The following is a 576,716-nucleotide window of genomic DNA, read 5'->3' on the forward strand; positions in this document are numbered from 1 at the left end:
AGGAGGTACTAGCAGTTTTAGTGGGCTTAAAAGTGGATAAATCCCCAGGCCCAGACGAGATGTATCCCAGGCTGCTGTGTGAGGCAAGGGAGGAGATTGCAGGGGCTCTGACACAAATTTTCAGAACCTCTCTGGCCACAGGGGAGGTGTCAGAGGACTGGAGGACAGCTAACATAGTACCATTATTCAAGAAGGGTAGTAGGGAATGTGGTGATTATTCTTGTTTTATAAGAAGCATTGTAATTGGTTGCCTGTTTTCCTGCCTTGAGATATATGCTGTAAACTTATTGGTTAGTTGATTCCATGTGACCTGTGGTGGCCATCTTAAATTCAGTTTTCTACAGTTTGGTTGCGACTGGGTGCTCAACATGTACTTGCTGGTTTTTTAAGGTTAATAAAGCCTAGCTTTTGAAAGGCAATCTACTCTTTATTGATTGAGACGGACGCTTCCGATTTTGCAATTGGGGCTACCCTGAACCAAAATGGAAGACCTGTGGCCTTTTTCTCACGTGCTCTGAGCAATAGTGAGCAGAGACATTCATCAATAGAGAAAGAGGCGTACGCAATAGTAGAAGCACTGCGTAAATGGAGACATTATTTATCTGGGCGACATTTTACGTTAGTAACTGACCAAAAATCTGTGTCCTTCATGTTTGATATCAAACATTTCGGAAAGATTAAGAATGATAAAATAATGAGGTGGAGGATCGAGTTGGCATGCTACCATTTTGATATAGTCTATCGTCCGGGGAAGGATAATGTTGCCGCTGATGCGCTGTCGAGGGCTTATTGTTCTGTGCTTCACGGAGATACGCTTATTAATCTTCATAATGCTTTGTGCCATCCTGGATTTACGAGGATGATACACTTCGTACGCAGTAAGAATTTGCCCTTTTCAGTTGAAGACGTCAAGCGGATGACTTCGTCATGCTCTGTCTGCGCCCGGTGTAAACCGAATTTCTTTAAGCCTCAACGAGCTCATCTTATAAAGGCTACTTCTCCCTTTGAATGCCTGAGCGTTGATTTTAAGGGGCCTCTTCCTTCAACGACTCAGAATCGATATATATTTACTGTTGTGGATGAGTTTTCAAGGTTCCCTTTTGCTTTTCCTTGTGCAGATGTATCAGCTGCTACAGTTATTAAATGTCTGACTCAACTTTTTGTCATCTTTGGGATGCCTGCGTATATCCATTCGGATCAGGGAAGTTCTTTTATGTCTTCCCAGTTGAAGGAATACCTCCAGAGTTGGGGAATTTCTACTAGCAGAACTACCCCGTATAATCCCCAGGGTAATGGACAGTGCGAACGATACAATGGGGTGATCTGGAAGGCAGTTATGTTGGCTTTGACATCCCGAAACCTTAAGAATACACAGTGGGAAATGGTACTGCCTGATGCCCTGCATTCCATTAGATCATTGCTTTCAACGGCTACTAATGTGACCCCCCATGAAAGGCTCTTCAACTATCCGCAGAGATCCACTACGGGATATTCAGTACCTTCATGGCTTACTATGCAGGGACCTGTGCTGCTCCGACGCCATGTTAGACTGTCAAAGTATGATCCTTTAGTGGAGGAGGTGGAGCTATTGGAGGCAAATTCCCAATATGCTCACATTCGATTCCAAGATGGGAAAGAAAGTACGGTTTCAGTTAAAGACTTAGCTCCTTGTGGTGGCCAGCCCTCTCCTGAGGACATTAACAATAGCCATAATTCAGATAATGTTGATGTTGTCACAGATACTACGAACATTTCCAATCCTATTGCAGACACATACAATTCTCTTAGTCTGCCCCCGATGGATGTTCATGACCCTCCCAGTCTACCTTCTAATGGGACTTCCAATCCGGAAACCGTTGATAATCGGGATATTGATAGCCTCCCTGCAGAAGATATTTCTGTGTCTCCTGTGGGAGGGCAAGGAACTCCACCAAGGCTAAGAAGGTCGACACGAACAAGATATCCGGTCGACCGATTAAAAATGGACTTTTAAAATAATTAATAATTTAATAGTAAAATTTTAAAATTGTTGAAGGCATTATACATGTATTGCTCTAGTCATAAATAACTAATTGTAAACTGTAAAGGCTACCTAGGTTGAAGTATATTTTAAAAGGAGGGGTGAATGTGGTGATTATTCTTGTTTTATAAGAAGCATTGTAATTGGTTGCCTGTTTTCCTGCCTTGAGATATATGCTGTAAACTTATTGGTTAGTTGATTCCATGTGACCTGTGGTGGCCATCTTAAATTCAGTTTTGTACAGTTTGGTTGAGACTGGGTGCTCAACATGTACTTGCTGGTTTTTTAAGGTTAATAAAGCCTAGCTTTTGAAAGGCAATCTACTCTTTATTTCAGGGATAAATCAGGGAATTACAGGCCAGTGAGCCTAACATCAGTGGTAGGAAAATTATTGGAAAAAATTCTGAGGGACAGAATTAGTCTCCACTTGGAGAGGCAAGGATTAATCAAGGATAGTCAGCATGGCTTTGTCGGGGGGAGACCATGTCTAACCAATTTGATTGAATTTTTCAAGGGGGTGACTAGGTGTGTGGATGAGGGTAGTGCAGTTGATGTAGTCTACATGGACTTCTGTAAGGCTTTTCACAAAGTCCCGCATGGGAGACTCGTTAAGAAGGTAAGAGCCCATGGGATCCAGGGAAATTTGGCACATTGGATCCAAAATTGGCTTAGTGGCAGGAGGCAGAGGGAGATGGTCGAAGGTTGTTTTTGTGACTGGAAGCCTGTGTCCAGTGGTGTACCACAGGGATCGGTGCTGGGCCCTTTGCTGTTTGCAGTGTACATTAATGATTTAGATATGAATGTAGGAGGTATGATCAGTAAGTTCGCAGATGACATGAAAATTGGTGGAGTGGTAAATGGCGAGGAGGGAAGCCTGAGGCTGCAGGACGATATGGATGGGTTGGTTTGATGGGCAGAACAGTGGCAAATGGAATTTAACCTTGAAAAAAGTGTGAGGTGATGCATTTTGGGAGGACTAACAAGGTAAGGGAATACACAATGAATGGTAGGACCCTAGGAAGGACAGAGGAGCAGAAGGACCTTGGTTTGCACATACATAGATCCCTGAAGGCAGCAGGACAGGTAGATAAGGTGGCTAAAAAGAGAGACTGGACAAGCTGGGGTTGTTTTCCTTAGAGCAGAGAAGGCTGAGGGGGGACCTGATTGAGGTGTACAAAATTATGAGGAGCATAGATAGGGTAGATAGAAAGGAACTTTTCCCCTTAATAGAGGGGTCAACAACCAGGGGGCATAGTTTCAAGGTAAGGGGCAGGAGGTTTAGAGGGGATTTGAGGAAAAACCTTTTCACCCAGAGGGTGGTTGGAATCTGGAACTCACTGCCTGAAAGGGTGGTAGAGGCAGGAGCCCTCAACATTCAAAAAGCATTTAGATGAGCACTTGAAACGTCAATGTATACAAGGCTACAGACCAAATGCTGGAAAATGAGATTAGAATGGGATTAGAGGCTCACCACCACCTTCTCAAGGGCAACTAGGGATGGGCAATAAATGCTGGCCTTGTCAGCGACGCCCACATCCCAGAAACGATTAAAAAAAAAAGCTCCACAGGAGAGAGGTGCAGCTCGCAGGAGGCCGTACCCGACACACAGGGGCTACAGGTAGAGGATAAGCTTCCTCGACATATCAGAACACCAGTGTCTCAGGAGGTTCAGGGTGTTGCGTCAGGTGGTGCCAGACATTTGCAGCCTTCTGGAACAAGACCTGCTGCCAGCATGCTTTACCAGTGGCTGTCAAAGTCACCACTGTCCCCAACTGGATCCTTCCAGGGCTCTGCCGGAGACATTTGCAGGATAGAAACATAGAAACGTAGAAGATAGGAGCAGGAGTAGGCCATTTGGCCCCTCGAGCCTGCTCCGCCATTCAATGCGATCATGGCTGATCATCCAAACTCAGTACCCTGTCCCTGCTTTCTCCCCATATCCCTTGATCCCCTTAACCTTAAGAAATATATCTAACTCCTTTAATGAATTCGCCTCAACTGTCTTCTGTGGTTGAATACCACAGGTTCACCACTCTCTGGGTGAAGAAACTCCTCCTCATCTCAGTCCTAAATGGCTTACCCCTTATCCTTAGACTGTGACCCCTGGTTCTGGACTTCCCTGCCATCGGGAACAGCTTTCCTGCATCTAGTCTGTCTAGTCCTGTTAGAATTTTATAAGTTTCAATGAGATCCTCTCTCATTCTTCTAAACTCTGGCAAATATAAGCCTAATCAACCCAATCTCTCCTCATAAGTCATTCCTGCCATCCCAGGTATCAGTCTGGTGATTCTTCGCTGCACTCCCTCCATGGCAAGTGCATCCTTCTGCAGATAAGGCGGCCAAAACTGCACACAATACTCAAGGTGTGGTCTCACCAAGGTCCTGTACAACTGCAGCAAGACATCCTTGCTCCTGTACTCGAATCCTCTCGCTATGAAGGCCAACTTACCATTTGCCTTCTTAACTGCCTGCTGCACCTGCATGCTTACCTTCAGCGACTGGTGCACAAGGACACCCAGGTCTCGCAGTCGGTGGCTCACAAATGCCTAAGACAAGTGACTGATTGCTTCTTTGCCAGGGCCGGCAATTATGTCAACTTCACCTCCGATGACACCAGCAAGAATGAGTGGGGGCTCGGACTTGCGGCTCTGGCTGACTTCCCACAGGTGTAGGACGTCATCGACTGCATGCAGGTGGCAATTAAGTCGCCCATAGATCACCTTAGGAGTGTTCATCAACCACCCCATCAATGTGCAGCTGGTGTGCAACCACAAGATGATGCCGGAATGATGCCGGAGGCCGGAAGGAGCGGACCTGGAGGGAGCCCAGTGAGAGTGGAGCAGTTAAAAGGTGCAGTCCCGAGCGGCAGGAGAGCGGCATTACAGTGAGTATTTAAACTCACTTTCACGGGCTTTTTTCAGAGGCTTACCAATCTCGCAGAACGGCGGCGGCGTTCCAGAGCCACGTCACGATTCAAAAAGTGACGCGGGCAAAAGGAAGCAGCTGATTGGGTGAGTATGGCCAGGTGAGTATTTATACTACTCTATAGTTTGACAGTTAAGGTTAATAGTTTATAAAGTTTAGAAGGTCTTAATTTTTGTGGTTTATAGTTTCTAAGGTCTCTGTTGTGTAGCGGGCAGTGCTAGTAAACAAGAGCACTTGAGTATATCATTTAATTGTAGTATAATTAGTGGTATTGATTTGATTTAATTTAATTTGAATTAATTAAAGGGTAAGTCATGGCAGCACAGCTCAGCCCCGTGGCATGCTCCTCCTGTACTATGTGGGAAATCAGGAACACTTCTGTGTCTCTGATGACCATGTGTCCAGGAAGTGTATCCAGCTGCAGCTACTGACAGACCGCATTGTGGCACTGGAGCTGCGAATGGATACGTACTGGAGCATTCGCGATACTGAGGATATCGTGGATAGCACGTTTAGGGAGTTGGTCACACCGCAGGTAAAGGCTGCACAGGCAGGAAGGGAATGGGTGACCACCAGGCAGAGTAGTTGGCGCAGGCAGGTAGTGCAGGGGTCCCCTGTGGCCATCCCCCTCTCAAACAGATATACTGCTTTAGATATTGTTGGGGGAGATGGCTTATCGGGGGAAGGCAGCAGCAGCCAACTTCCTGGCACCGTGGGTGGTTCTGCTGCACAGGATGGGAGGAACAAGAGTGGGAGAGCATTAGTGATCGGGGATTCTATTGTAAGGGGAATAGATAAGCATTTCTGCAGCTGCAAATGAGGCTCCAGGATGGTATGTTGCCTCCCTGGTGCAAGGGTCAAGGATGTCTTGGGGCGGCTGCAGGGCATTCTGGAGAGGGAGGGTGAACAGCCAGTTGTCATGGTGCATATAGGTACCAACGATATAGGTAAAAAACAGGATGAGGTCCTAAAAGCTGAATATAGGGAGTTAGGAGGTAAATTAAAAAATAGGACCTCAAAGGTAGTAATCTCAGGATTGCTACCAGTGCCACGTGCTAGTCAGAGTAGAAATAGAAGGATATTTCAGATGAATACGTGGATTCAAATTCCAGGGATATTGGAACCGGTTCTGGGGGAGGTGGGACCAGTACAAACTGGACGGTTTGCACCTGGGCAGGACCGGGACCAATGTCGTAGGGGGAGTGTTTGCTAGTGCTGTTGGGGAGGGTTTAAACTAAAATGGCAGGGGTTTGGGAACCTGTGCAGGGAGACAGAGGAAAGGGAAGCAAGGATAGAAGCAAAAGACAGGAAGGAGAAAAGCAAAAGTGTAAGGCAGAGAAATCAAGGGTGTAAATCAAACAGGACCACAGTAAATAATAATTCTAATAGGACTAAGAGTGTTAAAAAAACAAGCCTGAAGGCTTTGTGTCTTAATGCAAGGAGCATTCATAATAAGGTGGATGAATTAGCTGCGCAAATAGATGTAAACGGATATGATATGATTGGGATTTCGGAGACATGGCTCCAGGGTGACCAAGACTGGGAATTCAACATCCAGGGGTATTCAATATTTAGGAAGGACAGGCAAAAGGGAAAAGGAGGTGGGGTAGCATTGCTGGTTAAAGAGGAGATTAACACAATGGTAAGGAAGGATATTGGCCCAGTAATTCGGGTCCCAACGCGTGAGTAAGCACCGTGTACTCACGCGTGGGCCCGATGGAAGTGCCAGTTTTCAGCATGCACAGCGCATGCGCGGAAAACCGGCATTTCCTTTCCTCTGAACCAAGGGGTTCAGAGGTGGAATGCGTGCGCGCAGGAGTCTGCGCGTGCGCGCTGAAATTCCTTTTTTTTTTTATATACAGGGTTGCCCGTGCGATAAGGCCTTCAGTTTTTACACGAGAAAAAAGCAGACGTAAGTACTTAGTTTTAAAAGGTAAGTGGTCTATTAACTAAAGTTAGATAATTTTTTCTACAGGTTATTATTTTTAAAGACTTTACAGTAAGGTAATTGTAATTTTAGACCCGATTTTTAAAAAAACTATTTTTTTCAAAAATTTGATTAATTGTTTAAATTAGTTTTTTACAGTTATTAATAGTTCATTTAATTAGTGGGGTGTTTTTTTAACTTTTATTTGAAGTTTAAGTACTGTTTTGGGTGCCCGGAGTTTTCATGAGTTTGACAGTTCTTACTATCAAACTCATGAATGAACTTTTGCAACCTCCAATTAGTTGCCCAGTGCTCATGTGATCCCAGCCGGCTCATCGAACTAACTACGCCGCTGGATCATGCAAGCACAGCGTGCCGGGAGCTGAACCAGGCCACTGACAGGAAATCCACGCAGGGCCAGGCTTCAACTGTCGGCGCGTTATGTAAGTGTAGGTCGGGGGCTTGCACCCGCGGGAAGCCCCCGACACCAATTTCTGGGCCATTATCTCTGATGATGTGGAATCTGCATGGGTAGAGCTGAGAAATACCTAGGGGTAGAAAACGTTAGTGGGAGTTGTATACAGAACCCCAAACAGTAATGCTAAGGTTGGGGATGGCACTAAACGGGAAATTAGAGATGCGTGCAATAAGGGCACAGCAGTTATCATGGGTGACTTAAATCTACATATAGATTGGGCTAACCAAATTAGGAACAATACCGTGGAGGAGGAATTCCTAGAGTGTATATGGGATGGTTTCCTGGACCAATATGTCGAGGAACCAACTAGAGATCAGGCCATCTTAGACTGAGTATTATGTAATGAGAAAGGACTAATTAGCAATGTTGTTGTGCGAGTCCCCTTGGGGAAGAGCGACCATTATATGATAGAATTCTTCATTAAGATGGAGAGTGAAGTAGTTGACTCAGAGACTAGGGTCGTGAATTTAAATAAAGGAAACTACGATGGTATGAGGCGCAAGTTGGCTAGGATGGATTGGGGAACGTTACTTAAATGGTTGACGGTGGATAGGCAATGGCAAACATTTAACGATCGCATGGATGAACTACAGAATTTGTTCATTTCTGTTTGGCATCAAAATAAAACAAAAAAGGTGACTCAACCATGGCTAAAAGGGAAATTAGGGATAGCATAAGATCCAAGGAGAGGACGTATAATTTGGCCAGAAAAAGCAGCAAACCTGAGGATTGGGAGCAGTTTAGGATTCAGCAAAGGAGGACAAAGGGATTAATTAAGAGGGGGAAAACAGAATATGAGTGTAAGCTTTCAGGGAACATAAAAACTGACTGTAAAAGCATCCAAAGATATGTGAAGAGAAAAAGATTGGTGAAGTCAAGCGTAGGTCCCTTGCAGTCAGAATCAGGGGAATTTATAATGGGGAACAAAGAAATGGCAGACCAATTAAATACATACTTTGATTCGGTCTTCACAAAGGAGGACACAAATAACTTCCCAGAGATGTCGGGGAACATACGGTCTAATGAGAGGGAGGAACTGAATGAAATCAGTATTTGTAGGGATATGATGTTAGGGAAATTGACGGGATTGAAGGCCAATAAATCCCCAGGGCCTGATAATCTACATCCTAGGGTACTTAAGGAAGTGGCCCTAGAAATAGTAGATGCATTGCTGGTCATCTTCCAAAATTCGATAGACTCTGGAACAGTTCCCATGGATTGGAGGGTAGCGAATGTAACCCCACTATTTAAAAAAAGGTGGTAGAGAGAAAATGGGGAATTATAGACTGGGAAACCTGACATCAGTAGTGGGGAAAATGCTAGAGTCCATTATAAAAGATGTAATAGCAGAGCACTTGGAAAACAGCGACAGGATCGGACAAAGTGAACATGGATTTACAAAAGGTACATCTTGCTTGACTAATCTACTGGAATTTTTTGAGGATGTGACTGGTAGAATAGATAAGGGAGAACCAGTGGATGTGGTGCATTTGGACTTTCAGAAGGCTTTCAATAAAGTCCCGCATAAGGGATTAGCGTGCAAAGTTAAAGCACATGGGATTGGGGGTAAGGTACTGACTTGGATAGAGAACTGGTTGGCAGGCAGGAAGCAAAGAGTTGGAATAAACGGGTCTTTTTCTGAGTGGCAGGCAGTGACTAGTGGGGTACTACAGGGATCGGTCCTAGGACCCCAGCTATTCGCAATATATATTAATGATCTAGATGAGGGAACTAGATGTAATATCTCCAAGTTTGCAGACGGCACAAAGCTGGGTGGGTGGGTGTGCTGTGAGGAGGATGCAGAGAAACTCCAGTATGATTTGGACAGGTTGGGTGATTGGGCAGATGCATGGCACATGCAGTATAATGTGGATAAATGCAAGGTTATCCACTTTAGTGGCAAAAACAGGAAGGCAGATTATTATCTGAACGGCAATAGATTGGGAAAAGGGGAAGTGCAACGAGACCTGGGTGTCCTTGTGCACCAGTTGCTGTAGGGAAGCATGCAGTTGCAGCAGGCGGTTAAGAGGGCAAATGGTATGTTGGCCTTCATAACAAGAGGATTCGAATACAGGAGCAAGGATGTCTTGCTGTAGTTGTACAGGGCCCTGGTGAGACCACCCCTTGAGTATTGTGTGCAGTTTTGGTCGCCTTATCTGAGGAAGGATGTTCTTGCCATGGAGGGAGTGCAGCAAAGATTCACCAGACTGATACCTGGGATGGCAGGAATGACGTATGAGGAGAGATTGGGTCGATTGGGCTTATACTCGCTGGAGTTTAGAAGAATGAGAGGGGATCTCATTGAAACTTATAAAATTCTAACAGGACTGGACAGACTGGATGCAGGAAGGATGTTCCCGATGGCGGGGGAGTCCAGAACCAGGGGTCACAGTCTAAGGATAAGGGGTAAGCCATTTAGGACAGAGATGAGGAGGAATTTCTTCACCCAGAGAGTGGTGAACCTGTGAAATTCTCTACCACAGAAGGCAGTGGAGACCAATTCATTAAATATATTCAAGAAGGAGTTGGATATATTTCTTAAGGCTAAGGGGATCAAGTGATATGGGGAGAAGGCAGGGACAGGGTACTGAATTTGGATGATCAGCCATGATCTCATTGAATGGCGGAGCAGGCTCGAGGGGCCGAATGGCCTACTCCTGCTCCTATCTTCTATGCTTCTATGTTTCTATGTTCTGTGCTCTCTTCTCCTGTAAGGATGGAAAGAAGAGACCTATGAGTGTGAGTAATGGCATGTGTCGAACGGATGGATGGAGAGCACTGTTGAGGGTGACTGAGGGAGAGGCATGACATTGCATATGGATGAGGGTGAGTGTCAGTGTTGGATGGGCAGATCGGGATGTGAGGATGTGCATAGACAAAGAGGGATGGGTACACCTGCATAGTAAGTTGGTTTGAGGAGTGATGTGCTGGAGTAGGCTTGAGAAGGCAGAGTGAGGGGGTTGGGGTGATATGCACATCAGGATGTAGGTGAATGTACCACTGCTCTTACCTTTCCTGTCCTGCTCGGGTCATTGAAACTCTTCCTACATTGTATCCAGGAACGTGGCACCACGCTCCTGCTGCTGACCTCCTTCCCTATCTCCAACCACGGCTTCTTGGTGTCCCCAGCTGGCTTCTTCCTCCTGTCGTTAGGGAACAATACATCCCTCCAGGTCCTCTCAGCCCCCAGCAGCATGTCCAGTGAGGCGTCACTGAACTGAGGTGCAGCCTTTGACCTTCTTAACTCCATTCTCCCACTTCCTTCCCAATGGCTCCCAATTCGAAACTCCTTCAAATTGCGAGTTTGGAGTTTAAATACAGGAGTTGAAATCACATCATGTGGGTCGTCATCAGGCCCGCTGATGCTAATTGGCTGGGAAAGCCGGAAATGATATTGTGATTCAGTAGCTGGGTTAAAAAGCTGCTGACGGATGCGCTGCACCGACCTCCGGGTTTCCCGCACCCCCCTGCCCCAGCATGTCGCCAAGTTAAAATACAGCCCATAGTGTTGGAGGAGGTCACGTATATTGAGGTATTTGCAAATGTGAACGGACATTTTAATTTGAAGCCACCCTCAAAGATAAGAAAAAGTGACTGAGTGATGGTCACAAGTGGACCGTTAACTTTACATTCTGGGGCAACTCGGTAAATGGAAGCTGCTCTTTTCTTGGTGAGTTTGAGTTAAGCGTGCAGACTGCTTGTGCACCGTAAGGACGAACAGTCTGTATTTTCGGCACAAAGGCTAATGGGTTTTCATCAGGTGTGGTTTAATTTTCTAGTCGCAATTTTCCCGACATTAAAGTTGCATCAAATTCAATATTGATTGAACTATTATCTTGGCCTAACACCCAATTAAAACTTCATTCATATAATTATGCTGTTACAGACATAGCAACCCACACTTGTTTGGATATTACTGGGATGTAAAACATCTTTTAAAGCCTCTCACCGTAAAATTTATGCCACAGACAGAAAACTCAGCTCACAGTTTCATGAGAAACACTTGCATCGATTCCTTTCTCCCCCTGTGAAGCTCTGAGGGATGTTTTTCTACATTATCAGTGCTAGTTGTTAATTAAAACCAGACAGGGCCCAGGCATTCTCTGAGGGGTTTGCAGTCTGCTGCCACCATGGATGGAAGCAGGTGAATTGGATGCATAGAAACATAGAATATAGTATAAAGTATGTGTCTATACTTAATCCAATAATGAAGAGACAGCTTGGAAGATTCAACGTAGGTCTTTACTTAATACCAACAGGTGGGAACTGAGGGGAGATCAGTACCCACAGTACTATTTATACCCCTATGGCCAGGAGTGGTACTACGGTATCACTACGCCCTACAAAGTAGTGCTGCCCTGGCCATAGGTTTAAAGTAACATACCTATTACATACACAACATTCCGCCCCTTTTAATTAAAACGTACCCGTGCAATTAAGTCAATAGCTGCCCCATAACTAGGGCTAATAACATTTGGTAACACAATATACATAACATATTTACATCAAGAGTTGTCTACTTATATATATATATATATATAAACAGAAACATGTTATAGATTCAGTCTCTGAGGAGGCCTCCTATCTCGACTAGGATAACGTCTTTCTCTAGTCGGTCTTGGTGTAGGCGGTGGTACTTCCGTCACCCCTTCATCGCTGGACTCGTCGGTGTCTGATGGCACATCCTGTGCCGTGGAGATCACTGGAGTGCTGAACTCCTCGCAATCCTGAGCCCTCTGTAACAACGAGCTGGGCCGTGATTCCGCTGTAACAATGTGCTGAGACGTTTGAGGTAGTGAATCAGTTGGGTTTCTGGACTCCACAAGTTGATCAGCATGTCGTCTGATTATGCCTTCCCCTGTCTCAACTGTGTACATCAAGGGTCCCTGGCGGGCCTTTATCGTACCAGACCGCCACTTTTCATTCCGATAATCACGGGCCAACACTTGCTGCCCCAACTCGAAGCTCCGTGTCTGTCTGTCAGGAGCCCTACGAAATAATCGGTTTTCCACATCTCTCCGAATGTTTGGTCTGAGCAATTCAAGGTGAGACCTTAACCTTCTATTAAAGAACATGACGGCAGGGGCCTGGTTGGTCACCGTATGTGCAGCATTACGGTATGCGAATAGGAAGTTGTCCACCTTGTGTTGTAGTGGCAACCTTTCCTCCCCCATCGCCTTGATGGCCTTTTTAAAAGTCTGTACAAAGCGCTCTGCCAGCCCATTTGTAGCCGGATGATATGGTGCGGACGTATAATGTCGCACTCCATTCCTTTTTAGGAATGCTTGAAATTCTTCTGCCACAAATTGTGGCCCATTGTCCGAACAGACTTGCTCGGGCACCCCGTTTCGGGCAAAAATGGTCCTTAAGACTGTGACCATCTTTTCGGCTGTCGTTGATGACATCTTTATGACCTCCGGCCATTTTGAATGGGCGTCCACTACAATAAGGAACATCGCATCCAGGAAGGGGCCAGCGAAGTCCACGTGGATCCTTTGCCACGGCGTGGAGGGCCACTCCCACGGATGTAGCGGGGCTTGTGGTGGTACGTTCTGTACCATCTGGCACCCTTGGCACGCTTTTGCTACTTCCTCAATGTCCCTGTCAATGCCGGGCCACCAGACGTAGGCTCTGGCGAGGCTTTTCATTTTGACACCCCCCAGATGACCTTCGTGTAAGTCCTGCAACACTTTATGTTGTAATTTTTGAGGGACCACCACCCTGGCTCCGCACATCAATGTGCCCCGGCAGACGGACAACTGGTCCTCCCTTGCCGAAAACGCCGGCAATGATGCGTCACCCTGCGCCGGCCAGCCTTTCACGGTTAACTCGTAAACCCTTGCCAATGTCGGGTCGTTCCGTGTTTCCCGCTCGATACATTGGCTGGTGATGGGCAAGTGTTCCATAACAGCCGTATGATATATTTCCACGGGGTCCTGTACTATCTCTTCGATCTCGGCAGGCAAGGGTAACCGCGACAGGCCATCCGCATTGCCATGCTGTTTGGTACCCTTATATTCGATAAGGTACTGGTGTGCTCCTAAGAACAGTGACCATCTCTGTAGCCTTTGGGCCGTCATCAGGGGCACCCCTTTTGTTGGATTAAATATCGACACCAACGGTTGATGATCCGTCAGTAGTGTGAAACGTTGCCCATGCAGGTAGTGGTGGAATTTTTTTACACCCCACACCAGACTGAGGGCCTCCCTGTCGATTTGCACATAGTTTCTTTCAGCTGTAGTTAACGACCTTGAGGCAAATGCTATTGGCCTCTCCGTCCCGTTGGGAAATTTGTGTGACAACACTGCCCCTATACCGTACGGGGAGGCGTCACATGCCAACCTCATTGGCATTTTTGGGTCAAAGTGTGCGAGCACTTCCTTTGATGTAATGAGTTGTTTACCCTTTTTAAACGCAGCCTCACACGCTTCGTCCCAATTCCAGGAGACTCCCTTTTGCAGCAAGGAATTTAGTGGATGTAAAATGGACGATAAGTTCGGGAGGAACTTATGGTAATAGTTTATAAGGCCTAAGAATGATCGTAACTGAGATACATTCTCAGGGGGCGGGGCCTTCACTACTGCCTCGATCTTTTCCGGGGACTTATGCAGGCCTTCCTTATCTATAATGTGACCACAGTATGAGATACGTTCCTGGAAAAACTCACATTTCTGCTTGTTCGCCCTGAGTCCGTATTGTTGCAACTGCAGAAGTACTCGCTCCAGGTTAGCGAGGTGGTCGTTATCCGTTTGTCCTGTCACCAGGATATCATCCAGGTAGCACTGCGTTCCTGGAATGCCCTGTAGGACCTGTTCCATGGTCCTCTGCCATATTGCCGGGGCGGACGCCACACCAAATACCAGGCGATTGTACTGGTACAATCCCTTGTGTGTGTTAATCGTTAGGAGCTTTTTCGAGTCCTGTTCCACCTCCATCTGTAAATAAGCTTGACAAAGGTCAATCTTCGTAAAGTGTCTACCCCCAGCTAATGATGCGAATATGTCCTCTATCCGCGGCAGCGGATACTGTACCGTGTGCAGGACTGGGTTAATAGTTATCTTAAAATCCCCACAAATGCGAACCTCCTTTGGTTCCCCCGGTATGTTATTTGCAGATTTCTTTATAACTGGGATGATGGGCGTGGCCCACTCACTCCACTCAATCTTTGTAAGGACACCTGCACGCTCTAAGGCATCCAGTTCTGCTTCCACAGCTGGCCGAATGGCGTAAGGCACCGGTCTGGCCTTACAAAACTTGGGGTTTGCGTCTTGAGCAATAGTTATTTTTGCTCTAATGTCCTTTAAGGTCCCCAGCCCTTGTTGGAACACCTCTGGCGTTTTTGCCAATATTTTCGACAGCCTGCTTGTAATGGTTGTATCATCCTTGGTGGTCTCTACTTTTAACTCGTGTATCGACTTCCAGTCGAAATGGATTTTTCTTATCCATTCCCTACCCAAAAGTGGTGGTCCACCGTTTGGTAGGATGTATAAATAAAGTCCTGGCACTTTTCTGCCGTTGTATTTAACTGTTACTTGCATTTTTCCCTTCGGGTAAACTTTTTGTCCCGTATATGTTTTTAATTTAATTTCCATATCCTTTAAGGGAATGCGTTTGAACAGCCTGTTATAATCTTGTTCATTAATTACTGATAGGACTGAACCCGTGTCCAGCTCCATATTAACTTCGACGCCTGCTACCTTCATTTTAACCCACATTGTGCTGTGGTCCTCCGTTTTGTCTACACCATATAACTTGAGACATCCCAGACCTTTAGGCTCTGCTTTTGTGCCTTCCTGTGACTCGTCTGAGCTACTGTCAGACATCTTATGTATTTTTGTCCTTGCCTTGGTACTGCTCGGACTGCCCCCACTATTGGGTTTCGTACCCGACCGACAAACTTTCGCTATATGCCCCTTTTTCCCACACTGCCAGCATATTTTATCACGAAACCAACAATTACTTTGGTCGTGGGTGGTTTTGCCACAACGGTAGCATTTACCTTTGTGAAATGTCACCTCATGGGTGTCATAGCAGGTTGTGTTTTGTCGCATTTGAGCAGCACCCTGTGCTGCTGCTTAATGGGCTGATGCTATTTCAATCGCCTGATCTAGGCTGAGCTGTTTCTTGGCTAGCAACCGTTTTCGTGTACTCTCATTTAACATGCCACAGACAAATCTGTCTCTGATCGCGTCCGCCAAAAAGGCTCCAAACTGGCAATGTTTGGACAACCTTCTGAGCTCAGCCAAATAGGCTGCCTGCGACTCATCATTCCTTTGGTCGCGTCTGTAGAAGCGGTACCTTTCCGCTATAAATGGTGGCTTAGGGTTTAAATGTTCCCTTAACGTATCAACAATTTGGGCATACGTTTTGTCTGCTGGCTTTTCTGGAGTAAGAAGATTCCTCAGCAGACCGTATGTTTTTGCCCCCATAAAATTTAATAAGGTTGCTGCCTTTTCGTCATCTTTCACCTTGTGTACTATGCAATAAAGTTCATGCCTTTCGACATAGGCATCCCACTCTTCTGTGTCCTCAATAAATTCTGACAACCAGCCTTCTTTGGACATTTTAAACTGCTGAAGAGCTTTTCCCGCCTTTCTCCACTAGATGGCGTTTTTTTTTTTTTTTAATTTTAAACTGCTGAAGAGAAAAAAAAAACTTTTCCCCTTTGTCCACTAGATAGCGTTTTTCCCGCCTTTTCTCCTGCTGCTGCTAATGACCTCTCTCCAGCGTCGTTATTTTTGGCCCTTGCAGCTCCCGTTATTGCCACCACCGCTATTGACAAAGACCTTCCCCTCTCATGGCTTGCTATTCCTCGTGGCTCCGTTTGTTCCCCAGATCGCCTGTCCGTTCTGGCCCTTGCAGCTCCCGTTCCCCAGGAAGGATTTCAGTTTACCTGGCCCTGGGTGGACTTTTGCCCCGTGGCTGGAGCGCCCGTTCAGCCTCTTCTCTCAGCTGCTGCAGCCTCCGCTGGAAACCTCTCTCTCTCGCTCCGTTGCTGCCGCTCCTCCCGAACCCGGAGTCCTGGGTGGCCTCCTTCGGTCGACGCTGGACTCTGCAGGCTGGCTGGTAAGAAGCCTCTCTCCTTCTCTCTCCGTACTGCTGCCGTTCCTTTGTTGCACCGTGTACTGGTGAGTTCGAACCTTACTCGTCGCCAGTATAAAGTATGTGTCTATACTTAATCCAATAATGAAGAGACAGCTTGGAAGATTCAACGTAGGTCTTTACTTAATACCAACAGGCGGGAACTGAGGGGAGATCAGTACCCACAGTACTATTTATACCCCTATGGCCAGGAGTGGTACTACGGTATCACTACGCCCTACAAAGTAGTGCTGCCCTGGCCATAGGTTTAAAGTAACATACCTATTATATACACAACATATAGGAGCAGGAGTAGGCCATTCGGCCCCTCGAGCCTGCTCCGCCATTCAATGAGATCATGGCTGATCATCCAAACTCAGTACCCTGTCCCTGCCTTCTCCCCATATCCCTTGATCCCTTTAGCCTTAAGAAATATATCCAACTCCTTCTTGAATATATTTAATGAATTGGCCTCAACTGCCTTCTGTGGTAGAGAATTCCACAGGTTCACCACTCTCTGGGTGAAGAAATTCCTCCTCATCTCTGTCCTAAATGGCTTACCCCTTATCTTTAGACTGTGACTAAAGGAGTGATCCTGGATAGGGTAAAGGGGGTCTCGAAACCCACCTGGCTGCCGGTCCTGACGGCATTTGGCTGAGGGTGCTTAAAGAAATGGGAGCAGCGCTAAGTGAGGGATTGTTCCCACGGAGACGCAGGAGACTCCTGCTGTGGCAATGGTCACAAAGGGCAACAAGTCAGAACTAGGATCGTTAGCTTGACTTCAGTTATAGGCAAGTTGCAGAAGGGGTCCGTTCAGTCCGTAAGGGGGACCCCCCAATTCCCAGTGGCCTGTCACTTTAATTCACCGCCCCATTCCCACTCAGACCTCACCGTCCTCGGCCTCTTGCATTGTTCCACGGAAGCTCAGCGTAAGCTCGAGGAACAGCACCTCATGTTTCGATTAGGCACTCTACAGACCTCTGGACTCAACATAGAGTTCAACAATTTCAGATCATAACCTCGGCCCCTATCATATATATATATAAATAATATATATCTATATATTTTCCCTTTTTTTTAATCCACACTTTCGTCTGGTATTTTTTCTTCTCTCCCACATGACAGCTGTCCTTCATTTTGCCAGGGCCATTCACACTTCATCTAGGGCCATCCTTTGTTTCTTGAATATCGCTTAATGGCCCAGAAATTCGGGTCTCCATGGGTGAGTACACATGGGGTACTCACCCATAGGCCCAATGAAAGTGCCAGTTTCCTGCATGCACTGCGCATGCGCAGGAAACCGGATCTTCCATTCCCCTGAAAGAAGGGGTTCAGAAGTCGAGCGCGTGCGCCAGAGAGGCTGTGCGTGCGCATCGAACTTAGGTTTTTTTTGCAGGTTTTCCCGGGAAGGTAAGACTCTAGGGGCTAAAAATTGGCTGAGGCGCCCAAGGGGCGCAAAGTTCGCCTGGGCGCTGGAATTTGCGCCGCGATCGCCGCATTAGCAATTGCCACAAATTCAGCTTGAGCGCCCCAAGAGGGACACGGGGTGAGGCTCGAGGCGCTCCGCGTCCCTCTTAGGGCACTGAATCTGAATTTCACAGTGCAACGTGCTGCAGCACCAGACGCTGCGGCGTGGTGCGCTGCGGTACTGCAGGCCTTCCTCTCGCTGTTAAGGGGGAGGGGCCTGCAACAGCGCGATCCCCGATCGCGGGTGCCGGCAGAATAGCCCGGCACCAAGGAGCAGTGCCGGGCTCTCGGGAAACAGCCGGCATTGCCGCGGGGAGGGGCCAGGAGGCCGGGGACGGAGGTGCTGGCAGGCGGCCGCCCCACACCTCCACCTTAACTTGTGCCTCTGCTGGTGCAGCAAGGCCCCGGGAACCTGCCACTGTTTGTGAACGGCGCTACAGCGGCGTTCGCAAACAAATTTCGCGATCGGGGCGCTAATGGGGCGCTGCGCTCACTGATGACGTCATCGGTGGAGGCGCACCGCAACAGGCTAATGCCACCATTAGTGCCCCCGCTGAATATTGCGGGAGGCGCAGCCAGTGGCGCTACAGCCACTGATTGCCTCTTTAGGCGCTAAAATGTGGCGCTAGCCACCCAATTTTTAGCCCTAGAAGTTAGACATGTTAAAAGCTGTCGCAAGGCCTGCTTTTCACAAGGTAAGTGGTGAGTTAATTAAAATTAAAACATTTTTTCCACTGGTTATATTATTTTTAAATACGTTAAAGAAAGGTAAGTTTATTTTTAGCCCCATTAGAAAATGTAATTAATTTTTTCAAAAATTTAAATTATTGTTTAAAATAGTCATTTCATGTCATTTATAGTTTATTTTAAAAATGTGACTTAAAAAAAATTTATTTGAAGATTTAGCGATGTTTTGTGGCTTATAATATTTATAGGTTTTGACAGTCTTCCTGTCAAACTTATGAATGAAGCATTCCCTGCTACCATTGGCTCCCCATGGCCCACGTGATCCCAGGGGACGCTTCGAACTAACTGCGCCCCTGGGATACGCAAGCACTGCACGCCGGCAGTTGGAGGAGGCCCAGGATCGGAATCCCACGGGGGCTCACAGCTCAACGGCCGGCGCACAAGGTAAGTGCAGGTCGGGGGCTTGCACGCACGGGAAGCCCCCGACCCAAATTTCTGGGCCATTGCCTCTCAATGTCTCTTAATCTCTCCTGCTTTCTATCCTATCACTGAACTTCCCTTTTGTTCTTTCATCCCCTCCCCCTTTTTCCCAGCCCCCACTTGCTTTAAAATCAATTCCCTTTCCTGCTTTTTTCCCAGTTCTGATGAAGGGTCTTTGATCTGAAACGTTAACTCTGTTTCTGTCTCCATGGATGCTGCCCTGACCCTCTGAGTTTTTCCAGCGCTTTCTGTTGTTATTTCGGATTTCCAGCATCCGCAGTATTTTGCTATCGTTGTAGAAGGGGTCGTCAGATACCTTGTATGACCACTTGGCGAGGGTAGGGACACTCAACATGGTTCCTGGAAAAGAAGTTGATATCTTGCCAACCTGGTTGAATTTTTCGAGGAAGTTACTAGGTTGGTGCATAAAGATTGTTGTATACCTGGATTTACGAACAAAAACTTTTGACAAGATGCCACACAATAAAAGAGTTTATATTGAGTTTTATAAGAGTTCTACTTTATATTAGTTCTGTGGGATTTGGAGGGCAGATCATGGGTTGGATAAGGAATCAGTTTCATTCTCGTAGACAGAGATGATTTGTTATTAATGGAAGTGGTTCTGGTGGAGACTGGTTACTAGCAGAGTCCCACAGGGCTCGGTGTTGGGACCATTGCTCTTCACAATTTATGTCAGTGATTGGCAAGAATGTTTGGGACCCTGAGCACAAGGACTATTTGAGGCCTCTCTGTACCCCTAGCACAACTCCACCCATCCACCGCCTCCGATCCATTAAACACAAACTCTGCCTTCGGGCAGTATTTTTAAATGTTAGAATATTATGATCTGGTGTACTTGTTCTGTAAGTATGAACATAAGAAATAGGAGCAGGAGTCAGCCATGCGACCCCTCGAGCCTGCTCCGCCATTCAATAAGATCATGGCTGATCTTCGACCTCAACTCCACTTTCCAACCCGATCCCCATATCCCTTGATTCCCCTAGAGTCCAAAAATCTATTGATCTCAGTCTTGAATATACTCAATGACTGAGCATTCACAGCCCTCTGGGGTAGAGAATTCCAAAGATTCACAACTCTGAGTGAAGAAATTCCTCCTTATCTCAGTCCTAAAAGGCCGACCCCTTATCCTATGAGACTATGGGCTAGATTTTCAGTCGCTTGCGCCAGCAGTTAGCGCCTTAAGAGAAGTGATTTCCGGGCGCTATGCGTGTAGCGCCCGGGCGCAGCGCAGTTTGCGCCCCGCCCCAAATTAAGTTGCCCATTAGCGCCGGCGCAAAGTTTAGCGCCCGCCCGGATGCGCGCGCAGAAAATGACGTCACATCCTCGTGCAACGCCCTTTGGCCGCCCCGATTGCAAACTTCAGTCGGACCGCCCCATTGTGCGGCGGGCGGCCGGAGCGTTTGGAAAAAGGAACGCAACACAACCAGCGCGGGCCCCGGGGGGCGCTAATTAAAGGGAACGTCCTCTCCAGTATAAAGGCCATCCTTTTTTCAGAAAACAGTCTTGTGCAACGCATTTCTGGAGACACAACAAGGAGGATAGCTAACTGGTTTCAAGCAGCAAGAGCCAGGTATTTTTGGACTCAGGCAATAGCGCTGCAAGTGGCCATTTGGAAATTAGACTGTTTGCCAGGATTTGATGGGGGCTGCATGGGGTGCCAATGCGCAGCTGCAGCGCCATGTCCGTAGGGCTCGCAGACGCATTGTGAGAGGGGCAGCCCTGGCTAGAGGCAGAGGGGGCTACAGGCGTCGGCCACGTAGGCCTTACCCAGTCAGGCTATACCGCCAGCAGCGCTCCTACCTAAACATGAGTGCCGCGCGATGTGTTAGAAGGCTCCGATTCCGAAAGGAGGTGATTGCAGAGATCTGCCACCTGCTTCGCCGAGATCTGCGGCCAAAGCTCAGGTGCAGGACGTCTCTGTCGGTGGAAGTGAAGGTGATGGTGGCATTGAACTTCTATGCCACCGGCTCCTTCCAATACGCTGCTGGGGACATAGCAAACATCTCCCAGTATGGCGCGCATCGCTGCATCCGCCACGTGACCGAAGCACTGTTCAGAAGGAGAAGCCAATTCATCTCCTTCCCCATGGCCCTCGAGAGCCAGCATCAGCGCGCATTGGGATTTGCCAGACTCGGGGAATTCCCCTTGGTGTAGGGCGCCATTGACTGTACGCATGTGGCTTTGCGGGCCCCTCTGGAGCATGGCGAGCAGTATCGCAACAGGAAGGGCTACCATTCTCTGAATGTGCAGCTGGTATGTGACCACAAGCAGCGCATCATGGCAGTCAATGCCAGCTTCCCAGGCAGCAGCCACGATGCCTTTATCCTGCGGCAGAGTACTGTGCATGACATGTTCCAGGCACAGCCTCCCCCAAGAGGATGGCTCATCGGGGACAAAGGCTATCCTTTGTGCACCTGGCTCATGACCCCGCTCCGCGCGCCCAGGACCGCTGCTGAAGAGGCCTACAACGAGAGCCATCAAACCACCCGCAACATCATCGAGCTAACTATTGGGGTCCTCAAGCAGCGGTTCCGCTGCCTTGATCGCTCCGGAGGAGCGCTCCAGTATTCGCCGGACCGGGTCTCCCAATTTGTGGTGGTTTGCTGCATGCTACACAACCTGGCTATCCGCAGGACTCAGGCACTGCCACCTGACGTTGGACCAGCACCTCAGGAGGAGGAGCAGGAGGAGCATGAGGAGGAGGAGCAGGCGTACGTTCCCAGGAGGGAGCGACCAGGGCCAAGGGCCGCACGACGCCACCTTATTACACGGTACTTCTAAGCCCCCTGTCAGGGAATGGCCAGGGGCCATGAGGGAAGATGAATGCAGCCGCTCCGCAAGCCCTCAGCCGGCGAAACCAACAAACACTAAGAAGAACAACCATGGAGACTGCATGAATAAAGATAATTTTTTATTGCACAAAAATGAAAAGCCCTTCCCACAAGAATCCCCAAAAACAATAAACGGGCCCCACAAAAAGCCCAACAAACGACTCACTCCCACAAACTGGGGAGGAGCCACTCCACCTTTATTCAAACCGGGCCTCAACGTCGGCCTAACGCAAAAAATAAGCCCTCCAAAAGCACAACCATGGGCAAAATAAAGATGGCCACCGCCATATTAAAGGAAAGCTGCCCACACCCTCTACTGAGTGGCCTGTGAGGGCGAGACCTTGGCCAGCATTTTGCCTCCCCTGCCCGGCCTGCTGCTCCTTCGCAAGCTCTGCCCAGTGGCTGCTGCGAGGCTGGGGGAAGGCGCCTGAGGCTCAGATGCCCTTCCGCCAGATGCCGCTGGGGGGCGGCCTACACGGCGTTTGGGCCTCGAGGGGCCGTCTGCTGAGTGGCGCACCTGAGCCTGGCCACCATCAGCTGCAGCCGCTTGCCGTTGACGCCCCAGAGGGGGAATGGCAGCGACGGATGGCGCAATGTGGGCCAGCTGGCATCTGGGATGCGCTGGCTGGTGCTGTGGCGCGGTGGCACTCGGCCGGGCCCGCACTGCAGGATCCGCAGCAATCAGCCGACGGGCGGCTTGCTGGGATGGTCCAGCGCGGCGCCTGCCCTGGTGATGCCTGCCTGAGACAGCGCGTGTGGCAGCAGTGAGTGGCCCTGTGGTCCTGGTGTGCGCGCGCATCACATCCGCCAGGGTCTTGACGGCATCAGTCAGCATGCGGCCACTCGCGGCAGTTGCTGCCCCGAACTCGCGCACACTGGTCGCCAGCGACTCGATGGCCTCAGGCATGCGCCCCACCACGCTCATGAGCTCCGTGTGGCGCCGCTCCGAGTCGTCGGCCATCTTATCCAGCTTCCGCACCTCCTCCGAAGTGAAGGTGTCCGGACTGGAGTCGCGACTCTCCCGCTGGGGAGGAGGGGGCCGAACTAGGGGACCCTTGCCGCGTTGGTGACGGCGAGTGTGCCGAGCAGCAGCACTCCCCTCTGATCCTTCCCCCCTTTGGGGGGGAAGGCCGCGGGCCACGCGCACGGCTGCTGGGTGGCTGGACGCCACTGGTCCCAGAAGCTGCATTGCCCTGCGACAGTTCCTCCAGGCACTCGTCCAGTGAGGAGGTGTCAAGCATTTCCTCCTCTCCTGCGGGACGTGACTGTTCCCCCGAAGGTCCGGCTTGCTCCTCCTCCTCCTCCTGGTCGGAGGTGCTGTCACTGGCAGCTTCAGGGTCCTGGTCGTCACCAGCTGAAAGCAGGAATGCACAAGAGTAGCTTCAGAGTGAGGAGACGGCGTCAGCGAGGGAGTTAGGACTGGTGGGATTCAGCGCATTGGTGGGACAGTGGCAAAGGAGGTAGCTCGGATGGGCCAGTGCGACGCGAGAGGGCCAAAAGGCGAGGTCCTTACCATTGCCGGGCAGTGGAGGGTCGGATACACCGCACGCTGTGGGGACAATCACACGGGCTCCCATGAGCACACACATGCGCTCCTCCAGCCGAGTGAGCTTCTGCAGCTTGGCGCGGCCACCCCTGGCACGGGCCTGGCGATTAAACGCTACTTTAGCCTGCAAGAGAAAGGACGGGCTGTAAGTGCGCAGTGAAGCCCTGATGTAGTGTGCACTGCCTCCCATGGTGGAATAGCTTGGACAGAGTGAAGCCCTCATGTAGTGTGCACTGCCTCCCATGGTGGAATAGCTTGGACAGAGTGAAGCCCTGATGTAGTGTGCACTGCCTCCCATGGTGGAATAGCTTGGACAGAGTGAAGCCCTGATGTGGTGTGCACTGCTTCCCATGGTGGAATAGCTTGGACAGAGTGAAGCCCTGATGTAGTGTCCACTGCCTCCCATGGTGGAATAGCTTGGACAGAGTGAAGCCCTGATGTAGTGTGCACTGCCTCCCATGGTGGAATAGCTTGGACAGAGTGAAGCCCTGATGCAGTGTGCACTGCCTCCCATGGTGGAATAGCTTGGACAGAGTGAAGCCCTGATGTACTGTGCACTGCCTCCCATGGTGGAATAGCTTGGCCAAAGTGTAGAGTGCCGAATGGCCATTTGATGCTCATGACTGTCCCAATGCTGCTGGCTGAGGGCTGGCCAATAGGACTTTCAGGTCCCTTTGCCCATCATGTCAGGTGTACATGCAAGAATGAGGAGGAGACTGGAAAGGCTACTCACCTTCACAATCCTGGTCAGATCGTTGTATTTCTTACGGCATTGTTTGTGGGTCCTGGGGGCCTCGCCGGTGAACGTCACCCTCTGGGCGATCTGCTTCCAGGCTTTGGTGTAGTCATGGTGGGTTGGATTCCTCCCACTCTCTGGAAACAAGATCTTGCGCCTCACCTCCAGAGCTGTGACCATTATGTCCAGATCACCCTCTGAGAAGCGCAGGGCACGCTGACGGGCCTTCTCTGGCGTTGCCATGACTCCCTGGGGCTGAGCAGCAGTGTTGAGGCCTCTTTGCAAGGCTGCAGTGTGCAGGGCGTGGCAGCAGACCAATTCGTCCCTTCCCCCTTTAAGAGCTGGTCGGCACCACGGGGTCTGCTGTCAGTGCAAAAATGACCGCACCCGTGCTGCGCCCCGCCTGGGCGCAATCCCTCTGGACCGCCGGCTTAGCGCCTAAAGGTAGGAGTGGAACGCCTCTTTTAGCGCTCCACCACTCTCTTAGGGCGAAGCCACTGAATTTCCGGCAACGGGGCGCTACTTTGGGGCGGGCGCTAACTTCGGGCGGGCGCTAAGGTTAGCGCCCCAAAACTGTCTATACTGAAAATCTAGCCCTATGACCCCTGGTTCGAGACTCTCCAGCCCAGGGCAAACAGCCTCTCAGCATCTACCCTGTCAAGCCCTCGAAGAATTTTATATGTTTCAATAAGATCACCACATTCTTCTAAACTTCAGAGAGTATAGACCCAATCTACTCTGTTCTGGTGTGTGTTACTGGGGGCCCTATATTTGCACAATAGATGGAAGCAGGTGAATTGGATGCAGGTATAATCCTGGCTGGTGGTGGGGGTGCTATAGTTGACTGGGGCTGCAGGGCACGGGCCCCATCAGCCCTAATGATAATCGACCCCTGGCGCTGGGGGAATTGTCTGCAATTTTGCGAATGACACTAATATTTGTGCAAATGTTAGAGCCTTAGATGAGAAAAAATGACTACAATCACATCTAGATAGGCTGGAGGAATGGACCCGCATCTGGCAGGTGACACTCAATGTTGGGTAAATGCAGTGATGTGCACGTGGATACGGGTAATGCCAAGCATCTATATACCATGCAGGTCTCGAACTAAAGTTCATTGAGCGGTAAAGAGACCTAGGTGATACAGTCCAAGAGTCTTCAAAGGTCCACTCTGAGACTATAGCAAAAGCAAATAGGGTATTTGGAATATAATTGCAAAATACTGCGGATGATGGAAATCTGAAATAACACCAGAAAATGCTGGAAATACTCAGCAGGCCATGCAGCATCTGTGTGGAGAGAGAAACAGAGTTAACGTTTCAGGTCTGGGACCCTTCATCAGAACTGGAAAAAGCTGGAGATGTAACAGATATTAAGCAGGTGCAGAGACAGGGGGGCGGGGGGGGTTAGGAGGGGAGGAAGGAATTGAAAGAACATCCTGTACTTTTGTAAGAGGCAGGAAAGATAAAATGTTGCAGATGGGAATGGCAAAAATCATACTGCATGAAAAATGGGGGCAGGGATAATTATCTGAAATTGTTGAACTCAATGTTGAGTCCGGCAGGCTGCAAAGTGCCCAATCGAAAGATGAGGTGCTGTTCCTCGAGCTTACACTGAACTTCATTGGAACAATGCAATAGCCCGAGGACAGAGAGATCAGAGTGGGAGTGAAGCGGCGAATTAAAGTGACAGGCGACCGGAAGCTCAGGGTCACCCATACGGACTGAACGGAGGTGTTCCGCAAAGCGGTCGCCCAATCTGCGTTTGGTCTCCCCAATGTAGAGGAGACCGCATCGTGAGCAGCGAATACAGTATATTAAATTGCAAGAAGTACAAGTAAATCGCTGTTTCACCTGGAAGGGGTGTTTGGGGCCCTGGACAGTGGGAAGGGAGGAGGTAAAAGGGCATGTGTTACATCTTCTGCGCTTGCACGGGAAGGTGCCAGGTGAAGGAGAAGGGCTGTTAGGGGTGATTGAGGAGTGGACCAGGGTGTCGCGGAGGGAGCGGTCCCTTTGGAATGCTGAAAGGGGAGGTGAGGGGAAGATGTGTTTGGTGGTGGGATCACGTTGGAGGTGGCAGAAATGGCGGAGGATGATCCGTTGAATGTGGAGGCTGGTGGGGTGAAAGGTGAGGACAAGGGGAACCCTATCGTGGTTCTGGGAGGGAGGGGCAGGGGTGAGAGCAGAAGTGCGGGAAATAGAACGAGCACGGTCAAGGGCCGTGTCAACCACGGTAATGGGGAATCCTCGGTTGAGGAAAAAGAAAGACATGTCAGAAGCACTAGTATGGAAGGTGGCATCGTCAGAACAGACGCGGCGGAGACGGAGAAACTGGGAGAAAGGAATAGAGTCCTTACAGGAAGCGGGGTGGGAGGAAGTGTAGTCCAGGTAGCTGTGGGAGTCGGTGGGCTTGTAGTGGATGTTTGTTGAAAGCCGATCGCCAGAAATGGAGACGGAGACGTCAAGGAAGGGAAGGGAAGAGTCGGAGATGGACCATGTGAAGGTGAGGGCAGGGTGGAAATTGGAAGTAAAGTGAATGAACTTATCCAGTTCAAGGCGAGAGCAGGAAACGGCACCAATAAAGTCATCGATGTACCGGAAAAAGAGGTGAGGGAGGGGACCTGAGTAGGACTGGAACAAAGAATGTTCCACATATCCCATGAACAGGCAGGCATAGCTAGGGCCCATGCGGGTTCCCATAGCAACACCTTTAATTTGGACGAAGTGAGTTTTGTCGCCTGTCACTTTAATTCACCGCTTCACTCCCACTCTGATCTCTCTGTCCTCGGCCTATTACATTGTTCCAATGAAGCGCAACGTAAGCTCGAGGAACAGCACCTCATCTTTCGATTGGGCACTTTGCAGCCTGCCGGACTCAACATTGAGTTCAACAATTTCAGATAATTATCCCTGCCCCCATTTTTCATGCAGTATGATTTTTGCCATTCCCATTTGCAACATTTTATCTTTCCTGCCTCTTACAAAAGTACAGGATGTTCTTTCAATTTCTTCCTCCCCTCCTAACCCCCGCCCCCCCCCCCCCCGCCCCCGTCTCTGCACCTGCTTAATATCTGTTACATCTCCAGCTTTTTCCAGTTCTAATGAAGGGTCCCAGACCTGAAACGTTAACTCTGTTTCTCTCTCCACGGATGCTGCCTGGCCTGCTGAGTATTTCCAGCATTTTCTGTTGTTATTATAGGGTATTTGGAAGTTTTGCTAGGACATTTCAATATTAAACTAGTGTCTTTGTATAAGATCTTGCTTGGTCCTCAACTAGAATACTGTGCCCAATTTTGGTCCCCTCACATGATGGGCGATATGGAAGATTTTTGTCGGGTAAGGACATCAAGGGATACAGAGCTAAGGCAGGTAAATGCAGTTGAGCTGCAGATAACCGTGATCTAATTGAATGATGGAGCAGGCTCAAGGGGCTGAATGGCCTACCCCTGTTCTTATGTTCCTAATGCCAAGGCTATATCATCATTCTATAGCACTGCACATTCAACCAACATGTTGGCTGCCAACAGAATCAGGAGGTGACTGATCTATTGATTTTGCTTTCCTCCAGCTTATTCAGCAATCTCTTTCAACGCAGTCAATTTGGTTCTTTCAAACTCCTAGGGGGAAAAATTCGGGTGCTTAGCACCTCCTGTTAGCGCCTCCGGGGCGGGGCGGGGTGGGGGGGGGCGCTAATGGGGCACCAGAGAACAGCGCCCAAGTGCAGGGATTATAGGGCTGCTTGCAAAATTGACCCTACGCCCCCCCCAGCACATCGCCAAGTTAAAATCCAGCCCAAATTGGAGGAGGTCGCGTATATTGAGGTATTTGCAAATGTGAACGGACATTTTAATTTGAAGCCACCCTCAAAGATAAGAAAAAGTGACTGAGTGATGGTCACAAGTGGACCGTTAACTTTACATTCTGGGGCAACTCGGTAAATGGAAGCTGCTCTATTCTCAGTGAGTTTGAGTTAAGCGTGCAGACTGCTTGTGCACCGTAAGGACGAACAGTCTGTATTTTTGGCACAAAGGCTAATGGGTTTTCATCAGGTGTGGTTTGATTTTCTAGTCGCAATTTTCCCGACATTAAAGTTGCATCAAATTCAATATTGATTGAACTATTATCTTGGTCTAACACCCAATTAAAACCTCATTCATATAATTATGCTGTTACAGACATAGCAACCCACACTTGTTTGGATATTACTGGGATGTAAAACACCTTTTAAAGCCTCTCACCGTAAAATTTATGCCACAGACAGAAAACTCAGCTCACAGTTTCATGAGAAACACTTGCATCGATTCCTTTCTTCCCCTGTGAAGCTCTGAGGGATGTTTTTCTACATTATCAGTGCTAGTTGTTAATTAAAACCAGACAGGGCCCAGGCATTCTCTGAGGGGTTTGCACTCCGCTGCCACCATGGATGGAAGCAGGTGAATTGGATGCATAGAAACATAGAAGTTAGGATCAGGAGTAGGCCATTCGGCCCCTCGAGCCTGCTCCGCCATTTAATGAGATCATGGCTGATCATCCAAACTCAGTACCCTGTCCCTGCCTTCTCCCCATATCCCTTGATCCCTTTAGCCTTAAGAAATATATCCAACTCCTTCTTGAATATATTTAATGAATTGGCCTCAACTGCCTTCTGTGGTAGAGAATTCCACAGGTTCACCACTCTCTGGGTGAAGAAATTCCTCCTCATCTCTGTCCTAAATGGCTTACCCCTTATCTTTAGACTGTGACTAAAGGTGTAATCCTGGATAGGGTAAAGGGGGTCTCGAAACCCACCTGGCTGCCGGTCCTGACGGCATTTGGCCGAGGGGGCTTAATGAAATGGGAGCAACGCTAAGTGAGGGATTGTTCCCATGGAGGCGCAGGAGACTCCTGCTGTGGCAATGGTCACAAAGGGCAACAAGTCAGAACTAGGATCGTTAGCTTGACTTCAGTTATAGGCAAGTTGTAGAAGGGGTCCGTTCAGTCCATAAGGGGGACCCCCCAGCTCCCGGTGGCCTGTCACTTTAATTCTCCGCCCCATTCCCACTCAGACCTCACCGTCCTCGGCCTCTTGCATTGTTCCACGGAAGCTCAGCGTAAGCTCGAGGAACAGCACCTCATCTTTCGATTAGGCACTTTATAGCCTTCTGGACTCAACATAGAGTTCAACAATTTCAGATCATAACCTCGGCCCCTATCATATCATAACTAGCTGGGGGGGCCCGGCGTTGCCAAGGCTTTTTTGTAAAACGGCAGTTTACAGGGCTGCGCGGTTTACGGCCGGCCGCTGCCGCTCCCCCGCTCTGTGTCTCGGGCCGAGCGGTTGTGAGGCCCGGCCCGAGTGACCCCAACTCACCTCCCACTCTGGCGGGCCGGGAGCGCGATACTGTGCCGGAGCCACACTGTGGGGGTTTGTAGTGCTGGTGCTGTCGCTGTCGGTATTTAAAAAATGGCGGCGACGTTTCGGGAGGCTGCATGAAATGAAACGCCCCCCTTTTTTTTTAATCCACACTTTCGTCTGAGCTTTTTTCTTCCCTCCCACATGGCAGCTGTCCTTCGTTTTGTCAGGGCCATTCAGACTTCATCTAGGGCCATCCTTTGTTTCTTGAATATTGCTTAATGGCCCAGAAATTTGGGTCTCCACGGGTGAGTACGCACGGGGTACTCACCTGTAAGCCCAATGGAAGAGCCGGTTTCCTGCATGCACTGTGCATGCGTGGGAAACCGGCACTTCCGTTCCCCTGAAAGAACGGGTTCAGAAGTCGAACGCGTGCGCCGGAGAGGCTGCGCGTGCGCATTGAACTTAGGTTTTTTTTGCAGGTTTTCCCGGGAAGGCCTGCTTTTTATAAGGTAAGTGGTGAATTAATTAAAATTAAAACATTTTTTCCACTGGTTTATTATTTTTAAATACGTTAAAGAAAGGTAAGTTTATTTTTAGCTCCGTTAGAAAATGTAATTAACTTTTTCAAAAATTTAAATTATTGTTTAAAATAGTCATTTCATGTAATTTATAGTTTATTTTAAAAATGTGATTTTTAAAAAATTTATTTGAAGATTTAGTGATGTTTTGGGGCTTATAGTATTTATAGGTTTGACAGTCTTCCTGTCAAACTTATGAATGAAGCATTCCCTGCTACCATTGGCTCCCCATGGCCCACGTGATCCCAGGGGACGCTTCGAACTAACTGCACCCCTGGGATATGCAAGCACTGCATGCCGGCAGTTGGAGGAGGCCCAGGATTACAATTCCACGGGGGCTCACAGCTCAACGGCCGACGCGCAAGGTAAGTGCAGGTCGGGGGCTTGCACCCGCGGGAAGCCCCCGACCCGAATTTCTGGGCCATTGTCTCTCAATGTCTCTTAATCTCTCCTGCTTTCTATCCTATCTCTGACCTTCCCTTTTGTTCTTTCATCCCCTCCCCCTTTTTCCCAGCCACCACTTGCTTTAAAATCAATTCCCTTTCCTGCTTTTTTCCCAGTTCTGATGAAGGGCCTTTGACCTGAAACATTAACTCTGTTTCTCTCTCCACGGATGCTGCCCTGACCCTCTGAGTTTTTCCAGCATTTTCTGTTGTTATTTCAGATTTCCAGCATCCGCAGTATTTTGCTATCGTTGTAGAAGGGGTCGTCAGATACCTTGTATGACCACTTGGCGAGGGTAGGGACACTCAACATGGTTCCTGGAAAAGAAGTTGATATCTTGCCAACCTGGTTGAATTTTTCAAGGAAGTTACTAGGTTGGTGCATGAAGATTGTTGTATACCTGGATTTACGAATAAAAACTTTTGACAAGATGCCACACAATAAAAGAGTTTATATTGAGTTTTATAAGAGTTCTACTTTATATTAGTTCTGTGGGATTTGGAGGGCAGATCATGGGTTGGATAAGGAATCGGTTTCATTCTCATAGACAGAGATGATTTGCTATTAATGGAAGTGGTTCTGGTGGAGACTGGTTACTAGCAGAGTCCCACAGGGCTCGGTGTTGGGACCATTGCTCTTCACAATTTATGTCAGTGATTGGCAAGAATGTTTGGGACCCTGAGCACAAGGACTATTTGAGGCCTCTCTGTACCCCTAGCACAATTCCACCCATCCACCGCCCCCGATCCATTAAACACAAACTCTGCCTTCGGGCAGTATTTTAAATGTTAGAATATTATGATCTGGTGTAATTGTTCTGTAAGTAAGAATGTAAGAAATAGGAGCAGGAGTCAGCCATGCGGCCCCTCGAGCCTGCTCCGCCATTCAAGAAGATCATGGCTGATCTTCGACCTGAACTCCACTTTCCAACCCGATCCCCATATCCCTTGATTCCCCTAGAGTCCAAAAATCTATTGATCTCAGTCTTGAATATAATCAATGATTCAGCATCCACAGCCCCCTGGGGTAGAGAATTCCAAAGATTCACAACTCTTTGAGTGAAGAAATTCCTCCTTATCTCAGTCCTAAATGGCCAACCCCTTATCCTATGAGACTATGACCCCTGGTTCGAGACTCTCCAGCCCAGGGGAAACAGCCTCTCAGCATCTACCCTGTCAAGCCCTCGAAGAATTTTATATGTTTCAATAAGATCACCACATTCTTCTAAACTTCAGAGAGTATAGACCCAATCTACTCTGTTCTGGTGTGTGTTACTGGGGGCCCTATATTTGCACAATAGATGGAAGCAGGTGAATTGGATGCAGGTATAATCCTGGCTGGTGGTGGGGGTGCTATAGTTGACTGGGGCTGTAGGGCACGGGCCCCATCAGCCCTTATGATAATCGACCCCTGGCACTGAGGGAATTGTCTGCAATTTTGCAGATGACACTAATATTTGTGCAAATGTTAGAGCCTTAGATGAGGAAAAAATATGACTACAAGCACATCTAGATAGGCTGGAGGAATGGACCCACATCTGGCAGGTGACACTCAATGTTGGATAAATGCAGTGATGTGCACGTGGATACGGGTAATGCCAAGCATCTATATACCATGCAGGTCTCGAACTCAAGTTCATTGAGCGGTAAAGAGACCTAGGTGATACAGTCCAAGAGTCTTCAAAGGTCTACTCTGTGAGGCTATAGCAAAAGCAAATAGGGTATTTGGAAGTTTTGCTAGGACATTTCAATATTAAACTAGTGTCTTTGTACAAGATCTTGCTTGGACCTCATCTAGAATACTGTGCCCAATTTTGGTCCCCTCACATGATGGGCGATATGGAAGATTTTTGTTCTTGTGCACCAGTCGCTGAAGGTAAGCACGCAGGTGCAGCAGGTGGTTAAGAAGGCATATGGGATGTTGGCCTTTGTAGCAAGAGGATTCGAGTACAGGAACAAGGAAGACTTGCTGCAGTTGTACAGGGCCTTGGTGAGACCACACCTTGAGTATTGTGTGCAGTTTTGGTCGCCTTATCTGAGGAAGGATGTTCTTGCCATGGAAGGAGTGCAGCGAAGAGTCACCAGGCTGATACCTGGGATGGCAGGAATGACATATGAGAGAAGATTGGGTCAATTGGGCTTATACTTGCTGGAGTTTAGAAGAATGAGAGGGGATCTAATTGAAACTTATAAAATTCTAACAGGACTAGACAGACTAGATGCAGGAAGGATGTTCCCGATGGTCGGGGAGTCCAGAATCAGGGGTCACAGTCTAAGGATAAGGGATAAGCCATTTAGGACTGAGATGAGGAGGAATTTCTTCACCCAGTGAGTGGTGAACCTGTCGAATTCTCTGCCACAGAGGGCGGTGGAGGCCAGTTCATTAAATATATTCAAGATGGAGTTGGATATATTTCTTAAGGCTAAAGGGATCAAGGGATATGGGGAGAAGGCAGGGACAGGGTACTGAATTTGGATGATCAGCCATGATCTCATTGAATGGCGGAGCGGGCTCGAGGGGTCGAATGGCCTACTCCTGCTCCTATCTTCTATGTTTCTCTGTTTTTATGTTTGTCGGGTAAGGGCATCAAGGGATACAGCGCTAAGGCAGGTAAATGGAGTTGACCTGCAGATAACCATGATCTAATTGAATGATGGAGCAGGCTCAAGGGGCTGAATGGCCTACCCCTGTTCTTATGTTCTTAATGCCAAGGCTATATCATCATTCTATAGCACTGCACATTCAACCAACACATTGGCTGCCAACAGAATCAGGAGGTGACTGACTACCGTTTGCTCCAGATCTATTGATTTTGCTTTCCTCTGGCTTATTCAGCAATCTCTTTCAACACAGTCAGTCAATTTGGTTCTTTCAAACTCCTAGGGAGAAAAATTCTGTTGGGTAGCATCTCCTGTTAGTGCCTCCGGGGGGTGGGGGCCACTAATGGGGTACTAGGAACATAGCGCCCAAGTGCGGGGATTTTAGCGCCGCTCGCAAAATTGACCAGTCATTTTGCGGCAGCGTTAAACACTACTGCCACAATCTCCTGCGCCCGCAAATCGTGACATCAGTCGAGTGTGTAGCGCCCCGGTAGCGCCCTGGACTGGATATTGAGTTGCGCCCCCTGCCTTAGCGCCTGCCGCTAGGAACGACAGATAGAGGGGAACGTTTTCAAGTCGGGAAGGGGCTGAGGGAGCGCTATTTAAAGGTGGGTGCTTCCTGCCTTTTCTTGTTGGCAAAATTTTTGGAGCGATTTAATGCTGTCCTAAGGAGTTTTGGCCCTCAGCACCACTCTTGAGGTTTCTAAGTGCTGAGCTCTTTCCCTGGGCCTATCCATTAGTGCTTCCAACACAATTACTTTTGAGGTCTCTCCAGGTCGAGAGTCAAGGCTGCAATGAGCAGGGAGTGGCTGGCCAGCAAGATGGCCCCTCCCCTTTAAGAATGGGACGGCGCCAGTCTGTCTGGCTTCCATGGTAGCGGACATCGCCTGAGCTTCAGTAGCGCTCTGAGGTAGCACCTCGCTCCCTGACGTTTGCGCTTTGAGAGAGGTGTGTAGCACCTGATTTAGCGCTCAAATCACCTCCAGGGGCGATGGAGGCGAATATTGCAGTCGGAGGCAATAATTAGCGCCGAGCTCTAAACTTTGCGCCCGGCCGATATTAGCGCCCCAAATTGAGCAAAACCCAATTTTTCCCCCATCTCATTATTTCCCTAACTCCTCTGGTTTTTGCTACCCTTGGCAGCAAGTGCACTGATCGATTCCTAATGACCTGGTCAGTCCTCTCATTCAGTGAATGGTGGCATTGGGCAGCCTTAAATTATTGAACTGAGTTTCATTGACCGACACATAGAATCATTGATGTAATAAAGCTCACTACGCACTTGGTTTGAGCATAAAGCAAGGCTTTAATCAACTTGTTTCAGAACATGGAGGTCTAGTTGTACTTCACTAGTTCCTTGTCTTTACAAAATGTCCCTGGCTAGCTGGGGCCGACGCCCGAGCATTTATACGCCTTGGATGGCGCCACCAGCTGGCCATCCAGCGTTATTTCATGAGTAGTTTCTTGATGAATGATGAGATTTATAAGAATCATAGAATGGTACAACTCAGAAGGAGGCCATGTGGCCCATCGTGCCTTTGAAAGAGCTGTCCAAGCGAAGCCCCGTCTGCCCTCTCAGGTAGGTGTGAAAGATCACATGGCACTACTTCGAAGAAGAGCAGGGGAATTCTCCCTCGTGCTCAACCAACATCTAAAGACAGATTATCTGGTCATCATCACGTTGCTGTTTGTGGGAGGTTGCTGTGCGCAAATTGACTGCCGTGTTTCCTACATTACAACAGTGACTACACTTCAAAAGTACTTCATTGACTGTAAAGTGCTTTGGGATATCAACAACAACATCTTGCATTTATATAGCGCCTTTAACATAGTAAAACGTCCCAAGGCGTTTCACAGGAGTATAAGACAAAAAATTTGACACCGAGCCACATAAGGAGAAATTAGGGCAGGTGACCAAAAGCTTAGTCAAAGAGGTAGGTTTTAAGGAGCGTCTTAAAGGAGCAAAGAGAGGTAGAGAGGCGGAGAGGTTTAGGCAGGGAATTCCAGAGCTTAGGGCCCAGGCAACAGAAGGCACGGCCACCAATGGTTGAGCGATTATAATCAGGGATGCTTAAGAGGGCAGAATCATGATGCATCAGGCATCACTGTAACACAGGCCGGTGTCGGGGATGTGTCAGAAGTGCACGGCGCTGGAAGAGAGCAGACGTGTCTCTGTGAGCTCCCACAGCTTTGTTTATTTTTTTCGCTACTGCGGCCGTTATTTATACTTGTTTTTAATTTTTGCTTTTATATTTATATGCTTGTATTGTGGGAGAGAGTGGGGAGTAAGCATTCTATTGTACTAGTTACATATGGCAATAAAATGATCTTGAATCTTGAATTAGAGGAGCGCAGATATCTCCTGGGGTTGTGGGGCTTGGGGAGATTACAGAGATAGGGAGGGGCGCAAATCAACTAGCATCTGGGCGTGGTGCCGCTAATGCCTCCCGCGAAATTCAGCGGGAGGTGCGCTAACTGTTCATGCCTCCCGGCGCTGCACTGCCGGCGATCACGTCATCGTCGTGCACAGCGCCACGCTCGCACCCCGGCTGTAATATTGGGTGGCGCCCGCCGACTTACCGCCAGATGCTATGTCGGGGTCGGGGGGGGGGCCTACCTGCGGCCGGGGCGGCGCTAGTTAACGGGGAGGTGGCGGGCGGCCATTTTTGTTGTTGGCCACCTGCCAGCACCTGCCCCCGTTGCTGTCCCCGGCCCCCGTGAAGCCCCCCCACGGGGTGCCAGCTGCTCTCCGTGAGCCCAGCACTCCTCTTGAGTGCTGGGCTCATTTGCTGGCACTCCCGATCCCTGGTGGCCCAGCTGGGTGCTGGGACGTGCTGCGCCAGGCCCCTCCCCTTAATAAGGGGAGGAAGCCCTATAGTACCGTGACGAGATGTGCCGCAGCGCTGCGGCATGTAGCGCCGCAATATTGGCTCACAGCACCCAAAGAGGGATGCGGGGCGCTTCCAGTAGCGCCCCTTCTCCCTCTTGGGGCACTACCTGGGAAAATCGGCAGCGGGGGTGCTGAAATAAAGAATAGATTTGCCTTCCAAAGTTAGCCTATATTAACTTTAAAAATCGGCAGCATATCTTTCTACATCCAGTCCCAACTAAAGCTAGAAAAGGACTGAATTTAAGGTAGCCACAACACATCATGTGATCATCAACTACCAATGAGATTACAACACATATCCCAAGGCAGTTAACAAACAACGAATCACAATACTTTTACTAATCAAGGAATAATCACCACAGGTGCTAACTATTTCGGGGCGCTAAAACTGGTAGCGCCACATAGGGGTAAAACTTGGGTAGAACCCCCTTTGCGGCTTCACGGGGGCTGGGGATAGCAATGGGCGCAGGTGCTGGCAGGCAGCCAGCAACAAAAATGGCTGCCCGCCACCTCCCCGTTAACTAGTGCCACCCCGGCTGCAGGTAGGCCCCCCTGACCCCGGCCGACATAGCGTCCGGCGGTAAGTCGGGGGGCACCACCCAATATTACAGCAGGGGCACGAGCGGGGCGCTGTGCACGGCAATGACGTCATCAATGGTGGCACAGCGCTGCACGGCGCTGACCTCCCGATGAATTTTGTGCCCTCTTACGGCACTAACGGGAGGCGCAAATCAACCGAATTTAACCCCCATAGAGTCATACGGCACAGAAGGAGGCCATTCGGCCCATCAAGTCTGTGTCAGCTCTCTGTAGAGTAATCGAGTCAGTCCCATTCCCCCGCTCTATCCCCGTAGCCCTGCAAGTTTATTTCCCTCAAGTGCCTATCCAGTCTCCCCTTGAAAACACTGAGTGTCTCCGCTTCCACCACTTCCATCGGCAGCGAATTCCAGGCCCTCACCACTCGCTGCGTAAAAAAGTTTTCCCTCACGTCCCCCCTGTATCTCTTGCCCAAAACCTTAGATCTGTGTCCTCTAGTCCTTGTACCATCAACTAGCGGGAACTGCTTTTCCCTGTCTAGCCTATCCGAACCCATCATAATCTTGTACACTTCTATCAAATCACCCTTCAACCTTCTTTGCTCTAATGAAAACAAATCCAGCTTCTCCAACCTGTTCTTGTAGCTAAGATCCCCCATCCCCGGAACCATTCTGATAAATCTCCTCTGCACCCTCTCAAGTGCCTTCACATCCTTCCTAAAGTGTGGTGACCAGAACTGGACGCAATAATCCAGTTGTGGCCTAAGCAGCACTTTATAAAGGTTCAGCATATCGTCTCTACTTTTGTACTCAATACCTCTATTTATGAAGCCCAAGATCCCATATACTTTGCTAACCTCTCTCTCAATATATCCCGCCACCTTCAGAAACCTATGCACATTAACTCCCAGGTCCCTTTGCCCCTGCACACTCTTTAAAACTGTGCCATTAAGTGTATATTGCCTCTCCCTTTTCCTTCTGCCAAAAGTGGTGGTGAGGTAGAGCTGGGTGTCATCAGCGTACATGTGGAAACTGACACTGTGTTTTCGGATGATGTCGCCGAGGGGCAACATGTAGATGAAAAATAGGAGGGGGCCAAGGATAGATCCTTGGGGGACACCAGAGGTAACGATGCAGGAGCGGGAAGAGAAGCCGTTGCAGGTAATTCTCTGGCTATGATTAGATAGATAAGAATGGAACCAGGCGAGTGCAGTCCCACCCAGCTGGGTGACGGTGGAGAGGCGTTGGAGAAGGATGGAGTGGTCAACCGTGTCAAAGGCTGCAGACAAGTCAGGAAGGACGAGGAGGGATAGTTTACCTTTGTCACAGTCACAAATGGCATCCTTTGTGACTGTGATGAGAACCGTTTCGGTACTGAGGCAGGGGCGGAAACCTGATTGAAGGGATTCAAACATGGAGTTGCGGGAAAGATGGGCACAGATTTGGGAGGCGACAACACGTTCGATACGAGGAAGACATCCTGAGGTCGTGATTACTCCTACCTTCCAACCTATCACAGACCTTTGTTCCTTCCTCCCCTGTTTTCCCTGCCTCTGTACTGGCTTAACACCTGTTAAATCTAACTTGTTCCAGTTCTGACGAAAGTTCATGGACCTAAAACGTTAACTCTGTTTCTCTCTCCACAGATGCTGCTTGGCCTGCTGAGTATTTCCAGAAAGCAGATGAGTTTATCATGATAGATTAGTCTGGAAAAAAGAACATTCAACAAAACTTTTGGTGAGAAGCAAGTTCTGGGAGTGAAAGATGGTAGATAGTTAAAAGATAATCTCACAGGTACAGGACATTTATCAGTTAGAAGACTGGTTTCTCTCGTTGGACCTCAGTTATCCCCAGAGTGTTTAGTTGATTTCAATTTTGGATGATAAGCAACTAAAATTAATGGAACTGCAACAGAATGTAGAAGGAGCTTCTCATCACTGTCCCATGCCCATGAATCATTAAAACAATTTTTTGTTGCAAATCTATTACAATTAATCCACCATACTGAGTTAGAATCAATGCCAATTAATGTCTATTCCATTCACTTTCTGTGTCTACTGAAATGGATGAGCCTTCATCATCTCCTCCCGCACTTCAATAAATACCGATGGATAAAGAAAAGGAATGCCTCGAAATGTCAGGCTGATGGTCCCATGGTTGAAAAGTTGGACTGGACAGTTGTCAAGGAAAAGTGTCTCCTTGTATTAGTGCTGCTGCTCCGGCTGGGCAATGAGTGTTGCTAACTTTAGAAATGCTCTCTCTTGAGGTTGAAACAAGTCTAGCATATCTCAGATGAAAAGAAGGCTATCTGAGTAAATGCTTAGGCATAGTAAATGTTAGTGATTTCAGAAAGCAGGGACTTCTGTATTAAATGTTTGACTGCACCGATTCATTCTGTAGGTAATGCATTTTTGAAAGAAATACGGATAGAAAAATACATTTAATTACTTCCCCACACCTGCCCTTGAAATATTGGCCCAGAAATTCGGGTCCCAACGCGTGAGTACGCACGGGGTACTCACGCGTGCACCCGATGGAAATGCCGGTTTCTTGCATGCACTACGTGATGTAAGAAAAAGGAGACTTACCATCAAGTAACTTTAAAGTAAGCTTTAAGTAACTTATAAACACACTATATACAAGAGAGGTCTTTACCATGCCTCTGGTAGAAGCCTCTTACAATACTGAACAGACCAGTATTTATACCAGTCCAACAGGAAGTGACATTTACAGGAAGTGAGGTAATTACACAGTTCATAGTTCATAGTTCATAGTTCACAGGAAGTGATGACATAACTTCCCGGAAGTTAGCATTTTTATCACATTCTTCCCTCCTGCAGGATTAGGAGGCTGTGGTCTACCTTTTGGTCCGTAGCCGCCGAACAAGGAAGAGTCGCACCCGTTTGGATTCCCGTCGTAGAGGGTCGCTGGTCCGCTTACATGCGGTTGGCCATTGGTCAGAATCTGTGTGGCCTGGATTGCCCTGTGAAGGGTCGGGGAGATCATGGCTTCGAGTACGAGCCCCAATAGGTTCAAAGTCGGACTGCCTCTGTTCAGAGGGAGGTGCAGAGCTGGTCTGTGGCGGATCAGTACTTTCATGCGCGGTACTGGGAGGGTCGTAACCTTGAGCACGGGGTTCTACCGGCACCAAGCTAGTTGGTGTCCGATCAGGATCCTGGAGAGGGGTACCCGATAGGTCCCAAGAGTTTCCTGGTGAAATGCCATCACCCGATGTCCCACTAGGTCCTGGTGGGCAGGGAGCCAGATCCCGTAATGATACGGTAGATTCTCGGCCGTCGGAATATCGTATGTTTGCATAGGTGGGGTTGGCATCGGTTAGTTCGACCTCGTCTACAAGAGGGTCATTTTTAGACGTCCGAACGTATCTTCGGAGTAATACAGGTCCAGGAGTAGTTAGCCATGACGGGAGTGATGTTCCATGAGATGAGCGACGCTGGAATCCAAAGAACCGCTCATGAGGTGTAGTATTTGTGGCTGTAGAAAGCAGGGACCGTATAGAGTGCAATGCATCCGGAAGCACTGTTTCCCATTGCTGGTCTGGTAGGCCCCGAGATCTTAAAGCGAGACGTACGGAATTCCAGATGATACCGTTATACCTCTCTACCTGCCCATTTCCGATGGGATGGTATGGTGTTGTTTTGCTTGTAGCAATTCCCCGTTCTGAGAGGTAGTCCTTGAGTTCCCTTGACATAAAGGATGGACCCCGATCTGAGTGAATATAAGCCGGCATGCCACAGAGAGAAAATACCTGCTCAAGGCAGCAGATTACTGTGGACGCCAGCATATTGGAGCAGGGGAAGGCAAACGGAAAACGTGAATATTCGTCGATCATGGTGAGCAAATATGTGTTCCGAGTTGAAGAGGGCACTGGGCCCTTAAAATCGATGCTAAGTCGTTGCATCGGTTGGGTTGCATGTATGAGTATACCATCTGAGGGGCGGAAGAACTGAGGTTTTAATTCCGCACAAAGCCGGCATTCTGAGCATATTTTTTTTACATCTCCAGTGGAAAAAGGGAGATTCCGTGATCGTACGAAATGTAGCATGCGCGTAACGCCAGGATGACACAAACCATTGTGGACATCCATGAGAGTGGAGGATGACATAGTGGAGCAGAATGCCCGTGTGAGGGTGTCCGGGGCCACATTCTCCTTGCCAGGCCGATAGAGAATGGTATAACCAAAAGAGGCCAGTTCCATCCTCCAAAGTTGTATTTTATTATTCTTAATTTTGGTTCGTTTTCGATTATCGAGCATGAAGGCGACTGATCGTTGGTCCGTGATCAATGTAAAATGCTGGCGAGCTAGAAAATGGTTCCACTTCCGTACTGCCTCTATGATGGCTGTGGCTTCTTTCTCAACCGGAGGATAATGTAGCTCGGCACCTTGTAAGGTCCTGGACATAAATGCTACAGGACGACCTTCCTGATTCAGAGTAGCCGAGATCGCCACCTCCGAGGCATCACATTCAACCACGAAAGGGAGATTCTCATCGATGGAGTGAAGAGCCGCTTTCTCCAACTGTTTTTTGAGAAGGTTAAAGGCTGCAACAGCCGCTGTTCCCAGTGGAAATGATCTAGCATGCAGCAAGGGTTGGATTTTGTCCGAAAAATGAGGAATCCATTTAGCGTAGTATGCAAACAGACCGAGAGCCCGACGTAAAGAAGCCGGATTCTTAGGTGACGGGAGCTCTTGGAGCGGGCGAAGTCTTTCTGGGTCTGGCTTAATGATACCATTGCCTACGCAGTAGCCAAGGATGTTGATGGTCGGTTGCGACTCAACAGATTTGGATTCATTCAGGGTCAAATTACGGCGATGGAGGGCATCCCGAAATTTTTGGAGGTTGGAGTCGTGTTCCTGTTGATCGTGACCTGCAATGGTAATGTTATCAAGATAGGGAAAAGTGTCCCTTAGGTTTTCCTGCTTAACCAGGCCATCCATTGCCCGTTGAAAGACAGCCACTCCATTAGTAACCCCGAATGGGAGGCGACGAAATTGGTACAGCCGTCCATTAGCCTCAAAGGCTGTGTACTGCTTATCTGAGACCTTCAAGGGTAACTGATGATAGGCACTTTTTAAATCGTAAGTTGAGAACACTTTGTATTCGGCCAGTTTATTAACCATATCATCAATGCGTGGCAATGGGTAGGCGTCCAAGTCGGTATATTGATTGATGGTTTGCGAATAATCGATGCATAGTCGCTGTTTGTGAGGTTTTAGAGGGTTCTTGACAATGACGACTTGAGCCCGCCAGGGCGACGAACATGGTTCAATGATATCCTCTGCTAGAAGTCGAGAGATTTCAGCCGCAATAAAAGATTGGTCTCCCTGATTAAAGCGCCGCGATTTCGTTATTATCGGTTGGCATTGAGGCGGAATACTGGCAAATAATGAGGGTTCATCAAGTGAAGCTGCTGATAATGCACAAAATGGTAATTTAGATGGTATATTAGAAATAGTAAGTCCGGGTTTGGATCCACCAAACTCAATGGTGAGTTTCTTATGCTGTTTTTGGAAGTCCAGCCCTAAGAGGAGATCACTACATAAGTCTTTGAGCACTGAAAGTCGGGTGGAGGGATACATACGACCATGAAGTGTCATATCAACAACACAAAAGCCGGAGATTCTGGTATTAAGTGATGACTGGGCCATCGCAATTGCCTGGTCCGATGGGAAGACATGTAGTTTCAATTTCGCAACAATCTGTTCCTTAATGAAACTATCAGTACTTCCTGAGTCAATTAAGGCATCTAAGGTATGCCCTTTAATTGAAATTTTTGTGGCTGCCTGAGACAGGTTCTGTGGGCAAGCAGCTGTAATTGGTGTCGTTGCACAGAGAGTGGCTAAAATTCTCGGTGTGCTTCTTCGGGAGAGAGCTCGAGAGGAAGCTTGATAGGTCCTAGCTGGAGCATCTTGATAGGCCCTAATTGGGGCAGTTCGGTAGGCCTTAGCTGGATTGGCCCTCGTAGAGGCCCTTGATAGGCAAACTTTAGCAAAGTGTCCTTTTTTCCCGCAATAACTGCAGATTGCATTGCGAGCAGGGCAGGTTTTCCTAGGGTGAAAAGCATCTCCACAAAAGAAGCATTCCTTCCTAGATTGCCAAGAGGCTGCTAAAGTGGGGTCGTCCTCCTCTTCTTCATCAGAATTATCAGAATTAGATTCCCCCATGATAGGGTTCACCTGAGACCGCTTGAATTGTCTGGTTGCAGCTACAGCAGCAGATCGAGATCTGGGCAGCTGATAGAGGTCTGCATTTCTCTTTGCCAAATCCAGTGAACAAGCTAGTTCAAAAGCTTTTTGTAGCTCAAGTGTTTTACTTTCTAGTAGACGCTGGCGTATAAATGGAGAGGCAATCCCGCAGATGAAAGCATCACGAATCATTTCTTGGCGGTACAGCTCAGCTGAGGCTGCCTGAAAGTTACAATCTACGCTGAGCCTGCGAAGTTCTTGCAGGAATTCGTCAATTGATTCCCCTGGCCCTTGTCGGGCTGTGGCCAGTAGATGTCTAGCATAGACCTCATTTGGGGTCTTCGCATACAGTTTCTTAAGTGCCCGAATCACCTCTTCGTAATTATCCCAGTCATCAACATATTCGAACACTTTTGGGGTCACATAATTGACAAGTATCTTCAATTTAGCAGGAGCATCCACTTTACATTCATCCAGAAAATTCTCAAAAGTACGATACCAATGCTTCCATACCCTGCCAGCTGCTGGTGTATTCGGGTCCAAGTCCAGACGAATAGGTCTAAGGATTTTCTCCATGATGGGTGGTTCCCTGGATCCTTAACTTCCGAGTTTGTCTGAAGGTCTAGTATTTGTCAGTGTAAATACTAAGTTACTTAAATTGATGTAAGAAAAAGGAGACTTACCATCAAGTAACTTTAAAGTAAGCTTTAAGTAACTTATAAACACACTATATACAAGAGAGGTCTTTACCATGCCTCTGGTAGAAGCCTCTTACAATACTGAACAGACCAGTATTTATACCAGTCCAACAGGAAGTGACATTTACAGGAAGTGAGGTAATTACACAGTTCATAGTTCATAGTTCATAGTTCACAGGAAGTGATGACATAACTTCCCGGAAGTTAGCATTTTTATCACACTACGTATGCGCGGGAAACCGGCACTTCCGATCCTCTGAACGAAGGGGTTCAGAGGTCGAACGCGTGCGCGCGGGAATCTGCGCGTGCGCGTTGAACTTCCTCTTTTTTTTTACAGGTTTTTCCGTGCGGGTAAGACTCTACATTTTAGAAATGTAAAAACCAGGCGTAAGGACTTCATTTTAAAAGGTAAGTGGTCAATTAATTAAAATTAAAACTTTTTCTCCACAGGTTTATTATTTTTAAATACTTTAAAGTAAGGTAAGTTTATTTTTAGCCCCGTTTTTTCATAAAATTATTTTTTTCAAAAATTTAAATTATTGTTTAAAATAGTTCTTTAATGTTATTTATAGTTTGTTTAAAAAGTGTGATGTTTTTAAAAAATTTATTTGAAGGTTAACTACCGTTTTGGGGGCCAGAGTATTCATAAGTTTGACATGTCTTTCTGTCAATCTTATGAATGGGCTTTTCCCTCCTCTGATTGGTTGCCCATGGCTCACGTGATCCCAGCGGACACATCGCACTAACTACGCCGCTGGATCACGCAAGCACAGCGCGCCGGGAGCTGGACCGGGCCACAGAGAGGAAATCCACGCAGGCCCAGGCCTCAACTGCCGGCACACTAGGTAAGTGTAGGTCGGGGGCTTGTACCCGCGGGAAGCCCCCGACCCGAATTTCTGGGCCATTATACTTTAAAATCAATATTATTTAAATAGCAGTCAAGCTGGTCTTGCTGAATTCCTTGCTCTCTCAGGCATCTGAAGAGGTGACATGTCTCTGTCTCGCTCTCTCCCTGATCCCTGTCTCTCCCTCTCTCTCCTGACTCCAGTTCCTCTTGATCTCTCTGATCCCGGTCTCCTTCCCTTTCCCTGACCCCAGTCTCATCCTCCCTGACACTAAACTCTCTTCCTCTTTCTTTCTCTTCCTAACATTTATAGAACATAAAACAATGGCTCCAAAATATGTGTAATCGGAACACTGTCATTTTCTCTCTTTCTCTCACACATAGATGCAGATACAACGACAGTCTCTTTGTGAAAGAAAGACTCAATATGAACGTTATGTCTGTTTTTTGTTTTTCATACAGACCCCAGCATCTGCAACATTTGACTCCTTGTGACCCCACCTCATTGTTCTTTGATGTAATGTTTTCCTGACTAACCTTTTTGGACACCATTCACACCTTTGATTGCTGTGATTATCTCTCTGCCGAGGTGTGATAAATGGCAGTTAGAAAGATTACCTGTAATCATCTGGCATTATTCTCTGACTATATAAGCTGTGTCTTTATGCATCTCTCCACTTCACCTGACGAAGGAGCAGCGCTCCGAAAGCTTGTGATTTTAAATACAACTGTTGGACTATAACCTGGTGTTGTGTGACTTCTTACATAAAACATTTGAAATTGGTCCTCTAGCTTATCTTCAAATCATTTAAAAAAAAATCTCTTGAGCAGAAACTGCCAGAAGCTAAAGAAAAATATTCCTCAGTATTGCTCGCTGAATGGTACTGATGCATCCTGGGCTCATCTCACAGCACTACAGCTATGGGAAAACATTTCAACTCCAACCCCAGGCTTTTGGGAGCGGCTGAGGCCTTCAAATAAAAAAAACCTTAGTAGAGGCCCTAAAAGACACAAAAAACAATTAATTAAATACATTTGACCATGTTACTGTGAAATATGTAATTATTTAAAAAAATTTAATTTTGTTTTGACCCTTATTTTGGACATCAGAAATTTCAGTTACTAAGTAAAAAAAATTCAGTTAGCATTTTGAGAGAATTATGGGAACCCAATCGCTAGATTGCAGTGCGACAAGGCATTTACATAGGCACTTTATAATGGTAAAAGTTAGCACAAAAAGTATGACAAAAATATGACAACAGAAAGTCAAGTGGGGTAGACAGGAAATCCACACAGACATAAGATTTTTATTATATTGTGGCGGAGACCACACAGGGACAATAACACAATGTATAGCCAATGCTGTTATATGTACCTAAACACAATTCAATTTGTATAGCAATGTTGGGATATGTACATGCTGGGTTGGGTTATTGGTGCAGGGTCCCTTTAAGAGCGTCGGGAACGTGATGATGTCATGACGTCAGTTGCGTGATGATGTGATAGCCCCTGCATGGGGCTGAGCCTTCAGACCTTGTGGAAATTGAACAAAGTAAGACACGTTTTGTTTTTGCTCAAAGAAAAGTCTCAGCCTGTTGATTTCTGTCGACTCCAACAATATTATAGATAGATATAGCATCTTACCATGTTTCAGAAATATCCAAAAGTGTTTCATACAGAACAAAATATATTGTAAAAACATAAGAATATAAGCACTGGGAGCAGGAGTAGGCCATTCGGCCCTTCAAGACTGCTCTGCCATTCAATAAGATCATGGCTGATCTTCTACCTCAACTCTACCTTCCCGCACTATCCCCATATCCCTTAATTCCCTTAGTGCCTAAAAATCTGTCTTGAATATACTCAACGACTGAGCATCCACAGCTCTCTGGGGTAGAGAATTCCAAAAATTCACAACCCTTTGAGTGAAGAAATTTCGCCTCATCTCAGTCCTAAAATGGCCGGCCCCTTATTCTGAGACTGTGACCCCTGGTTCTAGACTCCCCAGCCAGGGGAAACATCCTCCCTGCATCTACCCTGTTAAGCCCTGTAAGAATGTTATATGTTTCAATGAGATCCCCTCTCATTCTTCTAAACTATAGGGAATATAGGCTTAGTCTACTCCATCTCTCCACATAGGACAATCCCCTCATCCCAGGAATCTCTCTCGTGACTCTTTGTTACACTCACGCTAAGGCAAGTATATCCTTGTGCAGTTACTGTTGTTACATTGGTGAATGTGTAGCTACTGTTATGTGGACTAATGTGCAGGTACCATTATGCTTCCCCAATCGAACTGATCCTGGTGGATTCTTAGTTCCCTCAGTGCCGGGAAAGGTGATAGGTAGGGTAGAGTAATGCTTCTTCAGTCCTGCTGATTCTACTGCAAGCTGTGCTTTGTCAGGGTAAGGACAGGTGTGTGATTGGTGTCCCCACAATTGAATTCATTTCTCTGGATTTTGTGCTCTGAGCCGGCACTGTGACAGATCCAATGCAGAAATGGTTCCTTAATCTAACTAATCCCAAGTCAATTGAATAACTGGTTTCTTAATCTATCCAGTCCCAAGTGCATTACATAAATAGTTTCTTGATCCAGTTGGTCCCAAGTGCTTTACAGAGACGATTCCTTAATCTAGCACGTCCCAAATGTATTTCAAAAATTGGTTCGTAAATCCAGCTAACCCCAAACCCATTACATAAATAGTTTCTTAATTCATTGTGTTGTAAATGTACTGCTGAGATGATTCCCTAATCTAGCGGGTCCCAAGTGCATTACAGAAAAGGCTTCTCAATCCTAGGTTCGCTGGAGAAAGAATTTGTCAGCCCAGCCAGTCTGGATCCTGCACTTTATCAGGGTCAGGCACAATGGATGCTGCAATAATAGACTATCAGGTCTCTTCATGACCAACACACAGCTTATAAATAGTCAGAGGCTTCATCTTGTAGAGGACTTGAGCATCCCTTCCCTCAGCCTACCCCAAGTGGAAGCTGATGGTTCTGGCCATGCAAACAAAGTACTTCTCCCCTTTTACATTGTTTTACTTTTTATAGATTGTTATAAAGACCACATACCTGAATCAATGACTCTGTTTATTAGGAGTATAAATATTATATTTCAACACTGCATGCCTTGCCTAAGGCACTGCTCCTTCAAGTGAGAATCAATGCAGTTCCTTCTAACAAGTCTGTAACTTATTCTTACAACTTTCTCATTGCCATCTGTGATGAAATATATGCCTTCATCAGCCCATGTGTTTTACCTGCTTGTATTGTGTGAACCGCCCCCTTTTGTTCCTATTGTGTGTATTGGCTACGCCCCTGTCTTTTGCCATATAAAGGTCTCAAAAGCTGTATGAGTCATTCCTACCAGACGAACCCGATGTGGAAAGACCTGTAATGCTGCAATGTTCTTAGTGATTAAAAGCCTTCAGTTGAATCCTTGTCTTTGAGTCATTGATGGCATATCAATTTTAATCACTAAAACACCAAGATGGATCGACTCCTGAAACCAGAGCGCTTGGATCTGGACCCCCATGCCTCAGACGCAGCCACACAGTTCGGACACTGGTTCCAATGCTTCGAATTTTTCATCGCAAACTCATCCACCACCATAGCAGCCGCAACTGCTACCGGAGACATGAAACTGGGAATCCTGCGAAACTGGGTGAGCCATCGGGTCTCCCCTGTCATCCAAGATGCCACCAGCTACGGGGATGCCTGCACCATTCTGAAGGCCCACTACGTGCGGCCAATAAACGAGGTGTACACCAGGCATCTTCTGACTACTCGCACGCAGCGGCATGGTGAGTCACTGGAGGACTTTATACTAAGCCTAAAAGTACTGGGCAGAGACTGTAACTGTAAGGCCGTGTCTGCCATCGTGTACACGGAGGAGCTGATTCGAGACTCCCTTATTGCGGGCCTCAGTTCAAATTACATTCGGCAGAAACTGTTTGAAAAGGAGGGACTGGACTTAAAACAGGCTATAGATATAGCGCGATCGCTGGATATGGCCCAGAAGAACTCTGAATCCTGTTCCCCAGGCCACGCGGCCCACTCCACCTCGTGCGCGCCATGGGGGCTGCCATCTTGGAAGCCATCTTCACCTCCCAGGTCTCAGGCCAGCCCAGCACCATCGGAGCCCCAGCCTCCACCCAGGAGCCCCACTACTGCCGCGATGCATCGGGGCCCGAAATGCTACTTCTGCGGCCAGGACAAACACTCCAGGCATCTGTGCCCAGCGAAGGGCACCACCTGTTCTAAATGCGGGAAGAAAGGACATTTCAGCAAAGTCTGCAGAGGGAACCCCGCCTCCAACTCCACCACCGCCGCGTGCGCGCCATGGGAGCGGCCATCTTGGAAGCCATCTTGTCCACCCTCATGGAGTCCACCATCTTGCCCCGACTACACGGACCTCCAGGACCCACTGGTGGCCTCGATCACAGTGGATCAATCCAGGCCGCATCCGTTGTCTAAATCGATGATGGACATAGAGGTAAACGGGAACAAGGTTAAATGCTTGATTGACTGCGGGAGCACCGAAAGCTTTATTCATCCTAGCCTGGTAAAATGACTTTCACTAACGTTAGTCCCCACACAGGGCAAAATCGCCATGGCCGATAAGACTCATACCTCAAAAATTACAGGTTTCTGCGCGGTTATGTTGTCGGTAAAAGACAATGATTACAGAGATTTTAAACTATTGATAATGCCAGATCTCTGTGTGAGCGTGATCTTGGGTCTGGACTTCCAGTGCTACCACCAAAGTATCACGCTTATCTACGGTGGGTCCCAGCCGCCCTTCACAGTGTGCGGTCTGGCTACCCTGAAGGTCAAGCCGCCCTCTCTGTTCGTCAACCTCGCACCCAACTGTTGACCCATAGCGACCAAGAGTAGGCGGTACAGCTGGGAGGACAGACGGTTCATTGCGTCGGAAGTAGAAAGACTCAAGCGGGAGGGTATCATCGAATGCAGTACCAGCCCGTGGCGCGCCCAGGTAGTAGTAGTTAAGGGTAGCGAAAAGAAGCGGATGGTGATAGATTATAGCCAGACGGTTAATCTATACACCCAGCTAGACGCCTACCCTCTGCCCCGCATAGCGGATATGGTTAACCAAATCGCGCAATACCAGGTGTTTTCCACCATCGACCTAAAATCGGCATACCACCAGCTCCCCATTAGGCCAGAGGACCGTCCATACACCGCCTTCGAGGCGAACGGACGTCTCTACCACTTCCTCAGAGTCCCCTTTGGGGTAACGAACGGTGTCTCGGTCTTCCAGCGGGAGATGGACCGCATGGTCGATGAGAACCAGTTAACAGCCACCTACCCATACCTAGACAATGTCACCATCTGCGGCCACGACCAGCAAGACCATGACTCGAACCTCGCGAGATTTCTGAAAACCGCCCTCAGACTCAATCTCACCTACAACGAGGATAAGTGTGTCTTTAGCACCACGCGCCTCTGTATCCTGGGCTGCGTGGTGGAAAACGGGGAAATCGGTCTGGACCCCGACCGATTGCGCCCCCTACGGGAGCTACCCCTACCAAACACTCCCAAGGCCCTGAAAAGGTGCCTGGGGTTCTTCTCCTATTACGCCCAATGGGTCCCCAATTATTCCGACAAGGCCCATCCCCTCCTGAAATCAACGTTCTTCCCGCTCACGGCCGAGGCCCACGCCGCCTTCAACAGCATTAAACACGACATTGAGAAGGCCGCGCTGCGGGCAGTGGATGAAAACATCCCTTTCCAGGTCGAAAGCGATGTGTCCGACTTCGCTTTAGCAGCCACCCTCAACCAGGATGGGCGGCCCGTAGCCTTTTTCTCAAGAACCCTCCAAGGGCCCGAGATCAGGCACTCCTCGGTAGAGAAAGGAGGCCCAGGCCATAGTGGAGGCAGTGCGGCACTGGAGGCACTACCTAGCCGGCAAACGCTTCACCCTGCTTACCGACCAGCGGTCGGTAGCCTTCATGTTTAACAACAAACAGAGGGGGAAGATCAAGAACGACAAAATTCTCAGGTGGCGGATCGAACTCTCCACGCTTGAGTACGACATAATATATAGGCCGGGGGCCCTCAACGAATCCCCTGATGCCCTATCACGAGGGATGTGTGCCAGCATCCAGGGGGACAGGCTACAGGGCCTCCACAATGGCCTCTGCCACCCGGGGGTCACCCGGCTATTCCACTTTATAAAATCCTGTAACCTGCCCTATTCCATCGAGGAGGTCCGGTCTATGACCAGGGACTGCCGCACTTGTGCGGAATGCAAGCCCCGTTTTTTCAGGCCCGACCGAGCCCACCTGATCAAAGCTACACGGCCATTCGAGCGCCTGAGCTTAGATTTCAAGGGACCACTCCCCTCCACCGACCGCAATGTGTACTTTCTCAACATTGTGGACGAGTACTCCCGTTTCCCATTCGCCTACCCCTGCCCAGATATGACCAGTGCCACGGTCATCAAGTGCCTCGGCAACCTGTTTTGCACATTCGGCATGCCTAACTACATCCACACTGACAGGGGGGCGTCGTTCATGAGCGATGAACTGCGCCAATACCTGCTGTCAAAGGGGATAGCCACGAGTCGGACCACTAGTTATAACCCCCGGGGTAATGGGCAAGTGGAGAGGGAGAACGCGACAGTGTGGAAGGCGGTCACCTTAGCACTAAGGTCTAAAGGCCTCCCCACCTCCCGCTGGCAGGAGGTCCTCCCAGACGTACTCCACTCGATAAGGTCGCTACTGTGTACTGCTACTAACGCCACTCCCCACGAGAAGATGTTTGTTTTTCCCCGCAAATCAACCTCAGGAGTATCCCTACCCTCGTGGCTCTCCACCCCAGGGACAGTTCTGTTACGGAAGCATGTGAGGGGCCACAAAACGGGTCCCCTTGTGGAGGCAGTACACCTACTCCACGCAAACCCACAGTACGCGTACGTCAAGCACGCCGACGGGCGTGAAGACACCATGTCCATAAAGGTCCTCGCCTCGGCAGGAAGCGACGACGACGACCCATCGCCACCACCCCCAGAAGAACCTCCACCATCCCCAGAGGTATCCTCACCGCCCCCAGAAGTACCTGCAACACCCCCAGCACATGGGTATGCCCAGGAGGGCACCACGGACTCCCGGTCAAAACCCGAGGTACTGTTGCGACGTTCAGGAAGGACTATCACACCCCTGGACAGACTAAATCTGTAGAAGGGGTGAATGTGATGAAACATATGCCTTCATCAGCCCATGTGTTTTATCTGCTTGTATTGTGTGAACCGCCCCCTTTTGTTCCTATTGTGTGTATTGGCTACGCCCCTGTCTTTTGCCATATAAAGGCCTCAAGAGCTGTATGAGTCATTCCTACCAGACGAACCCGATGTGGGAAGACCTGCAATGCTGCAATGTTCTTAGTGATTAAAAGCCTTCAGTTGAATCCTTGTCTTTGAGTCATTGATGGCATATCACCATCGTTTTGTGTTTGTATGGGAGATATTTTCTTTGATTTAACATCACCCATAAGTGGACCTTGTATCCCCTATGATGCGGAATGCGTTTTGTTCTGCCCAATATCTAGATAAGCAAAACCCCGGATTTGTAACAGAAACCCCTTACTCTGTACACTGGATATTGGAATGTATCACATTCCACCACGTAATTCTCCATTCTGCAAAAGGCAGACTGAATATGCACCCTTCATGTACTAGTACTTAATTCTGAAACAACAATTAGTTGTATTTAAATAAAAGTGGTGAATAAACAGTAAAGCTGGTTTCAACTCAATCCATTAGGTAGGAATGAGGTGGCAGTGGCCCTAAAATTGGAGCACTGTACTTTCTGCTATGTTCCCACACCAATCCCGCCCAGTGCCATTTTGTGCCTCAGGGTGTTTACAAGCAGCCTCACTAATGTAGGCAAATCGAGATCCTATGATGTACATAGGACTCCAATTGTAATATTTTAGGTACATCATGGGAGCTGACTGATTTCCCACTCTCCCAGAGCTGGCAAGCAGCAGCAGGGTGCCCATTTGGCACTTACAGCTCACCGGAGGCTCAGGCTTCTAAATTATATAGGATTGCATAGGATTACATAGGGTTACATAGGATATACAGCACAAAAACAGGCCATTCGGCCCAACCAGTCCATGCCGGCATTTATGTTCCACATGAGCCTCCTTCTGTCTTTCCTCATCTAAATCTATCAGCATAACCCTCTTCTCCCTCATGTGTTTGTCCAGCCTCCCCTTAAATGCATCTATACTATTTGCTTCAACCACTCCCTGTGGTCGCTAGTTCCACACTCTGACCACTCTCTAGGTAAAGAAGTTTCTTCTGAATTCCCTATTGGATTTCTTGGTGACTAGCTTATATTGATGGCCTCTAGTTATGCTCTTACCCACAAGTGGAAACACTCTCTCTGTGTCTACTCTATCAAAACCTTTCATGATTTTAAAGACCTCTATTAGGTCACCCCTCAGCCTTCTCTTTCGAGGGAAGAGACCCAGCCTGCTCATCCTTTCCTGATAGGTATAACCTCGTATTTCTGGTATCATCCTTGTAAATCTTCTCTGCACCCTCTCCAATGCCTCGATATCCTTTTTTATAATATGGCGACCAGAATTGTACACAGTACTCCAAGTGTGGTCTAACCAAGGTTCGATACAGGTTTAGCATAGCTTCCCTGCTTTTCAATTCTATTCCCCGAGTGCTTGGTTTAAATAGCTCAGGCCTCCCACCAGCAAGTGACTCATACATTCTACTATCCTCAATATATAAAACAATAAAGACGCCACTCACTTTCACTCTGGTGTGACTCCTGGTTCGAAGGCTGGCACCGACTCTCGGCTCTTCCCACAGTCAAGTTCACCCACAGAAATATGATTCAAACCCGCTTGAAGTTATTTTAAAACCAAAGGCAATGGATGGCTATATCTTTCATAATTACATTAGAATCGCAGAAACTTACGGCACAGCAGGAGGCCATTCGGCCCATTGTGTCTGTGCCGGCTCAACACCCAGCTGTACTGCTCCAACCAGTAACGAGTGGATGGGCAATCTTGGATGATTGGGATGGAATGCGATTGTTCGAGCTACTTACACAATTCCCACCTAAACAACCCATTATGTGATCCTTAGAAACAGACACCCCATGGAGCCCCGGCAACCAGACAGCTTTTCTGGCTTCCGGGCTGATGGATTTTCTTTGAGAAAAGATTTGGTGTGACCTTGGCTGTTAACCACTCATGTGCTATGTTAGCAAAACAAAGTACAGGTTACAAAAATCAATACAGGCAAAAATCTATTTTTGTCACACTTAGCACCACTCTTATTTTTCCACACCATAATAAGACAGCATATGTTAAAATTCCTGGGCTAGAACAAGTTAACTTCAATAAATAGATCAATAGTACATGTTATGCTTGATTTCCCATTGTATGCTATACACAATGTTATCTTACTAAATCTAATAGAATGAGTGCATTTATGTAGCACCCTTTCTAACCTCAGGACATCCCGATGTGCTTCACAGCCAATGAGTTACTTTTGAAGTGTTGTGACTGCTGCAATGGATGGAAACGCGCCAGCCAAATTGATCTGAAAGACCGCACCTCTGACAGTGTAGAGCTCACTCAGTGCGGCACTGAATGTCAACCAAGGTTTCGTGTTCAAGTCTCTGGAGTGGGGCTTGAACCCACAACCTTCTGACTCAGTGCTCCCACTGAGCCACGGCTGACACCCATCGTTACTAGTGAGGATTAATTAATTCTGGCATCAGAAGTACCATGAACACTTTATTTTGCTATATTAAACATCTAAACATATAGATATGATTATGTATATAACTGAACAGCAAAAATTGGACTCATCTTTCTCCTGCAAAGTGCAATCAAATGTAACATGGGTAGGATTTTTAAAAATTCATTCCTGGGATGTGGGCGTCGCTGGCAAGGCCAGCATTTATTGCCTATTCCTAGTTGCCCCTTGAGCAGGTGGTGGTGAGCCGCCTTCTTGGACCGCTGCAGCCCATGTGGTGAAGGTGCTCCCACAGTGCTGTTAGGGAGGGAGTTCCAGGATTTTGACCCAGTGATGACGAAGGAACGGCTGATATACTTCTAAGTCAGGATGGTGTGTGACTTGGCGGAGAACTTGGAGGTGATGATGTTCCCATGCGCCTGCTGCCCTTGTCCTTCTAGGTGGTAGAGGTCGCGGGTTTGGGAGGTGCTGCCGAAGAAGCCTTGGCGAGTTGCTGCAGTGCATCTTGTAGATGGTGCACACTGCAGCCACGGTGCGCTGGTGGTGGAGGGAGTGAATGTTTAAGGTGGTGGATGAGGTGCCAATCAAACGGGCTACTTTGTCACCAAGGAAATATCTCATAACCAGATTTACATAGAACAGATTTGATTCTAGGCACTGACTATTTAAGCAGCGAGAATACGACTCAGTACCTGTTTGCATATATGAAAGCATTGCCAATCATTTATCCACATCTAGATCAGTTCTGAAATAGTCTGCTAAACTGTTCAATGAAGCACAATCTTTCCCGAGTGTAGATAATATCTGTCTATGTAACACTGCATTTGTCCTGTGATGCGTGTGAGTCAAGAGGTCCCGATGGAATTCTTGGTTCTGCCTCACAGACCTTACAAACTGATACTTTTGCAAGTTCTTATTAAGTCAGTGGCTAAATCACAGGCATATTATTGTTTTTGAGACATTTTTTAAGCAGGGCACAGCTCCTCGAACACTCTGATGTTCAAGCTAAGATTGAAAAAGTGAAGCATTTGTTCAAGCTGAATAGGAAAGAAAGACTTGCATTTATATAGCGCCTTTCATGGCCTCAAAATGTCCTGAAGCACTTTACATACACTGAAGCACTTTTAAAGTGTATTCACCATTGTGATGGACAAAACACGGCAGGTGGCGGAGCCACTAAGGGACTCCGATCAAATGTATATAATTCCCTTTAACAATATGTTAACTACAGCCTGAGTCTGTATCTTTGTATATACTGTTTGCACGTACAGAGCGTGGTCCCTTTAAGAGCGCGGGCAAACGCGATGACGTCGTGCCGTTCATCACGTGATCCCCCACCGGCGGGAAAAACGTGATGATGTCATGACGCCAGCCACGGGACCACCCAAGCAGTCCTCGTGGAGCCTCCGAACTGACTAGACCTGTATTGGTAGTTTTCTTGCATCTGTTTGTTAAACTCAATTAGTTTTACATTAAACATCATTTGTTTGATCGCCTGAGTCGACCTCAGTCTCTTGATAGGAACTAGACATCCCTACATTGGTGACCCCGACTTTTGCGAACGGTTTTCGCAGAAGGAACGAAGCATGGAAACGAATGCCGTTGCATTGAAGCTACCGCAATTCTGGCAGCAACAAGCGACCGCCTGGTTCATCCAGGTTGAAGCCCAGTTTGCATTACGGAACATCGTTGCGGTTGAGACCCGATATTTTTACGTGGTCTCCGCACTCGACAGCTCCACCGTGTCACAGATCGTCAGCCTGCTTGAGAACCCCCCGGACGACCGCAAGTATGAAACAATCAAGGCGCGGTTGTTACAGGTCTTCGGGCTCACGAAGTCGGAGTGCGCCCGCCGACTGCTCGCTATACCCAGCCTCGGGGACTCCAAGCCGTCTGAGCTCATGAGCCAAATGCTCACGCTCCTTGGCTCCGAACCAGAATGCTTCCTCTTTAGGGAGCTCTTCCTCAGTCAGTTACCGGAGCAAGTATAAGCTGCCCTGGCCAGGTCCGAAGTCTCAGACTGCGCAGCGCTTGCTGCCGAAGCGGACAAGATTTTCGCGGTGACGCAGCAGTACTGCACTGCCACGAGGCGCCCATCCCCCACAGACGCCAACCCAGCTCCTCAACCTTCGGGGCTGTGCTCCTACCACGTGCGGTTTGGCGTGAAAGCCAGATGTTGCCGCCCTTCCTGCAGCTTCTCTCCCAAAAAAGAACAACTGCAACCCCGGCAAAAGAAGAACGGGTCTGACGGGTGCCCCGCGGCTGCGATGGCAATCGGAAATTCTGGCAAGCTGTTGTTCATCATCGATTCCATCTCTGGTCGGCGATTCCTATGCGACACCAGCGCACAGTGCAGCATTATACCCACGTCCGCTATTGATGTTCAAGCTGGGAGGCACGGCCTCTCACTCGAAGCGGCTAATGGCGGTGCTATCCGGACCTTCGGCAAACGGCGGGTCCAGGTGTGTTTTGGCGGCCAGCGATTTGTTTGGGAATTTGTTACGGCCAGGGTTTCACACGCCAGCCTCGGCGCGGATTTCCTGTGTGCCAACGACCTCCTGGTTGATGTGAGGAACCGGCGGCTGATCAACGCGGCCACGTTTCACTCCATTCCTTGCCACCGTGGTACCACCATGTCGCGCACTGTCTCCTGCACTTTCCCAACTCCAGACGACTTCGCTCGCCTACTCGGTGAATTTCCGGACCTGACCAGACCTACGTTCTCCTCTACGGCCACGAAGCATAATCGGAAGATGAGGTGCTGTTCCTCAAGTTTACGCCTGTCATTTTAATTCACCGCTCCATTCCCACTCAGACCTCACCGTCCTTGGCCTCTTGCATTGTTCCACGGAAGCTCAACGTAAACCCGAGGAACAGCACCTCATCTTCCGATTAGGCACTTTGCAGCCTCCCGGACTCAATATCGAGTTCAACAATTTCAGATTATAACCTCGGCCCCTATTACATTTTTACTTATATTTTTTTTCCACCCCTTTATTTTGGGTTTTCCCTTCCCCCCCCTTTCCTTTTTTTTCTCTCTCCCACATGGCAGCTGTCTCTCATTCTGCCAGTACACTTCACATCTAATCTGAGCTGTCTTTTGTCTCCACTGTCCAATCACCATCTCGTCTGGTTTTGAATACCTCTTAATGTCTCTTTACTTCTTTTGTTCTATCGCAGCCCTGCCTTCGATCTATTTCATTTCCTTTCCAGTTTTGAAAAAGGGTTCACCCGAAATGTCGACTCTAATTTCTCTCCACGGATGTTGCCTGGCCTGCTGAGTTTTTCCAGCATTTTCTGTTTAATGACCAGATAATGTGTTTTCGTACACTATTGGAGCACCAATGCTTGTTACCATGAGTTGTTGGAAAAGGAGTTTGTTGCCATGATCCCAATCTCAGCCTCATCGTAGGGGAGAAGCACCTCATGGAGGACAAGTGCTCCCTCAAAGCAAGGTAGGGAAGAATTAGGAGTGTCACCTTCAGGTCAACAATGGTGCATAGCTGGGAGCAAGGTACCTGGCTGCAGTCCACCCCTCTCAGCTATGCATAATGCACTGAGCAGAGAGAAAGAAAGACTTGGATTTATATAGATATTTATATCTGTCAGTGCAATGCACACCCCATCTAGAGCCATCCATTGTTCCTTAGCCTGTCCCATTTCCACCTCCTCTTGTCTTGAATATCTCTCAATGTCTCTTAATCTCTCCTGCTTTCTATCCTATCACTGACCTCCCCTTTTGTTCTTTCATCCCCTCCCCCTTTTCCCAGCCCCCAAACTTGCTTTCCATTTACTGCTTTTTTCCAGTTCTGACGAAGGGTCATCCACCTGAAACGTTAACTCTGTTTCTCTCTCCACCGATGCTGCCTGGCCTGCTGAGTTTTTCCAGTGTTTCCTGTTGTTATTTCGGATTTCCAGCATCCGCAGTATTTTGCTATTGCATTTATATAGTGCCTTTCACGACCACCAGACGCCTCAAAGCGCTTTACAGCCAATTAAGTACTTTTGAAGTGGAGTCACTGTTGTAAAGGGATCCAATGGGGGAAAAGGGCGGTAAATCTATCTAAAACAGGAGTATTTTGGAGTGGGTGGTTGAGTCGGAACCCATGTCGAAATGATTGAATGCCAGTGTCTTTCCTCTGGCCTTGAAGGCACCAGGTGAAGTAAAGCTGAAGCAGTTTCATTCTAGTTGCGAGGGAGAATGAGGTCCCAGCACCAACAGCTCATAATTCAGCATGCTCATAGGTGAAGGAAATGGAAGGGTCACACCATTGGCAGCAGGGGATGCTCCTCTATGGTTACGGCCAAGGCACGTTGTTTGGGCAAAATTATAGAGTTTTGTCCTACAGCTAACTGGACAATGTCTGACTTGGAAGTGTTTGAGATTGAAACTGGGTGTTATTTCTCAGCATTTATATTTTTTATCTTGATAAGCATTCGCCTTAGATATTTATTTTCAAAAATGGAGTATTGTCCTTATCAAAATGTAATAGTACACTAGATTAGCAAGGCCATTATATAACTTCCCCAACCGTTTGTTTATCTACAAAGTAAGTATCGCTGTGAATGTTATCTTCACCAACCAGATCCTTCAATTGTATTTTGTAAACAGGCTGAACGCATCATAGTGAGAAATAGGTAGGTTTAAGAAGGTCATAAAGTAAAGAACAAGAACTAATCATCAGCCTAGCTCCCTTAACGGACTCTACAATATGCTTCATTGTGACTACTCAACCCCTTCAATCTGGTGAGGGAACTGACCGGCCAAGAAAGCAGGGCTGCTGGAAACACTCCCAAAGATGGCACAGTCAGAGAATTACATCAAATATACAGCACAGAGACAGCTCAACAGAGACAGGCTCAACAGATCCAGGCTCAACAGAGACAGGCTCAACAGATCCAGGCTCAACAGATACAGGCTCAACAGAGACAGCTCAACAGAGACAGGCTCAACAGAGACAGGCTCAACAGATCCAGGCTCAACAGAGACAGGCTCAACAGATCCAGGCTCAACAGAGACAGGCTCAACAGAGACAGCTCAACAGATCCAGGCTCAACAGAGACAGGCTCAACAGAGACAGCTCAACAGAGACAGGCTCAACAGATCCAGGCCGGCATTTGTGCTCCACATGAGCCTTTTGTGCTCCGCGGGAGCCTTAGTTAAGAAATGCCAAATGCAAATGAAAATTGCCCAAATAACCGATTTGCAACCTCATAAGGTTATTGGGTGGAATGGCTCACAAAGTGACTACATGTCAAAAGATAAAGGTCTCTCTTTCCTTCTCTCTTTCCTTCCTTCTTTCTCTCTTTCTTTCTTTCCTTCTTTCTCTTTCTTTCTCTCTTTCTCTCTTTCCTTTCTTTCTTTCTTTCTTTCCTTTCTTTCCTTCTTTCTTTTCTTTCTTGCTTTCTTTCTATTACTTTCTTGGGAAAGTAAGTTGTGAGGAGGAGGCACAAAGGCTGCAAAGGGATATAGAGAGGTTCAGTGAGTGGGTAGAACGTGGCAGATGGAATATAATGTGGAGAAATGTGAAGTTATCCACTTTGGTAGGAAATATAGAAAAGCAGAATAGCAAGCAATTAGGAAAGCAAATGATATGTGAGCCTTTATTATAAAGGGATTGGAGTATAACAGTAAAGAAGTCTTACTGCATTATATAGGGCTTTGATGAGACCACACCTGGGGTATATTGTATACAGTTCTGATCTCCTTACCTAAGGAAGGATATACTTGCTTTAGAGGGAGTGCAACCAAGGTTCACCAGACTGGTTCCTGGGATTGTCCTATGAGGAGAGATTGAGTAGACTAGGCCTATATTTCCTACAGTTTAGTAGAATGAGAAGTGATCTCATAGAAACATATATAATTCTTAAGGGGCTTGACAGGGTAGATGTTTCCCCTGGCTGGGGAGTCTAGAACTAGGGGTCACAGTCTCAGAATAAGAGGTCAGCCATGAAGGACTGAGATGAGGAGACATTTCTTCACTCAGAGGGTGGTGTATCTTTGGAAATCTCTACCCCAGGGGGCTGTGGATGCTCGGTCGTTGAGTATATTCAAGATAGAGATCGATAGATTTTTGGATACTAAGGGAATCAAGGGATATGGGAATAGTGCGGTTGAGCCATGATCTCATTGAATGGTGGAGCAGGCTCAAAGGGTTGAATGGCCTACTCCTGCTCCTTATGTGCTTTCTGTACTTACATGTTGGTATCATCATCAGCTTATTTTTTATTCATTCACGAGATGTGGACATCGCTGGCAAGGCCAGCATTTATTGCCCATCCCTAATTGCCCTTGAGAAGGTGGTGGTGAGACACCTTCTTGAACCACTGCAGTCCATGTAGTGAAGGTACTCCAACAGTGCTGTTATACTTCCTTGTAGCAGTTAGATACAACTGAATGGCTTGCTAGGCCATTTCAGAGAGCAGTTAAGAGTCGACCATATTGCTGTGGGTCTGGAGTCACCTATAGGCCAGACCAGGTAAGGACTGTAGATTTCCTTTCTTAAAGAATATTAGTGAACCAGATGGATTTTTATGACAATCTGGTTGTTTCATCGTCACCATTACTGACACTGCCTTTTTATTTCAGATTTACTTAATTAACTGAATGTAAATTTCCCAGCTGGGTTTTGAACTCATGTCTCCAGATCATTAGTCAAGGCTTCTGTATTACTAGTCCAATAACATATCCACTATGCTACCGTACCTGATAGCTTGACCAATGTTGTTAGGCTATGATTTCTGCTTAAAAATATCAGCATCAAAAATGAGGAACTTTAAAGATTATAAAAGGAATGAACCAAGTTGATTGAGGCAAAAGCTTTGAATAACAGGGGCACAAGATAAATATGAGAAAGTTACGGGTAGCGGGGAAGCTAGCGGTAGCTTTTTCCGCACAAAGGGCACGAGGTTTGTGAAATATGTTACCAGGGTAAATTATAGGAACCAATAACATAAATGGGTTCAAGAGGCCACAAGATGTGTTTATGGAGAGACCAGAGATTGAGGGATATGTTAAATGGTGAGTAGATGAGGTTGGAATCAATGGAAATGGATGGATTTTCCAGAGCCAGATGGTCTCATGTTCCCCATATCTTGATAACTCGTCACAACAGAATCAGAATGGCATGAAAACCTACACTGTAACTTGCAGTATAGTTTTCACAAACACTTTGTGGATTTAGTGCTGCACTGTCGGAGGTGCCGTCTTTCAGATGAGATGTTAAACTGAGGCCCCGTCTGCTCTCTCAGGTGGACGTAAAAGATCCCACGGCACTATTTCAAAGAAGAGTAGGGGAGTTATCCCTGGTGTCCTGGCCAATATTTATCCCTCAACCAACATAATAAAAACAGATTATCTGGTCATTATCACATTGCTGTTTGTGGGAGCTTGCTGTGCGCAAATTGGCTGCCCTGTTTCCAACATTACAACAGTGACTACACTTCAAAAGTACTTCATTGGCTGTAAAGCACTTTGAGACGTCCGGTGGTCATGAAAGGCGTCATATAAATGCAAGTCTTTCTTTCTTTCTTTCTTTAAGTTGAGAATGGATTCCACATGATTGGTGCTAAAACTTATGACAATCGAACAGCTGCAATTTTTTTCATTCATTCACTGGATGTGGGCATCGCTGGCAAGGCCAGCATTTATTGTCCATCCCTAATTTCCCTCGTGGTGGTAACGACTGAATGGTTTGCTAGGCCATTTCAGAGGGCAGTTAAGACTCAACCAAATTGCTGTGGATCAGAAGTCATATATAGGCCAGGCTGGGAGGCTTCTTCCCATAAAGGACATTAGTGAACGAGTTGGGTTTTATATAACAATCTGATCGGTCACCATTACTGATCCTCACTTTTGCCAGATTTATTTAATTAACTCAATTCAAATTCACAAACTGTCATGATAGGATTTGAACTCATGTCTAGCATGGATGACTAGTCCAGTGACGTAACTACTATGGTACCCTTCCCTCAAATATCCCAATCAGCAGATTCAGAATTGGAAGCTGTAAGGAATCCCGACTTCCAAATGGAGGCTCAATTAACTTAATTTTGTTCAAATTATTTTTGTGATCTGTAGTGAGAGTATGTTAGCACCGCTTCACTGCAAAGCACATCTCTTTCAGACTCCAGATATTCCTGCAGGATTACCTGGCTCTGAGTTTGGCCCATCACTGAAAGCCTTGCCCCAATCTCGTCCTGGTCAGTAACAAGAGTCTAGTCCAGGAGCAGTTTCCCTGTTACCCACTAATGTATAATGACCCAGAAATTCAGGTTGGAGGCTTCCCGCGGGTGCAAGCCCCCGACCTGCACTTACCTAGCGCGCCGGCCGTTGTGCTGTGGGCCCACGTGGGATTCCGATCCTGGGCCTGCTACAACTGCCGGCGTGCAGTGCTTGCATATCCCAGGGGCGCAGTTAGTTTGAAGCGTCCCCTGGGATCACGTGGGCCATGGAGAGCCAATGGTAGCAGGAAATGCCCATTTATAAAATTGACAGGAAGAGCTGTCAAACCTATAAATACTATAAGCCCCAAAACATCACTAAAACTTCAAATAAATTTTTTAAAAATCACATTTTTAAAATAACTATAAATTACATAAAATAACTTTTTTAAACAATAATTTAAATTTTTGAAAAAATTAATTACATCTTCTAACGGGGCTAAAAATAAACTTACCTTTTTTTAAAGTATTTAAAAATAATAAACCTGTGGAAAAGATGTTTTAATTTTAATTAATTCACCACTTACCTTGTTAAAAGCTGGCCTTGCGCCTGCTTTTTACATGTATAACTCCTGGAGATTTACCCTCCCGGAGAAACCTGCAAAAAAAACGTAAGTTCCATGCGCACACGCTGCCTCTCTGGCGCACGTGTTCGACCTCTGAACCCCTTCCTTTAAGGGAACGGAAGTTCTGGTTTCCCGCGTATGCGCAGTGCATGCACGAAACCGGCACTTTCATTGGGCCTACGGGCGAGTACCCCGTGCGTAGTCACCCGTGGAGACCCAAATTTCTGGGCCAATGTGTATCCTTGTTATTCGAAGCTTTTGCCTCATTCCTATTAGCGTCCTAAAATAGAAACTCATGCTTGATGTCGATATTTTTAAGCAGAAATCATAGCCTAACCCTACTGGTCTAGCTGAGGATGGTATTATTGGACGACACCTCCATTAGTTAGTAGGAGGGGTTTTGATGGAGTAGATAGGGAGAAACTGTTTCCAGTGGCAGGAGGGTCGATAACCAGAGGACACAGATTTAAAATAATTGGCAAAGAAGCCAAAGGCGAGATAAGATTTATTTTTTACTCAGCCAGTTGTTGTGATCTGGAATGCGCTCCCTGAAAGGGCGGTGGAAGCAGAGTCAATAATAACTTTCATAAGGCAATTGGGTTAATACTTGAAAAGGAAAAATTCATGGGCTATGGGGAAAGAGCAGGGGGAGTGGAATTAATTGGATAGCTCTTTCAAAGAGCCGGCACAGGCACGATGGGGCGAATGGCCTCCTTCTGTGCTGTGAGGTTCTAGTCGATTCCCCTTATAGTCTTCCCAGGTTGCAATAGGTGGGATTCGGTTGCGGGTAATTTGCTTCATTACCAACATATGAGAGTGTATTTCTTTTCCCGTCGAAAATGGGAGAATCCCATCAATAAAAGTTCCCAAGATATTGATAGGCGTGGGTAGGGGGCGAAGATAGATCTGGAGAGGTACTTTCCAATTTGAAACCGTCTATATAATTGCCCCGCAGCCTCGATTCGGCGGATCTAACAGTAGCACATCTCGAGTTACCAATCAGATAGTATGAATGGTTGGGCTCTGACGTTTTATTGCTTTCTCTTTCTCCCTTTGGAGGCAGAGATCTGACGCTTTGCAGAATGAAAACATTTCTGATCCTGTGAAATATAACGTGCAATTGATTCTCTTCGGTGTATTGGGGCTGGTGGAGACTCGAATCTTTAACCTCACCCTCCACACCAACCATTCGGTTCCAGTCCCAGTTAAGTAAAATAGCGAGGAGGGTCGACGATGGCAGAAATCTCCCTTTAAAATTTCCGTGTCTTCTTGAGTGCGGCTCATTATAATTTTGCCGTTTAAAATGATCACAGAATTTTCCTCGGAATTTTGAAAGGGTTTCGAGAGATGAAAATGAAACTCTGATCATGAATTAAAACTGGTGTATGAAACCGCACGTATAAGAAAATAAACCATTAAGCCTGTGTTGCTCTCCAGTCACGGAGAACAGTTGAGCTTGTTTTAAAAGACGGTGCTTAATCTAGGCGTTATGTAAAAGGGTGAGTTCCTTTTTATATTCATTCACGGGTTGTGGGCGCCTCTAGTAAGACCAACATTTATTGCCCATCCCTAGAGAAGGTGGTGGTAGAACTGCCACTTCAGAGGCCAGGTTAAGAGTCAACCACATTGCTGTGGGTCTGGAGTCACATACAGTACAGACCATATTAGGTAAGAGACAACATATTTCCCCTTCTCTAAAGGGCATTAGTGAACCAAAGGGCTTTTTCAACAATCCAGTAGTTTCATGGTTACCATTATTGATACTAGCTTCCCCACCCCGCTTCCAGACTTTATTTAATTAATTGAATTTAAATTCCCCAGCTGCCATGCTGGGATTTTAACTCGTTTGCAATCAGTGGGCCAAGTCTCTAGATTGCTGGCCCAGCAATATAACCACTAAGCTACCGTACCCTGAGTGTGAGCTGGATATTGACCAGTCTGCCTGACTGACTTGGTTAGCCATTTCTCCCACCATCTCGGGAAAGGCTGTCCTCCCAGCAGTGTTCAGAGCAGAATATTGGAAGCTCGGCTTTAGAAACCTTAAGCTCACACAACTGGTAATCAAATCAAAGACACCTTCCCCCAGCCCCACCCCACAACCCCCCCACCCACATATATAATAGGAATTGAGCGGATGGAGGCATGGAAGAGTTAAACATCCTTCAGCTTAAAAGGTAGCAAATCGGATCGCAACAATGGGATTTCAGATGGATGAATTACTGGCTATGCCGAGGCAGAGTTATTACTGCTATGTACATGGAGGCGGTCCCCGGAGTTTCTTCTCATTGGATTCAGTAATAACATTCGTCACACTCCACACAAACCCAGTGACTTTTTTAATAAAGTCTCCACTTTGATAATGAACAGGGTCACTCGACGGTAGAAGTAAGTAAAACAGCGTCCTTGTGAGACTTGGTTAATGGAAATTGCTCAGAGAGAGAGAGACTCGGAGAAAAAAGAACATCAGAATCTAGGGAGAAATCTTAGAGAGAAATTGAGAGTGGCGAGGGAGAATAAAGGAGTGCCTGAGAGAAAGCCGAGAGAAAGAGGAAAGAGGAGCGAGAGAGTGAGCGAGAGAAAGGCAGAAGAGAGTGGAAGAGAGAGAGAAGAATCCAAATGAGTGAAAGGTAGTAAATGAACAGAGGAGAGTGAGTGAGAACCGGAGAAAGGGAGAGTCAGAGGGAAAAGAGAATGGACCAGGAGAAGGTGAGCAGGAAAGTGTGAGAACCCGACAGAGAGAGAGAGCGAAACCTGAGAGAGATCAAACGCGATCGAGAGAGAGAGAGAGAGATTTAAAGAGTCAAAGAAAAAAATCGTGGTAGGGAAGGAAAAAGAGAGCCTGGTGGTTTCAGCACCGCGGCCCGGGGACAGCTCCTTTACATTGCGTGAACCTCCCTCTCAGCACCCTGCCTGTGGGACAGCTCCTCGGTGGCCGATTGCGACTCAACTTCAGGTATTTCCGAAGCCACTGGATGCTTATTAATTTTTTTAACTTCTGTTAATTTATATTATTGTGAATAAAATTTAGAAATCAACAATCTGAGCACCGGTGGTTATTAAAGAACATTTTGGCGAATATTTTGCCGTTTATCTTCTATGTTTCTATCAAGAAGGAGTTGGATATATTTCTTAAGGCTAAAGGGATCAAGGGATATGGGGAGAAGGCAGGGGCAGGGTACTGAGTTTGGATGATCAGCCATGATCTCATTGAATGGCGGAGCAGGCTCGAGGGGCCGAATGGCCTACTCCTGCTCCTATCTTCTATGTTTCTATGTTAATACCGACCGATTTATGTTTTATGCTCCCTTCCTCTTTTCGTTCTTTCTTTCAGGTAACTTGTTGCGTTTCGGCTGAGGGGCAGTGAGCGAGCTTGCCGAAGGTCGCCACCAGCCGTTGCACTGACTATTACTGAGCTGGCCTCACGGGTGTTTCAAGCCATTGTGGACGGGAACAAAACATAGCCTTTTCCCCCCCGGTTTTATTTCCCTTGGGAAGTTGAGGACACTTTATTAGGATGGCCAGTGGACTGTTCTCCAACAGCACCTTCTTCTCCCCAGATAAGTCAACTTTGAGTAACTTTACCGAGGAAATCGTCTACATTGACACCGTGTTTTTCGTGATCAGATGCATCGTTCCCCCCATTTATCTCCTGATCATCACGGTGGGCTTGTTGGGGAACATCACTTTAGTCAAGGTCTTTGTGGCGAACAGCGCCATGCGAAGTGTCCCCAACATCTTCATTTCCAGTCTGGCCGCCGGCGACCTGCTGCTTCTGGTGACCTGCGTCCCCGTGGACGCGGCCAGGTACTTTTTCGAGGAGTGGATCTTTGGCACGGTAGCTTGTAAACTCATCCCCCTTATTCAACTCACCTCGGTGGGAGTGTCAGTGTTCACACTAACAGCCCTCAGTGCTGACAGGTAAGAGGGATCATCAGACAGTCCATTTATCTGTCTATCTATCTCCCGGTCTGTCTGTATATCTCTGTCTGTCTGTCTATCTAACTATCTATCTCTCTGTCTGTCTGTCTGACTATCTCTCTCTGTCTGTCTGTCTGACTATCTCTGTCTGTCTGTCTGTGTCTATTTATCTCTGTCTATCTATTTATCTGTCTGTCTATCTGACTATCTGACTGTCTGTCTGTCTATCTCTCTCTGTCTGTCTATCTATCTATCTCTGTCTGTCTATCTATCTCTGTCTGTCTGTCTGTGTGTCTGTCTGTCTGTCTATCTGTCTATCTGTCTATCTATCTATCTATCTCTGTCTATCTCTCTCTCTCTGTCTATCTGTCTATCTGACTGTCTGTCTGTGTGTCTGTGTGTGTGTGTGTGTCTGTCTGTGTCTATCTATCTATCTCTGTCTATCTCTCTCTCTCTGTCTATCTGTCTGTGTCTGTCTGTCTGTCTGTCTATCTGTCTATCTCTCTCTCTCTGTCTATCTAACTGTCTGTCTGTGTGTGTGTCTGTCTGTCTATTTATCTCTGTCTATCTCTCTCTCTGTCTATCTGACTGTCTGTCTGTCTGTGTGTGTGTCTGTCTGTCTGTTGGTCCATCTATTCATCCCAATAATAATTATAATTATAATTAGGTGAATGAAAGTAATTGTAAGCAATATCAGCAAATAGCATCATTGAGAATGCCATATTTAAAAATTGAAAGAAAGGGGACATACAAAAGATAGACAAAGGCAGACAAATGAATTGTCTTTTTTGAGGGATGGGGGAATTTCAATATCTTCACTAGAGGTGAAAGTACAGTGTTCAGATACATGGTACTCTAACAAATCGAACAAACATCCTCAGATTCATGAAAGTGGTAGCCCCAGTGCTCTGATGTTGCCTGCTATCATGTCCCCCTTTAGAGATAAAAGACTCTCAAACCATCTGTTTGATACGATTGGAACAAAGCTGGCATACATGAAAGGGCAGTACTCAAACAGTCTGTGTCACGCAGCAACATTGATTGGCAGTAATTAACCATTTCAGTAGTACTTACACTTCATGGCTTTCAAAAATATGTCTAGAATGGCTAATGCTGGATGCTAGTAGTTAAAATTCAAGAGATACATGGTGGTGTGGAATACAGCGTCACTCATTCAGTAGAATCTCTAATTGAACTCCGAAAAAATGAAAGTCATTGTGTGCCCATTGCACAATGATCTATACACGAGTGATGAGAAAAATGAAAACATACACCTGGAATTTACTGAAACCAGACAATGAACTGGACCAGCCATTCATTAGACTTGCCCTTGCCCCTTTAAAGTGCATAAGCTTTTGCATGCTAAATTACTGTAAATGGGAGATTGAACCAGTGAGGCAATCTCTAACGTAAGGCACTCTCTTACAGTGAGGCACCCTCTAACAGCGAGGCACTCTCTAACAGTGAGACACTCTTGAACAGTGAGACACTCTCTAGAGTGAGACACACTCTACAGTGAGGCACTCTCTACAGTGAGACACTCTCTAACAGTGAGACACCCTTTAACAGCGAGGCACTCTCTACAGTGAGACACTCTCTAACATTGAGGCACCCTCTAACAGCGAGGCACTCTCTACAGTGAGACACCCTCTAACAGTGAGGCACTCTCTAGAGTGAGACACTCTCTAACAGCGAGGCATGCTCTACAGTGAGACACTCTCTAACAGTGAGGCACTCTCTACAGTGAGACACTCTCTAGAGTGAGGCACTCTCTGCAGTGAGACACTCTCTACAGTAAGGCACTCTCTACAGTGAGACACTCTCCACAGTGAGACACTATCTACAGTGAGACATCCTCTACAGTGGGACACTCTCTACAGTGTGGCACTCTCTACAGTGAGGCAGTTTCTACAGAGAGACACTCTCTACAGTGAGGCACTCTCTTCAGTGAGGCACTCTCTACAGTGAGACACTCTCTACAGTGAGACACTCGCCAACAGTGAGACACTCACCAACAGTGAGACACTCTCTAAAGTGAGACACTCTCTAGAGTGAGGCACTGGCTAACAGTGAGACACTCTCTACAGCGAGGCACTCTCTACAGCGAGACGCTCTCTAACAGCGAGGCATTCTCTACAGTGAGACACTCTATGGTGAGACACTCGCTAACAGTGAGACACTTTACAGTGAGACACTTTACAGTGAGATACTCTCTACAGTGAGACACTCTCTACAGTGAGACACTCACTACAGTGAGACACTCTCTACAGTGAGACACTCTCTACAGTGAGACACTCGCTAACAGTGAGGCACTCTCTACAGTGAGGCACTCTCTACATTGAGATACTCTGTAACAGTGAGGCACCCTCTAACAGCGAGGCACTCTCTGCAGTGAGACACTCTCGACAGTGAGACACTCTCTACAGTGAGATACTCTCTACAGTGGGACACTCTCTAACAGTGACGCACCCTCTAACACACCCTCTAACAGCGAGGCACTCTCTACAGTGAGACTCTCTCTAACAGTGAGGCACCCTCTAACAGCGAGGCACTCTCTACAGTGATACACCCTCTAAATGTGAGGCACCCTCTAAATGTGAGGCACCCTCTAAATGTGAGGCACTCTCTAGAGTGAGGCAGTCACTGCAGTGAGGCACACTCTACAGTGAGGCACTCTCTACAGTGAGACACTCTCTAACAGTGAGGCACTCTCTAGAGTGAGGCACTCTCTGCAGTGAGATACTCTCTACAGTGAGACACTCCCTAACAGTGAGGCACCCTCTAACAGTGAGGCACCCTCTAACAGTGAGGCACTCTCTAGAGTGAGGCACTCTCTAACAGCGAGGCACTCTCTACAGTGAGACACCCTCTACAGTGAGGCACTCTCTACAGTGAGGCACTGGCTAACAGTCAGACACTCTCTACAGTGATGCACTCTCTACATTGAGGCATTCTCTACAATGCGACACTTTCTACAGCGAGACACTCTCTGCAGTGAGACGCTCTCTAACAGCGAGGCACTCTCTACAGTGAGGCACTCTCTACAGTGAGACACACTGTAACAGTGAGGCACCCTCTAACAGCGAGGCACTCTCTACAGAGAGAATCTCCCTAAAAGTGAGGCACCCTCTAGAGTGAGGCACTCTCTGCAGTGAGACACTCTCCACAGTGAGACACTCACTACAGTGAGACACTCTCTAACAGTGAGGCACTCTCTACAGTGAGGCACCCTCTACAGTGAGGCACTCTCTACAGTGAGGCACCCTCTAACAGTGCACCAGCGAAACAGGTAGATAAGGTGGTTAAAAAGGCATATGGGATACTTGCCTTCATTAGCCGAGGCATAGAATATAAGAGCAGGGAGGTGATGATGGAGCTGTACAAAACGCTGGTGAGGCCACAGCTGGAGTACTGTGTGCAGTTCTGGTCGCCTCACTATAGGAAGGATGTGATTGCCTTGGAGAGGGTGCAGAGAAGATTCACCAGGATGTTACCTGGGATGGAGCGCCTCAGCTATGAAGAAAGACTAAACAGGCTGGGGTTGTTTTCCTTGGAGCAAAGAAGGCTGAGGGGGGACCTGATTGAGGTGTACAAAATGATGAGGGGCATAGATAGGGTAGACAAAGAGGAACTTTTCCCCTTAGTAGGGGTCAATAACAAGGGGGCATAGATTCAGGGTAAGGGGCAGGAGATTTAGAGGGGATTTGAGGAGGAACTTTTCCACCCAGAGGGTGGTTGGAATGTGGAACTCAATGCCTAAAAGGGTGGTAGAGGCAGGAACCCTCACAACATTCAAGAAGCATTTGGATGAGCACTTGAAATGCCATTGCATACAAGGCTATGGACCAAATGCTGGAAAATGGGATTAGACTGGACAGGGATGGATGGGCGGCGCAGACACGATGGGCCGAAGGGCCTCTTTCTGTGCTGTAAAACTCTATGACTCTATGACAGTGAGACACTCTCTACAGTGAGACACTCTCTACAGTGAGACACTCTCAAACAGTGAGTCACACTCTAGAGTGAGACACTGTCTACAGTGAGACACTCTCTACAGTGAGACACTCTCTAACAGCGAGGCATTCTCTATAGTGAGACACTCTTTACAGTGAGGCACCCTCCAACAGCGAGGCATGCTCTACAGTGAGGCAGTCTCTACAGTGAGGCAGCCTCTACAGTGAGAAACACTCGACAGTGAGACACTCTCTGCAGTGAGACACTCTCTACAGTGAGACACTCTCTACAGTGAGACACTCTCTACAGTGAGACACTCTCTACAGTGAGGCAACCTCTACAGTGAGGCACCATCTACAGTGAGACACCCTCTGCAGTGAGACACTCTCTAAAGTGAGGCACTCTCTGCAGTGAGGCAGTCTCTACAGTGAGACAGTCTCCACAGTGAGGCACTCTCTACAGTGAGGCACTCTTTACAGTGAGACACTCTTTACAGTGAGACACTCTCTACAGTGAGACACTCTCTACAGTGAGACACTCTCTACAGTGAGACACTCTCTACAGTGAGACACTCTCTACAGTGAGACACATGCTAACAGTGAGACACTCTCTGCAGTGAGACACTCTCTGCAGTGAGGCACTCTCTACAGTGAGGCACTCTTTACAGTGAGACACTCTCTACAGTGTGACTCTCTAACAGTGAGACACTCTCCACAGTGAGACACTCTCTGACAGTGAGACACTCTTTACAGTGAGACACTCTTTACAGTGAGACACTCCCTACAGTGAGGCACTCTCTAACAGTGAGACACTCTCTACAGTGAGACACTCTGTAACAGTGAGACACTCTCTACAGTGAGTCACCCTCTACATTGAGACACTCTCTACAGGGAGGCACTCTCTACAGTGAGACACTCTCTACAGTGAGACACTCTCTACAATGAGTCACTCTCTACAGTGAGGCACTCTCTACAGTGAGACACTCTCTACAGTGAGCCACTCTCTACAGTGAGCCACTCTCTACAGTGAGCCTCTCTACAGTGAGCCACTCTCTACAGTGAGACACTCTCTACAGTGAGACACTCTATACTAAGAGCGATGCACTCTCTGCAGTGAGAATCTCTCTAACAGTGAGACACTCTCTAGAGTGAGGCACTCTCTACAGCGAGACATTCTCTACAGTGAGGCATCCTCTAACAGCGAGGCTCTCTCTAGAGTGAGGCACTCTTTGCAGTGAGACACTCTCCACAGTGAGACACTCTCTAACAGTGAGACACTCTCTAAAAGTGAGGCACCTTCTAACAGCGAGGCTCTCTCTAGAGTGAGGCACTCTCTGCAGTGAGACACTCTTTACAGTGAGACACTCTTTACAGTGAGACATTCTCTAACAGTGAGGCACCCTCTAACAGCGAGGCATGCTCTACAGTGAGGCACTTTCTGCAGTGAGGCACTCCCGACAGTGATGCACTCTCTAACAGTGAGACATTCTCTACAGTGAGGCACTCCCTACAGTGAGACACTCTCTACAGTGAGACACTCCCTACAGTGAGACACTCTACAGTGAGACACTCTCTACAGTGAGGCACTCTCTCAAGCGAGGCACTATCTACAGCGAGACACTCTCTACAGCGAGGCACTATCAACAGTGAGACACTGTCTACAGTGAGACAGTGGCTAACAGTGAGACACTCTCTACAGTGAGGCACTCTCCAACAGTGAGACACTATCTACAGTGAGACACTCTCTACCAGTGAGACACTCTCTACAGCGAGGCACTCTCTACAGCGAGACACTCTCTCAAGCGAGGCACTATCTACAGCGAGACACTCTCTACAGCGAGGCACTATCTACAGTGAGACACTGTCTGCAGTGAGACACTCTCCACAGTGAGGCACTCTCTACAGTGAGACACTCTCCACAGTGAGGCACTCTCTACAGTGAGACACTTTCTACAGTGAGACACTCGCTAACAGTGAGACACTCTCTACAGTGAGACACTCTCTACAGTGAGACACTCTCTACAGTGAGACACTCTCTACAGTGAGACACTGTCTACAGTGAGACACTGGCTAACAGTGAGACACTCTCTACAGTGAGACACTCTTTACAGTCAGACACTCGCTAACGGTAAGGCACTCACTACAGTGAGACACTCTCTGCAGTGAGACTCTCTCTAACAGGGACACACTCTCTACAGTGGGACACTCTCTACAGTGAGACACTCTCTAGCAGTGAGACACTCTCTAAAGTGAGACACTCTCTCTAAAGTGAGACTCTCTACAGTGAGACACTCTCTAACAGTGAGACACCCTCTACAGTGACACTCTCTGACATTGAGACAATCTCTACAGTGAGGCACTCTCTACAGTGAGAATCTCTCTACAGTGAGACACTCTCTAACAATGAGGCACTCTCTAACAGTGAGACACTATCTACAGTGAGACACTATCTACAGTGAGACACTCTCTACAGTGAGACACTCTCTACAGTGAGACACTATCTACAGTGAGACACTCTCTACAGTGAGGCACTCTCTAACAGTGAGGCACTCTCTACAGTGAGGCACTCTCCACAGTGAGGCACTATCTTCAGTGAGACACCCTCTACAGTGAGACACTCTCTAACAGCGAGGCATGCTCTACAGTGAGGCTCTTTCTGCAGTGAGGCACTCCCGACAGTGATGCACTCTCTAACAGTGAGACATTCTCTACAGTGAGGCACTCTCTACAGTGAGACACTCTCTACAGTGAGACACTCTACAGTGAGACACTCTCTACAGTGAGGCACTCTCTCAAGCGAGGCACTATCTACAGCGAGACACTCTCTACAGTGAGGCACTATCAACAGTGAGACACTGTCTGCAGTGAGACACTGGCTAACAGTGAGACACTCTCTACAGTGAGGCACTCTCCAACAGTGAGACACTATCTACAGTGAGACACTCTCTACCAGTGAGACACTCTCTACCAGTGAGACACTCTCTACCAGTGAGACACTCTCTCAAGCGAGGCACTATCTACAGCGAGACACTCTCTACAGTGAGGCACTATCTACAGTGAGACACTGTCTGCAGTGAGACACTGGCTAACAGTGAGACACTCTCTACAGTGAGGCACTCTTTACAGTGAGGCACTCGCTAACAGTGAGACACTCTCCACAGTGAAACACTCTCTACAGTGAGACACTCTCCACAGTGAGACACTTTCTACAGTGAGACACTCTCCACAGTGAGACACTTTCTACAGTGAGACACTCGCTAACAGTGAAACACTCTCTACAGTGAGACACTCTCCACAGTGAGACACTCTAAAGTGAGACAGTCTCTACAGTGAGGCACTCTACAGTGAGGCACTCTCTACAGTGAGACACTCTCTACAGTGAGACACTCTCTACAGTGAGACACTGTCTACAGTGAGACACTGGCTAACAGTGAGACACTCTCTACAGTGAGACACTCTTTACAGTCAGACACTCGCTAACGGTAAGGCACTCACTACAGTGAGACACTCTCTGCAGTGAGACTCTCTCTAACAGGGAGACACTCTCTACAGTGGGACACTCTCTACAGTGAGAAACTCTCTACAGTGAGACACTCTCTAAAGTGAGAATCTCTCTACAGTGAGACACTCTCTAACAATGAGGCACTCTCTAACAGTGAGACACTCTCTACAGTGAGACACTATCTACAGTGAGACACTCTCTACAGTGAGACACTCTCTACAGTGAGACACTATCTACAGTGAGACACTCTCCACAGTGAGGCACTCTCTAACAGTGAGGCACTCTCTAACAGTGAGGCACTCTCTACAGTGAGGCACTCTCTACAGTGAGGCACTATCTTCAGTGAGACACCCTCTACAGTGAGACACTCTCTAACAGTGAGACACTCTCTAACAGTGAGGCACTCTCTAACAGTGAGGCAGTCTCTACAGTGAGGCAGTCTCTACAGTGAGGCAGTCTCTACAGTGAGACACTCTCTACAGTGAGACACTCTCTACAGTGAGGCACTATCTACAGTGAGACACTCTCTACAGTGAGCACTCTCTACAGTGAGACACTGTCTACAGTGAGACACTGTCTACAGTGAGACACTGTCTACAGTGAGACACTCTCTACAGTGTGACATTCTCTACAGTGACACACTCTCTACAGTGAGACCCCCTCTGCAGTAGAGACTCTCCACCAGTGCGACACTTTCTACAGTGAAGCACTCTCTAACAGTGAGCCACTCTCTAAAGTGAGACACTCTCTATAGTGAGACACTCTCTACAGTGAGGCACTATCTGCAGTGAGACACTCTCTACAGTGAGGCTCTATCTCCAGTGAGGCTCTCTCTACAGTGAGACCCTCTCTACAGTGAGACCCTCTCTACAGTGAGGCACTATCTACAGTGAGCCACTCTCTAAAGTGAGACACTCTCTATAGTGAGACACTCTCTACAGTGAGGCACTATCTGCAGTGAGACACTCTCTACAGTGAGGCTCTATCTCCAGTGAGGCTCTCTCTACAGTGAGACCCTCTCTAACAGTAAGACACACTCTACAGTGAGGCACTCTCTACAGTGAAGCACTCTCTACAGTGAGACAGTCTCTAAAAATGAGGCTCTCTCTGCAGTGAGACACTCTCTAACGCTGAGACACTCTCTAACAGTGAGACACTCTCTACAGTGACACTCACATACAGTGGGACAATCTCTACAGTGAGACACGCTCTAACATTGAGGCCCTCTCTAACAGTGAGACACTCTCTACAGTGAGACACGCTCTACAGTGAGACACTCTCTACAGTGAGCACTCTCTACAGTGAGACACTCTCTACAGTGAGACACTCTCTACAGTGAGACACTCTCTACAGTGAGACACTGTCCACAGTGAGACACTCTCTAACAGCGAGGCATGCTCTACAGTGAGGCACTCTCTGCAGTGAGACACTTGCTGACAGTGAGACACTCTCCACAGTGTGACACTCTCTAACAGTGAGACACACTCTTTCGTGAGACACTCTCTTCAGTGAGACAGTCTCTACAGTGAGACACTCTCTACAGTGAGACACTCTCTACAGTGTGACATTCTCTACAGTGACACACTCTCTACAGTGAGACCCCCTCTGCAGTACAGACTCTCCACCAGTGCGACACTTTCTACAGTGAAGCACTCTCTAACAGTGAGCCACTCTCTAAAGTGAGACACTCTCTATAGTGAGACACTCTCTACAGTGAGGCACTATCTGCAGTGAGACACTCTCTACAGTGAGGCTCTATCTCCAGTGAGGCTCTCTCTACAGTGAGACCCTCTCTACAGTGAGACCCTCTCTACAGTGAGGCACTATCTACAGTGAGCCACTCTCTAAAGTGAGACACTCTCTATAGTGAGACACTCTCTACAGTGAGGCACTATCTGCAGTGAGACACTCTCTACAGTGAGGCTCTATCTCCAGTGAGGCTCTCTCTACAGTGAGACCCTCTCTAACAGTAAGACACACTCTACAGTGAGGCACTCTCTACAGTGAAGCACTCTCTACAGTGAGACAGTCTCTAAAAATGAGGCTCTCTCTGCAGTGAGACACTCTCTAACGCTGAGACACTCTCTAACAGTGAGACACTCTCTACAGTGACACTCACATACAGTGGGACAATCTCTACAGTGAGACACGCTCTAACATTGAGGCCCTCTCTAACAGTGAGACACTCTCTACAGTGAGACACGCTCTACAGTGAGACACTCTCTACAGTGAGCACTCTCTACAGTGAGACACTCTCTACAGTGAGACACTCTCTACAGTGAGACACTGTCCACAGTGAGACACTCTCTAACAGCGAGGCATGCTCTACAGTGAGGCACTCTCTGCAGTGAGACACTTGCTGACAGTGAGACACTCTCCACAGTGTGACACTCTCTAACAGTGAGACACACTCTATAGTGAGACACTCTCGACAGTGAGACACTCTCGACAGTGAGACACTCTCTACAGTGAGGCACTCTCTAACAGTGAGACACTCTCGACAGTGAGACACTTTCGACAGTGAGACACTCTGTACAGTGAGACACTCTCTACCAGTGAGACACTCTCTCCAGTGAGACGTTCTCTACAGTGAGGCACTCTCTACAGTGAGGCACTCTCTACTGTGAAGCACTCTCTACAGTGAGACACTCTCTAAAAATGAGGCAATCTCTACAGTGAGACCATCTCTACAGTGAGATAATCTCTACAGTGAGACACCCTCTACAGTGAGGCACTCTCTACAGTGAGGCACTCTCTACAGTGAGACACTCTCTACAGTGAGCCACTCTCTACAGTGAGACACTCTCTACAGTGAGACACACTCTATAGGTGAGACACTCTGTACAGTGAGACACTCTCTACAATGTGATGGTCTGTACATTGAAACACTCTCTACAGTGAGACACTCTCTACAGTGAGGCGCTTTCTAACAGTGAGACACACTCTACAGTGAGACACACTCTACAGTGAGACACTCTGTACAGTGAGACACTCTGTACAGTGAGACACTCTCTACAGTGACACTCTCTACAGTGAGCAACTTTCTGCAGTGAGACACTCTCTACAGTGAGGCACTCTCTAACAGTGATCCACTCTTTACAGTGATCCACTCTTTACAGTGATCCACTCTTTACAGTGAGGCACTCTCTACAGTGAGGCACTCTCTACAGTGAGGCACTCTCTAACAGTGATCCACTCTCTTCAGTGAGACACTCTCTGCAGTGAGAGACTCTCTACAGTGAGGCACTCTCTACAGTGAGACACTCTCTACAGTGAGGCACTCTCTAACAGTGAGACAGTCTCTGCCAGTGAGACAATCTTTACAGTGAGACACTCTTTACAGTGAGACACTCTCTACAGTGAGGCACTCAATTCAATTCAATTCAATTCAAATCGCTTTATTGGCATGATAAGGTACATCTTATGTTGCCAAAGCATCGAAAAACATTTATGGTTGAACACATAAACGCAGGTCTATCCATACAGTGTATAAACAGATATATCCCTGAGTGTATAAATATACATTTGTATAATTTGTATATTTTCTTTTCTTAGGTTTAATGGTTGTCCCTCTGTTTATGACAAACTGTCACATCGTGTGCCGCTAAGGTTACACAATTTCTCTGTTCCCAAGTAGGTATGGGAGTTTTTGGTCATCATTCAAATTCTGAATTCCTGGCATACTTTTGTGAATTTTGGGTAGAAATTCTATCTGATGCCCTGATATTTTCCACAAGCTGTGAGGAAGTGCATCTCTCTCTCCAGCACTCCCTGACTGCAGTGAGAGCATATCCTGTCCTCTCTTGGCAGCCGGGTCTGTCTGTGTCTGCCTTTTTCGATGGCCAGGCTATGTTCACTAAGTCTGTACCTTGTCAAGGTTTTTCTCAGTTTGCTGTCATTTACCATGGTCAGGCATTCAGCCATGTTGTATTGTCTGTTTAGGGCCAAGTAGCAAATGAGTTTGTTTTGGGTTTTTGTTGTTTCTGTCCAATATGACAGATATTTTTCCTTTTGCTTAGTGACAATAGTGTTGGGTCGAATTCTCTGTGCTACGATGTCACTGTCCTGGGGCTGGTTATTGTTAGTAGTGTTAGTAGTTACTTCACTGAGCCCCAGGACTAATTGACTGAGGGTATTCTTCTTTATGGTCCTCTCTTGGCATTTCAGGGCTTCGTAATGATAGCAGTGGGGGTGCTCATTTTTAGGTGTTTCCAAAATTTGGTGGCTCTTTTTTGGATAGTAATTATTAATGGATATTGGCCTAGTTCTGCCCTGAATGCATTGTTTACAGTTTTCCTTTGAGTCCAGAGGATACTTTTACAGAATTCTGCATGTAGGATCTCAATTGGGTGTTTGTCCCATTTTGCAAATTCTTGTTGTGTTAGCGGTCCCCACACCTGACTGCCATAGAGTGCAATTGGTTCAATTACTGATAAAAAAATTTTGAGCCAAATACTAATCGGGATTCTCTACAGTGAGGCACTCTCTAACAGTGAGACATTCTCTACAGTGAGATAATATCTACATTCAGACACTCTCTACAGTGAGACACTTTCTAACATTGAGGCACTCTCGAACAGTGAGACACTCTCTCCAATGAGGCACTCTCTACAGTGAGGCACACTCTACAATGAGACACTCTACAGTGAGACACTCTCTACAGTGAGACACTCGCTACAGTGAGGCACGCTCTACAGTGAAACACTCGGTAATGGGGAGGCACTCACTACAGTGAGACACTCTCTACAGTGAGACACTCTCTACAGTGAGACACTCTCTACAGTGAGACACTCGACAGTGAGACACTCTCTACAGTAAGCAACTTTCTACAGTGAGACACTCTCTACCAGTGAGTCACTCTTTACAGCGAGACACTCTCTACAGTGAGACACTCTCTACAGTGAGACACTCTACAGTGAGACACTATCTACAGTGATACACTCTCTACAGTGAGACACTCTCTGCAGTGAGACACTCTCTACAGTGAGACACTCTACAGTGAGACACTCTCTACAGTGAGCAACTTTCGACAGTCAGACACTCTCTGCAGTGTGACACTCTACAATGAGGCACTCTCCACAGTGAGACTCTCTCTACAGTAAGACTCTCTACAGTGAGAAACTCTCTAACAATGAGACACTCTCTAACAGTGAGACACTCTCTACAGTGAGACACTCTATACAGTGAGACACTCTCTACAGTGAGACACTCTCTACAGTGAGACACTCTCTACAGTGAGACACTCTCTAACAGTGAGACACTCTCTACAGTGAGGCACTCTCTACAGTGAGACACTCTCTACAGTGATGCACTATCTACAGTGAAGCACTCTCTACAGTGAGACACTCTCTAAAAATGAGGCAATCTCCACAGTGAGACACTCTGTACAGTGAGACACTCTCTACAGTGAGGCACTCTCTACAGTGAGCAACTTTCTACAGTGAGACACTCTGCCAGTGAGACACTCTTTACTGTGAGACACTCTCTATAGGGAGGCACTCTCTAACAGAGACACTCTCTACAGTGAGGCACTCTCTAATAGTGATGCACTCGCTACAGTGAGACACTCTCTACAGTAAGACAATCTCTACAGTGAGGCACTGTCTACAGTGAGACACTCTCTACAGTGAGACAGTCTCTACAGTGAGACACACTCTACAGTGAGACACTCTCTACAGTGAGACACTCTCTACAGTAAGGCACTCTGTACTGTGAGACACTCTCTACAGTGAGACACTCTGGAACAGTGAGACACTCTCGACAGTGAGACACTCTGTAACAGTGAGACACTCTTTACAGTGAGGCACTCTGCACTGTGAGACACTCTCTACAGTGAGACACTCTCTACAGTGAGACACTTGCCAACAGTGAGACAATTGCCAACAGTGAGACACACTCGACAGTGAGACACTCTCTACAGTGAGACACTCTCTACAGCGAGACGCTCTGTAACAGCGAGACACTCCCTACAGTGAGACACTCTCTACAGTGAGGCACTCTCTACAGTGAGGCACTCTCTACAGTGAGGCTCTCTCTAACAGTGAGGCTCTCTCTAACAGTGAGGCTCTCTCTAACAGTGAGACACACTCTACAGTGAGACACTCTCTACAGTGAGACACTCTCTACAGTGAGACACTCTCTACAGTGAGCAACTTTCTACAGTGAGACACTCTACCAGTGAGACACTCTTTACAGTGAGACACTCCCTACAGTGAGGCACTCTCTAACAGTGAGACACTCTCTACAGTGAGACACTCTGTAACAGTGAGACACTCTGTAACAGTGAGACACTCTTTACAGTGAGACACTCTGTAACAGTGAGACACTCTTTACAGTGAGGCACTCTCTACTGTGAGACACTCTCTACAGTGAGACACTCTGTAACAGTGAGACACTCTCTACAGTGAGACACTCTGTAACAGTGAGACACTCTTTACAGTGAGATACTCTCTACAGTGAGACACTCTCTAACAGTAAGACACTCTTTACAGTGAGGCACTCTCTGCAGTGCGACACTCTCTACAGTGAGACACACTCTACAGTGAGACACTCTCTTGAGTGAGGCACTCCCTAACAGTGAGACACTCTCTACAGTGAGTCACTCTCTACAGTGAGACACTCTATGCAGTGAGATAATCTCTAGATTAAGACATTCTCTACAGTGAGGCGCTCATTAACAGTGAGACACTCTCTACAGTGAGACACTCTCTACAGTGCAGCACTCTACAGTGAATCACTCTCTACAGTGAGTCACTCTCTATAGTGAAGCACTCTCTATAGTGAAGCACTCTCTACAGTGAGACACTCTCTACAGTGCAGCACACTCAACAGTGAATCACTCTCTACAGTGAGACACTCTCTACAGTGAGATAATTTCTACAGTGAGACACTCTCGACAGTGAGACACTCTCTACAGTGAGGCACTATCTACAGTGAGACACTCTCTACAGGGAGGCACTCTCTACAGTGAGACACTCTCTGCAGTGAGGCACTGTCTAACAGTGAGACACTCTCTACAGGGAGGCACTCTCTACAGTGAGGCACTCTCTACAGTGAGGCACTATCTACAGTGAGACACTCTCTACAGTGTGACACTCTACAGTGAGGCACTGTCTAACAGTGAGACACTCTCTACAGGGAGGCACTCTCTACAGTGAGACACTCTCTACAGTGAGACACTCTCTACAGCAAGACACTCTCTACCGGGAGGCACTCTCTACAGTGAGACACTCTCTACAGTGAGACACTCTCTACAGTGAGACACTCTCTACAGTGAGTCACTCTTTACAGTGAGACACTCTACAGTGAGACTCTCTACAGTGAGACACTCTCTGCAGTGAGTCACTCTTTACAGTGAGACACTCTCTACAGTGAGACACTCTCTACGGTGAGACACTCTCTACGGTGAGGCACTCTTTACAGTGAGACACTCTCTACAGTGAGACACTCTCTACAGTGAGACACTCTCTACGGTGAGACACTCCCTACGGTGAGGCACTCTTTACAGTGAGACACTCTCTACAGTGAGACACTCTCTACAGGGAGACACTCTCTCCAGTGAGACACTCTCTACAGTGAGACACTCTCTACAGTGTGTCACTCTACAGTGAGACACTTTCGACAGTGAGACACTCTCTACAGGGAGGCACTCTCTACAGTGAGACACTCTCTACAGTGAGACACTCTCCAGTGAGTCACTCTCTACAGTGAGACACTCTCTACAGGGAGTCACTCTCTACAGTGAGGCACTCTTTACAGTGAGTCACTCTTTACAGTGAGACACTCTCTACAGTGAGACACTCTCTACAGTGAGTCACTCTCTACAGTGAGACACTCTCTACAGTGAGTCACTCTCTACAGTGAGTCACTCTCTACAGTGAGTCACTCTCTACAGTGAGACACTCTCTACAGTGAGGCACTCTCTACAGTGAGACAGTATCCACAGTGAGACTCTCTCTACAGTGAGACAGTATCTACAGTGAGACACTCTCTACAGTGAGACACTCTCTACAGGGAGGCACTCTCTACAGGGAGGCACTCTCTAACAGAGACACTGGGCTAGAAATTCAGGTGGGCACCGTTTGGGGCGCCAAGCTCGCTTGGGCGCTGGAATTACTGCTGCGAGCGGAGCCACTTGCGCCATCCGGATATTCAGTTTCTGCGCCCCAAATGGAAGTGGGCCGCTAGTCGAGGCTTCCCGCGCCCCGCCTGGGGCGCTGAAACTGAATATCGGCGCACTAAGGGCCGCAGCGCCACACGCTGTGACACGGCACGCTGCGGTACTGCAGGCCTTCCTCCCACTGTTAAGGGGGAGGTGCCTGCAACAGCGCGATCCCCGCTCGCAAGTGCCGGCAAATGAGCCCGGCTCCAAGGAGAAGTGCCGGGCTCCCGGGATACAGCCGGCAATGCCGCGGCAGGGGGGGGTGTAGGAGGCCGGGGACGGAGGTGCTGGCAGGCGGCCGCCGAAAAAGCGGCCGGCCACACCTCCACCTTAACTAGCGCCACTACCGCCACAAGTAGGCCCCTGTGTACCGGTCGTTATTTGCGGCCGGCGCTGAAGAGGCGGGCGAGACCAAATATGGTCATGGGGCGGGAGCGGGGCGCTGTGCACACCGATGACATCATCGGTGGTGGCACAGCGCTACAGGCTAACGCCGCCATTAGCGCCCCGCTAAATATCGCGGTAGGTGTGGCCAGTGGCGCAAAAGCCACTGAGTGCCCTCTTTGGGCGCAAACTGGTGGCGCAGGCCACTGAATTTCTCGGCCACTCTCTGCAGTGAGGCACTCTCTAACAGTGATCCACTCTCTACAGTGAGACACTCTCTACAGTGAAGCACTCTCTAACAGTGATCCACTCTCTACAGTGATCCACTCTCTACAGTGAGGCACTGTCTACAGTGAGACACTCTCTACAGTGAGACACTCTCTACAGTGAGACACTCTCTACAGTGAGACACTCTCTAACAGTGATCCACTCTCTACAGTGAGACACTCTCTACTGTGAGGCACTGTCGACAGTGAGACACTCTCTACAGTGAGCTACTCTCTACAGTGAGGCACTCTCGACAGTGAGACACTCTACAGTGAGGCACTCGCTAACAGTGATCCACTCTCTACAGTGATCCACTCTCTACAGTGAGACACTCTCTACAGTGAGGCACTGTCGACAGTGAGACACTCTCTACAGTGAGACACTCTGTAACAGTGAGACACTCTCTACAGTGAGACACTCTGTAACAGTGAGACACTCTTTACAGTGAGATACTCTCTACAGTGAGACACTCTCTAACAGTAAGACACTCTTTACAGTGAGGCACTCTCTGCAGTGCGACACTCTCTACAGTGAGACACACTCTACAGTGAGACACTCTCTTGAGTGAGGCACTCCCTAACAGTGAGACACTCTCTACAGTGAGTCACTCTCTACAGTGAGACACTCTATGCAGTGAGATAATCTCTAGATTAAGACATTCTCTACAGTGAGGCGCTCATTAACAGTGAGACACTCTCTACAGTGAGACACTCTCTACAGTGCAGCACTCTACAGTGAATCACTCTCTACAGTGAGTCACTCTCTATAGTGAAGCACTCTCTATAGTGAAGCACTCTCTACAGTGAGACACTCTCTACAGTGCAGCACACTCAACAGTGAATCACTCTCTACAGTGAGACACTCTCTACAGTGAGATAATCTCTACAGTGAGACACTCTCGACAGTGAGACACTCTCTACAGTGAGGCACTATCTACAGTGAGACACTCTCTACAGGGAGGCACTCTCTACAGTGAGACACTCTCTGCAGTGAGGCACTGTCTAACAGTGAGACACTCTCTACAGGGAGGCACTCTCTACAGTGAGGCACTCTCTACAGTGAGGCACTATCTACAGTGAGACACTCTCTACAGTGTGACACTCTACAGTGAGGCACTGTCTAACAGTGAGACACTCTCTACAGGGAGGCACTCTCTACAGTGAGACACTCTCTACAGTGAGACACTCTCTACAGCAAGACACTCTCTACAGGGAGGCACTCTCTACAGTGAGACACTCTCTACAGTGAGACACTCTCTACAGTGAGACACTCTCTACAGTGAGTCACTCTTTACAGTGAGACACTCTACAGTGAGACTCTCTACAGTGAGACACTCTCTGCAGTGAGTCACTCTTTACAGTGAGACACTCTCTACAGTGAGACACTCTCTACGGTGAGACACTCTCTACGGTGAGGCACTCTTTACAGTGAGACACTCTCTACAGTGAGACCCTCTCTACAGTGAGACACTCTCTACGGTGAGACACTCCCTACGGTGAGGCACTCTTTACAGTGAGACACTCTCTACAGTGAGACACTCTCTACAGTGAGACACTCTCTACAGGGAGACACTCTCTCCAGTGAGACACTCTCTACAGTGAGACACTCTCTACAGTGTGTCATTCTACAGTGAGACACTTTCGACAGTGAGACACTCTCTACAGGGAGGCACTCTCTACAGTGAGACACTCTCTACAGTGAGACACTCTCCAGTGAGTCACTCTCTACAGTGAGACACTCTCTACAGGGAGTCACTCTCTACAGTGAGACACTCTCTACAGTGAGTCACTCTTTACAGTGAGACACTCTCTACAGTGAGACACTCTCTACAGTGAGTCACTCTCTACAGTGAGACACTCTCTACAGTGAGTCACTCTCTACAGTGAGTCACTCTCTACAGTGAGTCACTCTCTACAGTGAGACACTCTCTACAGTGAGGCACTCTCTACAGTGAGACAGTATCCACAGTGAGACTCTCTCTACAGTGAGACAGTATCTACAGTGAGACACTCTCTACAGTGAGACACTCTCTACAGGGAGGCACTCTCTACAGGGAGGCACTCTCTAACAGAGACACTGGGCTAGAAATTCAGGTGGGCACCGTTTGGGGCGCCAAGCTCGCTTGGGCGCTGGAATTACTGCTGCGAGCGGAGCCACTTGCGCCATCCGGATATTCAGTTTCTGCGCCCCAAATGGAAGTGGGCCGCTAGTCGAGGCTTCCCGCGCCCCGCCTGGGGCGCTGAAACTGAATATCGGCGCACTAAGGGCCGCAGCGCCACACGCTGTGACACGGCACGCTGCGGTACTGCAGGCCTTCCTCCCACTGTTAAGGGGGAGGTGCCTGCAACAGCGCGATCCCCGCTCGCAAGTGCCGGCAAATGAGCCCGGCTCCAAGGAGAAGTGCCGGGCTCCCGGGATACAGCCGGCAATGCCGCGGCGGGGGGGGGTGTAGGAGGCCGGGGACGGAGGTGCTGGCAGGCGGCCGCCGAAAAAGCGGCCGGCCACTACCGCCACAAGTGGGCCCCTGTGTACCGGTCGTTATTTGCGGCCGGCGCTGAAGAGGCGGGCGAAACCAAATATGGTCATGGGGCGGGAGCGGGGCGCTGTGCACACCGATGACATCATCGGTGGTGGCGCAGCGCTACAGGCTAACGCCGCCATTAGCGCCCCGCTAAATATCGCGGTAGGTGTGGCCAGTGGCGCAAAAGCCACTGAGTGCCCTCTTTGGGCGCAAACTGGTGGCGCAGGCCACTGAATTTCTCGGCCACTCTCTGCAGTGAGGCACTCTCTAACAGTGATCCACTCTCTACAGTGAGACAATCTCTACAGTGAAGCACTCTCTAACATTGATCCACTCTCTACAGTGAGCCACTCTCTACAGTGAGGCACTGTCTACAGTGAGACACTCTCTACAGTGAGACACTCTCTAACAGTGATCCACTCTCTACAGTGAGACACTCTCTACAGTGAGGCACTGTCTACAGTGAGACACTCTCTACAGTGAGGCACTGTCGACAGTGAGACACTCTCTACAGTGAGCAACTCTCTACAGTGAGGCACTCTCGACAGTGAGACACTCTACAGTGAGGCACTCTCTACAGTGATCCACTCTCTACAGTGATCCACTCTCTACAGTGATCCACTCTCTACAGTGAGACACTCTCTAGAGTGAGGCACTGTCGACAGTGAGACACTCTCTACAGTGAGCAACTCTCTACAGTGAGGCACTCTCGACAGTGAGACACTCTACAGTGAGGCACTCTCTAACAGTGATCCATTCTCTACAGTGAGACACTCTCTACAGTGAGACACTCTCTACAGTGAGGCACTCTCGACAGTGAGACACTCTACAGTGAGGCACTCTCTAACAGTGATCCATCCTCTACAGTGAGACACTCTCTACAGTGAGGCACTTTCTACAGTGAGACACTCTCTGCAGTGAGGCACTCTCTACAGTGAGACACTCTCTACAGTGAGACACTCTCTACCAGTGAGACACTCTCTATAGTGAGGATCTATCTAACAGTGTTGCACTCTCTACAGTGAGACTCTCTCTACAGTGAGACTCTCTCTACAGTGAGACACTCTCTACAGTGAGACACTCTCTACAGTGAGACAGTCTCTACCAGTGAGATACTCTTTACAGTGAGACACTCTCTACAGTGAGCAACTCTCTACAGTGAGGCACTCTCTAACAGTGATCCACTCTCTACAGTGAGACACTCTCTACAGTGAGACACTCTCTACAGTGAGACACTCGCTAACGGTGAGGCACTCGCTACAGTGAGAAACTGTCTGCACTGAGACACTCTCTGCAGTGAGACACTCTACAGTGAGACACTCTCTACAGTGAGACTCTCTCTAACAGGGAGACACTCTCTACAGTGGGACACTCTCTACAGTGAGACACTCTCTAACATTGGGACAATCTCTACAGTGAGACACTCTCTAACAGTGAGGCACTCTCTACAGTGAGACACTCTCTACATTGAGCAACTTTCTACAGTGAGACACTCTCTACCAGTGAGACACTCTGTACAGTGAGACACTCTCCACAGTGAGGCACTCTGTACCAGTGAGCTACTCTCTACAGTGAGTCACTCTCTACAGTGAGACACTCTCTACAGTGAGACACTCTCTACAGTGAGACACTCTCTACAGTGAGACACTCTCTTCAGTGAGGCACTCTAGACAGTGAGACACTCAATTCAATTCAATTCAAATTCCTTTATTGGCATGATAAGGTACATCCTATGTTGCCAAAGCATCAAAATGCATTTATGGTTGAACACATAAACGCAGATCTATTCATACAGTGTATAAACAGATATATCCCTGAGTGTATAAATATACATTCGCATAATTTATATATACTCTTTTCTTAGTTTTACTGGTTGTCCCTCTGTTTATGGCAAGCTGTAACATAGTGTGCCGCTAGTGTTACACAGTTTCTCTCTTCCCCTAGTAGGTATGGGAGTTTTTGGCCGTCATTCAACTTTCTGAATTCAGGGCTTATTTGTGAGAATTTTTGGTAGAAATTCTCCCTGATGCCCTGATATTTTCCACAGGCTGTGAGGAAGGGCAACTCTGTCTCCACCACTCCCTGACTGCAGTGAGAGCATATCCTGTCCTCTCTTGGCAGCCAGGTCTGCCTGTGTCTGTCTTTTTCGATCGCCAGTCTATGTTCACTAAGTCTGTACCTTGTCAAGGTTTTTCTCAGTTTGTTATCCTTTACCATCGTCAGGCACTCAGCCATGTTGTATTGTCTGTTTAGGGCCAAGTAGCAATTGAGTTTGCTTTGGGTTTTTGTTGTTTCTGCCCAATATGAAAGGTATTTTTCTTTTTGCTTAGTGACAATTGTGTTGGGTCGAATTCTCTGTGCTATGATGTCACTGTCCTGGAGCTGGTTATTGTTAGTAGTGTTAGTGGTTGCTTCACTGAGTCCCAGGACTAGTTGACTGAGGGTGTTCTTCTTTATGGTCCTCTCTTGGCATTTCAAGGCTTCGTAATGATAGCAGTGGGGGTTGCTCATTTTTAGGTGTTTCCAAAATTTGGTGGCTACAGTGAGACACTCTCTAACAGTGAGACACCATTTACAGTGAGGCACACTCTACAGTGAGACACTCTCTACAGCTAGACACTCTCTACAGTGAGACACTCTCTACAGTGAGACACTCTTTACAGTGAGACACTCCCTACAGTGAGGCACTCTCTAACAGTGAGACACTCTCTACAGTGAGACACTCTGTAACAGTGAGACACTCTCTACAGTGAGTCACCCTCTACAGTGAGACACTCTCTACAGGGAGGCACTCTCTACAGTGAGGCACTCTCTACAGTGAGACACTCTCTACAATGAGTCACTCTCTACAGTGAGGCACTCTCTACAGTGAGACACTCTCTACAGGGAGGCATTCTCTACAGTGACACACTCTACAGTGAGACACTCTCTACAGTGAGGCACTCTCTACAGTGAGACACTCTCTACAATGAGTCACTCTTTACAGTGAGATACTCTCTACAGTGAGACACTCTCTACAGTGAGACACTCTCTACAGTGAGACACTCTCTACAGTGAGACACTCTCTACAGTGAGTCACTCTACAGTGAGACACTCTCTACAGTGAGTCACTCTCTACAGTGAGACACTCTGCAGTGAGTCACTCTCTACAGTGCGTCACTCTTTACAGTGAGACACTCTCCACAGTGAGGCACTCTCTACAGTGAGACACTCTCTACAGCGAGTCACTCTCTACAGCGAGACACTCTCTACAGCGAGTCACTCTCTACAGCGAGTCACTCTCTACAGCGAGACACTCTCTACAGCGAGACACTCTCTACAGTGAGACACTCTCTACAGTGAGTTACTCTCTACAGTGAGTCACTCTCTACAGTGAGACACTCTCTACAGTGAGTTACTCTCTACAGTGAGACACTCTCTACAGTGAGACAATCTTTACAGTGAGACACTCTCTACCAGTGAGACACTCTCTACCAGTGAGACACTCTCTACCAGTGAGTCACTCTCTACAGTGAGACACTCACTACAGTGAGACACTCTTTACAGTGAGACACTCACTACCAGTGAGACACTCTCTACCAGTGAGACACTCTCTACCAGTGAGACACTCTCTACAGTGAGACACTCTCTACAGGGAGGCACTCTCTACAGGGAGGCACTCTCTAACAGAGACAGTGGGCTAAAAATTCAGTTGGGCAGCGTTTGGGGCGCCAATCTCGCCTGGGCGCCGGAATTACCGCTGCGAGCGGAGCCACTTGCGCCATCCGGATATTCAGTTTCTGCGTCCCAAATGGAAGTGGGCCGGTAGTCGAGGCTTCCCGCGCCCCGCCTGGGAAACTGAATATCGGCGCGCTAAGGGCCGCAGCGCCACACGCTGTGACACGGCATGCTGCGGTACTGCAGGCCTTCCTCCCACTGTTAAGGGGGAGGTGCCTGCAACAGCGCGATCCCCGCTCGCGAGTGCCGGCAAATGAGCCCGGCTCCAAGGAGAAGTGCCGGGCTCCCGGGAAACAGCCGGCAATGCCGCGGCGGGGGGGGTGTAGGAGGCCGGGGACGGAGGTGCTGGCAGGCGGCCGCTGAAAAAGCGGCCGGCCACACCTCCACCTTAACTAGCGCCACTACCGCCACAAGTAGGCCCCTGTGTACCGGTCGTTATTTGCGGCCGGCGCTGAAGACGCGGGCGAGACCAAATATGGTCAGGGGGCAGGAGCGGGGCGCTGCGCACACCAATGACATCATCGGTGGTGGCGCAGCGCTACAGGCTAACGCCGCCATTAGCGCCCTGCTAAATATCGCGGTAGGTGTGGCCAGTGGCGCAAAAGCCACTGAGTGCCCTCTTTGGGCGCAAACTGGTGGCGCAGGCCACTGAATTTCTAGGCCACTCTCCACAGTGAGGCACTCTCTAACAGTGATCCACTCTCTACAGTGAGACACTCTCTACAGTGAGACACTCTCTACAGTGAGGCACTCTCTACAGTGAGACACTCTCTACAGTGAGACACTCTCCACAGTGAGGCACTCTCTAACAATGAGACACTCTCTACAGTGAGACACTCTCCACAGTGAGACACTCTCTACAGTGAGACACTCTCCACAGTGAGACACTCTCCACAGTGAGACACTCTCTACAGTGAGACACTCTCCACAGTGAGGCACTCTCTACAGTGAGACACTCTCTACAGTGAGGCACTCTCCACAGTGAGGCACTCTCTACAGTGAGACACTCTCCACAGTGAGGCACTGTCCACAGTGAGACACTCTCTACAGTGAGACACTCTCTACAGTGAGACACTCTCTACAGTGAGGCACTGTCCACAGTGAGACACTCTCTACAGTGAGACACTCTCGACAGTGAGACACTCTCTACAGTGAGGCACTCTCTACAGTGAGACACTCTCTACAGTGAGGCACTCTCCACAGTGAGGCACTCTCTAACAGTGATCCACTCTCTACAGTGAGACACTCTCTACAGTGAGACACTCTCTACAGTGATCCACTCTCTACAGTGAGACACTCTCTCCAGTGAGGCACTGTCCACAGTGAGACACTCTCTACAGTGAGACACTCTCTACAGTGAGACACTCTCTACAGTGAGGCACTGTCCACAGTGAGACACTCTCTGCAGTGAGACACTCTCTCCAGTGAGGCACTGTCCACAGTGAGACACTCTCCACAGTGAGGCACTCTCTAACAGTGATCCATTCTCTACAGTGAGACACTCTCTACAGTGAGACACTCTCTACAGTGATCCACTCTCTACAGTGAGACACTCTCTCCAGTGAGGCACTGTCCACAGTGAGACACTCTCTACAGTGAGACACTCTCTACAGTGAGACACTCTCTACAGTGAGACACTCTCTACAGTGAGACACTCTCTACAGTGATCCACTCTCTACAGTGAGACACTCTCTACAGTGAGGCACTCTCTAACAGTGAGACACTCTTTACAGTGAAGCACTCTCTACAGTGAGACACTCTCTACAGTGAGGCACTCTCGACAGTGAGACACTCTACAGTGAGGCACTCTCTAACAGTGATCCATTCTCTACAGTGAGACACTCTCTACAGTGAGGCACTTTCTACAGTGCGACACTCTCTACAGTGCGAAACTCTCTACAGTGCGACACTCTCTACAGTGAGGCACTCTCTACAGTGAGACACTCTCTACAGTGAGGCTCCATCTAACAGTGATGCACTCTCTACAGTGATACACTCTCTACAGTGAGACCTACAGTGAGACACTCTCTACAGTGTTGCACTCTCTACAGTGTGTCACTCTCTGCAGTGAGACACTCTCTAAAGGGAGGCACTCTCTACAGTGAGACACTCTCTACAGTGAGACACTCTTTACAGTGAGGCACTCTCTACAGTGAGACACTCTACAGTGAGACACTCTCTGCAGTGAGACACTCTCTACAGTGAGACACTCTCTACAGTGAGACACTCTCTACAGTGAGACACTCCCTACAGTGAGACACTCTCTACAGGGAGGCACTCACTACAGTGAGACACTCTACAATGAGGCACTCTCTACAGTGAGGCACTCTCTACAGGGAGACACTCTCTGCAGTGAGACACTCTCTACAGTGAGACACTCTCTGCAGTGAGACACTCTCTACAGTGAGGCACTCTACAGTGAGACACTGTCTAGAGTGAGACACTCTCTAGAGTGAGACACTCTCTACAGTGAGACACTCTCTACAGTGAGACACTCTCTACAGTGAGACACTCCCTACAGTGAGACACTCTCTACAGGGAGGCACTCTCTACAGTGAGGCACTCTACAGTGAGACACTGTCTAGAGTGAGACACTCTCTAGAGTGAGTCACTCTCTACAGTGAGACACTCTCTACAGTGAGGCACTCTACAGTGAGACACTCTTTACAGTGAGACACTCTCTACCAGTGAGACACTCTACAGTGAGTCACTCTCTACAGTGAGTCTACAGTGAGTCACTCTCTACAGTGAGACACTCTCTACAGTGAGACACTCTCTACAGTGAGACACTCTCTACCAGTGAGACACTCTCTACCAGTGAGACACTCTCTACAGTGAGACACTCTCTACAGTGAGACACTCTCTACAGTGAGACACTCTCTGCAGGGAGGCACTCTCTACAGGGAGGCACTCTCTAACAGAGACACTGGGCTAAAAATTCAGTTGGGCACTGTTTGGGGCGCCAAACTCGCCTGGGAGCCGGAATTACCGCTGCAAGCGGAGCCACTTGCGCCATCCGGATATTCAGTTTCTGCACCACAAATGGAAGTCGGCCGCTAGTCGAGGCTTCCCGCGCCCCGCCTGGGGCGCTGAAACTGAATATCGGCGCGCTAAGGGCCGCAGCGCCACACGCTGTGACACGGCACGCTGCGGTACTGCAGGCCTTCCTCCCACTGTTAAGGGGGAGGTGCCTGCAACAGCGCGATCCCCGCTCGCGAGTGCCGGCAAATGAGCCCGGCTCCAAGGAGAAGTGCCGGGCTCCCGGGAAACAGCCGGCAATGCCGCGGCGGGGTGGATGTAGGAGGCCGGGGACGGAGGTGCTCGCAGGCGGCCGCCGAAAAAGCGGCCGGCAACACCTCCACCTTAACTAGCGCCACTACCGCCACAAGTAGGCCACTGTGTACTGGTCGTTATTTGCGGCCGGCGCTGAAGAGGCGGGCGAGACCAAATATGGTCATGGGGCGGGAGCGGGGCGCTGCGCACACCAATGACATCATCGGTGGTGGCGCAGCGCTACAGGCTAACGCCGCCATTAGCGCCCCGCTAAATATCGCGGTAGGTGTGGCCAGTGGCGCAAAAGCCACTGAGTGCCCTCTTTGGGCGCAAACTGGTGGCGCAGGCCACTGAATTTCTAGGCCACTCTCCACAGTGAGGCACTCTCTAACAGTGATCCACTCTCTACAGTGAGACACTCTCTACAGTGAGACACTCTCTACAGTGAGGCACTCTCTACAGTGAGACACTCTCTACAGTGAGACACTCTCCACAGTGAGGCACTCTCTAACAATGAGACACTCTCTACAGTGAGACACTCTCCACAGTGAGACACTCTCTACAGTGAGACACTCTCCACAGTGAGACACTCTCCACAGTGAGACACTCTCTACAGTGAGACACTCTCCACAGTGAGGCACTCTCTACAGTGAGACACTCTCTACAGTGAGGCACTCTCCACAGTGAGGCACTCTCTACAGTGAGACACTCTCCACAGTGAGGCACTGTCCACAGTGAGACACTCTCTACAGTGAGACACTCTCTACAGTGAGACACTCTCTACAGTGAGGCACTGTCCACAGTGAGACACTCTCTACAGTGAGACACTCTCGACAGTGAGACACTCTCTACAGTGAGGCACTCTCTACAGTGAGACACTCTCTACAGTGAGGCACTCTCCACAGTGAGGCACTCTCTAACAGTGATCCACTCTCTACAGTGAGACACTCTCTACAGTGAGACACTCTCTACAGTGATCCACTCTCTACAGTGAGACACTCTCTCCAGTGAGGCACTGTCCACAGTGAGACACTCTCTACAGTGAGACACTCTCTACAGTGAGACACTCTCTACAGTGAGGCACTGTCCACAGTGAGACACTCTCTGCAGTGAGACACTCTCTCCAGTGAGGCACTGTCCACAGTGAGACACTCTCCACAGTGAGGCACTCTCTAACAGTGATCCATTCTCTACAGTGAGACACTCTCTACAGTGAGACACTCTCTACAGTGATCCACTCTCTACAGTGAGACACTCTCTCCAGTGAGGCACTGTCCACAGTGAGACACTCTCTACAGTGAGACACTCTCTACAGTGAGACACTCTCTACAGTGAGACACTCTCTACAGTGAGACACTCTCTACAGTGATCCACTCTCTACAGTGAGACACTCTCTACAGTGAGGCACTCTCTAACAGTGAGACACTCTTTACAGTGAAGCACTCTCTACAGTGAGACACTCTCTACAGTGAGGCACTCTCGACAGTGAGACACTCTACAGTGAGGCACTCTCTAACAGTGATCCATTCTCTACAGTGAGACACTCTCTACAGTGAGGCACTTTCTACAGTGCGACACTCTCTACAGTGCGAAACTCTCTACAGTGCGACACTCTCTACAGTGAGGCACTCTCTACAGTGAGACACTCTCTACAGTGAGGCTCCATCTAACAGTGATGCACTCTCTACAGTGATACACTCTCTACAGTGAGACCTACAGTGAGACACTCTCTACAGTGTTGCACTCTCTACAGTGTGTCACTCTCTGCAGTGAGACACTCTCTAAAGGGAGGCACTCTCTACAGTGAGACACTCTCTACAGTGAGACACTCTTTACAGTGAGGCACTCTCTACAGTGAGACACTCTACAGTGAGACACTCTCTGCAGTGAGACACTCTCTACAGTGAGACACTCTCTACAGTGAGACACTCTCTACAGTGAGACACTCCCTACAGTGAGACACTCTCTACAGGGAGGCACTCACTACAGTGAGACACTCTACAATGAGGCACTCTCTACAGTGAGGCACTCTCTACAGGGAGACACTCTCTGCAGTGAGACACTCTCTACAGTGAGACACTCTCTGCAGTGAGACACTCTCTACAGTGAGGCACTCTACAGTGAGACACTGTCTAGAGTGAGACACTCTCTAGAGTGAGACACTCTCTACAGTGAGACACTCTCTACAGTGAGACACTCTCTACAGTGAGACACTCTCTACAGTGAGACACTCTCTACAGTGAGACACTCCCTACAGTGAGACACTCTCTACAGGGAGGCACTCTCTACAGTGAGGCACTCTACAGTGAGACACTGTCTAGAGTGAGACACTCTCTAGAGTGAGTCACTCTCTACAGTGAGACACTCTCTACAGTGAGGCACTCTACAGTGAGACACTCTTTACAGTGAGACACTCTCTACCAGTGAGACACTCTACAGTGAGTCACTCTCTACAGTGAGTCTACAGTGAGTCACTCTCTACAGTGAGACACTCTCTACAGTGAGACACTCTCTACAGTGAGACACTCTCTACCAGTGAGACACTCTCTACCAGTGAGACACTCTCTACAGTGAGACACTCTCTACAGTGAGACACTCTCTACAGTGAGACACTCTCTGCAGGGAGGCACTCTCTACAGGGAGGCACTCTCTAACAGAGACACTGGGCTAAAAATTCAGTTGGGCACTGTTTGGGGCGCCAAACTCGCCTGGGAGCCGGAATTACCGCTGCAAGCGGAGCCACTTGCGCCATCCGGATATTCAGTTTCTGCACCACAAATGGAAGTCGGCCGCTAGTCGAGGCTTCCCGCGCCCCGCCTGGGGCGCTGAAACTGAATATCGGCGCGCTAAGGGCCGCAGCGCCACACGCTGTGACACGGCACGCTGCGGTACTGCAGGCCTTCCTCCCACTGTTAAGGGGGAGGTGCCTGCAACAGCGCGATCCCCGCTCGCGAGTGCCGGCAAATGAGCCCGGCTCCAAGGAGAAGTGCCGGGCTCCCGGGAAACAGCCGGCAATGCCGCGGCGGGGTGGATGTAGGAGGCCGGGGACGGAGGTGCTCGCAGGCGGCCGCCGAAAAAGCGGCCGGCAACACCTCCACCTTAACTAGCGCCACTACCGCCACAAGTAGGCCACTGTGTACTGGTCGTTATTTGCGGCCGGCGCTGAAGAGGCGGGCGAGACCAAATATGGTCATGGGGCGGGAGCGGGGCGCTGCGCACACCAATGACATCATCGGTGGTGGCGCAGCGCTACAGGCTAACGCCGCCATTAGCGCCCCGCTAAATATCGCGGTAGGTGTGGCCAGTGGCGCAAAAGCCACTGAGTGCCCTCTTTGGGCGCAAACTGGTGGCGCAGGACACTGAATTTCTAGGCCACTCTCTACAGTGAGGCACTCTCTAACAGTGATCCACTCTCTACAGTGAGACACTCTCTACAGTGAGACACTCTCTACAGTGAGACACTCTCTACAGTGAGGCACTCTCTAACAGTGATCCACTCTCTACAGTGAGACACTCTCTACAGTGAAGCACTCTCTACAGTGAGACACTCTCTACAGTGAGGCACTGTCTACAGTGAGACACTCTCTACAGTGAGGCACTGTCTACAGTGATCCACTCTCTACAGTGAGCCACTCTCTACAGTGAGACACTCTCTACAGTGAGGCACTGTCTACAGTGAGACACTGTCTACAGTGAGACACTCTCTACAGTGAGCCACTCTCTACAGTGAGCCACTCTCTACAGTGAGACACTCTCTACAGTGAGACACTCTCTACAGTGAGACACTCTCTACAGTGAGGCACTATCTACAGTGAGCCACTCTCTACAGTGCGACACTCTCTACAGTGCGACACTCTCTACAGTGCGACACTCTCTACAGTGCGACACTCTCTACAGTGCGACACTCTCTACAGTGAGGCACTCTCTACAGTGAGGCACTCTCTACAGTGAGACACTCTCTACAGTGAGGCTCTATCTAACAGTGACGCACTCTCTGCAGTGATACACTCTCTACAGTGAGACCTACAGTGAGACACTCTCTACAGCGTTGCACTCTCGACAGTGAGTCACTCTCGACAGTGAGACACTCTCTACACTGAGACACTCTCTACAGTGAGACACTCTCTACAGTGAGACGCTCTCTACAGTGAGACACTCTCTACAGGGAGACACTCTCTACAGTGAGACACTCTCTACAGGGAGGCACTCTCTACAGTGAGACACTCTCTACAGTGAGGCACTCTCTACTGTGAGGCACTCTCTACAGGGAGGCACTCTCTACAGTGAGTCACTCTTTACAGTGAGACACTCTCTACAGGGAGGCACTCTCTACAGTGAGACACTCTCTACAGGGCGACACTCTCTACAGGGAGACACTCTCTAGAGTGAGACACTCTCTAGAGTGAGACACTCTCTACAGTGAGTCACTCTCTACAGTGAGACACTCTCTACAGTGAGGCACTCTACAGTGAGACACTCTCTAGAGTGAGACACTCTCTAGAGTGAGACACACTCTACAGTGAGTCACTCACTACAGTGAGACACTCTCTACAGTGAGACACTCTCTACAGTGAGACACTCTCTACAGTGAGGCACTCTACAGTGAGACACTCTCTGCAGTGAGACACTCTCAACAGTGAGACACTCTCTACAGTGAGACACTCTCTGCAGGGAGGCACTCTCTACAGGGAGACACTCTCTACAGTGAGTCACTCTTTACAGTGAGACACTCTCTGCAGGGAGGCACTCTCTTCAGAGAGGCACTCTCTACAGTGAGACACTCTCTACAGTGAGACACTCTCTACAGTGAGGCACTCTACAGTGAGACACTCTCTACAGGGAGACACTCTCTAGAGCGAGACACTCTCTACAGTGAGACACTCTCTACCAGTGAGACACTCTCTACAGTGAGACACTCTCTACAGTGAGGCACTCTACAGTGAGACACTCTCTACAGTGAGACACTCTCTACCAGTGAGACACTCTCTACCAGTGAGACACTCTCTACAGTGAGACACTCTCTACAGTGAGGCACTCTACAGGGAGACACTCTCTACAGTGAGACACTCTCTACCAGTGAGACACTCTCTACAGTGAGACACTCTCTACAGTGAGACACTCTCTACAGTGAGACACTCTCTGCAGGGAGGCACTCTCTACAGGGAGGCACTCTCTAACAGAGACACTGGGCTAAAAATTCAGTTGGGCACCGTTTGGGGCGCCAAGCTCGCTTGGGCGCCGGAATTACCGCTGCGAGCGGAGCCACTTGCGCCATCCGGATATTCAGTTTCTGCGCCACAAATGGAAGTGGTCCGGTAGTCGAGGCTTCCCGCGCCCCGCCTGGGGCGCTGAAACTGAATATCGGCGCGCTAAGGGCCGCAGCGCCACACGCTGTGACACGGCACGCTGCGGTACTGCAGGCCTTCCTCCCACTGTTAAGGGGGAGGTGCCTGCAACAGCGCGATCCCTGCTCGCGAGTGCCGGCAAATGAGCCCGGCTCCAAGGAGAAGTGCCGGGCTCCCGGGAAACAGCCGGCAATGCCGCGGCGGGGGGGTGTAGGAGGCCGGGGACGGAGGTGCTGGCAGGCGGCCACCGAAAAAGCGGCCGGCCACACCTCCACCTTAACTAGCGCCACTACCGCCACAAGTAGGCCCCTGTGTACCGGTCGTTATTTGCGGCCGGCGCTGAAGAGGCGGGCGAGACCAAATATGGTCATGGGGCGGGAGCGGGGCGCTGCGCACACCAATGACATCATCGGTGGTGGCGCAGCGCTACAGGCTAACGCCGCCATTAGCGCCCCGCTAAATATCGCGGTAGGTGTGGCCAGTGGCGCAAAAGCCACTGAGTGCCCTCTTTGGGCGCAAACTGGTGGCGCAGGCCACTGAATTTCTAGGCCACTCTCTACAGTGAGGCACTCTCTAACAGTGATCCACTCTCTACAGTGAGACACTGTCTACAGTGAGGCACTCTCTACAGTGAAGCACTGTCTAACAGTGATCCACTCTCTACAGTGAGACACTCTCTCCAGTGAGGCACTGTCTACAGTGAGACACTCTCTACAGTGAGACTCTCTCTCCAGTGAGGCACTGTCTACAGTGAGACACTCTCTACAGTGAGACACTCTCTACAGTGAGACACTCTCTACAGTGAGACACTCTCTACAGTGAGACACTCTCTACAGTGAGACACTCTTTACAGTGAGACACTCTCTAACAGTGAGACACTCTCTACAGTGAGACACTCTCTCCAGTGAGGCACTGTCTACAGTGAGACACTCTCTCCAGTGAGGCACTGTCTACAGTGAGACACTCTCTAACAGTGATCCACTCTCTACAGTGAGACACTCTCTAACAGTGAGACACTCTCTACAGTGAGACACTCTCTACAGTGAGACACTCTCTACAGTGAGACACTCTCTACAGTGAGACACTCTCTACAGTGAGACACTCTCTACAGTGAGACACTCTCTACAGTGAGACACATGCTAACAGTGAGACACTCTCTGCAGTGAGGCACTCTCTACAGTGAGGCACTCCCTTCAGTGAGAAACTCTCTGCAGTGAGACACTCTACAGCGAGACACTCGTTAATAGCAAGACTCTCTCAACAGTGAGACACTATCTACAGTGAGCCACGCTCTACAGTGTGACTCTCTAACAGTGAGACATACTCTATAGTGAGACACTGTCTACAGTGAGACACTCTCTACAGTGAGACACTCTCTACAGTGTGACACTCTCTACAGTGAGACACATGCTAACAGTGAGACACTCTCTACAGTGAGACACTCTCTACAGTGAGGCACTCTCTTCAGTGAGACACTCTCTACAGTGAGACACTCTCTAACAGTGATCCACTCTCTACAGTGAGACACTCTCTTCAGTGAGAGACTCTCTATGGGTGAGACTCTCTGTACAGTGAGACACTCGCTACAGTGTGACGCGCACTACAGTGAGGCACTCTCTACAGTAAGACACTTGCCAACAGTGAGACACTCTCTACAGTGCGACACTCTCTACAGTGCGACACTCTCTGCAGTGCGACACTCTCTACAGTGAGGCACTCTCTACAGTGAGACACTTTCTGCAGTGAGGCTCTATCTAACAGTGAGTCACTCTCTACAGTGAGACACTCTCTACAGTGAGACACTCTCTACAGTGAGACACTCTACAGTGAGACACTCTCTGCAGTGAGGCACTTTCTACAGGGAGACACTCTCTACAGGGAGACACTCTCTACAGGGAGACACTCTCTACAGTGAGACACTCTCTACAGTGAGACACTCTCTACAGTGAGACACTCTCTACAGGGAGGCACTCTCTACAGGGAGGCACTCTCTACAGTGAGGCACTCTCTACAGTGAGACACTTTCTGCAGTGAGGCTCTATCTAACAGTGAGTCACACTCTACAGTGAGACACTCTCTACAGTGAGACACTCTCTACAGGGAGGCACTCTCTACAGGGAGGCACTCTCTACAGTGAGGCACTCTCTACAGTGAGACACTTTCTGCAGTGAGGCTCTATCTAACAGTGAGACACTCTCTGCAGTGAGGCACTCTCTACAGGGAGACACTCTCTACAGTGAGACACTCTCTACAGTGAGACACTCTACAGTGAGACACTCTCTGCAGTGAGGCACTCTCTACAGGGAGACACTCTCTACAGGGAGACACTCTCTACAGTGAGACACTCTCTACAGTGAGACACTCTCTACAGTGAGACACTCTCTACAGGGAGGCACTCTCTACAGTGAGACACTCTCTACAGTGAGACACTCTACAGTGAGACACTCTCTGCAGTGAGGCACTCTCTACAGGGAGACACTCTCTACAGGGAGACACTCTCTACAGTGAGACACTCTCTACAGGGAGGCACTCTCTACAGGGAGACACTCTCTACAGGGAGACACTCTCTACAGTGAGACACTCTCTACAGTGAGACACTCTCTGCAGTGAGACACTCTCTACAGTGAGACACTCTCTGCAGTGAGACACTCTCTAAAGTGAGGCACTCTCTACAGGGAGACACTCTCTACAGGGAGACACTCTCTACAGTGAGACACTCTCTGCAGTGAGACACTCTCTGCAGTGAGACACTCTCTACAGTGAGTCACTCACTACAGTGAGTCACTCTCTACAGTGAGACACTCTCTACAGTGAGGCACTCTACAGTGAGACACTCTCTCCAGGGAGACACTCTCTAGAGTGAGACACTCTAGAGTGAGACACTCTCTACAGTGAGTCACTCACTGCAGTGAGACACTCTCTACCAGTGAGACACTCTCTACAGTGAGACACTCTCTACAGGGAGACACTCTCTAGAGTAAGACACTCTCTGCAGTGAGACACTCTCTACAGTGAGGCACTCTACAGTGAGACACTCTCTACAGGGAGACACTCTCTAGAGCGAGACACTCTCTAGAGCGAGACACTCTCTAGAGTGAGACACTCTCTACAGTGAGTCACTCACTACAGTGAGTCACTCTCTACAGTGAGACACTCTCTACAGTGAGACACTCTCTGCAGTGAGACACTCTCTACAATGAGACACTCTCTACAGTGAGGCACTCTACAGTGAGACACTCTCTACAGGGAGACACTCTCTAGAGTGAGTCATTCACTACAGTGAGACACTCTCTACAGTGAGACACTCTCTACAGTGAGACACTCTCTACCAGTGAGACACTCTCTACAGTGAGACACTCTCTACAGTGAGACACTCTCTGCAGGGAGGCACTCTCTACAGGGAGGCACTCTCTAACAGAGACACTGGGCTAAAAATTCAGTTGGGCACCGTTTGGGGCGCCAAGCTTGCTTGGGCGCCGGAATTACCGCTGCAAGCGGAGCCACTTGCGCCATCCGGATATTCAGTTTCTGCGCCACAAATGGAAGTGGGCCGGTAGTCGAGGCTTCCCGCGCCCCGCCTGGGGCGCTGAAACTGAATATCGGCACGCTAAGGGCCGCAGCGCCACACGCTGTGACACGGCACGCTGTGGTACTGCAGGCCTTCCTCCCACTGTTAAGGGGGAGGTGCCTGCAACAGCGCGATCCCTGCTCGCGAGTGCCGGCAAATGAGCCCGGCTCCAAGGAGAAGTGCCGGGCTCCCGGGAAACAGCCGGCAATGCCGCGGCGGGGGGGGTGTAGGAGGCCGGGGACGGAGGTGCTGGCAGGCGGCCGCCGAAAAAGCGGCCGGCCACACCTCCACCTTAACTAGCGCCACTACCGCCACAAGTAGGCCCCTGTGTACCGGTCGTTATTTGCGGCCGGCGCTGAAGAGGCGGGCGAGGCCAAATATGGTCATGGGGCGGGAGCGGGGCGCTGCGCACACCAATGACATCATCGGTGGTGGCGCAGCGCTACAGGCTAACGCCGCCATTAGCGCCCCGCTAAATATCGCGGTAGGTGTGGCCAGTGGCGCAAAAGCCACTGAGTGCCTTCTTTGGGCGCAAACTGGTGGCGCAGGACACTGAATTTCTAGGCCACTCTCTACAGTGAGGCACTCTCTAACAGTGATCCACTCTCTACAGTGAGACACTCTCTACAGTGAAGCACTCTCTACAGTGAGACACTCTCTACAGTGATCCACTCTCTACAGTGAGACACTCTCTACAGTGAAGCACTCTCTACAGTGAGACACTCTCTACAGTGAGACACTCTCTACAGTGAAGCACTCTCTACAGTGAGACACTCTCTACAGTGAGACACTCTCTACAGTGAGACACTCTCGACAGTGAAGCACTCTCTAACAGTGATCCACTCTCTACAGTGAGCCACTCTCCACAGTGAGACACTCTCTACAGTGAGGCACTCTCCAACAGTGATCCACTCTCTACAGTGAGCCACTCTCTACAGTGAAGCACTGTCTACAGTGAGACACTCTCTACAGTGAGGCACTGTCTACAGTGAGACACTCTCCAACAGTGAGACACTCTCTAACAGTGAGGCATTCTCTACAGTGAGACACTCTCTACAGTGAGGCACTTTCTACAGTGCGACACTCTCTACAGTGCGAGACTCTCTACAGTGAGGCACTCTCTACAGTGATACACTCTCTACAGTGAGACACTCTCTACAGTGAGACGCTCTCTACAGTGAGACGCTCTCTACAGCGAGACACTCCCTACAGTGAGACACTCTCTACAGTGAGACACTCTCTACAGTGAGGCACTCTCTACAGTGAGACACTCTCTACAGTGAGACACTCTCTACAGTGAGGCTCTCTCTAACAGTGAGACACACTCTCCAGTGATACACTCTCTACAGTGAGACCTACAGTGAGACACTCTCCAAAGTGAGGTACTCTCTACCAGTGAGACACTCTCTATAGTGAGGCTCTATCTAACAGTGTTGCACTCTCTACAGTGAGACACTCTCTACAGTGAGACACTCTCTACAGTGAGACTCTCTCTGCAGTGAGACACTACAGTGAGACACTCTCTGCAGTGAGACACTCGCTAACGGTGAGGCACTCGCTACAGTGAGACACTGTCTGCACTGAGACACTCTCTGCAGTGAGACACTCTACAGTGAGACACTCTCTACAGTGATACTCTCTCTAACAGGGAGACACTCTCTACAGTGGGACACACTCTACAGTGAGACACTCTCTACAGTGACACTCTCTAACATTGGGACACTCTCTACAGTGATCCACTCTCCACAGTGAGACTCTCTCGACAGTGAGGCACTCTCTAACAGTGATCCACTCTCTACAGTGATCCACTCTCCACAGTGAGACACTCTCTACAGTGAGGCACTCTCTAACAGTGATCCACTCTCCACAGTGAGACACTCTCCACAGTGAGACACTCTACACAGTGAGACACTCTCTACAGTGGGACACTCTCTACAGTGGGACACTCTCTGCAGTGAGACACTCTTTCCAGTGAGGCACTCTCTAACAGTGATCCACTCTCCACAGTGAGACACTCTCCACAGTGAGACACTCGCTACAGTGAGACACTCTGTACAGTGAGACACTCTCTACAGTGAGACACTCTCTACAGTGAGACACTCTCTGCAGGGAGGCACTCTCTACAGGGAGACACTCTCAACAGTGAGTCACTCTTTACAGTGAGACACTCTCTACAGGGAGGCACTCTCTACAGGGAGGCACTCTCTACAGTGAGACACTCTCTGCAGTGAGACACTCTCTACAGTGAGACACTCTCTACAGTGAGGCACTCTACAGTGAGACACTCTCTACAGGGAGACACTCTCTAGAGCGAGACACTCTCTCGAGCGAGACACTCTCTACAGTGAGACACTCTCTACAGTGAGACACTCTCTACAGTGAGACACTCTCTACAGTGGGACACTCTCTACCAGTGAGACACTCTCGACAGTGAGACGCTCTCTACAGTGAGACACTCTCTGCAGTGAGGCACTCTACAGTGAGACACTCTCGAGAGGGAGACACTCTCTAGAGTGAGACACTCTCTAGAGTGAGTCATTCACTACAGTGAGACACTCTCTACAGTGAGACACTCTCTACAGTGAGACACTCTCTACAGTGAGACACTCTCTACCAGTGAGACACTCTCTACAGTGAGACACTCTCTACAGTGAGACACTCTCTACAGTGAGACACTCTCTGCAGGGAGGCACTCTCTACAGGGAGGCACTCTCTAACAGAGACACTGGGCTAAAAATTCAGTTGGGCACCGTTTGGGGCGCCAAGCTCGCTTGGGCGCCGGAATTACCGCTGCGAGCGGAGCCACTTGCGCCATCCGGATATTCAGTTTCTGCGCCACAAATGGAAGTGGGCCGGTAGTCGAGGCTTCCCGCGCCCCACCTGGGGCGCTGAAACTGAATATCGGCGCGCTAAGGGCCGCAGCGCCACACGCTGTGACACGGCACGCTGCGGTACTGCAGGCCTTCCTCCCACTGTTAAGGGGGAGGTGCCTGCAACAGCGCGATCCCTGCTCGCGAGCGCCGGCAAATGAGCCCGGCTCCAAGGAGAAGTGCCGGGCTCCCGGGAAACAGCCGGCAATGCCGCGGCGGGGGGGGTGTAGGAGGCCGGGGACGGAGATGCTGGCAGGCGGCCGGCCACACCTCCACCTTAACTAGCGCCACTACCGCCACAAGTAGGCCCCTGTGTACCGGTCGTTATTTGCGGCCGGCGCTGAAGAGGCGGGCGAGACCAAATATGGTCATGGGGCGGGAGCGGGGCGCTGCGCACACCAATGACATCATCGGTGGTGGCGCAGCGCTACAGGCTAACGCCGCCATTAGCGCCCCGCTAAATATCGCGGTAGGTGTGGCCAGTGGCGCAAAAGCCACTGAGTGCCCTCTTTGGGCGCAAACTGGTGGCGCAGGCCACTGAATTTCTAGGCCACTCTCTACAGTGAGGCACTCTCTAACAGTGATCCACTCTCTACAGTGAGACACTCTCTACAGTGAGACACTCTCTACAGTGAGACACTCTCTAACAGTGATCCACTCTCTACAGTGAGACACTCTTTACAGTGAGACACTCTCTACAGTGAGGCACTGTCTACAGTGAGCCACTCTCTACAGTGAGACACTCTCTACAGTGAGACACTCTCTACAGTGAGACACTCTCTACAGTGAAGCACTCTCTAACAGTGATCCACTCTCTACAGTGAGGCACTCTCTACAGTGAGACACTCTCTACAGTGAGGCACTCTCTACAGTGAGGCACTGTCTACAGTGAGACACTCTTTACAGTGAGGCACTCTCTACAGTGAGACACTCTCTACAGTGAGGCACTCTCTACAGTGAGGCACTGTCTACAGTGAGGCACTCTCTACAGTGAGACACTCTCTACAGTGAGACACTCTCTACAGTGAAGCACTCTCTAACAGTGATCCACTCTCTACAGTGAGACACTCTCTACAGTGAGACACTCTCTACAGTGAGGCACTGTCTACAGTGAGACACTCTTTACAGTGAGGCACTCTCTACAGTGAGACACTCTCTACAGTGAGGCACTGTCTAACAGCGATCCACTCTCTACAGTGAGACACTCTCTACAGTGAGGCACTCTCTACAGTGAAGCACTCTCTAACAGTGATCCACTCTCTACAGTGAGACACTCTCTACAGTGAAGCACTCTCTAACAGTGATCCACTCTCTACAGTGATCCACTCTCTACAGTGAGCCACTCTCTACAGTGAGCCACTCTCTACAGTGAGGCACTCTCCAACAGTGATCCACTCTCTACAGTGAGACACTCTCTACAGTGAGGCACTGTCTACAGTGAGACACTCTCTACAGTGAGACACTCTCTACAGTGAGGCACTCTCTACAGTGAGGCACTCTCGACAGTGAGACACTCTACAGTGAGGCATTCTCTACAGTGAGACACTCTCTACAGTGAGGCACTTCCTACAGTGCGACACTCTCTACAGTGCGACACTCTCTACAGTGAGGCACTCTCTACAGTGAGGCACTCTCTACAGTGATACACTCTCTACAGTGAGACCTACAGTGAGACACTCTCTACAGTGAGACACTCTCTACAGTGAGACACTCTCTACAGTGAGACACATGCTAACAGTGAGACACTCTCTGCAGTGAGGCACTCTCTACAGTGAGGCACTCCCTTCAGTGAGAAACTCTCGACAGTGAGACACTCTACAGCGAGACACTCGTTAATAGCAAGACTCTCTCAACAGTGAGACACTCTCTACAGTGAGCCACGCTCTACAGTGTGACTCTCTAACAGTGAGACATACTCTATAGTGAGACACTGTCTACAGTGAGGCACTCTCTTCAGTGAGACACTCTCTACAGTGTGACACTCTCTACAGTGAGACACTCTCTACAGTGAGACACTCTCGACAGTGAGGCACTCTCTTCAGTGAGACACTCTCTGCAGTGAGACACTCTCTAACAGTGATCCACTCTCTACAGTGAGACACATGCTAACAGTGAGACACTCTCTACAGTGAGACACTCTCTGCAGTGAGGCACTCTCTACAGTGAGACACTCTCTACAGTGAGATAATCTCTACAGTGAGACACTCTCTTCAGTGAGAGACTCTCTGTGGGTGAGACTCTCTGTACAGTGAGACACTCGCTACAGTGTGACGCGCACTACAGTGAGACACTCTCAACAGTGAGTCACTCTTTACAGTGAGACACTCTCTACAGGGAGGCACTCTCTACAGGGAGGCACTCTCTACAGTGAGACACTCTCTGCAGTGAGACACTCTCTACAGTGAGACACTCTCTACAGTGAGGCACTCTACAGTGAGACACTCTCTACAGGGAGACACTCTCTAGAGCGAGACACTCTCTCGAGCGAGACACTCTCTACAGTGAGTCACTCACTACAGTGAGACACTCTCTACAGTGAGACACTCTCTACAGTGAGACACTCTCTACAGTGGGACACTCTCTACCAGTGAGACACTCTCGACAGTGAGACGCTCTCTACAGTGAGACACTCTCTGCAGTGAGGCACTCTACAGTGAGACACTCTCGAGAGGGAGACACTCTCTAGAGTGAGACACTCTCTAGAGTGAGTCATTCACTACAGTGAGACACTCTCTACAGTGAGACACTCTCTACAGTGAGACACTCTCTACAGTGAGACACTCTCTACCAGTGAGACACTCTCTACAGTGAGACACTCTCTACAGTGAGACACTCTCTACAGTGAGACACTCTCTGCAGGGAGGCACTCTCTACAGGGAGGCACTCTCTAACAGAGACACTGGGCTAAAAATTCAGTTGGGCACCGTTTGGGGCGCCAAGCTCGCTTGGGCGCCGGAATTACCGCTGCGAGCGGAGCCACTTGCGCCATCCGGATATTCAGTTTCTGCGCCACAAATGGAAGTGGGCCGGTAGTCGAGGCTTCCCGCGCCCCACCTGGGGCGCTGAAACTGAATATCGGCGCGCTAAGGGCCGCAGCGCCACACGCTGTGACACGGCACGCTGCGGTACTGCAGGCCTTCCTCCCACTGTTAAGGGGGAGGTGCCTGCAACAGCGCGATCCCTGCTCGCGAGCGCCGGCAAATGAGCCCGGCTCCAAGGAGAAGTGCCGGGCTCCCGGGAAACAGCCGGCAATGCCGCGGCGGGGGTGGTGTAGGAGGCCGGGGACGGAGATGCTGGCAGGCGGCCGGCCACACCTCCACCTTAACTAGCGCCACTACCACCACAAGTAGGCCCCTGTGTACCGGTCGTTATTTGCGGCCGGCGCTGAAGAGGCGGGCGAGACCAAATATGGTCATGGGGCGGGAGCGGGGCGCTGCGCACACCAATGACATCATCGGTGGTGGCGCAGCGCTACAGGCTAACGCCGCCATTAGCGCCCCGCTAAATATCGCGGTAGGTGTGGCCAGTGGCGCAAAAGCCACTGAGTGCCCTCTTTGGGCGCAAACTGGTGGCGCAGGCCACTGAATTTCTAGGCCACTCTCTACAGTGAGGCACTCTCTAACAGTGATCCACTCTCTACAGTGAGACACTCTCTACAGTGAGACACTCTCTACAGTGAGACACTCTCTAACAGTGATCCACTCTCTACAGTGAGACACTCTTTACAGTGAGACACTCTCTACAGTGAGGCACTGTCTACAGTGAGCCACTCTCTACAGTGAGACACTCTCTACAGTGAGACACTCTCTACAGTGAGACACTCTCTACAGTGAAGCACTCTCTAACAGTGATCCACTCTCTACAGTGAGGCACTCTCTACAGTGAGACACTCTCTACAGTGAGGCACTCTCTACAGTGAGGCACTGTCTACAGTGAGACACTCTTTACAGTGAGGCACTCTCTACAGTGAGACACTCTCTACAGTGAGGCACTCTCTACAGTGAGGCACTGTCTACAGTGAGGCACTCTCTACAGTGAGACACTCTCTACAGTGAGACACTCTCTACAGTGAAGCACTCTCTAACAGTGATCCACTCTCTACAGTGAGACACTCTCTACAGTGAGACACTCTCTACAGTGAGGCACTGTCTACAGTGAGACACTCTTTACAGTGAGGCACTCTCTACAGTGAGACACTCTCTACAGTGAGGCACTGTCTAACAGCGATCCACTCTCTACAGTGAGACACTCTCTACAGTGAGGCACTCTCTACAGTGAAGCACTCTCTAACAGTGATCCACTCTCTACAGTGAGACACTCTCTACAGTGAAGCACTCTCTAACAGTGATCCACTCTCTACAGTGATCCACTCTCTACAGTGAGCCACTCTCTACAGTGAGCCACTCTCTACAGTGAGGCACTCTCCAACAGTGATCCACTCTCTACAGTGAGACACTCTCTACAGTGAGGCACTGTCTACAGTGAGACACTCTCTACAGTGAGACACTCTCTACAGTGAGGCACTCTCTACAGTGAGGCACTCTCGACAGTGAGACACTCTACAGTGAGGCATTCTCTACAGTGAGACACTCTCTACAGTGAGGCACTTCCTACAGTGCGACACTCTCTACAGTGCGACACTCTCTACAGTGAGGCACTCTCTACAGTGAGGCACTCTCTACAGTGATACACTCTCTACAGTGAGACCTACAGTGAGACACTCTCTACAGTGAGACACTCTCTACAGTGAGACACTCTCTACAGTGAGACACTCTCTACAGTGAGACACATGCTAACAGTGAGACACTCTCTGCAGTGAGGCACTCTCTACAGTGAGGCACTCCCTTCAGTGAGAAGCTCTCGACAGTGAGACACTCTACAGCGAGACACTCGTTAATAGCAAGACTCTCTCAACAGTGAGACACTCTCTACAGTGAGCCACGCTCTACAGTGTGACTCTCTAACAGTGAGACATACTCTATAGTGAGACACTGTCTACAGTGAGGCACTCTCTTCAGTGAGACACTCTCTACAGTGTGACACTCTCTACAGTGAGACACTCTCTACAGTGAGACACTCTCTACAGTGAGGCACTCTCTTCAGTGAGACACTCTCTGCAGTGAGACACTCTCTAACAGTGATCCACTCTCTACAGTGAGACACATGCTAACAGTGAGACACTCTCTACAGTGAGACACTCTCTGCAGTGAGGCACTCTCTACAGTGAGACACTCTCTACAGTGAGATAATCTCTACAGTGAGACACTCTCTTCAGTGAGAGACTCTCTGTGGGTGAGACTCTCTGTACAGTGAGACACTCGCTACAGTGTGACGCGCACTACAGTGAGACACTCTCTAACAGTGAGGCACTCACTACAGTAAGACACTTGCCAACAGTGAGACACTCTACAGTGAGACACTCTCTACAGTGAGACACTCTCTACAGTGAGACACTCTCTACAGTGATGCACTCTCTACAGTGAGACACTCTCTACAGTGAGACGCTCTCTACAGCGAGACACTCTCTACAGTGAGACACTCTCTACAGTGATGCACTCTCTACAGTGAGGCACTCTCTAACAGTGATCCACTCTCTACAGTGAGACACTCTCTACAGTGAAGCACTCTCTAACAGTGATCCACTCTCTACAGTGAGCCACTCTCTATAGTGAGACACTCTCTACAGTGAGACACTCTCTGCAGTGAGGCACTCTCTACAGTGAGACACTCTCTACAGTGAGATAATCTCTACAGTGAGACACTCTCTTCAGTGAGAGACTCTCTGTGGGTGAGACTCTCTGTACAGTGAGACACTCGCTACAGTGTGACGCGCACTACAGTGAGACACTCTCTAACAGTGAGGCACTCACTACAGTAAGACACTTGCCAACAGTGAGACACTCTACAGTGAGACACCCTCAACAGTGAGACACTCTCTACAGTGAGGCACTGTCTACAGTGAGACACTCTCTACAGTGAAGCACTCTCTAACAGTGATCCACTCTCTACAGTGAGGCACTCTCTACAGTGAGACACTCTCTACAGTGAGGCACTCTCTACAGTGAGGCACTGTCTACAGTGAGACACTCTTTACAGTGAGGCACTCTCTACAGTGAGACACTCTCTACAGTGAGGCACTCTCTACAGTGAGGCACTGTCTACAGTGAGGCACTCTCTACAGTGAGACACTCTCTACAGTGAGACACTCTCTACAGTGAAGCACTCTCTAACAGTGATCCACTCTCTACAGTGAGACACTCTCTACAGTGAGACACTCTCTACAGTGAGGCACTGTCTACAGTGAGACACTCTTTACAGTGAGGCACTCTCTACAGTGAGACACTCTCTACAGTGAGGCACTGTCTAACAGCGATCCACTCTCTACAGTGAGACACTCTCTACAGTGAGGCACTCTCTACAGTGAAGCACTCTCTAACAGTGATCCACTCTCTACAGTGAGACACTCTCTACAGTGAAGCACTCTCTAACAGTGATCCACTCTCTACAGTGATCCACTCTCTACAGTGAGCCACTCTCTACAGTGAGCCACTCTCTACAGTGAGGCACTCTCCAACAGTGATCCACTCTCTACAGTGAGACACTCTCTACAGTGAGGCACTTCCTACAGTGCGACACTCTCTACAGTGCGACACTCTCTACAGTGAGGCACTCTCTACAGTGAGGCACTCTCTACAGTGATACACTCTCTACAGTGAGACCTACAGTGAGACACTCTCTACAGCGAGACACTCTCTACAGTGAGACACTCTCTACAGTGAGACACTCTCTACAGTGAGACACATGCTAACAGTGAGACACTCTCTGCAGTGAGGCACTCTCTACAGTGAGGCACTCCCTTCAGTGAGAAACTCTCGACAGTGAGACACTCTACAGCGAGACACTCGTTAATAGCAAGACTCTCTCAACAGTGAGACACTCTCTACAGTGAGCCACGCTCTACAGTGTGACTCTCTAACAGTGAGACATACTCTATAGTGAGACACTGTCTACAGTGAGGCACTCTCTTCAGTGAGACACTCTCTACAGTGTGACACTCTCTACAGTGAGACACTCTCTACAGTGAGACACTCTCTACAGTGAGGCACTCTCTTCAGTGAGACACTCTCTGCAGTGAGACACTCTCTAACAGTGATCCACTCTCTACAGTGAGACACATGCTAACAGTGAGACACTCTCTACAGTGAGACACTCTCTGCAGTGAGGCACTCTCTACAGTGAGACACTCTCTACAGTGAGATAATCTCTACAGTGAGACACTCTCTTCAGTGAGAGACTCTCTGTGGGTGAGACTCTCTGTACAGTGAGACACTCGCTACAGTGTGACGCGCACTACAGTGAGACACTCTCTAACAGTGAGGCACTCACTACAGTAAGACACTTGCCAACAGTGAGACACTCTACAGTGAGACACTCTCTACAGTGAGACACTCTCTACAGTGAGACACTCTCTACAGTGATGCACTCTCTACAGTGAGACACTCTCTACAGTGAGACGCTCTCTACAGCGAGACACTCTCTACAGTGAGACACTCTCTACAGTGATGCACTCTCTACAGTGAGGCACTCTCTAACAGTGATCCACTCTCTACAGTGAGACACTCTCTACAGTGAAGCACTCTCTAACAGTGATCCACTCTCTACAGTGAGCCACTCTCTATAGTGAGACACTCTCTACAGTGAGGCACTCTCCAACAGTGATCCACTCTCTCCAGTGAGACACTCTCTACAGTGAGGCACTGTCTTCAGTGAGACACTCTCTACAGTGAGACACTCTCCAACAGTGAGACACTCTCCAACAGTGAGACACTCTCTACAGTGAGGCACTCTCTACAGTGAGGCACTCTCGACAGTGAGACACTCTACAGTGAGGCATTCTCTACAGTGAGACACTCTCTACAGTGAGGCACTTCCTACAGTGCGACACTCTCTACAGTGCGACACTCTCTACAGTGAGGCACTCTCTACAGTGAGGCACTCTCTACAGTTATACACTCTCTACAGTGAGACCTACAGTGAGACACTCTCTACAGTGAGACACTCTCTAACAGTGATCCACTCTCTACAGTGAGACACTCTCTACAGTGAGACACTCTCTACAGTGAGACACTCTCTACAGTGAGACACTCTCTACAGTGAGACACATGCTAACAGTGAGACACTCTCTGCAGTGAGGCACTCTACAGCGAGACACTCGTTAATAGCAAGACTCTCTCAACAGTGAGACACTCTCTACAGTGAGCCACGCTCTACAGTGTGACTCTCTAACAGTGAGACATACTCTATAGTGAGACACTGTCTACAGTGAGGCACTCTCTTCAGTGAGACACTCTCTACAGTGAGACACTCTCTACAGTGTGACACTCTCTACAGTGAGACACTCTCTACAGTGAGACACTCTCTACAGTGAGGCACTCTCTTCAGTGAGGCACTCTCTTCAGTGAGACACTCTCTACAGTGAGACACTCTCTAACAGTGATCCACTCTCTACAGTGAGACATTCTCTACAGTGAGACACATGCTAACAGTGAGACACTCTCTACAGTGAGACACTCTCTGCAGTGAGGCACTCTCTACAGTGAGATAATCTCTACAGTGAGACACTCTCTTCAGTGAGAGACTCTCTATGGGTGAGACTCTCTGTACAGTGAGACACTCGCTACAGTGTGACGCGCACTACAGTGAGACACTCTCTAACAGTGAGGCACTCTCGACAGTAAGACACTTGCCAACAGTGAGACACTCTCTACAGTGATGCTCTCTCTACAGTGAGACACTCTCTACAGTGAGACACTCTCTACAGTGAGACGCTCTCTACAGCGAGACACTCTCTACAGCGAGACACTCCCTACAGTGAGACACTCTCTACAGTGAGGCACTCTCTACAGTGAGGCTCTCTCTAACAGTGAGACACACTCTCCAGTGATACACTCTCTACAGTGAGACCTACAGTGAGACACTCTCCACAGTGAGGTACTCTCTACCAGTGAGACACTCTCTATAGTGAGGCTCTGTCTAACAGTGTTGCACTCTCTACAGTGAGACACTCTCTACAGTGAGACACTCTCTACAGTGAGACTCTCTCTGCAGTGAGACACTCTCTACAGTGAGACACTCTCTACAGTGAGACACTCTACAGTGAGACACTCTCTACAGTGAGACACTCGCTAACGGTGAGGCACTCGCTACAGTGAGACACTGTCTGCACTGAGACACTCTCTGCAGTGAGACACTCTACAGTGAGACACTCTCTACAGTGATACTCTCTCTAACAGGGAGACACTCTCTACAGTGGGACACACTCTACAGTGAGACACTCTCTACAGTGACACTCTCTAACATTGGGACACTCTCTACAGTGAGGCACTCTCTAACAGTGATCCACTCTCTACAGTTATCCACTCTCCACAGTGAGACACTCTCTACAGTGAGGCACTCTCTAACAGTGATCCACTTTCTACAGTGATCCACTCTCCACAGTGAGACACTCTCTACAGTGAGGCACTCTCTAACAGTGATCCACTCTCTACAGTGATCCACTCTCCACAGTGAGACACTCTCCACAGTGAGACACTCTCCACAGTGGGACACTCTCTACAGTGGGACACTCTCTACAGTGGGACACTCTCTACAGTGGGACACTCTCTACAGTGAGGCACGCTCTACAGTGAGACACTCTCTACAGTGAGGCACTCTCTACAGTGAGACACTCTCTAACAGTGAGACACTCTCTACAGTGAGGCACTCTCTACAGTGAGACACTCTCTACAGTGAGGCTCTCTCTACAGTGAGACACTCTGTACAGTGATGCACTGTCTACAGTGAGGCACTCTCTACAGTGAGACACTATCTACAATGAGACACTCTCCACAGTGAGACACTCTCTACAGTGAGACACTCTCTACAGTCAGACACACTCTACAGTGAGACACTCTCTCCAGTGAGACACTCTCTACAGTGAGACACTCTCCACAGTGAAACACTCTCCACAGTGAAACACTCTCCACAGTGAGACACTCTCTCACAGTTAATCACTCTCTTCAGTGAGGCACTCTCTCACAGTGATCCACTCTCTACAGTGATCCACTCTCCACAGTGAGACACTCTCTACACAGTTTTGCACAGCTCCATCATAACCTCCCTGCTCTTATATTCTATGCCTCGGCTAATGAAGGCAAGTATCCCATATGCCTTTTTAACCACCTTATCTACCTGCTCCGCTGCCTTCAGGGATCTATGTACATGCACACCAAGGTCCCTCTGACCGTCTGTACTTCCTAGGGTCCTACCACTCATTGTGTATTCCCTTGCCTTATTTGTCTGTCCAAAATGCATCACCTCGCACTTTTCAGGGTTAAATTCCATTTGCCACTTTTCCGCCCATCTGACCAACCCGTTTATATCGTCCTGTAGCCGGAGGCTTTCCTCCTCGCAATTTACCACCCCACCAATTTTCGTGTCATCTGCGAACTTACTGATCATACCTTTTACATTCTCATCCAAATCATTTATGTAGATCACGAACAACAAGGGACCCAGCCCCGATCCCTGAGGTACCCCACTGGACACAGGCTTCCTGTCACAAAAGCAACCTTCAACCATCACCCTCTGCCTCCTGCCACTCAGCCAGTTTAGGATCCAATGCGCCAAGGCACCCTGGATCCCATGGGCTCTTACCTTCTTGACCAGTCTCCTATGCGGGACTTTGTCAAAAGCTTTACTGAAGTCCATGTAAACCACATCCACAGCATTTCCCTCATCCACCCCACTAGTCACCCCCTCGAAAAATTCGATCAGATTTGTCAGACATGATTTACCCTTGACAAAGCCATGCTGACTATCCCCGATTAATCCTTGCCTCTCCAAGTGGAGATTAATTTTGTCCCTCAGAATTTTTTCCAATAATTTCCCCACCACAGATGTTAGACTCACTGGCCTGTAATTCCCTGGTTTATCCCTGCTACCCTTCTTGAATAATGGTACTACGTTAGCTGTTCTCCAGTCCTCTGGTACATCCCCTGTGGCCAGAGAGGTTCTGAAAATTAGTGTCAGAGCCCCTGCAATCTCCTCCTTTGCCTCCCACAGCAGCCTGGGATACATCTCATCCGGGCCTTGGGATTTATCCACTTTTTGGCCTGCTAAAACCGCTAGCACCTCCTCCCTCTCGATGCTAATATGTTCAAGTATGTCACAGTCCCCTTGCCCGATTTCTATGTCTGCATCGTCTTTCTCCATAGTGAACACAGATGCAAAGAATTCATTTAAAACCATGCCTACATCCTCTGGCGCTACACACAGATTGCCACTTTGATCCCTAATGGGCCCTACCCTTTCCCTGGTTATCCTCTTGCCCTTAATATACTTATAAAACATCTTAGGATTTTCCTTTATTTTGCTCGCCAGTGTTATTTCATGGCCCCTCCTCGCCCTCCTAATTTCTTTTTTAAGTATGCCCCTGCACTTTTTATACTCCTCTAGGGCTTCCTCCGCCTTTAGTCTTTTGTAACTGCCAAAAGCCCCCCTTTTATTTCTAATGCATTTTTGTATATCCCTTGTCATCCAAGGTTCCCTTTGCTTGTTGGTCCCACCCTTGACCTTTACAGGAACATGTTGGCGTTGTACTCTCTCAATTTCCCTTCTGAAAGTCTCCCATTGTTTTGATGTGGATTTTCCTATAAGCAGCTGCTCCCAGTCCACTTTGGCCAGATCCTGCCTTATCATATAAAAATCGGCCTTCCCCCAATTTAGAACCCTTATTTCCGGGCCGTCTTTGTCTTTTTCCATAACCACCTTAAATCTCACCGAATTATGGTCACTGTCGCCAAAATGCTCCCCTACTGACACTTCCACCACTTGCCCGGCTACATTCCCCAGAATTAGGTCCAGTACCGCCCCCTCTCTTGTAGGACTTTCTACATGTTGGCTCAAAAAGCTCTCCTGGATGCACTTTAAGAATTCTGCACCCTCTAAGCCTTTCACACTCTGACTGTCCCAATTAATATTGGGGAAGTTGAAATCCCCCACTATTATTACCCTATTATTTTTGCACTTTTCTGAGATTTGCCTACATATCTGTTCCTCTATCTCCCCCTGACTGTTTGGGGGCCTATGGTACACTCCCAGCAAAGTGCTTGCCCCCTTTTTGTTTTTAAGTTCTACCCATATGGCCTCATTAGAGGAACCCGCTAATATATCATCCCTCCTTACAGCAGTAATTGATTCCTTAATTAGTATTGCAACACCCCCTCCCCTTTTACACCCACCTCTGTCTCGCCTGAAGATTCTATACCCCGGAATATTGAGCTGCCAGTCCTGACCCTCCCTCAACCATGTCTCCGTGATAGCAACAATATTGTACTCCCATGTGTTCAACAACAACTTCAGTTCATCCACCTTATTTGCAAGACTCCTTGCATTAAAATAAATGCCTTCCAGCCCTGCCATATTCTCTTTTGCCTTCACATATTTGCTCTGCCTTCCCAGCTGACTTGTTTTTCCCTCTGTATTTGGCCATAAATCACCCCCTACTATAGCTCCACTCTGTACCCCAACCCCCTGCCAATTTAGTTTAAACCCTCCCCAGCAGTGCTAGCAAACCTCCCCGCAAGGATATTGGTTCCCCTCTGGTTCAGGTGTAAACCGTCCGACTTGTACAAGTCCCACCTTTCCCAGAAGCAGACCCAGTGATCCAGGAAACTAAAGCCCTCCCCCCTGCACCATCCCTTTAGCCACGCATTCATCTGTTCTATCTTCCTATTCCTATACTTACTAGCACGTGGCACCGGGAGTAATCCAGAGATTACAACCTTTGAGGTCCTGCTCCTTAATCCTTCACCTAGCTCCCTAAATTCTTGCTGCAGGACCTCATCCCTCTTTTTACCTATGTCGTTGGTACCAATGTGGACCACGACCACTGGCTGTTCACCCTCCCCCTCCAGAATGCCCTGCAGCCGCTCAGTGACATCCTTGACCCTGGCACCAGGGAGGCAACAAACCATCCTGGATTCACGTCTACGGCCACAGAAACGCCTATCTGTTCCCCTTACTATAGAATCTCCTACCACTATTGCTCTCCCACTCTTTTTCCCCCCTTCCTGGGCAGCACGAGCACCCCCAGTGCCAGGAAGTTGGCTGCTGCTGCCTTCCCCTGGTGAGTCATCCCCCTCAACAGTATCCAAAGCGGTATACTTGTTTGAAAGGGGGATGTCCGCAGGGGTTCCCTGCACTACCTGCCTGCCTTTGTTGCTCCGCCTGATGGTCACCCCCTGTGCTGCCCTACCCTGAGGCGTGCACAACTCGCTAAACGTGTTATCCACGAGCCTTTCAGCATCGCGCACGCTCCAAAATTCATCCACCCGCAGCTCGAGCGCCACAATGCGGTCTACAAGTAGCTGCAGCTGGATGCATTTCCCGCAGACATGGTCGCCAGGGACACTGGCAGCATCCCTGACTTCCCACATAGAGCAGGAGGAGCAGAACACGGGTCTGAACTCTCCTGCCATGACTTACTCCTTTAATTACTTAAAAAAATTTATTCAATACCCCAGTTACAGGTATGCTCTAGGGCGCTTTATTTACCAACTATCCCCACTACACCACAGAAATTTAACACCACAGAATTCAAGCTTGTATTGAAAAAAGAGAAATACTCACCAACCAATCACCTACCTGCTCCCTGGTGACGTCACACACTGATTACTTTTTACCTCTCTCCCCGCTGCTGAGTTGGTCTCGGGCCTCGCCTCTCTCCGGTTTTTATACCGGTCTCACCACGCTGCTCCCGACTGGTCTCGGGCCTCGCTGGTCGCCGGGTTTTCTCCCGAGCTCCTCCTCGCTGCTCCCGCTGGTCCCGACTGGTCTCGGGCCTCGCCTCTCTCCGGTTTTTATACCGGTCTCACCACGCTGCTCCCGACTGGTCTCGGGCCTCGCTGGTCGCCGGGTTTTCTCCCGAGCTCCTCCTTGCTGCTCCCGCTGGTCCCGACTGGTCTCGGGCCTCGCTGCTCTCCGGTTTTTATACCGGTCTCACCACGCTGCTCCCGACTGGTCTAGGGCCTCGCTGGTCGCCGGGTTTTCTCCCGAGCTCCTCCTCGCTGCTCCCGCTGGTCCCGACTGGTCTCGGGCCTCGCCTCTCTCCGGTTTTTATACCAGTCTCACCACGCTGCTCCCGACTGGTCTCGGGCCTCGCTGGTCGCCGGGTTTTCTCCCGAGCTCCTCCTTGCTGCTCCCGCTGGTCCCGACTGGTCTCGGGCCTCGCTGCTCTCCGGTTTTTATACCGGTCTCACCACGCTGCTCCCGACTGGTCTAGGGCCTCGCTGGTCGCCGGGTTTTCTCCCGAGCTCCTCCTCGCTGCTCCCGCTGGTCCCGACTGGTCTCGGGCCTCGCCTCTCTCCGGTTTTTATACCGGTCTCACCACGCTGCTCCCGACTGGTCTCGGGCCTCGCTGGTCGCCGGGTTTTCTCCCGAGCTCCTCCTCGCTGCTCCCGCTGGTCCCGACTGGTCTCGGGCCTCGCCTCTCTCCGGTTTTTATACTGGTCTCACCACGCTGCTCCCGACTGGTCTCGGGCCTCGCTGGTCGCCGGGTTTTCTCCCGAGCTCCTCCTCGCTGCTCCCGCTGGTCCCGACTGGTCTCGGGCCTCGCCTCTCTCCGGTTTTTATACCGGTCTCACCACGCTGCTCCCGACTGGTCTCGGGCCTCGCTGGTCGCCGGGTTTTCTCCCGAGCTCCTCCTCGCTGCTCCCGCTGGTCCCGACTGGTCTCGGGCCTCGCCTCTCTCCGGTTTTTATACCGGTCTCACCACGCTGCTCCCGACTGGTCTCGGGCCTCGCTGGTCGCCGGGTTTTCTCCCGAGCTCCTCCTCGCTGCTCCCGCTGGTCCCGATTGGTCTCGGGCCTCGCCTCTCTCTGGTTTTTATACCGGTCTCACCACGCTGCTCCCGACTGGTCTCGGGCCTCGCTGGTCGCCGGGTTTTCTCCCGAGCTCCTCCTCGCTGCCCGCTGGTCCCGACTGGAGTACTGTGTGCAGTTCTGGTCACCTCACTATAGGAAGGATGTGATTGCTTTGGAGAGGGTGCAGAGAAGATTCACCAGGATGTTACCTGGGATGGAGCGCCTCAGCTATGAAGAGAGGCTGGACAGGCTGGGGTTGTTTTCCTTGGAGCAGAGAAGGCTGAGGGGGGACCTGATTGAGGTGTACAAAATGATGAGGGGCATAGATAGGGTAGATAAAGAGGAACCTTTCCCCTTAGTGGGGGGGTCAATAACAAGGGGGCATTGATTCAGGGTAAGGGGCAGGAGATTTAGAGGGGATTTGAGGGGGAACTTTTTCACCCAGAGGGTGGTTGGAATGTGGAACTCAATGCCTAAAAGGGTGGTAGAGGCAGGAACCCTCACAACATTCAAGAAGCATTTGGATGAGCACTTGAAATGCCATTGCATACAAGGCTATGGACCAAATGCTGGAAAATGGGATTAGACTGGACAGGGATGGATGGGCGGCGCAGACACGATGGGCCGAAGGGCCTCTTTCTGTGCTGTAAAACTCTATGACTCTATGACTCTATGACAGTGAGACACTCTCTACAGTGAGACACTCTCTACAGTGAGACACTCTCAAACAGTGAGTCACACTCTATAGTGAGACACTGTCTACAGTGAGACACTCTCTACAGTGAGACACTCGCTACATTGAGGCACTCTGTACAGTGATACACTCTCTAGAGTGAGACACTCTCTACAGTGATCCACTCTCTACAGTGAGACACTCTCTGCAGTGAGACACTCTCTTCAGTGAGACACTCTCTACAGTGAGACACTCTCTACAGTGAGACACTCTCTAACAGTGATCCACTCTCTACAGTGAGACACTCTCTACAGTGAGACACTCTCTTCAGTGAGACACATGCTAACAGTGAGACACTCTCTGCAGTGAGACACTCTCTGCAGTGAGGCACTCTCTACAGTGAGACACATGCTAACAGTGAGACACTCTCAACAGTGAGACACTCTCTGCAGTGAGACACTCTCTGCAGTGAGACACTCTCTAAAAATGAGGCAAAATCTACAGTGAGACACTCTACAGTGAGACACTCTCCACATTAAGATATTCTCTACAGTGAGACACTGTCTAACATTGAGGCACTCTCTAACAGTGAGACACTCTCTACAGTGTGACACTCTCTACAGTGAGATACTCACTACAGTGAGACATTCTCGAACAGTGAGGCACGTTCTAACAGTGAGGCACGTTCTAACAGTGAGACACCCTCTACAGTGAGACACTCTCTACAGTGTGACACTCTCTACAGTGTGACACTCTGTACAGTGAGACACTCTCTACAGTCAGACACTCTCTACAGTGAGGCACTCTCTAACAGTGAGACACTCTCTACAGTGAGACACTCTCTACAGTGTGACACTATCTACAGTGTGACACTCTCTACAGTGAGACACTACAGTGAGGCACTCTCTACAGTGAGGCACTCTCTACAGTGAGACACTCTCTACAGTGAGACACTCTCTACAGTCAGACACACTACAGTGAGACACTCTCGACAGTGAGGCACTCTCTACAGTGAGGCTCTCTCTAACAGTGAGAAACTGTCTAACAGTGAGACACTCTCTAACAGTGAGACAATCTCTACAGTGAGACACTCTCTACAGTGAGACACTCTGTACAGTGAGACACTCTGTACAGTGAGACACTCTGTACAGTGAGACACTCTCTACAGTGAGACACTCTTTACAGTGAGACACTCTCTTCAGTGAGACATTCTCTACAGTGAGACACTCTCGACAGTGAGACACTCTCTGCAGTGAGGCACTCTCTACTGTGAGACACACTCTACAGTGAGGCATTCTCTACAGTGAGACACTCTCTACAGTGAGACACTCTCTACAGTGAGACACACTCTACAGTGAGACACACTCGACAGTGAGGCATTCTCTACAGTGAGACACTCTCTACAGTGAGACACTCTCTACAGTGAGAAACTCTACAGTGAGACACTCTCAAAAGTGAGGCACTCTCGACAGCGAGACACTCTCTACAGTGAGGCAGTATCTACAGAGAGGCACTCACTACAGTGAGACACTCTCTACCGTGAGACACTCTCTACAGTCAGTCACAATCTGCAGTGAGACACTCTCTAACAGTGAAACACTCTCTACAGTGAGACCCTCTCTACAGTGAGATGCTCTCTACAGTGAGGCTCTCTCCAACAGTGAGGCACACTATACAGTGAGACACTCTCTAACAGTGAGGCACTCTCTGCAGTGAGGCTCTCTCTAACAGTGAGGCACTGTCCACAGTGAGGCACTCTCTATAGTGAGGCACTCTCTACAGTGAGACACTCTCTACAGTGAGACACTCTTTACAGTGAGACACTCTCTACAGTGAGGCACTCTCTACCAGTGAGAGACTCTGTACAGTGAGGCACTCCCTACAGTGAGGCACTCTCTAACAGTGATCCACTCTCTACAGTGAGTCACTCTCCACAGTGAGACACTCTCCACAGTGAGACACTCTCTACAGTGAGACACTCTCTACAGTGAGGCACTCTACAGTGAGACATTCTCTGCAGTGAGACACTCTCTACAGTGAGACACTCTACAGTGAGACATTCTCTGCAGTGATACACTCTCTACAGTGAGTCACTCTCTAACAGTGAGGCACTCGCTACAGTGAGACACTCTCTACAGTGAGACACTCTCTACAGTGAGGCTCTCTCTAACAGTGAGACACTCTCTAACAGTGAGGCACTCTCTACAGTGAGACACTCTGTACAGTGAGACACTGTACAGTGAGACACTGTACAGTGAGACACTCTGTACAGTGAGGCACTCTCTACAGTGAGGCACTCTCTACAGTGAGGCACTCTCTACAGTGAGACACTCTCTGCAGTGAGACACTCTCTAACAGTGAGACTGTCTCTACAGTGAGGCTCTCTCTACAGTGAGACACTCTCTACATTAAGATATTCTCTACAGTGAGACAATGTCTAACATTGAGGCACTCTCTAACAGTGAGACACTCTCTACAGTGAGACACTCTACAGTGAGACACTCTACAGTGAGACACTACAGTGAGGCATTCTCTACATTGAGACACTCTCTACAGTGAGAAACTCTACAGTGAGACACTCTCAAAAGTGAGGCACTCTCGACAGCGAGACACTCTCTACAGTGAGGCAGTATCTACAGAGAGGCACTCACTACAGTGAGACACTCTCTACCGTGAGACACTCTCTACAGTCAGTCACAATCTGCAGTGAGACACTCTCTAACAGTGAAACACTCTCTACAGTGAGACCCTCTCTACAGTGAGATGCTCTCTACAGTGAGGCTCTCTCCAACAGTGAGGCACACTATACAGTGAGACACTCTCTAACAGTGAGGCACTCTCTGCAGTGAGGCTCTCTCTAACAGTGAGGCACTGTCCACAGTGAGGCACTCTCTATAGTGAGGCACTCTCTACAGTGAGACACTCTCTACAGTGAGACACTCTTTACAGTGAGACACTCTCTACAGTGAGGCACTCTCTACCAGTGAGAGACTCTGTACAGTGAGGCACTCCCTACAGTGAGGCACTCTCTAACAGTGATCCACTCTCTACAGTGAGTCACTCTCCACAGTGAGACACTCTCCACAGTGAGACACTCTCTACAGTGAGACACTCTCTACAGTGAGGCACTCTACAGTGAGACATTCTCTGCAGTGAGACACTCTCTACAGTGAGACACTCTACAGTGAGACATTCTCTGCAGTGATACACTCTCTACAGTGAGTCACTCTCTAACAGTGAGGCACTCGCTACAGTGAGACACTCTCTACAGTGAGACACTCTCTACAGTGAGGCTCTCTCTAACAGTGAGACACTCTCTAACAGTGAGGCACTCTCTACAGTGAGACACTCTGTACAGTGAGACACTGTACAGTGAGACACTGTACAGTGAGACACTCTGTACAGTGAGGCACTCTCTACAGTGAGGCACTCTCTACAGTGAGGCACTCTCTACAGTGAGACACTCTCTGCAGTGAGACACTCTCTAACAGTGAGACTGTCTCTACAGTGAGGCTCTCTCTACAGTGAGACACTCTCTACATTAAGATATTCTCTACAGTGAGACACTGTCTAACATTGAGGCACTCTCTAACAGTGAGACACTCTCTACAGTGAGACACTCTACAGTGAGACACTCTACAGTGAGACACTACAGTGAGGCACTCTCTACATTGAGACACTCTACAGTGAGACACTCTCTACAGTGAGGCACTCTCTACAGTGAGACACTCTTTACAGTGAGGCACTCTCTACAGTGAGGCACTCTCTACAGTGAGACACTACAGTGAGACACTCTCTAACAGTGAGACACTCTCTACAGTGAGGCACTCTCTACAGTGAGGCACTCTCTACAGTGAGGCTCTCTCTAACAGTGAGGCACTCTCTACAGTGAGGCACTCTCTACAGTGAGGCACTCTCTACAGTGAGGCACTCTCTCACAGTGAGACACTCTCTACAGTGAGACACTCTCTACAGTGAGACACTCTCTACAGTGAGACACTCTCTAACAGTGAGACACTCTCTACAGTGAGACACTCTCTACAGTGAGACACTCTCTGCAGTGAGACACTGTCTACAGTGAGACAATCTCTACAGTGACGCACTCTCTACAGTGAGAAACTCTACAGTGAGACACTCAAAAGTGAGGCACTCTCTACAGTGAGGCACTCTCTACAGTGAGACTCTCTCTACAATGAGACACTCTCTACAGTGAGCCACTCTCTACAGTGAGCCACTCTCTACAGTGATGCACTCTCTACAGTGAGGCACTCACTAACAGTGAAACACTCTCTACAGTGAGACACTCTCTACAGTGAGACACTCTGCTGCGAGACAGTCTCTAACAGCGAGGCAGTATCTACAGAGAGACACTCACTACAGTGAGACACTCACTACAGTGAGACACTCTCTACAGTCAGGCACACTCTACAGTGAGACACTCTCTACAGTGAGACCCTCTCTACAGTGAGACACTCTCTACAGTGAGACACTCTCTACAGTCAGGCACATTCTACAGTGAGACACTCTCTACAGTGAGACACTCTCTACAGTGAGACACTCTCTACAGTGAGACAGTCTCTACAGTGAGGCACTCTCGAACAGTGAGACAGTCTCTACAGTGAGGCACTCTCTAACAGTGAGACACTCTCTACCGTGAGACACTCTCTACAGTCAGTCACACTCTGCAGTGAGACACTCTCTTCAGTGAGACACTCTCTTCAGTGAGACACTCTCTAACAGTGAGACAGTCTCTACAGTGAGGCACTCTCTACCGTGAGACACTCTCTACAGGCAGTCACACTCTGCAGTGATACAGTCTCTTCAGTGAGACACTCTCTACAGTGAGATACTCTCTAACAGTGAGGCACTCTCTACAGTGCGACACTCTCTACAGTGAGACACTCTCTAACAGTGAGACTGTCTCTACAGTGAGGCACTCTCTGCAGTGAGACACTCTCAAACAGTGAGTCACACTCTATAGTGAGACACTGTCTACAGTGAGACACTCTCTACAGTGAGACACTCGCTACATAGAGGCACTCTGTACAGTGATACACTCTCTAGAGTGAGACACTCTCTACAGTGAGACACTCTCTACAGTGAGTCACTCTCTACAGTGAGACACTCTCTACAGTGAGACACTCTCTACAGTGTGACACTCTCTGCAGTGAGACACTCTGTACAGTGATACACTGTCTACAGTGAGGCACTCTCTACAGTGAGGCACTCTCTGCAGAGAGTCACTCTCTACAGTGAGACACTCTCTACAGTGAGACACTCTCTACAGTGAGACACTCTCTGCAGTGAGACACTCTCTACAGTGAGACACTCTCTACAGTGAGACACTCTACAGTGAGACACTCTCTAACAGTGAGGCACTCTCTACAGTGAGGCACTCTCTGCAGTGAGGCTCTCTCTAACAGTGAGACACTCTGCAGCGAGACAGTCTCTAACAGCGAGGCTCTCTCTAACAGTGAGACACACTCTGCAGTGAGACACTCTCTTCAGTGAGACACTCTCTGCAGTGAGACACTCTCTAACAGTGAGGCACTCTCTACAGTGAGACACTCTACAGTGAGGTACTCTCTGCTGGGCGACACTCTCTACAGTGCGACACTCTCTACAGTGCGACACTCTCTACAGTGAGACACTCTCTACAGTGTGACACTCTCTACAGTGAGACACTCTACAGTGTGACACTCTCTACAGTGAGACACTCTCTACAGTGTGACACTCTCTACAGTGAGACACTCTGTACAGTGATACACTGTCTACAGTGAGGCACTCTCGACAGTGAGGCACTCTACAGTGAGTCACTCTCTACAGTGAGATTCTCTACAGTGAGACACTCTACAGTGAGACACTCTCTACAGTGAGACACTCTCTACAGTGCGACACTCTCTACAGTGAGACACTCTCTACAGTGAGGCACTCTCTACAGTGAGACACTCTCTACAGTGTGACACTCTCTACAGTGAGACACTCTACAGTGTGACACTCTCTACAGTGAGACACTCTCTACAGTGTGACACTCTCTACAGTGAGACACTCTGTACAGTGATACACTGTCTACAGTGAGGCACTCTCGACAGTGAGGCACTCTACAGTGAGTCACTCTCTACAGTGAGATTCTCTACAGTGAGACACTCTCTACAGTGAGACACTCTCTACAGTGAGACACCCTCTACAGTGAGACACTCTCTACAGTGAGACACTCTCTACAGTGAGACACTCTACAGTGAGGCACTCTCTACAGTGAGACACTCTACAGTGAGACACTCTCTAACAGTGAGGCACTCTCTACAGTGAGGCACTCTCTGCAGTGAGGCTCTCTCTAACAGTGAGACACTCTCTAACAGTGAGACACTCTCTTCAGTGAGACATTCTCTAACAGTGAGGCACCCTCTACAGTGAGGCACTCTCTACAGTGAGGCACTCTCTACAGTGAGACACTCTCTACAGTGAGGCACTCTCTACAGTGAGACTCTCTCAACAGTGAGGCACTCTCTACAGTGAGGCACTCTCTACAGTGAGACACTCTACAGTGAGACACTCTCTAACAGTGAGACACTCTCTAACAGTGAGGCACTCTCTACAGCGAGGCACTCTCTACAGTGAGGCACTCTCTACAGTGAGGCACTCTGTACAGTGAGACACTCTGTACAGTGAGACACTCTCTACAGTGAGACACTCTCTACAGTGAGACACCATTTACAGTGAGACACCATTTACAGTGAGACACTCTCTGCAGTGAGACACTCTCTACAGTGAGACACTCTCTGCAGTGAGACACTCTCTAAAGTGAGACACTCTCTACAGTGAGACACTCTCTACAGTGAGACACTCTCTACAGTGATGCACTCTCTACAGTGAGGCACTCACTAACAGTGAAACACTCTCTACAGTGAGACACTCTCTACAGTGAGACACTCTCTACAGTGAGACACTCTCTAACAGTGAGACACTCTCTTCAGTGAGACATTCTCTACAGTGAGTCACTCTCTAACAGTGAGGCACCCTCTACAGTGAGGCACTCTCTACAGTGAGGCACTCTCTACAGTGAGACACTCTCTACAGTGAGACACTCTCTACAGTGAGACACTCTCTACAGTGAGACACTCTCTACAGTCAGGCACACTCTACAGTGAGACACCCTCTACAGTGAGACACTCTCTACAGTGAGGCACTCTCTACAGTGAGGCACTCTCTACAGTGAGACACTCTCTACAGTGAGACACTCTCTACAGTGAGACACTCTCTACAGTGAGGCAGTATCTACAGAGAGACACTCACTACAGTGAGACACTCTCTACAGTGAGACACTCTCTACAGTGAGACACTCTCTACAGTGAGTCACTTTCTACAGTGAGACACTCTCTACAGTGAGACACTCTCTGCAGTGAGACACTCTCTGCAGTCAGGCACACTCGACAGTGAGACACTCTCTACAGTGAGACACTCTCTACAGTGAGACACTCTCTACAGTCAGGCACTCTCTACAGTGAGACACCCTCTACAGTGAGACACTCTCTACAGTGAGGCACTCTCTACAGTGAGACACTCTCTACAGTGAGACACTCTCTACAGTGAGACACTCTCTACAGTGAGGCACTCCCTACAGTGAGGCACTCCCTACAGTGAGACACTCTCTAACAGTGAGACAGTCTCTACAGTGAGACACTCTCTACAGTGAGATATTCTCTACAGGGCGACACTCTCTACAGTGAGACACTCTCTACAGTGAGACACTCTCTACAGTGAGACACTCTCTACAGTGAGACACTCTACAGTGAGGCACTCTCTACAGTGAGACACTCTACAGTGAGACACTCTCTAACAGTGAGGCACTCTCTACAGTGAGGCACTCTCTGCAGTGAGGCTCTCTCTAACAGTGAGACACTCTCTAACAGTGAGACACTCTCTTCAGTGAGACATTCTCTACAGTGAGACACTCTCTAACAGTGAGGCACTCTCTACAGTGAGGCACTCTCTACAGTGAGGCACTCTCTACAGTGAGACACTCTCTACAGTGAGGCACTCTCTACAGTGAGACTCTCTCAACAGTGAGGCACTCTCTACAGTGAGGCACTCTCTACAGTGAGACACTCTACAGTGAGACACTCTCTAACAGTGAGACACTCTCTAACAGTGAGGCACTCTCTACAGTGAGGCACTCTCTACAGTGAGGCACTCTCTACAGTGAGGCACTCTGTACAGTGAGACACTCTGTACAGTGAGACACTCTCTACAGTGAGACACCATTTACAGTGAGACACCATTTACAGTGAGACACTCTCTGCAGTGAGACACTCTCTACAGTGAGACACTCTCTACAGTGAGACACTCTCTACAGTGAGACACTCTCTACAGTGAGACACTCTCTACAGTGATGCACTCTCTACAGTGAGGCACTCACTAACAGTGAAACACTCTCTACAGTGACACACTCTACAGCGAGACAGTCTCTAACAGCGAGACACTCTCTACAGTGATGCACTCTCTACAGTGAGGCACTCACTAACATTGAAACACTCTCTACAGTGACACACTCTACAGTGAGTCACTCTCTAACAGTGAGGCACTCGCTACAGTGAGACACTCTCTACAGTGAGACACTCTCTACAGTGAGGCTCTCTCTAACAGTGAGACACTCTCTAACAGTGAGGCACTCTCTACAGTGAGACACTCTGTACAGTGAGACACTGTACAGTGAGACACTGTACAGTGAGACACTCTGTACAGTGAGGCACTCTCTACAGTGAGGCACTCTCTACAGTGAGGCACTCTCTACAGTGAGGCACTCTCTACAGTGAGACACTCTCTGCAGTGAGACACTCTCTAACAGTGAGACTGTCTCTACAGTGAGGCTCTCTCTACAGTGAGACACTCTCTACATTAAGATATTCTCTACAGTGAGACACTGTCTAACATTGAGGCACTCTCTAACAGTGAGACACTCTCTACAGTGAGACACTCTACAGTGAGACACTCTACAGTGAGACACTACAGTGAGGCACTCTCTACAGTGAGACACTCTTTACAGTGAGGCACTCTCTACAGTGAGGCACTCTCTACAGTGAGACACTACAGTGAGACACTCTCTAACAGTGAGACACTCTCTACAGTGAGGCACTCTCTACAGTGAGGCACTCTCTACAGTGAGGCTCTCTCTAACAGTGAGGCACTCTCTACAGTGAGGCACTCTCTACAGTGAGGCACTCTCTACAGTGAGGCACTCTCTCACAGTGAGACACTCTCTACAGTGAGACACTCTCTACAGTGAGACACTCTCTACAGTGAGACACTCTCTAACAGTGAGACACTCTCTACAGTGAGACACTCTCTACAGTGAGACACTCTCTGCAGTGAGACACTGTCTACAGTGAGACAATCTCTACAGTGACGCACTCTCTACAGTGAGAAACTCTACAGTGAGACACACAAAAGTGAGGCACTCTCTACAGTGAGGCACTCTCTACAGTGAGACTCTCTCTACAATGAGACACTCTCTACAGTGAGCCACTCTCTACAGTGAGCCACTCTCTACAGTGATGCACTCTCTACAGTGAGGCACTCACTAACAGTGAAACACTCTCTACAGTGAGACACTCTCTACAGTGAGACACTCTGCTGCGAGACAGTCTCTAACAGCGAGGCAGTATCTACAGAGAGACACTCACTACAGTGAGACACTCACTACAGTGAGACACTCTCTACAGTCAGGCACACTCTACAGTGAGACACTCTCTACAGTGAGACCCTCTCTACAGTGAGACACTCTCTACAGTGAGACACTCTCTACAGTCAGGCACATTCTACAGTGAGACACTCTCTACAGTGAGACACTCTCTACAGTGAGACACTCTCTACAGTGAGACACTCTCTACAGTGAGACACTCTCTACAGTGAGACAGTCTCTACAGTGAGGCACTCTCGAACAGTGAGACAGTCTCTACAGTGAGGCACTCTCTAACAGTGAGACACTCTCTACCGTGAGACACTCTCTACAGTCAGTCACACTCTGCAGTGAGACACTCTCTTCAGTGAGACACTCTCTTCAGTGAGACACTCTCTAACAGTGAGACAGTCTCTACAGTGAGGCACTCTCTACCGTGAGACACTCTCTACAGGCAGTCACACTCTGCAGTGATACAGTCTCTTCAGTGAGACACTCTCTACAGTGAGATACTCTCTAACAGTGAGGCACTCTCTACAGTGCGACACTCTCTACAGTGAGACACTCTCTAACAGTGAGACTGTCTCTACAGTGAGGCACTCTCTGCAGTGAGACACTCTCAAACAGTGAGTCACACTCTATAGTGAGACACTGTCTACAGTGAGACACTCTCTACAGTGAGACACTCACTACATAGAGGCACTCTGTACAGTGATACACTCTCTAGAGTGAGACACTCTCTACAGTGAGACACTCTCTACAGTGAGTCACTCTCTACAGTGAGACACTCTCTACAGTGAGACACTCTCTACAGTGTGACACTCTCTGCAGTGAGACACTCTGTACAGTGATACACTGTCTACAGTGAGGCACTCTCTACAGTGAGGCACTCTCTGCAGAGAGTCACTCTCTACAGTGAGACACTCTCCACAGTGAGACACTCTCGACAGTGAGACACTCTCTGCAGTGAGACACTCTCTACAGTGAGACACTCTCTACAGTGAGACACTCTACAGTGAGACACTCTCTAACAGTGAGGCACTCTCTACAGTGAGGCACTCTCTGCAGTGAGGCTCTCTCTAACAGTGAGACACTCTGCAGCGAGACAGTCTCTAACAGCGAGGCTCTCTCTAACAGTGAGACACACTCTGCAGTGAGACACTCTCTTCAGTGAGACACTCTCTGCAGTGAGACACTCTCTAACAGTGAGGCACTCTCTACAGTGAGACACTCTACAGTGAGGTACTCTCTGCTGGGCGACACTCTCTACAGTGCGACACTCTCTACAGTGCGACACTCTCTACAGTGAGACACTCTCTACAGTGTGACACTCTCTACAGTGAGACACTCTACAGTGTGACACTCTCTACAGTGAGACACTCTCTACAGTGTGACACTCTCTACAGTGAGACACTCTGTACAGTGATACACTGTCTACAGTGAGGCACTCTCGACAGTGAGGCACTCTACAGTGAGTCACTCTCTACAGTGAGATTCTCTACAGTGAGACACTCTCTACAGTGAGACACTCTCTACAGTGAGACACTCTCTACAGTGCGACACTCTCTACAGTGAGACACTCTCTACAGTGAGGCACTCTCTACAGTGAGACACTCTCTACAGTGTGACACTCTCTACAGTGAGACACTCTACAGTGTGACACTCTCTACAGTGAGACACTCTCTACAGTGTGACACTCTCTACAGTGAGACACTCTGTACAGTGATACACTGTCTACAGTGAGGCACTCTCGACAGTGAGGCACTCTACAGTGAGTCACTCTCTACAGTGAGATTCTCTACAGTGAGACACTCTCTACAGTGAGACACTCTCTACAGTGAGACACCCTCTACAGTGAGACACTCTCTACAGTGAGACACTCTCTACAGTGAGACACTCTACAGTGAGGCACTCTCTACAGTGAGACACTCTACAGTGAGACACTCTCTAACAGTGAGGCACTCTCTACAGTGAGGCACTCTCTGCAGTGAGGCTCTCTCTAACAGTGAGACACTCTCTAACAGTGAGACACTCTCTTCAGTGAGACATTCTCTAACAGTGAGGCACCCTCTACAGTGAGGCACTCTCTACAGTGAGGCACTCTCTACAGTGAGACACTCTCTACAGTGAGGCACTCTCTACAGTGAGACTCTCTCAACAGTGAGGCACTCTCTACAGTGAGGCACTCTCTACAGTGAGACACTCTACAGTGAGACACTCTCTAACAGTGAGACACTCTCTAACAGTGAGGCACTCTCTACAGCGAGGCACTCTCTACAGTGAGGCACTCTCTACAGTGAGGCACTCTGTACAGTGAGACACTCTGTACAGTGAGACACTCTCTACAGTGAGACACTCTCTACAGTGAGACACCATTTACAGTGAGACACCATTTACAGTGAGACACTCTCTGCAGTGAGACACTCTCTACAGTGAGACACTCTCTGCAGTGAGACACTCTCTACAGTGAGACACTCTCTACAGTGAGACACTCTCTACAGTGAGACACTCTCTACAGTGATGCACTCTCTACAGTGAGGCACTCACTAACAGTGAAACACTCTCTACAGTGAGACACTCTCTACAGTGAGACACTCTCTACAGTGAGACACTCTCTAACAGTGAGACACTCTCTTCAGTGAGACATTCTCTACAGTGAGACACTCTCTAACAGTGAGGCACCCTCTACAGTGAGGCACTCTCTACAGTGAGGCACTCTCTACAGTGAGACACTCTCTACAGTGAGACACTCTCTACAGTGAGACACTCTCTACAGTGAGACACTCTCTACAGTCAGGCACACTCTACAGTGAGACACCCTCTACAGTGAGACACTCTCTACAGTGAGGCACTCTCTACAGTGAGACACTCTCTACAGTGAGACACTCTCTACAGTGAGACACTCTCTACAGTGAGACACTCTCTACAGTGAGGCAGTATCTACAGAGAGACACTCACTACAGTGAGACACTCTCTACAGTGAGACACTCTCTACAGTGAGACACTCTCTACAGTGAGTCACTTTCTACAGTGAGACACTCTCTACAGTGAGACACTCTCTGCAGTGAGACACTCTCTGCAGTCAGGCACACTCGACAGTGAGACACTCTCTACAGTGAGACACTCTCTACAGTGAGACACTCTCTACAGTCAGGCACTCTCTACAGTGAGACACCCTCTACAGTGAGACACTCTCTACAGTGAGGCACTCTCTACAGTGAGACACTCTCTACAGTGAGACACTCTCTACAGTGAGACACTCTCTACAGTGAGACACTCTCTACAGTGAGGCACTCCCTACAGTGAGACACTCTCTAACAGTGAGACAGTCTCTACAGTGAGACACTCTCTACAGTGAGATATTCTCTACAGGGCGACACTCTCTACAGTGAGACACTCTCTACAGTGAGACACTCTCTACAGTGAGACACTCTCTACAGTGAGACACTCTACAGTGAGGCACTCTCTACAGTGAGACACTCTACAGTGAGACACTCTCTAACAGTGAGGCACTCTCTACAGTGAGGCACTCTCTGCAGTGAGGCTCTCTCTAACAGTGAGACACTCTCTAACAGTGAGACACTCTCTTCAGTGAGACATTCTCTACAGTGAGACACTCTCTAACAGTGAGGCACTCTCTACAGTGAGGCACTCTCTACAGTGAGGCACTCTCTACAGTGAGACACTCTCTACAGTGAGGCACTCTCTACAGTGAGACTCTCTCAACAGTGAGGCACTCTCTACAGTGAGGCACTCTCTACAGTGAGACACTCTACAGTGAGACACTCTCTAACAGTGAGACACTCTCTAACAGTGAGGCACTCTCTACAGTGAGGCACTCTCTACAGTGAGGCACTCTCTACAGTGAGGCACTCTGTACAGTGAGACACTCTGTACAGTGAGACACTCTCTACAGTGAGACACCATTTACAGTGAGACACCATTTACAGTGAGACACTCTCTGCAGTGAGACACTCTCTACAGTGAGACACTCTCTACAGTGAGACACTCTCTACAGTGAGACACTCTCTACAGTGAGACACTCTCTACAGTGATGCACTCTCTACAGTGAGGCACTCACTAACAGTGAAACACTCTCTACAGTGACACACTCTACAGCGAGACAGTCTCTAACAGCGAGACACTCTCTACAGTGATGCACTCTCTACAGTGAGGCACTCACTAACATTGAAACACTCTCTACAGTGACACACTCTACAGTGAGTCACTCTCTAACAGTGAGGCACTCGCTACAGTGAGACACTCTCTACAGTGAGACACTCTCTACAGTGAGGCTCTCTCTAACAGTGAGACACTCTCTAACAGTGAGGCACTCTCTACAGTGAGACACTCTGTACAGTGAGACACTGTACAGTGAGACACTGTACAGTGAGATACTCTCTAACAGTGAGGCACTCTCTACAGTGCGACACTCTCAAACAGTGAGACTGTCTCTACAGTGAGGCACTCTCTGCAGTGAGACACTCTCAAACAGTGAGTCACACTCTATAGTGAGACACTGTCTACAGTGAGACACTCTCTACAGTGAGACACTCGCTACATAGAGGCACTCTGTACAGTGATACACTCTCTAGAGTGAGACACTCTCTACAGTGAGACACTCTCTACAGTGAGTCACTCTCTACAGTGAGACACTCTCTACAGTGAGACACTCTCTACAGTGTGACACTCTCTGCAGTGAGACACTCTGTACAGTGATACACTGTCTACAGTGAGGCACTCTCTACAGTGAGGCACTCTCTGCAGAGAGTCACTCTCTACAGTGAGACACTCTCTGCAGTGAGACACTCTGTACAGTGATACACTCTCTGCAGTGAGACACTCTCTACAGTGAGACACTCTCTACAGTGAGACACTCTACAGTGAGACACTCTCTAACAGTGAGGCACTCTCTACAGTGAGGCACTCTCTGCAGTGAGGCTCTCTCTAACAGTGAGACACTCTGCAGCGAGACAGTCTCTAACAGCGAGGCTCTCTCTAACAGTGAGACACACTCTGCAGTGAGACACTCTCTTCAGTGAGACACTCTCTGCAGTGAGACACCCTCTAACAGTGAGGCACTCTCTACAGTGAGACACTCTCTACAGTGAGGTACTCTCTGCTGGGCGACACTCTCTACAGTGCGACACTCTCTACAGTGAGACACTCTCTACAGTGTGACACTCTCTACAGTGAGACACTCTACAGTGTGACACTCTCTACAGTGTGACACTCTCTACAGTGAGACACTCTGTACAGTGATACACTGTCTACAGTGAGGCACTCTCGACAGTGAGGCACTCTACAGTGAGTCACTCTCTACAGTGAGATACTCTACAGTGAGACACTCTCTACAGTGAGACACTCTCTACAGTGAGACACTCTCTACAGTGCAACACTCTCTACAGTGAGACACTCTCTACAGTGAGGCACTCTCTACAGTGAGACACTCTCTACAGTGTGACACTCTCTACAGTGAGACACTCTACAGTGTGACACTCTCTACAGTGAGACACTCTCTACAGTGTGACACTCTCTACAGTGAGACACTCTGTACAGTGATACACTGTCTACAGTGAGGCACTCTCGACAGTGAGGCACTCTACAGTGAGTCACTCTCTACAGTGAGATTCTCTACAGTGAGACACTCTCTACAGTGAGACACTCTCTACAGTGAGACACCCTCTACAGTGAGACACTCTCTACAGTGAGACACTCTCTACAGTGAGACACTCTACAGTGAGGCACTCTCTACAGTGAGACACTCTACAGTGAGACACTCTCTAACAGTGAGGCACTCTCTACAGTGAGGCACTCTCTGCAGTGAGGCTCTCTCTCACAGTGAGACACTCTCTAACAGTGAGACACTCTCTTCAGTGAGACTTTCTCTAACAGTGAGGCACCCTCTACAGTGAGGCACTCTCTACAGTGAGGCACTCTCTACAGTGAGACACTCTCTACAGTGAGGCACTCTCTACAGTGAGACTCTCTCAACAGTGAGGCACTCTCTACAGTGAGGCACTCTCTACAGTGAGACACTCTACAGTGAGACACTCTCTAACAGTGAGACACTCTGTACAGTGAGACACTCTGTACAGTGAGACACTCTCTACAGTGAGACACTCTCTACAGTGAGACACCATTTACAGTGAGACACCATTTACAGTGAGACACTCTCTGCAGTGAGACACTCTCTACAGTGAGACACTCTCTGCAGTGAGACACTCTCTACAGTGAGACACTCTCTACAGTGAGACACTCTCTACAGTGAGACACTCTCTACAGTGATGCACTCTCTACAGTGAGGCACTCACTAACAGTGAAACACTCTCTACAGTGAGACACTCTCTACAGTGAGACACTCTCTACAGTGAGACACTCTCTAACAGTGAGACACTCTCTTCAGTGAGACATTCTCTACAGTGAGACACTCTCTAACAGTGAGGCACCCTCTACAGTGAGGCACTCTCTACAGTGAGGCACTCTCTACAGTGAGACACTCTCTACAGTGAGACACTCTCTACAGTGAGACACTCTCTACAGTGAGACACTCTCTACAGTCAGGCACACTCTACAGTGAGACACCCTCTACAGTGAGACACTCTCTACAGTGAGGCACTCTCTACAGTGAGACACTCTCTACAGTGAGACACTCTCTACAGTGAGACACTCTCTACAGTGAGGCAGTATCTACAGAGAGACACTCACTACAGTGAGACACTCTCTACAGTGAGACACTCTCTACAGTGAGACACTCTCTACAGTGAGTCACTTTCTACAGTGAGACACTCTCTACAGTGAGACACTCTCTGCAGTGAGACACTCTCTGCAGGCAGGCACACTCGACAGTGAGACACTCTCTACAGTGAGACACTCTCTACAGTGAGACACTCTCTACAGTCAGGCACTCTCTACAGTGAGACACCCTCTACAGTGAGACACTCTCTACAGTGAGGCACTCTCTACAGTGAGACACTCTCTACAGTGAGACACTCTCTACAGTGAGACACTCTCTACAGTGAGGCACTCCCTACAGTGAGGCACTCCCTACAGTGAGACACTCTCTAACAGTGAGACAGTCTCTACAGTGAGACACTCTCTACAGTGAGATATTCTCTACAGGGCGACACTCTCTACAGTGAGACACTCTCTACAGTGAGACACTCTCTACAGTGAGACACTCTACAGTGAGGCACTCTCTACAGTGAGACACTCTACAGTGAGACACTCTCTAACAGTGAGGCACTCTCTACAGTGAGGCACTCTCTGCAGTGAGGCTCTCTCTAACAGTGAGACACTCTCTAACAGTGAGACACTCTCTTCAGTGAGACATTCTCTACAGTGAGACACTCTCTAACAGTGAGGCACTCTCTACAGTGAGGCACTCTCTACAGTGAGGCACTCTCTACAGTGAGACACTCTCTACAGTGAGGCACTCTCTACAGTGAGACTCTCTCAACAGTGAGGCACTCTCTACAGTGAGGCACTCTCTACAGTGAGACACTCTACAGTGAGACACTCTCTAACAGTGAGACACTCTCTAACAGTGAGGCACTCTCTACAGTGAGGCACTCTCTACAGTGAGGCACTCTCTACAGTGAGGCACTCTGTACAGTGAGACACTCTGTACAGTGAGACACTCTCTACAGTGAGACACCATTTACAGTGAGACACCATTTACAGTGAGACACTCTCTGCAGTGAGACACTCTCTACAGTGAGACACTCTCTACAGTGAGACACTCTCTACAGTGAGACACTCTCTACAGTGATGCACTCTCTACAGTGAGGCACTCACTAACAGTGAAACACTCTCTACAGTGACACACTCTACAGCGAGACAGTCTCTAACAGCGAGACACTCTCTACAGTGATGCACTCTCTACAGTGAGGCACTCACTAACATTGAAACACTCTCTACAGTGACACACTCTACAGTGAGTCACTCTCTAACAGTGAGGCACTCGCTACAGTGAGACACTCTCTACAGTGAGACACTCTCTACAGTGAGGCTCTCTCTAACAGTGAGACACTCTCTAACAGTGAGGCACTCTCTACAGTGAGACACTCTGTACAGTGAGACACTGTACAGTGAGACACTGTACAGTGAGACACTCTGTACAGTGAGGCACTCTCTACAGTGAGGCACTCTCTACAGTGAGGCACTCTCTACAGTGAGGCACTCTCTACAGTGAGACACTCTCTGCAGTGAGACACTCTCTAACAGTGAGACTGTCTCTACAGTGAGGCTCTCTCTACAGTGAGACACTCTCTACATTAAGATATTCTCTACAGTGAGACACTGTCTAACATTGAGGCACTCTCTAACAGTGAGACACTCTCTACAGTGAGACACTCTACAGTGAGACACTCTACAGTGAGACACTACAGTGAGGCACTCTCTACAGTGAGACACTCTCTACAGTGAGACACTCTCTACAGTGAGGCACTCTCTACAGTGAGACACTCTTTACAGTGAGGCACTCTCTACAGTGAGGCACTCTCTACAGTGAGACACGACAGTGAGACACTCTCTAACAGTGAGACACTCTCTACAGTGAGGCACTCTCTACAGTGAGGCACTCTCTACAGTGAGGCTCTCTCTAACAGTGAGGCACTCTCTACAGTGAGGCAATCTCTACAGTGAGGCACTCTCTACAGTGAGGCACTCTCTCACAGTGAGACACTCTCTACAGTGAGACACTCTCTACAGTGAGACACTCTCTACAGTGAGACACTCTCTAACAGTGAGACACTCTCTACAGTGAGACACTCTCTACAGTGAGACACTCTCTGCAGTGAGACACTGTCTACAGTGAGACAATCTCTACAGTGACGCACTCTCTACAGTGAGAAACTCTACAGTGAGACACTCAAAAGTGAGGCACTCTCTACAGTGAGGCACTCTCTACAGTGAGACTCTCTCTACAATGAGACACTCTCTACAGTGAGCCACTCTCTGCAGTGAGCCACTCTCTACAGTGATGCACTCTCTACAGTGAGGCACTCACTAACAGTGAAACACTCTCTACAGTGAGACACTCTCTACAGTGAGACACTCTGCTGCGAGACAGTCTCTAACAGCGAGGCAGTATCTACAGAGAGACACTCACTACAGTGAGACACTCACTACAGTGAGACACTCTCTACAGTCAGGCACACTCTACAGTGAGACACTCTCTACAGTGAGACCCTCTCTACAGTGAGACACTCTCTACAGTGAGACACTCTCTACAGTCAGGCACATTCTACAGTGAGACACTCTCTACAGTGAGACACTCTCTACAGTGAGACACTCTCTACAGTGAGACACTCTCTACAGTGAGACAGTCTCTACAGTGAGGCACTCTCGAACAGTGAGACAGTCTCTACAGTGAGGCACTCTCTAACAGTGAGACACTCTCTACCGTGAGACACTCTCTACAGTCAGTCACACTCTGCAGTGAGACACTCTCTTCAGTGAGACACTCTCTTCAGTGAGACACTCTCTAACAGTGAGACAGTCTCTACAGTGAGGCACTCTCTACCGTGAGACACTCTCTACAGGCAGTCACACTCTGCAGTGATACAGTCTCTTCAGTGAGACACTCTACAGTGAGATACTCTCTAACAGTGAGGCACTCTCTACAGTGCGACACTCTCTACAGTGAGACACTCTCTAACAGTGAGACTGTCTCTACAGTGAGGCACTCTCTGCAGTGAGACACTCTCAAACAGTGAGTCACACTCTATAGTGAGACACTGTCTACAGTGAGACACTCTCTACAGTGAGACACTCGCTACATAGAGGCACTCTGTACAGTGATACACTCTCTAGAGTGAGACACTCTCTACAGTGAGACACTCTCTACAGTGAGTCACTCTCTACAGTGAGACACTCTCTACAGTGAGACACTCTCTACAGTGTGACACTCTCTGCAGTGAGACACTCTGTACAGTGATACACTGTCTACAGTGAGGCACTCTCTACAGTGAGGCACTCTCTGCAGAGAGTCACTCTCTACAGTGAGACACTCTCTGCAGTGAGACACTCTGTACAGTGATACACTCTCTGCAGTGAGACACTCTCTACAGTGAGACACTCTCTACAGTGAGACACTCTACAGTGAGACACTCTCTAACAGTGAGGCACTCTCTACAGTGAGGCACTCTCTGCAGTGAGGCTCTCTCTAACAGTGAGACACTCTGCAGCGAGACAGTCTCTAACAGCGAGGCTCTCTCTAACAGTGAGACACACTCTGCAGTGAGACACTCTCTTCAGTGAGACACTCTCTGCAGTGAGACACTCTCTAACAGTGAGGCACTCTCTACAGTGAGACACTCTCTACAGTGAGGTACTCTCTGCTGGGCGACACTCTCTACAGTGCGACACTCTCTACAGTGAGACACTCTCTACAGTGTGACACTCTCTACAGTGAGACACTCTACAGTGTGACACTCTCTACAGTGTGACACTCTCTACAGTGAGACACTCTGTACAGTGATACACTGTCTACAGTGAGGCACTCTCGACAGTGAGGCACTCTACAGTGAGTCACTCTCTACAGTGAGATTCTCTACAGTGAGACACCCTCTACAGTGAGACACTCTCTACAGTGAGACACTCTCTACAGTGCGACACTCTCTACAGTGAGACACTCTCTACAGTGAGGCACTCTCTACAGTGAGACACTCTCTACAGTGTGACACTCTCTACAGTGAGACACTCTACAGTGTGACACTCTCTACAGTGAGACACTCTCTACAGTGTGACACTCTCTACAGTGAGACACTCTGTACAGTGATACACTGTCTACAGTGAGGCACTCTCGACAGTGAGGCACTCTACAGTGAGTCACTCTCTACAGTGAGATTCTCTACAGTGAGACACTCTCTACAGTGAGACACTCTCTACAGTGAGACACCCTCTACAGTGAGACACTCTCTACAGTGAGACACTCTCTACAGTGAGACACTCTACAGTGAGGCACTCTCTACAGTGAGACACTCTACAGTGAGACACTCTCTAACAGTGAGGCACTCTCTACAGTGAGGCACTCTCTGCAGTGAGGCTCTCTCTAACAGTGAGACACTCTCTAACAGTGAGACACTCTCTTCAGTGAGACATTCTCTAACAGTGAGGCACCCTCTACAGTGAGGCACTCTCTACAGTGAGGCACTCTCTACAGTGAGACACTCTCTACAGTGAGGCACTCTCTACAGTGAGACTCTCTCAACAGTGAGGCACTCTCTACAGTGAGGCACTCTCTACAGTGAGACACTCTACAGTGAGACACTCTCTAACAGTGAGACACTCTCTAACAGTGAGGCACTCTCTACAGTGAGGCACTCTCTACAGTGAGGCACTCTGTACAGTGAGGCACTCTGTACAGTGAGACACTCTGTACAGTGAGACACTCTCTACAGTGAGACACTCTCTACAGTGAGACACCATTTACAGTGAGACACCATTTACAGTGAGACACTCTCTGCAGTGAGACACTCTCTACAGTGAGACACTCTCTGCAGTGAGACACTCTCTACAGTGAGACACTCTCTACAGTGAGACACTCTCTACAGTGAGACACTCTCTACAGTGATGCACTCTCTACAGTGAGGCACTCACTAACAGTGAAACACTCTCTACAGTGAGACACTCTCTACAGTGAGACACTCTCTACAGTGAGATACTCTCTAACAGTGAGACACTCTCTTCAGTGAGACATTCTCTACAGTGAGACACTCTCTAACAGTGAGGCACCCTCTACAGTGAGGCACTCTCTACAGTGAGGCACTCTCTACAGTGAGACACTCTCTACAGTGAGACACTCTCTACAGTGAGACACTCTCTACAGTGAGACACTCTCTACAGTCAGGCACACTCTACAGTGAGACACCCTCTACAGTGAGACACTCTCTACAGTGAGGCACTCTCTACAGTGAGACACTCTCTACAGTGAGACACTCTCTACAGTGAGACACTCTCTACAGTGAGACACTCTCTACAGTGAGTCACTTTCTACAGTGAGACACTCTCTACAGTGAGACACTCTCTACAGTCAGGCACACTCTACAGTGAGACACCCTCTACAGTGAGACACTCACTACAGTGAGACACTCTCTACAGTGAGACACTCTCTACAGTGAGACACTCTCTACAGTGAGTCACTTTCTACAGTGAGACACTCTCTACAGTGAGACACTCTCTGCAGTGAGACACTCTCTGCAGTCAGGCACACTCGACAGTGAGACACTCTCTACAGTGAGACACTCTCTACAGTGAGACACTCTCTACAGTCAGGCACTCTCTACAGTGAGACACCCTCTACAGTGAGACACTCTCTACAGTGAGGCACTCTCTACAGTGAGACACTCTCTACAGTGAGACACTCTCTACAGTGAGACACTCTCTACAGTGAGACACTCTCTACAGTGAGGCACTCCCTACAGTGAGGCACTCCCTACAGTGAGACACTCTCTAACAGTGAGACAGTCTCTACAGTGAGACACTCTCTACAGTGAGATATTCTCTACAGGGCGACACTCTCTACAGTGAGACACTCTCTACAGTGAGACACTCTCTACAGTGAGACACTCTACAGTGAGGCACTCTCTACAGTGAGACACTCTACAGTGAGACACTCTCTAACAGTGAGGCACTCTCTACAGTGAGGCACTCTCTGCAGTGAGGCTCTCTCTAACAGTGAGACACTCTCTAACAGTGAGACACTCTCTTCAGTGAGACATTCTCTACAGTGAGACACTCTCTAACAGTGAGGCACTCTCTACAGTGAGGCACTCTCTACAGTGAGGCACTCTCTACAGTGAGGCACTCTCTACAGTGAGGCACTCTCTACAGTGAGACACTCTCTACAGTGAGGCACTCTCTACAGTGAGACTCTCTCAACAGTGAGGCACTCTCTACAGTGAGGCACTCTCTACAGTGAGACACTCTACAGTGAGACACTCTCTAACAGTGAGACACTCTCTAACAGTGAGGCACTCTCTACAGTGAGGCACTCTCTACAGTGAGGCACTCTCTACAGTGAGGCACTCTGTACAGTGAGACACTCTGTACAGTGAGACACTCTCTACAGTGAGACACCATTTACAGTGAGACACCATTTACAGTGAGACACTCTCTGCAGTGAGACACTCTCTACAGTGAGACACTCTCTACAGTGAGACACTCTCTACAGTGAGACACTCTCTACAGTGAGACACTCTCTACAGTGATGCACTCTCTACAGTGAGGCACTCACTAACAGTGAAACACTCTCTACAGTGACACACTCTACAGCGAGACAGTCTCTAACAGCGAGACACTCTCTACAGTGAGGCAGTATCTACAGAGAGACACTCACTACAGTGAGACACTCTCTACAGTGAGTCACTTTCTACAGTGAGACACTCTCTACAGTGAGACACTCTCTGCAGTGAGACACTCTCTGCAGTCAGGCACACTCGACAGTGAGACACTCTCTACAGTGAGACACTCTCTACAGTGAGACACTCTCTACAGTCAGGCACACTCTACAGTGAGACACCCTCTACAGTGAGACACTCTCTACAGTGAGACACTCTCTACAGTGAGACACTCTCTACAGTGAGACACTCTGTACAGTGAGACACTCTCTACAGTGAGGCACTCCCTACAGTGAGGCACTCCCTACAGTGAGACACTCTCTAACAGTGAGACAGTCTCTACAGTGAGACACTCTCTACAGTGAGATATTCTCTACAGGGCGACACTCTCTACAGTGAGACACTCTCTACAGTGAGACACTCTCTAACAGTGAGACTGTCTCTACAGTGAGACGCTCTCTACAGTGAGGCACTCTCTACAGTGAGGCTCTCTCTAACAGTGAGACACTCTCTTCAGTCAGACACTCTCTGCAGTGAGATACTCTCTACAGTGATACACTCTCGACAGTGAGACACCCTCTACAGTGAGACACCCTCTCCAGTGAGACACTCTCTGCAGTGAGACACTCTCTGAAGTGAGATACTCTCTGCAGTGAGACACAGTTCAGTTCAGTTCAGTTCAAATGCTTTATTGGCATGAAAGTTTACAGAGAACCATATTGCCAAAGCTTACATAGCAAAAAGGTACAGTTTTCCAACATTCTGTAGGTGTCAATCGATTTGACATTTGTTGGGTATCTCCAATATTACTTTTAAACAATATTAATTTTAAACAGTCTTTCTACTTCATTTGGTACGTTCAATATTAATTTTAAACAGTCTTACTTTTAAACAGTCCTCAGGTTGTGACATGTTGTTACATATTTAGCCCCAAGGTATGGTCTGTCTCCTTCTCCTAGGACTAATCTCAATTTTGACAGATCATCCAATTCCTTGAAATCTGGGGTTGTTTGGCTTAGCTTGTTGAATAATATGTTTCTTGATGTGTTGAATTTTTCGCATTTTAGGAGGAAATGCATTTCTGTTTCAACCTCGCCAGCCAGACATTGATCGCATATTCTATTCTCTCTAGGCTGCCAGGATTTCTTGTATCTGCCTTTTTCAATTTCCAGTTGGTGGTCGCTTAGTCTGTACCTGGTGAGGGTCTGTCTCTGTTTTGTGTCTCTGATGGTCGTGAGGTAGTCTGCCAGTTTACATTCTCTTTTTAGGGCCCGGTAACATTCTAATCTGCTTTGGTTTTCGGTTATTTTGTTCCAATGTTCCAGGTAGGTTTCTTTGCATTGTTTAATGATTTGGTTCACTCGGATTGGTGTTTGGACGGCTGTGTTGGTCTGGGGCTGGTCAGGGTCCGGCTGAGTACTTAGTTTCAGTAGCAGCTGACTCAGGGGACTCTTTTCTGGGTTTAGCTCTTGGGTCTGAAAGGCTTTGAAATGAAGGGTGTCTGGGGAGCTAGATTTGAGGTGATTTAGGAAGTTTAGTGCTCGTTTTTGGATGTTTATTATCAGTGGGTATCTGCCTAGTTCGGCTCTGCATGCATTTGTTGGCGTTTTTCTTTGGGTGCGAAGGATGCTTCGGCAGAATTCTGCATGTAGGGCTTCTATTGTGTGTTTTTCCCATTTAGTGTAGCTTTGGTGATTTAGCGGGCCCCATACTTCGCTACCGTACAGTGCAATGGGCAGGATTATGCTGTCAAAAATTTTGAGCCAGATTTTGATTGGGATTTGGATGTTGTAGAATTTTCTTTTTATTGCATATAGGGCTCTTCGGGCTTGTTCTTTTAGTGCATTCACTGCTATGCTGAAGCTCCCTGATGCTGTAATAGTTAGACCAAGGTAGGTGTAGCTCATAGTGTGTCCTATAGTGGTATCACTGAGGGTAAACTGGTATTTGTTTTCCTGACATCTGGGTCTTTTCTGAAAAATCATGATGTTGGTTTTCTTTAGATTTACTGTTAGAGCCCAATTTTGGCAGTATTTGTCGAGTAGGTCTAGTTGTTGCTGTAATCCCTGTTCTGTGGGAGACAGCAGAACCAGGTCGTCCGCATAGAACAGGGACTTCACTTCTCCATCCAGGAGACACTCTCTGCAGTGAGACACTCTCTGCAGTGAGACACTCTCTACAGTGAGACACTCTCTACCAGTGAGACACTCTGTACAGTGAGGCACTCTCTACAGTGAGTCACTTTCTACAGTGAGACACTCTCTACAGTGAGACACTCTCTGCAGTGAGACACTCTCTGCAGTCAGGCACACTCGACAGTGAGACACTCTCTACAGTGAGACACTCTCTACAGTGAGACACTCTCTACAGTCAGGCACACTCTACAGTGAGACACTCTCTACAGTGAGACACTCTCTACAGTGAGGCACTCTCTACAGTGAGACACTCTCTACAGTGAGACACTCTTTACAGTGAGACACTCCCTACAGTGAGGCACTCCCTACAGTGAGGCACTCCCTACAGTGAGACACTCTAACAGTGAGACAGTCTCTACAGTGAGACACTCTCTACAGTGAGATACTCTCTACAGGGCGACATTCTCTACAGTGAGACACTCTCTACAGTGAGACACTCTCTTCAGTCAGACACTCTCTACAGTGAGATACTCTCTACAGTGATACACTCTCGACAGTGAGACACCCTCTCCAGTGAGACACCCTCTCCAGTGAGACACTCTCTGCAGTGAGACACTCTCTACCAGTGAGACACTCTGTACAGTGAGGCACTCTCTACAGTGAGGCACTCTCTACAGTGAGACACTCTCTACAGTGAGACACTCTCTACAGTGAGGCACTCTCTACAGTGAGGCGCTATCTACAGTGAGACACTCTCTACAGTGAGAGACTCTCTACAGTGAGGCACTCTCTACAGTGAGGCACTCTCTACAGTGAGAAACTCTGTACAGTGAGACACTCTCTACAGTGAGAAACTCTGTACAGTGAGGCACTCTCTACCAGTGAGACACTCTCTACAGTGAGACACTCTCTACAGTGAGACACTCTCTACAGTGAGACACTCTCTACAGTGAGGCACTCTCTACAGTGAGGCACTCTCAACAGTGAGGCACTCTCGACAGTGAGACACTCTCTAACAGTGAGGCACTCTCTAACAGTGAGACACTCTGTACAGTGAGACACTCTGTACAGTGAGACACTCTCTACAGTGAGACACTCTCTACAGTGAGACACTCTCTACAGTGAGACACTCTTTACAGTGAGACACTCTCTACAGTGAGAGACTCTCTACAGTGAGACACTCTTTACAGTGAGACACTCTTTACAGTGAGACACTCTACAGTGAGACACTCTCTACAGTGAGACACTCTCTACAGTGAGACACTCTACAGTGAGACATTCTCTACAGTGAGACACTCTCTAACAGTTAATCACTCTCTTCAGTGAGACACTCTCTAACAGTGAGACATTCTCTACAGTGAGGCACTCTCTACAGTGTGACACTCTACAGTGACACACTCTCTAACAGTGAGGCACTCTCGACAGTGAGACACTCTCGACAGTGAGACACTCTTTACAGTGAGGCACTCTCGACAGTGAGGCACTCTCTACAGTGAGACACTCTCTACAGTGAGACAATCTCTACAGTGACGCACTCTCTACAGTGAGAAACTCTACAGTGAGACACTCTCAAAAGTGAGGCACTCTCTACAGTGAGGCACTCTCTACAGTGAGACTCTCTCTACAATGAGACACTCTCTGCAGTGAGACACTCTCTACAGTGATGCACACTCTACAGTGAGGCACTCACTAACAGTGAAACACTCTCTACAGTGAGACACTCTCTACAGTGAGACACTCTGCAGCGAGACAGTCTCTAACAGCGAGGCACTCTCTACAGTGAGGCAGTTTCTACAGTGAGACACTCTCTACAGTGAAACACTCTTGACAGTGAGACACTCTCTACAGTGAGGCACTCCCAACAGTGAGACACTCTCTACAGTGAGACACTCTCTACAGTGAGACACTCTCTACAGTGAGACACTCTCTACAGTGTGACACTCTCTACAGTGAGACACTCTCTACAGTGTGACACTCTCTACAGTGAGACACTCTCTACAGTGAGACACTCTCTACAGTGAGACACTCTCTACAGTGAGACACTCTCTACAGTGAGACACTCTCTACAGTGAGACACTCTCTACAGTGTTACACTCTCTACAGTGAGACACTCTGTACAGTGATACACTGTCTACAGTGAGGCACTCTCTACAGTGAGGCACTCTCTGCAGTGAGTCACTCTCCACAGTGAGACACTCTCCAGTGAGACACTCTCAACAGTGAGACACTCTCTACAGTCAGACACACTCTGCAGTGAGACACTCTCTACAGTGAGGCACTCTCTACAGTGAGACACTCTACAGTGAGACACTCTCTAACAGTGAGGCACTCTCTACAGTGAGGCACTCTCTACAGTGAGGCTCTCTCTAACAGTGAGACACTCTCTTCAGTGAGTCATTCTCTACAGTGAGACACTCTCTAACAGTGAGGCACTCTCTACAGTGAGACACTCTGCAGCGAGACAGTCTCTTCAGTGAGACACTCTCTACAGTGAGATACTCTCTACAGGGCGGCACTCTCTGCAGTGCGACACTCTACAGTGCGACACTCTCTACAGTGCGACACTCTCTACAGTGAGACACTCTCTACAATGAGGCACTCTCTACAGTGAGACACTCTCTACAGTGTGACACTCTCTACAGTGAGACACTCTCTGCAGTGTGACACTCTCTACAGTGAGACACTCTCTACAGTGAGACACTCTCTACAGTGAGACACTCTACAGTGAGACACTCTCTACAGTGTGACACTCTCTACAGTGAGACACTCTGTACAGTGATACACTCTCTACAGTGAGACACTCTCTACAGTGAGACACTCTCTACAGTGAGACACACTCTACAGTGAGACACTCTCTACAGTGAGGCACTCTCTACAGTGAGAAACTCTACAGTGAGACACTCTCAAAAGTGAGGCACTCTCTACAGTGAGGCACTCTCTACAGTGAGACACTCTGCAGCGAGACAGTCTCTAACAGCGAGGCACTCTCTAACAGTGAGACTCTCTCTTCAGTGAGACACTCTCTTCAGTGAGACACTCTCTTCAGTGAGACACTCTGTACAGTGAGACACTCTCTACAGTGAGACTCTCTAACAGTGAGACTGTCTCTACAGTGAGGCTCTCTCTACAGTGAGACACTCTGCAGTGAGGCACTCCCTACAGTGAGACACTCTCTACAATGAGACACCATTTACAGTGAGACACTCTCTACAGTGAGACACTCTCTACAGTGATGCACTCTCTGCAGTGAGGCACTCACTAACAGTGAAACACTCTCTACAGTGACACACTCTACAGCGAGACACTCTCTACAGTGAGACACTCTCTACAGTGAGTCACTTTCTACAGCGAGACACTCTCCACAGTGAGACACTCTCTACAGTGAGACACTCTCTGCAGTCAGGCACACTCTACAGTGAGACACTCTCTACAGTGAGACACTCTCTACAGTGAGACACTCTCTACAGTCAGGCACACTCTACAGTGAGACACTCTCTACAGTGAGACACTCTCTACAGTGAGGCACTCTCTACAGTGAGACACTCTCTACAGTGAGACACTCTCTACAGTGAGACACTCTCTACAGTGAGGCACTCCCTACAGTGAGGCACTCCCTACAGTGAGACACTCTCTAACAGTGAGACAGTCTCTACAGTGAGACACTCTCTACAGTGAGATACTCTCTACAGGGCGACACTCTCTAAAGTGAGACACTCTCTACAGTGAGACACTCTCTAACAGTGAGACTGTCTCTACAGTGAGACACTCTCTACAGTGAGGCACTCTCTAGAGTGAGACACTCCCTAGAGTGAGACACTCTCTACAGTGAGGCTCTCTCTAACAGTGAGACACTCTCTGCAGTGAGATACTCTCTACAGTGAGATACTCTCTACAGTGATGCACTCTCGACAGTGAGACACTCTCTACAGTGAGACACTCTCTGCAGTGAGACACTCTCTGCAGTGAGACACTCTCTACAGTGAGACACTCTCTACAGTGAGACACACTCCACAGTGAGACATTCTCGACAGTGAGGCACTCTCTACCAGTGAGACACTCTGTACAGTGAGGCACTCTCTACATTGAGGCACTCTCTATAGTGAGGCACTCTCTACAGTGAGGCACTCTCTACAGTGAGACACTCTCTACAGTGAGACACTCACAACAGTGAGACACTCTCCACAGTGAGGCGCTCTCTACAGTGAGGCGCTCTCTACAGTGAGGCGCTCTCTACAGTGTGGCGCTATCTACAGTGAGACACTCTGTACAGTGAGGCACTCTCTACCAGTGAGACACTCTGTACAGTGAGGCACTCTCTACAGTGAGACACTCTCTACAGTGAGAGACTCTCTACAGTGAGGCACTCTCTACAGTGACGCACTCTCTACAGTGAGAAACTCTGTACAGTGAGACACTCTCTACAGTGAGAAACTCTGTACAGTGAGGCACTCTCTACCAGTGAGACACTCTCTACAGTGAGGCACTCTCTACAGTGAGGCACTCTCTACAGTGAGGCACTCTCTACAGTGAGACACTCTCTAACAGTGAGGCATTCTCTACAGTGAGAAACTCTGTACAGTGAGGCACTCTCTACAGTGAGGCACTCTCTACAGTGAGACACTCTCTACAGTGAGACAATCTCTACAGTGACGCACTCTCTACAGTGAGAAACTCTACAGTGAGACACTCTCAAAAGTGAGGCACTCTCTACAGTGAGGCACTCTCTACAGTGAGACTCTCTCTACAATGAGACACTCTCTGCAGTGAGACACTCTCTACAGTGATGCACTCTCTACAGTGAGGCACTCACTAACAGTGAAACACTCTCTACAGTGAGACACTCTCTACAGTGAGACACTCTGCAGCGAGACAGTCTCTAACAGCGAGGCACTCTCTACAGTGAGGCAGTATCTACAGTGAGACACTCTCTACAGTGAGACACTCTCTACAGTGAGGCACTCCCAACAGTGAGACACTCTCTACAGTGAGACACTCTCTACAGTGAGACACTCTCTACAGTGAGGCACTCTCTACAGTGAGACAATCTCTACAGTGAGACACTCGCTACAGTAAGGCACTCTCTACAGTGAGACACTCTCTACAGTGAGGCACTCCCAACAGTGAGACACTCTCTACAGTGAGACACTCTCTACAGTGAGACACTCTCTACAGTGAGATACTCTCTACAGGGCGACACTCTCTACAGTGCGACACTCTCTACAGTGCGACACTCTCTACAGTGCGACACTCTCTACAGTGAGACTCTCTCTACAGTGAGACACTCTCTAACAGTGAGACTGTCTCTACAGTGAGGCTCTCTCTAACAGTGAGGCACACAAAACAGTGAGGCACTATCTACAGTGAGACACTCTCTACAGGGTGACACTCTCTGCAGTGAGACACTCTCTACAGTGAGACTGTCTCTACAGTGAGGCACTCTCTACAGTGAGACACTCTCAAACAGTGAGTCACACTCTATAGTGAGACACTGTCTACAGTGAGACACTCTCTACAGTGAGACACTCGCTACATTGAGGCACTCTGTACAGTGATACACTCTCTAGAGTGAGACACTCTCTAGAGTGATCCACTTTCTACAGTGAGACACTCTCTACAGTGAGACACTCTCTACAGTGAGTCACTCTCTACAGTGAGTCACTCTCTACAGTGAGTCACTCTCTACAGTGAGGAACTCTGTACCAGTGAGACACTCTCTAGAGTGAGACACTCTCTACAGTGATCCACTCTCTACAGTGATCCACTCTCTACAGTGAGACACTCTCTACAGTGAGACACTCTCTACAGTGAGTCACTCTCTACAGTGAGTCACTCTCTACAGTGAGTCACTCTCTACAGTGAGGCACTCTCTACAGTGAGACTCTCTCAACAGTGAGGCACTCTCTACAGTGAGGCACTCTCTACAGTGAGACACTCTACAGTGAGACACTCTCTAACAGTGAGACACTCTCTAACAGTGAGGCACTCTCTACAGTGAGGCACTCTCTACAGTGAGGCACTCTCTACAGTGAGGCACTCTGTACAGTGAGACACTCTGTACAGTGAGACACTCTCTACAGTGAGACACTCTCTACAGTGAGACACCATTTACAGTGAGACACCATTTACAGTGAGACACTCTCTGCAGTGAGACACTCTCTACAGTGAGACACTCTCTACAGTGAGACACTCTCTACAGTGAGACACTCTCTACAGTGAGACACTCTCTACAGTGAGACACTCTCTACAGTGATGCACTCTCTACAGTGAGGCACTCACTAACAGTGAAACACTCTCTACAGTGACACACTCTACAGCGAGACAGTCTCTAACAGCGAGACACTCTCTACAGTGAGGCAGTATCTACAGAGAGACACTCTCTACAGTGAGACACTCTCTACAGTGAGACACTCTCTACAGTGAGACACTCTCTACAGTGAGTCACTTTCTACAGTGAGACACTCTCTACAGTGAGACACTCTCTGCAGTGAGACACTCTCTGCAGTCAGGCACACTCGACAGTGAGACACTCTCTACAGTGAGACACTCTCTACAGTGAGACACTCTCTACAGTCAGGCACACTCTACAGTGAGACACCCTCTACAGTGAGACACTCTCTACAGTGAGACACTCTCTACAGTGAGACACTCTCTACAGTGAGACACTCTCTACAGTGAGGCACTCCCTACAGTGAGGCACTCCCTACAGTGAGACACTCTCTAACAGTGAGACAGTCTCTACAGTGAGACACTCTCTACAGTGAGATATTCTCTACAGGGCGACACTCTCTACAGTGAGACACTCTCTACAGTGAGACACTCTCTAACAGTGAGACTGTCTCTACAGTGAGACGCTCTCTACAGTGAGGCACTCTCTACAGTGAGGCTCTCTCTAACAGTGAGACACTCTCTTCAGTGAGACACTCTCTGCAGTGAGATACTCTCTACAGTGATACACTCTCGACAGTGAGACACCCTCTACAGTGAGACACCCTCTCCAGTGAGACACCCTCTCCAGTGAGACACTCTCTGCAGTGAGACACTCTCTGAAGTGAGATACTCTCTGCAGTGAGACACAGTTCAGTTCAGTTCAGTTCAAATGCTTTATTGGCATGAAAGTTTACAGAGAACCATATTGCCAAAGCTTACATAGCAAAAAGGTACAGTTTTCCAACATTCTGTAGGTGTCAATCGATTTGACATTTGTTGGGTATCTCCAATATTACTTTTAAACAATATTAATTTTAAACAGTCTTTCTACTTCATTTGGTACGTTCAATATTAATTTTAAACAGTCTTACTTTTAAACAGTCCTCAGGTTGTGACATGTTGTTACATATTTAGCCCCAAGGTATGGTCTGTCTCCTTCTCCTAGGACTAATCTCAATTTTGACAGATCATCCAATTCCTTGAAATCTGGGGTTGTTTGGCTTAGCTTGTTGAATAATATGTTTCTTGATGTGTTGAATTTTTCGCATTTTAGGAGGAAATGCATTTCTGTTTCAACCTCGCCAGCCAGACATTGATCGCATATTCTATTCTCTCTAGGCTGCCAGGATTTCTTGTATCTGCCTTTTTCAATTTCCAGTTGGTGGTCGCTTAGTCTGTACCTGGTGAGGGTCTGTCTCTGTTTTGTGTCTCTGATGGTCGTGAGGTAGTCTGCCAGTTTACATTCTCTTTTTAGGGCCCGGTAACATTCTAATCTGCTTTGGTTTTCGGTTATTTTGTTCCAATGTTCCAGGTAGGTTTCTTTGCATTGTTTAATGATTTGGTTCACTCGGATTGGTGTTTGGACGGCTGTGCTGGTCTGGGGCTGGTCAGGGTCCGGCTGAGTACTTAGTTTCAGTAGCAGCTGACTCAGGGGACTCTTTTCTGGGTTTAGCTCTTGGGTCTGAAAGGCTTTGAAATGAAGGGTGTCTGGGGAGCTAGATTTGAGGTGATTTAGGAAGTTTAGTGCTCGTTTTTGGATGTTTATTATCAGTGGGTATCTGCCTAGTTCGGCTCTGCATGCATTTGTTGGCGTTTTTCTTTGGGTGCGAAGGATGCTTCGGCAGAATTCTGCATGTAGGGCTTCTATTGTGTGTTTTTCCCATTTAGTGTAGCTTTGGTGATTTAGCGGGCCCCATACTTCGCTACCGTACAGTGCAATGGGCAGGATTATGCTGTCAAAAATTTTGAGCCAGATTTTGATTGGGATTTGGATGTTGTAGAATTTTCTTTTTATTGCATATAGGGCTCTTCGGGCTTGTTCTTTTAGTGCATTCACTGCTATGCTGAAGCTCCCTGATGCTGTAATAGTTAGACCAAGGTAGGTGTAGCTCATAGTGTGTCCTATAGTGGTATCACTGAGGGTAAACTGGTATTTGTTTTCCTGACATCTGGGTCTTTTCTGAAAAATCATGATGTTGGTTTTCTTTAGATTTACTGTTAGAGCCCAATTTTGGCAGTATTTGTCGAGTAGGTCTAGTTGTTGCTGTAATCCCTGTTCTGTGGGAGACAGCAGAGCCAGGTCGTCCGCATAGAACAGGGACTTCACTTCTCCATCCAGGAGACACTCTCTGCAGTGAGACACTCTCTGCAGTGAGACACTCTCTACAGTGAGACACTCTCTACCAGTGAGACACTCTGTACAGTGAGGCACTCTCTACAGTGAGTCACTTTCTACAGTGAGACACTCTCTACAGTGAGACACTCTCTGCAGTGAGACACTCTCTGCAGTCAGGCACACTCGACAGTGAGACACTCTCTACAGTGAGACACTCTCTACAGTGAGACACTCTCTACAGTCAGGCACACTCTACAGTGAGACACTCTCTACAGTGAGACACTCTCTACAGTGAGACACTCTCTACAGTGAGGCACTCTCTACAGTGAGACACTCTCTACAGTGAGACACTCTTTACAGTGAGACACTCCCTACAGTGAGGCACTCCCTACAGTGAGGCACTCCCTACAGTGAGACACTCTCTAACAGTGAGACAGTCTCTACAGTGAGACACTCTCTACAGTGAGATACTCTCTACAGGGCGACACTCTCTACAGTGAGACACTCTCTACAGTGAGACACTCTCTTCAGTCAGACACTCTCTACAGTGAGATACTCTCTACAGTGATACACTCTCGACAGTGAGACACCCTCTCCAGTGAGACACCCTCTCCAGTGAGACACTCTCTGCAGTGAGACACTCTCTACCAGTGAGACACTCTGTACAGTGAGGCACTCTCTACAGTGAGGCACTCTCTACAGTGAGACACTCTCTACAGTGAGACACTCTCTACAGTGAGGCACTCTCTACAGTGAGGCGCTATCTAGAGTGAGACACTCTCTACAGTGAGAGACTCTCTACAGTGAGGCACTCTCTACAGTGAGGCACTCTCTACAGTGAGAAACTCTGTACAGTGAGACACTCTCTACAGTGAGAAACTCTGTACAGTGAGGCACTCTCTACCAGTGAGACACTCTCTACAGTGAGACACTCTCTACAGTGAGACACTCTCTACAGTGAGACACTCTCTACAGTGAGGCACTCTCTACAGTGAGGCACTCTCTACAGTGAGGCACTCTCGACAGTGAGGCACTCTCGACAGTGAGACACTCTCTAACAGTGAGGCACTCTCTAACAGTGAGACACTCTGTACAGTGAGACACTCTGTACAGTGAGACACTCTGTACAGTGAGACACTCTCTACAGTGAGACACTCTCTACAGTGAGACACTCTCTACAGTGAGACACTCTCTACAGTGAGAGACTCTCTACAGTGAGACACTCTTTACAGTGAGACACTCTTTACAGTGAGACACTCTACAGTGAGACACTCTTTAGAGTGAGACACTCTCTACAGTGAGACACTCTACAGTGAGACATTCTCTACAGTGAGACACTCTCTAACAGTTAATCACTCTCTTCAGTGAGACACTCGCTAACAGTGAGACATTCTCTACAGTGAGGCACTCTCTACAGTGTGACACTCTACAGTGACACACTCTCTAACAGTGAGGCACTCTCGACAGTGAGACACTCTCGACAGTGAGACACTCTTTACAGTGAGGCACTCTCGACAGTGAGGCACTCTCTACAGTGAGACACTCTCTACAGTGAGACAATCTCTACAGTGACGCACTCTCTACAGTGAGAAACTCTACAGTGAGACACTCTCAAAAGTGAGGCACTCTCTACAGTGAGGCACTCTCTACAGTGAGACTCTCTCTACAATGAGACACTCTCTGCAGTGAGACACTCTCTACAGTGATGCACTCTCTACAGTGAGGCACTCACTAACAGTGAAACACTCTCTACAGTGAGACACTCTCTACAGTGAGACACTCTGCAGCGAGACAGTCTCTAACAGCGAGGCACTCTCTACAGTGAGGCAGTTTCTACAGTGAGACACTCTCTACAGTGAAACACTCTCGACAGTGAGACACTCTCTACAGTGAGGCACTCCCAACAGTGAGACACTCTCTACAGTGAGACACTCTCTACAGTGAGACACTCTCTACAGTGAGACACTCTCTACAGTGAGACAATCTCTACAGTGAGACACTCCCAACAGTGAGACACTCTCTACAGTGAGACACTCTCTACAGTGAGGCACTCTCTAACAGTGAGACACTCTCTGCAGTGAGACACTCTCTACAGTGAGACACTCTCTACAGTGTGACACTCTCTACAGTGAGACACTCTCTACAGTGTGACACTCTCTACAGTGAGACACTCTCTACAGTGAGACACTCTCTACAGTGAGACACTCTCTACAGTGAGACACTCTCTACAGTGTTACACTCTCTACAGTGAGACACTCTGTACAGTGATACACTGTCTACAGTGAGGCACTCTCTACAGTGAGTCACTCTCCACAGTGAGACACTCTCCAGTGAGACACTCTCAACAGTGAGACACTCTCTACAGTCAGACACACTCTGCAGTGAGACACTCTCTACAGTGAGGCACTCTCTACAGTGAGACACTCTACAGTGAGACACTCTCTAACAGTGAGGCACTCTCTACAGTGAGGCACTCTCTACAGTGAGGCTCTCTCTAACAGTGAGACACTCTCTTCAGTGAGTCATTCTCTACAGTGAGACACTCTCTAACAGTGAGGCACTCTCTACAGTGAGACACTCTGCAGCGAGACAGTCTTTTCAGTGAGACACTCTCTACAGTGAGATACTCTCTACAGGGCGGCACTCTCTGCAGTGCGACACTCTCTACAGTGCGACACTCTCTACAGTGCGACACTCTCTACAGTGAGACACTCTCTACAGTGAGGCACTCTCTACAGTGAGACACTCTCTACAGTGTGACACTCTCTACAGTGAGACACTCTCTGCAGTGTGACACTCTCTACAGTGAGACACTCTCTACAGTGAGACACTCTCTACAGTGAGACACTCTCTACAGTGAGACACTCTACAGTGAGACACTCTCTACAGTGTGACACTCTCTACAGTGAGACACTCTGTACAGTGATACACTGTCTACAGTGAGGCACTCTCTACAGTGAGGCACTCTACAGTGAGTCACTCTCTACAGTGAGACACTCTCTACAGTGAGACACTCTCTACAGTGAGACACTCTCTACAGTGAGACACACTCTACAGTGAGACACTCTCTACAGTGAGGCACTCTCTACAGTGAGAAACTCTACAGTGAGACACTCTCAAAAGTGAGGCACTCTCTACAGTGAGACACTCTGCAGCGAGACAGTCTCTAACAGCGAGGCACTCTCTAACAGTGAGACACTCTCTTCAGTGAGACACTCTCTTCAGTGAGACACTCTGTACAGTGAGACTCTCTAACAGTGAGACTGTCTCTACAGTGAGGCTCTCTCTACAGTGAGACACTCTGCAGTGAGGCACTCTCTACAGTGAGACACTCTCTACAATGAGACACCATTTACAGTGAGACACTCTCTACAGTGAGACACTCTCTACAGTGATGCACTCTCTGCAGTGAGGCACTCACTAACAGTGAAACACTCTCTACAGTGACACACTCTACAGCGAGACACTCTCTACAGTGAGACACTCTCTACAGTGAGTCACTTTCTACAGTGAGACACTCTCCACAGTGAGACACTCTCTACAGTGAGACACTCTCTGCAGTCAGGCACACTCTACAGTGAGACACTCTCTACAGTGAGACACTCTCTACAGTGAGACACTCTCTACAGTCAGGCACACTCTACAGTGAGACACTCTCTACAGTGAGACACTCTCTACAGTGAGGCACTCTCTACAGTGAGACACTCTCTACAGTGAGACACTCTCTACAGTGAGACACTCTCTACAGTGAGGCACTCCCTACAGTGAGGCACTCCCTACAGTGAGACACTCTCTAACAGTGAGACAGTCTCTACAGTGAGACACTCTCTACAGTGAGATACTCTCTACAGGGCGACACTCTCTACAGTGAGACACTCTCTACAGTGAGACACTCTCTAACAGTGAGACTGTCTCTACAGTGAGACACTCTCTACAGTGAGGCACTCTCTAGAGTGAGACACTCTCTACAGTGAGACACTCTCTACAGTGAGGCTCTCTCTAACAGTGAGACACTCTCTGCAGTGAGATACTCTCTACAGTGAGATACTCTCTACAGTGATGCACTCTCGACAGTGAGACACTCTCTACAGTGAGACACTCTCTGCAGTGAGACACTCTCTGCAGTGAGACACTCTCTACAGTGAGACACTCTCTACAGTGAGACACACTCCACAGTGAGACATTCTCGACAGTGAGGCACTCTCTACCAGTGAGACACTCTGTACAGTGAGGCACTCTCTACATTGAGGCACTCTCTATAGTGAGGCACTCTCTACAGTGAGGCACTCTCTACAGTGAGGCACTCTACAGTGAGACACTCTCTACAGTGAGACACTCACAACAGTGAGACACTCTCCACAGTGAGGCGCTCTCTACAGTGAGGCGCTCTCTACAGTGAGGCGCTCTCTACAGTGTGGCGCTATCTACAGTGAGACACTCTGTACAGTGAGGCACTCTCTACCAGTGAGACACTCTGTACAGTGAGGCACTCTCTACAGTGAGACACTCTCTACAGTGAGAGACTCTCTACAGTGAGGCACTCTCTACAGTGAGACACTCTCTACAGTGAGAGACTCTCTACAGTGAGGCACTCTCTACAGTGACGCACTCTCTACAGTGAGGCACTCTCTACAGTGAGAAACTCTGTACAGTGAGACACTCTCTACAGTGAGAAACTCTGTACAGTGAGGCACTCTCTACCAGTGAGACACTCTCTACAGTGAGGCACTCTCTACAGTGAGGCACTCTCTACAGTGAGGCACTCTCTACAGTGAGACACTCTCTAACAGTGAGGCATTCTCTACAGTGAGAAACTCTGTACAGTGAGGCACTCTCTACCAGTGAGACACTCTGTACAGTGAGGCACTCTCTACAGTGAGACACTCTCTACAGTGTGTGACTCTCTACAGTGACGCACTCTCTACAGTGAGGCACTCTCTACAGTGAGACACTCTACAGTGACACACTCTCTAACAGTGAGGCACTCTCTACAGTGAGACACTCTCTACAGTGAGGCACTCTCTACAGTGAGGCACTCTCTACAGTGAGGCACTCTCTACAGTGAGACACTCTCTACAGTGAGACAATCTCTACAGTGACGCACTCTCTACAGTGAGAAACTCTACAGTGAGACACTCTCAAAAGTGAGGCACTCTCTACAGTGAGGCACTCTCTACAGTGAGACTCTCTCTACAATGAGACACTCTCTGCAGTGAGACACTCTCTACAGTGATGCACTCTCTACAGTGAGGCACTCACTAACAGTGAAACACTCTCTACAGTGAGACACTCTCTACAGTGAGGCGCTCTCTACAGTGTGGCGCTATCTACAGTGAGACACTCTGTACAGTGAGGCACTCTCTACCAGTGAGACACTCTGTACAGTGAGGCACTCTCTACAGTGAGACACTCTCTACAGTGAGAGACTCTCTACAGTGAGGCACTCTCTACAGTGACGCACTCTCTACAGTGAGGCACTATCTACAGTGAGAAACTCTGTACAGTGAGACACTCTCTACAGTGAGAAACTCTGTACAGTGAGGCACTCTCTACCAGTGAGACACTCTCTACAGTGAGGCACTCTCTACAGTGAGGCACTCTCTACAGTGAGGCACTCTCTACAGTGAGACACTCTCTAACAGTGAGGCATTCTCTACAGTGAGAAACTCTGTACAGTGAGGCACTCTCTACCAGTGAGACACTCTGTACAGTGAGGCACTCTCTACAGTGAGACACTCTCTACAGTGTGTGACTCTCTACAGTGACGCACTCTCTACAGTGAGGCACTCTCTACAGTGAGACACTCTACAGTGACACACTCTCTAACAGTGAGGCACTCTCTACAGTGAGACACTCTCTACAGTGAGGCACTCTCTACAGTGAGGCACTCTCTACAGTGAGGCACTCTCTACAGTGAGACACTCTCTACAGTGAGACAATCTCTACAGTGACGCACTCTCTACAGTGAGAAACTCTACAGTGAGACACTCTCAAAAGTGAGGCACTCTCTACAGTGAGGCACTCTCTACAGTGAGACTCTCTCTACAATGAGACACTCTCTGCAGTGAGACACTCTCTACAGTGATGCACTCTCTACAGTGAGGCACTCACTAACAGTGAAACACTCTCTACAGTGAGACACTCTCTACAGTGAGACACTCTGCAGCGAGACAGTCTCTAACAGCGAGGCACTCTCTACAGTGAGGCAGTATCTACAGTGAGACACTCTCTACAGTGAGACACTCTCTACAGTGAGGCACTCCCAACAGTGAGACACTCTCTACAGTGAGACACTCTCTACAGTGAGACACTCTCTACAGTGAGACAATCTCTACAGTGAGACACTCTCTACAGTAAGGCACTCTCTACAGTGAGACACTCTCTACAGTGAGGCACTCCCCACAGTGAGACACTCTCTACAGTGAGACACTCTCTACAGTGAGACACTCTCTACAGTGAGACACTCTCTACAGTGAGGCACTCACTACAGTGAGACACTCTCTACAGTGAGACACTCTCTACAGTGAGACACTCTCTACAGTGAGACACTCTCTACAGTGAGATACTCTCTACAGGGCGACACTCTCTACAGTGCGACACTCTCTACAGTGCGACACTCTCTACAGTGCGACACTCTCTACAGTGCGACACTCTCTACAGTGCGACACTCTCTACAGTGCGACACTCTCTACAGTGAGACACTCTCTACAGTGAGACACTCTCTAACAGTGAGACTGTCTCTACAGTGAGGCTCTCTCTAACAGTGAGGCACACAAAACAGTGAGGCACTATCTACAGTGAGACACTCTCTACAGGGTGACACTCTCTGCAGTGAGACACTCTCTACAGTGAGATACTCTCTACAGGGTGACACTCTCTGCAGTGAGACACTCTCTACAGTGAGACTGTCTCTACAGTGAGGCACTCTCTACAGTGAGACACTCTCAAACAGTGAGTCACACTCTATAGTGAGACACTCGCTACATTGAGGCACTCTGTACAGTGATACACTCTCTAGAGTGAGACACTCTCTACAGTGATCCACTTTCTACAGTGAGACACTCTCTACAGTGAGACACTCTCTACAGTGAGTCACTCTCTACAGTGAGTCACTCTCTACAGTGAGGAACTCTGTACAGTGAGGCACTCTCTACCAGTGAGACACTCTCTACAGTGAGGCACTCTCTACAGTGAGACACTCTCTACAGTGAGGCACTCTCTACAGTGAGACACCCTCTACAGTGTGACACTCTCTACAGTGTGACACTCTCTACAGTGTGACACTCTCTACAGTGAGGCACTCTCTACAGTGAGACACTCTCAAACAGTGAGTCACACTCTATAGTGAGACACTGTCTACAGTGAGACACTCTCTACAGTGAGACACTCGCTACATTGAGGCACTCTGTACAGTGATACACTCTCTAGAGTGAGACACTCTCTACAGTGATCCACTTTCTACAGTGAGACACTCTCTACAGTGAGACACTCTCTACAGTGAGACACTCTCTACAGTGAGACACTCTCTACAGTGAGTCACTCTCTACAGTGAGTCACTCTCTACAGTGAGTCACTCTCTACAGTGAGGAACTCTGTACAGTGAGGCACTCTCTACCAGTGAGACACTCTCTACAGTGAGGCACTCTCTACAGTGAGACACTCTCTACAGTGAGGCACTCTCTACAGTGAGACACTCTCTACAGTGTGACACTCTCTACAGTGTGACACTCTCTACAGTGTGACACTCTCTACAGTGAGACACTCTCTACAGTGAGACACTCTGTACAGTGAGACACTCTGTACAGTGAGGCACTCTGTACAGTGAGGCACTCTGTACAGTGAGGCACTCTGTACAGTGAGGCACTCTGTACAGTGAGGCACTCTCTACAGTGAGGCACTCTCTAACAGTGAGGCACGTTCTAACAGTGAGACCCACTCTACAGTGAGACACTCTGTACAGTGATATACTCTCTACAGTGTGAAACACTACAGTGAGACACTCTCTAATAGTAAGACACTCTCGACAGTGAGACACTCTCTACAGTGTGGCAGTCTCGACAGTGTGGCTCTCTCTAACAGTGAATCACTTTCCACAGTGAGGCACTCTCTACAGTGAGCAACTTTCTAAAGTGAGACACTCTCTACCAGTGAGACACTCTTTACAGTGAGACACTCTTTACAGTGAGACACTCTCTACAGTGAGTCACTCTCTACAGTGAGACACTCTCTACAGTGAGTCACTCTTTACAGTGAGGCACTCTCTACAGTGAGACACTCTCTACAGTGAGGCACTCTCTAACAGTGAGACACTCTCTACAGTGAGGCACTCTCTACAGTGAGACACTCTTTACAGTGAGACACTCTTTACAGTGAGACACTCTTTACAGTGAGACACTCTTTACAGTGAGGCACTCTCTACAGTGAGACACTCTCTACAGTCAGACACTCTCTGCAGTCAGACACACTGTACAGTGAGACACTCGCTACATTGAGTCACTCTCTATAGTGAGACACACTCCACAGTGAGACACTCTCTACAGTGAGACACTCTCTACAGTGAGACACTCTCTTCAGTGAGACACTCTCTACAGTGAGACACTCTTTACAGTGAGGCACTCTCTACAGTGAGGCACTCTTTACAGTGAGACACTCTTTACAGTGAGACACTCTTTACAGTGAGACACTCTCTACAGTGAGACACTCTCTACAGTGAGACACTCTCTACAGTGAGACACTCTCTACAGTCAGACACACTGTACAGTGAAACACTCTCTACAGTGAGGCACTCTCTACAGTGAGACACTCTCTACAGTCAGACACACTGTACAGTGAGTTACTCTCTACAATGAGACTCTCTAAAGTGAGACACTCTACAGCGAGACACTCGTTAATAGCGAGACACTCTCTGAAGTGAGACACTCTCTGCAGTGTGACACTCTCAACAGTGAGACACTCTCTAATAGTGAGACATTCTCTACAGTGAGGCACTCTATAACAGTGAGGCATATTCCACACTGAGGCACTCTCTACAGTGATACACTCTCTACAGTGAGACACTCTCTACAGTGATACACTCTTTACAGTGAGACACTCTACACTGAGACACTCTCTACAGTGAGACACTCTCTGCAGTGAGACACTCTCTAAAAATGAGGCAAACTCTACAGTGAGACACTCTCTACAGTGAGACACTGTCTATAGTGTGAATTGCTCTACAGTGAGACACTCTCTTACAGTGAGGCACTCTCTACAGTGAGACACTCTCTGCAGTGAGACACTCTCTACATTAAGATATTCTCTACAGTGAGACACTGTCTATAGTGTGAATTGCTCTAAAGTGAGACACTGTCTAACATTCAGGCACTCTCTAACAGTGAGATAGTCACTACAGTGAGACATTCTCTAACAGTGAGACACTCTCTAAAAATGAGGCAAACTCTACAGTGAGACACTCTCTACAGTGAGACACTCTCTAACAGTGAGGCACTCTCCACAGTGAGATAGTCACTACAGTGAGACATTCTCTAACAGTGAGGCACTTTCTAACAGTGAGACCCACTCTACAGTGAGACACTCTGTACAGTGATATACTCTCTACAGTGTGAAACACTACAGTGAGACACTCTCTAACAGTAAGACACTCTCTGCAGTGAGACACTCTTTTTACAGTGAGGCAGTCTCGACAGTGTGGCTCTCTCTAACAGTGAGTCACTCTCCACAGTGAGGCACTCTCTACAGTGAGCAACTTTCTAAAGTGAGACACTCTCTACCAGTGAGACACTCTTTACAGTGAGACACTCTCTACAGTGAGACACTCTCTACAGTGTGACACTCTCTACAGTGAGACACTCTCTAACAGTGAGACACTCTCGAAAGTGAGGCACTCTCTACAGTGAGACACTCTCTACAGTGAGACACTCTCTAACAGTGAGGCACTCTGTACAGTGAGGCACTCTGTACAGTAAGGCACTCTGTACAGTGAGGCACTCTGTACAGTGAGGCACTCTGTACAGTGAGGCACTCTGTACAGTGAGGCACTCGCTAACAGTGAGGCACTCGCTAACAGTGAGCCACTCTGTGCAGCGAGCCACTCTCTACAGCGAGCCACTCTCTACAGCGAGCCACTCTCTACAGCGAGCCACTCTCTACAGCGAGCCACTCTCTACAGCGAGACACTCTCTACAGTGAGTCACTCTCTACAGTGAGGCACTCTCTAAAGTGAGGCACTCTCTACAGTGAGACACTCTCTACAGTGAGGCACACTCTACAGTGATACACTGTCTACAGTGAGACACTGCCTAAAGTGAGACACTCTCTACAGTGAGACACTCTCTGCAGTGAGACACTCTCTACAGTCAGACACTCTCTACAGTCAGACACTATCTACAGTGAGGCACGTTCTAACAGTGAGACCCACTCTACAGTGAGACACTCTGTAAAGTGAGACACTCTGTACAGTGATATACTCTCTACAGTGTGAAACACTACAGTGAGACACTCTCTAATAGTAAGACTCTCTCTAACAGTGAGTCACTTTCCACAGTGAGGCACTCTCTACAGTGAGCAACTTTCTAAAGTGAGACACTCTCTACGAGTGAGACACTCTTTACAGTGAGACACTCTTTACAGTGAGACACTCTTTACAGTGAGACACTCTCTACAGTGAGTCACTCTCTACAGTGAGCCACTCTCTACAGTGAGACACTCTCTACAGTGAGACACTCTTTACAGTGAGACACTCTCTACAGTGAGTCACTCTCTACAGTGAGACACTCTCTACAGTGAGACACTCTACAGCGAGACAATCTCTAACAGCGAGACTCTCTCTACATTGAGCCACTCTCTACAGTGAGACACTCTCTACAGTGAGACACTCTCTACAATGAGGCACTCTCTACAGTCAGACACACTGTACAGTGAGTTACTCTCTACAATGAGACTCTCTCTAAAGTGAGACACTCTACAGCGAGACACTCGTTAATAGCGAGACACTCTCTAAAGTGAGACACTCTCTACAGTGTGACACTCTCAACAGTGAGGCACTCTCTAACAGTGAGACATTCTCTACAGTGATACACTCTTTACAGTGAGGCATATTCCACACTGAGGCACTCTCTACAGTGATACACTCTCTACAGTGAGACACTCTCTACAGTGATACACTCTCTACAGTGAGACACTCTCTACAGTGAGGCACTCCCCACAGTGAGACACTCTCTACAGTGAGACACTCTCTACAGTGAGACACTCTCTACAGTGAGGCACTCACTACAGTGAGACACTCTCTACAGTGAGACACTCTCTACAGTGAGACACTCTCTACAGTGAGATACTCTCTACAGGGCGACACTCTCTACAGTGCGACACTCTCTACAGTGCGACACTCTCTACAGTGCGACACTCTCTACAGTGCGACACTCTCTACAGTGCGACACTCTCTACAGTGAGACACTCTCTACAGTGAGACACTCTCTAACAGTGAGACTGTCTCTACAGTGAGGCTCTCTCTAACAGTGAGGCACACAAAACAGTGAGGCACTATCTACAGTGAGACACTCTCTACAGGGTGACACTCTCTGCAGTGAGACACTCTCTACAGTGAGATACTCTCTACAGGGTGACACTCTCTGCAGTGAGACACTCTCTACAGTGAGACTGTCTCTACAGTGAGGCACTCTCTACAGTGAGACACTCTCAAACAGTGAGTCACACTCTATAGTGAGACACTGTCTACAGTGAGACACTCTCTACAGTGAGACACTCGCTACATTGAGGCACTCTGTACAGTGATACACTCTCTAGAGTGAGACACTCTCTACAGTGATCCACTTTCTACAGTGAGACACTCTCTACAGTGAGACACTCTCTACAGTGAGTCACTCTCTACAGTGAGTCACTCTCTACAGTGAGTCACTCTCGACAGTGAGGAACTCTGTACAGTGAGGCACTCTCTACCAGTGAGACACTCCCTACAGTGAGGCACTCTCTACAGTGAGACACTCTCTACAGTGAGGCACTCTCTACAGTGAGACACTCTCTACAGTGTGACACTCTCTACAGTGTGACACTCTCTACAGTGTGACACTCTCTACAGTGTGACACTCTCTACAGTGAGGCACTCTCTACAGTGAGACACTCTCAAACAGTGAGTCACACTCTATAGTGAGACACTGTCTACAGTGAGACACTCTCTACAGTGAGACACTCGCTACATTGAGGCACTCTGTACAGTGATACACTCTCTAGAGTGAGACACTCTCTACAGTGATCCACTTTCTACAGTGAGACACTCTCTACAGTGAGACACTCTCTACAGTGAGACACTCTCTACAGTGAGACACTCTCTACAGTGAGTCACTCTCTACAGTGAGTCACTCTCTACAGTGAGTCACTCTCTACAGTGAGTCACTCTCTACAGTGAGGAACTCTGTACAGTGAGGCACTCTCTACCAGTGAGACACTCTCTACAGTGAGGCACTCTCTACAGTGAGACACTCTCTACAGTGAGGCACTCTCTACAGTGAGACACTCTCTACAGTGTGACACTCTCTACAGTGTGACACTCTCTACAGTGTGACACTCTCTACAGTGAGACACTCTCTACAGTGAGACACTCTGTACAGTGAGACACTCTGTACAGTGAGGCACTCTGTACAGTGAGGCACTCTGTACAGTGAGGCACTCTGTACAGTGAGGCACTCTGTACAGTGAGGCACTCTCTACAGTGAGGCACTCTCTAACAGTGAGGCACGTTCTAACAGTGAGACCCACTCTACAGTGAGACACTCTGTACAGTGATATACTCTCTACAGTGTGAAACACTACAGTGAGACACTCTCTAATAGTAAGACACTCTCGACAGTGAGACACTCTCTACAGTGTGGCAGTCTCGACAGTGTGGCTCTCTCTAACAGTGAATCACTTTCCACAGTGAGGCACTCTCTACAGTGAGCAACTTTCTAAAGTGAGACACTCTCTACCAGTGAGACACTCTTTACAGTGAGACACTCTTTACAGTGAGACACTCTCTACAGTGAGTCACTCTCTACAGTGAGACACTCTCTACAGTGAGTCACTCTTTACAGTGAGGCACTCTCTACAGTGAGACACTCTCTACAGTGAGGCACTCTCTAACAGTGAGACACTCTTTACAGTGAGGCACTCTCTACAGTGAGACACTCTTTACAGTGAGACACTCTTTACAGTGAGACACTCTTTACAGTGAGACACTCTTTACAGTGAGGCACTCTCTACAGTGAGACACTCTCTACAGTCAGACACTCTCTGCAGTCAGACACACTGTACAGTGAGACACTCGCTACATTGAGTCACTCTCTATAGTGAGACACACTCCACAGTGAGACACTCTCTACAGTGAGACACTCTCTACAGTGAGACACTCTCTTCAGTGAGACACTCTCTACAGTGAGACACTCTTTACAGTGAGGCACTCTCTACAGTGAGGCACTCTTTACAGTGAGACACTCTTTACAGTGAGACACTCTTTACAGTGAGACACTCTCTACAGTGAGACACTCTCTACAGTGAGACACTCTCTACAGTGAGACACTCTCTACAGTCAGACACACTGTACAGTGAAACACTCTCTACAGTGAGGCACTCTCTACAGTGAGACACTCTCTACAGTCAGACACACTGTACAGTGAGTTACTCTCTACAATGAGACTCTCTAAAGTGAGACACTCTACAGCGAGACACTCGTTAATAGCGAGACACTCTCTGAAGTGAGACACTCTCTGCAGTGTGACACTCTCAACAGTGAGACACTCTCTAATAGTGAGACATTCTCTACAGTGAGGCACTCTATAACAGTGAGGCATATTCCACACTGAGGCACTCTCTACAGTGATACACTCTCTACAGTGAGACACTCTCTACAGTGATACACTCTTTACAGTGAGACACTCTACACTGAGACACTCTCTACAGTGAGACACTCTCTGCAGTGAGACACTCTCTAAAAATGAGGCAAACTCTACAGTGAGACACTCTCTACAGTGAGACACTGTCTATAGTGTGAATTGCTCTACAGTGAGACACTCTCTTACAGTGAGGCACTCTCTACAGTGAGACACTCTCTGCAGTGAGACACTCTCTACATTAAGATATTCTCTACAGTGAGACACTGTCTATAGTGTGAATTGCTCTAAAGTGAGACACTGTCTAACATTCAGGCACTCTCTAACAGTGAGATAGTCACTGCAGTGAGACATTCTCTAACAGTGAGACACTCTCTAAAAATGAGGCAAACTCTACAGTGAGACACTCTCTACAGTGAGACACTCTCTAACAGTGAGGCACTCTCCACAGTGAGATAGTCACTACAGTGAGACATTCTCTAACAGTGAGGCACTTTCTAACAGTGAGACCCACTCTACAGTGAGACACTCTGTACAGTGATATACTCTCTACAGTGTGAAACACTACAGTGAGACACTCTCTAACAGTAAGACACTCTCTGCAGTGAGACACTCTTTTTACAGTGAGGCAGTCTCGACAGTGTGGCTCTCTCTAACAGTGAGTCACTCTCCACAGTGAGGCACTCTCTACAGTGAGCAACTTTCTAAAGTGAGACACTCTCTACCAGTGAGACACTCTTTACAGTGAGACACTCTCTACAGTGAGACACTCTCTACAGTGTGACACTCTCTACAGTGAGACACTCTCTAACAGTGAGACACTCTCGAAAGTGAGGCACTCTCTACAGTGAGACACTCTCTACAGTGAGACACTCTCTAACAGTGAGGCACTCTGTACAGTGAGGCACTCTGTACAGTAAGGCACTCTGTACAGTGAGGCACTCTGTACAGTGAGGCACTCTGTACAGTGAGGCACTCTGTACAGTGAGGCACTCTGTACAGTGAGGCACTCTGTACAGTGAGGCACTCGCTAACAGTGAGCCACTCTGTGCAGCGAGCCACTCTCTACAGCGAGCCACTCTCTACAGCGAGCCACTCTCTACAGCGAGCCACTCTCTACAGCGAGCCACTCTCTACAGCGAGACACTCTCTACAGTGAGTCACTCTCTACAGTGAGGCACTCTCTAAAGTGAGGCACTCTCTACAGTGAGACACTCTCTACAGTGAGGCACACTCTACAGTGATACACTGTCTACAGTGAGACACTGCCTAAAGTGAGACACTCTCTACAGTGAGACACTCTCTGCAGTGAGACACTCTCTACAGTCAGACACTCTCTACAGTCAGACACTATCTACAGTGAGGCACGTTCTAACAGTGAGACCCACTCTACAGTGAGACACTCTGTAAAGTGAGACACTCTGTACAGTGATATACTCTCTACAGTGTGAAACACTACAGTGAGACACTCTCTAATAGTAAGACACTCTCGACAGTGAGACACTCTCTACAGTGTGGCAGTCTCGACAGTGTGGCTCTCTCTAACAGTGAGTCACTTTCCACAGTGAGGCACTCTCTACAGTGAGCAACTTTCTAAAGTGAGACACTCTCTACGAGTGAGACACTCTTTACAGTGAGACACTCTTTACAGTGAGACACTCTTTACAGTGAGACACTCTCTACAGTGAGTCACTCTCTACAGTGAGTCACTCTCTACAGTGAGACACTCTCTACAGTGAGACACTCTTTACAGTGAGACACTCTCTACAGTGAGTCACTCTCTACAGTGAGACACTCTCTACAGTGAGACACTCTACAGCGAGACAATCTCTAACAGCGAGACTCTCTCTACATTGAGCCACTCTCTACAGTGAGACACTCTCTACAGTGAGACACTCTCTACAATGAGGCACTCTCTACAGTCAGACACACTGTACAGTGAGTTACTCTCTACAATGAGACTCTCTCTAAAGTGAGACACTCTACAGCGAGACACTCGTTAATAGCGAGACACTCTCTAAAGTGAGACACTCTCTACAGTGTGACACTCTCAACAGTGAGGCACTCTCTAACAGTGAGACATTCTCTACAGTGATACACTCTTTACAGTGAGGCATATTCCACACTGAGGCACTCTCTACAGTGATACACTCTCTACAGTGAGACACTCTCTACAGTGATACACTCTCTACAGTGATACACTCTCTACAGTGATACACTCTTTACAGTGAGACACTCTACACTGAGACACTCTCTACAGTGAGACACTCTCTACAGTGAGACACTCTCTACAGTGAGACACTCTCTAAAAATGAGGCAAACTCTACAGTGAGACACTCTCTACAGTGAGACACTGTCTATAGTGTGAATTGCTCTACAGTGAGACACTCTCTTACAGTGAGGCACTCTCTACAGTGAGACACTCTCTACATTAAGATATTCTCTACAGTGAGACACTGTCTTTCGTGTGAATTGCTCTAAAGTGAGACACTGTCTAACATTCAGGCACTCTCTAACAGTGAGATAGTCACTACAGTGAGACATTCTCTAACAGTGAGACACTCTCTAAAAATGAGGCAAACTCTACAGTGAGACACTCTCTACAGTGAGACATTCTCTAACAGTGAGGCACTCTCCACAGTGAGATAGTCACTAGAGTGAGACATTCTCTAACAGTGAGGCACTTTCTAACAGTGAGACCCACTCTACAGTGAGACACTCTGTACAGTGATATACTCTCTACAGTGTGAAACACTACAGTGAGACACTCTCTAACAGTAAGACACTCTCTGCAGTGAGACACTCTTTTTACAGTGAGGCAGTCTCGACAGTGTGGCTCTCTCTAACAGTGAGTCACTCTCCACAGTGAGGCACTCTCCACAGTGAGCAACTTTCTAAAGTGAGACACTCTCTACCAGTGAGACACTCTTTACAGTGAGACACTCTCTACAGTGAGACACTCTCTACAGTGAGACACTCTCGACAGTGTGACACTCTCTACAGTGAGACACTCTCTACAGTGAGACACTCTCTAACAGTGAGACACTCTCGAAAGTGAGGCACTCTCTGCAGTGAGACACTCTCTAACAGTGAGGCACTCTCTACAGTGAGGCACTCTGTACAGTGAGGCACTCTGTACAGTGAGACTCTCTCTACAGTGAGCCACTCTCTACAGTGAGCCACTCCCTGCAGTGAGCCACTCTCTACAGTGAGCCACTCTCTACAGTGAGCCACCCTCTACAGTGAGCCACTCTCTACATTCAGCCACTCTCTACAGTGAGACACTCTCTACAGTGAGACACTCTCTACAATGAGGCACTCTCTACAGTGAGGCACTCTCGACAGTGAGGCACTCTCTACAGTGAGACACTCTCCACAGTGAGACACTCTCTACAGTGAAACACTCTCTACAGTGTGACACTCTCTAACAGTGAGACACACTCTACAGTGATACATTGTCTACAGTGAGACACTGTCTACAGTGAGACACTGTCTACAGTGAGACACTCTCTACAGTGAGACACTCTCTACAGTGAGACACTCTCTACAGTGTGACACTCACTACAGTGAGACACTCTCTACAGTGAGACACTCTCTAAAGTGAGGCACTCTCTAACAGTGATCCACTCTCTACAGTGAGACACTCCCTACAGTGAGACACTCTCTACAGTGAGACACTCTCTAACAGTGAGACACTCTGTACAGTGAGGCACTCTGTACAGTGAGGCACTCTGTACAGTGAGACTCTCTCTACAGTGAGCCACTCTCTACAGTGAGCCACTCTCCGCAGTGAGCCACTCTCCGCAGTGAGCCACTCTCCACAGTGAGCCACTCTCCACAGTGAGCCACTCTCTACAGTGAGCCACTCTCTACAGTGAGCCACTCTCTACAGTGAGCCACTCTCTACAGTGAGCCACTCTCTACAGTGAGCCACTCTCTACAATGAGCCACTCTCTACAGTGAGCCACTCTCTACAGTGAGCCACTCTCTACAGTGAGCCACTCTCTACAGTGAGCCACTCTCTACAGTGAGCCACTCTCTACAGTGAGGCACTCTCTACAGTGAGGCACACTCTACAGTGATCCACTGCCTACAGTGAGACACTCTCCGCAGTGAGGCACTCTCCGCAGTGAGACACTCTCCGCAGTGAGACACTATCCGCAGTGATATACTCTCTACAGTGAGACACTCTCTACAGTGAGACACTCTCCACAGTGAGACACTCTCCACAGTGAGACACTCTCCACAGTGAGACACTCTCTACAGTGAGACACTCTCTAACAGTGAGACACTCTGTACAGTGAGACACTCTGTACAGTGAGACACTCTGTACAGTGAGAGACACTGTACAGTGAGGCACTCTGTACAGTGAGGCACTCTCTACAGTGAGCCACTCTCTACAGTGAGCCACTCTGTACAGTGAGCCACTCTGTACAGTGAGCCACTCTGTACAGTGAGCCACTCTGTACAGTGAGGCACTCTGTACAGTGAGGCACTCTGTACAGTGAGGCACTCTGTACAGTGAGGCACTCTGTACAGTGAGACACTCTCGACAGTGAGACACTCTCGACAGTGTGACACTCTCTACAGTGAGACACTCTCTACAGTGAGACACTCTGTAACAGTGAGACACTCTCGAAAGTGAGGCACTCTCTACAGTGAGACACTCTCTACAGTGAGACACTCTCTAACAGTGAGGCACTCTGTACAGTGAGGCACTCTGTACAGTGAGGCACTCTGCACAGTGAGGCACTCTGTACAGTGAGGCACTCTGTACAGTGAGGCACTCTGTACAGTGAGGCACTCTCTACAGTGAGGCACTCGCTAACAGTGAGCCACTCTGTACAGCGAGCCACTCTGTACAGCGAAACACTCTCTACAGCGAGACACTCTCTACAGTGAGTCACTCTCTACAGTGAGGCACACTCTACAGTGATACACTGTCTACAGTGAGACACTGCCTAAAGTGAGACACTCTCTACAGTGAGACACTCTCTGCAGTGAGACACTCTCTGCAGTGAGACACTCTCTACAGTCAGACACTCTCTACAGTCAGACACTCTCTACAGCGAGCCACTCTCTACAGTGAGACACTCTCTACAGTGAGGCCCACTCTACAGTGAGACACTCTGTAAAGTGAGACACTCTGTACAGTGATATACTCTCTACAGTGTGAAACACTACAGTGAGACACTCTCTAATAGTAAGACACTCTCGACAGTGAGACACTCTCTACAGTGTGGCAGTCTCGACAGTGTGGCTCTCTCTAACAGTGAGTCACTTTCCACAGTGAGGCACTCTCTACAGTGAGCAACTTTCTAAAGTGAGACACTCTCTACGAGTGAGACACTCTTTACAGTGAGACACTCTTTACAGTGAGACACTCTCTACAGTGAGACACTCTCTACAGTGAGTCACTCTCTACAGTGAGACACTCTCTACAGTGAGACACTCTTTACAGTGAGACACTCTCTACAGTGAGTCACTCTCTACAGTGAGACACTCTCTACAGTGAGACACTCTCTACAGTGAGACACTCTACAGCGAGACAATCTCTAACAGCGAGACTCTCTCTACATTGAGCCACTCTCTGCAGTGAGACACTCTCGACAGTGAGACACTCTACAATGAGGCACTCTCTACAGTCAGACACACTGTACAGTGAGTTACTCTCTACAATGAGACTCTCTCTAAAGTGAGACACTCTTCAGCGAGACACTCGTTAATTGCGAGACACTCTCTAAAGTGAGACACTCTCTACAGTGTGACACTCTCAACAGTGAGGCACTCTCTAACAGTGAGACACTCTCTAACAGTGAGACATTCTCTGCAGTGAGGCACTCTATAACAGTGAGGCATATTCCACACTGAGGCACTCTCTACAGTGATACACTCTCTACAGTGATACACTCTCTACAGTGAGGCACTCTCTACAGTGAGGCACACTCTACAGTGATCCACTGCCTACAGTGAGACACTCTCCGCAGTGAGGCACTCTCCGCAGTGAGGCACTCTCCGCAGTGAGGCACTCTCTACAGTGAGCCACTCTCTACAGTGAGCCACTCTCTACAGTGAGCCACTCTCTACAGTGAGGCACTCTGTACAGTGAGGCACTCTGTACAGTGAGGCACTCTGTACAGTGAGGCACTCTGTACAGTGAGGCACTCTGTACAGTGAGGCACTCGCTAACAGTGAGGCACTCGCTAACAGTGAGCCACTCTCTACAGCGAGCCACTCTCTACAGCGAGCCACTCTCTACAGCGAGACACTCTCTACAGCGAGTCACTCTCTACAGTGAGTCACTCTCTACAGTGAGGCACTCTCTAAAGTGAGGCACTCTCTAAAGTGAGGCACTCTCTAAAGTGAGGCACTCTCGACAGTGAGACACTCTCTACAGTGAGGCACACTCTACAGTGAGGCACACTCTATAGTGATACACTGTCTACAGTGAGACACTGCCTAAAGTGAGACACTCCCTACAGTGAGACACTCTCTACAGTGAGACACTCTCTAACAGTGAGACACTCTCGAAAGTGAGGCACTCTCTACAGTGAGACACTCTCTACAGTGAGACACTCTCTAACAGTGAGGCACTCTGTACAGTGAGGCACTCTGTACAGTGAGGCACTCTGTACAGTGAGGCACTCTGTACAGTGAGGCACTCTGTACAGTGAGGCACTCTGTACAGTGAGCCACTCTGTACAGCGAGCCACTCTCTACAGCGAGCCACTCTCGACAGCGAGACACTCTCTCCAGCGAGACACTCTCTCCAGCGAGACACTCTCCACAGTGAGGCACTCTCCACAGTGAGGCACTCTCCGCAGTGCGACACTATCGACAGTGATATACTCTCTACAGTGAGACACTCTCTAACAGTGAGGCACGTTCTAACAGTGAGACCCATTCTACAGTGAGACACTCTCTACAGTGAGACACTCCCTACAGTGAGACACTCTCTACAGTGAGACACTCTCTACAGTGAGCCACGCCCTACAGTGAGCCACTCCCTACAGTGAGCCACTCTCTACAGTGAGCCACTCTCTACAGTGAGCCACTCTCTACAGTGAGCCAATCTCTACAGTGAGCCACTCTCTACAGTGAGCCACTCTCTACAGTGAGCCACTCTCTACAGTGAGCCACTCTCTACAGTGAGCCACTCTCCACAGTGAGGCACTCTCTACAGTGAGACACTCTCTGCAGTGAGACACTATCTACAGTGATATACTCTCTACAGTGAGACACTCTCTACAGTGAGACACTCTGTACAGTGAGACACTCTGTACAGTGAGACACTCTGTACAGTGAGGCACTCTGTTCAGTGAGGCACTCTTTACAGTGAGGCACTCTCTACAGTGAGGCACTCTCTACAGTGAGGCACTCGCTAACAGTGAGCCACTCTGTACAGCGAGCCACTCTGTACAGCGAAACACTCTCTACAGCGAGACACTCTCTACAGTGAGTCACTCTCTACAGTGAGGCACACTCTACAGTGATACACTGTCTACAGTGAGACACTGCCTAAAGTGAGACACTCTCTACAGTGAGACACTCTCTGCAGTGAGACACTCTCTGCAGTGAGACACTCTCTACAGTCAGACACTCTCTACAGTCAGACACTCTCTACAGCGAGCCACTCTCTACAGTGAGACACTCTCTACAGTGAGGCCCACTCTACAGTGAGACACTCTGTAAAGTGAGACACTCTGTACAGTGATATACTCTCTACAGTGTGAAACACTACAGTGAGACACTCTCTAATAGTAAGACACTCTCGACAGTGAGACACTCTCTACAGTGTGGCAGTCTCGACAGTGTGGCTCTCTCTAACAGTGAGTCACTTTCCACAGTGAGGCACTCTCTACAGTGAGCAACTTTCTAAAGTGAGACACTCTCTACGAGTGAGACACTCTTTACAGTGAGACACTCTTTACAGTGAGACACTCTCTACAGTGAGACACTCTCTACAGTGAGTCACTCTCTACAGTGAGACACTCTCTACAGTGAGACACTCTTTACAGTGAGACACTCTCTACAGTGAGTCACTCTCTACAGTGAGACACTCTCTACAGTGAGACACTCTCTACAGTGAGACACTCTACAGCGAGACAATCTCTAACAGCGAGACTCTCTCTACATTGAGCCACTCTCTGCAGTGAGACACTCTCGACAGTGAGACACTCTACAATGAGGCACTCTCTACAGTCAGACACACTGTACAGTGAGTTACTCTCTACAATGAGACTCTCTCTAAAGTGAGACACTCTTCAGCGAGACACTCGTTAATTGCGAGACACTCTCTAAAGTGAGACACTCTCTACAGTGTGACACTCTCAACAGTGAGGCACTCTCTAACAGTGAGACACTCTCTAACAGTGAGACATTCTCTGCAGTGAGGCACTCTATAACAGTGAGGCATATTCCACACTGAGGCACTCTCTACAGTGATACACTCTCTACAGTGATACACTCTCTACAGTGAGGCACTCTCTACAGTGAGGCACACTCTACAGTGATCCACTGCCTACAGTGAGACACTCTCCGCAGTGAGGCACTCTCCGCAGTGAGGCACTCTCCGCAGTGAGGCACTCTCTACAGTGAGCCACTCTCTACAGTGAGCCACTCTCTACAGTGAGCCACTCTCTACAGTGAGGCACTCTGTACAGTGAGGCACTCTGTACAGTGAGGCACTCTGTACAGTGAGGCACTCTGTACAGTGAGGCACTCTGTACAGTGAGGCACTCGCTAACAGTGAGGCACTCGCTAACAGTGAGCCACTCTCTACAGCGAGCCACTCTCTACAGCGAGCCACTCTCTACAGCGAGACACTCTCTACAGCGAGTCACTCTCTACAGTGAGTCACTCTCTACAGTGAGGCACTCTCTAAAGTGAGGCACTCTCTAAAGTGAGGCACTCTCTAAAGTGAGGCACTCTCGACAGTGAGACACTCTCTACAGTGAGGCACACTCTACAGTGAGGCACACTCTATAGTGATACACTGTCTACAGTGAGACACTGCCTAAAGTGAGACACTCCCTACAGTGAGACACTCTCTACAGTGAGACACTCTCTAACAGTGAGACACTCTCGAAAGTGAGGCACTCTCTACAGTGAGACACTCTCTACAGTGAGACACTCTCTAACAGTGAGGCACTCTGTACAGTGAGGCACTCTGTACAGTGAGGCACTCTGTACAGTGAGGCACTCTGTACAGTGAGGCACTCTGTACAGTGAGCCACTCTGTACAGCGAGCCACTCTCTACAGCGAGCCACTCTCGACAGCGAGACACTCTCTCCAGCGAGACACTCTCTCCAGCGAGACACTCTCCACAGTGAGGCACTCTCCACAGTGAGGCACTCTCCGCAGTGCGACACTATCGACAGTGATATACTCTCTACAGTGAGACACTCTCTAACAGTGAGGCACGTTCTAACAGTGAGACCCATTCTACAGTGAGACACTCTCTACAGTGAGACACTCCCTACAGTGAGACACTCTCTACAGTGAGACACTCTCTACAGTGAGCCACGCCCTACAGTGAGCCACTCTCTACAGTGAGCCACTCTCTACAGTGAGCCACTCTCTACAGTGAGCCACTCTCTACAGTGAGCCACTCTCCACAGTGAGGCACTCTCTACAGTGAGACACTCTCTGCAGTGAGACACTATCTACAGTGATATACTCTCTACAGTGAGACACTCTCTACAGTGAGACACTCTGTACAGTGAGACACTCTGTACAGTGAGACACTCTGTACAGTGAGGCACTCTGTTCAGTGAGGCACTCTTTACAGTGAGGCACTCTCTACAGTGAGACACTCTCTAGCGAGACAGTCTCTAACAGTGAGACTCTCTCTACAGTGAGCCACTCTCTACAGTGAGCCACTCTCTACAGTGAGCCACTCTCTACAGTGAGCCACTCTCTACAGTGAGCCACTATCTACAGTGAGGCACACTCTACAGTGAGGCACACTCTACAGTGATACACTGTCTACAGTGAGACACTCTCCACAGTGAGACACTCTCCACAGTGAGGCACTCTCCACAGTGAGGCATCTCCGCAGTGGGACACTATCTACAGTGATATACTCTCTACAGTGAGACACTCTCTAACAGTGAGGCACGTTCTAACAGTGAGACACTCTCTAACAGTGAGGCACGTTCTAACAGTGAGACCCACTCTACAGTGAGACACTCTGTAAAGTGAGACACTCTGTACAGTGATATACTTTCTACAGTGTGAAACACTACAGTGAGACACTCTCTAATAGTAAGACACTCTCGACAGTGAGACACTCTCTACAGTGTGGCAGTCTCGACAGTGTGGCTCTCTCTAACAGTGAGTCACTTTCCACAGTGAGGCACTCTCTTCAGTGAGCAACTTTCTAAAGTGAGACACTCTCTACCAGTGAGACACTCTTTGCAGTGAGACACTCTCTACAGTGAGGCACTCTCTAACAGTGAGGCACTCTCGACAGTGAGACACTCTCTACAGTGAGGCACTCTCTACAGTGAGGCACTCTCTACAGTGAGGCACTCACTACAGTGAGGCACTCTCGACAGTGAGGCACTCTCGACAGTGAGACACTCTCTACAGTGAGACACTCTCTTCAGTGAGACACTCTCTACAGTGAGACACTCTCTACAATGAGGCACTCTCTACAGTGAGGCACTCTCTACAGTGAGGCACTCTCTACAGTAAGGCACTATCTACAGTGAGACACTCTCTGCACTGAGACACTCTCTACAGTGTGACACTCTCTAACAGTGAGACACACTCTGCAGTGATACACTGTCTACAGTGAGACACTGTCTACAGTGAGACACTGTCTACAGTGAGACACTGTCTACAGTGAGACACTCTCTACAGTGAGGCACACTCTACAGTGAGACACTCTGCATGAGACACTCTCTACAGTGAGGCACTCTCTACAGTGAGACACTCTCTACCGTGTGACACTCTCTAACAGAGAGACACACTCTATAGTGAGACACTGTCTACAGTGAGACACTCTCTGCAGTGAGGCACTCTCTGCAGTGAGGCACTCTCTTCAGTGAGACACTCTCTACAGTGAGACACTCTCTACAGTGAGGCACTCTCTAACAGTGAGACACTCTCTAACAGTGAGACACTCTACAGTGAGGCACTCTCTGCAGTGAGGCACTCTCTGCAGTGAGGCACTCTCTTCAGTGAGACACTCTCTACAGTGAGACACTCTCTACAGTGAGGCACTCTCTAACAGTGAGACACTCTCTAACAGTGAGACACTCTACAGTGAGGCACTCTCTAACAGTGAGACACTCTCTAACAGTGAGACACTCTCTGCAGTGAGACGCTCTCTGCAGTGAGACGCTCTCTACAGTGAGACGCTCGCTACATTGAGGCACACTCTACAGTGAGGCACACTCTGCAGTGAGGCACTCTCTACAGTGAGACACTATCTACAGTGAGACACTTTCTAACAGTGAGACATTCTCTACACTGAGACACTCTCTACAGTGAGGCATTCTCTACAGTGAAACACTCGGTAATGGTGAGGCACTCAATTTCAATTCAATTCAATTCAATTCAAATCGCTTTATTGGCATGATAAGGTACATCTTATGTTGCCAAAGCATCGAAAAACATTTATGGTTGAACACATAAACGCAGATCTATTCATACAGTGTATAAACAGATATATCCCTGAGTGTATAAATATACATTCTTTTAATTTGTATATACTCTTTTCTTAGGTTTACTGGTTGTCCCTCTGTTTATGGCAAGCTGTAACATAGTGTGCCGCTAAGGTTACACAGTTTCTCTGTTCCCCTAGTAGGTATGGGAGTTTTTGGTCGTCATTCAAATTTCTGAATTCAGGGCATATTTGTGAGAATTTTTGGTAGAAATTCTCCCTGATGCCCTGATATTTTCCACAAGCTGTGAGGAAGTGCAGCTCTGTCTCCACCACTCCCTGACTGCAGTGAGAACATATCCTGTCCTCTGTTGGCAGCCGGGTCTGTCTGTGTCTGCCTTTTTCGATCACAAGGCTATGTTCACTAAGTCTGTACCTTGTCAAGGTTTTTCTCAGTTTGCTATCCTTTACCATGATCAGGTCTTCAGCCGTGTTGTATTGTCTGTTTAGGGCCAAGTAGCAATTGAGTTTGTTTTGGGTTTTTGTTGTTTCTGCCCAATATGACAGGTATTTTTCCTTTTGCTTAGTGACAATTGTGTTGGGTCGAATTCTCTGTGCTATGATGTCACTGTCCTGGGGCTGGTTATTGTTAGTAGTGTTAGTGGTTGCTTCACTGAGTCCCAGGACTAGTTGACTGAGCGTATTCTTCTTTATGGTCCTCTCTTGGCATTTCAAGGCTTCGTAATGATAGCAGAGGGTGTTGCTCATTTTTAGGTGTTTCCAAAATTTCGTGGCTCTTTTTTGGATAGTGATTATTAGTGGATATTGGCCTAGTTCTGCCCTGCATGCATTGTTTACGGTTTTCCTTTGAGTCCGGAGGATACTTTTACAGAATTCTGCATGTTGGATCTCAATTGGGTGTTTGTCCCATTTTGCAAATTCTTGTTGTGTTAGCGGTCCCCACACCTCACTGCCATAGAGTGCAATTGGTTCAATTACTGATTAAAACATTTTGAGCCAAATGCTAATTGGGATTTCTATTTGGATTGATCTTTTTATGGCATAGAAAGCCCTTCTAGCTTTCTCTTTCAGTTCATTCACAGCCAGATGAAAATTTCCCGTAGAGCTGATTTTTATGCCCAAGTATTTGTCGTTAGTGGTTTGTTTGATTTTAATTGTTCCTGGTGTGAAATTTATTCTGGGTCCCTGATGTCTGGATCTTTGCTGGAACACAAGGGCTTTGGTTTTTTGGGGGTTTATTGTCAGGGCCCAGCTCTGACAGGATGACTCCAGCAGGTCCAGGTTCTGCTGTAGACCCTCTTTAGTTGGTGACAGCAGAACCACGTCATCTGCATAGAGGAGGAATTTAACCTTGGATTCATATAGGGTGAGGCCGGGTGCTGTAGATTGTTCAAGTAGTTTTGCCAACTCATTTATGTAAATATTAAAGAGTGTCGGTGAGATGGGTGAGCCCTGCGTCACACCACGCCCCTGTGGGAAGTATTTTGTTTGTTTGTCTCCAATTTTAACTGCACATTTATTGTTTGTATACATTGATTTAATTACATCATATGTTTTTCCCCCTACACCACTTTCAATAAGTTTCAAGAATAGACCGTCGTGCCAGATGGAATCGAAAGCCTTCTGGAAATCTATAAAGCAGGCAAAAATTTTGCTTTTGTTTTGATGAACATGTTTGTCAATTAGGGTCCGTAGGGTGAAGATATGATCTGATGTTCTATAGTTTGGTAGGAATCCAATTTGGCTTTTACTCAAGACATTGTGCTCCTCAAGGAAGTTTATAAGTCTTTTGTTTATGATATTACAGAAAACCTTCCCCAGGTTACTGTTTACACAGATGCCTCGATAGTTATTTGGGTCAACTTTGTCCCCACTTTTGTATATGGGCGTTATGAGTCCTTTGTTCCAGATATCAGGGAAGTAACTGACACTCAGAACCAAGTTGAAGAGTATCTGTATAGCCAATTTCATTTTATCGTCCGTGTGTTTAATCATCTCGCTTAGGATGCTGTCTGCACCGCAAGCTTTTCCTGGTCGCAGGTCTTTGAGTTTTTCAATTAGCTCTTTTTCAGATATTATGGGGTCTATCGGGTTTTGGTTATCTTTTATGGCAAATTCTAGCTTTGCCAGTTTTTCGCATATTTGGTATTGCTCTGGGCTTAGTGTGTTTTTCTGGTATAATTTTTCAAAATGGTTTTCCCATGTGTCTCCGTTTTGAATGGCCAATTCGTCGTGTTGTTTTTTGTGTAATGTATTCCAGTTGTCCCAGAAACAGTTGGAATCAATGGATTCCTCAATGGAGATGAGTGTATTCTTAATATACTGCTCTTTCTTGGTTCTGAGTGTGTTTTTGTATTGTGTTAGTGCCTGACAATAAGTAAGGCGTAATTCCTCATTTTCTGGTTGTCTGTGTTTTTGGTTTGATATTTTTCTGAGTTTTTTCCTCATGTTCTGGCAATCGGAGTCAAACCATTTTTTGTAGTTTTTTTGCAGTGAGACACTCTCTACAGTCAGACACTCTCTACAGTCAGACACTCTCTGCAGTGAGGCACTCTACAGTGAGGCACTCTCTACAGTGAGGCACTCTCTACAGTGAGGCACTCGCTACAGTGAGGCACTCGCTACAGTGAGGCACTCTCTACAGTGAGACACTCTCTACAGTGAGGCACTCTCTACAGTGAGGCACTCTCTACAGTGAGACACTCTCTACAGTAAGGCACTATCTACAGTGAGACACTCTCTGCACTGAGACACTCTCTACAGTGTGACACTCTCTAACAGTGAGACACACTCTGCAGTGATACACTGTCTACAGTGAGACACTATCTACAGTGAGACACTGTCTACAGTGAGACACTCTCTAACAGTGAGACACTCTACAGTGAGGCACTCTCTAACAGTGAGACACTCTCTAACAGTGAGACACTCTCTGCAGTGAGACACTCTCTGCAGTGAGACGCTCTCTACAGTGAGACGCTCGCTACATTGAGGCACACTCTACAGTGAGGCACACTCTGCAGTGAGGCACTCTCTACAGTGAGACACTATCTACAGTGAGACACTTTCTAACAGTGAGACATTCTCTACACTGAGACACTCTCTACAGTGAGGCATTCTCTACAGTGAAACACTCGGTAATGGTGAGGCACTCAATTTCAATTCAATTCAATTCAATTCAAATCGCTTTATTGGCATGATAAGGTACATCTTATGTTGCCAAAGCATCGAAAAACATTTATGGTTGAACACATAAACGCAGATCTATTCATACAGTGTATAAACAGATATATCCCTGAGTGTATAAATATACATTCTTTTAATTTGTATATACTCTTTTCTTAGGTTTACTGGTTGTCCCTCTGTTTATGGCAAGCTGTAACATAGTGTGCCGCTAAGGTTACACAGTTTCTCTGTTCCCCTAGTAGGTATGGGAGTTTTTGGTCGTCATTCAAATTTCTGAATTCAGGGCATATTTGTGAGAATTTTTGGTAGAAATTCTCCCTGATGCCCTGATATTTTCCACAAGCTGTGAGGAAGTGCAGCTCTGTCTCCACCACTCCCTGACTGCAGTGAGAACATATCCTGTCCTCTGTTGGCAGCCGGGTCTGTCTGTGTCTGCCTTTTTCGATCACAAGGCTATGTTCACTAAGTCTGTACCTTGTCAAGGTTTTTCTCAGTTTGCTATCCTTTACCATGATCAGGTCTTCAGCCGTGTTGTATTGTCTGTTTAGGGCCAAGTAGCAATTGAGTTTGTTTTGGGTTTTTGTTGTTTCTGCCCAATATGACAGGTATTTTTCCTTTTGCTTAGTGACAATTGTGTTGGGTCGAATTCTCTGTGCTATGATGTCACTGTCCTGGGGCTGGTTATTGTTAGTAGTGTTAGTGGTTGCTTCACTGAGTCCCAGGACTAGTTGACTGAGCGTATTCTTCTTTATGGTCCTCTCTTGGCATTTCAAGGCTTCGTAATGATAGCAGAGGGTGTTGCTCATTTTTAGGTGTTTCCAAAATTTCGTGGCTCTTTTTTGGATAGTGATTATTAGTGGATATTGGCCTAGTTCTGCCCTGCATGCATTGTTTATGGCTTTCCTTTGAGTCCGGAGGATACTTTTACAGAATTCTGCATGTTGGATCTCAATTGGGTGTTTGTCCCATTTTGCAAATTCTTGTTGTGTTAGCGGTCCCCACACCTCACTGCCATAGAGTGCAATTGGTTCAATTACTGATTAAAACATTTTGAGCCAAATGCTAATTGGGATTTCTATTTGGATTGATCTTTTTATGGCATAGAAAGCCCTTCTAGCTTTCTCTTTCAGTTCATTCACAGCCAGATGAAAATTTCCCGTAGAGCTGATTTTTATGCCCAAGTATTTGTCGTTAGTGGTTTGTTTGATTTTAGTTGTTCCTGGTGTGAAATTTATTCTGGGTCCCTGATGTCTGGATCTTTGCTGGAACACAAGGGCTTTGGTTTTTTGGGGGTTTATTGTCAGGGCCCAGCTCTGACAGGATGACTCCAGCAGGTCCAGGTTCTGCTGTAGACCCTCTTTAGTTGGTGACAGCAGAACCACGTCATCTGCATAGAGGAGGAATTTAACCTTGGATTCATATAGGGTGAGGCCGGGTGCTGTAGATTGTTCAAGTAGTTTTGCCAACTCATTTATGTAAATATTAAAGAGTGTCGGTGAGATGGGTGAGCCCTGCGTCACACCACGCCCCTGTGGGAAGTATTTTGTTTGTTTGTCTCCAATTTTAACTGCACATTTATTGTTTGTATACATTGATTTAATTACATCATATGTTTTTCCCCCTACACCACTTTCAATAAGTTTCAAGAATAGACCGTCGTGCCAGATGGAATCGAAAGCCTTCTGGAAATCTATAAAGCAGGCAAAAATTTTGCTTTTGTTTTGATGAACATGTTTGTCAATTAGGGTCCGTAGGGTGAAGATATGATCTGATGTTCTATAGTTTGGTAGGAATCCAATTTGGCTTTTACTCAAGACATTGTGCTCCTCAAGGAAGTTTATAAGTCTTTTGTTTATGATATTACAGAAAACCTTCCCCAGGTTACTGTTTACACAGATGCCTCGATAGTTATTTGGGTCAACTTTGTCCCCACTTTTGTATATGGGCGTTATGAGTCCTTTGTTCCAGATATCAGGGAAGTAACTGACACTCAGAACCAAGTTGAAGAGTATCTGTATAGCCAATTTCATTTTATCGTCCGTGTGTTTAATCATCTCGCTTAGGATGCTGTCTGCACCGCAAGCTTTTCCTGGTCGCAGGTCTTTGAGTTTTTCAATTAGCTCTTTTTCAGATATTATGGGGTCTATCGGGTTTTGGTTATCTTTTATGGCAAATTCTAGCTTTGCCAGTTTTTCGCATATTTGGTATTGCTCTGGGCTTAGTGTGTTTTTCTGGTATAATTTTTCAAAATGGTTTTCCCATGTGTCTCCGTTTTGAATGGCCAATTCGTCGTGTTGTTTTTTGTGTAATGTATTCCAGTTGTCCCAGAAACAGTTGGAATCAATGGATTCCTCAATGGAGATGAGTGTATTCTTAATATACTGCTCTTTCTTGGTTCTGAGTGTGTTTTTGTATTGTGTTAGTGCCTGACAATAAGTAAGGCGTAATTCCTCATTTTCTGGTTGTCTGTGTTTTTGGTTTGATATTTTTCTGAGTTTTTTCCTCATGTTCTGGCAATCGGAGTCAAACCATTTTTTGTAGTTTTTTTGCAGTGAGACACTCTCTACAGTCAGACACTCTCTACAGTCAGACACTCTCTGCAGTGAGGCACTCTACAGTGAGGCACTCTCTACAGTGAGGCACTCTCTACAGTGAGGCACTCGCTACAGTGAGGCACTCGCTACAGTGAGGCACTCTCTACAGTGAGACACTCTCTACAGTGAGGCACTCTCTACAGTGAGGCACTCTCTACAGTGAGACACTCTCTACAGTAAGGCACTATCTACAGTGAGACACTCTCTGCACTGAGACACTCTCTACAGTGTGACACTCTCTAACAGTGAGACACACTCTGCAGTGATACACTGTCTACAGTGAGACACTATCTACAGTGAGACACTGTCTACAGTGAGACACTCTCTACAGTGAGGCACACTCTACAGTGAGACACTCTGCATGAGACACTCTCTACAGTGAGGCACTCTCTACAGTGAGACACTCTCTACAGTGTGACACTCTCTAACAGAGAGACACACTCTATAGTGAGACACTGTCTACAGTGAGACACTCTCTGCAGTGAGGCACTCTCTGCAGTGAGGCACTCTCTTCAGTGAGACACTCTCTACAGTGAGACACTCTCTACAGTGAGGCACTCTCTAACAGTGAGACACTCTCTAACAGTGAGACACTCTACAGTGAGGCACTCTCTGCAGTGAGGCACTCTCTGCAGTGAGGCACTCTCTTCAGTGAGACACTCTCTACAGTGAGACACTCTCTACAGTGAGGCACTCTGTAACAGTGAGACACTCTCTAACAGTGAGACACTCTACAGTGAGGCACTCTCTAACAGTGAGACACTCTCTAACAGTGAGACACTCTCTGCAGTGAGACACTCTCTGCAGTGAGACGCTCTCTACAGTGAGACGCTCGCTACATTGAGGCACACTCTACAGTGAGGCACACTCTGCAGTGAGGCACTCTCTACAGTGAGACACTATCTACAGTGAGACACTTTCTAACAGTGAGACATTCTCTACACTGAGACACTCTCTACAGTGAGGCATTCTCTACAGTGAAACACTCGGTAATGGTGAGGCACTCAATTTCAATTCAATTCAATTCAATTCAAATCGCTTTATTGGCATGATAAGGTACATCTTATGTTGCCAAAGCATCGAAAAACATTTATGGTTGAACACATAAACGCAGATCTATTCATACAGTGTATAAACAGATATATCCCTGAGTGTATAAATATACATTCTTTTAATTTGTATATACTCTTTTCTTAGGTTTACTGGTTGTCCCTCTGTTTATGGCAAGCTGTAACATAGTGTGCCGCTAAGGTTACACAGTTTCTCTGTTCCCCTAGTAGGTATGGGAGTTTTTGGTCGTCATTCAAATTTCTGAATTCAGGGCATATTTGTGAGAATTTTTGGTAGAAATTCTCCCTGATGCCCTGATATTTTCCACAAGCTGTGAGGAAGTGCAGCTCTGTCTCCACCACTCCCTGACTGCAGTGAGAACATATCCTGTCCTCTGTTGGCAGCCGGGTCTGTCTGTGTCTGCCTTTTTCGATCACAAGGCTATGTTCACTAAGTCTGTACCTTGTCAAGGTTTTTCTCAGTTTGCTATCCTTTACCATGATCAGGTCTTCAGCCGTGTTGTATTGTCTGTTTAGGGCCAAGTAGCAATTGAGTTTGTTTTGGGTTTTTGTTGTTTCTGCCCAATATGACAGGTATTTTTCCTTTTGCTTAGTGACAATTGTGTTGGGTCGAATTCTCTGTGCTATGATGTCACTGTCCTGGGGCTGGTTATTGTTAGTAGTGTTAGTGGTTGCTTCACTGAGTCCCAGGACTAGTTGACTGAGCGTATTCTTCTTTATGGTCCTCTCTTGGCATTTCAAGGCTTCGTAATGATAGCAGAGGGTGTTGCTCATTTTTAGGTGTTTCCAAAATTTCGTGGCTCTTTTTTGGATAGTGATTATTAGTGGATATTGGCCTAGTTCTGCCCTGCATGCATTGTTTATGGCTTTCCTTTGAGTCCGGAGGATACTTTTACAGAATTCTGCATGTTGGATCTCAATTGGGTGTTTGTCCCATTTTGCAAATTCTTGTTGTGTTAGCGGTCCCCACACCTCACTGCCATAGAGTGCAATTGGTTCAATTACTGATTAAAACATTTTGAGCCAAATGCTAATTGGGATTTCTATTTGGATTGATCTTTTTATGGCATAGAAAGCCCTTCTAGCTTTCTCTTTCAGTTCATTCACAGCCAGATGAAAATTTCCCGTAGAGCTGATTTTTATGCCCAAGTATTTGTCGTTAGTGGTTTGTTTGATTTTAGTTGTTCCTGGTGTGAAATTTATTCTGGGTCCCTGATGTCTGGATCTTTGCTGGAACACAAGGGCTTTGGTTTTTTGGGGGTTTATTGTCAGGGCCCAGCTCTGACAGGATGACTCCAGCAGGTCCAGGTTCTGCTGTAGACCCTCTTTAGTTGGTGACAGCAGAACCACGTCATCTGCATAGAGGAGGAATTTAACCTTGGATTCATATAGGGTGAGGCCGGGTGCTGTAGATTGTTCAAGTAGTTTTGCCAACTCATTTATGTAAATATTAAAGAGTGTCGGTGAGATGGGTGAGCCCTGCGTCACACCACGCCCCTGTGGGAAGTATTTTGTTTGTTTGTCTCCAATTTTAACTGCACATTTATTGTTTGTATACATTGATTTAATTACATCATATGTTTTTCCCCCTACACCACTTTCAATAAGTTTCAAGAATAGACCGTCGTGCCAGATGGAATCGAAAGCCTTCTGGAAATCTATAAAGCAGGCAAAAATTTTGCTTTTGTTTTGATGAACATGTTTGTCAATTAGGGTCCGTAGGGTGAAGATATGATCTGATGTTCTATAGTTTGGTAGGAATCCAATTTGGCTTTTACTCAAGACATTGTGCTCCTCAAGGAAGTTTATAAGTCTTTTGTTTATGATATTACAGAAAACCTTCCCCAGGTTACTGTTTACACAGATGCCTCGATAGTTATTTGGGTCAACTTTGTCCCCACTTTTGTATATGGGCGTTATGAGTCCTTTGTTCCAGATATCAGGGAAGTAACTGACACTCAGAACCAAGTTGAAGAGTATCTGTATAGCCAATTTCATTTTATCGTCCGTGTGTTTAATCATCTCGCTTAGGATGCTGTCTGCACCGCAAGCTTTTCCTGGTCGCAGGTCTTTGAGTTTTTCAATTAGCTCTTTTTCAGATATTATGGGGTCTATCGGGTTTTGGTTATCTTTTATGGCAAATTCTAGCTTTGCCAGTTTTTCGCATATTTGGTATTGCTCTGGGCTTAGTGTGTTTTTCTGGTATAATTTTTCAAAATGGTTTTCCCATGTGTCTCCGTTTTGAATGGCCAATTCGTCGTGTTGTTTTTTGTGTAATGTATTCCAGTTGTCCCAGAAACAGTTGGAATCAATGGATTCCTCAATGGAGATGAGTGTATTCTTAATATACTGCTCTTTCTTGGTTCTGAGTGTGTTTTTGTATTGTGTTAGTGCCTGACAATAAGTAAGGCGTAATTCCTCATTTTCTGGTTGTCTGTGTTTTTGGTTTGATATTTTTCTGAGTTTTTTCCTCATGTTCTGGCAATCGGAGTCAAACCATTTTTTGTAGTTTTTTTGCAGTGAGACACTCTCTACAGTCAGACACTCTCTACAGTCAGACACTCTCTGCAGTGAGGCACTCTACAGTGAGGCACTCTCTACAGTGAGGCACTCTCTACAGTGAGGCACTCGCTACAGTGAGGCACTCGCTACAGTGAGGCACTCTCTACAGTGAGACACTCTCTACAGTGAGGCACTCTCTACAGTGAGGCACTCTCTACAGTGAGACACTCTCTACAGTAAGACACTCTCTACAGTGAGGCACTCTCTACAGTGAGACAGTCTCTAACAGTGAGACAGTCTCTACAGTGAGGCACTCTCTAACAGTGAGACACTCTCTACAGTGAGGCACTCTCTACAGTGAGACACTCTCTACAGTGAGGCACTCTCTACAGTGAGACACTCTCTACAGTGAGACACTCTCTACAGTGAGACACTCTCTACAGTGAGGCACTCTCTACAGTGAGGCACTCTCTACAGTGAGGCACTCTCTACAGTGAGACACTCTCTACAGTGAGGCACTCTCTACAGTGAGGCACTCTCGACAGTGAGACACTCTCTACAGTAAGACGTTCTCTGCAGTGAGACACTCTCTAACATTGAGGTACATTCTAACAGTGAGACCCACTCTACAGTGAGACACTCTCTAACAGTAAGACACTCACTACAGTGAGGCACTCTCTGCAGTGAGGCACTCTCGACAGTAAGACGTTCTCTACAGTGAGACACTCTCTAACATTGAGGCACTCTCTAACAGTGAGACACTCTCTACAGTGAGACACTCTCTACAGTGAGGCACTCTCTACAGTGAGACACTCTCTGCAGTGAGGCACTCTCTGCAGTGAGGCACTCTCTGCAGTGAGGCACTCTCTACAGTGAGACACTCACTACAGTGAGCCACTCTCTACAGTGAGCCACTCTCTACAGTGAGCCACTCTCTACAGTGAGCCACTCTCTACAGTGAGGCACTCTCTACAGTGAGACACTCTCTAACAGTGAGACACTCTCTACAGTGAGGCACTCTCTAACAGTGAGGCACTCTCTAACAGTGAGACACTCTCTAACAGTGAGACACTCTCTAACAGTGAGACACTCTCTGCAGTGAGACACTCTCTAACAGTGAGACACTCTCTACAGTGAAACACTCTCTAACAGTGAAACACTCTTTACAGTGAGGCACTCTCTACAGTGAGCCACTCTCTACAGTGAGACACTCTCTAACAGTGAGACACTCTTTACAGTGAGACATTCTCTACAGTGAGACACTCTCTACAGTGAGACTCTCTAACAGCGAGACACTCTCTCCAGTGAGCCACTCTCTACAGTGAGACACTCTCTACAGTGAGACACTCAATTCAATTCAATTCAAATCGCTTTATTGGCATGATAAGGTACATCTTATGTTGCCAAAGCATCGAAAAACATTTATGGGTGAACACATAAACGCAGATCTATTCATACAGTGTATAAACAGATATATCCTTGAGTGTATAAATATACATTCATATAGTTTGTATATACTCTTTTCTTAGGTTTACTGGTTGTCCCTCTGTTTATGGCAAGCTGTAACATAGTGTGCCGCTAAGGTTACACAGTTTCTCTGTTCCCCTAAGAGGTATGGGACACTCTAGGGGACACACTCTATAGTGAAACACTGTCTACAGTGAGACACTGGGCCAGAAATTCCAGAACGGGGCTTGCAGCGCGTGCAAGCCCCGTATTTGCACTTACCCCGCGCTCCTGCCGATCAGCTTCTGGGACGCCTGAACTTGCAGAAATAGAAAGCACATTCCCGGGCAGCGTATGACGTCACGCCGCCCAGGAGTGCAGCCAGCGCGGATCCAGGAGCGTGCAGTGTAAGTGAGACACGCCCCTTGAGGTCTCAGTTTCACTGGACACGCCCCCAATGTTTCTGTCAAGCTGCTTTGCTTTTTTACATGCAAAGCAGCAGTTTAAATAGGTTTTTGGAAGTTTTTTGAAGATTTTGGTAACTTTTATAAACTTTTTAAAATGTTTACATTATTTTGAGTAATCTGAAGTAGTTTTAAAGAGAATTAAAGCAATTTAAAGACTTTTAAAAGCCCTAAAAGAATTTTTTAAATTCCATTTATTTATTTAGCAATGTCGTCGTCATACGTGTCTTCACACTGTTCCCTTTGGGGAACTGTATGAAGTGGTGGAAGGATTTATGGCCGTGATTAACGCTCATTCCGTGACCGTAACCATCTTTGAACCAGCCATTAGGGCGGTTAGTCCTATGGCGGGAGGGTTTTACGGGCTCCCACAAGCTATACAAGGAGGGGGGGCCACCCACACCCACGGACGCAAATATCCCACTGGATGTCAACCCAGAATTTAGAGCCGGAGCTCCGACTCCACTTGCCGGGACTGTCTGGAGCGGGGTTCGAAACCCTACCCTGATCTGGCCCAGCGGCGGGGATCCTACCGCTATGACAAACGCCCAATCCGATTAGCAACGTGAAATGGCAGCATAGGGCTCCAGTCACGGGGAGGGAAAAGGCGCAGGAAATGTATGGGTGTCACCTTTTGTGCGGAGTGGGCCTTTTGCGTAGCAGTAAGCATCCCCGCCGCTGGGCCAGAGGAGTAGGGTTTTGAACCCCACTCCAGACAGTCCCGGCAAGTGGAGTCGGAGCTCCAACTTTAAATTCTGGGTGGACATCCAGCGGGATACTTGCGTCCGTGGGTGTTGGTGGCCCCCCACCCCACCCCGGATGGGTTGTGGGAGCCCGTAAAACCCTCCCGCCATAGGACTAACCACCCTAATGGCTGGTTCAAAGATGGTTACGGTCACGGAATGAGCGTTAATCACGGCCATAAATCCTTCCACCACTTCATACAGTTCCCCAACGGGAACAGTGTGAGGATACGTCCGATGATGACCTCTTGCGCAATGCACCTCCTTGGACCCTCAGTCGCAGATGCGAGGGGGCAAGTCGTGCAAGTGTTAAATTTTTTATTTTATTGACATGTAAAATGTTGGCCCAATAATTCCCTTCCAAATGCGCTAGTACGGTCGGGGTACTTACGCATCTGGCCGGATGAAATGCCGGTTTTCAGCATGCACAGTGCATGTGGGGAAAACCGGCATTTCCTGTCCTCTGAACGAAGGGGTTCAGAGGCAGAACGCGTGCGCAGTATAATTCGCCGCTTTCATTAATGCTTTCAGTGAGGTCCAGTAATTACAACTTACACATGAAAAAAGCATGGTACAGAGGCTGCGGAGGAAGATATTTCTTATCGTGGAGCTTCTGAAAGTATGTATGTCTGTATATATTCCTTTGCGTGTTATGTATATATTCATTTACTTATGTGTATGAATGTATTATTTAATTATGACTTTCAGAGAAAGTAACTTATTGGAAAATCATAATTAAAAACATACATTCATAGTAAAGGAATATAAAACATACATACATATACGTAAAGGAATATATGTGGACATACATACATAACTCATTCTCACATTCCATTCACACAGCCACAATTGCTCCTTCTACCTACCGTTCTGAAAACCCTTAAAAAAAAAAAAAAAAAAAAAAAAAAAAATTTAACTTTAAAACTTACTTAAAATTTCTTAAAATAACTTCCCTCCCTTTCCCAAACAAAAATATTGCATTTCAAAAGCTCCACGATAAAATATATCTTCCTCCGCAGCCAATGAACCACTTTACACTGGCTTTTTTTAAGTGTAAGTTCTGAGGACTTAACCTCACGGATTTCATGAATGAAATCCACGAAGTTCACTGCGCAAGTGCTGCCTGTGCAGTCGCACGCGCTCGAGGTCTGGAAATGCCGGCGTTCCCCGCATGCGCTGTTCATGCTGAACGCCGGCATTTCCAACGGCCAGAAGCGTGAGTAAGCCGACCGTAATCACGCTTCTGGCCTGGAATTTCTGGCCCACTGTCTACAGTGAGACACTGTCTACAATGAGACACTCTCTACAGTGAGGCACTCTCTACAGTGAGACAATCTCTACAGTGAGACTCTCTGCAGTGAGAAACTCTCTACAGTGAGACACTCTCTACAGTGAGACACTCTCTACAGTGAGGCACTCTCCACAGTGAGGCACTCTCCACAGTGAGACACTCTCTACAGTGAGATACTCTCTACAGTGAGACACTCTCTACAGTGAGACACTCTCTAACAGTAAGACACTCACTACAGTGAGGCACTCTCTGCAGTGAGGCACTCTCTGCAGTGAGGCACTCTCTACAGTGAGACACTCTCTACAGTGAGCCTCTCTCTACAGTGAGCCACTCTCTACAGTGAGCCACTCTCTACAGTGAGCCACTCTCGACAGTGAGGCACTCTCGACAGTGAGGCACTCTCTACAGTGAGGCACTCTCTGCAGTGAGGCACTCTCTACAGTGAGATACTCTCTACAGTGAGACACTCTCTAACAGTGAGGCACATTCTAACAGTGAGGCACTCTCTAACAGTGAGACACTCTCTACAGTGAGGCACATTCTAACAGTGAGGCACTCTCTAACAGTGAGACACTCTCTAACAGTGAGACACTCTCTGCAGTGAGACACTCTCTAACAGTGAGACACTCTCTACAGTGAAACACTCTCTAACAGTGAAACACTCTTTACAGTGAGGCACTCTCTACAGTGAGCCACTCTCTACAGTGAGACACTCTCTAACAGTGAGACACTCTTTACAGTGAGACATTCTCTACAGTGAGACACTCTCTACAGTGAGACTCTCTAACAGCGAGACACTCTCTCCAGTGAGCCACTCTCTACAGTGAGACACTCTCTACAGTGAGACACTCAATTCAATTCAATTCAAATCGCTTTATTGGCATGATAAGGTACATCTTATGTTGCCAAAGCATCGAAAAACATTTATGGGTGAACACATAAACGCAGATCTATTCATACAGTGTATAAACAGATATATCCTTGAGTGTATAAATATACATTCATATAGTTTGTATATACTCTTTTCTTAGGTTTACTGGTTGTCCCTCTGTTTATGGCAAGCTGTAACATAGTGTGCCGCTAAGGTTACACAGTTTCTCTGTTCCCCTAAGAGGTATGGGACACTCTAGGGGACACACTCTATAGTGAAACACTGTCTACAGTGAGACACTGGGCCAGAAATTCCAGAACGGGGCTTGCAGCGCGTGCAAGCCCCGTATTTGCACTTACCCCGCGCTCCTGCCGATCAGCTTCTGGGACGCCTGAACTTGCAGAAATAGAAAGCACATTCCCGGGCAGCGTATGACGTCACGCCGCCCAGGAGTGCAGCCAGCGCGGATCCAGGAGCGTGCAGTGTAAGTGAGACACGCCCCTTGAGGTCTCAGTTTCACTGGACACGCCCCCAATGTTTCTGTCAAGCTGCTTTGCTTTTTTACATGCAAAGCAGCAGTTTAAATAGGTTTTTGGAAGTTTTTTGAAGATTTTGGTAACTTTTATAAACTTTTTAAAATGTTTACATTATTTTGAGTAATCTGAAGTAGTTTTAAAGAGAATTAAAGCAATTTAAAGACTTTTAAAAGCCCTAAAAGAATTTTTTAAATTCCATTTATTTATTTAGCAATGTCGTCGTCATACGTGTCTTCACACTGTTCCCTTTGGGGAACTGTATGAAGTGGTGGAAGGATTTATGGCCGTGATTAACGCTCATTCCGTGACCGTAACCATCTTTGAACCAGCCATTAGGGCGGTTAGTCCTATGGCGGGAGGGTTTTACGGGCTCCCACAAGCTATACAAGGAGGGGGGGCCACCCACACCCACGGACGCAAATATCCCACTGGATGTCAACCCAGAATTTAGAGCCGGAGCTCCGACTCCACTTGCCGGGACTGTCTGGAGCGGGGTTCGAAACCCTACCCTGATCTGGCCCAGCGGCGGGGATCCTACCGCTATGACAAACGCCCAATCCGATTAGCAACGTGAAATGGCAGCATAGGGCTCCAGTCACGGGGAGGGAAAAGGCGCAGGAAATGTATGGGTGTCACCTTTTGTGCGGAGTGGGCCTTTTGCGTAGCAGTAAGCATCCCCGCCGCTGGGCCAGAGGAGTAGGGTTTTGAACCCCACTCCAGACAGTCCCGGCAAGTGGAGTCGGAGCTCCAACTTTAAATTCTGGGTGGACATCCAGCGGGATACTTGCGTCCGTGGGTGTTGGTGGCCCCCCACCCCACCCCGGATGGGTTGTGGGAGCCCGTAAAACCCTCCCGCCATAGGACTAACCACCCTAATGGCTGGTTCAAAGATGGTTACGGTCACGGAATGAGCGTTAATCACGGCCATAAATCCTTCCACCACTTCATACAGTTCCCCAACGGGAACAGTGTGAGGATACGTCCGATGATGACCTCTTGCGCAATGCACCTCCTTGGACCCTCAGTCGCAGATGCGAGGGGGCAAGTCGTGCAAGTGTTAAATTTTTTATTTTATTGACATGTAAAATGTTGGCCCAATAATTCCCTTCCAAATGCGCTAGTACGGTCGGGGTACTTACGCATCTGGCCGGATGAAATGCCGGTTTTCAGCATGCACAGTGCATGTGGGGAAAACCGGCATTTCCTGTCCTCTGAACGAAGGGGTTCAGAGGCAGAACGCGTGCGCAGTATAATTCGCCGCTTTCATTAATGCTTTCAGTGAGGTCCAGTAATTACAACTTACACATGAAAAAAGCATGGTACAGAGGCTGCGGAGGAAGATATTTCTTATCGTGGAGCTTCTGAAAGTATGTATGTCTGTATATATTCCTTTGCGTGTTATGTATATATTCATTTACTTATGTGTATGAATGTATTATTTAATTATGACTTTCAGAGAAAGTAACTTATTGGAAAATCATAATTAAAAACATACATTCATAGTAAAGGAATATAAAACATACATACATATACGTAAAGGAATATATGTGGACATACATACATAACTCATTCTCACATTCCATTCACACAGCCACAATTGCTCCTTCTACCTACCGTTCTGAAAACCCTTAAAAAAAAAAAAAAAAAAAAAAAAAAAAAAATTTAACTTTAAAACTTACTTAAAATTTCTTAAAATAACTTCCCTCCCTTTCCCAAACAAAAATATTGCATTTCAAAAGCTCCACGATAAAATATATCTTCCTCCGCAGCCAATGAACCACTTTACACTGGCTTTTTTTAAGTGTAAGTTCTGAGGACTTAACCTCACGGATTTCATGAATGAAATCCACGAAGTTCACTGCGCAAGTGCTGCCTGTGCAGTCGCACGCGCTCGAGGTCTGGAAATGCCGGCGTTCCCCGCATGCGCTGTTCATGCTGAACGCCGGCATTTCCAACGGCCAGAAGCGTGAGTAAGCCGACCGTAATCACGCTTCTGGCCTGGAATTTCTGGCCCACTGTCTACAGTGAGACACTGTCTACAATGAGACACTCTCTACAGTGAGGCACTCTCTACAGTGAGACAATCTCTACAGTGAGACTCTCTGCAGTGAGAAACTCTCTACAGTGAGACACTCTCTACAGTGAGACACTCTCTACAGTGAGGCACTCTCCACAGTGAGGCACTCTCCACAGTGAGACACTCTCTACAGTGAGATACTCTCTACAGTGAGACACTCTCTACAGTGAGACACTCTCTAACAGTAAGACACTCACTACAGTGAGGCACTCTCTGCAGTGAGGCACTCTCTGCAGTGAGGCACTCTCTACAGTGAGACACTCTCTACAGTGAGCCTCTCTCTACAGTGAGCCACTCTCTACAGTGAGCCACTCTCTACAGTGAGCCACTCTCGACAGTGAGGCACTCTCGACAGTGAGGCACTCTCTACAGTGAGGCACTCTCTGCAGTGAGGCACTCTCTACAGTGAGATACTCTCTACAGTGAGACACTCTCTAACAGTGAGGCACATTCTAACAGTGAGGCACTCTCTAACAGTGAGACACTCTCTACAGTGAGGCACATTCTAACAGTGAGGCACTCTCTAACAGTGAGACACTCTCTAACAGTGAGACACTCTCTGCAGTGAGACACTCTCTAACAGTGAGACACTCTCTACAGTGAAACACTCTCTAACAGTGAAACACTCTTTACAGTGAGGCACTCTCTACAGTGAGCCACTCTCTACAGTGAGACACTCTCTAACAGTGAGACACTCTTTACAGTGAGACATTCTCTACAGTGAGACACTCTCTACAGTGAGACTCTCTAACAGCGAGACACTCTCTCCAGTGAGCCACTCTCTACAGTGAGACACTCTCTACAGTGAGACACTCAATTCAATTCAATTCAAATCGCTTTATTGGCATGATAAGGTACATCTTATGTTGCCAAAGCATCGAAAAACATTTATGGGTGAACACATAAACGCAGATCTATTCATACAGTGTATAAACAGATATATCCTTGAGTGTATAAATATACATTCATATAGTTTGTATATACTCTTTTCTTAGGTTTACTGGTTGTCCCTCTGTTTATGGCAAGCTGTAACATAGTGTGCCGCTAAGGTTACACAGTTTCTCTGTTCCCCTAAGAGGTATGGGACACTCTAGGGGACACACTCTATAGTGAAACACTGTCTACAGTGAGACACTGGGCCAGAAATTCCAGAACGGGGCTTGCAGCGCGTGCAAGCCCCGTATTTGCACTTACCCCGCGCTCCTGCCGATCAGCTTCTGGGACGCCTGAACTTGCAGAAATAGAAAGCACATTCCCGGGCAGCGTATGACGTCACGCCGCCCAGGAGTGCAGCCAGCGCGGATCCAGGAGCGTGCAGTGTAAGTGAGACACGCCCCTTGAGGTCTCAGTTTCACTGGACACGCCCCCAATGTTTCTGTCAAGCTGCTTTGCTTTTTTACATGCAAAGCAGCAGTTTAAATAGGTTTTTGGAAGTTTTTTGAAGATTTTGGTAACTTTTATAAACTTTTTAAAATGTTTACATTATTTTGAGTAATCTGAAGTAGTTTTAAAGAGAATTAAAGCAATTTAAAGACTTTTAAAAGCCCTAAAAGAATTTTTTAAATTCCATTTATTTATTTAGCAATGTCGTCGTCATACGTGTCTTCACACTGTTCCCTTTGGGGAACTGTATGAAGTGGTGGAAGGATTTATGGCCGTGATTAACGCTCATTCCGTGACCGTAACCATCTTTGAACCAGCCATTAGGGCGGTTAGTCCTATGGCGGGAGGGTTTTACGGGCTCCCACAAGCTATACAAGGAGGGGGGGCCACCCACACCCACGGACGCAAATATCCCACTGGATGTCAACCCAGAATTTAGAGCCGGAGCTCCGACTCCACTTGCCGGGACTGTCTGGAGCGGGGTTCGAAACCCTACCCTGATCTGGCCCAGCGGCGGGGATCCTACCGCTATGACAAACGCCCAATCCGATTAGCAACGTGAAATGGCAGCATAGGGCTCCAGTCACGGGGAGGGAAAAGGCGCAGGAAATGTATGGGTGTCACCTTTTGTGCGGAGTGGGCCTTTTGCGTAGCAGTAAGCATCCCCGCCGCTGGGCCAGAGGAGTAGGGTTTTGAACCCCACTCCAGACAGTCCCGGCAAGTGGAGTCGGAGCTCCAACTTTAAATTCTGGGTGGACATCCAGCGGGATACTTGCGTCCGTGGGTGTTGGTGGCCCCCCACCCCACCCCGGATGGGTTGTGGGAGCCCGTAAAACCCTCCCGCCATAGGACTAACCACCCTAATGGCTGGTTCAAAGATGGTTACGGTCACGGAATGAGCGTTAATCACGGCCATAAATCCTTCCACCACTTCATACAGTTCCCCAACGGGAACAGTGTGAGGATACGTCCGATGATGACCTCTTGCGCAATGCACCTCCTTGGACCCTCAGTCGCAGATGCGAGGGGGCAAGTCGTGCAAGTGTTAAATTTTTTATTTTATTGACATGTAAAATGTTGGCCCAATAATTCCCTTCCAAATGCGCTAGTACGGTCGGGGTACTTACGCATCTGGCCGGATGAAATGCCGGTTTTCAGCATGCACAGTGCATGTGGGGAAAACCGGCATTTCCTGTCCTCTGAACGAAGGGGTTCAGAGGCAGAACGCGTGCGCAGTATAATTCGCCGCTTTCATTAATGCTTTCAGTGAGGTCCAGTAATTACAACTTACACATGAAAAAAGCATGGTACAGAGGCTGCGGAGGAAGATATTTCTTATCGTGGAGCTTCTGAAAGTATGTATGTCTGTATATATTCCTTTGCGTGTTATGTATATATTCATTTACTTATGTGTATGAATGTATTATTTAATTATGACTTTCAGAGAAAGTAACTTATTGGAAAATCATAATTAAAAACATACATTCATAGTAAAGGAATATAAAACATACATACATATACGTAAAGGAATATATGTGGACATACATACATAACTCATTCTCACATTCCATTCACACAGCCACAATTGCTCCTTCTACCTACCGTTCTGAAAACCCTTAAAAAAAAAAAAAAAAAAAAAAAAAAAATTTAACTTTAAAACTTACTTAAAATTTCTTAAAATAACTTCCCTCCCTTTCCCAAACAAAAATATTGCATTTCAAAAGCTCCACGATAAAATATATCTTCCTCCGCAGCCAATGAACCACTTTACACTGGCTTTTTTTAAGTGTAAGTTCTGAGGACTTAACCTCACGGATTTCATGAATGAAATCCACGAAGTTCACTGCGCAAGTGCTGCCTGTGCAGTCGCACGCGCTCGAGGTCTGGAAATGCCGGCGTTCCCCGCATGCGCTGTTCATGCTGAACGCCGGCATTTCCAACGGCCAGAAGCGTGAGTAAGCCGACCGTAATCACGCTTCTGGCCTGGAATTTCTGGCCCACTGTCTACAGTGAGACACTGTCTACAATGAGACACTCTCTACAGTGAGGCACTCTCTACAGTGAGACAATCTCTACAGTGAGACTCTCTGCAGTGAGAAACTCTCTACAGTGAGACACTCTCTACAGTGAGACACTCTCTACAGTGAGGCACTCTCCACAGTGAGGCACTCTCCACAGTGAGACACTCTCTACAGTGAGATACTCTCTACAGTGAGACACTCTCTACAGTGAGACACTCTCTAACAGTAAGACACTCACTACAGTGAGGCACTCTCTGCAGTGAGGCACTCTCTGCAGTGAGGCACTCTCTACAGTGAGACACTCTCTACAGTGAGCCTCTCTCTACAGTGAGCCACTCTCTACAGTGAGCCACTCTCTACAGTGAGCCACTCTCGACAGTGAGGCACTCTCGACAGTGAGGCACTCTCTACAGTGAGGCACTCTCTGCAGTGAGGCACTCTCTACAGTGAGATACTCTCTACAGTGAGACACTCTCTAACAGTGAGGCACATTCTAACAGTGAGGCACTCTCTAACAGTGAGACACTCTCTACAGTGAGGCACATTCTAACAGTGAGGCACTCTCTAACAGTGAGACACTCTCTAACAGTGAGACACTCTCTGCAGTGAGACACTCTCTAACAGTGAGACACTCTCTACAGTGAAACACTCTCTAACAGTGAAACACTCTTTACAGTGAGGCACTCTCTACAGTGAGCCACTCTCTACAGTGAGACACTCTCTAACAGTGAGACACTCTTTACAGTGAGACATTCTCTACAGTGAGACACTCTCTACAGTGAGACTCTCTAACAGCGAGACACTCTCTCCAGTGAGCCACTCTCTACAGTGAGACACTCTCTACAGTGAGACACTCAATTCAATTCAATTCAAATCGCTTTATTGGCATGATAAGGTACATCTTATGTTGCCAAAGCATCGAAAAACATTTATGGGTGAACACATAAACGCAGATCTATTCATACAGTGTATAAACAGATATATCCTTGAGTGTATAAATATACATTCATATAGTTTGTATATACTCTTTTCTTAGGTTTACTGGTTGTCCCTCTGTTTATGGCAAGCTGTAACATAGTGTGCCGCTAAGGTTACACAGTTTCTCTGTTCCCCTAAGAGGTATGGGACACTCTAGGGGACACACTCTATAGTGAAACACTGTCTACAGTGAGACACTGGGCCAGAAATTCCAGAACGGGGCTTGCAGCGCGTGCAAGCCCCGTATTTGCACTTACCCCGCGCTCCTGCCGATCAGCTTCTGGGACGCCTGAACTTGCAGAAATAGAAAGCACATTCCCGGGCAGCGTATGACGTCACGCCGCCCAGGAGTGCAGCCAGCGCGGATCCAGGAGCGTGCAGTGTAAGTGAGACACGCCCCTTGAGGTCTCAGTTTCACTGGACACGCCCCCAATGTTTCTGTCAAGCTGCTTTGCTTTTTTACATGCAAAGCAGCAGTTTAAATAGGTTTTTGGAAGTTTTTTGAAGATTTTGGTAACTTTTATAAACTTTTTAAAATGTTTACATTATTTTGAGTAATCTGAAGTAGTTTTAAAGAGAATTAAAGCAATTTAAAGACTTTTAAAAGCCCTAAAAGAATTTTTTAAATTCCATTTATTTATTTAGCAATGTCGTCGTCATACGTGTCTTCACACTGTTCCCTTTGGGGAACTGTATGAAGTGGTGGAAGGATTTATGGCCGTGATTAACGCTCATTCCGTGACCGTAACCATCTTTGAACCAGCCATTAGGGCGGTTAGTCCTATGGCGGGAGGGTTTTACGGGCTCCCACAAGCTATACAAGGAGGGGGGGCCACCCACACCCACGGACGCAAATATCCCACTGGATGTCAACCCAGAATTTAGAGCCGGAGCTCCGACTCCACTTGCCGGGACTGTCTGGAGCGGGGTTCGAAACCCTACCCTGATCTGGCCCAGCGGCGGGGATCCTACCGCTATGACAAACGCCCAATCCGATTAGCAACGTGAAATGGCAGCATAGGGCTCCAGTCACGGGGAGGGAAAAGGCGCAGGAAATGTATGGGTGTCACCTTTTGTGCGGAGTGGGCCTTTTGCGTAGCAGTAAGCATCCCCGCCGCTGGGCCAGAGGAGTAGGGTTTTGAACCCCACTCCAGACAGTCCCGGCAAGTGGAGTCGGAGCTCCAACTTTAAATTCTGGGTGGACATCCAGCGGGATACTTGCGTCCGTGGGTGTTGGTGGCCCCCCACCCCACCCCGGATGGGTTGTGGGAGCCCGTAAAACCCTCCCGCCATAGGACTAACCACCCTAATGGCTGGTTCAAAGATGGTTACGGTCACGGAATGAGCGTTAATCACGGCCATAAATCCTTCCACCACTTCATACAGTTCCCCAACGGGAACAGTGTGAGGATACGTCCGATGATGACCTCTTGCGCAATGCACCTCCTTGGACCCTCAGTCGCAGATGCGAGGGGGCAAGTCGTGCAAGTGTTAAATTTTTTATTTTATTGACATGTAAAATGTTGGCCCAATAATTCCCTTCCAAATGCGCTAGTACGGTCGGGGTACTTACGCATCTGGCCGGATGAAATGCCGGTTTTCAGCATGCACAGTGCATGTGGGGAAAACCGGCATTTCCTGTCCTCTGAACGAAGGGGTTCAGAGGCAGAACGCGTGCGCAGTATAATTCGCCGCTTTCATTAATGCTTTCAGTGAGGTCCAGTAATTACAACTTACACATGAAAAAAGCATGGTACAGAGGCTGCGGAGGAAGATATTTCTTATCGTGGAGCTTCTGAAAGTATGTATGTCTGTATATATTCCTTTGCGTGTTATGTATATATTCATTTACTTATGTGTATGAATGTATTATTTAATTATGACTTTCAGAGAAAGTAACTTATTGGAAAATCATAATTAAAAACATACATTCATAGTAAAGGAATATAAAACATACATACATATACGTAAAGGAATATATGTGGACATACATACATAACTCATTCTCACATTCCATTCACACAGCCACAATTGCTCCTTCTACCTACCGTTCTGAAAACCCTTAAAAAAAAAAAAAAAAAAAAAAAAAAAAAAATTTAACTTTAAAACTTACTTAAAATTTCTTAAAATAACTTCCCTCCCTTTCCCAAACAAAAATATTGCATTTCAAAAGCTCCACGATAAAATATATCTTCCTCCGCAGCCAATGAACCACTTTACACTGGCTTTTTTTAAGTGTAAGTTCTGAGGACTTAACCTCACGGATTTCATGAATGAAATCCACGAAGTTCACTGCGCAAGTGCTGCCTGTGCAGTCGCACGCGCTCGAGGTCTGGAAATGCCGGCGTTCCCCGCATGCGCTGTTCATGCTGAACGCCGGCATTTCCAACGGCCAGAAGCGTGAGTAAGCCGACCGTAATCACGCTTCTGGCCTGGAATTTCTGGCCCACTGTCTACAGTGAGACACTGTCTACAATGAGACACTCTCTACAGTGAGGCACTCTCTACAGTGAGACAATCTCTACAGTGAGACTCTCTGCAGTGAGAAACTCTCTACAGTGAGACACTCTCTACAGTGAGACACTCTCTACAGTGAGGCACTCTCCACAGTGAGGCACTCTCCACAGTGAGACACTCTCTACAGTGAGATACTCTCTACAGTGAGACACTCTCTACAGTGAGACACTCTCTAACAGTAAGACACTCACTACAGTGAGGCACTCTCTGCAGTGAGGCACTCTCTGCAGTGAGGCACTCTCTACAGTGAGACACTCTCTACAGTGAGCCTCTCTCTACAGTGAGCCACTCTCTACAGTGAGCCACTCTCTACAGTGAGCCACTCTCGACAGTGAGGCACTCTCGACAGTGAGGCACTCTCTACAGTGAGGCACTCTCTGCAGTGAGGCACTCTCTACAGTGAGATACTCTCTACAGTGAGACACTCTCTAACAGTGAGGCACATTCTAACAGTGAGGCACTCTCTAACAGTGAGACACTCTCTACAGTGAGGCACATTCTAACAGTGAGGCACTCTCTAACAGTGAGACACTCTCTAACAGTGAGACACTCTCTGCAGTGAGACACTCTCTAACAGTGAGACACTCTCTACAGTGAAACACTCTCTAACAGTGAAACACTCTTTACAGTGAGGCACTCTCTACAGTGAGCCACTCTCTACAGTGAGACACTCTCTAACAGTGAGACACTCTTTACAGTGAGACATTCTCTACAGTGAGACACTCTCTACAGTGAGACTCTCTAACAGCGAGACACTCTCTCCAGTGAGCCACTCTCTACAGTGAGACACTCTCTACAGTGAGACACTCAATTCAATTCAATTCAAATCGCTTTATTGGCATGATAAGGTACATCTTATGTTGCCAAAGCATCGAAAAACATTTATGGGTGAACACATAAACGCAGATCTATTCATACAGTGTATAAACAGATATATCCTTGAGTGTATAAATATACATTCATATAGTTTGTATATACTCTTTTCTTAGGTTTACTGGTTGTCCCTCTGTTTATGGCAAGCTGTAACATAGTGTGCCGCTAAGGTTACACAGTTTCTCTGTTCCCCTAAGAGGTATGGGACACTCTAGGGGACACACTCTATAGTGAAACACTGTCTACAGTGAGACACTGGGCCAGAAATTCCAGAACGGGGCTTGCAGCGCGTGCAAGCCCCGTATTTGCACTTACCCCGCGCTCCTGCCGATCAGCTTCTGGGACGCCTGAACTTGCAGAAATAGAAAGCACATTCCCGGGCAGCGTATGACGTCACGCCGCCCAGGAGTGCAGCCAGCGCGGATCCAGGAGCGTGCAGTGTAAGTGAGACACGCCCCTTGAGGTCTCAGTTTCACTGGACACGCCCCCAATGTTTCTGTCAAGCTGCTTTGCTTTTTTACATGCAAAGCAGCAGTTTAAATAGGTTTTTGGAAGTTTTTTGAAGATTTTGGTAACTTTTATAAACTTTTTAAAATGTTTACATTATTTTGAGTAATCTGAAGTAGTTTTAAAGAGAATTAAAGCAATTTAAAGACTTTTAAAAGCCCTAAAAGAATTTTTTAAATTCCATTTATTTATTTAGCAATGTCGTCGTCATACGTGTCTTCACACTGTTCCCTTTGGGGAACTGTATGAAGTGGTGGAAGGATTTATGGCCGTGATTAACGCTCATTCCGTGACCGTAACCATCTTTGAACCAGCCATTAGGGCGGTTAGTCCTATGGCGGGAGGGTTTTACGGGCTCCCACAAGCTATACAAGGAGGGGGGGCCACCCACACCCACGGACGCAAATATCCCACTGGATGTCAACCCAGAATTTAGAGCCGGAGCTCCGACTCCACTTGCCGGGACTGTCTGGAGCGGGGTTCGAAACCCTACCCTGATCTGGCCCAGCGGCGGGGATCCTACCGCTATGACAAACGCCCAATCCGATTAGCAACGTGAAATGGCAGCATAGGGCTCCAGTCACGGGGAGGGAAAAGGCGCAGGAAATGTATGGGTGTCACCTTTTGTGCGGAGTGGGCCTTTTGCGTAGCAGTAAGCATCCCCGCCGCTGGGCCAGAGGAGTAGGGTTTTGAACCCCACTCCAGACAGTCCCGGCAAGTGGAGTCGGAGCTCCAACTTTAAATTCTGGGTGGACATCCAGCGGGATACTTGCGTCCGTGGGTGTTGGTGGCCCCCCACCCCACCCCGGATGGGTTGTGGGAGCCCGTAAAACCCTCCCGCCATAGGACTAACCACCCTAATGGCTGGTTCAAAGATGGTTACGGTCACGGAATGAGCGTTAATCACGGCCATAAATCCTTCCACCACTTCATACAGTTCCCCAACGGGAACAGTGTGAGGATACGTCCGATGATGACCTCTTGCGCAATGCACCTCCTTGGACCCTCAGTCGCAGATGCGAGGGGGCAAGTCGTGCAAGTGTTAAATTTTTTATTTTATTGACATGTAAAATGTTGGCCCAATAATTCCATTCCAAATGCGCTAGTACGGTCGGGGTACTTACGCATCTGGCCGGATGAAATGCCGGTTTTCAGCATGCACAGTGCATGTGGGGAAAACCGGCATTTCCTGTCCTCTGAACGAAGGGGTTCAGAGGCAGAACGCGTGCGCAGTATAATTCGCCGCTTTCATTAATGCTTTCAGTGAGGTCCAGTAATTACAACTTACACATGAAAAAAGCATGGTACAGAGGCTGCGGAGGAAGATATTTCTTATCGTGGAGCTTCTGAAAGTATGTATGTCTGTATATATTCCTTTGCGTGTTATGTATATATTCATTTACTTATGTGTATGAATGTATTATTTAATTATGACTTTCAGAGAAAGTAACTTATTGGAAAATCATAATTAAAAACATACATTCATAGTAAAGGAATATAAAACATACATACATATACGTAAAGGAATATATGTGGACATACATACATAACTCATTCTCACATTCCATTCACACAGCCACAATTGCTCCTTCTACCTACCGTTCTGAAAACCCTTAAAAAAAAAAAAAAAAAAAAAAAAAAAAAAAAATTAACTTTAAAACTTACTTAAAATTTCTTAAAATAACTTCCCTCCCTTTCCCAAACAAAAATATTGCATTTCAAAAGCTCCACGATAAAATATATCTTCCTCCGCAGCCAATGAACCACTTTACACTGGCTTTTTTTAAGTGTAAGTTCTGAGGACTTAACCTCACGGATTTCATGAATGAAATCCACGAAGTTCACTGCGCAAGTGCTGCCTGTGCAGTCGCACGCGCTCGAGGTCTGGAAATGCCGGCGTTCCCCGCATGCGCTGTTCATGCTGAACGCCGGCATTTCCAACGGCCAGAAGCGTGAGTAAGCCGACCGTAATCACGCTTCTGGCCTGGAATTTCTGGCCCACTGTCTACAGTGAGACACTGTCTACAATGAGACACTCTCTACAGTGAGGCACTCTCTACAGTGAGACAATCTCTACAGTGAGACTCTCTGCAGTGAGAAACTCTCTACAGTGAGACACTCTCTACAGTGAGACACTCTCTAACAGTAAGACACTCACTACAGTGAGGCACTCTCTGCAGTGAGGCACTCTCTGCAGTGAGGCACTCTCTACAGTGAGACACTCTCTACAGTGAGCCTCTCTCTACAGTGAGCCACTCTCTACAGTGAGCCACTCTCTACAGTGAGCCACTCTCGACAGTGAGGCACTCTCGACAGTGAGGCACTCTCTGCAGTGAGGCACTCTCTGCAGTGAGGCACTCTCTACAGTGAGATACTCTCTACAGTGAGACACTCTCTAACAGTGAGGCACATTCTAACAGTGAGGCACTCTCTACAGTGAGGCACATTCTAATAGTGAGGCACTCTCTACAGTGAGACACTCTCTAACAGTGAAACACACTCTACAGTGAGGCACTCTCTGCAGTGAGACACTCTCTAACAGTGAGGCACATTCTAACAGTGAGACACTCTCTACAGTGAGACACTCTCTAACAGTGAGACACTCTCTACAGTGAGGCACTCTCTGCAGTGAGACACTCTCTACAGTGAGGCACTCTCTACAGTGAGGCACTCTCTGCAGTGAGACACTCTCTAACAGTGAGGCACATTCTAACAGTGAGGCACTCTCTAACAGTGAGACACTCTCTACAGTGAGACACTCTCTAACAGTGAGACACTCTCTACAGTGAGACACTCTCTACAGTGAGACAGTCTCTACAGTGGGACGCTCTCTACAGTGAGACACACTCTGCAGTGAGACACTCTACAGTGAGGCACTCTCTACAGTGAGACACTCTCTACAGTAAGACACTCTACAGTGGTGCACTCTCTACAGTGAGACACTCTCTAACAGTGAGACTGGGGCACAATCTACAGTGAGGCACTCTCTACAGTGAGACACTCAATAGAGAGAGGCACTCACTACAGTGAGGTAGCCTCTACAGGGAGACACTCTGTAACAGTGAGGCATACTCTACAGTGAGGCACTCTCTACAGTGAGACACTCTCTACAGTGAGACACTCTCTATAGTGAGAAACTCTGTACAGTGAGACACTCTCTACAGTGAGGTACTCTACAGTGAGGCACTCTCTACAGTGAGACACTCTCTACAGTAAGACACTCTCTACAGTGGTGCACTCTACAGTGAGACACTCACTAGAGAGAGGCACTCTCTACAGTGAGGTACTCTCTACAGGGAGACACTCTCTACAGTGAGACACTCTCTACAGTGAGGTACTCTCTGCAGTGAGGCACTCTCGACAGTGAGACACTCTCTACAGTGAGACACTCTACAGCGAGACAGTCTCTAACAGCGAGACTCTCTCTACAGTGAGACACTCTCTACAGTGGGACACTCTCTACAGTGAGGCACTCTAACAGTGAGGCACTCGCTAACGGTGAGGCACTCTCTACAGTGAGACACTCTCTACAGTGAGATACTCTCTGCAGTAGACACTCTCTAACAGTGCGACACTTTCTACAGTGAGACACTCTCTTCATTGAGACACTCTCTTCATTGAGACACTCTCTACACTGAGACACTCTCTGCAGTGAGACACTCTCTACAGTGAGGCACTCTCTTCATTGAGACACTCTCTGCAGTGAGGCACTCTCTCCAGTGAGACACTCTCTACAGTGAGACACTCTACAGTGAGACACTCTCTACAGTGAGGCACTCTCTGCAGTGAGACACTCTCTACAGTGAGACACTCTCAACAGTCAGACACTCTCTGCAGTGAGGCATGCTCTAACAGTGGGGCACACTCTACAGTGAGGCACTCTCTACAGTGTGACACTCTCTACAGTGAGACACTCTCTACAGTGTGGCACTCTCTACAGTGAGACACTCTCTGCAGTGAGACAGCCTCTACAGTGAGACAACCTCTGCAGTGAGACACTCTCTAAAGTGAGACACTCGCTACATTGAGGCACTCTCTACGGTGAGACACTATCTACAGTGAGGCACACTCTACAGTGAAACACTCGGTAATGGTGAGGCACTCTCTACAGTGAGACACTCTCTACAGTCAGACACTCTCTACAGTCAGACACTCTCTGCAGTGAGACACTCCACAGTGAGTCACTCTCTACAGTGAGACACTCTCTAACAGTGAGACAGTCTCTACAGTGAGACCCTCTCTACAGTGAGACCTACTCTACAGTGAGACACTCTGTACAGTGATACACTCAGTACAGTGAGACACTATCTAACATTGAGGCGCTCTCTGAGAGTGAGACACTCTCTACAGTGAGACACTCTCTAACAGTGAGGCACATTCTAACAGTGAGACCCACTCTACAGCGAGACACTCTGTACAGTGAGACACTCTGTACAGTGATATACTCTCTACAGTGTGAAACACTACAGTGAGACACTCTCTTACAGTAAGACACTCTCTACATTGAGACACTCTCTACAGTGAGGCAGTCTCGACAGTGTGGCTCTCTATAGGTGAGACACTCTGTACAGTGAGACTCCCTACAGTGTGACGCGCTGTACAGTGAGACACTCTCTACGGTGAGACACTCTCTAACATTGAGGCACTTTCTAACAGTGAGACGCACTCTACAGTGAGATAATCTCTACAGTGAGACACTGTCTACAGTGAGACACTCTCTACAGTGAGACACTCTCTACAGTGAGACACTCTCTACAGTGAGACACTGTCTACAGTGGGACGCTCTCTACAGTGAGACACACTCTGCAGTGAGACACTCTACAGTGAGGCACTCTCTACAGTGAGACACTCTCTACAGTAAGACACTCTACAGTGGTGCACTCTCTACAGTGAGACACTCTCTAACAGTGAGACTGGGGCACAATCTACAGTGAGGCACTCTCTACAGTGAGACACTCAATAGAGAGAGGCACTCACTACAGTGAGGTAGCCTCTACAGGGAGACACTCTGTAACAGTGAGGCATACTCTACAGTGAGGCACTCTCTACAGTGAGACACTCTCTACAGTGAGACACTCTCTATAGTGAGAAACTCTGTACAGTGAGACACTCTCTACAGTGAGGTACTCTACAGTGAGGCACTCTCTACAGTGAGACACTCTCTACAGTAAGACACTCTCTACAGTGGTGCACTCTACAGTGAGACACTCACTAGAGAGAGGCACTCTCTACAGTGAGGTACTCTCTACAGGGAGACACTCTCTACAGTGAGACACTCTCTACAGTGAGGTACTCTCTGCAGTGAGGCACTCTCGACAGTGAGACACTCTCTACAGTGAGACACTCTACAGCGAGACAGTCTCTAACAGCGAGACTCTCTCTACAGTGAGACACTCTCTACAGTGGGACACTCTCTACAGTGAGGCACTCTAACAGTGAGGCACTCGCTAACGGTGAGGCACTCTCTACAGTGAGACACTCTCTACAGTGAGATACTCTCTGCAGTAGACACTCTCTAACAGTGCGACACTTTCTACAGTGAGACACTCTCTTCATTGAGACACTCTCTTCATTGAGACACTCTCTACACTGAGACACTCTCTGCAGTGAGACACTCTCTACAGTGAGGCACTCTCTTCATTGAGACACTCTCTGCAGTGAGGCACTCTCTCCAGTGAGACACTCTCTACAGTGAGACACTCTACAGTGAGACACTCTCTACAGTGAGGCACTCTCTGCAGTGAGACACTCTCTACAGTGAGACACTCTCAACAGTCAGACACTCTCTGCAGTGAGGCATGCTCTAACAGTGGGGCACACTCTACAGTGAGGCACTCTCTACAGTGTGACACTCTCTACAGTGAGACACTCTCTACAGTGTGGCACTCTCTACAGTGAGACACTCTCTGCAGTGAGACAGCCTCTACAGTGAGACAACCTCTGCAGTGAGACACTCTCTAAAGTGAGACACTCGCTACATTGAGGCACTCTCTACGGTGAGACACTATCTACAGTGAGGCACACTCTACAGTGAAACACTCGGTAATGGTGAGGCACTCTCTACAGTGAGACACTCTCTACAGTCAGACACTCTCTACAGTCAGACACTCTCTGCAGTGAGACACTCCACAGTGAGTCACTCTCTACAGTGAGACACTCTCTAACAGTGAGACAGTCTCTACAGTGAGACCCTCTCTACAGTGAGACCTACTCTACAGTGAGACACTCTGTACAGTGATACACTCAGTACAGTGAGACACTATCTAACATTGAGGCGCTCTCTGAGAGTGAGACACTCTCTACAGTGAGACACTCTCTAACAGTGAGGCACATTCTAACAGTGAGACCCACTCTACAGCGAGACACTCTGTACAGTGAGACACTCTGTACAGTGATATACTCTCTACAGTGTGAAACACTACAGTGAGACACTCTCTTACAGTAAGACACTCTCTACATTGAGACACTCTCTACAGTGAGGCAGTCTCGACAGTGTGGCTCTCTATAGGTGAGACACTCTGTACAGTGAGACTCCCTACAGTGTGACGCGCTGTACAGTGAGACACTCTCTACGGTGAGACACTCTCTAACATTGAGGCACTTTCTAACAGTGAGACGCACTCTACAGTGAGATAATCTCTACAGTGAGACACTGTCTACAGTGAGACACTCTCTACAGTGAGACACTCTCTACAGTGAGACACTCTCTACAGTGAGACACTGTCTACAGTGAGACACTCTCTACAGTGAGACACTCTCTAACATTGAGGCACTTCCTAACAGTGAGACGCACTCTACAGTGAGATAATCTCTACAGTGAGACACTCTCTACGGTGAAGCACTCTCTACAGTGAGACACTCTCTACAGGGAGACACTCTCTACAGTGAGGCTCTCTCTACAGTGAGACACCATTTACAGTGAGACACTCTCTACAGTGAGACACTCTCTCCAGTGAGACACTCTCTCCAGTGAGGCACTCGCTAACGGTGAGGCACTCTCTACAGTGAGACACTCTCTACAGTGAGATACTCTCTGCAGTAGACACTCTCTACAGTGAGGCACTCTCTTCATTGAGACACTCTCTGCAGTGAGGCACTCTCTCCAGTGAGACACTCTCTACAGTGAGACAGTCTCTAAAAATGAAGCTCTCTCTAGAGTGAGACACTCTCTAACGGTGAGATACTCTCTACAGTGAGACACTCTCTACAGTGAGACACTCTCTAACAGTGAGACAATCTCTGCAGTGAGACACTCTCTACAGTGAGACACTCTCTAACAGTGAGGCACTCTCGACAGTGAGACACTCTCTGCAGTGAGTCACTCTCTACAGTGAGACACTCTCTAACAGTGAGACAATCTCTACAGTGAGACACTCTCTAACAGTGAGGCACTCTCTACAGTGAGGCACTCTCTGCAGTGAGACACCCTCTACAGTGAGTCACTCTCGACAGTGAGACACTCTCTACAGTGAGTCACTCTCTACAGTGAGACACTCTCTGCAGTGAGACACCCTCTACAGTGAGTCACTCTCTACAGTGAGACACTCTCTACAGTGAGACACTCTCTGCAGTATCCACTCTCTAACAGTGCGACGCTTTCTACAGTGAGGCACTCTCTTCATTGAGACACTATCTGCAGTGAGGCACTCTCTACAGTGAGACACTCTCTACAGTGAGGCACTCTCTACAGTGAGACACTCTCTGCAGTGAGGCACTCTCTGCAGTGAGGCACTCTCTACAGTGAGACACTCACTACAGTGAGACACTCTCTACAGTGAGCCACTCTCTACAGTGAGCCACTCTCTACAGTGAGCCACTCTCTACAGTGAGCCACTCTCTACAGTGAGGCACTCTCTACAGTGAGACACTCTCTAACAGTGAGACACTCTCTACAGTGAGGCACTCTCTAACAGTGAGGCACTCTCTAACAGTGAGACACTCTCTAACAGTGAGACACTCTCTAACAGTGAGACACTCTCTGCAGTGAGACACTCTCTAACAGTGAGACACTCTCTACAGTGAAACACTCTCTAACAGTGAAACACTCTTTACAGTGAGGCACTCTCTACAGTGAGCCACTCTCTACAGTGAGACACTCTCTAACAGTGAGACACTCTTTACAGTGAGACATTCTCTACAGTGAGACACTCTCTACAGTGAGACTCTCTAACAGCGAGACACTCTCTCCAGTGAGCCACTCTCTACAGTGAGACACTCTCTACAGTGAGACACTCAATTCAATTCAATTCAAATCGCTTTATTGGCATGATAAGGTACATCTTATGTTGCCAAAGCATCGAAAAACATTTATGGGTGAACACATAAACGCAGATCTATTCATACAGTGTATAAACAGATATATCCTTGAGTGTATAAATATACATTCATATAGTTTGTATATACTCTTTTCTTAGGTTTACTGGTTGTCCCTCTGTTTATGGCAAGCTGTAACATAGTGTGCCGCTAAGGTTACACAGTTTCTCTGTTCCCCTAAGAGGTATGGGACACTCTAGGGGACACACTCTATAGTGAAACACTGTCTACAGTGAGACACTGGGCCAGAAATTCCAGAACGGGGCTTGCAGCGCGTGCAAGCCCCGTATTTGCACTTACCCCGCGCTCCTGCCGATCAGCTTCTGGGACGCCTGAACTTGCAGAAATAGAAAGCACATTCCCGGGCAGCGTATGACGTCACGCCGCCCAGGAGTGCAGCCAGCGCGGATCCAGGAGCGTGCAGTGTAAGTGAGACACGCCCCTTGAGGTCTCAGTTTCACTGGACACGCCCCCAATGTTTCTGTCAAGCTGCTTTGCTTTTTTACATGCAAAGCAGCAGTTTAAATAGGTTTTTGGAAGTTTTTTGAAGATTTTGGTAACTTTTATAAACTTTTTAAAATGTTTACATTATTTTGAGTAATCTGAAGTAGTTTTAAAGAGAATTAAAGCAATTTAAAGACTTTTAAAAGCCCTAAAAGAATTTTTTAAATTCCATTTATTTATTTAGCAATGTCGTCGTCATACGTGTCTTCACACTGTTCCCTTTGGGGAACTGTATGAAGTGGTGGAAGGATTTATGGCCGTGATTAACGCTCATTCCGTGACCGTAACCATCTTTGAACCAGCCATTAGGGCGGTTAGTCCTATGGCGGGAGGGTTTTACGGGCTCCCACAAGCTATACAAGGAGGGGGGGCCACCCACACCCACGGACGCAAATATCCCACTGGATGTCAACCCAGAATTTAGAGCCGGAGCTCCGACTCCACTTGCCGGGACTGTCTGGAGCGGGGTTCGAAACCCTACCCTGATCTGGCCCAGCGGCGGGGATCCTACCGCTATGACAAACGCCCAATCCGATTAGCAACGTGAAATGGCAGCATAGGGCTCCAGTCACGGGGAGGGAAAAGGCGCAGGAAATGTATGGGTGTCACCTTTTGTGCGGAGTGGGCCTTTTGCGTAGCAGTAAGCATCCCCGCCGCTGGGCCAGAGGAGTAGGGTTTTGAACCCCACTCCAGACAGTCCCGGCAAGTGGAGTCGGAGCTCCAACTTTAAATTCTGGGTGGACATCCAGCGGGATACTTGCGTCCGTGGGTGTTGGTGGCCCCCCACCCCACCCCGGATGGGTTGTGGGAGCCCGTAAAACCCTCCCGCCATAGGACTAACCACCCTAATGGCTGGTTCAAAGATGGTTACGGTCACGGAATGAGCGTTAATCACGGCCATAAATCCTTCCACCACTTCATACAGTTCCCCAACGGGAACAGTGTGAGGATACGTCCGATGATGACCTCTTGCGCAATGCACCTCCTTGGACCCTCAGTCGCAGATGCGAGGGGGCAAGTCGTGCAAGTGTTAAATTTTTTATTTTATTGACATGTAAAATGTTGGCCCAATAATTCCCTTCCAAATGCGCTAGTACGGTCGGGGTACTTACGCATCTGGCCGGATGAAATGCCGGTTTTCAGCATGCACAGTGCATGTGGGGAAAACCGGCATTTCCTGTCCTCTGAACGAAGGGGTTCAGAGGCAGAACGCGTGCGCAGTATAATTCGCCGCTTTCATTAATGCTTTCAGTGAGGTCCAGTAATTACAACTTACACATGAAAAAAGCATGGTACAGAGGCTGCGGAGGAAGATATTTCTTATCGTGGAGCTTCTGAAAGTATGTATGTCTGTATATATTCCTTTGCGTGTTATGTATATATTCATTTACTTATGTGTATGAATGTATTATTTAATTATGACTTTCAGAGAAAGTAACTTATTGGAAAATCATAATTAAAAACATACATTCATAGTAAAGGAATATAAAACATACATACATATACGTAAAGGAATATATGTGGACATACATACATAACTCATTCTCACATTCCATTCACACAGCCACAATTGCTCCTTCTACCTACCGTTCTGAAAACCCTTAAAAAAAAAAAAAAAAAAAAAAAAAAAAAAAATTTAACTTTAAAACTTACTTAAAATTTCTTAAAATAACTTCCCTCCCTTTCCCAAACAAAAATATTGCATTTCAAAAGCTCCACGATAAAATATATCTTCCTCCGCAGCCAATGAACCACTTTACACTGGCTTTTTTTAAGTGTAAGTTCTGAGGACTTAACCTCACGGATTTCATGAATGAAATCCACGAAGTTCACTGCGCAAGTGCTGCCTGTGCAGTCGCACGCGCTCGAGGTCTGGAAATGCCGGCGTTCCCCGCATGCGCTGTTCATGCTGAACGCCGGCATTTCCAACGGCCAGAAGCGTGAGTAAGCCGACCGTAATCACGCTTCTGGCCTGGAATTTCTGGCCCACTGTCTACAGTGAGACACTGTCTACAATGAGACACTCTCTACAGTGAGGCACTCTCTACAGTGAGACAATCTCTACAGTGAGACTCTCTGCAGTGAGAAACTCTCTACAGTGAGACACTCTCTACAGTGAGACACTCTCTACAGTGAGGCACTCTCCACAGTGAGGCACTCTCCACAGTGAGACACTCTCTACAGTGAGATACTCTCTACAGTGAGACACTCTCTACAGTGAGACACTCTCTAACAGTAAGACACTCACTACAGTGAGGCACTCTCTGCAGTGAGGCACTCTCTGCAGTGAGGCACTCTCTACAGTGAGACACTCTCTACAGTGAGCCTCTCTCTACAGTGAGCCACTCTCTACAGTGAGCCACTCTCTACAGTGAGCCACTCTCGACAGTGAGGCACTCTCGACAGTGAGGCACTCTCTACAGTGAGGCACTCTCTGCAGTGAGGCACTCTCTACAGTGAGATACTCTCTACAGTGAGACACTCTCTAACAGTGAGGCACATTCTAACAGTGAGGCACTCTCTAACAGTGAGACACTCTCTACAGTGAGGCACATTCTAACAGTGAGGCACTCTCTAACAGTGAGACACTCTCTAACAGTGAGACACTCTCTGCAGTGAGACACTCTCTAACAGTGAGACACTCTCTACAGTGAAACACTCTCTAACAGTGAAACACTCTTTACAGTGAGGCACTCTCTACAGTGAGCCACTCTCTACAGTGAGACACTCTCTACAGTGAGACACTCTTTACAGTGAGACATTCTCTACAGTGAGACACTCTCTACAGTGAGACTCTCTAACAGCGAGACACTCTCTCCAGTGAGCCACTCTCTACAGTGAGACACTCTCTACAGTGAGACACTCAATTCAATTCAATTCAAATCGCTTTATTGGCATGATAAGGTACATCTTATGTTGCCAAAGCATCGAAAAACATTTATGGGTGAACACATAAACGCAGATCTATTCATACAGTGTATAAACAGATATATCCTTGAGTGTATAAATATACATTCATATAGTTTGTATATACTCTTTTCTTAGGTTTACTGGTTGTCCCTCTGTTTATGGCAAGCTGTAACATAGTGTGCCGCTAAGGTTACACAGTTTCTCTGTTCCCCTAAGAGGTATGGGACACTCTAGGGGACACACTCTATAGTGAAACACTGTCTACAGTGAGACACTGGGCCAGAAATTCCAGAACGGGGCTTGCAGCGCGTGCAAGCCCCGTATTTGCACTTACCCCGCGCTCCTGCCGATCAGCTTCTGGGACGCCTGAACTTGCAGAAATAGAAAGCACATTCCCGGGCAGCGTATGACGTCACGCCGCCCAGGAGTGCAGCCAGCGCGGATCCAGGAGCGTGCAGTGTAAGTGAGACACGCCCCTTGAGGTCTCAGTTTCACTGGACACGCCCCCAATGTTTCTGTCAAGCTGCTTTGCTTTTTTACATGCAAAGCAGCAGTTTAAATAGGTTTTTGGAAGTTTTTTGAAGATTTTGGTAACTTTTATAAACTTTTTAAAATGTTTACATTATTTTGAGTAATCTGAAGTAGTTTTAAAGAGAATTAAAGCAATTTAAAGACTTTTAAAAGCCCTAAAAGAATTTTTTAAATTCCATTTATTTATTTAGCAATGTCGTCGTCATACGTGTCTTCACACTGTTCCCTTTGGGGAACTGTATGAAGTGGTGGAAGGATTTATGGCCGTGATTAACGCTCATTCCGTGACCGTAACCATCTTTGAACCAGCCATTAGGGCGGTTAGTCCTATGGCGGGAGGGTTTTACGGGCTCCCACAAGCTATACAAGGAGGGGGGGCCACCCACACCCACGGACGCAAATATCCCACTGGATGTCAACCCAGAATTTAGAGCCGGAGCTCCGACTCCACTTGCCGGGACTGTCTGGAGCGGGGTTCGAAACCCTACCCTGATCTGGCCCAGCGGCGGGGATCCTACCGCTATGACAAACGCCCAATCCGATTAGCAACGTGAAATGGCAGCATAGGGCTCCAGTCACGGGGAGGGAAAAGGCGCAGGAAATGTATGGGTGTCACCTTTTGTGCGGAGTGGGCCTTTTGCGTAGCAGTAAGCATCCCCGCCGCTGGGCCAGAGGAGTAGGGTTTTGAACCCCACTCCAGACAGTCCCGGCAAGTGGAGTCGGAGCTCCAACTTTAAATTCTGGGTGGACATCCAGCGGGATACTTGCGTCCGTGGGTGTTGGTGGCCCCCCACCCCACCCCGGATGGGTTGTGGGAGCCCGTAAAACCCTCCCGCCATAGGACTAACCACCCTAATGGCTGGTTCAAAGATGGTTACGGTCACGGAATGAGCGTTAATCACGGCCATAAATCCTTCCACCACTTCATACAGTTCCCCAACGGGAACAGTGTGAGGATACGTCCGATGATGACCTCTTGCGCAATGCACCTCCTTGGACCCTCAGTCGCAGATGCGAGGGGGCAAGTCGTGCAAGTGTTAAATTTTTTATTTTATTGACATGTAAAATGTTGGCCCAATAATTCCCTTCCAAATGCGCTAGTACGGTCGGGGTACTTACGCATCTGGCCGGATGAAATGCCGGTTTTCAGCATGCACAGTGCATGTGGGGAAAACCGGCATTTCCTGTCCTCTGAACGAAGGGGTTCAGAGGCAGAACGCGTGCGCAGTATAATTCGCCGCTTTCATTAATGCTTTCAGTGAGGTCCAGTAATTACAACTTACACATGAAAAAAGCATGGTACAGAGGCTGCGGAGGAAGATATTTCTTATCGTGGAGCTTCTGAAAGTATGTATGTCTGTATATATTCCTTTGCGTGTTATGTATATATTCATTTACTTATGTGTATGAATGTATTATTTAATTATGACTTTCAGAGAAAGTAACTTATTGGAAAATCATAATTAAAAACATACATTCATAGTAAAGGAATATAAAACATACATACATATACGTAAAGGAATATATGTGGACATACATACATAACTCATTCTCACATTCCATTCACACAGCCACAATTGCTCCTTCTACCTACCGTTCTGAAAACCCTTAAAAAAAAAAAAAAAAAAAAAAAAAAAAATTTAACTTTAAAACTTACTTAAAATTTCTTAAAATAACTTCCCTCCCTTTCCCAAACAAAAATATTGCATTTCAAAAGCTCCACGATAAAATATATCTTCCTCCGCAGCCAATGAACCACTTTACACTGGCTTTTTTTAAGTGTAAGTTCTGAGGACTTAACCTCACGGATTTCATGAATGAAATCCACGAAGTTCACTGCGCAAGTGCTGCCTGTGCAGTCGCACGCGCTCGAGGTCTGGAAATGCCGGCGTTCCCCGCATGCGCTGTTCATGCTGAACGCCGGCATTTCCAACGGCCAGAAGCGTGAGTAAGCCGACCGTAATCACGCTTCTGGCCTGGAATTTCTGGCCCACTGTCTACAGTGAGACACTGTCTACAATGAGACACTCTCTACAGTGAGGCACTCTCTACAGTGAGACAATCTCTACAGTGAGACTCTCTGCAGTGAGAAACTCTCTACAGTGAGACACTCTCTACAGTGAGACACTCTCTACAGTGAGGCACTCTCCACAGTGAGGCACTCTCCACAGTGAGACACTCTCTACAGTGAGATACTCTCTACAGTGAGACACTCTCTACAGTGAGACACTCTCTAACAGTAAGACACTCACTACAGTGAGGCACTCTCTGCAGTGAGGCACTCTCTGCAGTGAGGCACTCTCTACAGTGAGACACTCTCTACAGTGAGCCTCTCTCTACAGTGAGCCACTCTCTACAGTGAGCCACTCTCTACAGTGAGCCACTCTCGACAGTGAGGCACTCTCGACAGTGAGGCACTCTCTACAGAAAGGCACTCTCTGCAGTGAGGCACTCTCTACAGTGAGATACTCTCTACAGTGAGACACTCTCTAACAGTGAGGCACATTCTAACAGTGAGGCACTCTCTACAGTGAGGCACATTCTAATAGTGAGGCACTCTCTACAGTGAGACACTCTCTAACAGTGAAACACACTCTACAGTGAGGCACTCTCTGCAGTGAGACACTCTCTAACAGTGAGGCACATTCTAACAGTGAGACACTCTCTACAGTGAGACACTCTCTAACAGTGAGACACTCTCTACAGTGAGGCACTCTCTGCAGTGAGACACTCTCTACAGTGAGGCACTCTCTACAGTGAGGCACTCTCTGCAGTGAGACACTCTCTAACAGTGAGGCACATTCTAACAGTGAGGCACTCTCTAACAGTGAGACACTCTCTACAGTGAGACACTCTCTAACAGTGAGACACTCTCTACAGTGAGACACTCTCTACAGTGAGACAGTCTCTACAGTGGGACGCTCTCTACAGTGAGACACACTCTGCAGTGAGACACTCTACAGTGAGGCACTCTCTACAGTGAGACCTACTCTACAGTGAGACACTCTGTACAGTGATACACTCAGTACAGTGAGACACTATCTAACATTGAGGCGCTCTCTGAGAGTGAGACACTCTCTACAGTGAGACACTCTCTAACAGTGAGGCACATTCTAACAGTGAGACCCACTCTACAGCGAGACACTCTGTACAGTGAGACACTCTGTACAGTGATATACTCTCTACAGTGTGAAACACTACAGTGAGACACTCTCTTACAGTAAGACACTCTCTACATTGAGACACTCTCTACAGTGAGGCAGTCTCGACAGTGTGGCTCTCTATAGGTGAGACACTCTGTACAGTGAGACTCCCTACAGTGTGACGCGCTGTACAGTGAGACACTCTCTACGGTGAGACACTCTCTAACATTGAGGCACTTTCTAACAGTGAGACGCACTCTACAGTGAGATAATCTCTACAGTGAGACACTGTCTACAGTGAGACACTCTCTACAGTGAGACACTCTCTACAGTGAGACACTCTCTACAGTGAGACACTGTCTACAGTGAGACACTCTCTACAGTGAGACACTCTCTAACATTGAGGCACTTCCTAACAGTGAGACGCACTCTACAGTGAGATAATCTCTACAGTGAGACACTCTCTACGGTGAAGCACTCTCTACAGTGAGACACTCTCTACAGGGAGACACTCTCTACAGTGAGGCTCTCTCTACAGTGAGACACCATTTACAGTGAGACACTCTCTACAGTGAGACACTCTCTCCAGTGAGACACTCTCTCCAGTGAGGCACTCGCTAACGGTGAGGCACTCTCTACAGTGAGACACTCTCTACAGTGAGATACTCTCTGCAGTAGACACTCTCTACAGTGAGGCACTCTCTTCATTGAGACACTCTCTGCAGTGAGGCACTCTCTCCAGTGAGACACTCTCTACAGTGAGACAGTCTCTAAAAATGAAGCTCTCTCTAGAGTGAGACACTCTCTAACGGTGAGATACTCTCTACAGTGAGACACTCTCTACAGTGAGACACTCTCTAACAGTGAGACAATCTCTGCAGTGAGACACTCTCTACAGTGAGACACTCTCTAACAGTGAGGCACTCTCGACAGTGAGACACTCTCTGCAGTGAGTCACTCTCTACAGTGAGACACTCTCTAACAGTGAGACAATCTCTACAGTGAGACACTCTCTAACAGTGAGGCACTCTCTACAGTGAGGCACTCTCTGCAGTGAGACACCCTCTACAGTGAGTCACTCTCGACAGTGAGACACTCTCTACAGTGAGTCACTCTCTACAGTGAGACACTCTCTGCAGTGAGACACCCTCTACAGTGAGTCACTCTCTACAGTGAGACACTCTCTACAGTGAGACACTCTCTGCAGTATCCACTCTCTAACAGTGCGACGCTTTCTACAGTGAGGCACTCTCTTCATTGAGACACTATCTGCAGTGAGGCACTCTCTACAGTGAGACACTCTCGACATTGAGGCTCCATCTACAGTGAGGCACTCAATTTCAATTCAATTCAAATCGCTTTATTGGCATGATAAGGTACATCTTATTTTGCCAAAGCATCAAAATACATTTATGGTTGAACACATAAACGCAGATCTATTCATACAGTGTATCAACAGCTTTTTCCCTGAGTGTATAAATATACATTCGCATAGTTTATATATACTCTTTTCTTAGGTTTACTGGTTGTCCCTCTGTTTATGGCAAGCTGTAACATAGTGTGCCGCTAGTGTTACACAGTTTCTCTCTTCCCCTAGTTGGTCTGGGAGTTTTTGGTCGTCACTCAGATTTCTGAATTCAGGGCATATTTGTGAGAATTTTTGGTAGAAATTCTCCCTGATGCCCTGATATTTTCCACAGGCTGTGAGGAAGTGCATCTCTGTCTCCACCACTCCCTGACTGCAGTGAGAGCATATCCTGTCCTCTCTTGGCAGCCTGGTCTGCCTGTGTCTGCCTTTTTCGATCGCGAGGCTATGTTCACTAAGTCTGTACCTTGTCAAAGTTTTTCTCAGTTTGTTATCCTTTACCAAGGTCAGGTACTCAGCCATGTTGTATTGTCTGTTTAGGGCGAAGTAGCAATTGAGTTTGCTTTGGGTTTTTGTTGTTTCTGCCCAATATGACAGGTATTTTTCCTTTTGCTTAGTGACAATTGTGTTGGGTTGAATTCTTTGTGTTACGATGTCACTGTCCTGGGGCTGGTTATTGTTAGTCGTGTTCGTGGTTGCTTCACTGAGTCCCAGGACTAGTTGTCTGAGGGTATTCTTTTTTATGGTCCTCTCTTGGCATTTCAAGTCTTCGTAATGATAGCAGTGGGGGTTGCTAATTTTTAGGTGTTTCCAAAATTTGGTGGCTCTTTTTTGGATAGTAATTATTAGTGGAAATTGGCCTAGTTCTGCCCTGCATGCATTGTTTACGGTTTTCCTTTGAGTCCTGAGGATACTTTTACAGAATTCTGCATGTAGGATCTCGATTGGGTGTTTGTCCCATTTTGCAAAATCTTGTTGTGTTAGAGGTCCCCACACTTCACTGCCATAGAGTGCAATTGGTTCAATTAATGATTTGAAAATTTTGAGCCAAATGTTAATTGGGATTTCTATTTGGATTGATCTTTTAATGGCATAGAAAGCCCTTCTAGCTTTCTCTTTCTGTTCATTCACCACCAGTTTGAAATTTCCCGTAGAGCTGATTTTTATGCCCAAGTATGTGTAGTTAGTGGTTTGTTCGATTTTAGTTGTTCCTAGTGTGAGATTTATTTTGGGTCCCTGATGTCTGGATCTTTGCTGGAACACGAGTGAGACACTCTCCAACGGTGAGATACTCTCTACAGTGAGGCACTCTCTACAGTGAGGCACTCTCTACAGTGAAGCACTCTCTACAGTGAGGCACTCTCTACAGTGAGGCACTCTCTACAGTGAGGCACTCTCTACAGTGAGACACTCTCTACAGTGAGACACTCTCTACAGTGAGACACTCTCTACATTGAGGCACTCTCTACATTGAGGCACTCTCTACAGTGAGACACTCTCTCTACAGTGAGACACTCTACAGTGAGGCACTCTACAGTGAGGCACTCTCTACAGTGAGACACTCTCTATAGGTGAGACACTCTGTACAGTGTGACGCGCTCTACAGTGAGACACTCTCTACAGTGAGACACTCTCTACAGTAAAACACTCTCTACAGTGAGACACTCTCTAACAGTGAGACACACTCTACAGTGAGACACTGTCTACGGTGAGACACTCTCTAACATTGAGGCACTTTCTGACAGTGTGACGCTCTCTAACAGTGAGACAATCTCTACAGTGAGACACTCTCGACAGTGAGACTCTCTCTACAGTGAGACACTCTACAGTGAGGCTCTCTCTACAGTGAGACACTCTCTACAGTGAGACACTGTACAGTGAGGCTCTCTCTACAGTGAGACACTCTCCACAGTGAGGCTCTCTCTACAGTGAGACACTCTCTACAGTGAGACACTCTCTACAGTGAGACACTCTGTACAGTGAGGCTCTCGCTACAGTGAGGCACTCTCTACAGTGAGACACTCTACAGTGAGACACTCTGTACAGTGAGGCTCTCTCTACAGTGAGACACTCTCTATATTGAGACACTCTCCACAGTGAGACACTCTCTAAAAATGAGGAAATCTCTACAGTGAGACACTCTCTACAGTGAGACACTCTCTATAGGTGAGACACTCTGTACAGTGTGACGCGCTCCACAGTGAGACACTCTCTACAGTGAGACACTCTCTACAGTGAGGCACTCTCTAACAGTGAGACACACTCTACAGTGAGACACTGTCTACGGTGAGACACTCTCTAACATTGAGGCACTTTCTGACAGTGTGACGCTCTCTAACAGTGCGACACTTTCTACAGTGAGGCACTCTCTTCATTGAGACACTCTCTACAGTGAGACACTCGCTACAGTGAGACACTCTCTGCAGTGAGACACTCTACAGTGAGACACTCTCTACATTGAGACACTCTCTACAGTGAGACACTTTCTAGAGTGAGACACTCTCTAACATTGAGGCACTTTCTAACAGTGAGACGCACTCTACAGTGAGACACTCTCTAACATTGAGACACTCTCTACAGTGAGACACTCTCTACAGTGAGGCACTCTCTACAGTGAGACAGCCTCTAAAAATGAGGCTCTCTCTAGAGTGAGACACTCTCCAATGGTGAGATACTCTCTGCAGTGAGACACTCTCTACAGTGAGGCACTCTCGACAGTGAGACTCTCTCTACAGTGAGACACTCTACAGTGAGGCACTCTACAGTGAGGCACTCTCTACAGTGAGACACTCTCTACAGTGAGACACTGTACAGTGAGGCTCTCTCTACAGTGAGACACTCTCCACAGTGAGGCACTCTCTACAGTGAGACACTCTCTACGGTGAGACACTCTCTAACATTGAGGCACTTTCTAACAGTGAGACGCACTCTACAGTGAGATAATCTCTACAGTGAGACACTGTCTACAGTGAGACACTCTCTACAGTGAGACACTCTCTACAGTGAGACACTCTCTACAGTGAGACACTGTCTACAGTGAGACACTCTCTACAGTGAGACACTCTCTAACATTGAGGCACTTCCTAACAGTGAGACGCACTCTACAGTGAGATAATCTCTACAGTGAGACACTCTCTACGGTGAAGCACTCTCTACAGTGAGACACTCTCTACAGGGAGACACTCTCTACAGTGAGGCTCTCTCTACAGTGAGACACCATTTACAGTGAGACACTCTCTACAGTGAGACACTCTCTCCAGTGAGACACTCTCTCCAGTGAGGCACTCGCTAACGGTGAGGCACTCTCTACAGTGAGACACTCTCTACAGTGAGATACTCTCTGCAGTAGACACTCTCTACAGTGAGGCACTCTCTTCATTGAGACACTCTCTGCAGTGAGGCACTCTCTCCAGTGAGACACTCTCTACAGTGAGACAGTCTCTAAAAATGAAGCTCTCTCTAGAGTGAGACACTCTCTAACGGTGAGATACTCTCTACAGTGAGACACTCTCTACAGTGAGACACTCTCTAACAGTGAGACAATCTCTGCAGTGAGACACTCTCTACAGTGAGACACTCTCTAACAGTGAGGCACTCTCGACAGTGAGACACTCTCTGCAGTGAGTCACTCTCTACAGTGAGACACTCTCTAACAGTGAGACAATCTCTACAGTGAGACACTCTCTAACAGTGAGGCACTCTCTACAGTGAGGCACTCTCTGCAGTGAGACACCCTCTACAGTGAGTCACTCTCGACAGTGAGACACTCTCTACAGTGAGTCACTCTCTACAGTGAGACACTCTCTGCAGTGAGACACCCTCTACAGTGAGTCACTCTCTACAGTGAGACACTCTCTACAGTGAGACACTCTCTGCAGTATCCACTCTCTAACAGTGCGACGCTTTCTACAGTGAGGCACTCTCTTCATTGAGACACTATCTGCAGTGAGGCACTCTCTACAGTGAGACACTCTCGACATTGAGGCTCCATCTACAGTGAGGCACTCAGTTTCAATTCAATTCAAATCGCTTTATTGGCATGATAAGGTACATCTTATTTTGCCAAAGCATCAAAATACATTTATGGTTGAACACATAAACGCAGATCTATTCATACAGTGTATCAACAGCTTTTTCCCTGAGTGTATAAATATACATTCGCATAATTTATATATACTCTTTTCTTAGGTTTACTGGTTGTCCCTCTGTTTATGGCAAGCTGTAACATAGTGTGCCGCTAGTGTTACACAGTTTCTCTCTTCCCCTAGTTGGTCTGGGAGTTTTTGGTCGTCACTCAGATTTCTGAATTCAGGGCATATTTGTGAGAATTTTTGGTAGAAATTCTCCCTGATGCCCTGATATTTTCCACAGGCTGTGAGGAAGTGCATCTCTGTCTCCACCACTCCCTGACTGCAGTGAGAGCATATCCTGTCCTCTCTTGGCAGCCTGGTCTGCCTGTGTCTGCCTTTTTCGATCGCGAGGCTATGTTCACTAAGTCTGTACCTTGTCAAGGTTTTTCTCAGTTTGTTATCCTTTACCAAGGTCAGGTACTCAGCCATGTTGTATTGTCTGTTTAGGGCGAAGTAGCAATTGAGTTTGCTTTGGGTTTTTGTTGTTTCTGCCCAATATGACAGGTATTTTTCCTTTTGCTTAGTGACAATTGTGTTGGGTTGAATTCTTTGTGTTACGATGTCACTGTCCTGGGGCTGGTTATTGTTAGTCGTGTTCGTGGTTGCTTCACTGAGTCCCAGGACTAGTTGACTGAGTGTATTCTTTTTTATGGTCCTCTCTTGGCATTTCAAGTCTTCGTAATGATAGCAGTGGGGGTTGCTAATTTTTAGGTGTTTCCAAAATTTGGTGGCTCTTTTTTGGATAGTAATTATTAGTGGAAATTGGCCTAGTTCTGCCCTGCATGCATTGTTTACGGTTTTCCTTTGAGTCCTGAGGATACTTTTACAGAATTCTGCATGTAGGATCTCGATTGGGTGTTTGTCCCATTTTGCAAAATCTTGTTGTGTTAGAGGTCCCCACACTTCACTGCCATAGAGTGCAATTGGTTCAATTAATGATTTGAAAATTTTGAGCCAAATGTTAATTGAGATTTCTATTTGGATTGATCTTTTAATGGCATAGAAAGCCCTTCTAGCTTTCTCTTTCAGTTCATTCACCACCAGTTTGAAATTTCCCGTAGAGCTGATTTTTATGCCCAAGTATGTGTAGTTAGTGGTTTGTTCGATTTTAGTTGTTCCTAGTGTGAGATTTATTTTGGGTCCCTGATGTCTGGATCTTTGCTGGAACACGAGTGAGACACTCTCCAACGGTGAGATACTCTCTACAGTGAGGCACTCTCTACAGTGAGGCACTCTCTACAGTGAAGCACTCTCTACAGTGAGGCACTCTCTACAGTGAGGCACTCTCTACAGTGAGACACTCTCTACAGTGAGACACTCTCTACAGTGAGACACTCTCTACAGTGAGACACTCTCTACATTGAGGCACTCTCTACATTGAGGCACTCTCTACAGTGAGACACTCTACAGTGAGGCACTCTACAGTGAGGCACTCTCTACAGTGAGGCACTCTCTACAGTGAGACACTCTCTATAGGTGAGACACTCTGTACAGTGTGACGCGCTCTACAGTAAAACACTCTCTACAGTGAGACACTCTCTAACAGTGAGACACACTCTACAGTGAGACACTGTCTACGGTGAGACACTCTCTAACATTGAGGCACTTTCTGACAGTGTGACGCTCTCTAACAGTGAGACAATCTCTACAGTGAGACACTCTCGACAGTGAGGCACTCTCGACAGTGAGACTCTCTCTACAGTGAGACACTCTACAGTGAGGCTCTCTCTACAGTGAGACACTCTCTACAGTGAGACACTGTACAGTGAGGCTCTCTCTACAGTGAGACACTCTCTACAGTGAGGCTCTCTCTACAGTGAGACACTCTGTACAGTGAGGCTCTCGCTACAGTGAGGCACTCTCTACAGTGAGACACTCTACAGTGAGACACTCTGTACAGTGAGGCTCTCTCTACAGTGAGACACTCTCTATATTGAGACACTCTCCACAGTGAGACACTCTCTAAAAATGAGGAAATCTCTACAGTGAGACACTCTCTACAGTGAGACACTCTCTATAGGTGAGACACTCTGTACAGTGTGACGCGCTCCACAGTGAGACACTCTCTACAGTGAGACACTCTCTACAGTGAGGCACTCTCTAACAGTGAGACACACTCTACAGTGAGACACTGTCTACGGTGAGACACTCTCTAACATTGAGGCACTTTCTGACAGTGTGACGCTCTCTAACAGTGCGACACTTTCTACAGTGAGGCACTCTCTTCATTGAGACACTCTCTACAGTGAGACACTCGCTACAGTGAGACACTCTCTGCAGTGAGACACTCTACAGTGAGACACTCTCTACATTGAGACACTCTCTACAGTGAGACACTTTCTAGAGTGAGACACTCTCTAACATTGAGGCACTTTCTAACAGTGAGACGCACTCTACAGTGAGACAGTCTCTAACATTGAGACACTCTCTACAGTGAGACACTCTCTACAGTGAGGCACTCTCTACAGTGAGACAGCCTCTAAAAATGAGGCTCTCTCTAGAGTGAGACACTCTCCAACGGTGAGATACTCTCTGCAGTGAGACACTCTCCACAGTGAGGCACTCTCGACAGTGAGACTCTCTCTACAGTGAGACACTCTACAGTGAGGCACTCTCTACAGTGAGACACTCTCTACAGTGAGACACTGTACAGTGAGGCTCTCTCTACAGTGAGACACTCTCCACAGTGAGGCACTCTCTACAGTGAGACACTCTCTACAGTGAGACACTCTGTACAGTGAGGCTCTCTCTACAGTGAGGCACTCTCTACAGTGAGACACTCTCTACAGTGAGACACTCTGTACAGTGAGGCTCTCTCTACAGTGAGACACTCTCTATATTGAGACACTCTCCACAGTGAGACACTCTCTAAAAATGAGGAAATCTCTACAGTGAGACACTCTCTACAGTGAGACACTCTCTATAGGTGAGACACTCTGTACAGTGTGACGCGCTCTACAGTGAGACACTCTCTACAGTGAGACACTCTCTACAGTAAAACACTCTCTACAGTGAGGCACTCTCTACAGTGAGACAGCCTCTAAAAATGAGGCTCTCTCTAGAGTGAGACACTCTCCAACGGTGAGATACTCTCTGCAGTGAGACACTCTCTACAGTGAGGCACTCTCGACAGTGAGCCATCTCTACAGTGAGGCACTCTCTACAGTGAGACACTCTCGACAGTGAGACACTCTCTACAGTGAGGCACTCTCGACAGTGAGACACTCTCTACGGTGAGGCACTCTCGACAGTGAGGCACTCTTGACAGTGAGACACTCTCTACAGTGAGGCACTCTCTACAGTGAGGCACTCTTGACAGTGAGACACTCTCTACAGTGAGACACTCTCGACAGTGAGGCACTCTCTGCAGTGAGACACTCTCTACATTGAGACACTCTCTACAGTGAGGCACTCTCTACAGTGAGACACTCTCGACATTGAGGCTCCATCTACAGTGAGGCACTCAATTTCAATTCAATTCGAATCGCTTTATTGGCATGATAATGTACATCTTATTTTGCCAAAGCATCAAAATACATTTATGGTTGAACACATAAACGCAGATCTATTCATACAGTGTATAAGCAGCTTTTTCCCTGAGTGTATAAATATACATTCGCATAATTTATGTATACTCTTTTCTTAGGTTTACTGGTTGTCCCTCTGTTTATGGCAAGCTGTAACATAGTGTGCCGCTAGTGTTACACTCTCTCTGCAGTGAGACACTCTCTACAGTGAGGCTCTCCATACAATGGGACACTCTCTAACAGTGAGACACTCTCTAACAGTGAGACACTCTCTACAGTGAGACACTCTCTGCAGTGAGACACTCTTTACAGTGAGACACTCTCTACAGTGAGACACTCTCTACAGTGAGACACTCTCTACAGTAAGACACTTTCTAGAGTGAGACACTCTCTGCAGTGAGGCACTCTCTACAGTGAAGCACTCTCTGCAGTGAGACAGTCTCTATAAATGAGGCAATCTCTATAGGTGAGACCCTCTCTATAGGTGAGACACTCTGTACAGTGAGACACTCTGTACAGTGTGACGCGCTCTACAATGAGGCACTCTCTACAGTGAGACACTTTCTATAGTGAGACACTCTGTACAGTGAGACACTCTGTACAGTGAGACACTCTCTGCAGTGAGACACTCTCTGCAGTGAGACACTCTCTACAGTGAGACACTCTCTAACAGTGAGGCACTCTCTACAATGAGGCACTCTCTAACAGTGAGACACTCTGTACAGTGAGACACTCTGTACAGTGAGACACTCTCTACAGTGAGACACTCTCTGCAGTGAGACACTCTGTACAGTGAGACACTCTGTACAGTGAGACACTCTGTACAGTGAGACACTCTCTACAGTGAGACACTCTACAGTGAGACACTCTGTACAGTGAGACACTCTGTACAGTGAGACACTCTCTACAGTGAGACACTCTCTGCAGTGAGGCACTCTCTACAGTGAGAGACTCTCTACAGTGAGACACTCTCTACAGTGAGGCACTCTCTTCATTGAGACACTCTCTACAGTGAGGCACTCTCTTCATTGAGACACTCTCTGCAGTGAGGCGCTATCTACAGTGAGACACTCTCTAACAGTGAGGCACTCTCTCCAGTGAGGCACTCTCTCCAGTGAGACAGTCTCTAAAAATGAAGCTCTCTCTAGAGTGAGACACTCTCCAACGGTGAGATACTCTCTACAGTGAGACACTCTCTAACAGCGAGTCACTCTCTGCAGTGAGACACTCTCTAACATGGAGACACTCTCTACAGTGACACTCTCTAACAGTGAGACAATCTCTACAGTGAGACACTCTCTAACAGTGAGGCACTCTCTACAGTGAAACACTCTCTACAGTGAGGCACTCTCTACAGTGTGACACTCTCTACAGTGTGACACTCTCTACAGTGAGACACTCTCTACAGTGAGACACTCTCTCCAGTGTGACACTCTCTACAGTGAGACACCCTCTACAGTGAGACACTCTCTACAGTGAGACACTCTCTACAGTGAGACACTCTCGACAGTGAGACACTCTCTACAGTGAGGCACTCTCGACAGTGAGACACTCTCTACGGTGAGGCACTCTCGACAGTGAGGCACTCTTGACAGTGAGACACTCTCTACAGTGAGGCACTCTCTACAGTGAGGCACTCTTGACAGTGAGACACTCTCTACAGTGAGACACTCTCGACAGTGAGGCACTCTCTGCAGTGAGACACTCTCTACATTGAGACACTCTCTACAGTGAGGCACTCTCTACAGTGAGACACTCTCGACATTGAGGCTCCATCTACAGTGAGGCACTCAATTTCAATTCAATTCGAATCGCTTTATTGGCATGATAATGTACATCTTATTTTGCCAAAGCATCAAAATACATTTATGGTTGAACACATAAACGCAGATCTATTCATACAGTGTATAAACAGCTTTTTCCCTGAGTGTATAAATATACATTCGCATAATTTATGTATACTCTTTTCTTAGGTTTACTGGTTGTCCCTCTGTTTATGGCAAGCTGTAACATAGTGTGCCGCTAGTGTTACACTCTCTCTGCAGTGAGACACTCTCTACAGTGAGGCTCTCCATACAATGGGACACTCTCTAACAGTGAGACACTCTCTAACAGTGAGACACTCTCTACAGTGAGACACTCTCTGCAGTGAGACACTCTTTACAGTGAGACACTCTCTACAGTGAGACACTCTCTACAGTGAGACACTCTCTACAGTGAGACTCTCTCTACAGTAAGACACTTTCTAGAGTGAGACACTCTCTGCAGTGAGGCACTCTCTACAGTGAAGCACTCTCTGCAGTGAGACAGTCTCTATAAATGAGGCAATCTCTATAGGTGAGACCCTCTCTATAGGTGAGACACTCTGTACAGTGAGACACTCTGTACAGTGTGACGCGCTCTACAATGAGGCACTCTCTACAGTGAGACACTTTCTATAGTGAGACACTCTGTACAGTGAGACACTCTGTACAGTGAGACACTCTCTGCAGTGAGACACTCTCTGCAGTGAGACACTCTCTACAGTGAGACACTCTCTAACAGTGAGGCACTCTCTACAATGAGGCACTCTCTAACAGTGAGACACTCTGTACAGTGAGACACTCTGTACAGTGAGACACTCTCTACAGTGAGACACTCTCTGCAGTGAGACACTCTGTACAGTGAGACACTCTGTACAGTGAGACACTCTGTACAGTGAGACACTCTCTACAGTGAGACACTCTACAGTGAGACACTCTGTACAGTGAGACACTCTGTACAGTGAGACACTCTCTACAGTGAGACACTCTCTGCAGTGAGGCACTCTCTACAGTGAGAGACTCTCTACAGTGAGACACTCTCTACAGTGAGGCACTCTCTTCATTGAGACACTCTCTACAGTGAGGCACTCTCTTCATTGAGACACTCTCTGCAGTGAGGCGCTATCTACAGTGAGACACTCTCTAACAGTGAGGCACTCTCTCCAGTGAGGCACTCTCTCCAGTGAGACAGTCTCTAAAAATGAAGCTCTCTCTAGAGTGAGACACTCTCCAACGGTGAGATACTCTCTACAGTGAGACACTCTCTAACAGCGAGTCACTCTCTGCAGTGAGACACTCTCTAACATGGAGACACTCTCTACAGTGACACTCTCTAACAGTGAGACAATCTCTACAGTGAGACACTCTCTAACAGTGAGGCACTCTCTACAGTGAAACACTCTCTACAGTGAGGCACTCTCTACAGTGTGACACTCTCTACAGTGTGACACTCTCTACAGTGAGACACTCTCTACAGTGAGACACTCTCTCCAGTGTGACACTCTCTACAGTGAGACACCCTCTACAGTGAGACACTCTCTACAGTGAGACACTCTCTACAGTGAGACACTCTCTGCAGTATCCACTCTCTAATAGTGCGACGCTTTCTACAGTGAGGCACTCTCTTCATTGAGACACTCTCTACAGTGAGGCACTCAATTTCAATTCAATTCAAATCGCTTTATTGGCATGATAAGGTACATCTTATTTTGACAAAGCATCAAAATACATTTATGGTTGAACACATAAACGCAGATCTATTCATACAGTGTATAAACAGCTTTTTCCCTGAGTGTATAAATATACATTCGCATAATTTATATATACTCTTTTCTTAGGTTTACTGGTTGTCCCTCTGTTTATGGCAAGCTGTAACATAGTGTGCCGCTAGTGTTACACTCTCTCTGCAGTGAGACACTCTCTACAGTGAGGCTCTCCATACAATGGGACACTCTCTAACAGTGAGGCACTCTCTACAGTGAGACACTCTCTACAGTGAGACACTCTCTACAGTGAGACACTCTCTACAGTGAGACTCTCTCTACAGTAAGCACTCTCTACAGTGATACACTCTCTACAGTAAGACACTTTCTAGAGTGAGACACTCTCTACAGTGAGGCACTCTCTACAGTGAAGCACTCTCTGCAGTGAGACAGTCTCTATAAATGAGGCAATCTCTACAGTGAGACCCTCTCTATTGGTGAGACACTCTGTACCTTGAGACACTCTGTACAGTGTGACGCGCTCTACAATGAGGCGCTCTCTAACAGTGAGACACTCTCTACAGTGAGTCACTCTCTACAGTGAGACACTCTCTACAGTGAGACACTCTCTAACAGTGAGGCACTTTCTAACAGTGAGGCACTTTCTAACAGTGAGGCACTTTCTAACAGTGAGACGCACTCTCGACAGTGAGACACACTCTCTACAGTGAGACACTCTCTAACAGTGAGGCACTTTCTAACAGTGAGACGCACTCTATACAGTGATACACTCTCTACAGTGAGAAACTCTCTACCAATGTAAGAAGTCACACAACACCAGGTTATAGTCCAACAGCTTTATTTGAAATCACAAGCTTTCGGAGCGCTGCTCCTTCTTCAGGTGAAGTGAAGAAATGCATAAAGACATAGCTTATATAGTCAGAGAATCATGTCAGATGTTTACAGGTAACCTTTCCAACTGCCATTTTTCACACCTCGGCAGAGAGATAATCACAGCAGTCAAAGGTGTGAATGGTGTCCATACAGGTCAGTCAGGGAAACATTACATCAAAGAACAATGAGGTGGGGTCACAAGGGGTCAAATATTGCAGATGCTGGGGTCTGTATGAAAAACAAAAAAACAGACAAAAAACATTTTTTTTGGCTGGAAATCACAGCAGGTCCGGCCGCATCTGTGTAGAGAGTAGAATCACTGAAAAGACTACACGATAACATCAACAAGTTCCATCCCACCATCAAACTCACCATGGACTACTCCTCAGAATCAGTCTCATTCCTGGACACACGAATCTCCATCAAAGACGGACACCTCAGCACTTCACTCGACTCACAAGGCAGTCCAGAATGTCACCCGAGCACAACGCAACGCCATCCACGCTCTCAAGACCAACCGCAACATCGTCATCAAACCAGCAGACAAAGGAGATGCCATCGTCATACAGAACAGAACGGACTATTGCAAAGAAGTATACCGACAACTGGACAACCAGGAACACTACAGACAGTTACCCGCAGATCCGACCAAAGAACACACCCGCCAACTCAACAGACTGATCAAAACCTTCGATCCAGACCTTCAAAGCATCCTACATGCTCTCATCCCACGTACTCCCCGCGTGGGAGACTTCTACTGCCTCCCAAAGATACACAAAGCCAACACACCTGGATGTCCTATCGCATCAGGCAACGGAACCCTGTGTGAGAACCTCTCTGGATATGTCGAGGGCATCCTGAAACCCATCGTACAGGGAACCCCCAGCCTCTGTCGCGACACTACAGACTTCTTACAGAAGCTCAGCACCCACGGACCAGTTGAACCAGGAACACTCCTCGCCACGATGGACGTCTCGGCACTCTACACCAGTATCCCCCACGATGACGGCATCGCTGCGACAGCCTCAGTACTCAACACCAACAACAGCCAATCTCCAGACGCCATCCTACAACTCATCCACTTCATCCTTGACCACAATGTCTTCACCTTCGACAACCAGTTCTTTACCCAAACACACGGAACAGCCATGGGGACCAAATTCGCACCCCAATACGCAAACATCTTCATGCACAAGTTCGAGCAAGACTTCTTCGCTGCACAGGATCTCCAACCAACGCTATACACCAGATACATCGACGACATTTTCTTCCTATGGACCCACGGCGAAGAATCACTGAAAAGACTACACGATAACATCAACAAGTTCCATCCCACCATCAAACTCACCATGGACTACTCCTCAGAATCAGTCTCATTCCTGGACACACGAATCTCCATCAAAGACAGACACCTCAGCACTTCACTCTACCGCAAGCCCACGGACAACCTCACGATGCTTCACTTCTCCAGCTTCCACCCTAACCACGTTAAAGAAGCCATCTCCTATGGACAAGCCCTGCGAATACACAGGATCTGCTCAGACGAGGAGGAACGCGATGGACACCTACAGACACTGAAAGACGCCCTTGTAAGAACGGGATATGACGCTCGACTCGTCGATCGACAGTTCCGACGGGCCACAGCGAAAAATCGCATAGACCTCCTCAGAAGACAAACACGGGGCACAACCAACAGAGTACCCTTCGTCGTCCAGTACTTCCCCGGAGCGGAGTAACTACGCCATGTTCTTCGCAGCCTTCAACATGTCATCGATGACGACGAACACCTCGCTAAGGCCATCCCCACGCCTCCACTACTCGCTTTCAAACAGCCGCCTAACCTCAAACAGACCATCGTTCGCAGCAAATTACCCAGCTTTCAAGAGAACAGCGACCACGACACCACACAACCCTGCCACAGCAACCTCTGCAAGACATGCCAGATCATCAACACAGATACCATCATCACACGTGAGGACACCACCCACCAGGTACATACTCATGTGACTCGGCCAACGTTGTCTACCTCATACGTTGCAGGAAAGGATGCCCCGGAGCATGGTACATCGGCGAGACCATGCAGACACTGCGACAACAGATGAACGGACACCGCGCAACAATCACCAGGCAGGAGTGTTCCCTCCCAGTCGGGGAACACTTCAGCAGTCAAGGACATTCAGCCTCCGATCTTCGGGTAAGTATTCTCCAAGGTGGCCTTCGAGACACACGACATTGTTCTTTGATGTAATGTTTCCCTGACTGACCTGTTTGGACACCATTCACACCTTTGACTGCTGTGATTATCTCTCTGCCGAGGTGTGAAAAATGGCAGTTGGAAAGGTTACCTGTAAACATCTGACATGATTCTCTGACTATATAAGCTGTGTCTTTATGCATTTCTCCACTTCACCTGAAGAAGGAGCAGCGCTCCGAAAGCTTGTGATTTCAAATAAAGCTGTTGGACTATAACCTGGTGTTGTGTGACTTCTTACATTTGTCCACCCCAGTCCAACTCCGGCATCTCCACACCATGGATACTCTCTACAGTGAGTCACTCTCTACAGTGAGTCACTCTCTACAGTGAGTCACTCTCTACAGTGAGTCACTCTCTACAGTGAGGCACTCTCTACAGTGAGGCACTCTCTACAGTGAGGCACTCTCTACAGTGAGGCACTCTCTAACAGTGATCCACTCTCTACAGTGAGGCACTCTCTACAGTGAGGCACTCTCTAACGTGAGACACTCGTTACAGTGAGGCACTCTCTACAGAGAGACAATCTCTACAGTGAGACACTCTCTACAGTGAGGCACTCTCTACATTGAACAACTCTCTACAGTGAGATAGTCTCTACCAGTGAGACACTCTTTACAGTGAGACACTCTCTACAGTGAGACACTCAATTCAATTCAATTCAATTCAAATCACTTTATTGGCATGATGAGGTACATCTTATGTTGCCAAAGCATCGAAAAACATTTATGGTTGAACACATAAACGCAGATCCATCCATCCAGTGTATAAACAGATATATCCCTGAATGTATAAATATACATTTGTACAATTTGTATATACTCTTTTCTTAGGTTTAATGGTTGTCCCTCTGTTTATGGCAAGCTGTTACATAGTGTGCCGCTAAGGTTACACAATTTCTCTTTTCCCCTAGTAGGTATGGGAGTTTTTGGTCGTCATTCAAATTTCTGAATTCCGGGCATACTTTTGTGAATTTTGGGTAGAAATTCCATCTGATGCCCTGATATTTTCCACAAGCTGTGAGGAAGTGCATCTCTGTCTCCACCACTCACTAACTGCAGTGAGCGCATATCCTGTCCTCTCTTGGCAGCCGGGTCTGTCTGTGTCTGCCTTTTTCGATGGCCAGGCTATGTTCACTAAGTCTGTACCTTGTCAAGGTTTTTCTCAGTTTGTTATCATTTACCATGGTCAGGTATTCAGCCATGTTGTATTGTCTGTTTAGGGCCAAGTAGCAAATGAGTTTATTTTGGGTTTTTGTTGTTTCTGCCCAATATGACAGATATTATTCCTTTTGCTTAGTGACAATTGTGTTGGGTCGAATTCTCTGCGCTACGATGTCACTGTCCTGGGGCTGGTTATTGTTAGTAGTGTTAGTAGTTACTTCACTGAGTCCCAGGAATAATTGACTGAGGCCTAGAAATTCAGTTGCGTTTGCGCCCAATTAGGGGCGAAAGAGTGGGTTGCGCCGGAAGTTGCGTCACGCCCGAAATTAGGTGGGCCCTAACATCGGCTTTAGCCGGTAGCGCTGCGCCGGCACCGATGATGTCATCGGTGTGCGCAGTGCCCCGGTACCGCCCGAAACCACGCCGATCCCCATCTTCAGTAGCGGCCGCCTTTTCCGTGGCGGGCGCTAACAACATCGGGAGACTGGGTCCCTACTGCAGCCTTAGCGGCGCAAGTTAAGGTGGAGGTGCGGGGCGGCCTCTTTTTCGGCGGCCGCCTGCCCGCACCTCCTTCCCCGGCCTCCTCCACCACCCCCCCCCGCGGCATTGCCGACTGGTTTCCGTGGAGCCCGGCACTTCTCCGTTGTGCCGGGCTCTTTTGCCGGCACTTGCAATCGGGGCTCCGGGCGTTGCAGGCACCTCCCCCTTAAGAGAAGGGGGTGGCCTGCAGTACAGCAGCCTGCCGCACCGCATCGGGTGGCGCAGCGGGACCGGGAGCGCTGAAATTCACTTTCAGCGCCCCAAGCGGGGCGGACACACCCTGTACCAACGCCCGGTTCCGCTTTGGGGCGCTGAAAGTGAATATGGGGCGGGCACAACTGGCTCCGCGGCGGGCGCAAAATTTTCAGCGCAAACGTGCTGGCGGGGCTATACCCAATTTCTAGGTCTGAGGGTATTCATCTTTATGGTCCTCTCTTGGCATTTCAGGGCTTCGTAATGATAGCAGTGGGGGTTGCTCATTTTTAGGTTTTTCCAAAACTTGGTGGTTCTTTTTTGGATAGTAATTATTAATGGATATTGGCCTAGTTCTGCCCTGCATGCATTGTTTACGGTTTTCCTTTGAGTCCGGAGGATACTTTTACAGAATTCTGCATGTAGGATCTCAATTGGATCTTGTTACGTTAGCAGTCCCCACACCTCACTGCCATAGAGTGCAATTGGTTCAATTACTGATTTTAAAATTTTGAGCCAAATGCTAATCGGCACTCTCTACAGTGAGACACTCTCGACACTCTCTACAGTGAGACACTCTCTACAGTGAGACACTCTCTACAGTGAGACTGTGACGGGGTTGGGGAGCCACGGGGCCGTGCTCTCCGGGTAATGTAGGTTCTGGACCCAAGTGCAGAAACGAGGCGAGAGGCAAATATACAGTACTTTGTTTGAGCTTTACTAGATTCACACATAACTAGATTCACACAAGGAACACAGCAACATACATAAGAACTAGAGACAAGTTACAAAACGGCTAGTCAAGATAGGAACTCAGGACAACTTCCATGAGGCCACCCACTTGTCCATACTGAGCCTGAGACAAGCTACCACAAGGGCATCCGGCTTGCCGAGAGGAGACTCGAGACAAGCTACCACAGGGGTAATCGGCTTGTCAATACAGAGCTCAAGACAAGCGCCAACATGGCAACATGCTAGTCCAGTCCAGCACCTTATCAAGACTAAGAACAACAAGAACACAGACTTAGATACATCTTAAATACAGAGCTAGAGAACCATGGCAGCCAGCTAATCAAAGCCAGCAGCCACAGAGCAAAGGCTAGTCCCCAGTTCCCCGGTTAGGACTGAGCACAGTGGGAAGCAACCACAGAACTTATATACCAAGAAAACCAGGCGAATCCCATGAACAGCTAACAGGCCGTTAAGAATTAACACAGGAGGCTAGGAACAATTAACAAAGGGCTAGAACCAATTAACAAAGGAAATAAACAAGTGAAGGTGCCATCTAGAGGCTACCGAAGGAACTGACTGGCACCCTCACAGAACCCCATTCTAGACCTGGCTCTCAGTGGAGCAGGTTGTGCTGTTCCTGCTGCTGCTGTGTAGGAGGTGGTGGTCGCCTGGGAGTGGAAGGGAAGGAGTGACCCCAGGCCACCACTACCAGCAACCTACCTACAACCAACCAACATCATCTACAGAGGTGCCTGGAGAGGGAGGAGTAGAGGACAGAGGAGGAGGCCAGCATTACAACTGGAGAGGCCTTCCATCACTGCCTCCCAATTTGGCCTCCAGCCCAGGAGAGGGAGAGAGGGGAGAGGAATACCCTGCTGCAACTTTCAACATCTGCAGGTGGGTGTCTTTGTGCATTCCCCTAAAGACTTTGCATTCTAGGCGGGGGGAGGAAAGAAGACGGGCCGGAAAGCCTGGCCTGGGTTGGCTGGAGCCTGCCCGGGTGAAGCTTGCTCCTGCAAAACATCGAGAAGACCTGGTGTGGGCTGAACCTGGGCTGTCTCCAGTCTACCCAGGCGAAGACATCTTCTCCCCCTGCCCGAAGACCATCGTTAAAGACTTTGTTATACCATCGGGGGAGTGCACCCTGCCGACACCCACCCACCGAACAACACCCTGAGTGGGGACCCTGCCTTTGCGGCTCCCCCCTCCTTCCCATCCCCCTCCTCCTCTCTCTGCCTCTCCAAAAGGCACCTCTTTTTTTTCACCTATTAATTGCCAATTGAGCAGAGGGAGGAAAGGGCCCTCTCCCAATTAACACCATTAAGGGGAGAAGCTGCCCAGTTAATTTACACTCCCTCTGCTCAGGACTCTCTTACCTGAGGCCATTTAACACCTTCAGGCCTGTGACATTTGGGGTGTGTGTAGCTCTTTTTTAAGATCCACCCAACCATGGCGTCTACATCTGCGGCGGCGGCGGGGCCGGCGAGGACATACGCGGCGGTGGCGAAGAAAGCCGCGGCCGCTCCCGCTTCCGCTGCTGTCCCGTCGCCGTTCCGTCTAATGACCAAAAAACTTGGGGTGAAGAGCTACACCCACCCCAATATGACTATTGAGGCGTGCGTGAAGGCTATGGCCGGGGTTGTCGGCCCTCCGGCCATAGTGGCCGCCTCAAAAATGTACGGGAAGGCTGTCTTCTTCCTGGAGTCCGAGCAGGCGGTGGCCCTGGCCATCGCTCAGGGGCTCACCGTGGGCGGGACTTTCCTGCCGGTGGACCCGCTGGAGGCCACCGCGCAGAGGGTTGTTTTATCGAACGTCCCGCCCTTTATCACCAGTGAGCTCCTCCTTCCCCACCTACACCAACTCGGGGAGGTGAGGTCGGGGATTTCCCCGATCCCGCTCGGGCTCCGGGAGAGCAGCCTTCGCCATGTCTTCTCCTTCCGGCGCCAGGCCTTTATTCAGCTGGCGCGGGAGGGGGAGACGGACGGGGATTTCACGGTCCTCCACGGGGGGACCCCGTACCGTGTCTTCTGGACGACGGACGGCGTGCGGTGCCACGCCTGTAGGGAGGTGGGGCACGTGCGGAAAAACTGCCCCGCCTCCAAGGCCGCCAAGTCATCTGGAGTGGCCAAGGCTGGCGCCGCCGCCGCTCCTCCCTCCGGGTCTAGCCGCGCCCCCTCTCAATCAAACGCTACCGGGGCGCGGTCGTCGTCGGAGGCCAACGACATCCAGGCCTCCGGCGGGGGGGAGGGGGGAGGTCCGGTCAGAAAGAAGGCGCGGGACAAGACAAGAAACCGTAGGGTGGGTCCCCCCGCGGAGGGCGCACCCCTGAATTTGGAGGCCCTGACGCCCGAGCGCGTAATCGCGATAATCGCGGAGTGCGGAGGTGGGGGGGACCTCGTGCCCAAGCCTGTGGCCGCGACCGCTGAGGCGGTCACGCCAGAACCTGCGGCCGGGCTCGGGCCCGGGGGACCCAAAGAACTCGCTCCACCAGAGGGAGCAGGGGAGGCCCCTGAAGAAATGGAGGCCTCCCTTTACCCCTCCGCGCTCAAGAGAAGGCGCGACTCCCTGGACGAGGAGGAGGACCGGGAGGTGGAAGGTCCCTCCGGTCGGGAGGAGTCGTCGCCCGCTGCGGGTGCCGCGCCCCACCCCACCGCTAGCACCATCGGCGAACGGCAGGGTTCGCCTGTCCCTGGGGAGGCTGAGGCAGAAGCGTCTGCCCAGCTCGTGCCTCCCGGGGATGGGGACGAGACCCTGCCCGTGGGGGGGGTTGCGGAACAACCCGCAGCGGTAATTGATCCCTTGAAGGTGGCTCTCCCCCTCGACGGGTCGGGCGGCCAGGAGACCGGGTCGGGCGAGTCGTCTGAGGACGAGCTCGCCCAGAACGACCTGGATTTTTCCCAGGTGCTGCTCGACCTCGTCGAGGTTTGTAAAAATTTTTCCCCGTCTACTGGGTCGGAGGCCGGTGGCGTCGCAGAGGAGGGCCCTCTGTCTGTGTCTCCGGTGCCGGGCGACTTGGAGGGGGCCGGGTTTTCGTTTTCTCCGGTCTCTCCGGTCTCTCCGGGCGTTCCGGCGCCTGGGGCGGAGGGGGTCTCCGAACCGCCGCCGTCTTCTGGCCCGGCCCCCCTAGAGGAGCCCAGGGAGAAATCCTCCGCTACCGATCCTGGGGGTGGCATCCGGGCGGAGGCGGGGCCGGCCGTCGCGGCCGAGCCGCCCGATGCGCACTGCGTGGCGGACAGTTTGGCCGACGGTGGCGACCCCCCGGAGGAGGACGGGGACTCGGTGGTAGGGGCGGAGGAAGATCTAGATGCCGTCGCCGAGGAGGCGATGGATGACCTCGCGCCCCTCGTCGGGACCCCCTCGTTCTCATTCCCATCAGGGACCTCCGGGACTTTGTGGCCACGTGCCAGGGTCGCCGCAAAACCCGGCGGGCCCTCGACAGATGGTCGGAGCTGGCGCTGCTCATCGGGTCAGCCCGCATCGCCTACAGGACTATGGGCGAGGACGTGGGCGCGGACCCGCTCGAGCTGCGTCGGTTCCGGCTGTTTCTCACTGGGCTGCTGAGGAAGTGGCGTTCGACTAGCGGCCACCCTTCCTTACCCCGTTAGTCATAAGTAGGGGTTGGTTGTGCTTCTGAAATGAAGATAACCATAGCCAGCCTCAACGTCAACGGCAGCAGGGATGCTAGCCGCAGATTTAATAACTTTTCGGTCCTTCGGGATGGGAAGTATGCGGTGTGCTTCCTGCAAGAAACCCACACCGTTCCGGGAGACGAGGCCACGTGGCTCCTGGAGTGGCAAGGAGGAGTCAACATGAGTCACCTCTCCAGTGTTTCCAGTGGGGTGGCTATCTTGTTGGCCCCGCATTTTCAGCCGGAGATCTTGGGGGTCAAGGAGCTCGTGCCGGGCCGCTTGCTCCAGGTCACTGTTCACCTGGGGGGCGTGCCGTTCCATCTAGTGAACGTGTACGCCCCTCAGGCCGGTGCGCAGCAAGCGCGCTTCTTTGAAGAAGTGTCCACTCTTTTGGGCTCCATCGACGCGGGCGAGTGCGTCATCCTCGGGGGGGATTTTAATTGTACCCTCGAGGCGAGGGACCGCACGGGTGCCCAGCCGTGCCCGGCGGCAATGGGGAAGTTGAGGGGCCTGGTCGGGTCCCTCGACTTGGTGGACGTCTGGCGTAATCTCCATCCCGACTCCAGCGCCTTCACTTACGTGAGGTCTGGGGGAGGAGCGTCCAGGATCGACCGCCTCTACATTTCGCGGGCATACGTCTCCTGCGTTCCGACGGCTTCCGTGCGGCCGGTGACATGCACGGACCACCACCTGGTGTGGGCGGAGCTCGTGCCGCTGCGCGCCGGGGGGGGGTCCGCGTACTGGCACTTTAACAACCTGCTGCTGGAGGACGCGCGGTTCCGGGATTCGTTCGGTCGGTTCTGGGCCGGCTGGAGAAGGAAGCAGGGGGGCTTCCCCTCCTTGAGGCTATGGTGGGATGTGGGCAAGGCTCACATCCGTCTCTTCTGTCAGGAGTACGCGAAGGGGTCGACCAAGAGGCGGGAGGCCCGGGTCGGGCAGTTGGAGAAGGAGGTGCTCGACCTGGAGTCCCGTCTCGGTCAAGTCGCCGAGGACCCGGCCCTGCGGCTGGCGTACGAAGAGAAGAAGGGTGCGCTGAAGGACCTGCAGCTCGTCGGGTCCCGAGGCGCGTACGTGAGGTCGCGGATCCAGTTCCTGCGGGACCTGGACCGCGGCTCCCCCTTCTTCTACTCGCTGGAAAAAAGACGGGGGGTCCGTAAGCAGCTTTTGGAGCTGCTGGCCGACGACGGATCTCCTGTCTCGGATCCGGAGGGAATCCGCGCGGAGACCCGCGCCTATTACGGGGCTCTGTTCTCTCTGGATCCGTCCAGCGAGGACGCGCGCAGAGTTTTGTGGGAGGACCTGCCGAAGGTCGGCCTGGAGGGCGCCGAAAAATTGGACGCTCCTCTGAGTTTGGAGGAGCTGTCCGGCGCCCTCCGCCAGCTCTCTAGGGGGAAGTCCCCGGAGCTGGACGGGCTGACCGTGGAGTTCCACAGGGCGTTCTGGGGCGTCCTGGGGGGCGACTACGTGCGGGTCCTGGGGGAATGTTTGGCGACCGGGGAGATGCCCCTCTCGTGGCGCAGGGCGGTGATCGTCCTGCTGCCTAAGAGGGGTGATCTCCGCCTCCTTAAGAACTGGCGCCCGGTCTCCCTCCTCAGCACGGATTACAAAATCTTTGCCAGGGCCATGTCCGTCCGCCTTGGCGCCGTGCTGGCCCACATGATCCATCCCGACCAGTCCTACACGGTCCCGGGCCGGACCATTCATGATAACATCCATCTGGTCCGGGACCTGGTCCACCATTCCCAGAGGGCTGGTCTGTCGGTCGCCTTCCTTTCCCTGGATCAGGAGAAGGCGTTCGACAGGGTGGATCACGAGTATCTTTTCGGGACTCTGCGCGCATTCGGGTTCAGGACGCATTTTGTCGCCCGGATCCGACTTCTGTACGCTGCCACGGAGTGTCTGATTAAAGTTAACGCGTCCTTGACGGCGCCCCTTCGCTTCGGGAGGGGGGTGCGTCAGGGATGCCCCATGTCCGGCCAGTTATATGCCATTTGCGTGGAGCCTTTCCTGCGCCTCTTGCGGAAGAGGTTGGCGGGATTGGCTCTGCAAGGGCCGGGCGTGGAGGTGGTCCTCTCGGCTTACGCCGATGACGTGCTCCTCATGGTCACGGATCCCGTTGACTTGCGGAGGATGCGGGAATGCCAGCAGATTTACTCGGACGCATCCTCCGCCAGGATCAACTGGGGGAAATGTTCTGGACTCCTGGTGGGTCAGTGGCAGGTGGACTCTCTGCCGGAGGAGTTCAGGCCCTTCGCCTGGAGTACGACGCACCTCCTCTACTTGGGAGTCTACCTCAGCCCGGCCGAGGACGCCTGGCCGGCGAACTGGCACGAGCTGGAGGCCAAAGTCACCGCTCGCTTAGGACGCTGGACAGGATTGCTCCGAGTGTTGTCCTACAGGGGTCGGGCGTTGGTCATAAACCAACTGGTGGCCGCCATGTTGTGGTACCGGTTGGTTACTCTGATCCCCCCCCCTGCGTTTGTCGCCAAGATACAGAAGAAGCTCGTCGACTTCTTCTGGAACAACAGGATACACTGGGTCGCTGCCGCGGTTCTGAGTCTCCCGCTTAGGGAGGGCGGTCAGGCGCTGGTGTGCCTTCGCACCCAGGCTGCGACTTTCCATCTTCAGACGCTGCAGAGATACCTGTACGTCGAGAATCCTCCCAGATGGTGTGCGCTGGCGACGTATTTCTTCCGCCAGCTGCACGGCCTCAATTATGACATGCAGCTCCTGTTTCTGGAAGTGGGCAGCAGGCGTGCCAGCCTGCAGGAGCTGCCTGTCTTTTACCAGGAACTGCTATGGGTTTGGAACTCCGTCGCCTCCAGGCGGAGCTCTCCCCCGTCAGGAATGGCGGCTGTCCTTCGAGAGCCGCTGTTCAGGAATCCGCACCTCCGCATCCGTGAGTTCGGGTGGCTGGCGGAGCGGAGGGCTGTGCCTGGCAGGGTGACTAGAGTCGGGGACCTACTCGATGGCGGAGGAGCGGGCTGGATGGCGCCGGAGGAGCTGGCGCGGCGTATGTCATGGGACAACATCCGGCTCGCGGTCGATGCCATCGAGGCGGTGAAGGCGAAGTTGCGCCCCGGCGCCACGAGGTGTATCGAGGCGGCTCAGGCGCGTGGGGCGATCCCGCCCGAGCTCACTCCCGTTCGGACGGAATTCCTTATCGGCGCCCTGCCCCAAAGCTCCCCTAGGGGTTTGGTGCCTCACAACTTGAGCCGTCTCGAGGAGATGCCCTCCGTGCTTTTCCATTCTGCGCGGAGGGGTTTCCTGTACGGGCTGCTCTTGCACACCTTCCACTTTGCCATCTTCGCCTGCCGTCCGGACACGCCGTGGCGTGCCGTATTACCTTCCGGCGGAGGCGGAGGTCCCCAATGGGGGGCTCTCTATGCGGGAGTCTTCCCTTGTTCTATTGGGGACTTGGCCTGGAGGGTGTTGCACAGAGCAGTCCCATGCAATAGGTTTCTAAGTAGGTTCACGGACTCCCAGGCCGCCTGTTTGTTCTGCGGTCTGGAGGAGTCCGTGTTCCATGTTTATGTCGGGTGTGGGAGGTTGCAGCCCCTCTTCCACTATTTGAAGGGGCTGCTCCTCAAATTTTGGTTGCACTTCAGTCCCACGCTCTTGATCTACGGTCACCCGGTGCGGAGGGGAGCGGGCAGGTCGGAGGACCTCCTCGTGGGCCTGCTCCTGGGCCTGGCCAAGAAAGCCATTAATTGGTCCAGGCAGCGGGCGGCCGAGGGGGTCGTCCGGCCGGATTGCCTCCCTCTCTTCCGCGGCCATGTTCGCGGCTGGGTGGCCCTGGAGATGGAGCACGCGGTGTCCGCCGGCGAGCTTGAGCTCTTTCGTGACCGGTGGGTGCCGCGGGGACTGGAGTGCGTAGTCGGTTTAGAAAACCAAATTTTAATTTGATTGGTTAAGGTTTTGTTTAGGGGTTTATTGGGCTTTTGTCACAGTTTATTTGGTTAATGTCTGGGTTTTTTTTTGGGTTATACAAAAAGAGGAGGCTAGGAACAATTAACAAAGGGCTAGAACCAATTAACAAAGGAAATAAACAAGTGAAGGTGCCATCTAGAGGCTACCGAAGGAACTGACTGGCACCCTCACAGAACCCCATTCTAGACCTTGCTCTCAGTGGAGCAGGTTGTGCTGCTGCTGCTGCTGCTGTGTGGGAGGTGGTGGTCGCCTTGGCCTGGGAGTGGAGGGGAAGGAGTGACCCCAGGCCACCACTACCAGCAACCATCCATTTACAACCATCTTCATCTACCGAGGTGCCTGGAGAGAGAGGAGGAGAGGACAGAGGAGGAGGCCAGCATTACAACTGGAGAGGCCTTCCATCACTGCCTCCCAATTTGGCCTCCAGTCCAGGAGAGGGAGAGAGGGGAGAGGAATACCACTCAGCTCCAACTTGGAAGGAGGGGAGGAGCTGCATCCTTTAACATCTGCAGGTGGGTGTCTTTTGTGCATTCCCCTAAAGACTTTGCATTCTAGGCGGGGGGAGGAAAGAAGATGGGCCGGAAAGCCTGGCCTGGGTTGGCTGGAGCCTGCCCAGGTGAAGCCTTTTCCCTTACAGTGAGAAGACCTGGTGTGGGGCTGAGCCTGGGCTTTCTCCAGCCTACCCAGGCAAAGACATCTTCTCCCCCTGCCCGAAGACCTTCTGCATAAGACTTTGTTTTTCCATCGGGGAGTGCACCCTGCCGACACCCACCCACCGAATACCACCTTGAGTGGGGACCCTGCCTTTGCGGCCCCCCTCCTTCCCACCCCCCCCCTCTCTCTCTCTCTTTGCCTCTCTGAAAAGGCACCTCCTTTTAACTCTACTAATTGCCAATTGAGCAGAGGGAAGGAAGGCCCCTCTCCCATTTAACTCCATCAAGGGGAGAGGCGGGGCAGTTACTTTAAACTCCCTCTGCTCAAGGGAAGACTTTTTACATTACCAAGGCCATTAACACCGTAGGGCCTGTGACTTGGGGTGTGTGTAGCTCTTTAAAGAACCACCCCACTATGGCTTCCACATCTGCGGCGGTGACGGGGCCGGCAAGAACCTATGCGGCGGTGGCGACCAAAGCCACGGCTCCTCCCGCTTCTGCTGCTGCCCCGTCGCCGTTCTGACTCATAACAAAGAAGCTTGGGGTGAAGAGCTACACCCACCCCAACATGACCATCGAGGCGTGCGTGAAGGTCATGGCTGGGGTTGTCGGCCCTCCAGCCATACTCGCCGCCTCGAAAATGTATGGGAAGGCTGTGTTCTTCCTGGAGTCGGAGCGGGCGGTGGCCCTGGCCATCACCAAGGGGCTCACCGTGGGCGGGACCTTCCTGCCGGTGGACCCTCCAGAGGCCACCGCGCAGAGGGTCGTATTATCGAACGTCCCGCCCTACATCTCGAGTGAGCTCCTCCTCCCCCACTTGCTCCAACTCGGGGAGGTGAGGTCGGGGATCACGCCGATCCCGCTCGGATTCCGGGAAGCCAGCCTTCGCCATGTCTTCTCCTTCCGGCGCCAGGCCTTCGTTCAGCTGGCGCGGGAGGGGGAGACTGACGGGGCTTTTTCGGTCCTCCATGAGGGGACCCTTCACCGCGTCTTCTGGACGACGGACGGCGTGCGGTGCCATGCCTGCAAGGAGGTGGGGCATATACGAAAAAACTGCCCCGCCTCCAAGGCCGCCAGGTCGTCTGGCGTGGCCGAGGCTGGCGCCGCCGCCGCTCCTCCCCCCCGGGTCTGGCCGTGCCCCCCCCAAACAAATACTACTGGGGTGCGGTCGTCGTCGGAGGTCGATGCCATCCAGGCCTCCGGCGAGGGGGAGGAAGTGCATCCGGTCGGGAAGAGGGCACGGAAAAATAAACACCGTGAGGTGGGCCCCCCCCCAGGGAGGGCGTACCCCTGGATATGGAGCCCCTGACACCCGAGCACGTTACCGCGTTAATCAGGGAGGGCGAGAGTAGGAGGGACCTCGTGCCCAAGCCTGTGGCCGCGACCGCCGAGGCGGAAGCGCCAGAACCTGCGGCCGGGCTTGGGCCCGAGGGACCCGACGAACCTGCTCCACCGGAGGGAGCAGGGGAGGCCCCTGCAGAAATGGAGGTCTCCCCCTATCCCTCCACTTTAAAAAGAAGGCGCGACCCCCAGGAGGAGGAGGAGGACCAGGAGGAGGAAGGTCCCTCCGGTCAGGGGGAGTCGTCGCCCGCCGTGGGTACTGTGCCCCACCCCACCGCTGTCACCATCGTAAGCGATCGGCAGGGGTCGCCTGTCCCTGGGGAGGCTGAGGCAGAGGTGTCTGCCCAGCTCGTGCCTCCCGGGGATGGGGACGAGACCCTGCCCGTGGGGGGGGTCGCGGAACAACCCGCGGTCGAGATCAATCCCCTTTCGGTGGCGTTACCCCTCGACGAGTCGGGCGGCTTGGAGTCTGGGTCGGGCGAGCTCGCGGAAGATGAGTTCGCCCAAAGCGGCCCGGACATTTCCCAGGTGCTGCTCGACCTCGTCGAGGATTTCACAAGAAATACCCCTTCTGCTGGGTTGGAGGCCGGTGGCGCGGTAGAGGAAGGCCCTCTGTCTGTGTCTCTGGCGCCGGGCGACTTGGAGGAGATCGGATTTACATATTCTCCGGTCTCTCCGGTCTCTCCGGTCGTTCCGGCGCCTGGGGCGGAGGGGGGCTCCGAACCGCCGCCGTCTTCTGGCCCGGCGCCCCTGCAGGAGCCCAGGGAGGAATCCTCCGCCACCGATCCTGGGGGTGGGATCCGGGCGGAGGTGGGGCCGGCCGTTGCGGCTGAGCCGTTCACTGTGCTCTGCGTGACGGATGGGTCGGCCGCCGGTGGCGACCCCCCGGAGGAGGACGGGGACTCGGTGGTGGGGGCGGAGGACGACTGGGATTCCATCGCCGATGAGGCGATGGATGACCTCCCGTCCCTCGCCGGGACCCCCCTCATTCCCATCGAGGAACTCCGGGACTTTGTGGCCACGTGCCAGGGTCGTCACAGGATTCGGGTGGCCCTTGACAGATGGCCGGACCTGGCGCTGCTTGTCGGGTCGGCCCGCACCGCCGTCAAAGCCATGGACGTGGGCGCGGGAGTGAGCCCGCTCGGGCTGCGTCAGCTCCGGTCCTTCCTCACTGGGCTGCTAAGGGAGTGGCGGTTGACTAGCGGCCGCTCTCCCTTCCCCCGTTCGATATAAGTAGGGGTTGGTTTATGCTTCTGAGATGAAGATAACCATAGCCAGCCTCAACATCAACGGCAGCAGGGAAGCTAGCCGCAGATTTAATAACTTTTCGGTCCTTCGGGACGGGAAGTATGCGGTGTGCTTCCTGCAAGAAACCCACACCGTTCCGGGAGACGAGGCCACGTGGCTCCTGGAGTGGCAAGGAGGGGTCAGCATGAGTCACCTCTCCAGTGTTTCCAGTGGGGTGGCTATCTTGCTGGCCCCGCATTTTCAGCCGGAGATCTTGGGGGTCAAGGAGCTCGTGCCGGGCCACTTGCTCCAGGTCACTGTTCGCCTGGGGGGCGTGCCGCTCCATCTAGTGAACGTGTACGCCCCTGGGGCCGGTGCGCAGCGAGCGCGCTTCTTTGAAGAAGTGTCCACTCTTCTGGGCTCCATCGACGCGGGCGAGTGCGTCATCCTCGGGGGGGATTTTAATTGTACCCTCGAGGCGAGGGACCGCACGGGCACCCTGCCATGCCCGGCGGCGATGGAGAAGTTGACGGACCTGGTCGGGTCCCTCAACTTGGTGGACGTCTGGCGAAATCTCCATCCCGACTCCAGCGCCTTCACTTGCGTGAGGTCTGGGAGAGGAGCGTCCAGAATCGACCGCCTCTACATTTCCCGGGCATACGTCTCCTGCGTTCTGGCGGCTTCCTTGCGGCCGGTGCCGTGCACGGACCACCACCTGGTGTGGGCGGAGCTCGTTCCGCTGCGCGCAGGGGGGGGGTCCGCGTATTGGCACTTTAACAACCTGCTGCTGGAGGACGCGCGGTTCCGGGATTCATTTCGTCGGTTCTGGGCCGGCTGGAGAAGGAAGCGGGGGGGCTTCCCCTCCTTGAGGCTATGGTGGGATGTGGGCAAGGCTCACATCCGTCTCTTCTGTCATGAGTACGCGAAGGGGTCGACCAAGAGGTGGGAGGCCCGGGTCGGGCAGTTGGAGAAGGAGGTGCTCGACCTGGAGTCCCGTCTCGGTCAAGTCTTCGAGGACCCGGCCCTGCGGATGGTGTACGAAGAGAAGAAGGGCGCGCTGAAGGACCTGCAGCTTGTCGGGTCCCGAGGCGCGTACGTGAGGTCGCGGATCCAGTTCCTGCGGGACCTGGACCGCGGCTCCCCCTTCTTCTACTCGCTGGAAAAAAGACTGGGGGTCCGTAAGCAGCTCTTGGAGCTGCTGGCCGACGACGGATCTCTGGTCTCGGATCCGGAGGGAATCCGTGCGGAGACCCGCGCTTATTACGGGGCTCTGTTCTCTCCGGATCCGTCCAGCGAGGATGCGCGCAGAGTTTTGTGGGAGGACCTGCCGAAGGTCGGCCTGGAAGACGCCGATAAATTGGACGCTCCTCTGAGTCTGGAGGAGCTGACCGGCGCCCTCCGCCAGCTCTCTAGGGGAAAGTCCCCGGGGCTGGATGGGCTGACCATGGAGTTCCAGAGGGCGTTCTGGGACGTCTTGGGGGGCGACTATGCGCGGGTCCTGGGGGAAAGTTTGGCGACCGGGGAGATGCCCCTCTCTTGGCGCAGGGCGGTTATTGTCCTGCTGCCTAAGAGGGGTGATCTCCGCCTCCTTAAAAACTGGCGCCCGGTCTCCCTCCTCAGCACGGACTATAAAATTTTTGCCAGGGCTATGTCTGCTCGCCTAGGCGCCGTGCTGGCCCACATGATCCACCCCGACCAGTCCTACACGGTCCCGGGCCGGACCATCCATGATAACATCCATCTGGTCCGGGACCTGGTCCACCATTCCCAGAGGGCTGGTCTGTCGGTCGCCTTCCTTTCCCTGGATCAGGAGAAGGCGTTTGACAGGGTGGATCACGAGTATCTCTTCGGGACTCTGCGCGCATTTGGGTTCGGGACGCATTTTGTCGCCCGGATCCGACTTCTGTACGCTGCCGCGGAGTGTCTGATTAAAGTTAACGGGTCCTTGATGGCGCCCCTTCGCTTCGGGAGGGGGGTGCGTCAGGGATGCCCCATGTCCGGCCAGTTATATGCCGTTTGCGTAGAGCCTTTCCTGCGCCTCTTGCGGAAGAGGTTGACGGGACTGGCTCTGCAAGGGCCGGGCGTGGAGGTGGTCCTCTCGGCTTACGCCGATGACGTGCTCCTCATGGTCACGGATCCCGCTGACTTGCGGAGGATGCGGGAATGCCAGCAGATTTACTCGGACGCATCCTCCGCCAAGATCAACTGGGAGAAATGTTCTGGACTCCTGGTGGGTCAGTGGCGGGTGGACTCCCTGCCGGAGGAGTTCAGGCCCTTCGCCTGGAGCACCACGCACCTCCTCTACTTGGGTGTCTACCTCAGCCCTGCCGAGGACGCCTGGCCGGCGAACTGGCAAGAGTTGGAGGCCAAAGTCACCACTTGCTTAGGACGCTGGACAGGATTGCTCCAAGTGTTGTCCTACAGGGGTCGAGCGATGGTCATAAACCAACTGGTGGCTGCCATGTTGTGGTACCGGTTCGTCACTTTGATCCCTCCCCCTGCGTTTGTCGCCAAGATACAGAAGAAGCTCGTCGACTTCTTCTGGGACAAAAGGAAGCACTGGGTCTCTGCCGCGGTTCTGAGTCTCCCGCTTAGGGAGGGCGGTCAGGCATTGGTGTGCCTCCGCACCCAGGCTGCGACTTTCCGTCTTCAGACGCTGCAGAGATACCTGTACGTCGAGAATCCTCTGAGATGGTGTGCGCTGGCGACGTATTTTTTCCGCCAGCTGCACGGCCTCAATTACGACATGCAGCTCCTGTTTTTGGAAGTGGGCGGCAGGCGTGCCAGCCTGTGGGAGCTGCCTGTCTTCTACCAGGAACTGCTATGGGTTTGGAACTACGTCGCCTCCAGGTGGAACTCTCCCCCATCAGAAATGGCGGCTGTCCTCCGGGAGCCGCTGTTCAGGAGTCCGCACCTCCACGTCCGTGAGTTCGGGTGGCTGGCGGAACGCAGGGCTGTGCCTGGTAGGGTGACTAGAGTCGGGGACCTACTCGATGGCGGGGGAGCGGGCTGGATGGCGCCGGAGGAGTTGGCGCGGCGCATGTCTTGGGACAACGTCCGGCTCGCGGTCGATGCCATCGAGGCGGTGAAAGCGACGCTGCACCCCGGCGCCACGAGGTGTATCGAGGCGGCTCAAGCGCGTGGGGCGATCCCGTCCGAGCTTTCCCCCGTTCGGACGGAATTCCTTATCGGCACCCTGCCCCGAAACCCCCCTCGGGGATCGGCGCCTCACAACTTGAGCCTTCTCGAGGAGATGCCCTCCGTGCCTTTTCATTCCGCACGGAGGGGTTTCCTGTACGGGCTGCTCCTGTACACCTTCCACTTTGTCATCTTTGCCTGCCGTCCGGACACGCCGTGGCGTGCCGTTTTGCCTTCCGGCGGAAGCGGAGGTCCCCAATGGAGGGCTCTCTATGCGGGAGTCCTCCCTTGTTCTATTGGGGACTTGGCCTGGAGGGTGTTGCACGGAGCAGTCCCGTGCAATATATTGTTAAATAGATTCACGGACACCCAGACTGCCTGTTTGTTCTGCGGTCTGGAGGAGTCCGTTTTTCATGTTTATGTTCAATGTGTGAGGTTGCAGCCCCTCTTCCATTATTTAAAGGGGCTGCTCCTCAATTTTTGGTTGCACTTCAGTCCCACGCTCTTGATCTACGGTCACCCGGTGCGGAGGGGAGCGGGCAGGTTGGAGGACCTCCTCGTGGGTCTGCTCCTGGGTCTGGCGAAAAAAGCCATCAATTGGTCCAGGCAGCGGGCGGTCGAGGGGGTCATCTGGCCAGATTGCCTCCCTCTCTTCCGTGGCCATGTTCGCGCCCGGGTGGCCCTGGAGGTGGAGCACGCGGTGTCCGCCGGCGCGCTCGAGCACTTTCGTGACCGGTGGGCGCCGCGGGGACTGGAGTGCATAATTGGTTTAAACGACCAAATTTTAATTTGATTTGTCAAGCTTTATTTAAAGATTTATCAGAGTTTTAGTTACAGTTTATTTGTTTAATTTATTTTTGTCCTACAAAAAGAGGACCAATTAACAAAGGAAATAAACAAGTGAAGGTGCCATCTAGAGGTTACAAAAGGAACTGGCTGGCACCCTCACAGAGACACAATCTACAGTGAGATAATCTGTAAAGTGAGACATTCTCTACAGTGAGACACTCTCTACAGTGAGACACTCTCTGTAGGTGAGACATTCTGTAGAGTGAGACACTCTCTACAGTGTGACGTGCTCTACAATGAGACACTCTCGAACAGTGAGGCACTCTCTACAGTGAGACTCTCTCTACAGTGAGACACTCTACAGTAAGACACTCTCTACATTGAGACACACTCTAACAGTGCGACACTCTCCACAGTGAGACACTCTCTACAGTGAGACACTCTATAACATTTATTCACTTTCTAACAGTGAGACACACTCTACAGTGAGACACTCTGTACAGTGAGACACTGTACAGTCATACACTCTCTACAGTGAGAAAAACTACAGTGAGACTCTCTCTAACAGTGAGACGCTCTTTACAGTGAGGCACTCTCTTCTGAGAGACGCTCTCTACAGTGAGGCACTCTCTACAGTGAGACACTCTCTACAGTGAGACACTCTCTACAGTGAGGCACCCTCTAACAGCGAGACACTCTCTATAGTGAGGCACTCTCTAACAGTGATCCACTCTCTACAGTGAGACACACTCTACAGTGAGACACTCTCTACAGTGAGACACTCTCTACAGTGAGATAATCTCTAGATTGAGACATTCTCTACAGTGAGGCACTCACTAACAGTGAGACACTCTCTACACTGAGACACTCTCTAAAAGTGAGACACTCTCTACAGTGAGATAATCGCTAGATTGAGACATTCTCTACAGTGAGGCACTCACTAACAGTGAGACACTCTCTAACATTGAGGCACTCTCTAAAAGTGAGACACTCTCTACAGTGAGGCACTCTCTACAGTGAGAATCTCTCTCCAATGAGACACTCTCTACAGTGAGTGAGTCTCTACAGTGAGACACTCTCTACAGTGTGACACTCTCTACAGTGAGACACTCTCTACAGTGAGACACTCTCTACAGTGAGGCATCCTCTACAGTGAGACACTCTACAGTGAGACAGTCTCAACGGTGAGACAATTTCTAACAGTGTGACACTCTCTACAGTGAGACACTCTATAGTGTGACACTCTCTACAGTGAGGCACTATCTACAGTGAGACACTCTCTACAGTGAGACTCTCTAACAGGGAGACACTCTCTACAGTGAGACACTCTCTACAGTGAGACACTCTCTACGGTGAGGCACTCTCTACAGTGAGACACTCTCTACAGTGATGCACTCTCTACAGTGAAACACTCGCTAATGGTGAGGCACTCGCTACAGTGAGACATACTCTACAGTGAGACACTGTCTACAGTGAGACTCTCTCTAACAGGGAGACACTCTCTACGGTGAGGCACTCTCTACGGTGAGGCACTCTCTACGGTGAGGCACTCTCTACGGTGAGGCACTCTCTACAGTGAGGCACTCTCTACAGTGAGGCACTCTCTACAGTGAGACAGTCTCTAAAAATGAGGCTCTCTCTACAGTGAGACACTCTCCAATGGTGAGATACTCTCTACAGTGAGACACTCCCTAACTGTGAGACAATCTCTACAGTGAGACACTCTCGACAGTGAGACACTCTCTAACATTGAGGCAATCTCTACCAGTGAGACACTCTCTACCAGTGAGACACTCTCTACCAGTGAGACACTCTTTACAGTGAGACACTCTTTACAGTGAGACACTCTCTACAGTGAGGCACTCTCTAACAGTGAGACACTCTCTACAGTGAGGCACTCTCGGCAGTGAGGCAGTCTCTACAGTGAAGCACTCTCTACAGTGAGACACTCTCTAAAAATGAGGCAATCTCTACAGTGTGACACTCTCTAACAGTGAGCCACTCTCTACAGTGAGACACTCTCTACATTTAGCAACTCTCTACAGTGAGACACTCTCTACAGTGAGACACTCAATTCAATTCAATTCAATTCAAATCGCTTTATTGGCATGATAAGGTACATCTTATGTTGCCAAAGCATCGAAACACATTTATGGTTGAACACATAAACGCCGATCTGTCCATACAGTGTATAAACAGATATATCCCTGAGTGTATAAGTATACATTTGTATAATTTGTATATACTCTTTTCTGAGGTTTAATGGTTGTCCCTCTGTTTATGGCAAACTGTAACATAGTATGCTGCTAAGGTTACACGGTTTCTCTGTTCCCCGAGTAGGTACGGGAGTTTTTGGTCGTCATTCAAATTTCTGAATTCAGGGCATACTTTTGTGAATTTTGGGTAGAAATTCTATCTGATGCCCTGATATTTTCCACAAGCTGTGAGGAAGTGCATCTCTGTCTCCACCACTCACTGACTGCAGTCAAAGCATATCCTGTCCTCTCTTGGCAGCCGGGTCTGTCTGTGTCTGCCTCTTTCGATGGCCAGGCTATGTTCACTCAGTCTGTACCTTGTCAAGGTTTTTCTCAGTTTGCTATCATTTACCTTGGTCAGGTATTCAGCCATGTTGTATTGTCTGTTTAGGGCCAAGTAGCAAATGAGTTTATTTTGGGTTTTTGTTGTTTCTGCCCAATATGACATATTTTTCCTTTTGCTTAGTGACAATTGTGTTGGGTTGAATTCTCTGTGCTACGATGTCACTGTCCTGGGGCTGGTTATTGTTAGTAGTGTTAGTAGTTACTTCACTGAGCCCCAGGACTAATTGACTGAGGGTATTCTTCTTTATGGTCCTCTCTTGTCATTTCAGGGCTTCGTAATGATAGCAGTGGGGGTGCTCATTTTTAGGTGCTTCCAAAATTTGTTGGTTCTTTTTTGGATAGTAATTATTAATGGATATTGGCCTAGTTCTGCCCTGCATGCATTGTTTACGGTTTTCCTTCGAGTCCGGAGGATACTTTTACAGAATTTTGCATGTAGGAACTCAATTGGGTGTTTGTCCCATTTTGCAAATTCTTGTTGTGTTAGTGGTCCCCACACCTCACTGCCATAGAGTGCAATTGGTTCAATTACTGATTTAAAAATTGAGACAAATGCTAATTCTCTACAGTGAGACACTCTCTACAGTGAGACACTCTCTACAGTGAGACACTCTCTACAGTGAGACACTCTCTACGGTGAGGCACTCTCTTCAGTGAGACACTCTCTAACAGTGAGACACTCTCTACAGTGAGACACTCACTACAGTGAGGCACTCTCTACGGTGAGGCACTCTCTACAGTGAGACACTCTCTAACAGTGTGACACTTTCTACAGTGAGACACTCTCTACAGTGAGACACTCTCTACAGGGAGACACTCTCTACAGGGAGACACTCTCTACAGTGAGACACTCTCTACGGTGAGGCACTCTCCACAGTGAGACACTCTCTAACAGTGCGACACTTTCTACAGTGAGGCACTCTCTACAGTGAGACACTCTCTACAGTGAGACACTCTCTACAGTGAGACACTCTCTACAGTGATGCACTCTCTACAGTGAAGCACTCGCTAATGGTGAGGCACTCGCTACAGTGAGACATACTCTGCAGTGAGACACTCTACAGTGAGACACTCTCTACAGTGAGACACTCTCTAACAGTGAGACACTGTCTACAGTGAGACTCTCTCTAACAGGGAGACACTCTCTACAGTGAGACACTCTCTACAGTGAGGCACTCTCTACAGTGAGACACTCTCTACAGTGAGACACTCTCTACAGTGAGACACTCTCTACAGTGAGACACTCTCTACAGTGAGGCACTCTCTACAGTGAGACACTCTCTACAGTGAGACACTCTCTACAGTGAGACACTCTCTACAGTGAGGCACTCTCTACAGTGAGACACTCTACAGTGAGACACTCTCTGCAGTGAGGCACTCTCTACAGTGAGACACTCTCTACGGTGAGGCACTCTCTACAGTGAGACACTCTCTACAGTGAGACACTCTCTACAGGGAGACACTCTCTACGGTGAGACACTCTCTACGGTGAGGCACTCTCTACGGTGAGACACTCTCTACAGTGAGACACTCTCTACAGTGAGACACTCTCTACAGTGAGACACTCTCTACAGGGAGACACTCTCTACAGTGAGACACTCTCTACGGTGAGGCACTCTCCACAGTGAGACACTCTCTAACAGTGCGACACTTTCTACAGTGAGGCACTCTCTACAGTGAGACACTCTCTACAGTGAGACACTCTCTACAGTGAGACACTCTCTACAGTGATGCACTCTCTACAGTGAAGCACTCGCTAATGGTGAGGCACTCGCTACAGTGAGACATACTCTGCAGTGAGACATACTCTGCAGTGAGACACTCTACAGTGAGGCACTCTCTACAGTGAGACACTCTCTACAGTGAGACACTCTCTACAGTGAAGCATTCTCTACAGTGAGACAGTCTCTAAAAATGAGGCTCTCTCTACAGTGAGACACTCTCCAATGGTGAGATACTCTCTACAGTGAGACACTCCCTAACTGTGAGACAATCTCTACAGTGAGTCTCCCTCTACAGTGAGACACTCTCTAACATTGAGGCAATCTCTAACAGTGAGACACTCTCTACAGTGAGGCACTCTCTACAGTGAGGCACTCTCTACAGTGAGGCACTCTCTGCAGTGAGGCACTCTCTAAAGTGAGACACTCTCGGCAGTGAGGCAATCTCTACAGTGAAGCACTCTCTACAGTGAGACACTCTCTAAAAATGAGGCAATCTCTACAGTGAGACACTCTCTACAGTGAGACACTCTATAGGTGAGGCACTCTCTATAGTGAGACACTCTCTACCAGTGAGACACTCTTTACAGTGAGACACTCTCTACAGTGAGACACTCAATTCAATTCAATTCAATTCAAATCGCTTTATTGGCATGATAAGGTACATCTTATGTTGCCAAAGCATCGAAAAACATTTATGGTTGAACACATAAACGCAGATCTGTCCATACAGTGTATAAACAGATATATCCCTGAGTGTATAAGTATACATTTGTATAATTTGTATATACTCTTTTCTGAGGTTTAATGGTTGTCCCTCTGTTTATGGCAAACTGTAACATAGTGTGCTGCTAAGGTTACACGGTTTCTCTGTTCCCCTAGTAGGTATGGGAGTTTTTGGTCGCCATTCAAATTTCTGAATTCAGGGCATACTTTTGTGAATTTTGGGTAGAAATTCTATCTGATGCCCTGATATTTTCCACAAGCTGTGAGGAAGTACATCTCTGTCTCCACCACTCACTGACTGCAGTGAAAGCATATCCTGTCCTCTCTTGGCAGCCGGGTCTGTCTGTGTCTGCTTCTTTCGATGGCCAGGCTATGTTCACTCAGTCTGTACCTTGTCAAGGTTTTTCTCAGTTTGCTATCATTTACCTTGGTCAGGTATTCAGCCATGTTGTATTGTCTGTTTAGGGCCAAGTAGCAAATGAGTTTATTTTGGGTTTTTGTTGTTTCTGCCCAATATGACAGATATTTTTCCTTTTGCTTAGTGACAATTGTGTTGGGTCGAATTCTCCGTGCTACGATGTCACTGTCCTGGGGCTGGTTATTGTTAGTAGTGTTAGTAGTTACTTCACTGAGTCCCAGGACTAATTGACTGAGGGTATTCTTCTTTATGGTCCTCTCTTGTCATTTCAGGGCTTCGTAATGATCGCAGTGGGGGTGCTCATTTTTAGGTGTTTCCAAAATTTGTTGGTTCTTTTTTGGATGGTAATTATTAATGGATATTGGCCTAGTTTTGCCCTGCATGCATTGTTTACAGTTTTCCTTTGAGTCCGGAGGATACTTTTACAGAATTTTGCATGTAGGAACTCAATTGGGTGTTTGTCCCATTTTGCAAATTCTTGTTGTGTTAGTGGTCCCCACACCTCACTGCCATAGAGTGCAATTGGTTCAATTACTGATTTAAAAATTGAGACAAATGCTAATTCTCTACAGTGAGACACTCTCTACAGTGAGACACTCTCTACAGTGAGACACTCCCTACAGTGAGGCACTCTCTACAGTGAGGCACTCTCTACAGTGAGACACTCTCTACAGTGAGACACTCTCTACAGTGAGACACTCTCTACAGTGAGACACTCTCTACAGTGAGACACTCTACAGTGAGACACTCTCTACAGTGAGGCACTCTCAACAGTGAGACACTCTTTACAGTGAGACACTCTCTACAGTGAGACACTCTCTACACTGAGACATTCTCTAACAGTGAGACACTCTCTACACTGAGACACTCTCTACAGTGAGACACTCTACAGTGAGGCACTCTCTAACAGTGAGACACTCTCTACACCGAGACACTCTGTACAGTGAGACACTCTACAGTGAGGCACTCTCTAACAGGGAGACACTCTCTACAGTGAGGCACTCTCTGCAATGAGACACTCTACAGTGAGGCACTCTCTAACAGGGAGACACTCTCTACAGTGAGGCACACTCTACAGTGAGACACTCTCTACAGTGAGGCACTCTCTACCAGTGAGACACTCTCTACCAGTGAGACACTCTCTACCAGTGAGACTGTGACGGGGTTGGGGAGCTACGGGGCCATGTAGACACGGGGCCGTGCTCTCCGGGTAATGTAGGTTCTGGACCCAAGTGCAGAAACGAGGCGAGAGGCAAATATACAGTACTTTGTTTGAACTTTACTAGATTCACACATAACTAGATTCACACAAGGAACACAGCAACATACATAAGAACTAGAGACAAGTTACAAAACGGCTAGTCAAGATAGGAACTCAGGACAGCTTCCATGAGGCCACCCACTTGTCCATACTGAGCCTGAGACAAGCTACCACAATGGCAACCGGCTTGCCGAGAGGAGACTCGAGACAAGCTACCACAGGGGTAATCGGCTTGTCAATACAGAGCTCAAGACAAGCGCCAACATGGCAACACGCCAGTCCAGCCCAGTACCTTATGAAGACTAAGAACAACAGGAACACAGACTTAGATACATCTTAAATACAGAGCTAGAGAACCATGGCAGCCAGCTAATCAAAGCCAGCAGCCACAGAGCAAAGGCTAGTCCCCGGTTCCCCGGTTAGGACTGAGCACAGAGGGAAGCAACCACAGAACTTATATGCCAAGAAAACCAGGTGAAACCCATGAACAGCTAACAGGCCGTTAAGAATTAACACAGGAGGCTAGGAACAATTAACAAAGGGCTAGAACCAATTAACAAAGGAAATAAACAAGTGAAGGTGCCATCTAGAGGTTACAAAAGGAACTGACTGGCACCCTCACAGGACCCCATTCTGGACCTAGCTCTCTGAGGAGCGGGTTGTGCTGGTGCTGCTGCTGCTGCTGCTGCTGGGAGAGTGTGTGGTTGCCTTGGCCTGGGAGTGGAAGGGAAGGAGTGACCCCAGGCCACCACCACCAGCAGCCTACCAACCAACATCAACTACCGAGGTGCCTGGAGAGGGAGGAGTAGAGGACAGAGGAGGAGGCCAGCATTTCAACTGGAGAGGCCTTTCCATCACTGCCTCCCAATTTGGCCTCCAGCCCAGGAGAGGGAGAGAGGGGAGAGGAATACCTCTCAGCTACTACGTGGAAGGAGGGGAGGAGCTGCTGCAACTCTCAACATCTGCAGGTGGGTGTCTTTGTGCATTCCCCTAAAGACTTTGCATTCTAGGCGGGGGGAGGAAAGAAGCCGGGCCGGAAAGCCTGGCAATGGGTTGGCTGGAGCCTGCCCGGGTGAAGCTTCTTCCCTTTTATATTGAGAAGACCTGGTGTGGGGCTGAGCCTGGGCTTTCTCCAGCCTACCCAGGTGAAGACATCTTCTCCCCCTGCCCGAAGACCATCTGCTGGGACTTTATTTTTCCATCGGGGAGTGCACCCTGCCGACACCCACCCCCCGAATACCATCTTGAGTGGGGACCATGCCTTTGCGGCCCCCCCTCCTTCCCATGCCCCCCCTCTCTCTCTCTTTGTCCTCTCTCTGCCTCTCTATAAGGCACCTCCTTTTACTTATTAATTGCCAATTGAGCAGAGGGAAGATAGGCCCCTCTCCCAATTAATACCATCAAGGGGAGAGGCGGGCCAGTCACTTCACACTCCCTCTGCTCAGGGGAAGACACTTTTACCAAGGCCATTAAACACCTTCAGGCCTGTGACAAAGTTGGGGTGGGTGTGGCTCTTTTAAGAACCACTCCATTATGGCTAGCACTTCTTCGGCGGTGACGGGGCCAGCAATGACTTATGCGGTAGCGACGGCCAAAGCCACGGCTGCTCCCGCTTCTGCTGCTGCCCCGTCACCGTTCTGATTAATAACAAAGAAGCTTGGGGTGAAGAGCTACACCCACCCCAACATGACCATTGAGGCATGTGTGAAGGCGATGGCTGGGGTTGTCGGCCCTTCAGCCATCCTCGCCGCCTCAAAAATGTATGGGAAGGCTGTGTTCTTCCTGGAGTCCGAGCGGGCGGTGGCCCTGGCCATCGCCGAGGGGCTCACCGTGGGCTGGACCTTCCTGCCGGTGGACCCTCTTGAGGCCACCGCGCAGAGGGTCGTGCTATCCAACGTCTCGCCCTTTATCTCCGGTGAGCTCCTCCTCCCCCACTTACAGCGACTTGGGGAGGTGAGGTCGGGGATTTCGCCGATCCCGCTCGGATTCCGGGAGGCCAGCCTTCGCCATGTCTTCTCCTTCCGGCGCCAGGCTTTTGTGCAGCTGGCGCGGGAGGGGGAGACGGACCAGGCCTTTTCGGTCCTCCACGAGGGGACCCCATACCGCGTCTTCTGGACGACGGACGGCGTGCGGTGCCACGCCTGTAAGGAGGTGGGGCACGTACGAAAGAACTGCCCCGCCTCCAAGGCCGCCAGGTCGTCTGGCGTGGCCGAGGGTGGCGCCGCCGCCGCTCCTCCCCCCGGGTCTAGCCGTGCCCCCCCCCAAACAAATGCTACCGGGGTACGGTCGTCATCGGAGGTCAATGCCATCCAGGCCTCCGGCGGGGGGGAGGAGGGGTGTCCGGTCGGGAAGAAGGCGCGGTGGAACACTAAAAACCGTAGGGCAGGTCCCCCCGTGGAGGGCGTGCCACATAACATGGAGCCCCTGATGCCCGAGAGCGTTGCCGCATTAATCACGGCAGTGGGGGGGACCTCGTGCCCGAGCCTGTGGCCGCGACCGCCGAGGCGGTAGCACCAGAACCTGCGGCCGGGCTTGGGCCCGAGGGACCCGAAGAACCCGCTCCACTGGAGGGAGCTGGGGAGGCCCCTGCAGAAATGGAGGTCTCCCTCTGCCCCTCCACTTTGAAAAGAAGGCGCGACCCCCAGGATGAGGAGGAGGACCGGGAGGAGGAAGGTCCCTCCAGTCAGGGGGAGTCGTCGCCCGCCACGGGTACTGCGCCCCACCCCACCGCTGTCAACATCGTGGGCGAACGGCAGGGGTCGCCTGTCCCTGGGGAGGCTGAGGCAGAGGTGTCTGCCCAGCTCGTGCCTCCCGGGGATGGGGACGAGACCCTGCCCGTGGGGGGGGTCGCGGAACAACCCGCGGCAGAGATTGATCCCTTATCGGTGGCATTACCCCTCGACGAGTCGGGCGGCTTGGAGTCTGGGTCGGGCGGGCTCGCGGAGGATGAGCTCGCCCAGAGCGGCCCGGACCTTTCCCAGGTGCTGCTCGACTTCGTCGAGGTTTGTACAAAAATTACCCCATCTGCTGGGTCGGAGGCCGGTGGCGCGGAAGAGGAGGGCCCTCTGTCTGTGTCTCCGGCGCTGGGCGACTTAGAGGAGTGCGTTTTTACATTCTCTCCGATCTCTCCGGTCGTTCCGGCGCCTGGGGCGGAGGGGGTCTCCGAACCGCTGCCGTCTTCTGGCCCGGCCCCCTTAGAGGAGCCCAGGGAGGAATCCTCCGCTACCGATCCTGGGGGTGGGATCCGGGCGGAGGCGGGGCCGGCCGTCGCGGCCGAGCCGCTCGATGTGCACTGCGTGACGGACGGTTCGGCCGCCGGTGGTGACCCCCCCGGAGGAGGACGGGGACTCGGTGGTGGGGGCGGAGGAGGACTGGGAGTCCATCGCCGATGAGGCGATGGATGACCTCGCGCCCCTCGCTGGGACCCCCCTCATTCCCATTAAGGAACTCCGGGACTTTGTGGCCACGTGCCTGGGTCGTCGCAGGACCCGGCAGGCCCTCGACAGATGGTCGGGGCTGGCGCTGCTCATCGGGTCGGCCCGCGTCGCCTACAAGACCATGAGTGCGGACGCGGGCGTGGGCCCGCCCGAGATGCGTCAGTTCCGGTCGTTCCTCACTGGGCTGCTAAGGGAGTGGCGGTTGACTAGCGGCCGCTCTCCCTTCCCCCGTTAGTTATAAGTAGGGGTTGGTTTATGCTTCTGAAATGAAGATAACCATAGCCAGCCTCAACATCAACGGCAGCAGGGAATCTAGCCGCAGATTTAATAACTTTTCGGTCCTTCGGGACGGGAAGTATGCGGTGTGCTTCCTGCAAGAAACCCACACCGTTCCGGGAGATGAGGCCACGTGGCTCCTGGAATGGCAAGGAGGGGTCAGCATGAGTCACCTCTCCAGTGTTTCCAGTGGGGTGGCTATCTTGCTGGCCCCGCATTTTCAGCCGGAGATCTTGGGGTTCAAGGAGCTCGTGCCGGGCCGCTTGCTCCAGGTCACTGTTCGCCTGGGGGGCGTGCCGCTCCATCTAGTGAACGTGTACGCCCCTCAGGCCGGTGCGCAGCAAGCGCGCTTCTTTGAAGAAGTGTCCACTCTTCTGAGCTCCGTCGACGCGGGCGAGTGCGTCATCCTCGGGGGGGATTTTAATTGTACCCTCGAGGCGAGGGACCGCACGGGCACCCTGCCTTGCCCGGCGGCGACGGAGAAGTTGAGGGACCTGGTCGGGTCCCTCGACTTGGTGGACGTCTGGCGAAATCTCCATCCCGACTCCAGCGCCTTCACTTGCGTGAGGTCTGGGAGAGGAGCGTCCAGGATCGACTGCCTCTTCATTTCCCGGGCATACGTCTCCTGCGTTCCGGCGGCTTCCATGCGGCCGGTGCCGTGCACGGACCACCACCTGGTGTGGGTGGAGCTCGTTCCGCTGCGCGCGCGGGGGGTGTCCGCGTATTGGCACTTTAATAACCTGCTGCTGGAGGACGCGCGGTTCCGGGACTCGTTTAGTCGGTTCTGGGCCGGCTGGAGAAGGAAGCAGGGGGGCTTCCCCTCCTTGAGGCTATGGTGGGATGTGGGCAAGGCTCACATCCGTCTCTTCTGTCAGGAGTACGCGAAGGGGTCGACCAAGAGGCGGGAGGCCCGGGTCAGGCAGTTGGAGAAGGAGGTGCTCGACCTGGAGTCCCGTCTCGGTCAAGTCATCGAGGACCCGGCCCTGCGGTTGGTGTACGAAGAGAAGAAGGGCGCGCTGAAGGACCTGCAGCTCGTCTTGTCCCGAGGCGCGTACGTGAGGTCGCGGATCCAGTTCCTGCGGGACCTGGACCGCGGCTCCCCCTTCTTCTACTCGCTGGAAAAAAGACGGGGGGTCCGTAAGCAGCTCTTGGAGCTGCTGGCCGACGACGGATCTCTGGTCTCGGATCCGGAGGGAATCTGCGCGGAGACCCGCGCCTATTACGGGGCTCTGTTCTCTCCGGATCCATCCAGCGAGGATGCGCGCAGAGTTTTATGGGAGGACCTGCCGAAGGTCGGCCTGGAGGGCGCCGAAAAGTTGGACGCTCCTCTGAGTCTGGAGGAGCTGACCGGCGCCCTCCGCCAGCTCTCTAGGGGGAAGTCCCCGGGGCTGGACGGGCTGACCGTGGAGTTCCACAGGGCGTTCTGGGACGTCCTGGGGGGCGACTACGCGCGGGTCCTGGGGAATGTTTGGCGACCGGGGAGATGCCCCTCTCTTGGCGCAGGGCGGTGATTGTCCTGCTGCCTAAGAGGGGTGATCTCCGCCTCCTTAAGAACTGGCGCCCGGTCTCCCTCCTCAGCACGGATTACAAAATCTTTGCCAGGGCCATGTCTGCCCGCCTTGGCGCCGTGCTGGCCCACATGATCCACCCCGACCAGTCCTACACGGTCCCGGGCCGGTCTATCCATGATAACATCCATCTGGTCCGGGACCTGGTCCACCATTCCCAGAGGGCTGGTCTGTCGGTCGCCTTCCTTTCCCTGGATCAGGAGAAGGCGTTCGACAGGGTGGATCACGAGTATCTTTTCGGGACTCTGCGCGCATTCGGGTTCGGGACGCATTTTGTCGCCCGGATCCGACTTCTGTACGCTGCCGTGGAGTGTCTGATTAAAGTTAACGGGTCCTTGACGGCGCCCCTTCGCTTCGGGAGGGGGGTGCGTCAGGGATGCCCCATGTCCGGCCAGTTATATGCCATTTGCGTCGAGCCTTTCCTGCGCCTCTTGCGGAAGAGGTTGGCGGGACTGGCTCTGCAAGGGCCGGGCGTGGAGGTGGTCCTCTCGGCTTACGCCGATGACGTGCTCCTCATGGTCACGGATCCCGTTGACTTGCGGAGGATGCGGGAATGCCAGCAGATTTACTCGGACACACCCTCCGCCAGGATCAACTGGGGGAAATGTTCTGGACTCCTGGTGGGTCAGTGGCGGGTGGACTCCCTGCCGGAGGAGTTCAGGCCCTTCGCCTGGAGCACAACGCACCTCCTGTACTTGGGAGTCTACCTCAGCCCGGCCGAGGACGCTGGCCGGCGAACTGGCACGAGTTGGAGGCCAAAGTCACCGCTCGCTTAGGACGCTGGACAGGATTGCTCCGAGTGTTGTCCTACAGGGGTCGGGCATTGGTCATAAACCAACTGGTGGCCGCCATGTTGTGGTACCGGTTGGTTACTCTGATCCCTCCCCCTGCGTTTGTCGCCAAGATACAGAAGAAGCTCGTCGACTTCTTCTGGAACAACAGGATGCACTGGGTCTCTGCCGCGGTTCTGTGTCTCCCGCTTAGGGAGGGCGGTCAGGCGCTGGTGTGCCGTCGCACCCAGGCTGCGACTTTCCGTCTTCAGACGCTGCAGAGATACGTGTACGTTGAGGATCCTCCGAGATGGTGTGCGCTGGCGACGTATTTCTTCCGCCAGCTGCACGGCCTCAATTATGACATGCAGCTCCTGTTTTTGGAAGTGGGCGGCAGGCGTGCCAGCCTGCGGGAGCTGCCTGTCTTCTACCAGGAACTGCTATGGGTTTGGAACTACATCGCCTCCAGGCGGAGCTCTCCCCCGTCAGGAATGGCGGCTGTCCTTCGAGAGCCGCTGTTCAGGAATCCGCACCTCCATGTCCGCGAGTTCGGGTGGCTGGCGGAACGGAGGGCTGTGCCTGGCAGGGTGACTAGAGTCGGGGACCTACTCGATGGCGGAGGAGCGGGCTGGATGGCGCCGGAGGAGTTGGCGCGGCGCATGTCTTGGGACAACGTCCGGCTCGCGGTCGATGCCATCGAGGCGGTGAAAGTGACGCTGCCCCCCGGCGCCACGAGGTGTATCGAGGCGGCTCAAGCGCGTGGGGCGATCCCGTCCAAGCTTTCCCCCGTTCGGACGGAATTCCTTTTCGGCGCCCTGCCCCAAAACTCCCCTCGGGGATTGGCGCCTCACAACTTGAGCCGTCGCGAGGAGATGCCCTCCGTGCCTTTTCATTCCGCATGGAGGGGTTTCCTGTACGGGCTGCTCCTGCACACCTTCCACTTTGCCATCTTCGCCTGCCGTCCGGACACGCCGTGGCGTGCCGTTTTACCTTCCGACGGAGGCGGAGGTCCCCAATGGGGGGCTCTCTATGTGGGAGTCCTCCCTTGTTCTATTGGGGACTTGGCCTGGAGGGTGTTGCACAGGGCAGTCCCGTGCAATAGGCTCTTAAGTAGGTTCACGGACTCCCAGACCGCCTGTTTGTTCTGCGGTCTGGAGAAGTCCGTGTTCCATGTTTATGTTGAGTGTGGGAGGTTGCAGCCCCTCTTCCATTATTTGAAGGGGCTGCTCCTCAAGTTTTGGTTGCACTTCAGTCCCACGCTCTTGATCTACGGTCACCCGGTGCGGAGGGGAGAGGGCAGGTTGGAGGACCTCCTCGTGGGTCTGCTCCTGGGCCTGGCCAAGAAAGCCATTAATTGGTCCAGGCAGCGGGCGGTCGAGAGGGTTGTCCGGCCGGATTGCCTTCCTCTCTTCCGTGGCCATGTTCGCGCCCGGGTGGCCCTGGAGATGGAGCACACGGTGTCCGCCGGCGAGCTCGAGCTCTTTCGTGACCGGTGGGCGCCGCGGGGACTGGAGTCCATAATCGATTTAAACGACCAAATTTTAATTTGATTTGTTAAGTTTTATTTAAAGGTTTATTAGACTTTTAGCTACAGTTTATTTGTTTAATGTACTTTGGGTTTTACACAAAGAGGAGGCTAGGAACAATTAACAAAGGGCTAGAACCAATTAACAAAGGAAATAAACAAGTGAAGGTGCCATCTAGAGGTTACAAAAGGAACTGACTGGCACCCTCACAGAGACACTCTCTCCAGTGAGATAATCTGTAAAGTGAGACATTCTCGACAGTGAGACACTCTCTATAGGTGAGACATTCTGTAGAGTGAGACACTCTCTACACTGAGATACTCTCTAACAGTGAGACACTCTCTACAGTGAGACACTCTCTAACAGTGAGACACTCTCGACAGTGAGACACTCTCTAACAGTGAGACACTCTCTACAGTGAGGCACTCTCTACAGTGAGACACTCTCTACAGTGAGACACTCTCTACAGTGAGACACTCGATAACATTTATTCACTTTCTAACAGTGAGACACACTCTACAGTGAGACACTCTGTACAGTGAGACACTGTACAGTCATACACTCTCTACAGTGAGAAACACTACAGTGAGACTCTAACAGTGAGACACTCTCTACAGTGAGACACTCTCTACAGTGAGACACTCTATAACATTTATTCGCTTTCTAACAGTGAGACACACTCTACAGTGAGATAATCTCTGCATTGAGACACTCTCTACACTGAGGCACTCTCTACAGTGAGGCACTCTCTACAGTGAGGCACTCTCTACAGTGAGGCACTTTCTGCACTGAGGCACTCTCTACAGTGAGGCACTCTCTACAGTGAGGCACTCTCTACAGTGAGGCACTCTCTACAGTGAGACACTCTCTAACATTGAGGCACTCTCTAACAGTGAGACACTCTCTGCATAGAGACACTCTCTACAGTGAGGCACTCTCTACAGTGAGACACTCTCTACAGTGAGACACTCTACAGTGAGACACACTCTACAGTGAGACACTCTCTACAGTGAGACACTCTCTACAGTGAGACACTCTCTACAGTGAGGCACTCTACAGTGAGACACACTCTACAGTGAGACACTCTCTACAGTGAGACACTCTCTACAGTGAGACACTCTACAGTGAGACACACTCTACAGTGAGACACTCTCTAACATTGAGGCACTCTCTACAGTGAGACACACTCTACAGTGAGACCCTCTCTACAGTGAGACACTCTCTACAGTCAGACACTCTCTACAGTGAGACACTCTCTACAGTGAGACACACTCTACAGTGAGACACTCTCTACAGTGAGACACTCTCTACAGTGAGACACTCTCTACAGTGAGACACTCTCTACAGTGAGGCACTCTCTACAGTGAGACACTCTCTACAGTGAGGCACTCTCTACAGTGAGACACTCTCTACAGTGAGACACTCTCTACAGTGAGACTCTCTACAGTGAGACACTCTCTACAGTGAGACAGTCTCTACAGTGAGACAGTCTCTACAGTGAGACAGTCTCTACAGTGAGACAGTCTCTACAGTGAGACACTCTCTACAGTGAGACACTCTCTACAGTGAGACACTCTCTACAGTGAGACACTCTCTACAGTGAGGCACTCTCTACAGTGAGGCACTCTCTACAGTGAGACACTCTCTAACATTGAGGCACTCTCTAACAGTGAGACACTCTGCATAGAGACACTCTCTACAGTGAGGCACTCTCTACAGTGAGACACTCTCTACAATGAGACACTCTACAGTGAGACACTCTCTACAGTGAGACACACTCTCTACAATGAGACACTCTCTACAGTGAGACACTCTCTACAGTGAGACACTCTCTACAGTGAGACACTCTCTACAGTGAGACACACTCTACAGTGAGACACTCTCTACAGTGAGACACTCTCTACAGAGAGACACTCTCTACAGTGAGACACTCTCTACAGTGAGGCACTCTCTACAGTGAGACACTCTCTACAGTGAGACACTCTCTACAGTGAGACACTCTCTACAGTGAGACACTCTACAGTGAGACACTCTCTACAGTGAGGCACTCTCTACAGTGAGGCACTCTCTACAGTGAGACACACTCTACAGTGAGACTCTCTCTAACATTGATGCACTCTCTACAGTGAGACACTCTCTGCAGTGAGACACTCTCTGCAGTGAGACACTCTCTACAGTGAGTCACTCTCTACAGTGAGACACTCTCTACAGTGAGACACTCTCTACAGTGAGGCACTCTCTACAGTGAGGCACTCTCTACAGTGAGACACTCTCTACAGTGAGACACTCTCTACAGTGAGACACTCTCTACAGTGAGGCACTCTCTACAGTGAGGCACTCTCTGCAGTGAGACACTCTCGACAGTGAGGCTCTCTCTACAGTGAGACACTCTCTACCAGTGAGACACTCTTTACAGTGAGACACTCTCTACAGTGAGACACTCTCAACAGTGAGGCACTCTCTAACAGTGAGACTGTGGCGGATCGCCACCTAAACGGGCGCAATCCACTTTTCCGTCCGTGGACAATAAATCGGGCACCTTGCCTTTAAGAAGCATGCTGCCTTTAAGGCATGACAAAGGAGCGGGCGTCACCCTCAGTGTGTACACAAAAGCGCGGGCGTCGCCCTCATTCTGGTTTCGGTTTTAGCAGAGAGAAGAGCTGGGGCAGCCATCTCTCAAGAGAATGTAATAAAAAGCCATGTGTTCCTCAGATCGGTTCGGCCTCCATTCGTGTTCCGCGGCAGCCTCAACATTGGTGGCACCGACGCTCAGACCATATTCCGAGCACTGCAATGGCGCACATTAACGCAGTTTCTGTGAACCTGCCGGAGTTTTGGGAAAACCAGCCCGAAGCCTGGTTCCTCCAAGCTGAGTCCCGATTCCGGCTGCAACACATCACCACAGATGGGACGAAGTATGACTACCTCGTCGCATCACTCGGTAGCTCCACAGTCACGAAGGTCCGGATAGCGCTGCAGAAGTCACCAGAGGAGGGCAAGTATGCACATCTTAAGGCCGCGCTCCTTAAAATATTTACGACCTCGACATACCAGCGAAACTGCCGCCTCCTCGACCTTCCAGGCCTCGGTGATGCCTCACCGTCAGACCTCCTCTCCCACATGTTCTCACTCACCGACGAGAGCCCACCCGGGTCCCTCTTCCGCACGCTGTGCATCCGCCAGCTACCTCCCAGCATCCGCCCAGCGATCGTGGCGTCCGGCCTCACGGACCTAGAAGCCCTGGCCGACGAGGCCGACAAGCTGCTGTCCGCTCACTCCAGCCGCGACGTCGCTCCGGACCTGGCAGCCACAGCCTGGGCGCGCCCCTCACCGGCCACCACGCGGCCACAAGGCCCAGCCACGGGGCCCATGGGGCCTTCGCGCCCCACATACCCGGGCTACTGTTACTACCATGCACGGTTCGGCGCCAGGGCACAACGGTGCACACCTCCCTGCTCCTTCAAGTCCGCCCCCGTACCAGCCCCCGCGATGGCCGTGGGCCACGCAGGCTCCCTGATGTACGTCACGGATGACAAGACCGGCCGCCGGTTCCTGTGCGACACTGGAGCTCAGCACAGCAACATCCCGGCCTCCGCCCTCGACATCCAAAAGGGCGAACGAGGACAGGCACTGGCTGCCGCTAACGGCTCGGACATCCAGACGTACGGCACCCGCACAGTCACCCTCGACCTCGCTGGTCGCCGCTACCGATGGGAGTTCATCACTGCCAAGGTACTCTCCCCTCTCATCGGCACAGATTTCCTGTGTGCCCACGGCCTACTGGTAGACATCCCTCGACACCGCCTGATGGACATGAACACCATGTCCCCCATCCTGGGCGCCATGGCCCCCCGTCAACCCGCCGACATGGCGTCACAGTGCCACGCCCGGGCCACGGATGACTACTCGGCACTCCTGGCCGAATTCCCAGCCCTCACCAACCCGACCTTCTCCGCGGAGGTCACCAAACACGGGGTGGAACACTTCATCCCCACCACAGGCTCCCCAGTGTACGCCCACGCCCGCAGGCTGGACCCAGCCAAACTGGAGATCGCGCGGACCAAGTTTGCCACTGTGGAACAGCTCGGCATCATCCGCCGCTCCAACAGTCCCTGGGCCTCCCCACTCCACATCGCCCCCAAACCAGGCGGGGGTTGGTGCCCCTGCGGGGATTACCGCTGCCTCAACGATGCCACCACCCCTGATTGGTACGCCGTGCTGCACATTCAGGACTTCTCGGCTAGACTGGCCGGTCGCTCAGTCTTTTCCAAAGTCGACCTGGTGCGCGGCTACCACCAAGTCCCCATCCACCCCGTGGACGTCCCCAAGACGGCCGTAAAAACCCCCTTCGGGCTTTTCGAGTCCCTGCGGATGCCCTTCGGCCTCAAAAACGCGGCCCAGGCATTCCAACGGCTCATGGACTCGGTCTTTCGTGACCTGAAGTTCCTGTTCGTCTACCTGGACGACATCCTGGTAGCCAGTTCCTCCAAGCAGGAACACCTCGAACACCTTCGCATCCTGTTCGGGCGCCTCAGCGACCACGGGCTCATCCTCAGCCCAGCCAAGTGCCAGTTCGGCCTGGACAAGATCGACTTCCTCGGCCACCACATCACCCATGCTGGGGCCATTCCCCTGCCCACCAAGGTGCAGGCCGTCCAGCAATTTCCCCGCCCCACCACCATCAAAGGACTCCAGGAGTTCCTCGGGATGGTGAATTTCTACAACCGCTTCATCCCCAAAGCGGCGTCCCTCATGAGGCCCCTGTATGAAGCCCTCCGGGGCAGGAGCGGCAAGATGGCGGTCGAATGGACGGCAGATGTATCAGCCGCCTTCAACTCCACCAAGACCGCGCTTGCCGACGCCACCCTGCTCGCGCACCCACGGCCCAATGCCAGAGTAGCGCTCACCACGGACGCCTCCGACCAAGCGGTCGGCGTCGTGTACGAGCAGTGGGTCGACGGCGCCTGGCAACCACTTGCCTTCTTCAGCCACCAACTAAGCCTCCCGGAGGTCAAGTACAGCACCTTCGACCGCGAGCTTCTCGCGCTGTACCTGGCTGTCCGCCATTTTCGTTTTTTGCAGGAGGGCCACCCCTTCACTGCGTTTGTCGACCACAAACCCCTGGCATTCGCAATTGCAAAGACAACCGACCCCTGGTCCGCCAGGCAGCAGCGCCAGCTCGCGGCAGTGTCCGAGTTCACCACGGACATCCAACACGTCTCCGGCTGAGACAACATGGTAGCCGACTGCCTCTCCCACCCCGCCATCCACGCCGCACACCTGGCAGTCGACTACGCTCAACTCGCAGCAGACCAGCTCACGGACCCTGATCTGCTCTCCGCACCTACCAACCTACCAGGGCGACGCCTGGCCGACGTCGCCTGCGGCCCGACCGCAGTCACGGTCAAGTGCGACATATCCCTATATCAACCTCGGCCCATCATCCCAGCGTCCTGGCGCCGCCGGGTATTGGAGATTCTCCACAACCTCTCCCACCCCGGCGCCTGCGCATCCATCAAATTGGTAGCCAACCGCTTTGTCTGGCGCGGCCTTCGCAAGGATGTGCGTACTTGGGCCAACTCCTGCCTAGCCTGCCAATGGGCCAAGGTGCAGCAACACACGAAAGCACCCCTCGAGGAGTTCACCGTCCCTTCACGTAGATTCGACCACATCCACGTGGACATCGTCGGGCCCCTGCCGCCATCGCAAGGCCACACGCACTTGCTGACGATCGTCGACCGCACCACGCGCTGGCCCGAGGCAATTCCACTGACCTCTACCACCACCGCCGACATCGCCAGAGTCTTCGTCAGCACCTGGGTCGCACGGTTCGGCATCCCCTCCGACATGACGTCGGGTAGAGGTCCGCAATTTACCTCTGAACTCTGGACCGCCATCGCACGCAATCTCGGGTTGACCATTCACCGCACCACAGCGTACCACCCCCAAGCCAACGGACTGTGTGAGCGGTTCCACAGATCCTTGAAGGCATCTCTTCGAGCCAGCCTCCAGGACGGTGCCTGGACCGACCGACTCCCGTGGGTCCTCCTTGGCCTGCGCTCCGCGGTTAAAGAAGACCTCCACGCATCGGCAGCAGAGCTCGTGGACGGCCAGCCGCTGCGCGTACCCGGCGAGTTCCTGCCCACCGCCACGACACCCTGGTCAGCCGACCAGCAACGACATGACTTCGCCTCGCCGGCGCTACAGTTCACCCCGGTGCCCATTGCCCGGCACGGCGAATCCACCTCACACGTCCCGCTAAGCCTGCACCAGGCACGGTTCGTTTTCGTCCGGCATGACACCCACCGCGGACCCCTTCAACCCCCGTACGACGGGCCCTACAAAGTGCTCCAGGCTGGGGACAAATTTTTCGCCCTACAAGTGGGCGACAGGACTGAAAAAGTGTCGGTTGACCGACTCAAGCCAGCACACTCAGAGCCCGGTGAGCAGGTCCCAATAGCTCGTCCAGCGCCACGCGGCCGACCTGCCCTCAAGCCAGTACACCCGGCTGCTCCACGCCCGGCCGATCCACGTCCACCGGCGTCCTACAAGAGCCGCTCCGGCCGGCCCATCAGACCGCCGCACCGTCTCGTCCACACCTCCTAAGCGGATTCTGGGGGGAGCTGTGTGGCGGATCGCCACCTAAACGGGCACAATCCACTTTTCCGTCTGTGGACAATAAATCAGGCACCTTGCCTTTAAGAAGCATGCTGCCTTTAAGGCATGACAAAGGAGCAGGTGACGCCCTCAGTGTGTACACAAAAGCGCGGGCGTCGCCCTCATTCTGTTTTCGGTTTTAGCAGAGAGAAGAGCTGGGGCAGCCATCTCTCAAGAGAATGTAATAAAAAGCCATGTGTTCCCCAGATCGGTTCGGCCTCCATTTGTGTTCCGCGGCAGCCTCAACAAGACACTCCGTACAGTGAGACACTCTGTACAGTGATACACTCTCTACAGTGAGACACTCTCTACAGTGAGACACTCTCTAACAGTGAGACACTCTCTGCAGTGAGACACTCTCTGCATTGCGCAACCCTCTACATTGCTCGACTCTCTACAGCGAGACACTCGCTACAGTGAGACACTCTCTACAGTGAGACACTCTCTACAGTGAGACACTCACTACAGTGAGACACTCTCTACAGTGAGACACTCTCTACAGTGAGACACTCTCTGCAGTGAGACACTCTCTACATTGCGCAACCCTCTACATTGCTCGACTCTCCACAGTGAGGCACTCGCTACAGTGAGACACTCGCTACAGTGAGACACTCGCTACAGTGAGACACTCGCTACAGTGAGACACTCTCTACAGTGAGACACTCTCTACAGTGAGACACTCGCTACAGTGAGACACTCGCTACAGTGAGACACTCTCTACAGTGAGACACTCGCTACAGTGAGACACTCTCTACAGTGAGACACTCGCTACAGTGAGACACTCTCTACAGTGAGACACTCTCTACAGTGAGGCACTCTCTACAGTGAGACACTCTCTACAGTGAGACACTCTCTACAGTGAGACACTCTCTGCAGTGAGACACTCTCTGCAGTGAGACACTCTCTGCAGTGAGACACTCTCTGCAGTGAGACACTCTACAGTGAGACACTCTCTACAGTGAGACACTCTCTACAGTGAGACACTCTCTACAGTGAGACACTCTACAGTGAGACACTCTCTACAGTGAGACACTCTCTACAGTGAGGCTCTCTAACAGTAAGACACACTCTACAGTGAGACACTCTCTACAGTGAGACAGTCTGTAAAAATGAGGCTCGATCTACAGTGAGACACTCTCTACAGTGAGACACTCTCTAACAGTGAGACATTCTCTACAGTGAGGCACTCTCTACAGTGAGACACTCTGTACAGTGAGACACTCTCGACAGTGAGACACTCCCTAACAGTGAGACACTCTGTACAGTGAGACACTCTCTATTGTGAGGCACTCCCTAACGGTGAGGCACTCTCTACAGTGAGACACTTTTTACAGTGAGGCACTCTTTAACAGTGATCCACTCCCTCCAGTGAGGCACTCTCTACAGTCAGACACTCTCTACATTTAGCAACTCTCTACAGTGAGACAGTCTCTACCAGTGAGACACTCTCTACAGTGAGACACTCTCTACAGTGAGGCACTCAATTCAATTCAATTCCATTCAAATCGCTTTATTGGCATGATAAGGTACATCTTATGTTGCCAAAGCATCGAAAAACATTTATGGTTGAACACATAAACGCAGATCTATCCATACAGTGTATAAACAGATATATCCCTGAGTGTATAAATATACATTTGTATAATTTGTATATACTCTTTTCTTAGGTTTAATGGTTGTCCCTCTGTTTATGGCAAGCTGTTACATAGTGTGCCGCTAAGCTTACACAGTTTCTCTGTTCCCCTAGTAGGTATGGGAGTTTTTGGTCGTCATTCAAATTTCTGAACTCAGGGCATACTTTTGTGAATTTTGGGTAGAAATTCTATCTGATGCCCTGATATTTTCCACAAGCTGTGAGGAAGTGCATCTCTGTCTCCACCACTCACTGACTGCAGTGAGAGCATATCCTGTCCTCTCTTGGCAGCAGGGTCTGTCTGTGTCTGCCTTTTTCGATGGCCAGGCTATGTTCACTAAGTCTGTACCTTGTCAAGGTTTTTCTCAGTTTGCTATCATTTACCATGGTCAGGTATTCAGCCATGTTGTATTGTCTGTTTAGGGCCAAGTAGCAAATGAGTTTATTTTGGGTTTTTGTTGTTTCTGCCCAATATGACAGATATTTTTCCTTTTGCTTAGTGACAATTGTGTTGGGTCGAATTCTCTGTGCTACGATGTCACTGTCCTGGGGCTGGTTATTGTTAGTAGTGTTAGTAGTTACTTCACTGAGTCCCAGGACTAATTGACTGAGGGTATTCTTCTTTATGGTCCTCTCTTGTCATTTCAGGGCTTCGTAATGATAGCAGTGGGGGTTGCTCATTTTTAGGTGTTTCCAAAATTTGGTGGTTCTTTTTTGGACAGTAATTATTAATGGATATTGGCCTAGTTCTGCCCTGCATGCATTGTTTATGGTTTTCCTTTGAGTCAGGAGGATACTTTTACAGAATTCTGCATGTAGGATCTGAATTGGGTGTTTGTCCCATTTTGCAAATTCTTGTTGTGTTAGTGGTCCCCACACCTCACTGCCATAGAGTGCAATTGGTTCAATTACTGATTTAAAAATTTTGAGCCAAATGCTAATCGGGATTCTCTACAGTGAGGCACTCTCTAACAGTGAGACATTTTCTGCAGTGAGATAATCTCTACATTCAGACATTCTCTACAGTGAGGCACTCACTAACAGTCAGACACTCTCTACACTGAGGCACTCTCTACAGTGAGGCACTCTCTGCAGTGAGACACTCTCTACAGTGAGGCACTCTCTGCAGCGAGACACTCTCTACAGTGAGGCAACCTCTAACAGCGAGGCACTCTCTTGAGTGAGGCACTCTCTGCAGTGAGGCACTCTCTGCACTGAGGCACTCTCTACAGTGAGGCACTCTCTGCAGTGAGACACTCTCTGCAGTGAGGCACTCTCTACACTGAGACACTCTCTGCAGTGAGACACTCTCTACAGTGAGACACTCTCTGCAGTGAGACGCTCTCTACAGTGAGACACTCTCTACAATGAGGCACTCTCTGCAGTGAGACACTCTCTACAGTGAGACACTCTCTACAGTGAGACACTCTCTACACTGAGACACTCTCTGCAGTGAGACACTCTCTACAGTGAGGCACTCTCTAACAGTGAGACATTTTCTGCAGTGAGATAATCTCTACATTCAGACATTCTCTACAGTGAGGCACTCACTAACAGTCAGACACTCTCTACACTGAGGCACTCTCTACAGTGAGGCACTCTCTGCAGTGAGACACTCTCTACAGTGAGGCACTCTCTGCAGCGAGACACTCTCTACAGTGAGGCAACCTCTAACAGCGAGGCACTCTCTTGAGTGAGGCACTCTCTGCAGTGAGGCACTCTCTGCACTGAGGCACTCTCTACAGTGAGGCACTCTCTGCAGTGAGACACTCTCTGCAGTGAGGCACTCTCTACACTGAGACACTCTCTGCAGTGAGACACTCTCTACAGTGAGACACTCTCTGCAGTGAGACGCTCTCTACAGTGAGACACTCTCTACAATGAGGCACTCACACTCTCTGCAGTGAGACACTCTCTACAGTGAGACACTCTCTACAGTGAGACACTCTCTGCAGTGAGACACTCTCTACAGTGAGGCACTCTCTAACAGTGAGACATTTTCTGCAGTGAGATAATCTCTACATTCAGACATTCTCTACAGTGAGGCACTCACTAACAGTCAGACACTCTCTACACTGAGGCACTCTCTACAGTGAGACACTCTCTGCAGTGAGACACTCTGTACAGTGAGACACTCTGTATAAATGAGACAATCTCTACAGTGAGACACTTTCTAACAGTGAGGCACTTTCTAACAGTGAGACACTGTACAGTGAGAAACACGACAGTGAGACTCTCTCTAACAGTGAGACACTCTCTACAGTGAGGCTCTCTCTAACAGTGAGACACTCTCTACAGTGAGGCACTCTTTACAGTGAGCAACTTTCTACAGTGAGACACTCTCTACCAGTGAGCCACTCTCTACAGTGAGACACTCTCTACATTGAACAACTCTCTACAGTGAGACTGTCTCTACCAGTGAGACACTCTTTACAGTGAGACACTCTCTACAGTGAGACACTCAATTCAATTCAAATCAATTCAAATCGCTTTATTGGCATGATAAGGTACATCTTATGTTGCCAAAGCATTGAAAAACATTTATGGTTGAACACATAAACGCAGGTCTATCCATACAGTGTATAAACAGATATATCCCTGAGTGTATAAATATACATTTGTATAATTTGTACATACTCTTTTCTTATATTTAGTCGTTGTCCCTCTGTTTATGGCAAGCTGTAACATAGTGTGCCGCTAAGCTGACACAATTTCTCTGTTCCCCTAGTAGGTATGGGAGTTTTTGGTCGTCATTCTAATTTCTGAATTCATGGCATACTTTGTGAATTTTGGGTAGAAATTCTTTCTGATACCCTGATATTTTCCACAAGCTGTGAGGAAGTGCATCTCTGTCTCCACCACTCCCTGACTGCAGTGAGAGCATATCCTGTCCTCTCTTGGCAGCCGGGTCTGTCTGTGTCTGCCTTTTTTGATGGCCAGGCTATGTTCACTAAGTCTGTACCTTGTCAAGGTTTTTCTCAGTTTGCTATCATTTACCATGGTCAGGTATTGAGCCATGTTGTATTGTCTGTTTAGGGCCAAGTAGCAAATGAGTTTATTTTGGGTTTTTGTTGTTTCTGCCCAATATGACAGATATTTTTCCTTTTGCTTAGTGACAATAGTGTTGGGTCGAATTCTCTGTGCTACGATGTCACTGTCCTGGGGCTGGTTATTGTTAGTAGTGTTAGTAGTTACTTCACTGAGTCCCAGGACTAGTTGACTGAGGGTATTCTTCTTTATGGTCCTCTCTTGGCATTTCAGGGCTTCGTAATGATAGCAGTGGGGGTGCTCATTTTTAGGTGTTTCCAAAATTTAGTGGCTCTTTTTTGGATAGTAATTATTAATGGACTTTGGCCTAGTTCTGCCCTGCATGCATTGTTTACGGAATTCCTTTGAGTCCGGAGGATACTTTTACAGAATTCTGCATGTAGGATCTCAATTGGGTGTTTGTCCCATTTTGCAAATTCTTGTTGTGTTAGCGGTCCCCACACCTCACTGCCATAGAGTGCAATTGGTTCAATTACTGATTTTAAAATTTTGAGCCAAATGCTAATCGGGATTCTCTACAGTGAGGCACTCTCTAACAGTGAGACACTCTCTACACTGAGGCACTCTCTACAGTGAGGCACTCTCTACAGTAAGACACTCTCTACAGTGAGACACTCTCTAACATTGAGGCACTCTCTAACAGTGAGACACTCTCTACAATGAGGCACTCTCTACAGTGAGGCAGTCTCTACAGTGAGGCACTCTCTACAGTAAGACACTCTCTACAGTGAGACACTCTCTAACATTGAGGCACTCTCTAACAGTGAGACACTCTCTACAATGAGGCACTCTCTACAGTGAGGCAGTCTCTACAGTGAGACACTCTCTAACATTGAGGCACTCTCTAACAGTGAGACACTCTCTACAGTGAGACACTCTCTAACATTGAGGCACTCTCTAACAATGAGGCACTCTCTACAGTGAGACACTCTCTACAATGAGACACTCTCTACAATGAGACACTCTCTACAGTGAGGCACACTCTACAATGAGACAATCTACAGTGAGACACTCTCTAAAGCATTACACATCCGCCCCATATCATCCAGCCACTAATGGATTGTCCGAGAGGTTTGTTCAAACATTCAAGAAGGCTATCAATGCAATGTGTAATGAAGATATACCCCTACAACACAAGGTGGATAACTTCTTGTTTGCCTACCGAAATGCGACACATGCGGTTACCAACCAAACTCCAGCCATGATGTTCTTCAATCGAAGACTACGATGCCGCTTGGATTTGGTTAAGCCAAACGTCAGAAGAGATGTGGAGAACAGGCAGTTTCAGAATATGAATGAAAGGCCGACCAGGAGTTTTAAAATAGGTCAACCAGTTTTGGCCCGGGACTACCGCACAGAGAAATGGCAGCCAGGAATGATCTGTTCACGGCAAGGACCTCTAATGTGTACCGTGGACGTTGGAGAGAGCATTGTAAGATGCCATGCTGACCAGATTCTAGAGTCACTGGAAAACGTCAACTCCACACCACGATCTGATACACCTGGCGATGAAACCGAAGTACCAATTGCATCTACCGCAGAATCGGTGATATTGGAAGCAGACGACCCAAACAACGACATTGATCCCGACGCAACCTTGCCAGAAGAACCTGATATCCCTAAGAGGCGTTATCCAGACAGAATCAGGAAGCCTCCTCAAAGACTGAACTTATAATTGCTTAACTTCAACCAATGTATCTAGCAACCGTAATTGTAATTGTAATTAGTTATTATTTAGTTGTTAAATTAATGTTATGTACTGTTTATCTAGAAGGGGAGGAATTGTTGTGTATGTACCTTTAAGGGACTAACTGGTCTCAGACTGCAGTACCGGCAGTGACCACCCCTGTATAAAAGGCCCTAGCAGGCTTCTGTAGTTTCAGTTTCCAGGTTGTCCCCATTCAGTAAAGACTTGTTATAATCAACTCCTGCAGTCCGTGTCTCAATTATACACGGACATAATAGTGGTGAGCCTTCATCTTGAACCGCTACAGTCCGTGTGGTGAAGGTGCTCCCACAGTGCTGTTAGGGAGGGAGTTCCAGGATTTTGACCCAGCGACGATGAAGGAACGGCCAATATACCTCCAAGTCAGGATGGTGTGTGACTTGGAGGGGAACCTGGAGGTGGTGGTGTTCCCATGCGGCTGCTGCCCTTGTCCTTCTAGGTGGATGGGGTCGCAGGTTTGGGAGGTGCTGTCGAAGAAGCCTTGGCGAGTTGCTGCAGTGCATCTTGTAGGTGGTACACACTGCAGCCACAGTACGCCGGTGGTGGAGGGAGTGAATGTTTATTAGAAACATAGAATCATAGAAGATAGGAGCAGGAGTAGGCCATTCGGCCCCTCAAGCCTGTTCCGTCATTTAATGAGGTTATGGCTGATCATCCAAATTCAGTTCCCTGTCCCTGCCTTCTCCCCATATCCCTTGATCCCTTTAGCCTTAAGAAATATATTTAAATCCTTCTTGAATATATTTAATGAATTGGCCTCAACTGCCTTGTGTGGTAGAGAATTCCACAGGTTCACCACTCTCTGGGTGAAGAAATTCCTCCTCATCTCAGTCCTAAATGGCCTACCCCTTATCCTTAGACTGTGACTCCTGGTTCTGGACTCCCCCGTCATCGGGAACATCCTTCCTGCATCTAGTCTGTCTAGTCCTGTTAGAATTTTATACGTTTCAATGAGATCCCCTCTCATTCTTCTAAACTCTAGCGAATATAAGCCTAATTGACCCAATCTCTCCTCATACGTCATTCCTGCCATCCCAGGTATCAGTCTGGTGAATCTTTGCTGCACTGTCTCCATGGCAAGAACATCCTTCCTCAGATAAGGTGACCAAAACTGCACATAATGCTCAAGGTGTGGTCTCACCAAGGCCCTGTACAACTGCAGCAAGACATCCTTGCTCCTGTACTCGAATCCTCTCGCTATGAAGGCCAAGATACCATTTGCCTTCTTAACCGCCTGCTGCACCTGCATGCTTACCTTCAGCGACTGGTGCACAAGAACACCCAGGTCCCATTGCACTTCCCCTTTTCTCATCTATTGCTGTTCAGATAATAATCTGTCTTCCTGTTTTTGCCACCGAAGTGGATAACCTCACATTTATCCGCATTATACTGCATTTGCCATGCATCTGCCCAATCACCCAACCTAAGTAATCTCAACAGAGGCCTTAACCTGTTTTACATTAGAAATAAGAACATAAGAATTAGGAGCAGGAGTAGACCATACAGCCCGAGCCTGCCCCGCCATTCAATAAGATCATGGCTGATCTTCGACCTGAACTCCACTTTTCCGCCCAATCCCCATATCCCTTGATTCCCCTAGAGTCGAAAAATCTATCAATCTCAGCTTTGAATATAATCAACGATTCAGCATCCACAGCCCTCTGGGGCAGAGAAGTCCAAAGATTCACAACCTTCTGAAGAAATTCCTCCTCCTCTCAGTCCTAAATGGCCGACCCCTTATCCTGAGACTATGCCCCCTAGTTCTAGACTCTCCAGCCAGGGGAAACAATCTCTCAGCATCTACCCTGTCAATCCCCCTCAGAATCTTATATCTTAGATGTGAACAGAAACATCAAACTGACATAGTAAAGCTGTTGTCCAGTATTCTTGCCAACAATTTCTAGCCATTTATGTTTCCATTACATTCCTGCTATGTGGTGTGAATGGATCCCTGATAGATGCATGTGCTAATCTATCTGCGCCTGGCGTGGCTTTCTCATGTTGTGTTTGATTTGACTTTAAAGGCCATGATCACGACACATTCACACTGTAGTTTCATTTTGTACTTGTCTCTTTTGCTGTGTATATTTTTTTGATCCCGTTTCCCACAGGCTTACCCTCAGTAACTGTGATAATTGATGTTTACACATTCTCACTGTTAGCTGTATTTATGTGGTAGTTCGTTACTGCTCAGCTGTTGGGTTCTGTTGTGACTGGGATCTAAATGTGTTCTGTTGCTTGTATTCCAGCCCTAGTGTCTCATGTTCTGCAGTGAACCCCGACATTGTAAAGAATCTTGAAATAACTGTTAATTGATTCATGCATGGCTGGTCTTATTTTGGTCGCTTTCTCTTCCTCATCTAGATGTTTGTTGTTTTAAACAATCTTCTGTTGTTTGCTTGAATAGTAATGAATTTTGTCTTATGGTTATAACCACTTTATTTTTTCTAATTTAACATAAAAGCAATCTAAAAGCGGAATATAATTTCTTCAGCGTATAACACAATTTACAAGTGGAGCTTTGTCAGCAGATTGGAACGTATGCATGCACTCAATTCTTGTAGGTTTCTCTCTCTTCAAACTTAACACAAAATGGTTCTTTTTTATACTTTATTCTCTTTATCAAACTGGAAGTGGCTTTGCCTTATTTAGTAGTCTCTGGTCAATGCACTGTCCTTCAGCCGATTCTTACACACACGAGTTTACATTTCTCGTACGTCAACATCCATTCGCGTAGGTTGCAATGGTATGTGGTGGGATGTTTACAGTATAGCACTACTACAAACATCCCAAGGCCTTACTTCAATCTTGAACTCTGGCTGTTGCTAGGATGATCTGTAATTCTTTCTCTCTCTCTCTCTCAACTGTTGCTAGGCTAGTGTATCTTTCTCTCCCTCAATGTTGATCGTCATCCTTAGACATGGGTTCAGTTTCCACATGCACACTGATGACACTCAACTCTACCTCCCCACCACTTCTCGGGATTATAAACCACCTCTACCTTTCGAGGAGTGGGGTGGGTGGGCGGCGGGAGGGGGGCGCGACCACCAGCTCCCCATCAAAGTTACGGCAGGAGATCAGAAGAATCCTCTTGCAATCTCCCGCTCCGCCACCGTAACATCGGTGCAATCCGCAATTATCAGCATAAAGAGCCGTAAACACATGTCCTTCTTCGCATAGGGTTTACCAAGCAAGATCTTTGGTGACTTTTCGGAAGCAGATTGCTGAATAGAGTCGGTACAAATATCCTGCAGGCAGGCGCCATGTTTTTTTTGCTGTGCACTCCTTTAATTGTGTCTCATGTGTCACTGAGTCCAGACATCATAGAATCATAGAAAGTTACAGCACAGAAGGAGGCCATTTCGGCCCATCGTGTCCGTGCCGGCCAACAAAGAGCTATCCAGCCTAATCCCACTTCCCAGCTCTTGGTCCGTAGCCCTGCAGGTTAGAGCATCCCAAGTGCACATCCAAGTACTTTTTAAATGTGGTTAGGGTTCCTGCCTCTACCAGCCTTTCAGGCAGTGAGTTCCAGACCCCCACAACCCTCTGGGTGAAGGAATTTCCCCACAAATCCCCTCTAAACCTTCCCCCAATTACTTTAAATCTGTGCTCCCTGGTTTTTGACCCCTCTGCTAAGGGAAATAGGTCCTTTCTATCCACTTTATCTAGGCCCCTCATAATTTTATACACCTCAATAAGGTCTCCCCTCAGCCTCCTCTGTTCCAAGGAAAACAGACCCAGCCTATCCAGTCTTTCCTCATAGCTAAGATTCTCTACTCCCAGCAACTCCTTGTAAATCTCCTCTGTACCCTCTCTAGTGCAATCACATCTTTCATGTAATGTGGTGACCAGAACTGCACGCAGTGCTCTAGCTGAGGCCTAATTAGTGTTTTATACAGTTGAAGCATAACCCCCCTGCTCTTGTATTCTATGCCAAGGCTAATAAAGGCAAGCATTCCGTATGCCTTCTTAACCACCTTATCTACCTGGCCTGCTACCTTCAGGGATCTGTGGACATGCACTCCAAGGTCCCTTTGTTCCTCTACACTACTCCGTGTCCTCAGGAGAGAAAGACTTTTGCACCAGGTTTATATCCCTCAGGGATGCGAGCTCCTGGTTTCAAACCATTGCATTTTTACCTTATCAAGTAAGGGCTTTGGGGGACCCACCTGAGGTAATAAATAGACTGGTGCCTTGTTCTTTCACCCCCGTTAAAAATGAATCTCCTGCAGAAAAAAATCATAACTACCGCCTCCACAGAGCTTCCTGCACAACTGATGGAGCTTTGATTCCTTGTGGAGTGTGGAATGTGGAGCGTGGACTGCAGCTGTGAGCACCAGCTGCTCCCCTGGCTACTGATAACTGAGCTTATTTTGCCAGATGTGAGAGCCTCTCATTGTTTCACGTTGTTTATATGGATTATATTTTGTTGATTTGCTGAGGGAAATCACCAAACAATTTATTTTGTAATTAATGTGTCTGTATGTCTGTGAATGTGTATGTTTGTCTGTGTGTATGTGTGTGTGTGTGTACGTGTGTGTGTACGTGTATGTGTGTGTGTGTATGTATGTGTGTGTGTGTATGTATGTGTGTGTATGTATGTGAGTGTGCATGTATGTGTGAGTGTGTCTGTATGTATGTGTGTGTATGTATGTGTACGTGTGTGTACGTGTGTGTGTGTGTATGTATGTGTGTGTGTGTATGTATGTGTGTGTGTGTGTATGTGTGTGTATGTATGTGAGTGTGCATGTATGTGTGAGTGTGTCTGTATGTGTGTGTACACGTGTGTGTATGTATGTGTGTGTGAGTGTATGTATGTGTGTGTATGTGTGTGTGTGTATATGTGTGTGCATGTATGTGTGACTGTGTCTGTATGTATGTGTGTGTGCATGTGTGCGTGTGAGTATGTGTATGTACGTGTGTGTATGTGTGTATATACATGTGTGTGTATGCACGTGTGTGTGTGTGTGTGTATGCACGTGTGTGTGTGTGTGTGTATGCACGTGTGTGTGTGTGTGTATGCACGTGTGTGTGTGTATGTGTGTATTCACGTGTGTGTGTGTGAGTGTGTGTGTGTGAGTGTGTGTGTACATTTGTGTGTGTGTGTGAATGTGTGTGTGTGTGAGTGTGTGTGTGAGTGTATGTGTGTGTGTGAGTGTGTGTGTGTGTGTGAGTGTGTGTTTACATTTGTGTGTGTGTGTGAGTGTGTGTGTGTGTGTGAGTGTGTGTGAGTGTATGTGTGTGTGTGTGAGTGTGTGTGTACATTTGTGTGTGTGTGTGAATACGTGTGTGTGTGTGAGTGTGTGTGTACATTTATGTGTGTGTGAGTGTATGTGTGTGTGTTGGTGTGAAAGTCACGCTGCCGAATAACTAGCTTCCGCCTCAGTGGAGGTTAACATGCCATTTCGCGGAACATAGCTCTTGGTTCATTTAAAAGTCATGTGGTTCACTTCTTGTTGAGCTATTTCATTCGCCTGATTACATCTGATGTTCCAACGACCGACTTAACTAACTGCGGGCGTTAAATTAAAATGTAAATTAGTGGCAAATCATGCCCTAATGTTTGGGCAGGAGATAAGTTTAATTACCCTGCATCTACCACCTACCTAGTATTATTAGCCGCAGCGCATTCACTTTCCCCCAGGACTATTATGAAGAAACTTATGCTCACTGAATGTATATTTATTAACTATTCCAGCGTCTGGCTGTTTGAATTTACTTTGCAATGGAAAAGTTGTAAACAAAATGAAAATCCCACATGAAAGGCCAACATCGATAATTCTGGAGACTACCAAGGCTTGAAAGAGTTGGGGAGGTGAGGTAAATCAAAATATCAGTTTGGTGACTCCAAGCCTAGGTTTTCGCAAGGACTGGAGTGGTTCAAGAAGAAGGCCTACCACCATCTTCTCAAGACCAACTAGGGGTGGACAATACATGCTGGCCTTGCCAGTGTCATCCACATCCCAAGAACAAATAAAAGCTTGTGGGAGGAAGGGAAGGCTAAGGGAAATAAGGAACAGACTTGAATTCCTGGGAAAAATTTGAGTTAGGAAGTTAAGATACGTCAAGAATGAGAAAAAGCCTATGGTCTCACCAAACGTTGTCATCCCAGAACTCTGACTCTCCAAGCCCTCTAAAGCATGAGTCTCCACTCTCTAGTCTGACAGATTATTCCAGCTATTTACCACCCTTTATGCAAAGAAGTTCTTTCTGATATGTGATCTAAATTTATTTTTCACTATTTATGAACTATTCCACTTCAGTGTTTTGAAGTAATATTAGGAAGGCACAATTAAGTCTTGATTCCAAGTCAAGAATGCAGGGAAGTGGAAGAGTAGAGAAGGATGATGCATTTGCTCCTTAGGAGGAATGAGAGCGGGATGTTCAAAGGAACGCTGACCAGAGCTTTGCAGAAATAGTGAGGAGAAAGGATGTGAGGGAGAAATCAGTAACTAAGTTTGCATCGGAGAGGCTGCACTGCAGAACATTCCAGAGAGGAGTCACCAGGGGTGATTCTGAAGCAGAAATGAGGCACTAGTGCCCCCAAACTTTGCAATGCGAAAGTTGTAAACAAAAGGAAAATCCCACATGAAAGGCCAACGTCGATAATTCTGGAGACTACCAAGGCTTGAAAGAGTTGGGGAGGTGAGGTAAATCAAAATATCGGTTTGGTGATTCCAAGCCTGGGTTTTCGCAAGGACTGGAGTGGTTCAAGAAGAAGGCCCACCACCAAACTGTGGGGGAAGGACTTACCGCCCCGTTCCCGGTGACGATGAGGCCTATCATCCCCAGGGCCTACCGTTAGTCGGCCACAGCTCTCACCTGAGTTAGGCGCTAGGTCTTTTTAATCTGCAAATCAGGGTCCTTTGATGCTGCCTTTCCTACATTGCAACAGTGACTGACGTAAGAAAACTACTAGGCACTTGGTCTGAGTATTAAACAAGGCTTTAATCAACTGTTTTTCAACATGGAGATATAGTTGTGTCCTTCACTAGTTCCTGTTAAAGAATGTCCTGAGCAAGCTGGGCCCATGCCCGAGTATTTATACTCTCCCCAGACAGGGCCACCAGCAGGCCGCCCAGTATTATTTAAGTCATTTCCACATGAATGACAAGATTCATGTCAGTGACTACACTTCCAAAGTACTTCATTGGCTGTGAAGCGCTTTGGGACATCCCGGGGCCATGAAAGGCGCTATATAAATACAATTCCTTTCTTTCTTTAGGGATCAAGATTGAGAAATAAGAAGGAAAATAGCCTTAAGAAAAAAGCTCATTTACATTAAGTTTCATTTTATATTACATTCTGTCAAATTTTGTCTGATAACGCTCCTGTGAAGCGCCTTGGGCCGTTTTACTACGTTAAAGGCGCTATATATAAAATACAAGTTGTTGTTGTTCTAGTTAAATCTTAGAATTAAAGACTGCAAAAGCAACTAACAGTACCATGCCTGTACAGAGGTTAACTACAGCCAGCTTCTGGGCCTGGCTTGCCGATGTTAATGTTTAGATTCGCTTTATCACGCTAAACTAGAGACTCAATATCACTGTTTTGGTTGGATGGCTCCTTCAGTGCCATGCTGACCCTCAAACACCAACGCTTTCCTGTACAACCCGGGACCATAAGACGCCAGAAGGGAGAATGAGTGTGGGTAAAGGGTTAGGGAATGCAGATGCCTATGGAATAGCGCAGCTGGAAACGGCCATAGGCTGGGAGATGAAGAAGGGAAGCTTCTGAAGGGTTGATCGACTGCAATGTGAGTCTCTCCTGTGGAAAAGCATCCTTTGTAACCTCGGTGTTGGTCGTGGTTATATATTTAATATATAACCTTTAATAAATGGTGAGCGTTTAACTCCCGTGTCCAGGAATTAATCCTTGGTGCAGAACTGCAGCCTTTGTCAATATTGGCCCAGAAATTCGGGTCGGGGGCTTCCCGCGGGTACAAGCCCCCGACCTGCACTTACCTTGCGCGCCGGCAGTTGTGCTGTGGGCCCCCGTGGAATTCCGATCCTGGGCCTGGTCCAGCTGCCGGTGCACAGTGCTTGCGTATCCCAGGGGCACAGTTAGTTCGATGCATCCCCTGGGATCATGTGGGCCATGGAGAGCCAATCAGAGCAGGGAATGCTTCATTCATAAGTTTGACAGGAAGAGCTGTCAAAACTTAGAAATACTACAGGCCCCAAAACATCACTAAATCTTCAAATAAATTTTTAAAAATCACATTTTTTAAATAAACTATAAATTACATGAAATAACTATTTTAAACAATAATTTAAATTTTTGAAAAAAATAATTTTATTTTCTAACGGGGCTAAAAGTAAACTTATCTTTCTTTAAAGTATTTAAAAATAATAAACCTGTGGAAAAAAATGTTTTAATTTTAATTAATTCACCACTTACCTTGTAAAAATGTGTAAGTTCTGGAGACCTACCCTCCCGGGAAAACCTGCAAAAAAAATGTAAGTTCGATGCACACGCGCAGCCTCTCCTGCGCACCCGTTCGACCTCTGAACCCCTTCTTTCAGGGGAACGGACGTGCCGGTTTCCCGCGCATGCGCAGTGCATGCAGGAAACCGGCACTTCCATTGGGCTTACGGGTGAGTACCCCGTGCGTACTCACCCGTAGAGACCCGAATTTCTGGGCCAATATTACTGTATTACAAAAGTCACATTCCTGACAAGTCCACTCTGGAGAAACTGAGCATAGTCTGTTGGAAGAAACAGGCTTCAACAACAACAGCAACTTATATTTATATAGCGCCTTTAACGTAGTAAAATGTCCCAAGGCGCTTCACAGGAGCGTTAATCAGACATAAATTGACACCGAACCACATAAGGAGATATTAGGACAGGTGACCAAAAGCTTGGCCAAAGAGGTAGGTTTTAAGGAGCGTCTTAAAGGAGGAGAGAGAGAGAGGCGGAGAGGGCAGAGGGAGGGAATTCCAGAGCTCAGGGTCAACACAACCGAAGGCACGGCCGCCAGTGCTGGGACAAAGGAAGTGGGGGATGCGCAAGAGGCCAGAATTGGAGGAGCGCAGAGTTCACAGGCAAACTGGACCTTGACTTGATGACTTGATTCACTGACACATTTTAAGGAATTAAAAAGACATGACTTCTTGATAGATGGACTGACCATCTTCCGTGTTTTAGGAGGAAGCTAGATAAGTACACAGGGTTGCCAGCTCTGGTTGAACGTATTCCTGGAGGATGCCTCACATGACCTCCCACTTCTAGCAGCCCTGTATGGTCAAACTGCGTGTCTTCCCCATCTCTAATAGTTTTACAACTAATAAACCACAGTGTACAAAGAAAATGAAAACAAAAACACATCCTTTATTTCAACGCTCCTATAATTTTTCTCCCAGCTTGCTCACAGCGGTGTCCAAGAGATTAATCTTTATGACCTGGAGACTGCAGGGAAATCCTGGAGGGTTGGAAACCCTATTACATGAGGGAGAAAGGAATAGAAGGATATGTTGATGGGGTGAGATGAAGAAGGGGTGGGAGGAGGCTCGTGTGGAGCATAAACACCGACACAGACCAGTTGGGCCGAATGGCCTGTTTCTGTGCTGTAAAATTCTATGTAAGATTATTTAATATTATGAAAGGGTTTGATAGGGTAGACATAGAGATGTTTCCACTTGCGGGTGAGACCAGAACTAGCGGCCATCAATATTAAATAGTCACTAATAAATCCAATAGGGAATTCAGGAGAAACTTCTTTACCCAGAGAGTGGTGAGAATGTGGAACTCGCTACCACAGGGAGTGGTTGAGGTGAATAGCATAGATGCATTCAGGGGGAAGCTGGATAAACACATGAGGGAGAAAGGAATAGAAGGATGTGGATGGGGTGAGATGAAGAAGGGTGGGAGGAGGCTCGTGTGGAGCATAACCACCGGCACGGACCAGTTGGGCCGACTGGCGTGTTTCTGTGCTGTATTACTTGGCGACTGGAGTAAAGTCGGTACGTGTGCATTTTTTGTTGTTGCAGGTACAAGGCGATTGTAAATCCCATGGACATCCAAGCATCCAGCGCAGTCCTTCACACCTGTCTTAAGGCGGTCACCATATGGATGATCTCCATGATCCTAGCCATTCCAGAGGCTGTATACTCACAGGTGGTGCAGCACCACAACGGGGAGAACGAGAGCTTCAGCGCCTGCGTGCCGTACCCACTCTCCGACAAGCTGCACCCCAAAATCCACTCAGTGATGATATTCCTGGTGTACTACCTCATCCCCCTCGGCATCATCAGCGTCTACTACTTTCACATCGCTCAGAGCTTAATCAAGAGCGCGCATGACATGCCCGGAGAAAGCAGTGAGCACGCCAAGCGGCAGGTAAGTTATCGGAAATCACTGTGGCCCGTTTAGACAGGCTAGATGCTGGAAGGATGTTCCCGATGGTCGGGGAGTCCAGAACCAGGAGTCACAGTCTAAGGATAAGGGGTAAGCCATTTAAGACTGAGATGAGGAGGAATTTCTTCACCCAGAGAGTGGTGAACCTGTGGAATTCTCTACCACAGAAGGCAGTAGAGGCCAATTCATTAAATATATTCAAGAAGGAGTTGGATATATTTCTTAAGGCTAAAGGGATCAAGGGATATGGGGAGAAGGCAGGGACAGGGTACTGAATTTGGATGATCAGCCATGATCTCATTGAATGGTGGAGCAGGCTCGAGGGGCCGAATGGCCTACTCCTGCTCCTATCTTCTATGTTTCTAGATAGCGGGGCCTCCGAGCCGGTCACCGACTCAGAGATGCATTTAAGGGGAACAACAACAACAGCTTGCATTTGTATAGCGCCTTTAATGTAGTAAAACGTCCCAAGTTGCTTCACATGAGCGTTATCAGACAAAAATTGACACCGAGCCACATAAGGAGATATTAGAACAGGTGCTTGTTCAAAGAGGTAGGTTTTAAGGAGTGTCTTAAAGGAGGAGAGAGAGAGGTAGAGAGGCGGAGAGGTTTCGGGAGGGAATTTCAGAGCTTAGGGCTTCGGCAGCTGAAGGTATAGCCACCAATGGTGGAACGATTTTTTGTGGATGCTCAAGAGGGCAGAGTTGGAGCAGCACAGAGATCTCGGTGGGGGCGGGGGGGATGTTGGTGGGGGTAATGTAGGGCTGGAGGAGGTTACAGAGACAGGGAGGGGCAATGCCAGGGAGTTAGATAAACATATGAGGGAGAAAGGAGTAGAAGGATATGTCGATAGAGTGAGATGAAGGTGGGCGGAGGCTCGTGTGGAGCATAAACACCAGCACTGACCAGTTGGGCCAAATGGCCTTTTTCTGTGCTGTAAATTCTATTTAAGTTCAAAACAAGCCCAGGCAACACAAAATTTAAAAGTTTTTAAAAAAATCAAAAGTGATTGCAATTCAGAGAAACTGACCTTTCCGTTGTGGTATCAATTTCACGTCTTCAGAGAGATGGTGTGCAGCCCAAGTGAGGGCAACAGGTGAGAACCACCTTGAAGATTAGTTGGGAATGGAACTGATTTTTGCAACAAGATTGCATTTGGAAAAGCAACAACAACAGCAACAAGAAAAGGCTCCAACATGAATAAATGCAAAGACTGGGTCTTGGAGGGGACCGGCATTCCCTGCTACACAGGGCCTGATTAGAATCAGAAGCACATCCAGTGCATTGCTGCTCAATAATAGATCATTCCAATGTTGTTAGCATTACCTGGCAAAGTAACCTGAAGACCCCTGTCAGACATGTTTATATTTAATTTATTGCTTTTAATTTATTGCTTGTAACCTTATGTCAGAGTCTCTACTGAACAGTTGGAAATGTGATTCCGACTGCAGATTGAACATTCCGTCGGCTTACAACAAGAACAGTGTTAAGTCTGTGAATTATTTAGTTAATTAAGACACAGACTAATGAGTAACAATAAAAACAGGTCTTTACTGGTTGGAGGTAGGGACTATACTGAATACAAGATTACTGCACAGTGCTTATATACCGGTGTGTTCACCCCCGGTATTACGTCTACAGCAGCCTGAGAAAGTAGTACATCTCTTAAGGTGGAACAGGCTTAAGCTCTCTTAAGGTGGAACAGGTTACATACACAACACTCCTCCCTTCTTAGCTTTATAGTCATCCCCCCATTTAACCTAACGTAATAACAGATATACATATATAACTTCATGTTTAACGTAACATAATAACATATATACATATATAACTTCATGTCAAAACAGATCACAGATTCAGTCTCTGCGGAAAACAGTTCACAGATTCAATCTCTGTGGTGTAGTCGGTTCACGTTACTCATTCAATAGTCCTTTCATGGATTTAACAGCTTGAACTTCCGAACTGATTTGGCTCCGTTCGGAGGGACCACGTGTGTGATCTGGTAGAGGTGATAATGGTTCAGATGGGTCATCTTCTGTTCCGACTTTTCCTTTTCTGCTTCTTGGATCCTCTCTGGGCTCCACTGTCAGCTGCCAGCTGCATGCAAAGTTTCTCCTTCTCTTCCTCCTTTTTCAATAGTAGCGCCACCATCTCCCGGTGTTTCTTAGACTTTTTGTGATTCATCATGGTTTCTGCACTTTGGGAGTTTTCATCACAAGCTGGGCAGACCAGGTCACTATAATATTCAGTGTCACTCAATAGGTCATGGTAATATTCGGTGTCGTCCTGATCTAGGCCAGCGAGAGGGTCTTCTATTTCCTCCATACCCAGCTGGGCGTTAGCCAGCTTTTGTTCCAAGTCCAGACATCTTTCCTGAAGAGACTTCTTCATGCGTACCTCTTCATCCAGCTTTTTCTGGGCTTTCAGCAAGTCGTTTACTAATGACCTCATTTGAGATTTTACTACTTCAACTTCTTTTGGAGATTGATTGATCGGACTATTCAATCCCTCTACCGGAGCAGCTGTTTCAGCGGTCTGTTGTTCTACGTTGACGTGAGTCAGCGTACTTTTGGCATCCAAGGGCTGCTCTGTTGCAGTCATCTCAGTCTGTGTTGCCACCTCAGCTCTTCCAATAACCTTTGAGAGCTCCGAACCCCTTTCGTTTGAATATTGAAGTTCGTGTTCAAGTTTTTCCCATTTCAGAGTCCTGTCCTTCAGCATATGCAGGAGTTGGCTGATCGTTAACTCCTCTGACATCAGACGTTTTGTGTGCTCCTGCTCCATTTTCTCCATCAGCTGCTTCTGTTGTCTTTCCAGATTCTCCAACTCTATATCAAAGAACTCTTTCGTTGCATTCAACTCTTGCTCAAAACGGCGAAGCATTTGTTCTAATTGCTGTTGTAGTTTGAAATGGAGTTGAGTTCGAGCCCGGTGTCCCTCAGAAATGGGCACATCAGTAGACTTGCCAGACTCAGAATCCACAGTTAAACTATGTTGTTGTTGCTCAGTGGAATTCTGTGCTGAAACTTTGTCTTTTGCACCTGAGTTGGGCTTACCATCATCCGTTCCAGAGTCTGGGCCGACTATCTTCACCGAGTTCTCACTCGTTATTGTTTGTAGGAAATGCCAGTCCATATTCATTTTCCTAATCCACTCCCGTCCTAGTAGTGGAGGACCTCCTTCAGATATCACATATAAGTCCATTATTTGACTGTCTTCGCCCTTGTGGACCACTGCAACCTCTATTTTCCCGATGGGGTACACTCTTTGCCCCGTGTATGTTTTCAATATAATCCCCGTATCCTGTAGGGGAATATGTTGGAATAACTTTCCATAATCTTTCTTATTTATGACCGTCAATGTCGATCCAGTGTCCAATTCCAGTTTTACTTGGACTCCTTCTATCTGAAGAGTGACCCAAATTGTCTGGAGGTCTGCACCCTTACCAGCGTTGAGTACTCTTAAGCTAGCCAGTTCATTACAGCTTGCGTCTGAATCGGACTCCTGTTCGGTCACCTTGTGTACCTTTGCGTATTTTCCTTGCGGTGACTTCTTGTTGCTGGTCTTCTTCCCTGACCTGCATACTCTAGCTATGTGTCCAAGCCTACCACAAGTTCTACATTCTTGGTTTTTAAACCAACACTGGTTCTGATCATGCGTTGTCTTTCCACAACGATAACATTTGCCAGAACTCACACCCAATTTGTGTGCACTGAGCTCCGGTGACCGTAGCTGCATTACTGCCGTGCCTCTCGCTGCGGCTTCGTGTGCTGCTGCCATAGTGACCGCCTTCTCAAGCGTCAGCTCATTCTCGAGCAGTCGCTTTTGTGTATCCTGTTTAAATAAACCACACACAAATTTGTCTCGTAGTGCATCTGTCAGTCCCGTTCCAAACTGGCAATATTTCGCTAATTTACGCAATTCTAGCAAATATTCAGCATTGCTTTCATGCTGTAGCTGCCTTCTGTCATAAAATTTAAATCGTTCCGCTAGCATCAGCGGCGTGGGGTTTAGATGATCTTTCAGGACAGTAACAATCTCATCGAACGTCTTATCCGCCGGTTCATCTGGTGATAACAGGTGTTTCAATTGCCCGTATGTCTTCGCACCCATTAAATTTAATAATGTTAGAGCTTTATCTTGGTCACGAATTTTATTGGCCTTACAATAATTTTTTACTCTTTCAACATACATGGCCCAATCTTCGAGGTCACTATCAAAGGTGCTAATATTCCCGTGTTTAGGCATTGTAGATTTGCAATTTCTCAGATTTTATTTTCTTTACTTGTTATCAAAGATGGCGGCTTCCCGCTCTTGCCGTCGTCCTCCGCCCACAAAATGGCAGTTTTCCCGCGCTTGGCGGTCTTCACCCGTCCCCCGACGCCGTCTCCCTTCAGCCCCCGAGTGCGGCCCTTATCTTCGCCGCGATCGCCCGAGTGCGGCCCTTATCAGCGGATGCGATCGATGGCCCGGCTGCGCCTCGCACTTGAAAGCGGCCCGGCCCTTATCAGTGCTTCCGATCAATGGCCCGGCTGCGCCTCGCACTCCAAAGCCCTTATCTCCCGATCGCGATCGATGGCCCGCGCTGTGCACCGCGGCTCTCGCGCCTTCAATTTCTGCAGCCGCTGCCCTTTCAGCCCGAGTGCGGCCCTTATTGGTGGTTGCGATCGATGGCCCGGCTGCGCCCCTCACTTCAAAGCGGCCCGGCCCTTATCTGCCGATCGCTATCGCCCTGTACCTGTCTTCCCCAGCCCTGTCTTCTACTCCGGTTCACAAGCTGATGGAGGCTTCAGGGTCCTAATGCCTGTCGCTTCCAGTGGGGTGGTGTGGTTTGAAACCTCTCTTCAACCGCCGTGGAATAACTGCCGCAGGGTAAGAACCTGACTCGTCGCCAGTGTTAAGTCTGTGAATTATTTAGTTAATTAAGACACAGACTAATGAGTAACAATAAAAACAGGTCTTTACTGGTTGGAGGTAGGGACTATACTGAATACAAGATTACTGCACAGTGCTTATATACCGGTGTGTTCACCCCCGGTATTACGTCTACAGCAGCCTGAGAAAGTAGTACATCTCTTAAGGTGGAACAGGCTTAAGCTCTCTTAAGGTGGAACAGGTTACATACACAACAAACAGAGGTCGCTTTAATTCTCCGCTCCGCTCCCTCTCTGACCTCTCTGTCCTCGGCCTCTTACACTGTTCCGATGAAGCTCAGCGTAAGCTCGAGGATCAGCACCTCATCTTTCGATTAGCCATGTTACAGCCTTCTGGACTCAACATCGAGTTCAACAATTTCAGACCCTAACCTCGGCCCCTAGTTTTTCAGATGGCAGGTGTTGACGATTCTGCCATTCCCATATGCACTTCATTTAGACCCATCTTTTGTTTCTTTACTTGTCCCTTTGCCATCTCCTTTTGCCTTGCCCCATCATCCCTTTTGTCTTTTAATCTCTCCTGCCTTCCATCCTATCTCAGACCTTGCCTTTTGTTCTGTCCGCCCCTCCCCCCTTTCCCTGCCCCTACACCTGCTCAAAAACCTGTTCCATCTCCAGCTTCTTCCAGTTCTGACGAAGAGTCATTGACCTCAAACGTTAACTCTGTTTCTCTCTCCACAGATGCTGCCTGACCTGCTGAGTATTTCCAGCATTTTCTGTTTTGATTTCTGATTTCCAGCACCCGGCAGTATTTTGCTTTTGTAAGAATAGAGGTTGCCTGGGTTTGGGTGCTGTGTTGAGGTAGCAACAGTAAGCCAGCAACACTGGGAGCTGACTGTTAACTGCGCACCAGTGTCAGCTGTGGCTCAGTGGGTAATGCTCTCTCCGCAGGGTTAGAAGGCTTTGAGTTGGGGCAGTCGGGAGAGCAGGAAGCCAGTAACTGGTGAGTTTAAAAGCTCACCTTTCGCGGGCTTTTTCTTTCACAGCTGGTGCAGTCAGGAGAGCAGGAGGCCAGTAACTCTTATATAAGTGGAGCTGTTCCTAAACCCGAAACACTACAGTGTAGTGTCTCCCACCCTTCCACCTCCTCTAACCTTTTAGGGGTTAGGGGAAGTTGAAAAGGTAGGTTCAATTTATTTTATTTCAGGAGCCTAACCTAGGTGGAAAAGGTTCCAGGACAGGAGGCGGCAGTGAAAATACAACACCAGAAAACAGATAGGTGACTGGTTGGTGAGTACTTTCACAAACTTATTCTAAGTAGAATTCAATAATTAAGCTAAATCGTAGTAAATAAAAGGGTCTTGTAAGGGTTAAGTCATGGAAGGGCAGCTCAGACCCGTGTCATGCTCCTCCTGTGCCATGTGGGAAATCAGGGACACTGTCCCTGACAACTATGTGTGCAGGAAGTGTGTCCAGCTGCAGCTCCTAGCGGACCGCATGGCGGTGCTGGAGCTGCGAATGGACTCACTCTGGAGCATACGCGATGCTGAGGATCTTGTGGATAGCACATTCAGTGAGTTGGTCACACCGCAGGTAAAGGCTAGCTCAGACAGTAAATGGGTGACCAAAAGGCAGGGTAAAGGCAGGAAGGTAGTGCAGGAGTCACCTGCGGTCATCTCCCTCCAAAACAGGTTTACCGTTTTGGGTACTGTTGGGGGAGATGACTTATCAGGGGAAGGCACCAGCAGCCAGGTTCAGGGCACCATGACTGGCTCTGCTGCACAGAAGGGCGGGAAAAAGAGGGATAGGGCTATAGTGATAGGGGATTCAATTGTAAGGGGGATAGACAGGAGTTTCTGTGGCCGAGACCGAGACTCCAAGATGGTATGTTGCCTCCCTGGTGCAAGGGTCAAGGATGTCTCGGAGCGGGTGCAGAGCATTCTGAAGGGGGAGGGGGATCAGCCAGTTGTCGTGGTACATGTAGGTACCAACGATGTAGGTAAAAAGAGGGAGGAGGTCCTTCAAGCTGAATTTAGGGAGTTAGGAGCTAAATTGAAAAGTAGGACCTCAAAGGTAGTAATCTCTGGATTGCTACCAGTGCCACGAGCTAATAAGTTTAGAGAGAGTAAGATAGATAAGCTAAATACGTGGCTTGAGCAGTGGTGCAAGGGAGAGGGATTTAAATTCTTGAGGCATTGGAACCAGTTCTTGGGGAGGAGTGACCTGTACCAAGGGGACGGTCTACACCTGAACTGTGAGGGAGCCGATGTCCTCGGGGTAATATTTTCTAGGGCGGTTCGGGAGGATTTAAACTAATTTGGCAGGGGGATGGGAACCTAGGTAGTGGAAAAGAGGGAAGTCATATGAAGTCAGAAATAGATGGTAGAAAGGTGAGAAGCAATAAGCAAAGGAGAGAAACACAAAGGGCCAAACTAATTCATAATGAGAGTGTGAAAAAAGCAAGCCTGAAGGCTTTGTATCTTAATGCTAGAAGCATTAGGAACAAGGTGGATGAATTAGTTGTGGAAATAGAGGTAAACAAGTATGATTTGATTGGGATTACAGAAACGTGGCTGCAGGGTGGGCAAGGCTGGGAACTTAACATCCAGGGATATACAATATTTAGGAAGGATCGGCAAAAAGGTAGGGGAGGTGGGGTAGCATTGCTGGTAAAGGAGGGGATTAATGCAATGCAAAGGAAGGATATTAACTCGGATGAAACGGAATCTGTATGGGTAGAAATGAGAAATAGCAAGGGGAGGAAAACGTTAGTGGGTGTGATATATAGGCCTCCAAATAGTAATATGGAGGTGAGGGAAGGCATAAAAAGGGAAATTAGAGAAGCGTGCGATAAGAGCACAGCTGTCATCATGGGTGACTTTAATTTACATATTGATTGGACTACCCAAACTAGTAAAAATTCTGAGGAGGAGGAATTCCTGGAATGTTTTCGGGACGGTTATCTGGACCAATATGTCGAGGAGCCGACTCGAGATCAGGCCATTTTAGACTGGGTATTGTGCAATGAGAAGGGACTTATCAGCAATCTTCTTGTACGAGGCCCCTTGGATCAGAGCGATCATAATATGATCGAGCTCTCAGTCGAGATGGAGAGTGAGGAAATTGAATCAGAGACTAAGGTCCAGAACTTAAATAAAGGGAATTACGAGGGTATGAGACGGGAATTGGGTAAGATTGATTGGGTGGTGTTTCTGGGGGGATTGACAGTGGATAGGATGGAAGAATTCCAGAACATGTTTATACCGGTTTGGCACAAAAATAAACCTAAAAAGGTGACTCAACCGTGGATAACGAGGGAAATTAGGGACAGCGTAAAATCAAAAAAAAGGGCATATCAACTGGCAAAAAAAAGCACCAGACCGGAAGATTGGGGGCAGTACAAGATACAGCAAAAGAGGACAAAGGGATTAATCAGGAAGGGGAAAATAGAATACGAAAGTAAACTTGCAGCAAACATAAAGACAGACTGCAAAAGCTTTTATCGGTATATCAGGAGGAAAAGACTGGTAAAATCCCAAGTCGGTCCCTTGCAGTCCGATTCGGGAGAATATATAATGGAGAATAAGGAAATGGCAGACCAATTAAACTCATACTTTGGTTCTGTATTCACAAAGGAGGACACAAATAACCTCCCAGGAATATCGGCAAACATAGGGACTAATGAGAGGGAGGAGCTGACAGAAATTAGTATCTCTAGGGATATGGTGCTGGGTAAGTTGAGGGGACTGAAGGCCGACAAATCCCCGGGGCCTGATAAACTACATCCTAGGGTACTTAAGGAGGTGGCCCTGGAGATAGCAGATGCTCTAAGGATCATCTTCCGGAACTCCATTGACTCGGGAACAGTACCCGTGGATTGGAGGGTAGCTAATGTTACCCCAATATTTAAAAAGGGGGGTAGAGAGAAAGCAGGGAATTATAGACCAGTAAGCCTTACATCGGTTGTGGGCAGAATGCTAGAGTCCATTATTAAGGATAAAATAGCGGAGCACTTGACAAATGGGGAAAGGATCGGACAGAGTCAACATGGATTTACAAAGGGTAAATCGTGTTTGACTAATCTGCTGGAATTTTTTGAGGAAGTAACTGGTAAAATAGATGGGGGAGAGCCAGTGGATGTGGTGTACCTTGACTTCCAGAAAGCCTTCGATAAGGTTCCACACAAAAGATTATCATGCAAAATTAAGGCTCATGGGATTGGGGGCAAAGTATTAACGTGGATAGAGAACTGGCTGGCGGATAGAAAACAGAGAGTTGGAATAAACGGCTCGTTTTCGGAGTGGCAGGCAGTGACCAGCGGGGTGCCGCAAGGATCTGTCCTGGGACCCCAGCTGTTCACAATATATATAAATGATCTGGATCAGGGAATTGGATGCAATATTTCCAAATTCGCTGACGACACTAAACTAGGAGGAGGGGTGGGCTCTGATGAGGATGTCAGGAGGCTACAGTGCGATTTGGACAGGTTGGGGGAATGGGCGGATACGTGGCAGATGCACTATAATGTGGATAAATGCGAGGTTATCCACTTTGGGGGTAAAAACAGGAGGGTAGATTATTATCTAAACGGCAATAGATTGGGAGATGGGGAAGTGCAGAGGGACCTGGGTGTTCTTGTGCACCAGTCACTGAAGGAGAGCATGCAGGTGCAACAGGCGATTAAGAAGGCAAATGGTATGTTGGCCTTCATATCAAGGGGGTTCGAGTATAGGAATAGGGATACCTTACTACAGCTGTACAAGGTGCTGGTGAGACCGCATCTGGAGTATTGTGTACAGTTTTGGTCGCCCCATCTGCGGAAGGATGTTCTTGCCATGGAAAGAGTGCAACGGCGATTCACCAGGCTGATACCTGGAATGGCGGGAATGACCTACGAAGAGAGATTAAATCGTTTGGGCTTGTACTCACTGGAGTTTAGAAGATTGAGTGGGGATCTCATCGAAACATATAAAATTATGGCAGGCCTGGACAGGCTGAATTCAGAGAGAATGTTTCCAATGGCCGGGGAGCACAGAACCAGGGGCCACAGTCTAAAAATAGCGGGCAAATCATTTAAAACAGAGATGAGGAAGAATTTCTTCACTCAAAGAGTGGTGAGCCTGTGGAATTCCCTGCCACAGAGGGCTGCGAAGGCTAATTCAATAAATATTTTCAAGAGAGAATTGGATATATTTCTGAAGGCTAAGGGGATTAAGGGTTACGGAGAAAAGGCGGGGACGGGGTACTGAGCTGGTAAGATCAGCTATGATCTCAGACGAAGATCAGCCATGATCTCATTGAATGGCGGAGCAGGCTCGAAGGGCCGAATGGCCTACTCCTGTTCCTATCTCTATGTTTCTATGTTTCTATGAGTTCAATTCCCCCTCCAGAGTTCTGACGAAAGGTCCCCGACTCGACACGTTGACTCTGTTTCTCTCTCTCCTCGATGCTGCCTGACCTAAGAACATAAGAACATAAGAAATAGGAGCAGGAGTAGGCCAATCGGCCCCTCGAGCCTGCTCCGCCATTCAATAAGATCATGGCTGATCTGATCCTAACCGCCAATCCACTATCACAGTACCATCTCCTGAATCTAACAGAATTAGACACACGAAATAGGAGCAGGATCAGGCTACACGGCCCCTGGGCCCGCTCCGCTACCCACAGGGCCATGACCGATCCGAACCTAGACTCATGTCCAAATTCCTGCCCGCTCCCCGTAACCCTTAATTCCCTTTACTTCTAGGAAACTGTCTATTTCTGTTTTAAATTTATGTAATGATGTAGCTTCTACAGCTTTTTGGGGCAGCATATTCCATGGATCTACCACCCTCTGAGTGAAGTAGTTCCTCCTCATCTCAGTTTTGAAAGAGCAGCCCCTTATTCTAAGACTATGCCCCCTAGTTCTAGTTTCACCCATCATCGGGAACGTCTTCCCTGCATCCACCCGATCCAACCCCTTCACAATCTTATATGTTTCAATAAGATCGCCTCTCATTCTTCTGAACTCCAATGAGTAGAGTCCCAATCTACTCAACCTCTCCTCATATGTCCATCCCCTCATCCCCGGGATTAACCGAGTGAACCTTCTTTGTACTGACTCGAGAGCAAGTATGTCCTTTCTTAAGTATGGACACCAAAACTGTACGCAGTATTCCAGGTGCGGTCTCACCAATACCTTGTACAACTGAAGCAATACCTCCCTATTTTTATATTCTATCCCCCTAGCAATGAAAGCCAACATTCCATTGGCCTTCTTAATCACTTGCTGCACCTGCATACTAACCTTTTGAGTTTCGTGCACCAGGACCCCCAGATCCCTTTGTACTTCAGTACTTTCCAGTTTCTTGCCATTAAGATAATAACTTGCTCTACGATTTTTCCTGCCAAAGTGCATAACCTCACACTTTCCAGTATTGTATTCCATCTGCCAAATCTCTGCCCACTTACTTAGCCTGTCGATGTCCCCTTGCAGGTTTTTTATGTCCTCCTCACTCACTACTTTCCCTCCCATCTTAGTATCATCTGCAAACTTTGATATGTTACACTCGGTCCCCTCCTCCAAATTGTTAATATAGATTGTAAAGAGTTGGGGACCCAGCACTGACCCCTGCGGAACACCACTAGTTACTGATTGCCAGTCTGAGAATGAACCATTTATCCCAACTCTCTGCCTTCTGTTAGATAGCCAATCCTCTATCCATGCCAGAATATTACCCCCAATCCCGTGATTTTTTATCTTAAGCAATAATCTTTTGTGTGGCACCTTGTCAAATGCCTTTTGGAAGTCTAAATACACTATGTCCACTGGTTCCCCTTTATCCACCCTATACGTTACTTCCTCAAAGAACTCCAGCAAATTTGTCAAACATGACTTCCCCTTCATAAAGCCATGCTGACTTTGTCCTATTAAATTATGATTATCCAAATGTCCTGTTACTGTCTCCTTAATAATGGACTCCAAAATTTTACCTACCACAGATGTTAGGCTAACCGGTCTATAGTTTCCAGCCTTTTGTCTACTGCCCTTTTTAAATAAGGGTGTTACATTAGCAGTTTTCCAGTCTGCCGGGACCTTTGCCGAGTCGAGGGAGTTTCGGAAAATTATTACCAATGCATCCACAATCCCTACCGCCACTTCCCTCAAGGCCCTAGGATGTAAGCCATCAGGTCCAGGTGATTTATCTGCCTTGAGTCCCATTATTTTACCGAGTACCATTTCCTTAGTGATTTTGATCGTGTTTAGCTCCTCCCCCCCTTTAGCCCCCTGTTTGTCCAGTGTTGGGATATTCTTAGTGTCTTCTACTGTAAAGACTGACATAAAATATTCATTCAGTGTTTTTGCCATCTCCATATTTCCCACCATTAATTTCCCGGTCTCATCCTGTAAGGGACCAACATTTACTTTAGCCACCCTTTTTCTTTTTATATAACTATAAAAACTCTTACTATCTGTTTTTATATTTTTTGCTAATTTACTTTCAGCATCTATCTTCCCTTTCTTAATCAATCTTTTTGTTATTTTTTGCTGTCTTTTAAAGTTTTTGCAATCCTCTATCCTCCCACTAGATTTGGCTACCTTATATGCCCTTGTTTTTAGTCGAATACTATCCTTAATTTCTTTACTTAGCCACGGATGGCTGTCTTTCCTTTTACACCCTTTTCTTCTCAGTGGAATATATATTTTTTGGAAGCTGTAAAATAACTCCTTAAATGTACACCACTGATCATGTATCGTCTTACCCTTTAATCTATTTTCACAATCCACTCTACTCAATTCCGCTCTCATACCTTCATAGTCTCCTTTATTCAAGCTTAGCACGCTTCTTTGAGATCCAACCTTCTCACCCTCTAATTGAATATGGAATTCAACCATGTTATGGTCACTCATTCCAAGGGGATCCTTTACTAGGACATTTTTAATTAATCCCGTCTCGTTACACAGGACCAGATCTAAGGTTGCTTGCCCCCTGGTCGGTTCAGTTACATACTGCTCAAGAAACCCATCCCTAATACACTCAATGAACTCATCCTCAAGGCTGCCCTGCCCAATTTGATTTGTCCAATTAATATGATAGTTGAAATCCCCCATAATTATAGATGTTCCCTTATTACAAGCCTCAACTATTTCCTGATTGATACTCCGTCCAACAGAGTTGCCACTGTTCGGGGGCCTATAGACTACGCCCACGAGTGTTTTTTTCCCCTTATTATTCCTTACCTCCACCCAAACTGTTTCATTATCCTGATCTTTTGACCCAATATCATTTCTCTGTATTACAGTGATTCCTTCCTTTATTAACATAGCCCCCCCACCTCCCCTTCCTTCCTGCCTGTCCTTCCTGATCGTTAAATAACCTGGTATGTTTAATTCCCAGGCATTGTCACCCTGCAGCCATGTTTCTGTAATGGCCACAAGATCATACCCATATGTAGTTATTTGTGCCATTAACTTGTCTATTTTGTTACGAATGCTACGTGCATTCAGATAGAGAACTTTCAAAGATGTTTTGTGACACTTAGTTCCTGCTTTTGCCCTTTTTATTACTTTACCTTTTACTCCATACCTTCTGCCCCTTCCTGACACGCTCTGGTTTTTAATTTCCCCACTGCTACCTAAGTCTATGACCTTCTCTGTTGTCATTTTTATTATTTGCCCTCTAGGAACCTCCCCCCCACTAGTTAGTTTAAAGCCCTCTCTCCAGCCCTAGTTATATGATCCGCCAGGACTCTAGTCCCAGCACTAGCCAAGTGAAGCCCGTCTCAACGGAACAGCTCCCTCCTGCCCCAGTACTGGTGCCAGTGTCCCAGGAAGCAAAACCCATTTCTCCCACACCCGCCTTTGAGCCACGCATTTAACTCTCTAATTTTATTTGTCCTAGCCAAATTCGCTCGTGGCTCAGGTAATGATCCAGAGATTATTACCCTTGTGGTTCTGCTTTTCATTTGGCTCCTAGCTGCTCAAACTCCCTCAGCAGAACCTCCTTCCTTGTCCTATCTATGTCGTTGGTACCAACATGGACCACGACAACTGGATCCTCCCCCTCTCACTCCAAGTTTCTCTCCAGTCCAGAGGAGATGTCCTTAACCCTGGCACCGGGCAGCCAACACAGCCTTCGGGATTCTCGCTCTCGGCTGCAAAGAACTCTATCTATCCCCCTAACGATACTATCCCCTACCACTACAACATTTCTTTCAACTCCCCCCACTTGAATGGCCCCCTGCTCCACGGTGCTGTGGCCAGGTTGCTCATCCTCCCTGCAGTCCCTGCTCCTGTCCCCACAGGGAGTAAGAGCCTCGAACCTGTTGGACAAGTGCAAGGGCTGCGGCTCCTCCAACACTACCTCCTGGATCTCCGTACCTGCCTCACTTCTAGTCACACCATCCTGACCCTGGCCACGGACTACATCTGAATTAATTAATCTAATTGGTGTGACTACCTCGTGATACACAGAGTCCAGGTAACTCTCCCCCTCCCTGATGTGTCTCAGTGTTTGAAGCTCGGACTCCAGCTCTTCAACACGGAGCCGGAGTTCCTCGAGCAGCCAACACTTACTGCAAATGTGATCACCGTGAGCATCAATGGTGTTCACCAGCTCCCACATATTGCAGCAGCAACACATCACCTGATCTCCCATTCTATGTAATTAATTAAATTTATTAATATTATTCTTAAATATCCTCTGCCCCGATTCTAGATGGTGAATATCACACCTTAGAACTATAAACCAAAGAGATTTAAGCTTAAAAGGGAGAAATACTCACCAACCAATCACTTACCCGCTTTCTGGTGACGTCACACTTGGATTACTTTTTACCTCTCTCCTTCCAGACTGGAGACTGGAGATTGGTCAACCTTACCTGGTCTCTGGGGACTTTTATACCCCGCTCTGCCGCTCAGGTTTCCCGCCGACGCTGTGAGACCTTACCTGGTCTCTGGGGACTTTTATACCCCGCTCTGCCGCTCAGGTTTCCCGCCGACGCTGTGAGGCCTTACCTGGTCTCTGGGGACTTTTATACCCCGCTCTGCCGCTCAGGATTCCCGCCGACGCTGTGAGGCCTTACCTGGTCTCTGGGACTTTTATACCCCGCTCTGCCGCTCAGGTTTCCCGCCGACGCTGTGAGGCCTTACCTGGTCTCTGGGGACTTTTATACCCCGCTCTGCCGCTCAGGTTTCCCGTCGACGCTGTGAGACCTTACCTGGTCTCTGGGGACTTTTATACCCCGCTCTGCCGCTCAGGATTCCCGCCGACGCTGTGAGGCCTTACCTGGTCTCTGGGACTTTTATACCCCGCTCTGCCGCTCAGGTTTCCCGCCGACGCTGTGAGGCCTTACCTGGTCTCTGGGGACTTTTATACCCCGCTCTGCCGCTCAGGTTTCCTGCCGACGCTGTGAGACCTTACCTGGTCTCTGGGGACTTTTATACCCCGCTCTGCCGCTCAGGTTTCCCGCCGACGCTGTGAGGCCTTACCTGGTCTCTGGGGACTTTTATACCCCGCTCTGCCGCTCAGGTTTCCCGCCGACACTGTGAGGCCTTACCTGGTCTCTGGGGACTTTTATACCCCGCTCTGCCGCTCAGGTTTCCCGCCGACGCTGTGAGGCCTTACCTGGTCTCTGGGGACTTTTATACCCCGCTCTGCCGCTCAGGATTCCCGCCGAGGCTGTGAGGCCTTACCTGGTCTCTGGGGACTTTTATACCCCGCTCTGCCGCTTAGGTTTCCTGCCGACGCTGTGAGACCTGCTGAGTGTTTCCAGCATTTTCTGTTGTTATCCCACCTCCAGAGACTTGTGCATGTAATCCAGGCTGACACTCCCAGTGCAGTGCTGAGGGAGCGCTGCACTGTCGGAGGGGCCTTCTTTCAGAGGAGACGTTAAACCGAGGCCCCGTCTGCCCTCGCAGGTGGATGTAAAAGATCCCGTGGCCCTATTTGTCAAAGAGCGGGGGAGTCCCGCCTAATATTTATCCCTCAACCAACATCCCAAAAACGAATCATCCGGTAATTTATCTTTGCTTTTTGTGGGAGCTTGCTGTGTGTAATTGGCTGTTGTGTTTCCTACATTACAACAGTGAATACAATTCAAAAGTACTTCATTGGTTGTAAAGCGCTTTGGGACGTCCTGAGGTCGTGAAAGGCACTGTATAAATGCAAGTCTTTCTTTGTAAGGTGATGAGATGAAATTATCCTCTCTTCCTCTCTTTCACCTCTCCCAGCAATCTTACGGCTCTGAAATGATATGATCTTAAACCAGTTTCATCCTAGGTCATAGCGCATCCGAGTCCAATTCTGTTAGATCACTTAATTTCAGTGGACCACACTGATCTGAGGTCAGTGACTTGTCCTCCACAGCCTTCTGGTGGTAGAGAATTCCACAGGTTCACCACCCTCTGAGTGAAGAAAATTCTCCCCATCTCAGTTCTAAATTTCCTATCCTGTATCCTGAGACTGTGACCCCTCGTTCTAGACCGCCCAGCCAGGGGAAACATCCTCCCTGCATCCAGTCTGTCTAGCCCTGTCAGAATTTCAATGAGATCCCCTCTCATTCTTCTAAACTCTAGTGAATACATGCCTAGTCGACCCAATCTCTTCTGCCATCCCAGGAATGAAGGCCAACATACAATTTGCCTTCCTAACTGCTTGCTGAACCTGCATGTTTGCTTTCAATGACTGGTGTACAAGGACACCCAGGTCCCTTTGTACATTAACATTTCCCAATCTATCACCATTTAAATAATACTCTGCCTTTCTGTTTTTCCTACCAAAGTGGATAACTTCAATTTTATCCATGTTATGCTGCATCTGTCATGTATTTGCCCACTCACTCAACTTGTCTAAATCGCCTTGAAGCCTCTTTGCATCCTCCTCAGAACTCACAGTCCCACCTAGTTTCGTGTCGTCAGTAAACTTGGAAATATTACATTTGGTTCCCTCATCCAAATGATTGATATATATTGTGAATAGCTGGGGCCCAAGCACTGATCCCTGCGGTACCCCACTAGTCACCGCCTGCCATCCCAAAAAAGACCCACTTATTCCTACTCTCTATTTCCTGTCTGTTAACCAATTTTCAATCCAGGCCAGTATATTACCCCCAATCCCATGTGCTTTAATTTTGCACACAAACCTCTTATGTGGGACTTTATCAAAGGCCTTCTGAAAATCCAAATACACTACCTCCACTGGTTCTCCCTTATCTATTCTACCAGTTACATCCTCAAAAAACTCCAGTAGGTTTGTCAAACATGATTTCCCTTTCATAAATCCATTGACTTTGTCTAATCCCATTGATATTTTCCAAGTGTCCTGTTATCACATCCTTTATAATAGACTCTAGCATTTTCCCTACTACTGATGTTAGGCTGTAGTTCCCTGTTTTCGCTCTCCCTCCTTGGGAGAAGGGGAAGTGCAACGAGACCTGGGTGTCCTTGTGCACCAGTTGCTGAAGGTAAGCATGCAAGTGCAACAGGCGGTTAAGAAGGCAAATGGCATGTTGGCCTTCGTAGCAAGAGGGTTTGAGTACAGGAACAAGGATGTCTTGCTGCAGTTATACAGGGCCTTGGTGAGACCACATCTTGAGTATTGTGTACAGTTATGGTCACCTTATCTGAGCAAGGATGTTCTTGCCATGGAAGGAGTTCAGCGAAGATTTACCAGGCTGATACCTGGGATGGCAGGAATGACGTATGAGGAGAGATTGGGTCGATTGGGCTTGTACTCGCTGGAGTTTAGAAGAATGAGAGGGGATCTCATTGAAACTTATAAAATTCTGACAGGACTGGACAGACTAGATGCTGGAAGGATGTTCCCAATGGTCGGGGAGTCCAGAACCAGGGGTCACAGTCTAAGGATAAGGGGTAGGCCATTTAGGACAGAAATGAGGAGGAATTTCTTCACCCAGAGAGTGGTGAACCTGTGGAATTCCCTACAACAGAAGGCAGTAGAGGCCAATACATTAAATATATTCAAGAAGGAGTTGAATATATTTCTTAAGGCTAAAGGGATCAAGGGGTATGGGAGAAGGCAGGGACCGGGTACTGAATTTGGATGATCAGCCATGATCGCATTGAATGGCGGAGCAGGCTCGAGGGGCCGAATGGCCTACTCCTGCTCCTATCTTCTATGTTTCTATGTTTTAAACAGTGGGGTTACACTTGCCATCCTCCAATCTGCAGGAACTGTTCCATAATCTTTAGAATTTTGGAAGATGACAACCAATGCATCCACTATTTCCATGGCTACTTCTTTTAGTACTCTGCAATGCAGATTATCAGGCCCTGGGGATTTATCGGCTTTCAGTCCCATTAATTTCTCCAGCCCTATTTTTTTACTATTACTAAATTCCTTTAATTCCTCCTTCTCACTAGACCCTTGGTTCCCTAGCATTTCTGGGAAGTTATTTGTGTTCTCTTCCATGAAGACAGAACCAAAATATTTGTTCAATTGCTCGGCCTTTTCCTTGTTCCCCATTATAAATTCTCCCATTCCTTACTGTAAGGGACCTACATTTGTCTTCACTAATCTTTTTCTTTTTACATACTTGTAGAAGCTTTTACAGTCCGTTTTTATGTTCCTTGCAAGTTTACTCTCAATCTCTGTTTTTCCCCTCTTAATCAATCTCCTGGTCATTTTTTGCTGAATTCTAAACTGCTCCCAATTCTCTGGCTTGCTACCTTTTCTGGCAAATTTATATGAATCCTCTTTGGATCTAATACTATCCTTAATTCCTTTTGTTAGCCATGGTTGGGCCGCTTTTCCTTTTGTGTTTTTGCGCCAGAAAGGAATGTATAACTGTTGCAATTCATGCATTCGTTCCTTAAATGTTAGCCATTGCCTATCCACCGTCATGCCTTTTAATGAAGCTCCCCAATCTATCATAGCCAACTCACTTCTCATACCACCGTCGTTTCCTTTGTTTAGAGTTAGGACCCTAGTTTCAGATTGGACTTCTTCACTTTCCATCTTAATGAAGAATTCTATCATGTTATGGTCACTCTTCCCTAAAGGACCTCACACAACAAGATTATTAATTAACCCCTTCTCATTGCACAATACCCAATCTAGGATAGCCTGTTCCCTAGTTGGCTCCTCAACATACTGGTCTAAAAACCATCTCGTACACACTCCAGGAATTCATCCTCCACAGTATTATTGCTAATTTGGTTTGGCCAGTCTATATGTAGATTAAAGTCACCCATGATTACTGTAGTACCCTTTTTACATGCATCTTTAATTTGCTGTTTGATGCCATCCCCTACATTACCACTACTGTTTGGAGGCCAATAGACAATTCCCACCAATGTTTTCTGCCCCTTGGTGCTTCTTAGCTCCACCCAGACTGATTCTACATCTTTATTTTCTGAGCCAATATCCTTTCTCACTATTGCTCTGATTTCATTCTTTACTAACAAGGCCACCCCACCTTCTTTTCCTTTTTGCCTGTCCTTCCTAAATATCGAATATCCTTGGCTATTCAGCTCCCAGCCTTGGTCACCCTGCAGCCATGTCTCCATAATCGCAATTATATCGTATCCGTTTACATCTATTTGCGCTGTTAATTCATCTACCTTATTACGAATGCTTCGTGCATTCAGATACAGTGCCTTGAAATTTGACTTTTTAACATTTTTAGACATCTTAACATTTATTTGTACTATGGCCCTGTACATATTATAAAGAGCGTGGTTGTGCGACACTCCCTTGGGACACAGCTGGCTTTAGAAAAACCCATCAAGCTTTCCTTTTTGATTAATACATGCTTCAGGTCAACATTTTCAATGAATAACTCCACTGTTAAAACTACACCTGCTGTTCTAAGCATTGAAACATGCAGCCATACAGCTGCCACATGATATTATTCAGCTTAATTACAGACTGCTGGGTTGGAAGTTCAATCCTTGCATCTTGCATAAATATAAATATAAAGTCAGGTAGAGTGAGACTCCATTTACATTGCAAAGATTTCGGGCACATTAATACTGCAAATGTTGTGAAGTGCTTTTCACTTCACATCAATACTAAAGTTGCCTGGAGTAAATCTGATGTTAGGCCTCAACCAGAGCCTGGATTTACCTTCAACACCAAGCTTGTGCAGTATTCCATCGAATCTACAGCACAGAAACAGGCCATTCAGCCCAACTGGTCCATGCCGGTGTTTATGCTCCACACGAGTCTCCTCTCACCCCTCTTCACCTCACCCTATCAGGCTATCCGTCTATTCCTTTCTCCCTCGCGTGTTTATCCAGCTTCCCCTGAAATGCATTTATGCCATTCGCTTCCTCTACTCCACGTGGTAGCGAGTTCCGTAGGTGCACAGTGTGGACTTGACCTAACTTCCTTAGGCATATAACCAAACACTATTCCGGCTTTATGTATATAAGATCCCTTACAAAACTCTCTTCTCTAGCCCTATAGGATTTGAGTACAGGAGCAAGGATGTCTTACTACAGTTATACAGGGCCTTGGTGAGACCACACCTGGAGTACTGTGTGCAGTTTTGGTCTCCTTACCTAAGAAAGGATATACTTGCCATAGAGGGAGTGCAGCGAATGTTCACCAGACAGATTCCTGGGATGGCAGGACTGTCGTATGAGGAGAAATTGGGTCGACTAGGCCTGTATTCACTTGAGTTTAGAAGAATAAGAGGGGATCTCATTGAAACGTACAAAATTCTGACAGGGCTAGACAGACTGGATGCAGGGAGGATGTTCCCCCTGGCTGGGGGGTCTAGAACGAGGGGTCACAGTCTCAGGATACAGGGTAGGACATTTAGGACTGAGATGAGGAGAAATTTCTTCACTCAGAGGGTGGAGAACCTGTGGAATTCTCTACCACAGAAGGCTGTGGAGGCCAAGTCACTGAATATATTTAAGAAGGAGATAGATAGATTTCTAGACACAAAAGGCATCAAGGGATATGGGGAGAGAGCAGGAATATGGTATTGAGATAGAGGATCAGCCATGATCATATTGAATGGCGGAGCAGGCTCGAAGGGCCGAATGGCCGACTCCTGCTCCTATTTTTCTATATTTCTATGTTCTACAGAATAGTTCCGTATTCAGCTATTTAAATCACATATACTTACGATTAGGGTCAGTCCTGCTGACCTTGTATGACTGGATATTTCTGCTGTAGGACTACTGTTATTATATATAAGTACCTTGTGACAGGAAGCGGATTTTGTAAGATTACAATTAGGTTGCTTTAACTCAGCATCTTAAAGCAGGAGAGAGAGGCAAAGAGGTTTAGGGAAGGAATTCCAGAGCTAAGAGCCTAGGCAGCTGAAGGCAAGGCAGCCAAGGGTGGAGCGATTAAAATCAGGGATGCGCAAAGGGCCAGAATTGGAGGAGTGCAGAGATCTTGGAGGGTTGTGGGGGTGGAGGAGGTTACAGAGATAGGGTTAAACTAATGGCTATGCCACCACATTGGCCTTTCAGATGGGCATTGATGCAGACCGTGCCTCCAGGAGGTCAATGCCAGGTGCTAATCTGATGGCCCAGCAGAGTAAAGTCAAGCTGAGCAAAGCCTCCTCCAAAAGGCCCTCTTCCAATCGCACCAGCTGCAGTATAACTCCAATCCAGTATGAAGCCGTGTTTTAAGAATTTTTAGGTGGGACCTTCCTGGGAACCTTGAAGGCTTCGTATGCGATTTATGAACTGTTATGAGAGAACGGATAACCTTATGAGTCCTTCTAACACGTGTCACACCAGTTGGTGCACATTGTCACATGCGATGGGCAGGGAGTTGCTACATCCTAAAAAAGGGACTTTGGCAAGTTCATGAGAGATGATATTTCTAGTTACAGAGAGCGTTACTAGTTAGCTGGGAGTATAGCTCAACAACAACAACTTGTATTTATATAGCGCCTTTAACATAGCAAAATGTTCCAAGGCACTTCACAGGAGCGATTATCAAACAAAATTTGACACCGAGCCACATCAGGAGATCACAGGGCAGATGAAGGTAGGTTTGAAGGAGCGTCTTAAAGGAGGAAAGGGAGGTAGAGAGGCGGAGTGGTTTAGGGAGGGAATTCCAGAGCTTCGTCCCAGGCAGCTGAAGGCACGGCCGCCAATGGTGGAGCGATTCAAATCGGGGCTATTCAAGGGGCCAGAATTGGAGGAGGGCAGATATCTCGGGGGGTTGTGGGGCTGGAGGAAATTACAGAGATGGCGGGGGGGAAGGGGGAGGCCATGGAGGGATTTGCAAACAAGGACTCTGCAGCCCTCTGGACTCAACATAGAGTTCAACAATTTCAGATCATAACCTCGGCCCCTATCACATATATATATATTTTCTTCTTTTTTTATCCACACTTTTTGTTTTTTCTTCCCTCCCTTCAGCTGTCCTTCATTCTGCCAGCGCAATTCACACCCCATCTAGAGCCAACCTTTGTTCCTTAACCTGCCCCATTTCCACCTCCCCTCGCCTTGAATATCTCTCAATGTCTCTTAATCTCTCCTGCTTTCTATCCTATCACTGACCTTCCCTTTTGTTCTTTCATCCCCTCCCCCTTTTCCCAACCCCCAAACTTGCTTTCCATTTCCTGCTTTTTTTCCCAGTTCTGACGGAAGGTCATCGACCTGAAACGTTAACTGTGTTTCTCTCTCCACCGATGCTGCCCTGGCCTGCTGAGTTTTTCCAGCGTTTTCTGTTGTTAAATGATAATTTTTAAATTGAGGCATGGCTTAACTGGGAGCCGATGCCGGACAGCGAGCACAGGGCTCTTTCAAAGAGCTGGCACAGGCATGATGGGCTGTATGATTCTATATAGGGTATGGTAATGTAATGGTGATGGACTAATAATCCAGAGAATGTGTGTTCAAATCCCACCATGGCAATTTGAAAATTTGAATACAGTTTTTAAAAAATCTGGAAATAAAAATCTGGAATCAGTAAAACTGACCATGAAGCTGAGGAATTTTGGTAAAAATCCACAGGTTGACTCATGTCCATTCGGGAAGCAAACCCGCCGTCCTTACCCGGTCTGGCCCATTTGTGACTCCTGTCCAATACTAATGTGGTTCACTCTTAACTTCAAGCGCCAAACCAGGGCAAGTACGATGGGTTATGCCAGCTGTACCGACACCAACGTTCCCTCTAAGCTGCGCGGCTGTTTGCCGGTCCCACACAGCTTTTCCAACATTAAGTTTCGAAGCTATGAATGGGCCCCGTAACCCCTCAAGGGGGCCGCGCGCCCCCCCCCCAAAATTAAGGGAGACATTGGCAGACACACTAAGAATGAATAAGGAAAAAACTGGGCAGCATTTCTTTTTTTGCCTGTCCAAGGAAATTGTGTGGTTAATAGGGTGGTGGGGGGAATTGTGTCGTTAAGGTGGTGGTGGTGGGGGAATTGAGTCGTTAAAGTGGTGGTGGTGGGGGAATTGTGTGGTTAAGGGGGTGGTGGGGGGGAATTGTGTGGTTAAGGTGGTGGTGGGGGGGGAATTGTGTGGTTAAGGGGGTGGTGGGGGGGAATTGAGTCGTTAAGGGGGTGGTGGGGGGATTTGTGTGGTTAAGGGGGTGGTGGGGGGGAATTGTGTGGTTAAGGGGGTGGTGGGGGGAATTGTGTGGTTAAGATGGTGGTGGGGGGGAATGGTGTCGTTAAGGGGTGGTGGGGGGGGAATTGTGTGATTAAGGGGGTGGTGGGGGGATGGGGCGGGGGGTAGGTGACTAGTTAACGAGGTTGCACTGTTACAAAAGCAAAAATACTGCGGATGCTGGAAATCTGAAGTAAAAACTGAAAAGGCTGGAAACACTCAGCAGGTCAGGCAGCATCCGTGGAGAGAGAGAGAAACAGAGTTAACGTTTCAGGTCGATGACCCTTCGTCAGAACTGGAAACAGTTGGAGATGGAACAGGTTTTAAGCAAGTACAGGGGCAGGGAAAGGGGGAAGGGAGGAAAGAAGAAAAGGGAAGGTCTGTGATAGGGTGGAAGGCAGGAGAGATTAAAAGACAAAAGGGATGATGGGGCAAGGCAAAAGGAGATGGTAATGGGACAAGTTAAGAAACAAAAGATGGATCTAGAGGAGCTGGAATTGAAAAAAGCAGAATCATTACTAACAACTGCTGTCTGGAAAAAATGGGAGCAGTGGTTATGGTCTGAAGTTGTTGAACTCAATGTTGAGTCCAGAAGGCTGTAAAGTGCCTAATCGAAAGATGTGTTGCTGTTCCTCGAGCTTCCGTTGAGCTTCATTAGAACAGTGTAGGAGGCCGAGGACAGAGTGGGAGTGGAGCGGAGAATTAAATTGACAAGTGGGCGAGTTTGCACTGTTGCTTGCTGCGGGGCCTGATAGCCTCCCCTTGTCCCTGTTTACATACTTTTGTGTGATCGCAGTCAGGCTGAGATCCGTCTGATGAAGCCCCTGAAGTCAGATTGGTAGCCGCAATGTAACTGGGACCGAGGGGCGACTGACGCAGGTTATGCACAGTTTAAGCAGTGCCTGACAGATGGTGCTTGGAGTCAGATTCTGGATCTGCAGCTGTGTCGGTAGCTGCTGAATCAATTGAATTGACTGAAGCTGCCTCACCACAGCAGAGGGACTGGAGAAGAGGCTGCATTCCAGTGAATACACCAGCAACAACCAATTGTTTTGTTCCAACTGCAGCTGTCGGAATCCATTCAGGTTTCATACAGAAGGGTTTCCCTGGGGTTCCCCATGGTTCATTGGGTAAAGGCCGCTGGCCCACACGCCACTGATAGGCCAGGGTATTGTCGGAGGGGCTGTGATGAAATGATAAACCCAAGATGTCAAGGGTCCCGTGGCACTATTAGAAAGGAACAGGATGTTGTGCTGGTCAACGTTCCTTCCTTCCATAGCCAGATTAACTGGTGATTCACTGTTTGTGGAAGCTTTCTATGCAGAAAACGGTTGGTGTGCCTGTGGTTCACAGGAATAGAAGACCATTCAGCCCCTCGAGCCTGTTCCACCATTCAATTAGGTCATGGCTGATCTGTATCTCAAATGCATTGGGCTAGAAATTGGGCTACTTGCCACCACACATTTGCGCTGCTATCCTGACAAAAAATGGTGGCCGTCACACTACCGCCCTTCTCTGGCACGGGACTCATCGGCCGCCATTTTGGTGAGGGCCTTAGCCCTGCCGATAGCAGTGCTGGCCCAGGAGATGTAAATGAAGATAGCCTGACGTCAGTCGGCGTGCAACTCTGACCTGACGCCACGTCTGCAAACTTCGACCTTGGCGCTGAGTTCAGCGCTGGGTCCTAAGCTTGCTCTGAAAAGTGAGCGTGCAGCAGACTGACAGAGACGCTGTCAGTACTCCTTAAAGGGACACACACATCTTTTAGGTAAGTTGGCATTTAAGTTTTTGGCTTGCATTTTTAAAATTTTATTGAAGTAGTGGCTTGGTGCAATACATGTTTAAAGTTTTTTAAGTGTGCAGGAGGTGCAGGGAGTGCTGCTGGATGCTTGCAAGGCCTTGGATGGTAAAGGAAGACCTCTGAGAAGATCGAAAATACTCAGCCGGCCAGACAGCATCCATGGAGAGAGAAACAGAATTCACATCTCAGGTCGAGATGCTGCCTGAGCTGCTGAGTATTTCCAGCATTTTATGCTTTTATTTCAGATTTACTGCATCCGCTCGCAAAGGGAAGAGGAAGATGCAGAAGAGAAAAAGACGCAGAATAGGAGGAAGCAGAAGGAAGGATGCAACCCAGACAGCCCTTTTCTGGCCAGGATATCTGGGTTGGAATCCTCCGCCTGCAGTACCAGTGACCACAACCCCAATTCCCCTTTCAACTTTAGTCCTACACCCTCCCTTCCCTCTGTTACTGACCATCACAGTGTCCTCTTGGCCACAATGCTGAAATAAAAGTCACCACATAGCAAACTTTCCAATCCAACGTTATACATCTATCCATCCAATATGACATCAAGAAATCAACTCATCACTCTTATGCATTCCCTTAGTGACTGTCTTGTGTGTGTCTTTGCTTCTACATTGGGGAGACCAAACGCAGATTGGGTGACCGCTTTGTGGAACACCTCCGTTCAGTCCGTAAGGATGACCCCGAGCTTCCGGTCGCCTGTCATTTTAATTCACCGCCCCATTCCCACTCAGACCTCACTGTACTCGGGCTCTTGCATTGTTCCACGGAAGCTCAGCGTAAACTCGAGGAACAGCACCTCATCTTCCGATTAGGCACTCTGCAGCGTGCCGGACTCAACATCGAGTTCAACAATTTCAGATCATAACCTCGGCCCCCATTACATTTTGGCTTATTTTTTATCCACACCTTTGTTTTGGCTTCCCCCCCCCCTTTATTTTTCTCTCCCACATGGCAGCTGTCTCCCATTCTGCCAGCACATTTCACACCTAATCTAGAGCCGTCTTTTGTCTCCACTAGTCCTATCACCATCTCGTCTCGTTTTGAATACCTCTTAATGTCTCTTCATTTCTCTTTTGTTCTCTCCCAGCCTGGCCTCTTAATCTATTTCATTTCCTGTGCCTTTCCAGTCTTGACAAAGGGTTTGACTCGAAACGTTGACTCTATTTTCTCTCCACGGATGTTGCCTGGCCTGCTGAGTTTTTCCAGCATTTTCTGTTGTTATTTCCTATGACAGATTATCTGGTCATTGTCACATTGCTGTTTGTGGGAGCTGTGCGCAAATTGGCTGCCGCGTTTCCTACATTACAACAGTGACTACACTTCAAAAGTGCTGTATAACGCGTTTGAGACATCCTGAGGTCATGAAAGGTGCTGTAGAAATGCTTGTTCTTTCTCGCTACAGCTCTTCTGTTAGAATTTATATTAGAGTGAGAACAGCAGTAGTTTGCTCCTGATGAAAGGAGTTGTAAACAATCTTACGATAGCAAAATACTGCGGATGCTGGAAATCCGAAATAACAACAGAAAATGCTGGAAAAACTCAGCAGGTCAGGGCAGCATCCGTGGAGAGAGAAACAGAGTTAACGTTTCGGGTCGAAGACCCTTCGTAAACATTGGCCCAGAAATTCGGGTCGGGGGCTTCCCGCGGGTGTAAGCCCCCGACCTGCACTTACCTAGCGCGCCGACCGTTGAGCTGTGGGCCTGCGTGGGATTCTGATCCTGGGCCTGCTCCAACTGCCGGCACGCAGTGCTTGCGTATCCCAGGGGCGCAGTTAGTTCGATGCGTCCCTTGGGATCACGTGGGCCATGGGGAGTCAATCGGAGCAGGGAAATGCCCATTCATAAGTTTGACAGGAAGAGCTGTCAAAACTTATAAATGCTACGGGCCCCAAAACATCACTAAATCGTCAAATAATTTTTTTTTTAAATCACATTTTTTAAATAAACTATAAATTACATGAAATAACTATTTTAAACAATTAATTAAATTTTTGAAAAAAATAATTTTATTTTCTAACGGGGCTAAAAATAAACTTACCTTTCTTTAAAGTATTTAAAAATAATAAACCTGTGGAAAAAATGTTTTAATTTTAATTAATTCACCACTTACCTTGTAAAAAGCAGGCCTTGCGACTGCTTTTTAAATGTGTAACTTCTGGAGACTTACCCTCCCGGGAAAACCTGCAAAAAAAAACAAAGTTCGATGCGCACGCGCTGCCTCTTCCGCGCACGCGTTCGAACTCTGAACCTCTTCGTTCAGGGGAACGGAAGTGCCGGTTTCCCGCGGATGCGCAGTGCATGCAGGAAACTGGCACTTCCATTGGGCCTACGGGTGAGTACCCCGTGCGTACTCACCCGTGGAGACCCGAATTTCTGGGCCAATTAATAATCTGTTTGTTCAGCGAAGATGACCTTGTGGTGACCTGAGGACAGACACCCGATTTCTGGCTTGGCCTGAGCCGTCTCATTGTTATTTCATAAAGCATCCGGAGACACACTCGTCCATCTGATTCCTCCAGATTGTACTCATGGTATCCAAGGCTGAATCGCGTTGTCCAGAAATGTCCGTGTTGACTCCTTTGTGTCTTTCGCTGTCCTGAAGCGCTGGTTTCTGCAGTGCTTTGTGCTGCTGACTAAACATCCATTGTAAAGGTGCAAGGACTTTGAGCTTTAATCCTCTCCTTCACTGCCTGGTGGTGGATTGTTCTGTGGTGAATGGGAATGGGAAGTAGCAGAATAGGACACCAGAGTTTCATCATTGCAAAAGCATTTGTGTAGCAAAACGCGGAAAGCGTGGGTTTTGTCTGTGATGGAAGGGTTTATTTGGTGATCGGATAAGTCCGCACACAAAAAGAATTACCCACTTGTATTACATTCCTCTGTGAGCTACTTTTAGGCTTAACATTTGAGTGTGGAAATACATTAACCTGACAAGAGAAGAGAGTAATTTTGATTATTTAGTCTGTCCACTTTCAGACATGCATTCGACAAATGACTTGGATACATTACACTCGGTCTCCTCATCTAATTTATTGATGTAGATTGTGAATAGCTGAGGCCCAAGCACTGATCCCTGCGGTGCCCCACTAGTTACAGCCTGCCAAACCGAAAATGACCCAGTTATTCCTACTCTCCGTTTTCTGTCCGTTAACCAATCCTCAATCCATGCTAGTATATTACCCCCAATCCCATGAGCCCTAATTTTCTGTAACAACCTCTTGTGTGGCACCTTATCAAATACCTTCTGAAAATCCAAATACACCACATCCACTGGTTCCCTCCTATCTACCCTACTAGTTACAACCTCAAAAAACAGATTTGTCGAACATGATTTCCCTGTCATAAATCCGTGTTGACTCTGCCCAATCCTATTACGATTTTCTAAGTGCCCTTTTACCACATCCCTAATAATAGATTCTAGCATTTTGCTTACTACTGATGTCAGGCTAACTGGCCTGTAGTTCCTTGTTTTCTCTCTCCCTCCTTTCTTGAATAGCGGGGTTATGTTGCTACCTTCCAATCCGTGGAGACCATTCTAAAATTCAAGGGAATTCTGGAAGTTCAAAACCAGTGCATCCACTATCTCTGTAGCCATCTATTTTAAAACCCTAGGATGTCAGCCATCAGGTCCAGGGGATTTGTTGACTTTTAGTCCCATTAATTTCTCCAGTACTATTTCTTTACCAATACTCATTTTTTTAAGTTCCTCATTCTCACTAGACCCTTGGTTCCCCACTATTTCCGGATAGCTTTTTGTGTCTTCTACCGTGAAGACAGATACAAAGTATTCGTTTATTGTCTCTGCCATTTCCTTATTCTCCATTATAATTTCTCCTGTCTCTGCCTCTAAGTGATCCATGTTTAGCCTCGCTAATCGAGCTAGTGAGGTGGAAAGGTGTATGGAGGGAATTTCTGAGCTTTATAAACTACTCATGACAACATAAAATTAATGAACTTCCAATCATCCAGATATGATAGTGGAGGTGAAGCCCTAGGACAGTAAGATGCTGCTGGGAGGTGGGGGGGGGGGTGGGAGGAGGGGGAGATGGGGGATCCATAGAGACCTTCTGGATCAGCTGGGATGGGTTAGATGACTTTTCTCACTCATACCCATCCTGTGATCTTACCGTGTGGAATTGGGCCTCAGAATGGAGGTGAACTCCAGCAGGAGGAAGGAGGGAGGGAGGGGGAGATGTATAAAAATTGAACAAGTAACAGCAGCAGGTTAGGAAATAAACCTTGCAGGTCATGGGAGGAGATCTAATCCTTCCTGCATATAAGAACCTAAGAAAACTGGAACAAGAAAAAGGCATAAAAGCAACAGAGTAATGAACATGCCCACTGTACAGTGAACCATTAAAAACATTTTCATTCGTTCTTTGCCTAATGGATGTTTAATGGAGGGTATAAACAGAATCCATTAAAAAGACCGATGGAATATGATGCATGTTTCCTTTGCAGCACTAACCATGTAACCTTTACATCCTTCTGTTTACATCTATTAATTATTGAATGTTGACAGCGTAATCTGGGGAAACTGTATTCATTGTAATTGGAGTTGAAGAAACTGGGTTAACGGACGCAGTGGCGATAATTTAGCTTTCTCGCACGAATGGAGTGGGTAGGGTCTGTAGACCAGTTGCCTTGTCAGACGTGGCTCAGTGGGTAGCACGCTTGCCTCTGAGTTCGGAATGTCGAGGGTTCAAGCCCCACCCTAGAGACTTGAGCACAAAATCTAGGCTGACACTTCAGTGCAGTGCTGAGGGAGTGCTGCACTGTCGGAGGTGCCGTCTTTCAGATGAGGCGTTAAACCGAGGCCCCGTCTGCTCTCGCAAGTGGGCATAAAGCGATCCCATGGCACTATTTCGAAGAAGAGCAGGGGAGTTCGCCCTGGTGCCCTGACCAAAGTTTATCCCTCAATCAACATCACTAACAAAAACAGATTATCTGGTCATTATCACATTGCTGTTTGTGGGATCTTGCCGTGCGCAACAGTGACTGCACTTCAAAAGTACTTCATTGGCTGAAAAGCGCTTTGGGACATCCTGAGGTCGTGAAAGGCGCTGTCGAAAAGCAAGTCTTTCTTTCTTTGGTGGTAGAGTGACAACAAGAAATGCTAGCAGTGCACAGTAGGCAGGCCAGCTACTTGAAAGACAAGTCAAGGTTTCGGAAAGGGACCTGGGGCAGATGTTCTTGCCATGGAGGGAGTGATTCACCAGACTGATACCTGGGATGGCAGAAATGACGTATGAGGAGAAATTGGGTCAATTAGGCTTATATTCGCTAGAGTTTAGAAGAATGAGAGGGGATCTCATTGAAACTTATAAAATTCTAACAGGACTGGACAGACTAGATGCAGGAAGGATGTTCCCGATGGCAGGGGAGTCCAGAACAAGGGGTCACAGTCTAAAGATAAGGGGTAAGCCATTTAGGACAGAGATGAGGAGGAATTTCTTCACCCAGAGAGTGGTGAACCTATGGAATTCTCTTCTACAGAAGACAGTTGAGGCCAACTTATATTCAAGAAGGTGTTAGATATATTTCTTAAGGCTAAAGGGATCAAGGGATATGGGGAGAAAGCAGGGACAGGGTACTGAATTTGGATGATCAGCCATGATCTCATTAAATGGCGGAACAGGCTCGAGGGGCTGAATGGCCTACTCCCGCTCCTATCTTCTATGTTTCTATGTTTCTTACTGTGCTTGGTTGTAAAGGAATATCATTCTGCACAATAATGGATTTACCCACTCAGCAACTGGGGGGAGATAGTTACTCCCCTCCACCTTAAGCTGAAATGGTTGGAGCCAGAGAAACCATTTGAGTTGAGGAAGGGGCAAGTGGTGACAGCATTGTTGATGTCCCTTTGCGTCGATTGGTTCTGCCCGGTGATTTTTACCTTCCTCTGTATTTCTCTCTTTCCAGGTGGAAACCCGAAAACGCCTGGCCAAGATCGTGCTGGTGTTTGTCGGCCTGTTCGCGCTGTGCTGGTTTCCGAACCATGTCCTGTACATGTACCGCTCCTTCCACTACGGCCAGATCGACCCTTCCCTTGGGCACCTCATGGTCACCGTGATGGGCCGGGTGCTGAGCTTCTGCAACTCCTGCGTCAACCCTTTCGCCCTCTACATGCTGAGCGAGAGTTTCCGAAGGCACTTTAACAGTCACCTCAGGTGCCAGAGGCAGCGGCATTCCTCGACATCCAACTATTTCCAGAGCACCTCCGCCATGCGTATGACGTCCGTGCGAAGCAGCAACAGGAACACCATCACCAATGGCCAGAGCCTCAAACAGGAGTCAATGGCATGAAGTTTAGCTCAACGGGAAAATGCCTTTTATTTTACTTCACCTCTCACGTAACGTTAGTTTTGAAGCTGTTTAACTCCACACGCCCCCCCCGCCAACCCCCCACCACCCCGCCCGCCCCGCTCCCGACACCGTCTGACTTTCTGCAACCAAACAGTGCTAGGTGATGCATTGGGTCAGCATACTGCCCTTTCATCTCTTCAACACAACTCAAGGCTGATGACTTGAAAGTCTCTCCTCCCTCTGTTGGCTGTAAGATCCTCTGTAAAAATGAGTTTGACTGTCTCACTCCACCCCTTAGTGGGTCTGGGCCCACAGCACAGAGGTGCTCAGAATTCAACATCCGTTGATGTAAAAATGATCAGACTTGCTCAGAGGCCATCCCATGTGTTGGTCACTCTTTGTGTGAAGAAGAACTTCCTGATCTCAGGCCTAAACTTGACTTGTAGTAGTTTGAACTTGTGCTCCCTTGTTCTATTCTCACAGTTTGGTTGGAACTAGGGGTCTAGCTTTAGCTTTTCTGCACTATACTTTCATTATCTTAGATAGTTCGATGAGGGTCCCTTTTTTTTAGTTGTTTCTTTAATAAGGTTGAATAGTCCACATGCTGAGATGCTGAAATGAATGGTAGATGCTGAGAGGTTGTTTCCCCTGGCTGGAGAGTCTAGAACTAGGGGCATAGTCTCAGGATAAGGGGTCGGCCTTTTAAGACTGAAATGAGGAGGAATTTCTTCACTCAGAGGGCTGCGAATCTTTGAAATTCCCTACCTCAGAGGGCTGAGTCGTTGAGTAGATTCAAGGCTGATGATACAAAGATGGGACGGAAAGTAGTGAGTGAGGAGGACATAAAAAACCTGCAAAGGGACATAGACAGGCTAAGTAAGTGGGCAGAGATTTGGCAGATGGAATACAATACTGGAAAGTGTGAGGTTATGCACTTTGGCAGGAAAAATCATAGAGCAAGTTATTATCTTAATGGCAAGAAACTGGAAAGTACTGTAGTACAAAGGGATCTGGGGGTCCTGGTGCACGAAACTCAAAAAGTTAGTATGCAGGTGCAGCAAGTGATCAAGAAGGCCAATGGAATGTTGGCTTTTATTGCTAGGGGGATGGAATATAAAAACAGGGAGGTATTGCTGCAGTTGTACAAGGTATTGGTGAGACCGCACCTGGAATACTGCATACAGTTTTGGTGTCCATACTTAAGAAAAGACATACTTGCTCTCGAGTCAGTACAAAGAAGGTTCACTCGGTTAATCCCGGGGATGAGGGGGTGGTCATATGAGGAGAGGTTGAGTAGATTGGGACTCTACTCATTGGAGTTCAGAAGAATGAGAGACGATCTTATTGAAACATATAAGATTGTGAAGGGGCTTGATCGGGTGGATGCGGTGAGGATGTTCCCAATGATGGGTGAAACTAGAACTAGGGGGCATAATCTTAAAATAAGGGGCTGCTCTTTCAAAACTGAGATGAGGAGAAACTTCTTCACTCAGAGGGTGGTAGGTTTGTGGAATTTGCTGCCCCAGAAGGCTGTGGAAGCTACATCATTAAATAAATTTAAAACAGAAATAGATAGTTTCCTAGAAGTAAAGGGAATTAAGGGTTACGGGGAGCGGGCAGGAAATTGGACATGAGTCTAGGTTCGGAATGGTCATGGCCCTGTGGGTAGTGGAGTGGGCCCAGGGGCCGTGTAGCCTGCTTCTGCTCCTACTGTGTCCTAATTCTGTGTTAGGTTTCAGGAGATGGTTTTATTCCTGTTCCTGGCTGGGGTGGAGATCGCCTTTACAGAAGGTAGGTACTGCAGAAAATATAGGGACAGAGTGATCTCCTGGAAGAATTTCGATCGCCTAGATGGGTCGGAGAGGAATTTCCCAGATTTTTTTCTCCCAAATTGGCCATTGGGTCTTTATCTGGTTTTTCGCCTCTCCCGGGAGATCACATGGGTTCGGGTGGATGCACAGTGATAGAAGATTTGAGGTTAGGATCAGATCAGCCATGATCTTATTGAATGGTGGAGCAGGCTCGAGGGGCCGATTGGCCTACTCCTGCTCCTATTTCTTATGTTCTTATGTTCTTATGTTCTTAAGGCTGAGATCGCTAAATTTTTGGACTCGAGGGGATTCAAGGGATTTAGGGATCAGGCGGGAAAGTGGAGTTGAGGTCGATAATCAGCCATGATCTTATTGAATGGGGGAGCAGGCTCGAGGGGCCATATAGCCGAATCCTGGCTCCTAATTCTTATGTTCTTATGTTCATATTTCTCCAATCTTTCCTTGTAACTGAGTCCTCAAACGCTAGGGAGAGGTCGCGTAGTGCTTCGGTGCACTGCCTCCCAGGGTTGCAGATCTCTCTCTGTGTCGTGGCGACAAGGTGCAGCCAAGCAATGGGGGTTTCTGGGTGGTGCGCCAGTCCAGCTTCACTCGGTAAACAGACAAAAACGCTTGACTGCAAATTGGAGTGGGATTGAGTAACGCCGGGGAGTCTCATCACCCTTGGCACCTGGGTTCGAATCCTGGGGAAAGCACATCTCGCAATCACTGTGCGTTTCACATCCGCAAGGAAACGGCACCTTTTCCGTCCCCGACACTTTGTACCTTAAAGCTCCACCGCAGCTCGATCAGCTGACTCAGTCCCCCCCTCCCCCCCACATGCAGCGGGTGCATGTGTTGCCACGCCCACTCACCACATGGACAAAGGTCATCCAATCGCAGCATCCGTTTAACAGTTTAAAATCAAATCATCACAGGCCAACTCCAAGACTTAATGGGGCAGAAATTCAAGCATCGCTGAGGCTGGTTTGCAGGTGTGAGACGGGACGCAGCCATGGTGGATTTAGCAGAGCGCTAGCCCGCCATTGAGGCCGCTGCTGAATTCATCGGGGCCTTTTTCTTTGTGGACTGGCCTGGTGCCTGCCTAAAATGTGTATTGAAATGAGGGCCCTCAGCCCACTTCCTGGAAATCATTGCCACCCAGTCAGACACGGCTCTCGTATTGCTCCTTTCCCATTCCTCAAGCTGATAAAGTGCCACTTAACCAGTATAACCGACAAAATCTTTGGTAATCAGGTGTGGGATGGGCCGTACTTTATGTGAAATTACCCCACAGATATGGAGAGAATCGCAATTTACCCGGGCGGCCCCATAATTCCAGTTGAGGTCTACAGTCAGCCCACAATATATAATTGGAATGTTTAAGAGATTGAAATAATGAACTTGCATTTATATAGTGCCTTTCACTACCTCAGAATGTCGTTTTATAACAATTAAGTATTTTTTCAAGTGTTGTCACTGTTGTAGGAAATGCAACTGCCAATTTATGCACAGCAAGGTCGCAGAAACTGCAATGTGATAATATGTCGTAGTGATGTTGGTTGAGGTATAAATATCGGCCAAATATTGAAATAGTGCCGTGGGATCTTTTACATCCACCTGAAAGAGCAGACGGGGCCTCGGTTTAACGTCTCATCCGAAAGCCAGCACCTCCGACAGTGCAGCGCTCCCTCAGCACTGCACTGTAGGTGTCAGCCTCGATTATATACTCAAGTCAGTGGAGTGAAGTTCACTCGGATAAAAGTTAAAGCAGAACCTTCATTATCTAATATATAAAGAGGGGACCCTTCCCCACACCTGCCCAGTAGATAATGGAACTTGGTTAATGGACATAGCCCACATTTTGATCTTTTACCTGTGGTACAGCAATACCCTAAGTACAAGAATGAAAACCAGTACAGTATAAATAATATTAATGTAATCCATCTTGGGCTGTGATGTTGGGTTTTGGCAGAGGACTGTGAAGTCCCTTGAAAATTCTGCAGATAATTGGGAAAGTGGATAATAGGAGCTGGATAATGGAGGTGGCAGAGTTATGGGACTAAAGAGGACAGAGGAGCTCCTGCAAGAGATGTTTAAAGTGACTAAGTCCAACAATTTAGAATAGCTAATAGTGACATAAAATGGCACATTATTGGCAATAAATCTCCGTGGAATATGAGAGGAAACCACAATTCCAAACACCTCCTGCCTGCACATTTTAACAGTTTGGAATTGGTTAGAAAAGCTTGTACTTTCTGCCAGTCACAGAAAACCCAACAGGTCCAACGATGCACATGCTCTGCCTGTCCAATCAGTGATGGCTGGTGACCTTTTATGGCAGGTGAGGTGCATGCCTAACCAAGGCAGCGTGTTACCACGGCAACGGGTCCCACCACCAACCTTAATTTTTAATTTTTTAAATATTATAACAGGGTATGTTTGGAAGAGTCCCAGTAAGTACATCACTCAAACGATGAATGAAAGAAATCGTCTACCTTAAGCCTACATTTCCCCCTTGGATTCTCTTGACCGTAATTAAAGACAGCGTGAGGTGAAGAAAGCTATAAATTGGCAGAGGGGTCAGACGGGATCTAGGCTTAAGGTCTCATCCTGAAAGACGGCACCTCCCTCAGTGCAGCGCTCCCTCAGTACTGGCACTGGGGTATCAACTGCGATTATGTGCTCAAGTCTCTGGAGTGGGACTTGAACCCACAACCTTCTGACTCAGAGGCGAGAGTGCTGCCCACTGAGCACTATTTCAAAGCAGATCTGGGGAGCTCTCCCCAGTGTTCTGGAAAATATTTGTCCCTCAATCAACATCACTAAACCACCTTTTGTCATTTAAGCTCTCCTGCCTTCCCTTTTGTTCTTTCCACCCTCCCCCACTTTCCCTGCCTCTGTACTTGCTTAAAACCTGTTACATCTCTAAGTTTTTCCAGTTCTGACGAAAGGTCATCGGCCTGAAACGTTAACTGTGTTTCTCTCTCCACAGATACTGCCTGACCTGCTGAGTATTTTCAGCACTTTCTGTCTTAATCTCACTAAACCACTATCCGGCCATTATCACATTGCTGTTTGTGGGAGCTTGCTGTGCGCATATTGGCTGCCGCGTTTCCTACATTACAACAGCACTTCCAGTAGCACCCCACTTCCCTCTTGGGGCGCTACCGTACCCTGTCAGCCGCGGCTTAGTGGGTGGCACTCTCGCCTCTGAGTCAGAAGGTTGTGGGTTCAAGTCCCACTCCAGAGAATTGAGCACAAAAATCTAGGCTGACACTCCAGTGCAGTGCTGAGGGAGTGCTGCACTGTCGGAGGTGCCGTCTTTTGGATGAAACGTTAAACCGAGGTCCCGTCTGCTCTCGCAAGTGGAAGTAAAAGATCCCATGGCACTATTTCGAAGAAGAGTAAGGGAGTTCTCCCTGGTGTCCAGGCCAATATTTATCCCTCAGTCAATATCACTAAAAAAACAGATTATCTGGACATTATCACATTGCTGTTTGTGGGCGCTTGCTGTGTGCAAATTGGCTGCCACGTTTCCTACATTTCAAAAGTGCTACACTTCAAAAAACGACTTCATTGGCTGTAAATCGCTTTGGGCCGTCCTGAGGTTGTGAATGGCCGCGATAGAAAGTGCAAGACTTTCTTTTTTCTTTTCATATAGGGAGTCACCTGTTTGCAATGGTCATCACACAGAAATGGACAACTAACCCCAGCACAATTGGCCTGTTGTACAAATGATGCTTGTGGACTCCCATTAGGTTCCTACGACACACTTAATCGGTGATGTAGGCCTTTTTTTGGGGGGGGGGGGAGGGGTTGAATATGAGCTTGCCAGGCCAAGCAAAGCTACTGTCAGCCACGGCTCAGTAGTAACTCTCTTGCCTCTGACGAAGAAGGTCGTACCAAGTCTCGTTCACCTATCACCTCTGTGTTCGTTGACCTATATTGGCTACCGGTCCGGCAATGACACAATTTAAAAAATCTCATCCTTGTTTTCAAATCACTCCGTGTCCTTCCCTCTCTCTGTAACCTCCTCCAGCTCAACAACCCTCTGAGATATCGACACTCCTCCAATTCTGGCCTCTTGCGCATCCCCAATTTTCACCGCTCAACCACTGGTGGCCGTGCCTTCAACTATCTCAGCCCTAAGCTCTGGAATTCTCTCCCTAAACCTCTCCGCCTCTCTTTCCTCCTTTACGACACTCCTTAAAACCTACTTGACCAAGCTTTTGGTCATCTGCCTTAACATCTCCTTAATAAAAACAGAAAATGCTGGAAATACTCAGCAGGTCATCTGATGAAAGGTCACCAACCCGAAACGTTAACTCTGTTCTCTCCACAGATTCTGCCTGACCTGCTGAGTATTTCCAGCATTTTCTGTTTTTATTTCAGATTTCCAGCATCCGCAGTATTTTGCTTTTGCCCTAATGTGGCTCGGTGTTAGATTTTGTTTGATATGTTCCTGTGAAGCGCTTTGGGACATTTTACTACGTTAAAGGCACATATAAATACAAGTTGTTGTTACTGTTGTGGGTTAAAGCCCTACTCCAAAGACTCAAGCTCATAAAGCTAGGCTGACGCTCCAGTGCAGTGCTGAGGGAGTGCTGCACTGTCGGAGGTGCCGTCTTTCGGATGAGACATTAAACCAAGGCCCCGTCTGCTCTCTCGGATGAATATAAAAGATCCCACCGCACTATTCGAAGAAGAGCAAAGCAGTTTATCCCTCAACCAACATCACTAACATAGAAACATAGAAGATAGGAGCAGGAGTAGGCCATTCGGCCCTTCGAGCCTGCTCCGCCATTCAACGAGATCATGGCTGATCATCCAAACCCTAGCACCCGGTCCCTACACCGACAGCCATCCCACCCAAGCCCTATCCCCATAACCCCGTAACCCCACGTATTTAATCCCCCCTAACACTAAGGGTCAATTTTTTATCATGGCCAATCAACCTAACCCGCACATCTTTGGACTGTGGGAGGAAACCGGAGCACCCGGTGGAAACCCATGCAAACACGGGGAGAATGTGCAAACTCCACACAGACAGTCACCCGAGGCCGGATTTGAACCCGGGTCCCTGGCGCTGTGAGGCAACAGTGCTAACCACTATGCCACCGTGCTGCCCTAAAAACAGATTTATCTCCTTGCTGTTTGTGGGAGCTTGCTGTGCGCAGATTGATTGCTGTGTTTCCTACATTAGGAGTTTACAATAAGATTCAAATAGAAACATTATAAGAACATAAGAATTAGGAGCAGGGGTCGGCCACATGGCCCCTCGAGCCTGCTCCGCCATTCAATAAGATCATGGCTGATCCTTGACCTCAACTCCACTTTCCCGCCTGATCCCCATATCCCTTGATTCCCCCAGAGTCCAAAAATCTATCGATCTCTGATAAAATTAACCTAACAATTCACATAAAGTAAATGAAAAGAAAAAAACAGTCTTGTCAAACGTCAGAGCCGGCGCAGGCACACATAGAAACATAGAAGATAGGAGCAGGAGTAGGCCATTCGGCCCCTCGAGCCTGCTCCGCCATTTAATGAGATCATGGCTGATCATCCAAATTCAGTACCCTGTCCCTGCTGAATGGCCTCCTTCTGTGCTTTAAGGTTCTGTGATTTTACAATTTCTATCAAATGATCTAAGGCACATTCTTTCAAAAGATGGGGTGGTCTGATAAAAATATAAAACAGAAGTATCTGGAGGGGGTTTGAACACCATGAACACCCGCCCCTCACCCTCCCCTACACCACTGCACATAATCCCTTCACACAAAGTCTCCATCGCGTTCTGATGGGATACTGAAACTGTGACCCCACTTTCCCCACTACATGCAGCCTGATGATGCAAGGCAGACCTCTTGCTCTGGACAAGGGGATTTCAGTCAAATACGCATCGATCATGTGTCTGTCATCCGTGGTTACACACCAGTTTTTGAAACTCCATTAAAGCACTTTGATTAAAAAAAACTACACCGTTAATAAAATATACCCAACGCAATCAATGACAGAAGTTCTTCAATTCCCTTTGGAGATAACCTTCATACAAGTAAGCCTCCCCCCTTCCCACTCCCTGCTCGGAATGTAAGTTTACGACCCACTTTTCATTCACTCAGTTTTCCCAGGATAGGTGAAAAGCCTCCGCAGTCCGAACGATTAAAAAAAAAACGCCTTGGGTTTAATTGTTTGCTGTTGCGATTTTCTCTGAACGACAGTAACAAGGGACAGACAGCCCGACTGCTCTCGGTTACCCCTTTACGGTTTTCGCTCGGATTCGCACCCAGAGAGAACGGTGCCCCTGAAATGGTAGCCCTCTCTCGGAGAGGCAGTGAAGGTACTTGGCATGAGAGACTGAGATGCCACATCAAGCAATGGGAGATCGGTTAGCATGCGAATTAAGCACAGCGGGTCTGGATTGCCCGGCCCGCTGTGTGTAACAACATCACACGCATTTATACGAAGATTCACGTACCATCTCGCTACACAATGTGACTGGAACCCTCTCCCCCAAAAAGCTGTTGATGCTAGAGGTCAATTGAAAATTTCAGAGCTGCGATCGCTAGATCTTTGTTGGATAAGGGCATTAGGGGATTTGGAACCAAGGCGGGTAAATGAAGTTAAGATACAGATCAGCCATGATCTAATTGAATGGCGGAACAGGCTCGAGGAGCTGAATGGCCTGCTCACGTTCCTAAGAACTCTTAGCGCTGTTGCTGGGACCGGTGCAGAAGGAGCTTCTGCGAGTAACCTGCATGATTGGATGTTCGCGGAAGAGTTTGGTCCTCAAATGAGGCACGAGATTTTTTTTTTGCTTTGAGGTATTGTCAGGATGGAGCGGTGTAGCTGAAAACAATACTGATGTTATAGCACAAATCCAGGCTTGGGGTCCCAGCCTGACCCTGGATCATGCTGCTCTTTTGCGCTGTAGTTTAGCTCTGACTGTGTAAGTGTAGCCTCATAAAGGGGAATAAATAAGGTTCGGTTCCTCAAGATGGACAATCTCTCTCCCCTCATTCGGGTGTGAACATCTACGTCAACAAAAGCTTTCCCTAAACCTCACAGCTAAGGCCGCTGAATATTGTGGAAACAAGAGCAGATCAGAGGCTGGGTATTCTGCGGCGAGTGTCTCACCTCCTGACTCCCCAAAGCCTTTCCACCATGTACAAGGCACAAGTCAGGAGTGTGATGGAAAACTCTCCACTTGCCTGAATGAGTGCAGCTCCAACCACACTCAAGAAGCTCGACACCACCCAGGACACAGCAGCCCGCTTGATTGGCACCTCATCCACCACCTTAAACATTCACTCCCTCCACCACCGGTGCACCGTGGCTGCAGTGTGTACCATCTACAAGATGCACTGCAGCGACTCGCCAAGGCTTCTTCGGCAGCACCTCCCAAACCCGCGACCTATACCACCTAGAAGGACAAGGGCAGCAGGCGCATTGGAACATCACCACCTCCAAGTTCCCCTCCAAGTCACACACCATCCTGACTTGGAAATATATCAGCCGTTCCTTCATCGTCGCTGGGTCAAAATCCTGGAACTCCCTCCCTAACAGCACTGTGGGAGCACCTTCACCACACGGACTGCAGCGGTTCAGGAAGGCGGCTCACCACCACCTTCTCAAGGGCGATTAGGGATGGGCAATAAATGCTGGCCTTGCCAGCGACGCCCACATCCCGTGAACGAATTAAAAAAAAATTGCGGTATTGACAATAGAATGGACATAACCGCGGGCAACGGTTCCCCAAAGGCCTGTGAAAGTAATGGAAGCCAAAGTGATGAAAACTCAATTTGACTTGCTCAGCCACCAAAAACCAGCCGCGATATCGGGTCGCAGGTCAAACCTTAAATCCAATGGGGAATTCAGGAGTCACCTCTTTACCCAGAGACTGGTGAGAGTGTGGAACTCGCTACCACAGGGAGTGGTTGAGGTGAATAGTGCAGATTCATTTAAGGGGAAGCTCAGTAAACACATAAGGGAAGAAAGGAAAAGGAATAGAAGGTTCTGCCGATAGGGTAAGGTAAAGTAACCTCGGCCCCTATCATATATATAATTTTTTTTTTTAATCCACACTTTCGTCTGGCCTTTTTTCTTCCCTCCCACATGGCAGCTGTCCTTCATTCTGCCAGCGCCATTCACACTTCATCTTGAGCCACCCTTTGTTCCTTTACCTGTCCCATCACCACCTCCCCTTGCCTTCAATATCTCTCAATGTCTCTTTATCTCTCCTGCTTTCTAACCTATCACTGACCTTCCCTTTTGTTCTTTCATCCCCTCCCCCTTTTCCCAGCCCCCAACTTGCTTTAAAATCTGTTCCCTTTCCTGCTTTTTTCCAGTTCTGACGAAGGGTCATCGACCTGAAACGTTAACTCTGTTTCTCTCTCCACGGATGCTGCCTGAGCCGCTGAGTTTTTCCAGCGTTTTCTGTTGTTATTTCGGATTTCCAGCATCCGCAGTATTTTGCTATCGTAAGATAAAGTAGCGTTGGGAAGAGGCTCGTGTGGAGCATAAACACCAGCATGGACCTGTTTCTGTGCTGTAGACTCTGTGTAATTCTACATATCCTCTCAAAGCAAAGAGACAACAATTTTGCCCTGGGAATGAAACTCCAGATTATCAACGTATTGCGATTTAAGGCTTATTTTCAGAGAATGACGGGGAAGTGAAACTATCTGAGTGGATGTGGCCATTTTACTCCAAGGCATCAGGAAATAATTTTAAAAATATATATCGTATGTGATCTGGTGAAATGTGTCATGAAAGCTGCTTTACAACTTGCAGGAGAAGTGGATTCTGCTGAATGGTCAACACTGTACATACACATTATAAATGGAACTATCTGTACACTTGTCAGCGTTGCTGAGCTACCTCTTCTAGGCTGACACTCCAGTGCAGGGCCGAGGGACAATGCTCCCTCTAACTTGCGGTCTATGTGCGCGGTCCCTTTAAATTTGCTGCGCGGTATCTCCGCCAGCGGCAGCAGCTGATGAGCGGCATGGGCGGGACCTCCTGATTGGTGCACGGCTGCGCAACCTTAGGCTTAGGGGGAACATTGCGGAGGGGGCGCTCCACTGCGGGAGGTGCCGTCTTTCGGATGAGAGGTTAAACCGAGGCCCCCGTCGGTAAAAGATTCCCGCAGCCACTATTTCGAAGAAGAGCAGGGGAGTTCTGGTGGGGGGTCCTGGCCGATATTCAACCTCCAACCAACAGCGCTAAAACAGATGATCCGGTCATTTACTTAATTTCTGTTTGTGGGATCTTGCTGTGCGCAAATTGGCTAGCGCGTTTGTCAACTGCCTTGAATATCAGCCTGATAAGTGAGCAGATATCTCTCTTTACTACAAAGGATGATTCAATAGACTGCACCTCTCCTTCAACACTGCTTGCCTATTCCTGTGCTTACTAATATATGCCCGATGTGTGCACTGTGTGATATATTCGGTGGGCTTCCTGTGGCACTGTGCCAGAGCCACTGCATCATTCTGAGCTTGGATTTATCTCTAGCTGTTTTGACCTGTGGAAATGTATTTGATTGCATTTACTGAAACTGCTTGATTGTATAAAACGTCGTCAATTTGAGTAAAGAGATGAATCGTTCAATTTATTTCCCCGGCTCTCTTATTTTGTACGGCATAATAAGATGTTCCAATTCCCCCTTACACACACTTTTTATGGTAATGTAAACTCTCATTTCCTTCCTCAGAACTACGGTGTGACTTAGAAATTCCCTACACTACACCTTGAAATAAAGCAGTGGGAATATTCACTTATAAATGCTTAAAATATTTGTATGGAAGTCCTCTAACAGGGGGTTAATCTAATTATCTAAAAAAAATTATTTTTAATGTATATCATTCTTTGGGATATGTGTATCATTTATTGCCCATCCCTAGTTGCCCTTGAGAAGGTGGTGGTGAGCCGCCTTCTTGAACCGCTGCAGTCCATGTGGTGAAGGTACTCCCACAGTGCTGTTAGGGAGGGAGTTCCAGGAATTTGACCCAGCGACGATGAAGGAACGGCGATATATTTCCAAGTCAGGATGGTGTGTGACTTGGAGGGGGACTTGGAGGCGGTGGTGTTCCCATGCGCCTGCTGCCCTTGTCCTTCTAGGCGGAAGAGGTCGCGGGTTTGGGAGGTGCTGCCGAAGAAGCCTTGGCGAGCTGCTGCAGTGCATCTTGTAGAAGGTACACACTGCAGCCACGGTACGCCGGTGGTGGAGGGAGTGAATGTTTAAGGTGGTGGATGGGGTGCCAATCAAGTGGAAGGTGTTGAGGCCAAATGCTTAATTGGTTAACATCTCAGTTAAACTAGCCAATAAAAACATGTCATAAAAAACACCGATCTCTTAAGACATTGCTCTGAGGAGACAAAACTAGTGTAGTCTTCGGGTAAAGCGGGGCTAAAGGGTCAGGGATAATTGGGCCAGCGAGTGCAGACAGAATTCATAGTCATACACTCTCTCCGTACTTTTATTCACATAGTTTGCAGCCCGGTAGCACTCTCGCCTCTGAGTCAGAAGGCCATGGGTTGAAGTCCCGCTCCAGAGACATGAGCACAAAATCGAGGCTTCTAGTTCAGTGCAGTGCTGAGGGAGTGCTGCACTGTCATCGGAAAGGCAAGAACTTGCATTTATGTAGCACCTTTCCTGACCTTAAGACGTCCCAAACCGCTTCACAGCCAATAAAGCACTGTGGCTGCGAAACTGGGAGGTTTAGCGCCGGCCGTTAAGGCTGGTTTTGCTGAAAAAATGGCGGCCACCATGCCTCCGCGCACTTCCGGCGCAGAATGCGGCGGCCGCCATTTATGGCAAGCCGACAGCGCTGCCGCTGCCTGCCCTCACCGCCCACATTTAAATGATGCAGCTTGTGACATCAATTGCGTGCAACACCTGAATTGACGCACGACCTGTGATTTTGGATGTCGCCGCTCTTGATACCGCGCTCTCCAAACCACGCACTGAAGAACATGCGTGCAGCAGTGCTACAGAGACGCTGCCAGCGCTTCTTAAAGGGACACACACATCTTTCAGGTAAGTTTAGGTTTTTGCTTTCGGACTTTTTGTTTTACATATAATTGGAGTAGTGGCTAGTGTGCAGGAGGTGCTGCTGGACCTTTGCAAGTCGTTGGCTGAGAAAGGAAGGCCTCTGAGAATACAACTTGCTCCCAGTCCTGGAGTCTCTAGTTGCAGACCCCCTTGGGCTGCAGCATCACATGGAGATGGAGCAGAGGCAGCAAAGGGGACAAGCTGCTTGACATGAATCAGTCATTCATAAAAGAAAGACTTATGAAATAATACTGAGCAGCCTGCGGGTGGCATTGTCCAGGGAGAGTGTAAATACTCAGGCACGGGCCCAGCTTGCGCAGGACATTCTTAACAGGAATTAGTGAAGGACACAACTAGACCTCCATGTTGTAAAACAGTTGATTAAAGCTTTGTTTAACGCTTAGACCAAGTGCCTAGTAGTTTTCTTGCGTCACTGCTCGCCGAGGGAGGAGAAAGCAGAAGAGGAGGAAGCAGAGGAGGAGGAAGCAGAAGGAAGGATGCAACCTAGACAGCCCATTTCTGGCCGGGATTTCCGGGATCGAATTATCCGCCTGTGGTACCAGTGACCACAGCCCCAATTCCTCTTTCAACATTTATCCCACACCTTACCTTCCCTCTGTTACTGACCATCACAGCTTCCTCTTGGCCACGATGCTGAAATAAAAGCCACCACAAAGCAAACTTTCCAATCCAACTTTATACATCTATCCATCCAATATTACATCAAAAAATCAGCTAAACACCCTTGTGCATTTCCTTAATGACTGTCTTGAATGTGCCTTTGCCTATCTTACTAATGTCATGCAATGCTACCACAGTGGCTGCAACATGGCTGGTGGAACACTGCTGACTATCAGTGGAGGACATTGCAGATGACCTTGCAGGAGAACCTCGAGGAGCCGGTGGCTGCGAGCGTAAAATCGAGTGACAGTGTTTCTTCACTCTCCCCTCCCTCTTCTTGGTAAACCACTGGCTGGGCAGGCTGGATTTCTTGGGTAGCTGAAATGAGGAAGGCACAATGGTAGGGCTGTGGTGAGGGGAGGAGGTGGGTAATGCAAGAGGTGCATGCTTACACCACGTGCAGCTTGTCAATCAGAAGAGATTGTGGGATGAGGGAGAAGTGGGACAACGTATGAGGATACCGGCAACTTGTATTCTTTCAGCCCTGCTACTGACCAAGTGTTCGTTCTGCCATGCCCCTGCTAACTCTGTCTCAGGTGGTTAAGAAGGCAAATGGTATGTTGGCCTTCGTAGTGAGAGGGTTTGAGTACAGGAACAGGGATGTCTTGCTGCAGTTGTACAGGGCCTTGGTGAGACCACATCTTGAGTATTGTGTGCAGTTTTGGTCGCCTTATCTGAGGAAGGATGTTCTTGCCATGGAAGGAGTGCAGCGAAGATTCACCAGGCTGATACCTAGGATGGCAGGAATGACGTATGAGGAGAGATTGGGTCGATTGGGCTTGTACTCGCTGGAATTTAGAAGAATGAGAGGGGATCTCATCGAAACTTATAAAATTCTAACAGGACTAGACAGACTAGATGCTGGAAGGATGTTCCCGATGGTCGGGGAGTCCAGAACCAGGGGTCACAGTCTAAGGATAAGGGGTAAGCCATTTAGGACAGAAATGAGGAGGAATTTCTTCACCCAGAGAGTGGTGAACCTGTGGAATTCTCTGCCAAAGAAGGCAGTAGAGGCCAATTCATTAAATATATTCAAGAAGGAGTTGGATATATTTCTTAAGGCTAAAGGGATCAAGGGATATGGGGAGAAAGCAGGAACAGGCTACTGAATTTGGATGATCAGCCATGATCTCATTGAATGGCGGATCAGGCTCGAGGGGCCAAATGGCCTACTCCTGCTCCTATCTTCTATGTTTCTATGTTTCTATGTTTCTCCTCCAAGGGGGTGAGGTGATGCTGGGAATGTGAGGTGTGCCTTGTGTTTGGTAGAGATTGTTGGTAGGTGAGTGATTGGTGATGGAGTCGTGCATCGAGCAGTGTGTGAGGCTCGTGGTGCAGCTGGCAGTAGACGGCTTTTGACGATGCATTCACTGACCTTGACCACTCGTCTGAGGTCATCAAACTTCTTTGGGCACTGGAGCCAGGTCATGGACACTACAGCGATGGCTTCGGTGATCTGCTTCCCACATCCTTCTTTCTGCAGGGCCTCCTTGGCCCCCCTGTGTGGGTAGAGGACCTCTCTCCCAGTGTTGAACCCCCTGCATGAAGCTGGACTGCTCCGTCCGAGACCCTGGGTGCAATCTCCCTGGTCTGTTGAGCCATTTGTGCTGGTGCTGAAGGATTTTTAATTTTTTTTTTTTGCAGATGTCAGCTCAGCTGTCAGAGCTGCAGACTGCCTTGGAAAGGAGCAGGCTAGCTTTAGGTACAGCCAGCCTCGCTCCAGTGACACGCTGCCTCCGCAAGATCCTGCAAAACCATTGGCAGGATAGGCGCACCAACGCCAGTGCTCTCGCTCAGGCCAACATCCCCAGCATCGAAGCTTTGACCACGCTCAATCAACTCCGATGGACGGGTCACATCGTCCGCATGCCCGATACGAGACTCCCAAAACAAACGCTCTACTCGGAGCTTCAACACCGCAAGAGCCCCAGGTGGGCAGAGGAAACGCTTCAAGGACACCCTCAAAGCCTCCTTGAAAAAGTGCAACATCCCCACCGACACCTGGGAATCCCTGGCCCAAGACCGTACAAAGTGGAGGAGAAGCAGCCGGGAAGGCGGCGAACACCTCGAGCCTCTTCGCCAGGAGCAAGCAGAAGCCAAGCACAGGCAGCGCAAGGAGCGCACGTCAACCCAAGCACCCCACCCACCCGCCCCTTCAACCACCATCTGCCCCACCTGAAACAGAGACTGTCGGTCCCGCATTGGACGCATCAGTCACCTGCGAACTCATTTTTAGTGTGGAAGCAAGTCATCCTCACTTCCGAGGAACTGCCTAAGAAGGAGAAGAAGTGACACGAACCTGGGCCCTCTGTTCGTGCACAGGCTGTCAGCAGCGTGTTAGTCACCAGGCTGTGCGCTGATATCATCTTAATTAGCAGGCAGCGCCAAACTGATGTGCTGCCTGGGCTTTCTGAGCAGGCGCGGGCATATGTTGTATCGCGGTGCCCTCACCCGTTTTTGGGCCTTATCGAATTTCACCCCCTATTTCTTTTGAAGTGTAGTCACTGTTGCGCACAGCAAGGTCCCACAAACAGCAATGAGATAAATGACCGGACAATCTGCTTTAGGGATCTTTTACGTCCACCTGAGACGACAGATGGGACCTCGATTTAACGTCTCATCCGAAAGACGGCACCTGGAGTACTGTGTACAGTTTTGGTCTCCTTACCTAAGGAAGGATATACTTGCCATAGAGGGAGTGCAACGAAGGTTCACAAGACTGATTCCTGGGATGACGGGACTGTCGTATGAGAAGAGATTGAGTAAACTAGGCCTGTATTCTCTTGAATTCAGAAGAATGAGAGGGGATCTCATTGAAGCATACAAAATTATTACAGGGCTTGCTGGGAGAATGTTTCCCTTGGCTGGTGAGTCTAGAGCTAGGGGCCACAGCCTCAAGATAAAGGGTAGGCCAATGCAGGACCTACAGTCTCTGTCGCAGGTGGGGCAGATGGTGGTTGAAGGGGCGGGTGGGTGGAGTGCTTGGGTTGACGTGCGCTCCTTCCACTTGGCTTCCGCTTGCTCCCGGCGAGGAGACTCGAGGTGTTCTGCGCCTTCCCGGATGCTTCTCCTCCACTTTGTGCGGTCTTGGGCCAGGGATTCCCAGGTGTCGGTGGGGATGTTGCACTTTTTCAAGGAGGCTTTGAGGGTGTCCTTGAAGCGTTTCCTCTGCCCACCTGGGGCTCTCTTGCGGTGTCGGAGCTCCGAGTAGAGAAATTTCTTCACACCGAGTGTGGTGAACCTTTGGAATTCTCTACCCCAGAGGGCTGTGGAGGCTCAGTCATTGGGTATATTCAAAACAGAAGTCGATAGATTTCTGACTAGTAAAGGCATCAAGCCAGTGAATGGAGTTGAGGCAGAAGATCAGCTATGGTGTCATTGAATGGTGGAGCAGGCTTGAAAGGCCTACTCCTGCTCCTATTTTTTATCTCCGACAGTGCAGCAATCCCTCAGCACTGCAGTGTCAGCCTGGATTATGTGCTCAGGTCTCTGGAGTGGGGCTTGAACCCACAACCTTCTGACACAGAGGCGAGAGTGTGCTACCCACTGAGCCAAGGCTGACACAGCATAACTAGCTATGGGTTTCACAGATGAGTGCACGGATATGTGAGCATGAATAATGCTCATCTGATTTCAACTTCTGGCATTATTCAGACAGCTCCTTCTATTCGTGGCACTGCAACACATTGAACCACATTGTTGGCCCAAAATATCTTTGTGAAATGCAAATTACAGCTTTAACATATGCTCTGCAACGAGTTGTTGGAATCCGTGTCACCCCTGTGCTCGCTGACTTACATTGGCTCCTGGTTGAGCAACGCCTCAATTTTAAAAGTCTCATCCTTGTTTTCAAACCCATACATAGCCTCGCTCCCCGCTCCCCCCCAACCACCATCTCTGTAATCTCCTCCAGCCCCACAACCCTCCGAGATCTCTGCGCTCCTCCAAATCTGGCCTCTTGTGCATCCCCGATTTGAATCGCTCCACCATTGGCGGCCGTGCCTTTAGCTGCCGAGGCCCTTAGCTCTGGAATTCCCTCCCTAAACCTCTCCGCCTCTCTCTCCTCCTTTAAGACGCTCCTTCAAACCTACCTCATTGACCAAGCTTTTGGTCACCTGCCGTAATATCTGCTTATGTGGCTCGGTGTCAAATTTTGTTAGATAAACGCTCCTGTGAAGCACCTTGGGACATTTTGCTACATTAAAGGCGCTATATAAATGCAAGCTGTTGTTGGTAGGGGGAACTGGTTGTGTAGTTTAATTTGCATGGACACCGCTACCATTCTATTGGACGGCTAACTGGTTTCCACCTGTAAATAGAGGAACTCTCGGATAAAAGGGATCGATGGCCAGATTATTTCCGGTAGGTCCAGTTTATTATCCTCGCCTGCATTTATTGCTTCTGTCGTAGCCTGTAAACGGATAGGGGCACTTGGCCAACCAGCCAGTCAAGTGAAGGGCTGACAGGGAGGATGCGACGGCTACAGGGCCCCGTTCCAGTATCACTGTGGTTAGTGAAACTCTTGGATCACGTTTGATTGAGCTGTAAGCATTTTTGTACTTTTATGTCTGGTTATGTAGCGGGCAGAGGGTTGGACCATGAATATATTGATCGAACAGACAGAAGGAGGAGAAAAAATTCCCCTCAGCCCTTGTACTGTTTCAATTTTCTGAATAAAAAGGCGTTAGATTTTTGACGCTGAGCTTCAAAGTACAGTAACACTTAAGTGGGTTTGAAAGGGTGGAGTGACTGGGCCCAGCTCTCTCTTTTTGAGGGAGTAAATTAACATTTGAAGTTCAACTTCCTCTATGTGGTATTTTTGGCATACCTGTTAACACATTTGTGTTATTTTGTTGACTGTGCTATTTGAGTTTTAGCACCTCCTGTTAACACATTTGTGTTATATTCTTGACTGCGCTCCTTAAATGATGTTATTTTCACAACTGGAATCATAGCATCATACAGCACAGCAGGAGGCCATTCGGCCCATCATGCCTGTGCCGCCTCTTTCAAAGAGTTGCCCAATCAGTCCCACTCCCCGGCTCTTTCCCCATAGCTCTGTACATTCGTACTGAAATAAACTCAGTCGGAAATTGCCACCTGGACTGGTCCAATCTTGTTATTCCATGGTAGATGGCATCTTCCCCTCACCTCCCCTTTCAGCATTCCATCGTGACCGCTCCCTCCGCGACACCCTTGTCCACTCCGCTATCACCCCCAACACCCCTTCCCCTTCGCCCGGCACCTTCCCGTGCAAGCGCAGGAGATGCAACACATGCCCTTATACCTCCCCCCTTCCCACTGTCCAGAGCCCCAAACACCCCTTCCAGGTGAAACAGCGATTTACTTGTACTGTACTTCTCGCAAATTAGTATACTGTATTCGCTGCTCACGATGTGGTCTCCTCTACATTGGGGAGACCAAACGCAGATTGGGTGACCGCTTTGTGGAACACCTCCGTTCAGTCCGTAAGGGGGACCCCGAGCTTCCGGTCACCTGTCACTTTAATTCACCGCTCCACTCCCGCTCAGACCTCACCGTCCTCGGCCTCTTGCATTGTGCCACGGAAACTCAGCATAAGCTCGAGGAACAGCACCTCATCTTTCGATTAGGCACTTTATAGGCTTCCGGACTCAACATAGAGTTCAACAATTTCAGATCATAACGTCGGCTCCTATCATATATATATATATTTATATCCACACTTTTTGGCTGTGTCTTTTTTTCTTCTCCCCCACAGGGCAGCTGTCTTTCATTCTGCCAGCATAATTCACACTTCATCCAGAGCCATCCTTTGTTTCTTAACCTGTCCCATTACCATCTCCTCTCGCCTTGAATATCTCTTAATGTCTCTTAATCACTCCCGCCTTCCATCCTATCACAGACCTTCCCTTTTGTTCTTTCATCCCCTCCCCTCTTTCCCAGCCTCTTCACTTGCTTAAAAATCTGTTCCATTTCCTGCTTTTTTTCCAGTTCTGATGAAAGGTCATCGACCTGAAACGTTAACTCTGTTTCTCTCTTCACAGATGCTGCCTGACCTGCTGAGTTTCTCCAGCATTTTCTGTTTTTATTTCAGATTTCCAGCATCTGCAGTATTTTCTTTTTGCATTAGTGTTTAATTCTCTGCCACTTCTCTTGCAGGAATGCCCACCTTGAAGAAGTTCTGCTCTTCTCTCCGACGGGAGTTCTGTTTGTCTCTTTTACCTTGTTCATCTTCAGTGCTTTCTGTCTCCCTCCTCGTGTTTGATCAGGTATCTACCAAAACTCGCTTTCACAGCCTCATATCTTTCCTCAGCAACTGTCTCCGGCTCTGACTTACTCCACGTGGATTCCAACTGAAATTCCACCCTTCGTGTTTTGGATCCACCCAGAACTACCGATATCTCCAAGATATTCAGCGTTCCTCGAACCACTGCTCTCGCCGCATCCTGAGATCCATGCTCAACGCCATGCGCCGCCACATGAACACTCTCGACCTCTCTCTTCAGCAGCACCGACTCACTCTATCTCAAAGCTATCCTGGTCCGCAGTTCCATTTCATCCTTCGCCTCATCCGGCGCTTTAACAAAAAACTTTTTTTTCTTCCTTTCAGGTGTCAAGGATCGCAAGCTTCAACAACTCTTGGACACCAACGCCCCTCCGGAACCTTCTTCCCCTTCACTTTCCTCTGACCCCATCCCTTCCCCCAATCTCACCCGCTGCTGCGTTTTCACTATCCCCTCTGACCTTCCCCTCTCTGATCCCGAACGATCAGTCCTCAGCAAAGGCCTGAGCTTCATCTCCTTACGCCTCCACCTCAATGAATTTTGAGCTCGGCATGATGCTGAGCTCTTTTTCCGCTGCCTTCATTTCCGTGCCCACTTCTTTGGCCAGGAGTCTTCCCCCCGCATGGCTGACCCTTTCTCCCGCTTTCAGAATTTTCTTTCCACCTGGACCCCTCCCCCTGGCCTCTTACCCTCTCTAGATCTTTTCATTGCAAACTGCCGGCGTGACATCGGCCGTCTCCATTTCTCTGCTCAGCTCACTCACTCCAACCTACCTCCCTCTGAACTTGCAGCACTCCATTCTCTCCGATCCAACCCTGACATTGTCATTATACTCGCTGACAAGGGTGGTGCTGTTGTTGTTTGGCGAAGTGACCTCTACCTAGCGGAAGCTGAACGCCAACTCTCTGACACCTCCTCCTACCTCCACCTGGACCATGACCCCATTACTGAACATCAAACCACCGTTTCCAAGACTGTCACTGACCTCATCTCCTCTGGAGATCTTCCCCCCACGGCCACCAACCTCATAGTTACCCAACCCCGCACAGCCCGCTTCTACCTCCTTCCCAAGATCCACAAACAGGACTGCCCTGGTAGACCCATCGTTCCAACCTGTTCTTGCCCCACGGAACTTATCTCTTCCTATCTCGACTCTATTTTTTCTCCCCTTGTCCAGTCTCTTCCCACCTACATCCGTGACTCTTCTGATGCCCTCCGCCACTTTAACAGTTTCCAGTTTCCTTGCCCCAACCGTTTCCTTTTCACTATGGACGTACAATCCCTCTACACCTCCATCCCCCACCAGGATGGCCTGAGGGCGCGCCGCTTCTTCCTTGAACAGAGGCCCAACCAGTCCCCATCCACCACCAGCCTCCTCCGCCTGGCTGAACTTGTTCTCACATTGAACAACTTCTCCTTTGACTCCACTCACTTCCTCCAAATCAGAGGTGTTGCTATGGGAACTCGCATGGTTCCTAGCTATGCCTGCCTTTTCGTGGGATATGTGGAAGACTCTTTGTTCCAGTCCTACTCGGGTCCCCTCCCTCACCTCTTTTTCCAGTACATTGATGACTGTATCGGTGCTGTTTCCTGCTCTCGCCCTGAACTAGATCATTTCATTCACTTTGCTTCCAATTTCCACCCTTCCCTCACCTTCCCATGGTCCATCTCCGACTCTTCCCTTCCCTTCCTCAACTTCTCCATCTCCATCTCTGGGGATAGGTTATTGACAAACATTCACTACAAGCCCACTGACTCCCACTGCTACCTGGACTACACTTCCTCCCACCCTGCCTCCTGTAAGGACTCTATTCCATTCTCCCAGCTTCTACATCTCCGCTGCATCTGCTCTGACGATGCCACCTTCCACACGAGTGCTTCCGACATGTCTTCCTTTTTCCTCAACCGAGGATTCCCCTCTACAGTGGTTGACATGGCCCTCGACTGTGTCCATTCTATCTCCCGCATTCTGTCCTCACCCCTGCCCCTCCCTCCCGGAACCACGATAGAGTTCCCCTTGTCCTCACCTTTCACCCACCAGCCTCCACATTCAACGGAACATCCTCCGCCATTTCCGCCACCTCCAGCGTGATCCCACCACCAAATGCATCTTCCCCTCACCTCCCCTTTCAGCATTCCATAGGGAGCGCTCCCTCCGCGACACCTTTGTCCACTCCACTATCACCCCCAACACCCCTTCCCATTCGCCCGGCACCTTCCCGTGCAAGCACAGGCGATGCAACACATGCCCTTATACCTCCCCCTTCCCACTGTCTAGGGCCCCAAACACCCCTTCCAGGTGAAACAGCGATTTACTTGTACTTCTCGCAATTTAATATACTGTATTCGCTGCTCACGGTGCGGTCTCCTCTACATTGGGGAGACTAACGCAGATTGGGTGACCACTTTGCGGAACACCTCCGTTCAGTCCGTAAGGGGGACCCCGAGCTTCCGGTGGCCTGTCACTTTAATTCTCCGCTTCACTCCCACTCAGACCTCACCGTCCTCGGCCTCTTGCATTGTTCCACGGAAGCTCAGCGTAAGCTCGAGGAACAGCACCTCATCTTTCGAATAGGCACTTTACAGCCCTCCGGACTGAACCTAGATTTCAACAATTTCAGATCATAACTTCGGCCCCTATCATATATATATATAATTTTTTTATCCACACATTTTGTCTGTCTTTTTCTCTTCTCCCCCACATGGCAGCTGTCTTTCATTCTGCCAGCACAATTTACACTTCATCTCGAGCCATCCTTTGTTTCTTAACCTGTTCCATTACCGTCTCCTCTCGCCTTGAATATCTCTTAATCTCTTCCGCCTTCTATCCTATCACAGACCGTTCCTTTTGTTCTTTCCTCCCCTCCCCGCTTTCCCAGCCTCTTCACTTGCTTAAAAATCTGTTCCATTTCCTGCTTTTTTCCAGTTCTGACGAAAGGTCTTCGACCTGAAACGTTAACTCTGTTTCTCTCTCCACAGATGCTGCCCGACCTGCTGAGTTTCTCCAGCATTTTCTGTTTTTATTTCAGATTTCCAGCATCTGCAGTATTTTCTGTTGGTAGATGGTATCACTGTGGGAATGAGGCAGGTGCAGGAAATTGGATGGTATTGAAATTATAATTTGTTTACCCTACAGTGTCACAAAGTTCAGTTGGATAGGATGGTAGTTATAGGCATCAGGTTTGTGCCGCCAACATTCTCCATTTTATCAAAGCTGTTATGGTCATCCAATCCTCCCAACTTTCCTCTCTTGCTCCTCCAGATTTGTAGGGACTTTTACTCCCTACATCCTTGCAAGAAGGGCAATATAAGTGAGATATTAGTCTTTATAATACAACCAAGGGGGAAAAGCATCAGTATCTTTTGTTATGGGAAAGTTCAAGTTAAGTACCAAACATTGCAGGCCATTTTGGAAGGCGTGATGAGATTTTCATTTGACCTCAGAATCATTCAAACTGTGCTAGAATGTGCCCCCAAATATTAGTTCACAATTAGCTTTGAATTGACAGCATGAATAATTAAATATTCTTTCCTTAAAAGGGGGATAAAGGAACCCGCTTGATTGGCACCCCATCCACCACCTTAAACACTCACTCCCTCCACCACCGGCGCACCGTGGCTGCATTGTGTACCATCTACAAGATGCACTGCAGCAACTCGCCAAGGCTTCTTCGGCAGCACCTCCCAAACCCGTGACCTCTACCACCTAGAAGGACAAGGGCAGCAGGCGCATGAGAACACCACCACCTCTAAGTTCCCCTCCAAGTCACACACCATCCTGACTTGGAAATATATCGGCCATTCCTTCATCATCGCTGGGTCAAAATCCTGGAACTCCCTCCCTAACAGCACTGTGGGAGTACCTTCACCACACGGACTGCAGTGGTTCAAGAAGGCAGCTCACCACCACCTTCTCAAGGACAATTAGGGATGGGCAATAAATGCTGGCCATGCCAGCGACGCCCACATCCCATGAATGAATAAAAACATTTTTTTAACCCTACCTGCCCATATTGTGATATCAGCTGTGTGTTGTTGAAAGTGCCTAAAGGGGATTGGGGTTTCCCCAAAGAGAGGGGAATAAAGGAATGTACCTGTGCTCCCCTACTGTCTGCTTGTAGGTAGGTCTGGGAACAGACCGCCGGGAACATAATATTAAGAAGGCCGAGAAAGTAAAATGAGTAAGAGGCCAGATAAGCAATCTCGGTGGAGCAAAAAACGGCCACAGAGTGGAGTTGTGTTCTGAGTAATGTACAGTTGCAAAGGTGACAGCGTTTGCTTTTAGTCATCTGCGTCGCCCTGTGGCGATAAATCTCGATCAACAATTCGTTAACTTTTAGAGAGATTTGTGGCTCGAGGTTTAATTAGTAATCAGGCTGGCTTCGAGGGGGCTTGACTGGGCTGCATTAGCGCTGCACTCTCTCTCTCTCATCTGTTACAAGCCCTTCCGAGCTGTCAGCCTCAATGCTGTAGAAGTGGGAGCCGGGTCTGTTAGTGCTGCACAAGCTGCTCATCATTAGAGGGACAATCCAGGCTTCTGACCATGATGTACTTGCTAGCAATGTTATGCGTTATGTAATCTCCTCCATCAGTCCGTGCTTTAGATCTAAATTCTTCCCCTGGACACCTAAGAATTTTTAGGAACAGAAAAGGCAATGATACTAACACTCCCGTCCCTTTTGGATGGTCTTAGTACTGCTTAACCACCCTCTCAGCATGCCCTCGCTCTCTCCAGAAACATGCCTAGTTGGCACTGGAAGCCAATTACACTGATCATTTCAATGTTTATCTCTATCTCCCTGGTAACTTATCCATAACTTTACTGCCCATTTCTACTAAATGCTCCCCTTTACTTCTGAACCCTTTGCCACACTGGAGACCTTGCCCAGGTCAACTACACCAGAATCCTTCGTAATTTTGAAAACATCACTTGGAGTCTGTTCTTTTCCTAACCCAACTTTCTTGGTTGCTTGCCTTGATATCTTCTCAAGGGCTTTTAAGGTCCTTCCTACCATTAGGACATAGCACATACTCTAGGCTTCCACTGCAATGTGGGACTGATGGAGAGCTGCATTGTCAGAGGTGGACCAGATGTTAATTCAAAGCCCTGTCTTCCAGTGCAGGTGAATGTAAAATATCCCATTGCACTTTATTGAAGAAGAGCAGGGGAGTTCTGCCTCCCCCGGCCAACACTTACCCACAACCAACGGCAGGAAAAACAGATAAACTGCCCACTCGTCTCACTGCACTCCTGGCCGGTCTCCCAACTTCTACCCTCCGCAAACTTGAGCTCATCCAAAACTCTGCTGCCCGTGTCCGAACTCGCACCAAGTCCCATTCACCCATCACCCCCTGTGCTCGCTGCCCGTGTCCGAACTCGCACCAAGTCCCATTCACCCATCACCCCCTGTGCTCGCTGACCTACATTGGCAATGCCTCGATTTCAAAATTTTCATCCTTGTTTTCAAATCCCTTCATGGTCTCGCCCCCTTCCCTATTTCTGTAACCACCTCCAGCCCCACAACCCTCCGAGATACCTGCGCTCCTCCAATTCTGGCCTTTTGCACATCCCCAATTTTAATCGCTCCACCATTGGCGGCCGTGCTTCCAACTGTCTCGCCCCTAAACTCTGGAATTCCCTCCCTAAACCTCTCCACCTCTCTACCTCTCTTTCCTCCTTTAAGATGCTCCTTAAAACCTACCTCTTTGACCAAGCACCTGCCCTAATATCTGTTTATGTGGCTCGGTGTCAAACTTTGTTTGATAATTGCTCCTGTGAAGCGCCTCGGGATGTTTTACCACCTTAAAGGCGATGTATAAATACAAGCTGTTGTTTTTGTTTCTGGGATGTTGCTGTGCGCAAATTGGTTGCTATGTTTCCCTAAATAACAACACTGACTACATTTCAGAAGTACTTCTTTGACTGTAAAGTGCTTTAGGATGTCCTGAGGATGTGAAAGGTGTTTACTAATTCATCTTTCTGTTAACAGGTGTTGGAGGAAATTTTAAAATGGCACCGTAGTGGATTGGCCAAGGAATTAATGTAATATGGTATCTTTCCTGTTTTTAAATTGTATAAAAGAAGCGCGGCTGCTATTGTAAAGCTGAGAAGCTGGCGATTGCACCAAGGGGGTGTATAGCACTTCTCCCAGAGCACTCTGTAAATAAAAGTGTACTCGCACATTCCAGCAAGGTCCGCAGTAGTCTGAGTTTATTGCTCTATAAGTCGAAGTTGGGTATACATCGACCCTGTATATCACTGGGTCCGTTCAGGCTCCAATTCGGCGGTAACAAATTGGCGCTGCGAGCAGGGCCACCGGTGTTTTAGTACTCTGATCAAGTATAAGGACGCCGAGTGATCAAAGAATAAGTAAGTGGACTAGTGGAGTGTGGGACTACACTTGACATTTGTCTGTGATGAACTTATATTCGTATCTGTATTGACAACATTTTAATCCTCAGGTCTTATTCGGGACTAACAGACTGATGTTAGGAACTTGTGGAGCAGGGTAAAACATTACACGTCCGAGCACTCTTGAAAGACAGAGAAACCCAGACCTCTGAGAACGCCGTTTCGAGTACGTTAAAACGCCCGGGTATTCTTAGAAGAAAAGAATAGGGAGGCTTTCAAAAACGTGACTCCAGACAAAGAGGAAAGGTCGGTGGACTACTGATGTCAGGTAAGGAGATTAAGAGGGAGCCCCCGGGCTCCCTCATCGATTCTTAGATGACAGACAGGCATTCACTAATTAAAAAATGCAGAAGGACGGATGGGACGTATCACAGACATTAGAACTTCAGAGAAATTGGCTGAGTAAACAGAAAAAGGATAAAACTAAAAAGGCGGGCGTGTTACTAGTACACCAATTGTCAGGACTGATAGAACAAGTAAATGTAATTAAGAAAATTGTTAAAGATAAAACACAGGACATTAAAACTCTCGAAACAAAGATAACTTGCCAAGATAAGGTAATTAAGGATTTAGAAAAGAGGGCTACATGTGAGGGCGGACGAATGAGTGGTTGGACGGATACTACTTCCCTTCCCCCATATGAGACACTAGATCCAACGGCTCCCATGTTTGAGGAAAAGGTCGAAAGTGTCGACATGGCTCCAGTAACCCAGGGTGGAACCGTCGCTGCACCAACAGCGAGTTATAAACCCTTTACCCCCGGGGAGAGACAACAAATCATGACAGTCCTGGGAAAACTCCAGACCCGTAGCCTGAACGCAAAGTTTTGGGCAGAACTCAACACCATTTGGGTGGGGCATCAGTTACATCTAAGAGACATCCATCAGTTAGTTCGGGCAGCCTGTCCGGCGGACAGGTGGCGACTTGTGGCGGGCGATCCCGGTGCGGGCGCCGCCGCAGCCGCAAGGGATTACAGTGGGGGATGCTGGACACATGCAGTAGCCCTCACTGCCGAAGTAGACGCCCAACAGGCACCCTTTGTTCTCTTTAAAACTGAAGTCCAACAGGTTTTAGGTGACTCCCCCACTAATTGGAGTAAAATTACAGCGACTAAACAACAAAAGGGAGAAGGGGCCTCAGAATATGGCGAGCGACTATTTAGTATTTACCAGGAAAGTTCGGGCCAACCAAACGCAGTCAGGACAGATCCGGCATTTATACAAGCATTTAAGGACGGCTTATCACCGGCACACCAAACAATCATAAAAATGGGGTAGTCCATGACTATATGACCGCCTGGGGTAGGAGAGGATTCATTACGACAGGAGGCAATCCTATAAAACATCAGAGAAGGATAGAGGCCCTCCTTGAGGCTAGTAATAAGCCCCAACAAGTTGCAGTAATAAAAATCAAGGCACACCAGAGAGAGCCGGACAGAACTAGCCCAGATTGGTTAAACCACCAGGGGAACCAAGCAGCGGACAAAGCTGCACAATTCGCGTTAGAACAAGAGGAGATTAGTGACACACCAGTGGCTAGCATAAGTAACCCAGGAGATGAGATAAGTATTGAAGAACTGCACGAGGACACACCAGATGTTGGGAAAGGTACGTGGGAGAAACAAGGCGCTATACGAGGAAGCGATAACGTCTGGCGAAAGGATGATAAGGTAATGGCCCCAGAGTGCATACAAAACACTCTGTTGGAAATTCACCACGGGCTCTCTCACTCGGGAAGAGAGGCAATGACAGGAAGTCTCGGTACAGAATGGTGGTGGAAAGGGATGGGAAGAGATATTGCTAAACACTGCCACCGGTGTGTTACGTGTGCACAGTACAATCCAGGCAGGCCAATAAAGGTTAATATGGGACATCAACCCAGGCCGCGAGGCCCATGGGAACATTTGCAAATCGATTTTACCGGCCCTCTACCCCCGTCCCACGGTAAAACATACTGCCTGGTAATCATAGACCAATTCACTCGATGGGTGGAGGCTTTTCCAACACGGAACTGCACCGCCCTGACGGTTGCCAGAATCCTAGCAGAAGAAGTAATTCCCCGATGGGGAGTGCCCCTTCAAATCGACTCCGATCAAGGCACTCACTTTACTGGTAGTGTCATAAAAACCGTATGTCAATTAATGGGTATAAAACAGAAGTTCCACATCCCCTATCACCCACAAAGTTCAGGAATGGTGGAACGGATGAACCGTACCCTTAAAAATGCATTGGCCAAGGCGATGCAAACATCGGGAAAAACATGGACTGAAGTGCTGCCCATCATCCTGATGAAACTTCGGGCCACTACAAACCGAACGACTGGCCTTACCCCTTATGAACTAATGACAGGAAGGGCGATGCAATTACCCGAAGGCATCATAACAGGTGGGGCCGATGTAGGTCCTCTAAAAGATAAATTAAAATGATACGTTTTGGAACTCAGCACTCAATTAAAGGAGATGCGTAAAAATATCCGTGACCAACAGCGGGAAAGGGACAAGGAGCTAGAACTTAACACGCTCCCGGACGTTCCCCCCGCCGGAGCGCAGGTCATGGTAAGAAATCTACCTGGCAAACCGAGGTTCGCGCCGAAATGGAGTGGACCCTATGAGATCATAATCAGTGGGGACACCTGTGCCTGTCTGGACATAAGGGGAAAGGGCATATGGAAACATTGGACTCAGTTGAAGTTATATAAAGGACATGAACGTGAATAATTACCCCCGCTGTTCTGAATCTGTTCCACAGAAAAAAAAGGGAGACCCCTTCGGCAATAACTGGAAGAAGAATATTGCATCAAAAACATGTATAAGTTACTGTGTATAGTTGCGTTGATACGTATTGTCACGGGAGATGCGGCGACAGGACCGCATAGAAAACGGGGATTGCATGTAAATACGTTTTTATATATGTCATATAAGTATGCCAAACGGAGTGGGATAGATGCCTGTTGGGTATGTAGCCATACTCCCACTCATGCGAAAGGAGGGATACCCTTGCAACCAATACCCTTGAACCTCACAGATATGGCAGAATGGATAATTAATAGAAATCATACGAAACAGAAAAATACCACTTTATCCACCTTCGGAAAAACCTGGGAACAGAAATGGACTAGCCTAAGGAATGAGTTCCGGGGGGGAGGATATTCGTTAGAAAATTTTAAAGAATGGTATAAGCCAACATATAATTATACGAAAGAACCCCCCTTTTTAGTTCTTACCAATACGTCAGGAAAGGGCCAGCTGATCGGGGAGATATGTTGGGAGCGCGGTACAGAACAGACTGAAGGGATCAGAATTGATGTGGGGAAAAGTCATTGTATACAAAATTTTACCACATATAATGCAGGAAATTCCATGGAAAGCTGGTGGTTCAATACCACCAATTTGATGAATTTGACCAATAATAAACCATGGAATGGGACCAGGCGAACAAATACTGACAACCAGATGGGTTTTACCCTCTTCCGCGCCAACATAAACCCCGAACAACCGGGACAGATAATGACAGCCTATAATGGGACATACTTCATATGCGGTCATAGAGCACACCCCTGGCTACCAGAGAATTGGGCAGGATCATGCTATTTGGGGTATGTAGTACCATATATTACACTACATAAAGGAATTGAAAGACCACCACAAGCATAGTCGTACTAAAAGAGAACTTCCCACCTGGCAGGTGGTACTAGGAGCTATGTTCCCCATGGCTGGAATAGTGTTTACTTCTCAAGAAATATGGTTATTGGCAACCACAATTGAGGGAGTAGCCAATGACACGGCTGAATCCCTGAGAGAGATGAGTGCCGAAATGGTAGCCCTAAGAACTGTCGCCCTACAAAATAGAATGGCACTAGATTACCTACTAGCTGCACAGGGAGGTACATGTGCCATGATCGGAGCAGAATGCTGTACATACATCCCAGACAGTTCTGAAAATATTACCAACCTAGCGGACCATATTCAAAAACAAGTAGCTTTGCTCCATCAATCCAATATTGGAGGCGGATGGTTTGATTGGTTACTGGGAGGATCAGGCTGGAGTGCTTGGCTAGTGCAAATGATATTGATCATGGTTGTGATATGTATACTGCTGTGCTGTGCATTGAGTATCATTAAAATGTGCTGTCAAGCTGCTGTGAAAGCTGTGCTGCCAGTAGCTTCTGTCGAAGAATACACCGACCTCCTGCCCAGAAATATGGGTGAAGAAGAAGAAACGTATGATGACGTGGCCGGAACGGCCGGTTCTCACGAGATGAGTCAGTGGTTGTAAACCAACCCTGTGAAGAAACGAAGAACGATGGTCATCTGGGAGCAAGAGGATCGTGCTCCAGGACCAAAAGGAGGGGCTGTTGGAGGAAATGTTAAAATGGCACCGTAGTGCCTGCTGAAATACTTGACATTCATTGACATTTTGCAGACACTGGCATAACAGACAGCTGACTTGATCTGCTTACACCAAATGTGTGATGTCACTTGTACAGAACAGTAATATAATTAAGTTGTTTGCTAACGGTATAATAATATAATCAACTTGTTTTTGACAGAATGTGATTAAGGGTTGCTAAGGTATCGGATTGGCCAAAGTTAAAGGATGCTAAAGTACCAGATTGGCCAAGGAATTAATGTAATATGGTATCTTTCCTGTTTTTAAATTGTGTAAAAGGAGCGTGGCTGCTATTGTAAAGCTGAGAAGCTGGCGATTGCACCAAGGGGGTGTATAGCACTTCTCCCAGAGTGCTCTGTAAATAAAAGTGTACTCGCACATTCCAGCAAGGTCCGCAGTAGTCTGAGTTTATTGCTCTATAAGTCGAAGTTGGGCATACGTCGACCCTGTATATCACTGGGTCCATTCAGGCTCCAATTCGGCGGTAACACAGGTAATTCTCCATTGCAGTTAACTTCTACTTTTTGTCCTACAGACATGTGCTGGCGTGAGATGTGACGCTCTTAGTGTGACTCCTTTAATAGGCGTGACGTGGCAGATGATACCTTACATGAAAGGTCGGGGCTAATTAGATGGGATGTTAGAAAGAGATCAAAAATTCCAGGCACTTTCCGTTGCAACTCTGCTCAAGGAGTTGATGTAGGAAGGGACTTGCTCCAATTTGTGCCCTCATCCGGATTTCCCCCACCATTATTTTGCCCTAATAACGCCACCAACCCCAAGGAAATTTGGGTCTTCGGGTCTATCTGTCTGTCTGTCAGCTGTGACTCAGTGAGCAGCACTCTCGCTGTCTCTCTAGCTGTCTCTCTAGCTCTGTCTGTCTGTCTGTATGTCTAGCTGTCTGTCTAGCTCTGTCTGTGCAGCTGTCACTCTAGCTCTGTCTGTCTGTCTGTGTAGCTGTCTCTCTAGCTCTGTCTGTCTGTCTGTCTAGCTGTCTCTCTAGCTCTGTCTGTGCAGCTGTCTCTCTAGCTCTGTCTGTCTGTCTGTGTAGCTGTCTCTCTAGCTCTGTCTGTCTGTCTAGCTGTCTCTCTAGCTCTATCTGTCTGTCTGTGTAGCTGCCTCTCTAGCTCTGTCTGTCTGTCTAGCTGTCTGTCTAACTCTGTCTGTCTGTCTGTATAGCTGTCTCTCTAGCTCTGTCTGTCTAGCTGTCGAGCTGTCTGTCTAACTCTGTCTGTCTGTCTGTATAGCTGTCTGTCTAGCTCTGTCTGTCTGTGTAGCTGTCTCTCTAGCTCTGTCTGTTTGTCTGTCTAGCTGTCTGTCTAACTCTGTCTGTCTGTCTGTATAGCTGTCTCTCTAGCTCTCTGTCTGTCTGTCTGTGTAGCTGTCTCTCTAGCTCTGTCTGTCTATCTGTCTAGCTGTCCCTCTAGCTCTATCTGTCTGTCTGTGTAGCTGTCTCTCTAGCTCTGTCTGTCAGTCTGTCTAGCTGTCGAGCTGTCTGTCTAGCTGTCTGTCTAGCTCTGTCTGTCTGTCTGTCTAGCTGTCTCTCTATCTCTGTCTGTCTGTGTAGCTATCTCTCTAGCTCTGTCTGTCTGTCTGTCTCTCTGACTCTTTCTGTCTGTCTAGCTATCTCTCTAGCTCTGTCTGTCTGTCTCTCTGTCTAGCTGGCCCCGATTTTCTGCCAGCCGTCGGGCGGGTTTTCAGGCGGGCGGGGGCCGAAAATCGCAGACATAGGGGGTCGCGACCCCCCCCCCCGCCTGATTCCCCGCCCCGTCTGACTTTCGGACCGCCGTTTCTCTGCGACCCGAATCAGTCCTGCCCGCCGCTGGCGGAACTGGCCGTCGGGACCCTAATCACCAATTATTGGCATGTTTAATGCCATTTTAGGGTGCCCTTGCGATTTTCAGGGGTTCCCCACGCTAAACACGCCTGCGGGGAACCCCGCTGATGAAACCTGGCGTGAAGCTTGCCGGCTTGCTTGCTCTCAGCTGCAGGTCATTCGGAAAAGCTGCGATTTAAAGGGACAGCATTTGTATGTTGAAGGACCTTGTTGTTGCAGGTTTGGGGCTACTTCTTCAAGGCTTAGCCACAGCTGTGGAAAGTTGGAGCCTCACACACTTCTCCAATGTGATCTCCTGGGAAGCCCCTCTCGCCATCCTCACTCAGCACTTCCTCAGCGGAGGCATCTACCAGAAGCATGGGGCGCCTTTTTTTCCTTCCCTTCTTGCCATTAGAGAGATCTCCAGCAGCAGAGGCGGCAGCAGCAGAACCAGGAACAGCAGGATCAGCAACAGGAGCACCAGGCTACTGCTCACTCACCTGAAGCTGCACAGGCCAGAAGGGGCCAGCGCTTGGAAGTGGCTTGAGAGCACCTTGCTGCGCTTTAGGGGGCCATGGGGACCCGTACCTGCACTGGCAGTCCTACTCAGAAGGACTTCCATGAAGGTCTGGTTTCTCTGTTCAATAGATGGCCAACGCTCCTCAAGAGATGTCATTCTCTTATGAGCACTCACCGGGGTCAATTTTCTGGCCGCCGTCGGGCGGCTTTTCATGCGGCCGGTGGCCGAAAATCGGCGAAAAAGCGGGTCGGGACCCCCCCCCCGCCTGATTCCCTGCCTCGTCCAACTTTCGGACCGCCATTTCCCTGCGACCCGCTTAAGTCCCAGCCGCCGCTGGCGGGACTGGTCGTCGGAGCACTAATAAGCAATTATCAGCTTGTTGAGGTAGATTTTCCGGGGCCGTTGCAACTTTGGGGCTTTCCCCACATCAAACCCGCCTGCGGGGAACCCCGCTGCTGAGACCTGGCGTGAAGCTTGCCGGCTTGCTAGCTGTCAGCTGCAGGTCAATCGGAGAATCTGCGATTTAAAGGGACAGCACTTGTATGTTGAAGGACCTTGTTGTTGCAGGTTTGGGGCTATTTCTTCAAGGCTTAGGCACAGCTTGCAGCCTCACACACTTCTCCAATGCGATCTCCTGGGAAGCCCCTCTCGCCACCCTCACTCAGCGCTTCCTCAGCGGAGGCATCTACAAGAAGCATGGGATGCCTTTTTTTCCTTCCTTTCTTGCCATTACAGGATCTCCAGCAGCAGAGGCGGCAGCAGCAGAACTAGGAACAGCAGGATGAGAACTAGGAACAGCAGGATGAGCACCAGGAGCACCAGGCTGCTGCTCACTCACCTGAAGCTGCACAGGCCAGAAGGGGCCAGCGCTTGGAAGTGGCTTGAGAGCACCTTGCTGCACTTTAGGGGGCCATGGGGACCCGTTTCTGCACTGGCAGTCCTACTCAGAAGGACTTCCATGAAGATCTGGTTTCTCTGTTCAACAAATGGCCAACGCTCCTCAAGAGATGTCATTCTCTTATGAGCACTCACCATGTTTTCCGTACCCTGGCGAGTTACCTCCTCCATGGAGGTTGCCAACCTTTCCATGGTGATGCATTCATGCACCAATGACTCCACAAAGGCTCTGCTCATGGTTGCTATGGACTCCTCCATTCGCTCCACACTCGCAGCGACCCTGGAGACAAAACCTGCCAGAGACTCCTGCATCTGTGCATGGAGATCCATCACCTCTTCTCTTGCGGATGAACCCAGAGGCAGAGGGTCGACATGCAGCGCAGCTGAGCTGAGCTGGCAGAGTCCTGCGCCCTCCGACGAGGACTCTCCACTGCTGTCCCTGTCTCCAGAATCTGCTGAGGCTCACTTGTGAGCTGTGAAACACCAGGTGACAACAGTACTCTATGTCCCGAAGGTCCCCCCGAGGTGTGAGTGTCTGCGCTCGTGCTGGGTGAGCTTACTTCTACTGACGCTGCGCCCTCAGAGGTTGGAGCTTCCTCTGAGGAGTCTGGCTGCACAGCCTCTTCCTCCTCCACAGTGGGGATGGGGGCTCTGGATGGTCCTGTGGGGGAGTAGAGGAAGGAGTTAGAGATGTGATGCCAAGGTTACATGCACATTCGAGTTTGACATCTGCTGACACCTGCATCCATGCAGCCTTGGTCTCAGTGGGAGGCCTCTTCCTGCCTGACCTAGGGAAGAGGACCTCCCTGTGGGCCCTAACCCCATCCAATAATGCCTGCAGTGAAGCTTCGTCGAATTTGGAGGCAGCTTGGGGTCTGGCACTGGCCACAGCTGCTGCAGGCTCCTCTGCCATCCTGTATGGTTTGTTTGGAAGCCAACAGAGGAAGCAATGCTTGCTATGGACCTTGAAAGCACCACGAATGATGATATCATATTCTGGGGCTTTCTGACTAGAAATGGACAATTAGCAAGGCTGTCCACACGCTGGAAATTGATTGGCCATTTGAGGGAAAATTGCGTGCAGCTGGCTGACCCATTTTTTTTCGCGTCAGAACCCCACATTTGGGGAATCCGACCATTTCCCACACAATCTACAAAATCGGGCCCGCTATCTCTCTAGCTCTGTCTGTCTGCCTGTCTAGCTATCTCTCTAGCTCTGTCTCTCTGTCTGTCTAGCTATCTCTCTAGCTCTGTCTGTCTGTCTGTCTGTCTCTCTAGCTCTGTCTGTCTGTCTGCCTGTCTCTCTGGCTTTGTCTGTCTCTCTAACTCTGTCTGTCTGTCTGTCTAGCTCTCTCTCTAGCTCTGTCTGTCTGTCTCTCTAGCTCCATCTGTCTGTCTGCCTGTCTCTCCAGCTCTGTCTGTCTGTCTCTCTAGCTCTGTTTGTCTGTCTGTCTAGCTGTCTCTCTAGCTCTGTCTGTCTGTGTAGCTATCTCTCTAGCTCTGTCTGTCTGTCTTTCTGTCTAGCTATCTCTCTAGCTGTCTGCCTGTCTAGCTATCTCTTTAGCTCTGTCTCTCTGTCTGTCTGTCTAGCTATCTCTCAAGCTCTGTCTGTCTGTCTCTCTCTCTAGCTCTGTTTTTCTGTCTGCCTGTCTGTCTCTCTAACTCTGTCTGTCTCTCTAAATCTGCCTGTCTGTCTCTCTAGCTCTGTCTGTCTGTCTGCCTGTCTCTCCAGCTCTGTCTGTCTGTCTCTCTAGCTCTGTTTGCCTGTCTGTCTAGCTGTCTCTCTAGTTCTGTCTGTCTGTGTAGCTATCTCTCTAGCTCTGTCTGTCTGTCTCTCTGTCTAGCTATCTCTCTAGCTGTCTGCCTGTCTAGCTATCTCTCTAGCTCTGTCTCTCTGTCTGTCTGTCTAGCTATCTCTCAAGCTCTGTCTGTCTGTCTCTCTCTCTAGCTCTGTTTTTCTGTCTGCCTGTCTCTCTAACTCTATCTGTCTCTCTAACTTTGCCTGTCTGTCTCTCTAGCTCTGTCTGTCTGTCTGCCTGTCTCTCCAGCTCTGTCTGTCTGTCTCTCTAGCTCTGTCTGTCTGTCTGCCTGTCTAGCTGTCTCTCTAGCTCTGTCTGTCTGTCTAGCTCTGTCTTTCTAGCTCTGTCTGTCTGTCTAGCTCTGTCTGTATGTCCATCTGTCTAGTTCTGTCTCTCTAGCTCTGTCTGTCTGTCTAGCTCTGTCTCTCTAGCTCTGTCTGTCTGTCTAGCTGTCACTCTAGCTCTGTCTCTCTAGCTCTGTCCACATCAAACCCGCCTGCGGGGAACCCCGCTGCTGAGACCTGGCGTGAAGCTTGCCGGCTTGCTAGCTGTCAGCTGCAAGTCAATCGGAGAATCTGCGATTTAAAGGGACAGCACTTGTATGTTGAAGGACCTTGTTGTTGCAGGTTTGGGGCTATTTCTTCAAGGCTTAGGCACAGCTGTGGAAGGTTGGAGCCTCACACACTTCTCCAATGCGATCTCCTGGGAAGCCCCTCTCGCCACCCTCACTCAGCGCTTCCTCAGCGGAGGCATCTACGAGAAGCATGGGACGCCTTTTTTTCCTTCCCTTCTTGCCATTACAGGATCTCCAGCAGCAGAGGCGGCAGCAGCAGAACTAGGAACAGCAGGATGAGCACCAGGAGCACCAGGCTGCTGCTCACTCACCTGAAGCTGCACAGGCCAGAAGGGGCCAGCACTTGGAAGTGGCTTGAGAGCACCTTGCTGCGCTTTAGGGGGCCAGTGGGACCTGTTTCTGCACTGGCAGTCCTACTCAGAAGGACTTCCATGAAGATCTGGTTTCTCTGTTCAATAGATGGCCAATGCTCCTCAAGAGATGTCATTCTCTTATGAGCACTCACCATGTTTTCCGTACCCTGGCGAGTTATCTCCTCCATGGAGGTTGCCAACCTTTCCATGGTGATGCGTTCATGCACCAATGACTCCACAAAGGCTCTGCTCATGGTCGCTATGGACTCCTCCATTCGCTCCACACTCGCAGCGACCCTGGAGACAAAACCTGCCAGAGACTCCTGCATCTGTGCATGGAGATCCATCACCTCTTCTCTTGCGGATGGACCCAGAGGCAGAGGGTCGACATGCAGCGCAGCTGAGCTGAGCTGGCAGAGTCCTGCGCCCTCCGACGAGGACTCTCCACTGCTGTCCCTGTCTCCAGAATCTGCTGAGGCTCACTTGTGAGCTGTGAAACACCAGGTGACAACAGTACTCTATGTCCCGAAGGTCCCCCCGAGGTGTGAGTGTCTGCGCTCGTGCTGGGTGCGCTTACTTCTACTGACGCTGCACCCTCAGAGGTTGGAGCTTCCTCTGAGGAGTCTGGCTGCACAGCCTCTTCCTCCTCCACAGTGGGGATGGGGGCTCTGGATGGTCCTGTGGGGGAGTAGAGGAAGGAGTTAGAGATGTGATGCCAAGGTTACATGCACATTCGAGTTTGACATCTGCTGACACCTGCATCCATGCAGCCTTGGTTTCAGTGGGAGGCCTCTTCCTGCCTGACCTAGGGAAGAGGACCTCCCTGTGGGCCCTAACCCCATCCAATAATGCCTGCAGTGAAGCTTCGTCGAATTTGGAGGCAGCTTGAGGTCTGGCACTGGCCACAGCTGCTGCAGGCTCCTCTGCCATCCTGTATGGTTCGTTTGGAAGCCAACAGAGGAAGCAATGCTTGCTATGGACCTTGAAAGCACCACGAATGATGATATCATATTCTGGGGCTTTCTGACTAGAAATGGACAATTAGCAAGGCTGTCCACACGCTGGAAATTGATTGGCCATTTGAGGGAAAATTGCGTGCAGCTGGCTGACCCATTTTTTTTCGCGTCAGAACCCCACATTTGGGGAATCCGACCATTTCCCACACAATCTACAAAATCGGGCCCGCTATCTCTCTAGCTCTGTCTGTCTGCCTGTCTAGCTATCTCTCTAGCTCTGTCTCTCTGTCTGTCTAGCTATCTCTCTAGCTCTGTCTGTCTGTCTGTCTGTCTCTCTAGCTCTGTCTGTCTGTCTGCCTGTCTCTCTGGCTTTGTCTGTCTCTCTAACTCTGTCTGTCTGTCTGTCTAGCTCTCTCTCTAGCTCTGTCTGTCTGTCTCTCTAGCTCCATCTGTCTGTCTGCCTGTCTCTCCAGCTCTGTCTGTCTGTCTCTCTAGCTCTGTTTGTCTGTCTGTCTAGCTGTCTCTCTAGCTCTGTCTGTCTGTGTAGCTATCTCTCTAGCTCTGTCTGTCTGTCTCTCTGTCTAGCTATCTCTCTAGCTGTCTGCCTGTCTAGCTATCTCTTTAGCTCTGTCTCTCTGTCTGTCTGTCTAGCTATCTCTCAAGCTCTGTCTGTCTGTCTCTCTCTCTAGCTCTGTTTTTCTGTCTGCCTGTCTCTCTAACTCTGTCTGTCTCTCTAACTCTGCCTGTCTGTCTCTCTAGCTCTGTCTGTCTGTCTGCCTGTCTCTCCAGCTCTGTCTGTCTCTCTAGCTCTGTTTGTCTGTCTGTCTCGCTGTCTCTCTAGCTCTGTCTGTCTGTGTAGCTATCTCTCTAGCTCTGTCTGTCTGTCTCTCTGTCTAGCTATCTCTCTAGCTGTCTGCCTGTCTAGCTATCTCTCTAGCTCTGTCTCTCTGTCTGTCTGTCTAGCTCTCTCTCAAGCTCTGTCTGTCTGTCTCTCTCTCTAGCTCTGTTTTTCTGTCTGCCTGTCTCTCTAACTCTGTCTGTCTCTCTAACTCTGCCTGTCTGTCTCTCTAGCTCTGTCTGTCTGCCTGTCTCTCCAGCTGTCTGTCTGTCTCTCTAGCTCTGTCTGTCTGTCTGCCTGTCTAGCTGTCTCTCTAGCTCTGTCTGTCTGTCTAGCTCTGTCTTTCTAGCTCTGTCTGTCTGTCCAGCTCTGTCTGTATGTCCATCTGTCTAGTTCTGTCTCTCTAGCTCTGTCTGTCTGTCTAGCTCTGTCTCTCTAGCTCTGTCTGTCTGTCTAGCTATCACTCTAGCTCTGTCTCTCTAGCTCTGTCGGTCTGTCTCTCTAGTTCTGTCTGTCTCGCTAGCTCTGTCTGCCTGTCTGTCTCTCTAGCTCTGTCTGTCTCCCTAGCTCTGTCTGTCTCTCTAGCTCTGTCTGTCTCTCTAGTTCTGACTGTCTGTCTTTCTGTCTTTCTATCTGTCTGTCTGTCTGTCTGCCTGTCCGTCTATCTATCTATCTCTGTCTGTCTATCTATCTATGTCTGTCTGTCTTTCTATGTCTGTCTATCTGTCTATCTATGTCTGTCTATCTATCTCTGTCTGTCTATCTGTCTGTCTGTCTATCTATATGTCTGTCTGTCTATCTATTTATCTATCTATCTGTCTGTCTGTATATCTATCTATGTCTGTCTGTCTATCTATCTCTGTCTGTCTATATATCTATCTATCTATCTTAAGGAAGTGGCCCTACAGATAGTAGATGCATTGCTGGTCATCTTCCAGAACTCGATAGACTCTGGAACGGTACCCATGGATTGGAGGGTAGCTAATGTTACCCCACGATTCAAAAAAGGTGGTAGAGAAAAAGCGGGGAATTATAGACCGGTAAGCCTGACATCGGTAGTGGGGAAAATGCTAGAGTCTATTCTAAAAGATGTAATAGCAGAGCACTTGGAAAGCAGTGACAGGATCGGACAAAGTCAACATGGATTTACAAAAGGTAAATCATGCTTGACTAATCTACTGGAGTTTTTTGAGGATGTAACTGGTAAAATAGATAAGGGAGAACCAGTGGATGTGGTGTATTTGGACTTTCAGAAGGCTTTCGATAAGGTCCCACATAAGAGATTAGCGTGCAAAATTAAGGCACATGAGATTGGGGGCAAGGTATTGACTTGGATAGAGAACTGGTTGGCGGACAGAAAGCAAAGAGTTGGAATAAACGGGTCATTTTCCGCGTGGCAGGCAGTGACTAGTGGGGTACCACAAGGATCGGTCCTAGGACCCCAGCTGTTCACAATATATATTAATGATCTGGACGAGGGAATTGGATGTAATATCTCCAAATTTGCAGACGACACAAAGCTGGGTGGGAGGGTAAGCTGTGAGGAGGATGTCGTGAAACTCCAGTACGATTTGGACAGGTTGGGTGATTGGGCAGAAACATGGCAAATGCACTATAATGTGGATAAATGTGAGGTTATCCACTTTGGTGGCAAAAACAGGAAGGCAGATTATTATTTGAATGGCAATAGATTGAGAGAAGGGGGAGTGCAAAGAGACCTGGGTGTTATTGTGCACCAGTCGCTGAAGGTAAGCATGCAGGTGCAGCAGGCGGTTAAGAAGGCAAATGGTATGTTGGCCTTCGTAGCAAGAGGGTTCGAGTACAGGAACAAGGATGTCTTGCTACAGTTGTACAGGGCCTTGGTGAGACCACACCTTGAGTACTGTGTGCAGTTTTGGTCACCTTACCTGAGGAAGGACGTTCTTGCCATGGAGGGAGTGCAGCGAAGATTCACCAGGGATGGCAGGAATGATGTATGAGGAGAGATTGTGTCGATTGGGCTTATACTCACTGGAGTTTAGAAGATTGAGAGGGGATCTCATCGAAACCTACAAAATTCTGTCAGGTCTGGACAGACTAGATGCAGGAAGGATGTTTCTGATGGCCGGGAGTCCAGAACCAGGGGTCATAGTCTAAGGATAAGGGGTAAGCCATTTAGGACTGAAATGAGGAGGAATTTCTTCACCCAGAGAGTGGTGAACCTGTGGAATTCTCTGCCACAGAGGGCGGTGGAGGCCAGTTCATTAAATATATTCAAGAAGGAGTTGGATATATTTCTTGAGGCTAAAGGGATCAAGCAATATGGGGAGAAGGCAGGGACAGGGTACTGAAATTGGATGATCAGCCATGATCTCATTGAATGGCAGAGCAGGCTCGAAGGGCCGAATGGCCTACTCCTGCTCCTATCTTCTATGTTTCTATGTTTGTCAGCCTATCTATCTATCTATCTATCTATCTATCTATCTATCTATCTATCTGTCTGTCTGTCTGTCTATCTATGTCTGTCTGTCTGTCTGTCTGTCTATCTATGTCTGTCTGTCTGTCTATCTATCTATGTCTGTCTGTCTATCTATCTCTGTCTGTAAAAGTCTATCTATGTCTGTCTATCTATCTACGTCTGTCTATCTATGTCTGTCTGTCTATCTATCTTTGTGTCTGCCTATCTAGCTATCTGTCTGTCTATCTCTGTCTGTCTATCTATCTATGTCTGTCTGTCTATCTGTCTGTCTGTCTATCTATGTCTGTCTGTCTGCCTATCTATCTCTGTCTGTCTATCTATGTCTATCTATCTGTCTGTGTGTCTGTCTATCTATCTGTCTCTCTCTATCTGTCTGTCTATCTATCTGTCTGCCTATCTATGTCTGTCTATCTATGTTTGTCAGTCTGTCTATCTGTCTGTCTATCTGACTGTCTGTCTGTCTATCTCTGTCTGTCTATCTATGTCTACCTATCTATGTCTGTCTGTCTATCTATGTCTGTCTGTCTGTCTATCTCTGTCTGTCTATCTATCTGTGTCTGTCTATCTATCTATGTCTGTCTATCTATCTATGTCTGTCTGTCTATCTATGTCTCTCTGTCTATCTATGTCTGTCTATCTATGTCTGTCTATCTATCTGTCTATCTATCTCTCTATCTATGTCTGTCTGCCTATCTATGTCTGTCTGTCTATCTATGTCTGTCTGTCTATCTATCTATGTCTGTCTGTCTATCTATGTCTGTCTGTCTATCTATCTCTGTCTGTCTATCTATGTCTCTCTATCTGTCTGTGTGTCTGTCTATCTATCTGTCTCTCTGTCTCTCTCTATCTGTCTGTCTATCTATCTGTCTGTCTGCCTGTCTGTCTATCTAACTATGTCTGTCTATCTATGTTTGTCAGTCTGTCTATCTGTCTGTCTGTCTGTCTATCTGACTGTCTGTCTGTCTGTCTGTCTATCTCTGTCTGTCTATCTATCTATGTCTGTCTATCTATCTATGTCTGTCTATCTATCTATGTCTGTCTGTCTATCTATGTCTCTCTGTCTATCTATGTCTGTCTATCTATGTCTGTCTATCTATCTGTCTATCTATCTCTCTATCTATGTCTGTCTGTCTATCTATGTCTGTCTGTCTATCTATGTCTGTCTGTCTATCTATCTATGTCTGTCTGTCTATCTATGTCTGTCTACCTATCTATGTCTGCCTACCTATCTATGTCTGTCTACCTATCTATGTCTGTCTGTCTGTCTATCTCTGTCTGTCTATCTATCTATGTCTGTCTGTCTATCTATGTCTGTCTGTCTATCTATGTCTGTCTATCTATCTGTCTATCTATCTCTCTATCTATGTCTGTCTGTCTATCTATGTCTGTCTGTCTATCTATGTCTGTCTGTCTATCTATCTATGTCTGTCTGTCTATCTATCTGTCTATCTATCTATGTCTGTCTGTCTGTCTGTCTATCTATGTCTGTCTGTCTATCTATCTATGTCTGTCTATCTATCTATGTCTGTCTATCTATCTCTGTCTGTCTATCTACTATCTATGTCTGTCTGTCTATCTATCTATGTCTGTCTATCTATGTCTGTCTGTCTATCTATGTCTGTCTATCTATGTCTGTCTGTCTGTCTATCTATCTATGTCTGTCTGTCTATCTATCTATCTCTGTCTGTCTATCTGTCTATCTATCTGTCTATCTATCTATGTCTGTCTGTCTATCTATCTATCTATCTATTTATCTATGTCTGTCTGTCTATCTATGTCTGTCTGTCTATCTATCTGTCTATCTATCTGTCTATCTATCTATCTATCTATGTCTGTCTGTCTATCTTTCTATCTTGCTTTGTGTCTATCAACATTCTCTCACTCTGCCTTCCATGGTAACTGTAGTGTATGTACCCGTCTACCTTTAAGAGAACTATTGTATGTAACCGTCCACCTTTAAGAGAACTACTTTAGGTGTTGCACTACTTTGTTGGCTTCTGTATACTGTAATACCGATGGTGACCACACCGGTATATAAGTGCTGTGTCAGGATTTATTGGGCAGATTCGCCCTGACCTTCGAATAGTAAAGTCCTGTTTTAAGTTACTCTGGCAGTCTGTGTATTAATTAACTAAACAACCCACAGACTTTACAGTGGCGACGAGTCCGATCGTACCCTGCGGCAACAATACTTCCGAAGCAGTTAACGAGCGTCGAGAAGAGGCAACCGCCCTCGTCATTCTGCTGGGAGAAAACTCGAGTCTGCAGAGCTGGAAAGGAGGAAGAATTCAGAGACAAAGACTTCCATCAGCAACAGGCACTGACTGTCCCTTCTGCCACGGTGAGGAGTGAGCCGATCAGCACGAGAAGCAAGCCGGCCACGGTGACTGTGAGTAAGGGAAAAGTAAAAAGAATAACCGGAGGATAAGGGCGGTGCACTCGACCACGGTCGAGGGGGAAAGGAGCCGGACAGAAGTCGGGCCCAGAGGCGCTGAGACTGGGGCAGCGTGGAGCAAGGAAGCCGCGGTACAGACAGGCTGGGGACGCAACGGCGTCGTGAGACAGCTAGACGGCGACCGGCGGAAAAGGCCGGGCAGCGACCGAAGCCACGAAGCACTGCGACCAGGAGCGTAGGCGCGGGAAGATATAAAAACTCAGCCGCAGCCGGGGAGGGAAGCACCGGACTGCGAGATGGCTGGGAGGCGCGATTGGGAGCCGAGCGAGCGGGAGAGGCAGAGCCGACCAAGGGAGACTGAGCGAGAGCCAGCCCAGCGGCTGAAACTGTTCACCGTCAACGGGGTGTACCCAGCGCCGGTTGCCCTGCCGAGAAAAGGGAAAGCACTGAAGCCGACGCGCAGGCTGTGAACCTGAAAGCCAGCGGCCGTCGCCCGTGGGGAAAGTGTACCCCTCCCGCCAGGGGAAGAAACGCGGGAAGCCGCCATTAGGCGGAGAAGAAGACAGAAGCGGGGAACCGCCATTGAAGTGGGCGGGGAGAGAAGATAAGCGCGGGAAACCGCCATTTTCGCAGGAACCGCCATCTTGAAGAAAAAAAAAGAAAATTTAAAGAAATAATCGTGGTGTTATCAGGAAGAGAGGAAGATGCCTAAGCGTGGTAACATCAACGATTTTAATTCCGAGGTAGAAGACTGGGCCACGTATGTGGAACGCATTGAGATCTATGGTGAGGCCAATAAAATAGAAGAAGATGACAAAGCTATAACCTTGCTAAACTCGATGGGCGCGAAGACATACGGGCTCTTGAAGCATCTACTAGCACCAGCTAAACCGGCGGATCAGACTTTCGATGATATTGTTGCTGTCCTGAAGGATCATTTTAACCCCGCACCACTGATGTTAGTGGAACGATCCAAATTTTACGCGAGAACGCAACGGAAAGAGGAAAGCAACGCGGAGTACCTGATTGAACTGCGTAGGCTAGCGAAACACTGTCAGTTTAGGGAAAATCTGGCAGAGGCACTCAGAGACAAATTCGTGTGTGGAATGTCGAAGGAAGAAACACAAAAACGACTGCTCGAAGAGAACGATCTTATACTTGATAAGGCTGTCCTTATTGCTGCATCGAACGAAGCCGCAGCAAAAGGAACGGCGGAAATGCAGCTAAAGGCAGCGGCACTCAGTGTGCAGCAAATTACTTCAGGTACAACTAAATGCTATCGTTGTGGGAAGACAACACACGACCAGAACCAATGCTGGTTTAAAAACCAGGAATGTAGGAAATGTGGCAAGCTCGGTCACATAGCTAAGGTATGCCGGTCAGGAAAGAAGACCAACAATAATGAGTCACCACAAAAGAGGTACAGGAAGGTACATGAGGTGACTAGGAAGAGTCCAGATGAACAGAATTCGGACTCAGACTCCAACAGCAAGGCACTGGGTAGTCTGAGGAGTCATAATGTAAGTAAAGAAGCTGACCGACAAGCTATCTGGATCACACTACAGATTGCAAAAGTCCAAGTGAAAATGGAAGTGGACACCGGATCGGCATTGACGGTCATGAATAAGCATGATTATAAAAAGTTATTCAAGCATATTCCCCTACGGGATACGGAACTAGTATTGCAGACATACACGGGGCACAAAGTATACCCCATCGGAAAGATAGAAGTCAAGGTGAGATACAAGGACAAAGATCACCAAAGGATGGACCTGTATGTGTTGCCTGAGGGAGGTCCACCACTTCTGGGATGGGAGTGGATCAGGAAAATAAAGATAGACTGGCATTCACTAAACACCATGACGGTAGATTCCAGAAAGGAAGATGTCAAACCTGAACGGTTGTCCAGAATATTGGACGAAGCTAAAGAGGTATTCCAGCAAGGACTGGGAACACTGCGAGGAATTAAAGCAAAGGTTAAGATTGCAGAACATGCAAGCCCAAAATTTTTCAAAGCCAGATCGGTACCTTACGCGATACGACCTGCTGTGGAGGCAGAACTGGAAGAACTTGAACGATCAGGGGTACTGTCAAAAGTGGACTGGAGTGAGTGGGCCATGCCCATTGTTCCCGTCATGAAGTCTTCACCAAGTAACAAGCCAGGGGGACCGGGGAAGGTCCGCATCTGCGGAGACTTCAAGATCACAGTGAATCCGGTGCTTCACACGGTACAATACCCGCTTCCGCGGATTGAAGACATCTTTGCTTCGTTGGCTGGAGGGAAACACTTCACCAAGATAGGCCTGGCACAGGCATACTTACAAATGGAAGTCGAGGAAGAGTCGCGTCAGTACCTCACCATCAACACACACAGAGGCTTGTATCGTTATAATAGACTGGTTTTTGGGGTAGCTTCGGCTCCAGCAATTTGGCAGAGGGCCATGGAGCAGGTATTACAAGGAATTCCAAGCACGCAGTGTTACTTAGACGATATCCTGATTACGGGACAAGATGAGGAAGAACACCTCACAAATTTGAAACTGGTGCTCACTAGGTTGAAGGAATATGGCCTTCGAGTTAATCGCAAGAAATGTGAGTTCTTCCAAAAACGGATCTCGTACTGCGGTCATGTCATTGACCGAGAGGGGCTGCACAAGTCACCTGACAAGATAGAAGCTGTCGTGAAGGCCCCCGCTCCGGAAAACGTATCACAGTTAAGATCATTCTTGGGGTTGATTAATTATTATCACAAGTTTCTGCCGAATCTATCCACGGTGCTGCATCCGCTGAATGCTCTGTTGCGGAAAGAAGTACCATGGAAGTGGAGTGAGGAATGTAAAAAGGCCTTTCGCAGAAGCAAGGCGTTGGTTACCTCTGAAGAAGTGCTGGCTCATTTCAACCCAACGTTACCTCTTCGTCTAGCTTGTGATGCTTCCCCCTATGGAATTGGAGCAGTACTTTCACACAAGTTACCAAATGGCTCGGAAAGGCCAGTGGCATTCGCGTCCCGATCATTGACCTCCGCGGAGCGAAATTATGCTCAAATAGATAGGGAGGCCCTCAGCCTTGTGTGGGGCGTAAAGAAATTCAATCATTACCTGCAGGGCAAGAAGTTCACATTACTGACAGACCACCAGCCGTTGGTGTCCATATTCAACCCTAACTAGGCCGTTTCCACCATGACAGCGCAAAGGTTACAGAGGTGGTCCGTGTTACTTGGGGCACACCAATATGACATCGAATACAAAAGGTCCAAACAGCATGGAAATGCTGATGGGTTATCGCGCTTGCCATTGCCGATAGTAGAAGAAGCGACTACAGTGGACCCGGTAGAGATGTTCCACTCATCCATAGTGGAATGTCTACCAGTAACAAATTCGATGATCGAAAACGAAACAAGAAATGACCCGACTCTCTCACGAGTCTATGATTTAACGGTGGAGGGATGGCCAGCACAGGGCGAACCAACGCTGCCAGCATTTTCGCAGAGAAAAGAACAGCTGTCAGTGTGTCGAGGAACCCTGATGTGTGGATCTAGAGTGGTGATTCCACCCAAACTTCAACAGAAGGTGTTAAAGGAGCTGCACGAGGGACATCTGGGTGGAGTGAAAATGAAGAACCTAGCAAGAGCGTTTGTGTGGTGGCCAGGCATTGATGGGGACATCGAAGAAATCACTAAGAGCTGTCTAGGATGCCAGAAGGTCCAAAACGCGCCACCACAGGCTCCTCTGCATCCATGGGAGTGGCCCTCATCTCCTTGGCAAAGGGTACACATCGACTTTGCTGGTCCATTTATGGACTCAATGTTTCTAATAGCGGTGGATGCACACTCCAAGTGGCCGGAGGTAATAAAGATGTCCACCACCACCACGGAAAAAACCATCACAGTGTTAAGGACCATGTTTGCTAGGAATGGGCTGCCGGAACAGATCTGTTCTGATAATGGACCGCAATTTGTGTCTGAAGAATTCAAGAAATTCTTAAAGAGCAATGGGGTTAAGCACTACACGTCAGCCCCATACCATCCCGCCTCCAATGGATTGGCTGAAAGGTTTGTCCAGACCTTCAAGAAGGCCATAAAGGCCATGGGTAATGAAGCCATTAACTTACAACATAAGGTGGATAGCTTCTTGTTGGCGTACAGGAATGCAACACATGCGGTCACAAATCAAACTCCCGCCATGATGTTTTTTAATAGACGACTAAGATGCCGGCTGGATTTGCTTAAGCCAAACGTCAGAAGGGACGTAGAGAACCGGCAATTCCAGGGCATGAATGAAAGGCCAACTAGATCTTTTCAGATAGGTCAACAAGTTTTGGCCCGGGACTACCGTACCAAGAAATGGCAGCCTGGAACTATTGGAAAAAGGCTAGGGCCGTTGATGTATACGGTGGACATTGGGGACAGTATAATAAGGCGCCATGTTGACCAGATCATAGGGTCAGCCACAAATGGCCAACCTACTCCACCACCTTACACGGTTAATGTTGAGACAGAGATACCCAGAACACCTACCTCCGATCTGGTAATACTGGAATCAGATGAACCTGACACTGTCCTTCAAGCCGAATCGACCTTGCCAGAAGCACCTACTACCCCGCCGGGAGTTACGACACCACCGAGGCGTTATCCGGACAGAGTCCGGAAACCTCCAGAGAGACTGAATCTGTGAACTGTCTTGCGTAAAGTTGTATATATGTTATAATGTATGTTTAATGGGGAATCAGTATGTTGTAAGCTAAAAAGGGAGGATTGTAGTGTATGTACCCGTCTACCTTTAAGAGAACTATTGTATGTAACCGTCCACCTTTAAGAGAACTACTTTAGGTGTTGCCCTACTTTGTTGGCTTCTGTATACTGTAATACCGACGGTGACCACACCGGTATATAAGTGCTGTGTCAGGATTTATTGGGCAGATTCGCCCTGACCTTCGAATAGTAAAGTCCTGTTTTAAGTTACTCTGGTAGTCTGTGTATTAATTAACTAAACAACCCACAGACTTTACAGTAACATTCCTAACAGCAGAATCAATCATTAAAATTCAATATTTCGGCATTACTTGCCCTTCCCCCACTCAGTTACACATCAGCATCTTTATATATTCTGAATCCCTCAGATGAGGGGCAGTGAGCATGTAAGCATCGGAAGACTTCACTTTATTGCTGTTGAAGTCTCTCAGCCAAAGTACCTTCCAGCATCCGCAGCAGGTTATCGATGCATCTTTTGGGACAGCGTCAGATATAAACACCTCACCAGAGAGCTAGCTTGAAAGCAACATCGGCACTCTTGAAAAGCCTGGCCAGCCATCTCGCCTCGAGTGACATTTTTGCCGAAGTATTCAACGCGTTAGTGTTGAGTACATCAATCAGCAACACACTCCCTGAGAATGGTAATAAATTCAAACTGCGGCAAGATGTTCTGTTAATACTTCGACACAAGTTGATATCTGTCAGCTTCTTCTAAATCCTCCCTCAAGGCTGCATTGGCAGTTTAAACGATCCTGTCACAATTGTGCTCACATTTCTTCCCCCTCTGTTCGTCTGTTCCATCTTACTCACGGTTTTACCACTCATTCATGCGCCACGCACATACCTGTGCTAAAGCCCTGTAGTCTACAGCGGATTAGATTTCAGTAAGCTTCCATCACAGATGACAATGCTCAGCGAAGGCACCATCAGTCACCGACTAAATGGAGCTTTTAGCCATCAGTGTCTGCTGTGGCACCTGCTGAACGTACATTAAAAATGACAATACCTTATATCCTTAATACCATAAAGACCTTGCAGATGGCACCTGCCCAACACACAGGAAACAACATCATGGGGTAGAATTTCAGCAAAGATTTCCCAATCTCCTGGTGTCGACTGTGACTCGGTGGGTAGCACTCTCACCTCTGAGTCAGGAGGTCTTGGTTCAAGTCCCGACTGCAGGGATATGAGCACATAATCCAGGCTGACACGCCTTGACGGGGTAGTGCTGAGGGAGTGCTGCACTGTTGGAGGTGCCGCCTTTCAGACGAGACCTTAAACCGCGGCCCCGTCTGCCCTCCTGGTGGATGTAAAAGCGCCTAGACCTCCATCTTGCTACTAAGACACCACATTCACCAAAGCCTTTTGTCCTCAATGTAAAGGGAAGCAATCCATCAAATAACAAACAATACGATTCACGAGTTCAGGTTGCTTTTTTTTTTAGCCTGCAGCCCTTGGTGGGGCCCACTTGTGTCATTCTGGAGGCCGTTATCCTCCATTTCACTGGACGTACAGGCTTCCAGTGTTATGTCAGATCCTTTATAAACCAGGGAAGTGGAAACTCCCAGTACAGGGAGATCCTGCTCCCCCCTCACCGCCCCCCCACCTCCCCCACCCCACACCCAACCACTCCCCTGGACTCTGTCCCCTCCTCATAACTGACCTTGTGGGTGGAGGCTCCATCTCTTCCACCGGACTCCCACCAGGGTTATGGACAGGTTCCAGCAGATTAGCCGAGGAAATTCAGCCCCTAACCCGAGTGGCCCGATGAATATCTCAGTCTGACTGATCAGGCTTTCTGGCTTTGAGCTTATATCAATGAACCCCAATAGCTACCACCTCTCAAACACTGAAAAACTCAAATACATTATTTTTAATTTGATTGCTCTGTAATAATTTTCCTGATGTCACTATTAGAGACGTTAGATTCTGCTGCTTTAAAGTAAGAGCCAGAGATTGTTCTCAGTTCCAGAACTGATGGCGTCCAATAAACGTGTCTTTGGGCTGGCACAGGCTGGTCAGCTGAGCAATGTTAACGATGGCCACAGTAAGGATTGAAACTTAGAAACACAGAAGATAGGAGCAGGAGTAGGCCATTCGGCCCCTCGAGCCTGCTCCGCCATTCAATGAGTTCATGGCTGATCATCCAAATTCAGTACCCGGTCCCTGCCTTCTCCCCATATCCCTTGATCCCTTTAGCCTTAAGAAATATATCCATGTGGCGGAGCCACCAAGAGACACTGGGCAATTAGTAATCATCCCTTTAACTACCATGTAGTGCAGCTGTGGGCTGCACCTTTAAACTGTATGTAGTCTCTTGCATTTTCGCGTGATGACGTCATGACGCCGATCACGTGACCCCCAGTTGGTGCGGAGAATGTGATGACGTCATGACGTCAGCTTCCAGTACTTAGTAGCAGTCTTAGAGAGGCTGTGAGGCTGCACAGACCTGTTTACATCTGCTCCTGTAGTTTTACCAGTTAAGTTGTTTGTTTATTAAACTTTGTTATTTTGTTTCACTGCGTCGAACTTCATTATTCGGATAGGAACTTCCGTTCCTACATCCAACTCCTTCTTGAATATATTTAATGAATTGGTCTCCACTGCCTTCTGTGATAGAGAATTCCACAGGTTCACCACTCTCTGGGTGAAGAAATTCCTCCTCATCTCTGTCCTAAATGGCTTACCCCTTATCCTTAGACTGTGACCCCTGGTTCTGGATTCCCCGGCCATCGGGAACATCCTTCCTGCATCTAGTCTGTCTAGTCCTGTTAGAAAACAAACAGCAAAGGCTTATTTTTTCCTTTCTCTCCTCTTGAATGAAACATTGATCCATCTTAAATGGAAGCGTTTTTTGGAAGGAGTTCAGTGTTGTGTCAGAAGTGATAACAAGGGAGAGCAATGTTCTAATGAACTAATTCATTTTACTGGCAGTGACATCTTCTGCAGGTTTATCTGTATTGCCATCCACCTTCAAGGTTCAGCAGCAGCTTTTCACTCTGGGTTCCACCCTTTGTAAATCCATGAACCCTACCTTGTATTGCTCTGCCCTTTCCTGAGCCTTCAGGCCCATTCTCCCACCTCAGGTTGTCAGGTGTCTGGGGGTTTGAGTTGGCTGTCTACCGGATATCTTTGATCCAATTTTCGGGATGCGTGCAATTGGCTGTGAGCCTCACTCACCGGCCGTGCACACCGGGACATCAGGGTACTCTCTCACCGATTTTCTGTCCATTAACTTTAACATATTTAAAACAGATCCCCACTACCTTCTGTTTGATGATTGGCTCCTTCTCAGGTGGATGTAAAAGACCCCAAGGCACTATTTCAAAGAAGAGCAGGGGAGTTCTCCCCGGTGTCCTGGCCAATATTTATCCCTTAACCAACATCACTAAAACAGATGATCTGGTCATTATCCCTTGTATGTGGGATCTTTCTGTGTGCAAATTGGCTGCCCCATTTCCCTACATTACAAGTGGCTACACTTCAATGAGCAGGCTGTTGTGACAACAACAACAACAACTTTTATTTATATAGCGCCTTTAACGTAGTAAAACATCCCAAGGCGCTTCGCAGCTGTATTATAAGACACCGAAATTTGACACCGAGCCACATAAGGAGAAATTAGAGCAGGTGACCAAAAGCTTAGTCAAAGAGGTAGGTTTTAAGCAGCGTCTTAAAGGAGGAAAGAGAGGTAGCGAGGCGGAGAGGTATAGGCAGGGAATTCCAGAGCTTAGACAACAGAAGGCACGGCCACCGATGGTTGAGCGATTATACTCAGGGATGCTCAAGAGGGCAGAATTAGAGGAGTGCAGATATCTCGGGGGGGTTGTGCGGCTGAAGGAGATTACAGAGATAGAGAGGGGGGGGAGAGGCCATGGAGGGATTTGAAAACAAGGATGAGAATTTTGAAATCGAGGCGTTGCTTAACCGGGAGCCAATGTAGGTCAGCGAGCACAGGGTTGATGGGGGAACGGGACTTGGTGCGAGTTAGGACACGAGCAGCCGAGTTCTGGATGACCTCAGGTTTACGGAGGGTAGAATGTGGGAGGCCAGCCAGGAGTGCGGTGGAACAGTCAAGTCTAGAGATAACAAAGGCATGAACGAGGGTTTCAGCAGCGGATGAGCTGAGGCAAGGGCGGAGATGGGCGATGTTACTGAGGTGGAAATAGGCGGTCTTAGTTATGCCGCAGATATGTGGTCGGAAGCTCATTTCAGGGTCAAATATGACACCAAGGTTGCGAACAGTGTGGTTCAGTCTCAGACAGATGTTCGGGAGAGGGATGGAGTCAGTGGCTAGGGAACGGAGTTTGTGGCGGGGACCGAAAACAATGGCTTTGGTCTTCCCAGTATTTAATTGGAGAACATTTCTGCTCATCCAGACCTGTATATCAGAATTTAGAGACCGTGGAGAGGCGTTGGAGGAGGATGGAGTGGTCAATCGTGTCAAAGGTTGCAGACAAGTCAAGAAGGACGAGGAGGGATAGTTTACCTTTGTCACAGTCACAAAGGAGGTCATTTGTGACTTTGATGAGAGCCGTTTTGGTACTGTGGCAAGGACGGAAACCTGATTGGCGGGATTCAAACATGGAGTTGCGGGAAAGATTGGCATGGATTTGGGAGGCGACAACACATTCAAGGACTTTGGAGAGGAAAGGGAGGTTGGAGATGGGGCGGTAGTTTGCAAGGACAGAGGGGTCAAAGGTTGTTTTTTTGAGGAGAGGGGTGATGACGATAGATTTGAGGGTGAGGGGGACAGTACCTGAGGAGAGAGAACCGTTAACAATGTCAGCTAACATGGGAGCTAGAAAAGGAAGTTGGGTGGTCAGCAGTTTGGTGGGAATAGGGTCGAGGGAGCAGGAAGTGGGTCTCATGGACAAGATGAGCACGGAGAGGTCATGAGGGGAGATTGGAGAGAAACTGGAGAAAGATGTGAGTTCAGGGCTAGGGCAAGGAAACAAGCCATTACCTCAGTGTCTACCAAGTGTGAAGACTGTTGGCATTTTGCTTACGTGACATGAACTTTAAATGGAGAAAGTCTTTAGAATTCAGAAACCTTTTAGCGTTTGTTTCTATTCACAGTTTCTCTTTGCTGTTCAGTGTATGGGAGTTGTAAAGTACTCTGTAATCAGACATTTTGTTTATACAACCAGTGTCTTTTCAAGAATTTGCTAAGAGGGGTTGGAATAATTACAGACTCTCTTCAAACAGCCAGCCCAGTGGTAGGTCAGATCAATGGCTGGTGATGCTGTATAGTACAGGCCCAGAAATTGCGTTCTCAGCCCTCCACCCGCGGTTTGGAAAAATCTCCGCCTGAACCGGAGGGCTCCCGGGAGGCGCAGAGTTCCGATGCTGGGCCTCTTCAAATTGCCGGCGCGCAGTGCTTGCGTATCCCAGGGGCGCAGGTAGTTTGCAGCGTCCCTGGGATCACGTGGGCCATGGGGAGCCAATCAGAGCAGGGAATGCTCCATTCATAGATTTGACAGGAAGACCTGTCAAATCAATGAATAGAGATCACCCCCAAAACATAAGTAAAACTTCAAATAAATTTAAACAAAAACATCACATTTTTAAAATGACTATAAATTACATAAATTAACTATTTTAAACAAAAATTAAAATTTTTGAAAAAATAATTAAAGTTTTAACGGGGCTAACAATAAACTTACTTTTCTTTAAAGTATTTTAAAATGATAAATTAGTGGAAAAAATATTTTTTGTTTACTTTCTTCAACTCTTAGCCTGGTAAAAGCAGGCCTTGCGCCTGCTTTCACAGGTGTAAGAATTGTAAGTGTTTTCTGCGGGCGGAGGGTCTCCAAAAAACGGAACTCTCCACCCGCAGAGGCCCTGCTCCAGGGCAGGCATCCGATCTGTCAAGAGCTTTCTTGACAGATCGGAAATGCCGGTTTCCAGTGCATGCGCAGTGCATGCCTAAAACCAACATTTCCGATGTCCCTACGGGTGAGTACAAAGTGTGTACTCACCCGTAGGGATCGGAATTTCTGCCTCAGTATCTTGCCTATTGTTCTTGCTTCAGTGAATTGATTTTTATTATAAATTAATCCTTTAGCTTGTAGAAGGGGTCTAATGATATGAAACTTTATGTTGTTCTTGTCTGCTAATGTAACGCCCTTATTTAAAAAGGGAGGTAGACAAAAGGCCGGAAACTATAGACCAGTTAGCCTAACATCTGTGGTTGGTAAAATGTTGGAGTCCATTATTAAGGAAGCAGTAACAGGATATTTGGATAAGCATAATTTAATCGGACAGAGTCAGCATGGTTTTATGAAGGGGACGTCATGTTTGACAAATTTGCTCGAATTCTTTGAGGACGTAACAAACAGGGTGGATAAAGGGGAACCAGTGGATGTGGTGTATTTGGACTTCCAAAAGGCATTTGACAAGGTGCCACACAAAAGATTACTGCACAAGATAAAAATCACGGGATTGGGGGTAATATACTGGCATGGGTGGAAGATTGGCTATCTAACAGAAAACAGAGAGTTGGGATAAATGGTTCATTCTCGGGTTGGCAATCAGTAACTAGTGGTGTTCCGCAGGGGTCAGTGCTGGGACCCCAACTCTTTACAATCTATATTAACGATTTGGAGGAGGGGACCAAGTGCAACATATCCAAGTTTGCTGACGATACAAAGATGGGAGGGAAAGCAGTGAGTGAGGAGGACATAAATAACCTGCAAAAGGACATAGACAGGCTAAGTGAGTGGGCAGAAATTTGGCAGATGGAACATAATGGGCCAGAAATTCCAGAACGGGGCTTGCAGCGCGTGCAAGCCCCGTATTTGCACTTACCCCGCGCTCCTGCCGATCAGCTCCAGGGACGCCTGCACTTCCAGAAACTGAAGCAAGAATCCCGGGCAGCGTATGACGTCACGCCGCCCAGGAGTGCAGCCAGCGCGGACCCAGGAGCGTGCAGTGTAAGTGAGACACGCTCCTTGAGGTCTCAGTTTCACTGGACACGCCCTCAATGTTTCTGTCAAGCTGCTTTGCTTTTTTACATGCAAAGCAGCAGTTTAAATAGGTTTTTGGAAGTTTTTGGAAGATTTTGGTAACTTTTATAAACTTTTTAAAATGTTTACATTATTTTGAGTAATCTGAAGTAGTTTTAAAGAGAATTAAAGCAATTTAAAGACTTTTAAAAGCCCTAAAAGAATTTTTTTAATTCCATTTATTTATTTAGCAATGTCGTCGTCATACGTGTCTTCACACTGTTCCCTTTGGGGAACTGTATGAAGTGGTGGAAGGATTTATGGCCGTGATTAACGCTCATTCCGTGACCGTAACCATCTTTGAACCAGCCATTAGGGCGGTTAGTCCTATGGCGGGAGGGTTTTACGGGCTCCCACAAGCTATACAAGGAGGGGGGGCCACTCACACCCACGGACGCAAATATCCCACTGGATGTCAACCCAGAATTTAGAGCCGGAGCTCCGACTCCACTTGCCGGGACTGTCTGGAGCGGGGTTCGAAACCCTACCCTGATCTGGCCCAGCGGCGGGGATCCTACCGCTATGACAAATGCCCAATCCGATTAGCAACGTGAAATGGCAGCATAGGGCTCCAGTCACGGGGAGGGAAAAGGCGCAGGAAACGTATGGGTGTCACCTTTTGTGCGGAGTGGGCCTTTTGCGTAGCAGTAAGCATCCCCGCCGCTGGGCCAGAAGGAGTAGGGTTTTGAACCCCACTCCAGACAGTCCCGGCAAGTGGAGTCGGAGCTCCAACTTTAAATTCTGGGTGGACATCCAGCGGGATACTTGCGTCCGTGGGTGTTGGTGGCCCCCCCCCTCCTCAGATGGGTTGTGGGAGCCCGTAAAACCCTCCCGCCATAGGACTAACCACCCTAATGGCTGGTTCAAAGATGGTTACGGTCACGGAATGAGCGTTAATCACGGCCATAAATCCTTCCACCACTTCATACAGTTCCCCAAAGGGAACAGTGTGAGGATACATACGATGATGACCTCTTGCGCAATGCACCTCCTTGGACCCTCAGTCGCAGATGCGAGGGGGCAAGTCGTGCAAGTGTTAAATTTTTTATTTTATTGACATGTAAAATGTTGGCCCAATAATTCCCTTCCAAATGCGCGAGTGCGGTCGGGGTACTTACGCATCTGGCCGGATGAAATGCCGGTTTTCAGCATGCACAGTGCATGTGGGGAAAACCGGCATTTCCTGTCCTCTGAACGAAGGGGTTCAGAGGCAGAACGCGTGCGACTGCACAGGCAGCGCGTGCGCAGTATAATTCGCCGCTTTCATTAATGCTTTCAGTGAGGTCCAGTCATTACAACTTACACATGAAAAAAGCATGGGTACAGTTGCTCCAGAGGCTGCGGAGGAAGATATTTCTTATCGTGGAGCTTCTGAAAGTATGTATGTCTGTATATATTCCTTTGCGTGTTATGTATATATTCCTTTACTTATGTGTATGAATGTATTATTTAATTATGACTTTCAGAGAAAGTAACTTATTGGAAAATCATAATTAAAAACATACATTCATAGTAAAGGAATATAAAACATACATACATATACGTAAAGGAATATATGTGGACATACATAACTCATTCTCACATTCCATTCACACAGCCACAATTGCTCCTTCTACCTACCGTTCTGAAAACCCTTTAAAAAAAATTTTTTTTAACTTTAAAACTTACTTAAAATTTCTTAAAATAACTTCCCTCCCTTTCCCAAACAAAAATATTGCATTTCAAAAGCTCCACGATAAAATATATCTTCCTCCGCAGCCAATGAACCACTTTACACTTGCTTTTTTTCAGTGTAACTTCTAAGGACTTAACCTCACGGATTTCATGAATGAAATCCACGAAGTTCACTGCGCAAGCGCTGCCTGTGCAGTCGCACGCGCTCGAGGTCTGGAAATGCCGGCGTTCCCCGCATGCGCTGTTCATGCTGAACGCCGGCATTTCCAACGGCCAGAAGCGTGAGTAAGCCGACCGTACTCACGCTTCTGGCCTGGAATTTCTGGCCCAATGTTTGTTGTGTATGTACCTTTAAGGGAATAACTGGTCTCAGACTGCAGTACCGGCAGTGACCACCCCTGTATAAAAGGCACTAGCAGCCTTCTGTAGTTTCAGTTCCAGGTTGTCTCCATTCAGTAAAGACTTGTTATAATCAACTCCTGCCGTCCGTGTCTCAATTATACACGGACATAATATTGGCAACGAGCAGATACGAACTTACCTACAGTCTGCACCACCTCATGGGATCCATCCCTGAAGCGAAGTGAGCAGAGGTCGAGGCCAGAAAGAAGAAAGAAACAGTAGAAACGGGCGTCGACCATGGGCATCCGCTTCTGAGTCAGCGGAGTTGAAGATTTGCAGGAGAGGCTGTCGAGAGTGGGGCTTGGTTCCTGTCGACGGTGCTTCAGCTAATCGGGCTGGTGGCAGGTAGTACACTGATCCTTCCTGGGCTGCGGCGGTCTAGAACTCGAGCTGGTGGCTTGCAACGGGGCTGAGCAGCGTTGTCGGGAAGAGGAGAGAGAGAGGGTGGAGCACACAGGGCGCGGCCGGTGCTACAAAGCCGGGCAGCGTACAGACCCGAGAAGAGGGAGGCAAGAGTCCCGCAGGGTTGTTCCAACGACTGGAAAATAATAAAATAAACAAAATTAAATGCGCAGAAAGCCGCGAGGAGCTGCAGTTTACAACGGAAACCGTGGAAAGCAGCGCTAGCAACAGCGGGGAAGAAGGCAAAGCGCGGGAGGCGCCATCTTAATCCAGTGGGGAAGAAGGCAAAAGGAGGCGCCATTTTGTTAAATCGGGGAAGAAGGCAAAGCGCGGGAGGTGCCATTTTAGATTTCCAAGATGCCGAAGACTGGCTATATCACTGCCTTTGATAATGCAATAGAAGACTGGACCACGTATGTGGAAAGAGTCGAGGTATATTGCGAGGCAAACGAAATAGCCGATGAGAAAAAGGCATCGGTACTGCTAAACTTAATGGGCGCAAGAACGTACGGCCTATTGCGGGACCTGATTACACCAGCCAAACCGAAGGCGAAGAGTTTCAACGAAATTGTTGCTATCGTACAGGAACACCTAAACCCTGCACCGCTGCTGATAGCAGAAAGATTTAAATTCCACAGGAGAATTCAGCATAAAGATGAGAGCAATGCTGATTACCTTACGGAACTATGCAAGCTATCAAAGCACTGCCAGCTCGGAGCAGGACTGGCAGATACCCTACGGGACAAATTTTTAAAAAATTAATTACATAGAATGGAGCAGGTGATGTGTTACTGTTGCGAGATGTGGGAGCCGGTAGACCCCATTGAGGCTAACGGTGAGTACATCTGTGACAAGTGTCTGCTGCTACAGGATCTCCAGCTCCGTGTTGATGAGCTGGAGTCTGAGCTTCAGATACTGCGACACATCAGGGAGGGGGAGAAGTACCTGGACTCTGTGTATCAGGAGGTGGTCACACCTATGAAGTTAATTAATTCAGATGTAGCCCATGGCCAGGGTCAGGACGGTGTGACTACGAGTGAGGCAGGTACGGGGAACCAGGAGGTAGTGTTGGAGGAGCCACAGCCCTTGCTCTTCACCAACAGGTTCGAGGTTCTTACTCCCTGTGGGGACGGGAGCAGGGGCTGCAGGGAGGATGAGCAACCTGGCCACAGCACCGTGGAACGGGGGGCCATTCAAGAGGGGGGAGTAAATAGAAATGTTGTAGTGGTAGGGGATAGTATTATTAGGGGGATAGATAGAGTTCTCTGCAGCCAAGAGCGAGAGTCCCATAGGCTGTGTTGCCTACCCGGTGCCAGGGTTAAGGACATCTCCTCTGGGCTGGAAAGAAACTTGCAGTGGGAGGGGGTGGATCCAGTCGTCGTGGTCCATGTTGGTACAAACGACATAGATAGGACTAGGAAGCCGGTTCTGTTAAAGGAGTATGAGCAGCTAGGGGTCAAATTAAAAAACAGAACCTCAAGGGTAATAATCTCTGGATTATTACCTGAGCCACGAGCGAATTTGGCTAGGACAAATAAAATCAGAGAGTTAAATGCGTGGCTCAAAGACTGGTGTGGGAGAAAAGGGTTTTGCTTCCTGGGACACTGGCACCAGTACTGGGGCAGGAGGGAGCTGTTCCATTGGGATGGGCTTCACTTGGCCAGTGCTGGGACTAGGGTCCTGGCGGATCATATAACTAGGGCTGTAGAGAGGGCTTTAAACTAACTAGTGGGGGGGGAGGTTCCTAGAGAACAAATAATAAAAATGACAACAGAGAAGGTGATAGACTTAGGTAGCAGTGGGGAAGTGAAAAACCAGAGCATGTCAGGAAGGGGCAGAAGGTATGGAGTAAAAGGTAAAGTAATAAAAAGGGCAAAAGCAGGAACTATGTGTCAAAAAACACATTTGAAAGTTCTCTATCTGAATGCACGTAGCATTCGTAACAAAATAGATGAGTTAATGGCACAAATAGCTACATATGGGTATGATCTTGTGGCCATTACAGAAACATGGCTGCAGGGTGACAATGCCTGGGAATTAAACATACCAGGTTATTTAACGATCAGGAAGGACAGGCAGGAAGGAAGGGGAGGTGGGGTGGCTATGTTAATAAAGGAAGGAATCACTGTAATACAGAGAAATGATATTGGGTCAAAAGATCAGGATAATGAAACAGTTTGGGTGGAGATAAGGAATAATAAGGGGAAAAAAACACAAGTGGGCGTAGTCTATAGGCCTCCGAACAGTTGCAACTCAGTTGGACGGAGCATCAATCAGGAAATAGTTGAGGCTTGTAATAAGGGAACATCTATAATTATGGGGGATTTTAACTATCATATTAACTGGACAAATCAAATTGGGCAGGGCTGCCTTGAGGATGAGTTCATTGAGTGTATTAGGGATGGGTTTCTTGAGCAGTATGTAACTGAACCGACCAGGGGGCAAGCAACCTTAGATCTGGTCCTGTGTAACGAGACAGGATTAATTAAAAATGTCCTAGTAAAGGATCCCCTTGGAATGAGTGACCATAACATGGTTGAATTCCATGTTCAATTAGAGGGTGAGGAGGTTGTATCTCAAACAAGCGTGCTAAGCTTGAATAAAGGAGACTATGAAGGTATGAGAGCAGAATTGAGCAAAGTGGATTGGGAAAATAGATTAAAGGGTAAGACGATACATGATCAGTGGTGTACATTTAAGGAGTTATTTTACAACTTCCAAAAAAAGTATATTCCACTGAGAAGAAAAGGGTGTAAAAGAAAAGACAGCCATCCGTGGCTAAGTAAAGAAATTAAGGATAGTATTCGACTAATAACAAGGGCATATAAGGTAGCCAAATCTAGTGGGAGGATAGAGGATTGGGAAAACTTTAAAAGACAGCAAAAAATAACAAAAAGATTGATTAGGAAAGGGAAGATAGATTATGAAAGTAAATTAGCAAAAAATATAAAAACAGATAGTAAGAGTTTTTATAGTTATATAAAAAGAAAAAGGGTGGCTAAAGTAAATGTTGGTCCCTTAGAGGATGAGACCGGGAAATTAATGGTGGGAAATATGGAGATGGCAAAAACACTGAATGAATATTTTGTATCAGTCTTTACAGTAGAGGACACCAAGAATATCCCAACACTGGACAAGCAGGGGACTATAGGGGGGGAGGAGATAAACACAATCAAAATCACTAAGGAAGTGGTACTCGGTAAAATAATGGGACTCAAGGCGGATAAATCGCCTGGACCTGATGGCTTACACCCAAGGGTCTTGAGGGAAGTGGCGGTAGGGATTGTGGATGCATTGGTAATAATCTTCCAAAACTCCCTGGACTCAGCAAAGGTCCCAGCAGACTGGAAAACTGCTAATGTAACACCCTTATTTAAAAAGGGCAGTAGACAGAAGGCTGGAAACTATAGACCGGTTAGCCTAACATCTGTGGTAGGTAAAATTTTGGAGTCCATTATTAAGGAGACAGTAACAGGACATTTGGATAATCATAGTTTAATAAGACAAAGTCAGCATGGTTTTATGAAGGGGAAGTCATGTTTGACAAATTTGCTGGAATTCTTTGAGGAAGTAACATACAGGGTGGATAAAGGTGAACCAGTGGACGTAGTGTATTTAGACTTCCAAAAGGCATTTGACAAGGTGCCACACAAAAGATTATTGCTTAAGATAAAAAATCACGGGATTGGGGGTAATATTCTGGCATGGATAGAGGATTGGCTATCTAACAGAAGGCAGAGAGTTGGGATAAATGGTTCATTCTCAGACTGGCAATCAGTAACCAGTGGTGTTCCGCAGGGGTCAGTGCTGGGTCCCCAACTCTTTACAATCTATATTAACGATTTGGAGGAGGGGACCGAGTGTAACATATCAAAGTTTGCAGATGATACTAAGATGGGAGGGAAAGTAGTGAGAGAGGAGGACATAAAAAACCTGCAAGGGGACATCGACAGGCTAAGTAAGTGGGCAGAGACTTGGCAGATGGAATACAATACTGGAAAGTGTGAGGTCATGCACTTTGGCAGGAAAAATCGTAGAGCAAGTTATTATCTTAATGGCAAGAAACTGGAAAGTACTGAAGTACAAAGGGATCTGGGGGTCCTGGTGCATGAAACTCAAAAGGTTAGTATGCAGGTGCAGCAAGTCATTAAGAAGGCCAATGGAATGTTGGCTTTCATTGCTAGGGGGATAGAATATAAAAATAGGGAGGTATTGCTTCAGTTGTACAAGGTATTGGTGAGACCGCACCTGGAATACTGCATACAGTTTTGGTGTCCATACTTAAGAAAAGATATACTTGCTCTCGAGTCAGTACAAAGAAGGTTCACTCGGTTAATCCCGGGGATGAGGAGATGGACATATGAGGAGAGGTTGAGTAGATTGGGACTCTACTCATTGGAGTTCAGAAGAATGAGAGGCGATCTTATTGAAACATATAAGATTGTGAAGGGGTTGGGTCGGGTGGATGCGGGGAGGATGTTCCAGATGATGGGTGAAACTAGAACTAGGGGGCATAGTCTTAGAATAAGGGGCTGCTCTTTCAAAACTGAGATGAGGAGGAACTACTTCACTCAGAGGGTGGTAGGTCCATGGAATATGCTGCCCCAAAAAGCTGTCGAAGCTACATCATTACATAAATTTAAAACAGAAATAGACAGTTTCCTAGAAGAAAAGGGAATTAAGGGTTACGGGGAGCAGGCAGGAATTTGGACATGAGTTTAGGTGCGGATCGGTCATGGCCCTGTGGGTAGCGGAGCGGGCCCAGGGGCCGTGTAGCCTGATCCTGCTCCTGTTTCGTGTGTCTAATTCTGTTAGATTCAGGAGATAGTCCTGTCATAGTGGATTGGCGGTTAGGATCAGATCAGCCATGATCTTATTGAATGGCGGAGCAGGCTCGAGGGGCCAATTGGCCTGCTCCTGCTCCTATTTCTTATGTTCTTATGTTCTTATGTAACCCAGAAGAAGTTACTCACAGAGAAAGAGCTGACGCTAGATAAGGCTTTCAGCGTGGCAGTATCGTACGAAGCAGCAGCCAGGGGAGCTGCGGAAATACAACAAAAGCCACAGGAATACGGCACCCACGAAATGACACGGGGATTTGCAAAATGTTGTCGCTGCGGCAGAACAACCCATGACCAGAAGGACTGCTGGTCCAAGGACAAAATATGCAGGCAATGCGGAAATATGGGACACATTGCACGAGTTTGCAGGTCTGGGAAGAAGACCAATGACAACAAAAAAGCTACTAAGGAACCGTACAAGAAAGTACAAAAGATGACGGACAGTAGTTCCGAAGACCAGATGAGAGATAGTGAATCCGGGAACAAGAGACTAAGCTGTCTCAAACTTCACAATGTAATCGCAAAAGAGGATCACCGAACCATTTGGGTCACCCTCACGATAGCAGGGTCCCAAGTCAAAATGGAATTGGATACAGGATCAGCTCTAACCGTCATGAATCGACGAGACTACACGTGGCTATTCTCACACATACCCTTGAGAGAGACATCCAAAGTCTTGAGGACGTATACGGGGCAAAAAGTATACCCCAGAGGAAAAATAAGGGTGCCTGTCGAATACAACGGCAAGAAAATACGGAAATTGTATCTCTACATACTGCAAGATGGTGGACCACCGTTATTGGGACGTGAATGGATCAGAAAGATAAGCTTAGACTGGCACTCCATTCAGGCAATGATGGTGGCTGGTAAAAAGGATGACGACGTCACTCCTGGACGATTGTCAACAATCTTAGCTAACACCAAAGAGGTATTTCAACAAGAACTGGGCACTCTTAAAGGCGTAACCGCCTCAATAAAAATAGAAGAGAATGCAATTCCCAAGTTTTTCAAAGCAAGACCGGTGCCATATGCAATTCGCCCAGCCGTCGAGGCAGAGCTGGAGAATCTGGAGAATGCAGGCGTGCTATCTAAGGTAGACTGGAGCGAGTGGGTGACACCCATCGTTCCTGTCATGAAGAAAACATTAAACAATAAGTCTGAGGAGCCAAGGAAGGTTCGCATCACAGAATCACAGAATCACACAGAATCACAGAAACCCCACAGTGCAGATAGAGGCCATTTCAGCCCATCGAGCCTGCACCGACACATATCCCACCTGATCCCCGTAACCCCTACACCAACACATATCCCACCCTATCCCCATAACCCCACGTATTTAATCCCGATAACACTAAGGGTCAATTTATCATAGCCAATCAACCTAACCCGCACATCTTTGGACTGTGGGAGGAAACCGGAGCACCCGGAGGAAACCCACGCAAACACGGGGAGAATGTCTGTGTTGGTGTCTGTGTGGAGTTTGCACATTCTCCCCGTGTTTGCGTGGGTTTCCTCTGGGTGCTCTGGTTTCCTCCCACAGTCCAAAGATGTGCGGGTTAGGTTGATTGGCTATGATAAATTGACCTAGTGTTAGGGGGATTAAATACGTGGGGTTACGGGGGTAGGGTGGGATATGTGTTGATGTAGAGGTTACGGGGATCGGGTGGGATATGTGTCAGTGCAGGCTCGATGGGCCGAAATGGCCTCTATCTGCACTGTGGGGTTTCTGTGATTTCTGTGAATGTGCAAACTCCACACAGACAGTCACCCGAGGCCGGATTTGAACCCGGGTCCCTGGCGCTGTGAGGCAACAGTGCTAACCACTATGCCACTGTGCTTATACCCATCTGTGGGGACTTCAAGGTGATGGTGAACCCAGTCCTTCACACAGCACAATATCCTCTTCCAAGGACAGAAGATAGCTTCGCCTCACTATCTGGAGGGAAGTGTTTTACAAAAATTGACCTAGCACAAGCATATTTGCAGATGGAGGTTGAAGAATCCTCCAGGAAGTATCTCACGATAAACGCTCACAAAGGTCTTTACCAGTATCATCGACTGGTATTCGGAGCAGCATCAGCTCCGGCGATATGGCAAAGAGCGATGGAACAAGTCCTGCAAGGGATTCCGGGGACTCAGTGTTACTTGGACGATATCCTAGTGACAGGTGAAGATGACAGTGAACACCTTGACAACCTAGAACAGGTGCTCACTAGACTACGTGAACATGGGCTACGAGCCAATCGCCCCAAGTGCGAGTTTTTTAAGAAACAGATATCGTATTGTGGCCACGTGATTGATGAAGAGGGGTTACATAAGTCCCCTGACAAAACTGAAGCAGTAGTTAAGGCCCCAGCGCCTGAAAATGTGTCGCAACTGAGGTCATTCCTCGGATTGGTGAATTACTACCATAAGTTTTTACTGAATTTGTCCACAATTCTGCACCCACTGAACGCCCTACTACGAAAGGGAGTAGCATGGAAATGGAGCAATGAATGTAAGCGGGCCTTTCAGAAGAGTAAGGACTTAATCACTTCAAGAGAATTATTGGCTCACTACAACCCATCACGACCGATAAGACTGGCGTGTGATGCGTCTCCCTACGGCATTGGGGCGGTACTGTCACATAAATTCCTTGATGGGTTAGAGAGGCCAATAGCTTTTACGTCACGCTCGTTAACTTCAGCTGAGCGTAACTACGCCCAGATTGACAGAGAGGCCCTCAGCCTGGTGTGGGGGGTGAAGAAGTTCAATCACTACCTGCACGGTCAAAAATTTACTCTACTAACTGATCATCAACCTCTTGTCTCCATTTTCAACCCTCAGAAGGGCGTACCGATAATGACAGCACAACGGCTACAGAGGTGGTCCCTTTTCCTAGGGGCACACCAATATGACATCGAGTACAAAGGAACTAAACAGCATGGGAATGCTGATGGATTGTCGTGCCTACTGTTGCCGACGGTGGAAGAAAAACTTGCAGTGGATCCAGTGGAGATATTCCACTCGACCATAGTCGAATGTCTCCCTGTGACGAATGCAAACATAGAAAAGGAAACACGAAATGACCCGACACTATCCTGGGTCTATGATTTAACAGTGAAGGGATGGCCAGCACATGGCGAACCACTGCTGCCAGCATTCTCGCCGAGAAGAGAACAGCTGTCAGTGTGCAGAGGAACCTTGATGTGTGGATCCAGAGTAGTAATTCCACCCAAATTGAAGGATAGAGTGCTCAATGAGCTTCATGAGGGTCATCTGGGAGGGGTAAAAATGAAGAACTTAGCCAGAGCGTTTGTGTGGTGGCTGGGAATCGATAGAGAAATCGAAGAGATGACCAAGAGCTGTACAGGATGCCAGAAGGTCCAAAACGCCCCACCACAAGCCCCTCCACATCCATGGGAGTGGCCCTCAACTCCATGGCAAAGGGTGCACATTGATTTTGCTGGTCCCTTCATGGACTCGATGGCCTAGAAATTGGGTTGGGGCGCCAACGTGGCGCAAAAGTCGGTGGAGCGCAGGATTTAGCGCAGTGATCGGAGTGATACCGATCGCCAGAAATTCAGTTTCAGTGCCGCTCGAGGGACACGGGGCTAGGCTCAAGGCGCTCCACGTCCCTCTTAGGGCGCTGAAACTGATTATCACAGCGCACCATGCCGCAGCGCCACATGCTGCGGCACGGCACGCTGCGGTACTGCAGGCCTTCCTCCCACTGTTAAGGGGGAGGTGCCTGCAACAGCACGAACCCTGATCGCGAGTGCCGGCAAATGAGCCCGGCACCAAGGAGAAGTGCCGGGCTCTCGGGAAACAGCTGGCAATGCCGCGGTCGGGGGGGGGGGTTAGGAGGCCGGGGGCGGAGGTGTTGGCAGGCAGCCGCCGAAAAAGCGGCCACCCCGCACCTCCACCTTAACTTGCGCCGCTGCCAGCACAGTAAGGCCCCGTGAACCGGACGCGGGTAGCGAGCGGCGCAACTGCGTCATTCGCTACCAAATATCGCGAACGGGGCATGAATGGGGCGCTGCGCACACCGATGACGTCATCGGTGGCGGCGCAGCACAAATGCCTAACGCCACCATTAGCGCCCCTACTGAATATCGCCGCAGACGCAGCCAGTGGCGCTACAGCCACTGACTGCCTCTTTAGGCGCTAACAGGTGGCGCTACTCACCCAATTTCTCCCCCGATGTTTTTAATTGCGGTGGATGCACATTCAAATTGGCCAGAGGTAATAAAAATGTCCTCAACCACCACAGAAAAAACTATCACATTCTTACAAACCATATTCGCCAGGAATGGGCTGCCTGAACAGATTTGCTCTGACAATGGACCACAGTTTGTGTCTGAAGAGTTCCGGAGGTTCTTAAAGAACAATGGTGTTAAGTATTACACATCCGCCCCATATCATCCAGCCACTAATGGATTGGCCGAGAGGTTTGTTCAAACATTCAAGAAGGCTATCAAGGCAATGTGTAATGAAGATATACCCCTACAACACAAGGTGGACAACTTCTTGTTTGCCTACCGGAATGCGACACATGCGGTTACCAACCAAACTCCAGCCATGATGTTCTTCAATCGAAGACTACGATGCCGCTTGGATTTGCTTAAGCCGAACATCAGAAGAGATGTGGAGAACAGGCAGTTTCAGAATATGAATGAAAGGCCGACCAGGAGTTTTAAGATAGGTCAACCAGTTTTGGCCCGGGACTACCGCACAGAGAAATGGCAGCCAGGAACGATCTGTACACGGCAAGGACCTCTCATGTATACCATGGACGTTGGAGAGAGCATTGTAAGACGCCATGCTGACCAGATTCTAGAGTCACTGGAAAACGTCAACTCCACACCACGATCTGATACACCTGGCGATGAAACCAAAGTACCAATTGCATCTACCACAGAATCGGTGGTATTGGAAGCAGACGAACCAAACAACGACATTGATCCCGACTCAACCTTACCAGAAGAACCTGATACCCCAAAGAGGTGTTATCCAGACAGAATCAGGAAGCCTCCTCAAAGACTGAACTTATAATTGCTTAACCTCAACCAATGTATCTAGCAACCGTAATTGTAATTGTAATTAGTTATCATTTAATTGTTAAATGAATGTTATGTACTGTTTATCTAAAAGGGGAGGAATTGTTGTGTTTGTACCTTTAAGGGAATAACTGGTCTCAGACTGCAGTACCAGCAGTGACCACCCCTGTATAAAAGGCACTAGCAGCCTTCTGTAGTTTCAGTTCCAGGTTGTCTCCATTCAGTAAAGACTTGTTATAATCAACTCCTGCCGCCCGTGTCTCAATTATACACGGACATAATAATGTTGGAAAGTATGAGGTTATGCACTTTGGCAGATAAAATCAAAGAGCAAGTTATTATCTAAATGGAAAGAAACTGCAAAGTGCTACAGTACAAAGGGATCTGGGGGTCCTGGTGCATGAAACACAGAAGGTTAGTATGCAGGTACAGCAGGTGATCAGGAAGGCCAATGGAATCTTGGCTTTTATTGCAAGGGGGATGGAGTATAAAAGCAGGGAAGTCTTGCATCAGTTATACAGGGTACTGGTGAGGCCACACCTGGAATACTGCGTACAGTTTTGGTTTCCATTTTTGAGAAAAGATATACTTGCTCTCGAGGCAGCTCAGAGAAGGTTCACTCGGTTGATTCTGGAGATGAGGGGGTTGACTTATGAGGAAAGGTTGAGTAGGTTGGGCCTCTACTCATTGGAATTCAGAAGAATGAGAGGCGATCTTATCGCAACATATAAGATTGTGAGGGGGCTTGATCGGGTGGATGCGGGGAGGATGTTTCCACTGATGGGTGAGACTAGAACTAGGGGGCATAATCTTAGAATAAGGGGCTGCCATTTCAAAACTGAGATGAGGAGACACTTCTTCACTCATAGGGTAGTAAATCTATGGAATTTGCTACTTAGAGAGCTGTGGAAGTTGCGACATTAAATAAATTTAAAATGGAGATAGACAGTTTCCTTGCTGGAAATTAAGGGTTATGGGGAGCGGGCAGGGAAGTGGACGTGAGTCTAGGTTCGGATCAGCCATGATCCTATTGAATGGCGGAGCAGGCCCGAGGGGCCGTATGGCCTACTCCTGCTCCTACTTCTTATGTTCTTATGTTATGTTCTTTGGTTCCAGGGTAAAAATGGAACCAAAGACTGACAGGAAAAACTGTAACAGAACAATGGATGATCTTTAAGGTGGAGATGTTCCAAGTACAGGCTAGGTACATTCCAACAAGAAGGAAGTGTAAGGGAGTCAAAGCCAGGGCTCCTTGGATGATGAAGGAGATAGAGAAGATGAAGAAACAAAAAAAGAGGGTGTATGATGCATGTCAGGTGAATTCTTCAAGGGAGGCCCAGACCAAATACAATAAGTTGAGAGGGGATGTGAAGATGAAAATAAGATTGGCAGAGAGAATATGAGAGTAGAATTGCGGTTAACATAAAAGGGAACCCAAAAATCTTCTACCGGCATGTAAACAGTAAGCGGGTAGCAAGAGGCGGGGTGGGGCCTATTAGAGACAAAGAAGGTGTTATAAAGAAACATAGAAACATAGAAAAATAGGAGCAGGAGTAGGCCATTTGAGCCTGCTCCACCATTCAATATGATCATGGCTGATCCTCTATCTCAATACCATATTCCCACTCTCTCCCCATACCCCTTGATGCCTTTTGTGTCTAGAAATCTATCTATCTCCTTCTTAAATATATTCAGTGACTTGGCCTCCACAGCCTTCTATGGTAGAGAATTCCACAGGTTCTCCACCCTTTGAGTGAAGAAATTTTTCCTCATCTCAGTCCTAAATGTCCTAACCTGTATCCTGAGACTGTGACCCCTCGTTCTAGACCCCCCCGCCAGCCAGGGGAAACATCCTCCCTGCATCCAGTCTGTCTAGCCCTGTCAGAATTTTATACATTTCAATGAGATCCCCTCTCATTCTTCTAAACTCTAGTGAATACAGGCCTAGTTGACCCAATCGCTCCTCATACGATAGTCCTGCCATCCCAGGAATCAGTCTGGTGAACCTTCGCTGCACTCCCTCTATGGCAAGTATATCCTTTCTTAGGTAAGGAGACCAAAACTGCACACAGTGCTCCAGGTGTGGTCTCACCAAGGCCCTGTATAACAGTAGTATATATGATTAGAGGCACAGGGCAAGGCTAGAATACTCAATGAGTACTTTGTATCGGTGTTTACTGAGGAAGTGGATGTTGAAAAAATATTGGTAGAAGAGGAAAAGGTAGAAGCAATGGAAGGGGTGAATATTGATAGACAGGATGTACTAGAAAGGTTGGGCATGCTTAGAATGGACAAGTCGCCTCGCCCAGATGGATTGCATCCCAGGTTGCTAAGGGAATTGGGGAGGAGATAGCAGGGCTTGCCTTAATTTTCCAATCTTCCCTAGATGCGGGGGAGGTGCCTGAGGATTGGAAAGTGGCAAATGTGACACCATTGTTCAAGAAAGGGTATAAGAAAGGCCTCATGACTCTGCAGCTCACCCTAGCCCGGAACCAGTGCGCTACGGTCATCAGTGCATACGCCCCAACACTGGAAGCCATAGACGAGGCCAAAGAGGAATTCTACTCCAGCCTCGAACAATCCCTGTCCCGAGTCCCAACGGGGGACAAGCTGATCCTCCTTGGCGACTTTAACGCCAGAGTTGGAAAGGACACAGACCTCTGGGGAGGTGTGATCAGCAGAGAGGGGGTAGGAAAAGGCAACTCCAACGGTACCCTCCTTCTGACGAAATGCTTGGAACATGGCCTTGTCAAAACCAACACCTTGTTCCGTCAGAGAGACAAGTACAAGGCTTCATGGCAACACCCTCGCTCCAAGCACTGGCATCTGCTGGACTACGTCACCGTCCGAGCGAGGGACTGCAAGGACGTCCGCATCACTCGTGCCATGACAGGAGCTGACGACTGCTGGACAGACCACCGCCGAATCCGCTGTGTCCCCTCCATCAACGTAGCCCCAAAACAGCGGCCGCAACAGAAGCAATGTCGCAGGAAAATCAACGCTGGAGCACTCAAAGACCCCGCTAAGAAAGCCCTATTCAGCCTGTGCCTGACAACCAACCTGGTGACTCCCAGTGATTCAGAGACACAGAGTGCCCACAGCGCCTGGTCTGCACTCAAGGCCTCCATAATCAGCACCTGTGAAGAGACGCTCGGTCACTCGACCAGGAAACACCAAGACTGGTTCGACGAGAATGACCAGGAGATCCAGGAGCTACTAAGCCGCAAGTGCAAGGCATTCCTGATCTGGAAACAGCAACAGAACTCGAGAGCAAGAAAGCAGCTCTACAGATGCCTGAAGGCCGAGGTCCAACGAAAAACCCGCGACCTAAAGAACAGATAGTGGGTGGAGAAAACGCAGGAGATCAAGCAGCTAGCCGACAACCATGACATGCGTGGATTCTTTAGCGCAGTCAAGACCACCTACGGCCCAAGCACCCAAGGCCCTACCCCACTGCGGGCCAAGAATGGAGAGGTACTCATCAAAGACAGAGAGGCAGTCAGTGCCCGCTGGAAGGAGCACTTCAAAGATCTCCTTAACTGAGACTCTGTCTTCGACGCGAGTGTCCTCAACTCCATCCCGCAGCATGCTACCCACCACCATCTCAGCACAACCCCAGCCCAGCATGAGGTTGAAAAGGCCATCCGACAACTGAAGAACAACAAGGCCTCAGGAGCAGATGGAATCCCCGCCGAGGCGCTAAAACATGGTGGAGAAGCACTATTGGCGCGAATACATGAACTCATTTCTCTTATTTGGAAGGACGAGAGCATGCCAGGGGATCTCAGAGATGCCGTAATCGTGACCATCTTCAAGAAAGGTGACAAGTCCGATTGCGGTAATTACAGAGGAGTCCCCCTGCTGTCTGCCACATGGAAAGTCATTGCAAGAATCCTCCTCAATTGCCTTCTCCCAGTGGCTGAAGAGCTCCTCCCAGAGTCGCTACGCGGATTCCACCCACTAAGAGGCACAATAGACATGATTTTCACCGCGCGTCAACTACAAGAGAAATGCAGGTAACAGCACAAACCGCTGTACATGGCCTTCTTTGACCTCACAAAGGCCTTCGACACCATCAACCATGAGGGATTATGGAGTGCCCTCGTCAAATTCGGCCGCACTCAAAAGTTTGTCACCATCCTCCGTCTGCTTCACGACGACATGCAAGCCATGATCCTGACCAACGAATCCACCACAGACACAATTCACGTACGGACCGGGGTCAAGCAAGGCTGTGTAATCGCACCAATGCTCTTCTCGATCTTCCTGGCTGCAATGGTCCATCTCACCCTCAATAAACTCCCTGCTGGAGTGGAGCTAATCAACAGAACAAACGGGAAACTGTTCAACCTCTGTCGCCTCCAGTCCAGATCCAAGGTTGTCCCATCCTCGGTCATCGAATTACAGTATACAGACGACGCTTGTGTCTGCGCACACTCTGAAGTCGAACTCCAAAGCATCATCAACACCTTCACTGAAGCATATGAGAGCATGGGCCGTACACTAAACATCCGTAAGTCAAATGTCCTCTACCAACCTGCCCCCGCCACACAGTACTGCCCCCCGATTATCAAAATCCATGACGAGACCTTGGACAACATGGACCACTTTCCATACCTCGGGAGCCTACTGTCAACAAAGGCAGACGTCGATGACGAAGTCCAACACCGCCTTCAGTGTGCCAGTGCAGCATTCGGTCGCCTGAGGAAGAGAGTGTTTGAAGACCAGGACCTCAAACCCAGCACTAAGCTCATGGTCTACAGAGCAGTAGTGATAGCCGCCCTCCTGTATGCTTCAGAGACATGGATCATGTACAGCAGGTACCTCAAAGCACTGGAGAGGTACCACCAATGCTGCTTCCACAAGATCCTGCAAATCCATTGGCAGCATGGGCGCACCAACCTCAGTGTTCTCACTCAGGCCAACATCCCCAGCATCGAAGTTTGACTACGTTCGATCAGCTCCGATGGATGGGCCACATCGTCCACATGCCCGATACGAGACTCCCAAAACAAGTGTTCTACTTGGACTCTGACATGGCAACAGAGCTCCAGGTGGGACGAAGAAACACTTCGAGGACATCCTCAAAGCCTCCTTGAAAAAGTGCAACATCCCCACCGACACCTGGGAATCCCTGGCCCAAGACCGCACAAAGTGGAGGAGAAGCATCCGGGAAGGCGCCGAACACCTCGAGTCTCTTCACCGGGAGCAAGCGGAAGCCAAGCGCAAAAAGCGGAAGGAGCGCACGTCAACCCAAGCACCCCATCCACCTGCCCATTCAACCACCGTCTGCCCCACCTGTGACAGAGACTGTAGGTCCCGCATTGGACTCATCAGTCACCTGAGAACTCATTTTTAGTGTGGAAGCAAGTCATCCTCGGTTCCAAGGGACTGCCTAAGAAGAAGAAGTTAAGGACAATCCCAGTAACTACAGGCTGGTCAGTTTAACATCAGTGGTGTGTAAAGTTTTAGAAACAATAATCAAGGAAAAAATTAACGGGCACTTGGAGAGGTTTAAGCTAATTAAGGAGAGCCAACACGGATTTGTAAAAGGTAGATTGTGTTTGACAAATCTAATTGAATTTTTTGATAAAGTAACAGAGCGAATTGATGAAGGGAATGCAATGGATGTTGTCTACATGGATTTTCGGAAGGCGTTTGGCAATGTACCACATAGAAGGTTGGTTAAAATTGCGGCTCATGGAATAGTTGGGACAGTGGCAGCTTGGATAAGGAATTGGCTTAAGGACAGAAAACAGCAAGTTTTGGTAAATGGCTGTTTTTCAGACTGGAGGATGGTAGACAGTGGTGTTCCCCAAGGGTCAGTGCTGGGGCCACTGCTTTTTTTGATATATATAAATGACCTGGATATTGGAATACAGAGTAGAATTTCTAAATTTGCCGATGACACCAAACTTGGAGGTGTGGCAAACAGTGAGGATGATACAAATTGACTGGAACAGGGCATAGAAAGCCTAGCAGAATGGGCAGACAAGTGGCAGATGGAATTTAATACAGAGAAGTGTGAGGTGATGCATTTTGGCAGAAGGAACTTAATGGCACAGTTTTAAAGAGTGTGCAGGGACAGAGGGACCTGGGTGTTAATGTGCATAGGTCCCTGAAGGTGGCAGGACATATTGAGAGAGTGGGTAACAAAGCATATGGGATCTTGGGCTTCATAAATAGAGGTATTGAGTACAAAAGTAGAGAAGTTATGCTGAACATTTATAAAGCACTGATTAGGCCACAACTGGAGTATTGCGTCCAGTTCTGGTCACCTCACTTTAGGAAGGATGTGAAGGCCCTTGAGAGGGTGCAGAGGAGATTTACCAGAATGGTTCTGGGGATGGGGGATCTTAGCTACAAGGACAGGTTGGAGAAGCTGGATTGGTTTTCATTAGAGCAAAGGAGGTTGAGGGGTGATTTGATAGAGGTGTACAAGATTATGACAGGTTTGGATAGGCTAGACAGGGAAAGGCTGTTCCCACTAGTTGATGGTACAAGGACTAGGGGACACAGATTTAAGGTTTTGGGCAAGAGATACAGGGGGGTCGTGAGGAAAAACTTTTTTATGCAGCGAGTGGTGAGGACCTGGAACTCGCTGCCGACGGAAGTGGCGAAAACAGAGTTACTCAATGTTTTCAAGGGGAGACTGGATAGGCTCATGAGGGAAATAAACTTGCAGGACTACAGGGACTGACTGGATTGCTCTACAGAGAGCCGGCATGAATGGCCTTATGGGGCCGAATGGCCTCCTTCTGTGCCGTTATGATTCTATGACTCTATGACTATGATTCAATACCAGATCCGGTGGATACTGTTTGCATTTCTCAAGTCTGCAGAAGAGAGAAAGACTTACATTTATATAGTGCCTTTCACGACCTCAGAATGTCCCAAAGCACTTTACAGCCAATGAAGTACTTTTTTGAAGTGTTGTCACTGTTGTAGTGTAGGAAATGCAACAGACAATTTGCGCACAGCAAGCTCCCACAAAAAACAAAGTGATAATGACCAGATTATCTGTTTTTTATGATGTTGATTGGGAGATAAATATTGTCCAGGCCATCAGGGTTAACTCCTCTGCTCTTCTTCAAAGTAGTGCAATGCAATCTTTTTCTTCCACCTGAGAGAGCAGACGGGGCTTAACTTCTCATCTGAAAGACGGCACCTCCGACAGTGCAGCACTCCCTCAGCACTGCCCGGGAGTGTCAGCCTAGATTTTAGTGCTCAAGTCTCTTGAGTCCACAACCTTCTGACTCAGATGCGAGGATGCTCAGCCATGGCTGACACATGCCACGTATAATGATTGGCCCTTTTCCCTTCCATTTTGAATTTGCGTTCTCCCCCACTCATTCCAAATCCTTCCACCTTCTCACCGTTATTTCTTCTTGTGTGTTTGCTCTCTGATTTTCCTGCATTTAGCATGCAGGCGAGTGATAATTCGCCCTGGCTATTCATTCCTACAGAGTGGAAAACAACCTTTTAAAAAAATTATTCTGTCCCCGAAGGTGAACTGTGCCTCAGAAAGCTATTGCAGCACCAAAACTGAAGCATGCAGAAGTCAAGGAAAGCAGCTCTCTGCTAGCACATGGACACCCAAACCTTTAAATATCATGAGAGATTTTTAATTGATAGTTTTTGGTATAAATTTCATTCTCTGTTGTTCAACCTATTGAAGTGTGCAGTTATTATCCACTGGTGTGCTCCTGACAGTCTTGCAAATCATACTGATACAATATTCATTTGAATGTCTTTTGTTGTACTTTTTCTCACTAATTAACTGTCAATGTTCATCTCATTATCAGGTAATTAGTTATAAAGCCCGTTTAGTTCAAAATTAAAGACGTTTTAGCTTTAGGCGGTTATAAATCAGCTGTAGCGTGTTTCTGACAAGCTTGAAAACAGATTGCAGAGTTGATTTGAGTTGGAACTGGTGTTGAATTTGGGCCTGGGACTGGATTTGGATTAGTGTTGGGTTTGGGTTGGATTGAAGTTTGAGTTCAAGTTAAAGGTGGGATGGGAATCAGGGCTGTGATTGTATCAGTATGATTTGGCAGGCTGTCCAGTGGATAATAGGAACATAAGAACATAAGAAATAGGAGCAGGAGTCGGCCATTTGGCCCCTCGAGCCTGCTCCACCATTCAATAAGATCATGGCTGATCTGATCTTGGGCTCAGCTCCACTTCTCTGCCCGCTCCCCATAACCCTTCCCTCCCTTATTGTTCAAAAATCTGTCTATCTCCACCTTAAATCTATTTAATGACCCAGCCTCCACGGCTCTCTGGGAGAGGAAATCCCTCCTCATCTCAGTTTTAAATGGGAAACCCCTTATTCAGAAACTATGCCACTTATTTCTAGATTCTCCCATGAGGGGAAACATCTTCTCTGCATCTACCTTGTGGAGCCCTCTCAGTATCTTATGGGGGGAAAATTCAGTTGCTTTGCGCCTCCCGTTAGCACCCTAAGAGGACGCTAATGGGGCGCAAAGCAACTAGCGCCCGGGCGCGGAGCCGCCAACACCTCCCGCGAAATTCAGCGGGAGGTTAGCGGCAGTGCTAACTGTTAGTGCCCCGTGGCACTGCACTGCCAGTGATTACATCATCGCCGTGCGCAGCGCCCCACTCGTGTCCCAGCTGCGATCTTCGGTTGCGCGCCCTGAATTATCGTCGGACATCGTGGGACCTACCTAAGTCTGGGGTGGCGCTATTTAAAGGCGAGGTGCCTGGTGGCCATCTTTGTTGCTGGCCACCTGCCAGCACCTGCCTCCGCTGCCGTCCTCGGCCTCCTGAGCCGCCCCCCCCGCGGGGTGCCGACTGCGCTCCGTGAGCCCGGCACTTCTCTTGAATGCTGGGCTCTTTTGCTGGCACTCCGCTCCCTGGTGGCCCAGCTGGGCCCCGGGTTGCGCTGCGCAAGCCCTCTCCCCTTCAAGAAGGGGAGGAAGGCCTGCAATACCTTGGCGCATCATGCCGTAGCGCGTGGCGCTGTGGCACGTAGCGCCGCGATATTCCCTCGCAGCGCCCCAAGAGGGGACTCTTGGGGCACTACCACTCAATTTCGGCCACGGGGGTGCAAATTTTTCTGGGGCACTAAAAATAGCATCCCGGTGAAGTTAGCGCCCCAAAGGGGACGCAACTCAATTTTTCCCCCTATATGTTTCAATAAGATCACTTCTCATTCTTCTAAACTCCAATGAGTATAGGCCCAACCTGCTCAACCTTTCCTCATAAGTCAACCCCGTTATCTCAGGAATCAACCTCGTGAACCTTCTCTCAACTGCCTGCAAAGCAAGTATATCCCTCCTTAAATAAGGAGACCAAAACTACGCAGTACTCCAGGTGTGGTCTCACCAACACCCTGTACAGTTGTAGCAGGACTTCCCTGCTTTTATACTCCAACTCCCTTGAAATAAAGGCCAACATTCCATTTGCCTTCCTGATTACTTGCTGTACCTGCATGCTAACTTTTTGTGTTTCATGCACAAGGACCACCAGGTTCCTCTGAACTGTAGCATTTTGTAATCTCTCTCCATTTAAATAATAATTTGCTTTTTTATTTTTCTTACCAAAGTGGATAGGCTCACACTTTCCCACATTATACTCCATCTGCCAAATGTTTGCCCACTCACTTAGCCTGTCTATATCCCTTTGCAGGTTCTTTGTGGCGCCTCCACAACTTGCTTTCCCACCTATCTTTGTATCATCAGCAAATTTGGCTACATTACACTCGCTCCCTTCATCCAAGTCATTAATATAGATTGTAAATAGTTGAGGCCCCAGCACTGATCCTTGTGGCACCCCACTAGTTACCGTTTGCCAACCAGAAAATGACACATTTAACCCGACTCTCTGTTTTCTGTTAGTTAGCCAATCCTCTATCCATGTTAATATATTACCCCCAACCCTGTGAGCTCTTATCTTGTGCAGTAACCTTTTATGTGGCACCTTATCGAATGCCTTCTGGAAATCCAAATACACCACATCTACTGGTTCCCCTTTATCCACCCTGCTCGTTACATCCCCAAAGAACTCCAGCAAATTTGTCAAACGTGATTTCTGTTACGTCCGTGTAATAATCAGACACAGATTGCGGAGAACGGTACAATGGTGTTTACTCAACGTGGCTCAGACTGCAACTGATCTGTACAGATTACTACTCAGCGTTATATACAGGTGTGGTCACTGCCTGTACTACAGTATACATGAGCTGTAAAAAGTAGTTCTCCCCTTAAAGGTACATACATTACAATTTCCCTTTCATAAAACCATGCTGACTCTGCTTGACTATATTATGATTTTCTAATAGTCCTGCTACCGCTTCCTTAATAATGGTCTCCAGCATTTTCCCAATGACAGATGTTAGGCTAACTGATCTATAGTTTTTTGCTTTCTGTCTCCCTCCCTTCTTAAATAGGGGTGTTACATTTATGGTTTTCCAATCTGTTGGGACCTTTCCAGAATCCAGGGAATTTTGGTAGATTGCAACCAATGCATCCACTATCTCTGCAGCCACTTCTTTCAAGACCCTAGGATGCAGGCCGTCAGTTCCAGGGGACTTGTCCACCTTTAGTCCCATTAGTTTACTGAGTGCTTTTTCTTTAGTGATAGAGATTGTTTTAAGTTCCCCCTCCCTATAGCCCATTGATTATGTATTATTCGGATGGTTTTAGAGTCTTCTACCGTGAAGACTGATACAAAATATTTGTTCAAAGTCCCTGCCATTTTCCTGTTCCCCATTATTAATTCCCCGGTTTCATCCTCTGAGGGACCAACATTTACTTTAGCTAATCTCTTCCTTTTTATATACCTGTAGAAGCTCTTACTATCTGTTTTTATATTTCTTGCTAGTTTACTCTCATAATCCATCTTCTCTCTCTTTATTATTTTTTTAGTCGTCCTTTGCTGGATTAAAAAATTTTCCCAATCCTCTGGCCTCTCACTAATCTTGGCAACATCCTTTACTTCCTTAGTTAGCCACGATGCCTCACAAGGATTTTGGCAACTAAAACTGGATGAAAAGAGCACCAAATACTGTACCTTCAACACACCATTTGGCAGGTATTGTTTCCTCAGAATGTCTTTCGGGATAATATCTGCATCTGAAATCTTTCATAGAGCGATGGAACACATAATTGAAGGTCTGGAAGGAGTTCGGGTCTATGTCGATGACATCATCATCTGGGGCTCCACATTGAAAGAACACAATGAGAGACTGACTAAAGTGCTACAGAGCATACGCCGGAATGGACTGAAGCGCAACAAAGCCAAGTGTCAGTTTGGCATCCAGGAAGTCACTTTCCTAGGAGATAATCTATCTGGTAAAGGAATAGAGCTAGATATGGAAAAAGTAAACGCCATACTCAAAATGCCCCGACCCACTGACAAAAAAGGAGTGCTACGCATCATGGGGATGATAAACTTCATTGGAAAGTTCATTCCTAACTTGTCAGCCAAGACAACCTGTCTGCAAGACCTGCTACATAAAACAAATGAGTTCGCATGGACAGAAAGACATGAACAAGAGTGGATGAACCTCAAAACAGTGCTGACAACCACACCTGTACTCACTTTCTTTGACCCAACAAAGAGAATCAAAGTGTCAACGGATGCATCAAAGGATGGCCTAGGTGCGGTCTTGCTACAAGCAGAGGGTGAAGATTGGAAGCCTGTTGCCTATGCCTCCAGGTCTATGACTGATACTGAGTGTCGATACGCCCAGATTGAAAAGGAATATCTAGGCTTGGTAGTTGGATTAGAAAAGTTCCATGGCTACATATATGGACTTCCCACCTTCACAGTTGAGACAGACCACAGCCCACTGGTTGCCATCATAAAAAAAAAATTGAATGAGATGTCTCCAAGGATTCAACGACTCATGATGAAGCTGCAAAGATATGACTTTGAACTGATCTACACACCAGGCAAATACATAGTGTTAGCAGATGCACTATCCCGAGCACCCACAATGAGTCATGTGAGCTCTACTGAAGAAGACATGGATGTTCATGTGAGTATGGTCACTGCTGCGCTGCCCGTGTCAGACGCAAAATCAAAGCAAATAGCAGAAGAAACAGTAAAAGATACAGTGTTACAAACAGTAATAGAGAACATTCATCATGGTTGGCCAAAAGGTTCCTGTCCAAAGTACTTTCACATAAGGTCAGAATTGAGTGTCGCAAGTGGACCATTACTAAAACAGAACAGAATAGTCATTCCACAGGCTCTACGTCAAGACATGCTCAAAAGGATTCATGAGGGATACCTCGGACTTGAAAAATACAAAAGGAGAGCAAGAGACACTGTTTACTGGCCTGGCATAAATAAGGACATTGAGGACATGATAGGCAAATGTGAGACATGTCAGAAACACCAAAACAAACAAACAATGGAACCAATGATAGTAGCTGACTTACCAACAGCACCATGGCAAAAGGTTGGTATGGACCTCTTTCATTTAAATGGTAAACAATATCTCATAGTGATTGACTACTATTCTGACTATCCTGAGATGGCGCTGCTCTCAAGCACATCAGCAAGCAGTGTCATAATGCATGTGAAATCCATCTTCGCCAGACATGGAATTCCCAGGATTGCCGTTAGCGACAATGGTCTGTGCTTCAACTGTAAGGAGTAGCAACAGTTTGCAGCACAGCATGACTTTCAGCACATCACATCCAGTCCTTTGTATGCTCAGTCGAATGGTAAGGCAGAGAAAGGCGTTCAAGTTCTCAAGCAGCTACTGAAGAAAGCGACAGAGAGTAAGTCTTATCTCACCCTGCTGAACTACTGAGCCTCACCTTTAGACTCTGGTTCTTCACCTGCTGAACTACTAATGGGTCGCAAGTTGCGCACCACGCTACCCTGCTGTGCAAAAGAACAGCAAAGTAAGGAACTGAGACAGAGACTTCAACTGTTAAAGCTGAAACAGAAATCATACTATGACAAGTCATCCAAAACTCTAAAACCATTGACAAGGGATGATGTTGTCAGGATTGAGGATCCAGATGCATGGAACAGGAAAGCTACAGTTCTTGAGGAAGTACAACCAAGGTCATACACTGTTAGAACTGAGGAAGGACAGATTCTCAGGAGGAACCGCCGTTCCCTCCTGAAAACACAAGAAACTATCCAAGAGCAGATTGATGACAATGCCGCAACTGAATCTTGTCATTCACCACCAGAACAATCTCATGAAAACACATCAGACTTACCCGTGCTGAGAAGATCCACACATGTAGTAAAAAAGCCTGATAGACTTAATCTTTGATTACAAAGAAAAACTATATTGAAAATGTATTGACTGTTGTGAAAATGTTGATGTTTATAGAGCACTAACAAAAGTGTTACTGATATCATCTTTATCGTTTTTCTTGAAAGTTGATTGATATTGATTTTGTTAACCTCAAAGAAAGGGGGATGTAATGATGAATAACATGTCATTCTAGAGTGGTACGCTAGATGGAGCCGTAGAGCTGTATAGAGCTGTATATTTAGTTGTATGTGTTTAAGACTACACTACCCACGATGCACTAGGCTACCCACAAGGCAGTAGTCAAGATGGCTGCCTGCACACAGAAGTACACATGCTGAATCTCTACAGATGCTGTACCTAGAGAATGTGTACTGAATAAATGACTAGCTAGAAGCTAGCTGTTCATAATAAGAATGTCTAGTTATTAATGAACATAACATACTCCAGGTATGGTCTAACCAGGGTTTTGTATAGCTGTAGCATAACTTCTACCCCCTTGTATTCTAGTCCTCTAGATCTAAAGGCCAGCATTCCATTAGCCTTTTTGATTATTTTCTGTACCTATTCATGACATTTTAATGATCTATATGCCTGGACCCCCCGAGTCTTTTTGGACCTCCACTGTTTTTAGCTTTTCACCATTTAGAAAGTGCCCTGTTCTATCCTTTTTAGGTACAAAGTGGATGACCTCATATTTGCTTACATTGAAATCCATTTGCTACAGTTTTGCCCATTCACTTAATCTATTAATATCCCCTTTTTATTTTATGCTTTCATTTTTAAAAATTTGTTTATGGGATGTGGACCTCGCTGTCAAGGCCAACATTTATTGCCCATCCCTAATTGCCCTTGAGAAGGTGGTGGTGAGCCGCCTGTTTGAACCGCTGCAGTCCGTGTGGTGAAGGTACTCCCACAGTGCTGTTAGGGAGGGAGTTCCAGGATTTTGACCCAGCGATGATGAAGGATCGGCGATATACTTCTAAGTCAGGATGGTGTGTGACTTGAAGGGGAATTTGGAGGTGGTGGTGTTCCCATGCGCCTATCTACACTGCCTACAATGATGCTTATCTTTGTGTCATTGGCAAATTTGGTTATATGACTTTCTATGCCATCATCTAAGTCATTAATAAATATTGTGAATAGTTGAGGCCCCAACACAGATCCCTGCGGGACACCACTAGCCACATCCTGCCAATTTGAGTACCTACCCATTATCCCTACTCTCTGTCTCCTGCCGCTCAGCCAATTTCCTAACCAGGTCAATAATTTGCCTTCAATTCCGTGGGCTTCTACCTTAGTTAACAGTCTCTTATGTGAGACTTTATCAAATAATAGCTGTACACTTGAAGAGGTTAAACAGTAGAAAATGGAATTTATACCAAAATCTCTCATGATATTTAAAGGTTTGGGTGTCCATGTGCTAACAGAGAGCTCCTGTCGTTGACTTCTCCATGCTTCGGTTTCGGTGCTGCAATAACATTCTGAGCCATATACAGGAAACTCTTTTTTTACCGGCACCGACGGGACCGGCGTGGTGCCAGTTGATCAAAAAGTCCGGATTACAGAGAGGTATACTTACTAAGGTACAAGAGCCCCGTACACGGCCACAGATCCAGGCATCCCTGTTGCATGGCAACAGGTGCAGGAACCCCGGTTACATGGCCACAGATCCAGGCGTCCCTGTTGCATGGCAACAGGTGCAGGAAACCCGGTTACACGGCCACAGATCCAGGCGTCCCTGTTGCATGGCAACAGGTGCAGGAACCCCGGTTACATGGCCACAGATCCAGGAACCCCGGTTACACGGCCCTAATATGAAGTAAAACTTACCTGAACCTACTCCTGAATTTTGCTGGTTAAGAAAGATTTCCAGTTATTTAGGTGCCGGTAAAAAGAGAGTTTCCTGTACCGCATTCATCATGGTGTGGGGCCCAAGTGGTAGAGAAGAGAACTATTTTTTTCTGACTGATTTGAGTGTTGTTAGGCAGCCACTTTCCACTCTGTAGGAATGAATAGCCAGGCGAATTATCGCTCGACTGCGTGTTAAATGCCGCTAATTGCATCTCGTATCAATTCAAACAACAGAAGATATCACACCATTAGACCCACTTGTACAAGCTAAAAGATGAATTTATAATCAAAATCGATTCACTGAGGCAAGAACCGTGAGCGAGATACGATACAACACAACCAGCCATTGATCTGACCTACCACTGGGCTGACTATTTGAAAAGAGTCTGTCGTTCTTCTTACTGCTCTTGACAAACTCATGAATAGACGCTGGTGGTACAAATGCAATGTTTGATTATAGAGGGCTTTACAGTTCCCATACACTGAACAGCAAAGATAGAAACAAACACTAGAAGGTTTCTGAATCCTAAGGGCTTTCTTTGATTTGAAGTTCAAGTCACGTAACCAAAATGTCAACAGTCTTCACACTTGGAAGGCACTGAGGTGATTGCTCATTCATTGTCGCAACAGGCTGCTCATTAACAAGTAATCACTTGTTGTAATGTAGGGAAATGGGGCAGCCAGTTTGCACACAGAAAGGTCCCACATACAAGAGATAATGACCAGATCATCTGTTTTTTCAGTGATGTTAGTTGAGGGATAAATATTGGCCCCAGGACACTGGGGGAGAACTCCCCTGCTCTTCTTTCAAATAGTGCCGTGGGATCTTTTACTTCCACCTCAGAGGGAACCGATCCATCAAACAGAAGGTAGTGGGGATCTGTTTTAAATATGTTAAATTGATGGACGGAAAATCGGTGGGAGAGTGCCCTGATGTCCCGGTGTGTATGGCTGGTGAGCGAGGCTCACGACCAATTGCACGCATCCCGAAAATTGGACCAAAGGTATACGGTTTAAGATCTAGAAATTTCCAGACACTCGACTCAAAACCCCCCCCCCCAGACACCTGACAACCTGAGGTGGGAGAATGGGCCCAAAGGCCCAGGATCGCTCCTTCTAGGCCCCACCAAAATAACCCAGGCCTCTACCGCCCGGGGCTCCCCATACTCCCCTGAACATGACACCCCCATCACCTCCTCCTGGACTCAGACTGCTACTCACTGGGCCTGCTGTTATCAGGCCCAGTATAAATCCAGCAATCTGCATCGGACACACGCCCATTCGATGCCCTCAGCTCGCCGGATCTATTCAAAGCAGGCCCGGGGCTTCAAAATGGCTCCGGCCTCTTCGGTGCCGGAAAGGGCGGGCTGTCGGTGAACTTCGACCCCCCGGGAGTCTTCAGGGGAAGCAGGGTTAGACGGGGGGGGGGGGATTATTAGGACCCGGGCGTCATACATTGTGTCCTTATTTTAAGTAATACTTTCACGTTAAACTGTTATTTATGGTTAAATAGCAAAATCTGCACCAACTTGGGCTGCAGAAAGGTCGAATTGCTTGGGAGCAGAGGTGTTTCTCTGTAGAATATTACAAAAAGGACATAGTCATAGAGTCATAGAGTCATAGAGTTTTACAGCACAGAAAGAGGCCCTTCGGCCCATCGTGTCTGCGCCGCCCATCCATCCCTGTCCAGTCTAATCCCATTTTCCAGCATTTGGTCCATAGCCTTGTATGCAATGGCATTTCAAGTGCTCATCCAAATGCTTCTTGAATGTTGTGAGGGTTCCTGCCTCTACCACCCTTTTAGGCATTGAGTTCCACATTCCAACCACCCTCTGGGTGAAAAAGTTCCTCCTCAAATCCCCTCTAAATCTCCTGCCCCTTACCCTGAATCTATGCCCCCTTGTTATTGACCCCCCTACTAAGGGGAAAAGTTCCTCTTTGTCTACCCTATCTATGCCCCTCATCATTTTGTACACCTCAATCAGGTCCCCCCTCAGCCTTCTTTGCTCCAAGGAAAACAACCCCAGCCTGTTTAGTCTTTCTTCATAGCTGAGGCGCTCCATCCCAGGTAACATCCTGGTGAATCTTCTCTGCACCCTCTCCAAAGCAATCACATCCTTCCTATAGTGAGGCGACCAGAACTGCACACAGTACTCCAGCTGTGGCCTCACCAGCGTTTTGTACAGCTCCATCATAACCTCCCTGCTCTTATATTCTATGCCTCGGCTAATGAAGGCAAGTATCCCATATGCCTTTTTAACCACCTTATCTACTTGTTCCGCTGCCTTCAGAGATCTATGTACATGTACACCGAGGTCCCTCTGACCCTCTGTACTTCCTAGGGTCCTACCACTCATTGTGTATTCCCTTGTCTTATTTGTCCGTCCAAAATGCATCACCTCGCACTTTTCAGGGTTAAATTCCATTTGCCACTTTTCCGCCCATCTGACCAACCCGTCTATATCGTCCTGTAGCCTGAGGCTTTCCCCCTTGCAATTTACCACCCCACCAATTTTCGTGTCATCTGCAAACTTACTGATCATCCCTTTTACATTCTCATCCAAATCATTTATGTAGATCACAAACAACAAGGGACCCAGCACCGATCCCTGAGGTACCCCACTGGACACAGGCTTCCAGTCACAAAAGCAACCTTCGACCATCACCCTCTGCCTCCTGCCACTCAGCCAGTTTAGGATCCAACGCGCCAAGGCACCCTGGATCCCATGGGCTCTTACCTTCTTGACCAGTCTCCTATGCGGGACTTTGTCAAAAGCTTTACTGAAGTCCATGTAAACCACATCCACAGCATTTCCCTCATCCACCTCCCTAGTCACCCCCTCGAAAAATTCAATCAGATTTGTCAGACATGATTTACCCTTGACAAAGCCATGCTGACTATCCCCGATTAATCCTTGCCTCTCCAAGTGGAGACTAATTTTGTCCCTCAGAATTTTTTCCAATAATTTCCCTACCACAGATGTTAGGCTCACTGGCCTGTAATTCCCTGGTTTATCCCTGCTACCCTTCTTGTATAATGGTACTACATTAGCTGTTCTCCAGTCCTCTGGTACATCCCCTGTGGCCAGAGAGGTTCTGAAAATTTGTGTCAGAGCCCCTGCAATCTCCTCCTTTGCCTCCCACAGCAACCTGGGATACATCTCGTCCGGGCCTGGGGATTTATCGACTTTTTGGCCTGCTAAAACCGCTAGCACCTCCTCCCTCTCGATGCTAATATGTTCAAGTATGTCACAATCCCCTTGCCCGATTTCTATGTCTGCATCGTCTTTCTCCATAGTGAACACAGATGCAAAAAATTCATTTAAAACCCCGCCTACATCATCTGGTTCTACACACAGATTGCCACTTTGGTCCCTAATGGGCCCTACCCTTTCCCTGGTTATCCTCTTGCCCTTAATATACTTATAAAACATCTTAGGATTTTCCTTTATTTTGCTCGCCAGTGTTATTTCATGGCCCCTCCTCGCCCTCCTAATTTCTTTTTTAAGTATGCCCCTGCACTTTTTATACTCCTCTAGGGCTTCTTCCGTCTTTAGTCTTTTGTAACTGCCAAAAGCCCCCCTTTTATTTCTAATGCATTTTTGTATCTCCCTTGTCATCCAAGGTTCCCTTTGCTTGTTGGTCCCACCCTTGACCTTTACAGGAACATGTTGGCGCTGTACTCTCTCTATTTCCCTTCTGAAAGTCTCCCACTGTTTTGATGTGGATTTTCCTATAAGTAGCTGCTCCCAGTCCACTTTGGCCAGATCCTGCCTTATCATATTAAAATCGGCCTTCCCCCAATTTAGAACCCTTATTTCCGGGCCGTCTTTGTCTTTTTCCATGACCACCTTAAATTTCACCGAATTATGGTCACTGTCGCCAAAATGCTCTCCTACTGATACTTCCACCACTTGCCCGGCTACATTCCCCAGAATTAGGTCCAGTACCGCCCCCTCTCTTGTAGGACTTTCTACATGTTGGCTCAAAAAGCTCTCCTGGATGCACTTTAAGAATTCTGCACCCTCTAAGCCTTTCACACTCTGACTATCCCAATTTATATTGGGGAAGTTGAAATCCCCCACTATTATTACCCTATTATTTTCACACTTCTCTGAGATTTGCCTACATATCTGTTCCTCTATCTCCCCCTGACTGTTTGGGGGCCTATAGTACACTCCCAGCAAAGTGCTTGCCCCCTTTTTGTTTTTAAGTTCTACCCATATGGCCTCATTTGAGGAACCCGCTAATATATCATCCCTCCTTACAGCAGTAATTGACTCCTTAATTAATATCGCAACACCCCCTCCCCTTTTACACCCCCCTCTGTCTCGCCTGAAGATTCTATACCCCGGAATATTGAGCTGCCAGTCCTGACCCTCCCTCAACCATGTCTCCGTGATGGCAACAATATCGTACTCCCATGTGTTCAACAACAACTTCAGTTCATCCACCTTATTTGCAAGACTCCTTGCATTAAAATAAATGCCTTCCAGCCCTGCCATATTCCCTTTTGCCTTCACATATTTGCTCTGCCTTCCCAGCTGACTTGTTTTTTCCTCTGTATTTGGCTGTAAATCACCCCCTACTATAGCTCCACTCTGTACCCCATCCCCCTGCCAAGTTAGTTTAAACCCCCCCCAGCAGTGCTAGCAAACCTCCCCGCAAGGATATTGGTTCCCCTCTGGTTCAGGTGTAAACCGTCCGACTTGTACAAGTCCCACCTTTCCCAGAAGCAGGCCCAGTGATCCAGGAAACTAAAGCCCTCCCTCCTGCACCATCCCTTTAGCCACGCATTCATCTGTTCTATCTTCCTATTTCTATACTCACTAGCACGTGGCACCGGGAGTAATCCAGAGATTACAACCTTTGAGGTCCTGCTCTTTAATCCTTCACCTAGCTCCCTAAATTCTTGCTGCAGGACCTCATCCCTCTTTTTACCTATGTCGTTGGTACCAATGTGGACCACGACCTCTGGCTGTTCACCCTCCCCCTCCAGAATGCCCTGCAGCCGCTCAGTGATATCCTTGACCCTGGCACCAGGGAGGCAACAAACCATCCTGGATTCACGTCTACGGCCACAGAAACGCCTATCTGTTCCCCTTACTATAGAATCCCCTACCACTATTGCTCTCCCACTCTTTTTCCCCCCTTCCTGGGCAGCAGGAGCACCCCCAGTGCCAGGAAGTTGGCTGCTGCTGCCTTCCCCTGGTGAGTCATCCCCCTCAACAGTATCCAAAGCGGTATACTTGTTTGAGAGGGGAATGGTCACAGGGGTCTCCTGCACTACCTGCCTGCTTCTATTGCTCCGCCTGGTGGTCACCCATTTCCTGTCTTCCTGTGCACCCCTTCCCTGCGGTGTGACCAACTCACTAAACGTGCTATCCACAACCCTCTCAGCATCGTGAATGCTCAACAACCCATCCACCCGCAGCTCCAGCGCCTCAATGCGGTCTGCTAGTAGCTGCAGATGGATGCATCTCTGGCACACGTGGTCATCAGGGGCACCGGGGTCCCTGAATTCCCACATAGAGCAAGAGGAACATATCACGGGGCTGGGCTCACCTGGCATGACCTTCCCTTTACTTAATTTAAATTAATTTACTATCACCAATTAAAATTATCTCTAAGGCGCTTGTATAGTCTACCAACAGTCCCTGCTACACCAGAAAAGACCCTAGTAACTCTAAACTACAGAGTTAAAGTTTAAAAAAGAGAAATACTCACCAACCAATCACTTACCTGCTCCCTGGTGACGTCACACACTGATTACTTTTTACCTCTCTCCCCGCTGCTGAGTTGGTAAGCCTCTGCTGGTCGCCGGTTTTTATACCGGGCTCCTCCTCTGCTGCTCCCGCTGCTCCGACTGGTCTCGGGCCTCTGCTGGTCACCGGTTTTTATACCGGGCTCCTCCTCTGCTGCTCCCGCTGCTCCGACTGGTCTCGGGCCTCTGCTGGTCGCCGGTTTTTATACCGGGCTCCTCCTCTGCTGCTCCCGCTGCTCCGACTGGTCTCGGGCCTCTGCTGGTCGCCGGTTTTTATACCGGGCTCCTCCTCTGCTGCTCCCGCTGCTCCGACTGGTCTCGGGCCTCTGCTGGTCGCCGGTTTTTATACCGGGCTCCTCCTCTGCTGCTCCCGCTGCTCCGACTGGTCTCGGGCCTCTGCTGGTCGCCGGTTTTTATACCGGGCTCCTCCTCTGCTGCTCCCGCTGCTCCGACTGGTCTCGGGCCTCTGCTGGTCGCCGGTTTTTATACCGGGCTCCTCCTCTGCTGCTCCCGCTGCACTGGAGAAGTTGTAAAAAATGATTTACAAGGTTGATATTAGAACTGAGAGGATCTACTTATCAGGAAAGACTGAACTGGCTGGGTCTCTTTACTCTAGAAAACAGAAGGCTGAGGGGTGACCTGATAGAGGTCTTTAAGTATAAAACACTGGTTCGGCCCCAACTGGAGTACTGTGTCCAATTCTGGGCACCGCACTTTAGGAAGGATGTGAAGAGGGTGCGGAAAAGATTTTCGAGAATGATTCCAGGATTGAGGGATTTCAGTTATGTTGATAGGCTGGGGTTATTATCCTTGGAGCAGAGAAGATTGAGAGGAGATTTGATAGAGGTGTTCAAAATCATGAGGGGCCTGGACAGAGTAGATAGAGAGAAACTGTTCCCATTGGCGGAAAGCCGAGAACCAGAGGCCACGGATTTAAGGTGATTGGCAAAAGAACCAAAGGCGATGTAAGAAAAAACTTTTTTACGCAGCGAGTGGTTAAAATCTGGAATGCACTGTCTGAAAGGGTGGTGGCGGCAGATTCAATCACGGCTTTCAAAAGGGAATTGGATAAATATTTGAAGGAAAGAAATTTGCAGGGCTACGGGGAAAGGGCGGTGGAGTGGGACTAGTTGAAGTGCTCTTGCAAGAGCTGGCATGGGCTCGACAGGACGAATGGCCATCTTCCGTGCTGTAACCATTCTATGGTTCTAAGATTATGAAGGGGTTTGATAGGGTAGACATAGAGGAGGTATTTCCACTTGTGAGGGAGACCAGAACTAGGGGCCATAAATATAAGACAGTCACTCATAAATCCAGGAATTCAGAAGAAACATCTTTACCCAGAGAGTGGTGAGAATGTGGAACTCGCTACCACAGGGAATCGTGGAGACGAATAGCAGAGATGCATTTAAGGGGAAGCTGGTTAAATGCAGGAGGGTGAAAGGAATAGAAGGATATGCTGATAGGGTGAGATGATGCAGGATGAAAGGAAGCTGGTGTGGAGCATAAACACCATAGGGATGGAGTAGTTGGGCCGAATGGCCAGTTTCTGTGCTGTAAATACTATGTAATTCTATGTAACAGGCTGAGGAACAGGGAAATGTAAAACTGATGTACTACAGCACCAGCACTGGCAGGAAAGTGTAATTACAGTGTGACACATTTGCATAAGCAGTTCCGTATGGGAGTAAAATGGGAAAAGTTGATGCAAATGTCTGACAAAAATATGACAAGAGGAAGTAAGGTTTTATAGCCAGGAAGTGCACACAGATGTAAAATTTGAATATATCAGGTTTTAGGGGTGCAGGGCTAAAATTGTGGAAATAAAGTTTTTCCTGATTTTTCATTACCTCCATTGCAGTAATATTAGTATCTGTCCCAGCATAAGAACATAAGAACTTAAGAATCAGGAGCAGGAGTCGGCCATACTGCCCCTCGAGCCTGCTCCGCCATTCAATAAGATTATGGCTGATCTTCTACCTCAACGAGTTGCGAGGTGAGGCCCGATCAGAGCATCGGACCGGTGAAGGGGCAGTGACCGGCGGCAGTTAAAAGCGGCGGCAGATTCAAATCGGCGGCAGTTGCGAGGTGAGGCCCGATCAGAGCATCGGACCGGTGAAGGGGCAGTGACCGGCGGCAGTTAAAAGCGGCGGCAGATTCAAATCGGCGGCAGTTGCGAGGTGAGGCCCGATCAGAGCATCGGACCTGTGAAGGGGCAGTGACCGGCGGCAGTTAAAAGCGGCGGCAGATTCAAATCGGCGGCAGTTGCGAGGTGAGGCCCGATCAGAGCATCGGACCGGTGAAGGGGCAGTGACCGGCGGCAGTTAAAAGCGGCGGCAGATTCAAATCGGCGGCAGTTGCGAGGTGAGGCCCGATCAGAGCATCGGACCTGTGAAGGGGCAGTGACCGGCGGCAGTTAAAAGCGGCGGCAGATTCAAATCGGCGGCAGTTGCGAGGTGAGGCCCGATCAGAGCATCGGACCGGTGAAGGGGCAGTGACCGGCGGCAGTTAAAAGCGGCGGCAGATTCAAATCGGCGGCAGTTGCGAGGTGAGGCCCGATCAGAGCATCGGACCGGTGAAGGGGCAGTGACCGGCGGCAGTTAAAAGCGGCGGCAGATTCAAATTGGCGGCAGTTGCGAGGTGAGGCCCGATCAGAGCATCGGACCTGTGAAGGGGCAGTGACCGGCGGCAGTTAAAAGCGGCGGCAGATTCAAATCGGCGGCAGTTGCGAGGTGAGGCCCGATCAGAGCATCGGACCTGTGAAGGGGCAGTGACCGGCGGCAGTTAAAAGCGGCGGCAGATTCAAATCGGCAGCAGTTGCGAGGTGAGGCCCGATCAGAGCATCGGACCGGTGAAGGGGCAGTGACCGGCGGCAGTTAAAAGCGGCGGCAGATTCAAATCGGCGGCAGTTGCGAGGTGAGGCCCGATCAGAGCATCGGTCCTGTGAAGGGGCAGTGACCGGCGGCAGTTAAAAGCGGCGGCAGATTCAAATCGGCGGCAGTTGCGAGGTGAGGCCCGATCAGAGCAGTTTAAAAGCTCACCTTTCGCGGGCTTTTTCTTTCACAGCTGGTGCAGTCGGGAGAGCAGGAGGCCAGTAACTCTTATATAGGTGGAGCTGTTGCTAAACCCGAAACACTACAGTGTAGTGTCTCCCACCCTTCCACCTCCTCTAACCTTTTAGGGGTTAGGGGAAGTTGAAAAGGTAGGTTCAATTTATTTTATTTCAGGAGCCTAACCTAGGTGGAAAAGGTTCCAGGACAGGAGGCGGCAGTGAAAATACAACACCAGAAAACAGGTAGGTGACTGGTTGGTGAGTACTTTCACAAACTTATTCTAAGTAGAATTCAATAATTAAGCTAAATCGTAGTAAATAAAAGGGTATTGTAAGGGTTAAGTCATGGAAGGGCAGCTCGGACCCGTGTCATGCTCCTCCTGTGCCATGTGGGAAATCAGGGACACTGTCCCTGACAACTATGTGTGCAGGAAGTGTGTCCAGCTGCAGCTCCTAGCGGACCGCATGGCGGCGCTGGAGCTGCGAATGGACTCACTCTGGAGCATACGCGATGCTGAGGATGTTGTGGATAGCACATTCAGTGAGTTGGTCACACCGCAGGTAAAGGCTAGCTCAGACAGTAAATGGGTGACCAAAAGGCAGGGTAAAGGCAGGAAGGTAGTGCAGGAGTCACCTGCGGTCATCTCCCTCCAAAACAGGTTTACCGTTTTGGGTACTGTTGGGGGAGATGACTTATCAGGGGAAGGCACCAGCAGCCAGGTTCAGGGCACCATGACTGGCTCTGCTGCACAGAAGGGTGGGAAAAAGAGGGATAGGGCTATTGTGATAGGGGATTCAATTGTAAGGGGGATAGATAGGAGTTTCTGTGGCCGAGACCGAGACTCCAAGATGGTATGTTGCCTCCCTGGTGCAAGGGTCAAGGATGTCTCGGAGCGGGTGCAGAGCATTCTGAAGGGGGAGGGGGATCAGCCAGTTGTCGTGGTACATGTAGGTACCAACGATGTAGGTAAAAAGAGGGAGGAGGTCCTACAAGCTGAATTTAGGGAGTTAGGAGCTAAATTGAAAAGTAGGACCTCAAAGGTAGTAATCTCTGGATTGCTACCAGTGCCACGAGCTAATAAGTTTAGAGAGAGTAAGATAGATAAGCTAAATACATGGCTTGAGCAGTGGTGCAAGGGAGAGGGATTTAAATTCTTGAGGCATTGGAACCAGTTCTTGGGGAGGAGTGACCTGTACCAAGGGGACGGTCTACACCTGAACTGTGAGGGAGCCGATGTCCTCGGGGTAATATTTTCTAGGGCGGTTCGGGAGGATTTAAACTAATTTGGCAGGGGGATGGGAACCTAGGTAGTGGAAAAGAGGGAAGTCATATGAAGTCAGAAATAGATGGTAGAAAGGTGAGAAGCAATAAACAAAGGAGAGAAACACAAAGGGCCAAACTAATTCATAATGAGAGTGTGAAAAAAGCAAGCCTGAAGGCTTTGTATCTTAATGCTAGAAGCATTAGGAACAAGGTGGATGAATTAGTTGTGGAAATAGAGGTAAACAAGTATGATTTGATTGGGATTACAGAAACGTGGCTGCAGGGTGGGCAAGGCTGGGAACTTAACATCCAGGGATATACAATATTTAGGAAGGATCGGCAAAAAGGTAGGGGAGGTGGGGTAGCATTGCTGGTAAAGGAGGGGATTAATGCAATGGAAAGGAAGGATATTAACTCGGATGAAACGGAATCTGTATGGGTAGAAATGAGAAATAGCAAGGGGAGGAAAACGTTAGTGGGTGTGATATATAGGCCTCCAAATAGTAATATGGAGGTGAGGGAAGGCATAAAAAGGGAAATTAGAGAAGCGTGCGATAAGAGCACAGCTGTCATCATGGGTGACTTTAATTTACATATTGATTGGACTACCCAAATTAGTAAAAATTCTGAGGAGGAGGAATTCCTGGAATGTTTTCGGGACGGTTATCTGGACCAATATGTCGAGGAGCCGACTCGAGATCAGGCCATTTTAGACTGGGTATTGTGCAATGAGAAGGGACTTATCAGCAATCTTCTTGTACGAGGCCCCTTGGGTCAGAGCGATCATAATATGATCGAGCTCTCAGTCGAGATGGAGAGTGAGGAAATTGAATCAGAGACTAAGGTCCAGAACTTAAATAAAGGGAATTACGAGGGTATGAGACGGGAATTGGGTAAGATTGATTGGGTGGTGTTTCTGGGGGGATTGACAGTGGATAGACAATGGCAAGCATTCAAAGATAGAATGGAAGAATTCCAGAACATGTTTATACCGGTTTGGCATAAAAATAAACCTAAAAAGGTGACTCAACCGTGGATAACGAGGGAAATTAGGGACAGCATAAAATCAAAAAAAAGGGCATATCAACTGGCAAAAAAAAGCACCAGACCGGAAGATTGGGGGCAGTACAGGATACAGCAAAAGAGGACAAAGGGATTAATCAGGAAGGGGAAAATAGAATACAAAAGTAAACTTGCAGCAAACATAAAGACAGACTGCAAAAGCTTTTATTGGTATATCAGGAGGAAAAGACTGGTAAAATCCCAAGTCGGTCCCTTGCAGTCCGATTCGGGAGAATATATAATGGAGAATAAGGAAATGGCAGACCAATTAAACTCATACTTTGGTTCTGTATTCACAAAGGAGGACACAAATAACCTCCCAGGAATATCGGCAAACATAGGGACTAATGAGAGGGAGGAGCTGACAGAAATTAGTATCTCTAGGGATATGGTGTTGGGTAAGTTGAGGGGACTGAAGGCCGACAAATCCCCGGGGCCTGATAAACTACATCCTAGGGTACTTAAGGAGGTGGCCCTGGAGATAGCAGATGCTCTAAGGATCATCTTCCGGAACTCCATTGACTCGGGAACAGTACCCGTGGATTGGAGGGTAGCTAATGTTACCCCAATATTTAAAAAGGGGGGTAGAGAGAAAGCAGGGAATTATAGACCAGTAAGCCTTACATCGGTTGTGGGCAAAATGCTAGAGTCCATTATTAAGGATAAAATAGCGGAGCACTTGACAAATGGGGAAAGGATCGGACAGAGTCAACATGGATTTACAAAGGGTAAATCGTGTTTGACTAATCTGCTGGAATTTTTTGAGGAAGTAACTGGTAAAATAGATGGGGGAGAGCCAGTGGATGTGGTGTACCTTGACTTCCAGAAAGCCTTCGATAAGGTTCCACACAAAAGATTATCATGCAAAATTAAGGCTCATGGGATTGGGGGCAAAGTATTAACGTGGATAGAGAACTGGCTGGCGGATAGAAAACAGAGAGTTGGAATAAACGGCTCGTTTTCGGAGTGGCAGGCAGTGACCAGCGGGGTGCCGCAAGGATCTGTCCTGGGACCCCAGCTGTTCACAATATATATAAATGATCTGGATCAGGGAATTGGATGCAATATTTCCAAATTCGCTGACGACACTAAACTAGGAGGAGGGGTGGGCTCTGATGAAGATGTCAGGAGGCTACAGTGCGATTTGGACAGGTTGGGGGAATGGGCGGATACGTGGCAGATGCACTATAATGTGGATAAATGCGAGGTTATCCACTTTGGGGGTAAAAACAGGAGGGTAGATTATTATCTAAATGGCAATAGATTGGGAGATGGGGAAGTGCAGAGGGACCTGGGTGTTCTTGTGCACCAGTCACTGAAGGAGAGCATGCAGGTGCAACAGGCGATTAAGAAGGCAAATGGTATGTTGGCCTTCATATCAAGGGGGTTCGAGTATAGGAATAGGGATACCTTACTACAGCTGTACAAGGTGCTGGTGAGACCGCATCTGGAGTATTGTGTACAGTTTTGGTCGCCCCATCTGCGGAAGGATGTTCTTGCCATGGAAAGAATGCAACGGCGATTCACCAGGCTGATACCTGGAATGGCGGGAATGACCTACGAAGAGAGATTAAATAGTTTGGGCTTGTACTCACTGGAGTTTAGAAGATTGAGAGGGGATCTCATCGAAACATATAAAATTATGGCAGGCCTGGACAGGCTGAATTCAGAGAGAATGTTTCCAATGGCCGGGGAGCACAGAACCAGGGGCCACAGTCTAAAAATAGCGGGCAAATCAGTTAAAACAGAGATGAGGAAGAATTTCTTCAATCAAAGAGTGGTGAGCCTGTGGAATTCCCTGCCACAGAGGGCTGTGAAGGCTAATTCAATAAATATTTTCAAGAGAGAATTGGATATATTTCTGAAGGCTAAGGGGATTAAGGGTTACGGAGAAAAGGCAGGGATGGGGTACTGAACTGGTAAGATCAGCTATGATCTCAGACGAAGATCAGCCATGATCTCATTGAATGACGGAGCAGGCTCGAAGGGCCGAATGGCCTACTCCTGTTCCTATCTCTATGTTTCTATGTTTAACTCCACTTTCCCGCCTGATCCCCATATCACTTGATTCCCCCATGAGTCTAAAAATCTATCGATCTCAGCCTTGAATATACTCAACGACTGAGCATCCACAGCCCTTCAGTGAATAAGCTGAAGCTGTAGGAATTGACGAGTTCCTACGAATAACTGAGATCGACACAGGAGAACAATGAAACAGGTCTTTACTCAACGGAGATGCCACGAGGACTGCCTGGGCAGTCACGTGGTTTGCAACGTGACGTCATTGCGTTTGCCCGCGTTTTCCCGCACTCTTAAAGGGGCCACGCCCCGTACATGCAAACTCTATATACAAAACACAGTAATGCCTAACACAAAGGTACAGGCTTAGGCTGGTGTTAGAACATCGTTAAAGAGAATTATGTACAGTTAGCCAGAGTCATTCAGTGGTTCTGCCACATGCGCCCCCTCAGAATTCGCTTTAACGGACAAAGTCAAACGGTGAGGGGGTCTGACGAGCCTGTCAGAACGACTCCTGTACTCTCGAGGCGGAGGCTGCAGGGCGGCCGGCGGTCTGGCGGGCGGTCGCACTTGGTCTGCTGTAACGACGATGGGTGGCCGACCCCGTCTTGGCGGTTGTGCTGTCTCAACGGGGCGGTCGAGGTCCAAATGTGCTGGCTTTAAGCGATCGTCCGAAATGTGGTCCAGTTTACCACCGACATCTACCGTGAAGGTTTTGTCCCCTGCTCCCAACACGCGGAAGGGACCGGTATACGGGGCCTTGAGCGGATCCCTATGTGCGTCATGGCGAATAAAAACGTACTCAGCCTTGTGAAGCTCCGTGGGAATGTGTGACCTCTGCAGCCCGTGGTGCGAAGTGGGCACCAGTGCGAACCATCTGGCCGCCTCTTGGTGACTAGCAAGCTGGGCAGACGCGGACCTTGGCTCCATCGATATTGGTAGGAAGTCCCCTGGGACTCGCAGCGGCTGACCATACACGACTTCCGCAGATGAAGAGTGAAGGTCTTCTTTAGGGGCCATGCGAAGGCCCAACAGGACCCACGGTAGCTTGTCTGCCCATCCAGCGTCATGGAGGCTGGCCCTCAGGGTGGCTTTCAATGAGCGGTGGAAGCGTTCGCAGAGGCCATTCGCCTGTGGGTGGTAGGCTGTGGTGCGGTGTAATTTGACACCGAGTCCCTTGGGCCACTGCATTTCAGAGTTCCGAGGAAAACTGCGGTCCCCTGTCCGACGAAATATCTGCGGGCACTCCGAAACGGGCGATCCAGGAGGAAATGAACGCCCTGGCCACGTCCGCTGAAGTAGTGGATGACAGGGGAACCGCCTCTGGCCATCTGGTGGTGCGGTCAACCATGGTCAGGATGTGTGAAAAACCATGGGAGGGTGGGAGTGGCCCTGACAGGTCCACGTTGACATGTTCAAAACGTCGCTCCGGAACTGTGAAGGCGGCCAACGGAGCTTTGATGTGGCGCTGTACCTTTGCCTTTTGACAGACCACGCAGGTGTTGGCCCAGTCGCAGACATCTTTATGCATGCCATGCCATACAAATTTCACCGACATCAGCTTCTGAGAGGCCTTCATTCCAGGGTGTGACAACCCATGTATGGCGTCGAACACTTTGCGGCACCAGACAACCGGCACGACAGGGCGAGGATCCTGTACGGAGACGTCACACAACAGCGTGGTACCTGCCGAATGGAACTTGACGTCGGCCAACTGGAGGCCAGTGATGGCCATTCTGTAAGCTTGGACTTCCGGGTCTGAGGCTTGGTCCGCTGCCATGAGGGCGTAGTCGATGCCCAAATGAACCGTATTGGCGACCGCGCGGGAGAGGCGGTCTGCCACCAGGTGTCCTTACCGGCCACGTGCCGTATATCCGTGGTGAATTCAGATATGTAGGTCAGTTGACGCTGCTGTCGGGCTGACCACGGTTCGGCGGTCTTGGACATCGCAAAGGTCAGCGGCTTATGGTCCACAAAGGCGGTGAAAGGATGTCCTTCAATAAGGAACCAAAAATGGCGGATCGCCAGAAAAAGGGCGAGCAACTCCCGGTCGAACGTGCTGTATGCGCTCTAGTTCTGCCATAGTTGATGGCTGAAGAATGCCAACTGCTGCCACGTCCCATTTGCCCACTGCTGTTGCACGGCACCGACTGCGTGGTCCGACGCATCGGTGGTGAGGGCGATGGTGGCTCCTGGCAGCGGGTGCGCCAGCATAGTCGCGTTGGCTAAGGTGCTTTTGGTGTCGGCGAACGCTCGGACCATGTCATCCATCCAGTCTACCGGGTTCTTGCCAGTCTTGCCCTTGAGGGCCTCGTACAGGGGCCGCATGAGTAGTGCCGCCTTAGGCATGAAACGATGGTAAAAATTTACCATGCCTAGGAATTCCTGCAGGGCCTTTATGTTCTGTGGGCGTGGAAAGGATGTCACCACCTCTACCTTCGAAGGTAAAGGAACCGCTCCCTGTGAGGTGATGCGATGCCCCAGGAAGTCAATTTGGTGCAGGTCAAACTGACACTTGGCCGGGTTGATAATCAGGCCGTGTTGGCTGAGGCGTCGAAAAAAGGTGCGTAGGTGACAGGTATGTTCTTCCTTGGTAGGATTGGCAATTAGAATATCGTCCAGATAGATGAAGAGGAGCTTGAGGTCCTGCAGCACGGAGTCCATCAGGCGTTGGAAAGCCTGGGCGGTGTTCTTTAACCCAAACGGCATCCGTAAAAACTCGAAGAGGCCGAATGGGGTGATGACTGCGGTCTTCTGGACATCTTGTGGATGAACTGGGACCTGGTGGTAGCCCTGGACAAGGTTGACTTTTGAGAAAACGGTGTTCCCTGCCAAATGGGCAGAGAAATCCTGGATATGGGGAATCGGGTACCGATCAGGAGTGGTGGCGTCGTTTAGTCTTCAATAGTCGCCGCATGGCCGCCATCCGCCGCCAGGCTTCGGGACGATACGGAGGGGTGAAGACCAGGAACTATTCGACCGGCGAATAATCCCTAACCATTCCATGGTGGCGAACTCCGCCTTTGCGACCGCCAGCTTGCCAGGTTCCAGGCGCTGGGCCCGCGCGTCGACCGGGGGGCCGTTGGTGGTGATGTGGTGTTCCACACCATGTTTCGTGGCTGTGGAGGAGAACGTGGGTCTTGTCAGGTCGGGGAATTCACTGAGCAGGCGAACGAACTCATCAGGAGTCGGGAACGCACAGGAGACGGTGCGTGACGTAGTGTTACTGCGATAACATGGAAGGGAATTAAAAGTGGCTGCGTTGATCAGCCGCCGGTTCTGAACGTCGACCAGGAGGCTGTTGGCGCACAGGAAATCCACGCCGAGGAGGGGCTGGGAAACTTTGGCCGTAACAAACTCCCAGTGAAAACGTTGCCCCCCGAGGCACAACTCCACTCGCCATCTGCCGAAGGTCCGAATTGTGCCGCCATTGGCCGCTTCAAGGGTGGGGCTGTGATTCCCCGTCTGCACATCGAGGGTGGACGCGGGTAAAATGTTGCACTGCGCTCCGGTGTCGCACAGAAAACGATAACCGGAGAGGGTATCGGTGACGAACAGCAATTTTCCCGCGTTGCCGATTGCCATCGCGGCCGCGGGGTGCCTGTTAGACCCGTTCCTCGGTGGCCGCAGTTTCAGATGATGCTGGGTTTTTTTGGGGGGAAAACTGCAGGGAGGGCGGCAACGCTTCGCCTTCGCGCCAAACTGCGCATGGTAGAAACACAGCCCAGCAGGCTGACGAGCTGGGGCGGCGTCTGCGGGGGATGGTTGCCTCGTGGCGGCGCAGTACTGCCGAGTTACAGCGAAAATTTTGTCAGCCTCCGCCGCGAGTGTTGCGCAGTCTTCAGTTTCAGATCTGGCCAGGGCAGTTTGTACCTGTTCAGGCAGTTGGCTGAGGAAAATTTCGCGGAATAGGAAACATTCCCGTTCTGAGCCCAGGAGTGTGAGCATTTGGCTCATCAACTCTGAAGGCTTGGAGTCCCCGAGCCCGGGCATAGCGAGTAATCGACGGGCGCGCTCCGATTTTGTGAGCCCGAAAACTTGCAGTAACCGTGCTTTGAGGGTTTCATACTTGTGCTCCGTTGGGGGGTTTTCGAGGAGGCTGATGATCCGAGAGGCGGTAGAGCTGTCGAGTGCGGAGACCACGTAAAGATACTTGGCCTGATCCGCATCGATGTTCCTCAGGGCGAACTAGGCCTCGACCTGAATAAACCATGAGTGCGCTTGCTGCTCCCAGAACTGCGGTAGCTTTAGTGAAACGGCGTTTGCCTCCATGCTGTGCTCTTCTTTTGTGAAAACATTCACAAAAACAGGGTCACCAATGTAGGAATTGACAAAATCCTACGAATAACTGAGATCGACACAGGAGAACAATTCAACAGGTCTTTACTCAACGGAGATGCCACGAGGACTGCCTGGGCAGTCACATGGTTTGCGACGTGACGTCATCGCGTTTGCCGGCGTTTTCCCGCGCTCTTAAAAGGGCCATGCCCCGTACATGCAAACTCTATATACAAAACACAGTAATGCCTAACACAATGGTACAGGCTTAGGATGGTGTTAGAACATCGTTAAAGAGAATTATGTACAGTTAGCCAGAGTCATTCAGTGGTTCTGCCACAAAGCAAAATAAAATCAGGGAGACTGGAGATTCCATGGATCTACCAGCACTTTAAGGGTTAAACCCAAGGTAGCTTGTCACGAAGGGAGATGCAATCATGTTCCAACCTTCCAGTGGACAACAATGGATGGTTCCTCCATCCTAAAGTAATTAATCTTTGTTGTAAAATTAATTACTTTCTTCATGATGCCTAGCTCTCTAAAGGCAGGCTAGGATACGATCTTTTTTCTTGCAGAGAGATGACAGCACTCCCAGCGAGTAATAGCTGCTATCTGTACGATATCAAAGGTATGATTTTCGAGTATTCAGATGAAAAGAACAGCATGCGATAAGGGTTAATGTATGCACAGTACTGCTTCATTCAGCCTCCATATCCTGTCTGAATGGAGTACAAAGGTAACCACAGATGTTTACAGCTCAGGAGGGAGGCTATTTTAACCCTGTGCTGTTTTTTTGCCGGAGCAATCCAAAAATGAATGACTAGCATAAAGAGATGAACTGATGCTTCCCCTCTTTCCTGTCGGTCAAAAAGAAAGACTTGCATTTCTGTAGCGCCTTACACGACCACCGGACGCCCCAAAGATGCTTTACAGCCAATGAAGAACATTTTGAAGTGGAGTCACTGTTGTAATATAGGAAATGCAGCAGCCAATTTGCACACAGCAAGTTCCCACAAACAGCAATGTGATAATGACCAGATCATCTGTTTGTAGTGATGTTGATTGAGGGATAAATATTGGCCAGGACACCGGGGAGAACTCCCCTGCTCTTCTATCAAAATAGCGCCAAAGTATCTTTCACATCCATCTGAGAGAGAGCAGACGGGGCCTCGGTTCAACGTCTCATCTGAAAGACGGCAGCTCCAACAATGGAGCGCTTCCTCAGTACAGCACTGAAGTGTCACCCTAGATTATTGTGCTGCAAGTCTCTAGGGTGGGATTTGAACCACATAAACGTTTGATTCCACGACAAGAGTGCTACCCACTTTTTTTTAATATAAATATACTTTATTGAACATTAAGAACATTTACAACATCTTGATCATTTCACTATATGATACAAATCAATTCCACCACTCTGCACAGCCATTCCGCCACCACATTTTAACATCAAAGCCTGAAGTTTAATTTGTCTCCTGTAACATATATTAATCGATTGTACTTTAAAAATTGGTTGTAAAATACTATCCTTAAATCAAGAGTGCTACCCACTGAGCCACAGCTGACACAGACCAACGTAAGAAGGTATCAGGACAGGAGATCAAAAGTCGGTCAAAGAGATGGGTTTTAAGGAGTATAATTTGGTCAGGTTGGGTGATTGGGCAGAAACATGGCAGATGCAATATAACATGGATAAATGCGAGGTTATCCACTTTGGCATAGTGGCACGGTGGCATAGTGGTTAGCACTGTTGCCTCACCGTGCCAGGGACCCGGGTTCAAATCCGGCCTCGGGTGACTGTCTGTGTGGAGTTTGCACATTCTCCCCGTGTTTGCGTGGGTATCCTCCGGTTTCCTCCCACAGTCCAAAGATGTGCGGGTTAGGTTGATTGGCCATGATAAAAAAAAATTTTTTTAAATTGACCCTTAGTGTTAGGGGGGATTAAATACGCGGGGTTATGGGGATAGGGCTTGGGTGGGATGGCTGTCAGTGTAGGGACCGGGTGCTAGGGTTTGGATGATCAGCCATGATCTCGTTGAATGGCGGAGAAGGGCCGAATGGCCTACTCCTGCTCCTATCTTCTATATTTCTATGTTTGGTGTCAAAAACAGGAAGGCAGATTATTATCTGAATGGCAATAGATTGGGAGAAGGGGAAGTGCAACGAGACCTGGGCGTCCTTGTGCACCAGTCACTGAAGGTAAGCATGCAGGTGCAGCAGGTGGTTAAGAAGGCAAATGGCATGTTGGCCTTCGTACCGAGAGGGTTCGAGTACAAGAACAAGGATGTCTTGCTGCAGTTGTACAGGGCCTTGGTGAGACCACATCTTGAGTATTGTGTGCAGTTTTGGTCGCCTTATCTGAGGAAGGATGTTCTTGCCATGGAGGGAGTACAGTGAAGATTCACCAGGCTGATACCTGGGATGGCAGGAATGATGTATGAAGAGAGATTGGGATGATTGGGCTTATACTCGCTGGAGTTTAGAAGAATGAGAGGGGATCTCATTGAAACTTATAAAATTCTGACAGGACTGGACAGACTAGATGCAGGAAGGATGTTCCCAATGGTCGGGGAGTCCAGAACCAGGGGTCACAGTCTAAGGATAAGGGGTAAGCCATTTAGGACAGTGATGAGGAGGAATTTCTTCACCCAGAGAGTGGTGAACCTATGGAATTCTCTACCACAGAAGGCAGTAGAGGCCAATTCATTAAATATATTCAAGAAGGAGTTGGATATATTTCTTAAGGCTAAAGGGATCAAGGGATATGGAGAGAAGGCAGGGACAGGGTACTGAATTTGGATGATCAGCCATGATCGCATTGAATGGCGGAGCAGGCTCGAGGGGCCGAATGGCCTACTCCTGCTCCTATCTTCTATGCTTCTATGTTTCTATCTTAAAGGAGGAGAGAGAATTAGAGAAGCGGAGAGGTTTAGGGAGGTTATTCCAGAGCTTAGGGCCTAGGCAGCTGAAAGCCTAATGCAGGGAGTCATATCCTATTCTAAACAAGTTTGATGATGTAAGTTAGAGAATTAAAGGAGTAAAACAGTGCGCATTTCATTTACTGACAAGCTGCACATTCAGAAAAACAGCCCCATTATTCACTAAAATGTTCCTCAATGCTGAGCCGAAAAACTTGAGTAAGTGTAGGTTGTCAAGGGAACTAAGCGAAGTGTTTTCGTGAAGGGATTTCTCTCTCAGAAACACAAGCACTGAACGGCAGTCTCAGTGTAGCTATGCCAGATCAGATTTGTCTGATTAGGGTCTCTCTCTGGATTAGGAGAATGGTTCAGAGCCCTTTCCTGCCAAAACTCCTCCCATTTTCCGGTGTCATGTCCTGTGATCGGGAGGGAGCGCCTTCCCATTTTCCGTTGGGTGCATAAAAATAGGGTTGCGGTGGCATGAGGTGAAAGTGGATTCAATCAATCTGGGAATTTGTGGGCTGGTACCATGGGAAAGGAATGGCCATGAAAACCCACCTGCTTCATGAATGTCCCTCAGGAAAAGGAACCTGCCATTCTTTCCTAGTCTGGTCGATATGTGGTTGACTTTTTAAAAATATATTTTTCATTCTCAGGCTGCGGGCATCACTGGCAAGGTCGGCATTTATTGCTCATCTCTGGTTGCCTTGAGAAAGCTGGTGGTAGGCCTTCTCCTTGTGGGGAAGGTGTTCAGTAGCAGTTTGATACAACTGAGTGGCTTGGTAGGCTCTTCTGAGGGCAGTTAAGAGTCAACCATGTATGGGACCATCATTTGTATCAAGCAGAATCAATACCACCGCCTATATCAACAGGAATATAAACATCAATACAAAGTTAGGTGGGAAAGTAAGCTGTGAGGAGGACAGAGGCTACAAGGTGATATAGACAGGTTAAGTGAGTGGACAAGAACACGGCACATGGAATATAATGTGGAGAAGTGTGAAGTTATCCACTTTGGTAGGGAAAATAGAAAATCAGAATATTTTTTAAATCATGAAAGATTGAAGGAGTGGATGTCCTTGTACACGAATCACTGAAAGTTAACATGCAGGTACAGCAAGCAATTAGGAAAGCAAATGGCATGTTAGTTTTTATTACAAAGGGATTGGAGTATAAGAGTAAAGAAGTCTTATTACAATTATATAAGGCCTTGATGAGAACACGCCTGGAATACGGGGGAAGGAAGGATATACTTGTCATAGAGGGAGTGCAATGAAGGTTCACCAGACTGGTTCCTGGGATGGGGGGATTGTCCTATGAGGAGAGATTGAGTAGACTAGGCCTATATTCTCTAGAGTTTAGAAGAATGAGAGGTGATCTCATTGAAACATATAAAATTCTTAACGTGCTTGCTAGGGCAGATGCAGGGAGAATGTTTCCCCTGGCTGGGGAGTCTAGAACCAGGGATCACAGTCTCAGGATAAGGGTTCGGCCATTTAGGACTGAGATGAGGAGAAATTTCTTCACTCAGAGGGTGGTGAATCTTTGGAATTCTCTACCCTAGAGGGCTGTGGATGCTCAGTCATTGAGTATATTCAAGACAGAGATCGATAGATATTTGGATGCTAAGGGAATCAAGGGATATGGGGATAGTACAGGAAAGGGGAGTAGAGGTAAAAGATCAGCTATGATCTTAGTGAATGGCGGAGCAGGTTCGAGGGGCCAAATGGCCTACTCCTGCTCCTATTTCTTATGTCCTTATGTTCTTATGAATCAATACCACCATCTATATCAATAGGAATCAACACCATCTATATTAACACCGTAAAAGACCCCATGGCACTATTTCGAAGAAGAGCAGGGGAGTTCTCCCTGGTGTCCTGGCCAATATTTATCCCTCAACCAACATAACAAAAACAGATTATCTGGTCATTATCACATTGCTGTTTGTGGGAGCTTGCTGTGTGCAAATTGGCAGCCACATTTCCCACATTACAACAGTGACTACACGTCAAAAAGTACTTCATTGGCTGTAAAGCTCTTTGAGACGTCCGGTGGTCATGAAAGGCGTTATAGAAATTCAAATCTTTCTTTCTTTCTTTCTTTCTATATCTCAATATCAAAGGAAAAGAAGAAAAGAAAATTAAATTACCTTTACTGATGTGGTATAATCAAGTCAGCAGCCGTTATTAAAGTAAGGTACTCAAGTTAATACTAACTCCTTTGTAAAAGTTGCAATGACTGTGTGTATCTGATAACCTAATTTCCTTATTTTTGCCCACTTCAGTTGTGTAGCAAGGGAATGTGTACAAACAGGTGGGCCGGAATTTTCCAGGATGGTAGCGGTTGCGATTGGTATCGGGTGGGAAAGTTGTTATTTTTGATAGTGGGTCGGGAGCTCGCTGTCATCTCGCTTCCACGTGCCTTTCCCCCAGGCGCATCTGTCATCGTGGAGCCGGCCCGACCGGCAGCGGCAGGAGACCCAATTGAAATCATTATCAGGTAGTTTATAGGCACTTAAGAGCCTTTTTCCCGACTACATATTAAATTTCCCTGCATGGCCACGGGATTCAGGCAGATGAGGAACCAGGTCTGTCAACCTGAGGCGGGAGTTCAGTGGCCATTGCTCCAGCTGATCACTTGACAGCATCAAATATACAGTAAAAACTCCCACCGGACAGATGATCACTTTTCTCAGGCAGATCCTGTTGCTCAGTCCATTTGCAGCACAGATTCTGCAGGCTGCAAGTGTTTCCAGCAAAGTCTCCATCCAGTGTCACCTCATTGGAAGAACCTCTCTCACCATTGACAGATTGCTTCTTTCATCTGTACTTCAGCTGCCATCTTTAAAAAATTTTTTTTATGGGATGTGGGCGTCGCTGGCAAGGCCAGCATTTATTGCCCATCTCTAATTGCCCTTGAGAAGGTGGTTGTGAGCCGCCTTCTTGAACTGCTGCAGTCCGTGTGGTGAAGGTACTCCCACAGTGCTGTTAGGGAGGGAGTTCCAGGATTTTGACCCAGCGACGATAAAGGACCGGCGATATACTTCCAAGTCAGGATGGTGTGTGACTTGGAGGGGAACTTGGAGGCGGTGGTGTTCCCATGTGCCTGCTGCCCTTGTCCTTCTAGGTGGTAGAGGTCACAGGTTTGGGAGGTGCTGCCGAAGAAGCCTTGGCGAGTTGCTGCAGTGCATCTTGTAGATGGTACACACTGCAGCCACAGTACGCCGGTGGTGGAGCGATTGAATGATTAAGGTGCTGGATGGCGTGCCAATCAAGTGGGCTGCTTTGTCTTGGATGGTGTCAAGCTTCTTGAGTGTTGTTGGAGTTGCACTCATCCAGGCAAGTGCAGAGTATTCCATCACACTCCTTACTTGTGCCTTGTAGATGGTGGAAAGGCTTTGGGGAGTCAGGAGGTGAGACACTCGCTGCAGAGTACCCAGCTTTTGTAGCCACAATATTTATGTGGCTGGTCCAGTTAAGTTTCTGGTCAATAGTGATCCGCAGGATACTGATGGTGGTGAATTCGGCGATGGTAATGCCATTGAATGTCAAGTGGCAGTGGTTAGACGCTCGCTTGTTGGAGATAGTCATTGCCTGGCACTTGTGTGGCATGAATATTACCTGCCACTTATCAGCCCAAGCCTGAAGGTCATCCAGGTCTTGCTGCATGCGGGCATGGACTGCTTCATTATCTGAGGAGCTGCGAATGGCACTGAACACTGTGCAGTCATCAGCGAACATCCCTACTTCTGACCTTATGACGGAGGGAAGGTCATTGATGAAGCAGCTGAAGATGGTTGGGCCTAGGACACTGCCCTGAGGAACTCCTGCAGCGATGTCCTGGGGCTGTGATGATTGACCTCCAACCACCACATCCATCTTCCTTTGTGCTAGGTATGACTTCAGCCAGTGGAGAGTTTTCCCCCTGATTCCCATTGACTTCAGTTTTACTAGGGCTCCTTGATGCCACACTCGGTCAAATGCTGCCTTGATGTCAAGGGCAGTCACTCTCACCTCACCTCTGGAATTCAGCTCTTTTGTCCATGTTTGGACCAAGGTTGTAATGTGGTCGGGAGCCGAGTGGTCCTGGCGGAACCCAAACTGGGCATCACTGAGCAGGCTATTAGCGAGTAAGTACTGCTTGATAGCACTGTCGATGACACCTTCCATCACTTTGCTGATAATTGAGAGTAGACTGATGGGGTGGTAATTGGCTGGATTAGATTTCTCCTGCTTTTTGAGGACAGGATATACCTGGGCAGTTTTCCACATTGTCAGATAGATGCCAGTGTTGTAGCTGTACTGGAACAGCTTGGCTAGAGGCGGGGCTACTGCTGGAACACAAGTCTTCAGCATAATAGCCGAGATGTTGTCGGGTCCATAGCCTTTGCTGTATCCAGTGCGCTCAGCCGTTTCTTGATACCACGTGGAGTGAATCGAATTGGCTGAAGACTGGCTTCTGTGATGGTGGGGACCTCAGGAAAAAGCCGATATGGATCATCCACTCTGTTAAGTCTGTGTGTTATATTGCGAATTACTACACAGACCACAAGAGTAAACTTTAACAGGACTTTACTGGTTGAAGGTCAGGGCGGAACTGCCCAATAAATCATTACACAGCACTTCTATACCGGTGTGGTCACCGCCGGTATTACAGTATACAGCAGCCAAGATAAAGTAGTGCAACTCTTAAAATAGTTCTCTTAAAGGTGGAACGGTTACATACAATAGTTCTCTTAAAGGTGGAACGGTTACATACACTACACACTCGGCACTTCTGGCTGAAGATGGTTGCAAATGCTTCAGCCTTGCCTTTTGCATTCACGTGCTGGGCTCCACCATCATTGAGGATGTGGATATTCATGGAGCCTCCTCCTCCCATTAGTTGTTTAATGGTCCATCACCATTCACGACTGGATGTGGCAGGACTGCAGAGCTTTGATCTGTTCCGTTGATTGTGGGATCGCTTGGCCCTGTCTACAGCATGCTGCTTCTGCTTTCTAGCATGCATGTAGTCCTGTGTTGCAGCTTCCCCGGGTTGGCACCTCATTTTTGGGTATGCCTGGTGCTGCTCCTGGCATGCTCTTCTACAATCCTTATTGTACCAGGGTTGGTCCCCTGGCTTGGTGATAATGCTAGAGTGAGGGATATGCCGGGCCGTGAGGTTACAGATTGTGGTGGAATAAAATTCTGCTGCTGCTGATGGCCCACAGCGCCTCATGGATGCCCAGTTTTGAGTTGCTAAATCAGTTCTGAATCTATCCCATTTCACACGGTGGTAGTGCCACACAACACAATGGAGGGTGTCCCCAGTGTGAAGTTGGGACTTCTTCTCCACGATGACTGTGCGGTGGTCACTGTTACCAATACTGTCATGGACAGATGCATCTGCGACAGGTAGATCGGTGAGGACGAGGTCAAATATCCTTTTCCCTGTGTTGGTTCTCTCACCACCTGTCGTGGGCCCAGATTGGCAACTATGTCCTTCGGGACTCGGCCAGCTCAGTCAGTAGTGGCGCTACCGAGCCACTCTTCGTGATGGACATTGAAGTCCCCCACCCAGAGTACATTCTGTGCCCTTGCTGCTCTCAGTGCTTCTTCCAAGTGGTGTTCAACATGGAGGAGTACTGATTCATCAGCTGAGGGAGGGCGGTAGGTGGTAATCATCAGGAGGATTCATTGCCCTTGCTTGGCCTGAAGCCATGAGATCTGTAGTCAATGTTGAGGACTCCCAGGGCCACTCTCCTTCCTGACTGTATACCACTGTGCCACCACCCTTGGAAGGTGTTGTAGGAGTCTGGGACATTGGCTGAAAGGTATGATTCTGTGAGTATGACTCTGTCAGGCTGTTGCTTGACTAGTCTGTAGGACAGCTCTGCCACAATTTTGGCACAAGTCCCCAGATGTTGGTGAGGAGGACTTTGTAGGGTCGACTGGGCTGGGTGTGCCAGTGTTGTGTCTGTAACCGATGCCAAGGCCTGGTGGTCTGTCTGGTTTTATTCTTATTGTTTTTCGTAGCGGTTTTTTTTTTACAACTGAGTGGCTTGCTAGGCCATTTCAGAGGGCAGTTAAGAATCAACCACATTGCTGTGGGTCTGGAGTCACATATAGGCCAGACCGGGTAAGGATGGCAGACTTCCTTCCCTAAAGGGCATTAGTGAACCAGATGGGTTTGTACGTACAATCCGGTAGTTTCATACTAGCTTTTTAGTCCAGATTTATTTAATAAACTGAATGTAAATTCCCCAGCTGCCGTGGTGGGATTTGAATTCTCGTCTCCAGATCATAAGTCCAGGCCTCTGGATTACTCGTGCAGTAACATAACCACGATGCTACCATTCCCGTTAATCTATTCTATCAATATGGGTGCCATTTATACTGTCTCACCTTGGTCCTCAGAATCTTACCACGATCAGCCCCAACACCAGCAGCACCAACAACACAAACCTTCTCCGCGATCACCTGATGCTGCACAGGACACTGGGCATCAGCATCTGACCACATTGCTGCCCAGGAGGCCAGGGATGGCCTCATCATGGCCAGATTTAGTTAACTTTACACTGTACACCCATATGGCTGCCACATGATGCACCAGGTTGGCAACGCCCCATAGCAACACCATAAAAGATCCCTACAATGCCCAAGCCATTCCTTTCACACTCACCACCATTGCGGGGGGTACCGTTATGTCTCACCATTCACTGTAACTCACTAAGCCACTTCCAAAGGCACACAAATCTGTCCAAGACTGGAAAGTGTTGAAAATAAAGATTTTTATGTTTGACACCACATTAACAGAAACTTTACATGAACATTGGATAAAACATTCAAGTGCCTACCCTTGTGTGTTGTTAGTTAATATGATTGGACTAGGATGAGGGTGAGTTTGAGGGGTGGCTAGTGAGATGGGGATGTGATAATGTAGATAGAGAGGGATGGGTGGAGGTGTAAGGTAAGGTGGTGTGAGTAAGGATGTGCAGGAGTAGGGTAGGGAAGGCAGAGTGATGGGAATGTGATGCGAGGCACAGCAGGATGAGGTTGAGTGTGGCTTTGTACTAGCGTTTCATGATCTAATGAGATCATTGAAACAGTTGTGGAACTGCACCCTAGTCCACTCCGCTATCACCCCCAACGGCCCTTCCCCTTCGCCTGGCACCTTTCTGTGCAAGCGCAGGAGATGTAACACCTGCCCCTATACCTCCCCACTTCCCAATGTACAGGGCCCCAAACACCCCTTCCAGGTGAAACAGCGATTTACTTGTAATTCTTGCAATCTAGTATACTGTATTCGCTGCTCACGATGTGGTCTCCTCTACATTGGGGAGACCAAATGCAGATTGGGTGACCGCTTTGTGGAACACCTCCATTTAGTCCGTAAGGGTGACCCCGAGCTTCCGGTCGCCTGTCATTTCAATTCACCGCTCCATTCCCACTCGGACCTCACCGTCCTTGGCCTCTTGCATTGTTCCACGGAAGCTCAACGTAAACTCGAGGAACAGCACCTCATCTTCCGATTAGGCACTCCGCAGCCTTCCGGACTCAATATCGAGTTCAACAATTTCAGATCATAACCTCGGCCCCTATTACATTTTTACTTATATTTTTTTTCACCCCTTTGTTTTGGGTTTTCCCTCCCCCTCCCTTTCCTTTTTTTTTCTCTCTCCCACATGGCAGCTGTCTCTCATTCTGCCAGTACACTTCAAACCTAATCTGAGCCGTCTTTTGTCTCCACTGTCCTATTAGCATCTCGTCTGGTTTTGAATACCTCTTAATGTCTCTTTACTTCTTTTGTTCTATCGCAGCCCTGCCTTCGAACTATTTCATTTCCTTTCCAGTTTTGAAAAAGGGTTTCGACCCGAAACGTCGACTCTAATTTCGCTCCACGGATGTTGCCTGGCCTGCTGAGATTTTCCAGCATTTTCTGTTGTTATTTCCTCCTGACCACATCTCTGCTTCTGATCTCCTCTGCAATGTGCAACCAGGCTGTGTTGGTCTCCTGGGGAGGTCTCTTCCACCCATGGGATGGGAAGGGGACCTTCCTGCGTGCTCTGACTCTCTCCATAAGGATATGGAGGGAGTCATCGGAGAACCTGGGTGTAGCCCTCTGCCTCTGTGCAGTCATCGTCAGTGTTTGCAGCACTCCAATGCTGTAGTGCACTGACAGCAGTATGTTAGATTAAACTTCAAATGTAATGTGGCCATGGCCTCTTTAAAGATCCCAGCTGAAAACGTGTCATGAATGATACCACCAGAGCCGCTCCATCTCATTGGGCCGGATAACGTGCTGGGCGGGGCTTAAAAGGCTCCATTAAGGTAAGTTCAGTTTCAGCAACGGGATGGAGCCAGCAGCGGGGTCGTGACCCCCCATGGACACTGGCCGCACCCAGGCAGGCAAAATCCCAGCCATAGTCTTTGTATGCGGAGTGAGGCAGAGGCACAGTATAAAACCAGATCAGGCTTTGTGGTTCTGGTTATAAGAACATAAGAACATAAGAAATAGGAGCAGGAGTAGGCCAATCGGCCCCTCGAGCCTGCTCCGCCATTCAATAAGATCATGGCTGGTCTGATCCTAACCGCCAATCTACTATCACAGAACCATCTCCTGAATCTAACAGAATTAGACACACGAAATAGGAGCAGGATCAGGCTACACAGCCCCTGGGCCCGCTCTGCTACCCACAGGGCCATGTCCGATCCGAACCTAGACTCATGTCCAAATTCCTGCCGGCTCCCCGTAACCCTTAATTCCCTTTACTTCTAGGAAACTGTCTATTTCTGTTTTAAATTTATGTAATGATGTAGCTTCTACAGCTTTTTGGGGCAGCATATTCCATGGACCTACCACCCTCTGAGTGAAGTAGTTCCTCCTCATCTCAGTTTTGAAAGAGCAGCCCCTTATTCTAAGACTATGCCCCCTAGTTCTAGTTTCACCCATCATCGGGAACACCCTCCCCGCATCCACCCGATCCAACCCCTTCACAATCTTATATGTTTCAATAAGATCGCCTCTCATTCTTCTGAACTCCAATGAGTAGAGTCCCAATCTACTCAGCCTCTCCTCATATGTCCATCCCCTCATCCCCGGGATTAACCGAGTGAACCTTCTTTGTACTGACTCGAGAGCAAGTATGTCTTTTCTTAAGTATGGACACCAAAACTGTATGCAGTATTCCAGGTGCGGTCTCACCAATACCTTATACAACTGAAGCAATACCTCCCTATTTTTATATTCTATCCCCCTAGCAATGAAAGCCAACATTCCATTGGCCTTCTTAATCACTTGCTGCACCTGCATACTAACCTTTTGAGTTTCGTGCACCAGGACCCCCAGATCCCTTTGTACTTCAGTACTTTCCAGTTTCTTGCCATTAAGATAATAACTTGCTCTACGATTTTTCCTGCCAAAGTGCATAACCTCACACTTTCCAGTATTGTATTCCATCTTCCAAATCTCTGCCCACTTACTTAGCCTGTCTATGTCCCCTTGCAGGTTTTTTATGTCCTCCTCACTCACTACTTTCCCTCCCATCTTAGTATCATCTGCAAACTTTGATATGTTACACTCGGTCCCCTCCTCCAAATCGTTAATATAGATTGTAAAGAGTTGGGGACCCAGCACTGACCCTTGCGGAACACCACTAGTTACTGATTGCCAGTTTGAGAATGAACCATTTATCCCAACTCTCTGCCTTCTGTTAGATAGCCAATCCTCTATCCATGCCAGAATATTACCCCCAATCCCGTGATTTTTTATCTTAAGCAATAATCTTTTGTGTGGCACCTTGTCAAATGCCTTTTGGAAGTCTAAATACACTACGTCCACTGGTTCCCCTTTATCCATCCTATATGTTACTTCCTCAAAGAACTCCAGCAAATTTGTCAAACATGACTTCCCCTTCATAAAACCATACTGACTTTGTCCTATTAAATTATGATTATCCAAATGTCCTGTTACTGTCTCCTTAATAATGGACTCCAAAATTTTACCTACCACAGATGTTAGGCTAACCGGTCTATAGTTTCCAGCCTTCTGTCTACTGCCCTTTTTAAATAAGGGTGTTACATTAGCAGTTTTCCAGTCTGCCGGGACCTTTGCTGAATCCAGGGCGTTTTGGAAAATTATTACTAATGCATCCACAATCCCTACCGTCACTTCCCTCAAGACCCTAGGATGTAAGCCATCAGGTCCAGGTGATTTATCCGCCTTGAGTCCCATTATTTTACCGAGTACCACTTCCTTAGTGATTTTGATCATGTTTAGCTCCTCCCCCCCTATAGCCCCCTGTTTGTCCAGTGTTGGGATATTCTTAGTGTCCTCTACTGTAAAGACTGATACAAAATATTCATTCAGTGTTTTTGCCATCTCCATATTTCCCACCATTAATTTCCCGGTCTCATCCTCTAAGGGACCAACATTTACTTTAGCCACCCTTTTTCTTTTGATATAGCTATAAAAACTCTTACTATCTGTTTTTATATTTTTTGCTAATTTACTTTCATAATCTATCTTCCCTTTCTTAATCAATCTTTTTGTTACTTTTTGCTGTCTTTTAAAGTTTTCCCAATCCTCTATCCTCCCATTAGATTTGGCTACCTTATATGCCCTTGTTTTTAGTTGAATACTATCCTTAATTTCTTTACTTAGCCAGGGATGGCTGTCTTTTCTTTTACACCCTTTTCTTCTCAGTGGAATATTTTTTTTTGGAAGTTGTAAAATAACTCCTTAAATGTACACCACTGATCATGTATCGTCTTACCCTTTAATCTATTTTCCCAATCCACTCTACTCAATTCCACTCTCATACCTTCATAGTCTCCTTTATTCAAGCTTAGCACGCTTGTTTGAGATCCAACCTTCTCACCCTCTAATTGAATATGGAATTCAACCATGTTATGGTCACTCATTCCAAGGGGATCCTTTACTAGGACATTTTTAATTAATCCTGTCTCGTTACACAGGACCAGATCTAAGGTTGCTTGCCCCCTGGTCGGTTCAGTTACATACTGCTCAAGAAACCCATCCCTAATACACTCAATGAACTCATCCTCAAGGCAGCCCTGCCCAATTTGATTTGTCCAATTAATATGATATTTTAAATCCCCCATAATTATAGATGTTCCCTTATTACAAACCTCAACTATTTCCTGATTAATACTCCATCCAACAGAGTTGCAACTGTTCGGAGGCCTATAGACTACGCCCACTAATGTTTTTTTCCCCTTATTATTCCTTACCTCCACCCAAACTGTTTCATTATCCTGATCTTTTGACCCAATATCATTTCTCTGTATTACAGTGATTCCTTCCTTTATTAACATAGCCACCCACCTCCCCTTCCTTCCTGCCTGTCCTTCCTGATTGTTAAATAACCTGGTGTGTTTAATTCCCAGGCATTGTCACCCTGCAGCCATGTTTCTGTAATGGCCACAAGATCATACCCATATGTAGTTATGTAGCAAGGTGAGTTAGAAATAAATGTAGGTGGCATAGCCACTGAATGTGAGAATAGAAAAAAGAAAGACTTGCATTGATACAGCGCCTTTCATGACCTCAGGATATCCCCAAGCACTTTACAGCCAATGAAATACTCTTGAAGTGTAGTCACTGTTGTAATGTAATACAACAGAAGAGAACAAACCCGTGAAGATAGCATGCTGAAACCTGTTCTCAGATTGAGGTAAAACCATTTCCTCTTTCTGTATTTCACAGTGCTGTTCAATAGAAAGTTATGCAACTAAATTGTTGTGGTGAGCTTTATTGTCTGGTGCACAAAGCCATAAGACGGCACTTACAGATGAAGGCTAGAGGTGGAAAAGACACAGCACAGCGTCATGGGCACTGATGGAAAGCTAGTAAAGCACTCCAGCGCAGTGGCACGAGTAATGACAGGCCTGCTTGAAGCCGTGCGTTCTTGGAAAGCGTGCCTGACGTGGTACGGTCGTTAAGCTGCTTCCAGCACTGGGTGACCATATGTGGAGCCTTGCTGTTGGCACTGACTGCCCTGCCCACCTCCTACCACTGACTGCCCTGCCCACCTCCTACCACTTCGTAGTGAGAGGGTTCGAGTACAGGAACAAGGATGTCTTGCTGCAGTTGTACAGGACCTTGGTGAGACCACACCTTGAGTATTGTGTGCAGTTTTGGCCGCCTTATCTGAGGAAGGATGTTCTTGCCATGGAAGGAGTTCAGCGAAGATTCACCAGGCTGATACCTGGGATGGCAAGAATGACGTATGAGGAGAGATTGGGTCGATTGGGCTTATACTCGCTGGAGTTTAGAAGAATGAGAGGGGATCTCATTGAAACTTATAAAATTCTGACAGGACTAGACAGACTAGATGCAGGAAGGATGTTCCCGATGGTCGGGGAGTCCAGAACCAGGGGTCACAGTCTAAGGATAAGGGGTAAGCCATTTAGGACAGAGATGAGGAGGAATTTCTTCACCCAGAGAGTGGTGAAACTGTGGAATTCTCTACCACAGAAGGCAGTAGAGGCCAATTCATTAAATCTATTCAGGAAGGAGTTGGATATATTTCTTAAGGCTAAAGGGATGAAGGAATATGAGGAGAAAGCAGGGACAGGGTACTGAATTTGGATGAGCAGCCATGATCGCATTGAATGGCGGAGCAGGCTTGAGGGGCCGAATGGCCTACTCCTGCTCCTATCTTCTATGTTTCTATGTTTCCGCCTTGGGGGCATGCGTTGCTCCATTCCCAACCAGGCCTCCATCCTCCACTGGATCGCCTCCAGCACCACCTCTACAGTTGCAAGTGAGAAGCACTGACATCCCTCATCTTGATGAGCGCATAAATTCACCCCTCCCCTACCATTACATGCCCCCCAAAAAAACCAAAGGATAATAAATTGTCCTTACTGATATGGTTTGATTAAGTCAGCAGCAGTTATTAACGTAAAGCACTTAGAAGGTTGCAAAAATCTATTGCCAGCAGGTATTAAGTGTGTTTAAAAAAAAAATTGATCTCATGGTAGTTTGCCCGTTAATGTCATGACAATACTATCCATGCAGTCTCCTTAGATCAATGGACTTCGTTTTGTTGTCAGTGTCAATAGGTTGCTCACTGCCTTGTCTAATATATTCAGCTCCTAACAGCCATGAGTAATTTATTTTTTTAGTTTGTAAATAAATTACCCCTCACTTTAGAGGCAGGGTAGCCGTGCTTCAAACTGAATCTTAATCATTTGGAGCTGACATAAACTCCGATTAAATATGCTGCCGCGGTCTCTTGGGAAGTGTATGTGTATTCAGCCCTGCCAGCTTTCAAGTGAAAGATCTAACTGCGGCTATATCCAGTAGCCCCTTAGGAGAGGTAATATGTACCTCAATGATCTGTTTTTACGACTGTATGACAAGTCTAAACTCCATTATCACTGGCAATGTTGTATCACTGGGAATGTTCAGCTGGCTGGTCCTCTTTTTATTGAACCAAATGTAACTGTAAATTAACTGTAACTTAATAAAACTTTAAATAAAACTTAACAAATTCAATTAAAATTTCGTTGGCCGGGGTGATGTTGCGCTCCAGTCCCCGCGGCGCCCACCGGTCTCGGAAGGCCTCGAGCGTTCTGGCGGACACCGCGTGCTCCATCTCCAGGGCCACCCGGGCGCGAACATAGCCGCGGAAGAGAGGCAGGCAATCGGGCCGGACGACCCCCTTGACCGCCCGCTGCCTGGACCTGTTAATGGCCACTTTGGCCAGGCCCAGGAGCAGTCCTACGAGGAAATCCTCCGACCTGCCCGCTCCCCACCCCCCGCCGCACCGGGTGACCGAAGATCAGGAGCGTGGGACTGAAGTGCAACCAAAAATCAAGGAGCAGCCCCTTCAGATAATGGTTCAGCAGACTGGTGCTTTGCGAGAATCAGTGGAGATTCAGCTCACCTGTTAAGGAGCTTGGTTTGTTATCATATCAATTCACGAGTTATAATGTCAGGGTTAGTCAAAGTGCACAGGTGGTTCCCAGCTTCATATCTGTCTCGGTGCTTTCTTCCAGTTGTTGTCGGTTGAATATATTGACTGCTGCACAGTTCATTTTTATCTTTCCCCAATACACCCCTTCCTCATCTGAAAGAGATGACTAATCCTGGGATGCTGGGAGACGTCCAATAGCGCACCAAGGATGAAATTCAGCTCCCTAGTGCCCCAGTCATCTCTCTATTACCTCAACCAACTCCCTGTTACCTCAGGGATAAGACAGCATCGTGGTTATATTACTGGACTAGTAATCCTGTACTAATGATCTGGATGTTGTGTATGTACCTTTAAGAGAATAACTGGTCTCAGACTGCAGTACCGGCAGTGACCACCCCTGTATAAAAGGCGCTAGTGAGCCTCTGTTGTTTCAGTTTCACTATTGACTTCCATCAGTAAAGACTTGTTTTGTTCAACTCCTGCTGTCCGTGTCTCAATCATTCATGGACATAATACTGGAGACATGAGTTCAAATTCCACCATAATAGCTGGGGAAATTCAATTCAATTAAATAAATCTGGAATGCTTCAACAAAAAAAGCTAGTATCAGTAATGGTGAAACTGCCAGATGGTCGTAAAAACCCAGCTGGTTCACTAATGTCCTTTAGGGAAGGAAATCTGCCGTCCTTTCCCGGTCTGGCCTATATGTGACTCCAAACCCTCCCCTCTGCCCTCTGAAATGGCCGAGCAAGCCATTCAGTTGTATCAAACCTCCAGGAATAACAATAATAATGATAATAAAACTGGATGGACCAACTGGCATCAACCAAGGCGCTGGATTTGGACATGAGCCCCGACATGACAAAGGCACGGCCAGTTGACCCTGCAAGGTCCTCCTCACAAATATCTGGGGACTTGGTTAGGAGAGTTGTCCCACAGACTAGTGAAGCAACATTAGTCAAACTCACAGAATCATACCTTTCAGCCAACGTTCCAGATTCCTCCATCACCATCCCTGTTGCCTAAGTGGTGGCACAGTGGTATACGGGAGTCCTCAACATTGACTCCGGAACCATGAAGTCTCAAGCCAAACATGGGCAAGGAAACCTCCTGCTGATCACCACTACTGCCCTCCCTTAGCTGCTGAATCAGCACGACTCCATATTGAACACCACTTGGAAGCAGCACTGAGGGTAGCAAGGGCACAGAATGCACTCTGGGTGTGGATATTCAACGCCCATCACCAAGAGTGGCTCGGCAGTACCAATGCGGCCAGTCTGGGCCTGCGACAGGTGGTGAGAGAACCAACACAAGGTAAAAACATACTTGGCCTCGTCCTCACCAGTCTACCTGTCGCAGATGCATCTGTCCATGACAGTATTGGTAGCAGTGACCACCGCACAGGAGACGAAGTCCCGTCTTCACACTGAGGACACCCTCCATCGTGTTGTGTGGCACTACCACCGTGCTAAATGGGATAGATTCAGAACAGATCTAATAGCTCAAAACTGGGCATCCATGAGGCGCTGTGGGCCATCAGCAGCAGCAGCAGAATTGTATTCCATCACAATTTGTAAGCTCATGGCCTGGCATATTCCTCACTCTACCGTTATCATCAAGCCAGGGGACCAACTCTGATTCAATGAGGAGTGCACAAGAGCATGCCAGGAGCAGCACCAGGTGTGCCTATAAATGAGGTGCCAATCTGGTGAAGCTACAACACAGGACTGCATGCATAATAAAAAGCGGAAGCAGCATGCTATGAACAGAGCTAAGCGATCCCACAACCAACAGATCAGATCAAAGTTCTGCAGTCCTGCCACATCTAGTTGTGAATGGTGGTGGACAATTAAACAAGTAACAGGAGGAGGAGGCTCCGTGAACATCCCCAGTGATGGCGGAGCCCAGCACGTGAGTGCAAAAGACAAGGCTGAAGCATTTGCAACCATCTTCAGCCAGAAGTGCCGAGTAGATGATCCATATCGGCCTACTCCCGAGGTCCCCACCATCACAGAAGCCAGTCTTCAGCCAATTCGATTCACTCCACGTGATATCAAGAAACGGCTGAGCGCACTAGATACAGCAAAGGCTATGGGCCCTGACAACATCCCGGCTATCATGCTGAAGACTTGTGCTCCAGAACTAGCTGCACCTCTAGCCAAGCTGTTCCAGTACAGCTACAAGACTGGCATCTACCTGACAATGTGGAAAATTGTCCAGGTATGTCCTGTCCACAGAAAGCAAGACAAATCCAATCGGACCAATTACCACCCCATCAGTATACTCTCAATCATCAGCAAAGTAATGAATGGTGTTGTTGACAGTGCTATGAAGCAGCACTTACTCACCAATAACCTGCTCACCGATGCTCAGTTTGGGTTCCGCCAGGACCACTCCACTCCAGACCTCATTACAGCCTTTGATCAAACATGGACAAAAGAGCTGAATCCCAGAGGTAAGATGAGAGTAACTGCCCTTGACATCAAGGCAGCATTTGACCGAGAGCGGCATCAAGGAGCCCTAGTAAAACTAAAGTCAATGGGAATCAGGGGGAAAAATCTCCACTAGCTGGAGTCATACCTAGCACAAAGGAAGTTGATTGTGGTTGTTGGAGGTCAATCATCTCAGCCTTAGGACATCGCTGCAGGAGTTCCTCAGGGCAGTGTCCTAGGTCCAACCATCTTCAGCTGCTTCATCAATGACCTTCCCTCCCTCATAAGATCAGGAGTGGGGATGTTCGCTGATGATTGCAAAGTGTTCAGTTCCATTCGCAACTCCTCAGATAATGAAGTAGTCCATGCCCGCATGCAGCAAGACCTGGGCGTCATTCAGACTTGGGCTGATGAATGGCAGGTAGCATTCTTGCCCCACAAATGCCAGGCAATGACCATCTCCAACAAGAAAAAGTCTAACCACCGCCACTTGACATTCAATTGCATTACAATCATCGAATCCACCAACATCAATATCCTGGGGGATATCATTGACCAGAAACTTAACTAGACCAGCCACATAAATACGGTGCAGGTCAGAGGCTGGGTATTCTGTGCTGAGTGACTCACCTCCTGACTCCCCAAAGCCTTTCCACCATCTACAAGGCACAAGTCAGGAGTGTGATGGAATACTCTCCACTTACCTGGATGATTTCAGCTCCAACAACACTCAAAGTGCAACACCATTCAGGACAAAACAGCCCGCTTGATTGGCACCCCATCCACCACCTTAAACATTCACTCCCTCCACCACTGGCGTACCGTGGCTGCAGTGTGTACCATTTACAAGATGTACTGCAGCAACTCGCCAAGGCTTCTTCGGCAGCACCTCCCAAACCCGTGACCTCCACTGTAAAGTCTGTGGGTTGTGCAGTTAATAAATACACAGACTTCAGAAGTAACAAACAAACAGGTCTTTACTATTCGAAGGTCAGGGCGAATCTGCCCCAGCAATCCTGCCACAACACTTATATACTGGTGTGGTCACTATCGGTATTACAGTATACAGAAGCCAAACAAATAGTGCCACACCTAAAGTAGTTCTCTTAAAGGTGAACGGTTACATACAATAGTTTCCTTAAAGGTAGACGGGTACATACACTACATCCACCACCTAGGACAAGGGCAGCAGGCGCATGGGAACACCACCACCTCCAAGTTCCCCTCCAAGTCACACACCATCCTGACTTGGAAATATATCAGCATTGCAGCGTCAAAATTCTGGAACTCTACTTAACAGCACTGTGGGAATACCTTCACTGCACGGACTGCAGCGGTTCAAGAAGGCCTTCTCACCACCTTCTCAAGGGTAATTAAGGATGGGCAATAAATGCTGGCCTTGCCAGTGATGCCCACATCCCATGAATGAATTAAAAAAATATCAGTTCTCTGTTGCCTCAGTCAGCTGTTTATTAATGGTGGAGCGATGAAGAATGGGGCTGCGCAAGAGGTTAGATTGGAGGAGCAGAGAGGTCTCAGAGTGTTGCTGGGCTGGAGGAGGTTACAGAGATAGGGAGGAGAGAGGCGGTGGAGGGATTTGAACAAAATTATGAGAATTTTAAAATCGAGGCGTTGCTGGACCGGGAGCCAATGTCGGTCAGCGAGCACAGGGGTGATGGGTGAACGGGGCTTGGTGCGAGTTAGGACACGGGCAGCAGGGTTTTGGATGGGCTCAAGTTTATAGAGGGTGGAAGGTTGCTCCAAATATCTGTCCTTTGTTTCCATCCTTAAATGAAACAATGCGCAATACTAAATATTCATAAAATTCCCCAGAATTAATGCCAGTGTGGCAAAACCACCAAAGAGACTCTCACAGTAACTTGTACAATTGTCTTTAATCATTATTGCTACCTTTTAATGTTTGCCCTGTTTAAACAGTGCGGGATCGATAAAATCGCGACCTGACGCGATGACGTACTTTCGACAGGGAGCTGTTAGCTTTGTTTTTGGCCATCCGCCACTTCCGATTCCTCCTCGAAGGGCGCCGCTTCACTGCGTTTGTTGACCACAAACCCTTGACGTTCGCGATGGCCAAGACAGCGGAACCGTGATCGGCTCGGCAACAACGGCAGCTGACTTACATCTCCGAGTTCACCACCGACGTCAGGCACGTGGCCGGCAAGGACAACGTTGTCGCTGATTGCCTCTCCTGCACCGCCGTCCAGGCCATTCAATTAGGCATTGACTTCGCAAGAATGGCAGCCGACCAGGCTGCCGATCCGGAGACTCAGGCCTTTCGTTCTGTCCCCGCCAGCCTCCAGCCGAGAGATGTACCGTTCCATGCGGCAGGTACCACTCTACTCTGCGACGTTTCGTTGGGTGAACCCCGTCCGATTGTGCCGTCCACCTGGCGCCGAGGCGTTTTCGACGCCATACACGGGCTGTCGCATCCTGGAGTGCGGGCGTCGCAGAAGCTGCTAGTCTCCAAATTCGTCTGGAGAGGAATACGCAAAAGACGTCCGCGACTGGGTGAACACTTGTGTGGTTTGTCAACGGGCCAAGGTGCAACGGCACATCAGGGCCCCTCTGGCCACCTTCGAGGTACCGGAGCGGCATTTCCACCACATTCACATTGGCCTAGTGGGCCCACTTCCACCGTCCCGTGGTTTTACGCACCTTCTGACAATGGTGGATCGCACCACGAGGTGGCCGGAGGCGGTTCCCCTGACGTCCACCACCTCTGCGGATGTCGCGCGAGCCTTCATCTCATCATGGGTAGCCCGGTTTGGTGTCCCTGCAGATATTTCGTCGGATCGCGGGCCGCAATTTTTGTCGGAACTATGGAATGAGGTAGCCTCAGTATTGGGCACTAAACTACACCGCACTACGGCTTATCACTCGCAAGTGAACGGCTTGTGCGAGCGTTTCCACCGTTCATTGAAGGCGTCGCTCAGGGCCAGCCTTCTGGATGCAGCATGGGTCGATAAACTGCCGTGGGTGATGCTAGGACTGCGCACGGCGCCGAAGGAGGATCTACAGTCGTCGGCCGCGGAAATGGTTTACGGTCAGCCACTTCGAGTTCCGGGCGAGTTCCTGCCATCCCCTACACGGCCGTGGTCTGCAGCCAGTCAGCGAGAGGCCCATCGGGACGCGGCTCAGTGTTTCTGCCCAGTTCAGACCTCAAAGCACGGTTTGCCTTCTTCCAACATCCCTGGGGAGCTGTCAAAGGCCAAGTTCATCTTTGTGCGCCAGGATGGCCATCGTACCCCGCTCGCACCTCCTTAAGCAGGTCCGTTCCAGGTTCTACAGATCGGGGACAAGAGTTTTGTGATCGACGTCGGGGGCAAGCCTGATCACATCTCTGTTGATCGCCTCTAACCTGCGCACCTGGACCTCGAACAGCCGGTCGAACTGGCGCAGCCACCGCGCCGGGGCCGGACGCTGGCCGCCGCTACGCCTAACCGCACCGTGCTACCTGCCAGCTCACCACCTGCTCAGCGTTTTCCTCTCCGGGAATTTAGGAGTCGGTCAAACAGGCTTGTCCGACCTCCTGGGCGATTGACTTTCCTCATTAAAGACAATTCTGGGGGGGCGTATGTGGCAAAGCCACCAAAGAGACTCTCACAGTAACTTGTACAATTGTCTTTAATCATTATTGTTACCTTTTAATGTTTGCCCTGTTTAAACAGCGCGGGATCGATAAAATCGCGATCTGACGCGATGACGTCATCACGTGGGACACATGACGTTCCCAACGGCGGGAAACATGATGACGTCATGACGTCAGGGTTGGAGGGCGTTTCCAGTTAGTCCTCGTGGAGTGAGCTAGTGTACAGACCTGTTTGGAGTTTCTCCTGCGTTTCTTGTTTTGTAATACTTTCAGTGCATTAAACTAAGTTTGTTAACTACCAGTTTAGTTCACAGTGTTTTTGTTAGGAGTGCTTAGACGCCTACATTGGTGACCCCGAATCCTCGCGATCGTTTTTCGCGGTGGACACGGAACGCAGGCCAGTGATGGATGCCAACGCTGCGGCCTTGAAGCTCCCCCAATTCTGGGAACAACAGGCGGCCTCCTGGTTTGTGCAAGCCGAGGCGCAGTTTGAACTCCGCAACATCGTGCAGGACCAGACCCGATATTTGTACGTGGTCTCCGCCCTCGATAGCTTGACGGTGTCAAGGATCATCAACCTCCTGGAGAACCCCCTGAATGCTGACAAGTATGTAGCCATCGAGACTCGGCTGCTGCAGGTATTTGGCCTTACCAAGGCGGAACGCGCTCACCGCTTACTGACACTACCAGGGTGAGGTGACTCCAAACCCTCAGAACTAATGAGCCACATGCTGACGCTCCTGGGGTCTGAACCCCCATGTTTCCTGGTCCGCGAGCTGTTCCTTACGCAGCTGCCCGAACACGTCCAGGCAGCCCTCGCCAGATCGGACACCGGGGACTGCATCGCGCTCGGCGAAGAGGCGGATAAAATTTACGCAGTCCGGCAACAATACTGCGCCATCGCGCAACGTCCCGCCCCGAGGGGCGTGGCCCCAGCCCCGGCCCCAGCCCCGGCGCCTCTGACGGCCGGTTACTGTTGCTACCACACTCGTTTCGGCCCGAAGGCCTGCTGCTGCCGACCACCGTATAGTTTCATGCCCAGACTGTCGAACAGACCACCGCGAGTCAAGAACACCGGATCCAGTGCGTCCCCCGCGGCCACGATGGCGATCGGCGACTCCGGGAATCTCATGTATTTAACCAACTCCATCTCGGGTCGTCGTTTTCTGTGTGACACGGGGGCACAGTGCAGCATACTTCCCGCCTCGGTCCTCGACCTTCGGTCCGGCGGACGGGGTCCCCCCCTCCAAGCTGCCAATGGGGGTATGATCCGCACTTGCGGGAAACGACGGGTGCAAGTCTGTTTCGGTGGCCACCGCTTTACCTGGGATTTCGTCACCGCTCATATTTCGCAGGCCCTCTTGGGCGCCGACTTTTTAGGCGCCAACGGCCTGTTGGTGGATGTGAAAAATCGACGCCTCGTTCACGCCGCCACACTCGACGGTATTTCAGGTGCGCACAGCACGGCTGTGCCGCGCTCGGTCTCCTGCGCGCGGCCACCTCCCGACGACTTCTCCTGCCTTCTTGGGGACTTCCCCGAGCTGACAAAGCCCACCTTTTCAGCTTCGACCGCCAAGCATCGGGTGGCGCATCATATTTCGACAACCGGCTCTCCCGTCTACGCCAGGGTGCGGCGTTTGGAGCCCAGCAAGCTCGCGGCGGCGAAGACGGAGTTCGCCGCACTGGAGAAGCTGGGGATTTTTCGCCGGTCCAGTAGTCCCTGGTCTTCACCGCTCCACATCATCCCAAATCCCAGCGGGGGATGGCGGCCCTGTGGCGACTATCGTTGCCTCAATGAGATAATGACACCCGACCGTTACCCCATCCCCCACATACAAGATTTCTCTGCGCATTTGGCGGGGAAGTCAATATTCTCAAAGGTCGACCTCGTCCGTGGGTACCATCAGGTCCCAGTGCACCCCCAGGATGTCCAAAAGACGGCTGTCATCACCCCTTTTGGACTTTTTGAATTCCTCCGCATGCCCTTTGGTCTTAAAAATGTGGCGCAGGCGTTCCAGCGCCTTATGCACTCGGTTCTGCGGGACCTCGATTTTTTGTTCGTCTACTTGGATGACATTCTGATCACAGAATCACAGAATCCCCACAGTGCAGATAGAGGCCATTTCGGCCCATCGAGCCTGCACCGACACATATCCCACCCTATCCCCGTAACCCCACGTATTTAATCCCCTAACACTAAGGGTCAATTTATCATAGCCAAATCAACCTAACCCGCACATCTTTGGACTGTGGGAGGAAAACGGAGCACCCGGAGGAAACCCACGCAGACACAGGGAGAATGTGCAAACTCCACACAGACAGTCGCCCGAGGCCAGATTTGAACCCGGGTCCCTGGCGCTGTGAGGCAACAGTGTTAACCACTATGCCACCGTGCCCCCAGCACCACAAAAGATGAACACCTCAAGCATCTCCGTGTCCTTTTTCAACGGCTTCAGCAGCACGGCCTCATTGTGAACCCGGACAAATGTCATTTCGGCCTGGCGCAGCTCGATTGTCTAGGCCACCGCATAACTTCAGCATAACTTCCGCAGGGGCATCGCCGCTTCGAGCTAAGGTGGAGGCGATCACGGTGTTCCCGAAGCTGCAATCCGTGAAAGCCTTACAGGAGTTCCTGGGGATGGTTAATTTTTACCACCGGTTTGTCCCCAGGGCCGCACAGCTCATGCGGCCGCTCTACAAGGCCCTCGGGCAAGACGGGAAAGGAGCCCATGGTTTGGCCGCAAGAAATGGGTCGCGCCTTTGAGGATACGAAGACCGCGCTCGCGAACGCGATGATGTTGGCACATCCCCTGCCAGGAGCTACCATCGCCCTCATGACAGACGCATCGGATTACGCTGTGGGGGCCGTCCAGGAGCAATGGGTCGACGGAGCATGGCAGCCTCTGGCATTTTTTAGCCGCCAGCTGCAATGGCATGAACGTCGGTACAGTACTTTCGACAGGGAGCTGTTAGCTTTGTTTTTGGCCATCCGCCACTTCCGATTCCTCCTCGAAGGGTGCTGCTTCACTGCATTTGTTGACCACAAACCCGTGACGTTCGCGATGGCCAAGACAGCGGAACCGTGGTCGGCTCGGCAACAACGGCAGCTGACTTACATCTCCGAGTTCACCACCGACGTCAAGCACGTGGCTGGCAAGGACAACGTCGTCGCTGATTGCCTCTCCCGCACCGCCGCCCCGGCCATTCAATTAGGCATTGACTTCACAAGAATGGCAGCCGACCAGGCTGCTGACCCGGAGACTCAGGCCTTTCGTTCTGTCCCCGCCAGCCTCCAGCCGAGAGATGTACCATTCCATGTGGCAGGTACCACTCTACTCTGCGACATTTCGTTGGGTGCATCTCGTCCGATTGTGCCGTCCACCTGGCGCCGAGGCGTTTTCGACGCCATAGACGGGCTGTCGCATCCTGGAGTGCGGGCGTCGCAGAAGCTGCTAGTCTCCAAATTCGTCTGGAGAGGAATACGCAAAGACGTCCGCGACTGGGCGAACACTTGTGTGGTTTGTCAACGGGTCAAGGTGCAACGGCACATCAGGGCCCCTCTGGCCACCTTCGAGGTACCGGAGCGGCGTCTCAACCACATTCACGTTGACCTAGTGGGCCCACTTCCACCATCCCGTGGTTTTACACACCTTCTGACAATGGTGGATCGCACCACGAGGTGGCCGGAGGCGGTTCCCCTAACGTCCACCACCTCTGCGGATGTCGCGCGAGCCTTCATTTCATCATGGGTAGCCCGGTTTGGTGTCCCAGCGGATATTTCGTCGGATCACGGGCCGCAATTTTCGTCGGAACTATGGAACGAGGTAGCCTCAGTATTGGGCACTAAACTACACCGCACTACGGCTTATCACCCGCAAGCGAACGGCTTGTGCGAGCGGTTCCACCGTTCATTGAAGGCGTCGCTCAGGGCCAGCCTTCTGGATGCAGCATGGGGCAATAAACTGCCATGGGTTTATGCTAGGACTGCGCACGGCGCCGAAGGAGGATCTACAGTCGTCGGCCGCGGAAATGGTTTACGGTCAGCCACTTCGAGTTCCGGGCGAGTTCCTGCCATCCCCTACACGGCCGTGGTCTGCAGCCAGTCAGCGAGAGGCCCATCGGGACGCGGCTCAGTGTTTCCGCCCAGTTCCGACCTCACAGCACGGTTTGCCTTCTTCTAATATCCCTGGAGAGCTGTCAATGGCCAAGTTCGTCTTTGTGCGCCAAGACGGCCATCGTACCCCGCTCGCACCTCCTTAAGCAGGTCCGTTCCAGGTACTACAGACCGGGGACAAGAGTTTTGTGATCGACGTCGAGGGCAAGCCTGATCACCTCTCCATTGATTGCCTCAAACCTGCGCACCTGGACCTCGAACAGCCGGTCGAACTGGCGCAGCCTCCGTGCCGGGGCCGGCCGCCGGCCGCTGCTACGCCTAACCGTACCGTGCTACCTGCCAGCTCGCCACCTGCTCAGCGTTTTCCTCTCCGGGAATTTAGGAGTCGGTCAAACAGACTTGTCCGACCTCCTCGGCGATTGACTTTCCTCATTAAAGACAATTCTGGGGGGGCGTATGTGGCAAAGCCACCAAAGAGACTCTCACAGTAACTTGTACAATTGTCTTTAATCATTATTGTTACCTTTTAATATTTGCCCTGTTTAAACAGCGCGGGATCGATAAAATCGCGATCTGACGCGATGACGTCATCACGTGGGTCACGTGACATTCCCAACGGTGGGAAACGTGATGACGTCATGATGTCAGGGTTGGAGGGCGTTTCCAGTTAGTCCTCGTGGACTGAGCTAGTGTACAGACCTGTTTGGAGTTTCTCCTGCGTTTCTTGTTTTGTAATACCTTCAGTGCATTAAACTAAGTTTGTTAACTAGCAGTTTAGTTCACAGTGTTTTTGTTAGGAGTGCATAGACTCCTACACCAGTAACATTTTGGGAAATGTCATTACTTTTAGATGGGGATATATTTAGTAGTGGAGATATGCTGGTAAGATATATGTGTATCTGTCCTTGGACTGTGCATAGACTGAAGGAGTTTGTTTTTTAAAGAGTTCAGTGCAAGGCTCTAAGCTATATGTTTGCCCTAAAAATACTCCCGCACGTTACTGACTATAACACCACGTCTGATGTTAAAATGAATAACGGAAATGGTGGCATTTTGCCCTTGGGACCAGTGATTTGGAGAAGATAAAACATATTTCTTCTTCTCAATGGCTGCTAAAGTGATTTAAGTATCCTTGTCTCCCTGGTGTGTTATGTAAATCCACCTCCACCATTGTAAAGGAGAAGCATCACCATCAGGACAACCTGTTGAAGAGGGAGTCTCACCATCGGGTGCCCTTTTTAAGAGGGAGTGGGGGCAGCTTTGACTTTGGGCAAAAGGGTAAAATAGGCGCTATCGGATCAGCTGTCCGTTATACATCTCTCTCTATTTTAATTTCTAGTGAAGGCAACGGAAATGGAAAGCAGGAGAGGTGTATATAATGGGCGGCCATTTTACATTATCGCCCAAAGTCGAAATTACCCCCTGTTTGTTCAAAAGAACTCCTTTCAAAGCAAGAATCTCACCATTAGAGTCCTTTCCAAAGAGAAAGGCCTAGAAATTCAGTTGCGTGCGCCAGCCGTTAGCGCCTTAGGAGGAGTAGATCTCGAGCGCTAGGCACTTAGCGGCCGGGCGCAGGGCGATCTGCGCCTACGCCCAACTTCAGTAGACATTTAGCGCCGGCGCAAAGTGTTTGCGCGCGCTCAGCTGCGCGCGCAGATTATGACGTCATTTCCTCGTGCAACGCCCTTTGTGCGCCCCAATCCGGAACTTCAGTCGCGCCCGCCCAATGTGGGCGTGGCACTCCTAAGAACTGTGAACTGGAACGCAGCAGAGGCCATGCGGGCCTCGGGGAGCGCTAATTAAAGGGCACTTACCCTGAACTATAAAGGCCAGCCATTTTGCAGCAATCACTCTTGTGCAACGGATTTCTGGACAGAGACCAAGGAAGAGAGCTTACTGCTTTGGCCCAACATAGGAGAGGTATTTTTGGCTTCAGGCCAGAGCTTGGCAATTCGCCTTCATTGTGAGGTCATTGTTTGCCAGTATATTATGGGGGCTGCATGGGGTGCCAACCCTCAGTTTCAGCATTATGTGCGAAGGGCTCGCAGACGCTGTGTGAGAGGGGTAGCCCTGGCTAGACGCAGAGGGGGCAACAGGCATCGGCAACCTAGGCCTTACCCACTCAGGAAATACCGCCAGCAGGTGTCCTATCTCACCATGCCTGCCGCGCAGTGTGTTAGGAGGCTGCGCTTCAGAAGGGAGGTGGTTGCAGAGATCTGCCAGCTGCTTCACAGAGATCTGCGTCCACAGCTGAGGTGCAGGACGTCTCTGTCGGTGGAAGTGAAGGTCACGGTGGCTCTGAACTTCTATGCAAGCGGCTCCTTCCAAGCCGCTGTTGGGGACATTGCTAACATATCCCAGTTCGCCGTGCATTGCTGCATCCACCAGGTGACCAATGCCCTTTTCAGAAGGAGACACCAATTCATCTCCTTCCCCATGACCCTGGAGAAGCAGCAGCAGCGTGCAGTGGGGTTTGCGAGAATAGCGGCCTTCCCCATGGTGCAGGGCGCCATTGACTGCACGCATGTGGCTTTGCGGGCACCTATCGACAATGCCGAGGATTACCGCAACCGGAAGGGCTACCATTCCCTCAATGTACAGCTGGTGTGTGACCACAGGCAGCGCATCCTAGCTGTCAATGCCCGCTTTCCAGGCAGCAGCCACGATGCATTTATCCTGCGACAGACTACTGTGGCTGACATGTTCCAGGCACAGCCTCCCCCAAGAGGATGGCTTATCGGGGACAAAGGCTATCCTTTGTGTACCTGGCTCATGACCCCGCTCCGCGCGCCCAGGACCCCTGCTGAGGAGGCATACAACAAAAGCCATCAAGCCACTAGGAACATCATAGAACAAACGATTGGCATCCTCAAGCAACGGTTCCGCTGCCTGGATCGTTCCGGAGGATCTCTGCAGTATTCGCCGGAGAGAGTCTCCCAGGTCGTGGTCGTCTGCTGCATGCTGCACAACCTGGCTATCCGCAGGACTCAGGCACTGCCGCCTCACGCTGGAGCACCACCTCAGGAGGAGGAGCAGGAGGAGCATGAGGAGGAGGAGGAGGAGGAGGAGGAGTACCAGCCCAGGAGGGAGGCAGAAGGTCCAAGGGCCGCCCGTCGGCGGCTTATTGAACGTCACTTCTAGGCCCCCTGTCAGGGAATGGCTTGTGGCAATGAAGGGACCTGAATGCAGCCGCTCCGCAAGCCCTCAGCCGGTTAAGGCAACAACCACTTCAAACATCAAACATGGACAAGCTGAATAAATAAAATGCTTTATTGAACAAATTCAGGGCCCTTCCCACATGAAACCCAAAAACAGACAACACACCCAAAAAACTGTCAGACACATGACTCACTCCCACAACCTGGGGAGGAATAACAAAACATTTCCACAAAAATGACCTTCATCCTCGGCCTTACAAAAACAACCATCCCCATAAACAAAACAACCAGCCCCATATAAAAACACATTTGCCCACACCCGCTACTTTGTGGCCCGCGAGGGCGATTCCTTGACCGGCCTTTTGCGGCCCCTGGCTGCCCTGCTGCTCCTCCTCAAAGTGTGCCCAGTGGCTGCTGCAAGGCTGGGGGAAGGCTCCTGAGGGGCACATGGCGTGACGGCAGATGCCCTTGGGGGTCGGTCTAGATGAGCTCTGGCCCTCGAGGGGCCGGCTGGTGACTGCTGCAGCTGTGGCTGGGCAGCAGCAGTCTCTCCAGCAGCTCGTCGCAGCTCCACTGGGGGAGTGGCAGTGGCGGCTACAGGAATGGGGGCAAGCTGGCTGATGGTAGGTGCTCGCTGCTCGCCTGAGACACTGGCACTCGCCCGGGCCAGCACTGCAGCATGCGCAGCAATCTGCTGAAGGACAGACCGCTGTGCTGCTGCAGCACGGCGGGTGCCCTGGCGATGCCTGGCTGACACAGCGAGTGTGGCAGCAGTGAGTGCCCGTACTGCCCTGGTCTGTGCCCGCATCAGACCAGCCAGTGACTGCACGGCACCACTGATCACCTGGCGACTCGCGGACTGCTCTGCCCCGAAATCGGACCGACTCGCGGACTGTTCTGCCCTGAATTCGGCCCGAATCGCGGCCTGTGCTGCTTCGAATTGCTCGAAACTCCTGGCCTGTGAGGCGCCGAAATCGGCCACACTATGAGCCAGGGACTCGATGGCCTCAGGCAACCGTGCCACAACCCCCATGAACTCGGTGTGCCGGCGATCCGAGTCCACGGATATTTGATCGAGGAGGCGCACCTCCTTGGCGAGGACCGTCTCCGGACTGGAGGCCGGACTCTCCCTCTGGGGAGAAGGCCGCCGAGCTGGCCGACCCTTCCCGCGTTGCTGGATGCCACTGGGCCCAGCAACTACACTCCCCTGCGACCCTTCCCCCCTCTGGGAAGAAGGCCGCCGAGCTGGCCGACCCTTCCCGCATTGCTGGATGCCACTGGGCCCAGCAACTACACTCCCCTGCGACCCTTCCCCCCTCTGGGAAGAAGGCCGCCGAGCTGGCCGACCCTTCCCGCGTTGCTGCACACCACTGGGCACAGGAGCTACACTCCCCTGCGACACTTCCCCTTGGCTGTTCTCCAGGGAAGACGTGTCCCCTCCATTGGCATCCCCTGGCGCGGCTGAGGGTTCCCCTGATGGGCCGCCTTGCTCTTCCTCTTCCTCCTCCTCCTCCTCCTCTTCCGAGGGGCTGTCACTGGCAGCTTCAGGGACCTCCTCCTCACCATTTGAAAGCAGGAAGGCACAAGAGTAGCTTTAGAGTGAGGAGAGGGCGTCAGCGAGGGAGGCATGAGTGGTGGCATTCAGCGCATTGGTCGGACAGTGGCAAAGGATGTAGATCTGAAGCGCAAGTGGGACGAGAGAGGTCCAAAAGGTGATGTCCTTACCATTGGTGCCCAGAACAGGGTCGGCATCTCCAGATGCAACGGGGCCAATCACCCGGGCACCCATGAGGCTACCCACACGCTCTTCAAGGTCACTGAGCTGCTGGATCTGGGGACCGCCTCCCCCGGTCACAGTCCGGCTCTTCTGATTGTGTGCCAGCTTGGCCTGCAAGAGAAAGGACGGCCTCTAAGTACAGTGTGGTGCCCAGATCTTGTGTGCACTGCCTCCCATGGTCGAATAGCTTGGCCAGTGTGGTGCCCAGATCTTGTGTGCACCGCCCCACATGGTCGAATAGCTTGGCCAGTGTGTAAAGTGCAGAATGTGCAATTGATGTTCATGCCAGTCCCATAGCTGCTGGATGAGGGCTGGCCATTAGGGCTTTTAGGTCCCTTTGCCCATAATGTGAGGTGCACATGCAAGGATGAGGAGGACACTGGAAAGGGGACTCACCCTGACAATCCTTGTGAGGTCATTGAACTTTTTCCGGCATTGGGCACCAGTCCTGGGGACCTCGCTGTTGGATGTGACCCTGTGGGCGACCTCCCTCCAGGCTTTCCTGTAGACGCTGGTGGCAGGCTTCTTGCCACTGTCCGGGAACAAGAGTTTGCGTCTCCTCTCCAAAGCCCTAACCAGCACCCTCAAATCATGGCCAGTGAAGCGCTGCGCTCGTTCACGGGCCTTCTGCATCTTTCCCGGCGCTATTTCTGTTCAGCAGCAGTGTTTAGGCCTAGCTGGAGGGCTGCAGTGTCCAGGGCGTGGCAGCAGACGAACTCGACCCTTCCCCCTTTAAGAGCTGGCCGGCGCCAGGGTGTCTGCTGTCAATCAAGAAATGACCGCACCTACGCTGCGCCCGGCCTCGGCGGTTTAGCTCAGCACCGCCGGCTTTGCGCCTAAAGATAGTTGTGTAACGCCAGTTTTAGCGCTCGAGCAAACTCTTAGGGCGAAGCTACTGAATATCGGCGAAGTGGCCTCGACTTTGCGCCGGGCGCAAACTTTACCGGCCGCCCGACTTTTCCGCCCCAAAAGTGGCTATACTGAATTTCTAGGCCAAAGTCTTATCAACAGGAGTCGTTTTTTAAGGAGGGTGTCCTACCACTTGGGACCCCTATGAAACAGAGGTAGCGCACCTTTCTGAACTGAAACAGTTACAAAGAATTTTGATTAACGCTAATTTGTTTTTGCGAGTCTCCGAAACGTTTTATTTAAAGTGTGAGTGTGAGTGAGATCCGAGAGTGCGGCGTGGACAGATTTATTGTGGCTGACGATGTCACTGTGAATGACCAGGCTCAGTTGATATTCATTCGCCCTTGTTCTCATCATAGTTCAGTTCCCTCAGAGCGAGCACCAGTGACTCTGAGCCTGTACTTCTGAAAAAATCTTCTGTGTGCTTCTGTGTAAATCGATACCCAGAGAAGCAAACATTGACAGATTTACAGTGAGCACAATGGAAAGGTGTTAATGAGAACTCTTTGGAACTATCGACTGGAAGTTATGCCCTTGTGCGTATTATGGGGTGAAAGTTTAACGTGCTACGATCAATTCCGCTAATCCACTATTTGAAAGGATCGTGTCAGCTCAGAAAGAAATACTTGTATTTATACAGTGCCTTTCATGATCTCATGACATCCCAAAGCGTTTTACAGGCAGTTAAGTACCTTTGAAGTGTAGTCACTGTTGTAATGTAGGAAATGTGGCAGCCAATTTGCGCACAGCAAGCTCCCACAAACAGCAATCTTGTTTTTTGCAATGTTGGTTGAGGGATAAGTATTGAAGGAGAACTGCCCTGCTCTTCTTCGAAATAGTGCCATGGAATCTTTTATGTCCACCTGAGAGGGCAGACGGAGCCTCAGTTTAACGTCTCACCTGAAAGACGGCCCCCCGCCCCCCCCCAGCACTAGCACTGGAGTGTCAGCCTAGATTTACGTGCTCAAGTCTCTGGAGTGGGACCTGAACCCACAACCTTCTGACTCAGAGGCGAGGGTGCTGCCCACTGAGCCATGGCTGATGTGGTACACCTGCCACCGTAGTGACAATAGATGGTGCTTCTTGTGGTTGCTCAATGCCGAGTGACGGTTAATTAGCCGGAAAGTGTCAACGGCTTTGGGTGGGCGGGGGAATGAGTGCCTGGAGGAGGGGAGTGTTACCCTCAGTAGAGGACATGCCATCAAAATACGGATGAGTGAATCCTCGAGTTAGCCAACGTCCTCCATAAGGTACAAGCAGCCACAGCAGAGAACAGGTCAATGAAAGAGCAAATGCCAGGATGATAGTCGCCCGATGATGATGATGATGATTTGAAAGGAGGCTTCATTTAAAAATGGGTTAACACTTCCGCTAAAACAGGAGACAGAGGAACGCATTAAGCTTTGGGGTAGAGATTTAATGGACGGGAAATCCGCGGGCTGAAAGTGCCCAATTATGTACCCCTCGCAGTATCTGGAGGGGGCAGAATTGTGACCCCAATATTGCGTGGTGCAATTCTAACAAGAGCTTCCAATGAGGAGCCTCCCCTTTCTTCATAAAGGAAAGGAAGAATTGATCTGGGCTAACAACAGAAAATGCTGGAAAAACTCAGCAGGCCAGGCAACATCCGTGGAGAGAAATTATCGTCGACGTTTCGGGTGAACCCTTTTTCAAAACTGGAAAGGAAATGAAATAGATCGAAGGCAGGGCTGCGATAGAACAAAAGAAGTAAAGAGACATTAAGAGGTATTCAAAACCAGACGAGATGGTAATAGGACAGTGGAGACAAAAGACGGCTCGAGATTAGGTGTGAAATGTTCTGGCAGAAAGAGAGACAGCTGCCATGTGGGAGAGAGAAAAAAGAGGAAAGGGAGGGGGAGGGAAAACCCAAAACAAAGGGGTGGAAAAAAAATAAGTAAAAATGTAATAGGGGCCGAGGTTATAATCTGAAATTGTTGAACTCGATATTGAGTCCAGAAGGCTGCAAAGTGCCTAATCGGAAGATGAGGTGCTGTTCCTCGAGTTTACGTTGAGCTTCCGTGGAACAATGCAAGAGGCCAAGGACGGTGAGGTCCGAGTGGGAATGGAGCGGTGAATTAAAATGACAGGCGACCGGAAGCTCGGGGTCACCCTTACGGACTGCATGGAGGTGTTCCACAAAGCAGTCACCCAATCTGCGTTTGGCACTTTGATTTTTGGGGCGAATCTTACCTTTAACGTTGCGGACTCAGAACGCGTGTTGGGAACCTGGGTGTGTGCGGGAGGGATACAGCACAAACAATTAGCACAACCTTCCATTCCTTTATCGGACAGAAAATGACGGGCCGGATTAACAGTTCTCTGCTTCGGTCCTGCGATCATCAGTTTCCTGGCGCACCATTGCCACAGAGGTGTGTATCTATACTGGGAGAGATTGTCCTCGAGAGTCACACTGGATCTCTGGGGTGACTACTGTGGGTGGGTGAGGAGAATCAGGTGAGGAGCTGTTTGGCTGGCTCCTAGCCACACCATTCTGCGTCCGTGAAGTCCTACTGAAAGTGGCGCAGGTGTTCAAAGCGTCTTCCGAATACTGGTTGGCGTATCGTAAACAGGCACGATCGACGGGAGTGCGTCGTACGATACATTTCCTGTCATTTGCACCCTAGTAATGCTGGGCTCTAGATCCCTACAGTCCCAGGTTGCTCAGGCCACAGGAGGGGTGGGAAGGGCAGAATTTAAACCTGCTTTGCCAAGGGCGGGGCATTAAAATGATTTAAATAAAGACGTCATCATTTTTGGCAGTTAACACACGTGCAAGTTCCAAAAGACATTCAGTAGTCAGAAGGGTTAATCTGCCCTGCACATTTCCCAGGTTTAATTGCATTTCTGGCCTCTTGAGCAACCCCTGTTTTTAATCGCTTTCAGCTGCCAGGGCCCTAAGCTCTGGAATTCCCTCCCTAAACCTCTCCGCCTCTCGACCTCTCTCTCCTCCTTTAAGATGCTCCTTAAAACCTACCTCTGTGACCAAGCTTTTGGTCACCTGCCCGAATATCTCCTTGTGTAGCTCGGTGTCAAATTCTGTTTGATAAACGCTCCTGTGAAGCGCCTTGGGATGTTTTTACTACCTTAAAGGCACTGTATAAATGCAAATTATTGTTGTTGTTTCATACTTTTTTTTAACAATCACAGCAGTGAACAACTTATTACTGTTCAATAAATATTGTAATGTGTTATGATTGTCAACTTGCTGGGCCTGTGCCTGCTCAATCTTCTTGATAAACCTGTTTAAGTATCAAATAATGCTGAGCCATAAAATCACAGACTCAATCAGGAAAGAAATATATTCCAGTTATCGTTTTCGTGCATTGACTACTGATGGCTGCTGCATGGTGAGCATTAGCAGGGCTCAGTCGGTAGCACTCCCACCTCTGTATCAGCAAGTTCAGGACATACCCTCCTCGAGGATTTGAACATGCAATCTAGGTTGATACTACAGTGCTGAGGGAGTGCTACATTGTTGGAGGGGCTGTTCTTTGCACGAGGTGTTAAAATCGAGATGGACTTCACATGGTCCCATGGAACAGATGGAAGGACAAGCAAAGCTGGGGCCAATGTTCCACCATCATCCAACACCATGGAAACTAGCCATTCATCCCATTGCTGCTTGTGGGATCTTGATGTGTACAAAATGGCTGCTCATTTGCCAGCATAACCATTGCTACATTTCAAAGGAAGAGATGGTGTGATGTATTTTCATTATTTTTCTTGTTGGGAAGACCAAAGTCGTCATCTTTGGCCCACTCCACAAACTCTGTACTCTTTGCCGATGATTCCCTCCCCAGCCACTGTCTCAAATTGCACCAGGCTGTTCTTAACAGGGGCGTCCGATTCAACCCCAAGCTGAGTTTCCGACATCGTATCCTCTCTAGCACAAAGACCGAAAGGCAACGGTGATAAGGGTAACGGAACCAAGGCGGGTATTGTGGTGTATGTAACCTGTTCCACCTTAAGAGAACTTAAGCCTGTTCCACCTTAAGAGATGTACTACTTTCTCTGGCTGCTGTATACGTAATACCGGTGGTGACCACCGGTATATAAGCACTGTGTAGTAATATTGTATTTAGTATAGTCCTGACCTCCAACCAGTAAAGACCTGTTGAATTTTAATCTTGTAGTCTGTGTTAGTAATTACAACTAGAACACACAGACTTAACAGTGGCGACGAGTCCGATTCTTACACTGCGGCAGTTTATATCCACGGCGGCTTCGTCCACAGAACGGACGTCGAAGAGAGGCTTCCACCCTCATCACCCTGCTGGAAGACACGTCGCGTGGCAGACATCGAGAAACCAGAGTGCAGAAGACATCCTGAACTCGAAGCCTCCATCAGCGGCTGTCAGCTATCTTCTTTCTACCTCGGTGGTGGGTAAGCCGGGCAGCGACGCGACCAGAAAGTCGGCCGCGTTGGCTGTACAGACGGGAGGGAAGACGGAGGAATAAGGGCGGTGAGATCGATCGCGACCGGAGATAAGGGCCGGGCCGCATTCGGGCCGAAAGTTGCAGCGCGGGGACATCGATCGCGGCTGGTGATAAGGGCCGGGCCGCATTCGGGCTAAAAAGGCGCAGCGTCTGGGGCAACTGAAGGCGCGAGAGCCGCGGTGAAGCGGAGACAGCGTCGGGGGACGGGTGAAGACCGCCAAGCGTGGGAAAACCGCCATTTTGTAGGCGGAGGACGAAGACAAGAGCGGGAAGCCGCCATCTTGGATAAAAATTAAAATAAATTAAATTGCAACGATGCCTAAACATGGGAACATTAATACCTTTGATAGCGACATCGAAGATTGGGCCATGTATGTAGAACGCATACAAAATTATTGTAAAGCAAATAAAATCCCAGATGAAGAGAAAGCACTAACATTATTAAACTTAATGGGTGCGAAGACATACGGGCAATTGAAACACCTTTTATCACCAGATGAACCGGCGGATAAGACGTTCGAGGAGATTGTTACTGTCCTGAAAAATCATCTAAACCCCACGCCGCTGATGCTAGCGGAACGATTTAAATTTTACAGCAGAAGGCAGCTGAAGGATGAAAGCAATGCTGAATATTTAATGGAATTGCGTAAGCTAGCAAAGTACTGTCAGTTTGGAACGAGACTGACAGAGGCGCTACGAGATAAATTTGTGTGTGGTTTATTAAAAGAAGATACACAAAAGCGACTGCTCGAGGAGATTGAGCTGACGCTTGAGAAAGCGGTCACTATGGCAGCAGCACATGAAGCCGCAGCGAGAGGCATGGCAGTAATGCAGCTATGGTCACCGGAACTCAGTACAAATAAATTGGGTTTGAGTACTGTAAAATGTTATCGTTGTGGAAAGACAACGCACGATCAGAACCAGTGTTGGTTTAAAAACCAAGAATGCAGAACATGTGGCAGGCTTGGCCACATAGCTAAAGTATGCTGGTCAGGAAAGAAGACCAGCAACAAAAAGTCACCGCAAGGAAAATACATAAAGGTACACAAGGTGACAAAGAACAGTTCGACCGAACAGAAGTCAGATTCAGACGCTAGCAGTAATGAACTGGGTAGCTTAAGAGTACACAACGCTGGTAAGGATGCAGATCTCCAGACAATTTGGGTCACCCTTCAGATAGCAGGAGTCCAAGTAAAGATGGAATTGGACACTGGATCGGCATTGACGGTCATGAATAAGAAAGATTACAAAAGGTTATTCCAACATATTCCCCTACGGGATACGGAGATTATATTGAAAACATACACGGGGCAAAGAGTGTACCCCATCGGAAAGATAGAGGTAAAAGTGGTCCACAAGGGCGAAGAAAGCCAAGTAATGGACTTATATGTGCTACCTGAAGGAGGTCCACCACTACTGGGACGGGAGTGGATTAGGAAAATGAATATGGACTGGCACTCCTTGAAGGCACTAACGGTAGATTCCGGGGAAACAGATGTCAAACCTAAACGATTGTCCAAAATATTGGATGATGCTAAAGAGGTGTTCCAGCAGGGACTGGGAACACTGAGAGGAATTACGGCAAACATCAAGATTGATGAACATGCACACCCAAATTTTTTTAAAGCCAGACCGGTACCCTATGCAATACGACCTACTGTAGAAGCGGAACTGGAAGCGCTAGAACGTTCAGGTGTACTGTCTAAGGTAGATTGGAGTGAGTGGGCTACGCCCATTGTTCCCGTTATGAAACGTCCTTCGAGCAATAAGCCAGGAGAACCAGGGAAGGTTCGCATCTGTGGAGATTTCAAAATCAACGTTAATCCGGTGCTTCACACGGTGCAGTATACGCTTCCGCGGATTGAGGATATTTTTGCTTCGTTGTCTGGCGGGAAACACTTCACCAAGATAGACCTGGCGCAGGCGTACTTGCAGATGGAGGTTGAAGAAGAGTCACGCCAATACCTCACGATCAACATGCATCGAGGTTTGTACCGGTACAATAGGCTGGTTTTTGGAGTGGCATCGGCTCCAGCAATTTGGCAGAGGGCCATGGAGCAGGTATTACAGGGAATTCCAGGCACACAATGTTACCTGGGTGATATTCTGATTACAGGTGATGGTGATGAAGAACACCTCGCAAACTTGGAACTGGTGCTCAACAGACTGAAAGAGTATGGACTTAGAGTTAATCAGCAGAAATGTGAGTTCTTCCAGAAGCGGATCTCGTACTGTGGTCATGTCATTGACCGGGAGGGGCTTCATAAGTCTCCTGACAAGATAGAGGCAGTTGTAAAGGCTCCCGCTCCGGATAATGTCTCTCAGTTGAGGTCGTTTCTAGGATTGATTAACTATTACCATAAATTTCTACCAAATCTATCCATGGTACTGCACCCGCTAAACGCTCTTTTACAGAAGGGGGTACCATGGGAATGGAGCGAAAACTGTAAGAAGGCATTTCGCAAAAGCAAAGAATTGATCACCTCAGAGGAAGTGTTAGCTCACTTCAACCCGACACTGCCTATTCGGTTGGCTTGTGATGCTTCTCCATATGGTATTGGGGCAGTACTCTCACACAAGTTGCCAAATGGCACGGAAAGGCCAGTCGCGTTTGCATCCAGATCATTGACCTCCGCTGAGCGCAACTATGCGCAGATCGATAGGGAGGCTCTCAGCCTTGTATGGGGAGTGAAGAAGTTTAATCATTACCTGCAGGGCCAAAAATTCACACTTCTGACAGACCATCAGCCGTTGGTATCCATTTTTAACCCTAAGAAGGGTGTTTCAGTGGTGACAGCACAGCGTCTCCAGAGATGGTCCCTTTTCCTAGGGGCACATCAATATCAAATAGAATTCAAAGGTACGAAGCAGCATGGCAATGCTGATGGGCTGTCGTGCCTGCCACTACCTGAAGAAGAAGAAACGACGAAACTTGACCCTGTTGAGTTATTTCATTCGACCATCATCGAGTGTTTACCAGTCACCAATGCAAGTATTGAAAGAGAAACCAGGAACGACCCGACACTGTCCAGAGTCTACGAGGTGACAGTGAAAGGATGGCCAACACGTGGTGATCCTCTGTTACCGGCATTCTCGGCAAGGCGAGACCAGCTGTCTGTCTGCCATGGTACTTTGATGTACGGGACAAGAGTGATTATTCCTCCCAAGTTAAGGGAAAGAGTTCTAAAAGAACTGCATGAAGGTCATCTGGGGGGAGTTAAGATGAAAAGTCTTGCTAGGACTTATGTATGGTGGCCGGGTATTGACCAACAGATAGAGGAGTTGACGAAAAGCTGCGCTGGGTGCCAAAAAGTGCAAAATGCACCTCCGATCGCACCACTACACCCATGGGAATGGCCTTCAGCCCCATGGCAACGCGTACATATTGACTTTGCTGGTCCATTCATAGAGTCATAGAGTCATAGAGTTTTACAGCACAGAAAGAGGCCCTTCGGCCCATCGTGTCTGCGCCGCCCATCCATCCCTGTCCAGTCTAATCCCATTTTCCAGCATTTGGTCCATAGCCTTGTATGCAATGGCATTTCAAGTGCTCATCCAAATGCTTCTTGAATGTTGTGAGGGTTCCTGCCTCTACCACCCTTTTAGGCATTGAGTTCCACATTCCAACCACCCTCTGGGTGAAAAAGTTCCTCCTCAAATCCCCTCTAAATCTCCTGCCCCTTACCCTGAATCTATGCCCCCTTGTTATTGACCCCCCTACTAAGGGGAAAAGTTCCTCTTTGTCTACCCTATCTATGCCCCTCATCATTTTGTACACCTCAATCAGGTCCCCCCTCAGCCTTCTCTGCTCCAAGGAAAACAACCCCAGCCTGTTTAGTCTTTCTTCATAGCTGAGGCGCTCCATCCCAGGTAACATCCTGGTGAATCTTCTCTGCACCCTCTCCAAGGCAATCACATCCTTCCTATAGTGAGGCGACCAGAACTGCACACAGTACTCCATGTTCCTAATTGCGGTGGACGCACATTCCAAATGGCCAGAAGTGATCAAGATGAATACCACTACTTCAGAAAAGACAATTGCGGTGTTAAGAACAATATTCGCAAGGAACGGATTGCCAGAACAGATCTGTTCGGACAACGGACCACAGTTCGTGTCGGAAGAATTCCAAAAATTCTTAAAGAAGAATGGGGTGAAACATTATACCTCTGCCCCATATCATCCGGCGACAAACGGGTTGGCCGAGAGATTTGTCCAAACATTCAAAAAGGCAATAAAGGCCATGAACGATGATCAGATTCCGCTACAGCACAAGGTGGACAATTTCCTAATGGCATATCGAAACGCCGCTCATGCAGTGACTAACCAAAGTCCTGCCATGATGTTTTATAACAGGAGGTTGCGGTCCAGGTTGGACGTGTTAAAACCAAATGTGCGGAGGGAAGTGGAAAACAAACAGTTCCGGCATCTTAATAACAAGACCACTCGAAGTTTCGACGTAGGACAACCAGTGTTGGCAAGGGGCTATGGAAACGAAAAATGGCAGTCCGGAACAATTCGGGCCAGACAAGGACCTCTGATGTACACAGTAGGTATTGGTAACAATGTGATAAGGCGTCATGCGGATCAACTGGTAGAATCGAGAGCAAGGGTCGAACCCATGGTTGCGACAGAGACAACTGTGGAAGACGTTAATGAACCTGAAGCATCTACCTCGGCAGGGAATGTACCTGATGATGATAACACCCAATGCATGGGAGACCAACTAGAGGAGTCACCTCAGCAACAGGAATCAGAGACCACTGAAAGGCGTTATCCAAACCGAATCAGAAGGCCTCCTGAGAGACTGAACCTTTGAACTGTTTATACCTGAAGTTATATATGTTATTATGTTATGTTAAATGGGGATATGACTATTAAGCTAAAAAGGGAGGATTGTGGTGTATGTAACCTGTTCCACCTTAAGAGATGTACTACTTTCTCTGGCTGCTGTATACGTAATACCGGTGGTGACCACCGGTATATAAGCACTGTGTAGTAATATTGTATTTAGTATAGTCCTGACCTCCAACCAGTAAAGACCTGTTGAACTTTAATCTTGTAGTCTGTGTTAGTAATTACAACTAGAACACACAGACTTAACAGGTATGTACAGATCAGCCATGATCTAATTGAATGGCGGAACTTACTCGAGGGGCTGCATGGCCTACTCCTGTTTCTATGCTCCTATGACTGTGTGGCGGAGACCACATAGGGACAGCAACACAATTCACTATGTATAGCCAATGTTGTTATCGCTCCACGTTATGTACAGAACTTGGTTGGATTATCGGGGCAGGGTCCCTTTAAGAGTCGTCGATTGTGTGATGACGTCATAGCCCTGCGACGAGGCCGAGTGCCTCAGTCAATGCGGAGAGTTAATAAAGCTAACACGAGTTTTTCTTTGCTGCTACGAAAGTCTCGCAGTCTGTTTATTTCCAGCGACTCCTACATTGGTGACCCCGTTTCTCTTTTGGACATTTCCAAAGACTTTATCCGAGATGGCGACGAACGCCGTTTCAATCAAATTACCGGAGTTTTGGGAACGGCAGGCTGCCGCTTGGTTCGCCCAGGCTGAGGCCCAGTTTGCACTCCGGGACATCACCACAGACGACACGAAGTATTATTACGTCGTCTCTGCTCTCGGCAGCTCCACCGCGGCCAGAGTCGTGAGCCTGCTCGAGGACACCCTGGAGCTCCACAAATTTGCGACGCTGAGAACGCACCTCCTAGAGACTTTTGGACTAGCTGAACCCGAGCACGCCAGCTTCTCTCTCTACCCGGGCTTGGTGACTCCAAGCCCTCAGAACTGATGGGCCACATGTTAACCCTCCTGGGCAAGCACAAGCCGTGCTTCCTCTTCAGAGAACTGTTCCTGCAACAGCTGCCAGGGCAGGTACGGTCGGCTTTAGCCAACTCTCATATTAGTGATTTCCGCGCCCTGGCCAAGGAGGCTGACAAATTTTTCTCCGCCGGGCAACAGTACTGCGTGGCCATGCGTGGCCCTGCCCCCACCGCCACAGCCCAATGGCGGCAGCCCCCAAGCATGTGCTTCTACCACGTGCAGTTCGGCCCCAACGCTAAGAAGTGCCGGCCCCCGTGCAGCTTTACCGCGTCAGGAAATGCGAAGGCCCACTCATTAGCTGCCATGGCTGTCGGCCGTTCAGGTAGTCTGTTATTCATTACGGACAATGACTCTGGATGTTGTTTCCTCTGCGACATGGGTGCCCAGGTGAGCGTCCTGCCCACGTCAACCGTAGGTATACAGGGGGGGAACCACGGCCCCACCCTCGAAGCCACCAATGGCAGTTCCATCCGTATTTTCAGGAAACGGAGCGTGGCGCTGTGTTTTGGCGGGCAGCGTTTTGCTTGGGACTTTGTTACAGCGAAAGTGTCCACCCCCCTTCTCGGCGCTGACTTCCTCTGTGCCAATGGCCTTTTGGTAGACGTCAAGAACCGACGTCTCGTCAACGCTGAGACTTTCAGTTCACTCCCGTGTTCGCTCAGTGGTTCCGGCACGACGAAGTTGTCCAGCGCACTCTCGGCCTCCGATGAGTTTTCCCGCCTCCTCGCCGGGTTCCCGGACCTCACGAAGCCCGCTTTCTCGTCCGCCGCCACCAAGCACGGGGTGGAACACCACATCCCGACCACCAGTCTGCCTGTCTACGCCCGCGCTCGGCGCCTCGACCCGGGGAAACTCGTCATCGCTAAAGCCGAGTTCAACACGATGGAGCGCCTCGGCATCATTCGCCGGTCGAACAGTCCGTGGGCCTCGCCCCTCCACATCGCACCGAAACCAGGCGGCGGTTGGCGCCCGTGCGGCGATTACCGGCGCCTCAACGACGCTACGACCCCCGACCGCTACCCGATTCCACACATCCAGGACTTTTCCGCCCGCCTGGCCGGGAAAGTTGTTTTCTCTAAAGTGGACCTCGTTCGGGGTTACCACCAGATTCCCGTTCGGCCGCTGAACGTCCCGAAAACAGCGGTGATCACCCCGTTCGGGCTGTTCGAATTCCTCCGCATGCCATTCGGTCTCAAAAACGCCGCTCAGGCTTTTCAACACCTAATGGACACCGTGTTACAGGACCTGCCATTCCTGTTCATCTACCTGGACGACATTCTCATTGCCAGTGCCTCCAGAACGGGGCATGTGTCCCACCTCCGGACTCTCTTCGAAAGCCTCAGCCAGCATGGCCTAATCGTCAATCTGACCAAGTGCCAGTTCGGGCTGTCCTCGATCGACTTTCTCGGGCACCGCATCACGAAGGACGAGGCGGTGCCACTGCCATCGAAAGTGGAGGCCGTGAAGGATTTTCCGCGACCCCTCACCGTGAAGGCCCTGCAGGAGTTTTTTGGGCATGGTGAGCTTTTATCATCGCTTCGTTCTCCAGGCAGCCCAGCTTATGCGGCCCCTTTACGAGGCCCTCAAAGGCAAGCCCGCCAAGCTCGCCGTCGACTGATCCGAGGAGATGGCCAATTCTTTCACGGACATGAAAAGGGCCCTCGCTAACGCGACCATGCTGGCGCGTCCGTTGCCCGATACGCCGATCGCTTTCACCACTGATGCTTCGGACTATGCTGTCGGCGCCGTCCACGAACAGTGGGTCAATGGCACCTGGCAGCCGCTCGCCTTCTTCAGCCGGCAGCTCCGCCCCAACGAACGGAAGTACAGCACCTTCAATCGCGAGCTTCTCGGCCTCTACCTCGCCATCCGACACTTCCGTTTCCTGCTGGAGGCCCGTTTCCTGCTGGAGGCCCGCCCGTTCGTGGCGTTCGTGGACCACAAGCCGTTGACCTTCGCCATGGCCAAAGTTTCCGAGCCGTGGTCGGCCCGTCAGCAGCGCCAGCTTTCCTTCGTCTCCGAGTTCACGACGGACATCCAGCATGTGGCTGGGAAAAACAACCCTGTCGCCGACTGTCTCTCCCGGGCCGTCGCCAGCGCCGTACACCTCGGCATCGACTACACCCGCATGGCGTCCAACCAGGCCTCCGACCCGGACATCCAGGCCTACAGGACGGCTGTCACGGGCCTTCAGTTAGCGGATGTCGCGTTTGACGATGCCAGCACCATGCTCCTGTGCGACGTCTCCACTGGGCAGCCACGCCCCGTCGTGCCCGACGGGTGGAGACGGCAGGTTTTCGACGCCGTCCATAGCCTTTCCCACCCGGGCAGGAAGCCGTCACAGAAGCTGGTGGTGGCTAAGTTCGTCTGGCACGGGCTCAAGAAGGACGTTCGTGACTGGGCCAATACCTGCGTGGTATGCCAGCGCTCGAAAGTGCATCACCATACTAAGGCCCCGTTGGCGCCTTTCGCAGTGCCTGAGAGGCGGTTCGACCATGTTAACGTGGACCTGGTGGGGCCCCTGCCGCCCTCCCGTGGGTTCACCCACCTCCTCACGATGGTCGACAGAACCACTCGATGGCCGGAAGCTGTCCCGCTGTCGTCAACAACGTCCGCCGATGTGGCTCGGGCGTTCCTCAACACTTGGGTCACCCGGTTCGGCGCCCCATCTGACGCCTCCTCTGACCGGGGGCCCCAGTTCACGTCGGAGCTCTGGAACGCTATCGCCCAAGGCCTCGGGTTGAGACTCCACCGCACCACCGCATATCACCCTCAGGCTAACGGGCTGTGCGAACGGTTTCATCGCTCCATGAAGGCCGCGCTCCGGGCCAGCCTCCGGGACGACAGTTGAATCAACAGACTCCCGTGGGTCATGCTGGGACTCAGGACCGCCCCCAAAGAGGACCTCCAGTCCTCGTCCGCCGTGCTCGTCTACGGGCAGCCGCTGCGGGTTCCCGGGGATTTCGTCCCCAATGCCACGGACCCTTGGTCCGCAGCCCGTCAGCGGTCCGCCCTCCTGGACAACGCCAAGGTTTTCGCGCCAGTGCCCACGTCGCAGCACGGTCTCCCACAGTCCCACGTTCCGCCCGACCAAGGCCTTCGTGGTGGATGTCGGCGGTAAGCTGGACTACATTTCCGTGGGCCGTCTTAAGCCGGCCCACCTGGATCTGGACCAACCCGTTGGGTTGGCTCAGCCCCCGCGGCGGTGCCGACCTCCAGCTTGTGCACCCTCAGTCCACCACCGAGCGCCCAGGGACCCTCCTGCGACCCCCCCGGACTTAAGGAGCCGTTTCGGCCGTATGATCCGGGCCCCTCAACGACTGACATTGCCAGTTCTAGTGAATTCTGGGGGGACGTATGTGGCGGAGACCACATAGGGACAGTAACACAATTCACTATGTATAGCCAATGTTGTTATCGCTCCACGTTATGTACGGAACTTGGTTGGGTTATCGGGGCAGGATCCCTTTAAGAGTCATCGGTTGTGTGATGACGTCATAGCCCTGCGACGAGGCCGAGTCCTTCAGTCCATGCGGAGAGTTAATAAAGCTAACACGCGTTTTTCTTTGCTGCTATGAAAGTCTCGCAGTCTGTTTATTTCCAGCGACTCCCACAACTGTCTATTTCCACCTCCATAATATTGTCTGCCTCTGCCTCTGCCATCTGCTGCTGATAACCTCATCCATGTTTCTGTCGCCTCTACAATCAACTATTCCAACACTCTCCTGGCCGGCATTCCATCCTCAACCCTCCATAAACTTCAACTCATCCAAAACTCGGCTGCCCGTGTCCTATCCCGCACCAAGTCCCGTTCACCCATCACCCCTGTGCTCTCTGCCTTACATTGACTCTGCCGGTCTGGCAACGCCTCCCATTTAAAATTCTCATCCTCGTGTTCAAATCCCTCCATGGCCTCCCTTTCAGGTCGACTAGGCCTGTATTCACTGGAGTTTGGAAGAGTGGGAGGGGATCTCATTGAAATGTATAAAACTCTTGACAGGGCTAGACAGACTGGATGCAGGGAGGATGTTTCCCCTGGCTGGGGGTCTAGAACGAGGGGTCACAGTCTCAGGATACGGGGTAGGACATTTAGGACCGAGATGAGGAGAAATTTCTTCACTCAGAGGGTGGTGAACCTGTGGAATTCTCTACCACAGAAGGCTGTGGAGGCCAAGTCACTGAATATATTTAAGAAGGAGTTAGATAGATTTCTAGACACAAAAGGCATCAAGGGTATGGGGAGAGAGTGGGAATATGGTATTGAGATAGAGGATCAGCCATGATCATATTGAATGGCGGAGCAGGCTCGAAGGGCCGAATGGCCTACTCCTGCTCCTATTTTTCTATGTTTCTATCTCAATAACCTCCACCAGCCCTGCTACAGCCCACCCAGAACTCTCCGTTCCTCCAACTCTGGCCTCTCGCACATCCCAGCATTCCAACATAGGCAGCCGTGCCTTCAGATGTCTAGGCTCCATGCTTTGGAATTCCCTCCATGAACCTATCCGTCTCAGCACCTGCCTCCAGTCCTCCTTCGAGCCCCTCCCTAAGACCCACCTCTTTGACCACGCTTTTAGTCACCTCTCCTAATATCACCTTCTTTGGCCATTTTTGGCTGATTACGCCTCTGGGAACCATCTTGGGATGTTATTCTAAGTTAAAGGTGCTGTATAAGTGCACATTATTGTTGTTCTTGAGGAGGGTCTGTACGGAGTTGAATCAACAACAGCAAACAACAACAACTTGTATTTATATAGCGCCACTAGCCTAGTAAAACGTCCCAAGATGCTTCACAGGAGTGTCATATGACAAAGAATTTGACACAGAGCCACATAAGGATAAAGTAGGGCAGGTGACCAAAAGCTTGGTCAAAGAGGTAGGTTTTAAGGAGCATCTTAAGAGAGGTAGAGAGGTTTAGAGAGGTTTAGGCAGGGAATCCCAGAGCTTAGGGCCCAGGCAGCGGAAGGCACGGCCGCCAATGACAATCAAAATAAATCATTTTATGTGAAGTGCTACGGGATGTTTCTGAGAGACATGATAAGACAATATGCAAGTTTATTCCTCTGGAACCCTGCTTTGATCAGATCTTTGTGGCTGAATTCAAAGTGACAGTCAGTTTATTTTTAATTTGTTTATGGGATGTGGGCGTTGCTGGCAAGGCCAGCATTTATTGCCCATCCCTAGTTGCCCCTTGAGAAGGTGGTGCTGTGCCACCTTCTTGAACCGCTGCAGTCCATGTGGTGAAGGTACTCCCACAGTGCTGTTAGGGAGGGAGTTCCAGGAATTTGACCCAGCGACGATGAAGGATCGGCGATATACTTCCAAGTCAGGATGGTGTGTGACTTGATGGGGAACTTGGAGGTGGTGGTGTCCCCATGCGTCTGCTGCCCTTGTTCTTCTAGGTGGAAGAGGTTGCGGGTTTGGGAGGTGCTGCTGAAGAAGCCTTGGTGAGTTGCATCTTGTAGATGGTACACACTGCAGCCATGGTGCGCCGGTGGTGGAGGGAGTGAATGTTTAAGGTGGCGGGTGGGGTGCCAATCGGACCCCCCCCCCCACCATAAGAAGCCTCCCTCATCCAAAGAAGCCCCCCGGGGTCGGAGATTGGATACCACCTGCGCCCCCTCCCCCACCCCACCCTCAGCCGGGATCAGCATCTACTGCTTTTTGTGAGAGAGCGTTCCACATGTCTACCACCCTTTGTGTGAGGAAGTCTTTCCCAACTTTTCTCCCGAACGGCCTAGCTCTGATCTTACGTGTGCAAACGGGCTCTCTCTGCCGCGCTCCCGGCGAAGTTACGGCAATGGAGCAGGGAGCAGCTCCCAGGAAATCCCCGACTCCCGGACTGCGGCTTACACCGACGGCTGCAGCAGCCGATCTTACTGCACAGACTGTCTATATTAACGATTTGGTGGAAGGGACCGAGTGCAACATATCCAAGTTTGCCGACGATACAAAGATGGGAGGGAAAGCAGTGAATGAGGAGGACATAAAAAACCTGCAAAAGGACATAGACAGGCTAAGTGAGTGTGCAGAAATTTGGCAGATGGAATATAATGTTGGAAAGTGTGAGGTTATGCACTTTGGCAGAAAAAAATCAAAGAGCAAGTTATTATCTAAATGGAGAGAAACTGCAAAGTGCTACAGTACAAAGGGATTTGGGGGTCCTGGTGCATGAAACACAGAAGGTTAGTGTGTAGGTGCAGCAGGTGATCAGGAAGGCCAATGGAATCTTGGCTTTTATTGCAAGGGGGATGGAGTATAAAAGCAGGGAAGTCTTGCTTCAGTTATACAGGGGACTGGTGAGGCCACACCTGGAATACTGCGTACAGTTTTGGTTTCCATATTTAAGAAAAGATATACTTGCTCTCGAGGCAGTTCAGAGAAGGTTCACTCGGTTGATTCCAGAGATGAGGGGGTTGAATTATGAGGAAAGGTTGAGTAGGTTGGGACTCTACTCATTGGAATTCAGAAGCATGAGAGGCGATCTTATCGAAACATATAAGATTGTGAGGGGGCTTGATCGGGTGGATGCGGTGAGGATGTTTCCACTGATGGGTGAGACTAGAACTAGGGGGCATAATCTTAGAATAAGGGGCTGCCCTTTCAAAACTGAGATGAGGAGAAACTTCTTCACTCAGACGGTAGTAAATCTATGGAATTTGCTACCTCAGAGAGCTGTGGAAGCTGCGACATTAAATAAATTTAAAACAGAGATAGACAGTTTCCTAGCTGATAAGGGAATTAGGGGTTACAGGGAGAGGGCAGGGAAGTGGACGTGAGCCTAGGTTCGGATCAGCCATGATCCTATTGAATGGCGGAGCAGGCCCGAGGGGCCGTATGGCCTACTCCTGCTCCTACTTCTTATGTTCTTATGTAGACTGCATCGGGCTCGGAATAAACAAATTCCCCCACCCCCTGCCTCTGCTCGTTTCCCACGACCTGCGGTTGCCGTTGCTAAAATTTGGACTTGCTCAATTGTTTGAGCTCCCTTCCATAATCCCGGGAAATTGTGCAGTCGCTAATCGGGAGTAAAATCGCATCGCCAGCAGCAGCAGCACATCCCGTCAGCTGCCTGTTTGGAAGCAGCGGATAACGAAAGCATTAAAAGTCGCGCGTGAATTGCTCGCGGCCACTTGCCGCGGAGCGCCGGTGGACTTTCCACGTTGATGCACTGTGCCTCTTGCGTAATCTTTCACATAGGAGCATGACTATACCCAGGATAGGTGTGATTACTTGCCAGGTATTGCTTCAGGCAGTCAGCAATCAAAGCAAATTCCAGGTCTTCCTATCAAACCATATCTTCCCTGAATAGGCCTCCCAGGTCACCTGAGTAGTGGCAGCACTTGATGTATTATGAGACAGAAATTGTGGATTCCTTTCCGGTTGACTTTGATGTGCTGTTCTTGGATCTGAAGGTACGTTAATAGCCTTTTTTGGACTGAGGTTTCCATTTATATTTTAATCCACTCCAAGTCTGCAAATGTTGGTCTGCAGCTCAATCCACATGGTGCTGGGAATATTGAGGTGTTATAGGATCAAAGTTGTTACTCAGAGGCCCTGGGGACGTCAGATTTGCAATTGACTCTTCGTCTCAACGCTGGAGGAGAGAGTTCCAAATTTCCACTACACTTCACAGTGAGAGTAGTGGAACTCTCTCCCCCAGATGGTGGGGGTGAATCAAAAACTTCAAAACTAAGATCTCTTTACCACCCGTCTTTCGGATGAGACGTTAAACCGAGGCCCCGTCTGCTCTCTCAGGTGGACGTAAAAGATCCCACGGCACTATTTCGAAGAAGAGCAGGGGAGTTCTCCCTGGTGTCCTGGCCAATATTTATCCCTCAATCAACATCACTAAAAACAGATTACCTGGTCATTATCACATTGCTGTTTGTGGGAGCTTGCTGTGTGCAAAATGGCTGCCGCGTTTCCCACGTTACAACAGTGACTCCACTTCAAAAAGTACTTCATTGGCTGTAAAGTGCTTTGAGATGTCTGGTGGTTGTGAAAGGTGCTATAGAAATGCAAGTCTTTCTTTCTCTCTTTGTTTCTTTCTCTCTTTCTCTCTTTGTTTCTTTCTCTCTTTCTTACTTTCTTGTTATGTTCATAAATAACTAGACATTTTCATTATGAACAGCCAGCTTGAGCTAGTCACTTTATTCAGCCATGTGGGCTTCTGTACAGCATCCATCTTGACTACTGTCTTGTGGGTAGCATAGTGCATCGTGGGTAGTCCCACTCTTATATACATACAGCTCCACCTAGTGTACCATTCTAGAATGACATGTTACTGATCATTAAATTTCTCTCTTCTTTCTTTTCTCTTTCTCTCCTTTCTTTCTCTCTTTCTCTTTCTTTCTTTCTCTCTTTCTTTCTCTATTTCTCTTTCTTTCTCTCTTTCTTTTTCTCTTTCTTTCTCTCTTTCTTTCTCTCTTTCTTTCTTTCTTTTCTCTCTTTCTTTCTCTTTCTTTTCTCTCTTTCCCCTAGCTCAGTTGGGAGGTGCAGTGCCCACTGTTGGGCTTACAGGATCAAATTATGAGGACACCCAGGTTTCATAAAGCTGGCTTGTATTCCCTTGTGTTTAGAAGGTCGAGGGATGATCTGATGGAGGGGTATAAAATGTTAAAAGGATTCGATAGCGTAGATACAGGGGAACCATTTCCTCTGGTGGGAGAATCAAGAACGAGGGAACATCATCTTAAAATGAGTTACAAAGGGTTTGACTCGAAACATTGACTCTATTTTCTCTCCACGGATGTTGCCTGGCCTGCTGAGTTTTTCCAGCATTTTCTGTTGTTATCTTAAAATTAGTGCCTGGACAATTAGGAATGAAATCGGGCATCCCTTTTTCACAAGAAGGGGAGAGGAAATCTGGAACTCTCGCCCCCAAAAGGCTGTGGATGCTGGGGGACACCTGGAGCTTTCAAGGCTGAGATCCATTTTTGTTGGGTAAGGGTGCGAAGGGGTAGGGAGCTAAGGCGGGAAAATGGAGCTGCGGTCCCGATCATCCGTGATCTCAGGCTCGAGGGGCTGAATGGCCTCCTCCTCTTCCTATGTTGCTAAATTGTGCAATTTGTTGAGCACTAATCAGTATAATTATGCAAATCTCAATATAATAATATACAAAATCCATCTCTCGGCGTCCGTGATCATTTTAGAAATGAGGTTAAGTAAATGGATCACAATATCAACTGATTGGGATTAAACAAGAACTTGCTTTGAAAAAATGGATTAGCAGAGTAGAGGGAATATAGTAACATAAGAATTACTGGACAAATAAAAGGCTAATGTTCATGTAGTTCACCATCTTCCCTCCTGGCAGTCGCATGATACAACGATACTGGTGATTGATTAGTTTACAATCGAGCCTTGCAACATCTTCTTTAATCTTGGTAATGTTAAAGAGAGTAAAAGCACTGTTATCCTAAGGATACTTGCACTTACATAGTGCCATATCACAACACTGAATCATCTCAAAGCACTTCACAGTGAATGACATTATAGAGTACAACATCTCCTCTTCTTCTTCTTAGGCAGTCCCTCGGAACCGAGGATGACTTGCTTCCACATTAAAAATGAGTTCTCAGGTGACTGATGAGTCCAATGCGGGACCTACAGTCTCTGTCACAGGTGGGGCAGACGGTGGTTGAAGGGGCAGGTGGGGTGACGTGCGCTCCTTGCGCTGCTTGCGCTTGGCTTCCACTTGCTCCCGGCGAAGAGGCTCGAGGTGTTCGGCGCCATCCTGGATGCTGCTCCTCCACTTTGTGCGGTCTTGGGCCAGGGATTCAAGGAGGCTTTGAGGGTGTCTTTGAAGCGTTTTCTCTGCCCACCTGGGGCTCGCTTGCCGTGCCGGAGCTCTGAGTAGAGCGCTTGTTTTGGGAGTCTCATATCGGGCATGCGGATGATGTGACCCGTCCATCGGAGCTGATCGAGTGTGGTCAAAGCTTCAATGCTGTTACTATCTTCAACAAACCCTCATCTGTTACTATGCTGTAACCATTGTTTTCAAATCCCTCCACAGCCTCATCCCTCCTGCTCTCTGTAATCTCCTCCAGCCCCACAATCCTCTGAGATATCTGCACTCCTCCAATTCTGGCCTCTTGAGCATCCCCGATTCTAATCGCTCAACTATTGGCGGCCGTGCCTTCAGCTACCTGGACCCTAAGCTCTGGAATTCCCTGCCTAAATCTCTCCTCCTTTCTACCTCTCTTTCCTCCTTTAAGACGTTGTTTAAAACCTACCTCTTGGTCATCTGCCCTAATATCTCGTGGCTTGGCGTCAAATTTTGTTTGATAACACTCCTGTGAAGCACCTTGGGACGTTTTACTACGTTAAAGGTGCTATATAAATACAAGTTGTTGGTTCTGTTACTGGACTAGTAATCCTGAACTTATAATGTAAAGCACGTGAGTTCAGTTTAAAAATCTAGAAATAAATAGAAAGCTGGCACCAGTAAAAGTGACCATGAAGCTGTCGGATTGTTGTAAAAATCCCAACTGGTTCGCCGATGGCCTTTTAGGGAAGGAAACTTGCCTTCCTTACCCAGTCTGGCCTGTATGTGACTCCAGTCTCCACATTAATGTGGTTGACTCTTAACTAGTTTATGGAGTGGCCTAGCAAGCCACTCAGTTGTAGGAAACCGCTGCAGTTCAAGAAGGACCAACACTGCGGAAACTGGGGACTAGTCCAGTAGCAGAGCACTAAATCCCAGCCCCGGCAGTGATGCCCATATCCTGAGAATGAATTTAAAACATAACGGCTCAGAAATTCGGGTCGGGGGCTTCCCGCGGGTGCAAGCCCCCGACCTGCACTTACCTAGCGCGCCGGCCGTTGAGCTGTGGGCCCCCGTGGAATTCCGATCCTGGGCCTCCTCCAACTGCCGGCGCGCAGTGCTTGCGTATCCCAGGGGCGCAGTTAGTTCGAAGCATCCCCTGGGATCACGTGGGCCATGGAGAGCCAATGGTAGCAGGGAATGCTTCATTCATAAGTTTGACAGGAAGAGCTGTCAAACCTACAAATACTATAAGCCCCAAAACATCACTAAAACTTCAAATAAATGTTTTTAAAAATCACATTTTGAAAATAACTATAAATTACATGAAATAACTATTTTAAACAATAATTTAAATTTTTGAAAAAATTAATTACATTTTCTAATGGGGCTAAAAATAAACTTACCTTTCTTTAAAGTATTTAAAAATAATAAACCTGTGGAAAAAGTGTTTTAATTTTAATTAATTCACCACTTACCTTGTTAAAAGCAGGCCTTGCACCTGCTTTTTAAGTGTAACTGCTGGAGACTTACCCTCCCGGAGAAACCTGCAAAAAAAATGTAAGTTCGATGCGCACACGCTGCCTCTCCAGCGCACGCGTTCCACCTCTGAACCCCTTCTTTCAGAGGACCGGAAGTGCCGGTTTCCCGCGCATGCGCAGTGCATGCACAAAACCGGCACTTTCGTTGGGCCTACGCGTGAGTACCCTGTTCTGGGCCAACCACTCTGCACAAGGTAATGTTTCAAAAACAACAGTGAGATGAATGTCTGTTTTTTGGTTGAGTGACCAGCATTGACCAGGATACTAGGATGGGGGCTGGGATTTCCTCAGGGCTTCTTCCGGCCGAGGCTCACGTCCATAGTCTCTGATCATGGACTTTCGTTTAATGTCTGTCAGCCTAGATTCTACACTTGTCATAACCTTCAGGTGTCAGCCATGGCCCAGTGGGTGGCACTCTCACCTCTGAGTCAGAAGGTCATGGGCTCATGCCACAGAATCAGACCTGAAGTGAATCAATAAAACTGCAGCATTCGTAATTTTAACACAGATAACTGCTACAGTCTACAATTTTCACACGACAAGGGCAACCATTACCAGGGACTTGAGCACATAATCTACGCTGATGCTCCCAGTGCAGTACTAAGGGAGTGTTGCACTGTCAGAGGTGGCATCTTTCGGATGTGACATTAAACCGAGGCTCCGTCTGCTCTCTCAGCTGGACCTAAAAGATCCCACGGCAAATATTTATCCCTCAATCAACATTTGGTCATTATCACATTGCTATTTGTGGGATCTTTCTGTGCGCAAATTGGCTGCCGTGTTTCCTACATTACAACAGTGATCACACTTCATTGGCTGTAAAGCACTTTGGGATGTCCAGTGGTTGTGAAAGACGCTGTAGAAATGCAAGTCATTCTTTCTCTCTCTCTCTCTCTCTTTCTTTTTCTCTCTCTCTCTCTCTCTCTCTTTCTTTCTTCCTTTCTTTTTCTCTCTCTCTCTTTCTTCCTTTCTTTCTTTTTCTCTTTCTTTCTCTCTCTCCCTTTCTTTCTCCCTTTCTTTCTTTCCCTCTCTTTCTTTCTTTCTCTCTTTCTTTCCAATTCCAATTCCAATTCCAATTAAAATGCTTTATTGGCATGAAAGTTTACAGAGAACCATATTGCCAAAGCTTACATAGCAAAAAGGTACAGTTTTCCAACATTCTGTAGGTGTCAATCGATTTGACATTTGTTGGGTACATACAATATTACTTTTAAACAATATTAATTTTAAACAGTCTTTGTACTTCATTTGGTACGTTCAATATTAATTTTAAACAGTCTTAATTTTAAACAGTCCTCAGGTTGTGACATGTTGTTACATATTTGGCCCCAAGGTATGGTCTGTCTCCTTCTCCTAGGACTAATCTCAATTTTGACAGATCATCCAATTCCTTGAAATCTGGGGTTGTTTGGCTTAGCTTGTTGAATAATATGTTTCTTGATGTGTTGAATTTTTCGCATTTTAGGAGGAAATGCATTTCTGTTTCAACCTCGCCAGCCAGACATTGATCGCATATTCTATTCTCTCTAGGCTGCCAGGATTTCTTGTATCTGCCTTTTTCAATTTCCAGTTGGTGGTCGCTTAGTCTGTACCTGGTGAGGGTCTGTCTCTGTTTTGTGTCTCTGATGGTCGTGAGGTAGTCTGCCAGTTTATATTCTCTTTTTAGGGCCCGGTAACATTTCTTTCTTTCTTCCTTTGCCCAGAGGTAAGAGTGCTGTCAACTGGGACAAGCTATTCTTTCAGGAGAGCAATGAAAAGGTAAAAAACAAATGCAATAAATTAAGAATCATTTCACTTCCAAATCTGAATTAGTTACTAACACATTTCAGGTGCCACAAGAATCCACTTAATTTAGCTCTCAGCTTTCTGCCTTTTGATGCTGTGAAATCTCTTGACAGGAAACAGGCTGACAGAAATAAAGGTCCTCTCAAGGTTCATTCTGTTCTGTACCAAGTAGCACTCCTTCTGTGTTGTGACGACAAACTGGTTTCGGCTTTATTCAAAAACAACTTGTGAGCATCTAGCTTGACGATGTCATTTCGTAAACTCATGTCCTCTGTAATAGCCTTGGACTTGGGAAATAGTTGGCTCGTCGTCCTGTAAATCTTGCAACTAGCTACTGGCTGGCCGAACATGAATCTTAGTCTCCTCTCTTGACCAGTTGTTTTGCCGGCATTATAACTGCAGTGTAATTACGGTTCCCAGAGGTTCAAAGTCACCTGCAGGAGACAGTCTTGCATCATTTTGCTTTTGCACCGTTGCAACTGATACACAGCTGAACTTTGACATTTTCTATTTTTTTCACCTCTTCTCCCAAAGACGTTAACTCAAGGTGGGCACATGGGCGCCGGGCACCCTCCAGTGCCTCGCCCGTAGGGATGTCCTTTGTGTATGAGCCTTGCCAGCATGTGTGGCAAGGACATTCAACTGTACCCCGCTGGCAGGGATTGCTGGATCGTCCCTACAGAGTCCCTGGCTAGCGGATAACTCAGGATCTTTCTCTGAATGGCTCATAGGAACTGGAGGAGGACATTCAGCCACTCGAGCCTACTCTGCCATTCAATTAGAGCATTGCTGATCTGGACCTCAACTCCATTTACCCGCCTTAGCTCCGTATCCCTTGATGCCATTGCCCAACAAAAATCTATCGATCTCAGCCTCGAAAGCTCCACCTGTGCCCCAGCATCTGCAGCCTTTGAGGGAGAGAGTTCCAAATTTCCACTATCCTTTGTGTGAAAACTGCTTCCTGACTTCTCTCCTGAATGGCCCAGCTCTAATGTTCAGATCCTGTCCCCTTGTTCTTGACCAGAAGAAGTAGCTTGCCCGTATCTACCCTGTTGAATCTTTTTAAGAAAGAAAGACTTACGTTTATATAGCACCTTTCATGACCACCAGACGTCTCAAAGTGCTTTACAGCCAATGAAGCGCTTCTTTGGAGTGTAGTCACTGTTTTAATGCAGGAAACGCGGCAGCCAATTTGCGCACCGCAAGCTCCCACAAACAGCAATGTGATAATAAGAACATAAGAAATAGGAGCAGGAGGAGGCCATTCTGAGCCTGCTCCGCCATTCAATGAGATCATGGCTGATCTTCTGCCTCAACTCCATTCACCGGCCTTATTGCCATATCCCTTGATGTCCTTACTTGTCAGAAATCTACCGACTTCTGTTTTGAATATACCCAATGACCGAGCCTCCACAGCCTCCTGGGTAGAGAATTCCAAAGATTCACCACCCTGTGTGTGAAGAAATTTCCTCTCATCTCAGTCCTGAATGACCAGATAATCTGTTTTAGTGATGTTGATTGAGGGATAGATATTGGCCAGGACACCAGGGACCCCTGCTCTTCTTCGAAATAGTGCCATGGGATCTTTTACATCCACCTGAGAGAGCAGACGGGGCCTCGATTTAACGTCTCATCTGAAAGACGGCACCTCCAGCAGTGCAGCGCCCCCGCAGTACTGCACTGGAGTGTCAGCCTAGCTTTATATGCTCAAGTCCCTTGGAGTGGGACTTGAACCACACAACCTTCTGACTCGGAGGCGAGTGTGCTACCCACTGAGCCACAGCTGACACTTAACATTTTTAAACACCTCGATCAGATCACCCCTCAATCTTCTAAACGCAAAGGAATTCAAGCCTCATTAATTCAACCCTCTCAGCCCAACAGTGGGCATTGGACTTCCCAACTGAGCCACTGGGGGAGCCCACTCAACAGTTTTAAGAGTGGTGCAATGGGGTTGCTTTTCTGAGGGTTTGTTTGAGGCATGAATGCAGCCAGCTTTACTCTGCTTTACCTGACCTAGGAGTACTTGATGCTGACTCTGGGTACTTGAAGTAGTAAAGAGTTCCATTTTCCAACACTATAATATCCCTCACCTTGATGAGCGCAAAATTTAGTTATAATAAACATGAAGGAGGTTTTTGGAAGGCTCTTAAATTACTGCTTCAAAGCTGTAACACTACATTAAATCGGCAATTGAAAGCTGCCAATTGCCTATGACTTTGGCTCTCCATTTGCCATAATGCTTGGAATCATACAGCACAGGAGGAGGCCATTCGGCCCATCGTGCCTGTGTCGACTCTTTGAACAAGCTATTCGATTAGCCCCACTCCCGCTGCTCTTTCCCCATAGCTTTTCGAAGTGACTATTGAATCTGCTCCCACCCGCCCTTTCAGGCAGCGCATTCCAGATCATCACAACTCACCGCGCGAAAAAGTTCCTCTTCAATTCACGAGAAAATTCCTGGCTGCGTTTTCCAAGCCAGATCACGTAGAGGATAATGGATGCCCGTTGGAGAATTGGAAGCGAGTGATTGTGTGCTTTGATGGCATCATCTCATCCCCGGAGTCTTTAAGTCGCTGAGGTAACTACCACTGTGAAGATTAATACACGCCACATCTAATTTTCTTTAAAAGTCTTTAGCAAATGATGCAAAACCAGAAAGAAGATCGATTTTAGATAGCAGGCCCTGAAGATATATCAAATCCTTCACATCACAAGATTTTTTCCTCTTTTACAGTGAATTACAGGTTCACTGCCTTGTATAAATTTCAAAATCAATTTAGAACAGACGATATATCATTCCTGGTTTCCCTTCGTGAAACCACATTGTTATGCTGATGGGCCTGTAAGAGTTATGGAATGTGCTACATACTTTAGGCGTGAACTGTTCCATAATATGGAGAACCCTGTCACCTTGGTCAACAGTCATGTTGTTTACATCTCGGTGAGGCCCGGAATGTTGTTTCTTCCTCGGCTTGATGCGGCCGGTACCAGTCTGATCCGTGCAGGCTAGGCACTGAGAGAACTGCTGGGATAATGGGGTTGAGTTTCCGCTCGTTATCCCAGCGCAATTCCGGGTGGAATCGGCTGAAGCAACGCCAAACATCGGGGGAATTTTAACTGGAAGTGAGTCAAGGCCAAAAACCACTGGCGCTCGTGTTTTGCGCGATCTTTTCCGCTAGTTCAAGGTTCATCTCTTGCACTGCAGCAACTCGCCAAGGCTTCTTCGGCAGCACCTCCCAAACCCGCGACCTCTACCATCTAGAAGAACAAGGGCAGCAGGCGCATGGGAATACCACCACCTCCAAGTTCCCCTCCAAGTCACACACCATCCTGATTTGGAAGTATATCGCCGATCCTTCATCGTCGCTGGGTCAAAATCCTGGAACTCCCTCCCTAACAGCACTGTGGGAGTACCTTCACCACACGGACTCCAGCGGTTCAAGACGGCAGCTCACCACCACCTTCTCAAGGGCAATTAGGGATGGGCAATAAATGCTGGCCTTGTCAGCGACGCCCAGATCCCATAAAACAATTTTTTTTAAAAACTCATCTGAATCAGGCCCCGTCCACAAACCTGATCCCCCACCCCCAGGTGGAAATGGCGAGATTCCACCGAATGCGCTGGTCCGGTAAGGCTCTTCAAACTGCAGTCAACTTCTTCAGCGTACAGGCACTAGTCAGCACCTTTTTAAAAGCTTTTCCATACCAAAAAAATATTGGCCCAGAAATTCGGGTCGGGGGCTTCCCGCGGCTGCAAGCCTCCAACCTGCACTTACCTAGCGCGCCGGCCGTTGAGCTGTGGGCCCGCGTGGGATTCCGATCCTGGGCCTCCTCCAACTGCCGGTGCACAGTGCTTGTGTATCCCAGGGGCGCAGTTAGTTCGATGCGTCCCCTGGGATCACGTGGGCCATGGGGAGCCAATCGGAGCAGGGAATGCCCATTCATAAGTTTGACAGGAAGACCTGTCAAAACTTAGAAATACTACGGGCCCCAAAACATCACTAAATCTTCAAATACATTTTTTTTTAAATCACATTTTTTAAATAAAGTATAAATTACATGAAATAACTATTTTAAACAATAATTTAAATTTTTGAAAAAAATAATTTTATTTTCTAACGGGGCTAAAAATAAACTTACCTTTCTTTAAAGTATTTAAAAATAATAAACCTGTGGAAAAAATGTTTTAATTTTAATTAATTCACCACTTACCTTGCTTTGTAAATGTGTAACTTCTGCAGACTTACCCTCCCGGGAAAACCTGCAAATAAAACGTAAGTTCGATGCGCATGCGCAGCCTCTCCCGCGCACGCGTTTGAACTCTGAACCCCTTCGTTCAGGGGAATGGAAGTGCCGGTTTCCCGCGCATGCGCAGTGCATGCAGGAAACCGGCACTTCCATTGGGCTTACGGGTGAGTACCCCGTGCGTATTTCTGGGCCATTGAATTTACTCAGAATCCGACCAGTGTACACCAATGAAACCGGTAAATGGTTCAGTGTAGTTATTTCAAGTCACTTTCGATGATTGTCAGTCAGGTTGTTCACAGATGAAGGGCTTGAATGTTCTTATTAAAAATGCTTATTTTTGATGATAAACCCACTTTCAGCTGGAGTGATAAAACCGCACCAGGCTACCGCTCTTTACCACAGCCAGGAATACTTCTTAATGGAAAGAAGAGAAAGAAGAAACAATGACGTTTTGTGGCGTTGCCCGATCACGCTGATTCATGGAAGCTTTTACGTTTGTGATTCTGCAAATTAATTTTAGCAGAAACCTGAAGCCGAACCACACCAGCGAAATTCCAGGCGCATTTTGGGCACGGTTTCCCAACTGTTCCCAATGCAGAAACTTTACCCCTTCATGTTTAAACACACGAGGTAGGTTTTCTTCTTCCATGCCCACATGTAAGAGGCTGGTGGGGCCAAGGCACTGATCACAACTTCATTTTAATGGGCCTAAATTTGTGAACAGCTTGTTCCCAGACTGTGCCCTGGACTGGGGGTTTGAGCCTCTCATGTTCTCACTGGGGAACAAGAGTACTACCGCTGAGCCAAGCTGACACAAGCCTTGACGTTAAAGGAAGCCCACTGCCCCATTGCCTCACCTAGTTTCCTTCAAATCAAACTCCATTTCACTTCCTTCCTTCCTCTTGGTGTTAGCCGTGGCTCAGTGGGTAGCGCTCTCATCTGCTGAGTTAGAAAGTCCTGGGTTCAAGTCCTGACTACAGAGACTTGAGCACAAAAATCTAGACTGACACTCCAGTGCTAGTACTGAGGGAGCGCCGCACTGTCGGAGGGTCAGTACTGAGGGAGCGCCGCACTGTCGGAGGGGCGGTACTGAGGGAGCGCCGCACTGTCGGAGGGTCAGTACTGAGGGAGCGCCGCACTGTCGGAGGGGCAGTACTGAGGGAGTGCTGCACTGTCGGAGGGTCAGTACTGAGGGAGTGCCGCACTGTCGGAGGGTCAGTACTGAGGGAGTGCCGCACTGTCGGAGGGTCAGTACTGAGGGAGTGCCGCACTGTCGGAGGGTGCAGTACTGAGGGAGTGCCGCACTGTCGGATGGTGCAGTACTGAGAGAGCGCTGCACTGTCGGAGGGGCAGTACTGAGAGAGTGCTGCACTGTCGGAGGGTGCAGTACTGAGAGAGCGCTGCACTGTCGGAGGGTGCAGTACTGAGAGAGCGCTGCACTGTCGGAGGGTCAGTACTGAGGGAGCGCGGCACTGTCGGAGGGTCAGTACTGAGGGAGCGCCGCACAGTCGGAGGGTCAGTACTGAGGGAGCGCCGCACTGTCGGAGGGTCAGTACTGAGAGAGCGCCGCACTGTCGGAGGGTGCAGTACTGAGGGAGTGCTGCACTATCGGAGGGGCAGTACTGAGGGAGCGCCGCACTGTCGGAGGGGCAGTACTGAGGGAGCGCCGCACTGTCGGAGGGTCAGTACTGAGGGAGTGCCGCACTGTCGGAGGGTCAGTACTGAGGGAGTGCTGCACTGTCGGAGGGGCAGTACTGAGGGAGCGCCGCACTGTCGGAGGGGCAGTACTGACGGAGCGCCGCACTGTCGGAGGGTCAGTACTGAGGGAGTGCCGCACTGTCGGAGGGGCAGTACTGAGGGAGCGCTGCACTGTCGGAGGGTGCAGTACTGACGGAGCGCCGCACTGTCGGAGGATGCAGTACTGAGGGAGCGCCGCACTGTCGGAGGGTCAGTACTGAGGGAGCGCCGCACTGTCGGAGGGTGCAGTACTGAGGGAGTGCTGCACTGTCGGAGGGGCAGTACTGAGGGATTGCCGCACTGTCGGAGGGTGCAGTACTGAGGGAGTGCTGCACTGTCGGAGGGTCAGTACTGAGGGAGCGCGGCACTGTCGGAGGGTCAGTACTGAGGGAGCGCCGCACAGTCGGAGGGTCAGTACTGAGGGAGCGCCGCACTGTCGGAGGGTCAGTACTGAGAGAGCGCCGCACTGTCGGAGGGTGCAGTACTGAGGGAGTGCTGCACTATCGGAGGGGCAGTACTGAGGGAGCGCCGCACTGTCGGAGGGGCAGTACTGAGGGAGCGCCGCACTGTCGGAGGGTCAGTACTGAGGGAGTGCCGCACTGTCGGAGGGTCAGTACTGAGGGAGTGCTGCACTGTCGGAGGGGCAGTACTGAGGGAGCGCCGCACTGTCGGAGGGGCAGTACTGACGGAGCGCCGCACTGTCGGAGGGTCAGTACTGAGGGAGTGCCGCACTGTCGGAGGGGCAGTACTGAGGGAGCGCTGCACTGTCGGAGGGTGCAGTACTGACGGAGCGCCGCACTGTCGGAGGATGCAGTACTGAGGGAGCGCCGCACTGTCGGAGGGTCAGTACTGAGGGAGCGCCGCACTGTCGGAGGGTGCAGTACTGAGGGAGTGCTGCACTGTCGGAGGGGCAGTACTGAGGGATTGCCGCACTGTCGGAGGGTGCAGTACTGAGGGAGTGCTGCACTGTCGGAGGGTCAGTACTGAGGGAGCGCCGCACTGTCGGAGGGGCTGTACTGAGGGAGCGCCGCACTGTCGGAGGGGCAGTACTGAGGGAGCACCACACTGTCGGAAGGTCAGTACTGAGGGAGTGCCGCACTGTCGGAGGGTCAGTACTGAGGGAGCGCCGCACTGTCGGAGGGGCAGTACTGACGGAGCGCCGCACTGTCGGAGGGGAAGTACTGACAGAGCGCCGCACTGTTGGATGGTGCAGTACTGAGGGAGTGCTGCACTGTCGGAGGGTCAGCACTGAGGGAGCGCTGCACTGTCGGAGGGGCAGTACTGATGGAGCGCCGCACTGTCGGAGGGTACAGTACTGAGGGAGTGCTGCACTGTCGGAGGGGCAGTACTGAGGGAGCGCCGCACTGTCGGAGGGTGCAGTACTGAGGGAGTGCTGCACTGTCGGAGGGTGCAGTACTGAGGGAGTGCTGCACTGTCGGAGGGGCAGTACTGAGGGAGCGCTGCACTGTCGGAGGGGCAGTACTGAGGGAGCGCCGCACTGTCGGAGGGGCAGTACTGAGGGAGCGCCACACTGTCAGAGGGGCAGTACTGAGGGAGCGCCACACTGTCGGAGGGGCAGTACTGAGGGAGCGCCACACTGTCGGAGGGGCAGTACTGAGGGAATGCTGCACTGTCGGAGGAGCAGTACTGAGGGAATGCTGCACTGTCGGAGGGGCAGTACTGAGGGAGTGCTGCACTGTCGGAGGAGCAGTACTGAGGGAGTGCTGCACTGTCGGAGGGGCAGTACTGAGGGAGTGCTGCATTGTCGGAGGGGCAGTACTGAGGGACTGCTGCACTGTCGGAGGGGCAGTACTGGGGGAGCGCTGCACTGTCGGAGGGGCACTACTGAGGGAGTACTGCACTGTAGGAGGAGCAGTACTGAGGGAGCGCTGCACTATCTGATGAGGCGTTAGACCGAGGCCCCCGTCTGCCCTCTTTGGTGGATGTGAAAGCTCCCATATTTCGAAAAAGAGCAGGGGAGCTCTCCCTGGTGTCCTGGCCAACATCTAACCCTCAACCTACAACACTAAAACAGAATGAACTGGTAATGAATCTCATTTCTATTTGTGAGACCTTGCTGTGCACAAATTGGCTGTCGCGTTTCCCCGTATTACACCTCAAAAGTACTTCATTGGCTGTACGGCTTTTTTGGGATGTCCCGAGGATGAATGAATGCAAGTCTTTCTTTCTTTTGAAGGCCACCACTCACCTCATTGCTACAGCACTAGTGAAAGGCCACGGTACCCGCTCCTGACCGCTATCTAGAGGTTCCTGGAAAGGGTGCATATGGATGGCAGGCCAAGGACGATCCATGGTAGCAATAGCCGATTAACATTCATGGCCCATTGTGTCCATCCCTTCCAACAGAAGAAACACTCACTCGCACAGGTACATTGAAGTCACACGCGAAGAATGGACACTTGGGTAAGATTTTAAAAAAATATATAATTGACCTGGATATTGGAATACAGAGTAGAATTTCTAAATTTGCCGATGACACCAAACTTGGGGGTGTGGCAAACAGTGAGGATGATACCAATCGACTGCAACAGGACATAGAAAGGCTAGCAGAATGGGCAGACAAGTGGCAGATGGAATTTAATACAGAGAAGTGCGAGGTGATGCATTTTGGTAGAAGGAACAGGAAGAGGCAATATACACTTAATGGCACAGTTTTAAAGAGTGTGCAGGGACAGAGTATAAGGGGCTTTCTCCGATACTGGTCCCCCGTTACACACAGTTCTTGGACGTCAGGATTTATAAGAACAAAATACACACAGCACAGGGTTTTGGCTCAGCCTTTGATTTGTTTGTTTATTGAACACACACCCACAATTACTTCCCCAATGCAAATCCCTACAATTTATATCAGGCTAACAACCCCAAAATACAAACCCCTACGCAAGGTTCATTTGCATCGACACAATATGACACAGTTAAACCCGTCCGCGATTTGACTGTTACATATAAAGTTGATGCAGCTGTACAGGGCCTTGGTGCGACCACACCTGGAGTATAGTGTGCAGCTTTGGTCGCCTTATCTGAGGAAGGATGTTCTTGCCATGGAGGGAGTTCAGCGAAGATTCACCAGGCTGATACCTGGGATGGCAGGAATGTCATATGAGGAGAGATTGGGTCGAATGGGCTTACACTTGCTGGAGTTTAGAAGAATGAGAGGGGATCTCATTGAAACTTATAAAATACTAACAGGACTAGATAGACTGGATGCAGGAAGGATGTTCCCGATGGCCGGGGAGTCCAGAACCAGGGGTCACAGTCTAAGGATAAGGGGTAAGCCATTTAGGACAGAGATGAGGAGGAATTTCTTCACCCAGAGAGTGGTGAACCTGTGGAATTCTCTACCACAGAAGGCAGTAGAGGCCAATTCATTAAATATATTCAAGAAGGAGTTGGATATATTTCTTAAGTCTAAAGGGATCAAGGAATATGAGGAGAAAGCAGGGACAGGGTACTGAGTTTGGATGATCAGCCATGATCGCATTGAATGGCGGAGCAGGCTAGAGGGGCCGAATGGCCTACTCCTGCTCCTATCTTCTATGTTTCTATGTTTACCCAGACTCAATCACAAAACCGGTATCGTGATCTGACTGAAACTCACAAACTTACTCAGACTCAATCATAAAAGCCCCCTCTATGATTTGACTGAAACATACAATCACCACTCCCGATCGTCCGTCTCTTGGAGTTGATTTGTAGCAGTCGGCGCAGACTCCATGGATTTTTAGTTTATGAACATATACCCTTATTAAAAACTGGACAGGCTATTGGGGGGGGGGGTGAAGCTGTGGAAAAACACTCAAGCTGAAAGTGGCTGACGTAACCAGGTTGCATTCCTATGGTAACGGACTGTCCTTGGGAACAATGGTCTGAGTGGCCCGCTCCCAAGTCATGAATAATGAGGCTGATGACTCATTTTTTCTGGAGAAGATGAACTCGTTAATTTAAAGCGGCTGGGAGATTGAAACGAGATCTAAACCATCCAAACCTGGGAGGAGGCCTGGAAACCATTTCCCTGAGGCCAGGCATCCATTAAAACCACAGGCTGCGGTTTGTGTATTGTAGGGGTATATCAGAGAGCCATTTTGGATAGTTCTCTCTCTCTCTCTCTGCCTTCCCCACAACAGAGCGTCAAGAGGAGCTGAGCCTTGCTCTTCCAACCAAGACGGACTTCGACTCAGACTGAGACTCGCATGCCGCAAGGCCGATACGGAGCCAGGTAGCCGAGACGTACGGGAGGAAGCTACAAGCAAGATCAAGGACAATCTAGGTGAGCATTGCCAAGCCTGCACACCCACAATATCACTTAGCTGTGTGAGGGGGTGCCTGTATGTTCCTACAGGGGGTTTAGCGTTGGAAGGGTCCTGTGATAGTTTAGTTCATGGGAGGGTGTTTTTAGGCCATGGTAAGTCAGCACGGCAGGGGCTTGTTGGACATGTTAGGGTTGTACTGTTTTAAACTGTACTGTTGTGTTCACACTGCTCGTACTGTATGCGAGTGGAGTGGTTTTGTCAACCTTAATATACACTGTGCGGGTGAGCCCGAAAACGCTGTCCCTGTTCCAATCTGTCCTCAGTAATCCCTATCGTCCAGAACTTGTAGTCAGGGGGTTTGCGGGCTCGCTATGGGCGGGGCAAAACCACTTACAATAATTGGCGATTGTGGCAGGGCCTATAGGAAATGGGCCACCACAGAAACCGGTTACAGATTGTCGGCCCGAATCTTTCTGTTCGCTGTTCTGCCATCGGCTTCCGCACTCTGTCTTCGAAGTGATCTTACTTTAAACCAAAACCAACCTTCAGTATTTCCTGGCCCTCTCTGAGCAGGCGGTGGCCGTATCAAAATGTGTGAATTGTTCCTGGTATTGTCCATTGATTTGAGATATCTTTTTGACAATGCAACCCTCCCAAAGTGACTGCATGTGCCAAGTTGTTGGTTTCTGTTAGCATTTGTATTCAAAAGGTTCGAGGCCCGGCCCATTGTCTAGGCCTGCACTGAAACTAGTTATTCAGGGGCCATGGTCTAAGGTGGACAATTTAACCCCTTAAGGTACATGAATATGCAGATGTTCTTGTTCAGACTTTAGATTTGTATATTAGATTGTCTGTGATCCAGTCTCTTGAAGGTTCATAGTTTGAGCTGCAATGTTTGAATTAACCCTTTATTGCCAAGCCCTTTTTGTGGGCTGTGTACTTCTGGGTTTTTATATTTCACAGTCCAATATTTTTACCGTTAAGAGGGAGGAATCGATCCTACACCTCCCCCCTTTAATATCTCTTACATTAGAGATATTACTTCCGTCCATTCTTCTGCCGTGGAGGGTGCATTGTCGGTCCCAGCCAAATCTCACATTTTTTACACAGTCTATACATTTGATTCTATAATTCCCAAATCCCCTTTACACAGTCTTTCCCGTTTTTCCCTTTTTTACCCTTCGTTTCGTTTTACACAATAACCCGAACAGATACAACACCATAATTAATTGCACAATTATCAATACATGTGAGGCAATTCTGATCCAGGGAGGAATTTCAATATTAAACCCAATGTCCCACCAAGGTGGGGTGGTCATTTCCCTGATCTCCTCTCGCATTTCTCTGTTTTCTTGCTGGAGAGTGTAGTAATGTTTCTGGGAAAACTCCACTTCCTTTACCAGTTTTGTCAAATGCTCAGGTAATGGCGGGATATCATACCCAAAATGTGATATATAATCTTGGAGGTTTGGTAAAATACCGCCCACTGTGAGATTTACCGAGGTGCGATCTGAAATAGGGATTATCCTTTCCTGTGCCACTTGAACCTCTATCAGGGGTTTAAAACAAAAGGCCGAGTCGTAAATTAGACACCATGTATCATTGTGTACCCTATACTGATTCGCACTGGTGGTGACGCAGTAGGTTCCGTTCCCCTCATAAGCAACCTGGGGCGGGACGTGCCTCTAAGCCATCACCTCCATGGTACAGTTGATCAGTTGTGCGCTTTCAGATTCAAAACCACATACTGGTCGGTCGAACACATTCAGGCGATGTGGGCACAACACTACATGTGCACCCCTTTCCTGACATCCCTTCAGATCCGTGCCGGTCATGGAGTTCCCCCACTTAACCACATACGGAGGCGCCCCATGATGCCGCACATATACCCCATTTCCGATAACACCAACACTTCCCACCCGATATACCGGCACTGGCCGTTGTGACTGACCCATCACTGGCATCTTGAGAACTATTCCCATTATGGTTTGGTTGTACTGACCACAAACGATTGGGACTGGGTACGCTTCGGAGGCCGACCGTAGCTGGCACGGGTTCATGAGGTTGTCAGAAGTGCTCAAGGCTCTTAGGTGTCTGTTGTCAATCTCTGATGGTATGCGACCTTGCTCCAGATCCTCTAAGTTACTACGCCCCTCGTTTAATAACCAGGCACCATACATAACACTCACATCGTTTTGCGCGGCCCGGTCCGACACGTTCCGGTCCTCCTTCATCAAGTTGTTTATGGTCTGGGCATGAGTTTCCAGCTCAGCTATCAATTCTTTTAGGTGAATGCTCATTTCTTGGTCTTCTTGTAATTCCTGTCCCTCAATCTCATTCCCCTCCCCCAGTATCCTCTTTAGCTGATCCCGCAAGGTATTGACCTGCCTTTGCGGCTGGGCATCATCTATACTATTGACCAGTGACCTCCCCCTTTAAACACCATGGCCGCGTCATTGACCAATCCCCTCTTCCGTCTCCCCAAACCGGTGTGACTGTTGTCAGCTCGTTTATACAAATCCTTCCGACTTTCTTCCCCATAGTTCAACTCGTAGAATTGCCGGAACATTTCATTTAATAGTTTCTCGTACAATTTTTCCGTTTCAGCTGGGCACTACTGGGGTAGCCGTACCTTTGTCAAATTAAGGATGACAGATGCAACCTCGTAATGCACGTCGTGGCACAACACCTTCCCTGTTGGAATCAGTACTAACCCATTCCTAGGTCCGGGTGTCATTATGGGGCACTTAATCTCTTTATCCCGTGTCTTGATGGTAGGGGCTTCTTATTGTGAGCTATTAGTTCGGTAGCATTGACTGCGTTTGTAGGATCTGGGACCACACACGAATCGAAACTCTGAGTCCAGCCTATTCCAAACCCGAAATCTTGCCACTGCTGTTTAAAAGCAATGGACATCCCCTTCTGGCATTTACGTTCCGATCCTCCCACACACACATAAACCCCTTGTTCCTCCTTCCACCACTTGTCCCAACATAATTTCACACACCCCCTTTGTCCCCACAATCGATCGGTACGAGTCGTTCCCCAATCTTTCCCAATCCGTGGATTCATTACCCTTTGCCTTGTCTGTTTTCCGTAGCCACCACGACCATCCCACGGAGATTCACAATTCACAATTCAAATCGCTTTATTGGCATGATAAGGTACATCTTATGTTGCCAAAGCATCAAAATACATTTATGGTTGAACACATAAACGCGGTTCTATTCATACAGTTTATAAATATACATTCGCCTTGTTTGTATATATTCTCATCTTAGTTTACTGGTTGTCCCTCTGTTCATGGCAAGCTGTAACATAGTGTGCCGCCAGTGTTACACAGCTTCTCTCCTCCCCCAGTAGGAAAGGGAGTTTTTGGTTGTCATTCAGATTTCTGAATTCAGGGCATATTTGGGCGAATTTTTGGTAGAAATTCTCCCTGATGTCCTGATATTTTCCACAGGCTGTGAGGAAGTGCATCTCTGTCTCAACTACTCCCAGACTGCAGTGAGAGCATATCCTGTCTTCTCTTGGCAGCCTGGTTTGCCTGTGTCTGCCTTTTTCGATCGCTAGGCTATGTTCGCTAAGTCTGTACCTTGTCAAGGTTCTTCTCAGTTTGTTATCCTTTACCATGGTCAGGTAATTGTCTCAGTTTGCTATCCTTTACCATGGTCAGGTAATCAGCTATGTTGTATTGTCTGTTTAGGGCCAAGTAGCAATTGAGTTTGCTTTGGGTTTTTGTTGTTTCTGCCCAATATGTCAGATATTTTTCCTTTTGCTTAGCGACGATTGTGTTGGGTCGAATTCTTTGTGTTACCCTGTCACTGTCCTGGGACTGGTTATTGTTAGTATTGTTAGTAGTTACTTCACTGAGTCCCAGGACTAGTTGACTGAGGGTATTTTTCTTTATGGTCAGCTCTTGGCATTTCAGGGCGTGGTAGTGATAGCATTGGGGGTTGCTCATTTGTAGGTGATTCCAAAATTTGGTGGCTCTTTTTTGGATAGTGATTATTAATGGATATTGGCCTAGCTCCGCCCTGCATGCATTGTTTACTGTTTTCCTTTGAGTCCGGAGGATAATTTTACAGAATTCTGCATGTAGGATCTCAATTGGGTGTTTGTCCCATTTTGCAAATTCTTGTTGTGTTAGCGGTCCCCATACCTCACTGCCATAGAGTGCAATTGGTTCAATTACTGATTTGAAAATTTTGAGCCAAATGCTAATTGGGATTTCTATTTGGATTGATTTTTTGATGGCATAGAAAGCCCTTCTTGCTTTCTCTTTCAGTTCATTCACAGCCAGTTTGAAGTTTCCCGTAGAACTGATTTTTAAGCCCAAGTATGTGTAGTGAGTGGTTTGTTCAATTTTGGTTGTTCCTACTGTGAAATTTATTTTGGGTCCCTGATGTTTGGATCTTTGCTGGAACACAAGGACTTTGGTTTTTTGGGGATTTATTGTCAGGGCCCAAGTCTGGCAGTACGACTCCAGCAGGTCCAGGTTCTGCTGTAGACCCTCCTTAGTTGGTGACAGCAGAACCAGGTCGTCTGCATAGAGGAGGAATTTAACCTTGGATTCATATAGGGTGAGGCCAGTTGCTGTAGATTGTTCAAGTAGTTTTGCCAATCCATTAATGTAAATATTAAAGAGTGTCGGTGAGATTGGCGAGCCCTGCGTCACCCCCTGCCCCTGTGGGAAGTATTTTGTTTGTTTGTCTCCAATTTTAACTGCACATTTATTGTTTGTATACATTGATTTAATTACATCATATGTTTTCCCTCCTACCCCGCTTTCGATAAGTTTCAGGAATAAACCGTCATGCCAGATGGAGTCGAAAGCCTTCTGGAAATCTACAAAGCATGCGTAGATTTTGCTTTTGTTATGGTGAACGTGTTTGTCAATTAGGGTCTGTAGGGTGAAGATATGATCGGATGTTCTATAGTTTGGCAGGAATCCAATTTGGCTTTTACTCAAGACATTGTGCTCCTCAAGGAAGTTTATAAGTCTTTTGTTTATGATGCTACAGAATACCTTCCCCAGGTTACTGTTTACACAGATGCCTCGATAGTTGTTTGGGTCGATTTTGTCCCCACTTTTGTATATGGGTGTTATGAGTCCTTTGTTCCAGATGTCAGGGAAATAACCGACACTCAGAACCAAGTTGAAGAGTTTTAGGATAGCTAGTTTCATTTTGTCGTCTGCGTGTTTAATCATCTCGTTTAGTATGCCGTCTGTCCCGCAAGCTTTTCCTGTTCGCAGGTCCTTGATTTTTTCAAGAAGTTCTTTTTCTGTTATTATGGCGTCTAGCGGGTTTTGGTTATCTTTTATGGCCAATTCAAGCTTTTCCAGTTTTTTGCGTATTTGGTGTTGCTCTGGTCTTAGTGTGTTTTTCTGGTATAATTTTTCAAAGTGGTTTACCCATGTGTCCCCATTTTGAATGGACAAATCGTCGTGTTGTTTTTTGTGTAGTGTTTTCAAGTTGTCCCAGAAACAATTGGAATCAATGGATTCCTCCATGGAGCTGAGTGTATTCTTAATAAATTGCTCTTTTTTGGTTCTGAGTGTGTTTCTGTATTGTGTTAGTGTCTGACAATAAGTAAGGCGTAATTCCTCGTTTTCTGGATGTCTGTGTTTTTGGTTTGATATTTTTCTAAGTTTTTTCCCCATGTTATGGCAATCATGGTCAAACCATTTTTCATAGTTTTTTGTTTTGGGTTTGTTCTTGCGAGCTTTCAAGTTTGCATTTGTTGCCAAATTATCAAAAATATTGTTTAGTTTACTAACTGCCCGGTTTACGCCTTCTTTATTGTGAGTGTATATGTTATCCAGAAAGGTGTCTAAGAGAGCTTGAGTTGATGCATTGCTAATTGTTTTCTGGTATTTTTCCGTGTCATTTTTGGCCCATCTGTACGATTTTTTGGTGTTGTACAGTTTACTGGATTGTGTTTCTATGTTGTTTGTTTCTGTCTTTTTGAGAAACATAGTAATTTGACTGTGATCTGACAGTGTTGTTTGTGGTTTGACTGTGAATGCTCTGAAAGAGGATGGGTCTAAGTCTGTAATCATATAGTCTACTGTGCTGCAGCCAAGAGGTGAGCAATAGGTCGATCTTCCTAGGAGGTCTCCTATGAACCTACCATTGACAATGTACAGACCCAGGTTTCGACAGAGCTGTAGTAGCTGTTTTCCGTTGGTATTTGACTGCTTGTCGCAGTTATGCCTGTGTGGAAGGGACGGGATGTCAAAGTGGTTATTCCCGAATACGTAATTGTTTCCCTGATTATTGGTGAAGTCTGGTTCTTCGTCCGTTCTTGAATTGAGGTCCCCACAGATCAATACGTTCCCCTGGGCCTGGTATTGGATAATTTCCCCCTCCATGTTGGAGAAGGTGTCCTCTTTAAAGTACGCTGATTAAGTGTGGCTGCAATAGATTAGGAGCAACTGTAATTCCAAGTCAATTGGTACAAAGGAAATCATCATCAGAAGAAATTGAATTACCAAATATAGAGGGTGAAGCGAGTGAGATGGTAAAGGAGCAAGTTGAGAAAGAATTAATGGAGGAGGAGTATAATAGACTCAATAAAGTAGAGATGGACCAGTAGGATGAAGCCCAGAATCACTGGGTACCTTAGATGGTTATCATGGAATGATAAAAGGGGGGAATGAGGATATAGAATGCAAAAATAGGGTAACAACTCGCTTCGCATGGCCAAGGACCCTGTCAATCTAAAATGGAGGATCCTGTCAGCCTAAAATGGTGGTGAAATGTCGACATCGCTGAGTCACTTGCATATTGTAAGAAATGATCATGTTAACCCAAGAAACTGTGAAGGCAGCAGGAAGTAAAATAAAAGAAGCTAAACTGATCTGTGGCTGCTAATATGGCTGGCCCCCACGATGTCACACCTTGCTGGTGGAAACAGTGTAGGGCGGAGTGCAGAGGATATACAGACAATAGGCGATCAGAAAACACATTACCATGATTTGCAAACGCATTACCATACTGATTAGGTGATCGTGAAACCATTACCAGCATATTTACTTAACTATAAACCATTCAGTGAAATGTGACTTCTTTATTTCAAACTGCCAGGCCAGGAAATCAAATTAAATGTGTACGTGCCCAGCTCGGGATTGGTGCAGACTGTACGATGTGTTAATGTCTTCTCAAATGCAAGTATAATAATGTGGCACACTGTATGAAAGATTACTTGCTCTGGTGGAACCTGTCGAGACTCTGCTGGAGTTGGGACTGTGCTGTATCAGAGTAAGTCTCCCGGGATAACGGAATAAAACAACTATTGAACTCCACCAGTATTCGACTCAGTGTTTGTACTGAACCAGATTGAGGGCCAAAAGAATCCATTTTAACATTCCCCAGCATTCTAGGCACACTTGCCTTCCCCCGTTCACCAGGACCTTTTTGGTGGTGATATTTAATTTGGGGCAGGGCACTGATGCTTCACCCAATTTGTAACCAGTGTAATTGGAATAATTGGAATTTGACCCCAACCAACCCGGCCATTCTCCCTCATGGAAGTATGTAGCTATCCCGTCAGTGCCCTGTGCTCTACCTCCCTGTGTTACGGTGGACCCGGCTCCTCCCATACACCTCGCCTCGCTCCATCTGTCCTGATCTGATCAGGGTTACCAACAGGCCCAGCCACAGAGTGCATTCCATCCTGTGTCCTCCATTCGACTCGCCTCTGCAAATAAAAGAAAAGAAAAATAGCACCGCTCTGTGAGAGGCCTTCCCTCCACAGGTCAAACTTAGGTTATATACATATTATACATGCTGTGATTGCTGCAATCACCGCGTCCCTTTTTCCTTACTGTCCGGTTGGGACCTCTTGCGGCTCGGGGTCGGTGTGCGAGGAGGCGCCCAAGGCACCCTAGGTCGGGGTGTTCGACTACTCCTTCTCACCGCTCTGCTCTCTGGGTTTCCCTCATCATCCCACAACATGGGAGGAAAACTTCCATTGGTCAAACCCATGATCGTTCCCTGGGCTCTGGTTCATTTGATTCCCCTCTTCCCGGGGTCATAGAGTTTACATTGATTAATGTGGATCCACATTGTCCATTTTGGCAGCTGCTCAGCGTAAACCATAGGGCTTGCCTTGTCCACTATACCGTACGGACCCATGTACAGTGGCTCGAAAGCCCCTACCTGGGCATAATTTCTCACCATGACCTGGTCCCCTACCTTCCACTCCTGTACTCTCTGTGGCTCGACAGCATTCTATTCTTCTGCTGCTGGCTTCCCATGTTATTTGCAGCTTCCCATTGTACTTTCCTCAAGGTCTCATACAGGTCTTTTACGAACCTGTCCCGGTTGACCTCCCTCGTTTGAGCTTCGGTCAGGACCGGTACCAACACTGTAGCGGGGTCCTCACCGCCCTACCGGTCATCAGCTCATATGGAGAGTGTCCTGTGCTTTTGGAGAGGCTGGCCCTGATATTCATGAGAACTAGAGGCAGGACCTCATCCCATTTCTTTGGGTACCCCCCTATCTCCTTCCTAAGCCTTTCCTTTAAGGTCTGGTTCATCCTTTCCACTATTCCCGATGATTGGGGGTTGTGGGCCACATGCCATTTTCCCGGTATCCCTAAAAGTTTCAGGGTGGTCTGCATGACTTGTCCTGTGAAATGGCTCCCCTGATCTGATTCCACTACCTGGGGCAATCCCCATCGGGAGAACACATCCTTTACTAGGATCTTAGCCATGTTTAACGCTGTGGCTGTTCGACAAGGGAAGGCCTCAACCCACTTAGAGAGGACGTCCACCAATACCAGACAATACTTGTTGCCTGCTTTTGTGGTGGACAGGGGTCCAATGAAGTCTATTTGTATAGAACGTCATGGTCCCTCTACCCTCCTAACGTGTCCCAACGGTGCCTTTCAACGGTGGGGGTCTGGATTATTCGCAGCGCACACTAGGCACTCCTTGCAATATTCCATTACCTCTTCCCTGAAATGAGGCCACCAACCCACCTCTTCCACTTTCTTCCAGGTAGTTTCCGGCCCTGGATGTCCAGCTCCCGGATTTCCGTGAGCTAGCTGCATAAATTCCTCCCGGTACAGTGTGGGCACGATCCACCTTTCCCCTTTAAACAGCATCCCCTCCTTGACTACTATATCTGTTGCTCCAAACGGACCCTCCATTGGTTCCCCTTCTACCCTTTGCTTAGTCACAGTTTTTAAAACCATTTCTTGTGCTTGAACCTGGGCCAGGCCTGGGGGCAACTTCACCTCCTGTGGGCCCTCCATATCCCTTATGGCCGCGATCTGTCCAGATCGGTGCGGGTCCCAAAGTACTCCCTCCCTGGCCCCTTTTTTGCCAACTCGTCGGCCTTCTGGTTACCTTTCCATTTAGGCTCGGTTTTAGAGTGCGCCTTTACTTTCTGAATGTAATACTCCCCTTTATTGCCCGTAACACCCAGGATTGTGTTCAGCAGTGGGGTGATTACTAACGGTTTCCCGTTGGCGGACTTGAATCCTCGTCTAGTCCATATTGCCAGATATTCAGTGCAAGAATTGCGCTTGAACATCGAGTCTGAGCATGTTGCGTAGGGGGTTGGGAATTCCTCGGGATGCGTGACCACATAAGCTACAACCGCCAACTCGGCCTGCCGCACGCTCAGTGTGCTGGGGAGTTTGATGGCTTTCTTTATCCCAGCCCCTGGGTCATAAATCCCATACCCTGTCCTACGCTCTCCGTTTGTCACTGAGCTGGACCCATCCACATATATATCTCTCCCTGTCGGATGTTGCCCGGCCCGGAATCCCATGTCTACATCCCGTACCCCTTCTACCGTGCACACGTGATTCGTCCCTGGATAAATCATGTTCAAGGCCAGCTTAGGTTCCGCCAATCTTTCCACCCTCAATGTCCAGTGGGCAATACGACTGCTACTCACTGGCCCATCTTTTATCCTCCCGTCCAATAGCATCTGTGTTGGGGTATGACATGTCAGTAAGGTTACTAAAGATGACCCTGTGGTGGTTCGTGTAAATCGCCACCAAATAAAAGAGTTTTAACTTCGACGAACGATAAATAAAAGGTTTAATTACCAGAACAAAATAATTACAGCAGGTAAGGTAGCAGGTAATATGGCTGACTGCAGGAACACCATGTTGTAGGTCTTACCAGACAGGATAGTTACAGCAGGTAAGATAGCAGGTAAGATGGCTACCTGCAGGAGCACCATATTGTAGGTGTTGTCCCAGCGGGGACTCCGCAGGGACTGCGTCCCAGTCCCGTGGGGAGCGAGTCCTAAGCCTCTTCCCGCTCCACTCTTTATTCCCGGGCTTATTGTGTCACGTGACCGCGTCGTGACGTCAACACGTTCACGTACGCCCAAGCGGTCACGTGACCTGCGCCGTTATGGGTGCATCTCCCCAATACGGAAGCAGGCCTTTAAGGCCGAAGTCATTAGGCCGGGCTATGCCAGTACTTACTGCGGGAGCAGAGAATCTCTTCGCTCCCGCCTGCTGGCCAATGCAGCCGAAGTCGCGGTAGGCCGGACTATGCCGGCGGCCGCCTTGAAAGCCCGAATCGGGCCGGCAGCCAATGCGCATGCGTGGTGACGTCAACGCGTCAGGTCGACAACCAACGCGCATGCGTCACGTGATACGTGACGTCAGCGCGTTAAGTCGGCTCTTAAAGGGGCAACGGCCTAACAGATGAATTAAAGCGGTAACAACCCTAACTGGTAAGTAATACAATTAAGTAAATTAAGTACATACAGTTAGGTAAGTTATACATGCATAAATAAGTTAGTTAAACTAAAGGAAAGTAAGTTATACATGCATAAGTTAAGTTAAAGAGAATTATGTATCTCTATGTATAGAACAATCCGTGGGACCGCTATAACCCCGTAAATAATTGGAAATGTTTGATGGCCCAATAGCTCACCAAAAGGTGTCTTTCACAGTTCGAGTAACCCCTCTCTACATCTGTCAGGACACGGGAGGCATAAGCCACTGGCCTCAACTTATCATGCTGTTCTTGGAGCAACACTGCACTCAAACTATCCCCAGTAGCTGCTACCTCCAGATCAAAATCTTCGTTCCCGTTTATTACTCCTAGTGCGGGTGCAGTTTGTAAATTTTCCTTTAGGCGAGTAAATGCCTCCTTACTACTCTCATCCCATTCCCATCCTACTCCTTTCCTCAGGAGTCTAAGCAAAGGAGCTGCCGTGGCTGCATAGCCTTCAATAAAATCCCTGCAATACCCTGTCATACCAAGAAAAGGTCTCACCCCAGTTACACTCTTTGGAGCGGGTAGTTCCTGTACTGCCCCCCTCTTTGCCTCGTCTATAGCCCTTTCCCCTGCCCTAATTGTCAATCCTAAGAATTTCACCTCCTCCTGTCCTATTTGGGCTTTCTTGGAGTTTGCCTTAAACCTTGCCTCCCCCAACAGCTTCAATAGCTCGTCTAGTAGTGGCCCGTGGTCCTCTGCACTTTCTGAGAATAATAATAGGTCATCCATGTTATGTTCATTAATAACTAGTCGTTTTTTTATTAAGAACAACTAGCTTTTGCTAGACACTTTATTGAGCACATGTGGACTAGGTACAGTATCTGTAGAGGCATACATCTTGACTGCTGCCTTGTGGGTAGCCTAGTGCATCGTGGGTAGCCCACTCTTATATACATACAGCACCACCTAGTGTACCATTCCAGAATGACAGGTTACTGATCATTACATCCCCTTTCTTTGAGGTTAAACAAAATCAGTATCAATCAATATCAATCAATAACAACATAAACATCTTCAACAGTCAATACATTTTCAATCTAGTTTTCTTTGTACTCAAAGATTAAGTCTATCAGGCTTTTTTACTTCACGTGTGGCTCTTCTCAGCACAGGTAAGTCTGATGTGTTTTCATGAGAGCCTGTATGTGTATTTGTGTTAGATTGTTCTGGTGGTGAGTGACATGTCTCACATTTGCCTATCATGTTCTCAATGTCCTTATTTATGCCAGGCCAATAAACAATGTTTCTTGCTCTCCTTTTGCATTTTTCAATTCCGAGGTGTCCCTCATGAATCCTTTTGAGCATGTCTTGACGTAGAGCCTGTGGAATGACTATTCTGTTCTGTTTTAGTAATAGTCCACTTGCAACACTCAATTCTGGCCTTATGTGAAAATATTTAGGACAGGAACCTTTTGGCCAACCATGATGAATGTTCTCTATTACTGTTTGTAATACAGTATCTTTTACTGTGAGTTTCAAACGCTCTGGTGGCTTCAAATTCTCCATGTCGCATTGCACAATATTCAGCAGATCTTACCAATCCTGGTACCATGTTATGTTCATTAATAACTAGTCGTTTTTTATTAAGAACAGCTAGCTTTTGCTAGACACTTTATTGAGCACATGTGGACTAGGTACAGTATCTGTAGAGGCATCCATTTGACTGTTGCCTTGTGGGTAGCCTAGTGCATCATGGGTAGCCCACTCTTATATACATATAGCACCACCTAGTGTACCATTCCAGAATTACAGGTTACTGATCATTACAATCCACGTACTGGATCAACTGGCTAGGCTGACTGAAATTCTTTAAAGCATTAGTCATACACTGATGGAAAATTGAGGGACTGTTATGAAACTCTTGCGGGAGGCACATCCACGTATACTGTTGCCCTTTGAATGTAAAGGCAAATTTATGCTGATCCTCCCGTCTTACTGGGATAGACCAGAACCCGGGAGCTATGTGCAATACAGTGAACGCTGTTGCCTCCGCAGGGATATTCCCTATTAGATCAGCTACTGCTGCTACTGTGGGCGCGCATGCTGGAATAACTTTATTGAGAACCCGGTAGTCTACCGTGGCTCTCCATGACTGATCGGGCTTCTTAACAGGCCATAGGGGTGAATTTACGTGGGTCGCTATTGTGATGAAATATATACCTTCATCAGCCCCTGTGTTTTGCCTGCTTTGTATTGTGCGTACCGCCCCCTTTTTCCTATTGTGTGTATTGGCTACGCCCCTGTCTTTTGTCATATAAAGGTCTCAAGAGCTGTATGAGTCATTCAATCAGATGAACCCGATGTGGAAAGACCTGCAATGTTCTTAGTGATTAAAAGCCTTCAGTTGAATCCTTTAAACGCCTTGTCTTTGAGTTATTGATGGCACATCAGTTTTAATCACTAAAACACCAAGATGGATCGACTCCTGAAACCAGGGCGCTTGGATCTGGACCCCCATGCCTCAGACGCAGCCACACAGTTCGGACACTGGTTCCAATGCTTCGAATTTTTCATCGCAAACTCATCCACCGCCATAGCAGCCGCAACTGCCACCGGAGACGTGAAACTGGGAATCCTGCGAAACTGGGTGAGCCATCGGGTCTCCCCTCTCATCCAAGATGCCACCAGCTACGGGGATGCCTGCACCATTCTGAAGGCCCACTACGTGCGGCCAATAAACGAGGTGTACGCCAGGCATCTTCTGACTACTCGCACGCAGCGGCACGGTGAGTCACTAGAGGACTTCATGCTAAGCCTAAAAGTACTGGGCAGAGACTGTAACTGTAAGGCCATGTCTGCCATCGTGTACATGGAGGAGCTGATCCGAGACTCCTTTATTGCGAGCCTCAGTTCAAATTACATTCGGCAAAAACTGTTTGAAAAGGAGGGACTGGACTTAAAACAGGCTATGGGCATAGCGCGATCGCTGGATGTGGCCCAGAGGAACTCTGAATCCTGTTCCTCAGGCCACGCGGCCCACTCCGCCTCGTGCGCGCCGTGGGGGCCGCCATCTTGGAAGCCATCTTCACCTCCCAGGTCTCAGGCCAGCCCAGCACCATCGGAGCCCCAGCCCCCACCCAGGAGCCCCACTACTGCCGCGATGCATCAGGGCCTGAAATGTTACTTCTGCGGCCAGGACAAACATTCCAGGCATCTGTGCCCAGCGAAGGGCACCACCTGTTTTAAATGCAGGAAGAAAGGACATTTCAGCAAAGTCTGCAGAGGGAACCCCACCTCCAACCCCGCCACCGCCGCGTGCGCGCCGTGGGGGCGGCCATCTTGGACGCCATCTTGTCCACCCTCATGGAGTCCACCATCTTGCCCCGACTACACGGACCTCCAGGACCCACTGGTGGCCTCGATCACAGTGGATCAATCCAGGCCGCATCCGTTGTCTAGATCGATGATGGACATAGAGGTAAACAGGAACAAGGTTAAATGCTTGATTGACTGCGGGAGCACCGAAAGCTTTATTCATCCTAGCCTGGTAAAACGACTTTCACTAACGATAGTCCCCACACAGGGCAAAATCGCCATGGCTGATAAGACTCATACCTCAAAAATTACAGGTTTCTGCGCGGTTATGTTGTCGGTAAAAGGCACTGATTACAGAGATTTTAAACTATTGATAATGCCAGATCTCTGTGTGAGCGTGATCTTGGGTGTGGACTTCCAGTGCCACCACCAAAGTATCACGCTTACCTACGGTGGGTCCCAGCCGCCCCTCACAATGTGCAGTCTGGCTACCCTGAAGGTCAAGCCGCCCTCTCTGTTCGCCAACCTCGCACCCAACTGTCGACCCATAGCGACCAAGAGTAGGCGGTACAGCTGGGAGGACAGACGGTTCATTGCGTCGGAAGTAGAAAGACTCAAGCAGGAGGGTATCATCGAATGCAGTACCAGCCCGTGGCGCGCCCAGGTAGTAGTAGTTAAGGGTAGCGAAAAGAAGCGGATGGTGCTAGATTATAGCCAGACGGTTAATCTATACACCCAGCTAGACGCCTACCCTCTGCCCCGCATAGCGGATATGGTTACCCAAATTGCGCAATACCGGGTGTTTTCCACCATCGACCTAAAATTGGCATACCACCAGCTCCCCATTAGGCCGGAGGACCGTCCATACACCGCCTTCGAGGCGAACGGACGCCTCTACCACTTCCTCAGAGTCCCCTTTGGGGTAACGAATGGGGTCTCGGTCTTCCAGCGGGAGATGGACCGCATGGTCGATGAGAACCAGTTAACAGCCACCTACCCATACCTAGACAACGTCACCATCTGCGGCCACGGCCAGCAAGACCACGACTCGAACTTCGCGAGATTTCTGAAAACCGCCCTCAGACTCAATCTCACCTACAACGAGGATAAGTGTGTCTTTAGCACCACGCGCCTCTGTATCCTGGGCTGCGTGGTGGAAAATGGGGAAATTGGTCCGGACCCTGACCGATTGCGCCCCCTACGGGAGCTACCCCTACCAAACACTCCCAAGGCCCTGAAAAGGTGCCTGGGGTTCTTCTCCTATTACGCCCAATGGGTCCCCAATTATTCCGACAAGGCCCATCCCCTCCTGAAATCAATGTCCTTCCCACTCACAGCCGAGGCCCACGCCGCCTTCAACAGCATTAAACACGACATTGAGAAGGCCGCGCTGCAGGCAGTGGATGAAAACATCCCTTTCCAGGTCGAAAGCGATGCGTCCGACTTCGCTTTAGCAGCCACCCTCAACCAGGATGGGCGGCCCGTAGCCTTTTTCTCAAGAACCCTCCAAGGGCCCGAGATCAGGCACTCCTCGGTAGAGAAGGAGGCCCAGGCCATAGTGGAGGCAGTGCGGCACTAGAGGCACCACCTAGCCAGCAAACGCTTCACCCTGCTTACCGACCAGCGGTTGGTAGCCTTCATGTTTAACAACAAACAGAGGGGGAAGATCAAGAACGACAAAATTCTCAGGTGGTGGATCGACTCTCCACGTTTGAGTACGACATAATATATAGGCCAGGGGCCCTCAACAAATCCCCCGACGCCCTATCACAAGGGATTTGTGCCAGCATCCAGGGGGACAGGCTACAGGGCCTCCACAATGGCCTCTGCCACCCGGGGGTCATCCGGCTAGTTCACTTTATAAAATCCCGTAACCTCCCCTATTCCATCGAGGAGGTCCGGTCGATGACCAGGGACTGCCGCACCTGTGCGGAATGCAAGCCCCGTTTTTTCAGGCCCGACCGAGCTCACCTGATCAAAGCTACATGGCCATTCGAGTGCCTGAGCTTAGATTTCAAGGGACCACTCCCCTCCACCGACCGCAATGTGTACTTTCTCAACATTGTGGACGAGTACTCCCACTTCCCATTCGCCTACCCCTGCCCAGACATGACCAGTGCCATGGTCATCAAGTGCCTCAGCAACCTGTTTTGCACGTTCGACATGCCTAACTACATCCACACTGACAAGGGGGCGTCGTTCATGCGCGACGAACTGCGCAGGAGGCCAGTAACTCTTATATAAGTGGAGCTGTTGCTAAACCCGAAACACTACAGTGTAGTGTCTCCCACCCTTCCACCTCCTCTAACCTTTTAGGGGTTAGGGGAAGTTGAAAAGGTAGGCTCAATTTATTTTATTTCAGGAGCCTAACCTAGGTGGAAAAGGTTCCAGGACAGGAGGCGGCAGTGAAAATACAACACCAGAAAACAGGTAGGTGACTGGTTGGTGAGTACTTTCACAAACTTATTCTAAGTAGAATTCAATAATTAAGCTAAATCGTAGTAAATAAAAGGGTCTTGTAAGGGTTAAGTCATGGAAGGGCAGCTCAGACCCGTGTCATGCTCCTCCTGTGCCATGTGGGAAATCAGGGACACTGTCCCTGACAACTATGTGTGCAGGAAGTGTGTCCAGCTGCAGCTCCTAGCGGACCGCATGGCGGCGCTGGAGCTGCGAATGGACTCACTCTGGAGCATACGCGATGCTGAGGATCTTGTGGATAGCACATTCAGTGAGTTGGTCACACCGCAGGTAAAGGCTAGCTCAGACAGTAAATGGGTGACCAAAAGGCAGGGTAAAGGCAGGAAGGTAGTGCAGGAGTCACCTGCGGTCATCTCCCTCCAAAACAGGTTTACCGTTTTGGGTACTGTTGGGGGAGATGACTTATCAGGGGAAGGCACCAGCAGCCAGGTTCAGGGCACCATGACTGGCTCTGCTGCACAGAAGGGTGGGAAAAAGAGGGACAGGGCTATAGTGATAGGGGATTCAATTGTAAGGGGGATAGACAGGAGTTTCTGTGGCCGAGACCGAGACTCCAAGATGGTATGTTGCCTCCCTGGTGCAAGGGTCAAGGATGTCTCGGAGCGGGTGCAGAGCATTCTGAAGGGGGAGGGGGATCAGCCAGTTGTCGTGGTACATGTAGGTACCAACGATGTAGGTAAAAAGAGGGAGGAGGTCCTACAAGCTGAATTTAGGGAGTTAGGAGCTAAATTGAAAAGTAGGACCTCAAAGGTAGTAATCTCTGGATTGCTACCAGTGCCACGAGCTAATAAGTTTAGAGAGAGTAAGATAGATAAGCTAAATACGTGGCTTGAGCAGTGGTGCAAGGGAGAGGGATTTAAATTCTTGAGGCATTGGAACCAGTTCTTGGGGAGGAGTGACCTGTACCAAGGGGACGGTCTACACCTGAACTGTGAGGGAGCCGATGTCCTCGGGGTAATATTTTCTAGGGCGGTTCGGGAGGATTTAAACTAATTTGGCAGGGGGATGGGAACCTAGGTAGTGGAAAAGAGGGAAGTCATATGAAGTCAGAAATAGATGGTAGAAAGGTGAGAAGCAATAAGCAAAGGAGAGAAACACAAAGGGCCAAACTAATTCATAATGAGAGTGTGAAAAAAGCAAGCCTGAAGGCTTTGTATCTTAATGCTAGAAGCATTAGGAACAAGGTGGATGAATTAGTTGTGGAAATAGAGGTAAACAAGTATGATTTGATTGGGATTACAGAAACGTGGCTGCAGGGTGGGCAAGGCTGGGAACTTAACATCCAGGGATATACAATATTTAGGAAGGATCGGCAAAAAGGTAGGGGAGGTGGGGTAGCATTGCTGGTAAAGGAGGGGATTAATGCAATGGAAAGGAAGGATATTAACTCGGATGAAACGGAATCTGTATGGGTAGAAATGAGAAATAGCAAGGGGAGGAAAACGTTAGTGGGTGTGATATATAGGCCTCCAAATAGTAATATGGAGGCGAGGGAAGGCATAAAAAGGGAAATTAGAGAAGCGTGCGATAAGAGCACAGCTGTCATCATGGGTGACTTTAATTTACATATTGATTGGACTACCCAAATTAGTAAAAATTCTGAGGAGGAGGAATTCCTGGAATGTTTTCGGGACGGTTATCTGGACCAATATGTCGAGGAGCCGACTCGAGATCAGGCCATTTTAGACTGGGTATTGTGCAATGAGAAGGGACTTATCAGCAATCTTCTTGTACGAGGCCCCTTGGGTCAGAGCGATCATAATATGATCGAGCTCTCAGTCGAGATGGAGAGTGAGGAAATTGAATCAGAGACTAAGGTCCAGAACTTAAATAAAGGGAATTACGAGGGTATGAGACGGGAATTGGGTAAGATTGATTGGGTGGTGTTTCTGGGGGGATTGACAGTGGATAGACAATGGCAAGCATTCAAAGATAGAATGGAAGAATTCCAGAACATGTTTATACCGGTTTGGCATAAAAATAAACCTAAAAAGGTGACTCAACCGTGGATAACGAGGGAAATTAGGGACAGCATAAAATCAAAAAAAAGGGCATATCAACTGGCAAAAAAAAGCACCAGACCGGAAGATTGGGGGCAGTACAGGATACAGCAAAAGAGGACAAAGGGATTAATCAGGAAGGGGAAAATAGAATACGAAAGTAAACTTGCAGCAAACATAAAGACAGACTGCAAAAGCTTTTATCGGTATATCAGGAGGAAAAGACTGGTAAAATCCCAAGTCGGTCCCTTGAAGTCCGATTCGGGAGAATATATAATGGAGAATAAGGAAATGGCAGACCAATTAAACTCATACTTTGGTTCTGTATTCACAAAGGAGGACACAAATAACCTCCCAGGAATATCGGCAAACATAGGGACTAATGAGAGGGAGGAGCTGACAGAAATTAGTATCTCTAGGGATATGGTGTTGGGTAAGTTGAGGGGACTGAAGGCCGACAAATCCCCGGGGCCTGATAAACTACATCCTAGGGTACTTAAGGAGGTGGCCCTGGAGATAGCAGATGCTCTAAGGATCATCTTCCGGAACTCCATTGACTCGGGAACAGTACCCGTGGATTGGAGGGTAGCTAATGTTACCCCAATATTTAAAAAGGGGGGTAGAGAGAAAGCAGGGAATTATAGACCAGTAAGCCTTACATCGGTTGTGGGCAAAATGCTAGAGTCCATTATTAAGGATAAAATAGCGGAGCACTTGACAAATGGGGAAAGGATCGGACAGAGTCAACATGGATTTACAAAGGGTAAATCGTGTTTGACTAATCTGCTGGAATTTTTTGAGGAAGTAACTGGTAAAATAGATGGGGGAGAGCCAGTGGATGTGGTGTACCTTGACTTCCAGAAAGCCTTCGATAAGGTTCCACACAAAAGATTATCATGCAAAATTAAGGCTCATGGGATTGGGGGCAAAGTATTAACGTGGATAGAGAACTGGCTGGCGGATAGAAAACAGAGAGTTGGAATAAACGGCTCGTTTTCGGAGTGGCAGGCAGTGACCAGCGGGGTGCCGCAAGGATCTGTCCTGGGACCCCAGCTGTTCACAATATATATAAATGATCTGGATCAGGGAATTGGATGCAATATTTCCAAATTCGCTGACGACACTAAACTAGGAGGAGGGGTGGGCTCTGATGAGGATGTCAGGAGGCTACAGTGCGATTTGGACGGGTTGGGGGAATGGGCGGATACGTGGCAGATGCACTATAATGTGGATAAATGCGAGGTTATCCACTTTGGGGGTAAAAACAGGAGGGTAGATTATTATCTAAATGACAATAGATTGGGAGATGGGGAAGTGCAGAGGGACCTGGGTGTTCTTGTGCACCAGTCACTGAAGGAGAGCATGCAGGTGCAACAGGCGATTAAGAAGGCAAATGGTATGTTGGCCTTCATATCAAGGGGGTTCGAGTATAGGAATAGGGATACCTTACTACAGCTGTACAAGGTGCTGGTGAGACCGCATCTGGAGTATTGTGTACAGTTTTGGTCGCCCCATCTGCGGAAGGATGTTCTTGCCATGGAAAGAGTGCAACGGCGATTCACCAGGCTGATACCTGGAATGGCGGGAATGACCTACGAAGAGAGATTAAATAGTTTGGGCTTGTACTCACTGGAGTTTAGAAGATTGAGAGGGGATCTCATCGAAACATATAAAATTATGGCAGGCCTGGACAGGCTGAATTCAGAGAGAATGTTTCCAATGGCCGGGGAGCACAGAACCAGGGGCCACAGTCTAAAAATAGCGGGCAAATCATTTAAAACAGAGATGAGGAAGAATTTCTTCACTCAAAGAGTGGTGAGCCTGTGGAATTCCCTGCCACAGAGGGCTGTGAAGGCTAATTCAATAAATATTTTCAAGAGAGAATTGGATATATTTCTGAAGGCTAAGGGGATTAAGGGTTACGGAGAAAAGGCGGGGACGGGGTACTGAACTGGTAAGATCAGCTATGATCTCAGACGAAGATCAGCCATGATCTCATTGAATGGCGGAGCAGGCTCGAAGGGCCGAATGGCCTACTCCTGTTCCTATCTCTATGTTTCTATGTTTCAACTGACATCATCTGACTGCAGGGCGGGCTTAACAAGGCCAATCAACGTAAAATCACGTCCATTGGCCGGATGCAGACTGGAACCCGGAAACCAACTGACCCGCTCCCAAGCCGTATCCATTTGCAAAATCACGGCCTATGACTTTATGACTCTATGTTGCTGGCGTCCAACATACGAACCTGATAACACCTGAACATGATGTGCAGGGAAAGACCAGTTGGTACATCCCGCTTGCCCCACACTGATGATTGCTGGAATATCATGACTAGACACTTAATACCACACCCACCATATCGCACCACACCCCCCACCCCCAACAGCCCCCCAGCCCCTGCCTCCCCATCCCTCCCCCAGCCACATAATCTCCTGGGAGAGGCAAAACACACAGAGAAAAAACCATGGCCAATGCTCTGGAATGTTTGTCTCCAATCCCCTCAGGTGATGGATACCAGTCCAGGAGATCACATGGACCCAGCGTTATTATTTTTTTTATTAGTTTATGGGATGTGGGCATCGCTGGCAAGGCCAGCATTTATTGCCCATCCCCAATTGCTCGTGAGAAGGTGGAGTCCATGCAGTGAAGGTACTCCCACAGTGCTGTTAGGGAGGGAATTCCAGGATTTTGACCCAGCGACGATGAAGGAATGGCCGATATACTTCCAAGTCAGGATGGTGTGTGATTTGGAGGGGAACTCAGAGGCGGTGGTGTTCCCATGAGCCTGCTGCCCTTGTCCTTCTAGGTAGAAGAGGTCACGGGTTTGGGAGGTGCTGCCGAAGAAGCCTTGGCAAGTTGCTGACAGGCCACTTACCCTTTAACTTAAAATGAGCCAGTACCTTCAGCAAATGTAAAAAAAAAATGGAGGGGGAAAGGAATAAAAATAACTACTGGATTATTTCTTTCTTTCTAAAACGGATGAACTGGTAATTGATCTCGGATCCCAGCGATTGTTTTCTTATCGCACTGCATTGCAAACCATTGGGGGCTGTTATGTAAGGTGGAGCGTTGATGCTACTGGAGACTCCGGGTCGTCAATCAATGTCAGTTCAGCTTCTCTCCTGCTTTCTATCCTATCACTGACCTTCCCTTTTGTTCTTTCATCCCCTCTTCCCTTTTCCCAGCCCCCAACTTGCTTTAAAATCTATTCCCTTTCCTGCTTTTTTCTAGTTCTGACAAAGGGTCATCGACCTGAAACATTGACTCTATTTCTCTCTCCATGGATGCTGCCCTGGCCTGCTGAGTTTTTCCAGCATTTTCTGTTGTTACAGGAAACTCTCGACTTACCGGCACCTAAATCTCTGTTAACCGGCAAAATTCAGGAGTAGGTTCAGGTAAGTTTTACTTCAAATTAGTGGCCGTTCCTGGATCTGTGGCCGTGTAACCGGGGTTCCTGCACCTGTTGCTATGCAACAGGGACGCCTGGATCTGTGGCCGTGTACACGGCTCTCGTACCTTTTACTATGCCTCTCTGTAATCCGAACTTTTTGATAAACCGGCACCACGCCGGTCCCGTCGGTGCCGGATAAAAAAGAGTTTCCTGTATTTCAGTTCAGCTTCTCTTTTGAAGGCTGCTTGCGCTGTACTTTCGCTTTTGAAATGTCAGCTTAGGCAATGAGCACTGATGCCTGCAGTTGAGAACATACAGTAAAGAACAGGACTACGCTGATTGTCCCACCTTAGAACCGAGGGGCCTTCACACAACAGTCGCGGTTTCAGCACCAGTGTAAATACATACAAAGGAATGTCGAGTACAGGTCCTAACACTGCCCGGAAAAGACATCAAACAAATCTGTGTTAGGGTTAGGTTTCAGGTTAGAATTAAAGGCAACGGGGTAAAATTCAGGAGGCTAGCACCCCCATTTGGTGCCTGGCAGGGAGTGCTAATGGGGCGCTCAGGCAGTAGTGCCATGGCAGGATGAATCCCGCGCCACATGGCAAATTCGCCGACCCTGTAGCGCCGGCGGTAACAGTTACTGCCTCAGCGCCTTTGGCCATGCAGATCGTTACGTCAGCGAGTGTGCAACGCTCGCTGGGTGCCCGATCTGCAAACTTCAGTTGTGCCCTCTGCCGTACCACCTTGCGCTGACAGCGCCAGGGAGCAGAGGCATGATCCAGCTGGCTGGCGCCTGGCGGGGGCGCTACTTAAAGTGATGCACCCCAGCGGTCAAGGAACTTCTGTTCCGAAGGTCAGTTGTGAGTGGCCGAGAGCGCAGGATGTGTCTGCTGCCAAATAAAGGCTGCATGGTCCCCAGAGTGCTGCGGGTCATTAAAGAACTTTGCATTGCATCCCCGGGCCTATTGCCATTCTGCACTCCCCGAATCACTGGGGGTTGGTGTGCAGACTCCAGTGAGCCTCCCCGTTAATGGCTGAAAGGCACCTGTGCCAATGCTCACTCCTGATTACACAACACCTCACATTAGTACGATAACAAAATACTGCGGATGCTGGAAATCCGAAATAACAACAGAAAATGCTGGAAAAACTCAGCAGGCCAGGCAACATCCGTGGAGAGAGAAAGAGTCAACGTTTCGGGTCGAAACCCTTCGTCAGGACTGAAAAAACACAGGAAATGAAACAGATTAAAAGGCCAGTTTGGGGGCTGGGAAATGGGGATGAAAGAACAAAAGAGAAGTGAAGAGACATTAAGAGGTATTCAAAATGAGACGAGATGGTGATAGGACTAGTGGAGAGACAAAAGACGGCTCTAGATTAGGTGTGAAATGCGCTGGCAGAATGAGAGACAGCTGCCATGTGGGAGAGAAAAAAAGGGGGAAGGGCCAAAACAAAGGTGTGGATAAAAAAAAAATGTAATAGGGGCCGTGGTTATGATCTGAAATTGTTGAACTCGATATTGAGTCCGGAAGGCTGTAACGTGCCTAATCGGAAGATGAGGTGCTGTTCCTCGAGCTTACGCTGGGTTTCCGTGGAACAATGCAAGAGCCCAAGTACGGTGAGGTCTGAGTGGGAATGGGGCGGTGAATTAAAATGACAGGCGACCGGAAGCTCGGGGTCACCTCACATTTGTTATCGCTTGGAGTCTAACGCCACTCACCTATGCCATTAGCACCTTATTTGGCGCTCCCCTGCATTCTTTGAGCTCTGAGACTGAATTTAGCAGGCAGCGAGATTGATTGGCGCCTGGCGCTAAATTTCCAACTTCTGAAAAGTTAGCGCTCCTTCCTGGGCGATACTGAATTTCACCCCCAAAGGACTTGCATTTATATAGCGCCTTTGACAACCTCAGGACATCCCAAAGCGTTTTACAGCCAATGAAGTACTTCTTGAAGTGTAGTCACCGCTGTAATGTAGGAAACGCGGCAGCCAATTTGCGCACAGCAAGCTCCCACAAACAGCACTGAGACACATGACCAGATAATCTGTTCACCACCGTGTCAAGAGAACTCCTATGCTCTTTTTCAAATAGGACCATTGAATCTTTTACACCCAACTGAGACGGCAGGTGGGTTTAACATCTTATTCGAAAGACGGCACTTCCGACAGTGCGCCGCTCCATCAGTACTGCACTGGGAGTGTCAGCCTGGAATATGCGCTCCAGTATCTGGAGTGGGGCTTGAACCCACGACCTTCCTATTCAGAGGCGAGGCGATCCTCGGGCCTCTTGGTTCAGGCGGCGCTGCCTCTGCAGGTCCAAGTCCGGGCCCAAAAAAAATTCCCAGACCGGAAGAGGTGGTGGCCAGCACCCGAGGAACTACATCCCAGCATTACTTGGCACAGAGGGGAGAGACGGATGAAAGAATAAACAGGTAAAGTGCTCACTTAATTGAAAATGGAGAATGTACGATATTATTAATAATAATCTTCTTGATTTAGTCCTTTTGTATTCTTGCAAAATGAGGTAAATTAAACAGATTGTAATATTTCTTAATTAAGTAAATTTCACTCAATCTAATAAGCTGAGCTTTATTGGAAAGTAAATCTAATTCAAGGCTGGTCTTTTAAATTAATTTGGTTATTACACTTGGAGAAATTAGTTTTAAAATGATTTATGATTTATATCACACCAGCCAGGTTCAATTTCTGGTCCATTGTGCTCGCTGTTCAACTCACTGATATACTGTTGGTGTGGCAGAGCCACTAAAGGACTCAGATCATTTGTATATAATTCCCTTTAACAACATGTTAGCTACAGCCTGAGTCTGTATCTTTATTTATACTGTTTACTTGTACAGAGCGTGATTACTTTAACAGCGCGGGTAAACGCGATGACGTCACGCCGTGCATCACATGATCCCCCACTGGCGGGAAGAACGTGATGATGCCATGACGTCAACCACGGGACTGCCTGAGCAGTCCTCGTGGAGCCTCTGAACTGAACAGACCTACACTCGATGTTCTCCTGCAGTTACTTGTTTAAACCTGTTAGTTTCCATTAAAATTCGTTTTGTTTGAGCGCCTGAGTGGACCTCAGTCTTTGGATAGGAACTAGACATTCCTACATTGGTATATTTTTACTTTTTTTTTTCCTGCAGATATTTGTTCAGGGTACTGTCATAGGTGAAACCCAGGCTGATTCCTGGGATGATGAGAAGATTATTCTATGAGGAGAGATTGAGTAGACTAGGCCTATATTCTCTAGAGTTTAGAAGAATGAGAGGTGATCTCGTTGAAACATAAAATTCTTAAGGGGCTTGATAGGGTAGATGCAGGGATGATATTTCTCCTGGCTGGGGAGGCTAGAATCAGGGGTCACAGTCTCAGAATAAGGGGTCGGCCATTTAGGACTGAGTTGAGGAGAAATTTCTTCACTCAGAGGGCGGTGAATCTTGGGAATTCTCTACCCCAGAGGGCTGTGGATGCTCAGTCGTTGAGTATATTCAAGACTGAGATCGATAGATTTTTGGATACTACGGGAATCAATGAATGTGGGGATAGTTGGGGTAGGTGGAGTTGAGGTAGAAGATCAGCCATGATCTTATTGAATGGCAGAGCAGGCTCGAGGGGCCGAATGGCCTCCTCCTGCTCCTATTTCATATTTTCTTATGTTCCCTGTGTCCCAACTAGAATAATGGCCCAGAAATTCGGGTCTCCACGGGTGAGTACACATGGGGTACTCACCCATAAGCCCAATGGAAGTGCCGGTTTCGTGCATGCACTGTGCATGCACGGGAAACCGGCACTTCCGTTCCCCTGAACGAAGGGGTTGAGAGGTGGAACGCGTGCGCCGGAGAGGCAGTGCATGCGCATCGAACTTACGTTTTTTTTGCAGGTTTTCCCGGGAGGGTAAGTCTCCAGAAGTTAGACAGCTGCTTTTTACAAGGTAAGTGGTGAATTAATTAAAAGTAAAACATTTTTTCCATGGGTTTATTATTTTAAAATACTTTGAAGAAAAGTAAGTTTATTTTTAGCCGTTAGAAAATAATTTTTTTTTTTTCAAAAATTCAAATTATTGTTTAAAATAGTTATTTCATGTAATTTATAGTTTATTTAAAAAATGTGATTAAAAAAAATTATTTGAAGATTTAGTGATGTTTTGGGGCTTATAGTATTTATAGGTTTTGACAGCTCTTCCTGTCAAACTTATGAATGAAGCATTCCCTGCTACCATTGGCTCTCCATGGCCCGCGTGATCCCAGGGGACGCTTCGAACTAACTGCGCCCCTGGGATACGCAAGCACTGCACGCCGGCAGTTGGAGGAGGCCCAGGATCGGAATCCCACGCGGGCCCACAGCTCAACGGCCGGCGCGGTAGGTAAGTGCAGGTCGGGGGCTTGCACCCGCGGGAAGCCCCCAACCCGAATTTCTGGGCCATTATCATCGAGGTAAATTTGTAGCCTGGCCAGTGAACGAATTTGGAACTCTCTTCAATTTATTTCAGCTGTTGATTTTATCGTGGGATCTCAGCTGATCCTCCTTCTATTTGGAAGGTGTTGGAATAACTCTGCACTAGATCTTGTCAGAGACATTTAATGAAGTGTAATAGATCAAGTGAATAGTAGCACAACATTTATTTCACAGGAGTTGTACAGGGTCAATAGTTCCTCAGGTAGCAGAAAAATAATAAATAATTCACAACTGCTGCGCTAATCCACAATATATTCTTACATAGCAGCTCCTTTTCTTTTTGTACCATCTTCAGAAACTAGCTGGACTAACTATAAGAACAATAAGAACATAAGAAATAGGAGCAGGAGGAGTCCATACGTCCCCTCAAGCCTGCTCCGCCATTCAATAAGATCGTGGCTGACCTTCGACCACAACTCCACTTTTCCAAACGATCCCCATATCCCTTGATTCCCCGAGAGTCCAAAAATCCATCCCTCTCAGCCTGGAATATACTCAATGTTTCAACATCCACAGTCGGCCTTGCCACCGGCACCCACATCACGAGAAACAATTAAAAAAAACTCTGATTTGATTGACAGGTCTGTCGCTGCAAGCATTGTCCCGTGCAAGGTTAGCTTTGATTAATCGTGAGTGATCTCAAACTTCTTTTGTCCCGGCCTGGATCAAAAGGAAGAGGATTGACGTAAAAAAACTACTGACCACTTGGTTTGAGTATAAAACTGTTTCACAACCATGAGTCCTAGTTACATCACTGGTTCCTGTGTGCGAGCAGCCTGACCTTTGCCCTTCCCTCTTGTTCCTCATCTCATCTTCCCCACATCAGGGTGGAGCCTCAGTACAGAGGGAACAACTAAATGTTGCAACAACTTTTAGAGAAAAATGTTCTGCGACAAATCGACCAACCTTCGGAAGCCGATTTCCGAAGGCAGTTTTCCGACGCAACGTCCTGCCAGTTTTCTCCCATTTCCATCTCGTCTCCTCCGGAAGATATTGAGGCTCCTCAGCAGCCTGTTGCCTCCTGGCCCTATGTACGAGTGGCTGTTCTACACACACATGGCCAAAGCCATGGTTTTTCAGCCCCCGGCACAAACTCTGTACCCTTGTTGCCGACTTCGTCCTCTTCCTGAACCGCCATCACAGACTGAACCAGACTGCTTGCAACCAGCTTGCCCAGTTTGAGATGGAGCTGAATCTCCATCCTCCTTACCCTCTCCCATCACCACGACCGCCTACTTCCACCTCTAACAGTGCCCGTCTCCGCCCCTACCTCAGCCCATCTGCTGTGAACCTTGGTTGACGTGGCCTCTGCTTCAATCACTAACTCTGGTCGTGCAATCCACAGCCTCGCAACCCTATATTTAATTTTTTTTTAAAAGCTTCTCCTATTTACATCATAAACCTTACATTTAATCTTGTCTCTATATCACTTCTTTCTGGACCTCACTGCAAACAGTCTGTTTCTGACAGGGCTAGACAGATTGGATGCAGGGAGGATGTTTCCCCTGGCTGGGGGGTCTAGAACGAGGGGTCACAGTCTCAGGATATGGGGTAGGACATTTAGGACTGAGGTGAGAAGAAATGTCTTCACTGAGGGTGGTGAACCTGTGGAATTCTCTACCACAGAAGGCTGTGGAGGTCAAGTCACTAAATATATTTAAGAAGGAGATAGATAGATTTCTAGACACAAAAGGCATCAAGGGGCATGGGGAGAGAGCGGGAATATGGTATTGAGATAGAGGATCAGCCATGATCATATTGAATGGCGGAGCAGGCTCGAAGGGCCGAATGGCCTACTCCTGCTCCTATTTTTCTATGTTTTCTATGTTTCTATGTTACAAAAACGTCCTGAGCAAGCTGGGCCCACACCCAAGTATTTATACTTTCCTTGGACGGCGCCACCAGCTGGCCGCCCAGTGTTATCTCATGAGTCATTTCTTCATGAATGGTAAGATTCATGACATTCTTCCCGCCTGAAAGATTTGGAAGTCCGACGACTTCCTTCCAGATTGCCAAGATGCCGCTAGGGCAGGGTCGTCATCAGTGAAGGCTTCTAGGGTAGGGTTGTCATCAGCTAGGTTAGAGTCATCATCAGTGAGGGCTTCCACCCGAGGCCTATCGAAGGAGTCACTAAAAGTGATAGCAGCAGCCCGTGCACGTGGTAAAAGATAGGTATCTGCATTCTTCTTTGCTAAGTCCAGAGAACATGCCTGGTCATAGGCAGCCTGTAACTCGAGGGTTTTATTCTCCAACAGATGCTGGTGTATGAAGGGAGATGCAATCCCATTAATAAAGGAATCACGAATTAACTCCTCCTGGTACTGCTCAGCTGTGACGGCTTTAAGATTACAATCCTTGCTGAGCCTGCGAAGCTTTTGAAGGAATTCATCAAGTGATTCCTCGGGTTGTTGTCGAGTTGTGGCCAGTAGATGCCGAGCAAAAATTTTGTTTGGGGCCTTAACATATAGTCGCTGTAATATTAGGATAGCGGAGTCATAGTCTACACAGTCTTCGATATAGTCAAACACACGAGGAGATACATAACTGGCAGGTATCTCTAATTTATCAGGAACATTTTCACCACACACCCTGAGGAAGTTGCTGAAGGTACAATACCAGTGTTTCCATACCTTAGCAGTTGTAGGTGAATTCGGGTCCAGGTCAAGACGGGCAGGACTGAGTAGTTTGTCCATGATGGATTGATTTCTACGCCGGAGTTCCCTTCTGCAGTTGAAGTTGTAGCTGGCTGTTCCCGAAATCACTCAGAGCGTGGAGCTGATACACAGTTGATAAATTGACGTAAGAAAACTACTGAGTACTTGGTTTGAGTATAAAACAAGACTTTAATCAACTGTTTCACAACCATGAGTTTCTAGTTACATCACTAGTTCCTGGTTACATAAACGTCCTGAGCAAGCTGGGCCCACGCTCGAGTATTTATACTTTCCTTGAACGGTGCCACCAGCTGGCCGCCCAGTGTTATCTCATGAGTCATTTCTACATGAATGGTAAGATACATGACAAGGACTGTTTACGTAACGCAGTTGGCACTTATTCTTCAGTTCGCTTCCTGTTGCTCTGTTGTACGGGCTGAGGCAAATTGAGGACACCTTGAGGCGTGCTTCTCACTGTGGTCTTGGGATTTGTATGAGGAAGCCATTACTGACGTTGGTTGAGAACTCCACTCCATTTCAAGTGCATGCTTAGAATAAAGTTGAAGGCCTCAGGATACAAACTGTTAATGGATTGGTCTGAAATTTTAATATTGTATTCCTGTTTTAGCAGAAGGTGTCAATCTATTCTATTCATTACAAACACCTTTGCTGAAAGAGTAGAGAGAGCAACTAGAACAATTTGCATTTATATAGCGCCGTAGTAAAAATGTCTCTAGGCGCTTCACAGGAGCGAAGGCAGACAAACATTGACACTGAGCCACATAAGGAAATATTAGGGCAGATGACGAAAAGCTTGGTCAAAGAGTTTGAGGAATGTCTTAAAGGAGGAGAGAGAAGTGGAGAGGCATGAGAGGTTTAGAAAGGGAATTCCAGAGCTGAGGGTCCAGGCAGCTGAAGGCGCGGCCGCCAATGGTGGGGCAAAGCAAGTGGGGGGATGTGCAAGAATTGGAGGAGCACAGAGTTCCAGCAGTGTTGTAGGGTGGGAGGAGGTTACAGAGATAGGGGGGGTGAGGTCATGGAGGAATTTGAGTGCATGGATGAGAATTTTACATTGGAGGCATTGCCGGACCAGGGGCCAATGTAGGTCAGCGAGTTAGGATAAGGACAGCAGAGGTTTGGATGAGCTCGAGTTTCCGGAGGGTGGGAGATGAAAGACTGGCCAGGAGATCTTTGGAATATTTGAGCCCAGAGGTAATAAAAGCATGGACGAGGGTTTCAGCAGCAGCTGGGCTGAGGCAGGGGCGGAGTCGGGCGATGTTACTGAGGTCTTTTTGATGGAGAGACTATGGGGTTCGAAGGTCAGCTCAGGGTCAAATCAGACGCCGAGGTTGTGACCAGTCTGGTCAGCCTCAGACAGTGGCCAGGGCAGGGCAATGGAATCGATGGCTCGGGAATGAGACCAATACGTGAAGCTTCCATACCCTAGTATCCCATGGTGTCATTTCAGAGCCTAAGCATTTAACCTGTCTGCTCTCTCAAGTGGACATAAAAGAACCCATGGCACTATTTCGAAGAAGAGCAGGGGAGATATCCCTGGTGTCCTTGGCCAATATTTATCCCTCAATCAACATGACTAAAAAAGCAGATTATAGCTGGTCATTATCATATTGGCCCAGAAATTCGGGTCGGGGGCTTCCCGCGGGTGCAAGCCCCCGACCTGCACTTACTTAGCGCACCAGCCATTGAGCTGTGGGCCCCCGTGGAATTCCGATCCTGGGCCTGCTCCAACTGTCGGCGCGCAGTGCTTACGTATCCCAGGGGCGCAGTTATTTCAATGCGTCCCCTGGGATCACGTGGGCCATGAAGAGCCAATTGGAGCAGGGAATGCTTCATTCATAAGTTTGACAGGAAGACCTGTCAAACTTAGAAATACTACGAGCCCCAAAACATCACTAAATCTTCAAATAATTTTTTTTTTGAATCACATTTTTTAAATAAACTATAAATTACATGAAATAACTATTTTAAATAATAATTTAAATTTTTGAAAAAAATTATTTTATTTTCTAACGGGGCTAAAAATAAACTTACCTTTCTTTAAAGTATTTAAAAATAATAAACCTGTGGAAAAAATGTTTTAATTTTAATTAATTCACCACTTACCTTGTTAAAAGCAGGCCCTGTGACTGCTTTTTAAATGTCTAACTTCTGGAGACTTACCTTCCTGGGAAAATCTGCAAAAAAAACGTAAGTTCGATGCTCAGGCACAGCCTCTCCTGCGCATGCATTCGACTTCTGAACCCCTGCTTTCAGGGGAACGGAAGAGCCGGTTTCCCGCGCATGTGCAGTGCATGCAGGAAACCGGCACTTCCATTGGGCCTACGCGTGAGTACCCCATGCGTACTCACCCGTGGAGACCCGAAGTTCTGGGTCGTGCAAATTGGTTGCCGCGTTTCCTACATTACAACAGTGACCGCACTCCAAAAGTGCTTCATTGGCTGTAAAAGGCTTAGGGCCGTCTGGTGGTCGTGAAAGGCGCTATATAAATGCAAGCTTTTCTTTCTTCTTTTCTTTCCTGATGTCCAGTTCCAACAGGGCTTTCTATGAGACTCACGGACAGTAATGTGAGCAATGACTAGATGACTTGTTTTTTTTGGTGTTGGTTGAGGAATAAATGTGGTCCAGGACACCTCCCCTGCTCTTCTTCAAATAAGGTCATGGGTTCTTTTCCATCCACCTGAACAGGCGGACAGGACCCTGGTTTAATAGATTATTGAAAAGATAGCACCTCTGACAGTGCAGCACTCTTTCAGCACTGCACAGAAGTGTCAGGCTAGATTTTGGGCTTATGTCCCTGGCCAATTTCCTTGTTGCTAACCCAGGCTGTTGAGACCAATCGCAGTATAACGTACCACCACCCCCCTCCTCCCCCCATGCCCTCCACCCCCATATTTAGCCAAGTCAGTGTAGATCAGGATTGTACCTGAGCCAGAGTCAGGGATCGAGAGCAGCGATTGGGTCCTTAAATGTGGTGACTTCACTTCTTTGTTGCTGGCGATCCATAGGGATGGTTTCCCACAAAGACATTGGCTGCCTCGGGGCAAAGCAATCTTCGAGAGGAGACCTCAAGAAAGAAAAGAAAGACTTGGTATCTAGCAATGATTTGGACTTGAATGTAGGAAGTATGATTAAGAAGTTTGCAGATGATACAAAAATTGGCTGTGTGGTTGATAATGGAGAAGAAAGCTGCAGACTTTTTTATTTAATTTTTTTATTCATTGATGGGATGTGGGCGTCGCTGGCTAGGCCTGCATTTAGTGCCCATCCCTAATTGCCCTTGAGAAGATGGTGGTGAGCTGCCTTCTTGAACCGCTGCAGTCCATATGGTGTAGGTACACCCACAATGCTGTTAGGAAGGGAGTTCCAGGATTTTGGCCCAGCGACAGTGAAGGATCGGCGATACAGGTCCAAGTCAGGATGGTGTGTGGCTTGGAGGGGAACTTGTAGGTGGTGATGTTCCCATGCGTCTGCTGCCCTTGTCCTTCTAAGTGGTAGAGGTCGCGGGTTTGGAAGGTGCTGTTGAAGGAGCTTTGGCGAGTTGCTGCAGTGCATCTTGTAGATGGTACACACTGCAGCCACAGTGCGCCGGTGGTGGAGGGAGTGAATGTTGAAGGTGGTGGATGGAGTGCCAATCAAGCGGGCTGCTTTATCCTGAATGGTGTCGAGCTTCTTGAGTGTTGTTGGAGCTGCACTCATCCAGGCAAGTGGAGAGTATTCCATCACACTCCTGACTTGTGCCTTGTAGATGGTGGAAAGGCTTTGGGGAGTCAGGAGGTGAGACACTCGCCGCAGAATTCCCAGCCTCTGGCCTGCTCTTGTAGCCACAGTATTTATATGGCTGGTCCAGTTCAGTTTCTGATCAATGGTTACCCCCAGGATGTTGATAGTGGGGGATTCAGCGATGGTAATGCCATTGAATGTCAAGGGGAGATGGTTAGAGTCTTGCTTGTTGGAGATGGTCATTGCCTGGCACTTGTGTGGTGCAAATGTTACTTGCCACTTGTCAGCCCAAGTCTGAATGTTGTCCAGGTCTTGCTGCATATGGACACGGACTGTCAGTATCTGACGAGTCTCGAATGGTGCTGAACAGTGTGCAATCATCAGCGAACTTCCCCACTTCTGACCTTATGATGGAGGGAAGGTCTTTGATGAAACAGCTGAAGATGGTTGAGCCTAGGACACTGCCCTGAGGAACTCCTGCAGTGATGTCATGTGATTGAGATGAATGACCTCCAACAACCACAGCCAACTTCCTTTGTGCTAGGTATGATTCCAACCAATGGAGAGTTTTCCCCATGATTCCCATTGACTTCAGTTTTGCTAGGGCTCCTTGATGCCACACTCGATCAAATGCTGCCTTGATGTCAAGGGCAGTCACTCTCACATCACCTCTTGAGTTCAGCTCTTTTGTCCATGTTTGGACCAAGGCTGTAATGAGGTCAGGAGCTGAGTGGCCCTGGCGGAACCCAAACTGGGCGTCAGTTAGTAGGTTAGTGAGTAAGTGCCAGGAAGATATCAATGAACTGGTCAGGTGGGCAGAACAGTGGCAAATGGAATTCAATCCGGAGAAGCATGAGGTAATGCATTTGGGGAGGGCTAACAAGGCAAGGGAATACACTATTAATGGTAGGACACTGAGAAGTGCAGAAAATCAGAGGGACCTTGGAGTGCATGTCCACAGATCCCTGAAGGTAGCAGGACAGGTAGATAAGGCGGTTAAGAAGGCATACGGAATACTTGCCTTTATTAGCCGTGGCATAGAATACAAGAGCAGGGCGGGTTATGCTTCAACTGTATAAAACACTAGTTAGGCCGCAGCTAGAATACTGTGTACAGTTCTGGTCACCACATTACAAGAAGGATGTGATTGCACTGGAGGGGGTGCAGAGGTGATTTACGAGGATGTTGCCTGGGTTGGGGAATGTTAGCTATGAGGAAAAAGAATGGATAGGCTGGGTTTGTTTTCTTTGGAACAGAGGAGGCTGAGGGGAGACTTAATTGAGGTGTATAAAATTATGAGGGGCCTAGATAGAGTGGATAGGAAGGACCTATATCCCTTAGCAGAGAGTTCGACAACCAGGCGGCATAGAGTTAAAGTAATTGGTCGGAGGTTTAGAGGGGATTTGAGGAGAAATGTTTTCACCCAGAGGGTGGTGGGGGTCTGGAACTCACTGCCTGAAAGGGTGATAGAGGCAGAGACCCTCACCACATTTAAAAAGTACTTGGATATGAACTTGAAGTGCCATAACCTACAAGGCTATGGACCAAGAGCTGGAAAGTGGGATTAGGGTGGATAGCTCTGTCGGCCAGCGCAGACAGGATGGGCCGAATGGGCCCCTGTGCTGTAAATTTCTCTGATGATTTCTATAGCACCTTTCACAACCACCGGACCTCCCAACTGCTTTACAGCCAATGAAGTACTTTTTGAAGTGTGGTCACTGTTGTAATGTAGGAATATGCATATGCAAAGGATCTTATTGCCTGCTTGAGGCGTGGGTGAAGGACGCTTCTTCTTTAGTCCTTACCCAATGTTGCGGGTGGCGCATCTCCGGCCGTAAATGTGCGCACGCTTCCTGCCCGCCATACTGGGGCCTTAGTAGTCCACGCAGCCTCCGAAAAATGGGGCAAATTCTAGGCCTTGTAGGGGGTAGCGTGCGCCCAGTCAGCTTTACCTCTGACTGTCCTGTGAGTGGTTCGAATCGCTCCCACACCCCTGGGTTCTAGACACCGGACTTAGGTACAGGTGGCGATACAGAAAATCGAGTAGACAAGTGGTTTGGTGTAAGAAAACCAAGATTTTATTAAAACAGAATAAAACACAATCTTATGAGAATTACTGGTATAAAATACAGGCATAAACAATTACACTTATACAGGGAATGGGGAACACATGGCACATCGAGGGAAAAACAACTACATTAACAATCCCCTTTATCCTTATCCCACACCCTATACCTAACTAGATTAAGCTATGAGGGGCCAGGAATTCATTCTCACCAATCCAAAACCTGTTGCTTTAACATTGTGAGTTTTGAGGTTTGGTCTTCTGTCCTTTGGGGTACTCCGTCGCCACGTGGTCTCAGGGCGCAGTGCTGGAGTTATTGATGCGGCACACATTCCCTCTCCTCAGATACCATCATCGTCTCGTGGCGATGTGTTTTCTTCTTCTTCTTCCTCGGGCAGTCGTCAGCGGTAACGTTACGGTCGTAGATTGGTTGGCGGTTTTCACTGCTTACAAGATTTTGCTACCCATCCTTTGAATGCTAGCATATTCATCGCGGGTGTGGACACTCGCTTCTAATGCCTGTTTATTCGCAGTGTTCAAATGCCAACTTATTCTCACTGTCCAAGCATACACTGCTAATTTCTTCCCCAAACGCCAGCTTATAACTAGGCGTTTGGTTCTTACCAATGCGTCTTTTGCTGCCCTTCTCTGCTCTTGTTGGGTTTTACCTTCTTATTCGTCTCGTCTTGTCTCGTCTCGTTTCGTCTGCCCTTTTTGTGGCCTGTGTGTCCTGTATGACTTTGAACTTGGGTCTCATTCTCCTCCCGCATTTGGCCCCGGTGTAACGGGCGTCCTTGGTTGTTGAGCGGTGCGGGGAGCGAGAAGAGAACCCGCCACGAGGCCAGGGCACGAGTACGAGCGGCAGCAGGCCAAGGCCCAGCAAGAGAGCGAAGAGACAAGAGAGAGCGATTGCTACTGATGGGCCTACAGTTATACCCATTCTTCCACTCCTTATCTGCGTGCCAAATTAGGTCAGTCCATTGTTTAACTTTTGGCGGGCTGTTTTAAATAATTACAACCATTTGTTTTAACGACTTTAGGAGTGGTTGTCTCCGGGTCTAATGGCCCCGATGTCCTGGTTGCTTTGTTATGGATAAGACTTGATTGTCTCCATCCTACCTTAATGGCTACTGTGAGCTGTTATTGATTAAACATGCAGAAAGCTAATGGCCACCATTAAAAGGTCCATTCTACTTTGATTTGATCCAATTCGAATAAATGCGTATTCTGTGTTTACTTTGTCTGGCTGGTTCTTGAGAGTCCTGTTCTCACGGATTCCTGCATTTTAATGTTTCGTCTCCAGGCCTGCTTGTTGGCAGAGCCCTGGTTTTAAAAATCCTGTCAGTATCGGTCACGAGGTTTACAGAAGCCATTTTGGGTACCCTGCTTTTAATAACTTATCCTAAACAGGGTCCCTTGATCCATAACTCGGGGAGTGCGGGAATTTTGGGAACCCTGTAACTTACAGCCTGAACATAAAAATATCACTTGAATGTATCAGCTAACACGCGAGTTAAAAATATCACACAGGGGATGACATGAATCTTGTCATTCATGTGGAAATGACTTATGAAATAATACTGGGCAGCCTGCTGGTGGTGCTGTCCAGGGAGAGTATAAATACTCGGGCATGGGCCCAGCTTGCTCGGAACATTCTTTAACAGGAACTAGTGAAGGACACAACTAGACCTCCATGATGTAAAACAGTTGATTAACGCTTTGTTTAACGCTTAGACTAAGTGTCTAGTAGTTTTCTTACATCAGAGGAATTATAAGAAAGAAAGACCTTGGCCTAGAAATTCAGTTGGTTGCGCCAGCCGGTAGCGCCTTAGGAGGAGTAGATGTTGGGCGCTAGGCGGCTAGCGGCCGGGCGCAGCGCGATCTGCGCCTCGCCCCAACTTCACTCAAGATTTAGCGGCGGCACAAAGTCTTTGCGCGCGCTCAGCTGCGCGCGCAGATCATGACGTCATTTCCTCGTGCAACGCCCTTTGTGCGCCCCCAACCGGAAATTCAGTCGTGACGCCCCATTGTGCGCCTGGCGCCCCTAGTGACTGTTAGAGTGGAACGGTGCTCGGTCGATGCGGGGCGCGGGGGGCGCAAATTAAAGGGCACTCCTCCTGCACTATAAAAGGCTGCCATTTCGCAGCACTCCTTCTTGAGAGACGGATCTTTGCAGAGAGACCAAGGTAGAGAGCTTTCTGCTTTGGCCCAACACTCGGACAGGTACTTGTGGCTTCAGGCCACAGCTTTCCATTTGTCTTTGCCTTCATTGACATCTCATTGTTTGCCAGCATATTATGGGGGCTGCAATGGGTGTAAACGCTGGCTTTCTCAATTACATCCAAAGGGCTCACAGACACCGTGAGAGAGTGGCAGCCCTGGCTAGACGGAGAGGGGGCAACAGGCGTCGGGAAAGGAGGCCTTACCCACCCAGGGTATACCGCCAGCAGTTCTCCTATCTCAACATGTCTGACGAGCAGTGTGTTCGGAGGCTGCGATTCCGAAGGGAGGTGGTCACAGAGATCTGCCACCTGCTTGGCGGTGATCTGCAGCCACATCTGAGGAGCAGGACGTCTCTGTCGGCGGCAGTGAAGGTGACGGTGGCTCTCAACTTCTATGCCACCGGCTCCTTCCAATCCGCTACTGGGGACATTGCCAACATCTCCCAGTTCGCCGTGCATTGCTGCATCTGCCAGGTGACCAATGCCCTTTTCAAAAGGAGACGTCAGTTCATCTCCTTCTCCATGGCCCTTGCCAAGCAGCAACAGCGTGCAATGGGCTTTGCAGCATTCGCGGGCTTCCCCATGGTGCAGGGCGCCATTGACTGCATGCATGTGGCTTTGCGGGCACCTCTGGAGAATGCCGAGGATTACCGCAGCCGGAAGGGCTACCATTCGCTGAACGTCCAGCTGGTGTGTGACCACAGGCAGCTCATCCTAGCTGTCAATGCCCGCTTTCCAGGCAGCAGCCACGATGCCTTCATCCTGCGCCAGACTTCTGTGGCAGACATGTTCCAGGCCCAGCCTCACCCACGAGGATGGCTTATCGGGGACAAAGGCTATCCTTTGTGTACCTGGCTGATGACCCCGCTCCGTGCGCCCAGCACCCCTGCTGAAGAGGGATACAACGATAGCCATCAAGCGACCAGGAACATCATCGAACAAACAATCGGCGTCCTGAAGCAACGGTTCCGCTGTCTGGATCGTTCCGGTGGAGCCCTACAATATTCGCCGGAGCGAGTCTCCCATTTCGTGGTCGTTTGCTGCATGCTGCACAACCTGGCTATCCGCAGGACTCAGCCACTGCCACCAGAGATTGGAGGACCACCTGAGGAGGAGGAGGAGGAGGAGGAGGAGGACCAGCACAGGAGGGAGGCAGAAAGTGCAAGGGCCGCCCGTCGCCGGCTTATTGAACGTCGGTTCTAGGCCCCCTCTCAGGGAATGGCTTGTGCCAATGTCAGCAGATGAATGTAGCCGCTCCACAAGCCCTCAGCCGAGCAGGGCAACCAGGACTTAACCGAAAAACCATGCACAGTGCAATTTAACAACAATAATTTATTGCAAACCTCTGCCCTTCCCACATTACATCCTCATGTGGAGAAGCCCCCTCCAAAAACACAAAACTACCAGTCTCGGCCTTACAAAAAGAAAGAAAGACACCAGTCTCGGCCTTACAAAAACACAATTACACCAGTCTCGGCCTTACAAAAAGAAAGAAAGACACCAGTCTCGGCCTTACAAAAACACAACTACACCAATCTCGGCCTTACAAAAAGCACCAGGCATTTGTGCATACCTTCTACTTTTTGCCCTGCGAGGGCGATGCCTTTCGCATCCTTGCCTGGCCCCTGCCCGCCCTGCAGCTCCTCCTCAATGGGAGCCCAGTGGCTGCAGCAAGGCTGGGGGAAGGCTGCTGAGGGGCAGATGGCGAGACGGCAGATGCCCTTGGGGGTCGGCCTGCACCAGCTCTGGCCTTGGAGTGGTCGGCTGCTGACTGCTCCAACTCTGGCTGGGCGGCAGCAGTCTGTCCAGCGGCTCGTGGCAGCTGCAATGGCGGAGTGGCAGTGTCGGCTGCAGGAATGGTGCCAACCTGGCAGATCGCAGGTGCTCGCTGGTCGCCTGACACATTGGCACTCGCACGGGCCAGCACTGCAGCATGCGCAGCAAACAGCTGAAGAACAGACTGCTGGGCTGCTGCTGCGCGGCGAGTGCCCTGGCGATGCCTGGCTGATCCAGCGAGGGTGGCAGCAGTTAGTGCCCGTGTGGCCCTGGTCTGTGTCCGCATGACAACAGCCAGTGAATGGACGGCACGACTGAGCACTTGGCTCGACGCCGCCTGTGCTGCCGCGAAGTCCTGTAGACTCCTGGCCTGTGCTGCACTGAATTGATCCAGACTCCTGGCCTGTGCTGCTCCAAATTGCTGCACACTCCTTGACAAAGACTCAATGGAGTCAGGCATCCTTGCCACTGCAGCCATGAGCTCATTGTGCCTGCGCTCAGCCTGGATGGCCATTTCCTCCAGGAGCCGCACCTCCTCTGCGCTGACCGTCGCAGGACTGGAGGCCGCACTCACCCTCTGGGGAGAAGTCCGCCGAGCTGCCCCACCCCTCCCGCGTTGCTGCAGGCCGCTGGGCCCCGGAGCTTCACTCTCCTCCGACCCTTCCCCCTGGCTCCCCTCCAGGGAAGACGTGTCCCCTACATCGCCATGGGCTGGCGTGGCTGAGGGTGGCACTGATGGGCCGGCTTCCTCTTCCTCATCCTCGTATTCCAAAGCGCTGACAGTGGCAGCTTGAGGGCCCGCCTCCTCACCTGGCGATTCACCATCTGAAAGCAGGAAGGCACAAGAGTAGCTTTAGAGTGAGGACAGGGCGGCAGCGATGGAGGCATGAGTGGTGCCATTCACTGCATTGGTCGGACAGTGGCAAAGGATGCTGATCTGATGCGCAAGTGGAACGAGCGAGGTCAAAAAGGTGATGCCCTTACCATTGGTGCCCAGAACAGGGTCGGCATCTCCACTGGCGACGGGTCCAATCAGCCGGCCTGCCATAATGCGCTCCACACGCTGGTCGAGGTCGGAGAGCTCTTTTACGTCAGGACGGCCTCCCCCGGTGTCAATTCGTTTCCGCCGGTTGTGCGCCACCTTGGCCTGCAAGAGAAAGGACGGCCTCTAAGTGCAGTGTGAAGCCCTGATTTTGTCTGCACTGCCTCCCATGGTTGAATAGCTTGTACAGTGTGAAGCCCTGATCTTGTCTGCACTGCCTCCCATGGTGGACTGGCCCTGACAGTGTGAAGCCCTGATCTTGTCTGCAATGCCTCCCATGGTCGAATAGCTTGTACAGTGTGTAAAGTGCTGAATGTGCAAGTGATTTTCATGCCAGTCCCATAGCTGCTGGATGAGGGCTGGCCATTAGGGCTTTCAGGTCCCTTTGCCCATAAAGTGAGGTGCACATGCAGGGATGAGGGGGACACTGGAAAGGGTATTCACCCTGACAACCCGAGTGAGGTCGTTGAACTTCTTCCGGCATTGCACAGGAGTCCTGGCAACCACACTGTTGGAAGACACCCTGTTTGAGACCTCCCTCCAGGCTTTCCGGTAGGCGCTGGGCAGCGGCCTCTTGCCACCTTCTGGGAACAGAACATGGCGCCTAAGCTCCACTCCGCCAACCAGCAGCCTCAGGTCACCGCCGCTGAAGCACTGCGCTCTCTCCCTGGCCTTCTCCATAGCCCTGGGCATTGTGCAGGTGAAGCTGAAGTGGCCAGGCCTAGGTTGAGGGCTGCAGTGTGCAGGGCGTGGCAGGCAAACAAATCCACCCTCCCCCTTTAAGAGCTGACCGGCGCCAGAGTGTCTGCCGTCAATCAACAACTTGCCGCACCGGCGCTGCGCCCGGCCTCGGGGGTATCACTCAGCACCGCCGGCTTAGCGCCTAAAGATAGTCGTGCATCGCCTGTTTTAGCGCAGCAGCAACCTCTTGGGGCGATGCGACTGAATATTGGCGAAGGGGGCGCAACTTTGCGCCGGGCGCAAACTTTAGCGGCCGCCCGACTTTAGCACCCCAAAAGTGGCTATACTGAATTTCTAGGCCCTTGTCTTTACATAACACCTTTCACGACCACCGGACATCCCAAAGCACTTTACAGCCAATGAAGTACTTTTTGAAGTGTAGTCACTGTTGTAATGTAGGAAACGTGGCAGCCAATTTATGCACAGCAAGGTCCCACAAACAGCAATGTGATAATGACCAGATAATCTGTTTTCGTGATGTTGGTTGAGGGATAAATATTAACCAGGACACTGGGGATAACTCCCCCTGCTCTTCTTTGAAATAGTGCCATGAGATCTTTTACATCCCCCGAGAGAGCAGATGGGGCCTTGGTTTAACGTCTCATCCGAAAGACGGCACCGCCAACAGTGCGGCGCTCCCTCAGCACTGCACTGGGAGTGTCAACCTAGCTTTATGTGCTCAAGTTCCTGGAGTGGGGACTTGAACCCACAACCTTCTGACCCAGAGGCGAGTGTGCTACCCACTGAGCCACGGCTGACACTGAGGAGCCCTGGTGGAAATTGATTGTTCATATTTCCGACCAGGGTAATGAGCCGTAAAAATCATTTCTGCAAAATGTGGGGACTTGCAAGCGAATCAGGAATTGGTGACAATGTAGCTCATCCTTTCAGAGCAATTTTTCCAACCCCTTCAGCCTTTCTGATTTTAATATAAACGTTTGTTATCCTCTGATGTGTAGCTTGGTGCCCCTGGCGAGAGGATGGGGGAAGATTTGTGTTCGGGGGAGGGGAGAATCTCATTTCCCTGCAACATCTTTATTTCATAAAAAGGTAGCACTCACCTTAAAGGTCCGGGACAGTCGAGTCCTGCCGAGTTGAAATCGACATTAACAATGAACACGTCAGCGGCCAAGTGTGGATGTTCTTCGGCTGCCATTTTAACAGGGGCATTAACGCACTCAAAATGGCGGTCAGAGGAATTACAAACAGACACAAAATGACAGGCAGGAAAAGACCAACTGATTCATCGACCCTGCCCCTCAGCTCGGAGCACAAGGAAAACATAGAAACATAGAAAACATGGAAGATAGGAGCAGGAGTAGGCCATTCGGCCCCTCGAGCCTGCTCCGCCATTTAATGAGATCATGGCTGATCATCCAAATTCAGTACCCTGTCCCTGCCTTCTCTCCATATCCCTTGATCCCTTTAGCCTTAAGAAATATATCTAACTCCTTCTTGAATATATTTAATGAATTGGCCTCAACTGCCTTCTGTGGTAGAGAATTCCACAGGTTCACCACTCTCTGGGTGAAGAAATTCCTCCTCATCTCTGTCCTAAATGGCTTACCCCTTATCGTTAGACTGTGACCCCTGGTTCTGGGCTCCCCCGCCATCGGGAACATCCTTCCTGCATCCAGTCTATCTAGTCCTATTAGTATTTTATAAGTTTCAGTGAGATTCCCTCTCATTGGTTATACCAGGTTATAAGGTCTACAGGACAGATAGGGAAAATGGCAGAGGTGGAGGAGTAGCCTTGGTAATTAAGGATGAAATCACTTCAATGATAAGAGAGGATTTAAAGAGAGGTAAGCAGCCAATGGAGAATGTATGGGTTGGATTAAGAAATAGGAAAGGATCGCAGACTGTAGTGGGAGTTGTGTACAGGCCCCCTGATAGCAGCTCTGAAGTGCTAGATTGTATAAATGCAGAGATAAGACAAGCATGGAGCAAAGGCAGAGTGGTTTTAATGGGGGATTTTAACTTTCATATAGGTTGGGAAAAGCAAGGCTTGTTGGGATTTTGTCAGCCTCGAGGAGGCGGGTATGGAGGCGGGACTGCTGATAATGTTGCAGGATTTGGGGGCGGCTGGCAAACCCGCCCCCAACCCGCCTCCATGCCCTCTTGCCAGGAGGCGGGAAGCCATCCTGCCCCGAATCCCGTCTCCTCGAGGCGGGAAAGGGATTAAAGCCTATTAACTGCCTGTTAACAGGTGGTTAACAGGCAGAAAATAGGATTATCCCTATTTTTATCTTTGAAGTGCAGGCTTCCTGAACTCGGAGTACCCCACCAGGTTGTAGGAGATGAGAAGGAGGTCGGCAGGGGTTGGAGGGGTCTGAAAGTGAGATGTAGAGGTGAGTGATGGGTGCAAGTGTGGAGTGGTAAGTATGTAAGGTGAGTGTTAAGTGTTATAAAGTGTTCACTTACCTTTGTTTCTGCCTACAGCCTTCAGCCGCTGTGGATCCGGAGTCCCAACATCTTCATTGTAGATTTCACAGACTGGCTGTTGGATCCTCCGAACCAACAGCCAGGTGATTTCTGCAAAGTTGAATGGTTTGATGAGTCCTGAACACAAAGCCTCATCAAACTACACAGAATGTCATTGTTTGACAGCTTCACAGAGCTGTCAAACGCTGACATTTCTTCTTTCAAGAAATCTTGACAGATGGCATGTCTGACGTTGACGTGCTCTGTCAGTGACTTCCCCCTAATTGGCCTGCTGAGCCCGCTGGGCGGGCTTAACAATGTCAATCAGGGGGAAATCCCACTGGTTGGCCAGAAGTTGATGGAGGCGGGATTGAAAGCCGGCAAGCAGCAGTCCCACCTCCAAAAGCTTCCCATTGAGAAAGTCCAGCCCGCAGACTAACACCTGTCAGAAAGGTAGTGAATTTCTTGAGTTTGTCTGGGATAGTTTTCTACAATAATATGTCCTAGAGGCAACAAGGGGGCAATCCATATTAGATTTAGTAATGAGTAATGAGCCAGATTTAGTTAACAGCCTAACTGTGCGTGAACATTTATTCAACAGCGATCATAACATGATCGAGTTCAACGTAGTGTTTGAAAGGGAGAAACGCAAAACAGCGACTAAGATTCTAGATTTAGGTCAGGCTGACTTCAACGGGATGAGGCAGAGACTGTCCACAGTAAACTGGGCAAATCGTTTAATGGGTAAAACGACAGAAGATCAGTGGGAGATGTTTAAAAAAGAATTTAACGTGATGCAGAACCAATTTATACCCCTCATGGGGCAAGAGTTCTACTTGCCAAAAAAACCCAGCCATGGCCAACGAAAGAGGTGAAGGACAGCATAAAACTAAAGGAACGGGCATACAAAAATGCAAAAAATAGCACAGATCCTGGCAAAGAACAGCAAAGGGTCACAAAGCAGATAATAAGAGCTACAAAAAGGGGAGTACGAAAAGAAACTTGCAAGGGATATCAAAATCAATATGAACAATTTTTGCAGTTACATTAGGAAAAAGAGGGCGGTCAGGAGCAATGTTGGCCCCTTAAAAACTGAAAGTGGTGATATTGTCAATGGCAATGGGGAAATGGCAGACATGTTGAATAATTACTTTGCAGCAGTATTTACAGTAGAAGAAGAGGATAGCATACTGGAAATCCCAAAGAAACTAATATTGAATCAGGGACAGGGACTCAATAAAATTAACGTAAGTAAAATAACAGTAATGAAGAAAATAATGTCACTAAAGAGTGACAAATCCCCAGGACCAGATGGTTTCCACCCCAGGGTTTTAAAGGAAGTCGGTGAGCACACTGCAGATGCCCTAACTATAATCTTCCAAAGTTCTCTCGATTCTGGAACCATCCCTTTAGATTGGAAAATTACCCATGTCACTCCACCTTTTAAGAATGGCGAGAGAGGGAGATCAGGAAATTATAGACCAGTCAGTCTAACATCTGATGTGGGGAAATTGCTAGAGTCTATAATTAAGGATAAGGTGACTGAACACCTCGAAAATTTTCAGTTGATCAGACAGAGGCAACAGGGATTTTTGAAAGGTAGGCCATGCCCGACAAACCTGATTGAATTTTTTGAGGAGGTGACTAAAGCAGCGGACAGGGGAATGTATATGGATTTAATTTATATGGACTTCCAGAAGGCATTTGATAAAGTCCCACATAAGAGGCTGTTAACTAAGGTAGAAGCCCACAGAATTGAGGGCAAATTATTGACCTGGTTAGGAAATTGGCTGAGTGGCAGGAGACAGGCAGTAGGGATAATGGATAGGTACTCAAATTGGCAGGAGGTGACTAGTGGTGTCCCGCAGGGATCTGTGTTGGGGCCTCAACTATTCACAATATTTATTAATGACTTAGATGATGGCATAGAAAGCCACATATCCAAATTTGCTGATGACACAAAGATAGGCGGCATTGTAGGCAGTTTAGATGAAAGTATAAAATTACAAAGGGATGTTGATAGATTAAGTGAATGGGTAAAACTGTGGCAAATGGATTTCAATGTAAGCAATGTGAGGTCATCCACTTTGGACCTAAAAAAGATAGAACAGGGCACTTTCTAAGTGGTGAAAAGCTAAAAGCAGTGGAGGTCTAAAGAGACTTGGGGGTCTGTTACATAGATCATTATAATGTCATGAACAGGTACAGAAAATAATCAAACAGTCTAATGGGATGCTGGCCTTTATATCTAGAGGACTAGAGTACAAGGGGGTAGAAGTTATGCTGCAGCTGTACAAAACCCTGGTTAGACCACACCTGGAGCACTGGGAGCAGTTCTGGGCACCACACCTCGGGAAAGATATATTGGCCTTGGAGGGAGTGCAGCGTAGGTTTACCAGAATGATACCCGGACTCCAAGGGTTAAGTTACGAGGAGAGATTACACAAATTAGGGTCGTATTCCCTAGGGCTAGAAATTCATTATAGCCGAGGAATGGGCGGTATCAGTAGAAAATTTGGAGAATTAGCGCCAGGTGCTAATGCTTTAGGCTGCACGCAAAATCTGTGCTCACTGCTCAAAGAAATGTTTAGAGTCCTAATTCAAGCCTTAAAGCCCAAGCTCATTGGCGTTACACTCAAAGGTTGGACCAATATCGGGTGCAGTCTAATCGCAAGTCATGATTGCCACAGGCTTTTTACGGTACTTAAAGGGGAGGTTCATTGATGCTGCAGAACCTCATTCTCAGCATTGCTGGTTGCGCAGCTGCCTCAGCAAGCAGAAGCAGGAGAAGGAGTAGGAGCCAGAGGACTGAAGCATCTGTACTCATGGCAGATCCACGCCCCAGGGAGAGAGCCTGTAGATTCTGCGATCAAGCATTTGAGGCATTGGTGTTCACTGTGGAGAGATGGAGGGTGGTGTTCTACCCGGCAAGTGGCAGGAGACCCTCGGCGCAAGTCTTCAGAAGCAGCGCAGGTGGTCAGGGTAAGTCAATGTTTCAAAAAATGCTACATACCACCATCTGTACCACAATCTTCACACACTGCACAAAGCACCACACCCCTAGCACTCACCCACCAACAATCTCTACCAACCAACACTCACACCCACATCTCACAATGACAGCTATTCAACTGTGGCAGGCACAGCACCCAAACACATTGCTCCACACTCATTCACACACTTTCCTTTCTCTTGCAGGCCAAGGTGGCTCACAACAGGAGAAAGCAGGAGCGCTCGGGCGAGGGACAAGCCGACACCCAACCACTGTCTGCGCTGGAGAATAGAGTTTTGCAGATTATTGGGCCCAGGTGTTGGGTGCTGTGGCCACCAGTGACGTTGACCCCCTTGGGGACAACAACGGTATGTTCATCCCTACCCATTCTTCTCCCATCCCACTTTCCCCTCACCCCATAAGCGTTTCGCACTTTCCAGCTAATCATGCTGTATGCATGCATTTCTCCCTTCCTGCCACCCTCCCCTCACCTTAACCTGACTCTTGTGCCTTTATGCTTTCAGATAATCAGCAAGCACCTGAGCAGCCTTTCCTGAGGCCACCGTAGAGAGCGAGGCGGGAGAAGAGGAGGGGGAAGAACACACCGCATCACTACATGTCTCACCCGCAGGCACCAGCTCAGATACTGGCACTACGCGTTCTTTAGAGGCTGATATATAAGCGGGATCTCACAGGGTGAGGTACCGAGTATGAGTGGGCTGCAGCAAGACCAGGGGGAAAGGGTAGCTCAGGAGCCAGCTCCCCGGAGGGCGAGTTTGCGCAGAAGTTCTGCTGCACAGGACTCAGATGAGGACTTCGATGGGGAGGCCTTTAGATGAAGGGTGATGGGCATGCACACAGAGATGATAGGTGCAATGGCAAGGGTGCCCAAGAGCCTCTCGACAATGATAAGGAGCATGGAGGAGTCTGCCTCCAACATTGCACAAGGTTCTGAGCGCATCATGGAGCCCAGCATTTCCAGTCTGCAAAGGATGGTAGACTCCCAGAGAGACCGCGGTGACCCAGACCTGATGCCGCGTGTGATGGGCGATCTGGCAGCTTTCATTGCAGCACAGGCAGAAGCGACGCAACGTCTTAGTGCTGTAATGCAGTCTATGCTTGGAGGCATCCAATCTCAGATTGCTCCCATGCAGTCTCAGCTTGATGCCATGCAAGCTCTGACTGCTGCCATCGTGGCTGGGTCTACCACCGTCGACCAGGGCTTTCACAGTGTCACAGCAGGCCAGCAATCTGTGCTCCAACAGATTACTAGGGATGCTGAGGTGCTGCCCCGGGGTACTGGCAGTAGGTCAGTGGAGCAGGAATCCGCTGTCCTCTCTCAGGATGACAGCATTTCTGCCCCCACCTCTGCCACCACTGGCACTCCGCCGTTGCCCTTGTGACTGCCTGTCATCCAGCCAGTCCAGACTGCCGCTGCCCATGCTGAGGTGGTGCAGTCTACAGCCGGGCCTTCCAGACCCAGAGCTGTTCGAGAGGGTCCTGCAAGGCCATCTGAAGTCTTCCGCACAGACACTCAGCAGCCTTCCACCAGCCCTGCTGCAGCCACTGGACCAACACTTCGTAGGAGCACTAGAGTAGGCAAAGGCACAGTAACGAGAGGCGCTAAGAGACTGCACAAGGTTGAATAGTTCATATTTTTGTTGTAAGTATGTGTTCACTGATATTTGACAAGTTTATTAATTCAGTTTGGATTCTTTTGTGGTGTGTCTCATTTCAGCTGTGCGCTGTGATATGGCCTGCAACAGGGACGGAATGATGGGGATGTGGTGAGCAACGGGGATCTGGGGGTTAATTCATTGGGACCACAGTCTGATGAGGCGACCACGGACTGCCCTTCTGGAAGGCCGATTGAGTGGCTGCCTCCTCCCTCGCTCCTGTTCCTCCTCCTCCTCTTCTTCCTCCTCTTCTTTCTCTTCCTCCTCATCCTCCTCCTCTCCCTCTTCCTCCTCCTGACATGGTCCTGCTATCCCTGGTGGCAAGGGCTGGGCCCTCATGATGACCAAGTTATGGAGCTTAAAGCAGACCACCACAAAATGGGACACCCGCTCAGCCGAGTACTGGAGGGCTCCTCCCGAGCGGTCAAGGCAGTGGAACTGTTGCTTCAGTAGGCTGATGGTCTGCTCAATGATGTTCCTGGTGGCAGCATGGCTCTAATTATATGAGTGCTGGGCAGGAATGTTAGTGTTGCGGAGGGGAGTCATGAGCCAGGTGGAGAGTGGATAACCCTTGTCTCCGACCAGCCAGCCACAAGCTTGACGTGGAGGCTGGAAGAGTGCTGGCACACCGGTCTGGCACAGGATGAAGGCATCATGGCTGCTGCCAGGATAGCAGACATTGACATTGAGGATTCGCTGTCTGTGGTCACACACCAACTGCACATTAAGTGAGTGGTAGCTTTTGCAGTTATGGAAGATCTCAGGATTGTTATGCGGTGCCCACAAAGCCACGTGGGTGCAGTCAATGGTGCCCTGCACCATGGGGAAGCCCGCTATCCTGGCAAAGCCACATGCACGCTCGTCCTGCTTTTCTCTGATGATGGGGAAGGAAATGTAGTCCCTTCTCCTACTGTAGAGAGCCTCTGTGACCTCCCGGATGCAGCGATGGACGGCGAACTGCGAGGTGTTAGCTCTATCTCCTGTTGCAGACTGGAAGGATCCGCTGGCGACGGTGGCCTTGACTGCCACTGAGACAGCCATGGTCGCCCTGATCTGAGGTTCAAGGTCTGGTTGCAGGAGGTGGCAGAGTTCTGTGACTATCTCCTTGGTGAAGCGGAGCCTTCTAATATGCTGCTCCTCACTTAATTGGAGGTAGGAGAAGTGCTGGTGGAATACCCTCGGAGGGTAAGGCCTCCCGATGGCCCTCCTCCTCCCTCTGGCCACATGTTCCAGTCTTTCTCGCTGACTCCGCTCCCTCCGCTGTAGATCCTGGAGGGCGAAGTCATCTGCCAGTACAACCCCCATTAATGTAACCAAGTGTAGCAGTTTGTTCTTTTTTAAGAATAAATGCAGCTACTTTTTAGTTGCCACAATACTCCCCATACAAAATAACCTTGAAATTATTGAATTAAACTGTTGTAGTATGTGGAACTAATCTGACAGCTGCGAGTCATTAATGATGATCCCTTTAAATAACGTCCCTGGAGCTGGCTTCCTGCTGCTTCACACCTGCTCTCCCTGCTGCTTTTTACTCCAGGCGCTAAGGTAGGTGGCGACAATCAATTTGGCATTGAGGCTCCTGGCGATAACTGTTACCGGCAATGCTAAGGGGGGGCATATCAGCCACGAGCTAACTAAATGGCAGAACAGGCTCGAGGGGGCCCTCCTCCTGGTCCTATGTTCCTTTAATGATATGGTCTCTGCTTCATTTACTAACTCCAGTAGTGCATTCTACAGCCTCACAAGCCCTGGGTTCCACAGGCTATTATTAAAGTAAATACTGAGCTTGGGTTTACTGGCAGAATGTTTCTGCAATTATGGCAAGTATTACACCTCTATAACATTAAAAAGATCCAAAAGCACACTAGGATTGAGCATGTCAATTGAGGTTTTGTTTTCAAGTCTGACTTCAGAGCATATAAAGTCGGCAGATCTGAACCTAACCCCAGTCCTAATACAATGTCCCCAGCCGCCAAGATATATTCGAGATATTTGCCGCTTCTACACTACCAAGGATCAAACAGACACTACATTGTCAGGAATTTGAGGTAAGATTCTTTCTTTTTATTCATTCCTGGGATGTGGGCGTTGCTGGCAAGGCCAGCAGTTATTGCCCATCCCTAGTTGCCCCTGGAGAAGGTGGTAGTGAGCCGCCTTCTTGAACTGCTGCAGTCCGTGTGGTGAAGGTACACCGACAGTGCTGTTAGGGAGGGATTTCCAGGATTTTGAACCAGCGACGATGAAGGAATGGCCGATATATCTCCAAGTCAGGATGGTGTGTCACTTGGAGGGGAACTTGCAGGTGATGGTGTTACCATGCGTCTGCTGCCCTTGTCCTTCTAGGTGGTAGAAGTCGTGGGTTTGGGAGGTGCTGCCAAAGAAGCTTTGGTGAGTTGCTGCAGTGCATCTTGTAGATGGTACATTTTTACATTTCTTATTATTTCTAATCCAGGATATCCACCGGAATCAAATAAGAGTACCTTTTGATCCCCGAGACTCAAAGAGTTAAAAACTTACAGAGGCTGTCAAAACTTATAAATGGTGTGGAGATGCCGGTGTTGGACTGGGGTGGACAAATGTAAGAAATCACACAACACCAGGTTATAGTCCAACAGCTTTATTTGAAATCACAAGCTTTCGGAGCGCTGCTCCTTCATCAGGTGAAATGGAGAGATGCATAAAAACACAGCTTATATAGTCAGAGAATAATGTCAGATGTTTACAGGTAATCTTTCTAACTGCCATTTATCACACCTCAGCAGAGAGATAATCACAGCAATCAAAGGTGTGAATGGTGTCCAAACAGGTCAGTCAGGAAAACATTACATCAAAGAACAATGAGGTGGTGTCACAAGGGGTCAAATGTTGCAGATGCTGGGGTCTGTATGAAAAACAAAAAAACAGACAAAAAACATTTTTTTTGCTGGAAATCACAGCAGGTCCGGCTGCATCTGTGTGGAGAGAACAAGCCAATGACGACTCGAGTCTGGATGACCCTACGTCAGGTGGGGTTACATGTAGCGTGACATGAATGCAAGATCTCGGTTCAGGCCGTCCTCATGGGTGCGGAACTTGGCTATCAGTTTCTGCTCGATGATTTTGTGTTGTCGTGTGTCTCGAAGGCCGCCTTGGAGAATGCTTACCCGAAGATCGGAGGCTGAATGTCCTTGACTGCTGAAGTGTTCCCTGACTGGGAGGGAACACTCCTGCCTGGCGATTGTTGCATGGTGTCCGTTCATCCATTGTTGCAGTGTCTGCATGGCCTCGCCGATGTACCATGCTCCGGGGCATCCTTTCCTGCAACGTATGAGGTAGACAACGTTGGCCGAGTCACATGAGTATGTACCATGTACCTGGTGGGTGGTGTCCTCACGTGTGATGATGGTATCTGTGTTGATCTGGCATGTCTTGCAGAGGTTGCTGTGGCAGGGTTGTGTGGTGTCGTGGTCGCTGTTCTCCTGAAAGCTGGGTAATTTGCTGCGAACGATGGTCTGTTTGAGGTTAGGCGGCTGTTTGAAGGCGAGTAGTGGAGGCGTGGGGATGGCCTTAGCGAGGTGTTCATCGTCATCGATGACATGTTGAAGGCTGCGAAGAACATGGCGTAGTTTCTCCACTCCGGGGAAGTACTGGACGACGAAGGGTACTCTGTTGGTTGTGTCCCGCGTTTGTCTTCTGAGGAGGTCTGTGCGATTTTTCGCTGTGGCCCGTCGGAACTGTCGATCGACGAGTCGAGCGTCATATCCCGTTCTTACGAGGGCGTCTTTCCGCGTCTGTAGGTGTCCATCGCGTTCCTCCTCGTCTGAGCAGATCCTGTGTATTCGCAGGGCTTGTCCATAGGGGATGGCTTCGTTAACGTGGTTAGGGTGGAAGCTGGAGAAGTGGAGCATCATGAGGTTGTTCGTGGGCTTGCGGTAGAGTGAAGTGCTGAGGTGTCCGTCTTTGATGGAGATTCGTGTGTCCAAGAACTTATAAATACTACGGGCCCCAAAACATCACTAAATCTTTAAATACATTTTATAAAAACATCAGATTTTTAAAATAAACTATAAATTACATGAAATAACTATTTTAAACAATAATTTTAATTTTTGAAAAAAATAATTCTATTTTCTAACGGGGCTAAAAATAAACTTACCTTGCTTTAAAGTATTTAAAAATAATAAACCTGTGGAAAAATTATTTTAATTAATTCACCACTTACCTTGTAAAAAGCAGGCCTTGCGACTGCTTTTTACATGTCTAACTTCTGGATACTTACCCTCCCGGGAAAACCTGCAAAAAAAACGTAAGTTCGATGCGCACGCGCTGCCTCTCCTGTGCACGCATTCGAACTCTGAACCCCTTCTTTCAGGGGAACGGAAGTGTCGGTTTCCTGCACATGCGCAGTGCATGCAGGAAACCGGCACTTCCATTGGGCTTACGGGTGAGTACCCCATGCATACTCACCCGTGGAGACCCGAAGTCCTGGGCCATTGTGTTTCTCCTAAACTGCAGACATTCTGGAAGCAATTCTTTGCTTCTTCAATAGGGCCATTGTTTTAGTATTAACAACCAATTCACATTTCAAAAGCTTGTATGGTGTTTACAGCTTTGTGTCAACACACCATCTTATCTCAGAAGGCTGTATTCACAGCTTGTGTCGTTGAGGCTTTTAGATTTTTAACCCCAGTTTGTCATGTTTTAATAAAGTCAGAATTCCGTTCATAGGATAGTGCATCTCTGAAATATGGCTATTCCTTTACAGCCTCTCGAGCCTGTTCTACTAGTAGGAAAATTCGGGCGTGTTTTATAATTGGCGGCCAGCTTACACCACCACCCACAGTTAAAAATACCTCCACTGAGTTGGGCAGTGGGCTTGTGGGGGCATCTTGTCATGTAAAAAGTGAGCCAATGTGTGCATATAAGTTAGGAAGTAGCCCAGGAGAAGTGTCTTTTCTGCTTGGATAATTTGAGGAAGATGGCAAAGGTTGTAAATACCATAAATACACTGTTTGTATGAATTCCATTCACTTACCTGTTTAATGTTAAATAAATTGTCTATTGGCTTACAGCTTGAGCCCGAGTCTGATACTGCATATATTCATCTGTCTACTTAAGGCAGGACGATCAGGTGGCAGCACGTAGTAGATAACTAAATTAAGGAGAAAGGAGCAGAAGGAAATATTGATAGGCTGAGATAAAGAAGGGGTGGGAGGAGGCTCATGTGGAGCATAAACGCTGGCATGGACCTGTTGGGCCAAATGGCCTGTTTCTGCGCCGTAAAATTCTATGTAGTTCTGGATTTGGCAAGAGAAGATGACCTGACCCCACAGAGAGTTCCCACACCCTCACTTCTCAATGTTGTCTTAGAGGCCTCTGAGGATGACAGCAGACCCGTCAAAGGACATCTCCATCCCAAATAATTTGGAGCACTCCAAGCTTATGAGCTTTATTTCATCCTTTTTATAAAAATACTGTTCTTGTGGCTGCATTATCATTAGAAGCATAAACCATGTTTTTATTCCAGATACAGGGGAATCCAAAACTAGGGGCCATCAATATAAGACAGTCATTAATAAATCCAGTAGAGAATTCAGGAGAAATCTCTTTACCCAGGGAGTGGTGAGAACGTGGAACTCGCTACCACAGGGAGTGGTTGAAGCGAATAGTCGAAAAATTTAAGGGAAACTAGATAAACACATGAGGGAGAAAGGAATAGAAGGTTATGCTGATGGGGTGAGATGAAGAGGGGCGGGAGGAGGCTCGTGTGGAGCATAAACACTGGCACGGACCAGTTGGGTTGAACAGCCTGTTTCTGTGCTGTAAAATCCTTTGTAAATTCCATATAAGAACCTGCTGCTGCTACCAGCAAAAGGCATTATATCACAAACACCGGAATTTAATTAAAAGGCATAGGTTACTTTACTCAGTTCTGTAGCTGTGCGTACAGTCGCTGATGCATTCAATATCTTTGCTTCCATTTAAATGAATTTTATTAGTAAAAAAGAATGCCTCGACAGGATTAGAAAATTAGCTGGCCTTGGAAATTGATAGAGTGCAAAGATTTATTTTTACTGGCTTAGTTAATTTCCTGATGCGTTTGGATATATGGGCTTATCACCTCCTGAAAGCAGGCAGGCCAGAGAAGTCTAACTGAATGCTGATGAATCCCAATGGGTGGGTTTTTTTTTATCAAAGGAGGGGAAATTGGAAATGCCTGAATTGCATTAAAAGTCACAAAAGGAACAGAACACGAAGTAAATGGAACTTGATGATGTCTAATCATAGCCTGCTGTTCTTTTCTTTGAGTACATATGTTGCCTCATAATGGAGCACCCTGGGATCTGAGGCCATGGGGATAGAATCATAGAATCATAGAATCATAGAATGATAGAGCACAGAAGGAGGCCATTCGGCCCATCGAGTCTGCGCCGTCTTTTTGAAGGAGCTCTCCAATTAGTCCCACTTCCCTTTGCTCTTTCCCCATTGCCCTGCAAATGTTTTCCCTTCAAATTTACCCAATTCCCTTTTGAAAGTTACTATTGAATCTGCTTCCCCCTTTCAGGCAGCGCGTTCCAGATCGCAACAGCTCACTGTGTTTTAGGTATAGATTGAACTGATGAAATACTAAGTGGGCCACGGTGGTCCCTGTATAGCTGTGACTAGCCATGGTCAGAGGTTGTGCGGGGGGGTTGGGGGATCGGGGGCGGTATTCATGGAGGGCAACGGACCAAATCTGAACACTGGAGATTTTTTAAGGAGTATTCTCGAAATTATAAATAACAACAGAAAATGCTGGAAAAACTCAGCAGGCCAGGCAACATCCGTGGAGAGAAATAGAGTCAACGTTTCGGGTCGAAACCCTTCTACAGAACTGAGAGAAAAGGCAGGAAATGAAACAAAAGGGCAGTTTGGGGGCTGGGAAATGGGGGAGGGGATGAAAGAAGAGACATTAAGAGATACTCAAGGTGAGACGAGACAGTAATAGTACAGGTAAAGAAACAAACAATGGCTCTCGATGAAGTGTGAAATGCGCTGGCAGAGTGAGAGACAGCTGCCGTGTGGGAGAGAGAACAAAAAGGAAAAGTCACAAACCAAAAGTGTGGATAAAAAATATTAAAATATAATAGGGGCCGAGGTTATGATCTGAAGTTGTTGAACTCGATATTGAGTCCGGAAGGCTGTAAAGTGCCTAATCGGAAGATGAGCTGAGTTTTTCCAGCATTTTCTGTTGTTATTTCGGATTTCCAGCATCCGCAGTATTTTGCTATCATTCTTGAAATTATGTTTGGTTGCCTTTGGGACCAAGCTGTATTTTGTGCAGAACTTTTCCTCGGAAGATTAAGTAAGTGGGATAGATTTTATTAAAAGGTAGTATATGATTCGTGAAAGATGGGCCTCTTCTCATTCCGCTTTGCCAGGTTCTTTTATTTAGATGATGGATACCTCGGAGTGAGTTATAGGATGTGATCTCATTGAGGACTTCATCTTTTATAGAGAACAACACAGCTCAGACTGTGATCCAAGGCTGGTGCTTTGTTGACATTGGCCCAGAAATTCGGGTCCCCACGGGTGAGTACGCACGGGGTACTCACCCATAAGCCCAATGGAAGTGCCAGTTTCCTGCATGCACTGCGCATGCGCGGGAAACCGGCACTTCCGTTCCCCTGAAAGAAGGGGTTCAGAGTTCGAACGCGTGCGCCGGAGAGGCAGTGCGTGCACATCGAACTTACGTTTTTTTGCAGGTTTTCCCGGGAGGGTAAGTCTCCAGAAGTTAGACATTTAAAAAGCAGTCGCAAGGCCTGCTTTTTACAAGGTAAGTGGTGAATTAATTAAAATTAAAACATTTTTTCCACAGGTTTATTATTTTTAAATACTTTAAAGAAAGGTAAGTTTATTTTTAGCCCCATTAGAAAATGTAATTAATTTTTTCAAAAATTTAAATTATTGTTTAAAATAATTATTTCTTGTAATTTATAGTTTATTTTAAAATGTAATTTTTTAAAAATTTATTTGAATATTTAGTGATGTTTTGGGGCTTATAGTATTTATAGGTTTGACAGGTCTTCCTGTCAAACTTATGAATGAAGCATTCCCTGCTATCATTGGCTCTCCATGGCCTACATGATCCCAGGGGACGCTTCGAACTAACTGTACCCCTGGGATATGCAAGCACTGCGCGCCGGCAGTTGGAGGAGGCCCAGGATCGCAATTCCACGGGGGCCCACAGCTCAACAGCCGGCGCGGTAGGTAAGTGCAGGTCGGGGTCTTGCACCCGTGGGAAGCCCCCGACCCGAATTTCTGGGCCATTATGAAACTCAAGGCCATTAAGATCATGTTACCAACTTCAAGAGCAACGTCAATTGAGTAACATCATCTGAACCCCAGGATGTACCATTGCCTTAGAAGTTTCACTAATTCTTTCCTATTCTGGCCTTTTGTGCATCCCCAATTTTAATCGCTCCATCATTGGTGTTCATGCCTTCCGCTGCCAAGGCTCCAAGCTCAGGAATTCCCTCCTTAAACCTTTCTACCTCTCTCTCCTCCTTTAAGACGCTCCTTAAAACCTACCTCTTTGACCAAGCATTTGGTCATCTGCCCCAATATCTCCTTATGTGGCTCAGCATCAAATTTTGTTTGATAACGCTCCTGTGAAGCACCATGGGGCGTTTTACTACATTAAAAACACTAAATAAATACAAGTTGTTGTTGTTGAATGGAGAGTGGGCCTTCTTAGTCTAAGGAAAGACTCATTGCCTGATTTGCTTCTGGGAAATAAAGTGAACGTAGGAGACCAATTGGGAATTTGTAGCCACCCCCAAGATAGTTAGATTCAATGTGAAAATAGAAAAGAATAATAGAAGAGTCACAGATAAGAATGCTGGATTGGAAAATAAAAGGGAAGTGGCCCAAATCAACTGGGCAGAAAAGTTAGCAAACAGGCCAAAGAGGAAACTTCAAATTTGGGAAGGCAGAAAGAGGGTAACTTCAAAGGCAGGGTTCCGTGAATAAATAGATTTAAAAAAGCTTAATCTTAAACTGGAGACATAGGATAAAACAAGAAAATAATGAGGAATACACAAACTGTGGAGGGGAGATGAAAAAGGAGATTAGAAGGGCTACAAGGGAATAGGAAAGACGATTAAAAGAACTAGTAAGGGTTTTTCTAACATGTTAAAAATGAAAGTAATCAAAGAGAGGAAAGGACAACTCACAGATGACGGGGGGAATCTAGTTGTGGAGGATAAGGGCATTTCGGAAATGGTAAATGAATATTCAAATTGGCGAACATAAGAACATAAGAAATAGGAGCAGGAGTAGGTCATTTGGCCCCTCCAGCCTGCTCCGCCATTTAATGAGATCATGGCTGATCTGATCTTGGCCTCAACTCCACTCTCCCGCCCGCACCCCATAACCCTCGACTCTCCTGTAGCTCAAAAATCTGTCTATCTCCGCCTTGAATATATTCAATGACTCCGCCTCCATAACTCTCTGGGGTAGAGAATTCCAAAGATTCACGACCCTCTGAGAGAAGAAATTCCTCCTCATTTCCGATTTAAATGGGCGATCCCTTATTCTGAAACTATGCCCCCTGTTAAGTCTGTGATTTCCAAATGTAGTTATGCTGAATAACTGGACACAGACAACAGAATACTTAAACAGGTCTTTAGTAACTGAGGGTCAGGGCTGAACTGAAATACAATTTGCTCCACAGTGTTTATATACCGGTGTGGTCACCACCGGTACTACAATATACAGGAGCCATCAGAAAGTAGTTCATCACCTTAAGGTAGTCTCTTAAGGTGGTACAGGTTACATACACTACAATTCCTCCCCTTTTAGCTTAACAGTGTACACCCCAATTTAAACATAACATGGATAACATATATACAACTTTCATACAAAACTGTTCAAAGATTCAGTCTCTGAGGAGGCCTCCAGATCCGGGCCGGATAACGCCTTTCAGGGGTCTCTGGTTCTTGTTGCTGGGGTGACTCATCCATTTGATCTCTTATGGATTGAACATCATCATGTACGTTCGAGTCTGAGGTAGATGCTACAGGCTCAATAACTTCTTCAACTGGTGTCTCTGCTGTAGACATGGGGTCGACCCTTGTTCTCGACTCCACAAGTTGGTCAGCATGACGTCGAATTACGTTCTCACCAACGTCTACTGTGTACATCAAGGGTCCTTGTCGGGCACGAATTGTTCCGGATTGCCATTTATCATTCCTATAGTCCGTGGCCAACACTGGTTGTCCTATTTCGAAACTCCAAGTGGCATTGTTATTTACGTGCTGGAATTGTTTGTTTTCGACTTCCCTACGCACATTGGGTTTTAACAAATCCAACCGGGACCGCAACCTCCTGTTATAGAACATTATGGCAGGGCTTTGATTTGTCACTGCATGCGTGGCGTTTCGATATGCCATCAGGAAATTGTCCACCTTGTGTTGTAGTGGAATATGGTCTTCGCTCATGGCCTTTATCGCCTTTTTGAACGTTTGTACAAATCTCTCGGCCAACCCATTGGTAGCCGGATGATATGGGGCAGATGTATAGTGTTTCACCCCATTCTTCTTCATGAATTTCTGGAATTCTTCTGACACGAACTGCGGTCCGTTGTCTGAACATATTTGTTCCGGCAACCCATTTCTTGCAAATATGGTTCTTAGAACTGCGATCGTCTTTTCAGAGGTAGTGGTCGACATCTTAATCACTTCTGGCCATTTAGAATGTGCGTCTACCGCTATCAAAAACATGGAATCCATGAATGGACCTGCAAAGTCGATATGCACATGTTGCCATGGGGTTGAAGGCAATTCCCACGGATGCAGCGGTGCAATTGGAGGTGCATTTTGAACTTTTTGGCACCCTGAGCAGCTTTTAGTCAGATCCTCTATTTGTTTGTCGATACCTGGCCACCACACATAAGCCCTAGCAAGGCCTTTCATCTTGACTCCCCCCAGATGACCTTCATGCAGTTCCTTCAGAACTCTCTCCCTTAATTTAGGAGGAATAATCACCCTTGTTCCATACATCAATGTTCCTTGACAGACGGACAGCTGTTCTCGTCTGGCTGAGAATGCAGGTAACAGTGGTTCGCCATGTGCTGGCCATCCCTTCACTGTCAAATCGTAGACCCGAGACAGTGTCGGGTTGTTTCTGGTCTCTCTCTCAATACTCGCATTGGTGACTGGTAAGCATTCGATGATGGTCGAGTGAAATATCTCGACAGGGTCAACTGCCGATGCCTCTTCCGCTGTAGGTAGTGGCAGGTGCGACAGCCCATCAGCATTACCATGTTGCTTTGTACCTTTGAATTCAATATCATATTGATGTGCCCCTAGGAAAAGGGACCATCTCTGAAGCCTCTGCGCCGTCATAACCGGAACACCCTTCTTAGGGTTAAAAATGGAAACCAACGGCTGGTGATCTGTCAGCAGTGTAAACCTTTGGCCTTGCAGGTAATGGTTAAATTTCTTAACTCCCCACACGAGGCTGAGAGCCTCCCTATCTATCTGAGCATAGTTGCGCTCAGCGGAGGTCAATGATCTGGATGCGAACGCGACTGGCCTTTCCAAGCCATTTGGCAACTTATGAGAGAGCACTGCCCCGATACCATATGGAGAAGCATCACAAGCTAAATGAATAGGCAGCGTTGGGTTAAAGTGAGCCAACACTTCCTTAGAGGTGATCAGTGCCTTGCTTTTTTGAAAAGCCCTTGTTAGATCAAGGTAATTTCAGTGGACCACACTGATCTGAGGTCAACACACTAAAATAAAAGTTAGCGAGTCCGGTGGTAAGTTTTAAATAGTCGATTTATTGCATCACTTGATTTACACTGTTTGACTTCCTTCAGCAGCTAACATCATATTCAAAATGGCTGGTTTTTATGCAGCAGCAGATGTACTCGCCCCCTTTATTACCATTGGCTCAGCAGCATGCATGCAGAGCTATGGTTGGTTCAACTACATCACACTGATTGGATCTCTGGTACATCAATCAATCCTTTGTTCTCTAGATAAGCAGAATCATCACTTTCAGTTTTAAGCTAAGATCAGCACTTTCACAGTTTAAGCTAAATCAGCATTTTCATTGTTCTCAGTTTTTAATTCAGCCGATGTGACGTTACCAGCTGTGATTGGATCTGATACAGCACACCATCCTTTGGCATGTGGTCAGCTTAAGCATAATCAGATTTCTATAAATCATTAGTTTAATCATATTAAAATCTATGTTATTAAAATATATATATATATATATATTCCCTAACACTCCCCCCTTTGATTCTTTCAAAAATTGAATCATAAAAATAAAGAGTCAGATTAAAAATATAATCAATCATTGCTGTGTTTTGCCACTGTCCGGATCAATGGCTCTGCACAAATTTACATCAACCAGGATTTTACGTGGCCACAGTAAAAGCCTGGTTTTAATAAGTTAATTGATTTCATGATCTTAAATTAATTAGTGCATCTTAAAAAGTGGGAGGAGCTCCCCTCAGCTTATGGCTTTGAAAAATACATTCAGGTAAAAAAGGTAGAAAAATTATAAAAAGTAGAAAAGGTACAAACCAATCTAGCAGCTAAATATAACATGCCCCTTTAAGATGTAAAAACTGTCTGCGGCGACCTGCAAGGCGCCTTGCCCATGGGGCAGCAGCCGCCTGGTGGCAAGCACATTTAATCAACAGAAACACACAATTTGATCCCCATCCTATTGTACAAGGTCTCCCTCTTATCTTTCTGAGGAATGTTTTGTCAAGATTCTTCAAGGGCATTTTATGGCTTCGTGGCTCCTTGTTATCTAGCAGGTGCTATCCTCCCTGTTTCCTTGCATTTTACCATTCCCTTATTATTTCTATTTGTCTTTTGATGCTTGATATTCGACCTTGCTGGCATTTATGCTATCTTTTTCCGCTTGCCTGTTGTCAGTCCCTGGTCTAAGAATTAAAACCCATCTTTGAATCTAACAGCTATTTCTTACAATTCCCTTCTTTGAGAAGGAAATATCCTTATTGACTTCTCACAATCGGCTCTTGACTAATCTAGCTAGCTCTTATTGCTCTCTCAACTTGGGCGTTAGTTGGGAGTCTTGAAGATTTCTCCCTTCCTTACAGTCCATTCCTTTGAGGGGGAGGAGCAACCTCTGACCCCTTACTCAAATTCAATTCACTGTTCCGGTTTTCCAATTCTGTCCCGCCTGGGGAATCCTCTGTTTCTTCTATCTTTCCTGATGTTACCCCGCCTGGGATCTCCTCTACATTAATTCGGAACTTCTCTTTCGGTGTGCTCAATTAATTTGTTAGTGCTTGTCAGTCATGGGCATGAGTACCCAATTGGCTTATGTATCAAAGTCTTACTACACATGTTACATATATCAAATACACTATCATTACAAGTTGGATAGCTACCAGAGCATGTGAAATAATACGAACCTAAGGGTGTGCTGATGTATTAAGCCCAATATCCCATCAATGTGAGTTATCCCCTATGCTGTCAATTTCAATATCTATTCTCGAGTTGTCTTGCTCCAAAACATAAAAATGCTTTAGGGAGGAGTTCAGTTGCATCATGAGCTCACTGAAACCCACAAACAACAGGGGAATGTCGTATCCGAGTACACATAATTGTGTAGCTCATACTTAAAAACGTGTTGGTTGATGGGACAGGTCCTGTTAGACCTGTAAAGCATGGTAGTTGCAGTAGTAGTGACACAAGAGGCACCACCAAAACCACCTCATACTGGATTCGTACCGGTTTTTCCCACGCTCTGTTACCTACAAAACACAATTATTACAGTCACAGTTAAATTCAGTCTTACAATCATTTCAAGCGACATTACAGTTTAACATCTAATCAACATATCATGGATTTAAAAGATTATCCAGATCTCTTTTACTCGTATCCATCTTGTGGATAATTCAAACTAAACATGATTTCTCCTTGGCCCTCAATTGTCCCAATCCAGATTCCATGTAACTCTCCACTTCAACTTCAATTTCAATCCCTCTAACAGGTACCAGTGTGTTTAAATCTATTCTGATTGTTTCATTAATTAGATAGTTTCTGAATGGAGTATGCTTTAAAAGTTGTCTCGCTCTCCTGAGCCACATTAACCATTTCATGTCTTGCTGTTGTCAAGTAACTGAGCATGTCTGAGACCCGTTCTTCAGTGTAAACTCACCATACATTCCTGGATGGTAATTACTTCATACGTAACAAATCACATTTGCACACTCATACCGGTATCTCAATATTATGCCACACATGCCATTCGATACAAGCCTTTCTCGGGCTTTCAGGTATCTTATCGAAAGATTGTAGTCGTCTAATGGCTGAATACTTTTTCAAGGTCTTACTTGCTGCTATTTAAGCTTTGACCTGAGCTCTTGGCCCTCTGCCTGTAATCTGGCCACTTCAGCCTGCTTGATTTCAAGCTGATTTTTAGCAATAACTAGCTCTACATTAATCTCTTCCATTTCTTTCTCCTGAAGTGCTCATTCCTGTAGTTGTGCTTTCACTAATGCGGTTTTCTCAGCTATTAGGCTCTCTAAAAGCATAATCTGTTGCTTAAAGTTATTCTCAAGATTCAACTTTTCTTTTTCCACGGTCTCTATTGTTGCCTGACTTTTCTCAATGTTTTCCGAAAACTGCTTTAACCTGTCAACTTTTTCAAGTAAAGCATCTTTTTGCTGTTTTGCATTGGTCAAATCGTGATTATGTTGGGATTGTGTCTTAATTTCATTTTGCTGTCGGATCTGACTCATAAGTGCCAAGGACCATCTGATCCGTCTTTTATCTTTCATACGGGTCGTTTTTCCCCAGACCCTCTTTATGTCATCCAAAGACCACTGTTCAGAGGAGGTACCGTACTTTTGTTCGATTTCGAACCAGGTTTTAGGTAAGTCAAACTATAATTCTATATAGTCTTCCAACTCCCACAGAATTTCGTCTTCTGAATACTCCCCCCTTTGATTCTTTCAAAAGTTGAATCATAAAAATAAAGAGTCAGATTAAAAATATAATCAATCATTGCTGTGTTTTGCCACTGTCCGGATCAGTGGCTCTGCACAAATTTACATCAACCAGGATTTTACGTGGCCACATTCCATGGCCCTTTGCCAAATCGCTGGAGCCGATGCCACTCCAAAAACCAGTCTATTATACCGATATAAGCCCTTATGTGTGTTGATCGTGAGATACTGGCGTGACGCTTCATCAACTTCCATCTGCAGGTACGCCTGCGCCAGGTCTATCTTGGTGAAGTGTTTCCCGCCAGACAGCAAAGCGAAGATATCCTCAATCCGCGGAAGCGGATATTGCACCGTGTGAAGAACCGGATTAACAGTGATCTTGAAATCGCCACAGATGCGAACCTTCCCAGGTTCCCCCGGCTTGTTGCTCAACGAATGCTTCATGACGGGAACAATGGGTGTGGCCCATTCGCTCCAGTCCACCTTTGACAGTACTCCTGAACGTTCTAGCCCTTCCAGCTCTGCTTCCACAGCAGGTCGTATCGCATAAGGTACCGGTCTGGCTTTGAAAAATTTTGGGTTTGCATGTTCTTCAACCTTGATGTTTGCCGTAATTCCTTTCAGTGTTCCCAGTCCCTGTTGGAACACCTCCTTAGCATCGTCCAATATTTTGGACAGTCGTTTAGGTTTGACATTGTCCTCTTTACAGGAATCTACAGTTAGTGCTTGTAAGGAATGCCAATCCATATTTATTCTCCGGATCCATTCCCGTCCCAGTAGTGGCAGACCTCCCTCAGGTAACACATACAAGTCCATTCCCTGACTTTCTTTACCATTGTAGACCACCTTTACCTTTATCTTTCCGATGGGGTATACTCTTTGCCCCGTGTATGTTTTCAATACAATCTCCGTATCCTTCAGGGGAATGTGTGAGAATAACGTTTTGTAATCTTGCTTATTCATGACCGTCAATGCCGATCCAGTGTCCAATTCCATCTTCACTTGGACTCCTGCTATCCGAAGCATGACCCAGATAGAGTCATAGAGTCATAGAGTTATACAGCATGGATAGAGGCCCTTCAGCCCATCGTGTCCGCGCCGGCCATCACGCCCTGTCTAATCTAATCCCATATTCCAGCATTTGGTCCGTAGCCTTATATGCTATGGCATTTCAAGTGCTCATCCAAATGCGTCTTGAATGTTGTGAGGGTTCCAGCCTCCACAACCCTTCCGGGCAGTGAGTTCCAGACTCCAACCACCCTCTGGGTGAAAAAGTTCTTTCTCAAATCCCCTCTAAACCTCCTGCCCTTTACCTTGAATCTGTGCCCCCTAGTTATTGACCCTTCTACTAAGGGAAAAAGCTCCTTAGTATCCATCCTATCTATGCCCCTCATAATTTTGTACACCTCAATCATGTCCCCCCTCAGCCTCCTCTGCTCCGAGGAAAACAAACCTAATCTGCCCAGTCTCTCTTCATAGCTGAAGCGTTCCAGCCCTGGTAGCATCCTGGTGAATCTCCTCTGCACCCTCTCCAAAGCTATCACATCCTTCCTGTAGTGTGGCGACCAGAACTGCACACAGTATTCCAGCTGTGGCCTAACCAGTGTTTTATACAGCTCCATCATAACCTCCTTGCTCTTATATTCTATGCCTCGGCTAATGAAGGCAAGTATCCCATATGCCTTTTTTACCACCTTATCCACCTGTTCCGCCGCCTTCAGGGATCTGTGTACTTGCACACCCAGATCCCTCTGACCCTCCGTCTTGCCTAGGGTCTTACCATTCATTGTGTATTCCCTTGCCTTGTTAGTCCCCCCAAAGTGCATCACCTCGCACTTTTCCGGGTTAAATTCCATTTGCCACTGTTCCGCCCATCTGACTAACCCATCGATATCGTCCTGCAGACTGAGACTACCCTCCTCGCTATTTACCACCCTACCAATTTTTGTATCATCCGCGAACTTACTGATCATACCTTTTACATTCATATCCAAGTCATTAATATAGACCACAAACAGCAAGGGACCCAGCACCGATCCCTGTGGTACCCCACTGGCCACAGGCTTCCAGTCACAAAAACAACTTTCGACCATCACCCTCTGCCTTCTGCCACTAAGCCAGTTTTGTATCCAACGTGCCAAGGCACCCTGGATTCCATGGGCTCTTACCTTCTTGACCAGTCTCCTGTGCGGGACTTTATCGAAGGCCTTACTGAAATCCATGTATACCACATCCACTGCGTTACCCTCATCCACACACCTAGTCACCCCCTCAAAAAATTCAATCAAATTAGTCAGACATGATCTTCCCTTGACAAAGCCATGTTGACTATCCCTGATTAATCCTTGCCTCTCCAAGTGGAGACTGATTTTGTCCCTCAGAATTTTTTCCAATAATTTTCCCACCACTGATGTTAGGCTCACTGGCCTGTAGTTCCCTGGTTTTTCCCTACTCCCCTTCTTGAATAATGGAACTACATTAGCGGTTCTCCAGTCCTCTGGCACATCCCCTGTGGCCAGAGAGGTTCTGAATATGTGTGTTAGAGTCCCCGCAATCTCTTCCTTTGCCTCACACAGCAGCCTGGGATACATTTTGTCCGGGCCTGGGGATTTATCCATTATTAGGCCTGCTAAAACCGCCAATACCTCCTCCCTCTCGATGTTAATGTGTTCGAGCATATCACAGTCCCCCCACCCTATTTCTATGTCTACATCGTCCCTCTCCATAGTGAAAACAGATGCAAAAAATTCATTTAGAACCCCTCCTACATCTTCCGGCTCCACACACAGATTGCCACTTTTGTCCCTAATAGGCCCTATTTTTTCCCTAGTTATCCTCTTACCCTTAATATACTTATAAAACATCTTAGGATTTTCCTTTATTTTGCTTGCCAGTGTTATTTCATGGCCCCTCCTTGATCTCCTAATTTCTTTTTAAGTATCCCCCTGCACTTTTTGTACTCCTCTAGGGCTTCCTCCGTCTTTAGCCTTTTGTATCTGCCAAAAGCCCTCCTTTTTTTTCTAATCCATTCTCGTATATCCCCTGACATCCACGGTTCCCTGTGGTTTTTGGAACCACCCTTGACCTTTACGGGAACATGTTGCCATTGTATGATCTCAATCTCCCTTCTGAAAGCCTCCCATTGCTCCGATGCGGATTTTCCTACCAGTAGCTGATCCCAGTCCATTTTGGCCAGATCCTGCCTTATCCTATTAAAATTGGCCTTCCCCCAATTTAGAACCTTTATTTCCGGCCCATCCCTGTCCTTTTCCATGACCAACTTAAATCTCACCATATTATGGTCACTGTCACCAAAGTGCTCACCTACTAGCACTTCTTCCACTTGGCCGGCCACATTCCCTAGAATTAGGTCCAGTACCGCCCCCTCTCTTGTAGGACCTTCTACATGCTGGCTCAAAAAGCTCTCCTGGATGCACTTTATGAATTCTACACCCTCTGTGCCTTTCACACTCTGACTATCCCAGTTAATATTGGGGAAGTTGAAATCCCCCATTATTATTACCCTATTATTTGCACATTTCTCTGAGATTTGCCTACATATCTGATAGTTTGGTGGTCTGCTGTGTTACCCACATTATGTATTTTTAGACAACCCAGTTCCTTACTGCTGGAGTCTAAATCCGTCTTCTGTTCATCCGAACTGTTCTCTGTCACCTTGTGTACTTTTTTGTACTTCTCCTGCGGCGACTTTTTGTTGCTGGTCTTCTTTCCTGACCGGCATACTTTCGCTATGTGACCAAGTTTGCCACATTTCCTGCATTCTTTATCTTTGAACCAGCACTGGTTCTGATCATGCGTTGTCCTTCCGCAACGATAGCACTTTACTGCGCCCAATGCCATTTCATTGGTGCTGAATTCTGATGGCCTTTGCTGCATTTCTGCAGTGCCTCGTGCTGCTGCCTCATGCGATGCTGCAATGCTGAAAGCTTTGTCCAGCGTAAGATCCTTTTCCTCTAGCAGTCGCTTCTGGGTTCCTTCCTTTAGTAGCCCACACACGAACTTATCTCTCAGAGCGTCTGCTAGTCCTGTACTGAACTGACAGTACTTTGATAACTTGCGCAGTTCGATTAAGAATTCAGCGTTGCTTTCCTCTTTAAGCTGAATTCTTTTGTAAAATTTAAATCGTTCCGCTATCAGCAGCGGCGTGGGGTTTAAATGCTCTTGCAGGATAGTAACAATATCCGCGAAACTCCTTCCTACCGGTTTATCTGGTGTTACAAGGTGCCTTAATAACCCGTACGTCTTCGCACCCATCGAGTTTAATAGGGTTAGTGCTTTCTTATCCGCCGGTACCTCATTCGCTGTACAGTAAACTTCAACGCATTCCACATAAGTGGCCCAATCTTCTACATCGCTATCGAAAGCAGTGATGTTACCCGTTTTTGGCATCCTTGTTGAGTTTCCTTTATTTTATTTATTTTTCAAAATGGCGGCTTCCCGCGCTTGGCGGCTTTTCCCGCGCTTGTCTTCTTCCCCCGCCGACTAAAATGGCGATTACCGCGCTGTTGCCGTTCTTGCCTCCCAGCGGTCCTTTATTTCTCCCCGACGCTGCTGCTCTTGTTCCCCGCCGCTCCCGCGGTCCTCGTGGACATTAACGCTTTTCTGGCTGCTGCGCGTCTCTGCCCCGATTGCAGTCCGGCCCCTTACACCAGCTGCGGTCGTGTTCTCCGCCCTTTTCTTCGGTTTCCCTCCCCTTCTCCTACTGACAACTCGGCCGACTTCCCCTCCGTGCCGCTCAATCGGGCTTACCCGCCGCTGTCGTAGAAGGGATGATCACTGCCTGTTGCTGCTGGTGGACTTCGTGGCCAGCAAATCCAAACTGGGTTCTCGATGCCTCCCGTGCGATGCGGTGCTCAGCAGGATGATGAGGGCGGATGCCCCTGTTCGACGCCCGTTCTGAGGACGAAGCTTCCTTGGATGCAAAACTGCCGCTAGGTACGATCAGACTCGTCGCCACTGTTAAGTCTGTGATTTCCAAATGTAGTTATGCTGAATAACTGGACACAGGCAACAGAATACTTAAACAGGTCTTTAGTAACTGAGGGTCAGGGCTGAACTGAAATACAATTTGCTCCACAGTGTTTATATACCGGTGTGGTCACCACTGGTACTACAATATACAGGAGCCATCAGAAAGTAGTTCATCACCTTAAGGTAGTCTCTTAAGGTGGTACAGGTTACATACACTACACCCCCTAGTTCTAGATTCCCCCACAAGGGGAAACATCCTCTCTGCATCTACCCTGTCAAGCCCCCTCAGAATCTTAAATGTTTCAATAAGATCCCCTCTCATTCTTCTAAACTCCAATGAGTATAGGCCCAACCTGCTCAACCTTTCTTCATAAGACAACCCCTTCATCTCAGGAATCAACCTCGTGAACCTTCTCTGAACGGCTTCCAATGCAAGTATATCCCTCCTTAAATAAGGAGACCAAAACTGCACGCAATACTCCAGGTGTGGTCTCACCAATGATGGTGGAAGTGGGAATGTAGGTCTATTTTTGTTCCACTTCACTAAAAAAGAACCTCCACATTTCTTTCAGCTGATAAAGCTGACCTGCTCTATGTAGAGCCTATGGGGGAAAAATTCAGTTGCTTTGCGCCTCCCGTTAGCGCCCTAAGAGGGCGTTAATGAGGCGCAAAGCAACTAGCGCCCGGGCGCGGCGATGTTTGTACCGCTCACAAAATTGACCAGACATTTTGTGGCGGCGCTAAACACTACCGCCACGATCTCCTGCGCCGGCAGATCGTGACGTCAGTCGAGTGCGCAACGCCCCGGCAGCGCCCCGGACCGGATATTGAGTGGCGCCCCCTGCCTTACCGCCTGCCGCTAGCAACAACAGGTTGAGGGGAGCGTTTTGCAGTCGGGTAGGGACTGTGGGAGCGCTATTTAAAGGCGACCACTTCCTGCCTTTTTTTGTTGGTGACATTTTTGCACCACGCATTCTGAGAGAGAGAGAGAGAGAGACTTCTGGAGAGATTCAACACTGTGTGAAGGAGTTTTGAGTACTGAGCAGCAATTTGCAGGTTCATTTTAATTTGACCTTCCTTGCATCGATTTAGAAGAGACTATGGGGGCTGCAATCTGAGCTCTTTCCCTGGGCCTCTCCATTGTTCTTTCCAGCAGATTTGATGTACAGGTCTCTCCAGGCCGAGATTCAAGGCTGCAATGAGCAGGGTGTGGATGGAGAGCAAGATCGACCCTCCCCTATAAGGACTGGCTGGCGCCAGTGTGTCTATGTTCCATTGCTGACTGACATCACATGAGCTTCGCCAGCGCTCTGAGGTAGCGCCTCGCTCCTCGGCGTTAGTGCCTTAAGAGAGGTGTGTAGCGCCTGATTTAGCGCTCCAATCACCTCCAGGGGCGATAGAAGCCAAGTTTGCAGTCGGAGGCGATAATTAGCGCCAGGCGCTAAACTTTGCGCCCGGCCGATAATTGCACCCCAAACGGGGCGATACCGAATTTATCCCCCCATTTCTTCTTCTGTAGCCACCAAAAAAATAATCATTAAATAGCAGCTGCACATTATTTACTGACCCTCCCTGATCTCAGCAAAGTCCCGCTGATTGATCCAATTCAGTCTAGGAGCTCGATACGAATGTGTAATAGACTCGATCTCAGGAGATCCCACTTCAATGTTGGGATCAGAAATCCCATTCATGTCATCTTAGAATATATTATTTTCATGCACAACTTTGTGTCATCTGCAAACAGACATTTTACCAACTGTGACTTTGTCAAAGTCATTGGTAAATATTTTAAGCAGCTGAATGTCCCAGGTGTTGCACACTGGAGGACCCCAATGTTCAGAGGTACTGGACAACGAACATTTCCGTTGGTATAAGAGCATAAGAATTAGGAGCAGGAGTTGGCCATACGGCCCCTCGAGCCTGCTCTGCCATTCAGTAAGATCATGGCTGATCTTCGACCTCATCTCCACTTTCCCGCCCGATCTCCATATCCCTTGATTCCCCTAGAGTCCAAAAATCTATCGATCTCAGCCTTGAATATACTCAACGACTGAGCATCCACAGCCCTCTGGGGCAGAGAATTCCAAAGATTCACATCCCTCTGAGTGAAGAAATTCCTCCTCATCTCAGTCCTAAATGGCCGACTCCTTATCCTGAGACTATGCCCCCTAGTTCTAGACACTCCAGCCAGGGGAAACAACCTCTCAGCATCTACCCCGTCAATCCCCCTCAGAATCTTATGTTTCAATGAGATTGACCACTGCCCTCAGTTTGCTATTATCGCACCAGCTAATAAACCAGGTTCCAACTTTGCCTTGGATTCCATGAGATTCCTTAGTTTCCCGCGAGGGACCTTTTCATATCGCAGAATCTTACAGCACAGAAGGAGGCCATTCGGCCCATCGTGTCTGCGCCAGCTCTCTGCAGGAACTATCGAGTTAGTCCCACTCCCCGCACCCGCTCTTTCGCCATAGCCCTGCAAACTTTTTGTTTTCGAGTATATATCTAAATATATTTTCTAAAAGATGAAAGGAAATGACTGTCACGGATCCATGGTGGAATTGAGTCTGAAGGGTTAATTTCAAATCTTATAGTTGTCTATTGACAAATTTGATTCCCAGTGTATATTTTAGCTTGATTAACAGATTAGATTCAGGAACAATGCATGTAATTACCTTAATCTGCATATGTAAAATTATTATAATTAACACAATTAATTCTTAAACATTCTTTCTCAAGATTCCCAATCACAGGGTTTAAGGGGTAGGTTTATCTCAAAACTGGTCTAATTTACTTGTGTACGCTAATTGCAATAAAGCTAACTTTCTGTGCGCGCCCTGTAGTTATAGCGGGAATAATTCGAACTGTTTTGAGTTATTTTTTTAAAATTCGTTTATGGGATGTGGGCATCGCTGGCAAGGTAAAAGGTAAAATAATAAAAAGGGCAAAAGCAGGAACTAAGTGTCACAAAACATATTTGAAAGTTCTCTATCTGAATGCACGTAGCATTCGTAACAAAATAGACGAGTTAATGGCACAAATAACTACATATGGGTATGATCTTGTGGCCATTACAGAAACATGGCTGCAGGGTGACAATGCCTGGGAATTAAACATACCAGGTTATTTAATGATCAGGAAGGACAGGCAGGAAGGAAGGGGAGGTGGGGTGGCTATGTTAATAAAGGAAGGAATCACTGTAATACAGAGAAATAATATTGGGTCAAAAGATCAGGATAATGAAACAGTTTGGGTGGAGGTAAGGAATAATAAGGGGAAAAAAACACTAGTGGGCGTAGTCTATAGGCCTCCGAACAGTTGCAACTCTGTTGGACGGAGTATCAATCAGGAAATAGTTGAGGCTTGTAATAAGGGAGCATCTATAATTATGGGGGATTTTAACTATCATATTAATTGGACAAATCAAATTGGGCAGGGCTGCCTTGAGGATGAGTTCATTGAGTGTATTAGGGATGGGTTTCTTGAGCAGTATGTAACTGAACCGACCAGGGGGCAAGCAACCTTAGATCTGGTCCTGTGTAACGAGACAGGATTAATTAAAAATGTCCTAGTAAAGGATCCCCTTGGAATGAGTGACCATAACATGGTTGAATTCCATATTCAATTAGAGGGTGAGAAGGTTGGATCTCAAACAAGCGTGCTAAGCTTGAATAAAGGAGACTATGAAGGTATGAGAGCAGAATTGAGTAGAGTGGATTGGGAAAATAGATTAAAGGGTAAGACGATACATGATCAGTGGTGTATATTTAAGGAGTTATTTTACAACTTCCAAAAAATATATATTCCACTGAGAAGAAAAGGGAGTAAAAGAAAAGACAGCCATCCGTGGCTAAGTAAAGAAATTAAGGATAGTATTCGACTAAAAACAAGGGCATATAAGGTAGCCAAATCTAGTGGGAGGATAGAGGATTGGGAAAACTTTAAAAGACAGCAAAAAGTAACAAAAAGATTGATTAAGAAAGGGAAGATAGATTATGAAGGTAAATTAGCAAAAAATATAAAAACAGATAGTAAGAGTTTTTATCGTTATATAAAAAGAAAAAGGGTGGCTAAAGTAAATGTTGGTCCCTTAGAGGATGAGACCGGGAAATTAATGGTGGGAAATATGGAGATGGCAAAATCACTGAATGAATATTTTGTATCAGTCTTTACAGTAGAAGACACTAAGAATATCCCAACACTGGACAAACAGGGGGCTATGGGGGGGGAGGAGCTAAACACGATCAAAGTCACTAAGGAAGTGGTACTCGGTAAAATAATGGGACGCAAGGCAAATAAATCACCTGGACCTGATGGCTTACATCCTAGGGCCTTGAGGGAAGTGGCAGTAGGGATTGTGGATGCATTGGTAATAATTTTCCAAAACTCCCTGGAATCAGCAAAGGTCCAAGCAGACTGGAAAACTGCTAATGTAACGCCCTTTTTTAAAAGGGGCAGTAGACAGAAGGCTGGAAACTATAGACCGGTTAGCCTAACATCTGTGGTAGGTAAAATTTTGGAGTCCATTATTAAGGAGACAGTAACAGGACATTTGGATAATCATAATTTAATAGGACAAAGTCAGCATGGTTTTATGAAGGGGAAGTCATGTTTGACAAATTTGCCGGAGTTCTTTGAGGAAGTAACATATAGGGTGGATAAAGGGGAACCAGTGGACGTAGTGTATTTAGACTTCCAAAAGGCATTTGACAAGGTGCCACACAAAAGATTATTGCTTAAGATAAAAAATCACGGGATTGGGGGTAATATTCTGGCATGGATAGAGGATTGGCTATCTAACAGAAAGCAGAGAGTTGTGATAAATGGTTCATTCTCGGACTGGCAATCAGTAACTAGTGGTGTTCCACAGGGGTCAGTGCTGGGTCCCCAACTCTTTACAATCTATATTAACGATTTGGAGGAGGGGACCGAGTGTAACATATCAAAGTTTGCAGATGATACTAAGATGGGAGGGAAAGTAGTGAGTGAGGAGGACATAAAAAACCTGCAAGGGGACATAGACAGGCTAAGTAAGTGGGCAGAGATTTGGCAGATGGAATACAATACTGGAAAGTGTGAGGTTATGCACTTTGGCAGGAAAAATCGTAGAGCAATTTATTATCTTAATGGCAAGAAACTGGAAAGCACTGAAGTACAAAGGGATCTGGGGGTCCTGGTGCACGAAACTCAAAAGGTTAGTATGCAGGTGCAGCAAGTGATTAAGAAGGCCAATGGAATGTTGGCTTTCATTGCTAGGGGGATAGAATATAAAAATAAGGAGGTATTGCTTCAGTTGTACAAGGTATTGGTGAGACCGCACCTGGAATACTGCATACAGTTTTGGTGTCCATACTTAAGAAAAGACATACTTGCTCTCGAGTCAGTGCAAAGAAGGTTCACTCGGTTAATCCCGGGGATGAGGGGATGGACATATGAGGAGAGGTTGAGTAGATTGGGACTCTACTCATTGGAGTTCAGAAGAATGAGAGGCGATCTTATTGAAACATATAAGATTGTGAAGGGGTTGGATCGGGTGGATGCGGGGAGGATTTTCCCGATGATGGGTGAAACTAGAACTAGGGGGCATAGTCTTAGAATAAGGGGCTGCTCTTTCAAAACTGAGATGAGGAGGAACTACTTCACTCAGAGGGTGGTAGGTCCATGGAATATGCTGCGCCAAAAAGCTGTAGAAGCTACATCATTACATAAATTTAAAACAGAAATAGACAGTTTCCTAGAAGTAAAGGGAATAAAGGGTTACGGGGAGCGGGCAGGAATTTGGACATGAGCCTAGGTTCGGATCGGTCATGGCCCTGAGGGTAGCAGAGCGGGCCCAGGGGCCATGTAGCCTGATCCTGCTCCTATTTCGTGTGTCTAATTCTGTTAGATTCAGGAGATGGTTCTGTGATAGTAGATTGGTGGTTAGGATCAGATCAGCCATGATCTTATTGAATGGCGGAGCAGGCTCGAGGGGCCGATTGGCCCACTCCTGCTCCTATTTCTTATGTTCTTATGTTCTTATTGCCCATCCCTAATTGCCCTTGAGAAGGTGGTGGTGAGCCACCTTTTTGAACCGCTGCAGTCCGTGTGGTGAAGGTACTCCCACAGTACTGTTAGGGAGGGAGTTCCAGGATGTTGCCCCAGCGACGATGAAGGAACGGCGATATATTTCCAAGTCAGGATGGTGTGTGACTTGGAGGGGAACTTGGAGGTGGTGGTGTTCCCATGCGCCTGCTGCCCTTGTCCTTCTCGGTGGAAGAGGTCGCGGGTTTGGGAGGTGCTGACGAAGAAGCCTTGGCAACAATACAATAAGGGCTTGTGCCAGCACTCATATAAACTCTCTCTCCCATCATCATCTGTACGTCGCTTGTTTGTTAAAGTCAAATTGGGAAATTGCAAGTCGTGTCTTGATTTGTTTCCTCATTCACTCCAGTCACTTTGATCTTTTCGCATGAGGATGTAATTATCTTTCAGGCAGAAACACTTGGGGACTGGCAGAAAAGGCTTGAACAGATGTTAAGCTTCGTTTAAACACGCTGATGAGTAAATAGGTCACAGCAGCTGTTTCCTGTCACCAAGCAGAAGAAAACAGAAGAAAAGAAAGAACTTGCCTTTCGCGACCTCCGGACGTCCCAAATCGCTTTACAGCCAATGAAGTACTTTTCAAGTGTAGTCACTGTTATAAAGTAGTGAAATGCCGCAGCCAATTTGCGCACTGCAAGGTCCCAAAAACAGCAATGAGATAATGGCCAGAAAATATGCTTCAGTGATGTGCGTTGAAGGATAAATAATTGGGCCAGCACACCGGGGAGATCTCTCCTGCTCTTCGAAATAGTGCGACGAGATGTTTTACGTCCACCTGAGAGAACAGACGGGGGCCTCGGTTTAACGTCTCATCCGAAAGACGGCACCTCCGACAGTGCAGCGCCCCCTCAGCACTGCACTGGAAGTGCCGGCCACCAACAAACCGAAGAGTGGAATGACGTGAGGGAGGGATCGACAGCAGGTTGGTATGCCAGCCCATCGCACTGGAGGATATGGAATTTGATCCTATAGTTCCCCGTGCAGGCAATTCCCAATCCTCCCCCTCCCACCAACAAAACAGAAAATGCTTGAAACACTGAAACAGGAAAGCGAGCATCCCTGGCCATTCACAACAGAAAAGACAGGTTTGAATTTAGCCCAAATTGCTAGGGTCTGAGTAGAGTAAGTGGCATACTGGCCACATGGACCATAGGAACATAGGAACAGGAGGGGGCCATTCAGCCCCTCGAGCCTGTTCCGCCATTCAATGAGAGCATGGCTGATCTGTGACCTAACTCCATCTATCCGCCTTTGCCCCATCTTTGGTTAAGAAAAAGCTATCAATCTCAGATTTAAAATTAACAATTGATCTAGCATCAATTGCCGTTTGTGGAAGAGAGTTCCAAACTTCTACCACCCTTTGTATGTAGAAGCGTTTCCTAACTTCACTCCTGAAAGGTTTGGCTCTAACTTTTAGGCTATGTTCCCGAGTCCTCGACTCCCCAACCAGCAGAAATAGATTCTGTCTGTCTACCCTATCAATTCTTGAAAACTTCCATCAAATCACCACTTAACCTTCTAAATTCCAGGGAATACAGCCCTAGTTTGTGCAATCTCTCCTGGTAATTTAACACTTGGAGTCCAGGTAGCTTTTAAAAAGGAAATGGAACAATGGCCCAGAAATTCGTGTCCCCACGGGTGAGTACGCGTCGGCCCAACGAAAGTGCCGGTTTCCTGCATGCACTGCGCATGCGCGGGAAACCGGAACTTCTGTTCCCTTAAAGGAAGGGGTTCACAGGTCGAACGCGTGCGCCGGAGAGGCAGCGTGTTCGCCTGGAACTTACGTATTTTTTGCAGGTTTCTCCGGGAGGGTAAGTCTCCAGCAGCTACGCTTTTAAAAAGCAGTCGCAAGGCTTGCTTTTAACAAGGTAAATGGTGAATTAAGTAAAATTAAAACAATTTTTCCACAGGTTTATTATTTTTAAATAATTTAAAGAAAGGTAAGTTTATTTTTAGCCCCGTTAGAAAGTGTAATTAATTTTTTCAAAAATGTAAATTATTGTTTAAAAAAGTTATTTTATGTAATTTATAGTTATTTTAAAAATGTGATTAAAAAAAAAATTCTTTGAAGTTTTAGTGATGTTTTGGGGCTGATTTGTATTTATAGTTTTGCCGGCTCTTCCTGTCAAATTTATGAATGGGCATTCCCTGCTACCATTGGCTCTCCATGGCCCACGTGATCCCAGGGGATGCTTCAAACTAACTGCGCCCCTGGGATACGCAAGCACTGCGCGCCGGCAGTAGGAGCAGGCCCAGGATCGGAATCCCACGCGGGCCCACAGCACAACGGCCAGCGCACTTGGTAAGCGCAGGTCAGAGGCTTGCACCCATGGGAAGCCTCCGACCCGATTTCTGGGCCAATATTACGAAAAGTATTTTTTTTCGAAAGGGTTTGGGGAAAGGGACAGGGGGAATGGGACAAAGAGGATCATTCTTTCAGAGACCCAGCACAGATGCGACAGGCCTATTGGCCACCTTTTGTGGTTTAAAATTCCAAGTGAGGACTCTGTGGCAGAGTAAGATCTTGGCCAGTTGAGGGGAATGCCAGGGAGAATACAGGTAGGGAAAGCAAGACTTGTGAATGAAACAGTGGAAGAGGAACAGAATTACAAAATATTACGAAGTATTTATAGCACAGAAACAGGCCATTCGGCCAAACTGGTCTATGCCGGTGTTTATGCTTCACACGAGCCTCCTCCCACTCCTCAATTGGCAAATTTAAGATTTGCAATAGCAAGTGTATCCCCACGGGTAAAGACACGCTTGCAATAGCCGGGCTTCAGTGACTAATTAAGGAAGTCAACGATTAAACTCATAAGAATGACTTTAGAAGCTACATGGAAAGGAAAGTGTAAATCACGTGCAAATTATCAGTTGAAGATAATTGATGCAGGAGCCAGAAAGACCCTGGATTCCCTTCAGACGAAATAAATCTCATTACAGCCACAAATGTGGACAACAGATAGAAGCAACAGCAAATGCATTCATTTCACGACTTGAAGACTTGTTAGATTTCTAAGTAATAAATTGGCTGGAAAGATGATGAGAGGCAAGGGAATAGCAAACGGGTTCAATTGATTTCTTCATGAGTGAAAGTGATGGCATAGTGGTTAGCACTGTTGCCTCACAGTGCCAGGGACCCGGGTTCGAATCCGGCCTCGGGTGACTGTCTGTGTGGAGTTTGCACATTCTCCCCATGTTTGCGTGGGTTTCCTCCGGGTGCTCCAGTTTCCTCCCACAGTCCAAAGATGTGCGGGTTAGGTTGATTGGCTATGATAAAAAAAAATTGACCCTTAGTGTTAGGGGGATTAAATATGTGGGGTTACGGGGATAGGGTGGGATATGTGTTGGTGTAGGGGTTACGGGGAGCGGGTGGGATATGTGTCGGTGCAGGCTCGATGGGCCGAAATGGCCTCTATCTGCACTGTGAGGTTTCTGTGATTCTGTGATGCTCATGGTAGATCCAGTCAAACAGATTCAGCAGTCTGTCCTAAGTGGAGGGATTAGGAAAAACATGGGTCATGATTCATTTTTAGCAATTATTTTTCTTGATCTCATTAAGAACATAAGAACATAAGAATTAGGAGCAGGAATAGGCCCCGTGAGCCTGCTCCACCATCATGGCTGATCTTCGACCTCAACTCCACTTTCCTGCCTGATCTCCATATCCTTTGATTCCACTAGAGTCCAAAAATCTATCGATCTCAGCCTTGAATATACTCAACGACTCAGCATCCATAGCCCTCTGGGGCAGAGAATTCCAAAGATTCACAACCCTCTGAGTGAAGAAATTCCTCCTCATCTCAGTCCTAAATGGCCGACCCCTTATCCTGAGACTATGCCCCCTAGTTCTAGACTCTCCAGCCAGGGGAAACAGTCTCTCAGCATCTACCCTGTCAAGCCCTCAAAGAATTGTATACATTTCAATGAGATCACTTCTCATTCTTCGAAACGCCAGAGAGTGTAGGCCCAATCTACTCAATCTCTCCTCATAATACAGCCCTCTCATCCCAGGAATCAATCTAGTGAACCTTCGTTGCACCGCCTCCAAGGTGTATACCCTTCCTTAGGGAAGGAGACCAAACTTAAGGCAGGGGATGTTAGCACAGAGGAATGGAATGGTTTTCCATTTCAGGCAAGCAGTCTCAGTATCAAGCACACACAGTGCTGAAGCTCCACCATCGACCTGAGCTCACCAATAGCAACACCAATTAATAATTCCATTTCCCCATTTCCTTACAGCTCCTCTGAAGTCTGTTAATAGGTGGGCTATGGTAATGCAGTGCTCCTGTTACTGGACTAGTAATTCAGATGACTGTGAGTTCAAATCCTGCCGGGGGCAGTTGCAGGGTATGAATTCAGTTTTAAAAATCTGGGAAATGAAAAGCTGGTACCAGTAAACGTGACCGTGTTGTAAAAAGCCCAACCACCTCACCCTTTGCTCCCAGGGTGTGTGGACCTCCAAATCAAATGACAGTCAATCCCTCTAAGATCAATTGCTGTTTGAAAGCGTGACTCGGCACTGCTGGGCCTATCAGCAGCCAATCAGGCAGGAAAATGCAGTCAGGACATTAGGGGGCAGGCAGAAGATGTGCTGGAACCCGCACCCCACCGCCGGCCCCCCGCCAATTGGAATCTGCTGTGCGGGAAATGAAGGGGCAGTAATCCAGTTGACCTTCCAGTCTCTTTGCTGAACATGAGCCGGAATTTTACCCCAAGAAGGGTAAATTCTGCTTTCTGTTGAGCAATCTAGAACTCGGAGGCACAGTTTCAGAATAAGGGGTCACCCATTTAAAACGGAGATGAGGAGGAATTTCTTCTCTCAGAGTGCCGTGAATCTTTGGAATTTTCTACCCCAGAGAGCTGTGGAGGCTGGGTCATTGAATATATTTAAGGCGGAGAGAGACAAATTTTTGAACGATAAGGGAGTCAAGGGTTATGGGGAGCGGGCGGGATAGTGGCATCGAGGCCAAGATCAGGAGCAGGCTCGAGGGGCCGAATAGCCGACTCCTGCTCCTATTTCTTACGTTCTTAAATACTTGGTCCCACAAAACGAAGAGAACTGGAACTGGACTGGCAATCAGTTTGGCACAAGGATGGCTCGCAAGGGAAGTGACAATGCCACAGCGGTGTGGTAAGAGTTGCCCTTCCGAGCTGAGGAGAAAGACTCCTGGGTCCTGAATTTCCTTGGGCCTTCTGGCACTGCACCACTGGAACATTACCAGAAGCGAGGAAGAAAGCCTGTTTATGCTCCCAAATAGGGTTTCCGTCGCACTTACAGCGAAGTTACAACACAGTGTCAGAACGTCTGAGGAAAGTTAGGGCCCATTGTTGGAGGATCGTAGAGGGATCGTTACTCTTCCATCTCATGCTTGACCTGCGATTATTTGGTGCTGGCACTGGGCGGCTGAAATGGGAAAGTGCTCCATCCCACATCAGTAGCACCCTTTGCCATGATGAGCACAAAACTGCAAAAGAGAAAAAATAAATAATTAAAATATATCACAGGATTTTTCACAAGATATGGCGGCCTAGTGGTTATTGAACTGGACTAGCAACCAGAGTTTGTGAGTTCCCTAGCCACTGTCTCCATCCCTCTCCCTAACATCTGTCTGAGGCTGAACCACACTGTTCCAAACTTAAATTTTATGGTTTATAGTTTCTAGGGTCTCTGTTGTGTAGTGGGGACTACTGTTAAACAAGGGCCCTTGAGTATATCATTTAATTGGAGTGTAATTGGTGGGATTGATTTGATTTAATTTAATTTGAATTAATTAAAGGGTAAGTCATGACAGGACAGCTCGGCGCCGTGGTATGCTCCTCCTGCACTATGTGGGAAATCAGGGACAATTTCTGTGTCCCTGACGACAATGTGTGCGGGAAGTATATCCAGCTGCAGCTACTGACAGACCGCATTGCGGCACTGGAGCTGCGAGTGGATACATACTGGAGCATTCGCGATGATGAGGACGTCGTGGATAGCACGTTTAGGGAGTTGGTCACACTGCAGGTAAAGGCTGCACAGGCAGGAAGAGAATGGGTGACCACCAGGCAGCGTAGTAGGCGCAGGTAGGTAGTGCAGGGGTCCCCTGTGGCCATCCCCCTCTCAAACAGATATACCGCTTTGGATATTGGGGAGTGAGATGGCTTATCAGGGGAAGGCAGCAGCAGCCAACTTCCTGGCACCGTGGGTGGTTCTGCTGCACAGGACGGGAAGAAAAAGAGTGAGAGAGCTATAGTGATAGGAGATTCTATTGTAAGGGGAATAGATAGGCATTTTTACGGCCGCAAACGAGACTCAAGGATGGTATGTTGCCTCCCTGGTGCAAGGGCCAAGGATGTCTCGGAGCGGCTGCAGAGCATTTTGGAAGGGGAGGGTGACCAGCCAGTTGTCGTGGTGCAAATAGGTACCAATGATATAGGTAAAAACCGGGATGATGTCCTAAAAGCTGAATATAGGGAGTTAGGAGGTAAATTAAAAAATAGGACCTCAAAGGTAGTAATCTCAGGATTGTTACCAGTGCCACTTGCTAGTCAGAGTAGAAATAGAAGGATATTTCAGATGAATACATGGCTAGAGGAATGGTGCAAGGGGGAGGGATTCAAATTCCTGGGACATTAGAACCAGTTCTGGGGGAGGTGGGACCAGTACAAAACAGACGGTTTGCACCTGGACAAGACTGGGACCGATGTCCTAGGGGGAGTGTTTGCTAATGTTGTGGGGGAGGGTTTAAACTAAAATGGCAGGGGGTTAGGAACCTTTGAAGGGAGACAGAGGAAAGGGAAACAAGGATAGAAGCAAAAGACAGGAAGGAGAAATGCAAAAGTGGCAGTCAGTGTAATCAAGGGTTTAAATCTAACATGGCCACAGTAAATAATAATTCTAAAATGTCTAAGAGTGGTAAAAAAACAAGCCTGAAGGCTTTTTTGTGTCTTAATGCGTGGAGCATTTGTAATAAGGTGGATGAATTAGCTGCGCAAAAAGATGTAAACGAATATGATATGATTGGGATTACGGAAACATGGCTCCAGGGTGACCAGGGCTGGGAACTCAACATCCAGGGGTATTCAATATTCAGGAAAGAACAGCAAAAAGGAAAAGGAGATGGGGTAGCATTGCTGGTTAAAGAGGAGATCAACACAATTGTAAAGAAGGATATTAGCTCTGATGATGTAGAATCTGTATGGGTAGAGCTGAGAAACACCAAAGGACAGAAAACGTTAGTGGGAGTTGTATACAGACTGCCAAATAGTAATGTGGAGGTTGGGGATGGCATTAAACAGGAAATTAGAGACGTGTGCAATAAGGGCACAGCAGTTATCATGGGTGACTTTAATCTACATATAGATTGGGCTAACCAAATTAGTAATACTGTGGAGGAGGAATTCCTGGAGTGTATACGGGATGGTTTCCTGGACCAATATGTCGAGGAACCAACTAGAGATCAGGCCATCTTAGACTGGGTAGTATGTAATGAGAAAGGATTAATTAGCAATCATGTTGTGCGAGGCCACTTGGGGCAGAGCGATCATAATATGATAGAATTCTTCATTAAGATGGAGAGTGAAGTATTTGACTCAGAGACTGGGGTCCTGAATTTAAATAAAGGAAACTACGATGGTATGAGGCGCGAGTTGGGTAGGATTGATTGGGGAATGCCACTCAAAGGGTTGACGGTGGATAGGCAATGGCAAACATTTAAAGATCACATGGATTAACTACAGAATTTGTTCCTCCCTGTTTGGCATAAAAATAAAACAAAAAAGGTGAATCAACCGTGGCTAACAAGGGAAATTAGGGATAGCATACGATCCAAGGAGAGGACATATAAATTGGCCAGAAAAAGCAGTTTAGGATTCAACAAAGGAGGACCAAGGGATTAATTAAGAGGGGGAAAATAGAGTATGAGAGTAAGGTTGCTGGGAACATAAAAACTGACTGTAAAAGCTTCTATAGCTATGTGAAGAGAAAAAGATTGGTGAAGTCAAGCGTAGGTCCCTTGCAGTCAGAATCAGGGGAATTTATAATGGGGAACAAAGAAATGGCAGACCAATTAAATACATACTTTGGTTCTGTCTTCACAAAGGAGGACACAAATAACCTCCCAGAGATGTCGGGGAACAAAGGGTCTAATGAGAGGGAGGAACTGAAAGAAATCAGTATTTGTAGGGATATGTTGATAGGGAAATTGACGGGGTTGAAGGCCACTAAATCCCCAGGGTCTGATAATTTACATCCTCGGGTACTTAAGGAAGTGGCCCTAGAAATAGTAGATGCATTGCTGGTCATCTTCCAAAATTCTATAGACTCCAGAACAGTTCACATTGATTGGATGGTAGCTAATGTTACCCCACTATTCAAAAAAGGTGGTAGAGAGAAAACGGGGAATTATAGACCAGTAAGCCTGATATCGGTAGTGGGGAAAATGCTAGAGTCCATTATAAAAGATGTAACAGCAGAGCACTTGGAAAACAGTGACAGGATCGGACAAAGTCAACATGGATTTAAAAAAGGTAAATTGTGCTTGACTAATCTACTGGAATTTTTTGAGGATGTAACTCATAAAATAGATAAGAGACAACCAGTGGATGTGGTGTATTTGGACTTTCAGAAAGCTTTCGATTAAGTCCCGCATAAGAGATTAGCATGTAAAGTTAAAGCACATGGGACTGGGGGCAAGGTACTGACTTGGATAGAGAACTGGTTGGCAGACAGGAAGCAAAGAGTTGGAATAAATGGACCTTTTTCCGAGTGGCAGGCAGTGACTAGTGGGGTACCGCAGGGATCGGTCCTAGGACCCCAGCTATTCACAATATATATTAATGATCTAGACGAGGGAACTAAATGTAATATCTCCAAGTTTGCAGATGACACAAAGCTAGGTGGGTGTGTGTGCTGTGAGGAGGATGCCGAGAAACTCCAGTATGGCTTGGACAGGTTGGGTGATTGGGCAAATGCAGTATAATGTGGATAAATGCGAGGTTTCCGCCCACATATCTGCGGCATAACAAAGACCGCCTACTTCCACTTCCGTAACATCGCCCATCTTGAGTATTGTGTGCAGTTTTGGTCGCCTTATCTGAGGAAGGACGTTCTTGCCATGGAGGGAGTGCAGCGAAGATTCACCAGGCTGATACCTGGGATGGCAGGAATGACATATGAGGAGAGATTGGGTTGATTGGACTTATACTCGCTGGAGTTTAGAAGAATGAGAGGGGATCTCATTGAAATTTATAAAATTCTAACAGGACTAAACAGACTAAATGCAGGAAGGATGTTCGCGATGGCGGGGGAGTCCAGAACCAGGGGTCACAGTCTAAGGATAAGGGGTAAGCCATTTAGGACAGAAATGAGGAGGAATTTCTTCACCCAGAGAGTGGTGAACCTGTGGAATTCTCTACCACAGAAGGCAGTTGAGGCCAATTCATGAAATGTATTCAAGAAGGAGTTTGATATATTTCTTCAGGCTAAAGGGATCAAGGGATATGGGGAGAAGGCAAGGACAGGGTACTGAATTTGGATGATCAGCCATGATCTCATTGAATGGTGGAGCAGGCTCGAGGGGCCGAATGGCCTACTCCTGCTCCTAACTTCTATGTTTCTATGTTCGCAACCTTGGTGTCATATTTGACCCTGAAATGAGCTTCCGACCATATATCCGCGGCATAACAAAGACAGCCTACTTCCACCTCCGTAACATCGCCCATCTCCGCCCTTGCCTCAGCTAATCTGCTGCTGAAACCCTCATCCATGCCTTTGTTACCTCTAGACTTGTCTATTCCAACACACTCCTGGCTGGCCTTCCACATTCCACCTACGTAAACCTGAGGTCATCCAAAACTCAGCTGCCCGTGCCCTAACTCGCACCAAGTCCCGTTCGCCCATCATCTCGTGCTCGCTGACCCACATTGGCTCCCGGTTAAGCAGCGCCTTGATTTCAAAATTCTCATCCTTGTTTTCAAATCCCTCCATGGCCTCCTCACCCCTCCCTATCTCTGTAATCTCCTCCAGTCCCACAACCCCCCGAGATATCTGCACTCTTCTAATTCTGGCCTCTTGAGCATCCCTGATTTTAATCGCTCCACCATTGGCGGCCGTGCCTTCAGCTGCTGGGCCCTAAGCTCTGGAATTCCCTTCCTACACCTCTCTGCCTCGCTACCTCTCTTTCCTCCTTTAAGACGCTCCTTAAAACCTACGTCTTTGACCAAGCTTTTGGTCACCTGCCCTAATTTATCCTTAAATGGATCGGTGTCAAATTTTTTGTCTTAAAATACTCCTGTGCAGCGCCTTGGGACATTTTACTATGTTAGAGGCGCTATATAAATACAACTTGTTGTTGTTGTTGTTTAAATGCCGCCATGGCAAGTTGTAAAACTAAACTCAATAAATATGGTCATGTTGTGATCTGGAACGCGCTGCCTCAAAAGGGGAATTGGATAAATACTTGAAAAGGAAAAATTTGCAGGGCTATGGGGAAAGAGCAAGGGAGTGGGACTAATTGGATAGCTCTTTCAAAGAGCCGGCATAGGAACGATGGGCCAAATGGCCTCCTTCTATGCTGTAGGATTCTATGATTTGCGAGCTGGCACCAGAAAAATGACCATGCAAGCTACCAGCTTGTCGTAAAAACCCAACTGGTTCATTCATGTCCTTTAGGGAAGGGAACCTACTGCCCTTACCTGAACTGGGTCTACATGTGACTCTAGTCCTACACTGTGTGGTTGACTCTTAATGCTCTCAGGGAAACTGGGGATGGGCCATAAACACTGCCTTGCCCACATCCCAAGAACAAAATGTAACACACACGGTGAATTACGTTGAAATGCAACAACTGATGTTGTAGGGATAATATGCAGATCAGGAGAATTCCCTGGTCTTCTTCAGACAGTGCCCTGAGACTTTTCTTCTCCACTTGAACCAGCAGATCGGCTCTTGGTTCAACTCCTCGTCCACAATGCCAGCACATTTAAAAGTTCCGACACTCCCTCACTGCGGTACAGGGCTGAGATCCATGGGCTTCCGCCCTGTGGCGAGACTTGAGCTCGTAACCTTTCGATTGCCAAGAGGGAAGCGTTGTCAGATGAGCCAAGCCGCTAACATAAAATCTTTTTAGGCCGCCACCAGAAACCCAGGCTCCAGCGGGATGAAGCTTCTGTCAGCAGTGATTAAAAGACAGTGGCCTAGAAATTCGGTTGGTAGCGCCAGCGATTAGCGCCTAAAGAGCCCGAGAATTGGGGCATTACCCAATGTTCAGGTGGGTACAATGAAGATAGCGACACTTCTCATGTTGACTATACATTTAACGCCTGCGCTAAGTGTTAGCGCGCGCCCGCGTGCGCAGGCAGATCATGACGTCATTTCAATGTGCAACGCCTTTTAGGTGCCCCTGACCGGATATTCGGTGGCGCCCGGAACCTTTGCGCCTAGCGCTATTAGTGACAGTTCGATGGAACGTTACCAGGTCCTTCTCGGAGTCGGGGGGCGCTATTTAAAGGGGACAGCTCTAGTATAAAAGCTGCAGCTACTTTGCCTGTTCAATCTGATCATTGCTGGAGAGAGTTGGTGAGCTACTGTGGAGCAGTTTTTTTTAAATTTAGCCTTAGAATACTTGAGACCTTCAAACCTGTCCAGAGCAGTTGGAACGCTACACCTAACAGCGTTTTGACCGACTGGCATCGGAATGGGAGCTGCTTTGGAGGGCCACGTCCTCATGGCCGGACACTGTGAAGGGGCAGAGAGACGGTGGGAGAGAGGGCCGGGATTGGCCAGAAGGAGGAGGGGCAATAGAGGTCGGCCAATCCGAGGGTACGCTGCGAGGGTATTCAGGCAGCAGGTGTCATACCTTGACATGTCGGAGGAGCAGTGTGTTCGAAGGCTCCGATTCGGTAAGGAGGTTGTATCTGAGCTGTGCCACCTGCTTGCTGAGGATCTGCAGCCGCATCTACGGTGCAGGACCTCTCTGTCGGTGGCCGTTAATGTGACTGTTGCCCTCAATTTCTATGCCAGCGGATCCTTTCAGTCAGCCACTGGAGACATTGCGAATATCTCTCAGTTTGCAGTCCATTGTTGCATCCGGCAAGTGACAGCTGCCCTTTATAGAAGCAGGCGTCAATTCATCACCTTCCCTCTGACCCTGGAGAAGCAGGCGGAGCACGCGCAGGGCTTCTCTGCCATTGCGGGCTTCCCCATGGTGCAGGGGGCGATTGATTGCACACACGTGGCTTTGCGGGCGCCATTACTGAATGCTGAGGACTTCTGCAACCGCAAGGGGTTCCACTCCCTCAATGTGCAGCTGGTCTGTGACCACCGCCAAATGATCATGGCAGTCAACGCGCAATTCCCAGGGAGCAGCCATGATGCCTTCATCCTGCGGCAGACCTCAGTTTGTGACCTTTTTGAGGGGCCGGCTCGCCCACGAGGCTGGCTTCTTGGGGACAAGGGCTATCCTCTCTGCCCATGGCTCATGACACCACTCCGTTTGGCCGCCACCCCAGCAGAAGAGCTATACAACAGCAGCCATCAGGTGACCAGGAACATTGTCGAGCACACTATTGGTGTGCTCAAACAGCGCTTCCGCTGTCTAGACCATTCGGGGGGAGCCCTGCAGTATTCGCCGGAGCAAGTGGGTCACATCGTCGTCGTCTGCTGCATGCTCCACAACTTGGCGATTCGACACACCCAGCTAATGCCAGCTGTCCCTCAAGGTCCAGCAGAGCAGGCGGACGAGGAGGAGGAGGAGGAGGAGGACGAGCAGGCAGATGAGGAGGAGGAGGAGGAGCATGCAGACGAGGAGGAGGAGGAGGAGGAGGAGGAAGATGGGAGGGCTCCTGAAAGTGGAAGGGCCATCCGTCAGAGGCTCATCAGGACTCGGTTCGAGGCCCCTCTGGCGGAATGATGGGTGTCATTCGTCCTGCGCACTTCGGATCTTTCAAAGCCTCTGAAGGCCAGCATGACTGTAAATAGTAACGTGTAACATTGCAAATTAAAACTTTTCTTTATTGTCAAACAAGTCCTTCCTTCCAGCATAACAACGTCATGTCAACAGAAACCATAACTAACAAAATAACAGTTACCTCTTCGGCAAAGCCGCAAAACTAAACAAACCATTTCCAACAATTACAACAGGTGAGGGAGTCCTTGAATTTGGGGAAAGAAACGTCTCAGCACCTCCCTCTACTGCTGGCCCCTTGATGGAGAACGACTTCTCTTTCGCGGTCAGCCCCTTCCCTCCCTGCTGCTCCTACGTAATTGAACCCCAGTGGCGGGGTCAAGGCTGGGGGATGCCTGCTGACTGTGTGGAAGCGCAGAAGCCCCTGAGGGACGGCCTGGATGACCTCTGGTCTTGGAGGGTGCGGACGCAGGCTGCTTGATCTGAGCATGGCTGGAAGCAGTGTGCCCTGCAGGTGGTGGCAGCTGCACTGCAGACGTACCAGCGGTGGCATGAGCAATGGTCACCTGCCGAGAGAGGACATCTGCAGCATGGTCGGGCGACACAATGGCTCTCTGAGGGGACCGGTTCGGCTCATCCGCCACAATCGCCTGCTCCACTGATTCCTGGCCTTGTATGGTACTGGAAGGGCCCGGGGTGATCCTAGCTGATGCAGATAGGGTGGCTGCAGTGAGAGTTCGCGTTGCCTCAATCTGGGTGTGGATGAGGCCAGCAAGTGACTGCATGGCAGCAGTGAGGACCTGTGTGGCAGGTGCCAGTGCTTCGGAGAAGCCCTGGACAGTTCTTTCCATTGCTTCGGACAAGGACGGAGCAGTCCGTTCCACTGCCTCGGACAAGCCCTGGACAGACCTTTCCAGGGATTGTCCGAAGCTCTGAACAGTCCTTTCCATAGCAGCCTTGAAGCCCTGGACAGTCATCTCCATTGCTGCCCCGAAGCCCTGGACAGTCCTCTCCATTGCTGCTCCAAAGTCCAACACACTCTTTGCCAGTGTTTCTATCGACTGAGGCATCCTACCCACTGCAGCCATCAGCTCAGTGTGCCTGAGCCGGGCCTGGGTGCTCATTTCAGCCAGGCTACTCACCTCCTCTGCATTCTGTGCAGCAGTCATCACTCCCTGCCTTGCCCTCCGGGGAGCCGGTGGCCGAACTTGCCTACCCCCCTCGCGTTGCTGCAGGCCGCTTGTTCCGGCAACTGGCTCATCATCAGAGCACACCCCCCCTCCCCTCCAGGGAACTACTATCCCCAGTCTGCAGATGTGTAGGCTCCCCTGAGGTTGGAACGGATGCTCCGGCTTCCTCCTGATCCTCGCCTCCGGAGGCACTGGCACTGGCAGCTTCAGGGCGCAGATCCCGAGTTGGTGATGCAGCATCTGAAAGCAGGGAGGTGGAAGAGTGGCTTTAGCAAAAGGACAGGTTGGCGGCAAGGCATGCCAGATTGCGGCAAGGCTCTGACATGGCTGCACACTGAGAAAGCATGCTGGCGGGGGGACCAAGTGGAAGGAGACAGCTGAAAAAGGTGAGAGCCTTACCCTCGCTGTCGACAATGGGGTCGGCAGCTGCAGTGGTAACAGGACCACACAGACGTCCTCCAAGAATCTGGTGCACTCTCTCCTCGAGATCCGTGAGAGTGACCACTTGTGGAGGTCCACCACCGGTTTGACGCTGGTCCTTGCGGATCGTCGCCAGCTTGGACTGCAGGGGAAAGAAGGGGAAGTTCTGTTACATGATGCCTTGAGAGATCATCTCATGCCCCCCATGGTGCAAGAGCCCTTACATGATGCCTTGAGAGATCATCTCATGCCCCCCATGGTGCAAGAGCCCTTAC

General features: G+C 48.5%; 1 protein-coding gene across 1 annotated transcript; it reads left to right on the forward strand.

The window, feature by feature from the left end:
* The first annotated feature begins 66,382 nt into the window (after nucleotides 1-66,382).
* On the forward strand, nucleotides 66,383-321,840 carry nmbr (neuromedin B receptor). Its single transcript, XM_085977288.1, has 3 exons — nucleotides 66,383-66,786; nucleotides 289,956-290,304; nucleotides 321,457-321,840. Exons 1-3 carry the CDS (start codon nucleotides 66,383-66,385, stop codon nucleotides 321,838-321,840), a joined length of 1,137 nt encoding a protein of 378 aa, XP_085833414.1.
* Nucleotides 321,841-576,716: the final 254,876 nt, after the last annotated feature.

This window comes from Somniosus microcephalus, chromosome 3, assembly GCF_052327205.1.
Source record: "Somniosus microcephalus isolate GS21.2 chromosome 3, FLI_Smic_1.0, whole genome shotgun sequence".
NCBI lineage: Eukaryota > Metazoa > Chordata > Chondrichthyes > Squaliformes > Somniosidae > Somniosus > Somniosus microcephalus.

Excerpts from the sequence above, each read along its gene's own strand:
- nmbr (XM_085977288.1), top strand. The coding sequence starts at position 66,383 with ATGGCCAGTGGACTGTTCTCCAACAGCACCTTCTTCTCCCCAGATAAG. Across the intron at positions 66,787-289,955 it reads ACAGCCCTCAGTGCTGACAG|GTACAAGGCGATTGTAAATC; the intron begins GTAAGAGGGATC and ends TTGTTGTTGCAG. Across the intron at positions 290,305-321,456 it reads GTGAGCACGCCAAGCGGCAG|GTGGAAACCCGAAAACGCCT; the intron begins GTAAGTTATCGG and ends CTCTCTTTCCAG.